Below are 576,716 nucleotides of genomic sequence, written 5' to 3'. Positions count from 1 at the left end.
ATAGCTGGTGCTTAATACCAACACTTATCCATCTGGTGGTGTACACTGTCTCTGTCTTTCCACCTCTGGGAAACTACAACCCCGAATTGACCAAAGAACAACCTGTCTGCCAACAGCCTCAACTCATCTTTCAGACTCTCAAAGATTGGCCTTGTATGGCCTCTCTGTCCAGCTCTCTAAGGTGGCATTGGTTCTGCCTGGATCCCCGTTCCCTGTAGTGAGACTGCAGCTGCTCTCTGTCAGCCTCAGAGGAATCTGACAAGCTGGAGCAGGTCCAGGAGTCAGTAGCTGCTGACCTCCTGCCTCTGCAGGTGGGGTGGCTGTGAATCCACAAGCATGCCTGGCCCCATGGTGCCAGGTTGTTTGTGCCTGGGCTGTCTTTGAAGCCTACAGCCAAGTTACAGAAGAGATCACCTTTGCCCCTGTATTGCCCAGGGCTGCCTCAGGTCTGCTGCTGTTTGCCTGGGCGTCATCATGCAGGGCAGGCAAGGAGATCACCAGGAAATCCCCAGCCCCTCCAACATGCTTCACCTTACAGTGGACTGGACCACTGGCTCAGCACTACCCTAGGATGCTGATCAATGTGGGCCTGTTTGCAGAAGCCTTTACAAGGACAGTAGAAGTTGGGGAACTAAACAGCTAAAATCAGTAGCCTTTGCTCAAGACTATTTAATGCTTACTTGTTTTAAAACTCCATCAACTATGCATTCCACAAAAATAAATTTCTGATAGTGTTCATGTGCTGTACCTGCTCTATCTTATTTAAAGCAATACATTAAACATAAAGCAAGTGGCAGGCAATTTAACCTTCCTCAGCAGACAAATACTGTTTATTTTATCATGTAAATTATGAAAATAGACCTGGAGAATTTGGCACAGGAAACTTAACACACAATAGGATAAATAAAGCTTTAGGAGAAAATACCAAACAGTCTGTCATTAAGACAAAGGGGTGAAGGGTTGGATGACATGCATTTGAACTACCAGTGTCCGTATCGAGACTGACAAACTGAAGATTTATAATCATTTATTACTGTCTTGTTCTGATGTTAATTGGTAAAATACAGAAACTTGAAAGCCTGAAATACTGATTTTTAGGGTTCTTTTTTTAATTTTGGCACTTGACATCTCTTTACCTTAATAAAGGATGTGTGAATTTATTCATCATGTGGGTTTTTCAAACCCTCTGACACCACTAGTTCGAATTAAGTGTTACCGGTTTCTAATTGCAATCAGAAGAACATGCAAAGAATGGGACAATCAAGACATCACAGAAAGAGAAGAAAATCAGTGGTTAGCATATAAAAGGAATATAGGCTAGGAGGAAAGAGTGAGAAGTTCTGGGAGAGTAGAACTCAAAAGAGATTTGTATCATCCACTGTGACTGAGTCAGCATATGGCCCTTGATTAAATTCCTAAAATAATACTGACAACACTGTACTTGTTCCTCATACTGCTACTATGACAAGCAGTCCTGGCATGAACCATGACTATGAGGCCCACCCTCAACCCTAACCTGTCTTAAACAATATTACAGTACACCTTGCAGGCACTTGACACATTCTCCACCTTATTTTCAAAATCTGCTGTCTGAACATAGGCACTTTACACATTCTCCACCTTATTTTCAAAATCTGCTGTCTGAACATGTGCAGCTTTACAAAAGGCAAGCTTCAAGCTTCTCAGCCATGTAGGCAACACCAAATTTTGCCATTCTGTGGGTGAGGAAAGAATCAGGACCAAAATATTCCAAGGCACTAACTAGGATACACCAGCAGCTTGGGAAATATGGCTACCCAAGACCCAGGCAAGGGAGATTGGTCTCTTGCACAGACCTATATCCTTCAATAAGGACAGAGAGCAAACCATTACCACTGTGATTTTGCCTTCATGAGTCTGCTTTCCTTTAAACTAGAGCCTGCCTTGCTTGAGCCTGAAAAGAGTTCTGCCACAGAGTTGCTCTTTCCAAGAGGTACTGGTAGTTGAAAGTGTTCTGTATATTGTATTTAGGAAACATCATCTCAGAGCAAAAAAGCCTCCATGACCATTCTGAAACCTTCAAATGTAAGAAAATCTCCTACAGCCAAAACCTGAGAACCAGGGAAAAGCGGAGAGGCATGCCTACCAGGCGGGATCCATGCTTACCAAGTCAGAGTCAATCCTAAGCTTTAATAAATACAATTATGTTCCCTGCTACTGCTGTGAGACTCCTACAGAAGGATGGCTCTGTCTTGCAGGATTGCTGCAGCAGCCTAGATGCAGCAGGCAATCATGAAGAAGCAGCCCTTGGTGCGAAGGTGGACCAACAGGTAAAACACACCCTCTGAATAGGTCAGAGCACATTGACCAGCTGAGGTGGCCAAGAAGCTGCCATAATGTTATCAGCTAGAATACTATGCTGGGCATGTAGAAATTTGAAACTACAGATGGCTAACTTTGCTTCCTGCCAGACATTTATTTTGCAATGCAACATATGAAAACAGGCCTTTGCATTACAAATGCCCTATTTCATGAAACTGAGAACACAAAAGCAATTTCTTCACTTTTTTTTTAACAGTTTTGGCCAATATCTGCATGTAAGCAGAAAGCATGATGGTCAAATCACATTACCTTAGAGCAGCAGTAGGACAGCAGAGGTCAGAGCAGTGAGGCTTTTGAAAAGGGTGTTTTTTAGTCATCTCAAGTTGATCCATGCCAAGCTTCAAAGGTGGGCAAAGGTATGACGGACTTTTCTCAAGGTTTCATATTAGTCTTCAACAAGATAAAGGCAGACTGCTGAGTGGAAAGCTTCTTGTGGTATTCCTATACCTGTATATATATATTCCTTATAAAATGCAAAATGGGAAATTGAATTTCCCATAGCTAACACAGTCACACTACTCCCATACACTCTGGGGTTTTGATGTGGTACTGACTTAGAGGAAACCATTGCCATAAACTCATTTCACAGGTGACTAAACAAAGAGAAGATTATCATAATTTCATTTGATGTGGGTAATTAAAGGTTTTGAAAAATAAAAGACAATGCTCCCTTGCAGTTTGAAGACTAAATAGAAGCATATATAGTTTTACAACATATTTACTTAAAATGGCAAGATTTCATTTCCTAAGCCTTTATTTTATGTATAATTTATGTAGATATACAGTACTGTGGGTATTTTAGTATAGCAAATGGTTAGGCAGAGAACTCTTTAAATGTAATAAAGCAAAAGGAAAAAAAATGGACACCGTATGCAAAATCCACAGTCTGTGCCGTCTTAACTCTTTGTTCCTGTACCCTCTCCCTGCAATCAAAAAGGGCCAGCTAGGAGTTTTTATCTGAAAGGGCCAGCTAGGAGTTAATTATTTTGTATAGCAGCTGACACAAGCACATCCAATACAGTGCACTGATGGAGCCATATAAAAAAAGCATTCCACATGCTTAGGGGCAGGGGTGGTATGTGAAATGAAAAAGTAATGTCTACTTTTTCATAGCTTTTAAATGGTTTAAGTAATCATTATATGCATTTATTTTATTAAAAGGAGAGACGTTTTTGTTTTGAGTTCTTTGCTCCGATCCCACTTACTACTGCTGTCTTTGAAACTCTACAGATAACTGCATTTCTGTTACTGACCGGACATTTTTGAAATAGTACCACTATCAGGTAGATCAGATTATTGGCAAAAGCTTTGGCACCGAAGAGACTCAACAAATAAATTTCATCACACTGACCCTGTACTAAACAGCAACTTTATGTGGATAACCTCATGGGAATGGAAATTGAGAAAGAGCTATTTCAAGGCCTCCAATAACTTAATCTGTTCCGTTCATAATGCAAAGCCATTTCTGTTTCCTTTGCTCACAGCACTGAAGAGTTTTTGGGATACTGTAATCCTAATAATAGGGGGAGGGCAATGTGGGGGGTAGGGGTTTGCTGGAGGGAGAGGAGATCCCACTCAAATTATGTTCCATTTAAAAAAGTAAAAAAAGAAAAATAAATAAAAGACCAAGTTTTCATCTTGAAAATTCTCAGCCTCAGTTATGTGAGTGCAAAAAGTAACTTTTATTTGAAGAACTAACACTCACTTCTTTGTTAAGAAAACTTAAGGCACCACCCAGCAGACATGAAGGCTCCTATGTTATCAGCAAAATATTTCCTGGGTATATGTTCACCCTTTCCATGCAGCTTGCTTATTTTTTCAACTCAACTCAACTCAATTCAACTGAAAAAAAAAAAAAAAAAAAAAAAAAAAAGGAAAAAAAAAAAGCAGTGCAAACAAATTCTGTAACACTGCTGAATGATTTGTGTTTTGCTGCAACAACGACTATATTGATGTAATGGAAATTTCATAGGTATCCAGTTTTGCAGAAACAAAACTGGAAAAATGCCAAGGGGAGCCCTATTGCAGCCTCACAAGTTCTTTCCAAGGGCTCCGCACAGTGCTGCTGTCTGCAATCATCTGAGAGCAGTCCCTGAGAAGCAATGTTCACAGCTGAGCAAAATAACCTGGGTGGAAGAACAAGAACCCCCATTCCCCTATTAATGGTTAACCCAACCCCTTACCCACAAATGTAACACCAGTTAAGCTACAAATTCAGCATTGCAAGCTTGAGTTCTGCACAAAAATAGGCTTGAATTATTATGCTCTCTGTGCATCTGCCTCTCCTCCCAGTTTTGAACTTTTATGCTAGTCTGAATTATGTTTTGACAAAGACGGGACTTGAAAAGATATCAGATTCTCATAAATTTCTGGAAATCCAAGGAGGGAAGGACAGCAGGACAAGAGTCTGGTCATGCCTGCACAGCAAGGACACCCACAGCAGCTCCCAGAAGCTTCTTCCTTCATGCCCAGAGGATCCTGCAGCATCTGATGCCTTGCATCCCACTGTGAAACACTCAGGGATGCTTAAGACATAGGGGAAGGAGAGGGTAATGGATACGTAGTGGTCAGCTCCAAGAGGTGTGAAAAGAGTATTTGATATACTGTGGGAGAGCCCTTCAGAACTACAGGGAAAGGGAGACAGGTTTTTGCTATGGACAAAGCTTCCTTAGTGCCACAGTTTACAGAAAAGATTGTCTTCATACTGGATTCCCCTTCTCCCCCAAGAAACATTTTTGTAAGAGCAACGGAATGGTGAGGAAGGAAGATTATAGGACATCCAAAATCAATAGCAGACATCCCATGCAGGAAAGTATTCTTTTCTGTAATCCTGGGGGTCACCTCAAGTAACAAACCAGGCAGTGATATGGCAAAAACTTAAATCCTAAAGAACGGAGATACCTGGCCCTGTAATAATGCCACATGTAGCAGGATGAAACAGTTTTCACTGCCCAGTGTGGCTGTACAATGCTTGTCCGAAGCTGCAGTGCTCAGGGATCTCCTGTCCCTGCAGCCCCAAGATCATGGATTGCTGTCTCCACAGCATTGTTTGGAAGCATAACCCAGTGCCTGCAATAGAGTCCCCTCTACACTCCACATGAATCTCATTGTTTCCCAGGAAAGCAAGGCAGAAACCCAGCATCCACTGGCAGCAATACACTGCAGTCTCTTCTGCAGACTCGGATTCATCCTGTTGGAGCAGCAGAACAAAACTGCCGCAGAGGGGTTGGGCCTCAGGTGTCAGGGAGCTGTGCAGACCTCGGTGGGCTCACAGCTACAGAATGGCATGAAGAGCAATATTAATATAAAAAACAGGTGGTGCACAGTTTTTTCAGTTGTGCTTGTTTGCCTTTGCCAGGGAAGGGTAGTATGGAGAAAGATGCAGATGACCTCTATCCCCTGGCTACTCTGACTAAATCTTCTTTCCTGATTTCTGACTTCTTTTAAAATACAATGCACCTTTTCAAGAAGCTGCTCTTGGAAATCAGCTATTCCGACTGTTACTGTATGTCAGGATACAGTACAGTGTATAGGCAAACATGTTAGTTTCTAGAGTGTTGGAAGGGGAGATGAAGTAGTCTTATGAGAGAGGAAGCTTTCTCTGACTAGGGGTTTAGCCTATGGATTTCACAGATTTAACCAGCAGCAGCCAGTCATGGCTTTGCTATTTCATCAAGCCAGAGCTTTAAACACACCTTTGCATTTCACCAAATTTTGTCCTTGACAAAGTCTAGTGTATGCAGACATTTAAGAAGAACTAGTGTATGCAGACATTTAACCCAGTCCAAATGCAAAAAAACAAAGGGCTGTTGTGATGGAATAAATGTTTTCCTCTGTAGCTAGCCTTTGCAATTTCACTCACTTTGCCTCTTTAAGCTCATTGCCCTGGTAAGGTATCTAGTAGCCAATAAACAGAGACCAACATTTAAAACAGCCTGCAAATGCAAGGTTAGTTTTACTTGAACATCTAGTGAAGAAGAGCCTGCCATGGTAAAGTAAACTAGCAGAACAAAACAAAAACAAAAACAAAGTTTAAAAGTTTATCTTCTGGAAGCCTTTTGCACCCTCAGCAATGACTTTGTATTTCAGGGCCTTTTCAGCTGGCCCTGTCCTGCTGGAAAGACCTCTACACAGCCAATAAAATACTCTCTCATAAGCCCCTGAGACATGATAAGGCCTCAAATCTCAAGTTTTAAAGGAACAATGACAACAAAAGACCAAACAAGCAAAAGAACAGAAGATTGGGATCAAAGTATGAGGTATGAGGCAAAATTACAATGATTAACATTTTTAAAATACGAATGAAAACATTCAGTTGCAATAATGATTTTCATGTTTGTTTTCTAGCACCTCCCCCCTCCAAATGATTTTTTTTTCTTCTTCTTTTCACTTTGGCTGCCCAAGACAAGGATTTTCCCCTCAGCTGTTTACTCTTCCAGTCAGTCTTCAGTAAAATGTCAGCAAACAATTGTCATTTAGTATCTGTAAAAGATAATGCAGGTGGATAGGGGAATACTGAAATCCAATACCTCCCTGTAAAAACTTACTGTACTATCAACACCAGATAACTTCCTCTTCTCTGCTAGAAACCTGACCTTGTAAATACACTTACTAGGACAGTGGTAAGGGAATACCTATCCAGCTTGTTTGGGTAAGTTACCAGCAGGTTTTCCCTCTCATAAGACAGAAGTTTTCTGGAAAGTAAATACTTGACCCAACTTTGCAATGGCACCTTAAGAAAGCTTTTCTCTGGATCTCAGTATGAAATGGGTGAGGTTGCAAGAATTGGTCCTGCTCTGAAGTGCTGGGCACGAAGAGGCATTAAGGTCAGTATGGCATATTCACCCTGAATGAAATAATTTGAAAAAAAAATCACCTCTACTGTTGGCGTTTTAGGAGTTCTCCTTCTGTTTTTCTCTTAAAGAATTTTCCCCATACATGTTGCCAGGGTAACAAATTACTGGGTGCTTAAGAAAAACAAAAGACCTGGCCACAGAGGGAGGGGTCCATCTGGCTACTCTTTTTCACCTGGGCTGGTGGGCTGTTAGTTCCCAGCATTTGGACGGAGAGAGAGGCTGGAAGGAATTCGCCAGCACTGGAGGCTTCTGCTTTTTCAGCTGCCTGCCTTCTACCGGAGAAACCCTGGGATTCCCAAGCCCGCCTTCCCTGCCCCGCTGGGAGCCGGGCTGCGGCTGCCCTGCCCCTGCCATTTCTTTGAGCATTCACTACTCTGTAGCCCTGCACATCCTGCCTGCTGAGACCTCCTGGAGTTCCCGCTGCAGCTCTGGAGTTTGATACATCTCGTCTGCCACCCGGGATTTGTGCTCATCCCTGCCATTCCAGCCTGCCATTCCAGCCTGCTGTTCCCAAGGGTCTGGCCAGACACCGGGATCAGCTGCGCAGGGGTTTGTGAAGCTCCTTTGTTCCATCCCTTCCCGGGATCCAGGGCGCCGGTGCCGCGTGCTCCCCGAGCTTGCTCCGGAGCGCCCCCTGCAGCCGCGGGGGAACCATCGCACCTGCCCTGCTCACCGGGAGCCGCCAGCGCCCCTGCCGGCTGCGAGCGGAACTGCACCCGAGGGGAAAGGGCCCGACAGCCGAGAAGGCTGGCACTGGGTTTGTGATTGTTTGCTGTTGCTGCCATAGTTATTGTTGTTTGTTTGCCTTGTTGCCTTTGTATTATATATATAAATATATAATAGTAAAGAACTGTTATTCCTGTTCCTCATATCTTTGCCTGAAAGCCCCTTAATTTCAAAATTATAATAATTCAGAGGGAAGGGGGTTGCAATTTTTTTCATTTCAAGGGAGACTCCTGCGTTCCTTGGCAGACACCTGTATTTCAAACCAAGACATCTACTTAGCTTTCTCAGCACATCACATGATCAAGCATTCAGTTTGTCTTTTCAGTTTGGAAATGTATTCTCATCAGAACTGCACTTTAGATTCTAGAGTTTTGAGGTGAATGTATTATTTACAAGATGATTTAGGAGTAAATTAAGGAACCACTCCTACTGATCAAAAAGTTTTGAAGAAAATTATGGTGATATATATTATTTAAATATCTCTTTGGAAGTTTGTGGATGAAAGAAATACCTTCAAAAATATTTTTTTTAATTCACAGTCACATGAAGCCACAGGAACCACCTGCATTAGCAAGGAAATCCGGATTTGGCCCTGAATGACTCCACTTAACTCCATGCTATCAACCTAAATTCTACATGAAATTCAAGTTGGTCACTACAGCAGTGTTGTTTCAACAGAGGCTCTTTCACATGTCAGAAACATGGACCACAAAAATGTCACTACTACACAACTGCTGGTCTTTACATGCTTTGGAACTTTTCAGGGGGAAAAACTGTTGTAAAAAACTATTTTCCCCCCTTCTTTTGTTCTTAGCTTTACATTGAATTGGAGTCTTGCTAATTTAAGTATGGAGTTTTGAGCATATCTCTTATATATAATAGATGACCAATAGAAAATTAAAGATCTACTGCTAAAACACTGTCAATCCTGAAACAATGTAGGATCATGAATCCTAACATCCACATCCAACCCCCAAATCTGTGTTGTGAAGTATAAAAGAGATCCAGCAATCTTTTCGTCTTACACAAACATCTATGTGGGTCAGATTTTAAAGAGCTGGAGTCAGTCTATGCAAAGCCTGGAAGTAATAAACACGTTTGACAAGAAACTTTGAAATGTCCCTTGATGGAGCTTTCCCTGTCTGGTTCCACCTGCATGAGTGTTCTACCTGGTACCTCTTTTCTACCTCTTGACCAAGCACTGCCATTGGTTGCTCAGAGAAGTAGTGGAGTTTTTATCTATGGAGACATTAAAAACCTGACTGGACACAATGCTGGGTGACTAAGTGACCCTCTGTGAGCAGGGCGGTTTGACCAGATGATCTCAAGAGGTTCCTGCCCTCTTCGCAACTCCACCTTACTCTCCTCTTACAGGAGAAAAGGAGCAGAAGACAAGGTAAAAAGCAGTTTCCTGCACCATCATGCCTAGTCCTCCACTCTTAGAGATATGACAACAAACTTTTGTAGTTACATATTAACAAACCTTTGTAGCTGCACCTTCTCTCCCAACTGGAATACTTAGTGCTATAATGGTCAGGAAACTTGACTTAATTCCCTGCCTAAATTTATCATAACTCAGTAATGATTGATTCTCTGGCCCATCTCAATTTTGCATGATTCTTTATATTCCACTTCATTTATCTACTGCATGCATTTTTAGCAAAAAGCTTCTGATTAGTTTACAATTTTTCAGTCTGGAAAAAGAGATCTTTTTCTGCTCTTGTTCTAATTTCGAGCCATCTCCCTTAAACACTGTAACAGGCTTTGCAGCTGTTTACATAGCTTTACAACAAGGACAAAACTAGCACATGCTGGATAGCATGGCACCATCACCATTTGTTCTAGAAATGCTTCTTTCAATGAACACAGACCTCACACTTTATTTTTGTTACTGCACTACCAGTGGTATCTCATAGTCAGCCCATCAGGGACATTTGAGCCTACATTTCTTTTCTTTGCATGACCTTCCACTTTGCTCTCTGAGATCCTCCTTTTTTTTGTTTCTTTTTTTGGCTGAAAAACCAGCCATGAAACCTTCAGCATTAGTATGCCAGGTTCTAGCACTTTTAATTCACTAGACTCAGGGCTGCCCTTTTCTCTATTTTCCTTTCACCAAATCTTAGCTTCTTTACCAAAGTCTATCTTAGCAGTTCCTTAAAAAAAAAAAAAAAGAAAAAAAAATCTGGATTCACATTTATTTTAGGTTATTCAGTACTTTGGAATGCTGAAAGACTTCAATTATGCCCAGAGTATGACTATGCACATCTTCAAGCATTGCTATTTAGAAGAAAGAAGCTACTGCTTCTTTATGAAAGTGTAAGAAATTCCCACTGAGTTCAAAATGACCCTGCATGAAAAACTAACCAGTGAGACAAGCAGAGAGGCCACTTTTCTAGCTGTATTTCTATGGACATCTTTTTAAGAGATCCCAGAGGCAAAGCAACTGAATAATATATATGCAGTCAGAGACAGATAATGCGTATTTGTTGATAAAGCAGCATGGCAAGACAAGAACAAGAATTTAAAATTTCTTTCAAAAACAGAAAGTGGTTAAAAGCCCCAAGTGAAAGCTAAAAAACCCCACTCCAAAACCAAATCTTATTGTTAAAGTCATAGGCAAAACTTAGTAATTCTTGCTTTTCAACAGTCTTCTTTATAAGGTATCAGTTCTGCGACGCACTATAGTCAAGAAATAAATATGTCAAATATTTGCACTGTTTCCTGAATGTTTTACATACCAAGACAGCTGCTAGTTTTAGAAAAAGATTACAATCTCTTTTATGCACTATGTCTTTTAATACTCATTCATTTGGAACTTGGACAGAACTTCACTCTGTATGTTATATTATCATAAATGTTGTCATGTACTTACAAATTGTAAAACCAAAACCAAACCATCCCCTGACAAACAACAAGAGTTATCCCACACATATTTCAATGCCACGGTGAACATTATGATGCAAAATCCATTGCAAACAATAGAAGTTAATACTAAGAAATATAACCAATAACAAAAATTTATGTATTTTATTAAAAGGGCTTGAAAAAAATGGGATTGTGAATGATGTCATAATACACTGGTCTTCTTGACTAAATAAGGTCAGCAAATCAAAGCAATTTAGTATTTATTCAATGGGTTGTATACAGGATGCAACCAAAGGTATTTACACTCAGGAATAAGGTTATAGTAGCGAAGAAGTACAGCAATTGGTTTCAGTCTGATATATGTATTTTTTACCTAATCTGTTTTAGAAGTACCATGTAGTAGTAAATATGTAAGGAAAAAACCTGTTATGACATGATTATCTATAGCACTGCTCTCAGCATACATTCAGAGACAACTCTCTGAAGCAACCAGATCCATAGTTTTTTTTACTTTTTGCAATGAGAGCACAGCTAGTCACTGCAGATTTAATACTCCTTTTCCTCCTAATAGATAATATAAACTGACATATTGTAACCCAGAAATAACCACCTGAGGAAAGGGACAGTGTCAGGAAAGACCTGCTTGGTATTTTTGAACAAACCAGAGTTTCTGTATTGAAAATAGCAGTATGTAGTTTTTCTTCCTTTTTAGAAAGCCCTTTTATTGTATTATAAGACAGTATGGCTTGGCAGTCTGGAGAAGTAGAGGTAGTGGCAAATGTTTTAATGTAATTATAATGGAAAAAAATGGAGTAAGTTCATTGAAGCTGAAACACTGTGGGAGCATACCAGTTCTCATCGGATTTTCTAAGGAAAAACAGCCTTGAGTCCCAGTGTGAAACTGTGAAGATCAAGGACAGCCAACAGCTCATAGGTGGTTTCTGGGGATGTGAGACCTGACTTCAGAGCTCTTTTTCAGATAGTTGCTCACATACTATGTAAAACTCTTAAAACTGGACCATATTATCGGCATTCTCACTGCAGCTGCCCCATTTAACATTAAAAAAATAAAACCGAGCCAAGAAAGAGCTCCCATAGCTGCAAGAAGGAGCCTAGGAGATCTCTACCCCGGAAGAGCTATCATGAAGCTGGTGAAAGACAGCACAGAACTGGATATGTGCCCCCAAGCACAGGGGAGTTGGCTGATCTGCATGTTTGTGCCAGTGAACAAGTACACCCACACCTTCTTTGCAAGATGGAAAACTTTTAAAGATGTTTCCTGCTCCCCCCCATGCAACAGGAACATTTTTTTATGACATGACGATTTTCCCAGAATAGAAAATATATTTGCTACCCACCTCTCCATACTGCATTTTTCCCCCGACAGCTTATATAACCATTGTTGAAAACTGTTACCTGTAAAAACTCCTATGGCAAGCCTCAATGCAATATGTGGTATGTCCTAAGTAAGGACAGTTTTTATGAACAATGGCCAGAGGAATGGGGCCCAATGTGGACATTTTGTATGTGCAGCACTTTTTGCAAACAAAAATAACAAAAATAACAAAGTATCATTACCAAAAGTGTCCAATTTCTGATGAAGTTAGTAGAATTCACTCTTTACTTCTACTTCACCTTTAAGATTCTTTACTTTGTAAAGAAATGCCTTGAATATTTTTCCAGCTTGTTCTGAACACCTTGCCTCAAAAAAAGAATATACATAGCAGCTCCTCATTTCTCACTGCTGTTATTAGATCAGAAAATGTGTACTCTTGACTCTTTTCATATGGATCAGCAGACAGAAATACTAAAGAAAATGTCTTTGCAAGGAGCATTCTTGTGTTGACAGGAAAATTGACAATATGACCCAATAGGACTTTTCCATCTCTAATTTCCCTGAGTCTACTACTCCTGTGGGGAAAAATAACTTGTCAGCAAACTTATAGAAGAAAATATCACAGTAAAAATAGTCACAGAGAATAGCCCACCAATTCCTTGATGTAAGATATAGATGTATTTATTCTTGTCACAGTTGTGTATTCCTAACTGAGAAAAACATGTTCCCAGATTCTGTACCGTCAAAAATCTCAAGTAGCAGCAGAAATCAAATAAGAAATCTACTAAGCCACTCTCAAATACATAGGAAATTGAAGAAGTTCAATCAAAACTCTGGTTTTTTACCTGCACAATACATTTTTAGTCTTCTAGAGAAATGGATACATTTTGTAGAAATATGGAATTTAAAGATAAATGGATAATGCCAATATTTTGCAATTCCTCTATGCACCACCTTTCTTGGGGGATTGGGGAAATGGATTAAGGTCCATTAGTACAATCTTTGCTTCAACTCAGACAAATTTTAAAAGGCAAAATAACAAAACAGTCGGAAATATCTAAAGAGATGTCTTTTCTTTCAGACAAACATCTAATCAGAAACCTGCATTTAGCAATGAAAAACTCTCAAGAAAGGGTGTCCAAAGCTGTATCCTGCCTGTAACAGTGCTCTCACCAACAGTTTCCTTTAGTATTTTACTTATTTCCCAACATTGGGACAGCGAAGAGGAGAGCAACAAATCAGGATTATAGCTAACACTACCCACAATGACAACAATCCTTGGACATCATTGCTGGTGAAACAAAATTCCTTTAGGTAGCAAAGGGGAGCACATGTTGACCCTCCTTGAAATTTTTCTGACTTGCTATCTGTCCACAGACACTGTTACCCCAATTTGTCCATTCTATTCTCCTGTCTCCACAAAATCTGAATCTCTTTTTGTGTACAGCAGCAAAAGCTATAGTGTCTTTCTCAGTCCATCTCAGTTATGGGCTTCATTATCACAGAATCATAGAATAATAGAACACCTGAGACAGAAGGGGCCCACAAGGATCATCAAAACCAACTCCTAGGCCATGCACATGCTAACCCACAAAAATCATACGTGTCTGAGACCATTGTCCAAATCTCAAAACAATAGAGATTATGTATGATGATCTCTAATCAGGATATATCCTCCAACAGAAAATAAGATTTGATTTTCTATAATGCAGCAGTTGATATGTGCAGTCTATCTCATCTTGTGAAGTCATGAAGCCCTCTCACATCAGTATTGGTCTGAGAAGTGAATATTCCTCTTGCATTTGGTTTTGGTGTTTTATTTTTTTGGTTGGTTGGCAGTTTTGGGGCTTTGGTTTGGTTTGGTTTTGGTGATTTGGTTTTGTTTGGGGTTTTTGTTTTGTTTTGTTTTGTTGCTTTTTAGTATTGTAAAGTCTCAATTTAGACTCTACCCAACTGAATACATGCAGAAGGTAATGAAACACAGTATTGTCTGTTAATGTGATTAATTATCCATAAATGGTTATTGGAGAGCCATATTTCATGACTGTAAGATCCTTTCTGTGTTTATCCCATTGCTTGGGGATTACCACAGCAGTATAGCACAGAAAAGGTAGTCATGAGCAAAAAAACTCTTACATTAATTGCAGGAATCTACAGAATAGTTTCTATATAGAATCTATATAGAAACTCTAATATATTCCATTGTGTACCTGGCAGGTGAGTTTTCCTGTTTGCAGTTGGGTATGATTACAATGAGTAGCATGTGAAATTGAAATTGTGTTCACAACAATATATGAGCTTTTACAGCCAGAATCAACAACATAATTCGAAACTGTGAGACGATATGAGATAGAGTCTCAACAAATGCCTTAGTAAAGTTCACATGCATGTTTTTAGCGGTGTAATGTGACCTATACTGTATTCTTTAAGAACTCATTATGTATGAAATATGCTAAACTATCAGCCAGTTCTGTAAAAAATCCCCTTTTTTTCCAGCCATGCATTAATTAATATGAAAGCAAATCCTTTTGAGAAAGTATCTTGGAGACCGTAATATTATTTTTGGCACTTTTTTTTTGCTTTAATTATAGAGCAAGTCCTCCACATTTTTTCCTGTCTAAATCAGTCATGTCTGTTGCATTTACATGGGATCCAAAACTATTGACTGAGGAAGGGTGAAGGAGAGGGAAAGAAGAGGATAGTTGATTGTTAGTTTTAAACACATAACCTAAGATTCCAGGATTTTTCTTCTTCACATTTTTTCTTTTTTTTTTTTTACTTAAAACATCAAAAATATTCTATGCATCTGGAGGTGCAGATACAGGTTGCCTTCAGAAATGAAGGCAATTGCAAACTCCAGCACAGACCAGGTCTGTATCTGTGGGGAGAGGCCACCCCATTCAGAGCTGCAAGTACACCTAAAGGCAACAGGATCACAATTGCAGACCTTGTTCGTGTCTTTGAAATGGCATCATATAAAGAGATAAAGGCTCAGTTAGAGAGTACATGGCTGCATTAAGACAAAAATAAACATTTCCTCCTTCTCAGGCAACTCAAGGGTTTTCTTAATCTGCAGACTCATTTTAGGAGTCAGAGGAAAATATCGTTAAGAAGCTGAGTTCTTTAATATGGATTAGAGATCTGTGATCTCATGCCCCCACAGGGTAAAAGGCAAAAAACCAACCCCACAAACAAACAAAAACCTCTCTGACAACTCGAGATGAGAAAATAGAGAAAACAGATAATCTTTCTTCTGCAAATCACAGAAAAAGCCAAACATTAACACAGAGTGATACGCCTCACTGAGGCATAGCTATTTTTTTTCCTTACCTTGCCTTCAATACCAGTCAAATATACAAAACCCCATAAAAAAAAGTAACAATTAATTCACGCACTTAAAGCATTAAGAGATGGAGTCCAGAAATTTATGGGAGCTGTTAATAAAGCACTTTTCTGCTCAAATATGCATAATAGGATTTTTGTAATTTACAGTACTTCTTTCTTCAACTTGTGAGTTACAAAACTTTATAATTCTCCTGTCAGGACTGAAGTATCAAACTACTGTCCACAGTTAGTATTCTGTATCTATAAATATTTTTTCTCGCCTTGTCAGAACCTCTTTGATCTTTAAATCAGGCCATGAAGATATCTCACTGGACACAGATACTAATAGAAAAATCATTAAGAATAGGTTTGCTCTTACACTGGAAGAGATTTTTTCTTTTTCTGTATTTCAGTGCCATAGACTGGCTTCCAGCTATGGCACTATTAGCTTCCAGCTAATAACCCCATCTATGAAAGTCCTACACCTCTGAGCAAGGATAGTAGCGCACTGCATTAGGAAAGTGTGCCTGCTCTGCACATAGGGAGAAAAGCTTTCTTGCCACACACACATTCACATATATGTTCCTATACTAATAGAAAAGCTCGGGATATCCACCATCTGTAAACTGATCTATGAATTAGTGATGCCCAAAGTTGAATTTACCTTTTTGCTGAGTCCACTTCATATTAGAATAATTTTTAACATGGCAGTCTCTGACATCATCTAGCTGCTTCAAATGTGGAAAATAAAACAAGTGTCTATTTTGCATCCTGGTGATTTAAAAATGGGATAATCTACAAAAATGTTCTGGCAGGATGTGCATGCATGTGTTGGGAGAGGCAGGCCAACTCTTTATTTTCTTCTGTATTTTCTTCTTGAAACACTACCTTTTGTCCATAGCCAGTATTGTTTCAGGAGTGATTTTAATATGTTAAAGATGGTCTTGCAACAAATGCTCTCACCACTTTTTAATTATTTCCATTGGATTTCAAAGCAGTCATAATGCAATTTACAAGAAAAGAAGATTTCTATAACTGTTTGAGAAAGCTTTATCTGTTGCATCATGGACATTTAGAAGTTTAGCTGTATAAGCTTTTGCTTTCTACTTTTCCAAGGAGTGGAATGATTAGGAAGACAATTAAAAGGTGTATCTGAGAGAGTCTCACAATATGATGTGTCAAAACAAAAACCAGCCAAAACCCCAAAGGAGAGTATGAAATGACAGAAAGCTCTAAGGTAAGAACCAGGTGAAAGTCTGCACTATTTGTGGAAGAGTGACTTTTGTTGTACTGATATAGGTAATCATTGCATAATGCAGGTTAATTAATACCACATCACTGACTCAGGGCAGATGGCTATCAGCTTATCAGAGACCTACTATGCTGCCTTTTCCAAATAAGGAAGAAGAGACAAAAAAGCATGTGACTTACGACATGCAGAAGATCAATGCATTAAAATGTAGAACACTAAAAAAAAATTTGAAGAATAAAGTCAGCAAGTAAGATGGAAAAGAGCAACACAGAAGCAGGTTTAAAAAAAAAAATCATGTTAAGTGAAGAGAGGACACCCTATCTCTCGAGGAGAGCTGGATGCTGCCACATCCCTGAGCTGGGTGAGGAGGTTGCAGGGGGCCTTTGGGGCAGGCCTACCCCCAGCCAGTGGGAGGGAAGTAGAGGAGAGGATGCCAACCTTCACTACCCTCTGGTTCTAGTTACTGCTCTTATGTATAATGGTCCCTTCAGGAGCTTTGGATCCACACACTAGCTGTTACTTCCCTGCTAGCTCCCAGGCTTTCTTCCCTGAGAAAGTTAAAAGCAAACATTTCCAGCCTCTTCAGTTCTGCTGCTTCACCTTCCAGACTACTGGAGGGGCTACAGCTGCTTCAGAGCACATTTTTTCTCTCTGACACTGTTATTTGCACTATATATGTACTCTCCATCCTCTAGAACACAGCATGTGAACTTTACCTAGTGCACAGGTCAGAGTCTCTTCTGTAATTGAGAAGATACATTTTGCACAGATTTTCTTTCTATTGCAAAGAAATCCAAAGTGCTAATGATGCCAATAGCTACCATGATAACACTGATATATTTTGAAGGTTGTATTAAAACTCAAAATCTAGGTGCAAGGAAATTGGTTTAGAAAAATAAAATTATTAAGAGGCAAGATCTCAGCCACTTGGCCTGTGACTGGGAAGAAAGCAGATACATAAATTAAGAGTTTTAATTTATACTGAACTCAAATAAGACTACTTTAGGATATAACACAGATAGGATCACTATTCTGACTGTGTAGAGCTGATAGACACCTAATTTTCTCATCATATTTGATAATGGCCTAACTGCTGCCATTGACGTCAGGGCTGGGAGGAAGGGGAATCAGTGACTTCAATGAGAATAAAGCTGGGACAGTAGCAGACGCACCTGAAAACTGTGATGTTAGTATAGAACATGTAAGTATAAGTTAAACAATACATTGAAACAAAGTTATACTCAACAAGGTGTCAGCTAAGGAAGACAGACCAAAACTAAAGCTGGGAAACCTAGAGAAGAGACAAGGACAGGGGCAATAACTTAATTTAGTGAAAAATTAAGTCAAATAAGCATAATACTTCCATCTGGAAATACTTTTTTTTGGGCGAGGTTCATAAAACCAAAGATTGCAGGCTTTTTTTTTATGCAATGTTCCAATTATCTGAGGACACTTACATACTTAAAAATCTTTGCTAAAATGTAAAAATTTACAATCTGCAAGTGCAAGATTTTTTTCAAAGAAACAACACAGATCTTGAAATTCAAATTATTAGAGTTAATGGTTAAATATTTCACTGTAGAAGCTTTTGGTTATGGTTGAAAAATTATATATGCTGTGTTCTTAAAATGCATACATATTTTTTAAGTTTTTCATCAACAAATTTTAAAATATTTACAATTATTTAGAATATCCCAAAAGCTCCTCTTTATTGACTTCAGGCATTACACTAAATCTCAAAATTTAAAAGTGAGAATGTCATACATTGAAGAAGTTGAAAGTGAAAAAAATTGAGAGGGCTGCATAACATTCAGAAAGAGTACACATGAGAGTATCAAAATCTTCTAGAAACAGTGTAGAACTTCTAAATTGTTTTCTGTATGTTTTACATCTAAGAGTTAATAATGGTTCTGATAAAAACCAAAGAAATACGTTGTTCAGTACTTCTTCACAGAATTTAAGCATTAGTGTTTGGCTTGCTGCTCTCTCTTCCACTTTTATAGGCCACTTATGTTCCAGGTTATTACAAACAAATACATTATATTTGAATAAAACTCCTCATAATAAGTAAAAGAAATGTATTAAAGAAGATTTCTATAACTGTTTGAGAAAGCTTTATCTGTTGCAGGATATTGTTCTGCTTTCAAGCCAAGAGGCTAACTTTTATAAATTCTGAATTGTGCCTGTGGTAGCTTTATTAAACAATAGTATATTTTGTTCTGAGTTACGCTGTATTAAAAGAGTTTCTTAAAATATGTTTTGCCTTCTTTGATGATCAATTTCTTACAAAGATAATTCAAACCAGCAAGGGCCCACCCAGTCAGAGCAATAAAAGGTCTAGTCCTTGATGAGCACTATTTGTAAGCACTCACTACTAATATTAATTAATTTGATCATTTATCTTCTTTTTCTATTCATCAGTTGTCTCCATGTGGTTTAAATATTCATTCTCTAATCAAAAGTATTCACACTGGATGAATATAATTCCTCTGTGGAGGACCAACATAAGGCATATGCATCACTTCAGTCCTCTGAATAGTGTTCAAACAATTCTCAAAACACTATGTTGTTTCTCAGCTCATGAATGAATTTCAACATTTAACTAGATGAAGATTCTTTCTGAACTGCCTGTTGCAAGTCACTCTTTGTGCTTCAGTTGTTGATGTGGTATCTTAAATGTCAGCTCCATAGGTTCGGATGTTTATTTTTGCACTTAGTGGTGCATGCACAAGACTTCCAAAATACCTACCCCTAATGCACTGCATCAGTTTGAGCTCAGTTTACCAGACAAATGCAGACCAGCAGCCTGTACCTGCCTGTGCTCTCTACACACCCCATGGACTGATCACACATACTGCAGCTGGGACCTTCAGACACCCTGAACAAATGTCCAAAGTCTTTCACTTTCAACAAGGTTTCTGTTGAAAAATGACACAATACTGAGAGATATCCAGACAGAAGATAGGTTTAAATTTTGACTGGTAGTGGCAGGGACCATCATCATCTAGGTTAGAACATGGTGCTAGTAACACCGAGGTTGGGCTTCAATCCCACTATTGGCAACTCACTTCCGAGTTGTACTTGATGATCTTTTTGGGTCTCTTCCAACTCAGATTCATCTGTGATTCTGTGATTTCGCACATATGCACCAAGCACACCGGAGCACTGCTTTGTGACTGGATTTCTTATGTCCAACTTCACAAACAAGCAAGCAAAAAAGGAAACCATAAATAAGATTGGCTATTTAAAACCAGAACCAAATGGAAGTAGTTTGTCCCAACTTTCTTTTTTGCAGATATTCTGCCCATAAACCTTTTCCTAGATTTTATGCAAAAAGCAATCCCAAGCACTTTCTCCTTTTTTTTTTTACAGTTCAGTATCGTAATTAAACCAAAGGTGAAGCAAACAGTTTAACCTCTCTAACAAAGTTATCAGAAAGTTACCTTAAGAGTGGAAGATAAGATAAAAAGGGAGTTTTCATTAAGATCTCAGACAGAGCTTCTTCATTCACCCTCCAAAATCATTATGTAGACTGGCAAAGAATAAAAAGTAGTGGGAGGAATGAAAAGACATCATTCTTATAAAACAAATATGCTACAGAGATAAGTGATAGAAAATGGTGCTGTATATACTTAAAAGTTCAGCTAAGAAAATCCTTTGCTTTGTAAAATTGACACAGGTTAGCCTCGTTGCCTATTAATATTACTGGAAAGTTTTAATAGATATGGCTGTGAGAACATTGTGTCAGATTAGGAACTGAAATTTAAACAGATGCAACCTACAGAACAGACAAGGGCATTTCTAACTACCTCTGCCCTTTGCCACTGCAAGCTTCTACAAAGTTAAAAAGACCCTATGGATCAACAAGGGAGCTCAGGAAAGTGGCTTTCACTTACATCTGAATTATGTATGGGCAGTACAATGACATACAAGCACTCAGAAAACAAATAGCAGAGTGCTGTGTGCTGCTTGTCCCCGACACACATCTGGGCTATGTCCCAACAACACAGACCAGCTACACTGCTTTCTCTGAATAAAGTGTACTCTCTGAGCCAGGAATTATGAGAAACTAGCAAGGGAATGATATATCATATTCTGAAAACACAATCAGTATGTCCATGCCTAACTTCTACCTGATCCTGCATTCTTTGGGCTTTCAAAAATTCTTCCCACAGAGAACAGGGGTTTTGTGTGCAAAAAGGGAGCACAGTAAGAAAACACAGTAAACACTAGATATATGTTCAAATAGTGGACCCTTGAGAAGTGTCATTTTACCTTTTTTTTGATGAAGCAATTATCTCAGTTTATTCAGCAGAAGTGCAAAGACTCAGTAGCTCTTAGGTGTAACAGATTATCCTTACTGTCAACTTAGAAATTCATTCATACTTTGGTTGCTAATTATGAAAGTTAGGGGGTGAGTCTTAAGCTCATCAAAGCGGAGATCCTAGCACTAACCAGGATTTCACTGTAGGAGTCTATTTTCTCCCTTGGAGCACAGGACTTGTTGATTTATGCCACATAACAGGAGGAAAGACTTGCACATCCTTTAAAATCCCCATCCTCCCTCAACAACAAAACACAACAAAACAAAGAATAGCGTGTGGCATTTCATGAAGTTAATTAAATTAATTGGTGGAATGGAGCAGGCACAACTCCTTTGAAAGTAATGTTTACCCTCCCTGTTTAGCCTGAGATTTAGGTTGGCTCCCACTGTCAGCTATCAGTTGATAGTTACAGCAATTACGATGACAGCATGAATCATAATGCAAAAAACATGCTACGTATTGAATGATAGATGAGCCAATTTCAGGCCAGGTCCTACTAGATCATTTTTGCAATATACTCAACAAATCAGAATACCTCCTGAATCTTGGCTTCTTTTGAATCACATAGGCTTGTTTTTTAAATTTTAACTACTGAACTGTGTGAGGCAGTGTCCCCATTGCCTGTGACATGGAGGAGCTTGAGTCAGATGGCCATCTGTCATTTCAAACAACAAATCCCATGTATTGTCATGCAGGCTCCTTGTCAGACTCCTTTCCCAGATGCATCAATGTCAGGTCTGTTCAACAATCCGTTTCTCCAAGGGACATGAGAGTTTATAGCTTTGCCAGACCATCTCTGCAGCTCTTGGAATAAGGCTGTGGTTTCCTCCACGCTCCACAAGCTCCATGGTCTTCATACTTACTGCCAAGAAAATGGAACCACAATCCCAGCCAAAGGAAGCAGGTTCTGTCTAAGGCAGCAAGGTTCATAGAGAATTCTTTTAATACTTTCTTAAAATGTTAAAAATCCATTGTATTGCTTATGACCTTCTGAAAACTCTGTCAGGAGTAGAATAGAACTGGCAGTCTCTGGAGATCTAGAGAAAGAAGTTCTTCCCACTTTCTCAGGCTGCTTACAGGAACTTAAGCATTTCTACATAAGAAAAAGGTAACTTTTTTCCTATGATATTTTCCTAAGGTATTTGCTACAGTTTTAATTTTTTTTTTTTCTCCCCTGAATAAATGGGGGAAAAAAGGGAATACAAAAAGTCTGTTTAACTGCACCCTGCCAGTCCCATATATTGTATAAAATAATACTTCACCTCACTGTGTTAGAATATGCAAATTCTCTAAGCCATGTCAGTGGTGATACAGCAAGATGATAGCACCACATCTTATTCAATGCTTCTTAAATGATATACTTGAGGAGGCACCGGTCCGGTCATCAGAACTTTCACTTTCCTTAGGTGATTTTGTATTACAGACAAGAGCAGTGAAGAAGCTTAACTTTGGCAACTAAAGTATTTACAGTCTTCCTGGCATCCAAAGCACTTCAGTCAGTATCCCATTACAATTTTTAAGACACTGAAAATCGTAACAGTCATTTAAATCTTATTATATACTAGTGCTCTTAACTGTGACTCCTCCTTTTCCATTTCCTAGTTCAAGTTGTTTTGAGTTGTCTCATTCTCAAAACAATTTGAAAAACACTGGGAAAATTAGAAACATAAAAGAAATCTTTAGACAGTTCCATCCACTACACAGAAGCACTGATAATATATTCTTTCAGGAAGGGTTGCACTACAGGATATTTTTCATGCTTCAAAAAATAACAGCCAAAAAAGGGATGGGGGATGGAGGGGAATGGATCATGCACAGTAACTGTAAAATTATAGCCCTGTTGTTTTGGATCTAGTTGCTAATGTGCTCAAAAAGATCTGTGCTTCATCATATTTCATAGGGACGATATACAGTATGTGCTCTATGGGGAGCCTACATGAGTCCTAACATTGCTCAAAAGGACAGTTAAATAAATTACTCCACCAGTCAACTCTCCGAAAAATTTGTATTTCTGCCAGCTTACTTCCAGCCTCTTTGCATCGATGGATTGTGGTGACAGCAATTATGTCATCCTTAAAGTTAAGAAGCTGGCAATCTTTACATCAGCTCTCAGGCTTGCTTTATTGTCCCTTCTACAGTTATCACTTGTTATTCCCAGAATTACCATATTTTTTAAGAGACTATGATAACCAACACAAGCACTAAGAAAATACGGTTGAGTTTAAGCTGCTCTAAATGATCACAGTCTTCATTCCCTAGCATGCCTCATGAAGACTAGCGAAGGTTGGAATAGGATGTGGGGTTTTTTCCTTCTTCTGTGTGAGCGCATATAACACCCCTTAAAACAATCTATCCCATTCAGTCCTTAACTGCTTATATTTTGCACCCACCTCAGCCAAAATACAGGTTCCTCCTAGTAACTAGGGCGATTCAGTTAGAGATCAGTTGTATGAATCTATTGACTTTTAAACAGTAAAGGGGACAACTAAGCATATACGGACAAATAAGATTATTTTTCTGGGTTTATCAGAACATCCTGTATGAGTGAAGTCAAGACGTGATTTTTTCTATGTTGCCTCTTTGCTGGTGGTCCCATTTTAGTAATGACCTCTGGGTAACTTTGGAAACTGTTGTCAGGATTTCCTTTATTGCTCCTCATGTCCACAAAACATATTTAAGAAGCTCCACAGTAGAGCTGCTGAGAATGGAAGAGGAAATAATCGAAAACAACGCCATGATGTTTTTTGAGTCACAAACTTTAGTTCTGTAATTAAATCCAGCATGTTCCACCTTAAAAATTATGCAAAAGTCCATCTCTTATTGGCAAAGCCTAGTTGGCAGAAGTCTGTCTCTGATAGGTGGGTGATACATTCACGGACAACAATTTATGATTCTGACACTGCTGTATTTTATGGCTGTCTTAGAATGAGTCATGTTATTTTCTACTTTTTTCGCCAAACAGCATTCCAAATCCACTGAAATGCTGAATTCAACACAGCTCTGGTTTTGCAACCCAAGTCCTTCACAAGGAGCAGGTATCTGATTTGGCTTCTGACAGAATGCCAGTAGCATATACAGTCAATTGGGTGACTGTTATCCGAGGCCAACTTAACCAGCCACAAGCTCCAGCAAAGTACTCACAAAACACTGGAAGGTTGCTGTGTCTCACTGGCAAGGTGCTGACTGCTCACTCCTCCCACCTACAGAAAGGGTAAATCAGGTAAATTGGCTGCATCAGCCCGAGCTGCCTTACACATTATGTGAGATGAGTAACAGGCTGCAGTCAACAGCAGACCTTGCAGGGTCAGGCCTGAATAGCTCCAGCCGCATGCTGCTTACAATTGTTACTCCTACTGGTGAGGCTCTGAGCAGGGGGAGGAACACTCAAACTGTTCATGATGTTGAACACACAGGAGTTAGTTTATTGCTTGCTACTAACAAAAGGTTTCTAAAGACTGACTTCTGTGCAGCATGTGGACTTTCCTTGTACCACTTCCAAGAGGGCTCTGTGCTCTTTTCACAACTGGCTTGAAATGACACTCTCTTTACACCTTGTCGAGATGACATGTACAGTGGAGCCAGTATTCTCCTCATCCTCTAAATTGTCTCTGGGGAACATGACTGCTATATATAAACACCAAAATGAGAATATATTTCAGAAGCAAACTCTGAGTCTATTTTTTCCTTCATCGAGATGTTTCGTAGAGTCTTCTATCCTAAGTTTAGATAGCGTTACTCTTCACTTAGGCTACAGCCTTTGCCAGACTTTACAGACATTTCACAATAAACTTAGAATAATTATTTTGATTAATCAAGTCCTGTGAAGCAAGAAAACCTGAATTAAGGGGACTGACAGTAAAATCCAGCAGCTGTGTAATTCAGAGGCTGGACAAAATTACTAGAATTGTAAGACTGTCCAGAAAAAAAGAAAACCATCTTGCACGGTACCAACAGTTTTCATGAGGAAAAATTGTTTCAAACAATAATGTTGCTGTTTATATAAAATACTGTTTTGGCATTCAGATTTAAAGAAACCTAAGTGGAATTATATTTGATTTGATAAGTTAAATTAAAACAAAACTAGAAAAACAAACGTTTTCATCAACACATTTTGAAAATTTTAAACCTCTCAGATGACTTTTTTTTTCAAATTCAATTTTTCCAAACAGAGAAAGGCTAGGACTTTAGATTTGAATATGCCTAATATTTTGGAAAAGCCAAGACTAGGTCCAATAAATTTTTGTAGTTTTAAGCTCATTTCTATATTTGTTTATAGGATTTATTCTCAGTTATTCTTTGGGAAGCTTTTATGTCTTTCCCCATCTTTTCAGTGCACTGGAATACTTTCACTAGCATAGCTGTCAACACAGTTTAACACAACAAGAAAATGGAACAGAGCAGACACCATCTGATTAAAAATATTAGTAAATCTAATCAAACTACTGCAAGAGTTATGTATTTCTACTCTATAATGACTAGTCTTATATTAGTTAGGTAACATGATTTTTAATTTTTTTTTTTTTTTCCTTAACCATTGGTAGATTTTTCATTAATTTAAAGACTTTGTTTTGCCTAACTCTAAATATTCCATGTCAAAAGACAACTGATTGGTTTGTCTTCCATGAGTCCGGAAGTTATGTCTGCACATGCCACTGGATTTCCTGCTAATGCACTTACAAGGAGCTATATGGGAAATAGAGAAGGGTAACTCAAGAGATTACTGTCTTGGATTCCAAAAGGCATGGACTTTGAGAATGCTAGGACTGTAAGTATAAGGAAAGGGATGTCCCTCTTTTTCTGTAAGAAAATGCTGGGCTGTTTTTGATATCTGTTTTTGATTTCATAGAGTTGTCATAGAATGGTTTCGATTGGAAGGGACCTTAATAATCATCTAGTGTTCTAATCCCCTTGCTATGGGCAGGGATGCCACCCACTAGATCAGACTGCTCAAAGCTCCATCCAACCTGGCCTTAAACATTTCCAGGGAAGGGGAATCCGTAACTACTCTGGAAAACCTGTTCCAGTGCCTCACCACTCTCACAGTGAAGGATTTCTTGAAGGATACCTTTCGATCATCTAATCTAAATTTCTTCTCTTCAAATTCAGAGTTGTTTCCCTTTATTTTGTCAATGTCTTCCCATGTAAAAAGTAATTCTCCCCTCTTTTTTTACAAGTCCCCTTTAAGTACTGGCAGACCACAATGAGGTCTCCTTGAAGCCTTCTCTCCTCCAGGCAGAACAACACCACTCTCTAGTCTGTCTTAATAGGAGAGCTGCTCCAGCCCTCTGCTCACCTTTGTCGCCTCCTCTGGACCCCCTCTAACAGGTCCACGTCTTTCGTGTGCTGAGGACTCCAGATCTGGAAGCAGCACTCTAGATGCAGTCTCATAAGAGAAGAATAGAGAGGGAGAATCACCCTCTTTCTACCCTCTGGCCACCTCTCTTTTGATGTAGTCCAGGATACCACTGGCTGCCTGGGCTGCAAGTAAACTCTGTTGTCGTGTCCAGCTTTTCATCCACCAGAACCCCCAGTACTTCTCTCAGGTGCAGCACCTTGCACTTGATATTGTTAAAGCTCATGAGGTTCTTGTGGGCCCACTTCTCAGGTTTGTCCAGGCCACCTGGATGTCATCCTGTCCTTCTGTTGTGCCAACCACAACACTCAGTTTCGTGTCACCTACAAACTTGCTGAGGGTGCACTCCATCACATTGTCTGTGTCACTGATACTAAAGAGCACCAGTCCCAAGACAAGAGCCCTGAAGGAGATCACCCATCACCAGACTCCACCTGGACACAGAGACATTGACCACAACTCTCTGGCTGTGTCTGTCCAGCCAATTCCTTATCTATCAAATCTGGGGATGCAGTTTACAGCTGAGAGCCCAAGTAGTCATTTTTTAGTGGACACAAAAATATTGTAATGGCCCTATAAATTTTTCCATCTCATGTGTCATCTCCTGCTAGTTTTCTTGCTTTTACAAAGGGCCAGTTCCGCTGAGATTCCACTGGTGTGCATTTCTGGCACAACATCTAGCAAATATCAGCTATGAAAAATCACTGTGTTTATCCCTCCATCTGATAACAGAGAATACTCCAGTGCATTAGAAGCACTTTCCTTCCTGTCCACAGTAGGGCTGACTGAAGGATGACCCAAGCCACACCATGAAGTATATCAAAAGTAAGCCTGGCAGTACTAGGCTCAAGTTCCTTGACTAGCAGAGTCTAAAAAGAGGTTTAGCCTTCTTCCCATTAATTGCCCCAGATGTGCATTCCAGCTGCACTCATTGCTGATTTACATCTAGTCAAAGCTCTCATCTCTCTGGCCACTCACTAGTGGCTCAAGCTTCTGCTGCAGCCTGTGCTCTCTCTGGAGGAGAGCACTCCTTCAATTTCCCATCCTGACTTTTTGCCCTCTCTGTAGGGGATACACTTTTGATCTAGGTAAACTGTATATTCGACAAATATCTCCTAAGTAGCTGCTATCAGCAGAGTTCAGGCACTCTGAATCAGTGTGCAGTATTTTAGGCCTAGAATTTTAAACAGCAGTTGACATTTGCTGTTTCAGGAGTAAAAGAACCAAATGAATATTTTGGATTAGATCCGTGGAAAAGTGGCTTGGATACTATGACAACCTCCACATCAACACCCCCACAGGTGTTACAAACTCTAGCATTTGGATGTCCTGTGAACTACTAGAGTCCCAAGGCCTGTCTCAGTGCCTGTATTACAACAATACAGTGCAGTGGGGATTGCCATCTGATAAAAGGTAGATGCACACAGCTTTTAACCTGCCTCAAGGTTATGGCCTTGGGACAGAAGCAAACTGGAGCATTTTAAAAACAGACAGATAAAACTTCAGGAGTAAAATGTACTCAGGAGGGAGGACTGAAATAGAAGGATTTATATAGAGGATTGAATAAAATCAGTGAGTTGAAGATCTAACCAAATGTAATTATCTCCTAATGAGGACACACTCTAGGACTAAATGTGTGCTATGACACTAGCCTGAGTAAATATATTTTGTTTTCTTCTAAAAGAGCTCTTTTTCCCAAAAGTAAAATAGCACATTAGAATCACAAATATTCCCTGAAAGAGGATGTGGATGTAAAGGGAGAAATGTGACTTGCACTCCTTGGAGGCAAAAGCCAGCACTCACTACTGTGTCACCTGGATTCCTGACACTCTTCACATTTATACTTAATCAGCATCACACCTGATAAATTATTTACCCTGGAGGATTGTATGGGACACCACTTTGTCTGTGCATATGCTCTTGTATTCTGCTCTGAAATAACCAGGGTTGGGGGCTGGGGAGAAAGCTCTGATTTCTGTCAGTGGGATCCTTTCTACACTCAGTTTGCTTTACTTTATACAGCGCTGGTGTCCCCCTATGACACAGGAACATTTGATACACCCTTGACATGAGTGTCCTAAAAAGGGAAGTTCAGGGTTGTGGTCATGCTTCAAAGTATGTAAGACACAACAAGACTCAGAAACAATAAACTATCACATAGTAAGGCTGATAGAGGAATGAAATCTAAGGGGTAAGAGATATGACTTAACATCCAGAGCAAAACAACAGCATCAATATCCCAGATAGCATAATCTTGCTTAGCCTTACTTTTAAGGACTGGGCTTAAGGCTATAAAAGCCAGTTTTGATAGCAGAAGTGCGTACTCTTATGCAACGCATTAGCCTTAAACAGCAGCTGCATTTCTATAGGACTGGTTACATGGCACAGATTGCTTTGCATGAAAAAGAAGTTAGAGAATGCTGGAATGCCTGTGAGGAGTCTCACTAACTTTTGATAGCTTGTTAAATTGTTTAGCCATAACTTTAATGTTAAATTTAACCTAGGTCTTAAGAGATTTCATTTCTAGACCAATTCCGAGTAAAGAGTTGCACTCTAGTGCACCTGATTTAAATAACTGGATGGAAGATTGGACAGCATAGTAAAAAGAGTAATTTAAAATTTTATAAAATTAAATTTTAAAGATAAATGTAGACAAAAAAAAGCACTCAATAGAAAGATGCAAGGAACAGTCTCCACGGCTAACACATAGATAACTGGTAGGCTCTGTATTTCCATTTTGTCCTTTTGGCTTTCCATATGCTTTATGGAATAAAGAGCTACAGCCAAGAATAAAACAACCCCAGTTCTCCTTACAGTACTGTAGCACCAAAAAGGTGAAAAATGTGTTGTGAAAAGGTGAAAATAGAAATACTTTTTGGCTCCTCATGAAGAATAATTTGGAATCAAAGCTGTTATGGCCAGAAACCTGCCCACATTTCAAAGGCATTCAGAAATGCAACAGCAGCAACAGTTTTGAGGGAACTCTTAATGCAGGCACATTGAAGGCTGAATTCCCTGCTCAAAGAACATCTTTCCCCTATTAAGACAGTATTGTTATCCTTGGGATATAAGATTACTCCAGAAAGCCATCTCTCCAGCTTTTAAAATAGGTAACAAAAATATTAAACTCTGCTTTTAGCACAAGTTTACTTTCATTCTACTTGAATTGGAGAGTGGGGTGGGGAAGAAGATACTCCCTGCCCTCTTCTAGCTTTGGATCAGCACTCATCCTTTTTCACAATGCCTAGAGGAAACTTTTGGTAACTGTCTCTTGTTGAAATAAAGACATCTCCTTGTGGAGGCTGGGAAAGAGAGAAAAGAATTAGCCCAGCTAGAAGAAAAGAATGAGAGTGATGAGATGGAAAATAGTGATTTTGATCTGGATTCAGTGCAGGATCAGAGATAGGAGGGAAATATGACTCTAAATCACCCATCTGCTCTCCTAATTCTGGTACAGAATGAAACTGTACCCAGTCTGCCCAGACACTACTCCTACACGCCTGGATGAGAAAAGTGTGGAGCATATAGATGACTCCACTGGAATCATTCCATTTTCACTAGGAGAAATTCTGCCTTGTTAGGGCAGGTCTTGGTTCCCTGAGCAGCATATTGCAGGAGCTTTGAGTGAACAAAAGGGGTAGTTTTATGATCACAAATGGGAAGGAAGCAGGTCCATGGCACAATATCTCTGTCAGAAACCCTTGATCTGAAGCCTGGGATGTTATAAATTGGCACCAAAATAGAAACACTCAAGTGATAGACGAACAGACAAACCGCAGGCCACCAGATAGGAAAAAATATGATACCCTAATGTGAGGCCCCACAGGCAGGAAAGAAGATCTGGACAATGTTACCAAAGGGGGAGAAAGAGAGAGAGACAGAGAAAGGCACCACAAATATATATGCACAATATTACAACCAAACCAAGAGATAAGGGTGCTGCATGGTCATTTTATGTCTGTACCAAATGTATACTGGTTAGCTTAATTGCTTCTTTGATTCTGAAAACTCACTTATGTATCCATCTGTTTGCTTAGCTATGAACTGGAATGCCTTGTCAGTCTGATCCCAACCCAATGGATTGCTATTGATGGGAGAATAATTCTGTACAATGTATTGCCATAGCTAAATGTGTTATTTACTGTTCAACTTGTACTTGCTATTGACTCCTATCTTAACGTCATTTTACAAAATGCCATCTCATAATTTTTCTTGTGCCATTATTATGGAGACTTAATTTTCTATTAGGCTGTAGTAAAACTTGAAGTTACTGATAGCACAGTGTAATCAATTTCTCCTCTTCAGGAGGAAATGCCCTGGTTTACAGCCACCACACAACACAAGGTGTTAACTTTATATTTCATTTGATGTTATATTGGCAGCTTCCCAGAAGAGAGTTTATCTAGGTACTTGTATGGCACTTATCACTGCAGTATCTGTTGTCTTCCAAAATTCAGCCCTTATAAATATATGTGCTTATCCACAGTCTCCGTGTCTGCAATGGAGTAATACCACCCAAAATAGCCCCTTCCCACATTCTGAGCTGCAGCTCTTCAAACCTGGCTGCCAAGATATCACTGCTGAAACTCTTGGTGATGCCAGCCTAAGCACAGAAGGGCAAACTCCCTGTGATTCTCTACAGCACTTGTAAGCAAACCAAGAAGCTGGAAAGCTGGCTTATGGAAAGGTTTGCCAGGAAGTTAAAATAATGCTCAGTGAAAGTAAGGTGGTGAAATACCAGGTACTTCTGATGGTAAAACCCACCTGTGCTGTTTCTGCTCAGCTAAAGAATTTTAAGGATGAATACAGCACAGAAAAATGCTGCCTAAGAGCATAGATGGTAAGAACATTGACCAAAGATTGTGAAAGCACGAGTCAGCACTGGAACTACCCTCTTCAACATCTGCTCAGTGTCAGCACAGTTAACAACAGTGGGGAGTTTGAATACATTCCTTGAGAAGCCTATCTTTACTCAGTAACTTCCAATTACAGACAAAGTCAGTGATGCTGCAAAATTAATGAAAGAGAGCAGAAAGGGAAATCTTACCTTACCAGGTCGATTAAAATTGACAAGAAGGATCTTCTTAGTCACAGCTTCTACCACAGAAGTTCTGCAAAGACCATACTGATCTTCCCGTAAAACATGAAACGGTTTATACAAAATTTCATTCAGAAAAAATGCTGAAAAAATATTTTGCATTCACCATAAATTTTTACTTACTTCTCAGAAGACTTCAACAAAATGATTTTATCTGGAATTTGGAATTTTCTGGTTAAAATACTCATAACAGGGTTCATGGTCCTTCACACAACAGAGAAAAGCCTGGAAGAATTACATCTGAATTTTACAATGGCAAGTACTGGCAAGCAGCGTTGTGTTATATGATTTATGCTACTTGTTCTATGTTACAGCAGAACAAGACAACCTGCAAGCTTCAGTTGTAGGGAGAGTGCCTGACCTTTCCAGACAAGATTCCAGGCAAAACGTAGCCAACTAAATATCCTTTTTCCTACTTGTGGCAAAGTCCTGGTAGCTGGTTCCAAACATCATTGCTCCTTCACATACCAGTTTGCTGCTTTATACTTTATAAACTTCAAGCCAAGTTTGAGGACAATGATAGCCTTTTAATACCTTTCTGAACAACCACTAGTTTAAATAAAAGCAAAGTGCGTAGTACATGCCATAGGAAGAACACGTGCTACTTCTGAAGCAGGCATCAGTAAAGATTCCTTACAGACAGGGAGTGCTATCAAGGCCTGTGGTGATACTGACGGAGATACAGGAATGTGCATCCAGATGATGCAGCTGTCCTTTGGCAGGCTTACACCAGCTGAATGGAGCCAGCCTAGAAATCTTTCCACAAGACAAAGACCATCAAAGCTACCACATTAGCCATGCTTCTGTGCAGGCATGAGAGACTGCACTGTTATGAGTGATGAAGCATAGTAAGCTAACTAACAGCAAAGCCTTGCTCTGTGCCACACAATGCACACAAGGAAATCCACCTACAGCAGGTTCATCACAGAGTCCTCTGTTAGAGGGAGGATCCATGGGTAGCAAATTAATCTACTGGATGGTGAATGAGGAAAAGTGCATGTGATCAACTGCTTGTCCACCTGGCTTGTCCCCCTTATTCCTGCATGGCACCATCACTCTCAGCTTCTCTATTAATCAACTTCTGGTAGAAACTGAAACTTCACTTAGTGGGTTCACTGCTCTTACAACCTCAAACATCTCTTTTGGAAAAAAAAAAAAGACAGGGCTTTGATCTCTGAAAAGGTCATTATACTTTATAGCTTTAAACATGACATGCAACCTAGAAATGAATCTTTGAACAGGCTTTTGGTACATGTTACACACAGCTGTCATTTATTATTGTTAATAAAAGTTTATTAGTAATGTTTCACAATCATATCCTTGTAAACAAAAAGGAACAAATCCATGGTGTTTGGCTTGGGTTGTTTTGGTTTATTCTTCCCATCAAAAAATTGACATTATTTTAAAAATTGCATTAATTTTTGAGTTCTATAGTGTAGAATGTATTTTAAAATCATATGAGGTTTTCAGTAGCAGTCAGCACACATGTAATGAAGGAGTCTGGAATAACTTTGAATTTCACTATGTGCTACTGACGCAGACTCACACAGGGAACAAAATCTGTAATGGATAAAAAACTTTAATTTCACAAACCTGGCCCCCATCTTCCAAGACATTCCTTAGCAACCATGCAGTAAACAGTAAATGAAACAGATCTTCACTGATCACCCATTTATTTTTTGCTATTGATTACATCACATTTTTCAAGGTGGGAAGGATGTGGTTTTCTCTTAACTCTCTTTTGATTAACCTCAGGAGTGATATCTCTACAATAGAAGTGCAATTAATTTGCTTCAAGCTGCTAATATAGCATTGTTATAACTTTCTCAATTTGCTGCTAAAGCTCAACTTTTGCACAGATCCCCGTATTCAATGGCTATTCTGGGAGGCACTGACCTGCTTGGAATAACTCAGAATGTTATGATAGGATGAGATCCCAAGAAATGTTGAGATTCCCAACTGTGGCACAGACACTAACTGGTATCTGAAGCAAACAACTAACTTCTCTGACTGTACGTGACCGGTTAGATTTTAAATTGATGATTACCTTCAAACAAGGGAAGGACTTTCCTCCAACCAGCAAGAGGTGGGGTTTCTCTTTTTTAAAATGGTCATCCATAGAATCAAAATCTATTTTTAATTAATTATTTATCTGACAAACATGTTCCCTTCTTCTGTAAGAAGAATGATCAGGAACAAATTCAGTTACTCAAATTCACCCAACAAATGTGTTTGCAACTTTTATGTGCAGATGATTATCTTCTACTAGTACAGTGTACAAATATATAATGTGTATTGTGTTCGTTACTTGTCCTTAGCACCAAGTCAAAATACCCACTTCCATTATAAGTTCTCCCATATGCAAATTCAACTGCTCAGTCAAATATTCATGAGAACCATGACCTTGCCAAAAAGGGGAAAGAGGCAAACTCAAAGTCTGGCCAAAGAAAATGAATAGAATCTTTCAAAATGCACCATTCCCTCCACCCTCCGTTCAACGTTCACACAGTTTCATTTGTTAACTAATGCTGGTAAAGCAATCAGAAGTTTAAAAGCATCACCACATAAAGAGATGGGCACAAATCAAAGCTCTGGAAGGGAGTGACCTAAAATCCTCTGATGGTTTGAACTCAAATCTATTTGGCAGCATGGACTCATCTTTGATTTAATGGCTAAGTAACAAATATTTGTCTGGGAGAAAATGAATACGCTGCTTCCCGAACATAGACCAGAATCCCTGTGAGACTTTGGACCACACAGTCTTGTTCTTCCTTAATGGACTCCAGTAATTTGTGAAATTACATTTTATCTCAGAAGTAAAATATAAAGAAGGATGCTTCAAAAACACTGAAGTATGATAAGTTTTTAGGTTTGGGTTGGGTTTTTTTCTTTTCTTGCAGTATAAATTTTTATTGGCATCACATCCATAAATCAACTATTTGGTTCAGGAAGACAGAACATTTTCAAGATACTCTCAACACACAAATTAATCTTAGGGGGCCTATTATCACTCATCTCTTTATCACATCTGAGTTCTTCATTAAAAATTATTCCAGTTACAGGTTAATAGCCTTTCCTCCTCATGCCAAATAAATGTCACCTTATAACACTACATTATAGTTTCCCATAGTTGGCTTTTAAATATAGAGAGGCATATACTGTAGCAGTCTGAGTTTAAAGGGACTCGAATGTCTAAGGAAATACAAGTTGACATCCCTTTAATCAAAATACCATGTCTTCTATATTTTCAAGGTATCAATATCTAATATATTCTTCATGAATACTGGTATAAGGGACAAAAGCTGTTCTCATTAAATCAGCATAACACACTGATTTCAGTACAGGCTGCCTGTGATCAATGTTGAAAAAACTCACTGACGATACAGTAAAGAAATTAGCAGAAATCACACAAAAAATGCTAACATTTATCTAGATTGAAGCATTTGCTTAGCTTTATATTTTGTCTTGTGATAATGATGAGTTTTGTTTTCAATATAGCATTTTTATTTTCTGTTTTATGTCTTAGTTAGCACTGGATTGTTGGGTGGTTCCTCTCCTGCATTCCCCCTCTCCCCCTGCTTTATTCCAATGTTTAATTTTTTTTTCCACATTCTGCTTAGTTATTGAGTTCAGCTGATTTACAATTCTGTTTTTATTGTTTGTTTGTATAATTTTGTTGGGGTGTAAATAGCTGTTGATTTTTATTTGTTCTTTAAATTAGTTGTTCCCATGGTAACTCTTTAGTGCACTTTTCCCTGAGGTTTGAAGGATGCTTTTGGGCTTCTCTGTGATGGTCTGATAATCTTCATCAGACTGCAACATGTCTTTACATTTTTTTTCATGTTTGGACTGTCTTTGTTTCTTAACTCTTTGCTGCTTACATAGATCTGGTGGCCTAGAGTACTGCATTTTCTATACTGGCATTTAAATAAAAGTGAAGGTACGTTAATAAAAAATTCAGACAGCAAAACCAGATACATGATTTAAATATAGTCTATACACAGATGTAAAGCAATCTATTCCTTTTTAATCTAGACCTTATAAGATTATGAAGATCTCCCATCCTGTGTGTGAAAGTACATATAATGGTCCCAATGTGTGTTGGGCCTAACTCGGCTTTGAACGCCCCAGCCCTTTTACAACACACAAGCAGAAGAAGGACAACATAAAATATAACCTGCATCCCTGAAAGGAATTTCTCAAGGTATTAAAAAAAAATTATGCAGGTAACAGTGGTATCTCTGATCACTTGTACAAAACTCTCCACACAGAACAAGGGACTGAATTTCCTGACCACTGCTGCACTCCATTCACAGCAATGACAGTGGATTTCTGAGGTTGCTCTGGTTTTTTGTAAGAACTAGGTACATCTGAGGACAGTCTCAGACTTTAGAAGGATCTAAAACTGGCTCAGAGATACTCCTGTCCCTTCTATTTCCTGTCCAAGTACAGCGCTGAGTTAAAGCAGGGCATCAGACTGGCTGTGTAATGGTGACCTGAAACCATATTAACCCCTCTGCCACAGATCTCCCATCTGAGTCATGAAAACAGTGCGACTAGTTGTCCATATTTCAAAGCTGAGTTTTGGAAACAAATTTGCTAGTTTTGTTAAAAGCTCAGAATGCCTAACTGTGCAAAAGCTGCAGATACACCTTACAGAAACTATATCAGGTCGGAAAAAGGCACAGTACTGATCCATCCTGATTACATGCAGCACACCCATATCCCAGTATGTCTCAGTGCCAGAGAGAGGCAATTATTCAGCATGTTATGCGAAACACAAAAAATGGAGCTGTGCTGAGCTAAATATGAAAATCTAGCTCTAATTTTCTAGCTACTGTAATCCCATGTATTTGGAAAACCCAGATTATTTTTCTCTTTTATTTCTTATGAATATCACCTTGTTACTGCCGTGCTAAAGTTTTCAAGTCACTTGTCTCCAGTGTTCCCATGGCTTCTTTTCTTCTGTAATGTTTACCCTTTAAACAGTCTTGTACAATAAGCAATTCTTGATATGACTATTATGAATATTAAAAAAAAAGCTATAAATTAATCATATGATAGCTAGCATTCTAAAATAAATTCTGTAAGATTTTTCTGTAATTGTCCAAATAACCTCTAAAAATAGTACTGATTGAAAGTTTCACATTTTACTCTGTAAGGGCAGCTCTTTTAGCATAATGCTTACATCCATTTCTACTAAAGAAAATGTACAAAAACAAAGTATCTAAGTGCTCAAGGCAGACTTTTGTTTTAAGAATGTGCAAAATTTGAGAGGGCTAAGGGTATGTATGGTTGGATGGCAGAAGTTCAAAGCTTTCTGCACTCACAGTAATGAGAGAACATGTGAATTCCTGGGGAAGTATGCAAACCACTTGCTAAAAAGGCCATTATGGAAACATTTAATAATAGGAACAATGATGTGCATCATCTTTTTTTTTCTAAGTGGCAGGACAGAAGCAGCTTTGAGATTTGATTCAGGACATCTGTGGACTCAGGCAAACCTCAATCACTTAACACTGTTCATAGTTGGAAGGTAATATTTACAACCCAAGAAACTGCATGTGGCTTTAAAAGATTTAAATTACAGAAGTCTTTGATCATTCTGGTATCAACTTTGGAATAAAAAGGAAAGCATGGAGAAACTACTCTACTAGGGAGTAAGCCCACCTAATCTTTTTTTTTGTGCTTGTGGCTTGGTAAATTGAGCACTGATTGCTTTAGATTGTCCTATTCTTTATACCTAATCTTTTCTTTGGTAGAAATGGATTATGGTAGCACAACAGCCTTTATAAAACCTCTTGAAGAATGTGCTAATTTTGGACACTTTATTTAGATCATTTTGGAAGAATACTACCAAATTTAATGGAGAATGATAACCTCATAAAAAATTTTTGTAGTTTGTTTTCTCAAACATCCCACAGTAAGAGCAATTCTGTGTTATGGTCAACAGAGCAAAGAATTATAATTATGGCCAGTAAATTATATAGGATTTTGGATGAGATAATTCTATTTAGCTTCCATAGTAAAGCACTTATTTCATTCTTACTACAATTCTGTAGGATGTTTCCACAGGGAAAATCTGAGCTAAAGCAGAATCTCTACTATCTTCCTCTTGGCCTCTAGCTACTACAGAGCATAACAATTATAAACTGATAAATCACTTGAATGGTTATGACATCTTCCATTGACTAGCAGGCAGTGGTACATACACACATACTGCTGCCAACATTAAATAACTGTCAGCTGAATTACCTAAGTGATGATTTAGGCTCAGCTAAGCTTTTAAGGGCAATTTTTTTTCTCTAAAAAAGGGGTGACATTGTACTTCCTATATTCAGATCTTGTTACCCTTTTAAAGTCCAGTTCATGAATTTGCTGATTTCACTAGGCATTTTGCCCATGCTGACAGAGCAGGATATTGGAGCTGATTCCTGCAATATAGACCTAGGAGAAGGAAAAGGTATGCTAAGTTTGTAAACCTAAATTCCCACTAATGTGTGGAAAAGAACAAGTTTCACATGGCACAGGTACACAAGTGTACTTTATTCCACATATTTTTATATTCTACAAAGTTATAAATAATTTCTAATCTTTGGATGTATTAATCTTGTTGTGTCCTCATATCCACTCATTAAAAAAATTTAAAAATGTAAAAATATTGACAGTGCTCCAGTAACTGATAGGCAGTCTGCGTGGCATAAGCATATTCATTTAACTAGCAGCCTTTGCCCCAAAGAGACATTCTCACTTATGCCAATATAGTTGCAATAATATTTGTAGAGGATCACTAAAATACCAGGAATTTCGTTATGCTTGTTCCTCTTTGAGAAGGGTAAAAAGGCAAAATGCTGTAGGTTGGGCATGCAGAGATGGTCAGGTTGAACAGGAGTACTTGCTAAACTTGGACTAACTATGGACACAATTGTTTGCTTCCTGATAAAGATGGTGTCAGTTCTGTTTGCCAACATGCACTGCAGCTATATGTAACCACTAAAAAAACCACACAGACATTCAAGATCTGCCACTTTTGGAACAGGGACTAGGAAAACTGTAAAATCCCAGTGTAAAAAACCACACAGCAGATGGTCTTTTTTTGCTCATCTCCTGCTCCCTCTCCCCCCCAAGTGACGCTGACAAGTATCTGCTGAGCAGACTGCCAAGGACAACCACATCACTCCATTTAGGCCACCTTTTTGGCACACCAAAATTTTAATTTTGCATTTTCTGTTGTCTTACTCTAACTGTGCTAAGACTACAAGTTTAACTATATATAGGAACCCTAATACATTATTACAGCTGTTAAATGACATTGTAGGAAAAAAAGAAAAGCTGAAATGCAGAGTGGAGCAGATGGAGGAAAAAAGAAAATGTTCCTACTCCATGAAGAAAGATAAATGAAGCAGGGAATTTCATTTTTGGAAGGCATTTTTTAATAACATCATTATCATGTAGGTCGGCTCAAGGGGTATAACTTCATAATAAAAGAATGCATAATGGACTTTGAAGCATCTGATTTTTCATGCTAATGAGGAGAAGCAAGCCTGTTTTTAACTGTATGTTCACTCAGTGGCTACATTCAAAGTGGTATCACTGCTGTTTTCTGTACCGCCTGTACATTATAGGCCATGGTTCGTTAACTAATGTCATTATCGCCAGATGAGTCCAGTTTTGCCTTCAAGTTAGACATGGAAATCCCATTTGACTACATCTCAAGAAGCAAAGCAGAAAGAGACTGTGTCTATATATTGAGAATACCAGCATATCTTATTCTTTAACCAAAATATAAACATTTGCTTAGGAATACAGTCATGCAGCCAAATATCCTTTGTGTTGAGGACAAAGTAAGTCTTAGTTTGACAGCAAAGAGACCTCTCTACCTCAAAATCATTTAGTGTTTAGAGAATGCATTTTTCTATGTCACACACACTATAAATGTATATTTCTCTCCTGTCCCAAAGTTACTTTCATTTATGTTTAAGTGTTAAAATTTTATGCAGAATAAGTATATTTGTCCTACAAATTATACCCTGACATCCGTATGATTTATGGACACCTCATGACCTGAGGTGTCTAAAGAAACTGGAGAGAGAACAGTATTTAAACTCTAAAAGGTTTCTGGATAATCTAAAATATATTCCTTTGAATGATTATATTTATATCCCTCATATGATTAGGCCTATATTCTGAAACTGTTGCTCCTTACTGAATTCTGAAATAAACTCTTTTGCTAAGGAATACTGAAACTGTGCGATTTTCAGTGACATTTACCCGAAAGAACCATATTCAGCTTCACCTTAAGCAGAGAATACTTAGTACACTTTCATTTATATATAGCAGATTAGCCCCTCTCTCCTTCCCAAATTGCCCATCTTCTTCTCCTGTTCCTGTAACGTCTCAGTCACAGAGATTTTGCTCTCACAGGAAACAAACTAAAATGCATAGACCACAGAAACAGAATAAACAAAAGACAAGTCCACAAGAGAAAGCTGCTAGGACACTAGATGAAATATTTTCTCATGAATCTAAAAAAGATAACAGGCACTTGCTTATATCTCTCCTTTCATCCCTGAAAGCCTTAAAGTTAATTCATGGTTTCATAACTACAATAAAGTAACCATGCAGAGATTAAAATCAGGGCCTCTTTATATTTGGATATCAACAGTATGAATCCCACCCAGGTCTTTCTAAAAGCAGCCTTGGCTGACACTCCAAAATGCTTCCTCAAGTTCATCTTCAGCCAAATAAGAAGTGGTCTGGAAAGGATTCATCCTTTTAGTGTACACAGAAGATCCTCGTCTTGGATCTATAAACCAAGTCTTTAAATTCCATTGTAATTACTCTGCAGCCATAAATAGAGCACACTATTTGTGGCATCCCAGCTGGCTTTTTAGACAAGGTGCACAAATCTTAGAACATTCAAGAAAAAATGGGGACAGTGACAGAGACATGACTATGATAATACATGAATGCTTAAAAAGAAAACAAGAAAGAAAGAAAAAGAAAAGAAACTGTTTTTTTTTTTTTTTTACATAAAGGAATAGCAAAAAAGAATTTTCTTTATTGAGGAAAATTTTCTCAGAAGCCGTATTCCCACCCTGAAGGTTTGCTTTCAAGTAAGACAGGGTTGGTGAAAATGAAAGTTCTTGTATAGCAAAGTCCTTTTAATCATTTAACTCTTAAGACATGATGACTTAATAACAGTCTTACACAAATAACTGAACTCTTCACTCTGAATTTAACAATCAAACCAAAACACTGTTTTCCCCGAGAGACTCATTTTTGTAGAGACAGCCATGGAAATTCAAGACTATGGCTAGGGTTAATGCTCGTTAAAGATTTCCCTGAAGATTACAAGTCATTCATAGTGCCTCTGATATCTATAAATGCCTAGCTTCCATGGATGCACATGGATTGGCCACAAGTCCCTCCATTTTAAGCTGGGATAAAATTATTTCCATAGAGTTCCCATAGGCCAGGGGCTTCCCCTGACCCACAGCATTTGCTGGCTCTTCTGTGGAACAGCAAATGACAGGACCATCAGCAAGATAGCCTACGGTGCAGATAACTGTCTATAAGCTTAGTATAAAATGAACATTCAATATGTCTTTTAACACGTCCAATTATTACACTGATTTTTAAAGCATTAAAGAAACATTGCCTAGAAGTTTCATATACTCAGCAGTAAAACATCACTGAAAACCATGGATTATTCGAGCATACAGCCACTCTTGGTAATATAATCCAGTTCAGTATCTAGTCTCCAACACTGGTCTTAAGCACATACTGAGAAAAGAGTAACTACTAAGTAAGGATATAGATGTAACTACTGCCTGCAGTGGTAATCTCTTAACACAAAAAATACATCAGCTATCTCTGTCCTGCTGCTATGTATCATTTCAATAGTAGACTACAAATGAAGAGGGGTTTATGAAGAGCTAAATTTCTAGTAAAGAAAAATGCAGTCAAACTGATTGGTAGAATATATTCTGGGTAATGGTAAAAAAGAAATGCAGGAATTGTCTGATTGGAGCTTACAGGTATACAGGATAGCAATATGCATGGTCTACAGAAACATCGGCCGCATGAGAAGACTGAAAGGACTGGAACTCTAGGAAGCAAAGTAAAATAGCAAAGACATTATATGATTTTTAAGCTAAAAAAAGCCCACAAACCAACCAACCAAGCACAAAACACAAACAGCCCCAAACTACTGCAAAGGGCAAGTTAGCAATCTGCTTCCCATATCCACAGTGACAAGAAGGGACAAGCTTAACAGCAGAAGTTTTTTTAAACATTAGCAGAAAATACCCAAGAGTAAATGGAGTGCAGCTCTGTAATAAGTTGCCTGGGGGCCTTAAAGAATATCTGTAAAGCTCTGGAACAGGTTAGACAAACATCTGTCAGGATTAGCTCATGCTGCCTTGGGGCAGGGTGATGAACTAGATGCTCTCTTGTGCTCCCTTTTAACCCTAAAATTCTATCATTATTAGGAAAAAGCCACATAATTCCACAGTAGTAGTCAGAGAACATCTTAGTTCACTAGGAAACCAAGGACAGTGATTAAAAAAAAGCACTGGTCTACCCCGGAATGAAGATGGTAATTTTTTAATAATGCTGAAAAACAAATGTTTCAACACATTCATATTCTTCAGTCTCAAAGAAGAAATATCTGCTTTTGTTATGTTTTCAGGTTTCTAGTTTATGCAAATAAACTAAGTTCCTCAGAGAGAAAGAGAAAGAGAGTCATCCTCTAAACCTCATTTTCTTGAGAATGGAGTCTGAAAGCTAACTAAAGAAGGATTTTCACAGGGTGTGGAACACTTATAAGGAGGGGGCCATGCTACAACTGATGAGACTCAGTTCTTTAAGTGCTGATCTTCACTGTGCAAATGACTCCTGTGCAGAGATCATACCATGAACTGCATGAGATCTGTGACCAGAAGCTGTACAACCACATTCTCATGGACTAAGAAGCAGGTATTTCACTGCAGAAACTGCACTGCACAAGCTAACCAGGAGGGAGACTGTGAATGCATCATCCTGCACCTGGTGTGCATACCTGCCTAAATCAGTGCTGGCTCAGGATTCCCTTGGCTCTCAACTCTACTGAGGTAAGGAAAAAAGTGATGGAAAGAGGCTTACATCAGATTTGCTACTCCCAACTATTTTTCTACCTTGTTATACATGTTCAATTTCAGGTCATCATTAAGCAATATTTGAGTTAGGGAGTGACTTTACAAAGTCCTGTGCAATACTAAGACTTAAATTCCCTTTAATTTTTATTTTCTTCTTTTCTATAAAGTGGAATAGTTCCACCCAAGGAAAGTCAAGGGTATAACAGTGTGGTGACTCCCCTGATAACCTTGCAGAGATGTGATTTAAACTTCCTGTATTCTAAACACTTACTTCTCATGTTACACCAGCTACCTTTTATTCAAATAGCTGTTTCTCTTAAATCAAAACTTCTAATGCCCTCACAGAAAGCAGAAACATTTTCCAGCTCAGCATCCTTTGAAATGTATGCTTCCATTAAGTGAAGCTTTGAAAAATCAGCATTAAGTCAGATTCATATCTAAATATTTCTGTCACATTACACAAAATTTCTGGTTTGGTTCCCTTTCTATGCAGCATAAAAATAACACCTATTATGAGGAGATGTGTTTTGAAGTCTTTCACAAGTGCCAGACTAGACTGGCAGCCCTGCTGCCCCTCTTCTTCACAGTGCCCTGTAAGAATTCCCTGCCAGTGTTCAAAGGCATTCCAGGGCGGGTGCAAATGAAAAGCAGCAAAGCCTACTCTGGCTCCTCATCCTCCAGGAAGAAGAGCAGTTAAAATGAGTGAGAGAGACAGAAAACTTGTGCCAACCCAAAGGAAAGGCAGAGAGCTCAAGAGAAACACAGAAATGCGGTTTGTAGGTTTTTTTGCTTTGTGTTCTCTTCCCTCTCCAGTTCTCCCTCTCCAAATTTATTCCTTGTAAAACTGCATGAGGAGAATGCATCCAGGTCAATTAGTGGGCATTTGGATTAGCTCAGAACTCCTGAAAACCTACCCCAAATAGTCCCAAAATAATTTCTCTTCCTTCTCATTCCCCTCTAGGACTGCACCACTGCTTCTCAGGGGAAGTACAGGAAGTGGTTAACTCAGGACAAATGCTTGCAGAGACCCTGCACCATTCCAGAATCAGTAGAATAAAATAATGTTGGATACAAAGCTTATTTTAGATCTATATAATCAAACAGTTCATGTTTACAAGTTCTACCTATGCATTAATAACACTACTTAGGGCACACAGTTGCTTTTTGAATTATTATATTTTGCAAAAATATTTTAAAAGGCTGCTATCTATGTGAAAACACAGGACCAGCAGCTGGGCTCCAGCACTGTATCAGATTTACTGGAGGAATAAAGACCTATCAACACCTTAGAAGACAAAGGGCATCCTCCTGAAATGCAGGCAGCCTTCACAAAACGTCAGCACATTAACCCTCCACCCACTGCTTAGAGGTATGATGTGAACACAAACAAGGGAGGCTCACATTTTTGTCTCACGCCTGTGCTAAGACCTTCCTAAATTGAAAACACAGCTGGTTATAGTGTACAACTTTCACCAACTGACAAGGCTGGCATCCCTTGATGTAACAGAGAAATTTAATGAGGTTTCAATATGTCACGCTAATAGAGATAAATCAGAGCTACTACAACTGTCAATGACGTTATCCTAATAACTTCTCACCCTAGACATATAAATGGCTCCTGAAGAACATGACTTATCTGAGCATTAAGTTGAACAGGGTTTAAATAGCATAATTAATGATAATATGAATCTATTCATGTTAAATATACTGAAATACTTCAGATACTTGAATAAATACAGTCTAATCTCTGGGGAAGGATTTGTGTGATAAAGATGACTACAGCTCCACTGCTTAATTTTGTCATGTAGATGCTCCCTGTAGACACTGCAGAGAGATAATTTTTCTAAAATAGAAAATTAAGTTCTCTTTCAAAGGCAGGCAAATCCAAAGCTTAAGAAAACAAGATCTTACTCAACCTTGAGAAAACAGAAGGCTAAAACTGCCAAATGTAAAATGGTATTGAATAGCATTTGCACTTATCCAATTTAATGAGGTTTTGGATTCTTGATGTCAACTGTAGTGCCTTGAGTGGTAATGCACAACCTATGCACTGAATTATAAAACCATAAGCTATAATTTCTGTAATGTGTTTAATATAGGTAAATAATTGTAGCTTTTTGAATCATGTGCATCAAGAACACAGTAATGCAAAGACTTCTTTACACTGGTAAGCAAAGTCGTGTATTCTAAAAACTGGCCCAAAAGCCATCAGAATGAGGATATATAAATAGATATATTAAGATTTTTGAAATTTAGTTAAGTCAGATAAGAGTATTCTGGTAATGGTCCTGAGAAAACAAGATTTCTTATGTCAAATATTTAGTAATACCAACTAGTAAACTAAACAATCTCTGAGACTTAGCATGAGAAAAATCACCAGATGGTAAACTGACAAGCTTTTTAAAGAAAATTCACATAAATATAGCCCAGGCATATTAATTTCCATTGGATTTACCATACATTGCACATATAGCCCTACTTACACTGAAATTGTTAAAAACATAAATTTAGAGATGACCAAAGAGCTACTCGGTAGTGATAAACATATGCAACATACAACTGGAATAGGATTTCTACTGCTGAAAATACAAACAAATCCTAAATAAATTCCTTCAGGTGTGTAATTAGAAAAGTAAGAAATTTTAGTTTATACAAAAATATGACTGAAATACTTACAATAGTGTTAAAAATTCCTCTGCCTTGGTTACTGATTCTCCCTAATTCACCCTGCACTTCTGTAGTTAATCAAATCAGAACTGAGACCTACGGGAAAGCATAAATACCAAGATTCAGTGAGAAATTTATATTTTTTTTTGCTTTATCTAGAAGCAGTACTTTACACTGGTGATGCTGAGATATCCAAAACCAAATCAATTTCCCAAAACTAGAGGAAAAGACTGAACCTGCATGAACTCCAGACTGTAAAATTTTAGTTCAGCAGTCTTTATTTCTGAGAAATCATTCAATGAACTTGAGAGGCTTTTATAAAACTTTTATTTCAGACAGCCACTGTCATAATATTGTAGCTACACTATGCTAAGTTTTAAACATACTGTGTTGTGTGAAAAATATGAATAGTTTACATCTCATTAGGGGAAAAAATAATCTTGACTTAAGTCTTAAAGCTGAATGAAGACAAGTACAAATAAGCCCAAATGATGGGATATGTATAGAGTTTACACTGGTTACAAAAATGACATTGAGAATAGTCTTCATATTCTGCTCTACCGAAGAATTACTAAAATGTAATTAACAAGACCCATTTCATCGTATCTTACTCCACTTTAAGAAATAAATAAAATGTTGTTACCAGTGACAACAAATATTAGTACTCTATATGAACAATGCATATTGCAATGTAGTCAAACTCAAACATTAAATATTATTTACTGTTTTCATTATTCATTTACAGACCTGACAGATTCTTCTTACATTATACTCACCCTACATGGCATTTCATCTATAATATACATTGTATACAGCATATACAATGATAGAAAATCATTCTCCATCATTTTTGGGAATTCTTTTTAGAGAGCAATACAACTTTATAAAATGAAAACTGGTGGGGAGACTACCAGAAATTCTATCCTTTTTTATTTTTTTTCTGCATGCGGGAATGGGAAAATTTTTGGTATTGTCATGAGGTCACCAGAAATACTGCAGTAGTGAATATAAATAAGTCTTTGTTAGGTGACTGCTGCATTGTGGTCATTACTTGGGAATGGTTCTGGATTATCATCTTATTTTTATTGGCTGTAATTTAAAGATACCTTCCTCAGTTGGTGGAAAAATAATGTTCCTTCTTTAGTTCTAAGAAGAGCAGCCTAAGGCTGGAATGCTCTAAAGAAACCCAAGCTTTTGTAAAATGATGTCATATGCCAACTGTGCCAGGCAAATGTTTAGTAATAGCTAAAGCATTCTATAATTAAAACAAGTCCCTTGTTAGAAGAGGCTGAAAGTGATCAAAGCTCTTTTGTCTGTTCAGACACTCGATAGACATGAAAAGAGTTTTGCTTACAGTGAAGATGGTGCTGTGGTTTCTGTCTCCATCGTAAGTAGCAACAGAGTGCATCCTGAACTATCCCTATTTGCAAAGAAACTAATACAAGGAATACAGCAAAATGAGTGAAACAAAAGGGGCATTCAACAGAAAATAGACAGGTATTTCTCGCCCCTGTAAGACACAGAGTGGAGCCTTAAATATCTGAAACTATTATTTAATAGTTGCAAGGCAATAAAGCAGAGATATTTCAACAGTACTGCCAACAAATTGTCCACTCGAGCTAAAGGAACCATTTGATACCAGTAGTGATTTGATTCAGCATGTAGTCCATGACTATTCCTTTTACACTATCATGTTTCTAAAACATTTCCTATTTACCAAAAGTATATGTGAGAAAATATTTTGAAAATAAAGTGTTTCACTGATTGAAACACATTCTCCAGCTGGCCTCTGGCCTTGTTCTTGCTCTATGCCTGAAATTGCCTTAAAGGCTATTCAAAAATAGCTATTCAAATGCGCCTTAGAAACTGAGGAAACAGAATTTCTCATCTAAATGCACCTTAGTACAATTTTTATATGTCACACTTGTTCTTTCTTCTTTGACTTGATGAGGTACAAATTAAACAGGAGGCAGACAATTCTAAAACCAGTCCTGGCTGTATTTGCAAGATATATCTGGAAATTTTAAATTGAAGCCTTTTCTCCTAACATTTCCTTTATAGTCTTAAGCAACAAAAATCAAACATAAGTGTACCCACAGCATTCAGCACACTTTTTAAAACTTCCCTGACCTAGAGTGGCAGAGGACAAGGGTGCAAACCAACATTAAAAGGGAAGTTACAAGCACTCCAATTTGGAATAATGGTTTGAAAGAAGCTGGTTAATGCTAAATTCTATCCTGGGTATTTGCCTCTGTGGAACTGAAGCTTCATCATAAGAAGATTTCAACACAAGCCTACTTCTTTCCACTCCACAGTATCAGGACAAAAATAAGTCCGAGTCAACCTTTTGAGCAAGTGAGGACTGTGCTTATACTCAATAATATGTTCAATATGCAAGAACTTAAATCCTTGCAAAATTTGGTACCCTTGCTCCAAACTCTTACCACTTTTCCCACCAAATGCTCAATGAAAATTCAATACTAATTTAATGTAAACACTGCATTTACAATACACAACTTTATCTGTGACCAATTAGAATCAAAGTACTTTTCACAACAAAACATAACAGATGTAATTTCAGGGACAAATTCTTTGTTCCTGTTCACTTTGAAGAACAATGTAAAGTGTGAGATGCTATGTAAAATTTTGAGTTGACTTCTACAGTAAAGCTAAGCCAAGCGTTTCATTATAATTTTAAAAGACTTTAGTCATGCTCTCCCTAAGGGAAACAAAACAACTGATTCGTGAATTGTGAACAAGAATTTCCCAGATTAAAAAAACTTCCAAACTGATCTACTTATGGCCCATCTGCAAAATGTAAACCATTCAAGGCAAAACCCACAATGTAGATCTTCAGATTTCTTTTTCTTTGACCTATCTTCACTCTATACCCTTTCCCACTACAAATTACCCACAATCACATATGACTTCTTTTCTCCATTCAAAACCATTATTTTTTTCCAATAGTCAATGCTACATAAATAGACCGTAGTCTTCCAAATACTTTTTTATATCTCATCTCCTAGCCCCAAAACCAACCAACTAAGCCACACACAGGAAAAACATCAAGCCATTCTATACAGACAAGTCTTCTGAAAACAGGCCATTTAGGGTGTTTCTAGACATACCGTATTTTTCCAGATGTTCTGTGCCCACTAATGCAATTTACTCTTGGAAGGAATTTGACCTGTCTCTAAAATTCTTCATCACTACAGGCGAGGATAATGACACCTGACTTCCTGGAACTGTTTCAAAATGTTTTCATATTAGGTTTCTTTCTATTTGTTTTAAAGCAGGGTTAATGCTCATTCCCTGTAGCTCTTAAAAAGGTCTAACTTCTAGACAAGAAATATTAAACACCTCCACCAGTGGATTACTAAACTCTTAAGTCTTTTCTTTGCAATTCCTAATGTGATGTCACTTGATTGAGCTAGGCTTTATTTCTGTGATCTCTTACATTCGTTACATGGATTAGATGGGGCACGCAGCTGCACAGCTCTTTTCCTGTTGTACTGCAAAGTTTTAAGTGGAAAAAATGATCTCAAAGACTTGATAGCTGTGCATCTTCAACAGGTTGGATTTGTGAGGGAGAAAAGTAGGTCTTTACCTAGTGGTCTCAGGTCCAATTTTAGCATCTATAGTGATAGCCTTACCCAGTGATCTTTTAGCCAACCCAAAAATAATCCCAGTAAGATTACTATACATCAATGCTTCTCATAGTATGATATGTGAGGTTTTAATAATGGTATTCTCAGAAGGCTATAGCAAAGTAAATATGTAGCCAGAAACATGCTAAATAAGCTACACAATGGAAATATTACATCAAAGTGCTTTGTAAAGAAGCAAAAGAAGTATCTTCCTCTCTCCATGGGAGGTGTTCCAGAGAACTGTGATCTCAGAGAATAAAACTTCCAGAGACATTTAAATAAATAAATAAATAAATAAAAGGCAAGCTGGCTTTTATTTCTGGATAGCACAAGAGAAAACAAAGGGGGAATGTTTCTTAAGGACGGGGGGGGAGCTTGCCTAAATCTTAAAGATCCACAAAGGACTTTAGGGCAGGGAATGTACACCCCTGTAACCTCTACCAGTTTAGAATTTATAAATGTTACTGCTATAGAGATCATATGAAGATCCCAATCATTGTCCTACTCTCAAGAAATCCAGAAAGAGCCCTTTCTCTCTTTTGTCTAAACTATGAAACAATTAGAAATTAATTAAAAGCAGTTTATTTACCCATTATAATTGATAACAAGAAATATTAATACCTAGAGCAGACTGGAAATTTTAAAAAATGACAAATGAAAGCCTTCCAGTGGGGCTCCAAGTTCCTGCATTCTTTTGAAATGCCTGCATACTTGCCACCTCCCTACCAAAAATATCATGATGATACAATGGAAAGTTGATACAATAATAATAATAAAGCATTCAAAAATGCCTTTGGGAAATTACTTCAGTACTGATGAATGAAATCCATAAATAAATGTTAATCTCGTTACACAACATGGTGAATTCCCAGCAATGCTGCATTTGGTGCCGAAGAAGAAACAATCCAATCATTATCAAGAACTAATGTAATTCAGGGTAAGTAAAAATGCTCCAGGCTAATATGTTATACTGTACTAACTTAATTCAGTATGCCACTCCAGTTTTTTACCAGCTAAGTTTATAGACAAACCAGTAGTTCAAGGTGTCCACAAATTATTGTCTTCTTACAGTTATGGAAATCTCATCTATTCCCAAAAACAAAGAAAAGACAGTACCTTTCCCCCCTAGGAAAAATCTACAGAGGTGAAAACATATTTATTCTGGCACATGTGCCTGTTCTCAAAGGGTAATGAAACACCTTCCTCTGAAAGAAAGGCTCATTTAAACAAATAAATGAAATAAACTTCCTCTGGTCAAAACTAATCAGAACAAGAAAGAGGTTTTAAGTCTACAACTTGATCTCAGATCAGTCAAAATATGTTCAGTTCTCCAGTAATAGCAGACTCTATGCTACTGTGAACATAGTAACACGTATAGTTTAAAAAATTACTTCCACAGGTCCTTACATGTTATGTGTCTACTGAATCTGGTCGCCTCTGCTTAGGGGTGAACTTGACCTGCCAAATCAGAGACTATTGCAGTGATATATACAGTGATATATTTGTCTAAGAGCAATTTTCACAAGAAAGATAGAACCTATTTGAAATTTATTTTCCCCTGCTCTCCAGCTACCTACATAAACATACAGGAAGGACAAGTTATTGCTGCATCTGCCAGTAGGGAATAAAACCTAATACTACTAAGTCTTTCATGGTAAGTGTCCTTCATCCCCCACCACAATTTTTATGTTTATTCCTAAAATACTTATGCTGTAGTATTGAGTAGAATCAAATATCCATAAGTGCCTTGATCATACAGTGGTAAAGAATGCATAACCTCCACATGGAAGTTGTTGTGAAAGCACAAACTAGTATTTTAATTTCCTGGGAGCTGTGTTGGTCTGCCTCTGCATTTCTGCTAACCAAGGAGATATTTCGACATGCACGGCTCACCAGCAGTTTAACTACGGTGTTTTAACCCAATGTGGCAGGGACAGTCTTGCTCTCTAGAGCTGGCCTGGTGCCAAGCTCAATGGAATACTTGATCCATGAGGCTGGGACCCAGAAACTGTAATACAGAAGTAATAAATAGCAATAAATAACAATGGATGATCCGAAACACCACCTCACATCAGTGCCCTGTGTATACTAACATTTCTACATTTTTTACCACCAGTGGAGCTGAAATTGAGCCAGTAATTGTGGGAAATTTTAGGAAAGTATGTCAAACATAGACAAGATAATAGTGTCTGTCGCCCTTTTTTTTTTTTTTAATAGTATTGTGGGGTGCCATTTTTATTGTCTATCAATGACTTCCAGATTGTTTACTCAGTTCACAAATAAAAATTAAAACGATTTTGAGAGCAAGCGGCTAGAAAAAGTCACGGAAAATTGGGAAAGTACCAGAGGATTTCTTTAAAATGTTAGTATCAAACTGCAAAATAAAAAACTGAAGTATTCCTGACAATAAATATTCAATAAATTTATGAAAATAATCCAAAACACTATGACAATTCCCATTGTCTTTTAAAACAATAAGCAACCACCCAAGAAGCAAGCCAAAATAGTTTGTTTTGTAGCTGTAGGATCTTTTGTTCTATCATTTAAACTGATGGGCCATCCACAGCCAAGTTATTTAAGAAGAAGATGAAGGAAATTACTTTAGAAACTTCAAAGACTAATTTATGCTACTTACACTTGGGTGTTTACTGAAGATCAGATGGTGTCTTATCAGAGCTATACTCAGGTCAGATTTTATGATAAGCTTTGCACTGATGTTCATTCAAAGATGTTAAAGGCTCACCTTTATCGTGCACCAGAAACAAAGACTGAATTATGAAACAGGCAAAGAAACAATTTCCTTTTCAATTGCACTGAAGTGGTTGTCTCTGTCATCTAAACTACCCTGTTCTTTTAGCTAAGGATCACACCAAGGGGTAATAAAAATTTGTTCTGCCTGCAACATGTCCAGGATTAAGGACTTGGAACAAGGAACACCATGTGGACTTTGGAACACAAAATGCAGAATGTATAACAAGGCATTACTCACAGTCTGGCAAGGAGTGCCCTCAGAAAATAAATACAGTTGGCATTCTTTATCACTCCAAGTGACACAACATTCTTACAGTGTCCTGGATTGTGGAAATGTTCATGAGTCAATATGGAGTATTTTTGTGTGTGACTTCCAACCAGAACCCCTGACAGATGTTCAAATGCTATGATAGAAGCTGTGTTTACTGTGGGTTAATCTCAATTTTTCTAAGAGGTTCACAAATACAGCTGGTATCCCATTAACCTGTTTTCAAAAGAGGTATAAAGGGTCAATATGTTAGGAACAAGTCACTCTATTAGGAATTGCTAGCAATCATTATGTCATCAGAGCACATAATGCTGCAGTATCAAAACATTTATTTCTTGTAATGAACTTTTAAATTTCAAATTACTGCAATGAAGCAATGCTATTATTCAAACAGAGTAATATCATGAAAAAAAATTCTGCCACATTCTTTTCTTCCCTTTCTGGAACCAGTTTCTTCTTTCCTTGCACTTTCTTTAGACTTTTACAGCTTTGGAACAGCTACCTCCAGCACTAGCAGAAACGAACAGCAGAACTAAAAATGCCTATATTGAAAAGTAGAAGACTAACAGAGATCTTAATCTAGCTGTCCAGAGGATATCCCACATTGACATTTTTGCTTAGCTGGAAAGTAATGTAGCTGGCAATGTATCTTTCACAGGCCTTTAAAGAAAAATTAAAACCCATAAGGTAATAGGAAATCGTAAAAATAGTCATGCTACAAATGCAAATGGTATTTTGTCATCCACCTTCATTCAGAATGGGTTGTTTCATGCTTCACCATTTTAGAAATACAAGATAGAGAGACGTATATAAGTCTTTGAACTATAACATACTTGGTGAAAAACTAATATTTAATTGATACAGAGGTTGTTGGGCTTTTAAAACTAATTACTCTTACAATATTTGGCATTTCTTTAGTCATCTTTGCAATGAAAAATTGGTAGAAGACAGTGCACAGAAGCTGCTTTTTCACCCCTGCAATATGGAAAGCAGCAATCACTGCATGCCAAAAGGCTTGGAAAAGGATCAGGAATAGAATCAGGAATTTTTCTTCCAAAAAATTTTTCATTCAAGAAGTCTTATATAGGACTGACTGTGAATATGAGTAAAGTCAAGGGAAAGCTATGATATAAAACCTGAAAAATTTAGGTGACATTACACATCTGAAATTGCACAGTATCTCTCACTTTCAATATTATGCCAATGTTATCCTTGGGATGAAATGTTTACAAGGAAAAAGAGAAGAAAAAGAAGTTATCCCAAATGAACAGAAGGACATGGAGTGCACAGTGTGAAAGAACTAAGTGGCTGATGGGACAAGAGGTTACTACTACTGCAAGCAGAAGTATGTCCCATCAGGCTTTCAATCTGATTTCTGCATGGTTTGATCTGTTCTACTCAGAGAAGAAAGCAAACCATGTCAAAACGAGTTTTTACAGAAAATGTATTTAACTTTGTTTTCCTTAAAGCGTGACAAAGACCCTATATTTGCAAGGGGAAGGCAGCATATCACTGAATCTGAGAAATAAACCAGATTTTATCCAGGAAGTAGATTCCTTTTCATGTGAAGGCATCAAAACAATGTGAAAGACAATAGAAATACTTAAATACCTAAAGATAAATGAATGCTTAGGAGTTTTTTGTAGTGGGGGCACAAATAGGACAAGGTGACCCTGAAAATTATAACATACTTAACTGACATAGAGCAAATACAAAAAATCAAGCCCCACATCTTCAGAGACGGGGACATTTTAAAAAACCCTCTGGAACTATGTTGCAGCTGGAGGCAAAAAGGCCTCCAAGAGAGACTGGGGTAATTTGCTGACATTTCATTAATTCTTAGAGTAATTGCTTGAAAATCCAGGGACTAAATGACAGAAATAGATATACATCTCCCAGGAAATGCTGTGAAAAAATTACAATCAGCCAGAATGCCAGCTTTGGGCATCTCATCTTATGACTGATAAAACTCCAGAGTATGCAAGCAAGCCCTAATCTCAAATATCCAGAGGCAGACCTCAAGGGAGGCAAGGAGTGCGTACACCAAAACCTTTCTTAAACCAATGGGAATACTGGTGATGCAAAGCACAACACCCATATGACTTAGATGAACAAAATATATTATTAAAAAAAAAAAAAAACAATCCCACACCAAAAACTCTGAGATGTCTCAGCAGCACGCAAGCTAATAGAAAGATTTAGTATACTCAAGGGCACAATACAGGAATACAGTATTTCTCGTAGATGAGGTAATTACTAGAAAACAACAAGGCAGGAATGACTGGATTTAGGAAACAGCTGTATTTGATTTACATAGGACCTTGTCAGGGCCTTATCTTGAAGGCATATTAAAATTCTGTAGTTGGCACAGCAATCTACTAATAAAAAGATTCTTTATTATAAAAATTTTAAAAAATAAATAAAAGATATAGGTAGCAAAGAGACAGTAACATACAGGAAAAGATTTTAAAAACCAAACCCAACTGAACAAAAAACTGAACAAACAGAAATCCCAAACAAAAACCAAACAAACCCCAACATCTTAGCAGACATTTTCGATCCAGAAGCTGATGCGATGGAAGAATCCCTCTGCAGTACCAACCTTGTCTCTTACCTCAACTTGAGCTCCCCAAACCACACTTCTTTCTGTTTCCCTGGTTGAGCTTTATGGAAAAAAAGCTCCCATACTAATAGGTACCAGTGGTTCATATACCCTGGTATCCTCTCTTCAACTGTGGGCAGTCCCAGCTGACTTAGTAAGAGGTGCAGCAAAGTCTACTCAGTAGGTGGTCATAGGAAGAGCTGCCACAACATGAAAAGCTTCCTCGTGACCTCAGACAGTAAAGACTGGCTTATCCTCTAAACACAACTGATACAGCGATAAGGATCCCTTTCAAAACTGTTTTTCTAACTTATTATTGCAACTTTATATACTCTCGCAAAGCACATAAATAGCTCATGCGTTTTGGATTCTCATCTTTTAAATGTACAAATGTTGCAAACAGTGGAGTTTGGGGGTGGGGGCTGCGTGTGTTTTTGGGTTGGGGGGGTTTGGTTTGGTTGGTCTGGTTCTTTGGGTTTTTTTTTTCCTATTTGGCTGTTTTATTGCTTTATTTTCCAAGCCATGGTACCCACTAAATTGCTGCAATTTTCACTGAAGTAGGGAGACATCCCAGCTTCTTTTAAGATACTCAGAGCCAAGATATTCAGAGCAAAGGTCTCAGCTATTCTACTCTGAAGCCCATACTCATCTACCATCCCTGGTTGTTTCTGACTGAGAAACATGGGAAGGAAAACTCACTGTTGTTGGTAAGCTGCCATTTTATCACCACTGAAGTGTTCCAGTGCTTATTTTAAGCTAACTCAGGTACTTCAACATTTCCATTTTAGTGTAGACACAGACAGATCTTTCATAACTTTTGGAAATTTTTTCGTATGAACTCTTGCTTAGTTCTGTTTTCTCTGCATAAAAATAAAATCTGGAACAAAGTATAATAGTTCTAGGGTAAGTTGTGTACTTCTGATAGTAGCTTTTTAGTGGGATAAACACTGATCACTTCATTTTTTTGTTATTTGACCTAATCATTTGCAGATTCAAAAATAACATTTTGTTTTCCATAGCAGGGCTACTTGGCTTCTCTGTGCTTCTGAGGGAAGGAAGCATGTTTTTAAAGGCTTTTTGAAAGTCCTAATGGAATTTGTTTACATGTAGGTTTTGTTGTATCCTGTCCTGTCCCCCATTATCCCCCATTATTTATCTCTTGTTCTTCAATATGTAGCATAGTAGGTATCTTAACGAACTTCAGGACTTCGTTGTGCTAATCCCTTGGATTAATATCATTAAGGTCAAAGCATTTTCTTCCCCACACCTTAAACAAGATCATTAGCAAAGCCTCTTTGGTCCCCAAAACCTTACACTGCATAAGTCAGCATTGTACACAGCCACGGGCACAGATCTCTGTATCACGGCTATAAAGACAGAAACCTTCGATAAATTTTATAAAAATATTGAAATATATAAGATTTCCTTCACCACAACAAGCACCACCTAACTATAAATCCCTATAACTTACCACTGCTAGCCTGCCTCTACACCGGAGTGTTTTAATATATACTTAATATTTCTATGGCTCCACAGTACTTACTCTGTGCCACCGCCCACACGCAACTTTGCTGCCATGCTGCATTTCGGGAAGCAGCAGCACATTTCCACTGACAAACACCGAAGTCCGTGGGCCCAGGTGCTGGCACCAGGGGCACGCTGCTACCATGGACAGGTGACCCCCTCTTCCCAAATGCCTCTTCACAACCAGCGGCGCCCACAGGTTTACTTTTCCAACTGCTAACATTTGTTTAGCTTTTCCTTGTGGTAATCGTCACGGTTATTAAAAATCTTTGGACTATTTACAGCGTGCAGTTACCTCTGTAAATCGACATTTCACCGTGTCACTTTTGTCACAAATCAATTACAACGCTGCGCCTCGTGCGTGCAGCATTCAGAGCTGCCGAGGCCGCTGTGCTCCTCCATCAGAAGGAAATTACCTGAGCAGCAGCACGGCTTTCTGCCGCGTCTGCAGGGTGTCTCTGCAGGGTGTCTCCTGCGCGTCTCTCGATGAGTGTGTGAGGTGCAAGTGTCCAGGTGCTGGCGGGGGCCGTAGCGGTGTCCACGGGGTGACGTGAGGCCGGGCTGCCCCGTGCCGGCCACAGCCAAGCCCCTCAGCGCCGGGCAGGGAGGCGTGAGGGGAAAAGGGAGAGGAAAGGTCCCGCCAGCCCCGAAGGGAGAGCAAGAGGAGGAACAGGAGGGGCTCCGGCGGCCAGATTCCCCTGGAGAATCCCCGCCAGCGCAGGGGAACAGCGAGAGAGAGCAGGAGCGGCCTAGAGGGGATGCTACGGACTGCCCGCAGCACCCCAGCCCCTACACCCCTCGGTAAATGATCTCCCTGTCTTTATCTTCACCCTGAAGATCTTTTTTTTCCCCCTCTCATTTTACTGTCCCTTCCATCCGGTGGAAGAGGAGGAGTGGGAGCTCAGCTGGGTGAGCCTCTAGCAGGCAGCCCACCACACTGAGAAATGCTGTGTACTTGCACTGCCTGGAATGGTCTTAAATCCATTTCTACACTGAGTCACTATAAGATATTTGATAGCTGTCTTTTTAAAGGTGTGCTGAACACTAGAAAATTAAAGCCAAAATGTTCAGAAAGCATGCAACCTATGTAGTATGATGGAGATAGTGACTTTAGACAAGCCAGAAGTCTGGTGACCCAAAGCTTAATAGTTAGCAGCAAGTCACAGGTAAGAGACTGAATTCATCTGGAAAACCTGTGAGTTTACCTCCCACAGTGGCACAGAGATATGAAGATTAAACCCAAGTAAGCACAAGACTAGGATGTTTCTCACTAAAACATAAAATACTGCTTTTCACATACTTTGCAGTTAAAATGTCGCAAGCAAATTAAGAGGATTTCCTTTGGTAGGCAACAAATTTAAGCTCTGCAGAGGCAGAATATGCAGTGACGCTCCAGCTAACAAGTTCATTTTAACTTTGTGTCTGAACTGTTTTTCATTTAATTAATTGAAGAAATTCCATTAGCTTGAAAGGGACCAGGAACAGACCGTTGAGAAAGCAATTGTTTTTGAAGCATTGCAAGCAGTGAAAATTATTGCAGTATTCAATTATTTATTCTGACTTTTTTTTAGTGTCTCCAGCACTACCATTCTGTTAATTATTTCTCAATCTTCTCATGAGTGAAAGGAACAAAAATTAAGGATGTATTTTTTTTGATTGATTTTGTTGTTAAATAGAGAACAATAATTCATACGGATCAAACTTTTAAAGGCTGGTCTAGGCAGGCATTTTCCCAGGGATTGTAAGTTAGCTTTATTTAAAATTACCTCAAAGATGATGCACAGAATTTTAGTTTATTTTAAAGATGTTTCTAAAAAGAAAAAAACCACAACCCAACAGTTAATTAAATTATGTCTGTGCATTTATGACATCTATATATAGCTGCCAGTTAACAGAACTTGAATCTTCCTGAATAAATGCCAAGAAAGTAAGTGATTCTGGAAACCCACTTATACACAGATTTGCTAAAGTGCCATGCAAAAAGCTTTTATTAAAAAAAGATTGTAATTGCTCATATCTTAAAATAACTTTAGCACATGATGTAAAATATACTATAGTCAGTCTGATTTTTTTGACTTTCAGAAGATAATTAGGTCCCCATTCTTGGAACAAGAGCCCTGCTATTATGATTACCAGTGAACTATAAAATTTTCTCTCCACAGATTTCTATTTTGTCAGAGATCATCCAGGAAATATTAGTGTTAGAGAATGACTGCACACAGAACATTTTTTAGAGGCTGACTTGTCCACCCGTATTAAAAAGACAATTCTTTATACTTACGTGTGCAGGATGATGCTTGAGTCAAGAATATTAAGGTGTGCTTTGACCTGGACACAGATGAGAGCTGGGAAAAACTTACAAACGACAAAATTTCCATAAAACATTTCATAAAAGTTTCAGCTTGAAACTTTTACAAATTCAAGCCAAACTAGGAAAGATTTGTTCAGAAATAAGTTTGATTTGGCTGTTTTAAAATGGAGGAAAGTGGTTTAACGCAGTCACCTACAATGAAATACAAGCAGTTTTTTTTGCCAAATGACACATGAGGCCACCATCTCCAGCACAGCTATCTGGATATTCTAGTGTTACATGGGTGCTTCAATCTCCTTTATTCATCCCTTTGCACATTGTAGGAATATGTACATATGCATAAAAAACAGACTAGACACAGTAACTCATGTGATGCCACTTCCTGAGTAAAGTGTCCCAACTTTAAAATTTTTTATTTTTTGCTTCTCTATATTTTTGAATAATTTGCATATGTGGAAAGAAAACACTTTATTTTACAAGCAACACATTTTTGTTAACACTTGCTGAACATCTTCTTTATTTTCTGCTCAGTGAGACAAATACACCCTTAACCCCCCAAATTAAAGCCTTTGAAATAGTTTATCAACTATTTTGATCATGTAGTTGATCAAATAAGGTATGGCAATGAGATTATTTACAGAATACAGATCAATCTCTCCATGCCTGAATATGCAATAATGGAAAAAGCAGTTCAAAAACAGACAGTGAAAAGCTTACTATAGAAACCTAGTTATTTTTGTCCAACCAAAGCTAAACTGAAAAGATGAAAGGTTGCAGTAATGGTCTTGCCTGTTACTTTATACTTTGCACTGACTCAGCCCTTGAAAGTCATTGAGTCTGGACACCTCTGCTGGTAGGATGAGGCAGAGTTTGCAGTGGGATTTCTCAGCAGACATCTTCCTGTGAAAGTAACATGAAGCAGACAAATAAAGAGGGACCAGCCTGAAAATCTTTTGATCTAGCTCCATTTACCTAAAAACACACATACAAAATTGCTTTTATCTGCTAGGTCAGAGTTGAGCCATTGAAAACTAAAAGCTGAAAACATTGTAAGCAAGGACAGTTGTACTCACTAAAATCACTCCAGAGAGCAATGGTCTTTGTGTACTATGCTGGAAGACATGAAATAGGTTTTGATTTTTTTTTAATGTTTATATTGGAGCCTGTAGCATTAGGGTCAGGGCAGATGTGCAACCCAGCCCTTGGCTAAGATTTTATTCACTGCACACACACTGAACAGAAATAAATGTGCAGCTGCCAGTTCTATGATTTCTTAGTGAATTTGTTTTACCTCCGTTCAGCACAGCATGTACATTTATTTGGTATGGTTTGTTCATTATTTACATTTCTCATGTCCATCTAGGCAAACTCAGATATTGTTTCCATAGCTACCATCTGTACATTACTAAAATTCTTCCCTGACCCAGGCAAAAATGCTTCTTTTCAATATCTTTGGGCTTTCAAGTGCAGGTTCTCATTGGTTCTTCCAAATTCAGAAAACCTGACTTTCCACATATATTCATGGAGTTTTGCAGGCCACATATTGCAGTTTACATAAAATATTGCCACTTCAGTTGAGATAAAGGAGTAGCAGAAAACCCCCAAAAAACCATAAGAAAGGAAGTTTTACCGCAGTCTAAGCAAGCTTTGCATACAACAAAGACCTCCAAAAGTGAACTGTTACATATCAGAACCTGGAAAAAGGCGCAACAAAGTCCAGAGAAAACCAAATGTTTCACTGAGGAATAATGGACTGTCAAGCAATGCATAGGGTATTTCAGACTTTACTAGTTAAAATCAAAAAGCAAGTCCTATGTTAAATCATGTGGTGTACCAGAAAAATCATCCTTGTACACAAACAGGTTCAAAAAGGTCACATCTCGGAAGGTTTCAAGGTGAGAAGCACAGGGAAGCTGATCTTTATTTGGAAACAGGGTAGCATTTGTGACACCTAAACTGTTTCAATGCACCTTGGGCTGCCATCCAAAGCTACTAAACTGTGACCACAAACCACAGCACATCTAGGAGATTGTGTCATAGCAAGAGTCTATTTTTGAATTAAGTACATGATGTATTGAAAGGAGCATAAATGTCCTTTGTATTTTCCAAGTATGTCTTTCAGTGGCTTACCAGTTATATCTAGAGCAATGCCACAAGAATGTAGTGATACAAAGTATATCATACAATCAAAATTTATTTTATATAATGCCAGAAACAAACTCCAAACAATCATGCATTCTTTCAGCAAATTATTTCATTCACATTACTCTTACATAAATCTCTGAATACTGTGTCTTAAAGAAAAATGTTTTAAGCTCTCCATTTAAAAACTTTTACAATTTTTGTTATAAAAAAATAACTAAATTGAATACAGGAAAAGAAAATGCCTCCAAAGAAGACCTCTGCTATTGCAAGCTGATTGTTTAATCCCATTCAGAAGGCAATTCAAACTAATGAGTTGGGTTTGGCTTGAGTCTTGCTGCTAACATTAAAAGACAATTCCAGAACACTATTAGCAGAATATTCTTACCATCAGAGGAACATTTTCCAGCCTAAATTTAGGCAGTTAATATCTTTTTTTTTCTGGGCCAACACTGTCCTTGAGCTTAAGCATGCCTTCTCTGACCCTAGAATTCATCGCTGCCATGCTTTTATACAGGTCCATTACACATTTTCCCCCAGCCTTCAGTTTATGACATTAAACAGCAAACTCTCTAGTTTCTTTCCTAAGGTTGCTTTTTGATCCCCACCTCCATCCTAGTCATAACAATGGAGTTTTTGATTGCAACAATTCAATAATACTGTAATTAAGACCAAGCTATAAATGAACAGAAGCTTAAGTGTAGGCTCCTGAAACTCCATTTGGACAGCCAAGAAGTCCAAAACTGGTAAATACATAAATAGATCCCAAATTGAATTGAACTTGCTGGGTGGGTTATGATAAATTTTAAAAGGAAACAATAATGTTGCACCCCCATTTTACACAATCTTTACTGCGAAACCAAAATGAATAACGGTATCTTGAATTTTAATATTAAATTTCTTTTAATATTGAAAACATCTTTATTTTTCATAGATGTTGCCATAATTTACAGACTTTCTGCAAGCTTGAAAAAGGACAGGAAATGAGAGGTGAGATTTCTGTAGTTTATGACGTCTCTACTGTAATGTGTCTAGCATCTGAATTAGGTCATTGTACCAAGGAGGGAGTGGAAAAAAAAAATAAAATGAAAAGGCAGTGAGGGATAATCTTGCTCTGAAGTCTTTTGCTTTTGCTTTGCACTGAAGCTCTTCTAAACACCATACCTGAACTCCATTTATTTCCATGTGACATTCTTGGACACATCAAGCCTCACAGGAACCCCTTGCTAGACTCAGGTTTAATGAGCTGTAGGAATGCAGCCCAGCAAAGACCTGAGCTACGGAGTAGTGCAGCTCAAGAGAAAACGTGGGGAAAACAGACTGTTATGAGGGGTCCTCTCTTAGAATCAGTTATATTTGGATTTTCTCAAAATAACAGATACTGTAGTACAGCAATATTTCCAAATTTAAAGCCTCTTTTGCTTATGCAGGAAGAGGATGGATGACAGCTCTGTGCTGCCTGGCAGGGTGTAAACCTGATATGGTGTGAAAGGACAATGTGATATTGTACAGAAGACAAAGACGACAGTACTCTGCTGAATACAATGGAAACAATGTGACTGAGAACATTTCAATAAAGATATTACTTGCTCACTAGCTTTCCCCTTTGGTTTATCCTGCAAGCAGCCCTCCAGGAGTCCTTTCTGAGTCACCATATTCTTCTTACTGCAGCTAATGGATGAGTCGAGCTGAAGGAAAAACCTAACACAGAGCCATGTCTGTTGTGCTGCTCTACAGTGTTGACAGACCTTCTGTGGCTTCTTTGATATCTTCATTAATTTTTCTTTGAGAACTTGCATGTATAAGAAGCAGCATGGAAAAAAGTTAAAGAGAAAAGAAAGGTGAAAGGGGGGAAAGAAAAAGACAAGGAAACTTCTAACAACAGTAAGGTTAGCAAAAAAGACGTTGTCAGCCAGGAGTTGAAACTAAAACCAAACAGAAGAGGAGCAGTTTTTGAGGGCTTTATTATATGTTTTGCTAAAGAAGAAAAAAATTAAAATAAAAATAAAAGAGATTTTATCATTGGACAAGTTTTATTGTGGTTGTAGTAAATTTCTTTCTGTGGATTTTTTAATTTCAGAAAAGTTTAAATGTTTTTTCTAAAAGAAATCATTTGTTTTTATTTTGAAGTGACAACTTTGTTTAGAAAATTGCCAATGTTCAAATAAAAAAAAATATTTTAAAGGCCTGAGCAGATAAAAAGTTTTGGTTCTTCTTTGCCTCCCTGATTCTTCTCCCACAATTTAGAAAAAAGTCCACCCAAATTAGTTTGAAACAAAACATTTCCCCAGTTTGGCTAAAAAACTGAAAACAAGACAGAACTGCATCAAATAAATCAAATACAAGGTAAAAATTAAAAAACTAATTATTAAAAACTTTTTTCTTTCTTTCTTTCTTTCTTTCTTTCTTTCTTTCTTTCTTTCTTTCTTTCTTTCTTTCTTTCTTTCTTTCTTTTCTTCCTTCCTTCCTTCCTTCCTTCCTTCCTTCCTTCCTTCCTTCCTTCCTTCCTTCCTTCCTTCCTTCCTTCCTTCCTTCCTTCCTTCCTTCCTTCTTTTTGGGCAAGAAAAGCAAGAAAGCAGGAAAAACTCTTGGAGTAGTCATTTGTATTTTTCTTGCATCTCTAACCTTTTTTCCATGCTAGTTGCACTGCAAGAAGGGCACCATCTCATGCTGTTTTCCAGCTGCCTAAAAGCTAACGTGTTGCTTGTGTTTTGTCACCATGAATTATCCCATCAAGCAACACATAATTGATCAAGTACTGAAAAAAATCTTAACTGCACTTTTGCCCTTGTCCCACTTATATTGTTTGTGTCATTCAGTGATCATTAACTTCTTAAAGTGTGGGCAAATTTTTGCTTTGCAACCCAGAGAATAAAAAGGAATGGGAAACAAGTTAAACAGTCAACATATTTTATAACGTTATAATTTCTTACTACTTTTCTACTCAACAACTAATTTTGTTCATGTGCACACCTACGTGCTTGAGTTGTGAAATTCAGCAGAAGCCTTATATTGACTGTACTTCTCCATCATCTTTTTAAGGTACACCTGCCAACTGCCAGTTAATAATTTCTTAACATCATGTCCACCTACTTAATTTATAAAATACAGAGTTATTTAGTACTTGCATAAAGAAAGTGTAGGAGACTTTAGCTTAAAAGTCTGACACACATGAAAACATCCTTGATTCTCTCTACTTTTTTTCTAAGCTTGAAACTGAATTCAGATCTGAATTTAGCTGTTACTTGCTGTTAGAACTAAAGTTCCACCCCACACCCCCCACACTTTATGGTAGAAATTCTCTGGAATACTAGATATCAAATGTTTGCTGTATTAAAACTAAAGCTATACACAATAAAGAGGTAGCAAAAGTATCTGTGGCTATGTGAACTTCTGGGGATTTATTCATGTGTACGTATGTATGTATAGGATATAACCCTATATGAGATGTTATGATAATAATACACCTTGTCTTAGTCCAAAGGATATATTGAACTCCTTCTATATGCTACAAAGATCTCTGCTCATGCCTTGGCAATAATAAGTGGCAAGTCAAGTATGGAGACAGGAGATCCCTTGGGTTACTGAGTTGAAAAGAGAATGCAACATCTATTCAGATGATCCTTGTGTTCTCTGGATGTCCATTTAATGACCGATTTTTAACACCATGATGAAGAACACAGGACAAACTTGATAGCTTTGGGCTAACTGTGTTTAATGGTTCTTGTGGGTGTACCTGCTGCCTGCTGTTTCATGAAGAGCACACTGCTCTGGAAGTGCTACAGAGGCAGAAAGTCCCACCCCCACTCCCTTCAAACAAGGGAACATACATAAAACCCTGATTAGGGCTAGATAATAGATATTAATCCCCTATCTTATCAGCAGTTATCTCACTACACTACACAACAATAGCTCATCTCAGTGAATTATCTCTCAAAATGCAGCCAAAAACTGCACATATTCTTACTAAGTGTTCCTGAACAAGGAAAAAAAATATTTAAAATGTAAAAATATTGTCGCTTGTTATAAATTAAGAAAAAATGCATGTGAAATTCCCCTTCCCCCTCATTCCTGAATGATTTTTTAAATGGCTTTCCTTGTCACAGTTGACCTGGAAAGTTAAACTTTTATTCTTTTCTGAGCATTTACTCAGCCTCACATCAAACCGAAAAATTAAGGCTTCGAGTGCAGCTGGATTGAGAGAAACATTGCTGAAACATTTAACAGAAGTATTGCTCTTTTCTGAAATCCAGAACTTTTCTGTAAGACCATAAAGAAGACGAAATCCTTACTCCATTTAAACAGACAGAGAGAGCATTGCCATTGAATTCTCACTGAGTTCAAAGGGACCTGAATACCATCCTGAAAGTCTTCAATATATGTACAAATATCTACTGTTTTGCTCTATGTTCTCTTGACCAGCTCCCTTAACACCACAGCAAGAAACGCAGTAGAGAAAACCAAACCGCAGAAGGCAAAACTCTGTTACGTTACTTAACCCTTTAGATTGCAAACAAGCCTACTAAAGAAAAGATCCACTGGAGTAGAAACGAGATGTGAAAGATCCAAATAATTAGTGTTTGTTTTTAACACTGCATTAATACTTAGAAGTGTCAGTCTTCATTAGAACCTCTGTGCAAGTTCTACATATTCACAGTGCAAGAAAATATTGTCCCATAAGAGGCTAGTGAAAGCAAAACATTAAAAAAAAGGTCAGAAGAAAATAGAAGAAAGGTGGGAGTAAGCAAGGTTATCTCCATTGTCCAAAGGGAAATCTCAGATTCCAAGTGACGCCCTGATTTGCACCGAGTTACCCAATTTAAGAGTGGCAGAAGTAAAAACAAACCCAAATTTTAATGGGTAATGCATTAAAATCCTAACAGTCAATCCTAAAAGTACTTTCTCAGTATTTCTCTCTTTAAAACAACTCACATAATTAAATGTGTATAAATGATATCACCATGTTAGCACATGAGAGTATAACAACATTCATTACAATAGTTTCAGGGTTTTGTTTAATTTTTTTTACAGTACTTCCTCGACTCCTTGATATGAAACAACAAAGGTTTGCTTTGCCTCTAGCATTCCTATAGCAGTAAGTTACGATTAAGGGTTAATAATTTTTCTTATTTGTGATTATGTGCAAGAATGAGAAACTGGTATTTAGGTATTACCTGTTCTTAATGGAGAATTCCTAATGAACATTCAACATAGCAATTAGTTAAAAACTCTAGTTTCTTCCAAGTCTGTCTAAATTCTTAGCTCTTGAAGGGAATGGAGTATATTGCCATCACCTATGACAAGAGCTACACAGGTTAAACTGAGCAGTGCACAGGGAGCTCTGCACAGCTGGGCAATTCAATGTCTATACAGTAACATATCTGAAAGAGCCTTATGGAAAACTGGTTCTCTTCCTTCAGGCTTGTCTGCTATACTGGGCTGACACACTGCAAACATTGATACTCACGAAGCATATGTATGATGGCACACGTATTCATTACAGTACACCAAAGACTTTTTAGCTTACTGGATATATTTCTTTTTCAGACTTTCATTTTTCCTTTTCAACTGCTATTTCTAACTGATTTGTTGCCACTAAGAGAAGAATTCAACCACCTGTTCTTTCTTCACAGTCAAATTTCAAAATCAAAATCTTAGGACAATTTCTTTTTTTTTCCCTGCTAGTTTTGCACAGAATAGCAATATGTTAGCAACACCAACATAGTAAGTGCAGTTAAGTTTGTAATTGGAATTTTTTCAGCAGCAGCATGTCTTAGACAGTATAAGACCTTAAAACCACAACTGGTGTTTAAATTCAACCACTATTTCTCCATTTCTATACAGGAACTGTTTCAAAATGTAGTCTCTTCTCAGAAGGCATAAGAAAAAGTTGTTTAAGTTGTCTTAAATGCAAAATCATAGGAAATAAGTATAAGTACGTACAAACTAGAAAGCATATGGATATATTTACAAAGAAATGCAATACAATAAACTGGTCTAGCAGATTTTAATTAATGGTAACTTTTAAAACCCAATTATTCTTCAAATTGATCAATAAAAACCCTTTGAGTAAAGCTTATTTTGTTTCTCTGATCAAGTATCTGAGAAACCAGTATCTGTAGGGGATGGATTTATGACTTAAGGCAAATGTTATGCATTTAAAAATCAATTAGTTTCCCACCAGGTATGCCCTCAGCAGCAAACAGGAAAGGATTCTACAGAAAGTAATATTAGACCTTACAACATCTCTCTGAAATGAATGTTCCCAGACCTGATTTTCACTCAGAAATTAGACAGGCTCTTCAGGGTAACATTGAATGCCCTTCAGAGCATAGGTCCTATATACTCTATGTACAAAACTGTCCTTTCACAGCCTGAAACGTTTCTATAGTGTACCAAAACTCTTAGAATAGAGTCTAACATTCACAGGTGATTTAGTACCAGTATTCTCTTGTTGTCATAGTACTCAGTTCAGGAAAAATTTGTGCATAACTTTATTGCCTGTGATATACCACACAAATCACTGACTCTATTTGTTCCTTATCTTGCTTACATCCAAAGCTCACTAAAGTGAGGGAGAATGTGGGACTAGCCTGAATATGGATCACCGAAAATTTTCAAGTTAAAAACCAAGCACATGAATTGATGCAACTTGAGAGGCAGAGTACTTCCGTGAAGAGGTAGAAACGAACCACAAAAAGTATGAACTTCTCAAGTGCCACTTACTCCAACACCTCTTTAACAGTATCTGGACTAACTTTTTAGGTTCAGAGACTACTTTATGCCAGTATTTCTGTGTGTATGTGTGTGTGAGCACACAGAAAAGACTCAACTTGGCCTATGCTATAGCTAACTCTCTATCCAATAATAGAAAGTTCAGCTACTGGCAATGCTTTAGCCTCTCTAATAATTTATATTGCATAAACATTAGAACTTGAAGCCAGTTCAAACTCCCGCTACAATTAGAAACACACTTCCACTTGTCATCATTTTTTTCTATTTGTCTACATCAGATATATATTGGTTATCTAGTATATCTATTATGAACACATCAATGAAAACTTATATTACAAAGGAACAACAACTACTTTCGATTAAATATTAAATTAATTTTGGTTCTCTGCATAAAACGATTCCCACACTCCCCTCAAAAAAAAAAACCAGTAGGTGAATGTAAAAAAAAAAAAATCATGCCTATTTAAGAGAACTGTGAAGCAAATTAGCATATCCTACTAATGGTTGTTATGCTTTGGAGCCCTACACCAAAGTGGCTGGGAAATTCTGTCGTACATTAAGTTAGAATCATAGAATTGTTTTATGTTGAAAAAGGCCTTTAAGGTCATTGAGTCCAACTGTTAATCCATCACTGCCAAGTCCACCACTGGATCAAGTCCCTCAGTGACACATCTACACATCTTTTAGATACCTCTAGGGACAGTGACTCAATCATTTCCCTAAGCAGCCTATTCCACTGTTTGAAAACCTTTTCAATGAAGGATTTTTTGCTAATATCCAATCTAAACTTCATCTGGTACAATTTGAGGATGTTTCCTCTTGTCCTATTACTTGTTGCTTGGGAGAAGTGACTGAACCCCACTGGCTATACCCTCCTTTCAGGTAGTTGTAGAGAGTGATAAGGTCTCCCATGAGACACCTTTTCTCCAGACTATACAATCCCAACTCCCTCAGATGCTTTTTGAAGTACGGGGTAAAAACTGAACACAGGATTCAAGGTGTGGCCTCATCAGCATCAAGTACAGAGGGATGATGAGTACCCCAGACTTCCTGGCTGCACTGTTGCTGATACAGGCCAGGATGCCATTGGCCTTCTTGGCCACCTGGGCACACTGCTGGCTCATGTTCAGCTGCTCTTGACCAGCATCCCCAGCTCTTTTCCACCAGTCAGCTTTCCAGCTACTCTGTCCCAAGCCTGTAGCTCTGCATGGTGTTGTGACCCAAATGCAGGACTTGGCAATTGGTCTTGTTGAATCTCATCCAATTGCCCTCAGCCCATCAATCAACCTGTCCAGATCCCTCTGCAGAGCCCTCCTACCCTCCAGCAGATCAACACTCCCACCGAGCTTGGTGTCATCTGCAAACTGACTGAGGGTGTACTCAGTCTCTTGCATGTAAGTACTTCGTGACTGCAATAAATCATAAAGCATGCTGTCCTGTAGCATTGATTGCTGCTAAGAATGCTATAAAATGGTTTTTTAAAGATAAAAGTCATGATCCTAACCTTAGTGGTCTGCCACAATGAGGCTCATGCTAAACTTTGTATCTAGGAAAACCACATTCTCTAGAGAAAGGAAATGACACTCAAGATTGAACATTTGAAATGTTTGGAGTTCTGTTTTTGAGAGTTCAGAGTCCAGCCCAAGTTGTCCAACCCAGACTAAACTCAGAGTCCTAAAATATAAGCACAGAGAATCACAGACTGTACAAACTCCTCTTTGAGCAGGCCAGACAAGCCAGTGTAAATGGTACTCTCTGGGTTAGCTAATGTATTCTGACTCTCAGCTTATAAACTTCCTAAACCAAGAGCACTGCATGCTCTTTGGGCTGACATAGTTTTTGCCTTGCCTGTTCTTGTAGACATCACTCTATCCCTACTCCAGTTGTACACGAGTACTCTTGCTTTCAAACAAAGACCCGAAGACAATTAGCTAGTCTGTATACCAGAGGATGTCATTGTGGTTTAAACACTCCCTTCTTTCTCCTCTCCTCTGAATAGAGGAGAAAGAATGATATAAATTCCTAGAGTCAGATGCTGAGATACATGACATAGAAAAGCCACCCTCTGCTCCACTTTCCCTCTTCCACAAAGATGCACACAAAGAAGAGAAAAGTAAAGGTTATGCAAGAAGAAATTGATTTGCGCAAGTTTTTCTGTGAATTTTAACTGAAGCCTGCAAGACTCTTTATGGACCCAGGACCAGGAACTTTATTTTTCCTTCCTTTTTTACTTTTTTAAATTACTGTGAGTTTCCACAGTTTACAGAGTAAAAAGGGGCAGTCTTTGTAGACCTACTCTTGCCAGGAAAAGGAAAAACAGAGAAGATTGACTAGGTTGGAGCAAAGATCTGACTAGGCCAGTGTCCTTCTTCTGACAGTGTCCTTAAATTGAGGTAGAGAGAGGATTATTTTTTCTCTGCTCTGTGAATCACTTTATTTCTGTCCACACTGAATTTAATCTGCTGTTTTATTGACCAGTCATTCAGTATTGTTGGATCCTTCTGAAATTCTTCTGTCAGCCTTGCCCTGCATACCCCAATTAACTGTCACCAGCCTATCATCTCCCTGCTCACCCCTGTTTCAGGTCAGTTAATTTTTCCCTGCCAATTCATCCACACAAGGCAAATTTCATGAAAAACCACAAGAGGTGCAAACTACCCAATTCACTCTTCACTATTGACCTCTCTTTTCACAAACCTAACCTTTCAGCCAGACACTGATCAGCAAGCAGCAGGGCTAAGGCAAAAGCAACAGAGTTTTGAAAGGTGCAAAATAAAACACTCAAGCCATTATCCAGCAGTCTGGCAATCAAATTATATTGCTAAGGTACTCAATGAGCCATACTTCCCCATTTATAAGCAACAAGTCAAATAAATAGGTTTAAATAAGGAGAAGTGCACTGGAAGAGGAACAAAGCATTTTTGAAATGGATTAGGAAAACCTAAACAATCCCATAGGCAATACTGCCTTTTTCCCAGAATATGCCAGTAATAGCATCTATGCTAAAACTGCTGAAATAACTCCCTGTCCAGTTGCAGCACTCACTATTTCCTATCCAAGACTGCAATGAATGGGCAGATTAGTCTAATGTCCCTAACAGCACATCCTCTTTTCCCAGGTGCTATGCCCTCACACAGTTTTACAGAGAGAGTGCTTTGCTCCTGAACTCTCTATGAGTATATCCCTTAGACCAGCTCCTCTGAGGGTCAAGTCCTCCACCAATATTGGTTTATACCATGTTTCCTAAGAGTCTGGTAAGTGCACTCTCCATGAGCACCCACTAGCCAGGCAGTGCTCCCCTATTCTTAGGCTCATGTTAAGTATTCATAGAAAGGTTTTCTGTCATAGAAAAGACACTCATAGCTAAAAACAAATTCCTAAGTAAGCTTCCCTTTCATTCCTTTGTTAGAGGAAATAATTACCTCAAAGAGTCCAAGTAATTTTGGATAATAATCAGGAAATATATGGCATTTCTCTTTATTAGAATCTATAGAAAACCATTGTTTTTAATATGATTACAAATGTGAGAATGCAGTAATGCAGTTGTTCCATTCACAGTTTTTTGGTGATAGACAGTTGTTGCCTTCTCTTCAGTCCTTAGACATGTCACATGCAGACATGTTCTGCTGTCCATAAAGACCTAACAAGAAAAAAACCAAACAAATAAACAAAAAATACCCTCAAAATACCCCATCATGAAGACAGGCCCATTAATACGTAGTTATGGAAGCAGCAATAGTTATGACTGTAGCACTAAACACAACTTGATATGACTTTTGTGCTTGTATCCCTTTCAGTCTGTAGGTACAGACTCTTGTCCTGGTGCACAAATTTGTCTGTTATTGGTCTAGGTATAGAAGTATGTTCTTTCACCTACTTTATTAGCCTACTGCAGCACCCACTTACCTGGGTAACGATGTAAAGGACTCAAACAAAAAAATGGCACCCACAACAAAAATAGAACACACAAAACCATGAAAATTCAGTAGTCACCAAGTGGAGAAGACAGGCCAGTGGCAGGGGACCAGACAAATTCAAATTCCATTTGCAAGCTGACTGTGGAGTTCTAATACGTAGCTGTGAAAATTATAGCAGCTCCTACTATCCTAAGCCATTTCTCTCTTCCCTGACCAGCAGCTAAGTTCGTGGGGAAGCTTTATGTGAATGCACAGTGGTTGGATATCCTCAGAAGAGGTCACTGACCTGTAGCATCCAACTCCAGCTGGGAATCAGATTGACACAGCTTTAAGACACGGCATAAAGTAAATGTCCTCAGGCAGGGTCTCTCTCTCCAAAGAGACAAATGATTCCCTCCAGCTAGGTTGTCCCAAAAGCCCAGTTGGGATTTTATCCTATTTAGGAGAACAGCTGTAACATGAGAAAGGAGGAAAATATTTATCCTTTTTAATTAAGAAAGATAACTATTTCCATTATGTTTGTGGACCTCCCACATAGCGTAGTGCTGGGTTCACTTCTAATACTCTTGGTTAGATAATAGTCAAAAAACAGCAGCCATGTGTACTGAAAGATCAAAACATAATAGCAAACTATCTTCTTTTGCAACATTAGCCCTTGAATATGTGAGAGGGTAAAAATCTTAGCAGCTAATGACTCAGTATTTAAAATTAAGGAAAAGAGATGGAATTCTTGCACAATTTGTTGGCAAACAGTGAAGGCTGTAAGTGAATACCATTTGCTACTGTTTACCACAACAGGTGGAGTTAGTGTGTTTTCTGGATTTTTCCTTTTTGCAGCTTACTTCTGTATTAAAGTAGAATTTTGCAGTTTAATTCTTTTTAGAGTTAGTCAATTGAAGAAAAGGTTGGAGATTTCTGCAGTTTGTTGGATGGTTTCAATTAAAGGACATACTATGGAGGTTTCAAAATTACATAGGCAAATGTCAACTGGAAAATTTTTCTTTTTTCCCCCTCAAAAATTTAGAATTTAATACCATTTCAAGATCTGGAAAACCTCTTTTCTGGTTTTCCATTAAAAAAAAATAGCCAAAAGGCAATGAATGGAATCAGAACTGAGGAGGGTAAAGAAAAAGAGCATTGTATTTGCCAGGATCACTAGAAGTCTGTTTTAAAGCTAAGTTGCAACAGGAAGGGAGCTTTGATTTCAAACAGTGCTTTAAAGTGAAGGATCCCTTCCAAATGCTATTACCAAGCAGATCCTATTGTGATGGTAATGACATGTTGCGTGGGAGGTAGTGGTTTTACTTGGACGCAAAGGGAAAGAGCATTGCCATGATTGATGTACCATATGAGGATCAAACCACATAACCACTAACTCTCACACTGCCCAATGTAGTGGGATTGATTATTTAAGAATCTAATATTTCTAAAGTTCATTATTTTTACTATTATCACTTACTATTTATTTACTATTATCATAGTGATGAAAGTATTTCACAAATTAAATGCATTGTTTCTTTAGGCGACATCGATATTTCATTTACTTTTCACTGGTGTGCAGCAACTTCCACTAAATCTCTTTGAAGCTATCATATCACAGTAGTGGGTGGTCTTGTTCAGCCAAAGAATAAGTCACTGGATAATTCAGAACTTCTCAAAATGTTACGCAAGGAGAAAGTGCAAAGCAACTAATGATGAAAGTCACATTTATCAGCCCTTAATACTCACATTTCAGTGTTCAAATGTTGAGGGTTAACCACTGGTTTAAGCTCATGTATAGAAAGGGTAGCATCTTGGAGAAGCACTTTGCAGAAGTAGCTTGAAAGAAACCCTAGAAAATAATTTTTATCTGGTTTGGTTTTTTTCCTTTTCTTAAATAAAGATTATAAATGCATTAATTCCCTCAATACACATTTTAGAACTAGCTTGTGCACAAATGAATTCAGGAGAAGTAGTGATTATTTCAATGAATGCAGGATAAAATCCTGAGCTCTGTTTCAGTCTGCTTGTACTTGATAAAACATCCAACTCCATATACAAAATCAATGACAGAACATCCTTAAAATGCTTTTCTGAGTGAGCAGATCTAGGATTGTGCTCAGATTGTTGTATTGTAGAACTGGAAGTCTTGGGCACAGCAATGTTCCCCCCAGGAGGCCTGCCCTGTATCACATATACCTACCACTTTCTCCTTAGCTGAGGGAACCTCCAAAACTAACAGCCTCTACTACTTAACTCTGCATTAGTTTTCAATCTCAAGCAAACAGCATCAAGAAGTTGTTCAAAGTTTTTCACCAAAATGCGCAAAAAACCAGGAAAGTACAAACACTTTTAAAAAGACTGTGAACCTTCCTCTCCTTTTCATTTGTTAAGTAGATGTTAAAAATTTGCATTAGTATATCTGTGATTTTGAATTTAGTAATGCAAACACACCTGATGTTTGATCATCCACAATTTTTCATGAATTTGACTAGCCACTATATAATCTGACCAGCCACTGATTAAAAAATTTATGGCTTAGATGTGTTCCCACTGCTTTGTTTTACTTCTCTCATGCCACTTCCTATTTAAAATGAAACATGCTGTAATAATCAATGGCAAGTTTATTGCAGTAAGCATGTTCTGTGTTATTTTTTCCTAATGTAATTCCATTTTCATTTGGTGCAAAATTTCTCCCGCAGTTAGATGATACAGTGCATAAAATCCATTAAATTTTTACTGTTACTGTTTTTCCACTATCAATACATTATTTATCTATGCCACTCTCAGGAAGAAATTCTCTTTACCCTGGAACAACCCATGTGCATCCTTAAAAGAGAACAAAGAAGATTTTGAGTCCTGTATACAAAACTAACTACCCTTTACATTTCACTTCATAAGACTCAAATGGCAACAACTTCTGTAGTTTGCCAACGTCATTGATTGGATGAATCCAGACCAAATTCATGCCAGACTTTGCTACATAAGCACAAAATCAGATGCTGCTCCTCCTCAACTAATAATACCACACAAGGGTATTTTTTCAGTGGGAATAATGGTTTGCTGGTGTCCAACACTTGGTTCTCTGCCATTGTGGAATTGAATTAAAGCAGTCCCAGGTCACACATAATTGAGTTAGACAGTGTCCGCTCTTGTAGGTTGTTAAAGGACAGTAGGCCAAAGAGGAAAACTTTGGTTCTACTTGCTTGACACAGTCTTCATTCAAGGGAAGCTTAGATTTGACCAAAGCAGGGCAAGATGTCTTGGAGGAGGTCTGAATTCAGTACTTCCAGCCTCTCCTTTATTAACCATTAACAACAGAGTGCTCTGTGACAGTCCCTACTCTGTGGAGCAGGAAGTTGTTTTTTGAGTACCTATCCATTGAAATCATTAAAATTTGTTTTGAATGTATGTTAGTAAGCACTTAGAACCCAACTAATGTACACTGTCAAGTTGAAACAAAATTTTCACCAACAGTTTCAAAGCACTGGAATGTCTCACACTAATAAAATCCTATTCTTTTCCCTAAAAATTAATTATCTGGGTAATTTAATTTAATTCAATGACAATTTTCTTTCCAAATCAGGCAGAATTCATGTGTGTTAAATCACTAAAGGAAAAAAATCCAAATTTAACACTGAATAGATTTAAATAAGCATAAACCTACGCTGTTGTTAATACTGTAGACATTTCCAATAGAAAGAGACATTATTTTCCAGCTCTGCTATGAACATTGAAGGGACAGATGCTAGATTCAGGTAAGCCTACAACTGTTTAGATGACAATAGGAATATTATTCAAATCAAGTAAGTCCTTTAAGTCAAAGAAAGAATTCAGAGTTTTCCCTGAAGTTTCTAAAATTATGCTCTTTAGAATCTTTGAGCTAAACTTTGCTTTTAGATCTAAAATCTGAATCCTGTCATTGAGAGCCATTACAAGAAATCGAATGAGTCAGGATAGCAGGAGTCCTAGTACCTTTGTTTAGTGTATTTTCTAACATAAATTATGTATCTTTATATATGGGCTAGTACTTACGAAAATTTTCTTCTCAGTTTTTAGCTATTTCTGTCCAACTGTTAAAGTTCCAGAAAAACAGATCACATAAGATGACTTTCATTAGTTCTGGTTCAGAAAATAGTCAGAAAAAAATGAAAAGAAAAACATTGTGATTCTGATTTGTGAGCAAAGTCCAGACAGACTTTTGACAAATTAAAAAGTTTTAGCAGGGTGGTTCCAAAAAGAAAGGGGTGGTACTTAAAAATGAATGTGAGTAGTCAAGCCAATTAAAAGAAGGGGGGAAGAAAAAAGAAAAGAAAAAAAAAAAAGGCACCAAATACTCCAACTTTAAGATAACAGTTGTTTTTTATTTGACTTTGGGAATGCCAATACCCGTGTAAGGGATTACTTATACCACCATTCTACTGCTCATTTCCTCTTTCCCCTTTCTTCTCCTTCCCTTCATCCAGCTCATACAGGTCAGCCCACACAGCTGGTTAGTTCATGGAGGCATGGATCTATTCAAATCAGTGTCCTTGTGTTGGAATTGTAAAAAGAAGAGAGGCCTGGGGACTCCGGCGGAGGGAGGAAACTTGCAGTCCAAACCAATGTGGTTGATAAGAGCACGACTCCGTTTATTAGCAATCCAAAGGCACTTATATAATATACCAGCTTGTTAACTCTTAAGTGGCTTAAAGCTTATCAAAGCACATTTCTACTTCTGCATAATTGGACTTACATTGGCAAGCTTCTACAGTTATGTTATGATTAAAAGAATTCAGAGTCCACCTCCCTTCTCTCCCGGTTAGCACATCTTATCAGTACAGCTGCATCGTTTCAAAACTCCCTCTTTGTTTCTCAGGCTTGGTTCTCACACAAGAATTTTCTCATGGAGAGTCTTTCTCACACAGGCCTTTTGCTTGCAGGCTCTTGCTACAGTTCTTTTATTGATCCCATAATTCTATGAATGATCCATGTCCCTGATCCTTTAATAACTCCCAACATCCTTGTGTGACCCCATGTCCTTGTTTGACCTGAGCAGCATCAGAAGAGACAGCAAGGCTGACAACCTCATGGTGTATCAGGCCCATCTTTTCAAGGCAGAAAGGTAGAAGTCTTAGATTCTGGCTTCACACCATGCTGGATCAGCCTTGGGAGAACCAAAATGAGAGACAACCCTGAGACCCACTCGCATATACTGTGTCTTAGGGATCATGTAGTGCGTCAAGAAAAGAGTAGTCTTTGACCTCTTCACATAAGGCTCTGGAGGGGAGACAGATCCAAGCAAACACTGATATTGAAGGATCACCCTTTTCAAGCTCAAGAGTGGTCTATCTGAACATGCAGCAAACCTGGCAGAAATGCCAGAACACCTGCATGGATGAACAAGATGTTCTTGGCAAAGATCAGATATAAAAAGGAAGTATACAAAGGGTGGAAGTAGAGACAAGCCACCTGAGACGACATAGAGACAGTATCCAATCATGCAGAGACAGTGTTAGGAAAGCCAGAGCCCACCTGAAGTGGACAGGGGATGTTAAAACAAACCCCTTGCTTCTCTTAAGTCCACAAACAGCAAAAGGTTAGGGAGAATACGGACCTGATGCTGAATGGGAAAGAGACACAGGACTTAGAAAAAATTGAGGTACTGAATGCCACCTTTGCCTTAGTCTTCATCAAAGACTTTGCAGTCAGGGATCCCAGGCCCCAGAAAACAGGGAGAAAGTCTGGAGCAAGGAAGATGTACTATTGGTGGATGAAGATCGGGTCGGAGAACAGTTAAGCATATTGGACATATGTAAATCCATGGGCCTCAATGTGATGCACCCACAAGTGCTGAGGGAGCTGGTGGATGTAATGACATCTTTTGTCATGAGATTTAAGGATGCTCCTGATTACCTTTGAGCAATATGGCAACTGAGAAAAGTGCCTGGTGACTGGTGGAAAGAAAATGTCAGTCCTATTTTTAAAAAGGACAAGAAGGGAGACCCAGGGAACTACAGGCTGTTCAGCCTCACCTCAATCCCTGGTAAGGTCATGGAACAGTGAATGCTGGAAATGCTTTTCAGGCATATGGAGAACAAGAAGGCAATTGGGAGTAGTCAGCACAGATTTACAAAGGGGAAATCATATTTGACCAACCTGATAACCTTCTCCAATAAACTGAATAGGTTGGTAGTTGAGGGGAGAGCAGTAGACATTGTCAATCTGTCAGGAGAGCCTTTTGACATAATATCCCATAAGATCTTCATATGGAAACTCATGAAGAATAGTCCGGATGAGCAGACAATAAACTGGGCTCAGAACTCGCTGAACCAAAGGGTGGTGATCAGTGGTGTGAAGTGTGGCTGGAGGTCAGTAGCAAGCAGTGTACCTCAGAAGAGAGAGTGAGGCTTTTTTCAGTGGCGTTCCATGACGGAAGAAGAGACAACATGCACAAACTGAAACATGGGAGACTGTCTGAACATCAGGAACCACTTTTTCACTGTAAGGGGAGTGATGGAGCACTGGTCCAGGCTTCCCAGATTGAGTCTCCATCTGTAGAAATATCCAAAACCTGGCTGGACAGTTCTGAGGAGTGTGACTGCTGACTCACATAATTCTGTGACTCTGAACATATACATCAAGAGGAGGTCTGCTGTGGATAAAACAGCTTCTGGGAATCCTTATGCCCCAGAGAGTCACCGCCAGAAGGTTTTTCTTTTCACAGCTAGGTAGCTGCTTGGAATAGAAATGTTAGTTTTTTATTGCAATCAAAGAAAATATATTAAAGGCTGCTTGTGACAGGGCTTACCTGAATTATGTATTTGGGCAGGAAATAATGTTAAGTGTCTCTGAAACAATAGGTTAATCTGCTACCACCTTGTCTGGATCTAAATTGGTGCTGGATATTCTGCTCCCAGGCCCTAAACCATATGAAAACAGCAACTTGGCCAAAGTAGCTTAGAACCAACTTATCTCAAGAAGGCCGTGGAAGTGGAGTTACCAATCAAAACTACCTATAGACACTACGTGTCAAGAAAGGAATACCATCATAGATGTAAAGTTGACTTGTCAGAAAATGTAGCAATCAAAGACATATTAAAAACTCTATTCCTTCACTTTACCATAACTATCATCTCTGACAGGATTCACATGTACAGATCTGGAAGAAATGCTTGGGTCAGCAAGTACTATTTATTTCAATAGATTCAGGAAAAATTAAACAAATGGAGTGGATTTTCTCTATCTTTCCCAACATAATCTTTATTTCCCTCTTCAGCCAGACAGCAATAAACAAGTTCAAGTGGTTTTTGGAAAGTAGGAGGCAGTTGTGTCAGTCATGGCCATTTGAGTAGTTCATATAAATATAGCAATGAATGTAACAAAAGGCATTTTTAAATTTTTCACCTGCTTTGAAATTCAGTGTCTCATTTCCCAAGGGCTTATGTTTAACATTATTGAAAGTCTTACTCTGTCAGAGCAGTTATTTATATAAAGATATTAACTTTGGATATCTTGCCAGCTGTTTTTACACTCCCCAGAATAATTCAAACTTTATCCTGCAATAGCTTTGCCCCAGTGTCACAGCAATACTGAGATAATACTTTTTTTCTGCCAAGCTAGATACAGATACACTACCACAGTGGCATTTTCTACCTTACCACAGTTTTACTTTCTCATACATACAAATTCTTCACCAAGAAACTCACCCCAAACACTAAACCAAAACACCACACCACGCCCCACATTTGCACTGTCTGCTCTGTTACAGAGATGAACCTAAAATGGTCTATTTTTTTCAGCTTGTATGCAAGGCATCTGAAACTATAGCACAAGATCACCCTTGTAGGTCAAAACTGGAACATCACAGTGTTTTCCACAATGTGGAAAAGCAAACAGTATGCACAGTAAAATGTTTTAAAAACAGGCAAAGAAAACATAAAAACCCCCACCTTTAACCTTTTACAACAGTTGCTAATGCTAACTGAAACAGTGATAAGAAGAGGAGGAATGAATCCTTGAGCTCTATGAGAAAGATTCTTCATTTCTGGTCTGTTATATGGTATGGGTTCAAGAGAGGAAACTGTAACATGCACAGGAAAAATCAGTAAGAGGGCATGGCACTGTATTTGTAATTGCTTTACGTCTCTGGACAGAAGTTTAGAATCATTCAGCTGTGCATAAAGGATCCATGAAATAGGAACTAAGAAAGAGTTCTCATTACAGTTCAAGAGAAAGTAACAATTTCTTTCCATTATTTTTCAAAAGAAATCAGCAATCAGAAATCCTTAGACAGATAACTTCCCTAAGATAAAGCAAGCAAAAACCTTACAATACATGGAGATATTCATCACAGTGTGTAGGAAAGCAGAGACTTGAACCAGAAGATTGAAACCTTCCAATAAACCTTGGGGTTCTGAAAAGAGGAACAAAGTGAGAGATCTTCTCTACTCCCTGCATGAAGCAAGCAAGGAGTGTGAAGAATTTGTCATTAGACAGTGAAGAAAGAAATACATCCTATTTAAATTTGGGTAAAAGAACAGAGATGACAAGAATGGCATTTAATTTCTGTGCAGTGGCATGAATCCATCAGCATAAAGCTTAGGAAACAAAATCTCGTCTTTCACTCACGAGAAGACACCAGGCAGTTCAGCAGGGAGGACAGAGTGGACTGTGCACAGTTTCCCTTCCACAGATGGGACTCTGAGAACAAGTAAGGAGGAAAGAACATGAAGAAAAATGTGCAAGTTTAAAAACTGAGTAGCACAGAAAATGAACAAGGAGTCCAGGAGCTTTTCAAAGACAGATGGGCCAAAAAGATGGGAATGTAAAATGAAGGGTTACTGCAGAGGAGAGTGTTCATGCATCCCAGAAAGTTTGGATTACTAGGGTTGCCTCCAGCTGAGTTTGGGAACTGACTGAATGTGCTCATCCAACCCCCTGCACCTCACAGTCAGAATAGGCTATTTTTCTTTTCCTGTAGAAATGCAGGAATTAAAATATGTTTCTTTCCAATCTGAGTAATGCTATCTTCCAACTCCACAAAGTTGTCAGATGGAAAAAAAAACAATGGGTAGAACAATACCACTGAAGTTCCTGGAGCAAAAGTACAATTGGACAGGGTCAAAAACAATCCAGCAAGTAGAACTTTATTTTTTTGGGCCTGATTACTGCCAAGGCACAGTGAATTCCTCATGCTGTCAGGGTACAGAAGACAAATGTGCATCAACTCATTTCAACTGGTGACAACTTATCTTTATTCCCTACAAAACTCTTGAGCGTGAAACGCAGCATCTTATCCATGTATTGAACATGGACAGCAGGATTCTTCCTTTGGTTACTGTAATTTGCATCAGCCAGTATGTGAGAACACAAGAAGAGGCACTACCTCCTTAGCAAAACAAAAACAGCAATATATCTTCAATGGGAACAAATTGCCATGAAATGGACATCATCAGTTCTCATGGTGGCTGTTGAGGATGTCCATGGCTGGATAACATCAAGGGAACAAAAGTAAGTTCTTTGACTTAGGCCAAAATTCAATAGAAATTGAGGCAGAAATAAATCAGGGACAATTTCTTGGAAATTTCCCTTTCTGTGGAAAATAAATGCACAGTTTCACAAAAATTTGAATGTTTACACTTTTATGATTTCCCTCTGGTAACTTTGTGAGAAAAGAATGTAAACTTCCCTGGTCTTGCAGGCCATCTTAAGTGAACCTCATCTTTCTTAGCAATGAAGCAAATTCCAGAAAAGCAGAGGAAAACCCAGAGCATCTATCTCTGGACAGGCCAGATAAGCAAGAAGAACATATCAATATGTAGGTGCTGAATTCTGCTCCTGAAACAGAAAGTGTATTTCTATCATCTCCAAGAATTCACAGACCAAAAATAACTTGTTTTTGATACCATCTCATTAGGAAAACCAAAAGATGAAAAAAGACATTTTCTTGAGAGAGGCCTGTAAAAAATAAAAGCTTTCTCATTCCTCAGTTGAGATATGACGTGTAGGATATGTGATGAAAATAATTAAAGTACTTCTCTGATTTCTAAAAGAACAATAGCCAATTGTCAAAAATCCCATAAGATACTTTTCCGATTGCATTATGTTGTCCTGCTCTTTAAAGAGCATGTCTCACAACAAGCAAGTGACCAAGCTGACAGCATAAATTTGCTGAGACAGTCTCAAAACCAAGAAAGCTGAAGGATCTGACAATATTAATCTCTTTTCAGGGTCAGGATGTGAGTGGGGACACACCCACAGCCAAAGGTAATAGCATGGTGCTAGACCAGCTAGAGCAAACTATGGTATCAAAGAGCAGCTGGGATGTCAGAACTTGCTAATGACCTAATAGGTAAGGGGTTGCAGAGGAAACAGTTATGAGTTTCCCTCAGGTAAATTCATGTTTGTCTTTCATATGCAGGTCAAAAAACCTGTCTTCACATATTGTCACAGATATATGTAGTCAACCCAAATGAATACAGGAAAGGAGGTAACTAATTTTACCCTTGGTTTCATAGAGAAACACCCTGTGGCCTTACTCATAATGAATGCTGTAAGTAAAATGTAATTCCCTTTTTTGTGTTTGAAAGAAAGATCCTAGGTTTTGTCTTAGAGAAAGTGTAACTCAATTCATTTTGTGACCAAAGAAGATCGGCAAAAATGAATCTTTAAGAAAGCTGGTGACTTACATAATTTGTTCTAATCCCATTACATTTACCAATAAAATAATGCAGACATTTGACATATTCCAACAAAAAATCACCAGATGAGGGGATTAATGGTGGTATCAGTGACATGATCTGGGGCACAAGAAAGTTGATACTAAGAGAGATACATTCAATTTAGTGCTTTCATTTGGGTATTTAAATAACTCTAGCCTTCCTCCTCCTCCTTCTGCAGGAGAAAAGACCCCACAAAATCCCAGTAATAATGAAATATGATGTTTTCTCCAGCTACAAATGTTCATTTGAGAATTTATTTTGAGCCTTTTTTCAAAAGGTTAGTTTCTACTCTTTTTTTTTTTGGTTTCTCATAAGTATTCTTTTATCTCTACATTACGTACATGGAAAATAAAAAATATCTTCCTTATCTAATTTTATGAATGTTTTTATCCTTATTATTATTATCCTAGCACTTTTTCAAACAGCGGCATAAATAATGAAGTCTTCTTGGGAGCTGCTGAATTTCTCAAGTGCATACACCCTCTGGTGATGAGGGTTTGGAAAGAGAGGCAAGACGTGCAGTGCTGGGAGCCAACATGTGTGTGCCAGTAAAGAGTTCTTCAATGATGTGCTAGACGTCTGCAGTTGCTTTTAAGACCCTTTCTTCCTTTGTCTACAGCAAAAGGTCCAGATCTGTTGAAGGACTTTAGCCTGATGGGTGTAATTTTTTTCTGAGCAGAATGCATCTAAGTGATTTCTGAATGACAACTGTTATACATCCTTCAGATCAAGAGCAATCTGCCCCTGTATCACCCTGGTAGTCCAGAGCGACTATCCCCAACTTCTGAGAGGACAGCCTCTTTTGGCTTCAGTGAGCTTTCAATCAGGGTCTGTCACTGGAGGGTTGATGAGAGGGAGAAATCATTCCATCCTTCTATAAGTTGCACTTCAATTCTTACATGATGCTAAATATGTTGTTCATTTTAGTGATGTATTTATGGTTCTTATATGTAATACCTATAAAGTCATTAGTCAGTTAATGGTTCAAGAAAGAAAACAAACCACCCTATGAGTAGCACCTTACAGGAGCCTGAACAGGCTGTAGAAAGTACGACTGAATGCAAACAAAATGACCTTTGGTGTCTAACCTGTAAAATCATTTTCACCCATTTCAAGGAGAGGAGAGCAGAGAAAAAGGAAACCCTGTGGAAAGAAACAAGAAGGGCTGAACTCAGCTGGTGTCTCTGTTAGTCTCCCTGGGCACCTTCTGGGTGTTCCACAGAGGCCTAGTGTCTGCCTTGAATTAGCCTCCCTGTGGCCCCCAGATTAGTCCTCACACTTCACAGTTTTCCTCTGTGGCCCTGTGAATGACAATTATTCAGCTTTGGTACACAGTCAGTATGTTGCATAACTGGGAAGAAATCTAGCATGTATCCCCGCACTGTGAGGATCATGTTCAAGCAGTGTGGGCTGCCCTCCAGAGCTGCAACGTCAATCAAGCAGCGGAAGGATGCTTTCTTTCCATTAGGGGGGGAAAGATGGAGGGGTGAGGGAAGGAAGCAACTTTATTAGAGCTCTGACTTTTTAATGCTGTAGATTTAAGGCAGGAATTTCCCTGAAATCTTAAACAAGAAGAAAATCTACCTCTGACTTTACAAGATCAGGTACAAAGGACCTGGCACAAGACCTACATTGATATATCCAGATCCATAACTGACCCAGAGAGAAACAGATATTCTTGAAGCCTAAACTGCCTCATATTGAGCTTAATGAAAGTGTTGTGACATCCTTCTGAGAAACCTGCCTACTGATTGCATAATTTAATGATATAAAGCAAAATACCCATAGCCCAAGGAAAAAGAAAATCACAGAAATTTAGGCATCATAAAAGAAACAGAAGTCCAAAAAGCCTTTAACATACTTGTGTTAACTGATATCCAGAGCAAAGAAATTGCAGGCATACTTCCTCTAAAGGACACAAAAAACTGCCTATAGGCCTGTCCTCTACAGTGTATCTTCAATTTCTCTGTTTGAAAATATAAGAGGACATTGTTTCAGCTAGAATTTTCAGGGATAGATCAGACAGGGTTTGAAGAGTGCTCCAGTGATCACAACTTGATGATTCTGTTTTGGAACAGTGATTTTTACAGTTGCTGGACTCCTATGATGAGGTGTCCAAGGCTGTGGTTAACTTGCCTAAATTATACTCAGCTCCCCTTTGTGGAACAAGTAACTGTGGTTTGCTGACTAAGGTGTTTGCTACTTTTAATCTGCTTTTGTAAAGGAAAGTTCAGTTCCATAGTTCAGCCTTAAATTGTCACTCTCCAACTTCTTTAAATATGAAACATGTTCCTTCTGTATGGAATAACCTTACCTTGCCAATTGTATTTAAAAAAAACCAAACATTTTTATCTCTTGCCCTGCTTCACAAACTGTTTTGGGCTTGCACTGCACAGGACAGACTCTAGCCCCAGCAAACAGGCAGATCTCCTTTCATAAATTTTGATATCAACAACCTTTGTATGCACCAATCATGGTCCCACTTCATAAGCCTACACAATGCTATACTGAATATAACCAGGTTTTTATATCTAACTACAGCTACATTTCAGTGACTTTTATTAATTTTGGGCTTTCTTTCTTCCCCACTCCAACTATGAACCCTTTGTCTAAAATGAGACATGCTCTAGGGGCTGACCTTTGGGGTTTCTTTAACCTATTTTTCTTCACGGAGGTTTTAATCTACTGACTATCAACTCCTTTATAAAAAAATAATTTATTTTTAAGCTAGACTAGATATTTCCAAGACACTCATGTTTTTTTTTCTTGGACCTCACTGAGTTGGAACACAAGAATTCTTATGCTGAAATATATCTACCCAAACTTAGTTTTAGACATGTGTTAATTGCCTTGAGTAAATTGGCATTCAGGTAATTGAAGGCAATTAGTGAAAAAAGAAAAGTAGTCCACTGTAGGCAAACCATGGTTGTTCAAACAAGTAGAGAATGTAATAATTTGGCTTGACTTTCACTGCTGAGATTTTCGCAGCTACAATCCATGTGGTCCTTCGTTCATCTTACATTTGTTTTTCTGAATGTAAAAGGAAAGTCTGCAGGTGGATAAGTCCCTTGCAGGAAAAAAAGATGGATTTGAAGCAGAGTGAAAAATTTTACTTTCACTTTATTTCCACCTAATTTAAAAAGTACCCACAGAAGAGAAGTGAAAGAATTGAGAATTAAAATGATTAGTCAAAGATCTTCTGAGTTAGGATAGAAGTTGTAAACTGAGATACCAGTTATGACAGGTAAAACAAATCTTAATTGAACTAGGACATTTTTATAAAGTCAAGCTGAAGATCCCCTCACTTAAGAGTAAAATTTTCATAAAGAAAACTGGAAAGTCCAGAAACTTATACAGACTGCTATAGCTGGCAGATCCAGGAATCATTAGAGGCTGTAGTGAATTCTCATTTACTCAGGACCTTCCAAAATCACTGGCTAACAAGTTTTGAAACTTGGAAGCCAGGTGGGTTTTGTTGAGTGTGGTGAAATGTTCCAGCTAAACCCTTGAGCTTAACTGCTGAAACAGTGCCAATGATGTCTTTGTAAGCAAGTGGCAGGTAGAACATTCATACCGAGTTAGGGCTTGTTTCAGTGATTCATGGAATGAAAATTATGAAGGAGAAACTTATAACCTGGCTAGAGAAGATATTCAACTTAAAAAATCAGCTGAACTCATGAAATATCAAGGTGGCATACTGAAGTAGTCTTGCCAATATTATAACCCATCTATTCAAGAGTTGCTGCAAATTGCCCCCCCAGATGTTAACAATGACCCATTCAGCAATGCTGGAAAAATCCCACTACTACGTCACTGGAGCATTACGTAACAGTTTACAACCTGCACTTGGCCAGGAGAATTATTTTTAAAAACCTTGAACTATGAGTTATGATGGAGCACAAATGGAAACCAAATAATTTCTTACAGAGACTTAAAGTATAGAACAGTGAAACAGTTAAGGAATGATTGAAAGAGACTGTGTGCTTTTTCTTGAAGAGTTGATGAATACAGGTTCTCACTTTAACTACACCATTAAAAGTTCAAGGGAAAAGCTATGAATAGAAGGAATTGATTATTTTTCCTCATCTCTGTTATGAGGAACTATTTCCTTGGTCCTCACACAGCCCTTCACCAACCCAATAGTCTTTCATTTATGAGAGTACTGAGGAAACCTGAACTCTTTTTACCAGTTCTTCTTCCACTTACGGTGAATCAGATCCATCCTGAACTGATCGGGCAACAGCCCTAAGCAACTTTGCAAGTATAACTTCTTTTGCCAGTTAAATATTCTGGAGTCTCTATCTAAACCAACTTCTATTCACAAAACATGAATCAAAAACTACAAACGCACACGTTAGAAGAACACCCTATAAGCCTAGGCTCTTAGCCATCTAAAATGCCCAATAACCTTCTATTCCAAGTGTAAAAAATGTTTCCAAGGGGAAAATAACTTCATTTTGCTGGTTTTGTACAACTTCTCAACTTCTTTTCCTAAACAGCCAACTTTGGGTTCAGCATATGTATTTTGAATGCTGCAAATTCACTCTCCCCTCAAGCTTTGGGAAACACAAGTAGTTGACATGTTTTTCAAAAGCTCACACAACTCATCTGCTGTCAGGGCAGATGAATCTATTTTCTTCTCTTCTCTAACAGCGTGTCTCCTCACTCCCTGATTCTCAGATGACTGAAGTGGGACTGGAGAAGCAGGAGTCACACTGCAATTGAACCCTCTTTACAAGAAATCTTTTAGGTTGAGGTTAGGGGTGGGAGGGAATAGTTATGCCCTAGGCAAAAGGGTGCAGGCAGGAATTAATTTTTAAGCAGCTGATGTTGTGCAGGCAGTGCCTCCTCATGTGCGAAGAAAATGAAAATATCAAGCTGATCACTACCATAAATCAGTGTCCTGACAGCTTTGTTAGGTTTGCTTATCATAGTAAATAAACACATCCAGTAGCATGCACAGCAGGATCAAACCTGTAGCAGCCAACTATAGTGACTGTGTATTAAAAAGCAATAGAAGTGAATACAGATAAAAATGACATCAATAATGTAAATCTTGTGTTGGGAAGAAAACCTCCAGATTTCAGGTTGATTTTGTGATAAGGTTTTCAAATAAATCTCACATTCTATGGGGTTTTTCCCCTACATTTTAACTTCCTGTGTTTCATGACAGAGTTGAAAAGAGATTTTACAAAGTCCCCAGAAGCTGGACATACTTTTGTCTTTCCTGAGAGCACTAAATGAAGGTGATATAATGTCCACATGCCCTACTTACTTTTATTAATTTCTAATTATTTTTTGATCAGCATTTATCATGGTCACAGGTAATCCTACACCTGCCAAAACCCACATGCAGAGTCAGGCATATAAAATCATAGATGTTATTTGTTTATTTAGTCAGACATTCCTTCATGATTATACTTAATGGTTAGAATTTCAGAATTATATTACTTCTTGTGAAAAGCTGCTCATTAATCTTAGGTTGTTGCATTTGCTCTATATGAAGAAAGTATACATTTAATTTAGAGAGAAAAATTTATCTTCAAGTCCATTATAAATTCAGACCTTCACAGTAGCCACACTTGCCAAATACATCCCACACCTATACCTGCAGCTGAACCTCAAACCTGGCTGGGGTGAGTTATGTTATGATACCTCAACTCAGAAATTATGTCTTAGCTTCATAGAAGCTAAGATCAAACACTTTTTAGAGGATAAAAACCTTACTGTACAACTTTGGAGGCAGAGTGTGTTAGCTGCTGTTGAGAAACTCCAGGCAGTTAGTACAGCCTCCTGGGTGTGTAAGCCTAGAAATATCCAGGGATGACTTGGTGGACTTAAACTGAATTAAATAGAGCTTTTTCGTTTTCTGACAGGCTCTAGCAAACTGCTGTCTAGCGCCACAGAACCAAGCTGTTGATGGTAACGCTGCGTCTGAAGGGTCCACCTCTGTAACTATATGCTGTACAAAGTGTCCCACGTAACAGAATGTGCAGGAAGGCAACTTTCGGCTGTGTTAATTTGGGTTGTCACTGTGTAACAACAGGGTGCTACTTGTATGAGATACCGGTAGCAAAGAGAACTGCTGTTCTGTCTTTCTTCAATACTTGGAACGGGATGCTCTTCTTGTGTCTCCTTTCACATTAAATACCCCTTTAAAAAATTAGGGACCAGAGGAATTTAAGCAACTCCAAGAATTCTAATACCATGGCATTATCATAATTTGTGAGACTTCTAGGAATATACTTTCAAAATTTGTAATGAATTTTGTCATGAATGCAAAGTCATGATAACAGGCAAGTTCACACTGGATTTAAAAAAGACCAAGAAAAAAGAAAAGAAAGAAAGGTTATTCTCTTTTGTGGGATTTGTTTTCTTTTTTACTCATTTGCCTGGGGAATTTAGTTTAATTTGTAAGAGGCAATTAGAACCTTGACATTACATGCTTGAAGTTCTTCATATTGTCAAAGGCTTTCTAGTTCAGGACTTTAGACAATAAAAGTAATCCTACCTTCAAGCTACCTCTTTTAAATGAAACAATCTGACTCTTAGATCTGTCTCCTCAGCAAGCCAACACTGTATTTTCTTCAAATGACTTTTTAGTTACATTTTTTTCCCTTTGGATCAGGAGCATACATTAGTTTGTTCCTAGATAGTCTTTTCTAAGGATTTCATTATTCTCAAATCCTAGCCTTTTAGAATCCAATTATTTCTCCCCAAAGGGTACCTTGTCCATAGAAGAAAAATGTGATTTTTCTTCCAAAGCTGTCTTTGCATTAGAAATTCAGTGTTGTGTGGTAAACTACTGTTGACAGCAGGTTTTCGGTGAAGTTTGTAACTAAACACACGGAGACATGGAGAACATTGCCAAAACAGACCCAACTGTGTCCTTGCTGTTTGAATGTCTGCCGAGGGGTGTGAAAAGGGAAACCAGCAAGCTTATCAGCTCAATTTCTCCACTGAAACAGAAGTCTAGGCAACAGGAATGCCTCCCTTCCCCCTTCCAGTTTTCTGTAATGGTCAATTAAATTACTTAAGCCCAAGAATTAAAGAAGCATCAGGTCCTCTTCACGGGTGAGCTTTGACAGCAGATGGAAGAGCAAACCTGAGTTAACATTGTTTTCATTGCTTTTGCCTCCTCAAATTTCTAAGCAGGAAAGGGAGGATAAAACATATTTGAATCTTCCTACCCACAACTGGATTTACTACCCACCTTTCCATAGCATGTCCTTGTGCATCCTCTCAAGCACAGACTCTGTACAAGTGTGAGTCAGCCTGAGGAACTCTTGTCAATGCCAGGTGAGATATGAAGAGGAAAGAAGACAGCTTTATTTGGAGTTTGGCATTTTGTTTCTATTTGCCAACCCTTGAAGCTCAATGCAACTATATTTAGGAATGAAGACTATGTTATATAAAAGGAAGCAAATAAATGTAGTGTTTTGCCATGATATTTCCTCCTAGCAATCTTCTCAGACCTGAAGCAAACTTTTAGTTTGAGTAGCCATCAAGGAATCAGCTTGCTGACCTGCCATCCCCAAATGGCTCTGTGCCTATAATCCCTGTGAGCAGATCAATTATCCACTGGCAGAGAAGCTTTACAGGCCTACACAAAAATGCAGGACCTTTCTCAATAGTCAATCTAGTCATTCCCATCTGAACACAGGGGAGAGAAAGAAGTATAGCATCCCTTCTATTTCTTTTTGTGTTTGCAGCATAATTTACTGGTCTTTTTACTCTCGTTATTGCTATTGAGAGAGGTGAGTTCCAAGATGTCTATTATTGCAGGCATTGCAATCAGCTCCCCTTCTGTTAACAACTGTTCACTGAAGCCTTTTGCACAATCCCACTTTTCTTCACTTCTGACACTGATAAATTATTATTGCTTGAGTTGTTTACTGTTTTATTTTGTGGACTGGATTATATATTATCCCTAATTTCAATAAAATGGGTTTGACTATTTCCAAGAGTGCAATTTTTAGGGGGAAGCAGAAATAAATTGTTTAAGTTATGTTTCACAAGGTACAGATTTAGTAACCTTTCTTTCTATAGCTCCAAGGCTTTCTGATCTCCATGAACAGACACTCAAATTATGGCCTTCGAATTATCATGTAAGCTTTTTATATGTAACCAATCAGAGATAGTCTCCAGTTCTGTTTAACTCATTTTCTGGATGCCTACTTTGAAAGCTCATTTTTGAATTATGTAAGTGCTGGTCACATGTGACTGCAGCCATTCTGTGTTGCATAGATCAAGCTAATTCATAGTATTGGAAAAGAAATCAGGTCCTAGACATCTCAGATTTCCCAAAAATGAATGGATACATTTAGCTTAATCTCTCTGCACATTGGTTTCCAGGATGTAAACACTTCCTTTGTTTTACTGGTATGGTGAGGAAAGAATCCTTGACACAGTTTGAAAATGCACTGATAAGAATTATTTTTTAAAAATGCATTTTTGAGGAAATTAACAATATTTGAAGCACAGTCTGAATACATGAAATTACTTTGAACAACAACAAAAAGTATTAATTGTTATTAATTGGAAACTCCAAGAATAGTATCTATCAATAAATACGGAAAAGTTTATCCAGAAAAAGAGAAGCACAGGACTGTGTAATTGAGTAAACCATTTTCAATACAGATGGATAAGGCACTGACCCAAGTTCATGCTGACAGCCTTACAGAATGCAACTTTCTACCACTTGAGCAATTGAATATGCAAACTTACTAAAATTGTCTGAAAGCAGAGGAAAGCTTTATGCACATACTTTACACTGCTGAACTTGGAAGATCCCAAGCAAATTTGGATGACTGTTAAGCGCTGTACAAGCATAATCAAAATCTCTATGCTAATAGGGCCTGGTACTGATAAATGTTATTGCAAGCAAAAAGGTGATACTAAGATCACAAAGATACATATTTTTCTTCATTCTTCACCTTCTCTGACTTTTTTTTTCAATTTTTCATTTCTTTATGTTTAAACAGTGACCACTTTATTTGTGACAAAGAACATACTATCAACGTACTTTCAACTTTTTTCTGGCACCTAGAGTAAAAGAAGGTGTATTTAAATTTAAATTTAAATTTTAAATTAAATAAATAAATATATCTATCTCAATATCTTGGCAAAACGTACTCTAGGTTTTTTACCTTCTTCCAGGAGAAAGAGTCCACTCCACATACAGATATACAATAATATATTAATATTGAATTTGTCACTGTTGTATGGCTAAATAAAAGCAACTTCAAACTAGTTTTACTTCTATACTGTTACGGTTGTGCCCATGAAGTTGGGGTTGTTCAGACACCCCTTTTGTTACCTGTAGATAAGTCTGAAAGAGGCTATACATGTTCCTCTATTGCTTTTTGTGTTCAGAGCCATTGTGTAAAAGTGTAAAAATATATCACCTGACATTCCTATTGACCTGTGTCTTCACACTGCTTAGACTGCTGCTAAAAATTATGTGCTGGATTAAATAAATTAGTATTTTTCTAACACGCAGATGAGGTGACTCATTGCTTTTATAGATAATAAAATCATCAATTAATGAACTAAGCTCCATTATAAACACACGTTCTGTACACACACATAAGTGAGCTACTAAATACTGTTGAAAATGCTATTTGCCATGGATTCTGCTTTAGAATATTTTTGTCATAGTATTTTTTCCATCATCCATGTATATCCATATATAATTCCATATTGTAATTGGAACTAAAAAAATAACTAGAGAAACAGTTCAAAATTACTTCAACTGCAACGTGAATGCACTTATGTGTTTGGATATTAAAAAACACCCAAACTCCTTGGTAGTGTAGAGCACGAACTGTATTTCACTGTATCTAGTTATGAGCAGACAGTGTAATGAGACTAAAAGCTACTGCTCTTATTCCTTGGAACTGCAATTGAAGAACAAAATAAATTTGTTGAACAGATTGGGAAGGGAGGGGGAAGTTGGGAGGGGAAGGTGGGGAAGGGGCATGGAGAAAGAAGACCAGAGATAAACAAAACTTAATGCATTCCAAAGTAATAAAACGCCCTGGTAAAACCCCAACTGACGTTTTTAAACAGACAAGAATAAGAAATGAAATAGAGTCAAAATACAGTCAGGAAAGAAAAGTATGACAGAAAGGGAATTTAGAACTTAGGAATATTTGGTGAAAATTAGGGATGGACCATAATAAGAAGGCTTGATCCAGATACCTCTGAATTTTGGAGGACACTTGATAGCTTGAACAGGATTTGAGTTCTACAAAATTGCTTTTTCATAATGGACTTTTAGCCAAACTCCACTTCCAAACTCTGGGATAGTTTGAGAGTGTCTTTTGATTCACATCCTGAATCTTCCACCCATGTCTGCTGGAAATCTTACATTAACACAATTGTTGAAAAACGGTGTGGTGAGCCAAGATTCTGTTTTCACCAGCTCAGTCTCCTGAGCTGTTCTAGGCCACCACTTTCGTCTGCTGGAAATCGTGTGTGAGGTTTGACCTGGGCAACTTGAACGCCTTTCTGCAGCGCACAGACAGAGGTTTTATTGTAAGCTTCCCTTTTCAGGACTTCAGTCCCTCCTACACAGTTCAGTAACCAGTTAATTTATATATTCTGCCTGAAGCACTCCCTCTGGCTTCATAATACAATATCTGAAATGAAGAAAACGTACCTAAAAGCGGATACAGCCATTCCCAGGCCACTTATTCAGCTCTAGGCTGCCTGCTGGCATGAAGGCACTTGTAGCCAGCTCAGTGTCCCAGGGCAGTCTGCAATGCTGAATGATGGCCAGCCCTCTGCTGTGCTCTCCAAGCAGCCACCTTCCCACCACACAGCACTTTGCTACATCAGTTTTTCCACTATATTCCCTATGTGGCATCCCAGTTCTTTCCAGGTCAATGGAACATTTTACTTTGGAATCAGCTTGCTTGCAAACAGGTTTTATACTTACAGGAGATTGGAGTGGGGAGAAAAAAAAGTGAGAAGAAGTAAGGGTTGGTTGAAACAAGTAGCTTGTGAGTGCTATGAGATAATTTCTACACATTTTTTTTTTCTTGTGTAAATTTCAAATAGTGGCTTAGGAAGATGTTAACTCCATTTCCTTCTTTTCCCTGCAGTTTTAGTGATTCTGGTGGCTTCTGTACGCTGTGAATTTTCTGATGTGTACAATGGGAAAGCTCACACCAGTGCCCTCTCCTGTGTGGGGACATTGACAAGATCTCTGCTCTTTCTGCTACCTAACTACTCTATCAAACTTACCTGAAGTAAGCCAGTAGATCCAAACTTGTATGGGGGAAATACACAAGGACATATGGTCATGGACAGTGCAATGAAAATAATAGACCTGAAGATCAATATAATTATTGCATGACACCACCCTCCAACCCCCACCCAAAATACCTACACAAACAAACCATGCAAGAGGAATTGAAAGGACTTTTGAGCTCAATTAGGTTTAAGAACTTTCCCATGTGCTCCATATGTAGCACCCCTACAAGAAGGTGAACAACAGGGACTGCCATTTAAGTTGACAACCCAGCATGTTTGCTAAGTAGCTTTTTCTTTGCTCCTAACCCTTACATACTAACAGTTAACTCCCTAATATCATGAAGCTATTTGCACATACATTGCTAAAACAATACTATACTAATATAGTGCCTTTTTTTTTCTAACAAATAATGTGTTGTGTGGCCACAGGTTTGTGCCTCTGCACGCAGGAGTGGAAAACAGATTTCCTGTGTTTCTAAAATGTTTACGATCTCAAAAAGTTGAACTGAAAAATTGAAGCGTTAAAGCTTTTCCCATAAGCAAGAAATAACCCTGTGTATGCTAACTGGGACTATCAATTTTTAAAAATAAATACTCAACTTTGAGATTATTTTTTTCTTTTAAAATATGAATTGTCCAACAGTGTCACATGGATAATAGCTTTAAATTTTAAAAGCTGATTTTAAAATGTAAATTTGAATGTTTTGGCAATTTTTTTAACTGGAATATTTATCAAATCTTATACATAAATTGAGGCTCTAATACAGGTCCAGTTACAGAGAACTACTCTTTCAGATAACTTCAAAGGCAAATCCCATGAAATTTTGGAGTTACCATTTCTATCATGCTTCTATCAACTCAAAACTGCCACAGACTTACTATTTTATATTTCAATCTTGCACAATTTTTAAAACAGCAATCATTTCTTGTATCTTGTACATAAAACACATTTTAAATGTGGCATCCTTTACCTCATTCTGAAGGGATAGGAAAAGAAAGAAGTATTCCCTTTTCTCAGAAAAATAGCCACATTCATTTTTAGCACATCTCAGTTTTAGCAAGAGTCCCTTCAGACACTTATGGGGGTTCTTCTGCTGTGTTTTCCTGGAGGCGCATGATAGACTCATTATCCTTTACCTCCCTTGTGATCCTGGTAAGACTAACGTGGGAGCAGAACCTTCAAGCAGCATTTCCCACAGAAACTGCCTGACAGGTGAAGACAGGCTGATGCTTTTAGCACAGGAGCACAACATAACGAAGAAAACAAGCTGATAACTTACAGCCCATGATGTTCACACTGACCATAAGGGACCTGGGAATTTGCATAGCTTTGGCTTTAAAAAAAAGAAAAAAAAAAATCAGCATGAAGACTGTAGATTACTTTATTCCACTATCCAATAATTCTATTTATATTAAATCAACAAAAGAAGTGAGACACCAAAATAGAAGTTGTTTCTTTAACTGTGATTCAGAAGGAGCCTTGGAAGAGTAATCTATATGAAGGCAAAGGCAAACACATATAACATATACATTTTGCAAAATCAAGTTGCAACTTTTGGTTTCCTTTTATTATTATGATTTTTATTTATTACCTTCTGAGCAGTTCCTTTTAAGATAAAAATGTTTTATGAAAACACTCTGGCAGGAATGCCAGAATATGTTTTTGGATCTCTAAGGAGATTTTGTCTCATGATTCATCCTGCACAATCTGATTCCAAATTATTGCTTTTTATGTTCAAATATTTTCTTATGTAAGCAGGAATTCATATACCCATGGCATGGGAAAAATGTGGTAAATCATATTCCAATGCACACATACAACCTGTCATGTTTAACTCCCAATGATTTTTAAATAGCCCAAAGAAAAACACAAATAAAATGAAATGCAAATAAAGCAAATTCTAAAAGTAGAAAGAAAAATACTGTTCCCCACATACATTCCCGAAATATTTCACCAAATCAGTGTTTGTTCTATAACACTTAGATATAGGTTTTCATAGTTTTATTGACAACAGTGACCAGCACTTAATTTCCAAACCCTACATGTAATTCACCAATCCTCAAAATCTTTCTGTAATAAGCAAAAAAATTTTATTTTAGAAAGATAAAAAGAAAAAAAAATAATACAGTGAACTACTTCATTGTGGCTGAACTTGAAATCAGTGAGAATCAGTTCTGAATCCCAAGGGTTCTGAGAGTCATCTCCAGCACTGAAGTCATTGGGTTCTTTCATTGTGCATGAGAAAGGCGGTGGATTAACCTTGACCAGTGCACACCCCAGCCTCCCTCTCTAAACACCCTGGATGCCCAAGGAGGACACACACTGCATGGGCACATCTAAGCCTCTCACTGACCAACACAAGGGTGCCACCATTGCAGCCAGCACAAGGAGGAATTTGCTCTCCACCTCTCACTTCCTTTTCTGCAGTAGAAACAGGTTTCTGCAGAAACTCATCCAGCTACTGAGCCTTACCCATTGCTCCTTCACCTCTCCCTCTAAAATTCCCTGAAATTTCCCTAAGCATTTATTGAGATTAGAGTATGTTTAACTCATAGAGCTATTAAATTTGGATTTCATCCCATCTTAAGGCTTGCTTCTGTGACAAGGCCTACCAAACACTGCCAGACAGTAACGCGCAGCCAAGAAGATAGATTCATTGGTTGATAGCTATTCTTCTGTAGATGAGCTCATCCTCCCACTATCCAACTCTACCAATTTCTTCATCCACATGTTGTTTCTTGTAATTCATCTAGGTTTTAATCTTCTGGAAACACAGTAAGCTCTTTTCAATATCTTGGTATTATCTCTATGAGAATCCCAGCTCCAGAAAGGGGGTCAAGGGTGCTCCTACAACATAAACCCTTACTTTGCTCTCCACAAGTTACTGTCCTATTATAAATAAATAATATATATTTTAAAAAAACAATAAATGATGCCATTATAACCAAATCTTAGTACTTCTCTTTGCTGCCTTTAAATGCGTCCTCATGGACTCCTCATCTCACTGATAGGTGTTTTGGTTTTTGTTTGCTTGTTCTTAAATCTTTTCATCTGCTGATAGAGAAATAATTTTCCTCCCAGCTGACTGGGCTCTGCAAGGCGTTTAACTGCACAGAACCACCATAGGCCTGTAAATGATCCCAAGGGCTCCCCTAGTCCCTGATCCAGTCCACAATACACCCAATAATTCACAGTAGTTCCAAAAGTCCATTCTTACATCCATATTGACAGATGTTCATCCAGCATAGCTGTGAAAACTCATCCAAAGTGCCTAATGAACAGCACAGATTTTCCAGCAGTCCACAGAAACTCACCAGTATCTTTACTGTTAGAAAAGTTTTCCTAACATCTCGTCTGTGCAATATTTATTTCTCATTTCTGCTACATGGGCATGCTAAAAAAAGAATTCCTTGCAGTTTGCATCAGTCTTCTAAATATTTGAAGACTTTCATCATACCTTTATGCCATCCTCTTTACTTTAGATTAAACAAGCCCAAATTAAGGCAATAGTCCACCACTCGGAATGCCTGAAGTCATCTGACTGTTGCCTATAGGATCCTACAGGGTGCTGCCAGAAGCTTTCTCTACATCCAAAATGGAGCCAATGCTACTGGCCACAGCCAATGGAGCCAATGCCCCTGCGCACGGCTGGGCCCATGAGCAACAGAGGTAGAGCCTCTGGGACAACATATTTGAGAAGGAGAAAAATACTGCAGCCCTACAGCACCTGGAAGAGAGGAATGATGATATGTGAGAGAAGCAGCTCGGCAGACTCCAAGTTCAATGAGGAAAGAGGGGAAAGAAGTGCTCCAGGCATCACAGCAGAGATTCCTCTGCAGTCTGTTGTGCAGACTGTGGCGAAGAAGCTGTGTGCCTGCAGCCCATGGAGGACCACAGAGAGCAGATATCCACCTGTAGCCCCTGGAGGACCTCACGTTGGAGTAGGTGGATGCCTGAGAGAGGCTGTGGCCCTGTGGGAAGCCTGTACTGAAGTGGGTTTGTTGGCAGGACCTGTGGACACATGAAGAGAGGAGCCCATGTTGCAGCAGATTTGCTGCCAGAACTTGTGACCCCATGGAAAGGATATATGCTGGAGCAGTTTGGGAAAAACAGTAGCCTATGGGAAGGACTCATGCTGGAGAAGTTCATGGAGGACTGTCTTCTTTGAGAGGAATTCCATGGGGAAGTGAGTGAGAATGAAAGAATGACAGAGACAAGGTATGATGAACTGAATGTGACCCTGATTCCCCATCCCACTGTGCTACTGGTAGGAAAGAGGCAGTGAAACCAGGAGTAAAGCTGAGCCCAGAAATAAGGGGGGGATGGGGGGAAGTGATTTTAAGATTTGAGTTTATTTTTCATTACCTTACTCTGATTTTGATTGGCAATAAATTGAATAAATTTCCTTAATTTTCTCCAGTCGAGTCAATTTTGCCCTGTTGTTATGCTGAACCTTGGTAAGACTCATACCTTTGTTATAGTTTATCTCCCGTGACCAGCTGCAGAGCAGAGTGCTAGAGAGACTTTGGTGAAGATCCGGCAACCAGCCAAGGCCAACCAAACACACTCATTTAAACAAATCTGGCTTAATAGGGATGAAGACAGTCATTAAAAAAAAAAAAAAGTCTCTCAGGTTTAACAGATCTTGATTTTGGCATGATAAGGTCACTAAATCTTTTTTGGTTTGAAGTCTCATTAAACTTCTGTTTCCTGTTGTTTGTATTTTCTTTTATATATGTCTGGGTTTGGGAAACCTTGTTTTTCTACACTTCTTTCCACTGTATATCTTTAATAAAGGCCAAAATTAATCAAAAATATTCAGAAATTAATCAAAAATCTATTCAAGCTCTCAACCCCCAAACTTCTCCACAATACCAAAATGCCTCATAAAATTATATGCAAACTAAAAGCATAAGTAAACTAACAATGATTTGGGGCAAAGGTATGTGCATTTATATGTTTTCTTTTCTTATCAGAAATTGAAATTCTTTTCTACAAGTTTTGCAAGGTTATTGGAGATAGAAGAAAGTAGAGAGGGGTGGCATCTAATTCTGATATTTATTTTCTTGAATTAAGATCTATGAATCTTCAAAAAACCTTTTCAGTTGGGATATGAAACAACACTCCTCTATTCATTCATACATTTGAATTTCAAATGTTAGAAAATTTTATTCCTCCATTGATCCATTTTGCAATCATCAAAGTTTATCTGACAAGTTTTTATAATCCAAACACAAATGTATATTGAAGTAACCTCAACATTCCCACAATAAGATGAGATATTAAAATAAAGACAAAGATACTATAGTAGATAATCTAAATCTACCCCTTCTCACAGTAATTTCAAGGTAAAATTCCTTGAATACCAGATTTTTAAAAGGTTATTTAAAAAGTTAGGGAAAGAAAAAAAAGGTTACATGATGGAGGAAAAAAAGGAATGGCAACTTTTGTCATGTTTCATCCACAGAGAAACTGGTCTCCTTAGCTCAGAAAAGAAAAGCCAAACGTTAGCAGAGCAATAAACTCTTACTATCAAGAGTTCTGGATTTCTAAATAAATTTCTGGAGTTCTAAATAAAAATATCTGGGTTTTTTTGGTTAGATTTTTTTTGGTTTTCGGTTTTGTTGTTTTTTCTTCTGTGGGTGTGGGGTTTTTTTGACATGTGTTGTCATACCTGACAGAACAAAGAGCCCACTGCTAATTCCTCTGAATCAGAATTTTATCTGGTTTTATGTCTTTTTTCACATCTTCTTTGAAAATCAGAAACCATGAAAATAGAAGCATTTTATCCCCCGGAATACAAAAAGTCAGAAGCTGCCTGAGAATTCCCTGAACATTATGATTAATTGTGTTTAATGTAATGCTTTTCCATCCCTAACTCCAAACACTATAACCCCTTTCCTAATGCCCTGGGGCCTAAGATACCTGTTCCAATTTCAGGCCAACTTTTCACCTGTAGAGTAAATGGCAGCAGTTGTTATTACTGACTGTAATGTCACCACATGTATCTGTCACCATTTCATTATTTATACAAACAAGAGAAGTGAAGACAGGCAAGACATACATACATGACTACCACTTCAATCCTTGAGAATGAAATCAGTTTCTGTCATGACTATTTTTAGTGAAGCTTGTTTCCAATCAAAGGCAAGAAGCATTATCAAGGAAATAACTTATTCTATCATCACATTACTGGCCATTTCTAGACAAATCACTGTTACTTCAGAAAATAACATTATCTGAGGTCCCAACGTCCTTTTCATTCACTTACTGAGAGTTTCTCTCATTTGAGAGAAAAGACAGGGAACTTTCAGAGGGGTACTTTCTTCCAAACTTGTCCTCTTGAATTTAGGCAGTTTAAGGGAACAATGACTGCTGACAAGTTCCTTATTACCAGCAATTAATGGCCAGTTTGTTAATTAGTGTCCTGAGGCAAAGTTAATGTAGCGTTTCCAGCAGAACCCAAAACAAAAACATAGAATATTTTTGGATATGGGCTAACAGCTCTGTTTTATTCAGTATTTTTCTTAACAAGGGCAGATTTTCCTGTCCAAACCAGTGGACTGCAAAGTGCACATACTGGGAAAAGAAATCAGCTTCATTAAAAGGAAAAATAATAACAAACTGGCTGTGGTCTTTTTCCTGACCCAGAACATGGCAAGTTCCCAGTACATTCAGGAAAGAATAAAAATTCAAAAAGAAAATGGAAAAAAAAAAGAGGATGTGAAAGTGTTTTCTCTGCCTTTTCAATGAAAACTCCAATCAATCCCAGAGGCTTCCTCACACACTCTTTCCCTACCCCCTACTGTTCAAAGTAAAATAATCATCATTGAACCAGATGACCCGCTGTCCTCTCTTCCAACCTTACCCATTCTGTTATTCTGTGATGTACCAACTGCTGAAAATGCCTTCAATTATCTGACAACTTTCTTTTCTTTTTCTTTAAAAACACCCAAAACAAAACGTCCTGCAAACTCATGGAGTTGCAACTCAGAACTGCTGTTTGCTTTGGGGATATCTCTGCTTATTACAAAGTTATGAAATTTACAAAGGCAAATTCAGAAATTATCACATACCCTACCCTGTCCTCCACATTTCCCTGGCCTCTCAGAGCTGTAGTCTTCACCTTTTCCTCGTGTAACCATCAGAGACCTTTCTTATGAGTAAGGGTCCTCCTGGAGCAGTGTCTACACTGCACATCAGAATTTCTTGGGATTTCCTATAGGTTTCCCAACAGGTTGGTACTCAGGGACCCCCAGAGAAGGAACAGAAACAATTCTTGAACTGGTTTTAAAACCTACTTCTGGTTCTAAAGACAACAAAAACTCCTCCAGCAACCACATAGCAGAGGATCACAAAACTTTCTAGGAGTGACCTCCATTGTCACTATTTCTACGTCCACTAGACTGTTCCTCATGTTTCACTGTGCTGGTTAAATCAGGCAAAACTGCTGCTGGCCTCTGCTGTACGTAAGAGACACCTTAAAGGTCATAGATTTCTCCTCAATTTTCCATAAGGCTAACAGCCAGAAATGAGAGCCGACCCATCTGGCTCCTCTATGAGCCACGCAGACAGTAGTGCTGAGGCAGCCGTGCCAGGAAGAATGACTCTGAGCAGCTCACAATGAGGTTTCTCCAACAGAGAGGCTGAATTTTCATGCTGCAACAGCTCATTTCATGACTCTTCAGGAAGAGGTGGGCTACAGCTGGCATCTATAATCACTACAGGCATCAAGGAGAACATACTCCCTATCACTGAGTGATAAGACCTTACAAAAAAAAAAATAGAATACTATAAATAGGAAATTTTATTTTTTACTATGGCATAGTCAGGCTGATTAACTTGAGATCTTCCATCAGCCAAACACAACTTTCAGACACGAAACATTTATAAATGTCTGCATTTAATTACAATGGTAAAACTTCTTAAAATAATTCTCTAAATATGTTAAACCACATGAAATGCAATCAAAGTTGTACCATATTGTAAAAAACTGCACAAGTTTTTAATTGTGTAAACTATATTAAATTTTAATACCAGCCAAGATGTACTTAAAACAAAACCAAAGTAAGGCACACACAAAAACGCTGGTTGGTGGTTGAGTGGCTACTTTCCCCACAGCAGGATTCATGAAGTATGGTGTCAGAATTCTTCAGAGAGTAATCAGGGTTTCATTTGTTTGGCTAATGTATTCATTACTGACGAGAACTGTGCTATATATAAAAGGAAAATAATCAAGAGCCATCTTTCACATGCTTTTCTCCCCATCCCATCTCCTAATGAATTGCAAATCATTTAAGTTATGAATGACTTAATGATTAACTTAAGGTAGTCTATGTATTTTTATATATGTATTTATAGTTTATAAAACAGTCAAAATTTAGGATTTTTAGGATTGCTCTGTTACCCTTTCCTTTCGGGATTGTTATACGAGTGTCTTTGTGAAGAAAGCATTGTCATCTAATATGTCAAGAATTGGCAACACTGACATTGTTTTGACGCAGTGATTTGACATAAATTGCTGAGTCCATTTATGTAATATCAACTACATTTATAAAAGCAAAGAGGGATAGCCTAAGAACTCTCATGTGATTTATGTACAATTTGCTCCCCAAAAGTGCAGCTCTAAGAAATATGGAGCTTCATCATCTTACCATTAATTTTTAAATAGGAGGTATTGACTTCAGCCAGTTATGGTTTTTATTTGTGGTTAGTGTGGCGTTAACAGGTTATGTGTGAACTGTGAAGCAAGACAGGTCTGTTTCTCAGATCTGATGTGCAACAGATCTCAACCAAAGGCTGAAGCTAAAAAGTACCATCTAAAGAGGTACTAAAGTCTTACACTGATTCTGACTGTAGGTTATAACAGATTTTGTCAGGTGGCCTAAAGAAAGAAGCTAATGCAAACACAGAAGGGTTCTGCAGAACCACTATAACAAATGTTCTCCAAAGAGTATTTGATAACAGTTTGTTTATTAGACATGCTAGTAAATGCTAGTTAAACTGTAGCACATCTCACATAAAAGCACCCAAAAATTCTTTCCAAGAGAATGTTCAGGGGGGAGATGTCAGACTAGTTTTGCCAAACTAGACACTCCCATAATGCAAATGACCCTCTGTTTCTGTTCTGTCTTCACATAAGGAGTGTGTATTAGGCTAATTAATATATCTTTATAGTCCTGACATCTCATGTTTGAAGCAAGAGCATAAACCCAAGTCTAATTTTTGCTACTGGGTTTGATAATTTTGGAAGGCTGAATTGACAGAGCTGAAATCTCCTAAAACAGTGAGGACTTCACACTGAATGCTCTCAAAACATAGGTTGAATAGTGTTGTTGAGGGGTTGACACTGAGACCGGTGCTATTTAACAGCTCTCTCAGTGACATGGATAGTGGGATTGATTGCACCCTCAGCAGGTGTGCTGACCACACCAGGCTGTGTGGTGCGGTCATCACACTGGAGGAAGGGAAAATGCCATCCAGAGAGTCATTGACAGGTTTGAGTGGTGAGCCAACAGAGACCTCATGAAGTTCAACAAAGCAAAGCACAAGGTCTTGCACATGGCTCAAGTTAATCCCACACATGAATATAGGATGGTTGAAGAATGTTTTGGGAGCAACCCTGAGGAAAAGGACTTGGGAACAGTGGTTGACAAAAAGCAGGATGTGACCTGCCAGTGTGCACTGGCAGCCCAGAAAGCCAACAGTGTCCTGGCCCACATCAAAAGCAGTGTGGCTTGCAGGGAAAGAGAGGTGATGATCCTCCTCTGCTCTGCTCTGGTGAGACCCCCACCTGGAGTCTGGCATCCAGTTGTGGGTTCCCCAACATAAGAAGGATGTGAAGCTGCTGGAGTGGGTCCAGAGGAGGGCCACAAAGATGCTTAAAGGCTGAAGTACCTCTCCCATGAGGTCAAGACAAGAAAGCTGGGGTTGTTCATCCTGGAGAAGAGAAGGCTCCCCTTTTAGCAGCCTTTCAGTACCTAAAGGGAACTTAAAAAAAAGCTGGAGAGGGACTTTATACAAGGGCATGTAGAGCTAGAACAACAGGGAATGGCTCTAAACTGAAAGAGGATAGATTCCCTTCAGACATTAGGAAGAAATTCTTTAGTGTGAGGGTGTTGAGACACTGGAACAGGTTGCCAAAAGAAGCTGTGGATACCTCATCCCCAGAAGAATTTGAGGCCAGGCACGACTGGGCTTTGAGCAACCTGGTCTGCATATGGCAGGGAGCTGGAACCTGATGATCTTTAAGGTCTCTCCAAACCCAAACCACTCTATGATAAAAGTTCATGAAATTTTTGTTCAAGTAGCTATTCAAGCTATGTTAATTAGATGTTCCAGCATTACAATAGAGAAATATGGCACAAAGCCACACGAAACAGAAGTGGCAGGGAAAGGACAAATATTATTAAGCATAGAAGAGAATTTGACTAAGAGAGTCCACACCACAGGACCGGATTTGTTGAAAATAACTTTCATGGAGAACAGAACAGCAATTGGAGGGCAAGGCAGACCTAATGTGACAGAATATTAACAATAGGCTGGGATTTTAAGAGAGTTGCATCACGAGTGAAGGATGACATATGGTCTGGCTTCCTTCTTATTCAAAGATGATCCATTTTCTGGATGGACACAGCACCTCTAAACTACTAGTGGTTTTACTATTGTTTGCTAAAACAAGCACAGTTATACTTTTCATTTTGGAGGTGAGGGAAGGAAAACGCCTTTTCAGTTTTGATGCCTTTATTCTATTATGTGAAGCATGAGAAATTCAATGAAATAATGTAAACCTATACCCAGGTAAGTTATTCATGTGAAATGTGTACTACCCCATGCAAAAAAAGTTGCCTATTATGATTAGGATATTTTTCCTATTATTATTATTATTAATGCTAATGTTGAGTCATATGGTAAATGCCTGGATAATGCTTCTACCCCTGTCTCCATGCAGTTGATCTGTTCAAGGGATTAGAAAGAAAACTTCAGTTAGGAAAAAAGGATATATTGAAAATATAGCAATAGCTACAGTCTAACCTGCCTCCACCTGTCCACCCACGCAGCTACCTGTATCAGTCAGGAAATAGGTGACTAATATTTGCTCACTTTTGGGAATTTGTTTAACATTTCTGAATGATTCATAGAAACAGAGACGTGGAATAATAACAATTTCTAAGGATAAATGCAAAACAAAGAGATCCATTCAACACGTACACGTTCTTTGGTATAGAATATAACTGGGCTGTCAGCCATGGTCTCCTCTCCTCTCCTGTATCCACTGTGGGATACCATAATAAGAAGTCAGGACAAATCTAGCTCAATGAAGAACAAATCATGTACTGAGAAAGCATGGTGGAGATATTTGAATAAGGATCTTTGATAATCAAAAGCTGGGGTTGTCTTTGGAGAGTCCATAGGTTTAAAACCTGACTTTTGCCTACATGGTTTAAAGCAGCAGAACCTACAACTTGACAGTCTCCAGATAGGCACTCCAGGGGCACCTTTCTGAAGTTTGGATTAGCTCTTTGCTATGTTATATGGTATTCATGATGCACGTGCCTCTCCTGTGGCCAGAAGTCACATTATTCCCTGCAGACCATGGCTTTTTGGGATATGCCTGATGCATCTAGGACTAGTAGCGAGAGCTGGGCAGTGCTGCTTTTGCAGGACATCTTCTGCATCCCTGCAAGAAGATCCCTGGTTGCTCTAAATTGTTATTGCTTCCTTGAAAGCAGTGAGGGTCAAGGCAAGAAGAACTGCTGCAGGAGAGGAGGCCTCCAACCTCCATAGTCTAGCTTCAAGTGACTAGGAGGAAAAATTTCCTGATATAGAAAATGACATGTCAGATACTAAACCAGCACAATCAACTCACAATGTTTTACATGCATCTATCTTCTTGAAGAAAAAAATTGTATGACCTTCATAATGACATAAATGTATTTATTATTTTGCATGTATATATTATCTTGCATTTCATGGCCTTTCTAAATTAGGGGCACACACAGAATAGATACAGCTAGTCACTTTTCTCCAAATTTTAAATGTTTCAGAATTAGGACTGCACATCTTTTTGCTACATCCCTCCTTCTAGCCCATATAAGAGGTGGAAGCAATGGCATGTGTAAATGTGCATTTACACTAGAAATAAAAGCAGAGAGGCTAGATGCTGCTATGTGATGTGTGCATAATGCCATTAGCAGCCAATTCATGAGCAAAGAGTAATTTAGGGAACCAAATTGATGCCATGCATGCCAAATCCCCTTCACAAGTGCCTAACCTGAGAGAGAAACTCACCACTGGTGAGGCATTCCCCAAAGAGACAGCAAGATTGTGCTGGAATGGCTTTAAAGAAAAACGAAAAAAGAGAGACCAACTGTCACAATATTAATTTTTGTTGTTATGCAAACCAAAAGGTGTGCATTTCTAGATAATACTGTAAATACCAGGAATTTTGTAAATATAGTGCATGGGAAAGAGAAGAAGAGGGGTATGGAAAATTGCATGTGGACAAATAAGCTTTTTAACTGAGACTGACTTTTCTTTCAGGAAAGATCCAAAGGATGTTCTACAGAAAGACTTTCTGTCCTTTTTACCTGATGCTTAAAAAGGAAGATATTTCTGGTTCTGGCCTGTGTCCTTCTGACTGAGAAGATGAAACTGCCAAGCACACTTAAGTTCAGATTTTTCAAAAGCAATTTTCAATGATCTTTTGATGCTGACCTCAGATAGATCAAGGGAGCCTGAATTTTGGCTAAGGGGGGTGGGTGGCTTTCCTATTTAGGTGGGACAGCTCATATGTTGTCAATAGAATTCTCAAAAATTCATCTTCTATACAGCTCACTGTGCTTTTAATTACAAAGAGCATCAGGAGGAGGCCAACCAGAGCACAAGTATCCTCATCAGCATTCATTCCTAATGCTGGAATCAGTACTGTATACACAGCCTATCAGGATATTGTTGCCATCTAAATGATGAACATAAAGCCAATTTCTTTGTACAGGCCCCTTTGCAACAGGTCCAAATTGCCAAATTCCCCTCCCCTCCCCTCCCCTCTCTCCTCTCCTCTTTTTTCCATTCCCAGTTATTCCTCTTTTTTCCATTCCCAGTTATTTATGCAGCTAAAGAGATCCACTTGGTACCTCTGCAGCACCATTTTTAAAACTGTATAAGGTCAAGAGTTGTATAGAATCTCTTTTCCATTCCTGAATGAAACTTCTCCATGATCACAAAATAAAAGCAACAATAAAACTTTTTTCCCCTGTCACACTGAGATAATAAATCAGGTGCCAAAAATCTCTTGGCTTCACCTTTTTCTCGTGAGTGGGAAAAAAAGTAGAAACCCTATGTTACGCCTCAAAAATATTTCAGTATTAAGAAATCAGTACCGAAGAACATCCTTCATGCTGTTCCTGATGGACAGATTAAGACTGTAGGCTGGTGACAGTATTACACTTCTAAACTCTACGACACTCACAAAAGGGGGACTTGGTGTTCAATGAGTTATCAAAGCACTAGAAGGTGATTTTAATGAGCAACAGGTGATACAGAGATACAGCAGGATAACATGTTGGGGTTTGCATGTTTTTTGTGGGATGATAAACCTAAGGCCCACACCCTTTTGTGGCGCCCCAGTTCCACCTAAAGTCACTTGTCACAAAGATACTGATGATATTTCCATCAGGTCGGCTTCACACTGATTGATGTCACACTACTCAAAAGCTTAAGCAAAATGGATCAACTCCTTGCAACACACTGTTTCATGTAAATAGAAGCAACTGAACATAAAATGGTGGTGACCTTTCTAAAGTATGCTTTATTTATTTACTAAAGTTTTTTTTTTAGGCCTGAATTCAGGAGAGGATCCCTTCCCAGGAGAGACACTTGTGTTAGTGTTTGCCTGATGGTACGTACTACCTCACTTCCCTGAAATGTGATGATGTTAAGATTGAGATGCTATGTTGAATCCTTTGCTTGCGTGAAGATGTTGAACTTGCCACAACAATAATTTTACATGTAAATGAGGTTTTTAAAACAGGTCCTATTATTTTGTAGCTTAGCACTCAGGTTTTAAGTCTGTCAGACCAAAATCCACCCTCATGCACTTTAAAAGGGGCCTTGTGTAATGACATAGAAAGAACATACAGGCTCCACTAACATCCACACCCAAGTCACTGGATGTCTCAGCTTGCCAAGGAAACCCCAAACAAACAAACAAACAAAAAACCCCAAAACAAACCACCAAACAAAACCTAAAAATTCAAAATCCAAATACCCACAACAAACACCAAGTCCCAAACGCCCTTACCCCTCAAGATTTAAGAATGCCAAACTTAGGTTTAGAAGCATAAATTTTATCGTTGAAGTTTGAAAAGGTGTCTCTCCACTTTCAAAGAAGAACAGAAACTTGACATCATGCTGTAAATCATTTCCTCTTAAATAATAATGTAAACTAATGTTGACGCTGACATTAAATTAGGTGATCAACAGACAGGCTTTTCATCAAGCTGTGCTTTGCAGAACTGGAAAATCCTACTTTTTTATTAAACAGTCTAAAAAATAATCATCCATTTCACTTCTGTTACTCTTTTTTTCTTTCATAAACACTTCAATAACTTTGAAAAAAAAGATTTAAAAAATAACCTACAGAGTTGCTCTTATCTTTTACAGTAAAAATTCCTTTCATAGTTTGTTATACACATATGCACACAGATGTTTCATCAAATTAGCTTGTGGGTATGCTTAGATGTATTTAATGTCTAGCAAATTGCAAGGTCTGTTTATAACAAACACCAAACAGAGAACACAGCAACTTGTGGAGTCCAGTTCCGTTAGGAATGTATAACTCTCTATTAGGAAATTGCATTCTTGTACCCCTGTCTTTGGAAATACAGTACATCCTCCTGTTTCATTCGACCTCTGAAAGACCCATATAGCCATAGTTCATAATTTCTTTGAGCTAAACATTAATGTTTATTTGAACTGGCTTTGGTTCAACTATTTTTGCTTCAAGAGTAATTGTGCTGCTCTACTTGTTTCTGGTGAGGCCTAAAACAGAGAATTGAGACAGGTTTTCAGTATCATGCCATAGGATCAATCAAGGCAAATTTGTGAGACCAGAAAAATGGCTAGCATGAGAAAAAGATGAAGGAATTGGTTGTTTTTACTCAGGGGGATACAGGGAAGCAAAAGCATGATGACAGCCTGCAAATAAGAAAGAAGCAGTTACAGAGATGATGGTGACTGAGGTTTTCCATATGCACTCGAAGTAACTTGAGAAAATGGGGCTTAATTTGCAGCAAGTTTTCTCTAAATATCTATTTATAATGGTTATGAAGCACTGGAAAAGCTACCTAAAGGGGCTGTAAAATATTATTTATTGGGAATTTTTATAACCTGATCCAGAAATGTTGATTCCAAGCAACAGTGTATATTTTTTTTTTTATGTTAGACACATCCTGCCACAGACCATGCTTCATGAGCACTGCAGGGATTACCTCAGGTCAAATTACTACATTTCCAATTCCAAGAAGAGAAGGACAAGAGCTACTGAAATTTCAAGAAGAAATTCTGTGTTACACTGATCCTACTGCTCAAGTGAGCCTCTCTTTTGAGGGAGAAAAAGAAGCCAAGACCAGGCCTGATCATGCAAACCCACTAGCCAAAAAAAGTAAAGCAAAAGTAAAGGGAGCTGTAGTAAAGGTTACTTCACCAAAAGCAACATCTCCCAAGTTCTTCAGAGGAAAATTACCAGGGAAACAGAGCAATTGTATGGAGAGCCCCGAACTCCTGGGATCATGGGCCAGTATTTGCATAAAAAGTATTATTTGATGAATTATTAATTGTCATATGGATTACAATCATCTGAAGCACTGTAGTTCGCCCCAAGGATAAAAAGGGTTACATATCTCCATCTCTCAGCAGTACCATGCTCAGGCTGAAACCTTGCCTTTATATCTAAGGCAATCTTAATTCCACCTACAAGCATCAGTGGCTTAACATTCACAAGCATCACAAGATAATGTAGTCACCCTGGACTTGAAAAACAAAATGCAACACTTGTGTAACAAATAATAAATAGGTTCAATGAAATATAAAGCAGAAGCAAGTAGACTTGTGTTTGTAAAGCTGAAATTTCAAAGAAATTCAAAGAATGAAAATAAGGAAAGCAGTGTTTATGAAGGCATGAACTACCTTTTTCAAGGCTCCACAGACCATCAGACCCCAACAAATCAGGGATCCACTTCTGAAATAAATTTACCATGTAACTTCTGATACAGTGAATAGCATTCATCAGTAGAAAGGCCAGTACTAAATTATTTGGCAAGGAGTTACATGAGATGTGATAAAGTGTGGCAGAATTTGGCCCTGAAGTAACTGTCTCACTAACTTGAAGAACTTGCTGCCTAAGCATACTAATTACATGTGCAGTAAATGAGGCATTATTTTTATTTGAATGAGTTCTCTCTGTGACATTATGAGAAATGAAATATAGGACCACACAATTACGTTTCCTCTTTATTTGTTATTCTGATGTCAGTTTATGACTTGGAGAAATAGGCATAAGTACAGAAGTAGATACCACCCACCATTTGATAAAAGTAGATGTTCCAATTCCTGATCACAATTGTAATATGGAAAATACAGAAAAAAGCAGAACAGAAATAACTATTACTTTCATAGCACTTTTTTTGAAGCTGTCAAAGTGATTAGCAAGCATGTATTAGTCTCATAACAGCCCTATGAAACACTTCAGATAAAATATTATTTTATGGGAAGAATTTTACACTGTCACAGCTTGTCCAATGTGTGAACTTCTGTACAATATGTAAAATTATTTTTGTTTTTCACTTCACTCTCCCTTTCTGGGAGTGATTTTTATTTATTTTACATGATCAACTACACAGAGTCCATGTATTTCTGTACTGACTTATTACAGCTAACTCCAAACTGAACAAAAGTTTATGGGTATGAAACAAAGAGTATGGCCCATATAGAAACAAACACAGTATGAAGTAGCAACCCTACTAATCTCCCTGGAACACAGTAGGTGATAAATGCCATGTTCCTGCAGAATTAGAACCTCTTGCTCCTTCTGTGGGGGAAGGGAGCAGAGAAGGAGGTCATCTGAGGTGACAGGAGAGGAATGCAATCAGAAACCCCCTTGACTCAAGGGTATAAAAGGAACTTGAACCACACTCAAGAGACCCATCTCAATCACCTCAAACCACCAACCAAACCACCGCGTAGGCCCTCTTAGAGGGAGTTAATAGCTGCTCTGCAATATATTCTTAGAGTTTATTACTGCAAAAACATAGGCTGAGAGCAAATATAGTCTTAGCTTTTTTTTTAGTTTTCTTTTCGAACCATTTAACTTGCTTAATTTTGATGGAATATGAAAATTTTAATTGTTTATGTAATATTTCTTATACCAGCATTCAGTAGTGCTTTACCACGACAGATATCCATTCTGCAGGTTCCATATAGGGTAGGCAAATTTTCAGCTGACGTGTTGTTCACAAGAGTACAAGTACTTAACATACTGGCAGTTTCTGGCCGCATAATTTTTGTTATGCTGCACTTCTCTGAGAATTCCTATCAGAGATTTAATTTCTGAAGAAAGAAAGAGTGGAAAAGAGGGCAAAAGCATCACCTATGAAGTCAGGCCAAATGTCAGACGAGTCCTATCTGACCTCCTGGGGTGTCAGCATTCTCTGCTCCTTCAGCAGCGGACATGAACCTGATACTGGTGATGCCAGAAATCTGCTGCTATCGCTTAGCCATGAGGGTACCACCCTGGCACAATTGACTATGGCACTGCAAAATCATCCTTGTAAATCCTGAATTTCCCATGACAGCTCTCATGGGGTTTACAAGCCTAAAGCCAGCTTTTGTCCTTGGCTTCCCCACTGAGAGGTCCCACTGGACATGGCAGGGCAGCCACCACCTGCACCAAGCAGGGTCCTTGTTACCTTCTTGTCACTATGGCAGAAAGGCCAGAGCATCTTGTATTCTCCCATCTCCATTTCAGCTTTCACATGTCCCTCTCACCTCATGCATTAGGCAGCAGTCACAGCTACAGCATGGTCTGCACACACAGTGTTAGGAGCCCTCTATTTCAAGTGCTGACTTGGATGGGTGCCACACACCCCCTGGAAGCATCTGCATTTGAATTTAACAGGGTGGGTGAGTGACAGCAAAACTAGCTTCTTCTTCTGAAAAGGCTTTGGCAGATCATTGGTTGTCATCAAACCTATTGCGTTTCTTGCTCACTGCCAAAAATTCCACCTACATGCCTGATGGCAATTAGTCCTTTGTAGGTGCTAATGAATAAAAGCAGCACGCACACTTTACAGACTTTAAAAGAATATCCCAATCCATATATTAATTCCATATATAAACTCACATGCACACACAGTCCCCCCCTTCCCCATCCACATGCCACTGTGCACCCACATCCAAACTCGTGCTTAGAAAAAAAGCAAGTAGCAGTAAGATGATCATCCAACTGTGTGCAAGTAGGATTTTTTTCATGAATCATTAGCTATTTTCCCAGAACTCATCTTCTGAAAAAAGTACTGCTTTATGAATGCAGAAGGCATCCTACATTTGGGATAATGAAGTACATTCATTGCATGCTTGAACCTTTCAGAGGCCCAGACAATTCACACACTCCCTCTAACCATGATTTTTCTGTGGTGTCCAAAATCATCTGGGATACAACAGTATGACAAAACCAGCCTTCAGGAAAATATACCAACAATTTCCATAGAAGGGAAAATGAATAAAATACCATGGGGTACCATGAAGATTTCACCACCGTACTTTCAAATCAACAAACTGAGCATTGCTTTCATGTTTTCTGTGTAATTCTGGGGGTTCTGGTTTATGTCAGTTTTAGAAGAGAAGGTATCAAAACAGCAGGAGGTAATACACTCTGTATAAAGCTAATTAAATTGTCATTATTAATATTTCCCATCAGAAAAAAATCTGGTTTTCCAAAAGCAAGCCATTTTACAGAATTGCATCAACTCCAAACCCAAAAATTTATGGGCAAATATAGCATTTCATGTAAATGCTACATATATAGAATGCAAATAGACAGAATTAATTTTGAAAGTCAAAACAGATTTAATTGTTTAGAGAAAACATTTAAAGCATCCTGGAAATGCATTCTTTTTTCTCAGACTATTCATTTTGCATGAAGTTTTCAATTCAATTTTACAACATTTTCTTAAATAAGGGAATTTCCCAACCACTTTTTAGAGTGCTCATGAACTAATCAGGAGCGTTCAGTATCTTATTGTGACATTTCCAGACCAGATTTCACAGCTTCCAAAAGTCTTCAGAAGCTCAGCTTTAAGCCAGCACATCAGTATTTCAGTCTCACTAGATTACAAAGGGTTTCACCCTTTTTTGCTGGCTGGAGTGCAGGCAGGAGCAGTTGGAGAAGGCAATCAACGGCTCAGGAGTTGAAGAAAAGTGGGCAGAAGCTGAATGGCAGTGCCTGACATCAGCCATAGTGGACAGCAGCCATTGCTGCATCACTTTGTCTAGAGCAGCAAGGAGCAGGATCTTTCTGCCCAGTAGTCATGTGCCATACTCACACTATCCACTGCTAAACTGTCTTGATTGTGGGTGTTTTTTACCTTTTTTATTGTGTTTATAGATACATAAAAGTCAGGCAAGGAGTCTTCAGTGTTCCCAGAGCACGTGAGGACAGCTTTCACAGAGAATAAGAGCTTCTCTACAGCAGGCTCTGGACCTCCCTGCCAGAGGAGCACATAGCTTCTGTTTTCTTGCTGTTGCACCTGGGCAAATCTCTTCCTTCGTAAACAGTTTTCAGCATTGCAGGCATTAAGGATGAAGGGAAAGATGGGACGAATGTCAGAATGTACCCTTGTAAGAGGCCTTAGCTTCAGAGTCCTCTTATTTTAGTTTCTAGATGAGGTCTGTAACTTTTCTGCCAAAACAATACTTTCTAGAATTAATCTGAACTGGGCAGGGAACATTTTTTCCATTTTAATTTCTTTTCTTTTAGCCTGTAAGAGGATCACTGTCCCATTTCATTCCAATCCATAGCATATCCACACGTACAGTAGGGATCAACAGCTCCCACACTCTTTTTTTTTATCCCCTCTTCAAAAATTTCTCCTCCAGCTTCCTCTTGCAGTTGAGAAACTCAGACCAAAAAATCTGGCCTTTTCTCTCTCCTGTACCTCATCAACATCCATTGAATCAGCTACTTAAGCATACACAGGTGTCCACACATAACAGCATCAGAGTAACACTGATGTTAAAGACCCGAATGCTCTGAACACTACAAACTCACATTTCACTGGCAGACAGGACCTTACCACCAGGGTAGGCAACTGGGTGATTTTGGAGTGCCACAACTGTAATTGTAAACCCGCTCTCCAAAAAGCTATTTCCTTCACAGATGTTGAAGCACAGTTTCTCCAAATAAAGTTTTATTAATATCCATTGGGGTAAAACCCAATCATGCAGGGATAGTTGTGTCTGCAGGGCAATCCCACCTGTGGGACCTGTGTGCTTTGAGGATACCCTGAGATTTCAGGTGCTCCTGCCATTGAGGAAGGCTCCTCTGCTTGTGCTGCAGAGCTCCATGAATATCAAAAGCTCCAGCACATCTCTCAGAAGTCCTGGACCTAAATGTTGTTTTCTCTCAGCATGAAAGAGCTAAACCCTCTGCCTGTTTTGCTCTAGGATGCCCTAATCTTTGGGTTATTCCACTCTGTCCCCGGAAGGACATTTCCCACAGGTGGGCAGGAAGTCACGGCTCTCCCAGCCTGGTCAACATCAGGGAAGACACCAGATCTGTAGCCTGATGGGCAGAACACACCACTGGGAGGAAGGAAACTGCTTTTGGAAATTATTCCCAGGACAATTTTCTTTTTATTCAATGACTGTTTAATGTAAAATGCATTAAAAGCTTAGGAGCAAAATGTGCGAACATATGGAGTGAAGATGTTTAGGCAAATTGACAAATACATCCCTGCCTCCCTGGAAAGTCTTACAAGAGTCTTCAAAGCTCCTTGGAATTAAATACCCCTTCAGCTTTCATTGTCTCGTATTTTGTTCTAGACAGCTTTTGGGAGTATGACTGCTCAGAATGTTCTATTTTATAAGGTTTTGAATATCCCCTGAGTTCCTCTTATTTTAAGAATTGTCAAATTATCAAGGCCATAGATATAATCCTAGTGTTTACACAAAACCTAAACTTTTAACTGGCATATCTTAACACTCTAAGGGGAATTCAGTTGCAGCTGATGTTTCATCTGTACTCTCCATTCAGAATCCCAAAACTGCAGGACTACATTTGTAATCTCCTGGTCTTTTTCAGTCATAAAAGTTTGCTATATTCTCCCTTGCCGAGTGGTTGGTAAAATGGAAAGATAAATGTAAAACAAAGGCAAAGACATAAATTAAATTAATATTTCTGGAAATCAATTTAATTCAAAGTATATTTAATATTTACACAATTCAGTAAAATTTCACGTACAGTAACCGCTCAAACCAACGGACTCATCTTGATGTCCACATGCTTTCTTTGAAACCAGAAAATTTCTTTTTAATGTTCAAAACATAACATTTTCCTGGAACAGATGCATTCTTTGAGCAAAGTGCCACATTTCTGTAATATTTAAAATAATGTTTCTGTTTAACCAAGATGCCAGTAATAGTAAACATGTAGGAAAAGTTACCATGACCATGTTTTTGCCCAGTATAAGTGACATGACTGTGAAACATTCTGATAAAAAGTGTTAATAACAACTCATGGCTGAACAGTAAGTTTTGGTTTCATAGTTATTAGTTTAATTATTAGCTTTGTTCAAAAGAGTTGTCAGTACAAAGTAATGAGGTAAGGCTGTAGTCTTGGGCTAATATTGTCTTTTTAATGATTCACTTGTAATTCTGTCTAATTTTTGTCATCTACATCTTATCCTTTCTGCTTTAAAACTTCTGGACAAACCACCTATTCTAATAACTAAAATAATCCAGCCCCTTAGTTCTTTTAAGTTGGCTTTTGCTTTTCTATTTTTCCAGCAGCAGCACATCTGTCCCTGAAAGGTTTTAAGTGTCTTTGTAACTAATAGGAGAGGAACTTCAAAAATATTTATTTGCTTTGGCTCAGTTAAAGGCTTTGGTTTCTAGCTGTTGTTCAAACCTCCTGAAATTGCAAAAATAGATAGGGAATCTCAAAATGTTTCACTGTGTTTTTGTCACCTCCCTGTATTCAGTGGGAAATTTCACAAGAGCCTTCTTTATAGTAAACTGACATTTCTGTTAATGGATCTACATCTTAGCTGCAGACTTAGCTGCAGACTTGCACTGGCCAACTTCGCTGTAATCATCACAAGACCTGGAAACTTAGATGGAGGCCATAACAAGCCACCCTTATCCCACATCTGCTCCTTTGGGAGTCTAATCCAAGAATCCAGGATTTCTACTGTGACACAGTGACAGTGATTTTTTCCTCAAATTTCTTTATCTCTATGACCAATGTAGCTGAGAATTGAAACACTTTAGTGTTTACTATCCAGATGTTTTCTAGGGATTTAAAAATACAATTTAGAATATGTATTTCTTTTGGTGGCATGTTTTCCCACTCAAATGACAAGATCATCATTTTTGCAAAGAGAAACAACTCAGGCTCCTTGTGCTAGAGAAGACACATGGAGAAAGAGCAACACAACAGTGTCATGAGGTTGTGTGATACTGAGTTCATTCAGCTTACAAGCAAGAAGCATGAACATGTGCCATCTGGTCGCAAGAACATCATGTCTAAGCTGCAAGACCATCTACATCTACTAAGGGCATAGCCAGGCATGTAGGCAAGGCATACATATATATTTAAAAATATAAAAATATATAAAGGAATATATATATATGTATCAGGGTCCATAGATTATGAGCATATACTAACCATTACTAGTTGGCAATGGTCCATCCCTGTACCCTGGCCTGTATTGTTTCCTCCCCAGAGGGCTGCTGCCAACCGTGCGATTGCAGGACTGCCCAGCCTCTGTCACCTCAGAGCCAATAAATTAATTGTTTCATCTTGAAAAGGCATAAAAAATCCATACAGTTGTTTAAAATCTCAGAGCTGAGCATCAGATCTAATCAATCCTTAGTCTAGAGCAGTATAATTCTATTAGTCCTTAGAAAATGGAGAAAACAAGAACTCCTTTTCATGCATCTTTAGGTTCCAAATCCTAATATCTATGCAAATGTTGAATGTCTCTGTAGTTATTTTCTGTATAGAATGTTAAAGGAGTCAATAGGGAGTCAAGAGTAACTAAAGATTTCTAAAGGTGGATAGGCACTGACCAGCGCCAGAGAAACTTGGGCAGCTTTACACCAGGCAAGGGAACTAAATTTCTTCTAAATAATACTCATATTTAGGATCACTGCTGTTGATTCTTACTGTGAAAACTCAGAGTTATATTCTCTGGTTTTACACGTAGAGGAGTCTGCCCCTGAATACCCACATCCAGGAATTGTACTGGAAAGGCCCACACTTAGCTGCCAATGATATATCTCATAGTAATGAGACTGAAGTTACCTGGGAAAGAGAAGGCAACTTAGATCATCTGGATATCTGAGGTGGAACACTGGGGTGCACATTGGCAAAACAGAAAAACAAAGTGAAGACAAAGAAAAGCTCTCACAAGAACACCTAGGCTTACATTAATTTAAATCTAACAGATTTATATCTAAGAGATTTCACTTATCCTTCCTGGTATCTGGCCTGATTTTCACGAGGTCCAAATGCTTATACCTCCACTGTGTCGTCCGTTAGATAGGAACACAAATGCTAGCAGTTGTTTTGTAATCACTAATTCCTGTTCTCTTAGACCTCTAAAATACAGTATTATTCAGGCTTGTTTCTACTCTAATTCACATCAGGCTCAGGCATATTTACGTAGATACTCTAGGATGATACATTAAGGCACAAACAAAATGAAACAAATAAATGAGGGTTTTGGACTGTTAGTGACTATAACTCCTGATGATAAGTTTTCTCCTTTTACCCATTTCAAAGACAGATCTTGAATTGCTATGGCAAATATGCATTCCTCAGCTTGCTGAAATCTGGAGTCAGATCCAGAACAGAATTTAAACACTTTGGCTCACATTAACTCACTCTAAAAAACCCTTAATGCAAACAAAGGCAACAGGTAAACTGTACTCTTTCAACACAGTGCAGAGCAGCTCTAACCCTGGTGTATTATTTCCTAACACTAAGTAATTGGAGTTCTTAAAAGAGCTCAACACACAAGTCACATATAACAAATGAGGTAATTTTCTTAGCAGATGTTTATTTTTGTCATTTATAGAAATACCTACAGAAAGTCTTATATCACCAGGTGAGTCAGCAGCAGGGAGGTGTGTCATCACAGGAACTGCAGGGTATCTCCTTGTTTGGCTTCATTATCTAGTCATTGTTGCTAAGGGGAATTGAAAAAATATTTCTTCTTAGAGGGCAGGAAAACCCCATTACATCCCAGGATGATGAAGAAAGGAAACTACCTCTTGTGTCATTGAAGCAAGACAGCCACCAAAGTACATACTGTGAAATGACACAGGGGGATTTCTCTGGAAGAAAACCCATGCTGCTGGCTACTGACAGTGATTAACTCTGTCTCACACACAGGAAGCAAGGATAACACATTCCCTCTTTAAACCAACTTGGTTATTTTAAGTATATCAGATCCTTTTCCTGTTTACCTCCAGGGTAGAAACAGCAGACACAAAAGACAGCTACAACCCTTATTATGGTGGATTTTTCCCTTCCTCCAAGTAGTAAGAAACTTCCCAGAATTTACTAAAAGCTTCATGTTAGTGTTGTGAATGATAGCTCTCAGATGATGAAAAGGGAAGTATTTCTCTGCTTATTTTACCATATTTGGGTGCCCCTTGAAATCTGTGGGTTTTAAGTTCTGTTGTGAAATCAAAAATCTTTTCTCAGGAAGGCTTGTACGTCTGCCTTGGCTTCACCAAAGTCAGCATAGCTCTTCTGAGCAGAACACATTTTAGGACTTAAAAGCATAATTTGAGACCTGTGGTTCAATTTCCATTTGGCACTGGCTAAATGTGGTGACAAGACTAGTCTATGGTTTCTGATCTTATTTCCTTTCTTGCCCTAAAATCACTCAAAGACGTATCTTCACAGTTTGCATAAGAGCAAGCTTCATTTTAGTAATTTTCAATTCGGAAGGGAAAAGAAGAAGGGAGATGGTCAAAAGATGAAATTTAAGAAATTTAAACTGGAAATATGTACAAACATTTAACAAGAAAAGCTTGTCACCACTGGAGCAACTACTCCTTCATCCTTTTTTGTGTTTGAACATGACTTAGATGTGTCTCTAAGAAATATACAATCATTCCTGAGCTTCCAAACTGTGATACAGATCACACCAGTGTGCAAGCCATGCCAAAGCCAGGAGCTGCCGTTGCTGACAGTAGCACTCAGTAGTGACATTAGTATGGGACTCATTAAAAACAAGTGCACGGACACAGACAGAGGAATATTTAGTCTACCTTTCCTCAGGAGACAATGTTACCCCCTGGAATGGGAGGGCCAAGGTGATTCGTGCCCAAAAAGATTCACCAAGTAGAGAATTTAAAATGTAAATTCTACAGCGTCTTGAGAAGGTCTGTCAGCAGGATATTCAGTAGGTCTTAGTCATGAGTCAGAAGTAACTCCCATGGAGGGGTATGCTAAATGCGGTCAGTAGAAATGACTAAGAATAAACTCAGATGTCTCTCTTCAGATCTCACTACCATTAAAAGCAAATTAACCACATGCCACAGAATTAAAATTTCTCTTCTTTTTGTGACTGATGGATGATTCCTGGAGTGGAGGCATAAACTTTATACCCCACTACAGAGTCTGGCAATGAGGCATCTGAAATCTATTTATCTATTTGAGCTTTATTTTGACCTTCAAAATTTGACAAGGGATGAGCCATGAGGTTCTACCACCAATTCTACTCTCCCCAGTTGCCATTTGAAAAAAAACACCCATGATTTCTGTATTTCCAACTTTTTTCTTGACCAGAGGCTGTAATTGCAAGTGGCTTAACATTTCATTAATCGTTTCTAATTAAAAAAACCATATCTGAACGTAGAGCAAGATCTGGACTTCAGTGTCAGGCCAAAACCTTTGCTCTGACTGCCATGACCTGAATGCTATCAGGATCAAAAGATACTGAACTGATCTCTCTCAAAATATTCTAAAAGTAGATCAAATGTCTGTTTTTCAGGAAAAAAAAAGCCCTCAGAGCTCCTCTTAAAAAAAACAAAAAAAGAAAGAAAAAAGATATTTAGCACAAATAACTTGAGGTTACAAGAGGGTTCAGAGAAGTCTCTCACATAAGTACCTGAGAAACATTTCATTAAGTTTTCTCTGGAGCTGTTATTTTGAAACCAAGAACCAAAAGATAACCCAAAGTTACTATTTCGGTATTTAGGTGCATGTGCTGGCTTCTGGAAGTCATAGCTAATGTGAGTTCTATATAACTGTATGTACAAATACATTTTAATACATTTCGTTTGCATCATCTCGTGTATCATCAATAAAAGAATAAATTATTAGTTTCCTCATATTTTCCCCAAGCAAATAGGAAAGGAAACTTTGATCTGGGATGAAGCAGAGGAATATTTTGACCCTCAATTAATATTTTGGTTTTTTTCAAATTTCAATACCTAAAATTAAGTATTTTAAGGAGATCATTTTGATTTCACAAGAAAAGGATTATAACTTTTTTCTTCCAAATGATATATTGTTGGAAAATCATTATACTCCTCTCTCTCACAGGAAATGCTCAGTGAAATTGTAGAGGAATTCCTTGTGGAGTGGGGGCATAGGATACCCCAGGAGAGCTTGGGCACCCCAGAGCTGTTGCAGAAGTACCCCTGACGGGGCCTCAGGCTGAAGATAGGCTTGCAAGGCACCTGCTAGCTGGCAGCCTTGAACAGCCTTGGGAAAAGGTATACACTGGTCAGCTCCCCCACTGCTTAGAGGCTTTCTCGTGGGAAAGGGGTCGTGAACTTTGCAAAGTATAACTTGGTGTAGGTAAACAATAAAACTGGAGCACGATGCTCAAATCGTATCAGTGTTCATGTCGTGACTCTGGCTGGTTACCCTGCAGCCGGGACTCCCCCCCCCCCCCCCCCCCCCAAATGAAATTCTTCTTTTTTAACCAAAATGTGGTGTGTATTTCTTTGTTGGTGATGTACAAAGGGCTGCACTACTTAGCACAGATGCAGAAGAAACATTCAGAAGCACTGAACATGAGGGAAGTGGAGGGGCCTGATCTCTTCTATGTGGTGACCAAGGGAGCAGCATGAAGCTGTGTTATGGGGGATTTAGGTTGGATATTATGAAAAGTTTCTTCCCCCAGAGGGTGGCTGGACACTGGAACAGGCTCCCCAGGGAAGTGCTCACAGCACCAACCCTGACAGAGTTCAGGAAGCATTGGGGTTGTAAGGAGTTGGGCTGGATGACCCTTGTGAGTCCCTTCCAAATCATGATATTCTGTGATTCCATGACTCTATGAATGTGAAAGGGATAAATATTGTGATACTGAAATGTTGTTTTTCCTTCTTGCCTTTCATAGTATTTCTGTAGGAAAAAGATTGTTGTATAGTCACACCTTGTCTAGGAAATGGAACTCAGTCCTTTTCATATATTATAAATCCTTTCCATGAAACTTTGGACTAGGCTTCACAAGAATTCAAATTGTGAGTGCTTTCCACTCAGTAAGCACCCCTCATGCATGTCCCAAGTATCCACACAGCCTGACACAAATAATCTTCACTGACCAAGTACAACTATCTAACATAGGAGAAGAGTAAGCACTCCCATTCAGTTTTTCAATTTACTCCACAAACTGCTGGAAAAATGAGATGCCCTAACAAGATGGTATGGTTGTACTAGGAGACTGGGATGCCCTGAGAGACACATGCAGGTGACAGCACAGAGTCATCACAGGAAGTCATGCGGCATGAGGAGGACCAATCCCGGAGGAGGGCTTGGGGATACGCAGAGGCTTCAGCTCTGCCCTTTTGTCGAAGAAACACTCTCACACGTGTTTGAATACTGCATCGTTTCAGCAGAGAGGGAAAGGCTTCCAAGCTGCACAATTATGCTATTGTAATCACAAAGTGCAGGCCAAATTAGACAGAGCAGCTCTGTTTTCCCGAATCCGGTTTTATAAGCTACATTCTAGCGGCGCTCCATTACGCTGCTATGCAAAAGTGTCTGGCATTGTTTCCATCACAAACAAATCTTTATGTCCTAAATTCATGCTGGACGGAAACTTGGCTTCCATGGCACAAACCTAAGAATTACATTTGTTTGTTTAAACAAATTTGAGGGAAAACATGCTTGGCCATCTTTGAGTTATATGATGACAAGATGATTTAGATCTCCCATAAAATATATAATTCTTTTTTCCTCCTCACGCCAAACAATGATGCTTTCTTATAGCTGGACAGTTGCTGGCTAGAAATACAAACCTATCAAGAAAAGCCAACTCTCAGCTGTATTGATTAGGACAGCAGATGCTAAGCACCTCACAGGATGTGGTTCTTCCTTTTCCAAAGTGAAGACAAAGATTTATCTCCTACATTTATAAGACTGCACTTTCATTTCACTGATGCTTCTCTGTGTAAAGCTAAATTGGAATTGATGTATTTTCACTGTATTGTGTACTATTAGAACTATTTTATCTTCCCTAAACAGTGCCTATTTACAAACCACTACTATAGTAAGACATCCTTGAAAGAAAACATCCTAAGAAAGATAAAATTGAAATATGTAAGAAATGCAACCAAAACTCAATTTTCCACTTTTACCCATCAAATGACAACTTATGCGCATGTAAAGTACTATCAAAAGAAGATGATGATGACATTCTACACCCAGCATAAAAAAAAATCAGATCTTTAAGTCATTGAAGAGATCCATACAATTTTTTACTGATGTCTTTGCAGAATAAAATGCCTTATGCCACTTAATTAAGAAAATTGTCCCACAGAGAAAATATTGTAATCTAAATGTATTCATAATTTTCTCTGTATAGAGTAGAATTTGTATAATTTTGGGTTATCTACATGATTTCATATATTAATCCAATCCCACGAATAACTGGCACGGAAGTATGACAGAGGAATAGAGAAAGCTATAAATAGTAAAGCCTTCTCTGAAACAAGAGACAAAAGCGACCTTAGTAAATGCTTCATTATCATTCCACCTTTATTATCTCCTTTATTTTTTTACTGTCTTCATTTAATCTTCATTTCATTCAGTTTGTGTCTAGACTCTACAAGGCTGTTTCAAAGAGAAGGATAAACAGATCCTTCAGAGAACAAACATACATATTCTCACAGAAGCACACTGAGTGAGGCTAGGAATAGCTCCCTTTGAATGTATTTTAGACATTCTTCTTTTGAGTGTCTTAAACTAACTTGTACCTTTAAAAGCCATCAAGTCTGAAGACAATAGAAGCATATTTAGACAATAGAAGGGAAAATTTACACTTTATAAAATATATAACTTCACATGAAAAGCTGGAGCTCTTCTCCTTCACTGAAATCAAGTCTGCAGTGTGTGGGTATAAGCAGGACAACCATGACAGTTCTTGATCACCTGGGCCTCGACTGAGAACCTTCTCACTTAGGAAGATTCTCACAAACCACTCTTTATAACTCATCAAGGCCTACCAGCTAATTGCATTTTCCAAATTATCTCTTAAGATTTAATTTCCAGTACTAAATATTTGCTCTTGGCAGACTCAGAGGAACTCAGAAACACAGATTAAACAAACCATTATATGCATAGACACCTGCTACACTATGGCATACCATTAACACAGAGTCAAGTCTCAACAAATTACTTTGTTTACTCATTGTTACCTTTAAGCAAGTGCTTGCCATCTGAAATAAATTCTGAGCAGTCTCCATTATGGGGTTTTCTGTTCTGAATGTCATCATTCACTACAACAGTGGCCAGAAGAGGATTTTCCATCCTGACTAGATTGTAGTTTACTTTGTCAAAGTAATTATCTATTACTCCCTTCTATACTGTTTGTTTATAAGTTCTGTACCAATGCTTCCTTCTAAACAGAAGTGATGGTATTTGCTGAAGACAAACCAAACAGTGAGTTAGAAAGAGGAAATATACTGGTAATCACTGAAACTCTCACAGTTGAAGTATCTTCAAGCCAGACACGCAATTGCTTTTGGATAGAAGGAAATTAAGAAGCTGGATGGTGAGCTAAGAAGCTGACACTAGCCCTTGCAAGACGTTTGAAAAAGTTTAGCCAACTTTTCCAAGTCACTAAGGATCACCTGGACCTCCCATTAGGCTTACAAGCATCTGTCTAAGTTCACTGAGTCCTCCACACTTCTCTGACCTTACATAGGAAGCACCTATACATCTCACCAGATTACAGTACAAAAGCAACCTATAGTCAACTTCTTCCCAGTGCCACAAACTTAGAAAGTATCAAAAAGAATGTTTTACTCATCAACTCAAAACATTGAGTGTCACTCTTCCCTGGGACTTTTTTATATTCCACTATTTTTTCTGGCTTGCTTCTACTAAGAAATGCCACAGATCTCTTCAAGAATCAGTCTTTAGTTGACTTCTCTGAACTTCTACCACCAACAACCATCACTTTCACAAGTTGTCTTTTTCCCCACTAGTCTCCTCTTGAATTTTTTCCCTCAAAAAATTTGACAGGGTGAGCAATTGATTTTTATCCTCTTCAAAAACTTCTCTTATCATCCATTGCAATACCTGATTCCTTACTGTATGCATTGCTTGTTGCTTCTGCCTAGGAAGAGAAGTCAAAATTGATACAGTTGAAATTCAGCTCTTTCTAAAAATAAAAGCCAATTTCCCTTTGTGAAATTAAGTAAATATGTACATTAAATCTTTCATTACTAGCTACAATAATTCATTACAGTTTCCTATTGAAGGGAAATGAGGAAGGTGATCTCTATGCGAAAGCATGACGAAGTAACACCTGTGGATTTGCCATGATCAGACCCTAGTATTTGTGAGTAAACCAAGGGCAAAATGCAAGCTAGTTTTCAGTCAGACTGAAACTGGCTCAGGGCAGCTTGCATCGATCTGCCCCTGTGTTTCTGACAGTGCCACATGTTAAAAAATAGTTTTGAAGTTAAATTTGAAACAGCGAAAGGATATCTTAATATGAAGCACATGTGTGCACACTCACTTGCAGACATACACACACATTTTCTTGACACGAACTGTCACCTGGATATTGGTTTCAATATTCAGCATCTCAATTCTCTTCAAACATTTACAGAAAAACAGAATGCATGAAGTCCTGGGATTCAGTAAAATCCATGGCAAAACTCTCACTGAGTTTCAGCTATCCTCATTCTTGCAGTTAACCTCAAATCAATGTGTCTTTTTGTTTATTTTCTTGTTCCAATACTTTCCTCTAATGATATTAACACCAGAGAAATAACTGCTTGTGAGCACAGCTCTACAGAAATTGGCAGGTTCTGTTTCAAGGCATTTATGCAAGCTTCTTCTTTGATTTGATTAGGCTATTCTTGCTTCAGCATTTGGACCCAGATCAAGAAAGAAATTTCAAATTCTGCCCACAGAATGTTCATGTACAGCATCTGAATTGGAATGAGGTCATTGTGCTTTCATTTTCATGCCTTGAGGTTTATTGCTAGGTTTAGAACCAGAAATCTGCAGCAAAACTGAGCTCCTTTCACCTAGCTTCAGGACCAAATTATCTAACATCAGGAACTACTTACATTGGTGAATACCTGCCAACAGCTATCACACAGTGGTATCTGAGATGGAGCATTTATTTCCTCTTTTAACCCTAAGGAAATATTATGATAACAAAATGTCTTCACCCTTGGAAAGCATTGACTTTTGCATGATGACCACAGGGTCCATTTTTGGATCAGCTTGTCTGAAATTCATTACACTAACCAAAGATTGGTGGGTTGGGTTTTCTTTTCTGTTGTGTTCTAAGAAGCTGGAATCATAAAAGCTCCATGCCATCTGAGATTGGACAACAGAAGCTCTGAGAAGTTCCTCTTAACTGTGCAGCTTAGCCCAGACTAAGAGAGAGTAGCATTTACAGCAATGTTGATTTGTGGGTCTCTGAAAATCAGTGGTCACTACTGTAAAAGAGCCCATGTGTCCTTCCAAAAACATTTCAAATTGGAACCAGTGAAACTCTGAAGCTTACTGTGAGGGCCCAGAACTCAGCTGGCATGTCCAGTTTATTACTGCTGCCTATATATCCTCAAGATGATCCCAAAGGTCTCCCAGAAGCACCAAAGTAGTGACCAATATATTTTTTGCTAATTCCTTGTTGTTCTTATTTCCTTGTCACTCTCAGTATCTACTAATTTCTGTTCTCCTTACAGCTGTTTCTCTCTGATCAATCTTTCTCCCTGTGTCACAGTGCTAATCAAAGACAGCACTGTCCTCCCAGTGACACCACTTGTCAGTTCATGTGCACATGGTGCTCAAAGGCTGTTATGTTGCAACGTCACCTTATATATTTCAAACAAGAGCTCCTGTAGTGTCATCCCAGCTAGTAGTTATGCGACGGTAATCCCCATCCATTTGAATGGAAAATCCACAGCATTGATTCACTCATGCATTCGTGTATATGTGAAGGGCAGAGAAGTCTGGCACCCTGGAGAAGACTGTTGCTGGCTTGGGCAGCGGGATCTGGTTAGTGAGTGTTCCCATAGACTGGTAACTACATACATAACCCCGTTCTGTTTGACTTTTTCCCCCCTTGGTTCTATTTTCCAAATCAAATTTTAAAGGGTTGGATCTGACCTTCTCACCCTGAGAAACAGTGAAAGAGCTCAAGCAGGAATACCTGGCCAGTCACACCATTAAAACAAAAACAATTACTGCCTTATTTAACAAAACAAGCCACAATCTCAAAATGGTAGAGGCCGCCTATTTTGTTAAGGCCTTAATAGCATATTTTATGGTTCCCTAAGGAATAATTCTCCTTATTCAGAGAAACACTTATTAACCTTCATAATTTATTTGTGGCTTCACTAAACACGCACGTACTGTACTGCATGGCCATTAATCCTGGGAATGAACTTAATAATGATGGGTTCAGTTTAGCTCAGATAACCACCCAGATTTCTGGACACCTTTTTGAATATATATCAACTGTTTGACACTCACTAGTACACTTTTTCCAAAGTCTCTGTTACATGGCACTCTGTTTCTAGTCAGCCCTCCCAGAAGGTCCCCAGCTTCCTCCCATCATGTTAGGTGAAGTGTTACCTCAACCATTTGTTAACTGGCACCACAACTTGCTTATTTGCATTTTTGAGATAAAACCTTAGCTGTTAGCCAGAAGGTCCTAGAGTAATGCAGCCTGTATTGTAGTCCTAAACTTTGCCATAAAACATACGCTCTGGCTCTCTTCCATAACACTTGTTTCTGTGTTCTTCCTCTGAGGAAGATGAGAATAGTGGAACTACAGAAACTACCCCATCTGACTCCTATAAATTTGGCATGTAGCTAGTCTCTGCTTAACCTCATAGAGCTTTTGTTACTTCTAGTTTGTTTGGGTTTTTTTCCAATAACCTATTTAATCAGGCCTTTTTGATGCCTTGCATTTGATCCAGGGTCTTTTGTGTGTTTCTCCTGTCCTTATCACTACAGGATTCTGAACCTGTTTAGGACTCTAAACACAGACATATTATTTAAAATGATGCTTTATCTACAAAGTATTAAAAATTTCTTTTTAATTTCCCAGAAATATAGTCTTGCTACTAAAGAGAACAAATGTCCAAATATTGGGAAGGAAGCGTCTCTACTAATGTCTGCTGGTTTTTGACTATTTCTTATTCTTTTGACTTTTTCTGCTGCCTTTAGCTAGTTATTACAACTGAATATGAAGAACTCGTCCTTAACATATTCCATCATTTTCATAAAATGAACAAACCCAATACTAATGATGCTAACTCCCACAATTTACTAGCATAGTGATATTTCTGTGGAGCCTGTGGACAGAATAGCCATACCACGGCTATGTGAGCAATTACTGCTTGAACCAGAACTAACTTTAGAGAAGAAAGCTATAGTTATTTCTAGCCAAATTGTGACTGCAGTAGCAAAGGCTAAAATAATTGCTCAAGAGGATATAGACCATGTCCAAGCAGCTCATTCATTAAAAGGCATAAACTAGCATAAGTGTGGCAGGCAGAATGGCGGTAAACAGAGCACGTTTGATACATCTAGAAAGCACCAGGCCATCTTAGCTCCCTCTGATACTTCAAAGTTAGGCTTTGATTGTGAATCTCTACTGCGTATTGTCAACTCCACTCTGAAATAAAACCATGGACTGCAGGCAATTTCTTTATCAATTTATGGGTATGATAAGGGTGAGATAAAAGAATCACAAATCTGTGCCTATGGTTGTCACACTCAAAGACACTTGAAGACATTGGATATTCAACTTCTACTAAAACAAAATAAAAAATTTAGTGATCAAACAAAAACGCACTAAAGCACCTGGACTTCAAGCCTATGCTGATTAAAGAGAAAATTTTGAAAACTTGGTCAGATATAACCAATGTAACAAGCCTGACTAAATCTGCAGATGGGCTGAAATAGCAACACTGAAAGGTGAGAACTGCCCTGTTAACTAATAGAACAAGCACTTCACAGGACCTTACCAACACCACTGTTATTTATGAATCAACTATTAGCTTACCCCTTGGGTAGACCAGGGAAGGAGATAAGAAGCTCTTGTTACTGTCATCTTTGTCTGCTTGGCTGTAAAAAGGAGAGATGAGCAAGAGAAGCTTCTGACTGCCCTTGGGAAGAGAAGAAAGTTGGCTAGTCTGGCCAAATCAGGAACTTACTTGCTGACAGCTCAAGTCCTTGGCACTCGGCCACAGGATTTGTTTAACTGTACAAGAACAAAGACCCCAATGGGACCAAGCAAGAGGGTGCTGCTGTTGGAAGTGAAGCACTTGGTTCTGTTTGAGGGCCCAAAACCAGTGAGCTTCTCTGTCGGTTGTACCAGGCAATATCAACTCAGTGTGAATGAGCAATACAAGATAAACGCACACCGTGTAACATGTTTAAATGCATTGGCTAACTTTCCTGCACACAATTAAACAGAAGCCCTTCCACCGCTTGCTCATGGGAACAGAAAATTATCTATGGTGGGGAGGGCCATACTGTCTTTGCTCCCTAGCAAATAACCCCATCTTGCTGAACAGCACAAAGTACATTACAGAGTAGGGGGAGAACATTTGAGGATACCTCACCTGAAGAAAATTCGGGACTATCCCCTGACATGTGACGGGTCATCCCTGCCTAGCAGACTTGCAAGGGACACTGCTCTGTATCCCACTGAACATCAAAGCCAGGTGCCTTCAACTTGTTCAGAAGCTACTTAGACAGTTGGCTGGAAGAGCAATGGCTCAGAATCAGATTCGAGTCCTAGCAAATCTTTTTATTTGCCAGAGAAACAAGAAAGGAGCTGTAACACTGCTGGCCCAATTGTATCCCTTTTTCCTGACATGGTGTATTAGGACCTTTTGGAACACCATCTGAGAGCATAGAGTACACTACTGCTTGTAGCAGACTACGCCAGCCAATGCCTAGAAATAAGCTTTTTTTCTGCCTCACTTCTATAACTGCACATCTGTAAAATACTCCTGTGTTGCCTTAATTATGCCCCTATTTGCAATTTAAGCCTTGTTAGATAAAACCTTCAAGAATAAAATAAACAGAGGAGGTGACTTGTTCTTTTTCCTCTATTTTCACTAGCACAGTCAAAAAAGTGAAAGTAGGAAAACACAAAGGTTTTTGTAAAAATATTATTTTTTACCTGCAAATATGTTATTAATTACTTTTAGTCATCTCTTCAAACATTTTAAAACCTCTTGTCTTTTATGTGCTTAGAGATTGGTGGGCGTCATTCTCAGCAGCAATTACTACTTTCCATTGGAAATGTAGACAAAATTACTCTGACAAACTGTACTGAGTAAAATGTCCAAATACTTGTTTTATTTATATCACAGTAATCACCACAGTATTCCCAGTGCACCTAAATATAAATGGAGCCCTATATTATAATTCCACAGGTTCCTTTCCTGTTTGTTATTATACATATTAATCACAAAAAAAGATTTCTGACTGAAAACTTTGTGCACCACTGTAACGTGAACATTGACTATAATTAATTAGTAATGGGCAATTGTTGTCATTTGCAGAGATGCTATGTATATTTTTATATAGTATCTGCAAAGAATAAGTAACAGGATAAGACCAAATGTTTTTCATGGATTTTTCATGGATAGGGTTGACTGAGACTGTAAGTTTTGTCAATAAATATATTAAAATGGAAGTCCCATTTAACATGACTTGCACCCTCTGTCCTACTTCTGGGAGGACAGAAATGGTCCTTCACTAACTCACCCCGCTGGCTGCTGGTACAACAGGGTCATGAGCAATGCAGCCTAAGTAAACGGGGAAGAGTGACATTTCTATTTATTTACAGAAGATATCTTCCTTCCTCTGGTCTGCCTTCCTCCCTTCTTCACCCCCGCAGTCTAACCCTGCCCTGTCTGGTACGTGGGTATGGTATTTGTCTTCCAAACATAACAAATAGAAGTTAACGTTCACCAACTGTGACTTATCTGACAGCTCAGCACTCTGTTTCAAGTCGTTCACTGTTGCAACTTGATTTCCACAAAGCCCTGCGTCATACTGTGGCAGCCTGCCAGGTCATAGGCTGCTCCATTTCTTCAAAATGGAAATTTGTTAAGTTTGCTGAGCTGTTTCCTCCTTCTCTTATGATTTTTCATGTATTAATGGAAGATCATGTCAAATGGTTTTATTGCAGGGAACAGCAATTCATAGTTCAGCAAAACTGTCCCTCCATTTTCAGTGTGAATTTTTACTATTCCATTTGGCATAGGAATTCACTCAGTTCCTCTCCTGTGAAGATGTTGCTTTCCTAGTATTCTTCCCTGGACTAGAATAAAAATCCTCCTATATGGCTCAGGTGTCAATTACTCCAGTCCAGAGGAAACATCCTCTCCCTCTCTCTAACCAGACTTGTTTCAGACATAGTAGGGCATGGATCCAGACTCCTGCTATGATCAGCTACTTCCTGACCTCAGCTGCACCATAGGAACTCTTTTTTAAAATTGTTTAAAGGGCCAATATGTTTTATAGGCTTTTTCTTCCCCTCTTAGAATTTGGAATAGATCAAGGACGACTTAAGAGTCACAATGTAGCAATCCATAACAATGACAACAACAAAAACTGATGAAGTACCTTTATGTTCTGATATATGGATTTTCCATTATGGCAAAAGTTGTCTACAAGTGTTTCTCTAAGACAGATAGTGACAGCTTATTTTGTCAAATGTCTGCTTGTATTTGTAACTGTTTCAGGAAGAAGAAAAACTTCTTAATCCCTTAGTATAACATCTGAGTCATCATGAGCCAAACTCCATACTCTGGAGGCTTTCGAGATCTACACGGCAAGGGTCAGTTCCTTTCTTTGTTACTTGCTCACACATCCAATCTTCCTGCTCAATTACCTCACACCAAAATGATGCCAGAACCTGGAACTTGCAGGTGCACCCCCAGACGCCTAGATCTGAAAGCAAGAGTACACACTGAATCCAGCTCTGAGGCTGGATTAGTGGGCTACAGCCTTTTCTTGCTTTTAATGCCTCTGCTCCACTCCAGAAATGCAAATCAACCTGAAAAACCTTTTATGTACCCATTTTGCTCCAACACCTCAGTGGCTGCACCATCTGCTACACTGCAGGTTACAGCTAGCATACATAGAACCAGTTCTATACCACATCCCTCTCATGGTCTCCATAGAATGCAGTGAGCCAGGGAAAGGAACCAGTGGATGGACCATCGCTAAACTACTCTCAGGAACATCATCTAACAAGAATTTCCTGATACTTAGAGCCGTTCTTTGGAAATTGAGTCTTAAATGAAGGACTTTCCCATGGATTGTAAGAGACCACAGAAAAGCAGAATAAAGTCCTAGCTCCCTTCTCCAGTCATCTGCAAATGAAGAGAAATAATTTCCTAATAGCATATTGCTGTGTCTGTGCTGTTTTCTGGTGATTGAATGGCTATTTTCTGTGCTACGATGCAATGTTGATGAAGACTAGATAGCCTGAAAAAGGAGCAGGATCCTATTTCTGTCTTTGTGTCCTGCCTAACAATGGGGAGAGACGGTTTCCTGTGTTGAAGTGGAATATGTCCCCAGCGCAGCTGCATACGCCTTTCACATAGAGCTCTGTCTTATGAGGATGCAATCACAAAGATTGTCCGCCTTGTGTAACACAAAACTCCATTCCTGTTGCTGGGGCACCTGTCTTTGTTGAGAGAAGCAAAGCTAGGAAGCTGGTCCTATCCATAACTTCATTTCACCAATACCTCTTCCAAAACAACACCTCCTCCCTAATGGAGTGATCAGACTCGGTGTAACTCAGATACAAGGAAAAGACCAACCAGCCCTGACTCACTTTATTCCTTCGTCCTTGCTTAGATAGAAGAGGACTGAACAAAACCTCAGTAAGGAGAAAAGGATGTGGCCTACGGTGATTAATTCTCTCCCACAAGTACAAGTCAGTGAGGGTGGTGCCTCAGAATATGTACCAAACCCTTCTGTCTCTCTAGGGCAGGAAATCCTCACCCATCTCCTGAAGAAGCAGGGCACCCCCTGCTGACCCTGCACCTAGGAGACAGGAGGCTTTTCATATCCTGAAACCCAACTGAAAAAAAACCCCAACATATCACTGGAGCTCCAATACATAGTCTTAATTTTTTTCTTTTATGGATACATTTCTTTTCAATTTTCAAATAAATGCTTCTCACAGCTCAAGAGTTTGTCAGATAGAAAGAAATATGGTTGCTCTTTGCCATACTCTTGGCATCATTGGGGAAATTGCCCAAAGTAACCAGTGATGAGGCAAAGGAAAGCTGACTCTTATATATTGCTGTTATGCATTTCCACTGCTGCTATAGCTGAAAAATTGGTCCAGATATTCTTCATAACAGTGAGAATAATAACAGTGATGGGTAGGAAGGCAGAAAAAAAAGTACTTATTCCTTCTCTGTGAGGAAGCAATTTAGGAGTTTGCCTGATTCAGGGCTCAAAATACTCCTAATTTCTGTATGTCATTATATCATTTGCCCATGTGGGATGTTGTTGGAACAAAGAATTACTGGTTTTTAGGTCTAATCCGGCCATGCCCTCAACTCCAACATTTGCACAACTTGTCTCATCAATTAAAGGAATTTTTGGAAGAAGTATACAGCAAGACCATAATGCCTTGGTATTTATGCAGGATATAGGAAAAGAGGAGGGCTTGCCTCTGTCTTTAACCTGGTTTGGAGCAATTCAGCTTGAGGACAACCAATGTACTTGTAAAATCTGAAATACTTCACAGTTGCCAGGTCTCCAATAAATTTTGGAAACCAAGATGCCTATTTTAATATTAACACTTTCAGCTTTTTACCTGACATGCTGGAGATACCAGAATAATTCTAAATTCTTTCTTCTTGTATTCAATTCACTCCACATTCCTCATAGCAGAACCTTAAAGATCTGTCTTACCAATGAGCAGAATAGATGAGGGACAGTTACAGCCCGCAGGAAAAATGTGCATCTGAAAAAATATCATAAATCTAATCCAGTCTGGACAATCTTGATTATGATGTATCACATTCTCTCTTTTAATACAAGTAATTCATTCAAATTCATTGCATATTACTAAAATTGAAGGAAAAACTGATTTGCTTTTATTTAGTTTAAGATCTTTGGAAGAAGGGGCAGGCAACTCAGGAGGACTACAACGATGTTTTGACATTAGGCAAGGAGAAAATTACAAGGGCTAGAGCCCAACTAGAACTTAATCTGGCTTCTGCCATGAAAGACAAAAATCTTTCTACAATTACATCAGCAACACAAGGAATGCTAAGGAGAATCTCCATCCTTTACTGGATGCAGGGTGATACATAGTGACAAAGAATGAGGAAAAGACTGAGGTACTTAATACCTTCTTTGCCTCAGCAAGACCAGGTGTTCTCAGACCCCTGAGCTGGAAGAGAGAGATGTGGAGCAGAATGAAGCCCACATAACTCAGGATGAAACAGTCAGTGACTTGCTGTACCACTTAGACACATACAAGTCTATGGGTCTGGCTGGGTACCCAAGGGTACCAAGCAAATTGGCAGACATGCTCACTGAGATATGTTCCATCATTTATCAGCAATTCTGACTAACTGGGAAGGTCCCAGCTGATTGAAGTTAGCAGATGTACTGCCCATCTACAACAAGGGCCAGAAGGAGCATTTGGGGAACTATAGGCCTGTCAGCCTGACCTCACTGCCAGGGAAGGTTATGGAACAGATCATCTTGAGTGCCGTCACACAGCACTTGCGCGATAACCACGAGATCAGGCCCAGCTAGCACAGGTTTATGAAAGGCAGGTCCTGTTTGATCATCCTAGTCTCCTATGACAAGGTCACCCACCTAGTAGATGAAGGAAAGGCTGTGGATGCTGTCTGCCTGGATTTTAGTTAAGCCTTTGGCACACTTTCCCACAGCATTCTCTTGGAGAAATTGACTGTTCATGGCTTGGATTGTGTTCCCTTCACTGCGTAGAACACTGGCTGGCTGGCCCCTTTTCCCCACTGACCATCCATCACTCTGTTCGCCAGAGAGTGGTGGTGAATGTAGTTACAACCAACTGGTGGCTGGTCACTTGTGGTGTCCCCAGGGCTCAGTATTGGGACCAGTCTTGTTTAATATCTTTATTAGTGATATCAGTGAGTGGGTAGAGGGTAACCCTGTCAGTTTGCAGATAACACCAGTCTTGGTGGGAGTGTTGATCTGCTGAAAGGTAGGAAGGCTTCACAGAGGGATATGCCAGGGCTGGATCAACAGGCTGAAGCCAAGTGTATAAGGTTAACAAGGTGAAAGGCCCTGTCGTGCACCTGGGCCACAAGAAGCCCATGTGGATTTACAGGCTGGGGGCAGAGTGGCTGGTAATCTTCCCAGTGGAAAATGACCTGGGGATGCTGGTTGAAAGCAGCTGAACATGAGCCAGTGTGTGCCCAGATGGCCAAGAAGGTCAATGGCATTCTGGCCTGTATCAGGAATAGTGTGGCCAGTAGGACCAGGAAACTGATTGAACCTCTGTGCTGAGCACTGGGGAGGCCACACCTTGAATATTGTGTTCAGTTTTAGGCCCCGCACTCCAAGAATTGTCCAAGGGAACTGAGATTGTTTAGTCTGGACAAAAGACAGTCATGGGGAGTTCTTTTCACTTTCTACGACTACCTGAAGGGACCAAGGTGGGGGTCATTTTTCCAAATAACAAGTATTAGGACAAGAGAAAAAGGCTTCAAGTTGTGCCAGGGAAAGTTTAGAATCAATATTTGGAAAAATTTCTTCACTGAAAGTGTTGTCAAGGAGTGGTACAGGCTGCCCAGAGAAGGAATTGAGTCACCATCCTTGGAGGGATTTAAAAGACATGCAGATGTGGTATTTAAAGATATGGCTTACTGGTGAACTTGGCCATGTCAGATTTGCAGCTGGACTTGATGATTTCAGAGGTCTTTTCCAACCTAAATATTTTATGGTGCCATTATTTAGGGGAAGACAATCACAAGCCTTATACCTTCTTTGTTGTATTCAGCATGCTTTACAAAGGCATTTAAAGTTGCCATTCTATTTCACGAGTAACATTTTCCCCCTTGCTACATAGAAATACACAGAAGTTTTTAATATCAAACACAGTTTGATAATTTCTTGTTGTTAGTATTATTATTTGAGAATTGATACTTTTAAAGTAGTAGAAGCTTCCAGTATTATTGTTCATGGTTTTCAATTCAATCTAATTTTCATCTTAGAATTTTATGCAAAATTGCAAAAAAACCTTAGAGCAGTAAAAATATCAAAGTTAATGAATTAAGAGCTGTTTGAACTATGAAATATGATGGAAAAAAAGACAGCCTCTTTCCTGATGATCAGTCAGACTGAGGGTTTGTCTGATCTTCTCTGCAAGACAATTCCACATTCTCCAATTCAGAAAGTCTTGCATCTGGTTCTCACATACTTTCTTCTGGGCGATGTGTTCTGCTTCAGTTAGTAGGAGTACAATTCTCATGGTGGTTCACACATCCAAATTTGGATTTGATTAGCTGGTGTTGATTCACTCACCACTCTCAGTACTGAAAGTTACATCAGAAGCTCACCAAGCATCAGGAGAGGACTTGAATGTCCAGGGTAGCATGCACCACAGAAAGAGGCAGCAACATCTACAAACATTAAATATACCACTAGGTAGTCACATTAACCTGACCCTTAGTGTAAGCATCATTTGTCAGATAAAACACATCCAGATCAAATAGGTTCCAGTAATTCAGGGCTGTGTACTCCTGCCCTCAGGTTATCATTGCCTGGGAGGAAGGAAGGGACTTTTCCCAGGTAAATGTGAAGTCTTTAGAAAGCAAAGCTACCTGGCCATCGAAGCCAGAAGCAGGACCCACAGGCTTTGCACAACTTTGATAAATAGAGGCCATATGTCTTCAATGAATGGAAGGTGGAGACAGTGCCTTGGCCCACTCTTCAAAGCATTCTCCCTTTCTGACTAGAATTGCTTTGGTCTAGCCTGCATTCAACTTGAGCCAGCTGCTCTTCATCCAAGAGTATATTTCCTGAAGGCATTCCAAAATGCTATGGCCAGTGTGAATATATTGTCAGATTAGACCATCTAATAGCCCTCAAAAAAACCCTCAAAAACCTCAGAACTGCTGAAGTATCAGTGCCTACAAGGTGCACCTGAGATTACAGCCCGTTCAGATTACGCACAGGAAGGCAGACCTAGTCTGAAATAGCTTCCAGATGAAATTAATAAACTAAAAGCAGAGGCCATGGGTATATAGGATGGCTACAGGGTTCTCTAGGAGCAGGGTAGGAGCATCAGGTGTGTGTCACCACCCCACTATCTTATCTGCACTGTTAGCTCCCTGGTCCTTCTCCTCAATGAACTTCGTAAAAACAAAAAAAATTTTACAACTTCTGAGCCCTGAAAGTAACTCACCCATAAAACCCTTTTAGCCCTGTAGAAATACAGGGTTTTCCAAATTAGACCATTTTAACAACTTAAATTATTTGCACCAGAAGTTCACTGACATTCTGGTTTGTGCAAGAGCTGCTTTTATGAAAATATTGCAAGTATCTCTAAATGTATTCAGCCAGCAATATTCCTTTAATCAGATTATTTTTCTCTTCATCTCTAAGAAGGAATTCATTTGGCTATTTCTTGAAAGGCTGTGTATTTTCAGATCAGAAGCAGCAAGTGTGATCAGTCAGTCTGGTTTCCAATCCTGTGTAACAGAACTTAAAACCATCTTCAGAAATTTCTCTGTCAAACACAATAATCTTGCTCAAGTCAGAGAATTTCTCCCAGATATTTGGCAAATTGGAAAAGCATTCTTGTGGTCAGTATTAGGTCACTGAATCACTTCAGACAGGAAAAAAAAGTAATAATAACGAGCTCCAGTATTCTAATTCTCACACACTCACTGTACATAATGAATATCTGTCACATCCTACTTGAATTTTTCACCCCATATTTTCCTATCTCTCTCATAGAATTAAATGTTAACCAGTCAACTAAAGCTTTAATGAATTAATGTTCACAATGTGCACAGATTAATATTAATCATTATCATGTGTGACTTGTTGGTTTTATGTTTTAACTTGTCAAAATCGATAATGAGAGGATGGTTAATGTTAAGCTCATGTATCAAAATCATTCAACCTTTCTAATGTATGCCTGCTGCTGTCACATTTTTTCATGTGAAATTCTTTGGTCAGTGTTTACCTATGGTAGCTGTTGTACTCTGGCTAAGAGGAAAAGGTTCTTGAGATGGGAAATATGATGGAGGGTGGTAAAGGGACACTTTAAGGTCTTCCATGCATCAAGTCAGGCCCATTGCTGAAACATTGGTTTCATCTCACTTGACATCTTCCCAACTGACTTCCAAGCTGATCATCACAGTACCACAGATGTATGGACCCTCGCTAGCATCCTTTTCCATATTTCGAGCCACAGGAGAGCATAATATGGATCTATTCCAGTGGCTTTACAACTTCAGCTGTGGTCCTGGGACAGGCATGCAGACAGCCAAGCAGCAGAGAGCACCATGTCTCTTCATGCCATCCCTTTATTTCAGTTCCTATTTATTAACACAAGCCCCATATTTTAACAGAAGAAAATACTACACTACTTTAGGATTTTTACTATCCTGAAAATAGTATGTGTGAAAGAACAAAGCTTATTGAATTCTGTACATGCAGAAAAACTAACTAATCATCAATAATGGAGAGCTGAGAGCTTTCACCTTTTGCCTTTTTATTAAGATTTAGGTTTTCAAGCTTTTCTTTCCTTTACAGGTGAGATATTGTCCTCTTTTCAGAGGTTTCTTATTATCCCATGAGTCCAAAAATTAGCAGTTATAAAATTGGAAGAACTTACAACATTTATAATTTCAGCAACCTTGCAGATCACTCACCAAAATTTTAAGTTAGTGCCACAACAAACATAGTACATGACATTTACATATGTCAGTGATTCCTACTAGTATATTTGCCATGGTGGGGGAGGTTAGGATCAGAATCAGTTTATGAATAAACAGCTTTCAAGACTTTATATATATCCAGTGGACAAGATAACACAGAACTACTGAATGCCTTCTATACCCCTACATTTGGATTTTTAAAAAAATTGAAGCGGCGTTCTAAACAGATATATTTCCCACATTACCCTAGCCAGCTGGAGAGCCAGCGTGACTTTGTTATGTCTACAAATGGCTTGTGGATGGCTTTCTGTCTCTCATTTATTTCCTATCTATTTGGCTTAGATCACGCTCAATATTTTGGATGAGAAAGCAACCAGGCATGTAATTAACTTTATAGATCAAAATAAATAATGTTATGGTGCTTCAGTGATATTAGCCCTCCCCTGGTTGACACTGTGCTGAGGTCACTGTTGGTACAATGGATGAGCCTTCTTGGTCAAAGCTAAACAAGAGAAAAGGAAGGAACTCCAAAAAGCAGTAACTGTCATGGCTATTGGATACTGCCCAGGAACTTCATGGGCTTTATTATATAAAAAGAAATTGCGTAATAAACATAATTATTTCAAGAAAGAACACAGATCAGGAACAAGAACACAGAATCGGTCAACCCCTTAAAATATAATTCTGTGCAAAGGCTATAAAGATCAAGATCGAATACGGTTTTCTTTTTTTTTCCTTCTCCTGCTCCATCACTTCCATTCTCTACCAACATTCCGTTGCATTTTTGGAGAACGATAGGAGAATTCTCAATCCCTTAGTTACATTAAGTTCATATTTAGAGAACAGACTGAATGAAAATCTTACTTCCAAAGCACCTCAAACTTTGCAGGAAATATATACTTAGCTGCTTACTGTCATGGCTCAATTCAAACCTCGTAACATGGAAAAGTTCAGAAAGGGACAAAAATTATGGTTATTTGGTAAAGGAAACATTTGTTTGAGAATAGTGAAGGCATATATCTCTGTTCCAGAAACGCAACACAAGGCTGGTGTAATCGCAGACTTCTGTAGGGCCAAACCAAGGCTAGACAGCACAGAAGCAGAATTTGGAACAGGAGGTTGGCAGCACTTACCCACATCTCAACACATTTTTCCACCAGGTCTTTTCCAGCAACAGTTTTACCTGATACTTTCCTGTCAAATAATAAAATTTTCAACATATGATTTTTCAGTTCTCTGTCTCACTCCTTCCCTGCCTCTCCCCCAGTGCTATGATCACTGGAAATAATATTAAAAGTTCAAGTCCTGAAAACACTTAATGCCATGATTAATTTTTACAGTTTAAGGAAATCCAAGATGACATATAGTAATTTTACTTATTCATGCAAGGGACACTAAGAATTGTTAAGCTGGCACAATATTCAAATAATAGTGAGCTCATATTCTCAAGAGCATGGAGCACTCAGCATTTTGCCAAAAGATCAAGAGAGACTCTCTGAATCACACTCTGATTCAATCTATGGTTGTTTCTTTTAGGAACATATCAGCAGTTTCCTTTTTACTTTGCTATTAATTAATAAATGTGAACCCATGTCCTGAGTTTCTGATGTAAAATATACTCCCCAACCTAAAGCAACCAAACATTGCCTAAAGAGAAGGAGTACATTTACAGTCAGACCTCCAGTTCACTGGAAAATACGTTATCCACAGAGGTGTAGCTGTGCCAGTTAGAGGCTTTGCAAATACTGTGAAGCAAGCACTCTGAGAAGCTGGGGAGAGCATAGAAGTAGTTCAGCATGCCTGTCTGAAATGCAGGCATAGCAGGAGGATTTTCAGTTGGAAGGATCAGGTTGCGCTGGGCTTGCTCACGCAGATGCGATCGCGCTCGCTGGAGCCGCCCCGGTGAATCAATGGAACAACTTCCGTAACTGCTCCCTAACATAAATGAAATGCTTCTCCGTGTGGGTCCACGTTTTAAGTTTACTCCTGACCAAAGCTAATTTGGGTAACAATAATTAACTCCTTTTCTCTCAAATGTCAAACCACAACATTTGCTCTTCTGCTTCTGTTGCCACCAAAAAAGAAAAACAACCCTCCCAACCATTTAATGTACCTTTTGCAAAATACTTTAAGATAAAACAAGATAAGAAAGAGCTTCAAAACCACTGTAAGAGGCAGCAGAATGAGCTCAGAGCCCAATTCTGTAAACATACCTACTTTTTACTCACACAGATCTCTCCATTAATTTCAACAAAACTATCAGCAGAAACAAACTGGTTCCCAGGTGCTCAGAAGTTAGCAGGGGTGGGCTATTACAAAACAGCTGAAGTTTGGGATTTAAGGACCTAGCAAAAATACTTTACGCTTCAAAAAATACCTCCTACATCCCTCAAGAGCTGTAAGGCCAACCCCAATAACCCATCCTCTGTGGAGCAAATCTCTTCCACTGAAAAATTCCTGAAGGCAGGAGCCTTCCTGGCAGCAGAAGCCTAATCCCTCTTACTCCTTCTTAACACAAGTGTGTTTGTATTCTAACAGGGGGCCTGGACAGGCAGGGGGGTAAGCATCAGTTTGCAAAGGGAGAAGTAATACTGGCTTCTACTCCCTCCTGCTCTAATGGCTTGAAGAGCAGGAACATTGTGGTGCCCAGCAAATTGTAAACGCTGTCCCCTCACTCCAGCCTGGGGAAAGCAGAAGAAATGTGACTCAGGTATCTCCTGAGTAGGTAAGTCCCATTCTACTTCTCCTTATGCAGAGCTGGGGTGAAAGCAAATGTTTAGTCAAAAAAACCTGGAGCAAGATCTTCTCCAGGCAGCACCTTGGGCACCCTGTCAACCGTAACACTGAAGCTTACTCCTTACAGAGGACCAAGCAGCAGCCTAGACTGTCATTTGCAGAGGTATACCAAAATGACAGGGCTGAAGGCTGATACATTCTGCTTACAGCTGGCCAGGGAACTCAGAGTACTTGTACCAAGCATTACCTCCATTTAAAAAATGCAGATAACATCTACCATCAGTTTCCTATTTGTATATCCATGGGAAAAGTCATACAGGGGTAGTAATTCATCTCCCATTTAGAGATGCTATGAACAGGCACTGAGAGGGTACAGGTCATTTATGAGCATACAGCTCATTTGCAGACCATTTATTACACCCATCCATCTCACAGCCTCTTCCTGGCGTTGCCAATACACAATAGCTGCTTTTCTAGTTCTACCAAGCTCCTCGTTCCCAATGCATTTGAGCATCTCAGTGATATTAATGAACATATCCTCACAACATTCCCGTGACGAGCCTGGATATTATCACCATTTACAGGGGCCTTGGCTGTGGCTATACAATCTGTGGCAGACCTGGGAAGGAGACCAAGAAATCTGGTGCTTCAGTCCAGTGCAGTAACCACAGCGCTCTTCCTCTGCTCCCTTTTATGAGCTGGACACCTGTTTGCTGGTTGAGGACCACCAAACAGCTATCTCATGGTAGTAAACTTTTACAATCACAACAGACCTGAGCTGGAATTGAACCAGCATCTTAGAGGTGCAAAAGCCTCAAGTACAGCCCATTATTGGTCCCTTGAGCTAGGTATTGCTCTGGTGAACAGTTGGTTCCCCACCATAAAGATGAGCTTGAGATGCCAGCAGTCTCCAGAAGCAGGTATTGCCAAGTACTCAGAGTTATTTGGGTTCAACAAAGAATTCATATGGTAAGGATGTGTGTCTGTATATGTGTGTGTGCAGGTTCTTTTTTTTTCTTCCCAAGGAAACATTAAAAAATCAACCTTAAGGATATGAACTTAGTTTAAATGTCAGCTGAAAAACAGCTGCTGAAAAGAGATATGATCCACGAGCCAAAAAAGTGGGGCTGGGAGGAAGTTGAAATGAGAGCTATTTAGTTTGCTAATGCTCCTGTGTGAGGATAAAAGGGTGAGATGTGGGGAATCTTCTCTGGCACAAGGTCCTGCAAAGTGTTCTGGAAGATTCGGGTTAGCAGAATATGATCTCCCCATATGGGCAGGTTTGAAAAAGTGGTGAAAGAAGTCCAAGCATATGCAACAGTGAGGTAACAGGGCCAGAAGGGTCAGGCACCTGTGACTTTCTAGCCACATTAAGTTTTTCAGAAGCTGCTTTTTGACTTAACAGAGTAGAGTTTTCCATCACATATGTGTAAAACATTTCATCCATTACAGGTTTCTTGGCTCTTCTAGATTTGCTTTTGTTCAAGTGTGGGGAAATTTCAAGGAAACAAAACAACAACAAAAAAGCTTCTGAAATTAATTTCTTCTCCTGTTTCAAGATTTATCACTCATCCCGTTGAAGCACATGACTTGTCTTGCACTGGAACGATCAGTTTTTCAGTGCTGCATGTTGTTATGTGTCTGAAGGCTGCTTAGCACAATTAACATGCAGGGCTGCAGGAGCCTTCACCTATCACTAGGCATCTTAGGTACTGCTATAATACAAAACCACTAATAAATCACTGCCTTCTCTCCACTCTAAAACTTTACAGAGACAATGTGTGAACTCGAGCCACAGGCAAAAAACCCCCAACTCCCTATCCCTCCTCATATAAAAATGACTTAGAGCAGAGTTTTCCCCAGATAGCTATAATCCACAAATAATCCTCACTTGCTACAACAAAAATGACAGAAAAAATATTCACTGTTGCAACACAGCTGACTCCTTTACCTCACAATGTACTGGAGGGGTGAGGGAAGGAGAGGATATGGGGGCTCCAGGCAGCTATGTGGAGCTCAGAGCTCCCCACAGATCTCAGGTTTTTATGTAGGTTCAGGTCACCACTAAGGAGAGAATGAAAATGCAGCCTCTGAGGAGCCCAGTCAAATCTGGGATTACACTTGGGACCATTAAAGTATGGTACTGCAGTGTCCAGAGCGGGCAGAAATTCCTCATCTTCCACAAGTTCAGGTCAATGTTCAGGGTGACAGATCAGCAAGCACAAGCAGTGACACTAAAATACCTTAAAAAATTAGGATGTCTGACTTCATAATGCATATATTACTCCCACAATAAATGTGGGAAGGGAGGACCTGACACCCCTGATCCTTAATCCTAACCTCTTGAAATTCATCCCTATGTAAAACTAGAGGTAATTCTCATCTCTATATTTCTGCCACTAGGGATTAAATGATCTTGTTGTGCCTATCCTCTGACCTTGTACATGATATTCCTGTCATCCAGTAGAAGCCAGGGTTATAATGGTCTCTTGGCACATTGCCACTTGCCCTCGCCGTGGTCACTGCTCTGCATCTAGTTAGCCCCCCTTCAAGATAGCAAATTTCAAAAATTAATCAATTAGTTATGCAGCACTTCAGAAAACCAGTTATCAAGCTTTCCACAGCCAAACATCCAAAGCTATAAGACCAGAGCTCGCACCTAGCCCATCCTAAAGAGTCTCTCCAGCTAGAAGAGGTGCAGGAAACACAAGCCAGACTTTATACATGCTTTTGCCTCACCTTTTGAACTACCCTGAATTCACGAGTCCCTTAGTTTCAGGAACACGTTAGAAAAAAAGCAGCTGTTAAATGAGGCAAGCTCTCCTCTCGTCAACTCACTCCTGCATTTCTGGATGTGCTTTATCCTGAACCATGTCACAACATTGAGTGCCTTATCACACCATAAGAAATTCTTTAAGTTGGTCTAGGCAATTTCACAGGCAGGAAGGGAACATTAATCTGCACACTTTCCCCTACCATGACTATGACCATGTTGCAGCAATACCATACACAGATCAAGGTCTTGGTACAAAATTCCCTTTGATACCAAACCTCATTACAGCTGATCAATGTTGGTTTTCTGTCCTTACAGCCTTGGCGACAATGAACATCAGAGAGGACCTGTATCACAAACCATCAACAGCAGCTCTCCATCAACAGCAGCACCCACCAGGCTCTTCCCTGTAGCAAACACAAAGGAGAATGCAGAGACTGAATCTTCTTCGGTCATTAAGGTTTACTTGCTTATTACAGAATGAATCTCTCAGACACATAGTGTAATTTCTGGGCTATCCTGTGCAGGGCAAGGAGTTGGACTCGATGATCCTGATGGGTTCCTTCCCACTCAGTATGTTCTATGAGTCTGTGATTCTTTGACTGGTGAGTTGAGATCACCCACATGCCCAACAGAACCACAGGGACCCACCAGGCTGCTGAGGGAATGGGGTGAGCCTGCTGATACCCCACCCAGCACTTAACCCACACAGCCGTCTCAGCCTGGAGCTGCGGTGGAGGCCAGAATTAAGGCCCTTCTCTGGCATTCAATGTTGTTTGTGACAACACCCGCAAAGCATCACAAGTGGATACTATCAAGGATTACTATTTGTGTATTAGTGAGTCACAATACGCCAGATTCATAAGAGCCAGATGTCACAGCTGACCCAGACAAGGCACTCAGACAGATCCCACGCGTTTCATGTGTCAGCCTTATATCCATTCATAAAACAGCTCCTTCCCAAAATATAAGTCTTGGGAAAATTTAATATCATTGTGCAATTTTAAGTCAAGTTTCAATCAGTTTCTTGGGTTTATTTTTCCCCTTCTTTTTATTTTTTTTTCAACAGTGGTTGAAAGAAAGGAGGGGCAGGAAATGATGTCCATCACAGAGGATATAAAAAATGAAAAATATGGGTAGTCAGGCTTGGAAAAATAACTTTTTTTCCCCCCTGCTTTTCAAAATGTTACAGCTATAGAAACAATCTCCTGGACAAAGTCAGACAGATGTTTTTTTCTCCCCCCCTCCCTCCCTTTCTTTGGATGGAATGACTTTCTCAAGAGCACAGCTGAAAAACCTTTGAAAAAAAAAACACACACACAGTCTCAGGCGTTGGAGGTGTCTGGGGCTGAGGATTACAGAAGTTCAAATTGGCTCCCCCTGTCAAAATTACAGCTGCACAGAAGATGGTACAACATATCAGCCCAGGGCTCAAAAGGACATTTTCCGGTTCTCAAGAACCTTGAGAAAACGCAGCTGTGCTGTGTGCAGCCAGGCTCTGCTGGCCCAGCCAGGGCCTGGCCCCCCTGCCCCCCCTGCCCCCCACCCTAACACAAATTAGTAAGGGTGCCAGCCTGCTAAAGGACATGATTAAAGAATACCTCCCTGTGTGCACTCGTCATTTAGGGATGATTTACTGCCAGGGCATACCCTTTGTGACTCCTTATACTATGTTTTCTTAGTTTTCACACTTCCCTCTTAAGACTTGAAATTTAATATCTATTCCAGCAGAGTTCTTGCTCCCTTGCCCCCGCTGTCTCACTCTCCCTCTCCTTCCAGCATATTATCTTTGTCCATTGCTCAGATGAAGTGAGCTGATTAAAATTTATGTGCATTGTCACTGAGGTGCTGTTTTAACTGTACAAATGTGTTACAAGGCTGTTGCACTACTCAAGCCCACCCCACCCGAGTGACCCCACTAATCTCAAACTGCAGCCCTTGTCAGGTGATGACTGCTGAGAGATCCCTTTACAAGCTGCACCACGCCATGGTTTTGAGGCTCTCTCTCTCTGTGTTGGTGTAAGGTTCCTGTGGGTTGCACTTGGACGCCGCAGCATCCACCAGTCAAATGCAGGTGCAGCAGTTCAGGGGTCTACACATAGCATGGATATTCTCAGTACAATTTGCCAGAGATTTTTGCCTACGTGTTTTAAATGACACGTTTCTCCTTGTTCCTGCTTAAAAAAACACAGAGAATTGACTGGCTATGGAGAGCCAGCTACATGCCTAGGTTAGCAACTTCTAAACAGATACACCCACAGAACATGGTCTGACTGTTTCACATGCCGCTAGCTAACTCACAAGAGCAACACAACCTCCTTCTAGCAAAGACTCAATACTTTGGCTATAAATCTTGCTAAGGTACTCAGAAACTATTAAGCAAATGTAAATTATATTCTTCAATAGGAAAGGCAGCTGAACTATTCATTTGCTATTCCCATTTTGATCTCTGGACAAATGGCAGCAGACCTTAGAACAAGAAGATCCTGCTGATCACTCAGTAGCTGCTCAAAATTTTTAGTCTGATTATTTTCTACAATTTTTGTTACCGTACAGCAAGTTTTAAAGGAAATATCTGTGATTTGCAGATTTGGGAGCACCTGTAAATTTTGGGTTCTTCCCTTGATGTTTATTTAGGTCCAAAAAATCCTCCTTCCTCTAAACATTTTCTTTCCAAATTACTGTCATTTCCTGTAATATATTCTGCCAAGAATCGATTAACTACTATTGTCTTCCTTCCTTCTCATTCAATAGTACCAATTATGCTGCTAAAAAAAATTCCTTCCCCACCCGTCTAATCACATTCTTCTCTTCAAATTCTGCTTTCGGTTTTTCTATACTCTGAGGTATTTTCTCCACTTCCATGACAATCTGATTTTCTTCCTATATCCCTCTTCTCCTGTGTTTGCTTTCCCTGCCCACTTGCCTAAAACTGCTCTCCAAGATCCTTCTGGTGTCTTTCACACATTGTTCCTGCCGTCAAAGTCTTCTTGACAATATGGACCTGTTTCCCATCTATCCAAGCACCAAATGGTTATCCCCTTCTCACTCTTACTTCTGGGAGGTGTATCAGCCTGGAAACAGCCCATGTAAGTCATGCTTATTTAGAGAGGTATATTTAATATGTAAAATACTAGACTGCTCGCAGGCTATGTCATTTTTCTGATAACAGACACATTATCTGAACATCATTTCTTTTGAGATTTAAAATGCTGTCTTAGATTTCTTCTAACTTGTTAAAAATTAGCTATATATCAATTTTTTTCATTTTGAAGCAGAATATCTCTCATTCAGTCCATGGTTAGCGGCAAAGCATAACCATACCACTAAATACTCTGTGCTACCTTTGGCAAGGCACATTATGTTTCACTCTAGTTTGACTCCCTCTGTAAAATACATGAGAGAAGCTCTTCTCCAAGCCAGCACTGATTGAGACATCTTATCGATGACCTTTATCTGTTTGGTCCATTTATAAATTCTTCAGAGACTTGGTATCTCAAAGTATGTTGCCAGGTACAATAAAACTTCCAATCTCAGTCAGTACTACTGTACCATATCTATAACAACAATTTAATGAAATGTAATTATTATTTTTTCAGTGCTCTGAGAATGGAAAATACTGCATTTGTGTCAAAAAGGTGCTTTGTTTGCTTTTGGTCAGGGCTGCTCTGCGGCAGGAGTATTGGTAAAATAAAAGAATAAATCATTCACCAGGAATCGTTCTGTCAGATCCAGTATTATTACTGCAGTCAACTGCATACAATTAAATATATTCAAACATTTACAGTCTTTATTTTAAATTATCTGTTCTGGATTACTCTCAAAACATTCTCAAATTCATAGCGTTGTGTTTTACAGCAGCTATATTGGGTAAAGCATATATTAAGTAGACTCCATAACACAGTATTTTTGATCAGTGATACTGAGAGCATACTGCACAAGGTATATATTTTTCTTTTTTTCCCAAAAAATATTATTATCCTGAATTCAAAACTCTTGGAAACACTTGGAGATGAAGGGGATTTTCTACTGCTGCTAGCTCATTTCAAAATGAAACATCAGCTGACCCTCTCCCATATCATATTTCCCTCATTGCTTTCTGAGAAGATACAGGATTAAATCTGATGCTTATTGAATTTATAGATTATTAACACTAGTTATACCCAGGGACAATGTCTACAGATTCCCCTATCATTTTTCTTCTAACTTTTGTGTATTAATTCAGTTCTCATGGAAGCAATGAGGAGAAAAATCTGATATCACTGACTAAAGTCAATATAGTAGAAGCAGATGCTGTGCTAGCTTCTACTCAAAGCCTTGCCTGTACTTCTAATTTAGTTTCTTTTATCCTCTCCTGTACCAAATCTTTTCTCTTTCCTGACTAGATCAGCAATTGTCTTTCATTCCAACTTATGTAAGAGAGCGCTGTAGTTTGCCAAAGGTCCTGTACAAAATAAAAGGTAGCAAACCATGCTACCAACATGCTACTACACTTAGCATGTAGAAAACTGCTACCAGATCAAATAAATCACATTTTATCTTCCTTTAAAGCCGTAGATGATGACCTGCAGGCGCAGCGCTACTCTTTCCTTTATATCCATTGCCCATGGTGTTTCTTACACCATAACTGGGAATTCAACATTGGCATTTTACAAGAATACTGAAATGTATGCCTCTTATACAGCCTTAAAGGCTGCACACTTCCTTCTATCATATTTCCAGTGTCATATAATTTTCCAAGCTAATCACTTGCACTAAACAAGGCAGAAATGTGGGAGGAAACATGTGGCATGTGATCACAGAGTTAGAGCCTGTGTAGATTCGTGGTGTACATGGGGACAAATAAGGGCAGGAGAGGCTGCTAAAATGTTCTGCTTTCTTTAGCTACCCAGATCCAAACAGCACCAAGTCTAAGACAATCATGCTAATTCTCAGGATTCATTTAGGGAAAGACAGTATAGCATATGCTCACTGTCAAATCCTGGAGACTAGCACTGTACATGCTTTTGTTAGCATTATCCTGATAGGGATTATGGATGCAAAACCAAATTATCTCCAGTCAGCTTCTCCTTAGTAACCACCCCCAAGAACACTATCAACACTTTATAGATGTGTTATAGTATATTCTTCTTTCCCTTAGTAGTAAGCACCTCAGCCTTGAATTACCTCACAATCACTTACAGAGGGGCAGTTACACACTGGGTATGTGGTAGTCTGTTATCCTATGGAAGCCTTCTCTATTTGGAAAACACAACTAACAGATTTTAAATCAATAAGAGAAAGCAAAAGTTCAAATTTGATTCAAGAAAAAAGAAATTTAGTATTAATAGTTTTATGTGTGCACACTCAACTAGCCCCTCTTCTTAGCTACTCATGGGAGTATTATCTACTTGGCCCACTCCAAGTGGGATAAAGAAAACTCACTACTTTATTTTATTGGTTACCTGTGGCATCAGCTGTGTGGTTTCTTAAATCTTCGTGGCTCCTATCAAAGATAATATGGTGGTAATGTGGCTCGATGTTGTATAGTAATTACAGTGTTCTGAAAAATGTTAAAATCCAAAAATGTTGAAAGGCACTAGAATACACAACAATGTTCTTGGTAAAAGAGGTTTGAATACTCTTTACCTGTAGGACTTTCGCAGAACTGGCAGGTACCGTAAGCCTCACCTTAAGCAGAATACCCAACCTATCCCAAACCTTAACTTTTTAAAGACAGATCACAGCAATAAAAGAACCTTTCATCTTGAATGTGCCTCTGTGTTTTGCCTTCTAGCACTACCACAAAGAACTTCTGTTAATAACATTAAAGATAAGTTGGAAAACAGAATCTTCAGGAATTCACTTATTAGAAGATTTTTAAACAGGAAAGTTTAATTCTCATTGGCTCCTATTCCTGTAGAATGTGCTAATACAGCTCCCTCCCTGTTGCTTACCACAGTTAAGACTGCATCAATATGCCTATTATAGATGTCATATTTCCAGTACTTACAGCTCAGCTGTTGGTATTTTCCTTTGGACTAGCCATGGAAATTTAAGCCTGTAACCCAAAAGCATGTATAAATGCTCCATTTACTCACAGAAAACCTCTCCTGCCAGCTATTTAAACAGAAAGCTTTAGGAACAACAGCTAAAAATGAGTCCCTATAATATTGGCTTTAACCACCTGTTACTGCAGGCAATTTCCAAGTATAATCCTAAATGTGACAAAGAATCGGGCTACAATATGGTCTGTTACAATATAATTTTGAGCTTTCAAAAATTGTTGTTTAGCAGTAGTGCTTTAAAATACCTTCGATCACATCAGCACATGATAAACTACAGCAGTTCCAAAGGAGAGTGGTAGGAAAACAGCCTTTGACTCAAGAGCTCTCATATTAATTTGTGCTGTGGTCACACATTTGCCACAGCAAATTCACAGTGGTCACGGTTGCCAGACACACAACAGAGTTATAAAAAGTGAGCTTTTAAAGGTGGTTGCACATGAAGTCCCTGGTGGCCGTGTTTGGAAATTGCTGGTTTAACAAATACAGCTTTTTAAGAGACTGGGAGCCTCAGTTCCTCTTTTGATTCAAAACCAAATTAACTTGGACAAGTCATCTTTGCTTGCCGTTCTTGCTTAACTTGCCAGTTCCTCCCTCAGTTCAGCACCTCCCTCTGTGCAGTTCTGTGAGGTGGGCTTTTTCCATCAGTGACTGGAATTGACAGCAAGCCTAAACACTGCACAAGCATCCATAGGAAAAGAAGAGCCGCCTTTGGAGTTAAATATTTACCAACTCTGTACCAGTTTTTCCCCTCTTCATTTGACAGTTCTTGACAACGTCAGGGCTTGTATGAAAAGCACAGTTCTTGGTTGATTCCAGAGCTAATTCCATTCAAGAACAGGTAGTGCAAGCTTTCTAACAGGATCTCACAGATGTAGTTCTGCGCTGACCTTCACACCCCTCCCTGTGGATGGAAAAAAAAAGAAATAAACCACAGCAGTGTGTCAACTGGCAACACTTTGGCACCCGCCTCAAAAATGTTGTGAGTCCCAGGACTGATGCCTAAGAGGCTTCTCTAATCCATTAAATACATGTTCTCAAATGACCTTTTGCTACTAGAAAATTCACCAAATCAAAAAAAGGGATCCCTGCCTACTCAGTCCTGGACCTTGTCATTGTGACTCTCACTATCATGGCATTTAATGCCATTTAATACTAAATGTTGTAACAGAGCTTATCATTAAAGTCGCTTTTACAGGACTGAACCATCAATGCATTTCAGCAGTTGCCTTTTCTCATAGAACAAATTATGCTCAAAAATGCAAAGTATTCTTCTCTTCCAGTAACAGATGGTCCCACAACATTAGAGAACTGAGTCTTATCGACAACACTCTCAGCTACACAGGAAAAAAGAAAGCTTCCTTAGCTACAGTGTAAAGTACCATTTACTGCCACAAGGGAATGTCTGGAAATGCCAGAGCTCCTAGAGCATGCTGGCTTAAAACAGGAGATACAAGGTCCTGCTGGGGGCAATTCATGACAACTTTCCAACCTATGGAATGTTTCCATGGGGAGAAAGGGGAAAGAAGGAATGTGATTGTGAGTTAAAAAGCAGTGTTGTAATCTGAAGGGGAGATAGGGTTTGGCTGATGGTGGCCGATGACCTTACCCTGGGTGTGGCACTACTGGAGAAGCACTCCTGTGTTGCAGGGAATCCAGCAAGGGTACAGGTTGAGTGCATGATAACAAAAAACACTGGAGAAGTAGCAAAGACTGATAAATGAAGAAACTGCTTTTCCCAGCTGCACCCTAATGAAGGTCCTTCTAATTTCCTTCTAAAAAGGGGAAAATGAGAGAAAGAGAAGGAGGAATGGGACTCTTTCTCATTAAAATCCTTCCTTAGGCTGCCAACTACACACCCACACTCCAAGTGCCTATTTATGTGCCGTGGCTTAAGAACATAGCACAGGAAACTCAGGGCCCTTACTTGCATGTTGTCTGAATGGACCACCAAAGCTCTAACCCAAAACATGCCTGCCTTTGCACTGACCCTTGCAGGGGGCGGTAGTCACAGAGACGGCAGTGTAAAAAATGTAATGTTAACCTCAATACCAGGAATGTGGTTACTATTAGTGGGATTTTACCCTCCCTTTTACTTCACAACCAAAAGACTCTTCCTTTGCCTTTGAAGCAGGAGCCCTTCCTCCTGTCCTGCTTCCACACACACATCCTTACTTTAAGTCTGCTCACAGAAGAAGGGAAAGAAAAGGCGCTAGACTACTGTCAAATTAGACAGAAAATGTGGGGGGTTTTCTTCTCATGGGAAAGGCCTAATATTTTTCAGCTAGCCCAAATATGTTCTACTGAATATCCTAGTTATAACTGAACTTTTCAGAGGAACCTAAAGATTTTCTTACAAGCAGTTATTTTAAATTGAGTTTGCTCTCTTTCAAAATCATATGCACTAGTGCTATCAGAATTATGGTATACAACTTTTCAATATTCCTACACTTGAGAAAAGTCAAGTTCCTCTTAGCCTGCTCTCTCCTACCACCCTTTAACTTCTTTTTCTCTGACAGACAGAAAAGCAGCTTAGTGAAAGTTCTGCAACTCTTCTTACATTTTGATACTTGTATTTCTTTTATGTAGTTGGTTTCAAAGCATACCTGGTTTTAGTAACCTTCTCCAGTAAAAATAATGCTTGTATCTAAGCTGAATTCGAAATGGAGGGCAGGCTGCCTGTGGAAAATCTCCTCTTGGTCTTATGAAAAATAAAAAAGTCCTTTTCTGGGTCTCCTGTGGGTTAGTCCCCCAGCTCTTAAGTGCACAACCCTATGCTGAGCACAGCTGAAGCCTAATTTCAGGCACCTGACCCTCACAATCCAATCCAAACTGCAGCTCTCCGTTAGTTGCCTGAACTTCCTATTTTATGGATGGAGAGACTTGTGTCAGGTACCATAATCCGCATGGTAAGAAAAAAGCCACCAAAATTAGCTGTGACAGCTATTTGTTGCATATGCCTTTATAAAGGGGAGTGTAAAGACCTACCTGGAAAGGCACTGAGACTGCGAAGTGCATAAGCAAGCAAGAAGGTCTCAAATGACATGGGAGCCTTTAGGATGAGAGAGATACACCAGGCTCAAGGTGTGAAGAAGTACCTTCTTGTGACCACCTAACACTTGCCGCTACTAGGAAAATCACCATGTTGGCTAGAAGCAACAATCAACCTGGCAAGACATTGTTCAGAGGAGAGGTGCACAGACTTTTAAAATTTTCTGTTCTGTCTGGTATTACTACTTTATTCTCTTTCTAATTAAAAAAAAAAAAAAAGGCTTTTATTTCAATCAAAATCAAATTCAGGGTTGATTTTTTAGTTTTGGTTAGTTAAAGTATTTTTTAATTAAAAGTCCTTTGTTCACTTTGTGAGGTCAGTGCTGGGAAGAGATCTAGCCATGGCCAGCAAAAGCTACCAGTATGTTAATCAGTGGGAAATGCTAAATAATGGGAACAGTTTTTAAATTTTTCTGACTTCACATGATGTAGATTCTTTACTCACAAGCCTGAGTCCTGTCATACTCCCTTATTTCTTAAGATACTCTTTCTGCTAATACTGTCTTTTGTGCACCAGAAACTAGTAAGAAACTAATGGGCATAGGGAAGATCCAAGTTAATTCACTTTCCACCTTGATAAAGAAATGGAGACTCCATCTATTCATAGGAGGCTATATTCTGATCTTTGCCTGTATCCAACACCAAAAGATCTTAAGATATCTTCAAAACCAAAGGGAAGGAGGTACCTCATTACAAACCAAAATTGAAGCCCCTAATTAAAGCCTGAAGAGGGACAGTTCACATTATCTCCAGTCAGTTAGCTTCAAGCTGCACTTGTACCTAGGAATAAATTCACACAAACTGAGTTTACCAGCTCCCCTCATACATGAATATCAGCCCACTTCCAGTCACAAAACATATAATTTTTTTCCCTTTTTATTTACTGCCGTGTCATTGAACATAGCTGTTGTGAATCCCACTTTGAGGATAGCTCCCACTAATTGTGCATACAGCCTTGACTCCTAACTCTAGGGTGAGTCAATAGTACCAAGGTGCCTAAAAATTAAAGGTCCCTTGATGGTTTTAGCTCATAGCACTCAGAAGTACCCTGGCAGCTATGTGGATTTAGACATCCCTGATGATATATATACAGCAAAAAGGAGTTTTTAAAAAGTTCTTAAAGATAGTTGAGAATAATCTGTTATTGTCTGGAAGGTACTCAGATAGTCCACATGAGAAGCAATCAAAATTTGCTTATTAAACACTTTATACTAAGAATTACACCTCTATAGATCTGAAAACAAGCAGCTTGGCTCAAACATGGGGTGTTGGAGACTCTTAAACTATACAGAGCAATTTCTCCTTCTGTATGTTTTTCCTACGTATTTAATCTAACTAATTTTCCAGTTATCATTGTGCTCAGATTGCACTTGGTAATGTACATAGTAATTGAACTCATCAGTAGCACATACTGCATATGGAGCTTTTCTATCTGCCATGTACCAACAGTACACACATTTGTCTTAGATCTTAATCCAGTCACAAGGGCAAGAAAATCTGTAAGTATAGGTTTTAGTGTTCACAATCCTGTTAACATTTATACCTATATATAAACTTGAGTTGTCCTTCCAAGACAACAGATAGAGTTGATGAAATAAAAGCAGTCTCAAAAAAACCACTAACCCCTTTTCAGCCACAAAATATCTTCTGCATAATAATGAAAAGTACTTAAAACACTTTCAGTAGTGCCTCAGTAGTTAATGCACTTCTCTATCCTTAGCTTAAGGATATGGCAACATATTTACTTTGGAACAATCCTTTCAGGTCCATGCCCTTGGTGAATGATACAGTGCTAAGCTGGACTGCTGCTGCAGCTGCTGAACAACCACCTGAAAACAAAAAGAATAAAAGATGGTTTAACTGCAATCCTGTGTAGATGGTGTTGTCAGGCTGTCTCCCATGCAATACAAAGTACACAGCTTTGGTCAACACATTGAAGGTGGTTTCCCCAGTTTCTCTGACTGTGTTGAAGCCCTAGTTTGTCACCTTCACAGAACCAGTGCTGCTCTGTACCCTAACAGGTCTTCTAAGGCACTGATTATATGAGTTATCAGGAGAATGGTGACAGGCAGGAATATGTGTGTAGGAAGATTATATTAAGGCACATGAAAAAAAGTTGATAAAATTCAGGAGGGGAAGAAAGGACAGATGGATTTTTTAGCAAATACTGTTGCTTCGCATCTCCTTGGCTCCATAAGGGAAAACATTTTCTACTAAAAATGGTATCTGGACTGAAAAGGTACCAATCTATATGAGGGTGTAAAATGAGGTGTGAATTATTGAAAAAGGCAACTCAAACTGTGTTTGCCAGAAAACAGCCACCATATCATACCAGGAGGACGGGGGTTAATCTGGTGGTAAACACAAGGTGCATGCCTTGGGAAAAAGATTTGAACAGCAGAATACCTAAATGATGAGGTGAAAATCTGGCAGCTGCACCTTCAACAACCTACTGAGCACAAAAATATTGGTATAGTATTTCCATTTACTGCTTAGAGCTCTACTTGGGTTTGTTGATTTGTTGGGGGTTTTTTGTAAACAACCCTCTTTAGCCTTTCTACTCTCTTTCTGTTCCCAGGCCAGTTAAAGAACTGTTTTCTGGCCAGCAGGCTTCTGCCTGAAAAGGAACTATGTGGGTAGATACACAAATAAGCAAACGCACACACACCAAACCAGGTAGATATGGAACCTGTACATGCCATGGAACTACGTATGTATGCTGTTCTTATGACAACCTTGGTGTCTACCTTTTGTGCATTAATCTGTCTCCTCTGGCACTGGGACTGAGTTAACCATGACTTCGTCTTGGTCAGGTGCTTCTAAGTTTTGATGAACAGTGTTTCAGGCCCAGAGATGAGTCATACAGATATTTGTAAGTATGCTACATAGACCCAAATTCTTAAGGGTAGGAACATATCTAAATACTTACATAATTTCAATAGAATACGTGGACAGAGAAACCCTACTAATTAAGATTTTTTATTTTTTATATCACCTGTGGAACTTCAAGGAGTTACTCTCAGGTATCAGAAGCAACCAGGGCTTTGGCTGGGTACCATTCTGAAAACAGTTTCCTTCAGGTCAAAATTTAGCCAATGAAATTAATACACTTCCTTGAAGCCAAAACCTCTGCTAGCATCTGTAGAGAGAGAACCACACAGTTGCCCCAGAGCTAGCAGTAGCTGCAATGGACATGCATACAGGGGACTGGCAAGTGAATGTTATACATACTGCTGCCTGTGGTTATGAGAGAATTAAAAGCATTTGCTGTGATGACATTTTCATTAACAAGTTTCCACTTTGCTCACAAGGGAATATAAACCAGTTGTCTTCACTGGAAGAATCGCATCATGTGATCAGGAAAACATTGGAAAGGAATAGACATAACATGGATGAATTTAATTTTAGAAAAGTTACATAAAGACTGTGGGATATTCATGGGAGAAGCTATTCAGATTCTTTCCTCTTCTTGAAAGGAAAAATCTCCCTGTGGTGTAGGTTTAAGGCTCTGGAGTGGGCACACGTTTATTTCCAGTTTCTTTAATGTAATTGATATAACAGACTCAGAGAAGGAAGACTGTAATGGGAGACAGGCAGTGGTGGAGAAGGCAGTAATGACCCAGTGACAGATCTATTAGTGCCTGGCTGTGTCACAGAGAGAGGCAAGAGGGGAACCAGCTGTCACAAAGCTGAGAACAGAGCAAGGGAAGGGTGACCTGCAGCAAAATTAGTCTGCGTACTGGGGGGAAAAAGATATCAAAAGCTTGATGAGCTACATGTCTTAAAGTGAAGGCATGTTAATATTATTGAAATAGCTGCTTTAAAAGAATGTTTTCAATAGAAAAAAGAGGGAATCAGTTGTTAATCACAGATTCATTTTCATCTCCTTTCTCTAAGGATTTTCACAAACAAAGGAGATTCATTTCTAATTCCTTAGCAGAATTCAATAATGTTCATTTTCTTTGTCTAGAAGCTGACACTGAAAATTGATGCTTTAGCCCTTCCCACTGGCTCCAAGGCTAGGGAGAGCAAGGAACATGACATGTCTTATTAGAGAATTCTGACTAATCTAAAGCTGCAAGGTGCATTCAAGAAATCTGCTTACTCTGGAGGTTGCATTAAAAAACCACCACCAACAACAAAAAAAACACAAAAAGGAAGAAAAATATAAAAAGATGAGAAATATGAGGGAGAGTTTTTCCCTTGGGGGTGGTCTGACTAAGAAATGACTAAGAGCTCTAAATGAGAAATTATAGTAAGCAAAAGAGCATCTTGGGGTATCTGCAAGCAATTGGCGTAAGTGTAACTTCTAGTTAGGCCGATGACTAACATGCACATCACTAAGCACTTTGTATGGCATGGCTTTTCAGGTCAGCTCGTGGTGTGTAGGCTCACACTCTGGAAATCTCCATGAAAACTACAAAGGTAACAAAGGATGTGCAGGCGGAGGAAGCACTAAAAGTTCAGGAGTAGAATGATAGGGAGTGATGGTGATATAAATCTAATTGGGTTGTATGATACATTGCTGTCCTAGAGAGGCAAGAAGTTCACATACTCTGAAAGGATAGCAGACTTCAATAAAATTCAGAACTCTCACAAGACATGGCAGATCTGGGGGAGATAATACATGGTGTGCTCATGTTTCAGGCTGTTGTGCTTGATTTATGAATCTGAAGGGATGGCTTGCACTAAGGCAATTGTCCTCACGGTTTATATGAGTTCAGTACCAAACTAAATATGCTTTTAGTTATGGATTTACCATAGCATTTCTTCATTCATCTCAACCAAACTGATAGGATGTGTAATACATATGGTTCTTTGTCTACAGTGTGTTTAAACCTAATACAACAGGGAGATGAAGACTATAATTTCAGTGGTTTACAGCCAAGACTGACTCTGAAACAGGAACATAGACCCCCAACTTTTTCTCATGGCATACTTTTGTGCAGGAAAATGCATTAGAAAGGGGACATTATTTTCCTGACACCTCCATCATTACTGGAACTCTCTTTCATGTGTCCATTTATTTTGAAAGGACCAGACCTAGGCTTTACACAACAGTGCAAAACATTGCCTAAAGGTGATCTTGTAAACCAAATTACATTGCACTTCAAATAGCATTTTAAGAACTCCACTGGCTAGTTGAATGAGGAGGGTTGTTTATTATTATTATTATTATTATTACTAATGATGATGATGATGATGTACTCTTTGCTTCCTGTAGACATAGCAAAGGTACCACTTGAGACATGAGTTTGGGGAGTCACAAAAAAAATTCAGGCTGAGAAAAGTGGGTTCCCTCCTGCAAGTTATTCCTAATCTATCATTCCTCACCAATGTCACTGTGCAATTATTAGTACACGAATTCATCATCTGTGCCAAGCATGAAATTGGCACAACTGAGTATGATGTCTCACATTTGCATTTCTCCTTAATTTTTAAGCCTACTTAAAGTGTTCCTTTTATTGAGGGATGGAAGTAATGAGTATGTTTTAAAGGATAGCCTCAACTAACCCCTTAAGTAATGAACATGTTTTGAAAGATAGCCTCAACTAACCCCTGTAGAACAGCAGGAGTCAGGACTGAGAATCAGGCAAAAAATATCCATTGCCATGTCTAAGTGAGCAAAGAAAAGTTAATCAGCTAGACTGAAGAAGCCCCTGTGATCTAAAACCACACAGCTCAGGACTCAGGATTGGGAGACCTAATATGAGGAGCTGTAATTCTTATTTTGACCATGTTGTTGAACAGGAGAGCAGTAGCTGAGGATTCTCGGGGTCACGTCACTCAGTCAAAACAACAGCAGGAAAACAAACCTCCTTCCTTGGACAGGATAAATATTATTTTCTCATTTACTGGTGCAAAACATTGGATTTTTTTATAAGTGCTCAGATTCCAGTGGAAGGACTTCTTTAAGCAGCAAAGTGTTTAAGTGCTTCATCCATACAGAAAAAATTAGCTTTTCACCTGGGATGATAATCCTTCCATTCACTCCCCATTGTCTCTTGTCTATTTGTATTATAAACTCTGAAAGAAGAGGGACTACTCTTTTCCACATATGTGTGCAACATCCCTCATAGTGTGTCTCCCATTTCGAATAGTACCTCCAATTCTATATACAACTAAGCAACAGGAAATTTTAGAGCTGCTCTGCAGATGCAAATGATTACTAAGGCCAGTCAGGACAGAATGAGAAACAGAAATTGGGATTTTCCACTCTCATTTAATTCACAGATTCATACACTTTCCAAGGAAAGGAGCAAGATGTCTTTTGGCAGTACAGCTTTGAGCATATTCTTTAATCTCCAAATAATAAAAAAAAAAGGCATTTTGACAAAGTTCAACCAAGAAAATAAAAATAAAACCTATAAAACTGTCTCAAGTTTGTGGATACTGTGAGCCTACTAAATGGCTGTTGAAATGACTGTAAGCCTCTCCAGCGACTTCTGTGAACCCTCAGCAAGAACCTTTATGGACTCAAAGCCAGAGAGAGAGAGACTGGGAAGTTGGGGGTAACCTGTTTTGTACACATATCTAGCTCTGCCCTGGGATTCAGTTTCTGCACACAAAGGAAAGAGGGTTTAGGATAAAATAGAAGGGAAGCTCCCTCCCATCACTTCATTTTAACAGTCAGAGGAATCTGAGAAACATTCTTGTATGAAATAAATCCTATCCTCACTTACACCCATGCAAATGAAAGCAGCATTTGGCTGCAAGACAAGTGTATTTCTTAACTATTTTGAGTGCCATATGCTATATGAGTGCCATATGTTAGCATTTCTTAACTATATATAGCCATTTCAAATGGTACACTAAGTAAAAGGAGAGAGCACTGCCCTGATCTCCCCTTCACCTCTCCTCAGATCTCTCCTCTCCCTCTTCTTTTCCTTTTCTCTTCCTCCTGCACTCCTCTCCACCTACACTCAGCTTCCTTCATCAGACTTCCTACTATTTTTTATTTTACAAAACCAAACCAAAACAAAACCAAAAAAAAAAAACCAAGCCAAAAAAAAATCCAAACCAAAACAACAGCAAAAAAAGAAAAACCCAAACCCCCAGTACTTTGTATTTCTAACAAACCTCCTCCTCCCCCTGTCCCATCTGACATCTGGTTCTATTCTCCCCCCTCCCTCCCTCCATAAGGCATACCGCCTGGGTTCCCATTTTGGCAAAGCTAGGAGGGTGCACCACACCTGTGGTAAGGGCAGTAGCTAAGGGGAAGGTAGTCAGTGATCCCACAATGTTCCACCCCATCGTCTCAGCTGCTACTCTCTTCTCACTCCCTCCTCCCTACCACTCTCCCTCTCTTCAGGACCTCTAGATTTCTTCCCTTTTTTGAGCAGTTGGCTGAAAGTACGTGCTTCCTTTCAGGGCTAGTTCAGCAGGTATTTTTCTAATACCATATTAGATTTTATTTTAAACCTCCTTTATTTCTTTCCCTTTACTTGGCTGGCACCAGGAACTAGCACAATGAAGTGGGACAGCCTGACTCTGGCATGAAAACACTCAAGGTTTGAACACTCTATGCTGCAGGTTAAACAGCTTCCACCGCACTCCTGTGTGGGCTGGCACTCCCCAAGAGAAGAGAGAAATCACCTCTAAGCGTATTTCCCTGGCCCCCAGTCTGTAGCACCCTTTCGTGCAGTCTGGCAATCATAAACGTAGTGGAGAGGTATTTTCTCTTCCAGAAAAGCACATGGTATAAAGTAGAAGTGAACAGGCAATGTCCAGAGATTGACACAAAATAGAAACATTGACATTACATAGAAACACACCGAGCATAAGAGGTGAAGGAGGACCCTGCACCTAAGAAGCACCTAAAAAAAAAAAACCAAAACATAACATCTGCCTGACTGCAAAGAAAAAAATGGAGATTTTTCATCAGGCTGTGGTTTAACATAAGCTCACCTATTTTTTTCTGTTGCTTTCTTTTCAATTTGGTTGTGGTAATTAATAATGGGAGATATTTTGATTGCTGCAAAGGAACAAACACTTGAAAATGTTTGTTCCTTGTAATCCACAACTCCACAAATCTATCCTTGGAAGTAGTGTGGTGAAAAAGGAAATAAATGTTTACAATACAAGGGAAAAGCCAGGCCCACTATGTAACAAATGTCCCTTCACAACCCATACCAAATAAAGCAGAAAACAACAAGTATGTCAAGAAAGGAATATTAAGGCAGGGTAAAATTCAACTCTCTACATATAATCAGAACAAAATTATTTCAAAATTTATGCTTTTCTTAGCATAGGTCAAGATCCGTGTGATTCAAGGTGTACACAGGTTTTTGTACCACATGGGACTAGATACCCCTGATTTCTACATTAAATATTTGCAGGCTGCTGGTGCCCTCCAGGACTTGTCAACTCCTGAGAGCAAATGTGAGCTCAGCTAAACAGGCTGAAGCAACAGCTCTGCTCCAGCATTCTAACCCAGCTTCTTGCTGCCACCAGAGCCCTCCTTCCCCCTCAGGAGCTGGAGTCCTTGAGGAAAAAAATGTTCTCTATAAGCAGCAGTTCTGGGAAGAGGAAAACACCACAATATGTTGGAACCCAAACTGGATTGGTCTCCCTTCAACTGACCCCAATGATTTGTATAATACACCACAGAGCAAGAACGCTCACCTGAATATTGCGTTCTATTGAGGTTTAACTTCAATTCATACATTTCAAGGAATTATATTACATTACATGTAGCTCATGTATTTTCAAAAAATATTGCAATTTATGTTTTGCATGTTTTATTGCCTTATAATTATAATCCAACAGTGCCATCCACTGCTTCTCCAAATAAACTTTGCTTACAGTTTCTTCCTGAAGTTGTCTTTTGTAAGTCATGGCACTATAACTGAACAGTTTGACTGTGTATACATATAGAGTATATACAAATGTGTGGCCAGATGTGGGGATAAAAAACTTAAAGAGAAAAATCACAATTGTAATCTGGTGATGTTCATAAGGGATTACCAGAACTGTCAAACAAAACCTTTCTGGGCTGTAGATAACGCCACATTTCATAGTTAGAAAAACCACACTCCAAAATCAGACAGAGAAAGCTGTGTGCGTAATTGTATAATACTTCTTGAAGTCAATCCAATAAAATAATGTCTTTCAACTCAAACTTTCCCCAAATATAATCATCAGGCCTGAAGGGAACAGAGCACCCCATGCTGTGAAATACCAAGTAATTCTTGCTGACTCTTCAGGATTGCTACTTTGGCTGACAGTGACCATCACCCCAAAGTACCATAATCTCAACACTGCAATTTTCTGATATGTCCTGTGATGGTTGGGCCTCCAGATGTATTGAATCATGTGAAGATTGATAAAGATGCATTGAAGAAAGTGGCAAGCATTTCCCAGGACACCACCAATAGTATTGCCTTCCCAGCAGGAAACTGTTAAAACATAGCCTGAATTCAATCAAAGCATTGCTATTTTCTCGTATTTTGTATGTGCCTGCATGTCATATATCAGATGTTGTACATGCATGTATACATACAGATACATTTTCATCAGTAAATACGCAAGTACCCACATGTTCTTCCACAGACACCTATAATAATACAAAGTAGCATTTAGGTGTACATAGTTCTTAAATAGTTCTTAAAGTTGTGCTTCCAGCTCTGTAGTTGGGAGCTCTAGTTAGCATCTTTTACTTTTGTCAAACCAACACAAAGTAAAAACTTATATAAATGGCCAACTGAACATTTCTCTTTTATGAAAAATCCTTACCACGTGGGCCTACAAAGGTTTTCATGGTAGGACATAAAAAAAGTTACAAGTCAAGCATTCACTGAATCAAAAAATCCAGCAAGTGACCTACAAGGTCATTCCCAGTTACTAAAAGGCATTATTATCTTTCATTCTACGTTCAAGTTGGATCTGAATTTGGGGGACCCTAACAAATGCTGCATTAAGCAGTAATTCTGTCTCTGCCATGAAAATTTGATGCTAGAATAACACAGTTAAGCACAATTCACAGAAGGAAGTTTCCAAATCAGTGGGCAACTAGATTGAAAACAAACGCCAAAAAAATACTCCAATTAAGGTTTTTGTGTTGTACTGCAGAAAACCTTACAGGCAGGGAACTACATCTGGAAATGAATCAGCAGCCTTAGTGTCAATAACGGACAACTATTATATATGGGTTTACCAACTTTGCAAGGATGGGCATGGACATACACCACATACCAGCTACCAAAAAGTGACCCATTGACCACCTTAACATATGAAACCAAAGCAAACGTCATTGTAAATCTCCATTACACTTCTTGACACCAAGAAGCAGGATGAAAATATACTGTTTAATTTGGTTTGCTAACCCACTTCCTAACAGAATACAACAGCATTATCTACACTTTAAATTATCCTCTGAAAGCAAACCACAACCAGAAAGGACTTACCAAATCTGGTCCCAGGGGACGAGAAAGAACTTCTGGGTGTGTGCAACTGGGAGCAAAGTGATTTAGTGGTAGTTTTTGTTTTATAACTAAAAGGATCATGTTTATACAAGTATTACTTCTGCCAATACCTCCCACTACAGTAAATTTATCTAACCCTCGAATCATCAATAGCTCATGAAAAAATTACAAACATCTCTATCTGGACAATTCTGAGCCAAAACTCAGGCATATGGACTTGTATATTCTGTCATTGGGAATAAAGCTTTGCAGCACGTTCCTTCTATAGTTCAATGAAATTAATGAGAAAATTACAAAACCTTTAGTGTCAGCAAAGGGAGCTACAAAATCTGCCTGGGCTTACACTGCTCATAACCACAGCTTCACCATATGCAGTTAAAAAATAGTAACTCTGACTGACAATATTTATCAGTTTTGTTTATGTGAAACTAAAAGGAAGACTTGTAATACACTGTAGAATGTCTAATCTGACACTGTATTGTATACTTGGAGGGAAAACAGTAACAAAATGTGGGCAACTTCAGTAGCTAAATGCATGGTTTATGACTGAGAAAACTCTTTCAGAACAAAAGCTCTTTTTTCCTATCATGTACCAGGGCCGTGCTTTTAAAAGATGAAACCCAGCGTGTTTATGAGACCGTAAAATTTTGGAAAATTATTCCTCAAATATACAGACATATATATACACACCTAACAACTAATGAAAAGCCTTTTCAGTCCCAAAGGCCATGCAGAAAGAAGAAACAGCCCTCCCTTCCTGCTTCTTTTTATTTTGCTGGTCAGACAGACAGACTCTTTATGTTACTCAATTATTCACAGTAAGGAGAGTGGCAAAATGCTACCACAGCCATGGCAGAGAGCACACTAATGCAGACATGAATCCAAAGGTCACATCCTTAGATGGCCTCAGCAGGAGCAGCTCTGTGGATCTGAAAAACAAGAAACTGAAAAATAAGCCAAACAAATTTCCACAGATCTTCAAAGGTTCATGGAAGACATGGCTGGCAGGAATCTGAAGACACTATTCAGCACATATTACTGACCAAAGGGAGGATCACATTTCCTTAACCAAAAGTCATTAGCTATTAAATACAATGGTTCGGGGACATTCTGCAGCTCATTCCTAAAATTTGCCAGAAGCAAGAGGGATGTCAGGAAACACTTCTCTCCCCTTATCTATTTTTCAAAATATTCTCTGTTCACTGCCACCAGACTCTGGGACAGAAGAGCTTCTGGTCACCTGCTCTTCTTGTCCTCTCTCCTGTAAGACTTTGAAATAACCTCTTTAAACATACTTTGTACCTCCCCTTGGCTCTGGAGTTTATAATTTCTAATGCAAATCTTTCTCTATTTCATCAACAGAGTATGAAATAAAATCTCAAAGGCCACCAACATAACAAGTTGACAACAAAGCCAGACTGGTAAAATGATTAATTTATGTACAGAGAGATTACAATCTATCCATAACAAGGCATCCAGTATGTGCTCACAATCAGATCCAGCAAACAGATGTTGGGTATAAAGGCATATGAGAAACTGAAGTTCAGAGGAAAAGACAGAAGGGGTGCCAAGGAAATTTTTTTTTTCCTTTTCATTAATATTCAGGGAGATAAAAGTTCTCCTTCCTATATCTGGGAGATTACAGTGCAAAAACCTAAAAATAAGTGGGAGAGGTATTCCTGTCACTTGACCTTTATCATGCAATGGCTACCCTTCCCCTTCAGTGAGAGAAGGCAGCCTAGCTTGCACTGAGACCCCAGACTCTAAGGAACTGGGACTGCTTCATCAACAAAGTTGGCACACAGAATACAAAAATCTGCTCTCAGATACACCTACATTGGTTGGTCTGCTAAAAATCACACAGTAATGTGACTTAATCTTCCTGGGCATCAAGAATACTGCCACATCAGTGCCAGGCAGAGGAAGACAGCCCACAGAACAATGAAACAGCAGCTTTTAGCTGTACAAATAACCCCCCATGGAATGACCTTTCCCCTCTAAACCCCAAACGGGCAAGGAATCCATGGCAGGGCAAGCCTTATATTATCAATGTCAGTGACAGAGATCTGGCCTTGTAACCCATTATCCAGCCCAAGACCTTTATGAAGGTCTTCCGTTGGCAAAGAAGCAATCACTAGAGAATCCCTGCACCACACTGATACTCAGTCTGCACAGCTGTGGTTTGGACACATTGCAACTCAAGACAAATGAAAGTTTGGAAGCTCACAGTCTGCCCCCGCACACAGGAATACAAGTTTTCAGGTGTCATCTGCACTCTCCAGGTTGCTCTGAATGGTAATCTCACTTTAGGTCACAAGGGTGGGCTTTCTGTGGGATTTGTGCTGCGTGGTTACCACTGTCCAGCCCATATTTGACAAAGTTTCATTCGTTCTGTGATCTAGACTTGCAGTTTCCACGAAGGCCATAGAGTATCTCTCACCAAGCAATTTCAGGTTGGCACTTATTTCTGTCAATGCCTCATGACAGCACCATGAAGAGCTTATCCTCAAGATTAACCTTTCAGTTCAAAATACGTATTTCCTCCTCACTGCTGCTGTGGGAAGATTTCTTTTTTTTCATTGCTGTATCTCCAACATTTGTACAGATTTATATCCTGCCCCAATATATTTTTCAGTCTTATAGCTGTCAATGAGGATCAAGTTCAATCTTTATAACAAGCTACTGCACATATGCCTGGAAACTACAGGCAACATGCTCAATTCCACACCTGTGAAACAAAATGACTCCAAACATGTTTTCTTTTCCTTGGCACTTTTTGAGTGCTGTCCTTTATGCTTTGGTAGACGCTCTGCAATTTGTTATTGCTGTGGGAAGGAAATGTTTTTTTTTAATATGTTATAAATGTACAGCTATCAGGAGTTTGAGTAGTGGAAAAGGAAGGGCTGCTCCTCTTTGCTATCTCAGGAACTACAGAGTCTGTCTACTGTGCCAAATTTTATCATTTTGCAGAGCAATGCTATAAATTTCTCACACTCAGGCATCTTATAAGGCAGCATTTGTATGGAGAATGGAAAATTAATAACAAGCTCTCCCTCAGCTCAGTAAAGGGTGTACACCTTTGATTTTGACTAATTTCATTTTTATAAGAACTGAAACAATAGGAGAATATGATTAATTTATGAAGGAAATATTATCAGCTAAGCATCATAGGTAGAAGAAAATTGCTGGAGCAGAACTTAGACTTCTTGCTTAGAGAAATAAAGCATAATATTCAAACACCAAATACAAATGGTGGGTTTAGTTATGTGAAGAAAAGGATGGTTGTATCAAATTTTAAAAATATTAACTTTGGGATATTTCTGATAGGGCTGTGGTTAAATCAATTATCAAAATGAGATTTCATGTTAAGAGGACTAGTTTCACACCTGTCAATTACTGAAAGGAATAAATGGCTTGATACTGTGACCTTTCCTTTCTGGTATTCTACAGATCCTGCATTAGACATATAATCAGCTTTACTTACACGTGCAATTCCAGCAAGTTCAGTGGAAATGTAAATAATGTTTGATTACTGTAGGGGAAAGACTCTTGTCACTTCTTTGAATCTGAATAAAAGTTTATATTTACTGAAAGTTAATACCATCCTAGATGATTTGGTTCATTATAGGAATCTAATATCATTACCCATCATAAAAAGTAACCAGTGGTATTTCCAAATCTCAGAGTCATTTAGAAGCTCAGATTTCATTTATCTGAATCATATTAAGAAGTCATGCACTCCTAAGGCCTTCAGGTGGTTTTGAAAAGTGTAAACAGACTAGTTTCTTCCAGATCTTAAAGAAGTGCATTTTCACTAGCAGAAATGTCATTAAATAATTGGCAGGTTTGCTTTTTTATGTGTTTTCCTCTTAAAGTACATGAAAAAAAAAAAGAGCTAATGAACCTTTCAATAATATTTTACTGTAAAAGGTTATTTTCCTCAATATTTGTATAAATGCATATACAATCAGAAATAGGCACAAAAATTTCAGGTGAGGCATACTGCAATCTATTGTTCTGACCTCTCTTTTCTGCAATGCTATTTGAAAAAAAAGTGATCTTATGTAAAAAAAAATCATGACATTTAAAGAAAAGATTAGTCTCGTATTATATGACTATGTGAGTTCCACCAAAGTTGTGAGAACTTGCTCTGTTATATCAAAATGTCACTCATGTAATTAAGGAGGGATGGCAACTGCTCCAAGTGTAAAATTGCAACAGAGTCCCCACTGGAATCTCAGTTTGGACCCTACGAAAACATTCCACTAAAAGGGGTTTTCCCTTGTGCAACCACAAGAGCAATGTCAGAAGAAAGATTTTGTACAATCAGGACCTACCGTCATGTTTCCTGTTTGGGTTGCAAAATTTTGGCTTTCTGTTTTTCTGCAAAAAGTGACCAACTTCTACTTCCACATTAAAGACCTACCTTGCTTTTTGAAGTGGGAAAAAAAGAAACAAATCCATGTACTCAGAGCAAGTTTAGATGCTTTGGTGTCCTTCCTACCAGTCTGCTGCTGCAAAAATCAATTCCATGCTTCTTTCAGTTTCCCAAATTTACCCTGTTTAGACAAGTTCCCTTGGTAATAAGGATTCAAGATTGTCAAACAGTCATTTTTTCATATCAGTTTCCTCCCAATGAATTTCAACTTCTGTGCTCATTTTCAGCCAGGTATGACAGAATGATGTGAGTGGGATGAGTAAAAACTGGCATGTGGAGTCCATGTGGTAAAGGTTGCAGCACATACCTTTACCACACATTATAGTATATGAAGGGTAGACTCACGGAAATGAGAAGAGCAAGAGGAGAAGTCCTTTAGAGAGAAGTCTGTACTAAGCAAGAGTCTCTGGGTTGTGCTATTCATTAACTACTTGTATTATGAAACATGGATTTGACCTGGCCCTTGTTTCCATATAAGCAATGTAGATCCTTCCCTGTTCTTTAGCATTGGGCATCACTGCTTTGTCTTTTCTTGGATTAACTCAATATTTCGTGTGCTGTTAAAGGTGAGTCTCAAGTAAAAATGGGGTGGGCTTATGTATGCTTGACTAGGAATTTGCTTAGAATCGACACTTATCAAGGGCTTGTAACAAATGGCTAACACAGGTAATCACACAGCCTTTTCAAATCAAGACACTGGTCTACCCTAACACTGAGAGAAAAAAATACTATCAGCATGAAAGTTTTATAAGAGAAGCTAAGACAAAAGATAAAGTCAAAAAAAAAAAAGAATCCACAGTCTTATTTAGGTGAAAACCAAGGAGAGCAGGGCCAGGCAGACTCTGCCTTCCCACATCCTACAGCAAAGCCCAGCCCCATCAGCACGTCCTGTGTGAACCAGATCTGGACAGCTCTCTCCTCTCTCTCTCCACAGAACGGTTTAAAAAAAAAAAAATTTAGTGTCCTTTTGATCTTTTGGCTCCTTGCCTCAGCATGTCTTATGACTTCGGCCGGAACCTGGAAGAGCATCTTCCTAATTAATAGCTCAGGAATTATTTCAGACTGCCACCCACCAGGACTGTTTAGCTGGCTGGATTGTGTGACCTTTCGGCTGCTTTTCTTCAGCCTCTTCCCAGGGTGCTGCAAGTGACCAGTTTGTGGCTGTGTCCACAGAAATCCTGCCTACCTCAGGAAACCCCTGTTCTATAGTTACCCTTAAAAAGGCCTACTAGGGCCTGCACCACCCAGCTTTTCCCATGCTTCAGACACCAGCAATGTCCCATTCCCTCTTAAAATACTTTGTGTCTGGGGAGTAAACAGCTCTGCATTCAAGACCTAACAGATGAGCTGTTTCTAAGCCTCCTTTCCCAACCTTTCAGACCATTACAACTGTGTCTGCTTCTAGTAAAGTGCTTTCACATACAACATCACTTATAAAACATACTGTTAACATTTACTTGTAAAGTCTGTATACAAACATGTGAAGAGGATTCACAGACTGATATAAACCAGAAAACAATGCTCCTATGCATAACTTTGTTGTCAACACTTTTAGATGAACACTGATTTTGCTAATCTCTGGGTTTTCTTGTTGTCCATCATATCTGTAAGGACCCTCAATTTTTAAATTATGGAAACTTGTTTGCCAAAGCACAAGCCCTTTTAAGGTATTTTTAATGGATCATCCAAAGCATAAGACATCTAAAACAATTAGTCACTCCCAAAAAATCTTGACCATTTATGTAACCTTATTTTTCTAGTTGTGAATAATTGACCAGTCTTGTGAACCCACACACTCAAATTTATGGCGTTTCTTTGTAGGTTTGTCTGTCTGTTTGTCTGTCACACGACAGCTTGGGAATGCTGCATTTGCTCAATTAAAAATGTTAGAGACTATTCCAGATGCTCCCAGCCAAGGAAAACCAGCACAGTAGTGGGGAACACAAAGAACCTTCGTCATCTGCTTTGTGCTTCCACCACTCCCTCTCAGGTCAAAGGTTTGGCTGACAACATTCACTAATGCTTTCTGAAATAACAGTATCACTCCCTCCACTCTTTCCATCCATTCTTTCCAATGGAGCTTATTATGCAGTCCCCCAACAAATACTTTCCCAAATAATGGGAGGAAGGATGTGGAAGGGAAGAGACACAAATGAAGGCCTTCACAGGAAGAGGCTGTGGGAGACAAGTAGTAGAATGAGCACCCACTGTACGTACCTCTCTATGGAAGCATGATTAGTAATGTAATGGAGATGGAAAGACCTGGAAAAGGGAAGTGTGGGGGAGGATTAGGAGAGAAGAGTAACTCTGGGATTAAAGTCTCCAGACCTGGAGGTAAAAATGGAAATAACACAAACACATACTGTAAGGAGTTCTGAAATCTTTCTTCAAAAGTCAGGTCAAAACTGACAGCTTAGAGGACTTGACAGTCAAATGTTGGAAGCAAGGGCCAGTATTAATAGTTTAGGGACACAATTATACTTTCATGTTATTTGCAAGGAAAAAAAGAGTAAGCATCATGTGAAGACCTACCTAGCATTTCAGTTCATGGTGGTTTTTTTTTCCCACTGTCACTCCAGCTAAACCACACTTAGCCTGATCCAGAGAGTTTTGACTTTGCACGATTCTTTCAACAGTGGGATAAATTTCTTCTCAGCCATAAGCTTACCACCTTCAGCAAAGAACCAAGAATATTTGTGGCCAACATTCTTTTACTCCCTAGCAGGAGACAACATTCAGTTTGACAATACACATTTAGTCTAGGATACCAAATTAGCCCAGTGTAGGAAACAGAGCCACATACTTGACTTTTGCATGTCTAACCAATGCTTTGAAGAAAATTTTCCTAAGGTCTGCACTACACAGAAGCCCACAGAAGATGAAACACACTGATGGATCCGATGACTACATACCTCCACTGATTATGTTTTCAAACCTTAGAACAGTGTGTACATGTGAAAAGCTGATGGACATTCTTGACATTTTGATATGGAAAAAAAGATGAACTTTCCATAAATACCATGCAAATCTCTGTTTTGTCCACACAAATCTGATAAGTTTGTGCACAGCAAAGAAATTGCAATGCTGCAAGCTGAACCATGCAATCAGAGTTTCACAAGTGGATGGTTTTACTGACATATTTGGAAGATAAATTTGAGACATGGGATTTAAACTTTTGTCTCTCTAGGCCAATCCCAAGATGCTTTGTGGTTACACAGGTAAGCATAATTATTAACTTTATAAATACTCACATCCTGTTGCAGTATGCTGAAGGACTGTAAGATCTGTCTCTTTAGCACTACTGGTATTGAAAATGATAGTATGAAACTTACCTGAATAAGCAGCAATAAAGTCAGTAGCTCAGAAATTTTTATTTCTATCATTTAACAAATTACTATTGCTAATTTTAAAAAATAAGTGATCATTTAATGAAGCATTAACCTCTTCTAAGATACTACAAACATTCACGAGAAGATCTCCTTTCTTGAAATGAGTATTCTAAACTGAGCATGGGGTTACACTTGCCAAGCACACTCTTGATTTCAGCTCTCTGGAACTTACACTGTCTCCATTACTCAAACTGGTAATTCCAGCTGTGCAGTACATTGCAAGGAGGTGCATGCTAACCTGTGTAAACTCAAGACACCTGACACAACAGATGCCCAACACAGAGAAACTCTGATGTCTCCTCAGCACTCCTATTTCAGGTTGGCCAGCAGCCTGGAGGAGCCCTAAGATTCACAGGGCAGCAAAAGATGGGCTAGAAGAATGCTTTCAATGTGTTTGGTCTAATACTAGATTTTCTTTCCATGCTGCAGTCCTGTTTGAAACAGAAGGGTGTTTTTTGGGAGTGGTGGGTGTGCCTGTCACATGCAAGTGTACAATAAAGGAGCAGGCTGTTTAACTTACACTCTCCTCTTCATCACTTTTCTTCAGGACTAACACCTCTGCTGAACTCTTTTTGTCAGATTATACTCCTGACGTATTCCTGGCAGTTCCTCTTTTGGCTGGCTTTACCAGCCATCCTTCCCCATCTCTTTTTTCTAAACTCTGAATACATTCAGGTGTTTTCCTGCAGTCAGACTAATTTTTGAGCACTTCAGCCCATGTATTTCACTTTCCATAATTCAAATGAGGATCTCATCTCACTATCTGCTGCTTTTAAACTTGGCATTGTATTACTAATACAACTTATTAATGGAGACTACTGGTGCCTGCAGCTGGAGCTCTGTAGTCTCAGTGCTCTTGGGAACCAGGCCCACCCTGACCCAGATGAAGAAGTAAAAGTAATGTTCAGAATTCAAAAAGCAGATTTGAGTCCTCTTCACACATAGACCACTCACCTCAGCTTTGAAGGAAGGAATCATCAAATCGCAATCTCAATGGCAGCTGGAAGCACTGACCCTCAGTTCTGGTGGACATGGGACTCGCTTTGGATTCTAGGATAGGACAAGTTCAGATGGCAACATTTTGTGTGCTGGCAGACTCTATGTTATTACTGCCAGTAATGCAATGCATCTCTCTCAGGTTTTCCATTAACTGACCACGCATTTGCATGTAATTTTTGGCACCATAAACAACTTAGAGACTTTCAGCCATCTTGGTTATATTTGTCTTTTTCCCCAGTGGTCAAAAAGTTCAAAAATCAGAGGGAAGATAGACAGACACAAATATCTTGATACTAAAAGACCTCAGTTAAAGCTCCAGGCTGGGATTTTGACAGGATATTATGCTTGAATCCCACTGAAATGTGAACAGAGTATCTTACTCTCCTAAAGTACACAAGCCCCTTTTTCAAAAGGTGACAAAATCAAAGATGATAATAGTTTTTTTAAGTCTCATTTCTTCCCAAAACAGTGTGAACAATGATACCATGATGCTGGCATGGCTGAAGATTCAAGAAAATCAATGTTAACTTTAAACTGCCATTGTTGTTACTCCAAGCCCTTAATTTTTCCAGTCACATTGGTTTGATACATTGGGAAGAGCTGTTCCACTGACAAAGCCACTGCTGACATTTAAGCAGCTGATAATACTTTTGTTCTTATAATAATACTTATAATACTTTTGCTTCTGACAGGCTGAGAGAGTTGGGGTGGTTGTTTAGCAGGCTCTGGGGACACCTTACAGCAGCCTTCCAGTACCCAAAGGGGGATTACAAGAAGGCTGGACAAGGACGTTTTCTACAAAGGCATGTAGTGATAGGAAAAGGGTAATGGCTTTAAGCTGAAGGAGGAGAAATTCAGATTAGATATTAGGAAGGAATTCTTTACTGTGAGGCACCGGAACAGGTTGCCCAGAAAAGTTGTGGATGCCTCATTCCTGGAAGTGTTTAATGCCAGGTTGGATGGGGCTTTGAACAACCTGGATGGTGTCCCTGCAACGTAGGGGATTGGTCTTTAAGGTCACTTCAAACCCAAAGCATTCAATGATTCTACGATTACCACTGATGTTTTTATCTGCTTCCTTTCAGGCTATGGAGTAGCCATAAAGACTATATATTTTATAGTGTAAAACTCGGGGAAGGAGTCCTTCCACCTTTTTCCCATGTGCAAATTTTACAATTTAATTTCTGCGTCTTTACAATTTCTTCCACCAAACACTTAGTCTAGCCAGGGGGGAGGGGTGAAAACATAATGGAGGCTGCTTGCTTAGCTGAGCCCAACACATGATGTACAATTTCAGATTCAAGCAATAGCAGTAAACACCCATTGTGGACAGGAATGATTATATAACAGAGCAGATGAGTCCAGGATGAGGGGAGAGGAACTTTCCTTCATAATGGAAAATGAACTCAGAAAAGGTGGAAATTTTACAAGGAGACACTAAAATGCGAAATGAATACTCTTTGGTTCTTTGCCTCAGAACTCACCCTTCTCAGGCTTTGTTCTGCAGATAGGAAGTAGGAAACAAAAATGAAAATATTTCTGGCATAAACAGGGAGTTAAGAGAAAAAAGGCGGGGAGTGAGTGGGGGCAGAATGACTGCTAAAAGTCCATATTTCCACATCTGCTTTCAATTATACTTATGTCAAGTCATTTTAGTATTTGACAAAACCAATCCAAGGAATTAAACTTTTGTCGGATGCCTTGAAATGTCATTAAGTGCTCATACACAAACACACACACACAAATAAAGTCACGTTTTCCATTCAATATAAATGTGATTACAATCCTGAAGGAGAACAGTAGGAGCAAGATGTTACCAACTTGCAAACTGCCCCTTCCTACTCTCCTGCCAGCCTTGTCCTCTCACATAAGGCCAAAGCCAAGGTGAGGTCCCCCTATCTCCAGCACAACCAGGGTACATGGGCTGGGACCAGCAGGAGGAGGAAATGGGGGAGCAAGCGCTGCCCAGACAAAACAGGGAAGGAGGAGGGGAGAAGTGTCCATTTACAAGCTATAATTTTGTCAACAATCCAAATCTGGTTTTAAATTAAATATTAGCAATAAACTCAGAGAGAAAAGATTTCCAAAATGCATGACAAAGGAAGTGCTGGGAGCATTTGTCTTTTCAGCAACTCAACAGATGTCTCTCTTTCCATCCCAGTTATCCCAGCCCATCCATTTAAGGTTCTCTATACTTTTAAGTGCTGGAGCCCTCAGACTGCTGTTTGTATATTAGCTGCAGAAGAAATCCCTATAGAACTTCTGATGCTTTTACACAACCCAAAGTATGGCTTTGGTGGAAGGATTGGACGTGTCCAATACATTCCGAAAAAAAATCAGACCCAGTGCATGTGCATCTTACTAGAAACCCCAAAACGGGGATTTGACACCAAGGGTCAAATAGTCACTTTAAAAAAATTAGGAAAATAAAAAAACAGAAAAAATTTTGCCTCTGATCACTTAATTTGCGGCTCATTTTAGAAAACAGCATTGCTTTACTGCTCAACAGGATTGTGATCTCATGATAACAGCTGAGGAAATAAAACCTCTGTTTCTTTTGGCATTTTCTCATTTCAAGATCTGCAGGTTTGGCGATGTTTTTTACTCTTCGTGCTGATATTACTGCAGAAAATTCTCTGACTTTTCAGTATCTTATCAAAGGGGCAGCCTGATGAGTCCACCACTGTCACCTATTTAAGCCGTAAAGCATAATCCTGATCCTGAAGATTTTCCTTCCTCTGCTCTACAGACTCTCCCGTGCAAACTTTTGCTTCAATAATTCTTTGACAGAATAAGGTCATAAGCAGTTCTTTCTTGAATGACAGTCAATGGTTTGCAAAATGAGACTTCTCAACAGTCAGACAGCTTTCTTTTATATATCTGTAGGTAATCTATTTTGTTCTCCTTGTAAGTATAGGCTGAAAGTCGTCTTGTGCTTCTAATATAACCCTATGTCCCATGTCCCAGTCTTTGTTCTCTCAATTCCATGTGTCAGCTACAGATACTTTGGTGCTCATGCTTTTATTTTCCTGCCTTTCCACAGTGATCCATGACCATTTTCCTTCCTATATCCTAAGTAACATACATGACGTCCAAGCTTTGACAGACACGTTTATGACAGCAAATTGATGACTTGACTGCACTGCACATGGAATGACAGGGTTAATCACAAGCAGTAAAATATAGATCTTAGCACATGATCCTGAAACATATCCCAGTGATACTGCCATCACATCTGTGGTGTAAAGCATAGGATCTATTGAAAACCAATTCAGGTTTTAGCAGAAGAAAAGCCCTAGCCATCCAGTCACCTGAATGAGTAAATAAACAAATCTCCAATAAACTATCTTATGTCAGAAATTTTAAAAGTCTATCTTTATTAGTTTTTCTAGAAGTCTTTTCTACACAAAAGTGAGAGAAAAGGGGAAATTCAGGGGACATGATGAAAAATAAGTAGGTGGACACTGCTTTAATATACATCTAATTTCATTAAGAATAGGAGCATTCAAGTCTAAGATTTTAGAAATTAATAGAAGAAGTAGTTGCTTCTTGTTTGGTTGGGTTTTTTAAATTCTGAACAGGGAGGTGAGAAGACTTTTCCCAAAAATACGTGCTTAAGTAATATGTTTCTCTCAAAATCCAAGTGCCTCCGATTCAGGACCTAAATAAGGACTTCAAAATTACCTGTCAATTCTTGTAAAACCTGGCTCCAGATCTTAGCCTGTAAAGTGGGCTGTCCATCCAGAGGTGCTTTGAGGTCTTCCAGATAGACTGGAAGGTTCATCCAACTTCTTGAAAAAAAAGTCCTTCCAACGGCATGATTTGTACTTTCTCAACAAAGCTCCAAATGGAAGAGGAGCTTCCTTTTGAAAGATTTTCGTTAGTCAGGAGACACTGAACATCAGAAACCTGTTGCAGTGCAGCAACCCACCCAGTATTGCTGACTGGAAACATATAGAACAAATACATTTAATTCCCCTTTGGGACTTCTCATATATCCCATCCTTAATTTCGTCATGTGTTCTTATTTTTAAATACTGAAAGAGGCTGAAAAGTTTTCAGGATAGAGGAAGTGTCCGCAGTGTGCTAGATACTGTCCACACAAAACATCCAGACACTAACAGAATAGGAATAAAAGATTGTTTTAATAAAAATTACCAAATATATCAGAAGAGGGGAACCAGGAATTACTTAAACACATGGAATAATTGGAAGTCATTTACCATACTTGAGATGCTTCTGTGTTGCATAAGGCTTTCTCTGGTTACAAATACTGTTGGTTTTGACTGGAAGAAGAGAGGAGGAAGAGCAATTTCCAGTGTGCTCTTGCTGATTGTGCTCACACCATTTTGTGTCTTTTGACTACTGCATAAACAATGGTTGAAAGCAAAAACACGGATCAGGTGTAGGTTTGAAACACTTAATTCCAAGGTGCCTCTGCATGCTCAGGCTGCAAGCACCAGAATACAAAAAAAAAACTCAGAGAAGCTACTTGTACACTAAGAGAGGAAAGGAAAATTAAGCAAGAGGTGGAGGGGGAGGGAAGGGAGGGGAACCCCAAACAAAAAACCCATGAGGCAGAGAGTGCAGCAACAGAAGCCCTGGGTGGAAACATGGTCTGTAATTGTCTGTTGGGCAATGTGGCACCAAGGCTTTCTTTGGGACCAAACAAACTGAACTGGGGGGTAGGAGACAGAGGGGAAAATCTGTTTGTGGGTTGCATTCCTCCAACAATAAAGTCATGACTCACTGAATGACTGACAAAGTTATAAATTAAATGGTGGTATAGTCAGTTATCTCACACCTACCTTGGAATGCAGTCAGGAGGAAGAGTGTTTTTAAAGGGATGAAAAAAATAGTCATTGCATAACTAGAACTAATGGGGAATTAAGTCATAGTGAACATTCATGGTGTACTTCTGAGTTTTGGTATGATCTCGTATACATCACATTCACTCAGGAGTATGTGCAGGGTAGGATGGTTCCAAAATTCCTCCTATCACAGCAAGGATTAGTGGTCTCACTTTACAAAACAAACTTTATTCAGCAAGGCTAAAACCAGTTGAATTCAAGGACTTGCATAAATTCTGCTGTGCTGGAGAGAACTCAGTCCTTAACTGAAATAAATTGCTGCTGCTCCAGTACACCAGTGTAGCACTGCTACCCTATTCCAAGTGAGGATGTGGCTGGGTCACACCAGGAGAGCCTGGAGATGAGTCTTTTTCAGGGACCCAGGCATGGCAGATGAGAAGGAACAGGGCAAATACAACTTACATGGATGCAACCCTTCTCTTTTCTTTTAACCTCTAGCTCTTGGAGCCAAAGTTAGAGGGTGGTGATAATCCAGGAGAAAAGATAAAATTGGGAAGAGGACATTTGGAGCTTTCTAAAAAGAAATGTATGTTTGCACAGGATACGGTGTTTTAGAGGTGGCTCAATCCAGCTAGACTGCTATCAGATAGGAAAAATCTAAGTATCCTGACCTTTTAGAGCTACTCGCCAGCATCTTTAAAATGGATGAGTTTGTATAGTGAATTCTCTAGCTCCTAGCCCTGTTAACTAAACAGTGATGTGAATATGGGCCAAGAAGTAGGATGCTAAAGAACTGTGAAGGCAGTTTGAGGGCAAAATGCAAAATAAAATGAAAACCTAAAAATGCAGACAGTACCCTATTTTTAGAAAATGAACATATTCCCTTGTGACTGTAACACACAGAGACATCAAAGAAACCCGGTGGTCCCAAATAACTCTTGGTAACAATTTTGCAGCCATGACTGTTTACATACAAGTGAATTGGCAGAAGTGACTTTCCATGTTGTTCTCCCTAAGTGACTCAAGTCACATGGGGATGAATGAGGTTTTTCTCTCAAAGAAAGCAAGTAATTTGACAAGAGGGGCAGCAGAAGCTACCAGTCTGTAATAAGATTTGGAGCAAGCCATCTTATTTGCTTCCCTAGCATGATGACAACTGCATGCACTGGCAGTGTGCCTGTCATGACTGCAACCTTAACAAGCGCCGCACTGGGAGACACTTCTCTTCTGCACGTTCTTGCTCTTGTTCTCTTTGCTCAGGACCAGTGTTGTCTCCAAGGTCATATTCACATGCATTTTTCAGCCCATAGCACTCCAGCTCTTCTGCAGTACTCATGTATCTCCTCTCACAGACCTAACACCTCAGATGCATTGATTTTCCATGCTTTTAAACCCTATTTCAGAGTGAGGTAGTTGGAGCGATGCAAGGATCACTGCTCAGGTGGTTGTCTGGAAGCCTGAACCTTTGTCACCCCTGTCCAAGGCCAGTGCCCTGTCAATTGAACCTTCTTCGTCTCCTCAAGTTCAATGAAACGCAAGCATTTACTTCAGGAGACAGTCCCAGCAGATTTGCTTACCAGCCATACGAGTAGAATATGATCTTTCAAAGTGGGGCTTTATTCTGAGTGCAACAAAGAGCACTCTGGTATTCAACACAAACATTCCTGATTGCACATACAGTACTGTGGTCTCTTATGAATTGTGGGGCCAGAGGTTTCTGGTCTAACCCTAAAAGGCAGAATAAGTTCAAATAGGGCAAGGTAGATACTATGTCTGCAAATTCATTTATTAAATTCATCTTTCCTATAGAGCCCTGTAAGACTGTCTGCACTTTTTACTGAATAGGAATATACTTCAAATTTTCTGCTCTGAAACAGTAAGCACACAAAAAATTATCAAGGATTAACCAGTGTGCTATAAATTTGGACACTAACTCACTTAACAGCAACCTGGGGATATCTCATCTTCTGAAACAACTAGTTTTCTATTCTCCTAGTTAGAATTTTGGGTCAGAATTCCAATTGTTTTTTCCTCACCATGGTCTTTTTCCCTTATTGCCTCTTAAAAGAAGTCAGGAAAGCCAGATGAAATCTTCAGTTAGCCGCTCTAACAACTGAATAATGAGGTTGGCACAAATGAATGGAGATATTTTGGGGCTCTATAAGCAGAACTGGAACCAGAACCCAGTTCATAGTCTTGTTTGCTGCATCTTAAGATATCGTTATGGAAATGAAGGTAAAATTCAATAATTATCATAAAATCATAGAATCATAAAATGGTTTGGGTTGGAAGTGACCTTAAAAATCATCTAGTTCCAACATGCCTTGCCGTGGGCAGGGACATTTCCCACCAGATCAGATTGCTCTGTGCCCCATTCAACCTGGCCTTGAACATTTCCAGGGGGCGTCCACAGCTTCTCTAGGCTCTCTGTTCCAGTGCCTTGCCACCCTCTGAGAAAAGGATTTCTTCCTAACATCTAATCTAAATCTCTCATCTTTTAGTCTAAAACCACTCTAGTCCTATTACTGTCTGCCTCTCTAATTATAAATTGCCTGATGGCAGCACAGTGTCTAGTTTTCACTTGCACATACATTTTTATTAAAATTAGAGCCAGGCAAAGCCCAGAGCTAAAAAATCATCCACTGTGTGTGCTATAGGTGGTTATCGACTTCATCATTCCCTTGCTGGTGCAAGTGAAACATGAATAAGGATAGGAATAAGGATCCACACTATCCCAATGCTTAGATCCAGATTTCAAAGTGTGTGTACTTAGAACCTGAGGCCAGCTCCATTTCAATGCCAAACCAGGAAACCTCACAGTCAGAGCAAGACCTGAACTGGAGAGCCCATGCTGGGTGCTTTCACCCTGCCATTAGGAGCAGAAGAGGAGAGGCAGCTCAAGGGGATTGCAGCGTAGGAAACCACAGGCAGGGGGATACTGCAGAGTGGCCAGCACCCAGTAATTCACCGAGGTGCCCAATGCCAACTTACTTGCTGCTTGTGCCAGGTTACTGTGTTTTCCCACAGTGCTCTCTCCTTGTCTCTCTCTTGCACTCCAGCATGCAAGTTCCCTGCTAATGCAGGCTGCTGGTGTTCTATGCTGCATTAAGCAGACCCCATCACTGTGCTCCAGCTTCCTGCTTGGGATGCAAACATTTTCAGGTGCCTGCAAACAAGACCAACAGTCCCGGTGCTAGCAGCAAGCCAGTGCTTCTCTAACACAAATGCCTGCTGCCAAACCAAACAAAAACACCCAATGTGCAAACACTGGATATCCATCAGGGAAAGTGGAGGAAAGAGACATTATCTGTCATTTCCCTCTGTCATCTGTATAGCTATTAAGCAAATACCAGCTAGTTAATTCTCTGGGTCTGTTGATGTATAAGAAGCATTTCCAAGTCTAATGGCTCCTAATGACCAACTGCATCACTCAGCTGGAAAACACTGTTAAATCCAGTTTCAGATGCAGATTGACACAGTAGTGTAAAGACTACACTCTGTAGGTGCTTTTTCATGGTCTTTTACCTCACCTTCTGTTTTACATAATACAGCAGCTTCCTCTGAGCCCATCCAATTTTGTGACCCCTGAAAACCAAAATTCCCTTTTATTAAAAATCACCTTTTCTTGCCATCCAAAGGAACATGATTCATGAACACAAAGGCAGTCCCACGGTCAGATCTGCTAGAAAAAAAACACCTAAGAAACTTTTCAGAGTTTCTCCTAAAAAATCCCCATGAACCTGAAATATCAAGTTTTCTATAACTATTTTTTATGTATGTCACTTGTCAAAAATCTGAGGAAAGTTTAGAGCTAATTGGGAGCATTTGGTAAAACAGGTTTTCAAGAAACTGTACTGATTTGCTGGATCAGCAAGAATACATGGGAAAATGGCAGCTTTGGATTAAGCAGAAATCTTCCTGGTTTTGATCAGAAACTAACTTTACAGACTCCCCAAACAGCCCTTCATGGGGATACCAGGGACCTGGCCTAAGCCTTGTTTGCCTCCTTCAGGCCACAGACATACTGGCAGATTTTATACACCAAGCACTTAGTCTGGACACCTGTCTATACTCAGGCAAGACTCTCTGTCTTAGTCCTATGGGAACTCTGGTGCTTTGCTAATCAAACACACTCACTGGGCCTCCTGCAACCCAGGTGAAAGCCCCACATCTATAGTAGGAGACTACTGTCTTGCTCTTTGTAGGAAAAATAAATAAATAAATAAATAAATAAATAAAGGTGGTTTGGAAAGGCCTTGGATTCACTCCCATGAAGAGAATATATCTGTTTAATACAATAAAACAAAAAAAAAACCCCAAACAAATAAACAAACAAATGAAACAACAAACAAACAAACCTCTGAAGGTTTTAATAAGAATGGAAAACTGATCTGTCTTCTGTAATCCTGTTGTTCTGCCTGGGCCAGCAGTTGGGATAAACATAGATATCTCACAGTATGATTTTTACAAACAATATTCACAAATCCAGAACAGATGAAGAAAATGGCAGCATATTCTATTAGGTTCTGTGGTGAAATTAATATACAATACCATGAAATACACTTGCATGTAGCATGTCCTTCTAATGATAAAATGTGTGTGTACTATTTTGTTTGTTTTCCGGAAATGGTGCAAAAGAGAAGGAACAAATTATATTTTTTGCTCTAAAGGAAAACAGTGTTTATAATAATCTACTTAGCAACCCAGGTTGCTACGAACACATCAGACCACCACTACCCTCTCCAGGCTGCCTCTTTGCAGAGGCAGCATGCAGCTCAGAGCCTGCACAGCAGGCTCTCACCATCCCCATAGGGATCCCAGCATTGCATTTGAGATGTGGTCTCTCTCTCCAGGACATCCACTCCCCTGCACTAACAAAACTGCCAGCCAGTAAAGGGAGTTTGTAAATCTGGGCAGCAGGATTTCCTCCAAAACTGGATTCAGACTTCAGCGCAGATCCCCAGAATAACCACACATCTCACCACCACCAGTCAAAGGCAAAACTCATTTCTTTCTTTCCCTTCATCACATTGGTAGACATTAACATATTCTCAGGCAAATGAAAGTGCCACAGCAATTTCAGCACAAGGAAAGAAAGAGGATGGTTTGAAAAAAAAGGTCCTAAAAGCATATGTGTACATGCCTGAACATAAATAAATACATTAGGAGTAGGCAGGTATTCCAGCAGTATAAACCACCTAATTGGCTCTAAGTGTAGATAGGCCACAACCCTGGTCTAAGTGATGAAATTTAAAATCTGCCATTACAGAACAGTGGCCTGAAACATTATATAAGTGACGTGAGTTAAGGATAGAGTAACAGCCTTTACACTCAATTTCCTGGCTTTCCTTGGTTTGCGTCACACCCTTAATGTTATTTCAACATTGCATTTTGTCCTCTAAATTAAATGTACAGTAGGTGTTTTGTACTTAATTTCCTTACTGTTTTTTTCCCCTCCTAACGGAAAAAGAATGGAAGAGATTCATGAAAGGTTATAAAACACACATTGTGTACTGGAGAGGCTGGAGTAGCTCTTTTGGAGCCTTTTCATTCTCCTGGGAAAATACGTAATTAGGTAGTTTTTTAACATGTGTATTATATACTGAATTACATGTATTTATATATTTCTCAAAGGAGTATTGCTTACACAATAGCCTGGAGCAACTCTTTTGGAGCCATTTGGGTCCATCATGTAATTATGTACTTAAGACCCGTTTATAGTAAATTTTTTTGTGCCTACATAGTAGCATTTTATTTTTATTTAAGATGAATTTTTAGGCTTGTGAGGGGTGCTACACTGACAGCCATAGAGACCGCAGGCTTCTCTTTATTTACAGAAAGGGAAAACATGGGTAACGAAGATGTCTGTGGACATCCGCAGACTACCCCTCCAAAATTTTTCTTATCTCTGACTTTGGGAACAACTCCCCAAAGTAGGTGGTAAATGAGTCAGTATTCAGCTTTCTTAGCAATTTGTTATGGCAGGTTTGGGGATGAGGACATCCATCCGCCTGGAACTGGACTAACACCAAAAAAATTATTTCACATAGTATTTGCCATCTGCTAATCTGCAATTTATCTCATTTCGTTTTCTGTTCTTATATAGGGAAAAAAACCACTTGGAAGTTGGATTACTGTAAGAATTTAGGTGCTGTGAATCAGACATAGGTCCAATGGAAAATGGAAATTAAGTATGTTTGTACTCTCCCAAGATACAGCTTTTTGATTCTTTAAACATCAGAAAGAATTTAAAGGTTCTGTGGCTTTTTTTCTTTCCTGGAATTTTGGCATAAGCCAAAATACTTTTCTGCTGAAATCATAAACAAAAAAACTCCCTTTCCTCCTCCAAATATGCTAAATGACAATGTGATGCTGACAAGAAAGCATGGTGACAGCTGTAATGTCAATGTGTGGATACATGTAATTTTACATCATTTAAAGTCCTAAGAAGGAAAATGGATTGCTCTGAATGATAGAAGCTGAATCATCAAGAAGTAGTGCTGGACAAATAACAGCCTTTCTTAACTAAAAAAAAAAAGTTGATACCACCTCTCAAACTAGTTTGATACCTCTCCTCCCAAATGTAATTCCATTTTACTTGGATTTATTTTTCTTTTTAAACTATTTTGGTTATTTAAGATGTGTCTGTCAGAGTTTTGTTTGCTGTTTCTTTTTTTAACAGTCTTGTTTTAAACAAAGTATAAGAAAATATTTTTCAAAAATGTTGAAGGAATTCTGCATTTCCCAAGTAACACTTTTTATTTAAAACATGTTGAAAGAGGCTTACTCAATTCTCTTTCTTTAATTAAAACCCAACTGGCATTCAGCCCAATATGTGAAGTCTTAAAACCTTCCAAAACTAATTTTTGGGAAAACCTTATATACGTAGAAAAGCCTTCATCACAGATTCCTAAGGAGCATTCAAGAGCACAATATTTGGCTCCAGCTTCCCTTTTTCTTAACACCATGCTGTGGGGGAAATGCATGAAAAGCAAGGTTAATGATGAAGGTCAGTACCAGAAATGATTTTTTTTTACTCTGTCAGGGCAATGTTCTCCAGCAGAAAGGTTGTACCTTTTCCCTATTGAGGTCCATCGATGGCACAACACAGTAGCACACCATGGACAATGTGAAGACAAGATACATTCCCTATCCTACATTGAAGAAATATATGATGTGCAAGGAAAAGCAATAAAAGCCCAGGGAAAATTACTATAATTGACACACCGCTGACTGAGTACCACTGCGATCTTTTTTAAGGTTGCCTTTAGCTATGCATTTTACCAGATTAACTCCCAGTACAGAAAGTACCTTTGTGCACAGAGTACAAATTTCAGCAAGTTACATCTGACTCAAGTCAAAGCTACCAAAGTACTATGTGTCAATCTGCTTCCCAGGAGGCTATTTGTGTGCCTGCTTCAGCTTTTTCTCCTCAGCTCTTTCTGCAATAGAAAGGTCCACCACCAAGGTTGCGGCATTTATTTTTTGAGTTTGAGGAAAGAGAGAAGTGCCTAAAATATCACTGACAAATAAAGGAACAAGCCTGGAAAATTTCAGCTCAAAAGCCTAAGATTCCAAATGAAATTAGTGACAGAAAATAGTGGGTAAAAACAGAAAGACAGTTAAGTTTCATGGGTGCTGTCATTCAAGAGGATGAACGGTGCAAAAGGCAGACCCTGAAATTGAAACCAAAAGCCTGGCATCTTGACATCATCATGCCAACCTCTAAATCCCAAAATCTTCTGTGCTCTGATTTCTTCATCTGTTATGTGTGTACTATAGTGTTAGTCTAACTATAGCATAGAAAGAAATGTTTAATCGTGAGCATCAGCTTTAAAGGTCATATGATTTTTTAGCAACAAGAAAAACAGTCATTTTAGTTATAACAAAAAACGCTTTTCTGTAGGGTTACTTTTCAGACACTTCTGTTATTTTCAGTCAGGGAAGCTACTTTTCCTCCTTAGGGTTACACAATTAAAAGCCTAATCCTGCATCCCTTCCTTACAGGAGGAATCTTATTGATATGGAAGTTCCTAAGATATAAGTAGGCATTTTGGCATAAACAGAGTTATAAGCACAGGTGCAAAAGGTGCAGGAAACTTCCCCAGACCATTAAAAAAGACACTATTAAGATAGCCATAATTTGTCACCAGTGCTTCATTTTCAGGAGGAGAAGGTTCTTCTCATGTCAGAGGATGATCACCAATGGCAGAACGTGTCTGTTACTGTTGTACTAGTGCAAGTGCTTAGGAACAGAAGACCAGAATGAAACTCTGTAGCCATGAAGTTTGGGTCCCTGTGGGCACAGTAGAACATAGTCCATCTCTTTGTATACAAAAAGTACTGCTTGCCCTTGTTGCTCCTACTGGGAGGCAGTTTTATGACCTCACTAGACTGAGGAGTAGAAATCATCTGATTTCCATTTTAATCCTACTCAGGGCCAAGTTTATGCCCACTTGTTCTTATGCAAATATTGCTCTTGGGTTTAAATAGCTTTTTCCCTCTCTGGCATTTAGCCCTGGATGTATTTATAGAGTGCTGTCAAATAGTCTCTCAACTCTATTTTGCTAAACTAAACAAGCCAATCTCGTCTAGTTCCTTCCCATAAGATAGGCTTTTCAATCTTTTAATATCCACACTAGACTTTCCATATGTTCTAGTTTTATTTCAACTTTAACACAGTTATTTTAAAGTAAGTATGCAATATTCTAAACATGCTTTCCAGTGTCCTGTACAAGGGTACCAGTGCCTTGCCTGACATATTCAACTTCTCTGCAGTTTCACCTCTGTCACATCATCATCATGTCACTAGTTAGAATAGGATGGACAGAGTTAACCATGAAGTTGTAGTCCAAAACTCAGCCGCACACAGTAGTAGCACAGTTAGGTAAGCATTAAGTTAAGGGGGTCTTTCCAATCCTCAGCACTCCAATTTCCTAATCGGTTAAAGAGGGAATTTTCACTGGCATGCGTGCAATGTCTCATTTTTAAGGTGAATGCTGACCATTAAGAAACAAGAAAGTGAGATGCTCCACCACGGTTGTTCTTTTCTCCTCCCCCAGCCTCCCCCAGCCCTAACTGGAAGAGGCTCTCTGTTCAGGCATCTGCTTACACTTTGAAACCAGAGAAATACAAAGCTGCCTGCAGATATTAGTCTTGATGTATCCATCCACATCCACAGATTTAGACAGGAATAGTTCGGCCCACTCTCTCCTCCTACCACTGCTGCCCCTGCACGGCAGAGCATGACTGGAGTCTGGTGTACCTTTTGCTGTCACACCAATATTTCCAAGGCTGCACTAGTTCTGCCCAGCCTTCCAGAATGCTTCCCTTCAAACCACAGCTGAGCTACAGCCATTCTCGTTCACTCTCAGCCACTCTGTCCCAAAATAAAAATCAGTCAAATGGAACAGAAATCCCAGAGCAGTAGGCAGCATTGTGTTGCTTGTGTTGCTCTCACCAGCTGTGACAGCCATGCAGTAGGAGTGGAGCAGCAGGTAACATGTGCATGTGCAGTGCTACACCAGCAGGATAAATCTGAGTGCTATTGATGGGTGCACCCCTCTCTCCTCTCTGCTCCTCAAGGCCCTGAAGCATTTTGTCTTGCTCTTAATTTTATCTTTCCCCTCTCCAGAAGTAGTCCTGAAGCCATTGCCCAAAGAGGTAATCTCTTGGTGACAAAGTGTAGCTGCCCACACACTACAGCTATGATGAGCATTTAGCCTGAATTAGTATTTCTTCAAGAATCCTCAGCCACTAACCTTTACAGAACATGTTTTAAGAATACAAATGTATTAATAACATCCTCAAGATTTTTCTTCTTACTGTTGTTTTTCCTGTGCTGCCAACCAAGGATGCTTCTTAAGGAGCTCACCAGGGGATACATTAGGCAATAAGATGACATCAGCTTGCAGTGCTAAGAGAATAGATAAATTAAACAGCTAAGAGTAGATGAGATAACACAACAACAAGCAGTAGTAAGGCACTGTAAGTTAAAAGTTATCAGCATTACTTGATGTGATCTAAATACCTGTGGTGCATTTTCCCTTCTCTCTATTTCAACTCACATATATTGCCTTGACACCTGCCCTGAAAGCAGTTGTGGCTTCTGCCACATTTGTGCTCTGAGTTTTCCATAGATACACATGCCCATCCATCATTATCCTTACTTTTTGCTGGGCACAGATTTAGGAGAAAGAGCTATAGAAGTACTGAAGCACCTTCCCTTCCCTTTCATGAAGGGTGCAATCCTCACATTACCCTAAAAAAAGGGATACTGTACTACCAGCTGGAGCTAGACTGGGTTTACAAGTCAAAAATCCTTCCTTGTCCTTCCCACTGAATTACCTGTACAAGCACGTCACCATCCTCACTCACATATACAGGTCACTTCCTCAAAGCATAACACATCTCTCTGTCCTTAAGATTTGGAAAGCATTTGAATATTTTAATAACCCAAACCCATACATTCCCACTCAGTTTCTCACATTGCCAAATTCATAGTACCAGAAGAACTGTCAGTGGCCTGCAGAACAGATATTTATAGCTATTATAATGGCACAAAAATTAATATATCAGGTTAAAGTAGAGCTAAAAACACCATTTGGGCCTTGGTTGTCTTGTTGCTACCTTTACATGCTTGGACTTCTTTGAAGTGTTAGTCCGACTTTCAATTACAACATTCCTTTAGTATTTTAGCCACACGTCACTGAGTAGTGCAAATATTTAACTTTCCAATTTTTTATTCTTAAAAGAAAAGTACACTTGAAACCATCACACAGGAAATACAGAATTTGCTGCTGCATCACCAAATCACCGACAATATATGTCAGATATCGTTCATCTTGAAGTTCAGGTCCTAGATTCACTCATCCATTCAAGGAAGTGGTAGATGGTAGCAGTAGACGGTAAGTGCAGCTTATCAGGAACTTTGCACTTCCACAGCACTAGAAGGTGGCTCAATATCATACAAATACACATGAACACAGCACCTAAGAGAGCAGTGACCAACAGAACAGCAACAACAAATTATTAATGAAAATATTAATCTGGTAGCTCTCATAACAACACAGCACACAGAACTGCTGCACACAGGATGGATGCTGAGGGTAGCAACCAGCTTTCCCATCTTCTAAATACGATATGTACACTAAAATATTACTGTTTGATATGTTTTTAGTGATTACATACAACTGCTCATCTACATGTATTTTTTTATATGTAGTGAACAGAAACCTTACAATTCAATTTAATGACCAATAGTTTGTAATGATAGAAAAGGATACCTTTATTTAAGAACTCCTGTTTGGGCCCTTTCAGGTCAAATAGCTCAACCTCCTCACTACTTCCGAGAATATTTATTCTGTTACTAAATAAAATTAAAATGTGGTGGGCTTCCACTCTTACCTTTCAGTAAAATAAGATGGTTAATATCCCAGATTTGGATGAAATTAGAACTCATAATCTTGAACCAGAGGTGATCTTCACTATAAGAACTTCTCTCAGAAACAGTCAGCATATCAAACTTACAGATTCTCCTTTTTACTTAAAATGCCCTGTGTAGCTTTTTGGAGGGTTTGAGTTTTTGTTTATTTGCTTGCTTGTTTTATTGGTTTCAGTAAATTTGGGGAAATGTTAGTTGAGTCGCATGAATTTCACTTTATATTGTCCCAGCAGCAGCTGATATTTCTTTGAAGATACTCTCTAACAACATAAATACTTGGCAGTCATCTACACTGAAAGTTGAAACACTCCAGAAATGCTGAAGGAATGGATATTTCAAAGATACTTTCAAATCTGGATGCTCAGTTCTCTTGTAAAGAACCTCTGAAAAAATACTCATAAAAATTTGGAAACTCAACATTCCAACACGAGAAATTTCCACAAAATCCTGAGAAAAGATTAAAGTCATAAGATCCAAGAATTCAAAATGTATACATTGGTATCTTTTTTTCATTCATCCTTTTTTTTACTCATCCTTCTTAAAAAAAAAGTCTGAGAATCTCTTGCACAGTCTTTATTCATGAAAACAAAACCTTGTGAAAGAAACCCCAAAAAACCTGCAACTTGCCTACCATCATGGCTTGAAGCGTATATTTCCATCTGGGAAAAAGAGTTATTTGCTTTTTCATCTCCTTAGGGTTAATAAAATAAAAGATTTTAGGGTCTTTTATTGTCAAGTGTCTGAGAATATATGCTTTACCCTTCCTGGATTAGACAGTGAAAGTAAAAGGCCTGTGTGAGACTTCAACTGTGATGTCCTTCAACTTTCCTCTCTCATCTTAGGGGGACACCATCCTCCCCTCAAAAACAAACAAACAAAATAATAAAAAAACCCCATACTAAACAACAACAACAACAAACACCAACAAGCCAAAAAGTCCTGATTCTAAATCACTCTAAGCAGTTGCCACTGATACTCAGCCAAGCTTTATAAAATTTTTGTTAAGAGATAAAAATTCTACTGAAGTATTTTAGTGTGCTTGCTGAAGAAGGTTCAGATTCTGAGCTAATCTGATTTCTGGGACTTGTTCAACTCTATCTTATTGTGACTCACCAAACAGCTTTCCCAACTTCTTCCTCCTCTACCAAAGCACAATTGCAACTCAAAAATGGTAGTTATGGCACAGATGACTGCTACGAAGTGTGGAGTTTTTGCAGCACCAAGGTTATAGTTAAAAGAGCCAAACTTCCTAGGTGGTTAGTAATGCTTTCAACTGCATCATCTATTGCCCAGAGAGATGGTAGATACCCCATCCCTGGAAACACCAAAGGTCAGGTTGGACAGAGCAACCTCATCAGCTTAAGGATGCCTCTGCCCATTGTGAGAGGGTTGGACTAGATGACATTTAAAGGTCCCTGCCAACCCAAACCATTCTACCGTAATTGGTTTTTGTATTGAAAGCTTCTAAGTTGTGTTTTGTTATGAGGATGTATTTTGTTTTAAAAGACATTACAATAAAGAACCTAAATGTGCTCAGATGATAAATACAGGCTCAGTAAAAATTGACCATGCCTTTTAAGTAAGTGTACATGTCTGATAACAGTTCATAAAACAATATTGGTGTTCCTTTTCTCAATAGAACAAGCCAAAAGCAGGAAGGGAAGGGAGCCACCAGGGATTCTTGGGATGCCCAATTTACTGTAAGTGGGCTCAATTTCCTAGTGTTCTTTGTCTTGCAAGGGGCAAGAAGGTTGTATAGTATGTCAAAGGGTATGGCTGCTGATTTAAAAGAAATATACCAAAGAAGCAGTCTAAGGCTTGACTAATATTCTTAATAACCCTTTATTTCTATGTTTTTCCACACAGATGAAAGACTGCTTTGCAGCAGTAGTGACAGATAGTTGCCACACCAATAGTTATCATACAAAATCAAATCTGTTTATCTTCATTTAAACAAGCTAGATTTCGAAAGGTTTTGTTATCCCTTGAGCTGGAAGAAGAACTTATATTATTTATATTAGTTGCTTAAAACTCCCCTGTGTTATGTGCTGCACAGTGGTACAGTGAGAGCGTTCCACCTCGAATCACTCACCATATAAACATAGGAGATACAGGAGATATTTTTCTTGCTTCTAGTAATACAGACCCAAATCAGGGAGTGACTTAAGCTTGCTCAAGGTCATATAGGATACCTGTAGTACAGCTGCACTATATTTTTTTTTTTTAGCTCTGACCGGTTAGATGCTGCTGTAGCTGTCTACCAACAGGATTGGTGTCATCCTTTGAAAGAGAATGAAGCTGTCACTAGGTGTTCATGTAATGCTCACTTGCGTTTGTCTGTTAGCCCTATGCATGTGCAGCCCCAGGCTTACTCCAAAGCATTAGGTCCCAGTGAAGCTGAGTCACGCCTGTATGCTGGAAGTGTTTCTAACACTTCAAAAGATAGATCCTCCACAGCAGTCTCCCACCACAAAACCCAGGATGCCAGTTTTCCATTGCAAGCATAAGAATTGCATTAAATGCCTATGGATATTCCTTTAACCATGAACCCAGTGTAATTTTACAAATAAATTGAGAGACAGTTCAATTCCCAGCACAGACTAGTTACTGTGTAGAGAAGGGAAAACTATCCACCAGGGAAGCTGACATAGCTGCAGTGATACAAATCCTTCAAGGAAATCCTGTACTACTGAAGCCACCATTCTCAGTAGTGCACTGGGGATTTGGAGAATACAACACCACATGAACATTAATTAAGCACAAGGTAAAGCTCTGAACATCCTTAACAGTAATCATGGCACTCTGGAAGGCCTGATTATCCATTGTGGATGTGTGGTCTCACCTGGCATCATCCTCAGGATCTTCTTTCCATCACACCACTGCTTGCAGCCACTATCACTGACATTTCCAGAATAGATATAGTCCCAACAATATATTTCAAGGGGAACTCTGGAAATAAGGATATGTCTGCCACTTCCACATATATTCTGGGACATAAAATCACTGAGTGCAAGCTCTTGGCATTTCAGTACTCTGACAAGCACTAAAGAGCCAAAGTGAGCACTTGCCTAGCTGCTTAGCAGAATCAGGGCCTTCATCATACACACGGGCAGTATCACAGTCATTAAAATGAGGCTTGAGTTCATAAAAGTCTATTGCACACCAAATTTGCTTGATAGAAAGTAAACACTGGCTGCATACAAACATTCTGTTACAGAACATTAAAAGCAAGTTACTTTTTTTAAGCCTGTACAGCTATTACATATGTATTTCTTTTTTTTGAAGTCTGAGCTAGCAAAAGTCACTTTAAGATGTATCAAACAATCATTACCACACTCTAAGAAGAGGACTGATATAAGTGCTAGTGGAAAACACCAACAAAGCAGAGCATAAATCTTTTGAGCCCAGAAAATACTCTTTTCAGAGGTTATTTTTCCTTCTATGGAGAAACAATGTAATCATCAAGCAAACACAACAAGTGAAGGAATGACTGACTGAAGGCTGGGCTTGTTTTTCACCAATGTAAAAGCATTCACACCCTGGAACTAACAGCAAGTTATTCTTTTCCATGGTCTTCCTGTTAGTATAGCTTCTGGAAAGAAAACCTATTTGAAAGGATGATACCTTTGTATGCGTACATTCATTTTATATATATACACAATACATTCATACTCATATTCACATATATGAATGTCCATTGCAAGTGGAGGTGTTTATACATATGGCCCCAACATTCAACTTTCTCCGTGAACCACAGTGATGCACAGAAAGTCCGTGTCTTCTTTTTTAAGTATGTAGTTACCGTGATTAAATAATCACAGAATATTCAGGAGCTGGAACGGATCCATATGTGAGGGTGTTCTCTGGGACAGCAGGGAAATAAGGGACAAACTCAAAAAAGAAGTTTGGGGAACCCTGACAGATTTGACGCTGGCAAAAGCCTCTCCAGTAACATGAAGCTCATTACCAGCATGTGCTTGTTTACTGAGGCATGGATTGTTGTTTCAATCAGCCTTTAAATTCCCAGAGAGCTGCAGACTTCAAACCTCCAACACAAGGACTTCTCCTAGTAAGGATCTGGGCAGCCTCCCTCCAACTAGGGGAAAGCGCGAAGCATGGGAAATTTCAAAGCAGAAGACAGAAAAGGCTTTGCAGGGAAAAGGAGACAGATCTTTATATAGGACCAGAGAAGGCCAGGTATGTAAACATTTGCACAGCTATAAGCTGTGGGAGCACTCCCGTTGTAATCAACAAGATCTCTTAAACATGCTTAACAAGAGGCTTGTGCTTACATACCTGGCATAAATGGAGACAGAACAATCAACTGCGGGGCCGGCTTACAGGGCAGTTCTCCAGTGCACACGGACAGGGAGCGACGGGGCCAGAGACCCAAATCCGTGTTTTCCTAAAAGCGACTGATAATTCTGGATGGCCAGTTAGAGTAAAGCTGATGTTTACAGTTATGGAAACAAATACCTAAGAACATATATATGTATATACATATGTATGTATGTACGTACATATATATATATTCTATATGTGTGCACATGTACACTTTTATATATTTTTTTTTATTTAAAGATATATATAAAAATCAGGCCATAAGCTACTCAGAGCTTCTGAGATTCCCAAACCTGACAGCAGATGCTGCTACAAACTGGGACTGAAATGTCAAGTACCAGTGATGTTTAAGTGCTACGTAATTAAATTAGAAGAGAAATAGCATTCATGTGTTAATTCAGTCATTCAGATGGATTTTATACATTCACAGCAAGAAGATAACTTACCCTTTAAGCACTCCAAGTTTTCACCTAATGGCTTTTTATTGGCAAAAAGGCCTCATCTCTGCATTCAAACAAAAAAGCTGTTGATTTATCTAACCTTTTTAGGTCAGGTACCTACAGTCTAGATACACCCCGTACCTTCTTCTTACATTCTGTAGCCCAGAGCATCATAGCACATAAGTCACTTGCTCCACACGTGACCTTTGGTCTCAACAGTGCCCCACCAAGGACACTAATGGCAGAAAGACATCACAAATTGAGTTGATACTCAGAATGCTTCAGTGAAACAAAGAGACATGTTAGTTAAATGCAGATCAGAATAAAATATATTTGAGTCCCAGTCAGAGCTGTGAGGCCCAGCTATCTGCAAAACAGGAGCAGAACTTTGACCAGAGCTTTTTATTGATGGAAATACTAAAGCCTGCACTACATAAAAGGAATACCTGATGTATCACATACCATGAAAAAGAACAAGTTAAAATTAATGGGCATATGGAATCCACATGTGTAAGTAAAAATTGAAGGTTAATTACTGATATAATACTTATATAATCAATGAAGAGAGCTTAAATGTCAACCTGAGCTCCAGAATTTTCAAGTCAGCAAGAGTCCACTATTCATCTTGAAGAACTAGATTAATTGCATGCACCAAAATGTTTGAATAACAGCATATGACAAGAAAAAAAAGAAGAAAAAACGAGTCAAGTCACAGCATCCAAATCTATATCCAATTTCTGAGTAAAAACAAGAGAAAGAAGAGAACTATCATGTTTAGAAATGGATTTAAAAGATAATTCTTGATTTTTCCACAAGAAATTAAGTTTCAAGAATTTTTTGTGTCACCAGAATCCACAAATACAAATTTAGTTCCCTCAAGCATTAGCATTTTCTTCCAAAAAAAAATTTTGTTTGAAAAGGCAACTACACCACATGCATTGAGTAGTATTATAAAAAAAAAAAAAAAAAACAAAGAAAAGCAAAAAAACCAACACAAAAACCCCAAGTCTTTCTTCTGCTTTTTACAGAGAAAGGTCAGGAAACACCAACCCCCTATTTTAGCATGCAATTTTTTTTTCCTGCCTCTCTAAGTCTTGCCAAAATCCATTCTTTATCTGAGGCAGATAAAGAATGTGTTTAATGTAGAGCACCTTATTCTTCTAAACACCCACGTAGTTAACTGAAGGTTAACAGATGCATCAGAGAGAGTAATAAGAAACTGAACTGAATCAGAAAGGTTTTCAAGGTTGATTGCTATGTTAAACCACCGTTAGCTGCCATGCAACCAAAGAAAACCAGTGCTCATTTTGAGGAAAACTTCTGCCATCTACATCAAACTCAGAAGAGTAAATATCATGATTTAAGTTCACTACAGGTTACAGCAGCTTATCTTTAGATATCTTCCAGGAATCTGTTTTCAGAGCAGAAATGTATGTCCTACAGTAAGAGAAATAGCACGACTCTAGCATCACTGTTACACCAGCCGTGTCCCGCTGATGTGGATGGATACTTGTCTAGCAGTGACACTAGAGTGGAAAGAATGGTGGTTGAGATCACACTCCAAGCTCCACCACATTGGGACTACGTGTGGTCTTAAACAATATGGCTTTGGTTGTGTTTCACACAGAGATTAAGTTTACATCCTTCAACACCTAGGAGGCAGTATTGAAAGGTAGGACATTACTGTCTAGTGGTGAGTGCTGCCATTGCAGGTACCAAACTATGACTTGTAGCTCTCTAGTCATCATTTGTCTGCACAGAAATGCCCTGCTTCACACTCCCATCAGTACCGTGTATGGGCCCTCTGTGAGCCTGGTTCCTCACACACAGTGGAAGTGCCAAGTGAGCATGGTCGCTGCAGTTTCCTGGGGGAGAAAATGGAAAGCACAAGTCCAGCTACTGCAGTGATCAGTTTGAAGAACTAGACTTTGTTAAGTTCCCCACCACCTCTGCTCTGATTTGGCAAAAGTTAAAGAAATTAGAGGATTAGAGAAAACAAATGTCCCATTATTTTAGAAAAGTTAATTCCTGGAATGCTGGCTGCCAGGGGGACCACAGCAACAGAGCAAACAGAAAGAGAGAGAGAGTCAGGGCAATTCTTTCCTATCAAGTTGGCAGACACCCCAGAGATTGTTCAGCAGTTCTCCAGGATCAGTGAGAAAAAGTCAGCTGTGGGAACCTAGTCTTGCCTTTGCAAGCATCAGTACCTTGTAAACCCTGAGAGTAAGGGCTCTGAAGTGAACCGGAACATGAAACTGGGCTGTGTTCCCAGCTGGTGTGTACTGGTGTCATTCCACCAAGCTGCATGGTTCAGCTTGGGACGGTGCTCCCAGGTACCACCAGTGCTTCCAGGGCTTTACAACACAACTGCATGCAGAGGCTCTGTGGGAATCTCCCTCTCAAACCTGCATAGGCAGTGGTTCCCCAACTGCAGCAGCTGCAGGACACAAAATTCTTTGTCACTTCTCTAGATCGCACTAGGGATGAGAAACTAGACTTAGATAGAGCACCCCCAAACTGCCTTACCATAACACTTGAAGCACTGGAAGGGGCATATTTGCTCCTTTTCAACAGTAAAAGAGAGTCAAAGGAAGGTTAGTTTATAGTTAACCATATAGGACTCCCTCCAAGCACCACAAGGCAGAGCTAAAAGTCAGGACAGAAACCAAACGGTTAAGCTGCATTCCTCTCTGAGTACCCATTAAAAGAAAAGTCCTTCTCTGTAGCCAACTTCAAATCCAGTATTCTGAAAAAGTGAATTAGAGTGGCTGGAACTGAGCTTTTCTAAAGCAGTTTACATTGGACAGATCGCAAGAACAATAATCACAAAACATGCTTTCTGTGAACCTTCCAAATTATCACATTTCTTCTTCTGACAACTGAAAACATTCATGGGGTGGGGGAAAAGTCTGAAATCTAAGGGATAAGTGTAAGGCAGTTTTAAGAGCTGATGATCTGAAATAGGAACAAACTAAAAAAAAAAAAAAGATAAAGAAAAGCCAGGCCTTTTGAGTGCAGCCCAAACCCAGAGTGATAGAAGAAATCAGATACTTTCATGGTGACAAATTCCAAAAGCACAAAAATAAAGACAGCTACTTTCCTCAGAATTTATAGCTGTGAGAAAAGATTAGTTATTCATATAACTGTAACATCCAAGTAAAATCAGTACCTCATTATTCTGATCAAACAGCCAGGAACGTCTGTTCAAGGGCAGTCCTTGCCCAGACATTGCAAAGCAACCAGAGAACAAGAGGAGGAAGTGTAATAAAGAGAAATCCTGGATGAAGCCAGTCAGCAAAGAGCTCAGGGCATAAAATGCCCTTTTATGCCCTCAGACTACCTGCCATAAATTTCTGAGCATTAGTGTCAGGTGAGACATGTCATTGCACCCTGGTCTTTTTACACTTACAGACCTGCAGTGGTGTTAATGCTCTGGCACTTTTGCTGGCTTTCTTTTCCATAGGCAGGCTCTCACAGATTTGGCATGATAGAGTGATCCAAATCATACAGCTAACAGCCAGCAGGACCCACCCTGCTTTGCAGCCTAGAAGCCTTCCTTCCTCCCTGCTTGGCTTTAAAAGGCATCTTGGCTACATTGGAGTCTTCTTTTTTCCAAGGGAGGGAGAACCCCAAATTTCAATTTCCAAATACTCTACAAGGCCTCCCTCCATTGGGTCCCCCAAACTGTTGTTCCTCCACCCCAGGCCTGCACTGAATCCTCCCTGCAGACCTACTTCTCACCAGGGGTAAGCTCTAGGACCCCAGCTGGCTCCCAACACACCCTGCTGTATGCCACTCCCCCCTGCAGTGCCCACCACCGCCTTCCTTGCAGGAGAGGGGAGGACACCACAGATACCCCTCACCTCTGTCTTAATGCTCTGTTTTGGGGTTGCTCTCAAAAGAGTCAAACTGCAAGTCCATTGCTGGTGCACCCACAGCTAGCTGCTCTTCCCGAGCAAATCCCCTTTGCATTGGCAGCGTAGTCTGGAGATGTAAAAGCAAGGACATTTTTCAGATGGTGATGTCTAAAATAAGTAGCTTTTGAGCCCAAATACATTTTTACATATTTAAGTCTCTTTAGGACTTTAAGCGGGAAAAATTAAGATTTGAGCATAGCAGGCTTAAAGTTATTGACATTAAATTTGAACAACACCCTGAGTTCCTGATTTTAATTTCTTTGGAAGCCGTTGCACTTCCACCCTGACTTGCATGGAAGCTGAACATTTAAACTGTATGGTTTGACGTGACTGTGTAGGTCATTTAGCTTCTCTTCATTTTCCACTTTGAGTGCAGATTGCAAAACTGGATATTTGCTGAAATCAGATGGACTTTTTGTTTTGTTTTGTTCTGCATGGCTGATTTCAGTAACTAATCAGCAAGGCTCAAGTGACAGGCTTAGCACATTTTCAGCAGTTTTAAATTTCTTCTGTATTTGAAAGTGCAAAATTTCAATCCACTTTTCATTGCTATCTGTTCTTCTGGAGTTCAAATATGTCAGTATTTCCTGGAATGCATATGAGCATTACAAATACAATCAGATTGAAACTCACTTTCAAAAAGTTTGGCATTATTGAGACCTACTTTTAAGTGGAGGCAGATTTAATGTTCATTTGTGTCCAGGAAGTTCAGAGGGCTCCACATGCACACCTTGAAAGCAGAAACAAACCATCTGAAATTAATGAGGTAAGAGTGAGTCCCATCCTTCTATCTGGGAAAGGTGGAGTGAAAAGTTCAAAACCAAAAACTTTATAAAATCAGGACTATTAATTAAATGCTGAGCCAGAATGTATCAAAGGCAAAGGAAGTAATTCCATGTGCTCCACTTGGCATGGGATCAGGCCCTTCATTTAAAATTTTGTAGAGTGAGGAATATGGAAAAGAACACAGTATTACCTTCTGCTTTTTAAAAGCAAAGTCTCTTGTCCACCCTTCTAGGAAGTTCTCTAACCAAGAAAGCAGTCAGCACATACCTCCAGATCAGAGAACTGATCTGGAATAATTGCCTAGGTAATTTGAGCAATTTTCCAAGATTCAAAGAGCTTCATTCACAGTTAGTTGTCCCTGGGTTCCTCCCTGCCCTGGTTGTAGAGGTAGCTATGCTTGGGTGGTCTGTCCATGTGTCTCTCCTCCCCTGTGTAATTTCACCCCTCTGCTTGGTAACCACCAGGCACACTCCAGTGACCAAACCATGCAGTACCTAAGGCCTTCCTACAACCCTACTAAAATTGCTCCACTAGTCTAGCCCAGGTGGCGGCTAGTGCTCTCTGCCTTTTCATGGCTGGGATCATTCACCACACCTTTAAAGCTGTGTATCACTATTCAAGCTACCACAAGGATCAACCGCAGCAACATGTATGTGATAGATTTTCCTCAGTATACCAAGGCCATTCCTTTCCTTCCCATTCTATCCCTTTCCCACTTTAATTTCTTCTAATTTCTCATATGTTTTATTTTATCATCTCTTCTACCGTTCTTCTCTCTTCTATCTTTCCTTTATTTTCTTGTTTCTTCCTTTTCCTTTCTTTTTTTCTTTTCTCTTTTCCCTCTTCTCTTTATTTTCTTTTTCTTTTTTTTGCCTTGCCTTTCTTCTATTTTTTCTCTGCCTTAGATGTATAACCTTCTTCTTTTCAGCTTCTACTAGAGATGTCAGTAGTTCTTCCTGGGAATATACGTTGCACCTAATCTCCTTAACCTTAAATTCACTATCCCAGTCAGAAAATGAGATTAACTTCCTGAACTTTTTGCAGTTGCTGCCAGAAAGGCCAAAGTCTAAAAGCTTGTGATCTCATTTTTATACGTAAGCAACCACTAGGTACAAAGATACTATCTGTTTATACCCAAATGATCTGTGGAGGTCTTTCACAAGCCCTTTGGGGAGGCTTCTCTCTGTTTCAGTAACGGGAGATTGGGAAACTGCGGTTGTTCATATTGGTTTTACGGGAAAAATAGAATGTCCTCACTTTGCAAAAGAATTCAACTCCTCTGCTATGCTGCAACACATGCATTTTTAAATCAACACAATGGCTCTGCAAGACAGACAATGGATTCCATCTGTCTAAACAGAGATGGCCTCTGCTATCAGGTCAGCTTGCAATCTTTACTTTGTCCTTCTGAATGGAAAGTACCAAACTACATACAGATAACTTAAAGGAAGGGAATGGGACTTGCCCAGCATCAAACAGGAAATCTGTGGCGTGCAGATTTTCTGATAGCCCTCAGTTTGTCCAAAAACCACTGGACCAGTCCTCTTCATGTGAGAATAAATTCTTAAAAGCTTTGGGAGCTGAAAGAGCTATGATAAGTTTCATCCTTTCAAGAGGTACTTCAATATCTGCTAATACTAATCTTCATCCTCCCTTAAGAGTTTTGTTTCTATCTCCTTTTTCTGCGAAGAATTTGAAGAACTGCCTTTGATTTTACTCTTAGAAAGAGGTGGGGAACGCACTGGACCAGTTCAAACTGTTTGCAGTCAAACAATGCTTATTTTCGTACCACTGCAAATGTTCACAGCCAACCTATTCAAATACATGCTGCATAACATGAAAGATAACCTGTTTCAATTTAGCTAATAACATCAGCTTGATCCCAGCATCCAGCTGCTGCTATCAACAACCAGATATTTCAAAATCATGATTATAATTCACTTTCAATGTTTCCTTAGAAATAAATTCTAAAAATATCAGCTCCCTAAAGCTAGGAGAACCAAGCTGGACAAATTCCAGGCCTGCAAGGAAGCTAGCAATGACCTGCATTTTGTTCCATGGACAAATACATACAACAGATGTTGCCAGCTCTTTAGCAAAAATCTTGCTCTAGCTTCTTTTCAAATCTCATCTAGGTATATTGTTCTATCATAATATTCTCTCCTGAATTTTTACTATGTTCTTGATTATTTTAGGTTTGATTCTGGAGTTTTTTGAGTATTTAAGGCTGGCAATAGTCAACAGTTCTCACAAAAAGCTACACAAGAAAAGGTCAGTATTCCTCTCTTCTCCAAACAGTTCAGTAAACTGATGTCACTAACATTGCTAATAGCATGGTCATTAAGGCAAGTACAAATACCGTATAAAGCCTTATGTAGCATTTGAGGTAAGAAACAGCTCAATTTTTATACCATAATTTAAAGTGAAAGTGCAATGACCCTACCAAAGGAATAAAAACCCGAATTATTTAAGTCTTCTGGACAAGAGCACAGAAAATGCTGAGAGCTTTTCCCATAGGAAGTTTAAGCAATGAGGCTTTGCGTACCTGGCATGTACAAGCTCATGGTACTGAGGCTCAGGTTCCAACCCTACTGAAATCAATGTGAATGCCCCTTCATTGCCTTTAAAGGACAGTGGATTATGTTTTTTAATTGTCCAATATTTATGGCACAAAATAGATCTGTAATGTATTCTAACAATTTTCATACTTTAGGAGAATGAATTGAATGGTCAGAGGTACAATGCTTTGAAATCTGTGCTCTAAAACTTCACAAAAGCAGATGTAAATGCAAAGGAGAGAGGACAAACAGTGCATTAGGAGAAATTTGAAGAAAGCAAGTCCATAAAACCACACAAAATGAGTCAGCAAGCAGGACAGACTCTTCAAAAGGACTAACAATTGCAAATTTGTTAACAAATTAATACTTCTACAAATTTAACATCATTGACTAAAAGTAACAGGCCTCACCAGGTCTTCAGATGAACTTCAGGTAGTTAATATTTTTTTGCAACCAGGATCTGTGTCCATTCAGTTTGGTCATGTAAACTTTTGTCAGATCTGTTACAACCAGAACTGTTCTACAGAGGTACAGGGAGACTTGGGCTGCACTCAAGGGCATCAGCCCTACTACCACACAACAGAATCTGGAGTTTTCTGTCAACATGGATGCAACTAAGTCTCAAGCAGTGTTTTCTCCCTTTGATCTTCGTTATTCATAAGGTTCTTTCTCTATAAACTCTCCATGCGTATTTGATGGGGAACAGGTTGAGGTAGAGTGGACATGATACAAAGAGTGGGCAGAACTGCCTGAGAGTACAGGCAGTTGGACAACGGGGTTTGTTCCGGAAGAATTCAGAAAAATGGTACCCTAGTAACACCGTAAAGGTTTGTAGAGTGACTGCTTCATTATCCCATTTTTCTCTGACTAAACTGTATTTCCCTGGTTTTTCTCTGACTAAACTGTGTAAGCATCACAGTATACTCACAGGATGAGCACAAGTCATATATCACAGGTGTCCCAAGGCCACCTGGCCTGAAGATGAAAGGGACATGAAACACTTAAACTGTGACTTGTAGAAAACTCTGCAGTGACTTTCTTGAATCAGTACTCCTGTCTTTCTGCTAAAAGTCCTTACTGTTGGCTTTGGGAGAGAGAAGGTTTTGATGAAAAAACCCAAAAAAATTTACCAGAGAACTGTCACTTTTCTCACATGTTTGCTTTAGTAAAGGCTCAATCCACCAGGAGAAGAGAGACCCAGTGGGAAATGTACACACTACTCTGCATTTTTATACACAACTTTTTAACGTGTAACTTTACCTTCTCCTAATATGGATCTCCAAGGATGGGAGCTACATATGCATTCCTCTACCAGGTTACATATCTTCAAATCTTTTTTTGTACTTTAAAGGTCTTCTGGCTAGTTTGGGGTAGTTATTAGAAAAATATTGAAATAGCTGAAGCACAAAAGCAATTGCAATGAAGTGAGCTCCTCCCCAGACTGCTTCCCTGAGTACCTTGTAAATAAGCAGTGTTGCGCTGCTCACTATAAATTAAACCATGTTGAAGTTTTTTAAGGCAAGCAGTTTAGTATACTCTTCACCCTATGATTTTTAAGAATTTTTTGCTAACTAAAGACTAATTGATACTTACAAATTCACTTTTATCTGTAGCTCTAGGGAATAGAAAAAAACCTGAAAGTCAATATCTTGTCTTCACCTTAACCCTTGCCTGATCCCTGTTCATGGTTTGACACAGTCTGAGCCAAAAAAAGACATCTTCTTACAAAAGTTTCATGGGCCCTTGGCATATGTGTTCCCAGGCATTTTTCTCATGTCTGATCCAAATTCCAGTCACAAGAGAAACATACAGTAATTGAATTGATTGGTTGTCAGCTTTAAAACGGTGACTGTATCACTGTTTATCAGTGTGTTTTTATCACATTGGCCAGTATCACAGAGGCCTCTGTCCAGGGAAGTTACTTGATCCTAAGGAACTGCTCTAAGGTTGGTTGGGTTATTTTCACCAGCTAATAGTGTTTAGCATTTCATCAGGCCACATTAAACTCAATGTACAAGCAGTTAGGAAAAGTACTGTATCTGGCACTGTTTAATGTCACTGACATGAAATGTGAGCAGCTGTGCCAGCATTCCTGAACTCTGAAAGTACTTTACCTTTCCTCTGTCTTTTGGAAATTAAATACATTTTAATATGTTTTGGGGAAATAAATACATTTTAGTACAGTGCTATAATGTTAGGAAGGTCAAAGGATTAACTGTGTCTTGTCATCTGGATAGTAAAAGAAATCAAGACCATTTTAATCACAGAGATGCCTAGCTGCCTTTTATCTCCAGGTTCACCAGGGCTGAGGATTTACAGTGCTCTGTGAGTGGCAGAGCTATATGGCAATTTAATGAAATTGCTCTCCCCAGATTTTGAGTACACATGCATACTGCCTGGAAGAACTATTTCTGACTGCTATTTTAACCTCAACATATTTTCAATAGACATGTCTGGGACAAGCTTTAATCTCTGAAGAAGCAAGACCAAAACTCTGATTAATATCATCAGGAATCAATCTATTTCAATGAACTTAAAAAAGAGGATTTTCATATTTTGCATGCAAGTCAAGAATAGTGATATTTTCCCTTTCTCTGTTTTGGGTTTTTTTATATCAAAAGATGTAAAAATGACAAAATAACATTTTTATTTTGATTTTATACACCTGAGAAGAAAAAGAGTATTTCCCTTCATCACAGTTAAGTGATCCTCTTTAACAGACCATTCTTCACATCAATATGGCTTCCCTGTCCATTGCACATCAGCTGGATCACTGCTGAGGCTGGTGAGCTTTTGATAGTTAGCAACTTGCTTCTCCTGGCCACTAATCAAAAAAGACCTACTTTTGTATGCCAGTTCCAGGGCCAGCAGTTCCCAAGTACATAGGAAGATTCTGGGGAGGAGTTGCCAGGAACAAGATTCATTCAGGAGAAAGAAAAATCCATTACTGTCCATTTGACTGCTGTTTGATTGGAATTTTCTTTTCATGCATTAAAATATCCCTCAGTGAGATCCTCACGCTATGCAAAATCCTCCTGACTCTGACAAGTTTTGCAGTTTTCTGGGTGATTTATACTTGGTGTAGAGCTTTACTAGCTTGCATGGAAAAGGAAGGAATACAGTTACATGAGGAGGGATGAGGAAACATTTTTAATAATGAAGATAATACAAGAACAATGGGATCCCCCAGTGCAGACAATGGAACCAAAGGGGCCATGGATCAAGAACAGATGCCAAAATGGAAATCTCCTTTTCCAATGGCAGCTAAAGCTTCCTGGCAAACAGCTATAAGTGGGTTCAGTTTGGAATTAGACAACAGGTGTGTCCTGTATCACTCTTTTGCTTTTTGGGGTTTTTCTTTGGGTTTTTTTAATATAGTGATATGTAAATCAAGTCAAGTTTAAGCAAATACCACACACACTTTCACATCATGGCAGCACCAGAAGATTCTTTTCCAATGCAAGCACAGAAAAACAAATATTCATTGCCAGAGGCAGCTGTATACAGTCATCACAAACTACATTTCTACCTCAAAAGTAGAGGGATCTCAATTTATGAGTTCCAGAATCCCATGTGATGGTTGATTTCAAGTTTTGGAGTACAAGAGAAAACCATTTTGAAATTACAATATTGTCAAAATGTAATCGAACTCTAGAGACACCTATTCCTGAAGATTCTTGGGAAGACTGCTGCAAATTTTTTAAATACTCTTTTTCTGTATTTATTTTTTCTTTTTTAAAGGAAAAGGGTATTATAACAGCTTAAATATCATGGTAAATATTTAAGTGTCTTCCAAATCATCCTAAACCAAAAGACCAAACCTTACAAAAGGGTAAAACTTCATGATCAGATGTTGGAAGCTAAAGGACATTTTAGCTTCCAGATGCCCACTTATTTAAAGGCTTCCATTTATTTCTGACTTAAAGAGTAAGCATCAGTCTGTGGGTGAGTGTTTGACTTAAACACTGAGAAATGGTATCTGGATTTCTCCTGTTGCAGTAACTACTGGAGGTGAGACAAAACAATGTCTCTGATTATCCCTTTAAGCATTTGACTGTCGACACAGCAAACTGAAAAGGAAAAACACTAATGAAAAAAAGAAAAAGAAAGGGAAACACTGTTTGCGTGTGAACTCTGCACAAAATACATTATGGAGTTTAAAGCCCAATACTCAGCTTATTTAAACCAGCATTACTATGTTAAAGTCAAAGCAGCTCTGCCAATTTACTGTAGCTAAGGATGTGGTGATTAGCTATTTCCGTTGCTTGGAAAAGCACAGGAAAAAACCTGATTTTTTCAGAAATCCTTGAACAAAACGGAGCAATATTTTACTATACCCTATGTATGTGATTCTTAGAAATGTGAAGAAAAGAACCCTTGAGAAAGTAAACCCAGAAAATTTGTTTCTGAGTGTTATCTGACAGTGCTTTTCATTAGTAAACAAATTTTAGTTCAATATCAGATTATCCATTTAATATGAAGCTGAATTCAAATTTCTGCTTTTCTCATTAAAAAAGGATGTTCCCCTTAGATTAAAAGGAAGGTGGACTATATCAAAACCTCTTCCAATCCAGTTTCAATTCTTCCCCTATGGTGTCCCAATTCTCAGTTCAGATTTATTTCTATATTTATTTTAGAAGTCACGCTTCCAGGATCTCATGATGTCTTTAGCACATGGATAGAGTATGGTGTTTGGTGCCAGGAATGCAGTGCAGGAAAAAAAAATTAGAGCACAAAAACCAGAGAAAACAAGCAAACAAACGAACCAAAACACTGTGCTTCAAAAATGAGCAACCACAGTGGGGTTCCACTGCAATTTGATTATGTAATAACCTCTTTTCTTCCCCCAGAAGGTAACGCAGAGTTGTGAAGTTCAAATGTAATACAGACGATCTTGTTTGTTAGAGTGGAAACAAAGTGACAAGCTATTTATAATGCCAGTCCTGTTTCTGATGCTTTGAGAGAAACATGGACATTGTGTGTTGAGTGTCGATTTGAGTTAGTTTTATTCAGTTCTAGGAATAGAAAGGCTTTGCCTCACTCTCAGTGTGCACACAACAAAGGTTAAACCCTTCCCATACACCTGAGTTTACTTTAGCTGTAAATTATATACTATCACAGAGGAGCCTGGGATGTCTTCTGGAAGTGAAGAACTGCCAAATTGGTTTGTAGAGAAGAAATGGCTCTCCTTTAATCTTTCCCTTACTGTTTCTCATGGATCGAATTCTTCCACCTTCTTCCACTGCATGGTGCCTTACTCTTAAGAGCAAGTCTACTGAATGACATGGTATTATGAAATTTGAGGAAGATCTGTGAACTCTCACCATGTTCTAATCATGGGGGTAGGACTTAGTCAAAAGTTTGGTACAGATTTCAACCTGTGTTTTCTCCATAATGAAGGTGGTTTGGATGGCAACTAGAGTCAGAAACAGGGATCAGTACCTTCCCACAGAACCAGACTGGGACATCTGGCAAGTTTTGGTATTTGACATTCAGCATATGGTTTTCTGTGGATCAGTGTTTAATGAAGAGTACCCTGGGCCTTTCTGAATAAAATTACAGAAGGCTATTCAGGGACAGTTGGTCTCTCAACTAGTCTTGGAATAGGTTTTTTTGATAACTGAAGAACTGTGCCAATTTCAGCTTCTTTTTGCTAACATGTTGGGATTGTCATGACTATGCAACGTAATACAAAAACATATTAGTAATTTGGAATACCAGGGAATAGAAGCAAACTTTGTAATGGTTACTTTACTCTTGATCTAAGACAGAGAGAACAAAATGTTCAGGATGGATAATTCTGTTCAAAATCAATCAGATCAACCACCAATTTGTAAATAAATTACTTTCTGTTAAAATACAAAGCAGCTTTCTGTGAGTGGAGAGTCTAGTATACAGGTTTTAAAGGTTCTGCTTCTTTTCACTAACATCACGTATTTCTGAGAACAAATGTTTAGGCAATTACTGTAATTATGATAAGGGCTCCATTTTCCATGTGAAGTACAGAAAATGAGTAGTCACACAGGACTGTATAATTACATTTATTCCCAACCCCCCCAAGAAAATCTTTCACTCAGACAGCATGAGATTGTTTATTTGATACATCAGTGTTAAAATCATGCAAACACACGTGGAAGAAAATTAGGAATTAAATTATGTCTTCTCTTTGAGTCCCATTAGGGAAACTGAAGGGAGCAAAAAGAGGACAAAGTAATGTGAACTCAGTGTGAAGGAATGTAGCTAATGTTCCTTATCTGACCTCATGCTGAGCCACAGCACCAGTGCGAAGCAGTTCTTCTATAGCATCATCCTCATACCCCAGCATGCTCTTCAGTATCTCCACTGTGTGTTGTCCAACAAGTGGAGGTGGTTTTGGATGTGACACAGCAAATTCACTGTATCTGACACCTGGTCCTGTAAAAAAAAAAAAGCACATAGGAGGGAAATTTTTAGAGTTACTACCCATATTTATATTGAAGTGTCTATGTTAGTTTAAAGGCAACTGATTTTCACACCAGTTCTAATCACAGTCCTTACCCTAGAAATGTTATATTCTGAAATTACAGACTAAAAAATATTCCAGTTTGCAATAATATACCAATAAGCCAATTTAAAATAGTTCACTCAAATGCAGAATTGCTGGATATTCTCCCAATCTTGTCTTCCCTTTTTTCCCAGTGATATGTATATCAGGATGCTTTGAGTCATATTATGTCACAGGTCTGCCACTCTCTGCTACCTGAACAGCAAGGTCCAGCCCGCTCAGGATGTGGTGCAGAAATCCCCACATTTCTACAACAGGAGGCAGCACAAGCACAAGGACACAATGAAATGTCATGTTAACACACTTTTACTGATGTCAGAGCAGTGCACGGACAATGGGAAGCACCATCTCCAGTTGGCAGCAGCTCAAGTACCTCTGCAGTGTGCTCCATTATCCTGCAGTGACATAGAATTGACAGCATGCACATTATATTCCCCAGCTTGGTTTACATTTTTAATTAAAAATACAGGTAGCAGTAGCAGTAAGAAAATCAACAATGATTTATTTGTTCCTGCAGGAATAATTTCAAAGGTGAAAATTTGGAAGCTGGCAATGATATGAAGACTCCTCTGTCTTCTTCTGTTGCAGGTAGTCAGATCTCAAGTTTTAGTGATACTCTGTAGTGAAAAGAACAGATTTCAGTGTAGTTTCCTGCAGAAAAGTAGCTACACTCTTACTACCAGATTCAGAAAGGAGAATGAGCCACAAGTTTACTCCAGGATCAGAAGTGAGGTATGCACTCAGAACATGCATAGAAAGATTACCTGCTTCATGGAGAAAGAGAGGACAATCGTTTCCTTAACTGTTAATTGAAAACTCTTCTTTAATACAAAACTGAAAAGCCTTTGATACAATTGGCAAAAGGATTCCTCTATTCACAGTAATGGCTTTTATTACATCATTAAAAAGAATTTACAGAAAAGGTTATATTTCATTATATCTTTGTCTACAAAACTACAGCTTTACTTCAAAATGCAAAGAAATATAAAGAACATTTCAATAGCCAGAACAGTGTTTGTTTTATTTCTGAAGAAATAGAATATTGACCACCAAGGGAATTGAACCATAGCATGAATTGGTAAATTTACTATGTAAAGCTACTACTTATTTGAGGAGAGATGCTGACAAAGGTCATTCAGGATGCCAAAAAATGCCATTTTTAAATCTTTTTGCCAGTCTTCATGAACTATAATCAAATGTTTAATACGGTAAAGTATCCACTTTCAAGAAGAACAAAATAAGATAAAAGGTGCCTAGAAAAACGTTTTTTTTCAAGCTGGTTTGGTACATTTCTGACAAGTATGCTCCTGGAAGAAGTAATAGCTGGACTTGATGATCTTAAAGGACTTTTCCAACACAGATGATTCTAGGATTCTATGTATGGTTTCTGAGTTTAAAAAGGAAAGGAGTTAGAATTGGGGAACTGCAGAGCAAATCATTTAACTCCAAGTTTCATTCAATATTGGAAAATTAATCACAATGAAAATACTCAGGAGATGAGTAACAGACAGTATGTACCTCTTAAGAAAAATTAGTGTATGTGATCTCTTGTCTTTCTAGCAGGAAATGGACTGGAGGTGAGATACATCCCATCAAAAATCTAGATATAGAAGTTTAGGTCCTTAGACACTTTTTAGAGACACTGAAGAGGAAAGTACACACTTACAGTGTCTTCTAAGACACTGGTAAATCAGTAAACCTGGTCAGACGAATTGTGATCACCTGTGTTTCTCCATAAAGGAAAGGGTAGACAAGTGCCTTAGATGGGGAGCTTTACCACCCAGACATCAAGTCAGGTGAGATGATTCTCTGTCATGGTTTAACTCCAGCCAGCAGTCAAGCCCCACACAGCCACTTGCTCACTCCCCCACCAGTGGAATCAGAGGGACAACCAGAACAGGTAAAGGTAGAAAACTCTCAGGCTGAGATAAAGATAGTTTAATGAGAAAAGCAAAAGCCTTGCACACAAACAACAGGAATTCACTACTTCCTGTGGGCAGGCAGGTGTTCAGCCACCTCCACTGGAGCAGGGCTACATAACAGTGACTTGGGAAGACAAATGCCAACACTCCAGAAGTTCCCCTCCTTCCTCCTTCTTTACCCCACTTTACATACTGAGCTTGATGTCATACAATCGGGAATGTCCCTTTGGTCAGTTGGGGTCACCGGTCCTTGTTGTTTCTCCTCTCAATTTCCCATGTGCCACCTGTCTTACCAATGTGGCAATATAAGAAGCAGGGAAGGCTTTCTGAAAGCCCTGCTCAACAATAAAAAAAAATCTCCTTAATATCAACCCTGTGTTCAGCACAAATCTGAAACACAGCCCCATACCAGCCACTGTGAAGAAAATTGCCTCTACCCCAGGCAAGACCAGCACACCCTTCAACCAGTAGGATGCCAAATCAAAATTTGACTTTCAAAAAGAAAATTCTCTGTTATTTTCCATAAACTGAGTAAAGAAACAAGGTCTAGATAAACCCAAAGCCAGGTGCAATACTGAGAGGGAAATCATATTCAGAGAATTGCTTCTTGGGATCTTCTAAAACAGAATATTTCAAGTGAGCTCCAGAGGAATCTGTTCAGCATGAAGCACTTATCAGTTTATTTTTACCTGGATGGCTGATGGAACTCAGATCTTACCTGCTCAGCTTTCTGAGGACTTCAAAAGCTAAAACTTCCTGTAAAGCACATTTTACAATGACCTGGCTACACTGGAGAGAAGGTCTGATAGAAGAGGGGGAAATTCAATACTGTCAAGGGGAAGGAACTACATTTCATTACATAAATGCAGGGCAGGGGACAAACAGGAAAGTAGGAGTAGTTAGGGGTTATTCTAGATCACGAAGTGAAGATGAGTCAACAACATCATGCTGTTGCGAAAAAGGTAAGTATCATACAGGGATGTACAAACAAGAGAGATGCCTGCAGGACACATGAAATAATCTTTTTGCTCTAGAGCTGGCAAGTCACAGCTGGAGCAGTGTCTGGTGTGGGGCCCCCACTGCACAGCCATCTGAAACACCTGAGAGCTTCCACAAGACAGCAGCTGAAATTTTCACAGGAGACATGACAGATTGAACCAAGTAGGATCATGGACCTAAAGAGAAAGGCTAGAGAAAAACAACTTCAAAACTGTTTTCAAAAAATGTAAATAACCACCACCACCACTAAAATAAACCCTAACCCCCCAAAATCCATGCCAACTTCCTGGATGGAGGAAAGAAATCCTTTTTCATGTCCATGATGAGAACTATTTGACATAAATTGCAACAAAGGAAACTGTAGGAAACAAATAATAAACGTTTTTAATGGTAGGGGTAGCAAAATACTGAAACAAGCCATGTGAGGAGGCTGTGGAGTTCATATCAATCCAGCCTTTAGGAAGGAGATTTATTCCAGGATAGTTGAGCCCACAGCTGATCCCTGGGGCTTTCTGATGGATTAGATCTCTCACAGACTCTTTCACCCACTAATATATGTCCCTTTCATCCACTATAATATGAAAGCTAAGAAACAGCTCACATCAGGGATAAGTTTTCTCTTAACTTACTCCTCCAATTCTACTCACTTCAAACACTTGCTCACACTTTTCAGAGGAAACCTCAAGTGAGAGATAAGTACATTTTAAAGGGAAAGGTGACATCACTAGACAATATTTGTATTAATTCCTTTTCTTAGGAGTGAGTAGGAGCCCTAGAAGGGCAGAACTGGCACTAGTGCAAGCCACAGGAATGATCTCTGTGCCAACTGAAATGCTTGTGACAATAATTTCAAAGTAAAAATGCCCTTTAGAGATTTATTAGTCTAGAAATTCAACATAGCCACAAAACTACAATGCAATTTCTATTTTTAAAAACAGATACAAAGCAATCTTATTTCAGGTGTGTGTATCAGAGAACTCTTTACACTGAGAAATAGCAAACCCTTAAAGAAACTGGTTTAGTAGCTATAGACTTTTCATTTGCTTGCGCAAATTTTTGCTAGCATAGAAATTCTGGATCTCAACCCCTGGGAGTTTTTGCAGAAATATCGAAAGACACAGAATAAAATCTCTACAGAGAGAAAACCAAAATTGACATTGTGTGCAACAGACAGAATGCTTCATGCTTCCCAAAGAAAATTAATCTTACAAACTAGAGCATGCTAGAAAATTGCACAGCAATTATAAAACTGGTGTCTTCCTTGAGCTTTTATTGTTTGATGCATAATTCATCACGCTACTTTTCACTTTGATAGAGTTATAAAGTTATCTACATTCATTCAAAGGAGCTACTTGCTAATGATCCATCATTAACGATTCTCTGTTCTTTCCTTGTGTAACTTTTACTTGGCTTCTGTGTCAATTAGGAGGGTGCAAAGCTTGCCAGTCAGACTTCAGCAATCCCACGCTCCTACTGAACAACGCTCCAGGAAAGCAACCAGCAGAATGCTATGCAAATGCTAATTAAACACAACTGCCTTATGAGGAAACCATCCCTAGAGGCAGAGAGAGGTGAACTGCTTTAATTAAGGTCAAAAGCATTTGCATGTGGGTGAGTTACAGGGAGCCTTGCAGATGAAAACAGGCCTTTGCTGGGGTAGAAGCAGGGTGACTGACTGGTGAGAGGGTGTAAGGCGGTAGTCACCTGTGCATCCTGGCTGTCAGCAGGACACTATATGCCATTCAAGCATGAAGTTAAGGGGGCACATATTGTCACCTGAGAAAAACAATGAAAGAATGAGTGGCAGCTGTAATTTACCTTTGTCCTATTAAATTAAAAGGAGTCTCTTTCTCTTTTTGCTATGATTATCACTGCCAGTAAAACCAAGAGCTCTTTCACCACATTTAAATTCTAGGCTAATCTTTTATTATTATTACCATCATTTTGATTTTGACACATTGCTAAAATACATGCTGTGCACACCACGTAACCTACAAGAGTTAATAGTGCAACAATAAATCAAAATTTTTAGCAGTTGCAACCACAATGACAATTGTACCAAGACATCTTGAGTACTTGAACTGAGCCTCATCATAATAAATTCTTTTTCTTTAGAGCCTATCTAGTATGGCACTGCTAAGCATCATACTGAGCTACTAGTTTAAGACATACCAAACACATTAAAACAAAAGAGAAAAATGAGATAAAACCACCGAAACAGGTCCAGAGGAAGGATCCTTCAAGAATGAGATGCCTTTGAAAATTCACACTAAACAGGTGAAACACACAGCAGTCTTTGGAATGTTTCTCTGGGCATTGCTGAGATCTGTGGCTGCAGAAGCAAAGTCAGTTTCACTCTACAAGTAGCAGAAATTAAAGTTGAATTTGAACTATATTAAATGTGCAAAGCATAGCATATAAAAGTGGATAAAGGTAATAATCTTTGCTTTGTCCTGAAAAATAGCAGTCCTGCAGCATTGTGCAGCAGTCACCGGATAACACATTTTCTACAGCACAGAGCATATTGAAGCAATCTAACTCTCAAACTATGTAGATGGAATCAGGCCTGGGGACAGCCAAGCTCAGGAGAAAAGTCATGATTATTTGTTATTATTCAAGTGGGACAAGAGAAAGAGAGGGAAAATTTGAGCTAATGGATGTGTACACATTCTGCTTGAAACATATCTACCTTTGCAAAAAAAGAGCAATGAGAAACCCAGCACCACTTGTTAGTGCTACCCTAGCTTACAGTGTATTTTATACAGATGTAGGAATCACATGAAAACAAACTGCATTTGGTTTGCATTGCAAGGTTTTGGCTACAGGGGCCAAAAATTTCTGGCAGCTGCCAGAAATTTTCCCGATGTCCGATGAAGCCAGTGCCAGCCGGCTCCAAGATAGACTCACTACTGAACAAGGCCAAGCCAATCAGGGGCAGCAGTAGCAACTCTGGGGCTACATATTTAAGAAGGGGAAAAAAACCTGCAGAACAGTAAGCAGAAGATAGAAGTGATAATGTGTGAGAGAAATAGCTCTGCAGATGCCAAGGTCACTGCGGAAGGAGGGGGAGGAGGTGCTCCAGGTGTCAGAGCAGAGATTCCCCTGCAGGCCGTAGTGAAGACCATGGTGAGGCAGCTGTGCCCCTGCAGCCCATGGGGGTCCACGGTGGAGCAGAGACCAACCTGCAGCCTCTGGAGGACCCCAAGCCAGAGCAAGTGGATGCCTGAAGGAGGTTGTGACCCCATTGGAAACCCATAGCAATGGGGAACAAAACACATGGACCTCCTTGCTTGCTCCGAAGAAGATCATTTATTGTAACAAACTGAGCCTTTTTATGTTCTAAACTTAACCAAAAAAAGCACGCATTGGCAGCCTGCCACTGCAGTGTCGCTGTTCACGCATCCTTTTACCCCATCAGCTCTCTGGTCATGTGGTGTCCACACGTCTCCCCAACCAGTCACTGCCTCACGCACGAGGTGAGCACACCCCAGCCACACAGCCCGATCTCTGGTCATATGACCTGTTTTTACCTCGCTGTTAGCCGAACCTTCCTCAGAGTGCTTTCTGTTGAGCAAGAGTGAACAGAACTGAACAGGACTTCTTATATCCTACAGAAACCCACACTGGAGCAAGCTCCCAGTGGGACCTGTGGACCGGTGGAGAGAGGAGCCCACGCTGGGGTAGGTTTGCTGGCAGGACCTGTGACCCTGTGGACATCCGCACTGTAGCAGACTGTTTGAAGGACTGTAAACCATGGAAGGGACCCACCCTGGAGTAGCTCATGAGGAACTACAGCCTCTGGGAAGGACTCATGTTGGAGAAGTTCATAGAGGACTGTATCCCATGAGAAGAATCCCACACTGGAGCAGGGAAGAGTGTGAGGAGTCCTCCCCCTAAGGAGGAAGGAGAAGCAGAAATTTGTAATGAACTGTTCACAACCCCCCATTCCCCACACCCTGCACCACTGTGGGAGACAAGGTGAGAAGTTAAGGCCAGGAAGAAGGGAAGGGTAGGAAGAAGGTGCTCTTAAGGTATAGTTTTATTTCTCATTATCCTACTGTGTGACTTGATTGAAAATGAAATAGATTAATTATTCCCCAAGTTGAGTTTGTTTTGCTCATGACACTGATTTTATTGTGTCCTCATCTCAACCCCTTTCCCTGACCAGCAGAGGAGGTGAGTGCTAGAGGCAGCTTTGGTGGGCAGCTGGTGTTGCAGCCAGGGTCAACCCACCACACAAACCAAACATGTATGCCTCTTTCAATAACATGGTGTTGCTACACAACAGTTTTGCAATTCCAATGAAATATCATCAACAGTTAAGAATGATGGCCCAGAGCCAATACATTTGCATGCAGATCCCTTATATGCTACAGGTCAAGTGTTTGGAGCATGCAATCAGCTGGTTATGAAACTGGCCTGAAGGAGATCAGCAGGAAAGAAGCAGTGACTTTTAAGGCAATGAAAAGGAAAGCGAGACAAAATAAGTCCATGAGGGGGGCTTCATGGCTACTATGAAGAATATATGGGTGTTGGAAATGATGTGTGCAGGGATATGATATGAGGAGCAGACCAGGGAAACTGCATTTTGAGTGTATGGTTTCTTCCCATTGGTCCCAGCCATGACTTCTGTCAATCCGTTATTCCCAGCTGAGAAGATGGTACACCCAAGCACACAGCACAGCTTGGCTACACCACTTTACACCAGGCTTCTTCCCCTTGAAACTCAAAGCAGAAAAGTACACAAAAAAGCTCATTAAAAAGTACTTGCTAGTATGAGTAGTGCACATAGGCTTTAAAGTAATCTCCAGAATTAATGACCTGCTCCATCTTAACTGGGAAATTCCCTTTTTTTTTTTTTTACCATAGCTCTGAAAGTTTAGGAGCTTGGGAGACTTTTTGGGAATCTATTTAATTGCTGGGAAAAATTTTTTTTTGCATTACAGTAGAGCAGGTGATCTACCTTTTAAGAACAACTCTATTATAATAGATTGGAAAAAAAGCAATTAAGGAAATAATATTCAAAATCTTGCTCCTCCTCCCTTATTGCTGCTTCCACTTCCTCCCCCACTTAGAGCACAGTCACACAAAGTGTTCACTTGGCACCCAGCACAGCTGAGAGGGTGGAAAACTTTGGCAGGATTAGTAGGAATCAGTAACTGAGAGTGGAGAGGGTGAACAAACTTTTACAAATGGTAAAAAAAAGTAAACCTTGTTCTAAGTGCCATACAAACACACATAAATAATCAGTAAATACTGATTAAACAGTAAAATTGGTATGGCAGTAAATAGCATCAGTACTAGAAATATCTAGAAGCCACCTTTTCTCATTCTGACAATTCTGACTTCTGTGGGAGAGCTATGAGGACAGTCCAACTTCACAAAAGTCAAGAGTGTGAAAACAGAAGCATTGTGAGAAGAATGACTTGACAGGCAGAGTGTATTATCACATATATTATCTGTGATAGCCATGATGGGTGTTTAAAAATGAGACCACTTTTAAACCAACACTTAGGCATTCAAAGCATCCCCTACACAATTCTGAAAACCCTCTGCCAAGTACATTTATAAAAGTGCTTTCTCACCTGAAGCTGCATGTAAAGAAATGCATTAAAAAACATTTTATGTATTTCCTATCAACCAACATCCTGGATATAAACAGTGAAAATACCAACCAAAATTTATATAACTCTTTACATTTTCAAAGAGTCACAATACTAATTGTACCTAATTAATATTACATGACTGCTAGAGTAAAGGAAATAATTTATCAGTCACTCTGGTTGCATATTTGAGAGTAATCCCACATAATTGTGCTATCGAGTAACACAATTTTCTGAGAGGACTCTGTCCTGGGTTGCAGTGTATTCTATTACCATCCTCATGAGCTGTTGAAATCAGGTGGGGCAGTGTTTCCTTGCCTCCTCCCCCCAGACTATCTTTCTGTTAATTGCCCATCATTGTCCTGCCGCCTGACTCAGAGATAACTCCCTCCGGACTATCTTCTGTTAATGAGCCTAATCAACACTTTGCCTCATGACTCATTACCCCATTGTGAGATGCTCCACCCAGAGGGAGGAACCAAGCATCCCATTGTGGATATAATCTGAGGCTGAACACCAGAGACATGGGCTTCCCACTGAATTTCCAGAGGACAGGACCTACACAGCCACCATTGGACTTCCTGAGGAAGAGCAGACTCTTTTACTACAGGATCACTGCTTCAGAGGACTGCAGCCACCATTCTACCAGACTGCTACCACCACCCTGCCTAACAGGGTGTCAGGTTGTACCTTGACTCTGTCAGTTTGACAGTGTTTTCTTTTACCGTTTTTTTTCCTTTTCTTTAATTTCCATTAAATTGTTATTCTGACTTGGTGTCTCCCACTGGTTTGTTTTCAAACTAGTACAGACTCTTGGCACCAAAAAGCTTTAAAACAAGTTGCAGTACAGTGGTGTCTACTTCTTCCCACATGTATCGCCTTGCAATGCTGAAAATTTGGCCTAACTTTTTGTATAGACTCGCATGGTCCCACTCCTTCCTGAAACCCCCAAACACCTTAGGAGAAGATTCAAAGAAAGACAGGAAGGAAGATGACTAGTAAGAATACCCAGAGGTAGCAATTTTAAAGAACCATAAATTCCCTAGGTAATAATCTGTAACTCCATTTCCTAAGGAAACAAGTTTATGTGTCTGTGCTGTCTTTCTAATCATCTGTTTGTCTGCCTTGTCCCCACCACACACAGTAACTTCTGAATCTTCAATCTTGACAAAATTGCAGAAATCCCAAGGAAAATAAAGTTCTTAACAGTGTTGTGAAAAATGGCAACTGCTGAAGGACAGGTGCCCAAATTACTGCCCTGATGACATTCAAAAAGCCCCCAAAGAATGCAGCCGTTAAATACTCTGTTTGGCTGAAAATGGCTTACCAGTAAGTACAGATACAGCTCTTTCAGATGCATCTAGCACATACTGTGCTCCTCTGGGGACATGAGGCTTAAAGGACATGAGGATAGTTCAGGTCATCATAAGGATTACACATAGAGTTTATCAAGGATATAAGTCTGAAGGAAAACAATATTTAGTTACAGAACTTCTTCTAAGCATCTTTTCTGTTGCTGCCTGTTCCGAGCTTCCCCTCCCCCTCCCAAAGACACTTGCCTCTGCCATATGCTTTGAACTCCTTTGTTCCAAGCCTCGGAAAAACCAAATGTAACTCAAACTCTTTAGCAGTGTCTGATTGGCCAGTCACCCTGGGTCTGCCCCCAGTCCTCCCCTTTCCCCTTCTCCGAATAAAAGAAAGGGCCCGAGAGGGGGCCCACGCTCTTTGGCTTTGCAATCCTTCTGCGAACATCTGTGTGTTTCTGTCTCTGTTTGAAAGCTTCTAATTGCGGGAATTAGGCAAGCTGAAGACTATATTTCTCCCTCTTTGCTTCTACTGGTGGTATCAGTTTTGCAGCTGCTATTTGCTGCTTTTAGAGCTACTGAAATGCTGGATTGCCCATGCTACTTCTCTAGGCTGCCCAAGGCTTTCTAAGGCATTGAACTACGAGCCTAGCCGGTAAAAAGCTGAAAGTATCTCCACATCTGGCGCCCAGCATGCTCTCTCTGAACCCGAGTTCTGAGAGACTTTTAGGGTGTCCCAGCAGCTGTGTGTCTGCTGGAGTTAGCTCTGCACGTCCTGCTGTGCCAGCTCTGTGTAGTGAGCCGTTACTTTTTGCTTAACAGCGAGCCCAGAGCCTCAGCCTGTACCCTCCCCCACGCCATGTGGCAAGGGAACAGCTGGAAAATGGAAGACCCATGTTCCTTATTTTTTTTCTCCAGGCCTGCTTTCCTGTGATAAACCCAGAATTCTGGTGAGTATTTCCCTGCTGGTTTAGGGGCTCCTGTCTTAAGCTGGTTCCAGTGCAAACTTTCTCTTTTTTTTCCTCTTTTTTTTCCTCTTTTTTGTGATTTGGGGCTGAGGTTTGTGGTGCTGCATTCGTAATGGGATCTGAGGTTTCTGTACACCATAGAGAAATATACTACCAAGTTCAAAGCTAGCTTTCTTGTACTGGGCATAAATACCCTAAAAATCTAGTTCAATCTTTTGTATGATGGCTTTTCCAGTACTTTCCTAATCTGACCTCCGAGGATATGAGATCTTCTGAATTTTGGGATAAGGTGTGGAGAAAACTCTCCTCTCTCAGGCATTCAGGAGATGAAACAGTTTCAAAATTTTTTCATCTCCTGTTAGTAAGTTATACTTTGCCTGAGAAAAAAGCAGTACTTGAAAAGCCACCACAAAAACCCTCTTTTAATTCCTTTACACCCTCTTCCAACCCCTGTGTCCCTGACCCTTCTTCCCCTACGCTGGAAAACACAGATAGAGCAGACTGCTTTTTAGCACAGGAGAGCTATCATCCTCCTGGCTCACCCGTGTTTCCTCAGCACCCTGCCTTGGACGGGAATCCGGAGCCAGTCCCAGGACCTTTCCAACCCCCTTTCTCCACTCCTTTGTCCCCAGTTTCTAGCCCTCATGTTTTAAGCGCGCGTAAAAATCCCTTCTCCCCAATCTCTTTGTTCCCAGGGACAGCCACTGCCATCTGGTCACAGCCCGGGAAAAAACCCCTCCCCCCAACCCCTTTTCTCTGAGTTTGTCTCCAATAATGGCGGACACAACGTTTCTTCATCTCCAAACTACACCTCCCACAATCCCTTTCTCCCCAACCCACAAATCTCTTCTTGTCCCCAGCCCCACCCACTCCCACATTGTCACCGACCCCGCCCCCCCCGCCCACAGTGTCGTGTTTCACCCCTCCCTCTGTTCCCGCCCATGGCAAGTCCGCCCTGCCTCCCACAACCCTGCCCCCAACCCCCCCCCACATCCCCTCCTCTGCCGCCGTCCGTCCCCTGCCTCCCCAACCCCGCCCCCAACCCTCCCCTCCCCTGCCCCCCCTCCACTCCCCGCCCTGCCCCTCCTCGCCCTGCTTCCCATTGTCCCCCCAGGTTCCCACAGTCCTGTGACTGCCCCTCTAATCCGGGAACCCATGCCTACCAGGAAGTAACTCCAACTGCTTCTACTACACTCTCTTGTACTAGCAATGGAGCTAACCCTGACTGGAAACCCCTTTCTTATTCTGATATTAAGGATTTGTGCAAGGCAATTAAGGAGTTTGGAATGCATAGTAATTATTTTAAGAGCCTTTTAAGTGCTACTTTTGCAACTCACTTACTTGTACCTCATGATTTACTTACATTAATGCAAACTCTTCTCACACCTGGTGATTTTATGTGTGTGGAAAAAGCAATGGAAAATAATTTTATCTGATTTATTAAAAATTTTGTGGCAAACTCCAGATAATTACCTGGATTTTGAAAAAATTATATCACATTAGACCTTTTATCTGGTGACAATAATATGGCAAATCCTCAAAAACAAGCAATGCTTATCCCTCGTCCAGTTCTTACTGAAATCACACGTGCTGCTGAAAAGGCCTTAACATTATTACCATCTCAAACTCCTAATTCTCATTATACCACCATCAAGCAATTGCAAATGAAAATATTATTCACTTTTATAACCGTTTGTACGAAGCTGTCTCTTCCCAGGTCCCTAATCCTGACCTCCAACAAGCGCTCCTACTCGAACTTCTCCAAGTTAATACGAATGATGCTTGCAAACAAGTCATTCTCACTCTCCTGTTCCCCCTCCTACTGTTGAATCCATCCTTGAAGTCTGTACGAAGAAGGTGCAGCTGAACACAGCTGCTCCCTTTTTGAAAAAAGTGGGGATGGTTGGGGAGGTTGTGGAGAATGTTACAGGTACAGGAGAAACTCAATCGCGGGTAACTTTGTATGCTATCGTTGTCAGAAAAAGGGACATGTAGCTCGCAATTGCAGAGCATTATAACTGCTGATAAAAACTCTCCAAAGACTGTTTCCCCAGGTCAACAGCAGGGAAACTAGCGACTCAACGCGTCCTAACAGCTCCGCGTTCAGACATAAATAGGGCTGCAGACAAAGCAACTTGGACTTCTGGACTCAGGTTTAAGGTAACCTGTGATAAAGCACACCATTTCAACAACAACAAACAGACTGTAATACCCATTTCATTCCAGAATGTGGACCACATGCCAGAATTTACATACCTTTTTGTTATTGGGGACACTCGGGAAACACCTGCTGGGATAGAGGTTACACCCACACTCATGAAAATGGATCAGAACGGGTGTTCTAACCTAATGGTACAATGTATATATCCACCGTACTTTATGCCTAAAGGTCAAGTCATTGCACAGGCCTTTCCACTGCCCAAATACCTGCCCACAGATGGTCATATCCCAGCCATCTGTTGGACTGAGGTTTTGGGAAACAACAAACCTGTAATAGAATGTAAGCTCCGTTACAAATCACATAAAATCAGTATAATGGGAATGTTAGACACAGGTGCTGATGTGTCTGTCATTCCATTTGATAAGTGGCCTACGCAATGGGAATTGCAATCTCAGGGCATCATACAAGGGATTGGAGGTACCCAAATTGCAAAGCAGTCCAAACACACCATCCAAATTGAAGGTCCTGAAGGACAAATAGCGACACTTCGTCCGTATGTCCTAGACACCAAATTCACCCTGTGGGGAAGGGATGCCATGTCTCAGTGGGGAACAAAAATTGATATCACGCCTAGACATCAAAATTTTCCCTTGCAGGCCACTGAAGCAGAGTGCCATCCACATAAATTAACTTGGAAAACAGATGAACCCGTGTGGGTTAACCAGTGGTCGCTAAAAGAAGAAAAAGGCACTCAAAACATTAGTAGCTGAACAATTGGCTAAAGGGAATATTGTACCAACTAATAGCCCCTGGAATACTCCCGTTTTTGTAATACAAAAACCGGGAAAGAACAAATATAGGCTCCTCCAAGATCTTCGAGAAATCAATAAGTTTATTGAAGACAAGGGACCCCTTCAACCAGGTATGCCATCACCTTCAATGCTCCCAACAACATTGGCATTTAGCTGTTCTTGATATTAAAGATTGCTTCTTTCATATTCCACTCCACCCTGCAGATGCCCCTTGATTTGCATTTTCTGTGCCCTCTATTAATTGTGAAACTCCCATGGAACGTTACCATTGGCTTGTGTTTCCCCAAGGTATGAAAAATTCTCCAACTCTCTGCCAAGAGTATATTGCTAAAATTCTATCTCCCATCCATGCCAAAGCAGAGAAAGCCATCATCCTACATTACATGGGTGATGTACTGGTATGTGCTCCCAATAATCAGTATCTTGAGCAGACACTTAACATGGTGATTGAGGCCCTAGAGGCCAAGGGCTTTGAATTACAACCTGAAAAAATGCAGATAACAAGCCCTTGGAAATACCTCGGACTCAAAATCACAGAAACCTCTATCACTCCCAAACCTGTCACCATTAATAATAACCCAAAAACATTAGAGGAAGTGCAACAAATCTGTGGGACACTGAAGTATTTATGGTCCTGGTTAGGACTCACCACAGAAGATGTAGCTCCTATTGCAAACCTGTTAAAAGGGGAAGGCGGTCCAGCATCCCCTAGATCCCTGACAGAAGAGGCAAGGCAGTCTCTCAAAAAGATACAAGACCTCATTTGCACCAGACAAGCACACAGGTATCAGCCCTCCCTACCCTTTAAGCTTGTCATTCTAGGGAAGGTACCACGCTTTCACAGCCTCATATTTCAGTGGGAGCAGAAGGGACCCCTCATCATAATTGAATGGGTGTTCCTTCCACTCCAACCGCCTAAGACCATCACACAGCCACAAGAACTAATGGCAAAAATTATCATGAAGCGTAGAGCAAGGCTCCACACCCTGGCAGGATGTGACTTTGCATGCATCTACTTACCTGTAACAACAGACACATTAGATCACCTACTTCAAAATAATATAAATTTACAATTTGCATTAGATAGTTACTCAGGCCAAATCTACAATCATTACCCAAAACATGACATGTTTAATCTGACATTCTCTTTCATCCCTTGAGAGATTCAAAGTAGAAAACTCTTCAATGTGATTACCATTTTTACTGATGCTTCAAGAAAGAGTAAAAAATCAGTGATCACATGGAAAAACCCAAAGACACAAGAGTGGGACTCTGACATCAAAGTAATCCAGGGATCACCACAAGTAGCTGAACTAGCAGCCGTCGTTAGAGCATTTGAGAGGTTCAAAGAACCCTTTAATTTGGTCACAGACTCAGCATATGTAGCTGGAGTAACTGTTAGAGCTGAGCATGCTCTCCTAAAAGAAATCTCAAACAAAAAAATTTATGATTTGCTCTCAAAGCTAATTTATCTAGTTTCCCACAGAGAGCATCCCTATTTTGTCATGCATGTGAGGTCACATACAAACCTGCCAGGATTTATTGCAGAGGGTAATCGTAGAGCTGATGCTCTGGCTATGCCAGCAGACATAGTTCTATCAGCCGACTTACCAAAGCTCCCCCAAGTTTTTGAACAAGCAAAATTGAGCCATGCTATGTACCATCAAAATATTCCTGCTCTTATCCACATGTTCCATCTGTCGCGGAGACAGGCAAAATCAATAGTGGCAACATGTCCCAACTGCCAGAAGCTACAGCTTCCATCACTGGGCATGGGAGTCAATCTCAGAGGCATTAATAGCGGTGAAGTGTGGCAGATGGACGTCACACATTTCCTTGAATTTGGGAGATTAAAATACGTTCACGTTTCTATTGATACCTTCTGTGGTGCTGTGTATGCCTCTGCACATGCAGGTGAAAAAGCTAAGGACGTTGAAAAACATCTTGTCCAAGCTTTTGCTATGCTCGGTATACCTGAGGAGATAAAAACTGGTAATGGACCTGCCTACACCTCTGAGGAGTGTAAAAACTATCATCAGCAGTGGGGATTTTGACATGTTACAGGTATTCCCCACTCCCCAACTGGACAAAGCATTGTTGAACGTGCCCATCAAACCCTCAAGCAAATGCTGTTACAACAGTCAGGGACCACCAAACTCAACTCACCTGTCCTCAGACTCAGCAAAGCGTTGTTTACCATAAACTTCCTGAACGGCACCTTTGAGGATCCGAACCCTCCCATCTATCATCATTTCCAGAACACCGGGAGACAGAAACTGAAGGAAAATCCAGAAGTCTTGATCCGGGACCCAGAGACTCAAAAAATCCAAGGACCATACAAACTTGTAACTTGGGGACGTGGGTATGTCAGTGTATCCACCCCTCAAGGACTGAGGTGGATCCCAGGGAAATGGGTAAAACCTTATGTCACTTCCTCAAAAGTTAAGGAGGTTAAAACTGCCCCCTGGAGGAGACACAGTAAAAAGGATCCTGATTTTGCACCCTCATATAAACCCCCTACTCCAGATTTTGATGTTAATCCCTTAAGTCAAGTTTCATTGTTTTGCACTCACATTTTGCACTGTATTTTGTAAATCTTCCTCCTGATACCCCATACCATAGATGTCCTGACTAACCCCCTGAGTCTTAACTGGGGAACTAGTTTAAAGACATCCTAGGCACTGTCAAGTTGTAGGGACGATAGATTCCAATTATGTTTTGCACTGCTGTTTTGTTACTGTTCTATGCACTTTAAGTTACTAAGAGTTACAACCCAGCTTTAAAGAAAAAAAAATAGGGAATTGTTGCTGCCTGTTCCAAGCTTCCCCTCCCCCTCCCAAAGACACGTGCTCCTGCCCATGTGCTCCGAGCTCCTTTGTTCCAAGCCTCGGAAAAACCAAATTTAGCTCAAACTCTTTAGCAGTGTCTGATTGGCCAGTCACCCCAGGTCTGCCCCCAGTTCTCCCCTTTCCCCTTCTCCGAATAAAAGAAAGGGCCCGAGAGGGGGCCCACGCTCTTTGGCTTTGCAATCCTTCTGCGAACATCTGTGTGTTTCTGTCTCTGTTTGAAAGCTTCTAATTGCGGGAATTAGGCAAGCTGAAGACTATATTTCTCCCTCTTTGCTTCTACTGGTGGTATCAGTTTTGCAGCTGCTATTTGCTGCTTTTAGAGCTACTGAAATGCTGGATTGCCCATGCTACTTCTCTAGGCTGCCCGAGGCTTTCTAAGGCATTGAACTACGAGCCTAGCCGGTAAAAAGCTGAACGTATCTCCACATTTTTCTACAGTTCTGTCTGTGTCTTCTAGAAGGTGTGTTCTAGAGGTTTTTCATTGTTCTTGGAGGAAGGAGCTGAAGAACTACATGGCAAAGACAAGTTGCTGGGAGAATCCCTGCAAAACTCTAAAAGGAAAATCCTGCAGGCACAAGCCTAAACTACTGAAAATCCAAGCTAAAAAAATAATTTGTCTCAAGTCATCACCTAATCAATACAAAACTCAATACATGGTCCCACCACAGGATGCTGGTTAACCACAGGTTGTGTACCTAATGCAGAAATTACAGAGTGAGGCTGAACTTGTACTACACAGGAGGTCAGATAATAATATGATCACAGCGGTTATTTCCGAGCAAAAAACATGAATTTCTGAAATGCCCATAAGCAAAACTGTTTCCACACAGCAGGGCTGACATTAATATGGCCTATCTGAATCTCCTGTGATACTTAGAAGGTCAAGCCACATATTGTTTCGTGTTGCATCTTTACTGTAAGCCCAAAGGCTTTAACTACTGTATCTTATGGAGAGTAATTAGTGAGAAGTATGCTTACAGCATGGAACAAGAAAAATCAAAATGCTACCTGAAATGAGCTTCTTGTAAGGACAGAGCATTGCCTAGTTGCAACACACTCACATGATCTGGAAGGTGAATCATGCCCCCAGCTGAACAGGAAGGCAAGCAGCTCCTGGAGGCTCTCCTACTGAGCCTGGTAAAAACTATTTCCAAGTCCCATGCCTTGTGGTTAGTGTGAGCCTGCATGTTGGAGTAAGACACGCCAGCCAACCCAGAAAGTGTCTGTATCTCCTCAGTATACCAATTTGTCCTTTCCTGTGTCCTGTCTCCAGCTATAAGTTAGATTCTTTGACTCTTCAGAGACCCAAAAAGTAATCCTCTTGGCCAGCTGTGCATCATCAAGAGTGGGAGCAGATGAGCTCTTCCTTGCAGATGAGCTTTTCCTTAGGCAACCAGCTGAAACCCAGATACATGAAGTTGATAATTCAGGGATGCAAGACAATGCACACTGAAGGACAAGCACAGCCTAATCCAAAGTCTGGGTATATTTTGTCTTGCTTACTCAAGGGGCACTTTTTCAGGATAGGAGGCTTTAAGCTTTCTCCAAACAACTGGTGAAAATGACTAAAAATTAAAAACATTTGGGCCTTTCATTAACACAAATTCAAAAGAATACTCAAAAAGCTCTCCTAAGCAACTTTTGAAAATGCATTTATTGCTCCCAAACGCCCTGACAAGGTTCACAAGCCTGATCTTACAGCTCCTAGGGAACATTTTTCTGTGGCCTGTCCTTTAAGTATTTCTCTAGTTATTTCTGTATCCTTCTGTAAGCCAGTGTGTGAACACAGCACAGATTATTGCACAGAAGATAAATCACTTTCCTATTTCCCCTTTTTATGCCTCTAAAAGACGAGCTCTCTTCAGTACACCTTGTAACGGGAATTTATGTTAAGATGATAATTTTTGATGGCTCCCATCATGCTTCTTTAAGTCTCTTTTCAAAACCAGAGGTATTTGTGCCACAGGTCTATTCTGGCATTCCTGTCTGATAGTATTAAACCCCACAGTAACAGCTCCTTTAACAGCAGTGGTTGGTAGCCAGAATAGAGAACTGGGTGGCAAATGGTTTGTGGCAGGAGCAGTCTACCAAATTGCTTTGTTTGAATTCCCTAACCTCACCACAACCCACTTGTATATTAGTACAGACTACTTATTCGTTAATATAGGATGATTAATGTCTTATAACATCCATCTTAGCCTGTCAAGCAAAAGAAACTGAGCAATGAAAGCCTTCTTCAGTCCATCTGTAGCAGAACTATTTTCAGGCATTCCTCAAGACTTTTACATTGATTAATTTTTCCTTAACAATCCCTTGTTTTAGCCAAAGGATTAACTCTCAGAAGGAGTATATTATTTTAAAAAAGCAAAGATTAGACATTTAGTTAGATGTCAAATCGCGTGTCTGTCATGTGCTGTATGGTTATTGCCATGCTCCTTTATTCTAAATGTCTTCAGATTTTTCCTCTGTGGCCACCACACACAGGCATATAAACCTCCACATTTGGAAAATTCAACAGGCGGTCGATACTTTCTTGCCTGGTTGGTGACCCACACAGAATAAGTATCTTCAGAATGAGTATTAAAACAATGGGAAAAGCCATCAGCTGCAGCACAGCCAAGGAAATTCTGTTGGTTGAAATTCTTCAGCACAGAGAAGAGCCAGGTAACTCTGTGTTTGAGCACCATGGAAATATTTGGAACTCAATTTTCAAGCAAAGCATCTGTGATTAAGTAGGGCTGAGCACTCTACACAGCCTGATCACTCTTCCAAAAGCTCTCCCACGCCACCCTCCATTTACTTCTGCTGTCCCCTGTGTAGCAGAATGAGGCCAGTTCTAGTGCACAGGGACTTTCCCTGGCAAAGGAAGATGGGAAGGGATTTGATACTTTGTTTTGGATTACTTGAAGAACTGCAAATTGCATTTTTAGCTCTTTTTGGGTAAGGTGCCCAGACTCTTTGAGGCATAGGCTACTAAAAATGCTGGCTGAGTTTTGAAAAGCTCTCTGCAATCTGGGATGACTCTTCGAGTGTCATACTCGAGACATCTTTAAAGGGGCCCAGTTTTCATTAAAGCTGAGGACATTTGAAAATCTTTCCCTTTCAGGATGCCTCAATTTGACTGTGCAGAGACATCTGCTATTCAAAGTAGACAAGAAGAGAGAGTATCCTTCATTGAGCAGAAGAAAGTAAAACTCTAGACATATAACTCCTTTCAGCCATTTCTTTTTTTTTTTTTGCAATTTCATATTTAAAAGAAATAATCAGGTTAATCTAAAGTTCTTTAAAGGGAAGCAGTGTGCTTAAATTGGAGTCTGTAAGTGGGGCTAGAGAGAGAGCACACTGCAGATTATGCTGGGTTTTTCCATTGATTTGTAATTTGTGAGTGACAACTTGATCAATTCTGTCTCAGTGATGAGGGCTTGGAACAGTTTTTCTTGCTTTCCATTGTCTGCTGCCAATCCCTGACATGTGATATTCAACTCATCTTCTTGCAAATATCAAAGGAGTATGGGCAGGAGAAACAACCATGTCAAACCGAACAGCCTTCAGTATGGTTTTTGGTTCTGCGGGCATGCCAGTGTGAGCATGTGAATGTCACTAAAGTATGGGCTGGTTCTCTATCAAAGCTCTTGTGGTTTCTAATGTTTGCCAGCCTTTACTCCATCAGAAGGATTTCAGTTTTGTGTTCTACCCTACAGTGGGGAAAAGAGTCAGAAATCATCTCTCCTCCTCCACAAAAACTAGAGTAGGATTAACAACCAGAAATTTAAATCAGACACACCCACGAAGAGGAATGAGGCACAAGGTTAGGAAGCCATCCAAAGAACGGTTGCCTACCCCCTTACTAAACTAAATTGAACTAAAGTCTCTTTGTGCTCAAGAAGACAACTGAAAAGCTGGGGAATAAAAATTAAAATCAAATTGAAACCAGTCATGCCTAACCAATACCCCACCTTAAATGTGCGCAGATCAGTCTCATAAAATATTTGCCCATTCTCTCCTTTTCCTTCTCTTACTACTCTGACTATTTCCTTCTGTTGTCCCTTGAACTGCAAAGGAAAATGCTTTTACTGACATGGTTTGTAATTTTGAAGCCCAAATCTTAAGCAGCAGATGCTTAGTTTTAACGGAATTTTTCCGTCCCCAAATGTCTGGGATCATCAGTTGCACCTCCCTCCTACACAGCCTCTCACCTTTTATCCTTTGCCATTTGTTTTTGTGGATTTTCATTTAATGTATTTCTTCTTCTTTCGGCAATCTGCTTTTTCACTGCAAACCCTTCAACCACTCTTCTATATTTTACCTCATACGATTGGCAAGTGCTGTCTCCTAAGAATCCATATAAAATAAGAAGGGCCTTGCTGCCCCTGGTCTTGCTATCGCTGACTGCATTTTCAGCAATGCTGTCTCCTTTACACTGCAGTGGCAATTTGAAAGGGCCTTAGATTGGTTGTAAATATTTGCACCACAAGAACAATTACATTTTAATTGCCAGAGGTCCTACGGCTTTTCTGCACACACACACACACACAAGCCACACAAAAAAAAACCAAAAAAAAAAAACCCAACACAAAAACCCCAAACCCAAAAAAACCAGCAAACTAAGAAACAAAAAGACCAACAAAAAAATCAACCTGAACCAAAATAACAGTTGGGTTTACTTCATACAATTATTTTGAGCAAGTCCATGTGTGGGCACATTTGTTCCATTCTAACAGGTTTAGTTACCGTTTAATTTTAGCTTTTTGATTGATTTTCCTTTAGTCAATTTGCTCTTATAATTTACTTTTCTTGAGGTAATGTAGATTATTTTTTAAAAGGCCTAATCTCAAGGAAGATCCAAGGAAAAAGCATCCATACTCAGATTGCAATATTTAATAGCATGGATTAAAAGTGGCTGTGTCAATGGCAGTTTGTTGAATAAATGGGATTCATATACTAACATTAGAACTAGAGATGCTGAAGTAAGTGAATGCCTCCTCTGCCATGGTGCTGGTAGGTTGCTCCTGAACACAGAACAATTTAACAAAGTCTAATCATCCGTCTAATCATCAGATTACTATTCCAGTATAAGGAACTGATTCCTTTTATCCAGAAATACCTTTCCAAAGTTTGTGTTTTAGTTAGTCTTCCAATTGTATTTTTATTTGACTAAACAGTTTCTTTTTTTTCATTTGCCTTTCTATTGTCTATCAGATACATATCAGTATATAGCTCTTGCCCAAAAAGAAATTACATGCTGCAGAAACGACCAGAAACTTATTTGCTAATAACTTTGACATGAATCTGAAAACTCTGCCTTTTAAAATATGAATTTGCATTGTTCAGCAGTAAATTACAAGGGCTCACACAGCTTTCTCATTATTAAATTTTGACTGAGCTCTCCATTCTTAACAAGCAGCCCAATTTCAGAAAGCCATAGCCGCCACTTCCTTAATCCAAAAAGCTCAGAGGCTATCTTCTGCACTGAGCATACAAAAATGTTTAATGCTAACAGAAATACCTTTCATAGATTATTCTGATTCTCAGGCTGATTTCTAAGCCAGCTGTTTGCAGACTGATTCAATGTGCAGATTTCACTTTAAACCAGAGTAATTCCCTAGTTACCTGCCATATAACTAGATCTTACAGGTGTAGAGCATGTTTGTCATGCTTGTTCATCTACTTGCAGGGAAAAACAATCATAAAATCAAATAATCTGTGTAGGTTTCTTGGATTCTAATGTTTTCTCCCCAACTTTCAGATACTCTATCAACAGAAGAATGCCAGGAATTACTTCATGCTTTATACATGTACCTGTTACAGATTATATTTATTAATTTCAAAGCCAGATGCTATTTTTGTTTAAAGTAATCCTTCATGGTACACTTTTTAAACATATATACTATATATGTATTACATTCCAGTAACAAGAACTGCTTGCTATGAGATACAAAGATTTAAATCTACCTTGATTATAGATCTATTACATCTTTGTTCTTTTTCACATAAGTGGTACAACTAGCTTCCTGCTCCTCCCAGAGCTTATTCTCTGTAGAGCAATTTTGATAAAGAAACAACACCAAATACAAAGGAAAAGGATGAAAATATATGAAACTCATCAGAAGAAACTAATCGTCATCTAACAGTAAGGTCAACCGTAGTACAGACTGTTGAGCTGGGAATTCAAACAATTGGATTTTAACCAATCAACTTTGTGATCACAGGCAAATCATGTTTCATTGTCATATCTCTGTATTTCCTGTACAGTTGTGTTAGACTTGTCTATTTAGATTATGAAATGTTAGGAACTCCGGTCACTGCTCACTATTTGTTTATACAGTGACTGACAGAATGGGCCCCACTTTGTATTTGAATGAAATACAAATAACAATTTTCTGATATTCTGTCTCCATGAGATGCTTCAGAGCAGTATGAACCACTGTCACAAGTTATATCTGATAAATTGTGCATTACTCTGTGGTGGGAAAGATTTCTTTCTAATCCAAAATACATCTGTCTTGCCGTGCTGCAAGTGATAGTTTCTGGGCAGAGAGCATACTAATTGCAGGATTAAACTCTTAGCTAACTCTTGGATGGAAACAGTTTCCCATAACGTGGTAGAAAACACGTTGGCCTCTGTCTGCAAACTCTTGAACATCACAGCCCTGATCTTGACTGGGATATTTAGGTACTCTATTGAACTATGTCTGTGCAATATAATGCAATTAAAATTAAATAATAACTAGCTATCAGAAAGTATTTTAGTGGCTCCAGTACAGCTTAGCCTGGTTTAGTTACTCTTTGAAGGCAGAGGCAATTGTGCTGAATGTAATGAATTCTGCACCTCCTTCAAATAAGTAGCACACAAACTTAGAGCTGAAAAATTAACTGTGATTTCTCCTAAATATCCTAGGATCAGTTTAACTTTACAAAGACAGAGAGATTAAAAATTTTTTAAATCTAAAGTGTATCTTTGCTTATAATATTTTCCTGTAATATTTCTCATTTCTGTGGATGTACACATTATATTCTATTCTCAAAGGTGAATGACTGACACTGCTGATATGACACAGACCCCACTGGCAAGCTTCTAGAAACAGCTGGCCCCCAACATCTTTTCTTCCCATGGGTATGTACAGCAGGCAGATATCAGACTGCCAAACAGAAATGTGGAGGAAATATTTCAGAAATCACTCTGCGTACATCTCATCTTCTTAGGGCTCTCCAGTCAAAAGACATCTTGCTAACAAAATACTAAAATTCCCATATTGTTAAAATGTACTGAAAATGCTGGAGGCCACCACACTTTTCAAAAAAACTAGATTGTTTGATGAAGTTACTTATTGTTTCAATCTAATTTTTATGGTTGTGGTTGCAGTGCCAACACAAGTAGTTTCACTCAGTCAAGAGTTCTCTACTCTATTTTGCGATACTGAAGCCAATCCTCCTGCCAGAAAGCATTAGGAAACTTAATAGGAAAGTTAGCTGGGTGAAGTGGGTGAATGGAGTAGGATGAGGTATGCAGTGGGCTGTGACAAGAAATGTTCTTTATGCTCAGGAGATCATCAAAACAGATTTGTGTTTGGGAAAACACAATTCTTCTAGAGAATAGGATTAAGAAGTCTAGAGGAGAAGGTAATGACTCCCATCCTTAGCTTCTAATCCCAACATCTTCTAATTCCTCTTTGCCCTTATCCTAAGATGGCCTAACCAATCACCTGTTACTACAGAGAGGTCTGCCTTTCCAGCTAAGCCATTTCTGTTTTTCTCTGCTTGGCACTACTTTTGGGCTTCATTTGACAGCTATAACCACGTGTGGACAAACCTCCACCCTTTTGACAGACCATAAAAGCTAACATAAAAGCAGAAAAACATTCATAGTAGCTCAGTACATGAGACCACTCTCTGACAATGGTTAAAAGTAGATGCTCTTGAAGATGTATGAGAATACAGGAGGAACATCCGATATTTCCCCATGATATTTTTACAGCCTCTAGCAATTCACCATCTAGCTCCAGTATCCCACCCTCTTCTTATGCATACTGCCCTGTTCTTCCCAAATCCCTCTCCCTAGTCTCCTATTAACCAACGCCTACTTAAACATCCTGAGGTTAATCAACACAAGGAACTTAATACATCATGAGATAATCTATCCCACATAGCTCAATTCCTCATCAACTTTTAATGCTCTTTTTTGTTCCCAAAGCCCACAGCTCCCCACGGCATTTTCCACTGAAGCCTAAACCTTATTCTCACTCACTCCTTTTCCCACTCCTTCTCCAAAATGTCCTACTGACCTTAAATATAGAATACTCTGAATGCTTGATATTCCTCACTATTTACATTTTTCCAGTTTCTTCATTAATCAATGTACTCCCTCACCTATTCCATAAAGCTGACCAGTTGCACATTGTACAGTGAAAGCAATGCTTAATACAGAAAGATTAGCAAGTGTTTCTGACTAAATGACCATATTTGTTGAATTCTTCTTCTGGATTTGTTAGATCTCTGCAGCTGGGATTTATCCTTAATGATAAGCCAAGTAACCCCACTTTGCAGCATGCACTGCACCAACATGTTTTAAGCAGCTGTGGGAAAATTCAGCAATACACTGACTCCTAAAAGTGCTAACAGAACCTCAATTCATGCTGAAAGATGTAATGCCAATTTAATACATAGAGAGAATTTTTGTAATTCTCTCTGGGTCATCCTGTCTTCTTTAGAGGCCAACCACAAACCAAACTAAACCAGAATCAGATCAAGAAATCAAATAGGGTGGACTTGTTTCATTTTATATTATTTAGAACTTTAAGGGAAACTATATCATTTATGTACGTGCAACAGCAATCTTAGGATACCACAAACTTCTCTATCGGATATGAGAAACAGCCTTTCTTGTCAGGGAAATCCAAATGCTGTTTTCTTGAGCAACTCAAAGGAAGGACATGGCCATCACATCTTTAGTCACTCTCCAAGGTCAACCAACAGGAATGGACTCTTTTATGTAAAAAGTCTAGATACTCAACTTCATAAGCATGGCACTGCAACAGGCTAATCCAGGACAGCAAATGCTTCCTCTCCATCTTTATTCTCAACTAGCTTTGACTCATAACATGACTAGAGAGAAATAAGACCACAGTTTTCATAAACGACTGTGTAGGAGCTAGAGATGCTTTTACTATTAGATATGAGCTGCTTGTGGTAGCCCTAATTGAAAGAAAGTGCACTCTCTGAAGCTCAGTCCTTAATATAGCTTCAGCTGGGTAACCAAAATCAAAAAACCAAATCATTTATCAACTCTGAAAAGTTTGTTTCAATTAGTATTTTTGTGCTCTAGCTGTCCTCTTTTGTAATGAGTTATGAATCCTTTTGAAAATATTATACAATATCAGTCCAAATTCTATTAAAATAACTATGTTCTGCTTGATTTATAGACACAGACCTGTATGTTCCACACACATGGAGAACACATCTGATTTATATGGCATACTTCCCATGACATGTGGAAAATGCTGTTGAAATCTATGGCAAATAATAGCATGCAAATAACCTGTATACAAGCAAACCCACAAGTTTCACAGAAGTTACTCACAGTGGATGTTTTTAGACTGAGAAAGACATAAAGGAATATCCTGATTTTTTTTCATTATTTTTAATGAAAGCAGTGATGATTTCCTTAATCCCACTCATACTAAATTATATTTTACAACTTGAACAGTTTTTAATAGTGTTCAGATCTGAGGTTTTAAATTAAGCTTTGACTCTCACTATCCACCACATTTAAAGACCATAAATAGTGATGCTTTGAAAAAAAATATTTAGAACCAAGATTCAAGAAATATTTAGTTTTTTAAGTATGGTGTAAAGGCAGTTGAAAGGATTGTAAAAATAACTTAGGAACCAACCCACTTTTGGTAAATCTGGGCTGTCTTTCAGATTTTCTGAGCACAGAAATAAGATCCCTTTTTGAGAGGCCACAAACTGATAATGTAGGGAAGGTAAATCAATGATGACTTAAAATCCTTTATTTTGTTATTTCTGGATAAAAATTATAATGAAGACATACAAATAATATGCTATTTTCATTACAAACTAATACCAAGTTGCAAATAACCTTTCAGGGAGAAACTACAGTTAAAGGAAAGTTCTTAAGAAAGGAAGGAAAAAGAAGGGGGGAAAAGAGAAAGCAACCGTGAATGTGGGAAAATAATAGAAGAAAATGCTATTATGATTTAGGAGAACTGCTTGTGTTCATCCACATCTGAATCCTTATCCAGATATGTCAAAATCAATGGTAATAATAGTAACATGACCATGTGGAAAAATTCCTTGATTGCACTATAGCACTGTAGCATAGGAATGGGAATACATTGAAATCAACATCTTTCCAAGATTTGGAAATTTTAAATTAAGTGGTAGAAACAGTGAAGGTCTGAGGTTTATTAGCAGACTGACCTACAAAGTGTGGTGTTTCCCTTAAGTGCAAATCAAATACTGGCTGTGATATAGGAATAAGCTCTTCAGAACTGTTAAAAAAAGAGGTAAAAAAGGGTGGGAAACTCTGTAGAGTTGTAATACATTATGCATAAGAATGAATACACGTAAAAAAACCCAGTGTTCCTCATGTGATGAATTCAGTATAAGTTCTTGATCTTACACTCCAGTATAATTGTGAGTAATTTACATTAATTAGTGGTATAAAGAGTTTGGAGAAGAAATAAATTCCATACCAGAACATCTAGATTTCCATTTCAGCTGGTCACATGCAGATAAGCATCCTATTTACATACACAGATGTACTGGTATTATATAGATGCATGCACACTTGCATTCATACAATAAGATGATTACAAGATATATATATATATGGGTATATATATACTTACACAAAAAACATACAGTCACTTCCATTGCTAAGACGCTGAGATTTTCAGGTGCTTACTGTCCACATGGAGGATATTACCAGCAACAGGACGTGCATGGTTTCAGATTGCTTCATTCTCAAAATAGTCTGATCCTTATCAAATGACATCTTTGACATTCCCAGTACAAATCTGATGGGGAGCAACTACTGGATAGAAACATAAAATTCTAGCACTTGCACTCACTTGCTATACAGCTTTACATAAAGTAGTTACTCTGTGTGGTTGTGATCCAGCAAACCATTTCAGCATGTGCTTAAATGACCTGTCCTTTTCAGCTGCAATGAGTGATGATGCTATTTGCTGACTTAACTCTTCAGTTATTGTGAAGATCTCAGTAACACTCGCATGGAGAGGGGAAGTTTTTAGAGCAGCTACAGCATTGTAAGCACTATGACCAATAAACTTTCCTTAGAACAACAATAAACTTTTTCTATGACCTGTGCCAATCTGCCTGGCTGCAACAGGCTTTAGAACTTTATACTTAGTGAGCACCTTCCCTTCAAGGTGTATGTCCCACTTAGCTCTAATCTCCATACTGTCCACTGTCTGCCTCGGCATGCCATTGTCTCATTTGCACTGGTATATCCTCTTTTTGTTCCGAAAGAAACTAGGGCAGGTGAGAGCAAGGAACAATGAGAGTGCAGATCAACAGAGAATGGGGTTGTTCAGCCAGCTGCATCTGTAAGCTGTGAATGTCCCTGGGTTGCAGAGAACAGACTCTTAGAGATCAGCCATGAAGAAGAAGGAGAAGAGGCAGCGATAGACCAGAGCCTTTAACATGTCATTCCTCCTCTGCAGTGAGGAAAGAATGGCTCAGTGATGAGTAGGTGTTCAAGGATAAGAAACTCATTTATTGTGACCTTAGGGAAATTGCTCTTTGTCCCTGTGAAATGGGGATAACTGTTCTTAAGTGGTTCCCAAGATGAGGTTTATGATTTTATCCATTGCTTTGATGCAATGATAATAGATGCATTAAAGTATCTTAGGCAAAATGGAGCTGTATTTTCCAATTAAGTTTATGCAAAAAAAGGTTAACATTGGTACAAATGAAAAGCCAAACTTATTTTTAAATTTTGTATGAGTAAAAGTAATTAACTACTTGTGACAAAAATGAAATAGACTGCTGTGATTACTAAGGGCATACTGCAATACCAGAATGGACACTTCCTTCCTTATTTCAAAGAGAAAAGCAAGATTGCTTTCAGCATTCATGCCCAGGCATTAGCCTTCTCCTGTGGAGAACCAGTTCTAAGAAAAAACAGATCTTTATTACCAATACTGATGGAAAGTGCCAAATTATTTAGAGACAAGTGAAACTGCTATCTTTTTGATGCAGGTATCTAGTCAGGAACCTGCCTACTACTAGCCGTCTAGACTAGAACAGAGTCCTTGAGTGATTTTATGCAAGTAGCTTACAACTGCTTTTAGATGGATATTATTTAATAACTTTGAGAAAAGGCTTTTAGCAATTCAGATCTCAATGGCCATATTTTTGTCACACATGAAAATGGTCTAATCATCATGTTTCAATTAACACCTCTCACTGTCCTTGTCTCAGTTTCCTCTCAACATACAGATGACAGATTCTGGAAAGGATCAAATATTACAAAGTCTTCCAAAGGACACCCTTGTACAAAGGATGAGATACTGAAAGTAAAGAAAATGAACCTTCATTTTAGCAGTGTGCCTTTAAGGCATTAATAACAAAGGCTAAAACAGCAACAGGAAACTTTTCCAAACTGGTTATGATTAGCTGTTTTAATTCTGTATACCGACCCCAGGAATTTGAACACCCATTGAAACCAAGGATCTTCCTTTACACAAGGAGACATAAAACATAATCCCATAGACTTTAAGGCAAGTCACTTCCAAGGGATTTGCTAGAGCGATTTATTTGCAACAGGTTTGCTGCGATAATAACTTTTCACTACAAGTACACAATGTTTTTCTTTCACAAAATAGTTCCACTTAATTTTCTATCAGAGGGCCACCAATCCTTCGTGCCAGGGTTTCATAAAATTAATAAATCTACTTCCATAATCCTTGCTGCTTTTACTGACAAATGTAATAAATGACAGGATGCAAAACTCTGGAAGCCTACTGGGATTTATTTGCTTTTTTTTCTTGACAAGCTTTACAGAGTAGCACTTCTGAGACATGCTCATGTGCTGTAAACCTAATCCTTAGCAATTTCCTCTTTTCCCAAATAACCCAAATATTTTATGAATAGTGAAGGATTTCCTTTATCAGACAAGACTTTTTGTTTGTTTTGGGATTTTTACCTATGTGAGTTCTTTTCAAGGAAATACACTTTGAAACAATTGGATGTTCTCAGATATATTTTCACAAGATACACTCCTAAGGAAACAGGTAAAACTTGACTAAGAAGGAGGTGTCCTACACTTTAAAGGCAGTACAACTGGTGAGAGAACTGAAGCCAAACCTGATGGGACCTACAACCAAGGGAGTCTTTCTAACCCTCTCACAGAAAGCATTTCAGTGCAACTTTTTATGCTTCTCTCTACAAGATTTGACTTTTTTTTTGTTGCTAGAAATCATGCATAGATTGATTTTCAGTGTTGATGAGCCAGTGAGGTCACATAGGCTCCTAATATTTCCTGTTCCTAGTCCTCTCCAAAATGTGGGTGATGCCCACCACTCCATCTGTAACAGAAGGTGTTGCCCTATTCAGAGAACAACCATGCTTACGTGCTTGTCTTCTGCAGCTAGGCCTGCACCTCTGCCTCTGACCCCATCCTTTGGCTTCTGTAATTTTAGTTGGCACACACATAGGCCTACAGTGATATGATGTCAAGTAATGTTGTGGAAACAATGCCAACACAACGGAAATCAAAGTATAATATAGCATTGATCCATCTGCTAAAAAACTGATTTTTTGCTACAGAAAGAGCAGTCTGAAATACAGCTCTTCAGGAAAAAGCACACTAGTTTGTATCATCTTCCTGCTACCCCATATAATGGCTCTAGTCGCGACTCTACCTTATCCTTCTGCTGCTGAGAGACACCCTTGATTTGCCTGGGAAGTGGGGAATAGGGCATTGTAAGCACAACTACTCCATTATTTCTTGTTTATTCTGAAAGGACCAATAAAGGGATAAACACAAATCTTGGCTGGAATAACTGTAAAAAAAATGGTTGAGGTTTTTTTTGACGGTTACCTTCAGGAAGTCTTAAGATAGTCTAAAACTCCCTCTTCAGCAAGAAGAAAAACTGCTCAAAATTTCTTAAATTGACAAGCAACATTTAAGGAATCAATCAAATTGAAATAATTTTCATTTTGTTACACATCCAACTCCAAATTAAATATTACAGAAGCACTGAAAACTGAAGATAATGCCCCATGAGGCATAGAAAACAATTAGTGGGCAAAAAAAGGAGACATATTCAGTAAAATCCTCACCCTAGAAGTCCAAGCCAATCACAGTAGAAATAGTCAGTGATTCAGCACAAAGGTTCCTTGGCAAAGTAGTGAGGAAAAGGCACAACTCCAGCTGGGTCACTCAGAGAAAAAAAAATGCAATAGTGCATCATAAGGGCAGAATTTGAGTTTGCAGCCCTTTAAAAGGGGGCATTTAATTCAATTCATGTTATTTCTAAGAGGACCTTCTTCATTTATATTTGCTCCCAAAACATAAACCTAAAAGTCATATGTTATCGCAGGGTCAAAAAATCCTGACACCATCAAGGGTCCATACCTCAACTCAAGGAATGATGCATTTCTGGAGGGGCAGCCTCTGATACTTCTGGAAAGAACAGAGTGCAACCCAAAGTTTAACCATCAAGGATTCTGTGATGCTTTTTCCTGAAAAAAAAGACAGGGACCAAAAAGAGGAGCTTCAGGTAGTTGCTCTGAAGATGTGTTGAAGGAGCCTTGAACTTAACTGATGACAGAAATAATCAGAAAAGAAAACTTTGGGGTTGTTTGGGGGTTTTTTTATTTTTTTTTTCTGACAAGGTAGCCAAAATTTTGGTCATTGTCAGAGACAAGACAAGACGCAGACCTTCCATCTGCCATAGGCTGAGAACTCCAGTTCTTGAGTATGCATGAACCATTTGTAAAATTGATCTTGGAAGAGCTACAGATTAGAAAAATTATAAAGAAGAAGATAAAATAGAGGAAGGAATCACAAAAAGGGGAGAGAGTACACAGCTATGGAGCAAACAAAAAAAAAATAAAAGGAGTGAAGTATTTAGGGCCCAAAATATGAGAGAGAGCAGAAGGAGGAGAGGAGAGTTTGATGTTAAAAGTTATGAAAATATAACTGAGATGCTTACCATTGAGATTCAGAAAAAATACTGGAGCAAGAAGATAGGAGATATGAATCAGAGTCATTACCTGCAGTTGAGGAAGTTCTTATGATCACAAGAATTTTTCATAATGTGCTCAGCCAACTGTGGTTGGCTCGGTGAATAATGCAGTTAGGAACAGGAATGAAATAACTGAGCTAAGGGACGGTGTAGTAGAGGCCAACTGATTTGACAAAAGACAGCAAAAAGAAAAAAGCTAATTTGAATGGATTGTGTCTGAAAAAAGTCAACTGCATGGGCTTAAGCTTCACACAGAAAGAAAAGGAAAGCAACTTCAAGATACATTCTCAACTTCTGCAGTAGTCCAAGAAGTTCTTTTAGCAATGAATTTGTCTTAAAGATAAAGCTGCATACAGAAAAATATATATATCTTTTAGGAACATTTAAAAATCGTATGTATGTATGTATGATCTTATTTGCCTAAAAATAAAAAGATGAAGTTAAAATAAAAGCTTTTACTGTTTCAAAAAAACCCCCAAACAAACTCCATGTCTTCTTGCCCTTCTAATAATAGAACCACAAATTACCACAATACAAATACTGTTCTTGAAAAAGTATTGTCCTTACAGTGATACCAATGGTGCCAGAAGTGTGAAGTTCATAAATTTTACAGTCCAGCTGGAAGAGCATGTGCATGTGTTACTGTTCTACAGCACTCATATAAACATTTAGAACATAATCATTTTAAGGTGATACTGTAAAGTTTTAAATAATGCTAGATCTCTTATTTTTTTCAATACTATTGTGTCAGATAACACTTGGCAATTCTATAACTAAAAGAGAACAAGGGATTTATTCCCTACTGCTCCAACATGAACTGCCTCCAGAAAGCAGGTTTCACAAAAGTTTTCAGATGGGACTGTGGAATCTCCATCCTCAAGGTTTTCAAGGCTCAACAGACAAAACCCCAAGCAACCTGGTCTGAATTCAGCACTTAGCCTGCTCTGTTCAGCAGGATTTTGGGATGGGGAACATCCAGTATGAACAATTTCAGTATTTATCTCCTGGCAGTCCATCTTGGTAATAGGCCCCTAGTTAAGTAGGGTGTTCATGATTCACTTGAGCAAATAAGATTAAAGAACATGCAGAGGTAAACCTGGTATTTGAACACCTTCATCTGATGAGGGAATGAGAGTGGTAAACTCAGTATCTGACACAAGGAAATGATAAATCTGACCAAAATATAGTAGGAATATCACAAGTAGCCTCCATCAATGTTGTCTTCTGTATTGCTCTGTACTGAACTTGTCTTTCACATAAAAGATTTTTTAAATGGTGTTACATCATTTTAATAAGATTCAGTTCTATCTGTGTCCTGGTTCTGGCCAGGACAGAATTAATTTTTGCAGTAGCCTGGAGAGGGCATGGCTAGGACCTGGAGGTTATTCTGTACCACCTCAGGCCATTGCCAGGGGCAGGAGAAAGGGACTATATTCCAGGGAGAAGGGGTTCCTTCCAGGTCAGAGAATGCGGCAGAGGGAGCGGTCTGGTATTGTCTATTATTGGGGGGTTTTTATATGTGAATAATTTCTTTTCTTATACCCTCTGCCATTATTATTGTTGCTGTTAGTGTTCGTTTTCTTACCTCATTGTTTCCAGTAAAATTGTTCTAAATCTCAACCTGTGGTCTTTACCTTTTGTGCCTCAAATTGGAAGGAGAGAACATGGTTTTAGTGGGAGTACTAAAGCGCCATTCCTAAACCACAACAACCTGCAATGTATGAGATTAACTGACTAGGCTTCAAATTGATTTTTTCAATCAAATCTCTCATAAGGCTCTTCCTGCTTTCACTGTGGGAAAATGTGAAATATGGCTTAAGGTTTTTCAAGGTGTCACGCAAAGCTGGTATATTGAATCTCAGAAGGCTTATGGCCTGCAGTCCTTTACCTTTTGCATGGGGGAAATCAGAGTGGGTGAAGCATCTTGTTAGCAGCAAACTCTGTGATTCTGAAGACCTCCTTGGTGTCCCTGTCTCATCCTTCATTGTATGGTTTAGGCCTGCTCCAACAGACTTGGTTTTAATCAGGCCAGTAAGCAACGTCTAAACATCAATACACTTCTTAGAAGCACCTCAACCATGGCATGCAAAAATCACTTATTAAAAACTCACGTGTTTTATATATACTAAATACTTGCAAACCAGAGAAAACAGAAACACATAACCCTTAAAAAATGATATTTTTTCAGATTTTCTCTCTGCCTATGGATATACATTGACCCTGCAATATGCCACAAGCATTAAAATTTCAATTGGAAGAACAATTCTCAGCCACCTCTTTCATAAAAACCCTTCAATCATTTGTAATGTTTTTTGACCAGTAAATAATAGAGCTGCTTCACTGAGCTATTTAAGTCATATTATTTACAGCTGGAGAAAAATGAGGAACAGTCATTTTCTAGGGAGGCCAAAAAATATGATACATTCATACAAACTAAATTAGATTTGGATTTTTTTGCCATTAGTTTAAGAAGATAAAGGATAACCTTTTCAAGTTTTACTTTGCTTGGCATTGCATTTATATTTTCAAATGAAAGGTCTTGAACACGGAATTTCACGAGTGTTAATAAGTTTCAGTGCTATTGCTGATGTGCTGAGACTGAATCCAGATGGAACTACTGAAGTATTGCTGTAGTTGGAATGCCTATGCAGGGCCTTTTAAAACAGCGTTCAGTGGCACTTAATTTTTTTTAATCATGTGATGTCAAATTATACACCCCTGTGCAAAAACTTGTTAAGCAGACTCTTGAGAAAGCATCTTTGCAGGTTTTGGGGTGTTTTTGTTCTGTTTTGGTTTGTTTGTTGTTGTTGTTTTTTTTTTTACGAGGGATTGGTGGGAAGAAGGTAAATCTGTAACTCTGAAATTTTCCTCTACAGTCTCACTTCTGTCCTACTGTGTGCACCAAGTACCTTTGCAGTCTCAGTGACTGCAATAATGACAGTACAGAGGCATGTGGAGAGGAGCTGGCAGCTAGGACTAGGCAAAAGACCATTCCTCATGTTGGTCCTGCACATATAGCTCTTCTCAGAGAGCACAAGGCAGAGAGATATTTCAGCTACCTGTTTGTACAATTATAATTGTTTTTAAAATCCTGCATTTTGACCTGACACTTACATTGGGTGAAATCCAGCCACTGCATAGCATGTCTCTGAAAAGCTTCCCCACAGGCGGCGGAGCCCTTCTAATGAACAAACAGGGCTACTCTCCAGTAGCGGTCTATTCCTATGCTGCAATGCTTCCAGAATCACCACCAAGGGGTTCAGGAAGAAAAAAAGTTAAATAAGGGAAGCATAGTGGATCCATTGTATTCTAAACCTCCTGCCATTTTCCATCACTTTCTCATTAAAAAAATGGAACATTTGAAGGCATCTTCAGAGTACATACTTATTTTGAGTTATTGCTATTGTTTTTAAACTAGACAGAGGCACAGCTGAACCAAGAAGTGCGCAGACAATTGGAGAAAACTACCCTTAATCCAAAGAGTTTACGGACGGAACATACACTACTGAACCGGGCAGCAGTAGAGTCTCAAAAATATGGTAAGAGATATCAAAATACATGTATTAAAATGAAAGGTGAAATAAATAGATAGAAAATGCTCAGGTTTTCTGCATAATCCAAGGTTTATGTTAAACTCCTAGCAGACAACCTGCTCTTTTGCACTTCACACTGTTCTTTAGGAGATAGTTTTATGGGAGAAAAATATATCGTCAAATCACCCATGAGGTAATCTCTCCTGTACCTTTTACCTTCAATACCAGAAGCAACTCAAGAGTTTCTCAAAAAACTAATCTTCAGTGAGGAACTAAAATGTTCATAACAGCTGCAACCTTTTCCTGCATGCTGACTTGTACTGTTTCAACATTTCTTCATGATCATTCATTTGAGATTACAGACTTCATGGGGAAGAGGCCACTTTTTCATTTTATTTTATGTATGCTGAGGGAACAGCACATATGGGGATCTGTTCTCCAAACTTGTATGTTATAGTAAATAGATTAGGAACTTCACTACCACCACTAATTTGTTCTATACAGAATTCCGATTTCTATGTTAACTTCCTCACCAATTTCACATCAATAAATTAAACAGAAAGGTTTCATCTAATTGTATTTAAGAAAAGCCAGAAACTTTGAAGGGTTTAAGAAATGACCAAAAATAATCAGAGAGGCTACTTATTGCATTGTACAAATAAGCAGACACATTACAAGAACCATCTATTTTGCATTAACAATAGATACTTAGATCTTCTCTTCTGAGCCTTCTACCTTTTAGGAACTCATAGCAAATTAAAAGTATAAATTCATTAAACATCTATGCATTGCAGTACATTAAAGAAGTAATGCTTGCCCCATTATACCTTGAACTAAATATTATGGTGTTTTTCCAAGAGCAGGAGAAGCCAAAAGTACCAATTATGGTCCTCTCATTTAAACAAGATACCATCTTCCTCTGATCAGACAACCCAAATGTATGCATGGAACCACTCTGTAACCGTTACAGAGAGTGTCAGTAATTCTGATTTCCATGTATGAACAATGTATGTAACTTAGTTAACAATCCATATTGTTATATGCAACCTCAATTAATTGTTTGCCTAGTAAAAATTTGGAATATGAAGGAAAAATAATATTTCTCAGCTGTGGTGCTGGCTGTGGTTTTAGTTTGTTTTGCTTTTCCATTAGGAATCTGGTATTTGTGGTTGACATTTTTATTGCATTAATGGCAGGAAACAATATGAAAAGAATGCAGACAGAAGTGGAAAACATCAGCAGAAACATTTAGACCCATTGCAGGGACTTTCTAATTATGATGGTGAGTAATAGACATGTAGAAGAAATGGCAAGGTACAGTAAAGGTTTGTGGAATGACCTTTGTATTTTAAGTTTGAAGTCTAAAAAGCTGAAGACTTGCAAAATGTTAGAGAACCTTTGTTCTTCATTTTACTAAATATGGATCCCTTCAGTTCTGCAAACCACAAAGTACAATAGCATGAGACAGTAAAAGTTTAAAGCCATAATCTAAGTTGTATCATCACACAGCTTCCATGAAAGTCTGATTATTAAAAAACATCTAGGATTTAGTCTCCAATTTAAGGTGCTCTTGGCTGGTTTAAGTTGTTTGTCTTTGAAAAAACAGTCTCAGTTTCTGGCATCTGCAGTTAAAGTCTGAGGCATGATCAAAATATGGGGTCAATGTGTCATGCTTAATTTGTAGTTATAAGAAGCACAGTATATTCTGCACTAATTGCATTTACTCACTTCCATATTTATTTACTTTCATTAAAAGGCAATAACAAAAACCACATCACTGTTTAGTTTTACTCGACGATGAAACGGATTTTGCCATTTGCTGAGAAACTGAACACACAATAAAAACCCTTATCACATAATTTATGTACAATTGGAGATGCATCTAGCTTTGTCTTATTAAATGAGGACCAGATCTAACCACCAGTGAAGTTAACAGAAGACTTCCCCTTACATTTCAGCAGGCATTGGATTAAAGCATTGTTTTTTGGTGAGTCACAATTTGCTACAGCTGTCATTTTATCAGTGTTGTTGCCGACCTTATTTGTGTGTTTCAGTGCATGCTTTCTTCTTATTTTGAGCTTTGGATGTTTTCTTGTGGGCTAGGAAGGATGGCTTTTTCAGGAACTCGTGTATTTATTTTTAGAAGACAAATGAATGTGAAATGTATTGAACTAAATATAAGTTAGTTCAGCTGCAAAGATTAGCAGCTAAACTGTACAGTAGCTGCAGTAGGGTCCTACAAACACATAGAAATTATTAACTGTACCTATTGACCAGTCCCATAGGTTCAGTGGGACTACTCACTTCAGGAGTTACTGATGTGTGTGGCTGTTTGCAGGCTCAAAGCCCCACTACAAAGCAGAAAGAAAACATCTCCTTGGAGGGAGCTACCAAACAGAAAATACATGAGGGATAAGGAACAAAGAGAGATTTCAAGATGAGGTACTGCACTGAGAATAGATGAGTCATGGAAAAGATGGTAAGTGATTCATTAATAACAGAAGCTTAGCCAATAAGGAATGTACAAGTATGAAACTAATGACTGTGCTTTTACAATACTACCAAACTATTTGCTTTTGTAAACTTAACATAGGAATAATTTTCTCCCATTGTGAAAATTTATTATGCAATTAGTTGTCACTTTAATAAACTATATGCATGGCTGTGATAACGGTTGCTCAAAATACTAAGGACTTTGCAGTTTTTGTTTGAAAAAAGAAAAACACTAGGAACTTCAAGTCCTGCCAGTTTTTCCTCCCTGCCAAGTCCTATTAGCATAAATGAACGGTTTATTTTAAGAAATGCCTGATAAATTACTCTACACAATCGGTAATGAGGGTACTGTCAGCAAAGGAGAATCATTTCCAAAATTTACTTGGCACAAATGAGTGGTTGACTAGCTCACAATCATGTTACATGGCTTGAGGCCCCGTTTTATTCCATAAATCTGCCTGACCTCTTCAGGGTGAAAATTAGTGATTCTATAGAAAAGGTAGCTGGGCAAACCTGTTCTATTTGTGCATTTTCTCCTTTTTAAGAAAAATAAACACATTCAAACTATCTATAGTACTATTTCTGTAGCTTCCTCTTTTTTGGCATACTGAAGCTCCAACTTAAAGTTACTGTCATAGGTTGTAAGGTAAAATTGCACATCTTTTTTATCACAAATTACAAGAAGCAAACACATAAAGACAAGAATTATACCATTACTTAAGAAAAAATGAGAGGCATGAGTCTCCATTATGCTTCAATTAATCTCAACATCACTGTGTTATCTAAAAAATCAATTCTCTTTTCTTTTTAGAATATAGTTTCAAAACTAGAGAGGAATCCCTTGGCATGGATTATTGTGTCAATCAGCAACTGTAGCCAATAATCATTCATCATCTCTTCTAAAGAATCCTCGGTAAAAGCCCCTAAATACTTAATCATCATTGCTATGGAATTCATTACATTAAAGCAGGGAGAAAACCTTTCAAAGAAATAATTTAAGATAATAAAGTTTAAAAAAAAAAGTCTAAGAAATCATTTATGTTCCGCTCTCCCACCACTGAAAATTACTTCCAATTGTTATTCCTTTTTTAAAAAAATTTGATTGTTAATGCTTTGTCCAGTCTATTCTTCCAAGTCCCAAACAATAGTTTTCCCACACTCCCTTGCAGACTGCTTGACTAGTTCAATTTTTTTTTTATTCCAATTTTCAGAATATTTTAAATATAATTTAATCTGCACATACTTTGTGTATCATCTGCCAATTTCTTCACATCTAACAATATGTTATATATGTAGTTAAACATTCATATCCAAATACAACGTCTAACACAATATGAATACACAAGCAGTCTACATAAAGTACAGATGAAGATAAAAGGTCCCACAAGTCTTGTGAAGTTGCATAGGAAAAGAATACACACCAACAGCCTCCCAAGAGGTCTGATGTCACTCTTCTTGTCAGTGTACAGCTGTGGTGCTGTTAGTGAGATGTTGCATTACCTACCATTTGACAAGGCAGCAAAGGGTCTGGAGAGCTGAGGAAATCACCCTGAGTGCAGGAGAGTGCTGTGCAAACTCACTTCTGGGGCTGAACCCACACACTGGCAGACAGATCTAGAGTAAAAATTCTCCATGACATATCCAAAGGTATCCAAAACTACTATTAAATCCAGAGTGGACTAACAGTCATGGCACTTCGAGGCCTTTGTTCAACAAGGAGTTTCAGTCCTGAGATGACTGTGACTAAACCACTCTCTAGCAAGGTTTGCAAGGATGGTTTCTCTTCTCTGGGAGAAGGATTTTAGCCATGGTAAAGTTGTCATTCCAAGAAACATATGCAAGTTAAAATGTAGCCTGAAATTTCAGGAAAGTTTATTTCTGCATAAGTGTAACTGTGTGAAACAGCAAGAAATTATGTACTCAGAGACTCTAAAATCTCTCAAGCTTTCTCACTTTTCCATATTGAGTTGTTTCCAGGCAGCTGCCTAATGAAATGCTTCTTTCTCCAGAGTGAGGTTCAGAACACAAAACTTTACTTAACCTGTGTAGAGCACATACCACACACTTTCTCAGAGCACTGAGGAGCAACAGAACAAACCTGCCAGGTCAGACACCTTCCTGGAAGGCTGCATCTCCTCTCTCAACCCCAGGATTTGACATCAAAAGGGAGCAATGTTTTTCACTTTTTGGGTTTTATCCTGATGTTGCAAATGGTACAGGGGATAAGCAGAAACAAATCTGCAGTGTTTTTAAAGATTTTTTTCGCAGTGTTATGTAAGACTCTATAAACAGCTTACAGGTACACTGTAATGGAATGGTGGGAACACCTACACCAGTGCTGCATTCTCATGCAGCTACAGCTGTACAGTCACCAGTTCTGACCACAGAACACCTTCAGAATAGCCTGCAGAACAGTTCTGCTGAAACTCAATGAATCAAGAGTCTAACTCAATATTGCCATTGCCATGGCCATATGTAATTTTATTTTACTTTTCCTTCAAGCAAACTGTAACAATTTTTGAAAGAAATGAGATTTTGAGCTTCTGTTGGCATCAAGTTTATACTAACTTCTTTTTTTTACTTCCCTTTATAATGCTTATTTACTTTTATTTGGATTTTGATTTTGTGTGGGTACTATCTTCAGATTTCCCTCTGCTAGTAACATCAGCCCTTAGTTTCTATTACTGCTGCAAGTGGATTTTTGATGGCTGAACCAGACCCGTTCATCTACATGATGGTATCAAATCATCGACTTTTTTTACTGATTTTTTACTAGTTCATTTCACTGTATATTGTTTCCTTTTTTGCAAGGAAGACTTGGTTTATCTGTGTCAAGGTAAAAATTAGAAAGGGAGAAGGTAGAAGGAAGGGAAAGAGAGGTAGGAATGTGAAAACTGAACAATGCAAAGTGAGAACTCACCAGTACTGTTCTTGTTTACAAGCTCTTCATTGCCAGATTGACTCTCCTGTTGCCCTTTGAGCATCCAGGATAACGTGACATATTTTGTGCTAAGTTTGAAGTCTACTGCTAGGCATCTTAAGTTTTCAGACACTCTGGTACTTCAGACTTTGCAAAATATGCTTTCAGATATGCCCTAGCTCCTGTTACCGTCTTTGTTCACATGTCCTCCAACAAGCCTTACAGCAGCTGCAGCAGAAAACTTGTCTATTGGTTTTATTCTTTTATTTTTCTTTGTTTTCTTCTTTGGATTTTTACCAGGGCTGATATTTCATGAAGCTTTGCAATCTCCTCTAATCAGTCAGAAGTCTGAGCACCTCAGATTGCTATTTCTTTGCTCCTATTTGGGCACACATTCTTGGTTGACATTTCATTCAGATCTATATCAGTAGGTCTGAAGTATATTTCAGGCACACTGTAGGCACCTTCGAAGTCTTCTAGGATTGCTGTTAGGTCTCCTTCAAAAAAAAGTATTTTGCATGTACAGTTCATCTCTCACAGACTAAAACAGGGTAACTTCCTGTGGTAAGTGGCCCTTCAGTCTGCCATGGTTGGTACAAAAGCTGATTTACTACTGCCTACTCTTCAGGGGTCTGTGTGAAGCCCACCACTGGAGATGCAGTTTTTGTCTTATAAAATCATGTCTAGTATTCTGGACAGCATGTCCTGTCGAGTGCATCTACCATATACAGGGATTTTCTTGGGAAGTACCTTATTTTCATATTATACTGCTAAAATTTTGCAAAGAAAAAACCCCAGTACAAACCCACAGTTTTTTCCGAGTTCTGTATAGCAGATTTTGAGCTAGTGCTGAAAGGTGAATTAAGGGAACTGCATTTCAGAAAGCACGGCTCTGTTTCCTTTTTATTTCCTGTCTTTAAGTAAATGTTCTGGGCTGCTTGGTGTGCATTAGCACTGCTCCTAACCTTCTTCAGAACAAAATAATTTTGTTTTAGCTACCCTATAGAATCTTAGGAGCAGTATCTCCTCATTGTTTTAAGTACCTTGGGTAATTCCAGAAAAAAATCACCACGTCTAATAGACATTGGACTGCTTTCATTTTGAGTGCTTTCCTAATTGCACTGACTTTTCCAGGGTCTTGCTGACATCTCTCCAGATGTCAACTAACAGAGAAAACATAGTTTTACTCAAGTTCTACATGTCTACATTCAACTTCATATTTTGCTTATTACATAGTGACATTGACTGTCTCTTTTGTCAGACCATTAACTTTTAATAGCTCTGTCATCAGCTTCAAGCCACATGTCTGGGAATCCTTCCCAGCTTCATTTTACATTGCAACACCTTAGAAGTTGGGTGCAGGTCAAAAGCATTTACACCAGGCCATTATCTTCGAAAAGGTGTAGACGCTGTTGTCACATGGCTCAAATCACAGAGTGGTAAAAGTCTTAGCCTGACAAACAGAGGTGTTAAACCGATGATAGTTTATACAATCTATTTATTGTCTATTAGTGCTGACATACATACATACAATATGTTCTGAGGTTTGGCTAAATGAAGATCCTCAGTTTATTCCAAATTTTCCTCAGGAACAATTAGGCATCTGAGTCATTCTCTGAAAGATTCAATAGACATAATAATGTCATTTCTTGTAGAGTTATCAACTATTTGTTATTACTCTGCCATTATGAAAAACTGAATTTTAGTCATCTCACTGTATTGAGGCTGATTTCTGACTTCCACTTCATTTTTGTGTGTCTCCTTCCCTAAAGTATGATCTTACATTTTCTGAAAAGGAGAACGCACACAGAGAACACTCTCTCCTCTACCATGCTCAGGAAATTAATACCTTGTGTATGTAACATCTCTTGATTGTCAAACTTCTTCTCCACAGGCTGCATTTGCTCTTTGGCTTCAAATACCTGCATCATGAATTCTAATTCTCCAGATTAAAGTTGTCACTAACCATCTTGGTAGGATTAGGCTGCTGATGGCTTCACTATCCAATTGGAGTCAACTGATTAAGACCTGAAAGAACAGTTCTGAAAATAAACAGGCTGACATTGTTCTTCTGTATCCTTCTGTGCAACAGATTTATCTGGACTTATGGAAGACAACCAGAGGACACCTTTCTTTTAACTGTAATCTCTATGTCCTCCATACATCTTACCGCTTTCTCTATTTCCTGAGCCACAACACACTGGACAGAAAGTCTTGTTATGCTCTCTACTTTTTTACATGTTTTTGCTGGGAACCAGACAGGGTTTTAGTGTCTTGCATATTGTTTCACTCAATACATGCCGTGCGACACAACACTTTCATTCCCATCCAGTCTGTCTTTATCCTGATTCCCAATTTCCTTTAATTTGTCCCTGTTCTGCACTGATAACACTGTTTTGGTAATTTTGCTAGACACTTCAGCTGCCCTTGCCATTTGAAGAAATTTCTCTGTTTCTTTCAGCATCATCTCCTATATGCTGGAATCATTTGCCCCATATATGTTTCTGTCTCTCATTAAATAATCTTTTATATCTCCAAAAGTACATGTGGATGCCAGATTATGTGACTGTGAGACAGGCATATATTGGCCCTTCTGTTTCTTGGGTTCAGATAAAAACACAGTCACATTCCTTCTAGGGTCACAGTATATCAAATACTTTCATTGGCTGCTACAATATTTTAGGTATTATTTGTACCAACTCTGTCTCCTTCACTTCTCCTTTCACCATAAGTGATAGTATAAATGTTTTATTACACTTTTCTCATCATTACAGTCCCCAGCCAATGCTTTATTCACTATGTATTAGTACTTTTATGCTTAAGTAAGGATTTTTTATATGGGAATTCAGCTTTGTTAGTGGACTTGAAATCTCATGACTGTTCATTGCCTCATGGCTGCTTCTTTTCTCTCTTTAAAGCTCTTGCTTTGTCTTTCAGTAATGCTTTATTCTTGTTAGTCTCACCTGACTGACTGTAGTATCACACTGTTCTTTACTGCATAAGGCAGGCAGAGAGTGCCCCACATCTGAAAAGTCCAGTATACTCTATTAAATTACCTGCAGAGATCATTCAATTGCCATTAACATCCCAGCCACAAAGCACACAAACTAGCTCTCTGGTGACTTCTCCATATCCGTTTTTCCTCTTAAGGTCGGTGCTTCTCTCCACCAGCTCCATGTCTTGTTTGGCAAGGATAAACTTTTGAGAAGACTAGAAAATAAGAATCTAATGAGTTTCTCTATACTGGTAAAGTAACAGATGACTGCTCTACACTACATGGTGCCTCACAATAACTGCTATCTATTCCGTGGCGGCTGCCCATTCTCTCTTAACAAGTATTCCAACAACTTATTTTAAACTAGTTGCTGAGAAGAACATTTAAATACTTAGACAAAGCACTGAAGCCGAGTGTAGAAGAATATATCCCTTGAAAGAATAAAACAGAGATCGTGCCATTCAGGACCTTGAACACTTCAGCCAGAACCAAGGGTTGAAGCCAATGCACAATGTCACTGACTGATGACCACCCCTAGGACAAGCAGAATAAAAGGGGTGGGTGGGAATCCCCAAAAGATCGCTTTCTTTTTTAGCTATTTGTGCATGAGCTATTCTGCCTGCCCTGTAATTTCTATGACCTCCAAGTCTCCCCAGGATTATGAATACCTATTGTTGACTTAATTGGCAGAATAACAAGAAACATCTGCCAAACAAACCCAGTTTCTTAACCTCTGATGGTCTTGGGCACACTGTGACTGTGAGAGAGAATAATGCATTTTTTGTCTATGAAAAAACCTGGAATAGATCCTTCCATAATTCAGGGAGACATTCCCAGTGTACATCAGAGAACAAATATACAACAGAAACATCATAAAGGCTGTCTTGTTGTCAGGTGCCCATCTAATATGGCCTGTGGAACAGATCCATAATACTAATGCTAGACTGAAAGGGAACGGTAAAATTAAATTGATGAAATAAAAAGGTCTTTCTTGCTAGAAAATAAGTTTTGAGGGAGGTGGGTAGACACACAGGTGGACAGAAGATCTAAGGAAGATGTAAATGAAGAGGTTTTAAAAACAGAATAGAAAAAAACGGGATAGTTGAGTTGGAAGGGACCTATAGGTATCATCTAGTCTAACTGCCTCACCTCACCACTTTAGCTGTCTAGTGGAGGGCTGGGTCTGCTGGTTGTGACTGCTTGGAGCTGACTCCAGCAAGCTACTGATGGGTAGAAGCCTCGTTAAAACATCTCTTAGGCTCCACCTTTCTTGCTTTGCTGTCATCAAATGTAGGAAACGGGGAAGTTCACGGTCAGAGCTTTTGAATTTAGATTGCAGAAAACCATGAAGAAGTGTAGGTTTCATTGTCCATATCATATTCTGGCTTTCAGGCCAGAAGAGGTCTGGTAATGAGGCCGAAGAAGCTCTGGTAATGGTTACATTATTCAAATATAAAACTAAATCTTGAACTACTAAAAACTCTTCTGGTAAAGACATTAAGCACTAGAAGACACAGATTTACTAAATTATGATTGAGCTTTCAATCTTATCTCTTGGTTTTTTAAAGAGCCTCTACAGATGGATCCTTTTAATATTTCTGTGTAATTATCAGTCAGTATATTACAAAGTGTATTGTGGATTGGAATGCTTTGTTTTGCATATATTAGGTTCCATATTTTACAAAACATTTTAGTTGACTATTTAAAGTAAGTTTTAAAAAATCATATGGCAAAGCTCCAAATAGAGTCTTCAAAAAATAGCAGAGAACTTTACTGAGGACATGTTTTACTGTAAATAAGACAACATTTGTTTAATTCATTCATCCTAAGTTTAAAAATTATCCACAATTTACTAAGGCATTTAACATCAACAGTGAATTCACAGTAAATCATCAGGGTATGTAAATTCCCTGAGTGTACCCAATATTTGAAATCTGGTTTATAAATAAATAATTTTTTTTCCTGGCTTTTAAATTATTTTTCTTGGATATCAAAGATTAGTGAAATTACACATTAGTACTGTTCAAAGACAAGCAGGTAAAAATTCAGTATGATATCAGGGATTAACTTAGTTTTCAATTACAATAATTTTCCTTATACGAGATTTTGTTTAAAAAAAAAAAAAGGAAAAAGAAAAACATTTATATCCTAAAAAAATATTTCTGAATTTTCTGAATCACCTCTACTTATAAATTATATGCACCATAATTACCTAATCCTTCTCTCTCTACAGATTAACACCAAACAACCTCCTTGGGTTGTCAAGTGTAGAAGAGTTTATAACATAGTCACATGTGATATACAAGTGTAATGGATAATTATGTTATTGAAGTACATGATTATATTTTATTGTAACTGGTGCCCAGTACAAGATTAAATTCCAAGAGTAAGATAAGATTTTAGACCTATAGCTTCTAAACACAATCAATGAAGGATCTTGATTCATGTCTGTGTATGCTTGGGAAAAAGAATATCAATCTATGAAAATACCTGTATATGTTATGCCTCAAAATATAGCAACTGAGTGAAAACTTCCTACATTAAAAAAACCCAAAACCAAAACAACAAACATTAAAAATGTAAAAGTAAAAAAAGTAAAGGCAAATTCGTGGAAATGGTAGCATCACCTCATGGACATTGTTGATGGGTGATGTTGCTTTGAGTGGTGAGCTTTCTAGCAGTGAGAATCTGAAAGACATATTAAAGTAGTAAACAAGGTATTGCTTTCTTTCTTGAAGTCAACTGAAAGGAAGATTCCAAGGTATCACCACACTAGCTAACATGTTGAAAAGCTTAAAATCTGTCAGAATAATAACCCTTAGAAAGTGAATTACTTAACTGGAAGACACCAAGGGTTTTCTTTTAAATTCTAAGCTACTCCCCCAATTTATCTTGTTTTCCTCCAGTAGATTTCTCTACACTGTCATTCTTACAAAAGTGCTTAAAGGATATGTTAAAGTGTCCTCTTGCAATCTAACATTGCCATGCAGCCACATCAAATCTACATTTTACCCATGTATTCTCACAACACTTTTAGAGGCAGTAAAAGCTAGAGCATGGTACCTGAATCTAAAAGAAGCAGAAGCACAGGTCAGCATTTTCTGATGGTTTTTTTTTCTCAGGAAATCCAAGCAAAAATGAGGAGCAGAAAAGTAAGCTATTAAACTCGACGTTCAGTTTTGAGATACAACAACTACTAAATCATAGAGTGGGGATATTGATTTATGAGTAGTGAGGAAGTCAGAAAGTAAAACTTCCCTCTCAGGAACTACAACACAAGTCCTTATTCCAGCCTTTTAAGGTACCAAAGGTAAATACTACCAACACAAAGATCTATGGCCCTTTTTTATCTTTTCTATCCCCCTTCTGTATGAACAAATGTGAAAACTAGAATGTTTCAAATTACAGGAGAGTTTTTGTCATAGATTCACTCATATAGGGATCTAAATCTCATAATCAAAGCACTGCAGCTTTAATTTTTTAGCACTAACCTTGTGATTTCTTTAGAATACTATTAAATTGCTATGAGTCTGTACAAGCTTGTATGTCTGTGTTCCTGGGCTTGAAATAGCAGATGTGTGCATGAAGTTGTGCTTTCAATATGTATAAACTGGATGACTGGAATTTGGTATTTGTGCATCATCAGCTTTAAAATTTTGTTTGCCTCACACGTTTATAAATTGTACTGCCTCTCTTCACAAATGGGCCTGATTTTCTGTTCCTTGTGATGTTTCTAAAAACAGCCTGCAAAGAATATTAAAAAGCTTTTTCTAATCTGAGAATTTCTGCCTCATTTCATCTCTGCATCTATTTCAAAACCCAGGAGGAGCACTCCACTTACACACAAATCAAAATACTTTTTTTATTGTCCTGCCAGAGGCACAATCTCTAAATTACTAATTTAAAGCAATGAACTCACATTACATTTTAAAATTCATTATCAATTCCATTTAATAGAGCATTTATTTGCTTTTTATACAGGTAACCTGCTTTAATTTTCTATGTTCAGTCTAGTTTCAGAGAACCAAAGAAACAGGGATTCTGTGTTTTCTTAGGGAATTCTGTTCTGTACCTTAACAGACTCTGTATCAGGAGGATTTTTCTGATCAGGTCTTGACCCAATGCCTAATGTTTCAACAGATCCTGGATTAAACTAGTTCACATCTATTCTGTCTTGTTTTATACCTTTTGCACAGTGTTAGGATGAACAAGCTAGTTTTACTTGCCTAAAAAGAAGTTTATGTTTAACAAAAGAAATTTCAACATTTGGATCAAATTTGGTGAGCAATAGCAGATAAATAAAATCTGGTAAAAGAATAAAAGGAACGTCTAGTCACAAAACATTTGGAAAAATTCTTGGGAATTTCCTTCTTGCCCAGAATCACAAAAGAGCTCTAGAATAGTTAACAAAATGGAAGAGGGCAAAAGAGGTGGCAGCAATGCTTTATTTTTGATAGCCCCAATTATTAAGGCATCATTTAGAATATTCAAGACTTGGGTCAAAATCACCATTCTGGTTTTTGATTCTGATGCAACATGGCATTACTTTCTTGGCTGGGCTTTGCTAGAAAGAGTGGTAAGTACAAGAAAGAGGGACAAAAATAATTTCAAGTTCACAGTGACTAAAAGAACTTAAATATTCTCTACTTCAGGAGTTATAGATAAATTTACTAGCCTACAACAGGTGCATGCTATCTACTGTTGGTTGGCTCTTAATCAAATGAACAAATAAGTTAACTGTATAAGCCTTATTTTGCCCCTTATTTCTATCCAATGATTCTTTTCATAAACTACAAGGAAAAATATCATCAAATTTCACCTATTATAATCATAATTTGCAAAAACATGTAGCTAATTGTGAGTTCTATTTTCTCAATCTATTGCAGGAAGAAGTGAGAAATGTAACTTCATGGGCTAAGAGACTTGCCCAGTGTCAGGCAGGAAGTTTGTGATGCACTCTATACAACTGCAGTTTTTCCTGTATACATACAGTACACAGACTGCAATGAAAAAGACAGAGTTACAAAACTGTACTGCACTGTACTTACACAAAGGACCTGAAAAGATCTGGGCAATTCACCCTACATAGTTTGTCAAAAAGTTATCTAGATGAAATTTTGGTCAGGTAAGTACTTTCATGGGCACAAAAAGTACTTAAACCTCATGAAAGACACACAAAAAAAAGGTTCTCTGTTAAATTGGAGACCATGAGTTTTTTAACAATTAAATTGATCAGGCCTTTAAAGACAGATGTGGATATTTGAGGAATTTTCCATCTCTTGAGGATTTTTGAAAAAGAAAAATGACAGTCAAACATACGTGAAAGAGTTAAATTGATGACATTCTATGGTCAATGTGATAAAAAGGCAAAGCACATGACTCAATGGCCAGTGCTGACCACAAAATTGTTCATTCTAGGTTCACAGAAAACAGCATAAGTCCAATCACTCTTACTGTTGATGGGAAGGCAAGGCTTGGGTCAAGACAATATGGAGGAAACACAAATGAGGATTAGTCTACTCAGTGTCCTAGGGATTAAGTAAAATTGTCTAAATGTTTAAAACATATTTTTACATTTAATGAAACCAAAATTTTTTTAACTGACAGTAGATTCCTTTTCTTATCCAATAACTATAAAAGATCATAAAGATATATGAAAAATTTATGGGTGTTGGAGTAAGTTGGCTGTTTTACAACACACCCGAGGCATGCAGACGTATCTTTATAATCTCACAGTTCATCTTTATAATCTCACACCCTGAACTGTGTGAGCACCTGGCTGTGCTTGTTACAGAGTGAGGGTTAAGAAACTACTTTCAAAGTTATTGTTATTTATAAAGAAAGAAGTGATAAACACATTCAAACAGAAGAAAATACCACATCATTTTAAACAAAGTTGAATTCTAGCACAATAACATTGGTGAGAAACTCATTAGTTTATTTGGTTATTCAGTCAATACTGCAGCTTTCTCTCCCTCCCTCCCCCCATCATGTGACAGCAAGGTGATACTCTTGAGTTAACTCTCCATCACAACTATGTCCAGTTAAAAGAAAATCCTAGTACATCTTAGGACACATGGAGGAAAATATAAAGAAAATATTCTCCTGTAACTAGAAGTATATTTACCAACCAACATTCAGCAATACTTCAATCACAACTTTACTTGACTTATTATGTACAGAGCAGGAAAATCGCCCCACTTGTCCTCTGAAAAATATTCATTTTTCCTCCCTATATGGAAGTTCCAGATTCTGGGAAAAAATACGTGATGCAAGAAAAACAACTTTGATTGCCAGATCCTAAGGACCGACAGAGATACCTAGGGTCTGATGAGAGAAGAGTCTGGCTCAGAGACTTTGAACAGCAGTCCTGGAGAGCCATTGCTTGAGTGACAGTCAATACTGGGCCCAGTCAGTACTGCTACTCAGTTAGTTTGAGACTTCCACTATTTCTTAATTCCCTTCAGCAACTGAAGTCCCAGAACTAGGTAAGAAACAGCAGCCTTTTCTTTCTAGAAACAACTTTAAAAGTATTAACTGTGGCACTTAGATCATTCTGGGAGGTATAACAAATTTTAAAATCTGTGGTAGAGAAATACTGTGGAAACATATGACAGAGGAGTAAAAATATTAAAAATTTTTATTTATGTTTTACTTTAAAAGGAATCTTGAAAGATTCCAAATTAAAGCATCATTCATTAAAAATATGTACTTGCCTTTCTACCTAATCCTGAAGCCAATAACATATTCCTTGCCATTCCCACCATCTCTTTTCTGTTTTTGCAATCAGTATGAATATACTGTTTGTATATTTATTATTTTTTTTTTAATTATTTTGAGGATAGCTAGGTGAGCTGTCATACATTATTTGTGTAAGTTCCTGTAATGGTCATGGACTCCTCAAAACTGAAATCAGCTCTGTGAATGTAAAAGACATAAACAGTCAGCCCTGATGACTAAAAAAGGTGGATGAGGTAACAGTAATGCTAGTGAAGCTGTTTGTCTCCAATGTACCATAAGTAGTGAAGTGAAATTAAAATTTTTCAATCAACATTGGTTATGCACATGCATGCATGCACACACACATACAGACATACATAGACACATATTAAAACAACACCCGAAGAGAAGCAGGCAGGATCAGAAGTTCAAGCAAAGGATCTTGAAAAAATTTTTGGGATTTTTTATGTTGTTGTTGTTATTATATTGAAGGATCTCCTAGCTGCAGGAAACAATGGATTGGAGTACAGACCTCCTTCATTTCCTGCAAACTTCCTCCATGTGGAAGTCACTATTCCCTGCTTTATATCTAGTCCTGCTGAAACTTCCTCTACTACACTTACATTAAATGGTCAAAAAAAGATAGTATGTATCACTAACAGCCATATTTGCTCCCTGTATTGAAATGCACTGATCAAATACATGGACACACCAGTATTGTTTCCTTAACTATAACTAGTCTTCCACATACATGAAGAAAACAGGTATAAATACATGCATAACAAATAGAAATAAATATTTAAATTAACAAATTTCCCAAGAAATTCCTTCCCTGAGGAATCAAAGTAGTTTTCAGCTATTAACAGAGATCTGAAAAACTGCAAACAATTAGTTTGGTAAGACACAAAGTGGTTTGTCCAAGGTTAAGGAAGAAATCTGTGGCATAATAAGGAAGTCCTATTAGACTTTTTGCCTCTTCTTCTAAGAGATTGATAGCAATTAGTCTCCATGGAACCATGACACCATTTAATGAATCATACAACAGGAAAAGCCTACCTCTGAAAAAAAAATTCTTTCCTGTTTCAGTAGTATATTCGTAATTCACAGTGACAGGAGAAGACCGGAAAAAGGGATATTTCTCCTGAGTGGGTTGATTAATTAACATAAGTTGCCTGAATTCAGTCCAAGAAATCTATGTCAAGGAGGAATCCTGCACTATTTTTCCTAACTGAGCTTGGAATAGTCCCCCAAACACTTTATCTCAAGAGCACGGAAGGAAATTATGAAGCCAGGTATGAAATTGGCCTTTCTGAGCAATAAAGTCATCCTTGATGCAGATCATGGACCAAAGGACAGACATAGTGTTTATCAACTCAGGAAATGGGGATGGAAGAACATACAACATAAACATTATCAAAACTAAGAATAGTTGTTTTGTCCAAAAGAGGTGATTTACACAATTTCTACAGTTATATTGTTTCCTGTTTGATCAGAGATGGTTCCAGAGTCTAGGCTTATATCCAAATCCCCAGTTTACTAAGGCTTAGAAGGGGTCAGAAATTAAACAAAGGTTCCTGCTAGTTAATAAATTCTAAAAACGTTAGTTTGTTTGGGACAGCTGAACACATCATGTTCTCTTCATTATAAAAATAATATTACAAACACTATTTTGACTTTAAAAAACAACTGGCAGCCTTTAAAAGTCAACATTAGAGACTAGATAATGCAGAAGTTGGGCGTATTATTATCTGAGTTTCCTAAACCATATAAGTTTGAAAGGTTTGAAAAGATTTGGGAAAGATTGTATTGCATCCATTATTTTTCCCTTTGTGATCAGTGTGGGTTGGGAGCATCCATTATGCTCCATATTGGCACTCAGAATACTCAGTGGCTTCCAGAAACCCACATGCCTTGTAAAAGTCCATTATTCGTTGGCAAAGTAGTTCAAGACTAACCCAGATGCTAAAACTTCTCAAAATTTTGTCCCTTCACTTACCTGTAGCGTCTCTGTGCCATCCAGTGCCATCTGCAATATGGCACTGTATAAAACATGATTTTTTTGTCCCCAAGTGTACTTTCTGTGCTCTACATTTCCCATTTGATTAAATTGTGTCATATCTTCTTCAGATTTTTGTGGGGATGGCTAAGCACAACAGAGCTGAGGAAGAGATACTGATGTTAATCACAGAATTAGAACATAATCCAAGTTGGAAAGGACTTCAGGAGGACTCCACTCTTATTTGGGTCGGATCAGAGTCATGTCTTAGGTCAAATCAGGTTGTCCCTGGCTTTAGCTGGCTGTTCTCTGAAAACTTCTAAGAACAGAGTATGCATGACCTCTCTGGGCAACCTGCTCCACCACCTGGCTGTTGTCATGATGAAAAAGATTTTTGTGATATACAGGCTGAATTTCTCTTGTCTGTCATCCTCCCACCATGCACTGCTGTGAAGAGCCCAGCTCTTCACATTGATAACCTTCCTATAGGTGCTGGAGAGATTCTGACAGGCCCCCCCTAAGACTGCCTTTTCCCCTGGCTCTACCTCTCCAGCTGAGGTGCTCCAGCTCCTGATCATCTTTGGAGCACTGCCCTAAACTAAAGATGATTGAGTTGCCTTCAGGTATAGAAACAGAAGAGATTCATTAGTTCAGCCCTACAATCAGATGAACCAGTTCTGGCAAGAATGACTCAAGCAGGGCTCTCTCACAGTGTTGCACATTCTATATAGGATACGTCAAGTGTATGTATATGTCAGTTCTAGAATAACATCATGACATGAATATACAGAATTATCTTGTGAAACATTATCCTAATGAAACTACTGAACTACCACAGAACCACTTTTTTTTTCAGAACGTTCTCACAATCTTTTATAGAGTCACTCTAAGTCAGACACAATGAATTCTCTTTTTCACCTCTGTTCTTGAATCTGAGATATCTTGATACTAGTAACAACAGTGTAATGTATATGTGCATAGACATTTTTCATGAATACTTGAAACAAGAGATATCAAAATGCAAGATCTCTTTCTTTTGTACCATAAAGATATATTCTGAAAAGAAAAATTACTAGAAATATGTTTTTTGTAGTACTTCTCCCACTCCCTTTTCACCACCGCCCTATAATACACTTATCAGCACACAGTATACCTTAGGCTGGAAATCACAAAAATGGCAAGGGAGAAACATTGACTAGGTGAGGAAAGAACCAAATTCAATAACCATAACAAAAGATATTTAAGCAAAGGAGGAGTATGAGTTACCAAGTCCAACATTAAAAATGTAGCCTACACTAATGTCAATGGCAAAATCTCTCAGAATTTCAAGTTACAAGATCTACAATGGAGGATTCATACACAGATTTGAACCAACTCTCAAACTGAGGACAAGCATGGAGAAGGACTACTGCGAATCAATATGCTAGACACAGAGGCCACCTGTGATACTTGGAGCTAAAATCTGCCAGTACGCTTCACTTAATAAATGCATGTCACTGCACTCACAGCTTTACTTGGCCGCAAAAGTTGCACCTCTGTCAAGAGCCTCAAGTGTGATGTCCAATTCAATTACTAAAGGACACATTAAAATCTGGCTTATATGCTTAAGAAACAACAGCAACCTATTTTTATTTTGGGATCAGAATCTCCCCAGTCTCTTTAAAGAAAAACATTTTCAGTCTATTCAGTTTCAACATTCACATTAATAACTTAATTTTCCTTAATTTTCCTAATAAGCAATCCTGAGACAGAAACTGAGAGCTTAGTAAACTTGTTCTCTACCAAATACAAGATACTAAATATAACCACATTGGAAAAAAACCCCAAACTTCTATTTTTAACTTTCATTGAGAGGAAGTTGTCTACTGTAGGCTTTCTTTTGCACACTCTTCCCTCTACTCTTCAGATATAGTATTGAGCAGGACAAATCCAGGGTACTTCTGTTACCTATCATCAACAGTGGCCAAACACACTTTAGTTTTGGGACAGAGTAATGCACTGTCTTTCCAGTGATATCAATAGGTCCATTCTGCTCACACTGAATGAGTGTTCTTCCCCCTTTCCTCCCCTGTCTCTCCCCTCCTTATCCTTCCATGCCAGGAAAGGAAGGAATTCTACTTTTCCTGCTCAAATATCCAATAATCATTTCAGCCATCTGTTTCAATACAAGAAACTCTTCATAGAAGTCCATCTAAATGGCAAACCATTAGAGACTAAGATGATTTATTTTAGTTTAGTGCAGTGTCACTAGTTTAATAAAATAAAAAATAACTAAGGATTTGGGAAGTACTATGGCTTACCTATGTAAAAACACTCTCTTGCCAATACATTCTATCGCTGCTGACAGACATTAGAACATTCCTTTCATCTCTTTCCTCTTCTTGCAGTTTAAGCTATCCCCTTAAGGAGTATTTGCTTTCTCTAAGATAGATTATAAATTGTATGCAACATGAAAACCTTACACACTTCCTCTACCATCTGTAAGGCTTTTATTTCTACTTCTACTTCTACTAAGTCAAAACCTTTTATTTTTATTTTCATTTTGGGTAAATTAACCAGGATTACTTTTCTGTAAGAAAATTAAAAAAAAAAAAAAAAAGGATTGCTGTTTCCAGATATGTGCCTCTAAATTAGAGATGCATTTTTTAATACAGTCAACCAAAGATCCAAGTCTAGTGAGACCAAATGTGGAACGCAAACTGTGATAAAGAGCAAATATGGAGCATACACATCCACACACACAAAAACCCCCTCTGTTCATGAAGAAAACATGATCTAATACAGGATTGGTTTCTTTCAAATAATTCTTTCTGCATCCCAGTGGGATTCCGGGATGTGCAAATTAAGAAAAATTTTATGGGTCAAATTCTTCTTAACACTACATATGCTCAAGGCAACCAAAATTGATGACAACTGGATGCTGTGTCAGAGGGTGGAACTGGCAAAGAAAATGACAATGTAAGGAGAAGTTCTTGTAAAAATAGACAGGACTTAGTACTTTGAATGAAGGAGGAAGCAATTCTCACTGTGGCCTGGGAGAGAGATAAACAGAGAGAAGTAGAAAAATTGACCCAATAGCTAATAGATTATCAGATAAGGATCAATTATCAAAACCAAGACAACTGCAAGGATCTGTATGTTCATAATGGCTCTGGTTGAACCTAACCCAATTACATAACTAACTCTGATGGAAGGAAAGCTACACCAGTTCCTGATCCATTCAGAGCTTTAAAGAGGAGAGACTAGTTTATTACTTCTGTATATACTTCTGTGTTCTTTGGAAGTACAAAATATCTATTTAAGACTTCATTATTGCAGAGCTTCATTAAGTCTTCAGTACAAATTTCCTTCCTCTTTTGTCTTCTTTTTTTTTGTTGTTTGTTTTGGTTTTTTTAGTTTTTGAATTTTTTTTGTTTTTAAAACAGAAATGTCTCTAAAAGAAGCCTGGGTAACTTGCAAAATTGAACGAAATCAAAAACAGATTCACATATTCATGTAGATGATTCAGCAGTAACATTTCTAGCAGTGGGAGTTTGCAACTATTATCAAATCCAGGTTCATGTTTTGTGACAACTGACCGATGGGAACCAGAAGATATTCTGACACATGCTTTAACCCATTTTTCTGCTACTGTAATCACTACAAGCACAAATGTCGGCCTGGTTAAACTTTTATTCATTTGAGTGAAATGTGAAGATGTGTCATGTCCTCAGCTGAGTTCCGGAACCACTCAGGATGTCATGTAGCATTTAATTTAGCAAAAAGGATTAAATATCTAACCTGGAACTGCTATTCTCCCAGCTGTTGGATGATTCATTTCCATCACAAGTCCATTGTGCAGTACCTAGGAAAACAAAACAAAACAAAACAAAACAAACCATGTATGTAATATAAAATACAATCAGTTCCTAAACTCATGAGGAAAAAAAGAGATAAACATTATCATGCTCTTTGACAGATTCTCTGAAAATACAAGGAGCTACAACACAAGTAGTTTGCTTAATGTGTAAAATGAAAACTCTGATGTTTGACACTACTTTTTATTTATGCAGCTAAATAAATGCTTCACTAAGACTGCACATGCCTAACATATCTTTAAGCTCTTATAGTCGTCATCAAACATAAGAAACTGAGCTGCGAGCAAGTTACACTTTCAACCACCAACAGAGAACTGGTACCAACACAGAATGACTATTAAAACCTTCACACCCTTTCATATTAACCTGCAATATGTACTAAAGGCCTACACATAAACTATGTTCTCTTGTTTGTTCTGTTAGTTAGTATTGAGCTTGCGACAGATCATACTGCACAATACTGTCTTAAGAGCTTTTACAAACATTTTGGAAAGATTAAATAATTTTGATGTTTTTTCTGTTCTTTTCAGCAGGTATGCCATGCTTCAGCCCTGTGTATATCTATATGGGATGATTATTCATCACAATTTTCAGGTCCTTGTTATTAACCTCAGCCAGAAAACAATGTGTGATATGAAAATTGTCAAGTAACAGAGAAAAAGATATTCATACTAGCAAACTCACTGCTCTTGTTTACATAATTCTTCACCCAAAGCCAATAAACAATATTTGTAATTTCCTTACCTATTATTCTTCCATCCTTGTAACACTGTTACTTTAATCATATAATCAGAATTAAAAAAAAAAAAGAATAACCACCCACTAGGCAATTATTTTCATATCCAATGTGACAAGTCTAGAATGTCTTGTATCCAATGTATCAGCTATAGAAAATGAAACACGGGAAAAGCCTTTTAAGTGATCATGTAATACATCTACCTAGTCACCTCACACCACGAACAACACTAGCAACCTTGACTATTAATGACAAGTGTTGGTCCAATTAATCTTTAAAACTTCCAGTTAATGAGACGAGAATTTTCTTATGTAGTCTGCACCTTATTCTCTATTTTTATTATTAGAAATTTTTCTCCTGATACACAATCTAAGTATCTGTCTATTTAACATCTTTATTCTTGTCTTTTCCCCAACTGGACACAGAAAACCAATCACTAGCATCTTTATAACATTCTTTTATGTACTGGAAGATTGTAATCACATCCTCCCTCAGTCTGCTCTTTTCTAGACTAAACAAAACTAATTCCTTTAACCAATCTTTCCAGGTCAAATTTTGTGAACCCTTTATCTGTGTAGAATAGCCTGCTTTAAAAATTCCCATTCCTGAACAGGTGGTGTCAAAAGGTCAGCTCTTAGCTTGTGGGGTAAACCTATTTAGCTGACATTTAGAAATCCAGATACTTCCGATAATAGATGCTGGTGGAACAATGTCTGTTCACTGGTCTAATTGTTTGGCAGTATACCAAGTCATTAGTTCTATTTCTCTTTCAGAAGGTTAAAGGCAATTTTGGTAGACTTTCAAGTGAGACATCCAGAATTTTTTTCCAAATAACAGAATTAGAAAATATAATTGCTTGTTTTAATTCATATTTAGAACCTTTCCAGCCATGCCCTTAGGCAAACAGAATTGTAAGTTTCCTTTCTCCACAACTTACACGAGCTTGCTTTATGCATTTAATTGGTTATTTGAGGCCTGAATGCAAGAAAACACACTAATTTGAACTTGAAATCCACAGCATGCTCAGGTGAATAAGCAGTTCTTTAGATGGCAAATTAAAGGATGTACCTAAAAGTGGCTCCACTTGGTTAAAGAAAAACATACAAATTATCTAGCAGCTACTCAGGGCTCCACAAAAATCATGTTTTTCTCTGTTCTGGGTCTCTGAATTCTTATTCTCATAAGACAGACCTAAATTGCTTTTAAAAGATTTTTTTTTTAATCTTTTTTTGTTAGACTCAAATTCCAGGTCCCTTTTCTTTACAGAATGAACTACAAAACCCCCAAAATATGTTTGAGGATCATTGCTACTCCTTTTAAAAGAATTGCTTAAGATGCAGTCAAGCTTCATTACTATTTTCATTATTAGTACAGAGTTGAATTTAACTCTCAGATGTATTCTTTACTCAAAAACACTCAAATATCTATTATTTTTACTTTCTACAGCGATTAAGACTATATTGATATATTCAGTTCTAACTTTTCTTTTGAAGAAAACAATTACCAAGCAATGACTGGTCAACAACTGTGGATTTTTTTTCCCCTGCATCAGCAACACTGTTTAAAATAACTGTGAAATTTCCCATTCCATGCATTCCCAAAGGATTCCCAAAAAGAAATTGAAAAAAAAAAACTTCACCAATTTCTTACGCGCATTCTTAAAAACCATGAAGAAAACATATAAGATTACTGCATTCTAGCCTTGGGAGAATGCTACATTCACATCCTTTATCATCAAAGACAAGGAAAATCAGAGGAAAATTTAAGACATGACTCAAAGGCTTTCTCCTCCATTGTCTTGTACTCCTGAAATGGTCATGATCTTTCTGATGTGGTAGAGCCCTCTATTTCATCTGTATTGACCTGAGCTCATAATAAGGAACTGATGACCCAAGAGAATCGTGTAAAAGATGATGGCTATCAGTAGATAAAATTTTTAGGTTTTTTTCCACATGGCTTATTTTTCAGGGTAGAAATATTATATTATCTGTTACCATCTGAGATTTTCTGAATCAAATAATGTTTGAGAGGAATTTTACAGTGAGATCACTGGAAAAAATCAGAAGCACAGTCTTCAGTCTTTCAGTAAAAATCTTTTAATATGTATCAGGAACAGTGTGGTCAGCAGGACCAGGGAAGTGATTCTTCCCCTGTACTCAGCACTGGTGAAGTCAAACCTTGAGTACTGTGTCCAGTTCTGGGCCCCTCAATTTAGGAAGGACATTGAGTTACTGGAATGAGTCTAGAGAAGGGCAACAAGGCTGGTGAATGGTCTGGAGCACAAGCCTTGTGAGGAGCAGCTGAGGGAGCTGAGGTTGTTAACCCTGGAGAAAAGGAGGCTCAGGGGAGACCTTGTCATTCTCTACAACCGCCTGAAAGGAGGCTGCAGCCAGATGAGGGTTGGCCTCTTCTCCCAGGCAACCAGTGACAGGAAAAGAGGACAGTCTCGAGATGCTCCAGTGGAGGTTTAGGTTTTACATTAGGAGGAATTTCTTCAAAGAAAGGGTGATTAGATATTGGAATGGGCTGCCCAGGGAGGTGATGGAGTCACTGTCCCTGGAGGTGCGTAAGGAAAGGCTGAACCTGATCTAGTTGACATGGCGGTCTTCAGTCATAGATTGGACTTATGATCTCAGAGGTCTTTCCCAACCTAATTGATTGATTCTGTGATACCATTTTATTTTATTCCAAATACAGACATAATTTCAACTGTGATGACACGTGTAACTAACCACCCATGACAATACAGTTGCCTGTAGAACTGCCAGCAAGGTTGCAAGTCCATTTTACCCAAGCTAAGCTTCTCAAACTGGGACAATCCCTATCAAAGGAGATGCTGGAATCAGAAACATATCAAACCTCCCACCTCCCTCCTTCCCTGATCCATATTTTAAAAGTTCTATTTAATGTGGAGCTATGCACTCAAAATTTGTGTTTTTACAGGTACCACTCTTTCGCAGATTGATCTAAAGATTAGTGAAAAGGATTTTTAGGGCCAAAAAGGAAATGATGTAACCATTTTCTCCATATTTTTGTAGCCACAAGACAGCTGGCTGTTGGTAAATGTAATTACTACTCATGCCTCCAAACCACAGAAAAGTAGTAATAGTTTTCCCTGTACATGCTGAACATAGAGCAAAGGCCATAATCACCCCCTGAAGAAGTAACAGCACTTGTTGTGAAGAAAATGCCATATTGGAATTGCATCCCACATCCTAAAAGAACTTATTTTTATTTGAAAAGGGGTAAAGTCATTTGAAATTTGGAAAAGATATTAAACATATACCCATCTGATGCCTGGTTCTGCTTGGTCTTGTATTTCTAGAATGTTGTTGCACAACAGAATGGTTTGCCTGTCAGCATGTTTCCCCTCCACCTTTTCTCCAATGCAGTAATCCCAATATTTTCAAGTTCTGTTGCAAAGTTTGTCTTTTATCACTAATAATTTTACTATTCTTCTTTCCAAACACAGTTTATAATATGCAGGCATCACTTGGAGAAGGCATTAGCTCTCTACTGTATCTAAGTATTGCATTAATGAATCACATATATCTCTACTTACCTGCATCTACCTCTCATATTTGAAGTTTCTCACCATTTCATGAGACAGGACATAATTTAAAGAAAAGTTGCTCTCGTTACAAATTTTTGAATGAATAAAATCTGGCTTTGGTGTTTCTGATTGCCTATAAATGTGCCTCTTTTCTCCCAGTCTCTTATTCTGACACAGTGAACGCTGTATGTTATACTCTCTTAGGTCCCTAGCACCACATCTGTGATACTGTATGAATATACACAGGAAAACCACAGTTCATTGGAATGTCCCTATTCTCTACTGCTGCTTTCTTCTAGGCCAGTGTCTTACAGACTGTTTCCTTTACCAAACTTGTTCTTTTTTTTGTGCATGTGAGTTGATGGCTTTGACAAAGTCCTTCTTATGTCACAGCTACATAGCTATTTGCTACTATATGCTGTAGACAAAATTACTTTTTATTGACATCGCTGGGGATGGGGTTTTGAGGCCTGAAGCATATATCTTTATCCTAATCCATGTCACATTATTCAAATACTTCATGCTTTTCTGCTTCGTCTCTTGTTCTGCTACAGAACACCTCACCTAGATTCCCTCTTGATTCTCAGAATTTATTTTCCTTACTTTTTTATCTTTTATCCAAAGAGTTTTTATATCCTCTAGCCTAATACTGGTTCTACAAACTAGCTATTGGATCTTCAACATTGAATTTAAGTTTTACAGTAGCCATGACTTTAATCCAAAAAGGTGCATTCTGACACAGGAGTTAAGAGCTTCTTACCTGCATTCCGCTATGTCACTTAAGTAAAGAATTTCCATTTGCATGCTCTAGAACTAAGTGTTTCAAAAGGCAATCACTGAGAGTGACAAGAAATTGCTCCGCTTATGCTCTAACCCAATGTGACATTTGACCGCCTGAAGGCAGTTGAATTCACCCATTATTGCTACCTCATTAGGCTGAGAGGATTCTTTTATCTCCTTCAACATTTTGGACTCAATATCTGTTTCCTGATCAGAAGGCTCAACAGTGTAGCCCTAATATAGTTCCCCCAGCTCTATGACCTAATTTGTCCTTCCTGTTCAGTTGATAGCAAGTACTACACTTTCCTATTGATTTTTGTCATTCCAACGTTCTTCAGTAATGGCTATTATGTCAAGATCCTTCTTCTTTGCCAAGAATTTCAAGCAACCTTTTTTAATCTTACACAGCTCATGTTGGTATAGAGATATGTACAGGTTTTGTATACATTTGGGGAAGCAGAGAGTTGGCCATGTCATTTTTTATTTAACTTTAAAATTTGACACTGTATTACCTTTCCAGATTTTCTCCTCTTTCAGTTTTCCTGCACATTTGATTCTTGTCCTTTACACCTTTTGTATGACTAACATCACTAACAGATGTCTTAAAATGGTGTGAGCCCTCATATATCAGCTTTTTCTCAACTCCTCCATGAGACCACACTCATTAGTTTCCTGCACCAGCAATGTATTCTTACTACTGTTCTAGACAACTCCTTCCACTGAGGTTCTTTCTCTGCAAAGCTCTGTGTAAGTATCCCAGTGGAGATCCTTCTTGTCATCCATTAACTGAAATACCAAAAGTCTGAAATTTTGACACCTGCACATTAGACTAAAATTAGACCTCAGTTCAGAAGGGAGCATAAAGTTGGTGAAATTGGTAAGTTTCCAGGATTTTTTAGTGGTTAGTAATACTGGCACAGAATATACCCATAACAGTGACCTCTTCTCAGGCACCCTATGAAAGTCTGTTCTTCACAGACTCACCTTCTTCCACCTGAGAATCTACTCAGTAGACTGTTTCTGGGGGCAATATGACCAGGCAATTAATGTTTTTAGTAATTCAATTTCCTAAATCATCTTTCAAATTCATAATCAAAGTAAGATATGACCTTGATATTGAGAATAGTTCTCATATTAATGTTTTACTTCCCCTAGCACCTCCTGCTACAAAATTAAAAAGTCCTTAGTGCTAAATCAGCCACAGTATAATGCACAAAAGAGACATTAAACAATCCAAAAAGTATTAAACAATGAAAACCATTTCTGACAGAGCAGAAACACCTTTGCCATTGTCTTATCATCAACACATACTTATTTCTGAGAAAAAATACTAAATTTGATTTATACCTCACATTCTAAGTAAATATGAGACAGCTGCTAAATAAGTCTATATAAATCTCCTATGTTTTCATCAGATGTATTGAAAAGTAATGAGAGTAAAAGAAGGTACTTTTCTTCTAATAGCAGACCATATTACAGTAAAGAATCAGGTTTTTAACTCTTTTGGAGAAGGAAGTATTCCCGAGGGGTTTATTAGCATATGATATGTTTAATACTTGTAACAAATAGCATGGAGATTAAGAGAATATTTATAACTCAGGCCAAAATATACAAAAATGCATGGATTCAAGTCTGTATTTAATCTCATAAATACTCTGATTTTCAAGGTTGCAGACCTGACCTTGATTTCAAGAGGCTGTCTGGGTGTTTAAAAATCAAGTTGCTTCCCTCAGAACTATAGTTCCCTGACAACTTCTTGCACCATCAGTCTGGAGACGTGGCAGAGGAAAGAATCTGTCCTAATTTGTAAAAAATACATATATTTTTCAGATGTGCTTTTTCCCTGAGAACTGATGTGATTGTAAAACCATATTTTGGTGGGTTTGAATGTGTAAACTCACAGAAATATTTTAGCAAAGATGGTTGGCTGTACTGCTATTTGGATACAAGACCTGGCTCATGATGGTAGCAAGATGGGGTGTGGCTGTATTCAAAGCATTGGCTCTGGGATCAAAGAGTCTGTCTCCAGCTGCTGCATAGCTTTCCTAACACTGATAACTCCGTGCTGATCACCTGGTGCTACAGAAACAGATTGATTTTATTATTGCAACAGCCTGAAATACTGACTGGTTTTTTTCCTTCTTTCAGTCAGAATGGCCAGTAATTTTCTGCCAGCAATGGTGTTACAAATCACTGGCTTTTGATAATATTTTTCTACTTTGGATTTTTACAAATACTATATTCAACATTTAAATATTATGTTTGTAGTTTCTCTGAACAAAAAGCATGAGCAAACCTAATTACAAATAATTTTAAAAGATTGAATTGAATGTAAAAATTAAGAAGAGTATTCTGGATTGTACATAGGTTGTATTATTTTGGTGTCCACAATGTCACATTAAAGGCTTTAATTCTATTTTATTTCGTTGTGATTTATCTCTTATATCAAACAACAACAAAATAAGTTTCCAGATGTTTTCTTTGTGGAAACTGACTTGTTAATGAAATGCAAGTGTGTTTCCTAACTTATTACAGTGTTAATAATCTAGGACTGCCACGCCTTCAAGCACTGGGTGCCATAAATGGGAGACTGGTGGGGTAAAAATACCAAGAACCTTTCCACTGCCATTGTTTTCATAACAACTCTGAGGATGTTTGTTACGTCATCAGGGATCATATACAGACCTGTCTATGGAGCTGGAGATGATGAAGAGAAAATTCTGATAGGGCACTGGACAACTTAGATTTTTCAGAAGTCACTTTTTGCCATGTGGTATTGAAATAAGTCACATGCAAATGCAACTCTGGATTGAAAAATGACAGAGGTGTTTGTCCATCATGTAAGGGAACTGTTATTGTAAAATGTACAATTTTCAACCAAACTGCACAGTGAACACTACTAAGAGGTGTTACAGAAATAATGTGTTTTCACAGATAGGTATGCATGTTATGGCAAGAATACACTTACAGACAGAAAAGATACCTCAATAGTCAGAAGGCCTCAAAGCTTCACAAATTTTATATCAGGCTAATAGTGAGCATAGGAACCATTAAAAAACAGCATCGTACACTACGCTAAAATATCACTTTATTTCTGATGGTCTTTGGGAGTCTCACTTGTTTCACCAAATACGATGTACATAATCAGTATATATATTCTAACCTTGCACACCACACTAAGTTTCCAAGAGCCTTCTTTTAAGTACTCCATCCATCTTTCCCCTGCCATGTAAGTGTTATGGTTTATTTATACATCATTGTTTCATTAGAGCTGGTCTGTCAGCTCAGAGTACTTAACCCTTCCCAGGACTGCAAAACTTGCTCATCTGCAGAGGAATGCCACTTAACATTGGCACCTGATTGGTATTGTAAAGTACATTCAGATGAGACCATCTCCCTGCAGACCTTCAGTCTACTGCAGGCAGGAATTCACCACACCTCTCCTAAGTGGTTTTTCCTTGCATACTCTTGCACTGACCTTTGTAGCCCTTTAGAAAAGGAACTGTGACTATGGTTTGAAACACAGCATTTTGAATTAAGTCAAAGGAATTCTGTATAGCAACATGTGCAGAAAACACTGACAAACTGTATAGATGCTGTTGAGTGTTGCTAGATGTCCTGGGCAGTCAAAGAAACTTTCATCAACAGAAACTCTGGCACATTGAGATTTTTCCTGATTTATACTCTGCCCTGTTAATATTAGCCTTTGCAACAAACCCATTTAAGATAGAAAACTCCTAACTGTGCCTACACCAAGAAATTGGGATTCAAGAGTGCTAGATGAAAGATGTATATGGAGAAGGTGAAGAGTAAGTTCCCACTTCATATCAGTATCTTCAACTCCTTTCCAGCAGTTCAGTGCTTAACTACTGTTATCCACTTTTCCATCATTAGCATTTAGTTATGAATTTTATTACACAACCATAATATTTCTCTCCAAGCTGTAGTAAAGCAAAAAGAAAGCAAAGCCAGGAAGATATTTCAGGGCTATGAGTGTTCACCCAAAAGAGGTGATTTCTTTCAGAAACAATCCTCGTTAAAAAAAAACCCAAAACATAGTTTAGAAAATACTACATTTCACAGTTATTTAGTCATTGATGTGCATTAGATGCTCTGTAAGAATTTAGCGTGGAAAGCAATTAGTGTGTGAATACTATATGTACAACTGTGAGCAAAAATACAACTCTAGTTTTAAAATATGATGCTTCCAATGAACTTTGCAATACAAGTTGCTAGAGAAGCTGAGGGACCAAGGATGGAAAGGGAAAAAGGAAGATACCAAGGACAGATTTTTCCACTTAAAATCTGACACAAATTTGCACAAACACAGGCACTAAATAGTTCACCTGGGTAAATTCGTATCTTCAAACATTGTAATATATTTTGGAAGTTATATTCAACTTTGTCTCTTCAGCGTTGTGTTGAGGATTTCTTCTCTACCTCAGCAGTGACACCTGTTGCATAATATTACATAAGACTAGGATGTGAAAGCATTAGAAGTGGCACTGACAGTAATGATGAAAGAGCATTTTCCTAAACATGCAAATGTAAGCAGATGAGCAATGTAATTGGAAAAGCATTTTATACATGTCTACATTCTGAACCATTTCAGGGCCTTCATAATACCATCAATTTGCAACACGTCACTGTATCTGAGTTTAGTTGAACAACCAGAAGAACTCTCTCATGGCAAGCCATAAGCACTATTCTGAAAATTTGCTTTATATGACTTCATATTCTATCTAAGGCTATTCAAGCAGACAATTAAAATGAAGGGCAATCAAACTATAAAAATGTACAGAGGGGTGACATCTAATAAAATGAAATAAAAATATTTTAATAAAAGGAATTTTCATCAGCTTGTAGCTGCTTTGTGAGACTAGCTCCAAGCTTGGTTAAATTTAAGTATAATACAAAAGCATCAAAATTTTATTTTTTGACTCTTCTGATTAAAATGCTACTAGCTTATTATACAGTATGTATTTCCTACAAATGAAAAAATTATTTAATAAACTCCAGTCCTGCAAAAGGGCTCTTCTTCCAGAACTACTTTTGGACACCAAATGTCTTCAAGACCATACTATTCCATGAAGGTCACAAGAAGTTTGTGTAGATAATCCCACTTGAGTATCAAAGCAAGTATCTTCCATACTTTCCAGAAAAAAAAAAAATTCATTGAATAATCCTGTAGCAACAAAATTAAATACAATTTTGCTGGTGAATGAAACCAGACCATTACTATCACCGTGTGAGAGATATCCTGAAGTTATTGTCATTTTTCCAGTTGATCACCTGCTGTTCAAGAAAATGGTTGGGAGAGATTAACATTGAAAAATGCTTAATGTTTCAGAACAAAACGGAAAGTAGTGTAATGTTTGATATTTTAAGCTAGTTTGAAAACAGTATTGTACAACAAATCAAGTGTCACATAACTGTAAGTCATATATTTTAGGTGAACATCACAGGATACTTTAAAAAAAAAGGAAGCATTATTTCTCTGTATCTCATTTATATATATCTAAACATTACATACAGAGGAGTGCATAATACTAGAGTTTCTTTTTGTTGTAATTAATTGCTCGAAACACATGTTTGCTCAGGTATTTAATTAGTCTGAAGGTTTTTCCCCCCACTAATCTGCTTATCTGAAGTCAACCAAATGCCGAGCTTAAAAGAGATATTTAAAAGGCAGGTGATAAAAGGCTTTTTATTCCTTAACTGAGGTACATGAATGTTGAGATAAAAATAATAACTGATGTAGGCTGTAAGTCCCAAACCTAGAAGAGTCTAAGTAACTGTTAGAAGTGTTTCTTTAATATTGTGAGTTCCAATTTTGCAGTATTTGGTTTTGTGCCAACTAGAAAACAAAGCAGCAAACAAAGAATGTGGATCAGAAGTCACAAAAATTGACTTACATTAAAGGGAAGATCAAAGGAGGTGACTACTTCTACCTATGCTAAATAAGAGCCATACAACCGGTAAGGATAGAACAGAACAGAACAGCTGGAAGAGACCTACAATGATCATCCAAGTCCCACTGCCTGACTAATACTGTCCCTGCCCGGCTCCGTGGGGTCCCGCGTGCACCCACAGATGCACGGGTGGGTTCACTATTATAGTCGGTAGCAAACAGTCAAGAAGGGCATTTGCGTGCGTTCCAGCAGGAGCATTTACTGCTGCTACACTGTCGAAGGTTGCAGAGGTAAATACCAACACGATCCCAAAGCCCACAGTTTTATCCCAGGGCAGGGAAAAGGCAGGACTAGGGAACGGGGACCAATGGGGAAGCTCTGGGGGAGTGACGAGGGGTAGAGGCTGACAGCCAGCCGGGGAATTCAAACTGGGGTAGATTAACATAACAAAACAATGCATCGCGGGAGAAGCCTTTTTGGTCACCCTAACATGACGTGGTTCCTGTGGTACTAGGGACTTGTCTTAATGAGAACTCTCTGTTCCTTTTAATGTATGTTCACCGGCCACCAAACTTGACCAAAGTTAAAGCATGGCTTTAAGGGTACTGTCCAAATGCCTCTTCAGGACTGACATGGGCTGGGCATAGACAGGGGAGGCATCAACCACCTCTCCAGGAAGCCTATTCCAGGTTTTGGCCACCCTCTGGGTAACGAAGTGTTTCCTCATATCAAGTCCAAACCTCCCCTGATGGGTGCAGCTTTGAGCCATTCCCCATGTGACCTGGCACTGGGAGAGGGGAAGAGCTCAGCACATCCCTCTCTACTTCCCCTCCTCAGGAAGCTGTAGGGAGCAGTGAGGTCACCCCTCAGCCTCATCCTCTCCAGACCAGACAAGCCCAGTGCCCTCAGCAGCTCCTCAGAGGACATACCTACCAGTATCAGTGCCCTTCTCTGGATGTATTAGAGTCACAGAAGAGACATTTAAATATTTAAAATATTTAAGCAGTAGTAATAGTAATTGGAGATAAGGAACAATAAGTTATGGAGATGCACTGTTATGTAAACCCATGAAATTTAAATAGCAAAAACTATTTTAATTTTCTGCTGCTAAGATCTACCTGTGTTTTTAGATGGACAGAAATTTTAAGACTAAAACTAAATAAAAAATTAGAAAATGCACTTCATAGAACAACTTTGTCTTATCACAGTACAGAAGAATTCTTCAGTGGCATGATCCACCTCTAGTATCTAGGTTCTGAGATTATGTAAAAGCCCAATATCATAGCATTTCGCTTGAGGACCCAATAATGTCAGAGACCTACTGGAAATCCATTCCCATAAAACTTGTAGCATAATTTCTTCAAAAACATAAATAAACTGGATTTACTTAGAGAAACTTTTCTTTTTTCTACAGAACTGGATCTGTATACCTGCAAACATTTTCTCACTCATCCAATACCACCATTTTGTTTAGATAAACAGAAGCAAAAACTTATTCCAACATGTTCTTATCCTTTACTTCAATTGTATATCTGAAGAAATATTCTTTTGGAAAAAACTAAAAGTTCTGGGCTTTTGTTCGTGTATTCCTTAGTTTCCTGAATACAGCTGCCAGTATTCAACAGAAAGCTGGTTTTGAAAGATGATTACTGTTGACCTGACTCAGCCCATCCTCCAATTACAGAAAACCAGAAATTATCAAAACACAGTTGCCATATAAAATTAATTGACAGTTACTACTGATATGGACTGCAATGGAATATGTAGCCTGGTGAATTAGCAAAGACAGTAAAAGGAAGGATTTCTCATTAAAAAAGGAACTCACATTGTGGGATTTCTTCTCTGCTACGCATGTATAAGATGATTTTGGAAATGAACCATATGAGCCCTATTCAATTCACCTACCATTAAACACTTGACTGAGGATTGCAAGATGGTAAACACATTTCCCTCATATAGGCAACAGAGAAAGACACATCCAGAGGGTGATTATGACTCTGATAATTGACTGCAATTATCATTACTATAATTATGACATGACTCCATTAATAATGGAGTGATCTTACAATAAAAATGTAACTACCTCAAATATCTCATGTAAATGCTTGGTTTCGTACTGAGATGTGTCCAGGATTGTGTTTATCGATTCTTCACCTGCAAAATGTAGAAAATAATATTTCCACAATTTTTCAGAAGAATAAAAGACACACAGGACACAAATGGATACAGAAAGGATACAATGTTGGGCTGGTTTCAGTTCAGTGGGCATTAGTCATCTGCCTTCTGATTTACAGCAGCAGAGGTGGAACAGGCTGCCAAAATGAATTCTCACTATATAATAAAATCCTCAGTATTTCTGGGATTCACTGTCACTGCTACCACTGACAGATGTTCCTTATCAGTTGTTTCCTTTTTACATATAGTAGAATATTCACAGGCTTAGAGTCAATACTCTGTGGGTTAAAGGAAAAAGCAGTAATGCATTCAGAAAATGTGCTCTGAGTAAGTGGTAAGTGTCTAAAGTGTTAAAGGACAGATCAGATGTGTGTACAATCCAGTTTTCCCTTTCAGCACTGACAAATGCTCAATCTTCAGTCAAGCTCTGCTTACAGGCAGTTTACAGTTGGGGCTTGCCTGCATTCTCCCTTAATCCATCAACACATACTTGAAGAGAAAAGAGATACTCCATCTCCAGAAGAAATCTGGAGTTTTTTCAAGTAGGTCTCATGGAGATATAGTTTACTTATTCATCTTACATAAACACATCACTCAAGAAGACATCAAAGAAAACAGAGCTGTCATAAATCTGATGCTTGCTTTTTTGTTATTATTATTGCTGAGATATTCAAGGCAATGATGTCTTGGCTGAACTTCATGAAGCTAAATCATGCTAAGCTAGGACCATTTTCAAACTTAAGAAATATGGTACCACTACAAAAAATTATTTAGAAATGTCCCATATATGTAACTGGCACTCAAATGTACAAGATATTTAGGTTATACTTACCTTGTATTTGATTATTAAATTGTAGGTGTTTAATTTTGATTGCAGTCTTTTAAGGAAAAAAAAGTAAATTAGTTAAAATCCAGCCTGCTTTCTCTGAGTTAGCTGCACATTGTGAACCACAGCATAGTCAATGGAGATTGGCTTTTAAAGACCTAAAATGCTTAATTCCTACTGTAAGTAGGTATAATTTTACAAGGAGATCTGTGTTACTGGTGATCTTTGCAAGGAGCTGTGTAACATTACTTGTGGTTGTATGTTGATTAGATAGCAAGAAAACAGATTCTGCTTCTACTGATGCAGACAGCAGTCACAGCAAAGCCTGAAACATGTTGGGAGACTGTTCAGTCAGGTTTTGCATTTTAGCCTGTTAATGACAAATAACAGATGGACATTTATAGTTGTCTCTTGCAAAATTGGAGTAGTAAATACATTTATCTCGTTATCATTCATCTAGTTAGGTGTAAGTTCTAAGTGACAGGCTACATGCATCCTTTAGACATGTAGAATGTGTTCTTTGCACTGCTATGCTAGTGATGTTGAACCAATATGATTTAGTCATGGAAGCTAGCTGCCTGAATCTTTCTCCTGAAACTTTTCTGTTTGCAAAAGCTGTCAGAGTTTGAAACTGGTTTTAAGTTCAGAAACAACTGGTATTTCAAATTTGAAATAAAATAACAGGCTTGAAAATATTTAGTGCTTTAAAACCATCTATTGTATCTTAGAAAATATGTGTAACCACAGAATTGAGATGCAAATAGAGTGAACACAGAAACCCCTCCAGAACTTCTTCTTAGTCCAGTTCTTGTTCTCATAGTAAATTACTTAAAGGAACTCGACAGCAATAAAAGTCTTCTTTTTATACCAGTATAAATGGACAGTTTTATTTTACAAATTTACAAAACACTATTGGTTTTGATGGATTATGGTCCAGAAAAATGTTATTGCTATATTTTGAAATCAGGTATTTATGAGTAAAACACACAACACACAATAGTTCAGCAACCTCATGCTACTGTGCAGTACTGAGATGACTTTAGAAGTGTATTTTTCTTTTGCTCTTTAATGCCAAGATTCGCAAATTAATTTGAGAACAGGAGAACCGTATGTTAAAATTTGATGCTTGTGATCAAATGACAATAGAGATCAGTTAGCTTTCCCTTTAACTTCATAAATATGTCTCCAAAGTGTTTCCCAAAATCATCACAAGGATTAACAAAACTATCTATCACATGTAAAGACAGAAGTCTAGAAATCGGCAATTAAAATTACTATCGATAATGCTATCAAGGAAGAAAAGCGATAAAAAAAAGTACTCAAGCTTCAACTCAAAAAGCAATAGCATAATTCACACTTAACACTTAAGAAAAATAATTCTAATTTTAAAAAATTATCCCTATTAACTTTAACTTCCCTTTATTGTGATACTGAATGGAAGCTTCAGAATAGGAGCTTCTATTTTTAACATTTTTCTTAATCTTTGAATATCACTAAAGAAACCCTAAATGCTTCACAATCCTATCTTCTGCTTCTATGCACTGGTATCTCAAAGTAAGAATTCTTTTTAGTTTTACTTGATGATGATGGAAGAATCCTCCTCCCATCACTAGAGATATGACAGCAGACATAGCATTAGGTGCATGGTCCTCATGGCACGAAGTGCTTTTTGGTGTCTTGTTTTAAACTCTGGTCATAATGAAAGGCAAATATGTGTGTTGTTTTCTCATCAAGATGTTGGCAATCTGAGTGGAAGAGTTCAACTCCACCATTTCTAAATACACTGGTTGATTAATGGATCCTAGCAGACATAAAATTGTTTCTGGAATACTCTTAAAAATTTCTTGATATTTTTTCTCTTATATACTTGAGATTTTATATATAGCTAATTGTGTATCCTTGTATGCAGTGTTTCAGATACATAGTTTTATGTACAATGCACTTTAAAGTTGCATTTCAGCCTTAAAAAAGGATTAGTGGAGCCATCATTCTCAGTATTTGTTCCCTCAGCAATCGGAAAAGTCAATAAAAGATCTGTGTCCTTCTGCAGCACTGAAATGATGAGGTCCGCTGCCAGTGGTTGGCCATGACATGCGGTGTGTGAGCAGCTGGCTCATGGGTCAGGCACGAAGGGTTACAGTGAATGGGGTGACATGAGACTGGAGACCTGTCACTAGTGGGGCTCCATCCTTGGCCCTGTGCTCTTCAACATCTTCATAAATGACCCAGACACAGGACTAGAAAGGATACTAAGTAAGTTGGCTGATGATATTAAATTGGGAGGAGCTATTGACCCTGCAGAGAGACCTGGACAAACTAGAGGGCTGGGAAACTGCAACCATATGAACAAACACAAGTGCTGGATTCTGCACCTCAGATGGGGCAACCCTGAATGTATGGACAGACTGGGAAATGAGAGGCTAGAGGAAAGGGAGGAATGAGAGGCCCCAAGGAAAGGGACCTGGGGTCCTGTTTGATGGCAAATTGGTTATGAGTCAGCAGTGCCTGGCAGCCAGGAGAGCCATCTTTGTCCTGGAGTGCATCAGGCACAGTATTGCCAGTTGGGGAAGGGAGGGGCTTGTCCCGCTCTCCTCTGCACTGGGGCAGCCTCACCTTGAGTGCTGGAGGGAGTTTTGGGTGCCACAATATAAGAAAGATACAAAGGTGTTAGAGAGTATCCAAAGGAGGATATGAAGATAGGGGATGGTGTAGTGGGGAAACCATAAAACCATAAAAGGAGCTTCTGAGGTCATTTATACTGTTTAATTTGGAGAAGAGGAGGCTGAAGGGAGACTTTATAGCAATCTACAGCTTTCTCATGAGGAGAAGCAGAGAGGCAGGCACCTGTAGTGAACCCAAAGAAATGGCAAGAAGTTTTGTCAGGGAGGTGTAGGTTGGATATTAGGAAAAGGTTTTTCACCCAGAGGGTGGTTGGGCACTGGAACAGGCTCCCCAGGGAACACCAAACTTTACAGAGTTCAAGAAGTGTTTGGACAATGCTCTTGGGCACATGGTGTGACTCTTGGGATGTCCTGTGCAGAGCCAGGACTTGGAGTTTGATGATCCTTGTGGGTCCCTTCCAACTCAAGTTATTCTATGATTCTAACTAAGGTGGCACTCTCTGAGGGACAGAACGAGGATCTAGAAGAAGGGCAGACACCCCATAACTTCTGATTATGCTTATGCCTGCTGATAGTTTTATGTGCTAACATGATAAGGTCATGTAGAAAGTCTATGGTTGTTCAGGAAATGCTTTCCTCTTAGAAGAGAAGTCTCAAATGACGTAAATCAGGAGGAAAATAATATGAAATTACTTGAACAATAAGCAATGAATACATTATTTCTAAATGTGTTGACATTCAAATATTCTATGAGAAAAAGATCAATTTCAATAAAATAAGTATTTATCAAATCACAGTGCTTTGCTGCTTAAGTTAATTTCACTATGGAGAATAAAAATCCTAATTTTGGAAACTTCTGAACAGACAATGTACATACATGCTTTTTAACACTTCTCATTGCCATACACTCATGACAATTTGACTGCAATTCAACTTCTTTATGAAGGACAGTACTTGTGCTAATGGGGCCTAATTAACAAAAACCAGAGTTGACTCTACTATCTCGATTCCATCAACACTTGCAAGGTTTTTCTAAAGCACTGAGGAGAGATTTGAATGGAGGGACTAGGAAAGGAGTAAAAAATGAAGCAGGCACATGGTTTTCATTTGGGGTGGAGGGAGACTGTTATGAAATTTACTTGACTGCTGCAGGCAATATTGGAGATTAAATGAAAACTGGCTGAACCTTAGCTTCCAGTTTATAAAGAGCATTCACTCTATAAAGTTTCCTTATAGCACCTTTTTACATAATGAGCTTTAACTAAATTCTGTCAGCACGGAAAGTGGTTCATATGGTTTAAGACGTGTCTTCAGGAATTCAGAAGATTTTCCTTTCAAAGGCAGAGAAGAGCTTTAAAGGATGTCTTGACTTTTGAAGCGGTAGATGTACTTTCCCATTTCTCGTGTTTTCAACTACAGGCATGAAAAAATCTATGGCAGGATGTTGATCTTGTCAGCTGCAATTATCTTTCACCTGATTATTCATATGCTAATTTACATAACTCTCAGCCCTTTGAAAAAGTGTGAATTTTCCCAATAGCTCTACAATTGCTAAGGAAAACAGGAAGGATGGAATATATAAATTGATGCGGTTTACATTTAATTTTCTTAATTTTCAAGATTTTCCTTCTGTTCTGGGATCAGAAAAAAAATTATCAATAATGGTCATTTCTGAAAGCTACTTTACTTATCAGAGTGGCTGTTCCTCCTTTTCTTTCTACTTTTTTGACCTTCAAGAACTTTCAGAAGCCTCAATCCAGCAAAAGTACTAGCTATGAGGAAAAGAACACAAGAAGCATCAGGATTTATCTTCCCTTGTTTTATTTGTTGATGTTGTTTTGAACTAAATTTAGCTCCTAAGCATTTTAAATAAAAACGATAAATGATACTTTGTACAGTTGTGCTTAGAGAGTATGTTGTTTCAGGCACTGTGCAGCCACAAAACCTGTGTTGCCATTCCAACTAGATGCAAAAACTTAACAGACTTAACCATTCAAACACTACTAACAACGTAGTAGTTTTATCCATACACAATGTTCCTGGAAACTCAAACTAGTTATGCTAATCACATGTGCAATTGCAACTGAGTTTGTATTTTCATAACAGAAATTTTAAAATCAGTAGAGTTAAATTCTATTTTTTCTAATGAGATATTGTGGAGATTTTGAAGTCATCTAGAAGAAAGGAAGAGTTTTTGACATTGTCCTTTTGCAAATAGTTCCTTTTTCAAACCACGGTTCAAGCCAAAAGGATAAAAAGAAGGAATTCTGAGGTCAAACGTGGTTGTTCAATTGGAAACTAAGTACTGGTATTCATGTTCTGATAATGTATGTGAATTTCATCTCAAAACATTATTTGAGATTAAAGATAAAAAAGTTCTAAACCATCCTATTCCAAGTGGCTGCAAAGCAATACTGTGCCTCATTCTTCTTTTTCAGATTAATTTATTTGAAGATTTACCAAACAGTTCAGGTTGAAAAATACCATCACCTAGGCAAATCAAGTATTGATTTGAACTTTTCAAAGGATTTTCCTTGTAAGCACTATTCAAATGAAATACTTTATAAAGATTAGGGACTTAATGTCATTTGATCAAGAAATATATTGATGTCTTTAGAAAGGCTATGAAAGGCTATAGAAATGTAAAATATACACAAATGTAAAATTTTATTCATATTTAATCAATGCATATGTCATAATCCAGCAGAAGTTAAAACTCTATTTGAACAAAGGAGTTGTACAATGCAAACAGGTGATAAGTGAAAATGGCATCAGCCAAAGAACATGATACTGATGCATGTATTAATTTGTTTATTTATAATTCTGAAACCAGAATTATCCCCTTGAACTCCATACACAATAAACAATTTTTTTGGCATACTAACTCAAAGAGGAAAGAATCAATTTTACAAGTGTAATATAAAATGTGATATTTATACTGTTTTCTGGTTGTAATCAGCACTGTCTGATGTGCAAGTAATTTGCTGAATGCCAAAGACGTTCATGTCTGGCTAACAGTTGTTGGCTGATTTTGCTGAAAGCTGTGTGTCAGAACAAGAATCTGTTTGTGGTAAAATGGTTCGTGCAGGAAGGTAGGCAGCCGGCTTCCACATACTGCACCAATGATGCCTCTTCACAGCAACCACATTTTCCATTTTGGAGCCCTGCTCTAAGTCATCCTGAAGCCTCCACTGGGAGAACATAGGGGAAAGAGGGTATATCCTCTCCTCAAAGCCTCAGTTCCCAAATTCATTTATTTACCAAAATGAAAACAAGATGAAAGTGGCTCTCTCAGCTAAATTAGTAATTGCTTATTTTAAGGAAACTAATAATACTTTGTCTTTCTTTCCCAAAGATCTCAATATTTTTTGCACTAGATAACAAGCCTCAGATGATGTTAAGTATTACCTTTTCCAAATATCCTATTGGGTTATGAAAAGACAGTGAAAGGAAGGGATATGAAACAGAAGAATGCACTGCCATGTGTGCTGCTTTACAGAAAACCTGAAAAAGAGCTATAGCACTAGCTGAATCACAGCTCCTCCTGGCAGCCCTTTAACTGAGGTGGGGGTCAGCATGCAGGATGGAAAAACTCAGCAAAGATGAGCCTGAGCACTTCCCAGCTCAACTCCACCTACTGAAATTGAAAGAGAAGTACCAACAGCAAACCCACTAATGCTCTTGTCTACCCCTTTCCCCCGATGGCCAACCTGGACCAGTGATGAAGGGAACACTAATATAATCATCCTGGTAGGGGAGCTGCTTTATACTCTTCAAGAACGTCCCTGTAATGTAGTGCAATCCAGCCCTCAACTCCATGCCAGAGGCCACACAGGAACTACATGACACAAGCTGGGAACAATCCCAGGTTTCCCAGTAAAGAGATCTAACTCTTGATCATAAACCTATACTTTCTTTCTCCTCAATCCTTTATTTTATTTTCAGTAATAGATTCTAATTCCATCATAAGCCCATTAAAGTGCTGCATGCCAGTCCCTTGTCCTTCATCAGCAGACCGCCCTGCAGGCCTGAAACCACTTCAGATGGCAATTTTTCAAGCCACGCTAATCAAAATGAAATATCTCTCAATTAATTATCGCTCTACAACCTGCATTCCAATCCCACTCCATAATTGACAATTACTTGCCCATTCTTCCTAACAAAGCCTGGAGTAAATTGGATAATTTTAGCATTTGTTTTATTTTGACTGTTCCTAAATTTAACGTGGGAAACTCTTTGCACCCACTCCCCTTTCCTGTTTTGGTAAAACAAGTTAGTTAGAACCAATGTCTTCACAATTAAATTTTCAACAACACATCAGGAAGGGCTTTGCCTCAGCTCTTTATTGATCTCATTATTACGAAAAGCATGTGGTTATAGCTATGTTTGGCACTTTATACTTTTTCTCATGACTTTAAAAGGTACTAAACAATATATTCAAAATATCATATTTAATATAAAAAATACATATTAAAGCTTCTGCTCCAATTTCTTCCAGACCAACATGTTGCAAAGTATTTCCCGGTTCATATTAAACATGCACAAGAACATTTGCACTTATGGTTAGGAATAAGTTCTTGACCTTCTAAACTTGTATTGTTCCCTGATGAACACTCTGGTTCTAACTCCCTAAAAGGCCATGACCTGGTGTGTATCCAAGGTCAATTAAAATGAAGTCCTTAAAGCTTTTTCATATGAATTCTAACATGTTTTCTAAGAATTATAGTCTCAGACTTTACCCTCTGGTGTATAAGATTTTTCCAATATGAGTTTCTGATTACTCTGAGCAGCTGAGTGTTCTGTATTTTCTATCATTCATTCCCTGCACAAAACAGCCCTTCTGGCTTATCACCTTCCTCTTCATCACTGTGTCTTGGAATCAGAAGAATGAGAAACATTAAAAATCTGGTCATCCATCAAGGCCATTCTCTTACTTAGGCCCACCTCTTTCTTACAGAGATGTTCATGCTGAAGTTTTCCAGTCTCATTTGAATCTCCTATGGTTTCATCTGCAGGGTAATGACTGATATTCAGCAGCTCTTCTCTTGCTTTTTGGTTTACATTCTCCTTTTAAAAACCCTACTTCATCACCCATGACTTGACCATGTCCCATCTCACTTAGGCTGCTTCTGCCCAATGAGTTTTGCTGTACTCTGTAACATCCCTAGTCATGCAATCCAAGATGACAAATAATGCAGGAGAAAGTAAGACAAAGAAAAGACACAAAAGGCAAATTATTAAACACAAAAGACAAATAAGGCACTAGAGAGCTTCTAGCTGGGTGACTTCAGATGACATCAAGGGAGAGAAACCCCCCCACTGACAATCAGAACTCAGATTTCAGACTAGAATTAGCAAAGACAGCCAAGAGGGGACTGCCAGAATTCACATCCATAAATAACCCAGTTCAGATTAATCACCAACAGGTGATTAAAAAGGAAAATAGTCAGAGGACTGTGGGAATGGGTTGTGAATTTTGAAGGAAGGCAACTGGGACACGAGAGATGCAGAAGGAGGTACGTAAGGTAGAGCTAACGGAGAGAGCAGGCAATAGCTTGGATGATTGCTGTCAAATAGCAGGACTGTGGCATGATAAAAAACTTTCACTGAGCACACACGTGAAACAGTCAGCCAGGTAAAGCTCAATTGGAAATGCTATCAATCCCATTTGACGAACCAGAGGACTGTAACAAAAGAGATTTCTATTATTCTAGTGAGATTCAAAGGCCTTCCATTATTAGGTGCTCTTAGAATAACAATGTAAAACATGGAACGGTAATTACTGCATGCAGCAGGAATCAGAAAGAGAGGCAATATCTTTTATTAGCTCAACCGATACAGCTAGAACACAAAATCTCACAAGCACACAAGGTCTTTTCTAGTATTTTTTTTTTAATTACTACCTCTTTTTAAATTGGTTTATGAACATTTTAGCACAAAGTTCTTTCTAGTGTTACGGTTATTATTTTTAAAATGGTACATAACTTGATAAAAGTGTTATTTGACTCATCCTCTTTGTAGATTTTAGTTCACATTGTGGCTAAATCTTAAGCCACTGGCCGGACATGATTTTGAACTAAGTTTTCTATTTCTATATGGATTTTTCAGCTCACTTTAAATTGCCAGCTTTTGACTGAAGCTTATCCTGGGCTCCTAATCATCAGAAAAACAGCCAAAATAGCTTTTCACAAAGTGATATTAAGAGAATAAAGAAGATAAGCAGGAACACGCTGTACTTATCAGTGTAAATACCATATTTTACTTGTAGTGCACTAAAGTATCAAGGATTTAATAAACTAGTGATTTAATAAGCTAGTTCCTTAAGTAGTAGGATTTATGAGATTTTTTTTTTATCTGTAAATTAATAACATGGGAGTAATGATAATCTTACTCTGCTATCACACTGCAAGCTTGTTACAAGACAGGCAGGCAATAACACTCCTGATATTCAGGAATGTCTGTACATACTCAGCTGGCATGCAGGTGTTCAGCTAATAAAACAGAAATAGAAATTTGACAGTAAGGCAGAAAGTTACCAGATATTTCTGAGAAATAATTAGGAGAACAAAGGAGAGAGATGCACTGATATCGGTAAAAAGAAACACCCATCATTTTTGCTTGTCTGGTATTTTGAATGTTTACATGGTAAGAAGAATTCTTCTTTACATTTAAAAACCAAAAGACTGTATTTGCAGCATATTGTATACAATTTTAGGGAAAAGAATGTAGGAGACCCAGATAAAACATATAAAAATAACTGTAGAACTGCAGCACTATAAGGCAAGTAATTTTTTAAATGGGCAATTAAGATGGAGGCAAGTTAATGGCTCAGTTTGAAATGTGCTGAGTAATGAAGACCAGTTGCTTTAAATATTCAGCCATGGTAACCACAAGAACAGCAGTGATTAACACAAATTTTTTGGTAAATTGAAAATAAAAATTTAATAAAACACAGGGTTGAAATCTGATCTCATTTCTACTCACACAGCCCTAGAATAACTCATTTGACATCTCTGAAAAAATTTACAGCTACATGTTCCTAAGTCCCAAAATTCTGCTCCAAGTACAGTTTGAAAGAACATACATTTTTTATGCAGTAGCTTTACCAAGAAGCTCTTTAAAGTTTGTAACTATGGTCCCCCAAGCACGTCTGTTGTTTCAATAACCCTGTGTTTATCAATCCCATCAAAGCTGCTGTCCAGCATGAGGTTGCTAGGAACTATAATGAAGTGATGCTGCTGTGAATTTCCTTATAGCTCAAGATTTTCCACTTCTAGGCAGGTGACTGCAATTTCCATCACATCAGGACAATTACTTTTAGGAACGGAAGGAACCTTCACCCTCCCTCCTTTTCCTCTACCCCTCCCAGCTTAGGTTGCATATCACGATCCACAAACTTTCAGAGAATACTTTGCTTGTGATTCTCAACATGATCAGTACTACAGGAAATTGAACTGCAAGACAGAAAAGTATTTTTTAAAGGAAATTCTCTTCGTAAACTGAAGGCTGGGAAACAGATCATGGAAAATACTGTGAATAAGCTTTTTGATTTTATCTTTTGAACAGGCAGATGATACTATGGGTCCCTATAAAACAAGTTTTTAGAAACAATCCTTACAGCACACACAAAAAAAAAAAATTCATGGTTTCATTGAGTACCAGAAAAGGTTGAGAAACATATTTTAATTTGTGCACAACTGCAAATCTCCAGAACACCATAATGTTTTCATTCTTATGACAAACCTTAAACATATAGAAGATTTCTATTTTATCTTATGAACACCCTGAGCAAAAAGTTGAAACAGCAAATCCACAACTAAAATAATTTCCTTCATGAAACAGAAAATGAAGTCAAACTGTAAATGCATAGGAATCCTAACTTGTGGCAGGCACAAAAGTGTTCAGATTATCAGATGTAACTATTGTCATAACCTCTATTTTTCTTTGACTTTTAGAACCACATCATAACTTTAAAGATTATAATGATGGCTATCCAACAATGGTAAGAACAAATATGGTGTCATTCATCTGCTCTGTTTTCATATTTGTTCTAAAGAAAAGGAATTACAACTGTCTACATTAGTGTAAGTGATACATAATGGCAATGCACCATTGCAAAATATGAAAATTGCTGCATTGTAATATTGCAAAAGCATATAGAGCTTCAATAAACTGTTTTCATTATCTGACTCTACATCATTTATTTATACTGTATTTTCTTTAAAGGCTAAATACAACATTTAAATTGCAGAGCACAGTAACCTGGCAAAAGAATATGATAATATCTTCAAAATCTGTCTACATCAATGTTTTTTTTTTCTGGAAGTCAACCTACAGCACAGTTATCTGACACTAGGTTGTCACTGAAGCAGTGATAGAATCACTCCTACCTCAGCTGATGACAGCACGTATCTCCACACATCCCATTGAATTACTTGCAGAATAATTTACTCTTACATTGCAGACTTACATAGAATAATAAGAGGAGTTATCCTACTTTGAATAGCAAAGAGGAGCTGCTAATTTTAAGCTAAAATGTGGTTATAATGTAAGGCTGAGGTGAAGGAGCAGAAAGTGTCTATCTCATCCCTGGAAAAAACACTGGTCTCCAATTAATTACCAACAATGTCAATGAACTTCAGGAAAACAGGCCATACTAAGAAACTGGTACAGTAAGCTGTCACAGCAGAGATGCTAGGTTCCTGAGAATAACGTTGTCCTTGAGATGGGCTTTACTCCTTCTGGAAGCAAGTCTCACTGAAAAAGTTTGTCTCATTTATTTGGCCACTACATCATATTATATGCAAACAGGGCCTTTTTACCAAGCACTCACTGCATCTTAGACTCTAAATTATTTGAAGAATGGCTAAATACATGGGGCTTAAAAGAAAATATTAACTCTCTTTCCCTTTAATGTACAATGGGAATACCAGTAGACATTACTAGAAAATACTATTTTCTGTAAGTTAACTTCAATGTTTGAGTGGTTCTTTGCAAACTGATTTAGTTCAGTGTTTTATTAAAAGTTATTGGAGAACATTTTCAAATATTACTTATAGAGCTGAGATATCCAAAATGAGGTGCCATAAAGGGGACCATTTTCCAGAAAGCAGTTCCTTAGCATTTTCTTAGTATTTTTAACAGGAGTAACATACGTTGTCATACTTTCATTTCTTTCTTTTTTCAAAGCATTATTTTTATTTATTGAGAGTATTAATTCCTTTACATTTATGATACCACTTAGCAGGATGCAATTATAGAGGAAAACATACATACGATTCACAGCATATGGTTCTGAAGTAACCACATTCAGCCATTTTTTAAGGGAAAAACATTAAATAAATACCAAGATATCTAAACTGATGGTCTTCAACACTATTTTTAGGACAGACAAGATTTATTTTTTCTAGATGTTAAAAAAAATCCTCAACACCAAATCAGGGTATCTTCTTGCCAACTATTGAATCAATCCCACTTCGGTTAAACTGTAACCTCAAAAAATTACACTTCTAAAACTGTGCAGTATTTCGGACCCTGGAAGTCAACAGTGAAATCTCCACTGACTTCAATGAAGTCAGGTTTTCACCTTCATTTTTACTTAATATTACGTGCTGCATTTCTAGAGGATTGTACTTCTGATGTCTACTGAGACCTAGTTTTTAAAAATATTTCACTTGTATTAATCCAGCAGTTTAGAACAAAAGATTACTACATCTTGGACTGAAATTGTCCTTTCTGTTTTACATCTAGTTTTTGTGATTGTGTAGTTAGGGAATGCTTGAGCTATTCAGGAGGTTTTGCTGCTAAACAGAGCGTATCAGCTCCTCTGACATTAAAAAGGAATAAAACCTTTCTTCTTTATGTGGCAACTCTGGTTAATCCATTATGAATCTACTTTAAAAATTACTTGAATCCTGTTTTCCTGGAAAGTGATCAATCAGACTATGATAGATTTTAAAGCCAACATTTACCTAGAGGCTGAAATAAAAGTAATAGGCAGAACGGCTGTGTCTGCACCAAAAGAATGCTTAAAGGCTGTTTTGTTTTGTTTGTCATTATGGTGGTAATGTTTGAAAAATGTTTGGGGGACATTAGGAACTTCTTTTTTACAATGAAACTACCACAAGTGCGAAGATTAAAATAATGTAAAGTGTATGTCAAACAGGGAGTGTTACAATAATGAATATTAAAGTGGAAGCAAGCAAAAGTATGAATCCTTCAAACTTGGATCCTTTTTGAAGGATGGACATAAGAATTGATATTTTGGTAAATCAGAAATTTACAGTCCAACAATAATCCATTCCTTAAAGCATGTTTATGAGAAAGCAAACAAAAAAGACTCCTAGCAGCATGCGCTCTAACAAGCATTTAGGAGATTCAAATCTCAGAAAGAAATAAGACATTTTCTATTGAGTTGTGGTGGACAATATCCACTAAACTCTGTTCACAGCTTTTACTTCTTATTCAAGCAAATGTCCACTGAAAGCAAATAGAAAGCATATGTGGGAACAAAACTCAGGTACTGACCTCAGATCTAACCTTTTGGAAAAACGATTCAGAATTCCAGACTCAGGGTAATGAAAAAACATTATTTGAATCTCGATCCTTTCAATTTTCAAATATAATAGCATTTAAAGTACAATTTTAATATATGATGAGTCTTTTTCACAGAGAGATAAGATAATCTTCTATAATGCTGGAAAAATTTAATATGGTTTCTTTGATTTACCCTTAAATAGGTTATTCAATAGTGCAATAATAGTAGCACAGAAATAACATGATTTTACCATCATAACTAATGGTACTATCAACTAAAATATCTGTGGCCATAAAAATATAGATAACACTAGACATAAATTCTCTGCCTTGAGTTATCAACTCTTTATGTTACCAAACCTCCCTGTATAGGATTGGTATAGAGCAGCAGGACTAGTGAAGTGTAAACTTTATACTAGATAATCATCTTTCACAATGGGGATTGCCAGATGTAAAGCACCACTAGTACAAGAAGCTATAAGAAGCTATAAGTTGAAAGCCTATAAAAGGCTACAGCTTTTAGCAGCTCAATTTGCTGTGACACATATAAGATGTGAGAGCAAGATTACTATACTAGTACAGTAGTGGTCCCTTCAGTACAGCTTCCTGTGTTTCAACTGTTCCATTGTTTAGGGAAAGCTAGTGCTGAAAACTTAATCTAAGTTCAAGACTCACTGTTCATCACAGTTAAGTGAAACTCATTTTAAGAGCCAAAATTCTATAATTCTTGGTATTAGTATGTACATGAATCAAGCATATAGATAAACTAAACCGCATCCTTAACACTAAGTCAATTCTGCAAGTACAGTTGTCAACAGGCTGAAGCAGCGATCAGGTATTCTCATCCTTAACAGTTACAAAAAACCAATCAGAACCTGCATTTTAGCTGCATATACTGTCAAATACACTTGTTAAACAAAACTAAAGATTCTTCTACAACAAGAGAATGAGTGAAGACAAAAGAGATTTCACTGACACTGAAAGAGATACAACTGCAGTAGAAGTATCAGCGTTCATGAACTTAAATTCATCATACACAGATATTGCAGGATCAAAGCAGGGTGCAGAAATAGGTTGCATAATACTTTAACCCATGCTTCTTGATAGAAAAATGAATAATACAAATTCATATAAACAGTCAACTAGATAAGTCAGCTGAAATACTGCAGCCAAAGGTATGCATTAGTTACTGATAGGCTGGAAAATACAAATATTGCTTATGTAGAGTACTGAACCTCTGTAATGAAAAAAATCACCTTTGATCACCCTAAGTTAATTGAACACTGGCAGAAGATGCCAAGCTCCTATTCCTGGATATACACATGCTCTGTTTATCCACAGAAAGGAAACCCACCCTGGATAAGTTGATTCTAGCCAACTACCGCCCAGTATCAAATTTCCCACGAGCAAGTCCACGGAGAAGCTAGTCAAAGGCCAAGGACATTCTCATCTGGTAGAAATTAACCTTTTAGGCACAGCATAGTCTGGAGTCAAGCCAGGACACACAAATGACACCACCTAGGAGACTGATGAATATCCTCCACCCATCAGTGGGCAAAGGACTGATATCCGTTCCCAACGTCTTGGACCTCTGCAGTGAGAGTAGACCTCTAAAATTACGAGTCCTTCCTGAAGAGGTACACCCAGTAAGTAGCAACAGGAAACTACCTCCACCAATGGACTCCTCAAACTGTGTGGGCAGCCACAGAAGCCAAGAACTGTGGAAATGACATTTATCCCAAATATCACATTGTTCACACAGCTTTTGTCTCATACCTCTACCCCACCCTACCCCTGCTTTATTTGGATTGTGAGCTCCTTGGCTACTGATGATTGACACCTCTTTGTTTATCCAGCATCTAGCACAAACAAGGACTTTGGTGGCAGTCCTTTGCATAACCTAAAAAATACTCTTAATAACAATGCTATTTGTGGGGCTTCAAAACTATTAATTTCTCCTCAGTTTATTTTCAATATCTACATAGAACGACAAGCAGAAACAGTGCTAAATCAAGTCCCAGCAATATGTAGACAGTAAAGAACTTTATCAGTAACCCCCCATATCACTCATATAACCACTGCCACAACAGAGCAGCATGAGCAACAGCCAACTACACTGAAAGAAAGATAGAGAAAAAAGATTCAGGAGCCTGTAAGCCACTTTACCACTTCTTTGGATGTCAAGGGTTAGTCAGTGAGTACTAGAACAGTATACATTGTTAAACTCATCTCTGTTTTGACCAGAATCTCCATAAATCTTCTGTCAGCCTGGACAAGGTACAAGACTGCTCCATAATAACTAACAATGTAATGGCCCTTTAACTCCTCACTCAACCAGCTGCAAGACAATCTATCCAGACATGGATATTTCAGAGACTCAAGAATCCTGACTGATGTAGAACGTGGCATATTCCCTAGAATCACAGCTGCTACAGTAGATTCCATTTCATTTCAAATCATGTTCAGGTTGCAGTTTTATATTCAAGGCATTTTATGGCCTGAGTTGCTTCAGCGCTTTCTTTACAAGAATGTACATCTATTACATATATATGTGTATATATATATATACATATGTATATATATTAAAAAACACAATTATACAAATTTTGTTCTCACTAATAATAATAATAATAATTATGATGATGACAATGATGTTTAGATACCATAGGTACTAATCTGTAGTGCAAAGAATCCATGAAGGTGAAGAAAAAAAACTGTAAAAGAGAACACAGGCAGTGACAGGATCTTTATCAATAGTATAGTAGAAGCGTTTTTACTACTGTGTTGTAAAATTTCATTTCAGTTTTGATCCACTAATTTACATGCATTTCTTTACTCTGTATTTAATACTTAGTTTAGAAAAGAATCACACTGCTATTTCCAAGGAAGATAATACCATGTATTTTTCAGCTGACTTTTGAATAAACCTGAGAATTTTTAAAACTCTTAATTATGTCTAGATTTGTAAAATTTCTTCACCAATTATTTGCAGGAAATTTAAAAGCTCATTTCTAAACTAAATTTCTTTGGGACTGGACGACCATGAAGATACAGCAATCAGAGTGAGGAATTGTTTGTCCTTTTCAAATACATACCACAAAACTAAGGAATATGGGCAACAGATATGGAACATCTAAGCTACACAATATGAACTTCAACTGACCAATTTGGAACAGTTGTTGATGAAAGGTAAAATGATGCAAAATATTTAGAGCTCTTAATATGATATATGATACTTAGAGCAATAACAATATTCAAAACTATTGGCGATAAAACCTCCTAACATTACAGAGTCTACGTAGTCCTTCTATTGTTTGAATCTGAAATGTTAAGCAAATCACTTTGGTTTAAATTGCTATGGGTTATATTTTCAGAAGATACTGGAAAGAAAAATTAATAAATATCATAAACATTAACATTTTTGTGGTTGTATTTTTTTTAACATTACATACACATGTCTACTGTAAGAACACTCCAAAACACATCAGGTAGACTCAGACAAAATGTAAACTTTCTTTGCTCTGCTAGAGAAAATATTTAAGTTGGTTTTTGGGGGGGTTTTTTGTTTGTTGATTTGTTTGGTTTGTTTTTTTTTTTTAAAGATGACTTCTACACATAAAGAATTTATACTGGAATTTTGTAACATCTGGAAACACCTCCCGAGAACAAAACCTGACAGGAGGAGCTGCAATGCTGTCAGGACTGGATGAACTTGTATGGGAATTTGGGAATTACTGGAGAACTTATCCTATACATTATATATATATGTCTATATATATATATCTAATGATGCAGACATCATGAGTATAGCAGAGCTGCATGAATCCTGAGGGCTGGTAGAAAGGTAATCTTACATGTGATACTATTTGTTTGTAGTTCTCTGGAACTGCAAAGGAAGGAAAGAAAAGGCTTTAAATCATCATATTGTTAAAATCAGCAATTTATGGATCACTCCAATAGTTGCTAGAAGTAAAAGTAAATGCTCAAGACTTACAGAAAATAAAATAATAATAATAATAATTTTTAAATTAATCAAACAATCCTGCCATTGCCTCTAGAAAAGATTGCCTTACAGCCATTAGAATCACAGAAAACATTTACAGAGATGTCTGTAATGATTATATCCATCAGTGTCCATGTTTAAATTCTGTCTTAGGCCCCATACAATTTGTTGTCAGCAGAGCAGTAAGTGGTAAAACACCCTTTTTTAGGGTGCTGTGTAGTGACAGACAAGAAGAAAAAAAAGAGGAGCTTTTGACGTGATTTTGACTGTGACTAGGAGAAACAGAATTTTCAAAAGTAAGCTAGAGAAAAAAAATTATGACAGAACTAATGTATTTACTTCCCAAGCATTGATACAAAGAAGTTTTATGTGATTCCTGATCAGTAAGGTCGCAGTCCTGTTCCTGTGCCAAACACAAAAGCCAACAAATAAATGTACCTGAGGAACAAATGTGATGACAGTTAAGACAGTACTACCTTCCTCCCACAGGAACACCCTATCATGATCACTTCTGAAAGTGTACCTGAATGTATTCTGTGCAGGTGTGAATGCAAGTGAATGTAAATATAATGAGAAAATATTGTCAAACAGTAATAATGGCTGGTTACACAACAGATTCAAGCAATAAACAGTTTTGGTCGATAAACTTAAAGCTGATGTGAAATGCAGGAGCAAACAGTTAACCAATCTGTCCAGACATATTTAAAAAAGCTTAGTGATGAGAAAAAGTGCATGTACCAAAAAGTGATAAGGAAATATGGTTCAGATAGCTGTCCAAAATTTGGAATTATCTTGGGAGCTTGATCCCAATCCAAAGAAGCCAAAGGGCGTAGTGAATGACTGGGTCTTGGGAACTCTTCTCCAGGTAGACATTCCCAGGATGAAACACATTTGTTTATTGTATTCCTGGGTAACAGAAAATTCAATCTATCAATGGCCTCTGACTACCCATCCTGTTTCCAGTCCTCACAATATCTAGTAAGCTATTGGGAGAATTTTTCTTTTCCCCCTGCTCAAGAAAATCATCCTTTAAAATGTCAGAGTGATTAATAAGAGATTAATGGGCTCAGCTCAGCACCCTGTCTGCTCAAATGTCACCTTTTGTGGTGTTTGGCGGTTCTCTTTTCCTGAAGGACACAGAAGGCAACAGTCTTGATCAGACAAGAGGCGCCCAAGTGCACTTGTTGGCACCTAAACACAGACACTAACAATTTTCAATTGTAAAGTTAGCAAAAAAAATGGTTTTATCCTTTCTGAAAGAATGTGTAACTCAAGCCTTTCAGTGTTTGTGATGTTACATTTGGCTGAACACCGTTAATTTGAATGCTTATACTTGTTGTATGTTGGGTGATTAAATGTATTTGTATCAAAAGAAAATCTTGTTAGTGTTATATGGAAAGGCTTCCTTCTTCCTGCTGAAACCCAATCTTCATTAACCCTTCATATAAGTAAGGAGGATTTTATATACGAATATCTGAGCAAAGTGAAAATATCTTATTTCTTACAACCTGAATACATTAAGCCATCAGTCCGTCTAGGCCTCAGCTCTGATCTCATATCTGTTAATTAGGAAAAAGCAGAGAGCTACCAGCTTTTCTTAGACCGTAACTGTTGTGTAACACATGTGCCTCAAAAAAATAACATGGCTGAACTTACCTAAAAATGGAAGGTTTTCGTTTAATTCTCAGTTTATTTATACTAGATACAACCGAAGTTCACAAGAGTTAAAGGCATCAATATTTTAATACAAATATTTTTGTAGGGGTAGCAAGTCTACCACCACCAAAGATAAAAGCCAAGAATAGTCAAAATATTGTTCATGCTGTAGTGTGGTATGTAAGTCAAGAGGATGGAATGAATCTACTGATGATAGACCTTTACCATATTATCCTGAAGTCAATGGGAAAAACTGATTAGAAGGATCATAAGTAACAACGGTGAAGACAACAGCTCCATTTCATGGTAAATTTTGAGGTTTCATTAAATTCTTTTATTCTGTACTATAATGAGTACAAAATCTTTTGTGTTTTTTTGTCAAAACTATATTGTGATCCCAGTCTGACTGAAATTTGAGCTTTATCATGAAAAAAAAAAGAAAATATATGTCTCTCTTTGTGTTGTCTCAGAGTGGCTGTTGTAAAGCATATTTTTTATGTTGATAATGAAGTTGTAATGTCAAAAGATCCAGATTCAAACTCCCCTTCTGCCTTATTTAAAACAATTTTTAATCCCAAAACATTAATTAAGGTAAAAAGGTTTGACTGACTGACAAAACTGAGAATCAAAAGGACCAGCTTTAGTGTTCCAGTTAAAATGGGACCTATAATGTAGTGCAGACATAAAAGATTGTGTCTGTTTATGCTTGGAACTCTTCTAAAAGATATTAAATTATTATTCTGACAATAATTTACATTTGCATAATCTACATAATTTACATGTTCATTTTCATCCATAATGACATTGCTGAGGAAACTGTAACAGGAAAAAAAAAATGATAGCCAGCTTGAGATTCACAAAGCTGCATTGTTTATAACTTCACCTGGTTGGATCTACGTCCTCTGCTATGGATGGCCATATGTTTTTGTATAGAGTACAGCTCTGACATGGTAATTCTCAAGTACTAAATAAATTAGAAAAAAACATAAAGCTTAAATTTGAGCATAAACTCCCATACACAAGGGAGACATTTTTGTCAAAGCAATGCGGGTCTCCTCTCAACAAGGACAAATGCGCATAGCCTGCTCTATTATAACACATATAAAAAGTGTGCTGCATTAATAAAAATACTTTGGTAACATAAGGAAAAGACATGAAAAATGTGATCAAGGAAGAGAGACAATGAAGAATGAGGGGAGACACATTAACAAATAAACTTTTATATTTCTGTGTGAAAAATCCATATTAAACTCCAGGACTAAAGAAACTGGTAGAAAGAGGTCAAATTCTTCCTAAGCGGAATCTTTCAATTTTTCAGTTGTATCTTTGTGAATGTACAAGAGGCCAGACTGGAAAAAGAAACACAATATGTTTTAATATTATAATTAGAATGATGACCAAAAGGGAAAATTATTCCACTGTATTAACCAGATGGGATTCCATGCCAAGCTATGGTGCTTTTGCCTTTCCATCCCTCAACACAAATGGATCAAATAAAATGTTTCTTTTCTTTTTCCACAGCTATCCCAAATGAGCAGAAGTACAAAGTTATTCATTAAACATTTAAATAAAATATTAAACATTGGAACTGTCATTTAACATGGTGACCATATGTATTAATTCTTGAAAACATAAAGCAAAAGATTCATTTCCTTCTCTCATTGGAAAAATTTTGATTGCTGACATAAGCAGCTATTACTGTTAAGTGGTAAATTATAGTGACTATTTTTTAAATATGGAAAGATATGGATACAATAAATGACAGATGGAAAAAAACTGACAGAATCTGCAAATTTAATCCAAAAATTGTAAAGGCTTATTTCTTTGGGGAAGGGTTAGATTTGTTTTTTTCTTACAGTTCCACAGGCATGTCATGTAAGATTTTAGTGAAGGATACTAAATTCTTGTCACAGAATTTATCAAAGAGAAGGGAAGAATTTCTTGACTCATTCCAGAGTGCTCGTAATTACTGCTTTGGGCAACTGAAAGTCTTTTCTAGACAGTGCCCTTTTTCTAACATGAGGGAATTAAGTGTTCTGTCATTTGAGGATTTAATCTTTATTATAGGCCAGGAGGTTGTGCCAGTAAGAATGTTATTTTTTAAAAGCAGTTCTTCTGCTGAGAATCCTACACAATATCTTTTTTCTTATTTCCTACTTTTCCTTCATTTCTGACACTTTTCATAGAAGCCAAACTTTTCTTTTGCAAGAAAGCAGAGTTCTTGGAAAGACCATGTAACTCTTTGACTCGGAAATTTGTGTTTCCAGGCTGACTAGAGACATAAAACAGATATAAGGAATTAAGTATTCATCCAACTACCCTGGCCCTTCTCTTCCTTTAGACAGCATTAAGTTTTCTGGGTTCACCACTTGCCATTCAGTGCACATCTAAGGCTTCAGCTCCAACAATGAAGCCTATGCTAGCTGTAGCTGGATTTTCAATCACTCAGTATGCTAAAGTGAATAAAAACAAGGGAAAAAATACAGCCCAGAATGATGGAATATGTATTAAAGTAGTTCATGGCCGCTACCAAATACCCCACTTACAATGAGTTTTAAAGAAAACTTGAATTTTGGTCTCAGCATCATGGAATAAAAATAGCTTTTTTTTTTTTTTTTTTTTTTTTTTCTTTTTTTTTGCCTTCTGGTTGCCAAATGTGAATAAAACAAATCCTATATAAAAAAAATACATTTTAACATTACTATTGTTCATGCTGAATTGTTCATGGCAGCTTTTTTCAAAGAACTTTTGTCTCATCTATCATGTCAGAAATACACTGACTGTTCAATAACATGGCTCTAAAATTTTGACCCTGGGGCCTGGGGATTTTTTCCTTGCTTATCTATGTTAAACATCTTCTAAATATCTGTTTCTACCCAGGTCCCTTAAAGTTAGGATTTAAAGCAGTTAATGAAGCCAATACTTCTATCATATGAAAAAAATAGATCATATTTCATTTGGTGAAATGAGCAATTCATGAGGCTGAAAAAGGCTACCAAAGGACTGAACCCCTCTATTTTAAAGACCCCATTTGCTTCCATATTAAAAATCATCATTCTCTTGCCAAGTAAAGACAGAAAATATTCTGTTTACATGACAATCTGACAATGAGAACTTTTAAAAGATAAGTTAAAATTTAAGAATCCCTGGGAGCAAATGAAGATTCTTAATTATTTTTATAAACTCCATGCCAAGTTAATAAACATTATTTACTTGATTTATCTGTCAAGAGGAGAAATGAGAAAGCTGATGTCAAAAGTCCAAACCCTGCCCATATCTGTATTGGGCTACTTTAAGGACAGGCTATCTCTTTAAAGGCTTTTCCTTTTTACATCCGACTAAATGAAAAGACTTTTCCACTGGGTGAGGAACTGAACAGAGCTGTCACATAGTTCTTTGAAAAAAATAGATGAAAAACATCCCGAGATTCAGAGAAAACTTTTGTTTTTCCTGTTAGCTAAGCTCTTATGCCCTGCTCTATTGTTGCCTTGCATTGGCAGTATCATGTGTTTTGATGCAACAGTCTAATTCAGATGTAGATCCTTTTCCTTCTCATATTTTTATATATATATATATACAGATACATATATAAACACACACAAACACATTCAAGGTCCTCAGAATATCTGGCCTCTTACCAAAACCCTTCTCTGTAGGATTCCTAGGACTTTATACCTTTGGCATTCCAGAAAGTACTTGCTAATATAATTACTTAAAAATTAGATTTGAGTAAGTTAATAATAGAAAAAGGGGTGTGGTCTTTTTGAGATAATGTATCGTTTTCAATCCACACATTACTTCAGGCAGAATATGTTGTTCCCTGATGTGTTGACAAGGTTGCTCAGAATGAGATACCATCTGACACTGTAAATCTGCATTTCAAATACAAATCGGTCTGTTCACACTGGCCACTTTTCTAACTACCAAAAATGCCAACAGCTTCTGTGGAGGCAACAACTACATTTCTGTTCTTTTCCACTTTATTGGATTTGAAAGATTGACTATTTTTATGTGGGGTTTTTTTGCAGTTTAATACGCAGAAGACTTGAAATTATTGCTACTGTGAGACCTTTACTATGAAAAAAACATTGGAATGTGACCAAAATCTTTGTTAGCAGTCAGGAATAGCCAACGGCATGGAAAACGAATGTTCCCAAAATGGCTTATGGCAAACATAGTCAATGCCAATGCTGTTCATTGTGCCCACTTCCATCAGTAAGAACTTCCTATGGTGATCCGTCATTTCTCTGCCTGCCAGTTATAATCTTTCAGCCATCCAACATTTTCTTTTCCTAAACAAGCTGGTTTATGTATTTTATAAAAGATCATCATGACATAATTCCTGATGACTAAGTATATTAATGAATACCCATGAACATCCACCAACATATGGACTCTCTTCACTGGAAGAATATATGAAATCAGTTTAAAATATAATTTCTTTGTGCCATCCACAGTGCACAACACAAATAATACATCAGTAAGTATGTAACCCATCTTTTTCTTGAGTGTGAAGATGGTGTTGATAAATCTTTCCTTGCCAAATCTCTTCCTGGAATAGGTCAGTTTGCCCCCAGTTATCCCTTAGCAGATACAGTTTTACACATCTAAACTACAAACACTCAAGTATACTTCATATATCTAGAGTGAGGTCATGCCTTCATCTTGTGCTCATAGAGAGTCCTGACTGTGCTTAAGAGCTATAGTAAAGTCATAGGGATGCTGTAAAAAGACATCGCTGCTTTGTCAGTTATACAAAAAACTAAAACTTGGTCCTGCAATCACTTCTTTCTCCCCACATTTAATGCTGCTGATGATCAGTGGAGTCTTGGATCAGAGTCACTATAGCCTACTGTAACAAGAACCAAACCCATTCCCTACACACAGAAGAGGACCAACAAAAGCTGAAAGGGAAAACTCTTCCTCCTCAATTTTAAGATGTTAGAAATTTTAAAGCATATAATTTTATAATGGCTGTGCTCATTTCAGCAACAGTGGACTTCTTGCCTTCATTATATGTACTAATCCCCTGTTTAAACTCAGATCTATTTCTGATTGATAATGAAAAAAAAAAAAGAAAAGAAAACTCCCCAACAAACCTGCATGACTAACCGGTGGTTCAAATCTTTAGGTCAATCATAACAAAGTAACAACTTATTCCAAGGATGTGACATCACCCTGTATCCAAAATTAACTCTTGCTTTCCCTTTGAACAAGAGGGTGTTGCTGAACCTTTCATATATCTTTTGTTCTTGGGACAAGGACAGCAGAGACACATGCCCCACTATCACCACATTGAATGAGTGTTACAGAGACAACAGAAGAGCAAGATATACCAAACACCTGAACAATATCACATAAACTCACAAGTATTCTCTTTTATTTCAGTTGGTGAAAAATCTACTGTAAACATAGTGAGGGTTTTTATTTTCCTCACTACCTGAGTAATGCAAGATGACAAAATTGCAAAATGCTAACATAGCCCTTCTGCAGAGTCAGATTTTCTAGACAAAAATCGTTTGAAGTCAGAGATAAGGTTGTTTAGAAGAAACTTACCCATAACATAGTTCTTGTTCTAGTCCCTGAAAAGCTATGGATTTGTTTGCCTACTTGAGGTAAATTCAATTTAATTTTTTAATGCTGCTAACTAGTAAGTGAGTGAGTATGTGAATCAAAGTTCATTATTTTCACAAGAATTTATTTTTACCTGAAGGCTGCTTCAAAAGAAACACAAACTTTATGTTCAGGTAAAAGCCTACATTTTGGATAAGTTATTTCACCAGCACAGAAGCAGGAGAACAGGTTCTATATTCATCTTCAAATTTTAACTGGAAGCAAATCTTGAAATTTGGAAAGAGTGTCCACAGTGCATGTGAGTACACCATGCATATGTGCACACAAGTAACACAACTTCCACCCAATTTTACTCTGTTTCATACCATGGCAATCCTCAGAAGTGATGTGACATAGCAAGGATAGTCAGTGGAGAATCCAGGAAAGAACTTGCTGTGTTCCCTAGCACTGGCATTCACTCACACCAGATTCTTCATTCTCAGATTACAGGAATTAAGTCCAAGGTAGCCACAAAATTTTAATGCAAGTACAATGCTATATTGTTGCTGCCTGTTCCGAGCTTCCCCTCCCCCCTCCCAAAGACAGGTGCTCCGAGCTCCTTTGTTCCAAGCGCGGGCAAAGCCAAATGTAACTCAGACTCTTTAGCAGTGTGTGACTGGCCGGTCACCCCGGGTCCGCCCCCAGTCCTCCCCTTTCCCCCTCTCCTAATAAAGATGGTCGAGGGGAGGCAAATGCTCTCACTCAGCTCAGCGACTTTCCTGTGAACATCTCTGGTTGTCTGTCTCATTTGAAAGCTTCTAACTGCAGGGAATTGAGCGGGCAGGGAGCTATATTTCTCCCTCTTTGCTTCTGCTGATGGTATTTGCTCTGCAGCTGATTCAGGTACCGGTTCTAGAGCTACTAAAGTGCTAGATCACCCTTGCTACCTCTCAAGGCTGCTCGAGGCTTTCTAAGGCATTGAAATACAAGCGCTAGCCGGTATAAAGCTGAAAAGATACCTTCCACACTATATCACCAAAAACTTGTCCTACTCCAACAACTATCACAAATATCATCCCATAATTCCTACAGGCAATAGTCTTAGTGACAAACATCCTTTCCTAAGTGGCTCCAATTTGCCTTTGAATGACAACATGGTCTTGGCAAAGAAATGCACCATAGAGAAATCAGAATTCTCTCCTAACTTTGTACAACCTTTATGAATATCTGACAACTTGGTTTTGCTCTGACACTCCTTCCTGTATCACACCCTATTAAATTTTTCTCTTAGCATGTGCCTTTTAAGGATACCTGCAGATGTTTTAAAGCCTTTGAGAGTGTGTGTGGACACATGAACTTTCAGTATCTTCTGTAACATGTGGCCTGCATATGGAGAAATTCATGATTTAAAACTAGCTAAAGATTATCAGACAGGCCTCTAAGTAGCACACAGTGATGAATGTGCCAAGAGACAATTATAAGAACAGAGAAGGATGCTACTAGCACTCAGTCAGCAGAATGCAGTTTATCACTAAAATAAACCTTCTTTTTTTGTTTTTGTTTAGAAGACTCATTTTCTTTCATGATTTTAAGCTAAACAAACAGAAAAAACAAAAGGATTATTTCTATTTTCTCACTGTGATCAAGCCAAAGAAATTTAGACATTTTTCATAAATAACTAGGAATGCTTCCATTTTAAAGAGCCTCATTTTACAAAGAACCTTACTTATAACAGCACTTACAACAAATAAGAGGTATATGACCCAGAACTTACAACAAATAGAATTGACTCCGGAAGAAGGAAACATCAAAAAATCCATGCTCTTTGACACAGCATGAGCTGGCACTCTTTTCTTGACTATGAACAAATAATCTGAACTCTCAAATGACACAGTTATTTGGCATGCAATTAGGGGCTGAGAACTGCAGCTTGGATTCAAGACCACTTGGATTAGGCAGTATCTACAGGATTTGAAAGCATTTATGCAATGCACACAGCTTTTCCTTCTGAGAAAAGACCCAAGGTATTTCACGATTTATACAGCTGGGTAGCGCTTTCAGTGAGTAATGTATTGGTTTTCAGCCCACCTGAAAATGATTTCAGGTTGAAATCAGCAATATTTGACTGAAAAATCCCACAAAACCTAACACATATCACTTAGACAAATTCCAGAGTGGATGCTTCCAAATTACATTTCCATTTTGAAATTCACCTTTAAAGAGAATGAAGGAATTTTAAAAGTATTTTAAAACTCATTTTAAAAAATTATTTGAGGTGACAGCAATAAACATATCTGACTGCAGGAAACCATTTCATATCACCAAAAGAAAAGGATTGTATTTTCACTGAAAATAAATGAAAAAATCAGGCCCAGCAAACAATCATCTCACTCTGGGAAGCAATCCTCATCTGCCTTCACTAGGATCTTACTCATTCCCAAATCCAACTGTGTCTCTCCTTTTTTTGAAATGCATAAAGGACTAACTCTGCCCTCCACCTCGGACCACATTTATTCCTCTGCTCACTCTTTTTCTTCATCCTAGGCCTCTTCTCCATCTGCCCACTTGCAGCAGCTGGATGTCATTCTCTTTCTGGGGCTGCTCTATCGATCTGGTAGGATCCTGAATCCCTGAGTCACATCCTCTCCCTAGATCTTCCCTTCCTTTCTCTCCTTTTCTGTTTCACAACTCTCTTGTGCAATAAGGATGGTACATGAAAAATTACATTGTTCTGTAACTGCACATTTGGAGATAAAGCATTATATTCAAACTCAGGAATGAATTTACAAACATAATTTGCTAACTTGTTAGGTTTTTCAGGGCACTGTTCTATGAGGGTGGTAATAGCTTGTCAGTTAAAACCAGGAACCACAGTTGGCAAAAAATCTTGCTTTTCAAAAAGTCTTTAACTTATATACACAAATTCACTGCCAGCATTGTTTTGTTCTCATAATACAAGAGATGCAAAAAGTTTCAGAGAAATAAATACAGAAGGGTGCTTCAAATTTGAAAAACAAGCTCTCAAAACATATATGAATTTATATATGCAAAATTAAACCAGATTAAGCAGGACCTACATTTTAAAAGCCTTCCTGTAGGTGTATGGCTTTTTTTTCTTTTCTTATTTTCCTTTAATTTTTTCCTTTCTGAGGAGCAAGTTTGTAATTACCTGACAAAGAACAAAATAGCAACAGTTTCTGGAAAGAATGCATTATTTATAGAGGGACTACTTAAGAAAGAAGCTTTCATCACAGGATATATTCCATGGAAACATACAGTTTACCTTGTACCATAAGCTACTTTACTGCAACTTGAGTCCTGTCTCAACACTCAGTTTTCAACTAAAATAGACCATGACTACTTGCCAAGCAAGCCTCCTCCCAAAAACAACCTCCTTCCCTTCCCCCCAAAAAATCAGAATCTCTGAATGAAATGGTAAAACTAATAAAAAGGAATATTGAAACTAATTTTTAAATTTCCCTTGAATTAAACTATAAAGCGAAGCTCACAACAAATCATTTTCCAGTCACACCACATAATGAAAAAACTTGACAAGTTGGATTAACATTAACATGTATTTGGGAACCCTTTACTCCCAGACATCACGATATAAAAGCACTTAATAAGTAATAATCACTATGGTATGAAAGTGTGAAATATCAGTTTCCAATAACAGTTCCTTGATGCAGAAGATCAATTAGAGAAAATTCCCATCAGCATAAGTATCAACATTTTCCATTATGGAGGCATTGTTAACATAACTCGAATTGTTTGTCTTTCCACTTAACATGGATACATGAGACTGAACTCTTAATTTCACTGCAGTTGCTGAAGTATTAGCTCATTCTCATTCTAAAGCCACTTGCCTGCAATGAGCAGCAAGAAGAGTTTCCATGCCAAATCTGTTGTTTTTTGAGTGCTATCAGACCAGACACTCTCCTGTGCAGTTTCACACAGAGAAGGCAGACTGGGGAATACTATCAGGAAGCCATTTATAGCTCCCTAATTCTTTGAGCACCTGGTTGAGACCTAGCAAAACACAGCTGCAGCACACCCTGACACTCTCCCCTTTCTTGCTTCCAGTATGTGATGAAGGGGTGGTGGGACAACTGGGCACAGTGGCAAACAGCTTCATGCACCAGGGGGATTCTGAGGGGTCATGTATAAGCAGGTTACAGGTCCTTTTAATTGTATGCACACAGCAAAGGTGGCTAGGTTGGGCTTAAGGAATTCAGTGTATCTGAATAGGTGCATCTGAAGAAAGAGGATCAAAAGTAACAAGAATATAAAGCTTCTTGAGAACAGGGGTTTTTTGAGGTTGCTGTTACAAATAGAAAACAGGAAGTGATTAATACTTCTACATTGCCATGGTACTACCACAAACATGAATCTTCCAGCTTGAAGACTATAAATGGAACACCTTTTTCCCCTTACACTTAAAAATAGGGTATTTACATCATGTTAGTAGTCATCTGTCTTACAGATTTTCCTTTCTTCTCTGCTTATAGCATTGTAACCTACAATGTACCTTTTCCCTAACACCATAAACACACCTTCAGATTGTTCTTTGGGAAAAGAAAATCACCAAAAAGTAAACCTCTAAAAAACCAAGCAAACAAAAAAACACCTCAATGCCCTTCCTCCAAAAATACAATTCCATAGCAGGTGGAACCAAAATCCCCTAAATTATCTCAGTTTTTTTATTCACTCTGCAATATTCCCCAAACACAAATGCCAAATTGCAGGTGCATACAAAATACGTCTGTTATGATAAGAGCTGCGTATCTTCATAACCAGTGCTTCTAATAATGATGTGTGAAATAAATGAAATAAAATGGAAAAAAGCCAAAAAAGTCCCAAGTGGAAGTCATGTACAGAAGAGGGACTAAACCATGTGAGGAGAAAAGGTCGTGTGGCTAATGGTTGAAAGGGAAACACCATTTGCCTTTATTTCTCAAACTTCTAGGGCTCCAGCAGTAGTGTTTGCACAGTAATGGGATTTGAGTTCACAATACTGATGGTACACTGCTGGTATCACAACCACCTGAGTGGCCCATCACAGTGGAGAAGAGAACACAAAAAACAAGAATAAAGGTTAAAGAGTAGAAACTGTCAGGTTCTTAAAGACTGCAGCTAGCAAAGTTTATAGCCCCAAGCTATAAAAAAAAGCATGATTTACCCAAGAATTTAGAAGACCAAGGCTACTCAGAAGAAAAAATCACTATGTTCTTTTCTACCTTAGTTCTATATCCGGGCCTTTGTACTTCAAGACCATAACTTTCCCATAAACCCATTTTTAAAGCTATCAGTCTCAGTTGTAGCCAGAATGCTTGTGTCCACTACCCCTATGGAAATGTTCTACCTCACTCGCTAACTTTCAGCATAAATATACTCATGAACAGTTTTACTATGCCTTTATTCACAAAAATGCATCTTCCAGTCTGAAACTTTCCCCTTTATTTTATTTGCAGGGAGTAAAAGCAATTCCTCTCATTTCTGTTTTGTTAATTTAAACAAGAAATGCTGTTTATAAAGAGTATATGTTGCTAGGAAAATGAAAGCCTGAATGCAGTACAAACTGGAAAATCTTAAGGAATTAACTGTAACAGAAAGGAGAGCAGATGACAGCACACAGGTACAAGCTTATTTGTGAGCTTAAAACAGATGTTCTGGTTTCTAATCCATGCTGAAAACAGTGCTACTGTATTGTACTTTCATTGCTTGTTACTTGCTTAAGTGAGAAAAAAGCAGGTACAGACATCCCTACTTATCTGACAGTCACAAGCTCTGGCAAAAGAGACATGAAAAAGTTCAATGATACAAGGTCCCAGTGCATCTCCTTGGCTACTAGTAACATTCTAGCTAAGGTAACACAGAACTTGGAATAAGATTTCTCAGACACTGCACTTTTATTCAGCTTCTTAAGAAATTTTTTTCTAGGGCACTAGTAGTACTCAGTAATTTTAATCTACAGTAGGTGGAGAAGTGCTGTGCCAGTGTGGCCACGAGGACAAGAACACTGAATACCCTAATCACCAAGAACATGATCAGAAATCATCTGTATAGTGTTTCAGTCTCCTTTTAAAAACATACTTTAACATGATATTTTGTCACTATGAATAGAATTTTGCCAATTTTTTCCAGCTATGTAAAAAGAAACTAACACAAATCACTTTACATAGCCTTCTGACTGTGGCTAGATATAATTTATTTTAGGATTTGACACACATTTACAGTGCATTTATGAAAAAGGCAACTTCACTGAGAAAACTGTTCACAGCACTCTTCTTCAACCCTCATGATTTATATACAGAAAAAATATTCTCCTCCATGGACTTCAAGAGCTAAGGAAATAAGTTTTACCTTAAGTGCATGGGATTGTAAAGCATCTTCCTCTGTGCTGAGTAATAAAGGTGAGATTCAACCCATCCAAATTTAGTCGGATTGAAAGTAAGCATACAGTCTCACCTAGACATGTGGGATGAACTGCCATCTAGAGGTGTTCCCACTCCTTTTCTCTTCACTGAAAATGGGGGCTATACAACCTGCTGAGACCATACGCCTAACTGAGAGCTAAAACTAGGCAAGATGACCTCCCCCTAAAACTAGGCAAGATGACATTTATAGGGATGCCTTGCTTAGGGATTTTTCTGCAGTTATTTCTATATTATTAGATTTGTACATTTATTCATATCCTACTTCTCAAAATATTCTATTCACTGTATGCTGTAATGGACTGACAAGAATGCCTATGAAAAATGTTAAAACACTCTGATTATGGACAAATGGTACACAGTAATGGCCTTATCATTCACCCACTTTGATTCCTTAACCTGTTAGCTCATCCTGAAGCACAAACTACAAAGTTCACTAACTTGCTAACTGTGAAGCAACTACACTCAATTTACAAGTCAAACATTGGACACATACCAGGACTGATGAGGGGGATTACAGTCTTTCATTCTTGAGAAACTGCCTTGTGATCTTTTTATGAAGACTTAATGCCAAGACTATCAAGTTAACACTACCAAGCAAAATGTTCTAAGTAATCTCTTCTCCAAGAGTCATTTAATAACAACTTTCCACTGAATCAGCCCAGAATCTTGTTCCTCTTCCTCATGGAAATCTTTCTATACAGTAATATAGCTGACTCAGCTTCCTTGTTAATTCAAGGAATAGCTCAAATCTATAGAGACACAATTCCTTAACTCTGTTTTGCAAGATTTTCCACAGATTTCCTTACAAATTAAAGTTTCTTGGTATGCTGGGGTTAAGGTGCAGTGGGAAGGGTGTGGGCAAATGGGGAAGGGAGATGACATTTTAAAATGCTTTATAAAACACCAGATGTTGCAGAACCAACAGAGTAGAACAATGTATTTGCAATTATCAAAAAGAAGAGAGTTGTTTGTCCGCATTTTTAAAAACTCATGGGATACTTTTAAGTCACTTAGTTGTGGTCTTTCTGTATGTGAAGACACAGCAAACGCCCTTATAGATTTGATATTTAAATGACATGCACAACAAGGGAACAGCTTGATGTGGTTCAGCATTTGCTCTTGTTACACTCTGTACTATGCTGTACACATTCCAGTTGTGTGAATAATATAAAAACTATGCAAAAGCATTTTGCCCTTCTTCACATATCTTTCTTGTGCATGTTTGAGTTCTATAAAGTTGCCATTGGCATATTGTAAGGCAATGCTGGAAATGTACTAGTGTATAGTTCCAATAACAGATGCTGCCAGCTGACAAGAATGTCCCACTTACTAACTTGCGCTTACGGCTTCAGTTTCAAAAAACTTTTTAGCTGGAAGCCTAAGAGCCACGTAGATTCCCTATTCCACAGTTGAGAGCAAGATAATATCTACATTTTTTTTTATCAATGGGACATCTAAATATTTTAACACTTAAGCATGTCTTCCTTCTCGTCACTAAAGACTACATACATTTAAAATCAATCTGTTCTTTCATGTTTAAAGAGCTGTTGCAGATATTTAACGTAACCTGACAGATATTTTTGTTTGGAAACAATGCTTTTTACACATTACATCACTTCAATATTGCTCTAGAAATGTTTTGTGGAGTCTAGGAGACAAAGTCGTAAATCCTGAGTTCTGTGTTCGCTCTGCCATTAACCAACTGTGCTCTTTTAGACAAGTCATATAATATCTCTGTGCCTTGGATTTTCCATCTTTAAAAGGCACCAGAGGTGTTGTGAATGCCAAAAATATAGCACAACTCTGAAAAGTGACTATGCAAAAAGGCATCTTCTGACTCAACAAGCTTCTCCCTTGGTGAAATCCACATGTGAATTCACATGGCCTACACGCTACACAAGCCCCATTTTGAGCATTTAATGAGAACATCGCCATACAGCGGGCTTGAGTAGAGTGATGGATTTCATTCCCCAGAGGAAACATAGCCATATGTGCTGACTTTAGTGGCAAAAAAAAATATATTTTTATTGATATTTAACCCAATAGTCATGTAGAACATAGCTGAGATTGATACAGCTGCAGATTCCATTCCACCCTGTACTCCTTTGATACAATTATTTACTGGTCTTTCACAGCAACAGTAAGGAAACACTACTGAAAGTCTTGGAACTGCCTACAAATCTCAAAGAGAAAGAATCTGAATGCAGAGGGATAAAACGAGCCTTGAAGCAAATTGGACTGCACAGGTGTAAGTAACTTGGTCAACAGAATCTCTATAACTAGTGATAACTTCTTCATTGGGAAGAACCCGGTCAGCTCTCAGAGCAAAGGCTCAGTTTGCAAAAGTGATTTGATCATGAGTTACCAAGGACAACTAAGATGTAAGGTTTCAACAGTATTTCTGCAGCAGCTTTTCAAAAGTCTTTAATGTATTAATACTTGAGAAGTACTGTAAAATCCTGAGATGAAAGACAATGCAGAAAGTATTACGATGCCTCTCCTTTGTCTTGTTAGTTTTTGGGAGTTTTTTTCATCATTTACAGGAAAACAAATCTTTGCTTCTTAAGAATTCATCTGCTCCTTATATTCCCATTGTTTGTGTTTATGACATAATCATTTCCACAGCAACTAATTAGGAGAAATCAAGAATTATGGCCTGAGAGGAGGCCTGTAAGGAGCAAATGAAATCATACATGTGTTACATAGAAGATTCCACTAAAAAATCTCCTATCTGGCTAAAATTTGAGGAAGGCACAAGCGAATTTGTTTAAACTGAAGAACAAATTTTCACCTAAGACAAGGCTGTGTGTCTTATTCAATGACCCATTTCTTTTTTCACATGTAGTGCATGTTAAGAACTAGGAATGGCTGGACCAAGTCAAATCAAAAGTCCACGCAGTTCAGTGGCCAGTGGAAGAATATCTGGTTGTACAGAGGACAAATATGTGGAGATACTTTTCCAGCATATTCTTATGCCAATTTTCAGCCTGCAACTTCCATCTGGAACTTCTTCAGTGCAAGTGAACCAAACCCACTTCATGTAACACCCCCATGCAAAAGCATGCTAAAGTATTCCTTTGCTGCCTCTCCTGGTGGCTTGGGATAAAGTCAGAGGAAGAGGTCCATTAATGTTCCCTATTAGAGAACATTAGGGACCTCTTTTAAGGTCTTTTAATGTTCTTTGGCATGCTTTGTTAAGCTATTATTATAGAGAACTGCTAAACATCAAAATTATGAGTTTCTGAGTAGTATTTAATTTAAAGCTATTTTTCCTGCGGTTGGAATGCAGGCTTAAAGGAGCACTGAAGCAACTACTACTAATATCACTTCAGCTGCATCTAAGGATGTTTGTCATAGAAATTTTGGCCATCGAGTGGCCCACCTCCCCTTTTAGCACAAGCTCAGGGAGGTTATATAATGACATGTATCAGTAAGGTGAAATTAGGACTAAGAAAGTTCTGCTTTGCCACATTCTCTTAAAACCATTTTGGCTCCCCTCATAACAAACTAGTAGTTTCCTCCAGAGCTGCTGAGCAGCTCTCCTTCTCACAGTCTCCAAGTCACAAAGACATCACATCCCATTGTCTCCTATACTGCTTTGTGTTTTAAACAAGCTTCAAGATGCTCACAGAGAAGAGAATTGTTAAGATCTATCAAATAAGAGTTCTTTCTCAAAGAAACAACATGAATAGCCAACTAGGATGGCAATTAAGCAGGTAATAAACCACCTCCTAAGGAAAACCAGTTTGCAATATAGTCTACTTTCTTCTTCCTGTCCCCAGTACTCTCCTTAGAGACAGGAGCCATTGGGAGTGAAACATAGAGGGCAGGAATACCAACTGACCTCAGTGTTATGGGAATTCTATGAAAGGATATAATAAAATACAGAGAGTCCCCTTGCCTACATTTATTATGTAGTGCTTGGCCCATCAAATATGAGTGAACATCGAGAGAGATAAAACTTCATTGTACAGGCTCCATTTCTGAGGTTAAAGGGAGGTTTTATTAAATGAATTCAACGTTTTGCTTACTCACTATAAACATTTCAAGGATACACTGTGTCAAACAGCTTCTCATGTTAAATACAATATATGACACTGATGTTTTCCACAGTTTATCATTGATAGAACTGGAAGTGTAATAGTAGCGAGTTTTAGTTTTCTGGGCAGACAAAGTCATTTTGATAATGGTGGCCACCAGACACAGGAGGAAGTCTAAACATTCTTGATCTTTGAGGTTAGTGGGAATTCAGATGAATGTGAGGGACCACACATGTTCTCTTGGGAGAAGGGTGCTGGCAGCCTTGTGTAAAACACAGTCCTTTTTTGGCTCATGCACAAAGGAACAGGAAAATCAGCTCTAAGAAAGTCACACTTCTGGACAGATGCAAGTCATTGCAACTGTGCGTACCATACGTGGGGAATGGTAAGGAAGGGACTGAACACAAAAATCAAGAGAAGGAAAGTGACAGAGCCCTGGAAAGTGGGCTCCTCCTGAGGCAGCAACAGCCTTTAAAAACCCTTTACCAGGCCAAGTCAGCTCAGGAAACTTTCCCTGCTGCCAGCTGAACTCTCTGGCAGATGAAACAAAGAAACAAAAATTAACAAAAGGGCATTAACAATAAAAAGACAGGATTCAGTGTAGAATCTAGTGAAATTAAGTCTTTTCTATGTCAGCCTGCTCTTGTTAACCTAACTTGAACTCCCCACATGACTACTTGGTCAGGAAACAGAGCAATTACAAGCAAAGAACCACTGCTGCACACTAGGCAAGCAGGGAGCCCAGTTCTGAAAAGTGCACCAAAGTGCTGAACGTTCATGTGCAGCTCTAGCACTGTGAAAGTTGTCTGCTGAACAATTTACAGGTGGAGTGGTTTATTCTGCTACCAAAACAGACAGACTTATAGATAAGAAATTCCTGCTATAATGTGCCAAATCCACAGGCATACCCAAAAGCCCATCTGGGCTACAGCAAGCCTTTGCCAACCTGCATCTACTGATATCAGTCAGGATCATGAAGAAAAAAGCCCATCCTAGTGAAAGTAGGTGCAGCTAATCTATGAAATATGATTCTACCCTTTTACTGGGGAAAAATTGTATGGCCTATACATACCAGTAGTGTATTTAAAGAGATAAAAAAGAGATCTTGAATGTGAGTTTCATAACTGGTTAAGAACTACAAGGTTTCCATTTCATTCCTCTGTGATGTACTGGCAGGTTGCAATCGTTCTCCAAGTGAAATCAGTAATATCTTTGTCACTGATTACCTAGGGAATATATATTTGGTTTAGTGTACTTTCACCTAGCAGGTAGTTACTCCATCTTGCATCATAGATTACCTCAAAGTTTTCAATTCTTAAAAAAAAAAAATTTGAAACATATTGAAATAATGAAAATATCAGTTTGGAAAGGATTGTTAACAATTGAATGAAAAGTTAATAACAGTTTAAAACCAGCTGAAGTCTTCAAAATTTTCAACACAGTATCCTGGCAAAACAAAATATCATTAAACATGCCTTAAAAAAAAAGAAACCTCTAACATCAAAGAGTACTGGGGCATTTATCCGCAGAGCAGTGCATTACAGGTGACCTCTACAGATTGAAAATAGGATTACATCAACAAACCTTTCACTTTTAAGTGGTGGAAGGTGTGAGATGAAAGGGTACTCTCCCTAACATTTTGCAGTGCTAGTGGCTCAGGTTTAAAGGAAGTATGCAACCATGTATTCCCTGCCACATTCTAATCTGCAATGCTGACATGGATGCAAGAAGAAAAAACCTTTGAAAATGATACTTTCATATGATGAAAAAAACCTGGAGAACTCTGAGCAAATGGGTGTGAGAAACATGAGAGGGAATGCAGGTAAGGAGACAAAGAGGAACCTTCATGATAAATATGGCCATATTTGTGCCATCAGCAGTAACTCATGTCTGTAGCAGCATGGCTTAGCATCAGATAAAATGACATTAGAGTTTGAGGTTTACACTTAATAGCTGCACTTGGTGTCTTCTTTCTGTAAAGGTTTCAAATATACAGCAGGCAAAGCACAGAGTTTTTTTCATAAAAAAAAATAACCATGTATTCAAAGATTGAGCAAATCAATAAAAATAAACAAAATTAATTAAAAGCACCTTCAGTCCTTGTATTCCCTTCCAAAACTTGGATGGTCTCCTGGGCATACTGAGTTGGCTTGCACAGCCCCTATTTATTGAAGTCAGAAATTCTCATTTACTTTGTATTCAGTTTGGGCTTTTTTTACCAAAGAAAAAAAAAAAAAAAATATATATATAAAATAATATTAAAAAAAAAAAATAGGAACTGCTGCCCAACTGTTCTATAGTTTCAGAACCTCATTATAAGAATTCACATAACATCCAAAGATATCCATACAGAACTGACAGTGACGGTTAGGGTCCTCAAAACCCTTGAGAGGATTCTGACAACCTCCCAGCACTCCTTTTTAAAGGATCAATGCTTTTCCTGAGGAAGAATTCTGATTTAATAGACTTGAGACATACCTACAGTGTCAAGAAGAACTCAATTTTGTACATTGAGACTCAATATTGTACACTTAAAACACTCAACCCTACTTCAACAAGGTATTATTTTGGAAATATATAAAAATTAGGAGAGGAGAATCTTGAGCCACCAGGCTTCAGATACTGATTCAGCACTGTAAACATCAAGTAGGCTTATTAAAGAAAACACGAGCACCAAGTTATCCAGTCAAGCATTTGGATAACTAAATACAATACAAATACAATTCTAATAGGTTGTTTAACTCCCTGCAATTAAACTAGAGTTCCCCAGAAGTGTCATATTGCATGCCATCAATCTCACTGTCTAAAAGAGTGATTGTAACACAATGATCCATCATTTTTTTCCAGCACTATACGATGGTGGTACAGAATGGGTTAAATACGTAGTCATAAAATCTTTGTATAGGTCTTACTCAGTGTTACAGTGTGGATACTGTAACACAATGTATCAAACAAGGAGGGCCGTGAAAAAGAAATCTATATGGACCGATTCTTGATAGATGTTTCAGAGAGATGTTTATTTTCCCAGCCACATGGCTGGAGCTCTGCCGAGGAACTGGGGCAATCACGGGACCCGAGGGTCCTTGCCCGCACAGGGGAACACAGAACAACCAATGGGGAACGAGGCTGACCAGGGGCAGGGAAACCCCGTGTCTCCCCCCCAGGGCCCCTCTCCCAGGACCACATGGCAGGGGGAAAGGGACCCCGACATTTCACCCATTTATTTTTAACAAAAAGAGATTTTAAACTTAACATTGAGAACAACTGGATAAACATGACAAGAACAGTTTCAAAACAATACAAGCCACCCTCCTGAGTCTTTAAATGTCCAAACAGATTCTCTGGAACATCTTAAGGCTGACAGAAGGGAGACAGGATTCTCCGGGCATGCTTTGTGGGGAAATTGAGGCAGGAGAGGGTTTAATTTCTTCCCTCCCCCTTTTCATCCCCCCCTTGGCATCAGAGAGGAGTTGTAGGGAAAGGGAATTGTATAGGGAAGCCGTGGGGTGAAAAACGGATTAGGAATAAACTGGGGATGGGGTAAATTTGGAAAGGGTTCATATCGGGTATAGGGTAAAAGGGGAAAGTAGGCTGTGGGTAGGGAAGTTGCTGGGATGGATATTGTTTATAATTTTGTGCATAATGGCTGCCTTTGACTAGAATACATCCAGGCCCTGTAACATTTGCTCCTTATAAACCCTTCTTTCCTTGCACTATATCAAATTGTACAACTTCCCCATCTCCTACACTTCACAGGTAATTTTTAGGGTTATGCCTTTTAATGGCAGTTCTATGGATGAATAGATCTTCCCCTGTATCACCTCGTGTTATAAATCCATAGTTGTTTTTAACATTGTACCATTTCACAGTTCCTGTGATTTTCATTGCTACAATTTCTCCTATCACGTGCTTGCGTGTTTGTCTTGGCTGCTTGGCCCGTGTGGTTGCTGCCTCACCAACTCCAATGTCTCGGCTGGGCCCCTATGTTGCAGCTGCTCCGCGCCCTCCTAGCGGCTCTGCTTCAGCGCGTTTGGGCTCTGCACACCCCCGCATTGCCATCGCCGCCGGCCCCGTGCCCTGTGAATGGTTCCGCTCCGCCAACTCCACACTTCTTTGAGAGCAGCCTTGTTTTGGCTCGGCGCTGCGCTGCGCGGCTTCTCGTGTTGCTATGGAAACCGCCGCTTCTCCCTCCGCAGGGCTCTCCGAGCCGTGTGCTCAGAGCAGGCTGCCATGCCGACCCCCAGTTCCTGGCTGCTCGTGGCCCACAGCACCTGCGGCGCCTGTGGCGTCGCTCCCTCACTCGCGGTCGAGCGGCCGGGGACCCCCAAGAGAGGGATGGGTCCACAATAAGGCGCATGCCCCTGAGGGGGCCGGGCGCATCCAGCGCAGGCACCTCCACCGGCACAGCCGCAGTCACGCGCTCCTGGGATGGCTGCCGCGCGGTCTCGGCCACGGGATTATGGCCATCCTCTGCTCTAGGGGTAATGGGACCATAGAAATGCTCCTGAAGAGCTTCAGTGATTACAAGGGATCCACAGAGGGGTTCGATCACTAGTGCATGTTCTGTTTGATCTCAGACCAAAAACATTCAAGACTAGTTCCAGGAGGATCAATATCAAAAAGTAAGTCTCAAGAAATATAAAAGAAATTTTTGAAAAGCCAGTTAAAAAAATGTTCTAGATCTCCCGGAACAAATACTTTCTTGTTTTGTTGTTCAAGGATTCCTTTAATTTCTAGATACATTTCTTTCTGTGACTCGGAGAGCCACATTTCCCACTATTCTTCCATAGTCCAGAGAGAATATCCAAACCAAGGTGAGAATAGAGAAATCTAGAGTGGTTTTTACTCACAAATTTTCTGTCCTTAGGGATCGATGCCTTGCCAGCATTTCTCTACCATTTGTTACAGTGTGGATACTGTAACACCCATATCAAACAAGGAGGGCCGTGGAAAAGAAATATATATGGACTGATTCTTGATAGATGTTTCAGAGAGATGTTTATTTTCTCCAGCCGCATGGCCGGAGGTTTGCCGAGGAACTGCTGCAATCACGGGACCGAGGGTCCTTGTGCACGCAGGGGAACACAAAACAAACAATGGGGAACAAGGCTGACCAGGGGCTAGGGAAACCCCATGTCTCCCCCCCCAGGGCCCCTCTCCAAGAGCTACATGGCGGGAGGAAGGGACCCCAACACTCAGCGATACAAAAAGGAAAAGAAAGCTTCTAAAAGTATTCTATTATAATGTTCAATATTTTTAAATGCTTTACAGTGCCTCCTCACCTCAGGGTTGGTGGTACACTGATTGCAACCCAGTTGCTACTTCTGTATAAAGGAGGATAAACCTTCTGTTGACAGACACTTCCTTAATTCCTCAAAATTTTATTTTTGCTGATTTCAAATCTGACCACAACAGACAAGGAAAAAACTTGCACTCCAGTATAAAATATACAAATCAGAAAATATATACACCTAACAAAAACAGTCTCAATGCTACTCGATGAGAGGTATTTGGTTTCCCCTCCAACATTCCAGTAATGTAAAACCAGCGTGTAAGGTAGAAAATAATTTTTCATTTTCAGGAAACATCATTACTAGCTGCCAAAAGTCTATCCATATAATAAGAACTATTTGCTAAAGCTGAACACCTGCAGTTTTATAGAAGGCCTCCAAGGACAGCTGTAAGTATTCCAGTCTACTGATACAGCAGCCAATCAAACCTGAAGGTTTTGTCCAAGAAAGCAAGATGTTTTCCCAGCTAGGTCTACATTTACATTTGCAGACATTTGATTTAGACAGGTAGACAGACAGACAGGTGGACAGACAGCTTGATCATGATATAATGCCCTGTATGCAAGAGACAAGGCTAGTGAAGGATGTCTTAGTCAAGTCCTGAAAGTAGATTCCAGCTCCCAAAATGCTCTTGAAAGCAGTCCAAACTGCTGGAACTCTGCATCGTAGGAAACTGTCACACAAATATGTGTGTATTAGTTGCCTTCCCAAATGCAAGGCAATTGATTGAACAGTAAATAAAATATCAGTACAAAGGAAATATCTTCCTCATAGTATGCGTAAATAATATGTCCAACCCCCATCTCTGCTGGTTTCCACAGCTGAAAGTGTGACCATCATTTTTGGGTATGAAAAAGATGTTCTTTCTATTATTTGGTATGCAACTTCAGTAGCGCAGCTTCACTCTTGTTAGCTACACCCAGGCTGTTACTATAATGGTTATGCTCCTTTAGGGGAAGTTTACCTACAGAATATTCAGTCCCTTATACTTAAAAGTCCATGCAGAGTTATGAGCTACCAAACTGCTCTTAACTGATCTTACATGGATGAGGTGACTATGACAGAGCATAACCACAGTTTATATATGGAGAGGTGAGAAGAAGTAGGACTCCTTCCTCACTGTGTGAGTGAAAAGAATATTTCCCACTACTCTACTGTGATCCTCTTTGGCTGGTGAAGGTTCTGCCTTAGATCTCAGGCTGTTTCAACCATTGCACAAGTGTTTTGTACATAACATGGTACATTCGCCTTGAGTAACCAACCTGCAAATACTTTCAGAAATGTGACTGTACAGATAAAAAGACATTCTGATAAAGAAAACATTTCTTACCCCTGAAATTTTGTCCTGCTATTTGGAGATGAGCTGAAACCACAGATGCTACTTAACCTGGGGTTCTGCTTCTCACCTCCTCTACAGGCAGAAGTCATGAGCACCGACAGTGCAACACAGAACTCTTTTAACCCCTTTCCACTGAACAAAGAAAGCAGATTATCTTTGAAAACGTTCCTGAGCGCACACAGTTTTGCCAGCTGCCAACATGGCTCCATGTGACGCAAAATGCAAGCAGTATGTATTTCAGAGAAATTGAAATTTGTCCTTTAGTAATTCACTACATAGAACCTCCTACAAAGGGAAGGATCTAGAGGACACATACCTGCACACACAAAAGTGTCTGAGATGGAAATAAATAAATACATAAATAAAAGCTAAAGTATTAAACACTTGATGATTTCAATAGATGTCCACAAAGCCAGGGCTAGCATTCATTCCTGAATTAAAACCAGAAATTCTTTCCAATGTACATGTGTGTGAACAAGACCAGCTCAGGTCTTATCTCAAGGTAAGAAGAACACACAATCTCCCAAACTTAAAGGCAAAAATGAATGCTGTTAACTGCCCTGAGACAAAAATTAAATGTATTCCCTTATTGGCCAGAAACTTAAAACTTCAGCCATTATGTGATCTCAAGCAACTCTCCATGGGGTCACTACACCTTTTGTACATAGTGGAAAGATGTGAGTGTAGAAGCAGTTTCAAGGAAAGTTTCAGTAACTGCACACTCTGACAGAGCCTCTCTCTACTCTGGGACTTGGCTCCCTTTCAGCCCTAAGTACAACCAAATGAGAGCAGACCAATCGCTCTCCAGAAGAGGCACTGTTAAACTGATTTGAACCAGAAGCTTACCTTTCTGATATGAAGACTCACTACCCTTTTTCAAAAAAAGGGGTTATGCCAGATAAGTTAACCTGCTTCCACAAGTCAGGGTCAAATTTCCTTATGTGAGAAATGAGAGTATAAAAGCAATTGAGAAACTTGAAAAAATACTCACTGGTAACTATTCTTATTTCATTTATTGTGGGCCAAAACCTGCACACTCATGTATTATATCTGATACTATATATTATATATATAATAACTGATACAAAAATCACACTACCTGAATTTCAAAATAACTGTTTTGGGTAAAACCCTTAGTCCTACCAAAGTCTGTCACTACTGACTACTTTCCTGAGGCCAGATCTTATCCTTGGTATTTGGAGGAGCCAAAATTGCCCAAAATCTACCCTGAATACCTGGAGATATGAGCCCAAACAGAACAACAGACAAATAATACAGTCTGCATTAAATAAATAGGCCCTTTGCTTTGCTTTGGGATAGTTTTGGCTTTGTCTGTTTTAACTCTATGTTTCCAGTGACATCTATTTAATACATGAAAACTGTTGTTCCCTCTACATTCTGATGGAATGTGATGCACATCTCTTGTCCTAAACGCCATCAATGTACACATTTCATTAGGGCTAAGAAAGATCCACAGAATTTAATAGAAACTATATTAGTACTAAAGAGGAATGTTGCATTGCCCATAAATATTTATATTACCTATTTTATCAGTCACATCAGAACTCTGCTGTACAGCAAGGCACTATAGAAACAAAAAAATTACAACATCCAAAGAAATTGATATGGTCTTTGCTGGACAATTTTCACACTTTTTGTATTTCAGGCAAGGAAATACCAGTACCATACAAAAAAAAACAAAAACAAAAAAAAAAAACCACAAAAACCAAAACAACCACAACCAACCAAACAAACAAGTTTCCCACAACAACTCATAATCTTTTCACTCTGTAATTTTAAATTGCAAATATTTATAGTCCATAAGCATTCATAAATTCTGTTACAGCTGACCATTGATTTTCTCCAGCAAAAGTAACAATCTATTTCTTGGGTCCAGGTTCAGTTAGAGCTCAGTATGATATTATTATGAACAGTTAGTTAGGAAGAAAACCCTTTATACTACTGTGCACATGTAAAAGTTGACTGTTACAGGGCACCTGTATCTAACGGGTTAAGTCTAAAAAATTATTTTAATTATGTTAAAGAATGTTTAAAACCTAATATTAATGAAAGATTTCATTCCATAGTTTGATCACAACAAAAGTGGGAAATTCAGAGCTGACATTCCCACAGCAACCTTAGCTCTATCCCATTGTGTATATTCATTTCAATTGAGTCTTTGTTTCTATGGCCACATAATATATGTGAAATGAAGGAAGGTGCTAGGAAAAAATCCTAAAATTCATATAAATCAGTAGTATGTTGTTAAGTTCCATTATTACAGCAGTAGCAGTTGAGTGGAGATAGCATTCTGGATGAAAAAAATATACACGTTGACTAGTTCATTCATTTATTGAATGCTATTGGCCGTGAATGCACGTGCTCTCCCAACATTTCTGGTTGTTCACCTTTCACATTAGGATGGGTACCTTATCCAAACCTGGATGCAAGAAACTTAGAAGCTGAAAGAGCCTATTAGGTGTGGGACTCCAAACAAATCTTACTTAGTTTCATCCGAAGCTGGCTCCAGGAGGAGTACAACCATTTGTGTTCCAGCTCAAAACCAATAACCTGCCAACCCAAATCTGGCTCCATGCATACATAATCCAAATGTTTCTGCAGCATTTCCTCAGAACCAGAGCACAAGGAAATTCACTACAACTGCTCCCCTGTGCTCCTACACTGCATCAGGATAGGTTTATCTCAGCCTATAAGCTCTAGCTCTTCTGCATATTGACCTGCCCTGGACTCATTTCCTCTTGCCCTGCATTTCACGTTAGACTGGATGCAGAGTCCAGATATGAGTATTACAGACCTGATATGTACATCCTAATAGGACTATTTGCTGTATTGAAGGTAAATGTGTTGCAGAGCTGCCCTTGGGAATTTTTTCAGGAATTGGCCCAAACCCAAAAAATCCAGTGCTGTGCTGCACCTCATAAGTCATCATTTTGCATTAACCACCAGACCTGAACGGGTTTTGTGTATGTGTTGCCCAAACAGCCTGTGCTGGGAGACACTGCAAGGTCTCCACATTGTACTTCTACATGACAATAATTGGTACTTTCTGAAACTTGAGTGCAAGTACTTCCACACCTGTACTTAGGCAAACATTTTCATATGATGCTGAAAGACAGCCTAAGTATCTAGAGCTCAAGTTTAAAAACACGTTAGATAAGAACAGTGAAAAGCATATACAAGGGAAATACTTTTAACTGTAGAGTATGGGTATTTCACACCTGAAAACTCAGAATGGCATCTCATAGCACCTCATAAAGCAAACTAGGCACAGGTCACAAATATGCAGAAATAAAATGCAGCAAACATAACCACCAAGGAGGGAAGGCAATTCAAGTGACTTTGCATTTGTCTATGCTAGCAATGGCTGGAAGTGATTCGGGGTCTAAGGGTACCTAAGAGGAATCTCAGAGCTCTCATGTCAATGAGAATTGCTGCTCTTCAGAATGGAAAATTTTGAGAAATTAATGAATACCGGCACAGGTCTGGCCATGCTCCATGCATACCTCCAAGGTATACTCTGGCTATCATTAATCAGGAAGATCTGTATCACCTTAAGATTTGGAGATTTTCTTTACTGGAATGGTGCATTAAAAGCCTCTGCACAAGCCTAGAACCTACATTTTGTTTCTGTGAAAAAGCCAAAATGTCAGTCGAACCCAATCTTTTCAACTGGAAAACAGGATCTAAACAAGCACACCACTTTGCACAGTGCTCTCTAGGGTCTTCAGTACTGAGCTCCTGCTTTGCAGACTGAAGGAGTAACTAATTTCTTATTGGACAGAACTACAAACAAGAGCCTCCGGTCATGAACTGTTTGTCTTAAGACAAATAGATTTTAAAACCAAAATATGCAGGTGGTATACCATGAAACAAATCACACAATGAAATGCACATGAAAAATCTGCTAATTGCAATTTTGGTCACCAAGAACAAGAATTCATTACAGATCTCTGCTCAGCAATGGTGGAAGTTCATTGAACAGATGGAAACTATACCTAGTCAAAAATTGTTACAATTCTATTTGTAAATAGAAATTGTTACAATTTCTATTCTCTTTCAAAATGTACTACAGTTTACACAGAAGAGAGACCTCATATAAATGTTTTCTTTCACCTCTGCAATTCAGCATACCTTATTTCCGTGCTTGGCTGCCAAAATGTTCATTATTTCTGAATACTGTTAAATGGATTGGTTATCATCAGTATTACAGGGAGATAATAATCTGCTGTTTCCAATGGGCAACTACACAGTGTTTTAGAGAGCCATTGCTCAAAATTTGGTTTCAGTTTTTGTGTTGTTCTGCTTCTGAAACAATCTGAAGATTACAGAAAAAACATGGTTTGGGAAAGAGTTAGGACTAGGGTATGATCTGATTTAAGACTACTGAAAGCAGGTGAAAGATTCCCACAAACTTTAATGACCTTAACAATGTGCTGACAATGTAAAACGTAGAAATTGGGTGTACCAGTTATCATGCTATTGAAGACATGCTGCTCTTTCTCCTGATATCTAAGCAAGTTTAGCTTCTTCTTATTGCATGGTAGCAGCAGTGTAGATAAACACTTGGTTAGGTTACTGCTACTGAAAAAGGAAAGTCTACATGTGGAAGATTATATGAGAAATGGAAGAAGGATGGAAGGTAAAAAACTGAATATAAAAAAGGACTAAATGTCCATGTAGGCAAAAGATAAATTTGTCTCACTTAAAAATAGCTATGTATGACCTATTTTACAATTCTTTCAGAATTTTATTGAAACTTAAAAGACATGTTTCCGGAAAGTGTTACAAGAATTGTAAGAAAAAAGTGCATATTATAAAAAAGTGACTAATTTTTCTATCAATTCCAGTTACCAAGAGGTTTTGGATATTTTAGAACTATCAAATGTTGTACTAGTACCCATACAATATCCTGGAAACAAGAACCAAATAACATCTATAGGTGAAACATCCAGCATGCAGATTTGGTCCACCTAATAATTCAAGATAACCATAATGTTTACCAACTCAGACAACTATTTCAAGCTGAGAGGAAAAGGGTTCTATTTGTTCTGTTTCTGTCTTTCAGGTACCAAAAAAAGAGATTATTTTAAAATGGTTTGTTTCTTCTTTCATATGACAGGAAGTTAAAACAGACTATGTGGGCACTGACTGTGTAAACAGAAATCATTTTTAAGCTCTGTAAATATATCAACACAGAAGTTATGCTATGTTTTTCTCTTTGGAAAGGCAGCCAGCACAACATAAACCTCACTAGAATCTAACAGCTAACAGTTACATATAGAAGGATGTTTTCCATTTGTGATAAAGCCAACCATAATAAAAAGTTTCATCTTTCATGGCTACATATAAATGCTTTTATGTAAAACCAGAAAGTTAGTGAGGTAACTTCTGCACCGATGGCACAGAAAATATAAGCCTTTATTCAGTACCTCTTTACAGAATTAGTGCAGCTGAATGATGGCCTCAGGCTGGCCCAGAGGAAACAAACAAAAAACAAAACCAAAGTTTAATCAGTTTCTTTGAGTTCTGTAAAAACTACTGTAATGGGATATGCAGTGTTGTGAACATTAGGAAAATTATGGACTTTTCAGATTCTGCAGGATAAAGAACAGTCAGATTAGAATTATTGGAACTCATGTCACTGGAAACAGCACTGAGCAATGAAGACCTTTGTTTTATCTTTCTGTTCTGATCAAAATGCCTGGAACTAGTTTCAAAAATTCTAAGTAACACATAGCAACATACTAACAGTTCATATAAGAGCATTTTTATCTGGCATCCTTGGGCACATTCATTCCTTATTCCTATATATTACTGTTCTGTAAAAACTAGTGCAATATACACATTAAAATAACATCTTTTAAGAGATATCATAATTCAAAAGTCTCATGAAAGAAAATTCCATCTAGATAACAGCAGGTACAAAAGCAGTACTGACAGAATTCAATGCCTAAATAAATGGATTTCGAGTTTGAAAATGAACTCATAGATGCAGCAGATCATAAAAATATAGTCACTTTTTTTGCTAAAAGCATAATATTTTTGGCATTCTATATAGTGTATTTCTATAAAAATGGCCATTCTTCCATGACTTATTTCCACTTGGTTTTGTCTCATAACATTCAGTTAAGAGGCATAATAATACACTTAACTCCAGTGCTTGTCCTTCCTTTGGACCACTGTGGTGAATTCAGCACTTGGACTACTAAGTGATAACCACCTAACTCCTGACCTCTGTTGGGGTTTTAGTTCTCCTTCTGTTTTCTTTTTCTCTTAAAGAACTTCCCCCATACATGTTGCCAGGGGACAAATTACTGGGTGCTTAAGAAAAACAAAAGACCTGGCCATAGAGGGAGGGGTCCATCTGGCTACTCTCTTTCACCTGGGCTTGTGGGCTGTTAGTTCCTGGCATTTGGACAGAGAGAGAGGCTGGAAGGAATTGGTCAGCACAGCAGGCTTCTGCTTTTTCGGCTTCCTTCCTTCTATCAGAGAAACCCCAGGATTCCCAAGCCCGCCTTCCCTGCCCCGCTGGGAGCCAGACTGCAGCCGCCCTGCCCCTGCCATTTCTTTGAGCATTCACTACTCTGTATCCCTGCACATCCTGCCTGCTGAGACCTCCTGGGGGTCCCACCCCAGCTCCGGAGTTCGGTACATCTCGTCTGCCACCCGGGATTTGTGCTTGTCCCTGCTGTTCTCAAGGGTCCGGCCGGACACCGGGATCGGCTGCCCAGGGGGTTTGTGAAGCCTTTGTTCCATCTCTTCCCAGGATCCCAGGCCACCAGTGCCGCGTGCTCCCCGAGTTCGCTCCGGAGCGCCCCCTGCAGCCGCGGGGGAACCATCGCACCTGCCCTGCTCACCGGGAGCCGCCAGCGCCCTGCCGGCTGTGAGCGGAACTGCACCCATGGGGAAAGGGCCTGACAGCCGAGAAGGCCAGGACTGGGTTACTGGTTCTGTTTTCTGTTACTGCCATAGTTATTGTTGTTTGTTTGCCTTGTTATACACATATAAATATATAATAGTAAAGAACTGTTATTCCTATTCCTCATATCTTTGCCTGAAAGCCCCCTAATTTCAAAATTATAATAATTCGGAGGGAAGGGGGTTGCATTCTTTTTTTTTTTGTTTCAAAGGAGACTCCTGCGTTCCTTGGCAGACACCTGTCTTTCAAACCAAGGCAACCTCAGTTACTGAAAGTATGTCTCAGTGGTCACTGGACTGGGTCCCAATGCTGCAGGAAATTCAGGCGAAAACACATGAGGTTCTAGCAGCTAGGAGATGGTATGTGGGGTAAAGAGTAGATTGGTTGAAGCCTGGAAGCTGATAGATGTGCATATATGACTGTGAGCTGTCACTGGCTGCTGTGGACAGGTCACTTCCACCCAAACTTACTAACTACATGGGAAAACAGTTTTTCTTTTGTTCAAAGCCAATCATGCGCCCAAACAACACTGTGGATCCGGACTGAACTTCCTCTGTGACTTCACTTTAAAAGAAGGAACACAGCTTTTTCTGAAATGTTTAGAAGGCTAAGTAGACTAACGGCTTAGAGACTTGCAAAAGATAGAACAAGGGGAGAGAAAGAACTTTTGATTCTCAATTCTAGTATCAAAATCAACTTAATGGTCTCCTAAAAGAAAATTAGGTTATTCTAAATATTTCACAGAGGAGAATTTAGTATTGATAGCTTTCTCGGGTGATTTTCCAAAGCCAAAAATAAACAGATGTGGAATATGATTTGATTTGAATGCTTCTACAAAAGATAGATGAAACAGCAAAATATCTAAGATCATAACTCAATATCAAAAGGCAAAATGTGTACATTATTTTTGAGCATTTTCCTGAAAAACCTCTTACAGAATAACTAGTTTAGCTACAAAACCTCCTATCTTATCAACTTTCTATAACAGGAGGTGTTTGGATGTCCACAGAGAACCTGTGAAAATTCAATAGAAATTCTTATATTTTCACTACATCATTTAAAGAGAACAGGAAGAGAACATAGTTGCTTCATTCCCTAACAGACAGTAAGAAAATATATGCAAAGAGGAAATTAACTTGCACAATTTTGTAACCAGACCTTTGTAGAGAAGCATCAGAAACTGAACATGTGCAGCTGAACCTCATAATACAACCTGCAGCAGATGTATTTGTGCAATGCTCCAGTGACCATATCATACCTACAGTATCATTATACTTGGCTATGTACAAGTGAAAAGAGAATATAACCTATGTTAAAGCCTAAGGGCAGATAAAAGGGAATATTGTGCACTTCACTGGCCTTTCTGCTGGGAAGCCCGTATCCAACAGTTACAGTGGCAAAGAAAAGTTAGATTCTATCACCCTGTGTTTTTATGAAAAGCATGAGAAACTCCTTAATAACTACATATTTTCAGAAATACTTAGGGATTTCTATCCTTAAAAAAGTAAAATTTATGTCTTCTTCAGTTTGCCAATGACCCTTAGTGTATGCAGAAGCATTAATACAAATCTGAGACAAAGTAACCTGCTTAATAGTTTTATTGTTAGTTTCTAGTGGTATTTTAGTGTAACTTATATCTGAGCCTTGACTTAAATCAGACTTAACTGAGCAGCAATATAAAGGAAAAACATAAAATGTGTCAAGAATGGAAAACTCTTACTGTCCTTGCTCTGGGAGTCAGTGTTCTTAACACAAAGAAGAAACAACTGCTTTTACTGTCACCAGTGCACCCTGCTGCACAAGTGCACTACCATTTTCCGAGGGTGTGCACCCTACCATTCCAGAATTTATTAGACTCCTGTGTTACAAACTGGTGTTCACAGGTCTGTCTTACCTTCAAACCATATTTTTAGTAATTATCTATAAACTGCAGTAAGTCAAAATACATGTCTTCTGTCTAGACCAGAGATAGGAATTAAATGAAAACATCCACTCTAGTTGTTACTGTCTTTAAAAGACATTTAAAAAGACTGTTAGTGTTGCAGCATCAAACGAACTGTGGGAAAAAAAATCAACCTAACCATAAACCCAAAATACCCAGATGAAGGAATGGAATGCAGAGTGTTAGCAGAAGGGGAAATTTAAAAAATAGCACATGTATTCAGCAGATGAGAAGTATGGAAGAAAAAGAGGCTAATGACAATGGGAAATTATGTTTGTATACATATTGACAATTCTAAGTGATTAGTTAAAGCAGAGTATGTATTAGGCTTGACAAAGTGCTGGACGTTAGGATTGCTCCTTCTGTTTTCTTTCTCTCATTGAATTTTCTCCCATATGTTGCTAAGAGACAATAACAACCGGTACTTAACAGAGACAAAGGAAGTTGCCATGGTTCAGGGAAAGAGTGAGGCTGGCTACTCTCTTAGCTGAAGGGGTTTCTCTTGGAGGGGCAGAGATACTGCAAGATTTGGGCTGGGGGAATGGGCTGGGCATAGCTCCTAGCTCTCTCTCATTGTCGGCATTGGTGGGGGAAACAGTCTGTGGTCACTGTGGGGAGAGTTCGCCACCACTGCAAGGCTCCATTTCCTACTGCCTTCTCCTACAGAGAGTGAAGCTCTGCTTGTGGGAGCGGCCGTTGCAGTGGAACCTTATTGACACCCTACCTCACTAAAAAAGGACCCTTCACCATCTTGCCTCAGTGAAAACCCCGGGACCCCGAGCCCCTTCCCCCTCTGTAGGTTACGGGTGGTCGGAGACGGGACGGTGATGAAGAGACGAGAGAGATCTCTATAGGCAGGTCTTGGGACACATGGGGTTTATTGTAAAAGGCGTGGGTATAGGGGCACTGCTCAGAGCTGCCACACTCAGCTCTGAGCAGGCCCAAGAGAGCAAGAGAGTAAACGGGTGAGAGAGAGAGAGAGAGGGTGTAAGAGCAAGAGTGGAAGTAAGAGCAGGAGAATAGAATGGAAGTAGTAGTATGGAATGAATGTCTGAAGTCCTGGTTACAATACAATAAATCATCTTCTGTACTGAATATTCTAATTGTCACTAACCAATCTAATACAAGATACAAATCCTATAGCATTTACATATAGCCTATAAGAGTTCTTACATTACCATAGAGTGTTACATCTTAACTTCTAAAAACTACTCTTTGGACCCCTTCTGCTGAGCTAGTAGGGTCTGCTCTGACCCTTGGACCGCTTGCAAGCAGAGGGTATTGTTCCATCAAGAGGGGATTACCTTCAGTGGCCATACCATTGTTTTCCAGTTGTTCAGTAACTAAGACCTGGTATTTCAAAAGTGGCTTTCATTTCGATGTTGCCTGTAGTTTTCATATTCCCAAAATCTTTTGTCAGGCAATCATATTTATAAGGCTTTCCTGTTTCATCTTCCCCAACACCCCTCCAAGGGAGTCTCTCCTGGCCGTGTTCAGGAGCCGGGCTGCCACTGCCCAGCCCAGCCATTTCTCTGCCACTGCTCCGGGTTTTTTGCCACACTGTAGCCACACACCCCCTGCCAGCCGGGACACCCCGTGGCTCCTGCCACAGCTGCCCAGTTTCTGCTGCCTCTTGCTTGCTGCCCCTGCCTTCCAGCCACTGCTCTGAGGTTCCTGCTGCAGCCCATTTTTGCCATCCAGCCTGTCCGCCATTACCACGTGAAGGAGACACAACTGCGCTCACGCCACAGCGCCCCCTGCAGCCGCGGGGGAATCATCGCACCTGCCCTGCCCAGCCGGGAGCCACCAGAGCCCCTGCCGGCTGTGGCCGTGACTGCAGCAAAGGGGAAAGAGCTTAAAGAGCGGGAAGAGACTGTTTATTGGGTTTTCTGTTCTTGTTTGATGTTGTTACCATTGTTGTTATTTGTTTGCCTTGTTATACATACACATATTAGTAAAGAATAGTTATTCCTTTTCCCATATCTTTGCCTGAGAGCCCCTTAATTTCAAAGCTACAATAATTTGGAGGGAAGGGGATGCTATTCTCCATTCCAAGGGAGGTTCTCGCCTTGCTTGGCAGACACCTGTATTTCAAACCAAGACACAAAGATACAAGCAAAGGAAAGTAGGACTGCATATTAATGTATACCTATATGTATATAGATATGATTTCACAATCACCATGTGACACTTCTTAGTATTTTTACCTTAATGTGAAAATGGAACATGTGCTTCCACTGTCTTTTTCAATCCATTTTCTAAAAGTTCCATTTTCACTCACAATATTTCAGTCAGCTATGGCTAGATTGAAAGTGAGGTAAGCTAGATTCTAGTATCCACTTTCAAAATAGAGTGACATAATTAGAAAAAAGCAGAAAATGAGTCTATTACATATATTATTCTTGGGCTTTTCTGGAATGCTACTCCTCTATGGTTGTGTCCATCTTCATCAACTCAGAATATGGTCTGTTGCATCTACTGCTTTTCAAATATTCATAGGGTTGTTGTACTATCTGAAGTAGTATATCTGAGTGCAGGAGTGGGGAAAATAGGAAGCAGTACCTTCGCAAAAGGTTCTGCTGAAGGTTTCACTTGTCGCACATCACATTCAGAAGTGCTAGTGGGAATATGTTATTGAGGATCCCACTAACAGCTGGATAATGGGAGTGGGCACTAACCACATGGCTGTCGTCAGGAGGCAACACCACAGGAATCAAAGGAAGACAAAAACAAAATAGTAAAAATCATGGGATGGAACTGAATGAGGGCTTCCAGATTAGCCAAGTGTAGATAACCTGCTAGGAGGAAGAGAAGCTACATCTGGGTGATATTTTAGGGAAAGGAACAAGACCTGTATTTGGAAACACCAAAATGTACAATAATCCTTTATTAGCAAGTATGTGTGAAATGTAGCAGATACTGTTAAAAGAAGGTACACAAGCTCAATGAGTCTGTAGGTATTCGCAGGGGAGAAAAGGAAAGAAAAACAATGGCCACAAGCATGTGATCTGAATGTAGATGATTCTGACCTCTGACAGCAACAGGACAAGAGGTGAATTCATTGCACTCCTTCTAGAAATCATCAGAGTTTTTTCTTCAGAAGTGAAATAAAATAAAGCAAAACTCCAAATTGAGGGAATTGACACACGTAAGACAAAAGTAAATAACAAGGACATGGCTCAAGGTAACACAGTGTCAGTCTTATTTAAAATTCCTTAAAAGCCTGATAAGGTAAAAAGAAATAAGCTGTCTGGGACAGGCTGGAATGCAAATAAGTAAAGGACTAGAGGAATAAAAAGGGAATTCAGTTAGAATTCCAACACAATATATCACTCCACAAGTACTGAGCACATGGAGAGGGCTGACAAGTTTATTCATCAAAGTAAATGATATAAATGAACCTAAAAACACTTGGACATTTTTATGGTGAGCAAGAGAAAAGGGTATTGAAGGATACAATAGATATAAATCAGACAGAAAGGGATATAATAAACTTAAAGAAGAACCTTCTTGGTTCAGATGTACCTTTCCAGTTCAGAAATCCTTTTTTACCATACCGGTGATTAAATGAAACCAACTTCTTTTATGTTAAGTATCTCTTAAGTACCATAATCATTGCTCCAGGAGTTATTATACACGGTCGCATGCAGAAACCCCCAACCATTTCCCTTTCTTTCTGACCGCAAAATAATCCTGTGTTCATTGTCTGACAACATAAGATGTAGCACTAAGAGCAAGACTCATAAGATCCAAAAGCAACAGTTTCCTCTCATCTGACTTGCACAGAAAAGCCCAAGCAAGCTGAATATATTTTTCAGTATTGACAGAACCAGTCACACATATTCCCTCCCAGTAGTATGATGAAACAGCCCAGAAACATACCAGCAAATCTATCATGGCAAAGACCTTGTCTTAATTCTTACTTGTATCAGTTTTAACTTAGTAAAAGGGCAGAATGGATACAAAACTGAGGAAAAAAAGAAAAAATCAAAATTACTTCATTTGAGCAGAACAAGTCAAAATTTATCTTGCATAAGCCTTGTAATCATGATCGCTAAGAAATATTAGAAGCTGCTGGGAGGGCTAGTACATGGTTATTCCAGGTAATAGCTCTTATATTGTTTATTTCTTTAAAGGAGAGGTATACACTACAAAATTTGGCATATTTTTGATATTTACATCTCCTGCACTTTACTCTTTTACTCCATCTTTCCTAAATAACTCTGCAGAACTCAGAGTATTACTAGCCACACCATCTAGGGGATCAACAGTGCACCATACACTCTAACAGCTAGCCTGACAGAGGCATGTAGTATTCTTCTATGTCTCTAAGGAGCTGGACAGTAAAAGCAGAGTAAGTCCTTGCTGCTCTAGTGTGGCAGGGATGCACCCCAGAAGAAACATAGGCTAGATATTACACCAACATGTACATCTTGTCTACCTTCACAGTATGAAGTACATAGACCTTACCACATACATCAAGTTCTTATATATCTGCTGTACCAGCTTTAGCTTTAGCAATGGTTGACAGCTTGTAGTTCAAAAGAAGGTGAAGAACAAAGACCTCCCTAATTTCTGATCCCCTCTGACATTTGAATAATTTTTTGTCTGTACACAAAGTTTAAATTTCCTTCTTCTTTCTGTTGGAAATATAGTGAGAGAAAAAAAAAAATAAGCTCAACAGCTGTAACAATCTGTAACAATCTGTCCTTGCCTCATATTTCCACAGGACTTAAGTTGTTCAAAAATAAAAAATAAAAAAAAAATACAAAACCCAAATATTGTTAGGCTGGCAAAATGAAACATATGATTTTATTCTCAATTCCTTTTGTTTCAAGCCAGTTCTCATTACAGTATTAGCCTGACAGCCCTAAAATCTGAAAACTTGTGTTCATCCCAAAATATCAGCAAGGAGAGCTTAACTTACTATTTTCTCTTGCCCCTAAGCTTCAGATATGACATGGAAGAATCTGTCAGCCAAAAGCAGAGTACTCAGCCTTCAAAACTAGCCAAATAACCCTTTTTCTTTCTTTTAACAGCAAAACAAATGTGTTTATTATGCAGATGTCTAATGGGAGACTACCAGCAATGGTCACCAGCTCAATACTTCCAAATTTACGTGGTTTTCAACAAATGGCCTGATTTCCCAAAGCTAGAACCAAGCATGCCTTACCCAAGGTTCCAAGATTCTGCCACTAGTTCTGCAGTGACAAACACCAGTAAAGATTTTATTGTAAGCCGACAGGGAACACTTTTTAACTTGTACTCTTGCCCTCCCAAATTCCCCACATAAAAAGTCTCAAAGCATAACCATGTCTTGGTTCCATTCTCTCTGTACCAGTCACTTTTACTTTATGTCTAAGCAACCTCCCACTGATCATTCATGAAAATAGAATATTAACTTTAGTTTTACCTAGGTTTGTCTGATATAAATCATATTTTTGCACTACCCTGAGAGACAGGTAATAATAAAAAAAATCTCAAATTATTCTCACCTTATCCTACATGATAGTATCAATACAACTGGTATAAAATCTAAATAGATAATCAATAGCGCAATTATTAACAATACAGAAGAGGAATTTAAAAGAACTGTTCATGTTATACTCAAAGCAAAGCACTGGAATTCAGGAAGATTTTATATATTATTGCATCCAAGCAAAAATTTGATAAGATTTTCAAAAAGACACTTGCTCTCTGTGTTCTCTGAAGGACGGTGGTAGAGCCAGGCAGAAAAGCTTGGGATATAAGGGAAAAGGAGATTACATATTGCATACAAACCTTCAAATACCCAGTCTTCACTCACTGGAGCTTACATGCTTCTACCCTCTGTTTCTCAGACAGCTGCATTCACATTCGGCAAGGCACATACAAAATTTCATCCTATAACAAGTGTTGGATACAACTAACTTCTCTAATACAAAGACACTTCAATGACCTGCTAAGGTCCTTGGCAATTAGGCTGATGCTCACTGCGTTGTGCTTCAGGATCTGATCTGCCTCAAGGAGGATCTCAAAAGGGCAATCGCATAAGGAAAACCTCAGCATGGAGAAACAGCACAATTTCATGGTGCGTACTTAGCACTTTACCAATTTTTGTCTAAACTTTTAATTTCAGATTTGGTTGCTCTTTCTCTATCAATTCCTTTTCACCACCCTCACTCCCCCCCTTAGCATGGTAAATGAATCAAATAAACCCTGAACAAAAATTTGAGAGTAGACTCCTTTACTGTTCAGTGTCTGGTAACTATATGCAGGTTATTTAGGATTCTACAATCCCTCACTGAATAATTTCTGTAAGCATTTCAGAAATTATGGAATCATCTTGAAGGAAAAACAGCAAATCTAACATTGGTGCTTGAGATGGTCTAGTGATTTGACACCAGACACAAATATTGCATTATATGTCAGTTCCCTGATTTGAAGGGCATAATTCTCACTGCCTCACACACAAAAAGACATTTATTTCTTCAGGCTTCATGATCCAGAGACACTCTCTTACAGACATGTTTCTAAGCTGTCACTAGATCACTGCAAGGTAAGCAAAAGTCTTCCCCCTCTCCATATAGCTGTATAAATGCTGCTCACAATAACTTGTTCTCAGAAATGTGGAGCCCATTTATTTCTTCCCAACCCTACATATCAGAAGGAGAAATTAGGTCCAGATCCTATTTACCCCCTGAATTAACACACGGACTAGTGAAACTAATTTGGAAGTGTATCACACATCTACTGCACTCCTCAGCTTGTACCCATAGTCGCACTAACAACTTGATCTCTCTGGTTTTCACAAGTTTATTCTCTTAATGTTCACTGTTAGAATAAATATTCCTGCTAGCCAAGTCATTTTGTACAGTTGTTAATGAACACAAGCATTACAAGGATAAATGAAACCAATGTTTTTCATTTATGAGATTCTTTCCCTCTAGCTTCACCTAAAAGACAGTAACAACAAACCTGAAATTAGCTATTTCATCGTCATTGATAGACATGGATGCCAAAAAGGGGGAAGGAAGAGAGCATGGAGACAGAAGAATGCAAAACTATCGATTTTAAAGCCTGTTTCAGATCATGTAAAGCTGGCAATGCATTTGGTTAATCCCTCTAGTGCTTCAGTGAAAAAATCACAGCAGCCAGCTGGATACAACATGGAAGGCTGCCCTTTCTTGCCTTTTTTCTATTTCTGGCAGCATATTGTCAGACATGCAGCATCTGTCCATTTCCACAGATTGTGGTTGTACATTCAGTTGAACTAAAACAGCTAAAGGAAAAAAACAAAAGGTAAGGTTCAAAGGGCACCAAATATCCAGGGCTCTTGGAATTCTGCAGGTGTGGGACTCCTGACTCTGGCTAGCTGACCTTGCAGGAGAAAACACTGCTATCGTTTGCAGAGCTTTCATATCTGCCTAGTTCCACCCAACCAGTATCCAAATTTCAAAAGCTTGAAAATCAAAGATTTTTTAAAAAGTGATTTGTGCAACCTGGTCCCTGACCTTGCATATTAAATGTGGAATAGGAAAAGAGGGGCAATCATCATTCAATAAAAATGCATTATTATTGACACAGCAGTGTAAGTACCAGTGGAATAGACCCACAATGCAGTCTTCATGATGTATTTGTAAGGATGAAACACAATTTCCTTTTTCTGTGACTGCTATTTTTTTTCTCCAAGAAATATCTAAACATTACAAGTGTCAGCTCAGGCAGAAACCTCCTCCTAATGTCATGGAAATCTGAGGCACTATACAGACACAACCCAGCATCTTTTGGGGAAATAATATGAGGTTAAGCAGTACAAATCTGCTCCACTGCTATGTGGACTCTATATTGCTTCTTGCTTTTTAAATAATTTTCACTGTATCTGGTGGTTTCTGCCAGGAGTATATTTGAGCTTGGTACAGTTAAAATACAAATATAAGACAAATAACTGCTCCAAAAAGCTCTCCATGTCAGTAGATAAAATGGATAAGTAGTGAAAAGGGAACGTAGGATTATCCCATTTTACACAGAGAGAATGAAACTCAGAGCTCTATGTTCATTAGTACTAGGTCATCAAAAAAACCTAAAACCCAGAAAAACACCAGAAACGAGATCAGGCCTAAGCACAAGCTTTTTTGGTTTTTTTTCGAACTAGCTCCTGTCATAATAAAGAAGTTGCACTGGCTGTGGAAGGACAAGTAAAGTTTGATCTAATAAACAGATTTGCCTGAAGGTCACTTAAGAAAGATGAGTGCCTTCCATGTACTGTTTAAGATGCTTTGCCACAAATTTCATATTTCTTAGAGTCACTGTAAATAAAAGTGTTGTCATGATGCTGAAGTAATAGTTTCTGTTAGGAAAAACAAAGGGATTTCTTTTTCAGTGCTACAGTGAAGGAGTTAAAAACAGGAAATCACATAAACATGGATAGCATGAAAATTTGTGCTGTGCTTTGGAGTTCCAACAATAAAGGAAAGAAGCCCCAGCATGTCTTTTACCCTGTAAACACTTCTTTGGAGTTAGTCACTCTAATACAAAAACGTATTTGACAGAAATAATAAAAACAATTTAAAATTACATACTTCTAGTTTTAAAGTGCTTACTATAAATATTCATCAGGTTGATCAAGTGTTTGCATAAGTGATGAATTCAGGTTAAAAGAAAAGTATTTTAACAGCCTTTGGTCAGATGCAATATTCTCCACCAAGCGAGACATAAACCAAACAGACCCAGAAGAGGAAAAGTGTTTTGCTCTTTTTGTCCTAAGCTTTTGGGTGACTATGCTTCTACACACTTAAAACCTTAATCATTCTCATAAGTTAGACAAAAAACAAATTCACAGAAGTTTTATCTGCCAATGGAATTTTAGGAGTTTTCTACAAAAAATTACCTCCAGACTAAAGAGAAGTTTTAAAAAACAAAATAAATGCAATAGATTAAAAGGAGAAAGCCCCTTAAAAACACTTAATCACTATACAATGTTGAAGGACTCAAAAAATTTAAAAACCTCTTAAATTTCATGGTGGTTCTTAGATAAAAAACCAGGGCTCCAAAACCTAAAATGCAAGTGTTGTCCATTATGCTTCTAAGCAAACTTAACACTAAGACACCTTTTTATCCTGCTGGCACTAACACTTCCTTCTTCACTTGAAAATGAAAAAGAAATAACAAGAAATTCTGCCTCACTGCAAGGTGAGAAATGTGGCTCTTCATTAGTCAAAGAGATGACAATTCCAGTTCAAAAGACATACTTTCTTGGTTAATGCTAATCATCCCTTATAACTGGCAATAAATCGATTTGTAAGAAACTAGCTTTTACTGTATTTCACTGTTGTTAGTTTTTCACAGACAAGTTTATTAAGCGTAACTTTTTGTCACAGCCTCCATCAAGGGCTTCGATATCTAAGCTTAACTACTTCACTTGGAACCACATGCCTTTAAATTAAGGTGTAGGACTCTAACAATAGGCTGTGAAAGGTGTATTCTGAAACTTCCAATCAACAAAATTTTGATAATTCCAATAACAGAATTAACTGACAAACAAAAAATCAGTGCTCTCATTTAGATACACCATAAAGAGCAGGACTGCAAAAGTGCAGTTGAGGGCAGGACTTGAGTGAAATCCTTAGCTGTTAAGAAGCAATAGAAGAGAATGTCATTTGCCATTAGATCCTGTTTTCGAATAGTATTTCAAGAGAAAAAAAAACCCTGCCTTTACTCGTAAATATATGTCATAATAAAAATAAATTTCATAATCTGTTTTAATGCATTTTTTTATATTTTCAAGTAAGATCCATACTATTGGTACAGTTGGAAATAAAATGTAGGACGAGCTAGCAACTTGAAAAAAAACCTTTTCACTTAAAATGTTTTGCTTGTAGTGTTTATGAAGTTGCAATCTCCTACACAACTAAACAACTGGGAAAATTTTCAAGTACATTTCAACAACACATCCAACTTGAAGACAACATTCACTAGGTTTTTTAAGAAAAAGCTCTCTTGATCACTGTTCTTTTAAGCTTCACTGTCTCTCCTTCATCTTGGAATATTTTCATTTCTGAATCAGCACCAGGGTCCTTGGAGCTATACATCTAGTGGGCATTTTTCACCATGTAAAAGGGAACCCAACTTTCCCTGAAACCTCAAAGCTTTGTTTTTTAAAAAAGAAAGGTATAAAAGGTCCTCTTTATTGCACACTTCAAGAGGGAGAACTTCCTATGCATTAGCTGATATATTAAGTCTAGGTGGAAGACAATAATACTTTGCTCAGAAATAACCCTGAATAGTTGCCTTGAATAGCCCAAGGCCTGCCGAGTGCTGTCTTTATTACATTTGCAAACAACTTAGGTTGTTTTAACTATTGAAATTAAAATAAATCTCATGCTTAACTCCAAACAAAATGTACATGGACATATCTATTTCTTAAACTGGAAAATGCTTTCCATATATGGTCCTTTGTGCCTGTCTTCTTTGTGGTTTCAATCTACAGACATTGCACCATTAGAATAGACAGAAATTATGAAATGAAAGTATTTTTTCTGAATTTAGGGAAAAAAACCTCATTTAAAGCAGAACAGAGCTCAAAAGTAAATATGGTAACTTGCAGTACTTGCTGACTCCCATAAAGATCTCTATGAAGTCAAGAAAATGTGTTCTAAATGTTAATGTGTTTTAAAAAATCAGGAAAACAAATAAGAAAAGGAAGAGCAAGATGGAAGCAAGGCATATGGGGTAGAAGAGCTATATTACTGAAAACTGTGAATGAACTGTCTATTCTTGTCTACTGCTATTTTATGCAGAAAATCTATTAATTTAGAAGTTTTTTTGACTGAAGGAGAAGAAAATACTGTGTACCTTGCAAAAAAATAGAACAAATCCTTAGTGCAAAAACATTCTGCTACAATGGTTCTATTCTCTGTAACCCTCTCAGCAAAGTCCATCCATCTGACCACTTCCTAATCAGACCTCTGACAGAAGCCTAAAGCAGGAGATGGAATTTCCCTTCCCAGTAAAGGAACAGACGGGATATTGCCATAAGTAACTGAAGTGTAATAAACTTATAATATATATTTTCCCTACTATTTCTGTCTCTGGTGAATAGTTCAAGAAACATAGCTGGATTTAAAACCAGGATAGTTCATCTATTAGGGCAATGACATCATCTGTAGGTCAATTTTTGAGGAGGCTAAACCAGATCTCATTATGAACAGGGAAAAATTTTACTGTCAAGCTTTTTAGAACTGTCAGCTGGATACATGTCATTAAGAATAAGGTTGGTTTTTTTTCACCAAAGTAGCCTTTAAAAGGCAATGAGCCTCCTCATATGGAGGCTACTTTTTGACAAAGAACTTTGAAATGAATGTGTCAATTGTATGTGGTAAATTATATGCATGTGTACATACTGTGTTTGGAGGACATTTGTGGGCATAGAGACTCAAAAAATGGATTGCAAGGAAGGGGATAAGAAAGGATTTCAGTCCTAGAGTACAACCTACATTTGATTCAATCTTCACTTTGATTTTAAGAGAAGTTGCATTCTACCCAAAATGAGCTACAGATACCAATCTCTAAGCACATGTACTTGTTACAATTGGCCACATTTAAGTCCATCTTAAGACTGATTTCAGCTGCATCTGTGTATTAGTATTATGTTACATGCATGTAATATACACTTACATTACTAACTTTTATTGATTTAAATTTTGACTGTAATACTTTTTTGCACTCATTTTTACAATGAGTAGTAGGAACAGTGCTGCAAGCAGGCATTCACACATTTCTTTCACTAGAATCAGCATTAGATACTTGCTTGAGCAGAGAGGTTGGACTACACGACCTCCTGTGGACCCTTCCAACCTTAGCCATTGTGATTCTGCAATTCTGTGAATTACTGAGGTATTGCACTGTATACTTACATATTTTAACCAATATTCTTAATGCTGTAATTACAGGAATCACTCAATTTTATGATCAGTTGGTAAATTTAGAAAAGCACATGTTTAAGTATCTGCCTGTGTAAAACTGCAGAGGCACAGGTTCCAGATTTTGGAAATGAGGTATACAAATCATGTGTTCCAACAGGTAATCAAGTGACAGCCATCAAACTACCAGAGATAATTACAAATTATTCCCTGTTTCTACACTACCCCTTCAATCTTCAATACTACACAGAGTGCAACTTAATCTGAAAGGTTCTGGCACACTGAATTATGAGACTCCATCAGAACATGATACCAAATAAGACAGATAATTAGTGTGATAAGAAACTATGGATATTGCAGTGTAACTCGCTCTGCTTTCCCTGACAGTGGGATACATGAATTTACACCAGCATAAAAACTATTCCAAAACATATGTCAGGCCATTTGCTTATAAGCAAGTGAAAATAGTTCATCTATTCACTAGACAAGGAGGAAATACTATAAGCCAAAGAGTGGACAGGAATCAGGATGCCCCAAAGCCTTCCTGGAGTCCTACCAAAGAAACTTTGGTGTGGGGAAATTGGCTTTCCACAGCCAACCTTTTACAGTCCCTCTGGATTTGAGTGAGCAACCTTAAACAAAACCTTAAAGTACTTAGCTTTTTAAAAGAGGGTGTTGGACTGAAATGCTTAACCATAAAGACCAGCTCATCTTTCTTTTAAATCAACAGTTGTGTCCAGTTAAGAGGCACCAAAGAGGCACTGTGGTTTTCTTTTAAAGGTTTAAAAAGGGAAGCAGTGAAAGAAATATATCCTCATATTTCCTTAAAATTGCTACTACTTCAGAAGCTTCTGAAGCACTGGACTGTTTTATTAAAATTGCCTCTTGGTAGCATAGTAGTGTTGCCAAAAATTACTGCTCACTGCAGTGATTAAAAAGTTACTCTTTTTCTTAGAAAAGCTTTGAATTGTTTAGTCTGTCCCCCCAACAGTAGCAAGTGAGCAAAGGGCATGTTTTTAAAAAATAAATTAAGACAAATAAAAAGGTTAGCACAATTGAATTGGATCCCTGTCTTCTCCTGGTAAATATATCTAATATCACATGCCTATTCAGAGTGGGAAGAAGGGATTTCCCCTCAGTAAACTCTTGGAGAGAGAGGGAGCGAATGTAACTGTTCCCCATCTCACTGTATGTGTTACTAAGCCATGATGCCAGCCACATGCTGATTATCTCTCCTGTTACATAAAGTGTTCTCCTGCAGTGCCAATTGCCTGCCGTGTGGTCTGTATCCTGTTACATAAAGTGTTATCCTGCACCACCATGTGCTGTGCCAAGGTGCTATTCTTTGCTACCATGCTCCCTGTCTTCGGAGCTCAGACGCCCTTTGTTTCCATGCCTGCTTCTGCCCACATCTTAAAAGCCACCTAACGATTAAAACAAAACAAGAATACTTCTCACCAAACAGTGATATTTTAGTTATACTGTAAAATAAGAAACAACACAAATTACTGTTGCTCAGGAATTCTGGAGGATATGAGAGCGCTGCACAAAAAATCCCATTAAAGACAGAGTCACTGCAAGGTCCTCTGTGACTCAGACATTGCACCTTCACACTTCTATCATTTATGGGTCAATATGAAACATGGAGTTTTATTTGTCTCAACATTTTCCAAAGGCAGTCCTGAGATTAGCTGTACTGCTTGAGAATAAAGCACCTTTGGAGTAAATCACACTGAGAATAGCTGTCTCTCACGATGTATTGCAATAACACATTGTCAAAGAGTGCTGCTGCTCCAGCAATCTGTAAACATGCTATATCATCAAAACAGTGCAGAAGTGATGATGTGTTACTGGAAAGATGGCAGCAGTATAGGAAGAGCACATCTACAAGCAGAGCACACCTGACTACCGGCTAACAGCCAACTCGCTGCTCTTTTGGGTGGCCTAGAAGGAATGACACTGCTAAATCAGCTGCATTGGCACTACTGTTTCTGGCAACCAAAAATGGCAAGTCTTACTTGCCCAAAGATATAGGTTAGGCAAAGGGTCTCCTAGTTGAGGAGAGACAAAAGAGAAGTTGAATAATCAAATTTTTGTGAGGCCACAGAAAATAGAATCTTATCTCCTAGAGCTTCTGGCCTTTTCTACAACAGTGCTTTGTAAAGAGGGAATAAGAGCCGGAAACATTATATATTATCCCCTGAACCCCTGCAGGAAGCTAAAGAACATTTTAGTATAAATCCTACAATTTGTTACTTTCAGTGTTTTTAAAATATTTCTCAGATCTCAAATAACCCTATTTAGTATGGTAACATGTTCATCAAATATCAATGCAATCTATCATCAGGAGCAAAGAAATCCCCCAAACAAGAGCAAAAATAGCTCTGCCTGGTCAGTCTTGCTTACATAAGGACCAAGATTAACTCAAGGAATGAGATTTCAGCTTCACAGAATTGAACAGCCTCAATCCCAGTCACATGATGAAGGCTAGGGAAGGACAATGCTTTATTTCTTCATTCAAATGGTCTCTTGAGACTTCCTACAAAGAAATGGGGCAAAGTCCTGATGCCAGGTATAAAGCGTGCAAAATGGTTTGTAAATACCAGTTTCCCAGCAGTTCTAAATCAGAGCTCATACTACAAGAGGCAACTACAAAAAACCAACCAAACAAACAAAAAAACCCAAGAGAAAAAAAGTACAGCCCCAATAAAACCTTTTCACACTTTTAGTCTTAGAAATTGCTATTAGTGGATTCTGTTTCTGTGAAAACATGAACAGTATCTTGCAATATTTAAACAGAAAGTTTGCAAGAAAATAATCACAAGGGTCTGCTTGACAAGTTTAAAAGAGTTCAAGATTCAAGTAACATTAAGAAAATCCCAAACCCTGTCACAAAACTTTTAGTTTATACAGAGAAACTAGCAGAAGAACAATATTCTTGCCTTCATCCAAAACTCACAGCAGACACTTTGTACTCATTACCACTGGCTTTGAGTTGGGATGAACTGTGCTTAACGTTTGTGCTACAATGACTCTCTTCTAGAATCATACAAGAAAATGCATTGGCTGTGAAGACAGTTTAATACGAAAGAAAAGAAAACAATCAATAGTAGATAGCAGCCTCATAATGTATAAACACTATGAAAGTGATTTGTTTAACTTGAAATACTGCAATCAGTGTGTCTTTTCTAAACAAGCTTTCTGCTGCAATGCTCCTTCTCCTGCACTATATATTGTGTCATACTACACCATACATTCTTTATACTCCACTATCGCATCCCTAGGGTCAAAGGCAGAAGATAGAAAAATTCCTGGAATAATATCCCAAATAAATTACTACTAACTATTATAATTCAACATGGGCACATAAATGGCACTTTAAAGAAAATTGAATTTGTTGAAAATTAAAGCAAACCTGGTGTTACTTTGAACAAGAGGCTCACTGATTGTTTTCAGATTTCCATAATAAAATAGGCTTTTTTGGTTTATGTTTTACATACCCTCTGAGGAAAGGAATTGTACCTCAAAACATATGGGTGTTCAGAATCAATATTTTTAAATACAGTCCTCCATGCTCATAAAACCCTGATTGGAAGCCAAGGAATTTATAACAAGGTGCATAACAGCAAGCCTGAAAGAAGGCTAAAGATGAAGAAGAACAGAGCTTTCATTAATTAAAATAAGAAAAGGGCCTAGAAGTGAAAGTGACCTTAATCTGGGGACAAATATCTGTGGTTTAATTTAGTGACATCTTCTCGCTATATGAGTGGGTGTATGGGCACTGAAATACACAAGAAGACAGACTAATAAACAGGCGTTCATTTTGTGTAGCAGGCATATTGTTTTCAGTCTACAGCATCGTCCTTTCCATTTATTGCTGTAATATATTACACTGAGAGCATGAAGAAGGGATTCTGCTATCTAAATTTTAGGGAATATTTTCATGCACAGCTTTCCTTTTAAAACACATGTTCTGTTAGAAGAACAAGCTTACACGTCTTATTTTAAACCAAGTGTTATATAACCTGGGATGTTGTTAAATATGCTCTTATAATATAAGCCATGACTGAGTGTGCCTCACTAGGATTCAGTGTATGCTCGAGTGTACTTCAGACCTGTGTATTACACCACCTGTGAAGTGTGCTTCTAATCCACTAATGCACATATGGATAAGCTTTTTACTATCGGGGAATGGTTCATTTTACATTAAAAAAAAAAGTAAACACTCATTTTTGGTTGGATTTATGCAGATTATCCTCTTATTACAAAAAGTCATTGCTGGTGAGGGGCAACAGCATGGTAACATGAAGATTATAACTGGGTTTTAACTAGGTTGCCCAAAACCTTTGTTTTTTTCTATTGGTTAGTGGATTTATTTTCCCTCTCTCTGCCCTTAACTGGGGAATCTTTAGTACTTGTCTGTGCTGTATTCTGCATTTATCCTTTCATTAAAAGGTGAGATTAATATGACAGAGGGGGCACAGAACTGTAGTTTAAAAGAAAAACTTGACAATACAAGAAGAAGCAATTAAAAATACTGTCCCTTACAAAGGAGATGTCCTGCCCCCCTTCCTTGCTCTACTGTCTATCACATTCTCATACATTAATATCTTATGTCAACATATCAGATTCCTCCCACATGCACAAGCTTAGTCGGATGGAGACGGAAAACCTCTGCCTGCATGACTAAGGAGAGCACTGATGTGATTTTTATAAAGAGACTCACACCAGCAGTCAGAGTGTAGAGCTGAATAGTGAAAATCCACACCCACAATCTGATCTCTTATATTTGCAAATGTTTTCTTATATTTCACATCTGTCCACTCTTGATGATCCCTTTGGGTCTGGTAACCACCAGCTTTCTTCTGCCCCTAAGAGCAGGTGAGGAGGAGGAACTGGAGAACACTGCACTTCAAGGACATTCATATTACATGAAGACACCAGCAACTAACTGTCTGCCTGCATGCACAAAAAGCTAGTTTGTCTAATCAAAGTTGCACAGTTAAGCTGCATGCACAACAGTTTTATGAACAATCCTGGACTTCACAAGTTTTGGAAGTTGGGCTCTGCAACTATAAAATTATACACTTGATATGTATTAGTAAGTACAGTAAATAGAGTATAATTAGAACAGAATACAATGTACTATTTTTCACTGCTTTTTATTCTTACTTCCCTAGAGCTACAAAATGAGTTTCTAATGAGCTTTGGGTAGTTACATAAATAGAAAACCTAACGTTGTAATGCCTGATAGTGATCTAAACTGCTTAGATATGTTTTGTATTACACCACAAAACAGTGGTTTGTTCATGGAATGGAACAAAAATTTCATGTTACTCATACTTTGGCCCTAGGCATGAATGTGTTGAAACCATAATCCCCCAACGTATTTCAGAATATGTTTGGACAACCTAAGTTTCTCTGTGAAAATGACCCAAAAGGAAAAACCCCTATCCATTAAAAACATGAATTACTGAGACCTCAATGTTTAAGTGTAGCCTACAGCACATAAAGAAAAATTTCCAATACACTGTTTATTTCCCAGTTAAAAAAGAAAAAGGAAGATGAGAAGGATGCATTCGCGAACCATATAGGAAAGCTGTAAACTAGCTGTGTATAGATTAACATTCTATACAGCAAAAACAAAATATTCTATGTCAAGACAGGAAATCTCCCTACTAAAAGGTCTTCAAACATGGTTGTACAGATATATACTGATTTCACATGCATGGGTTCTCCTCTGCAATTTGCAACAGCCATTTTGTTTTTCTCTGGTGAGGAGAATAACATGAAAAGTCAAGGAAGACTGACAACAGCAGAAAGTATTTTTTCCCACTCCAGCATTTCCCTACAGGTATTAGGTAGAATCCTGCACACAAAGCATAACTGTCATTATCCTTACATCACCTCTACAAGGCAGCAGATAAACAGACAAGTGGACAGGCAGGCTGACAGACCAAGAGAGATGTGAATAGAGACGAAATGAATTACCAAGAGTCAAACAACGCATGTTCTGCAGTCAAGAAATGGATCCAGATACCACAAGTTCTTGTCTAGTGTTTCAAATACAATGTCATCTTCAAGAAGCGATACTTCTTTACAAGGTAACAACTAATACACTTGCACTGCTTCTAGCTGTTTATTACTTTTTCTGCAGAAGCTGAATCATAGAGTTGTTAAGGTTGGAAAAGACCTTTAAATCACTGAGTCCAATCTTGATCCCAGCACCACCAGGTTCACCACTAAACCATATCCCCAAGTACCACATCTACATGTTTTTTGAACACTTCCAGGGACAGTGTTTCCACCACTTCTCTGGGAAGCCAGTTCCAATACCTGAACACCCATTCAGTGAAGAAATTATTCCTAATACCCAATCCAAACCTTCCCTAGTTCAATTTAAGACCATTTTCTCTCATCCTGGCACTTGTTACCTGGCAGAAGTGGTTGACCCCCACCTCACTAGAACCTCCTTTCAGGTAGTTGCAGAGAGCAGTAAGGTGCCCCTTCAGTCTCCTTTTCTCCAGGCTAAACACCAGCTCCCCCAGCCACTCCTCATCAGACTTGTGCTTCAGACCCTTCCCCACCTCCATTGCCCTTCTCTGGACTTTCTCTGGCACCTCCATGTCTTTCTTGCAATAGGGGCCCAAAACTGAACACAGGATTTGAGGTGCAGCCCCACCAGTACTGAGTACAGGGGGACAATCACTTTCCTGGTCCTGCTGGCCACACTACTCCTGATGGCCAGGATGCCATTGACCTTCTTGGCTACCTGGGCACAGCTGGCTCATGTTCAGCTGCTGTCAACCAGAACCACCAGGTCCTTTTCCACTGGGTAGCTTTTCCAGGCACTCTTCTCCCAGTCTGGAGCTCTATGAGAGGTTGTTGTGACCTAAGGCCCTTCACCTTGTTGAGCCTTGGCCCAACAACACAGGCTGTCTAGATTCCTGAAGTTTCAGTTGATTATTTTTGTAGCTGCTTAAATGCTTATTTTATACATATGGACCAGAACTGGAGCTTAAAAGCAAAGCATAGATTTGAGAAGGTGTAGACATAAAAGTCCATCTCAACATTCTTCAAAAACATGTTTTTATGAATTTCCTTCCTTTTCCAAGTTGGGAACCAGAAATAAAAAATAAAAGTAAAAAAAAATCAGATTCCAGTTGACATAATGTTTTTGAATTAATCCTTTTTGGTTTTACTTCTTTGAGGTAATTCAAGAAATAAGCAGCCTTTTTACTGTTTATATGAACATTGATTGCAGGTAAATAGAAAAAGTGCTAACATTTGATTGAAACTCAGAAGGATATAAAAGGTCAATTGCTAATCATAGAAGGTTTACTACAAGATGGTACACTAAAAATAAGCAAAAAAGAAGTTGCAGTGATTAATTCCATTATATTTTTATTACAGGAAAATAGAACAAAAAAGTGAAAATATTCCCTTGAAATTAAAAAATCTCCTTTGGGAAGGGCTCCATTTTGGTTTACACGCAGCACCATTTTCACAGCGTTGGCTGTGAAAAGGGATTTTTCAACTGGTCTTTAATGGAATTTATGCCAGATTTAAGGGTTTTTGCATAGCCAAAGAAGCACAAAGAGCCTTGATGCAAATGAAAATCTGTTCTTTAATGTGCACACTACGCAAAGTAATAAAAGTTTTATTATTTTTTAAGTTATGTACACCCACTGTGCAATATCAAATACGCATGTTGTAAACACGGTGGAGCAAGTTCAGACATGATGTAAGCATGTGTAACTCAACCGACTTCAAAGGGACCACTTGTGAAACAAAATACTACTTAGCATGGCTATGAGTTGCAGGATTCTTGCTAAATTTCTGGATCATGTTATTTTAAATAGAATTTTTTTGAGCAGTATAGTCTTACACAGCATCAGAAAGTAAAGGAGAACTGGGCTGTCAGTAATCTGTGGGGTCAAGTATCAAAAGAACTGTTTGACTTCACACAAGACACACAAAACATTTCAAGCAGACTGAAAAGAGCAGAGAAGGAGCATGCTGAGATGTCACTTCAGAGCAAGAATGGCCACCATTGCTTTAAACAAGAAAAAGCTAATAGTTCATGTAGCTAGTGGTGCATATAAGAAGAGCAATTACTGTTTAGGCAACATATGGAGAAGAGAGAGGAAAAGGAGCAGGACCCATCACTCTTGGGAGATGGGACCAAAATCAGGAAAATGTTGTACAATCAGACCAGCCAGACCGCTGTCACATGCACTAATACATGGAGAGCAGCAGAGCAGGTAATAGGTGGTATTGATCTCATGGATCATTTTATAGAACTCCCCTCACTCTTAAACTTTTCATCTTGCATCTGTACTACACTACCTAGCTATATTCTTAGCAATCAAAATTTTGGAAAATATACAATGAAACTGTAGCCTGTAATACAACTAGTTACTTTTTTTTTTTATGAAAGAAAAGCTAGGGCATTAGACGATTCACAACCACAAATCCATTTCATCATGGATCATCAATCTGCAGACTAGGACCTTAAAATCCAGTGGAAAAGAAACTCAGCAGAGAAACCACAGGGAGGCAATATTGCTGGGGAAAAAGAAATACATTCAAGAATGGAACCAAAAGAGATGGTAAAAGAGAAAAGACCTTTCTGAAATAACTAAATGAAACTGAGCTTCTGACTTTTTATGCAGATGAGCCTCATTCCCATTTCCAGCAGTGTTGGTCAATGAAGACTTCATCTGGCAAAGCTACTGCAGTGATTGGAGAGAAGTTTTTTTGACTTACAGGACAAAGGCATGTGAACTTCTTCTTGTGAGAGTTAAACAAACTACTGCATCCTTCCAAAATCCCACCTAAATCACTGTTTTGCTCTGAAAAACTCCAGAGGCATTTTTTTTTTTTGTAAATTTTAAAGTTGCAGAAGCAGTCCAATTTCATGAAACAAGAGGATTTATTTCTTTCAGCAACAAAGGAAATGCTACAACTGTTCTTTTCTCACAACATGAGCAAGTGGCTTCCTTTTCTGTCAAAAGATATGGTGACAGGAATGATCTGTGCCCTGGGTAAGAATGTGAAAAAGCAACATTTGTAGATGTTTTGCAACTCAGTTTGAAAAAATCACCTAAGATGGCTTGCCAATTTAAGATCAGGTATGAATCTCATAATGTGAAAAAGAACATCTAGTGAATACTCATACAAATATAAAAGCTATGTATTCAAATGCCAAGTACTAATACATGGGAACAGCCCTAAACGGCCACACCGCACAGGAACATACTGAGAGACAGGACAACTCTCCAAAGTATCAGATACCAATTCACTTTTAAATGACATTTATTGGCCTCAAGAGCGTTACAGCTGATGTAGCATTTGAATTTTGTCCACAGTAAAACTCTTCTTGTTTGAACATGTTTGGTTGCCTCCAGGTTTTGATGATATCCTGAAGTTTGTACATCTTGAGCCTTCACTGATATTTTTACCCAGTCAAGGACTGCAAGACCATGCAATGTACAAGAGAGTAACGAAACCATACTTCTAAACACTGATTCTGGGTACTCAGCAAATAAATGAAGTCTGTTTTGACATACTTCATGCCTTAGAATTGTGCCTGAGAGCATCTTCTCTTCAAAATGAATACATGGATTATCCATGAAAATTTGACACTGCTCAAATAACCTCTGTATACATAGTTCCCCATAGAATAATGCAGTGATGAGTGTATTATTAAGTCTTTCATAGCAGCAAGTAGTGATATTTAAAACTCATCTTAAAAAACATCAGCCATTTCTTGGAGTCACTAAAGACTATCCAATAACTGACCTCAGGAAAAAGTGCTGTAGCTACATTTATATACTTGGCCCCTGAAAAAACGAGACAGGAAATAAATGTTTGATGTTTTTTATATTGTCACACTTATACAACAGTGGGTTTTCAGTGGGTGGCCTGTTAGAGACAATATAAAGGGCCAAGCCTCAAGCTGCCATAGTTCTACAATTCCAGGCACTTCCAGTATGACAGAATATGATTCAATAAATGAAATACATACATACATTGAAAGATGAGCACACAGAGTTCTAAAACTATTCTGCGTATAAAACTTCGGGATGACCACACATTAAAAAAGTATGTTATCACAAATAAGCTGATAATTAAGAGGCTGAAGCAGACCAAATTTTATTTTAAAGACTATAATTTTCAATTCAGACCTATATTACAATGTAAAGAGATAGACAGCCACAATTTGAAGTCTCAGTAATAGAACACCTACTGGTAAATTGTCTTCTCTCCCTGGAATTCAACAAAGGTAATTGCAGGGCCCTGTGCCTGGGGAATAATAATCCCCTGCACCAGTACAGGCTGGGGGCCAAACTGCTGGAAAGCAGCTCTGTGGGGAAGGACCTGTGGGTCCTGGTGGACAGCAAGCTGCCCATGAGCCAGCAGTGAGCCCTTGTGGACAAGAAGGCAATGGTATCCTCAGGTGCTTTAGGAAGAGCATTGCCAGCAGGTGGAGAGAGGTGATCCTGCCCCTCTACTCAGCCCTGGTGAGGCCACATCTGGAGTGCTGTGTCCAGTTCTGGGCTTTTCAGTACAAGAGCGACATGGAGCTCCTGGAGTGGGTCCATTGGAGAGCGACAAAGATGAATGAGGGACTGGAGCATCTCTCTAACAAGGACAGGATGAGGGACCCAGGCCTTCTCAGCCTGGAGAAGAGACAACTGAAACGGGACCTCATTAATGTCTATAAGCACCTGAAGGGAAGATGTCAAGAGGATGGAACCAGGCTCTTCTTGATGGTACCAAGAAACAAGACAAGAGGCAACAGGCAGAGACTGAGGCATAGGAAATTCCACCTGAACATGAGGAAGAATTTCTTTACTGTGTGTAGTGGTTTGGTTCAAAATATCCATTAATTAATTATTTTCCTTCTGTGAGATAAGAATTAGGAGAAAGCAAAGCAGGCACAAAACTTAAAAGAATATAAAGAAGTTTATTAACAGATCTAAAAGAAAGAAAAAAATGTCAGACTAAACCTTCAGAACACTTCTCTTCACCCCACCTTTCTCCCTTTTCCCACTGACAACATAAAAAGACAACCCTTGAGATTTTCAGTCAGTTTACCACCTCTATAATAATCTTTTCCAGTTCACTTAGGGAGAGGAGTGCTCATGCTCATGGAGACATCTCCACAAGAAACAATTCTCTCATGGCTTCAATGTCACAGCATGACAGCTGCCCAGGTTGGTTCTCTGCTTGCATGTGAAAGTCCCTTCCCTCGACTTACAGCTTTCCCCACAACTGTTTTTGAGGGTTCAATCTTGAGCTAATGAGGTACCATTTTAAGGATGAGCTGTTCAGAAGCAAAGGTTCTCTTCACCCATCTCTGGGAGCATCTTCAGCTCCAGGAACAAAGGTCTTCTTCTTCCCTGGGAGCAAGGGTCTTCATCACTTTCATCTCTCTCTGTTCAAGCTTCTCATCAAATCACAGCTACTTCAACATTTGCTTATTTCAGCACAAGTACTTTTGCTCACAATTGCAATTTGAACGCTCCAACCCCCCATGCTTCATGAAATTACAATGGGTACTCTGATGTATCATAGTCCATCACCATAGCTTTACAACAGAATTTCAGCTTCTAGGCTTGAAGCATCTCCTCTTACTCCTCTTTCGGGATTTCAGCTCTTCCTTCTTCACTGACTTTGGTGTCTTTAGGTGTTTTCTTCACGTGCCCTCACCCTTCCTTTTCTTTTGACTTGGGAGAGGATTGATGTTTGCAGGCTTCATCTGCTCTGGAGGAATCTTACAACACTAAAAGGGTTAATGTCACCCGGGCCTTGCAGCTGGAATTTGCTTATCGCTGTTGGTCACATGATCTTTGCCAGGCAGCGGCCTCAGATGAATTTCAGCCACATTAGGTGAGGGCCAGCCTGGCTGAGCCATGCCGCCAGGCCACCTGCACGGAGCAGGGCTGTGGGTGGAACAGGGCTGCACGGCTCTGGGGTGGCTGTCACCCGGCCGGCCCGGCCTGCACTGGGGGGGCTGCGCCAGGTGTCCAGCGAGCAGAAGAGACTGAGATCTCAGCCAAGCTGCACTGTGGCAGGCCCAACCTGGCTGCACCAAGCAGGGCCCGGCCCAGCCCCGCTGGGCTGTGCCGCAGGCCTCCCAGTTACCTGTCCAAAAGCTGGAAGAAAGAGAGCTTTCCCAGGTTTTGTTCGTTCTTAAATGTGGATCACAGAGGAGTGTCAAGCTTCTTAAGTGGCTTAAAAAAGTTGCCAATATTCAAACTAACCAGTTGATTGGTTCTGTCGGGTCATAGAGGAAGCCGTAAGCACCTCTTTGCAAGAGAATCACTTCCGTGGCTGATGGAGCCCTCTTTAACTAAAAACCCAAACTATTCTAAACCATGTCACTGTGCAGGTGACTGAGCACTAGAACAGATTGCCCAGAGTGATTGTGGAGTCTCCCTCACTGGAGATACTCAAGAATGGTCTGGACACATTTCTGTGCCATGTCCTCTGGGATGACCTTGCTTAAGCAGGGAGGTTGGACCAGATGACCAAGTGTGGTCCCTTCCAACTTTACTCATTCTGTGATTCTGTGATCCTGTGATTAATTTTAAAAGTTAATTTTAAAAATTTGCCTTTGAATGGCAAATTCTTGTCTCTATGTAATTTAGTATTCATCTATTTGCCAATATATTACCATTTTTATTGTCCTCTCATGCCAAAACAAATGCTTCTCTGTGTATTTAAATGCTTTTTAAATATCACAATACTGAATCCTAAAAATTATAAAAAGGAAGCCTATAAAGAATAAGATGTCATTCTGAATTTTGTTACAAATTCATAGTGTTGAATGATTTGCATGATGCTTTACTTTTTCTGCAGTCTTGCTTGAAATAAAAGTGTCAAAAACATTCTGAGCTACTGAACAGAATGTCACTGCCTGTGCTATTACTTCTAAGTAACAAGTAATGAAAGAAAATCTAAATTTTCCCTCTTAGGTATAATTCACTATGCTCTCTTTCTTGAAGGAACACATCAGGGAGGAGTGAGAACTGTGATTTTAAAGATTGACTCTCAGAAGAATTTAAATTATTCATTGCTTTTAGCTTGATGATCATGCTACAAAGGGAAAGGTAGGGGTAGAATTCAATTCACATTACTCAGCTACTCAGAGCTGCCTTCAAAATCACAACCCTGAGGCCAAAGCAGCTCTAAAGAGAGCAGGGAGATACTGGGGGCAGCACAAGGGAACCTGTTGAAATCTAATCTCGTACCTCTCCTTCGCTGTTGCCCCTCATAGGGAGAATTCAGCTTGTTTCCAGGCATCAGCCAGATCAGATGGACAAAGCCGGGAGTGGAAAGGAGAAGAGGCAGGGAGGTCCCCTAGGCAGCTGCGTGTGTGTGTGTGTGTGTGTGTGAGGTGCCACCAGTACACACTGGGAGGCACCTCAACTGCTTCCTTGCAAAAGGAATTTTGTAGCCTTGCAATCTGGGATTGAATACACACAAAGGACCATCAAGGATACATTGTTAGAATAATTCTGAAGTCAACAGACTGCACAGCTAGAGCTCTGTCTTCCTGACTGTTACATCTCATTAAGAATTATTTTTAATACCAAAAAGTTTCAAAGAAAGAAAGGGATGGGTAGTCCTACCAGGTTCCTGGCCTACCAGACTCGTTCTTCTCACTTTTTGAAAATCATCAATTTTTTTGAAGAGACCATGACATAAGGTTGTTCTAATAATGATACTTGAATAGCTTTGTGTATTTTCCTCATACTTGAATAGATTTGTTTGTATTATTTATTTTCATTTATTTTTTTATTGTTATTATTTATGTTCTGAAGTATACTGTACAATGTACTTCATTCAGAAGACTTGCTGTGGATTGATCTTTTAAATTTATCACAAGTAAAACCTTAAACTTTCCCATGATTCAAAAGAAACAGGGGGGAGGGGGAAAGTGTGGATCATATTAACTTAATTCAGAGAAATGATGTAAAAACTCCAGGGATTAAACAGATGCACTTAGGTTCCCTCATACAGTCCCAAACCAGATTTGTGCTAACAAGATTAAATTTCATACCTTGGGTTGTTTGGGAGTTCATTTTGCATGCCTCTATTCAGACAAATGTTCTTCTTGACTGCAGTGGGTCTAACTGCATGAGCAACAATGGCTTGTAAGCTTGCATATGTAAAGGTGCCTCTAAAAGACATAATAAAATATGCGCAGCCCTAATACATACTTAACAAGAGTCCTTGAGGAAATTAAGACCAGAAAGGCTGGTACAGAATCTTAAGAGCAATAGGAATGAACCATGAAGTAGAAAAATTTTTAGGTAGGAATGCTCAAAAGAAAATAATGATTCATGTTTGAAAAACACCACATCAACATGAAAATCATTACTTATGCAAAGGGAGGACGAGCTGTTATTTGATAAGGCTAAATTATTTCCATTCTCCATGCAAGAAACTTTGGAAATTGACATATGTTTATCACAGAATTACCATCTTGAGATTAATCCTTCAGCATGGATGCTGACCATGTCATGCCTTGACAAGTGCCTAAAAATTGTTTAAGCAGCGGTTTGTTTGCAAAACCAAAACTCTGTTCTGCTAAAGTCTTTCATAGCAACCTTCTCCCTTTTCCTTAAAATATGTTTTGCTCTGCTGTGACAGAAAAAAAAGCCTCTTCCAATTTTTGGTAAGCAAAATAAACATTGTTCAGAAAAAAACCCAAATCTATCTATCTCTATCAGAATGCAGATAAAAATAACAGCTGCATTTCCCTCAGCAGCTAGTGGTATTTGCAAATAGGATTCTGACTGAAGAATTCCGAAAGTATTTCTACCCATCTCAGTGGAGTTAGACAAGGCATGCACCATTACAACAAATGGAATAATCTAGTCTGGAATTCCATATCTTGAAATAATTAAAATTCAAACATATTAGCATTAATTAATAATATTTTAAGGAAAACACATTGCACTTAAGTCCCACTGCAAGCTTGAATTGTACAGCATCACTTCTGTGGAGTTCAACTGTTCTCAGAAATCCTGGATAATAAAGAGGAATAAAGATAACCAGGTGAGGTGAAGGGCATAGCCTTCGAAATGCTACATTATACCTCCTAGAAGAGTGAATGTACACTGTATTTCTACCTTGCATAGGCTGTACGTACACTGTCAAAGGCTGAAGTGACATTAACAACAAGATGTTGAACATTTGTTATTTCACCTGGAGCTTACATAATTTTTTTCACCTCATGGTATACATGTTCTAAGAGAATCAAGATATTACAGAGAATGACTTCCCATCAAATCCTCTGCAATCTTACTAAAACAAAGAGACAGAACATGAGATTAGATAGGAAAAAGCACAGGTACAATTTATGAGGGCATTGGCATGGAATGTAGACTTCTCCAAAATTAGCTAGTCATGCTTAGGAATGATGGAATGCTGTCTTCTCTGAAGCTGGCATAGATGATTTCAGTTATTATGAAGGCCAGATGGTCTCATTACTTTTCATCAGCTGTGTGGTAAGCCAGAACTTCCTCAAGGCTTCAAATGCTTTCTCTGTGACTGGGCCAAATCACGTCAACAGAGAAAGGCTTGGGATGCTTGGTTTCAGGTTTTAGTTCTTGCTTCCTTGGTCACAGCTCGATTAATCGAGGATACTCCTCAATTCTGCTGATCTGATCAGAAATTCCAATTTTTAAAGCATCTGGAGGTATTCCAAGGAAGTCTGCTTTTTGTAAGGAACACTTTCAGATATAGTGATCTAGCAGACATAATTATGACTAAAAATGTCAGATTCAGTGCAAATTTCCAAGTGTTCATAGTTATTTCAGGACTGGCCACATTCAGGTTCACGAGTCACAAGAACAAACCAATTCACTGAAATTCAGCCTGTAAGCACAATGTCAAGATCTTCAACAAAGGCTGCCCACATGCTTGACATCCATCCATTCAGTGGTGCCCCAGCCACTGGCTTCAGAACATCACAAGTACTCTCCTTTCTTCCTCATTGCAGAAAGGAGTGAGAAGAGAGGTAATTTCATTGTATTTTTTTCCAGCTTTCTGTTGTCTTTCCAGGGGTCTGTAGGCTATTTCAAGATGAACTGAGAAAATGAGTTGTGTTTAAAGTGATTCTAGTTGATTTTTTTTACCATGACCATTGCTAAATAAATGATGAATCATGCCTGCTACTGATCACTTGTTTTCGGTCCATTCCTGAAAACTCTTTCAGCTATAGCAGATTTTATGAGATAATCTCTTTCTGCATATTTCCATACAGACCACCACACACACTGGTTTGTATTGTAACAGACATACTACCAAGCCAGAAACAGCTTTAACTTTCTTATGCCAGTATAGAAGTGTAGTCAGTTGGTAAGAATTATTTCAATGTGAAAAGTAAAACTGTGACAGAGTATTCCAGTTGGATCATTTTCATATGAAACAGGAAGGCCGATAGAGAAATATGTACTAAAATAATGAGTTTATAAATTAATAGTGATTGCTATATGTCCCTTGATAGCATCTAAATCAATTGAAGCTGTTAAAGAAAAAAACCAGCAACTTTCACATACAGTGGTAAAACTACTGCTAGTTACTTCCAAAACTCCTGCCTAGCCACTCTGAATTGAATTTGTTTCTACTTAAAGGACTCTACCAGACTGAAGACATGACTCAACGTACGAATTTCATAGATACCAAAGAAAATTATTCACTATGTTCATTATTTATATTGATTCTTTTGACTGCTCTTCCAGAGGCATATGCCTCTGTGAAAGATGTGAAGTCTGTGAAAAATAGCAGACTTTCTAATTAGAACAGCAGAGTTTAGAAGTTTCTGTTAATTTTTTCAAGCCCAAAGAACTGACTACCTTTCATAAATAGAATGTTTATGTTATTAGATAAACTTCAATAATTCCTAAAGTCTTGCCTCTCCATTTTGATTTTGTGTTGGGTTTTCTTGTGGTTTTTTGTTTCTTGGTTTTTGGGTTTTTTTTAAAGTACTACAAGATGTTTGTAGGATGGACATTCAGTAAATGGGAATGCCTTAAGAAGCTATATGAGACACTTGCTACATACACACACTCTCTATAAAATGTACCCCAAATGCTAATTCTCATCCATATACTCATGTACACATATGTGGGTAACATTAATGCAGACAAATATTACTGCTAGGAAAAGTTACCCATCATACTATAAATAGCTATTCATAGATATTTTTCAGTTGTAAAATCCTTAATCCTCCCAGATGGATTATGAAGGAGGGAGCAGGGGAAGAGGGAAAAGGGGAAAGGGAAGAGGAAATGATGGGGAAATGGAGTACCTCCAAAGAAACCAGTTCCACAAAGTCAAAAACAGAGAAGATAAAAAGTGTTTAATTCAGCACAGAGTCAACTTTTTCAATTGGGGAAAAAAAAATCCTGGCAAGAAAAAAGTCCCTAGTGCTTCAACTTCTCCCCAGATAACAGCCATCAGATCCTGTGCTACTTCTTATGAGCACAATTTCCTCATTGTTAGCAGCTGTTCATTGGTTAGCATTGCACAACTGGCCAGGTGCATTATGAACAGAATGAAGGAGTAGAGGGGGTTGTCTGCCTCCAAACCATCAGATGGACTAATAATATTCTTCAATACAGCAGTAACTGGCCCACTTCCTAGGCTACATCTGAGTTTTACTGAATGTAAATAAATAGTGGAGGGAAAAGGACACCCACAGTCCTGGACAAAGTCAGAAATCTTCAGGCATTTGTTGTGTTGTTTTTCTGCCCCCACTTCCCTGGAAGCTGGGAACTGCAAGATGATGCGATGTTTTTTTTCCTCCTCGCTTCCTGAGGATTCCCAGGAAAGCCTCAGGGGACTGGCCCAGTCCTTCACCAGTTGCTTTGGGGGCAGGCAACAAGATGGCTCACATGCAGCCCTGTCACACTATACACTGTGGTTGCTGATATTAAAATGGACAAATGGAAGTTATCCTGAAAGCTCTCTGAATTGATTGTTGTCAATTTATATTTTCAACTTCTCTGTACACTACTTAAAAGAATTCTTGATGTGATAAGCATTTATTTTAGCAGTTCTTCCATATCAGTTCAAAAGCTACAACTGTTTTTGCACTGCTCTTATTGCATACTATTAAATGGAGGATTCTGCCATGACCTTGCACAGGAATAATCAATAGATACAAGTTCAGGCATGTCTATGGTAATAAGAACTACTGAAATACTTGAACTTAAAAACCACTTTATCAACGGTATATTGCCCTTAATATCCTGTGCAAAATATATAAGGCAAAAAAATGACTAACAGCCAAGAAAAGAATAATAACAAGGATCAAGATATTAATGGTGTATGTAAACATGAACATATCTTAAATCTAAAGTCTTCTCTGTAATGGTTCAAATTCTAACATAGGCCTCATGGTTTTTGTTGATTTGAAACCAGCTGATTTTTAACATTATAACTCCATTGAAATGGGAAAGACATAAAAAACCAAACAGACTGAAACAGAACACTTTCAGGGAAAATTCTGAAAAGTTGTATTTCCAAAGGTCTAGGATCTAACACATAACATGATGAAAACTGAGCATGAAAAACCTATTTTAACCCTTCTTTGACAGAGGACAATGTATCCTGCAGGATCATTTATGTTTGTAATACAAATTTATATCAAATCTCAGTGAATTGGTTTCCTAACAGTATACTGTCTGCACAGACACACTTTCATACCTAGAACACCAAGAGCTAAATTAGGTGATCAGAGAATGAAACACATGGAGTCCCACTTGCTATACATGCTGTCCCATGCATGTCTTGCTGATTTCTAACTACATGGATTCAGATTATAAAGTTCATAATATGATAAGATTGCACATACACAGTTTTAGGTTGGTTTCACTGCTTTGATGTCTACAGAAAATAAAGAAGTACAAATAAAGATACCTACAAACTATCACATAAGGAATGGAAGACACAAGTTTTAAAAAAAAAATCTGTCTTTACCACCACAAAGAGATACCATATTTTTATATATCATCCATGAAATTGTGCAAAAATTTTATCTAAATAATATTTGAACAAACCTCTACCACACAAAGTTTGAAAGAATTAACTTTTTACCTGATATCCTGACTTCAAATTATTTTTGTTTGACTTCAAGTATTTTTCTATTCAATTTTTATCACTTTTACTGTATTTTTGGTTGTTTTCTATCTTCTTGTATGCATATTTAAACTACACTTTTCCACTGTTGTAACTGGAAGTTTCAGGTTGCTCCCCTTTTTAGAAATGTCAAATAATGTTGCACTTGTGATGGGAACCAATAAACAGCTGTTAACAACAAGGAGTTTGTGCTTTTAAGAAGTAGCTAAATATCTGACAGCTATTCCCTTGAGAAGTACTAAAGCTGAGTAGTTCACTATTGTACTCGACTCAAATGCAGCCAGATTTGTCACCAAGTACAAGAGAAGGACATGAAATCGTTTGACCCATTATCTTTAACATCATTCAAATGCTTGATTGAGGCTTTCCTATTTGAATACATAGAGGAACAGTCTAATTAAACATCTCAATTCATGTTTGTATTGCCTAATTGGCTCTTCTGGATAAAGCAGACAAACCACAATACCTATGTCAGTAGGTGCTAACAACTGTAAATTTACAACAATTTCTAAAGCCCAATAGTAAAGATTATTCAACCTAATTTTTGATTTTGGCTCTAAAAATCTTGTACCTCAAGGCATAAAGAATCTGGTTTTTACTTTACATAACATAACCTTCACTATAGACTACACAAGCCTTAAATTTCACCTAGTTGCAATTTAAATTAGATTGGTCAGGTCTTTCCTTTTAGATCATTAAATGAGTAGAAAGATTTATCTCAACCTAACCTATTTCTCCCAGTGGCCAAAGTAACTATATCCATCTTTTAACTGGATGGTTACTAAACACTACCCTTAAGCTCTAGATTTCTATAGAGATTTACAGTTGGCACATTTTGCTTCCAGCAGGATGCTGGCAGCCAGCTGCTATGGATCTTGATAGTAGTGCCTCATTTCTCTGAGTTCATAAACATTTATTCCAAGTTCCACTCACTCTGGGTTCTGGGGTGGATATCAGAAAACCCAGCAAGCAATGAGACTACTGGCTTAGCAAAGGAATGTGCATTAATGATTGACATGTCACTTACTTGAAACAGTCACATCCAGAGGGTAGTGGTCAATGGCTCAGAGTCCCAATGGACATCAGTGACAAGTGATGTCCTTCAGCAGGCATTGGGACCTGTGTTATTTGATATCTTCATTAATGACACAGACAAAGGGATTGAGTACACCCTCAGCAAATTTGCCAATGACACCAAGCTGAGTGGTGCAGTTGCCACACCCGAAGGATGGGATGCCATTCAGAAGGACCTGGGCTCAGGTGGGCCCATGGGAATCTTATAAGGTTTAACAAGACCAAGTGCAAGGTGCTGCACCTGGGTTGGGGCAATCCCCAGTACCAACACAGGCTGAGGGATGAACAGATCCAGAGCAGCCCTGCTGAGAAAGACCTGGGGCTGCTGGTGGATGAGAGGCTGGACATGACCCAGCACTGTGCACTCACAGCCCACAGAGCCAAACGTATCCTGGCCTGTATCCGAAGCAGCGTGGCCAGCAGGGTGAGGGAGGGGATTCTACCTCTCTGCTCCTCTCGGGTGAGACCCCACCCAGAGTGTTGGGTCCAGTTTTGGGGTCCCCAGCACAGGAAGGACATTGACCTGTTGGAGCAAGTCCAGAGGAGGATCACCAAGATGATTAGAGGGTTGGAGCACCTCTCCTATGAGGAAAGGCTGAGAGAATTGGGTTTGTTCAGCCTGGAGAAGAGAAGGCAGCTTCTGCGTGCAAATGTTGCCTTCCAGTACCTACAAAAAAGATGGAGAGGAACTTTTCACAAGAGCATATAGTGACAGAACAAGGAAGAATGGCTTAAAACTGAGGTTCATGTTAGATATTAGGAAAAAATTCTTTACTGTGTGGGTGGTGAGGCACTGAAACAGGTTGCCCGGAGAAGCTGATGATGGCCCATCCCTGGAGGTGTTCAAGACCGGGCTGGATGGAGCTCAGATCAAGTTGGTCTAGTGCAAGGTATCCCTGTGCACAGCAGGGGGGTTGTAATTAGATGATCTTTAGGGTCCCTTCCAACCCAGGCTGTTTTATAGTAACACATTGGGAAATGAAAAGGAAGAAATGATCCCCAGACTTGCCTCTACCCTGTTCCCACTCAAGAATCTATTGTTTCTCTGGATGGGCTCATCAGAGAAACCATTAAAGGAATAATTGCTAGATTGTGCTGATTTTTCATAAAATATCTATCCCAGAACAAATGTTTTAATGCAAAATGTAATAAAATAAAATAAAGGTTGATATGGAGCTATTTGAGACCAGGTCCAGCAAAGGACCACTATGATGATTAAGGGACTGGAGTACCCCTCATATGAGGGGAGGTTGAGAGTGTTGCTGTTGTTTAGTCTGGAGGGGAGTCATATCAGGGTGAATTTTATGAGTGGATATAAATCCCTGAAGGAAGGGTGTAAAGAGGATGACGGGCTCTTTTCAGTGGTGCCCAGTGAGAGGAAAAGAGGCAACAGGTACAAAGAGGATGTGCTGTCTGAACATCAAGAAACACTTTTTTACTGTGACAGTGACTGAGCATTGAAACACGATATGGAATCTGCCACCTCTGATGGATAGATTCAAATCCACCAAGACATTTTGCAGGGAAACTGACTCTAGGTGACCCTTCTTTAGCACAGGAATTGGACCAGAGGACCTCAGAAAGTCTTTTCCAACATCAACCCTTCTGTGATTCTGTAAAGGATTTCAAGTTAATGCTCTCAAATGCAAGTGGCAAAACAAAATGAAATAAAATGCCATTCAAAAAAACCCAAATGAAGTTCTTATTTCTGATACAGACACAACCTCTGCTGTAGCAAATGTAGTCCAGAGTTCTTGCTACTAGTGTCACACAGTCCCTTTTTTATGCTTCCTCAGGAAAGGAAGCCTAATTGTGTAAGAAAGGGAGTAGATAAATTAGAGATTTGACTATCATTATTTCCCTCTTAGATAATCAGCTAAAATCTAGCTTACATCCAAAACATTTTAAAATCACTGTGATAGTGGTTCTTTTGCTATCTGTAATGAGTATGGCTTTAATAATAGTGCATTAATGCATGCTCCATCGTGCATGGGAACCAGTGACATAACTTTATTAAGAAGTTCTAATTTTCCCCTCAATTTAAATAAAATGCAATCTTCATCCTTTAGTTTCCATGGTGTTTCAAACAAAAACAAGTTGTGGTGCCACAATATTACTCTCTACCTAAGACAAATACAAACGCAAGTAAGGCCAAAGTTGTATATGAGAAACAAAATACTGGCCAGTTATTGCCTTGGTCATGATTATATGCAAGGAGTAATAATAAATGGAGGATCCTCAAAATATCCTTTTAAAGTCTGAACAGGATCAAAAACATTTAAACTGCACTAGTGGAATCTTTAAAACAGGATGTTACACTTAAGGTATAATGTAATGTGTTTGTCTTTCATGGAGCAATTAATCACTGGATGGTGGAGTTAAGACCCAATCAAAACGGAAAGGTGTTTATTGCTGCAGCTGGTCATTAAATTATTTCTATAAAGCTTAAACACTGGGTTTTATTGTTTTTATTACAGATCCGCTCCTATAAAAAATACATTTAAACTTCCCTTTTTAGATTTTGTGGTTTAGTTTCTTGTGCTTCTGTTAACCAAACAAAACCAAACCCAAAGAAACAGTATATTATTCTGTTATCAGTGGAATTATCACTGATAATAGGAACCAGAAAGATAGAAAAACATGTCACCTTGAATTGCAATATGCGTGCCTTTTATCTATGGGAAAAACCCCATGAATGATGGCAGAAACAGAAAATCATCAACATATGAGGTTATTTTTTCTTGGGTGGGAATTCCTTTCATTCAAGACAGGTAGTTGATTTAAAAAATATATATTTCTTGATATATGGAGGTACTTAAGAAGATTCTCAAGTATCCTTAAGATACCTGTAGATAAGATACCAGTCCTTTTAATGGGGCATTTGTCATTTTGGATAGACATCTTGGCTGGTAGTAAAGGAATGAAAGAAACTGCTCCGTTACATTTAATCCTTCTAATGACTGCACTAAAGGAAACATCTGCAAGGAAATATCCAAGGGACAGCCATCCTCTTTACTGCATTATCAAAAGATTTGTTGTCTTGATTGCTTCAATGAGGTATTTTTAGCAGATGCAGGTGCTTTGTGGGATTATCTGTTTATACCAAGAGGACATGTGGAGGCTCACAATTTTGATCTGAAGCAACACCAATGGACTTCCACAAGAGAAAAATGGAATCCTAAATTTCATCGCCTTTGGACTGATGACCATGATGAATGTCATAGAATTGTCACATAGGAAATAAAACCCATGAATGAGTTTGGGTGACATCTTAGGGAAGCAAACCTGTAGCTTAAGTGTTTTCTGAAGAAAATGGATTGGCTACAAAGGGCATGCTGAACTAATAGAAGATACTGACTATATACCAATTTTGAAAAAAACATGCTAACTGCTTTAAATAGCAAAGCCAACACTTTCTGGCAATTGGGGTTGACAAAATAATGTTTCTTGGAATGAGTCAAAAATATTGAGGCAAAAGCTCCCCACCTGGTGCTGAGGCAAAGAACAGAACTTTTGTGATATGTTGTCTTGGTTCTGAAAGACAGGTGTCTGCCAAGGAAGGCAGAAGCCTCCCTTGGAATGGCAGATGTGACCCCTTTCCCTCCGAGTTATTATCATTTTGAAATCAAGGGCCTTTAGGCAAAGATGTGGGAAAATAGGAATAACAGTTCTTTACTATTCTATATATATAACCAGTCAAACAAACAACAATAACTATGGTAGTAACAGCAAACAATCACAAACCCAGTCCCAGCCTTCTCGGCTGTCGGGCCTTTCCCTCGGGTGCAGTTCCGTCGCAGCCGGCAGGGGCGCTGGGCGGCTCCCGGTGAGCAGGGCAGGTGCGATGGTTTCCCCGCGGCTGCAGGGGGCGCTCCGGAGCGAGCTCGGGAAGCACGCGGCACCGGTGGCCTGGGATCCTGGGGAAGGATGGAACAAGGGCTTCACAAACCGCTGGGCCAGCTGGCCTCGGTGTCTGGCCGGACTCTTGGGAACAGCAGGCTGGAGCAGCAGGCTGGAACAGCCAGGGACGAGCACGGGTCCCAGAGGAGATGAGAGGTATCGAAACGGGGAACCCCCCGGAGGTCGGGCAGCAGGGCAAGCATGGCTACAGCGTAGCAAAGGCTTGGAGCAGCAGCCGCGGGGCAGGGCGGCCACAGCAATGGGTAGGGCAGGGAAAACAGCTTTGGGATCCCGGCGTTGTTTCCAGCAGAAAGAAAAATGGCCGAAGAAAAAAGAACCAGCAGCTCCTTTCTCTGCAGCTTCACTCTCCGAACGCCAAGAGCGAACTGACCCCACACCCAGGTGAAACAAAAGAGTAGCCAGGCCCTTTTGTCTTCTCTTAAGTACAGCCATTTGTCCCCTAGCAACATGCATATGGGAAAAAATTCCTTTAACAGGAAAAACAAACTAGGACTAAACTAAAACCCCAACATATGTGCACAGAGATGTTAGCAGACAGAAAATCTACAGTTTAAATACATCTGGCTGCAAACAAATCAATAGCAGAACATGTACACATTCTCTTAAGAAGCAGCATCAAATACTTTCAAGATCTATACAAGACCTTTTTAATGTCCTACATACTTCCACTTACCACATCAATCAAGAGGAATTAATTCCTGATAAATTCACTTACAATTACTTCAATGCTTTCCCTATGGTATTAAATCTGTAATTTCTTTCCTTGGTATCTGAATGTAACTTGTTCACAGTTGCAGCTAGAATTTAGAAAAATTATCCGTGAGTATTAACGTTCTAGAAATAGCTTTGTTACTTTGATTCATAAACAGTTTTTAAGGGTAGTAAACATACACATAAATCCAAATTACAAACTAGTACAATTCATTATTTGAGATTTTGAGGAAAAAATATTCTCAGGCCATCAAATTTCAGGGTGGAAATGGACAGTAATCTAACATTAGGAAAAGAGAAGTCAGCAAAGTCTCTTCCACATTGCAAAAAGCATGATTTTAGCCTTTTGGAAACATTTTTTGGAGTATGAGGAAAAAGTTATGTACTGGACATCATATTGCTTATGGGAAAAATAGAGTGGATTAAGCCCCACCTGGCTGAAAATGGAAAAACTTTTCTGAAATATCTGCAGAGCTCATTAGTACCTTGATACCAAATGATTCAAAGCTATCTTTGGCTTTGACTCAAGATGCTGTCCTAAGCATGGCGACACAATAACAATCCAAAAGGTCCACAGATGTATACTAGGAAATGATAGTTCTTCACTAATTACCAAAGTAAAAACTTGCTAAATAGAGGCCCATTTTAGAAAATAAAGAAGAAACAGACTGTTAACACCAGATGGGAAATAGACTATGGTGGCCATTCGTTACCTTTACATTTGCAACCAAGAGTGAATATTGCCAGAACAGTTTGTTCATTTGTACAAGGAATTCTATGCTTATATCACTGCATTCAGTTTTACTGAAAGTGTTTTATAATACACTGAGCATTTTTTATAAAAACCTGAGTCAATCATGCATAATCTAGGTGAAGACTTTGGTCAGCTTTATAGCAAGATAGCAGTGGATTGATAATTGATGCCTATGTACAATACATACAAAACTACACAGCTACTTGAATTTCTACTCACTGTAAAAGGTAATGCTAAAAGCTTTACAATGCTGATCAGCAGCACTGCTTTCTTTCTCAGCTTCTGCTTGTAAAAATCATATCCAAAGTTTAAGCTTTACAAGTTCACAGTGCAATGGGTAGTGGGTGTGAGAGGGTGGGGGGCAGGTATAGAAGTCCATTAGAAAAATAACAGAAAAACACTTGACTGCCATAGACCTGGAAATTGAAAATTTTACCACACAATACTTTCCTTTATACCACAAAAATCTATGACAAGGGACAGCTCTTTGTTTTCTCAACATAGCTACAGTAACAAGACAGGCCAGAGGAATTACACCCTAGTTATGTCTTTTAAATTGAATCACTAATGAATTACTTTCTGATAACCTCTTAATTACACTCTCTACCTTGAAAAGCCCATAGACTACTTCAAAACCACTTTTTCTATTTTTTTTAGTCACAGAGTGCATCTCTATTTTTAACAGACATCATTAAAAAATGAACTGAGTTGACCGAATGATTTTGGTAAACTACGTCTAGAACTGTGTGTTGAGACAGAGAATTGCTGTTAATTTCCCCTTGTACCATTAACTTTCTTTAAATTATTTCTATGCTTTCATTGATTCAGTCCTATATTTGGGAAGAATAGACCTCGAACCTATTTAAGTCTACTGTGTGTCAAAGCTAAGCTATTAAATATATTAATGAAAAGAAAATTGTCAAATCTCTAAGCCTGTAATCTCCTATATCTTTGAGGTTTTCCATATACACTTTTAGCCCATTTGGCTGCTCAGAATCATATTCTTCCCCATGAAAGACTTTTTACAGACAGAAAATACTGCCATGAACCTCTATACGTGTATTTCTATCATCTAACTCATGCCCGAAGAGATATTAGTTAATGTAAATCTAGCAACAGCTGCTACAGTTGGAAGAACATGTGGGCTATTTGCAACAAGTAATCTGTTGGAGACACTGGAGAGGGCCTTGTCTTGGTTTGAATGGAATGGAAAATATAACCCACTTCCCTCCAAAGTATTATAACTTTGAAATAATGGGGCTTTCAGGCAAAGATATGGGAAAAGGAGTAACTGTTCTTTACTAGTCTGTATATATGTATAACAAGGCAAACAAACAATAACAGCAGCAACAACAAACGAAACCAGAAACCCAGTACCAGCCTTCTCTCGGCTGTCAGGCCCTTTCCCCTTTGCTGCAGTCACGGCCACAGCCGGCAGGGGCGCTGGTGGCTCCCGGCCGGGCAGGGCAGGTGCGATGATTTCCCCCGCGGCTGCAGGGGGCGCTGTGGCGCGAGCTCAGCCACCTCTCCACACGGGTAATGGCGGCGCAGCCGGCACCAGAGATTGAAAAGGGGCTTCCTTCGCAAACTCACGGGGGGCAGCCGGTCCAGTGCCCCTCCAGATGGTGAAATGGGCTGTAGCTGGAACCTCGGAGCAGCAAGCTGGAACAGCAGAGGTGAGCACACCCCCCAGGGTGGCAAACAAAATGTAGCAGAAACTCTGCAGCCATAACAGGAGCCGCAGGGTGTCCCGGAGGGCATAGGGTGTTGGGTTAAAGTATAGCAAAAACCCCGAAGCAGTGGCAGAAAAACAGCAGGGCTGGACAGGGGTAGCTGGTCTCCCGCAACCAGCCAGGAGACGCTCCCTCAGAGTTGGGGGGGAGTGGGTTGGGATCCCAGATTTTCTCCTGGAGTAGATGGTGAGGGTCCGTTCCAGTGAGATCGGGTGTTCAAAAAAAAGGTCCCAGTTCAATGGCCACTCTTACGAGCAAAGGCTCACCCACGGTAGGAGAAGCACTAAAGGGCTGGACTCCGCAGGAGCAGCAACTCGACTGTTCCTCTCTGGTCCTGAGAGCAAGAGAGAGTGAGCAGCTGAGCCCAGCCCTCTGAGCCCCCAGCCAAAATCTCACAGTATCTCTGCACTTCCCAAGAGAAAGTCCCCCAGCTAAGAGGGTAGCCAACTGCACCCTTTCCCCTCCTTCTCCTCCCAGCCACATCCTTTGTCTCTTAAGTATCGGTCATTCCCATCTCTTGGGCAACAAATGGGAAAAAATTCCAAGAAAGAAAAAAACAAAGGAAAAATCCTAACCTCCAACAGGCCTTGACTTGCTGTTCTTGTTGTACCAATGTTCATAAAACACTGTCATTAATATATCACTCTCAGATTTTCCTGTTTGAATCTGTGTTCCAGTTTTGGGAGTGGCAGGGCCTAACAAAGAAAGTAGCTCAATTTCCCTCAATATAGGACCTAAAACCTATAACTCTATCTGTAGATTTTCTTCTTTTTGGAAAAGAGAGTTTCATGGGAAAATGCAAACTTATATATTTCTTCAGTCCAACATATGCAGTTGCACAATTTTTGTGTTTTCACTATGAAAAAATTAGTTACACAATACTATGACATTTCATCCAGATTTACTCCTGGGAAGCTACATATATAACAAAGATAGCAAGTTCGCCAAGCTAAGGTCTTGTGTAATGCTAAACAGACTTAATTAACCAATTTCTGCCAAAACAAATTTTGAATGCTTTCTTCTCCACCTCACTATGGTTTATCCTTATAGACTCTGCCCGTTCTCATGGATCTAGCCAGAACTACCATACTAATCCAAATATAAGGTGACTTCAGATATAAGGCCACCCTCATTTTTCAAAGGCTACATAGAAAAATCAGCAAAATTTATTAATAAAAGATAAATTCTCTCCTGGAACTTCTTAGACCATCTTCTCCAGCCTCAGCTTCCAAAGACCTTCCTCCTCATGGTCAGCTTGCCAGGCATGCTGATGGCTGTCTGCATATCTGTTAATTTAGCTCTTCATATGCAGGGCCTGGACCAACCACACCAGTTGTGCATATCCACAGCTGGATCTGGACTTTGGCAGAGCAAACAGATGAGGCAGGTGAACAGATGGAATAATTCCAAGCCCTCCAAGCAACATAGCAGACTACCAACACCTACCTTTCTTCAAAACCTTGAACTGAGGGGGCCTGGGCTGCTGCCTGCACTACCCCTGCCTGTGTGAGGGTGGGAAATTTGGAAGGCTCATCCTTAAAATAGAGTTTTAAAGGAGGCCAGACAGTGAACTTGCAGAATCACAGAATATTCTGAGTTGAAAGGACCCACAAGTCCAACTCTTAAGTGACTGGCCAATAGAGGGGTGGAACCCACATCACACAACCTTGGTGTGATAAGCACCATGCTTCAACCAGCTGGGCAAATCTCACTCAACTCATGCCTTATCAATACAGGAGTAAGTCATGGGACTTTTTACCTTTAGTTTTGCCTTTCAACCAAGCTTCATAGAAATGTAATGGAGTAGCACTAAAAGTAGCACTTCTACATTTTGCCAAGCATGGGAAGAGTTTTTCCTTCTTTTACTCCCCACCCTGCCCCCCCAGAAGTATATCTAAGCAAGCATGGTATTATATCACTCCATGAATCTGTCACTTACAGATTCAAGCTTTTAATCTTTGAGTTAAGTCCATGATAGTTCTTTCATTAGTTACTCATTTGTTGTTTCCTTCATTTCCCTTCAGAGCTATGACTGTTGTTCAAATTTTCATAAATGCCATGGTCATACCCTAGCTGAGGGAATATAAGAGCAATTCTGCACTTACTACCCATGTAATAATTACCAAGGTGAACTGACTTACAAAGAGTAAGAAGCTTGCAAAAATTAAATCCTCCAACTTTGGAAATAACAGAAGCCAGTTCACAGACAGGCATATATTTACCAAAACATATAAAAACCTCCTTGTACAGCACTATTTACCTCCTTATTACCAGTGCCAACTAAACTGTGAAGATAAATTCAAGACATTGGGTATGATCCTCCACATTCTCAGAATTCACTGAGTATCCGTCAGGTATTCTGGTTATTGTGCCCGGCTTCTTTAGGATAATTGACTGAAAATAGTAAAGAATACACTTACTATATTCCAAACTAAATGCAATATCATTTCTTGTGATCAGAATTTTCTGAGAAATACATGATCAGCAGTGAGAAAACTCCACCTGTGGAATATAAAAGTCAGCTGATCTCTGAGTGAAATCTGTGATTCTGGGGAAGCAATTAATTTTTTAGATAGTGCTATTTGCGTATGAAGGGGAAACTTTCCACAAAGAAAGGACAAAGATTGCTTGTTCATGACCTTCCATAAAGATCCTGATCATGCCAAAGCCATTTCCCTTTACAGACAGGTGGGCTAACGCCCGGCGAACAGCAGGGAGGGAGGGAAGCATTTTAGTTTTGGTATATGAACAATGTCAGTGATTTCTCAGATAGTATCTCAGAAATTTAATGACTACAGTGTGGCCCGGAAATGAGTTGTAATGAACAGCATTGAATCAATTCATCTTTAAATGTAGCAAGAACAAAGCCTAATAATTATCCACAGCAGCTTAAATTGAGAAAACCACAAATGGATTTGCCTTTTGAAAGTCTGGGAAAAGGCTACGAAATGTTGCAGCCAAAGGCTAAAAGACTTAACTTAGGTCTCTGAATATCAGACTCCTGCTTTCTAAGCACTGGCTCAGAGGTTTCTGATTCAAGTTGATGGCCAGCATGCTTTTATCAGACGTTAGTGTTTATAGAAGCAATACAAAACAGGATTTTGTTAAATGTGTATATTATACCAGATCAAACTATAAATTGAAACATCTGTGTCCAAGTTAATCTCAGATACAGCAAGGAGGTTTGAATTGTGTGTTTCCTTTTGTGACCTTTTAGATGCAGCTTTGTTTGAAAGGGGGAAGGGATAGTTTTCTTAACTTTTTATTCCTAAGTAACAATGTCAATAGTCCAGTATAACTGCAATATCTTTTAAAATCACCCAGCTGAATAGCAAAAATCCTTTAGTAATTTCCCAGTATTGTTATACAGGGAGCTCTAAAAAATAAACTATAGTTGTATAAATAGAGGCATGTAGTTTTAAGCATGCTACAAGCCATTCATGACATAAGTATTCAATTAAAACTGCTTTTATGAGCAATAATCACATTCTGAAAAGGCAAGCATGTACAGTTCGCAGATATAGCCATAATGCCTGCAAAATTAACATTTAAAAAAAGCAGGTAAACAAAGTTCCGTCTCTCTGCTACTTAACTAAAAGATTTTTAAATTCTTTTGCTCCTGCCTCCAGGTCACAAGGGACAGGAAGGAAAATTATTTTTTTATTATTTAAAAAATAAGGTAATTATTTACCTTTATGCATTAATATTATCAAAAAACAATCTCAGTTTAACTGAAACTATGATTAAAATAAACAAATTTCAGTTATGGAAGTAATAGAACAGAACAGCTGTAGTTTCCAACAGTATAAATCTGGTTGACTGGCAACAGTATAGCACTTTAAAGAAGTAAGGCAGAAACTTTTAGCTTTATAGGTTACTTCATATTTATTCTTGAGTTGCAAGTAATTTAGGGCAAAATTTCACAGTATCCACCTCTCCTCTAGGAGTACATGTTGGTTTAAGATCCACTCTTAAATCCACAGAAGCCATTTTTATTACACCAACAAAATATTACAAAATAGCCAACAAAGTTAGTAAGGAACATGTCTTCCCCCATTCTCCTGACTCTCCCCTTTAATCTCTTTGTTTTGAATGCTATTTCATTCTCAGCTCCTAACCCACCGCCTGTCATGCCAACTCTGATTAACTACTGTAATTTATCAAAAATAGAATGAAGTCAAGGCTGAAAAGGGCTTACATAAAATAGAGATGATGATCAGTATTTTATGAGATGAATTTGGAGAAGTGATATAGGGAATTTCAGAAAAAAAAATTTCTGGACCACAATATAAACATATTTTACAATATCTACAAAATATTTACAGTATACAATATAAACCAGAGGCAGGTCCTCTGAAATCGAGTTGTTTAAGATGACCATGAAGGGCCAACCCCTTATCTGTTAAAAGGCATTTTCTAGTTTTTAATATCATACATAGCATGAGGTGTGGTATCACACCTGCCAGCAAAGCTACACTTGGTATTGCTGCGGCATTAAATAAAGCTACTTAAGACCACTGTTAGCACTCCGTCTCTTAGCTAATAGTGTTGAATAAAATGTTGATTAGATTTTATTTTATCCCTAAATTTATTTCATAAATTCTTCACTCTTCAGAGGGCAACAGATATAGAAACATAGTTTAAGGCACAAAAAAGCATAAATGGGTCAACTGAATCTTTAACATTGACTTGAATGAAGTGGGACACAATAATATCCCATCACCTTTCACTGATGTTGGCTTGTATAGCAGGGTGATATACAGATTTATCATGACTGTCTGAAGGAATGCTTTGTTTATCATACCTGAGGGAGTGGAGCATTAGAATCTATAATCTTGGATAGATGACTCTTTTGATTCTCAGATTTTGGGGGAAGTTTTTTAATTTCCAAGTTCCAAAATTTACTGGGAAAGAGAGCAGGGGAACTTACATACTTCTGGCTGAAGTTTCTCATATCAAAGATGTTTTCCATTAGAAAAATTAAAAAATTATCAAAAATATAGTTTTCACTGACAAAATTTGTTTCAGTCAAAACTGAAACAAAATTAAAAGCAGACTCTATCTGAATTAGATCCAACTTTACCTTTTCAAAACAACAGCCTGAAATCTACTGGTTTCAGTTCCTGTACCTCAAAGATGTTAACTTATGTTAAATGAAGCTGCATATCCATAGATACTTGGAAAATACACATTTTTTTAGGAAAAATTTTGCTATTGCTTAGCTTCACCCTCCTGTTTTGTGTTGAAGAAAATAACACCTTCATATCACAGGAACATATTGGGGGAAAGGTCTGATCATCCCCATTTTCTGTACAAATCCATCACTGAAAATAATCCATTTAGAATCCTATACTAGCACTGAACTAAAAAGATTCTGGCAATAGCCAGTAGGGCGGTGGGAATTCAGGGGAAACAAATAGCTCCATGATCCACTCCCAGTTTGCAAAGAAACATCTTATACAATAGTTGTGCGCCTCTCCTGGGAAATGAACGTGCTTGAACACCTCTCAGAAGTGCCTGTGTACCAGTGCACACAGCATGGGAAACAAACAGGAAGATTTGGAGATCTGTATGCAGCCACAGGGCTTCATCTCATCACATTTACAAAGACATGGTGGGACAGCTTGTGTGATTGTAATGTTGTCATGAAAGGCTACATGATTTTAGGAAAGACAGGACAGAAATACGTGGTGGTGGGGCTGCCCTTTCCATAAAGGAAATCCTGGAATGCATGGAGCTTCACCTTGGGGAGGATAATGAACTACTCAAGAGTTTCTGGATTAGCATAAAAGTGCAGACTATTGAGGGTGACACAGTGGGTATACAAGCCACCTGAGCAGGAAGTGGATAAGGCCTTTTACAGACAGCTGGAAGCAGCCTCAGATACAGGCCCTGGTTCTTATGGGGGACTTCAGCCACCCTGGCATCTGCTGGAGAAGCCACACAGCAAAGTACAAACACTCCAGGAGGTTCCTGGAAAGCACTCCTAATAGCTTTCTGATACAGGTGGTAAAAGAATCAAGGGATGATGTGCAGCTCAAACGGAAAAGGAAGGCCTGGTTGGAGATGCGAAGCGAGGGGGCAGCCTTGGCTGCAGTGACTATGAGGTCATGGTGTCCAGCATCCGGCAAGGAGGAAGTAGGGTAATGAGTAAAAGTGCAACCCCAGACTACAGGAGAACCAACTTTGTCCTCTTTGGGGACCTTCTTGGAAGAATCCCATGGCACTTGTTATGTAAAGCTTGCTGAAAAAACTGCATTGGTGTTTAGAGAAGCAGAACCACCTCCAAGCAACTGGATGTTAAGTCAGCTCCACAACTATAAGCCTAAAGCAGCATCTAAATGAGATTTTGAACTTTATTTATGCCACATTTTTCACTTGGATCTGTAACACAAAAGCCATTGCTCTAGATTGTCCCAAGGTCTACACCAAGATCTACAAATTTCTTGCATTGAAGCAGCATTCAGCACTATTTGACCCTAAACTAAAAGGGACAGAAGACATGAAGAATTAGAGTTACAACCTGAAGTTTTCAAGAGTGTCAGTTGACGGAAGCTAGTGACCCCACAGAACTCAACACTTTTCACCACTTTCTAATGCATGTGAAACAAAATTCTTTGTCCTTACTGTCCCAAGATACAGCTAAAGTAAAATAAACACATCCAAAATCAAAAATTATTCTTAAGGCACCCATCACTTCCTCAACAGAAGATAAAGGATGAAAAACTTGTGAAGTATGCTAATCACTTTGCTTAATGTTGGACTGGGAGGTTCTCAGTTAAGAAAAAAGAAGGTAGAAGATTTTGCATACAGTAATGAAAAAATAAAATCCTGTGAGGGTAGTATAGAGTCTGGCAACCCATAAAGTAAGACCTGATACTAGCATTCTTCAAAGCCATTGCCACAGTGTGAAAAAAAACCTCTTACATTTAAAGAAATATTCATAACACATTTTTTGTCACTTACTTGCTTTTCCTCTGAAAAATAACATGGCTAATGGACTGATAAAATGTTTCAGCTCCAAGTCTATAGTCATCTACTCTGAGAACTATATAACCATTCTATCAGGATTTTCAGTTTTTGCCTAGCATCCTTGGAGCTTTAACAAAAGCTTATTATTTATGTGCACAGAGCTTAGACAGTAAAGCCGGAGCTCTTCTGAGTCCTTGGATCACTTTTAAATGTGGCTTTTTTTCTCATCTGTTCAACAGTGATCACCTATATCCATCAATCCATCTTTCCTAAGCAATTTTAAAACGACAAAGTGAAAATTAATTGGTCTCTTGATTTATCACAGGTCCTTTCCACATACAGACAAGAATATAAAATCAGTGGAAATTATTAGGAAAATGAGGTATTCGTTCCTTAAATATATAATCAAGCACAAAGAAGATAAAATTACAGGGGATACCATTTTCCTTTAGTCTTGAAATAAAGGAAAAATCAATTCAACCTGACAGCATAGCAGATGTTTCACACTTACCAATCCTGTTTTCCTGCCCTACACCTCACCTCTACTATTTCAGCAATAAGACTAAACACACTTTTGTGACATGTAGGTGATCAGATGTCCTTCACTGAGATAGCTGGAGCCTTCACCCAACCCACTTGGTCAGTACCAATCGATAGTGCTAATGAAACACAAGTGAAGCCCATAGGTGGCAAAACCTTCTGGGGTCAAATCTATACCATGACATAGAAATAAGAAATGAAAATTTCTCCTGAACAAAGATGGAGCATGGTATGCTATCAAAGATTTAGGGCGTGAGGAATAAGGTCAGCAAGTGGCAAAATACCCAAAAGCAGTTGTTGACCAGTAGCTCCCTCCACTTACTTCAAAGAGTACATCTTTATATTGTTCCACTTAGTCCCTTTGAAAGGAAAATCACAAAATGGCTGCCTTTGAGAATAATAGCATCCACATCGCATGCTAGAATGAAATAGTTACGAAGTTTTACTGACACTTCTTTTGCCAGTGGCTTTTTTTGTCAGAAAAAAAAAAGAAATTCAAAATTTTTTAACTTAAAGCAATTTTAGTCCCTAGCAGGATTTGTAACTGTACATCTAATTAACCTCAAGAGGCTCAGAACACTCTGCGGTCCACAGTGACTAAAAGCAGAAGAGATGCCACAATCAAACTACAAATATATTCTAGAAGAACACAGCCATGAAAGCACAGGCAATGCTGGCTGAAAAAGAAACACAGCAAAGCATCGAAAACACGCTGCCCTTGGGTAGTATCTGTTGAGAGATAGGGAAGGATGAAGGCTGCATTTGCCTGCACAATGTGTGAGGGAATGCAGTAGCATGTATTTGACCTATCCTCCCTCTATTGCAGGACAGTTTGTATTCCTCTGCTGCCATAATTTGTTACAACTACAAACTGTGTTTCCAATGAACTACAGTCCTGAAAAGAAGAAAAAAAGAAAGAAAAATTCTCAGTCAAACCTTAATTTGGACTGTTTCTGAAACTTCAAAAAATGTAATCATTACCCCTTCAAAATTGATGCATTTCCTGCTTCTAAATAAAACAAGGATCATTCCCAGAATACTGTAAGAATGGTTGTTACAGCACAATCAGAAGAAGAAAAGGTCAGATGATTTACAAGAGAGTATGTTATGAAATTTCCAGTATGATTTTACAAACTTTGTAGAATCCAAACATTTTGTAACATAATCCAAACTTTAATAATAATAAAATAACAATACTTAACCCTCTTTTGGGGGTTGAATAAGTACACTAGAGTATTCCAGAGAACATTAAAGATAGAAGCTGGTGATTACCAGTTCTGATCTTGAGTCTGAATCAGATAAAATGTATTTTTACATTTTAAGGGGTATTTCTGGGTTTCTTCAGGTGGATCTACAGATAAACAGTTTAGAGATTACTTGGCAGAGTATCAATTATTTTGCATGTGCCCAATTTTGTGATCTTATTTTCGTTGAACACTGTTTTGTGTGTATTGCTTTGCACATTTAATGTCATTTCAGCATTTTTCAGGTTTTGGATATCTACATAAAAAAATTACACTGCACAAGAGAATGGAAGACAAACCACAAAACTTCCAGTTTTTCATGTTGACATTTAAAGTCAACATCCTGTACAGTGATCTATGTTTGATTTCTCTCAGCCCTGGCTCTATACTCTGCAAACTCCTGTCATTGTTACAATCCCAGTATCAGGACCAGGCTATTGGGTGTGAGTCTGTGATACAACTACCTTTACTCCATACAGTCAAAAAACCCCACATGCTCTCCTTTGCTGCCTTCAAAGCATCACAGGAGAGCACACTATCACCTTGGAGATGTGTTTTCCACAAGATAGTAGCTTTTTGCCTTGTCAGACTGGTTTGATAAAAATGCACAGATCTGTGAGATTTATTGGGGTTGCACAGCTTGGAAGAGCCATTTGATGTGTATAAAAAACAGTGAACAGGCAGAGGCACAGCAACAGGTTACCATGTTGCAGGAAGAGAGGAGGATTACACTATATTCATATGGAGGAGGGAACAGAGTGGGGAAACCATGTTTCATTACAAGTATGTTGTCCCAATTAGCCAAACTACCTTCTTCATTCAACTAATTTCTTGTTGAACACTGGCTCATAAAATAAAGCACTTCTCCTTTATATTTCTCGATTTATGATACAAATGAGGATAGTTGGAGATTTTGAGGGGAGGAGGGGGAAAGGAAAGAAATCTTAACCAAAATGTGACCTTAGCAGATGCAATTCAATCTGATTTCCACTACATTAGCCTACGGATGCTTATGCAACTGCATAGCACTGAGCAACTGAGAGACAAAACAATGGAAGTTTAAAAGCTTTATTTATTGCTCATTCCCAAAACATTCAATAGCCATCATGCTTCAACTGCCAAATCTAAATTAGAGAGTTAAAAAAAAAAAAAGTACTCTTCGGGGGAACATTAGAGCTCTATAGAGAAGTGCAAGCTCAAGGAGATGGAGTATCTGGCTAGAGACCAACTCGCCTATAAGTCCAGACCAAGTAGACCCATATGGATAGCTTTTGGAAAATTTTAAGTGGTAACAAGTCAAAAAATTCTCTCCCTTCCATGTTCAGCCTCCTTTTTTGGCATTAGTAATTAAAGTGTACTTACTGCTATTAGCAGATTAAAGAAACTTCCACCAGAATCTAAACAATTTTCATATAATCTAATCACTTCCTTATTTATTCATGTTTACCCACAATCTCCCTCGTCTTTCAGTTGGATTTCTATGTAATATTACAAAGCATAACAAAAGCTGATTTGCTACTAATTAAGTGCTCCAGGGCAGTATATTAAGCTCCTCTTCCAAAAACACAAGGAAAATACATCAAATCTCAGTCTAAAGGTTTAAAGCAATTAGTAAAGTAAAAGGTCAAAAAGATTACCGCTGAAGTTTTTTTAAGTGCTATATCTACAAATTGCTAGAAACATTAAATAATTTGCACTTTTGCTAACATAATTATTCTATATAATGTTTGGCAACTAAGTTATAAATCTGTGCTAGTGATCAATAATACATTTAAACTCTCATTAAAAAAATGGGCACAAGCCACACATTTGTAATTTGCGCAGCTTTCTTTCCCTCTATTTTCTTACTCAGTAGGCAACTGTGCACTGCTTCCTTTCTTTTCTATTATCCAACTAGTGAACACATGCAAGACGTTGTTAAAACTGTTAATATCAAAATCTCATAGAGTACCTTCCAAAAGCCAGTATTTATCACAGACATCCATTGTAGAGGAAATTGCTCATTTACTTTGGTTATAAATTTTCTTTTTTCCCATCAGTACTTTGCAGAGGAAATAAATTTGGGAATCAAATTATGTAAGACCATTACATGCTCTCTGATCCGTCTGCTTTTGCATAAAAAGAAAAGTAATCCTTTTCATACTTCCTAAAAATGTGTTTACTTCATTAAAATGAAAAAAAAAATTATAAGGAAAATGAGACAAAGATATCTATTCCTGGAAAAAAAAAAAAAAGCCACACCAACTAATCCCATTTCTAGTGAATTTGAGAGGCCTTAACATCAAGAAAGTAGCATCTTCTTCTTTGACACAAATTTTATATAATACTATAGTATTATATACACATATGAATAAATATGTAAGTATAAATTCTAAAAACATAACATAAACATGAAGTACTGTAACTATTTTCCAAAGAGAAAACTGTATTTCACAGTTGTTCATCACAAAGAATAATGTTATTGCATTCCAGTTGCTCATAACATGGAAAAAACACAGTGAAGACTAAGAATCTTCTACCAGTGGTACATGGTTAATGATATGAGCCAACACTAGAATCATGCCTAGCATTTATTTTACATTTCCTCCCATCACAAGACAAAAATTTCTAAACCCTCAATTAGCATCTCATCATAAATTAACTTCAATATGTTCTTTCTTATGTTAACTGACACACCTTTTTACCTTTTGGGATGCACTATTAAGTGAATTTCCTAAAGCCAAACAGTACATCACCCTCAAAACCGAACTGGAACCCATAATATTCCCGGACAGATTTATGCTTAATCCCTCAGATACCACAGTCCCCTACACAGTATGCAGTAAAGATCTGTCTGCAGGGTTAAGCTGGAAAATAAACCCCTGAAGAAAGGAAAAAAATGAGATGGCTGGGAGAAGAAAAGGGAGCAGGATGCAAACCCAGTGGAAGCTGGACTGTGATTCAAAATGAGGTACATTCTCCTCTCCTCGTCCCAAAAGAGTGTTACTGATAAAAACATTGCACAGACGTATGTATTAGGATGAAGTCCCGGTTATCATTTATGCACTTAAAATTATTAAACCATGCAGGCAAAAGGAGCAAAACAAAAATAGAACAAACAGGGCAACCCCCATGACACATCCTGATCGCGAAGGATGAACAATGAACTGAATACTTCCAGCTGGATAGGAGCGTCATCTCTGCACTGTGTGATGTATTAGTGAAAAGCCAAGCAGAGGTTTCTCATTTCAGTCCAGAGTTAGACAGTCAACTCCACTGTTTGAGAAAGTGGTTTTCATAGGAAAGTAGATTTGAAAGTCTAAATTCAAATACAGTAAAAGAATAAAACAAAATGTAAAAAACCAGTTCAAAATCAATCACTGCTTGACAGAGTTATCACAACACACGCTCTCTCTTCATTTCCTTAATGACATGAACCAAGAACACAATTCTCTGCTGAATAGTTTTGATTCACTTGCATAGTGATTGCATTTTCTTTATCCAACAGAAAGGTATACTATAAAGTTGAGTGAGGCTTGGGTATTTTTATTCCCCAATCACTCTTTCTGCCAATTTTTTTATACTCTCTTGTTTTACTTCAAGCTTCAGATGCAAGAAAACTTAAAAATAAATGGTAAGCCCCAATTTGAAATCACTATGTTTTACTACGTTAACAATCAATCAGTGATACTTGGCACAATTCTAGTTCACAGTAGTTTAAGCTTGCTGGTTTAAATACCGGTCAGATTGTAGAAAAAAAACAAACATCTCACAAACCACAACCAAACAAAAACAAAAAACCAACACCAGCAAAGAAAATTTTGAAATATCCTGTATCCTCCCAGTATCTTTAAACTGCAGAAAAAATTAAGTAATATTTTCCTGTAACACAAGAGATATCATCTCTTATTCTGACTACCATACAATTGATGTAAAGCCAGTTCAGTGCCCCAGTGCTTCCATTTCCTGTTACATAGGGATACTGACACTTACTTCTCTCTTCAGCAAAAAACCTTTGAGATGCACATATAAGAAATGCTAGGGAGTGGATAAATTACAGAGTTGGTTATTTCATTTTGAAGTATATACTTATATCAAACAGAGGCATAAAAACAGTCAAGTGGGAAACTGTGAAAAACATTTGATCACTAGTAAAATTAGTACACTATGTACTTTCAGCTTCATCCTTGAAATTGTCTACAGTAACTGACCATATTTTTGGTTCTTTAGCAATACTGTATGACTTCTAGATATGACTTCATCTTGGAAGCTTTAAAAATTTGCTTTCTGAGTTCACACCCAAGACCAAGAAAAAGGTGTTCTTAAACTTAAGATTGACGCAATTGCAGTACAAAGTAATCTTTCCTTCTTTTTGTGACTTTTGTACATACCATTCTAGATACAAGAAAACAATCAGTGTCAAACTCCTCAGAGGGGAAAGTGAGGCACTGAGTACAAACACGTGTTCTGCTCTCACCACCAGCTGGGACAGCTGCACTTCCCATGTGGTAAGTGTTATCCAATGGCACTGATCAACATCAGAAATTTGCTTGTCTTTTGATGCTCTTTAATAACTGTAATCTGAATATTAACTAGGCAAAGTAAATTGAAATATTGCTTACTGTCCACATGTCAAAAGCAGAGAAATGGTGGAGGGAACTGCATCTTTTTGGAACCATGGATAAAACATGTCTTATTACAAGAGTAATATACTTTACTATAAGCATTTCTCTCTTTTTAAATTTTTTGTTACCAATAGCAAGGATCTTAAGGGCAACAAGTTGCCCACAGGGAGCATTTGCCCCAAAGCATCTGTTCTCTGAATGTGTCTCTCTTTTAATCTCCAGCACTCTGGTCTAGTTTTGAGAAACAGAATGTTGGCAGCTCCTACTGACTTTAGCAGGGACTGCCAATGTATTTTTTCCTCAAACTAAGTTTATTAGTTCATCTAATAAAACTATCACCTTTCCCTCTAAAGCTCATCTCTGAAAGCAAAGTACTCAGCTTCTTTCAGATGCCTTTGAACTACCTTAACCAAGTGGATATTTAGATGAAGACTGCAAAACTTTTTGCTCTTCCACAGACCGCCTACCACCTGAATCTTCTAAACTTCAGGGACAAATATATATGAAGAGGTATTTCTACCAAGTGCCTAGGACTGATAACAGTTCACATTTCCTCCTGTATACCTTAACTTTTTATTGATCCTTTTCTCCAGTTTGTCCAGAGACAGATAGTATAACCTTGGACAGATACTCAAATGAGACACTAGCATCAATGTTCAGCTGTGTAGGCCAACATGTAAGGCTTCTACATCAAGTCTTACTCTTTCTGGAGAGACGATGCAATAGCAATTTATTTTTAAAAAACATTATGGCTTCATTAACACATTGTACATTCTTATCCTCAGCAGCAAAGGAAAAAAATTCTGCTATAGCACCTATCAACAATAGGTCCTAATAACAAAAGGCAAATAGAGAAATCTACTTTTATTTATATATATATATATATATACACAGATAAGTAGACATATACATACACATATATATGTACACATAATATATTTAAAAAGTAAGCAGGAGTAATTGCTATTCCCAGGATGAACATGGGGGAAAAAAATGAAATATAAGAAGAAATAACAACTTCCACACAAAGATGCCTTTCTATGGCTTTCACATTACCTACATCCATCTGTCAAAGCATATTCTGCAATAGGTTGTGTAACTGACACTTCAGAAATTATGGCTCTGATTCAGGAAAGACTTTGTCCATCCCTCTCCAGTTAAATATTTAAGTATTTTAAATACATGCTCAAAGTCCTGTTGAAGTTACGGACTTGCCCAGCAGTTTTCATAAAAGGAAAACGTTGACTTGAGTGAAGCTTATATGAACACATTTATTGTTGTGAATTAATGTTCTCCCTCATCTGAAAACATGAATAACACACAAGACTAAGGATCAGTGATGACAATACAGCAAGTGTAAGAGGAAAAGGGAGAGATTTATCTTGATAATCTGCAGGAAAACCTGCATAACTCTAACCAGTGCTAAAAGTGACAGATGCAGGACTTTACATAAATGCAACAGAAATTATAGAATGTTTAAGGTACTGATGACTTCAGCCTCCAAAATGTGACACAGGGAGTGCATGTCCACAGTGAAGCTCCCAGTGCAGCTAAACATATCTCACCTTTAAACTATCTCAGGCACACATAGTACCTGGTCAGGGTGTACGGTGCCTCTACAATTTGTTTGATTTAAGATAGGAACTGATGTACATTAAAATTGCTTCCTTGAAGCTGAAACCCAAGTATTGAGGAGTGGGTAAACATTGAGTTGACAGCTGTGGGACTGTATTATATATGCCACCAATGTAAGGACCTATTATCAGAGCAACACCTTTCACATTTAAAATGCACTACACTGCAGCAATAAAGATTCACAAGTAACAAGTTCAATGTGAAAAATGCTTGAATTGCCCTTTAGGCAAAATATAACATACATGAAGGAAAGGGAAAAGGCCACAGCAAAACAAGGTCCATTACATGGCTTGGAATCTGTGCCACAAAACTCTATTTGAGGTGGGGAGTCACTGCCTAAGCAGTGGAACCTAAATGTTTTTCTATTGCAGCCTTGAACCTGCCCATTCTGAGGATGCCAGATTGAGCATGCCATTAAATCTCCAATAAAAAACTCACAAGACAGGAGAAAATGACAAAAATCTACAGTGGTACCTGAAAAATTGATCTCTTCTTGAAAACCATAATTTAATTTTAGTTAGCTTGTATTTCTAAAAAAAAAAGGGAAAAAAAAGGAAAAAAGAAAAGCACAGGTTTTCCCCTGACTCTTTATTCCAACCACAAAAAAAAAAAAAACAACCAAAACCAAACAAAACTCCAAACAACAGTGTATGAAAATAATAAATTAAACAATAAGTAAATTCAGTTCTTGAATTTACTTTTAGTCAAATATGAAGCAGCTTCAGTGCTTGTGAAAGAAAGGAAGCTTCCTTTATTCAAAAACTTCCAAAATTCTGTGAATGAACTTTTAGCATTCTTATCTTTGAAATATACTATTAAGATAGTTCCCAGTTAGCAATTAGCAAGATCATATGTAGTGGTCTATACAAATTAAAAAACAAAGAAATGACCAAGATTGATGTAACAACACAGACATTACCAAGCCTAGAAGAAAATCATGGAGTGTTGTGTCCTTTCGTAGGCATTTTGTCATCCCAATTATTTTGTCATCCCTATCTATTGTATATCCCAACATACAACTGTAGGTTATATGCTGCTCATAGCAGCATCAGAAGAGGAATATTTTCAGTCAGCTTTCAACAGGCTACCTCAGAAGCAAATTTAGGGGAGAAAGCTGAGGCAGAATGCTTCACTAAAAAAGTTGTAGTTCACATTCTGCTTCACACCTGGTCTACTCAAAATATGCTCAAGGCAGAACCAAGCACTGCTTTCTCACGTGGTTTTTATCTTGTGCATTATAGAGCATCAAGCATGACAAAGTTAGCCAAAACCAGAGAAAGTGGAAATAATATCCAGGCCACAACTCCAATGTCCCACAGGAACCTAACAATGAGGAGTGCAGAATAGGGCTCTCCTTTGCTGCTCTGCCATTGGAAGGCGCCAGGTACAACAGTGGGAAGGTTGCAAGAAGGCAAAGGAGAAACAGGACTTAATTTTTGACAGTCAATATATCCTCCTATGGCAATTCTTCTAAGAGGGAAGTGGGTAAGGCAGCAACAGAAAGACTCTTGGTGCCCTCATGATTCAATGGGATAAAACAGCTCCTACCAACTATGGTTCTCTATACTTCAGTTTCCCAGTGCCATACTCTATATGACCAGTCCAGCTAAGGCTGGTCTCTGTGTACTGGAACAGCATATTGCAAGGGGTGGGGGCTACAATTCTGCCATTATGAATTCTGAGTAAGGGCTATATTAAAAGACTAACACCACTACAAGAAATTTGACTGTAGCTCTTTCATGCCAGGTACTTGATGCAAACTTACATTTTGAACTTTGCTGCCTTGGGAAGGGGAGGAAAAATTAATTTGTAAACAGCTGCATTTTTCCAATTCATACCAACCACCTTGTCCTCCAAGGCTGGGTCTGTTACAGCAGTCATCATGTTACACTCACTGGGAGTATGCCTAAGAATACACATGCACATGCATGTTTGAATGCATATACACACACTAAAGTTATAATACATGTGTAAATTTCATTCTTATTTACTCATTTTCTGTAAGCACCATTGCTAATGGAAAATAGACCATGTCTCCTTCTTAAGGAATGATTAGGACCACATGTTTCACTGACTCTTATGTCGAAGTCCTTGCCGATATTTTTGAAACCAAATTACTAACAGCAAACTAAACTTATTTCCCTGGTGAAAACCTGGCTACTAACTTAGTGAATATGAATACATTTGTCCCTAAACATGCAAGTAATCATCGTATAAAGCCAGAGGCCTAAAATGAATAGGTACGGGGCAGATGAGAGCAAGGTTCATATGCAATAGTAACATACTCTATAACCGAATTACTTTGTTTATCTGAGAAACTCGGTATTACATCACTTTTCCTAAAGAGAATATAAACAGGACATTTTTGAAGAAACAGTTACTTAATGTGCAACTTGTCACCACTATCAGCTTTAACATAATAAAATACATGTGGAAAATCCCTTGAAGCAAACCTTCTGCAAAGCAGATTCTTCCCTAGTCTGGGTCAGAGGGTGTGTATGTCTATGAAGGAAATGCTATCTCTCTCTCTTTCACACACCCACTCACTGTAGGTCATACAGCAGAGCTCACTGTTGTGATGTTTCTGCTGTATGCATGGCATCAGCTCCTTGAGGTAAAGAAATTACCATTGTTTCTGGGGGACCATCTGTGCCTTGTAAAGAAAACCAACAAATCACACTTCAACATATTAAATAGCAGCACTCATTGAGATTTCAGCCAAAGACCTCTAAAGTGCTTGGCAGACAGTGAATAAAGCATGTTTCAGCAAGGTAAATATTACTCTCCATATTTTGTAAGTATGGAAAACACAGCACTGCCTAGCTGAATAACTGAACCAAGGTCACTCTGAAAAAACACGGAACTGACAAACATTATGATCAACCTCCAGGCTCTACTTTTGGAACCACCAGACTTCAGTCATTGTGTTTAGATCTGATCTGGCAAGGTATGAAGCATTTCTGAGGGATAAAGCCCCTCCTTTCTCTTTGACTCAATGTGCAATATTGGTACTAATATGCCAGGAGTGGGCAAGCCAGAGCAATTTGCTCCAGATTCCATATTAAGAGGTTAAAAGAATTTTTCCAGTAAATGTATCATAACACTCCTTCAGCTCCTGAGTAATTGCTGTGTAGAACACCGAAGAACCCCTCATGTACTAATCACATTTTCTATAGCTAAGCAAACTTCAGCCTAGCCTGATAAACACCTCCTAGCACAGCTCTGTCAAGATTTTGACAGCACCACTTTTATGCAATACCTTTGTCCTGTGAGCAGAGATTGATATTTTTTTTCAAATTCTGAGATGCAGAAGTACCAAAAATGAATGACAGGCAACCATTATACTCTTATTTATTTTAACTTTGTAGCCTTAAAATCAGAGCTCTGAATAAAGAATACTATCTTTAAGCCACTCCAGTATTTTATCCCTTTTGGTATCACAAATCTTGAAACTTTAAATTATTCTGAGCCACTCTGATTGTTCTCAAAGGTTATGACAGAAATAGAATAATTTTTTCCATTTCTTTAATCAAAAAAATTATATAGCTGAATAATAAGAGCAATAGGGAAAATAGATGAGAAGGTATACGGAGATGTAAATTTTTCATTTACATACAGCAAATAAGTAATTTAATGCAATTACAAAACTACTGTTGCAGTCAGAGTTGACATTTATTATACAATAGAAACTCTCACAACATCACTGGCAAAAGAGAATTATAGGTGAGCAGCAGCAATGGGTTAATAAAAGATGGTATGCTATTAGATAAAACTTTTACAGGTTTGCATCTGAAAGTCATAACATAACCTTTTATTTCATGTGTCACTGTGACAGAAGGTTTTCGAGGCACAGTACTTGAAAATGCAAGATGTTAAACAGATGTACTGTACAGCCTTCCAGATTTAAATCATGAGAACTGCATTTGCAGCCTGTGTGTTGTATCTCCATTTTTTTCCCTTATCAGCTCTGGATGCTTTAAATAAAACCGTCTGGTTTATGCACCCTTTTTTTTCCCTTTAACTTTTTTCCCCTAATACAGTGGACCCTAAAATCACTTCCTCCCTCCTTTTTTTTTTTTTTTCTTCAGACTTAAGAAAAAAATAGTTATTCAGAAATATATCTCTTGGGCAGGGAAATCTCTTTCTCCTTATTCTGCAGGTGCTGGCAAACTGATCCAATTTCTTAGAGTAAAAAAAATCATCCACTGCAGAAAAAGGCAGAAGTGATACCAGTAAAAAGAAAAAATTAAAAGCAGGCCTGCTGAAATTTTGCTCTAAACTACTGAAATATTGACAGTCCTCTCCTTCTCCGTTTTAACTGTTGCTTGCACTCTAACAATCGTCTGTTAAGAAACATTTGCATAGTCATACAATTTAGCTTTCATGCCTACTCAGAGGCCACTGCTTGTGTCTTTGAAACAATGAATGCAATCATACTGTAAATACATCATTAGTAGATCATTGCAGAGCTCTGGTAGTCTTCTGGTCCAAATTTCCTGTAAAGCAGAGGCTGTTTTCAGGGTCTTGTTCAGGCACATATTGACTGTCTCTAAGGATGAGGATTTCACAGCATGTCTGATCTAAAACTAACTAAAACCACGGCAAAGCTTTTTTTCCTTATAGCTAATCAGAATTTTCTTTGCTGCAACTTATGCCCATTGCCTGTTATCATGTCGACATGGACTTCTGGTGCTATGGACTTATTTAGTGCAACATGGAATTAGTATTTCTCACAAGGACACACTGCTGACTCTTGTTCAGCCTGTTGTCCATGAAGATCTTTGGGTCTTTATGTGTAAATCTGCATTCTATCCAGTCAATCCCTAAGCTGTAATGCTGCTTGAGGCTTTTCAGTCTCAGGTGCAGGACACCATATTTGCTTTTCTTGGACTTCATGAGGTTCCTGCTAGACCGCTTGTCCAGCCTGTGAAAGTCCCTCTGAACAGCAGTTACACTCCAACATATCAACTTCTCTCCCCAGTCTGGTGTCACTTGCAAACATACTGAGGTTCACTCAGTCCCCCATCCAAGTCATTAATGAGTTTAAACAATATTGGCCCCAGTAGGGACCCCATGGAAACAGACAGTATTTGACATACCACTGGGTATACAAAGGCTGAACTCACAAATTACATTGTATGATCCACGCAACACTGCATGAAATAAAAGAAGTTTCCAATTAATAAAAATATGTAAATTCACTAAATTGGACAAATAATTTTGTACTAGTCAACATAGTACAATGGCTAGAATTTTTACTGTATTATAAGGCATTTACGCATTTTTGCATTGATGCATATCCTTTAATTAACATTGCTGGTATTGTTCCTAGGTATTCAGTGCTACAGAGAAATGTGGCATGTAAATGAATGGTGGAAGCACACTCCTTGATCCAAAGAATTTTTTAAATCTCAAAAAAATATACTAGAAAAAAATGACAGTGTATCAGCCATCACATCAGAGAATTAAATGAGTGCATCTAGATATTAAAACTGCAATTTTCCGGAAAAAAAATAGGCAATATATATACTTATAGACACACACATGTATATAAAAAGGCCCAATGAATTTGCATTGCAAAGAGCAGCAAGAGGAACAGACAGTATTTCCAGCAGAGGGAAACAGACTAGACATATAGGGATGAACATCATAGCAAACAATTCCAAAATAAAGGCAACCCAGCAACACCACCTAGCTTTTCATCCATGCAGAACACAAGCAAACCATTTGAGTCATGAAGTCACAACAGAAACAAAAATATTAAAAGAAAATCTTTTACAGGGGAAGAATATATGAAATTCAATAATGAAATGGAAACTGTTAAACATTGTAAAGGGTAAACTAGTAAGATGTAAAAAAAAAAAAAGGCATGAATAATCACACTGTTGTGAATGCAACACTGCATGAGAAGCATGCTGGTTGATGGATTGGGGTCAAAAATGCTCAGCATCTTTCAGATTCAACTCCCTGGAGCTGTTTGAGTTTAGAAAAAGGCCAAAGTAAGTGAAAGCAGGTGAAGATTCCATCTGAAAAAATAAACTGTTTCTAATGTAACTATCTTTTTCTTGGTATTTATCTACTTAGCAACAACAAAATATATTCCAAAGCCCTGCTATGCTAAACTGCTCATAGAACACTCCTTGCAGAAATATCTGGTTCTCAGGTGTTTAAAAGCAAGAAAATGCACAGATCAACACTCATCTGTTGCCCCTGTATGAAAACCTGTGAAGTTAGCCACATTTTCAACTGGAGCTTTAAATAGTCAGCTTACTGGAGACAACCAATTTCACCCAATCTATTAAGAAGTTTCTGCCTAAAAATGAATATAAATGAAATAAAAGTTTTCCTATTCCTCCTTCTGCTGTTACTCATCATTATGTTTATCTTGATTTAAGGCAGTTTAAAACAGTACCAATTAAAAAAAAATAAAGAACTGTTTTCAAATGCATAATACATTTAACTGAGTTTAAGTCAGCTTTAAAAGAAAAAAAAAAAATTCAGCTGTTCCAAAAGCATGTATTACTTCCACAATACAAAAAGGGGACTGTGAAGTTGGGTTTTCCAGCCAAAACTCAAAATTTCCTTACAAATTTGTGTTTTCAAAGTAACATTTTACCAAAAATCTAGAATTTAGCATAAACCTTCTGGAATATGGAAAGTCAGAATGCTCATAAATATATTTGGGGCACTAAGTGAGCAAGACTTTATTAAAAAGATGAACTTTATATTTGGCATGAAGTTATTTTTAAAGTTTCTAAATACCAAAGCCAGGTGAATAATTGATAACCAACCTCAGATCTCCTCAGTATGAAGAAAAAGATCTAGTTTGTACAAGATGCATGAGATGTTTTAATTGAACTAAACACAACCATTTATATATCTCTGCTATGAACTACTTCCAGACTCCTTTGACAGACCTTCTTCCTGCTACACTTTTCCAAAGTAGCTGCTGGGGATCTTGCAGTTTTCAGCTGTTTGGTAGGCAGCTCACTGGATCAGAAAAATAGATGACTAGGATTAATTTAACCTCAGTACTGACATCATTCCCCTTTAAGGGAAAAAAAAATCCCATCTTAATAGTACCACAATCATAATAGAGTATTACAACATTTATGCTAGTGAGAATTCTTCTGAGTGAAGAGAAACATTTCTTAAGATCTCACTTTTGATCCAGGATACAGTATATTAAAATAAAAAAAATTTTAAAAAAGGCTTGATTGTCCCCTTGCTACTTTATTCACATTTAAACTTTTGACAATATTTTAAATTATTTCATTAATTTGATATAAATTACAAATAATTTTATCTCTCCCAGAACCATACTTCTAGTGATTAATTCACTAAAAAAGTTAGTTCCATTGTATTTAGTATAATTGTTGCCTGAAGAAGCAAAAGCCTAAGACAGAGAATATTAAAAAAAAAAAAAAAAAAGGGGCAGGGGGAACCAACAGCCTGCTTTTAAGCTATGTTTTCCTAACAGGAGCAAGAGTCAGGCCATAACATCAGTTTTTTAAGAAAACAGTAAAGAAATGTTTACCTGTCAAATACTTCTCCGCTAGGAAAAGTACATAGCAGCACGAGGCTACACACATTTGGAAAAATCCTTTTCTTTGGTAACAGAAAACATTGTTAGGTCAGCAAATATGCTTAGTCTTTTATTCTCCTGAGAACAGCTGCAATGACTACAATATAGGCGACTGAGAAGGGAGAACTTCACTGTTTATCTCCTCCAACTAAAACATGCAGGCACTAAACAGAGAAAACATGATGGATATATTATCAGCTACTGCAATCTCCCTACACACTTTTATTACTTTCTGTAACCTCTCTGGAGACTTTGAGCAAATCCTAAAATTAAACATGAAACAGGAATTTGGGGCACAGTACCCTTGAGGAGATCATAATTTACTTCATAAGCATAAATAAGAAGATGGAGGTTTTCTAAGAACAAATCTCACATTATCCCCTTTCATCATTTCTAATCCAGTTAAATCAAGTTGCAATGTATTTTACATGCAATTTTTGACTCAAAACTTCAGGCAAATGTGATGTCTTTTTAAGTAACCACACAGAGCAGCAGGCAAGAGTCCTCTGCAGCAGGACTATGTTCTCTTATTCTAGAATTGGTAAAATAATTCTTAATTACACTATATACATATAAATTTCATGCCTTTAATTGCTATGCATAGATTTTATACTTTGGTATAACATCTACTTCTTCTCATTTAATTGGAAAATGTGTATGAGAAGCAGTAAAAAACATTCCTGACACAAATCTAGAAAAAACACCTTTATTACAAAAACCTAAAATCTATCTAAGAATACTGTTACTTCTTTTGTGACCTGCTGAGTTGTCAAGACTGAGTAATTAACACTAAATTCTCCACATGCCCTCTAGTAAAATAATAGCCTCTATAAATGAATTTGTGATTTAATGTTAAATACTCATGTTGAGGTTTCTTTCCAACCACCCAAAGGTTGCTACCTACTGGCACTTTCATCAGAATAAAGGAAACAGTGAATTAACAAACCAAATTCACTGGCTATCTAATGTAATCTGTCTTTTTAACATCCACATGGCTAGCATATTAATTTTCAGTTAAGGACATAGCCAAATACAACCCATAGTTACACTTAAGTAAACACTTTTTCAGTTTCACCTATCACCCCACCGAGTTCTGAGGTTATTTAGATGGTCAGTTAGACAGCTACATCGATTAAGATTGCAGCACTGGCTTTTGCTCCTTTGATTTGACAAAGGCCAAACTGATGCAAAGCCAATAATCTCAAAGAGAATACAACTACAGTGTGAGGAGTGCATGTGTTGCTTTTGAAGCAGCAGAAGGCTAGTATCCACAGAATTTGGTGTGTTCAAAACAAAAATTCACTTACAACTGCCAAGAAGTTTGGAAAAACTGTTTTGTATTGTGAAATCACAGTGACAGTTCTTACTACACCCTCTCTTAGATGACTTGTGAAGATATAAACTATCTCTATGTGCTTTCATTTCATGCTTATTTTTCCATCACTCATCTAAAAAGTGAAGGAAAACATACACAGTGAGAATGAATGCATTTGCATTTTGCTCTAAAATAGGAAATATGCATGGATTGAAAAGTCTTGTAGAAGACCAAACATGTCACAAGAACATATAATTTGCTTTTATTTTTATAAACCTGCTTCCGATAAAGTCAGATATCTACTTGATTAGCAATTGCCCTAGTCTTGCTGTGCCTTTAATTTTAATTGCAATAGGTGTTTGGCTGAGAATCATTGTCATTTTTAGATTCTGAAAGGGCATATTCAGAGGATAAAGACGTGAAAGCATGTTACAGAAATTTCCAAATATTTTGAAATTTCACTGTGGAGACACTAAATGTCACCTTCTTTTAATAACACATATTTATAAATGACACTAGTTTTAGCAGTGTATTTACTGAAGTTAGGCCTTAAGACAAAGAAAAGGCAATTAAAGGAATATCAGTCTATATCAAGAATATATATTGTGTTTCAAATCCTTAGAAATCCTCAAGTATGCACTCCTATTAAATGCATATTCTTACACCCTAAAAATAAGAATGTTTAACACTGAAAAATCCAACAGGTTCTTACAATCAATAAGGCTTGCCATGCAAAGTATAAGTCTTTTCAAATATTACAGTTTATGGTGGAGAGTAAGCAATACAGAATACTATATCAACAGAACTTAAGTTCCATCTAGGATATACCATGCAATAGGGTAAGTTGGGTATAAATGCTACATCCAGAAAATACGTATTATACAGACAGTTAAACATAAGTTTCAGATTTAGTATTAAGTTCACAAGGGAAATGTTAAAAACAAAGAGTCAATAGTTAGAAAAATACCTAAAGATGAAAAGCAATGCCATGAAAGTAGTAGGAAAGTATCTGTATTCTGTTAACATGTCTTGGTATCAGGGTATACAGAAGAATCAAAAATGGGCAGTGCAATTTTCTACTCCAGTTTTCAACATGAATGAAATCACATATCCAAAACCAGTTCAGTAAAGTCATGGAAAGATGGGGGATTCCTAAGTCTTTTAAATCAAAGGGACAATAACAACATAGGAATTGCGGGGGAGAAAAGGGAGGTAATGTTTGCACACTCAAATTGTCAGTAAATATTCTTCTCACTTCACAATTTTTCAGGGGAATCAGGAAAAAGAGGGAGATTTTCACAAAATCTGTTATTACATAACTGATTTAAAGAGTTTCTCAAACTCAAAGCCTGTATCTTGATGACTGGCACAGAGACCAACTGTTTTAGAGAAATAGGTGTATTGAGCATCACAGGAAGGAGTAGAAAAATCTCAACTTCTCTTCCTCATTTGTGAACCTGTGCAAATACAGTATCTGGAAGAACAAGATTTGCAGATAAAAAATGGCATTTCTGCTCATGTCTGCTTTGGGTGTGACTTGAGGACTGCAGGAAAATTCATTACAATTTCCTGTTCTATGCCAAGAGAGCATCAGACTACATTTAAGAGAAGGTTCTCTTCAAAACCCAGCTCATGGAAACACATAGCAACCCCTCAAAACGGCCCTCGCAGGTTGTCAGCCTGACTCTTGAAACTCTCTGATCATCAATCCATACAGTTGATCACAGATGCATATGGTGTTTGCAACACTGGTAGACAAACACAAGAGAGAAACTTAGCAGTTTTTGTTTTTAAAGAGGATTTTTTTTACTTACTGTTTTTTCTTAGAAATTAAACTGGGATCCATAGTGTAAATACCATCTGCTTGGCATCTCAATTTATTCTTTTGTCTTCCTCTTATCATTTGTAAACTTGGTTTCAAATTACTGATTTCTGTCTTCTCTCACATGTGAATCAGGATCTCATATTGAATACTACCATTAATCACCTTTAATACACTACCTTCACATTTCGGTGACCTTTCATGTCATTTCATTTTAATGTTCTTATTCTGTGAGCTATGAGGAGTTTCAGGTGTCTCCATAAACAATTAAAATTCAGCTGGATCATCCCAAAGTTCTGTCTGTAAATCTGATCAAGATCTAGCTTGTTGTTGTTTGGGGTTTTTCAATTAACAATAAACCTGGATTGTTTTTCAGGACTTAAAAAAAGTTTTGAAGATCATCATCCCAGTTCAACAACATTAATCAAGATTTATATGTAATTTAACAGGAGTTTTACCCTTAAAACATATACTACAAAATTACACCATTTTTTATTTAAATTGTTATAATTAAATGCTAAGGCTGCTAACTCGCCAAATAAAATAGTGTGAAGAAAATTTCAGCATGTGGCTGGCTGCTCTGAGTGTTGAGATCTGAATGCTATAGGCAGTTTTAAACTTAGAATGAATTCTTTAAATCAATGGTTATGTTCCTGGCCTCGCTGGCCATGCACAGTGAGGAAACACTTCCTGCTTCCTCATCAACTGTCTACTTGAATCATACTAGAAACCTACATGAAACCACTCAGAAATGAGTGAGAAAATGGCAATGACAGAGAAAGCTTACCTGACTGATTAATGCCTTTCTGTGGTGGTTGGAACTCTGTATCTTCAACTACTCACTCCTACTCAGCCTATATACTCGTCTTCTCATGGCTCAGATATTTCTCCTTGGTAGTAAGAGGCATAAAACTAAACAGTACATTTTCTTTAAATGTCATTGCATAACTACAATGTAAAATAAACACGTCAGCATCTCATCTGAAAATACCACCTTTTTTTTCAGCAATTAGTGGGACTCCAAGATGAACTTAGGCTAATGAGTGCAGGAAATCTTGTAATTTCAGTATGACAGGTCATAGCTTGAACTAAGATTTTTAAATCCAGTTGAGCACTCAGGTTAAGCAACTGCAGACCAAATGATAAGTAAAGCCTGATTTGCAGAGTTTCTGCAGTTTCAGCACAGTTTTTGTTGTTGTCATTGGCTTTTCCATTTTATTTTCTTCCTTGCTGGAACACATATATCATCATCTGTAGCTACTACCATTTGAGAGATTCTGTGTGGTGGCCGGTTAGCCTGTGGCACAAGGGACAGAGAGAGCTCTTGGTAAGACAGTCTCTGGTGGCAGAGACTTAGCGGTCCTAGGGAAGGAAAGACGCCTCTCCCAGAATGCCATGTTCTGTTGTGGTAATCTATCCCAGTTCTGTGTTCGTGGTTGGATGTTACCCCTTGCCCCTCGTCACTCCCCCAGAGCTTCCCCATTGGTCCTCGTTCCCTAGTCCCGTCTTTTCCCCACCCCTGGATAAAATCCTGAGTTCAGCATTGTTTTGGTCCTTGCCTCTGGAATCTTTCACAGTGTGAAGCAACAAACTGCTCCTGTGGAACACCATGCAAAGAACCTTCCTGCCTCTTTGCCGCCGACAATATTACTGAAGCTATCCATGCGTTTGTGCGTGCATGCGTGTACCCTACAGAGCCAGACAGAGACAGGAATAATTCTGGAATATGTATTCTCCAGAATATCATTAGTATTTTCATGCCTACAAAACTTAACTCACGCTACAAAGCTTCACCATGCTACTTATAAATAGATTAGTTTTTAAACAATTAAGTAATAAAGACCAAGGATAAAATCTAGCCCTTATGGTCTCTGAGAGAGACAAAAAAAATCTCCAGGCTGTGTTCAAATGAACACCAAGAAAACTTGGTGGCATTTATTTTGAAAAAATAAAAACACCGTAAGAAACATTAAAAACAACCCTTTGTTCAAGGGAGTTATACTGAAGCATGTCTAAAATTTAGTCTGAAATCCCAGTGTTTAATATTGATTCTACTAAAAAATTGCTTAGTAAATGAAGTCACATCTACTTAAGAAAAAATTTTTAAAACAAAAAATGGTGTTTTCTTTCTTGATTTGATATACTTATTTGAGTCAGGCAACCAATAGCCATAGATAGTCTCACAATTTCTATACTGTGGGGAAAGCAAAGAACACCTGTTTAAACTCAGTACTATTTTGTGATGATGATTCAGTGAATGCTCAGATTAAAAAAAAAGTAAAATCAACTTCTAAAGAATCAATTACTTCAGCATATAAACTGACTTCAGACTGAGAGACTTGATGAGATAGACATATACTTCTATTCCCTTCTTTCCCATACATGTAACAGTCTTAACGCTCATCAAACGTCACATAAATGCAAAAACTGGGTTAATTAAAAATTCCTTTTTGGCCCCACAGTTACAGTTTATACAAACAGAAATGAGGGCTGGCCTTACACTCTGTAGGGGACTTCTTAGAACTTATGCATCATCTAGCTCAGTGTATCAAAGTTTGATGGCCTTATCCTGAGCATACTCTGGTAGTGTGATGTGGATACAAAAATGCTGCTAGTAAGGATTTTCTTGCTATTTTCTAAGTCCGTGAGAGACTTTTCTCTCTCACAGAAGAGGTAGCAGAGTTCTGTAAACAACCAAACACCTGCAACCTTGAGAAGCCTTGTTTATGGTACAGTAGAAAAATATTTTGATAATGGATGTTTTAGGATTTTAGCCAATCACCCCCAAGGGGTGGCTGATCCTTGTCCAATTAGACTATGAAGAAAAAAGTCTATAAAAGAGTTTGTAAAATAATTAAATAAATCAATCTTGCTGCACAGTTCCTGCCTCCTGTATCTTCTCTCCGCCTCCCTACGGCTGTGGGACACAGTAATATACCCTAGGGCATTTTTTAATAGTGTGAGACACCAAATACAAATTCTTTGAAACCAACTGATGCCACTTTGATGAGCTGCAAGATTAGGGAACCAATGTGTAACTCCTGCAAGTACAGAAACTAATCCAAGAGTTTGAGGCACGAGGGACATGTTATAGGCTCCTAACACTGAGGCCTAACAAAGACTGTGAGGTTTCAAAAATAGGCTCTTTGCTTCATACCCAAGCATGGCTTTTTGACAGGTGTCCTTCTAGAAGGAAATGCCCAGAAAGGCTAGGTGACTCTTCATGTCCTTGAACAGCCATGACTGCAATGTAATTTTTAAACACAACTGAGTATTTTATGAGAGTAAATCTCTTTTTTGAGAACTTAATATTCTCCATAACAAACATAGATCACGCTTTTCTCAGTGAAAATAGTATTAGCTAAAGACATACCATTCATATATATACACACTTAAAAGGGCACTGTAAAAGCATTGCTCCTAAGCATTACTTGCTTGCTTGCGCAGAGAAAATGCAGTGCAATCTAAGTGCATGCTCAACTTACTTCCCGTCAGGCTCCTCCATCAATCAGTAAAGATGTTCAAAAGTGGTTTTATTTCTCAGAAGGTCTTATTTTAATATACATCAGTTAAATCACATGATAAAGAATTTAATTTGCCAACTTCTCTGGTACTCTCACATGAGAAGTTATACTTTCCAGAAGCATAACTATTGCGTCTTAACTCTGCTTCTCAGAGTTCCAATGTCATGGCCAAGAAGCCAAAATATAGAAAATTAAGGATAACCCACCATGTCAGGTTTTTCAGCTATTTTAACAATATGACATTTTTCAGGTGCTCAAAAAATACTTTAAACAGTTTCATTTACATCTGTGAGGACTCAGAACTGCTACGAATTTTGCATACAGCATCACAAGGTAGGTACTCAAAACATGAGGCACACACATGAAATGACCTTTTAATATTTTGATTGAAGTGACTTATCAAAGACCCAAAACCATATGGGAACTGTGTGGCAGATGCAGGAAGAGATTCCTGTCTGGCATTCAACTTCTATAAAAAGGAAGCTATATTTCTGCAACTTCCTACCTCTTTCACTTCTTTTTATACTCTGAATCAAATGAATTAAGAATTTGACAGACAACAACTTGGTTCAGAAGGCAGACTAAATGCCCTCCTAATCAGTCAATGATCAGTCAAGTCCATCCTGCATGCTTCAGGAAGACGGTATAGCAGAAAGACATTACCTGTTTTAAAAATACCACTATGTGCATGAATTAGAGGTTCTACTGTAAAGTTGGTGGTGAATTCTCATGTTGGTGTTATTTATTGTAGCATTTTTTAGAAATCAAAATTCAAGCACGGAAAAACCCTAAACATTTGATCTATTGTAGTTAGACAATTTCTTATCTAGGTCTCAAGCAAAACTGGCACCTTTCGGCTCAAGAAATTCATAAAGGACATGTGGAACATGTGGCAGCAGGTGAAAGCATGCACTGTGTGGGACTCCAGCCCTCTATACTAATAGCCAGCTTCTTTCCACTAACCTTAAAAACACAGAACACAAAAGGGCATGTCTATGACACTGCCATTGACTTTCTGCTCAAGTTTCTTGGAGAAACAACTAATTCTCTAAAATGGAGCAGAAGAGCTCCCAGGCAAAAACTAGCTGTCAGAATATGTTGATATAGTAAAAATACCCATATTTCTGGAAGCTTGTTATCCCCCATTAGTGGGTCATTTTACCAGAAATGTTTCCAATGTACTTGAGATTTAAGCAGACAACCAGCACTGGAAATTCTGTACAGCTAAAGGCAAGCAAAAACAAAACCTCATAACAGAAATTGTTGAGCTACCCCTTTGTAGAGGGAGATAAAATGGAATTGAGCTACAGGCTGTGGGATGTGCCTGCAGAACACCATGGCAGCACAGAGAAGCTTGTCTCTGCCTGACCTTGGGGGGAAAAAAATGCCACGTGGCAGATGCCCTATGGAGAGAAGCCTGCCGGAGGAGTGAACTGCATGTGATCACCCCCCATACAAGGACATTAAAGTGTGTTGCTGACGTGGCAATGTGTCATAGGTCGTTTACTGAAAAATACCATACAAAGAAAGAAACACCATGTCTTGAAAAAGTATATAAAAACAGTTTGCTTTTCTCAATAAAAGTCTCAGTATCTTCACCAACCTGAGTCCGTGCAATCAGTCACCACATCCTTTCACTATTATTTTTCTTATCTAGACAGTAGTTGTGTATTAAATAAGTGTACAGACAAAATCTTGTCATTAACATAAACATACAGGTTTTCTTCAAGACTTCTCCACTATAAGCTCTCCATGAGTCATTGTAACAGAGGCAGGCCATGCACAAACATGGCACAGTCACGGACCAGATTTCACTACAGCCAAAATTTAAAACACATTTCCTATTACAATAGTCCTCATACCAAAATACAAGTGCTGTTTCATTTTGAGACTTTCCTATAACATCAGAATATAGAACTCTCTCATACTGCATGTATATTGCATAATTGTGTATATGTGAAAATCACATACTACAAACAGTATTGGAATTGGATTTTCCATTTTACTTCTTCAAAATACATTCTATTTCTTAATCCATTCCCCTTTAGAACAGAATCTACTTATATAAAATACCTACAGGCCAAAAGCTTGGAAACATTTGTAATTTAGTTTAAAAGAGCTACTCTTGAAAAAATTAAAGGGTTGGGTATGGCTGGTGGTGTGGTATTTTTCCATTGCACAGAATTTAAAAATCGAAGTAAAGATTTGTCTTGAAACACCAAAGCCAGGCATTGCACGTTTTCAAGTTAGCAAGAGAGGCATGAATACAGCTGAATTTCTGATTCAAAGTACAGTTTAATTTTAGACGTGTTCATCCAGATGTTTCACTTTCAATGAATTGGCATTTTTAAATGTAAAAACATTCCACTGTATGATTTCCAACCAGTTTTAGTACTTATTTAATAGACACATGCAAAATTTAATTCCTCCTTTTGTCTGTTAGGAGGTGCTTCCAGACGTACCATATTACCTCAGGCCTTCAATCAGCTGCTTTTCAGCTGCAGAAACTTCTACATGTAAAAAGCTTCCCTATAGTATTATGGACATGAATATAATTTCATTTGTCTTGGGACAGCCCTCAATATGCCACAAAAGTCTATTTCTACAAAGTATAACAACTAAAATATGGTCATATTAAAAAACCAAACCCAACAGCAAACAAAAATAACCCTCAACCATAATCAAACCCAAACCTGCACCAAAACCCACAAAATTAAAAAAACCCAACCAAAACACAACAAAAAACCACCACCAAAACAAAAACACCCTGCACATTTTATAACTTCTGATGTTTTATATGTTCACAATACCAAACGTAGAAGCTTTAACCAGATGCTAGGAAATTTTTGCCAGGATACATATGAAATGACTTCCAAAATAAGAGACAACTTGAAGGTTAATGAAAAAAAAAAACAAACTACCACCTTCATAAGTTTCCACAAATAATAAACTTAAAACATCAAATAATTGCCAGCTATCAGATATTTCAATACTCAACTTATTATGACTTTTTTTTCTGAGGCATATTCAGAGAAATGGCTAAAGGGACTGTAATGGCCTTCTGGGACAGGAAGACTAAGGTTTCTGTAAAAAATGTTAAATTAATTTTTATAGTGATGCAAAGTCAGGGAAGGGTTGTTAAGGGATGGCCTCTTGCCACAGGGTGGAGTTTTGTTATGGTATCCTTTTAGAGTCTGCAGGTGTTTGGCAGGAGCTGAAATCAGGGCCAGCTGTGATATTTCAGCTCTGATATTTCCCTCCCCATATTTCTCAGAAGTGATGCATCAGGATGATGTCTTACACCTGATGTACTCAACTTGTGTGGTATGAGTGTAACTGTTGGGGGGGGCATGGGGGAAGTGCCACTGCATGGTTTTCATTTTATTTTCAGCTGACAACATTCACATAGTAAAACTCATCAACATGAATGGATTTAATATAGTAAAACACCAGATTACAATTTATTAAACCGCCCATTTTTTCTGGGTTGTTTTGTTGCTTCCTGTATATGCTTAATTAAAGTAAGAACACTGTATAAAAGAATGTTGAAAGAAATTACAGTGCAAAAAAGGGGAGGGCAATGTTCTAAAGAAAAAACCCAACCTTCAGTCGCCTCACTTAATCAGCAAAGATCTTTTTTCTTGCATACTTAGCTCCAGTACAGTGCGTACCTGGTTTTGTTTTGTTTTATCTTATGGGAGAATTTGAATAGTTTCTATTAAAAATGGTATTCTCTTTTAAGTTTGTTTTGTTTGGAAAGCTTCAAACCACATTGTATTTCATACACATATTCCCCGGGGTATGTTAAATGGGACCATACTGAGATCACTCATAAGATTTTTAAATGTTTTAAGAATTCTTTTAATGTTTGTACTATCTTGGCCTGGTTAAAAGAGCACATTTTTTTTAATAGTTTTTTAAAGTTACACTATATAAATTTTCATTAAAATAGTCTATACTGTACTATTAAGCATTTGTAAGAACTTTCACAAACATTCCTTTCTCCCTCACATTTTTAAGAAATTTGTTCCCTTAACTAGTCAATCTCCTTTTTCTCTCAGCTGTTTTATCCATATATGCACAAGTACACACATATGTCTATCCACAGACTGATTGACTTAGCAGTACAAATGCCTGTGGTATTCATTTTAACTTTACAAATGAATAAAAGATTATAATCAGTGGAAAAAGTGGACATTTCACTCCATCCATGGAAAAACAGTATCACCTGGCACTCCAACTTAGTAAGAAATTTCCTGGTTTTTGGCAGCTCACGGAGTACAATTGAAACTGTTAATGATATTAACAAAATGTCCTGGGATCAAAAAATATGTTGTTTTATCTCAGTTTATAGAAGGAGTTATACAAGCCACTCTCAGCCTTCAGTGCTCTGTGGTCCTTTCAGTTAAAATAAAATTTGAAAACACAACCCACCTGTAGCCAATTGAGTTCCATTAGACTATTTCAGTCATCTCCTATAGTTGTCTTTCCCCCTGCTTCCTCACACGTGCTTGTAGCCATCCCTAGCATTATTCCAGCCCCCTTCCAGGATTTCTGTCTTCATCTGGTACCAGCCTAGAGCACCCTTTAGAGCATTACTGACAGCTGAGCTGACATCCATGCAGTGCATCTTGGTCACTAATGGTGCAAGACTACACTTACCGTGAAAGGTGTTTGCATTATGGATATAAAAATCCAAAGATCAAAGAGGAAGATAATGACAATAAATGAAGTAAATAAAATGTTTAGATCCAATCCTGATGGTAACACACAAAACGGAAGATGTTAGCAAAGCCTCTGTATTATCTATTAGATAAGAGTTGGGCTAAATTGAAGTATCATTGGGTTTGATATTTTTCTGGAGTCTTCGCAACAGTTGAAAGCAAATGGTGATGAGAAGCAGATTACTGTGTTATGATAAACTCTTTAATTTTACATAACACTGTTTGAACATGTTGTTATACAGTACCAGTATGCATGGTTATCAAATGCAAGTTGAGTGACATCTTTCTTAGAATTTTATTTTCTGATCTAAACTGAGTCTGAGAAAACCACCTTATAATGGGAGCACTGGGAAGAATTATTATGAAGTTTTCATACGTGATGACTGGGTTCAGGTTTACACATAAGAAAATGGGTGGATTGATGAATAAGTGGATGAAGAATTGATTGGATAGTTACATCCAGAAGGTATGGCCCAATGTCTCAGTGAGACATTATATTGGTGACAAGTGGTATCATACTCTCAGGGGCACTTACTGGGACCAGTGCTATTTAACATCTTCATCAAAGGGATCAAGTGCACCCTCAGCAAGTTTACAGATGATACCAAGCTGAGTGGTACAGTTGACACACCTGAAATATGGGATGCCATCCAGAGGGACTCGCACAAGCTCGAGAAGTGGGCCCATGGAAACATCACAAGGTTCAACAAAGCCAAGTCCAAAGTTCTATACCTGAATTAAGGCAACCCTCAGGATTAATATGGGCTGGGGCATGAGAAGATTGAGAGCAGCCCTGCCCTGCCAAGAACAAATACAGGGAATTGGTGGAGCCTCTCATCCACCAATTCCTGCCTCTCATCTGGAATGCAATCACACATGAGAAGTGTGTGATTGCATTCCAGAAAGTGAAACGTCCTAGGCTGCATCAAAGGAAGTGTGCCCAGCCTGTCAAGAGAGAGATCTTCCCCTACTCTGCTCTCATAAGACCCCACCTGGAGTATTGTGTCCAGCTCTGGGGTCCACAGTATAGGAAGGAGTGAGTTGGAGGAGTCCAGAGGAGTTCTGTGAAGATGATCAGAGGGCTGGATGAAGCATCTCTCCAATGAGGAAAGGCTGAGAGAACTGGGAATGCTCATCCGAGAAAAGAGAAGGCTCTGTGGATTCCCTGTTGTGGCCTTTCAGTACTTGAAATGGGACTATGAAAATTGTTGGCGGGACCTGTTGTGATACTACAAGGGTTAATGATTCTAAATGGGAAAAAGGTCAATTTAGATTAACTATAGTAAAATTTTTTACAATGAGGCTTGGAAAATACTGGAACAGATTGCCCAGATAGGTGGTAGATGCCCCATCCCTGAAAATATTCAAAATCAAGCTGCATGGGGCTCCTGAGCAACCTGATCTTGTTGAAGATACACCTGAAGATGGCAGGGTTGTTGTAGTAGATGACCTTGGAAAGGTCCTTTCCAACTCAAAATATTCTATGATTCTATGAAAAATCTTGCTGTGATTAGAGTATGTTCTTGTTGGTGGGTGCTGGTTTTCTGTTGGGGTCTCCTCCCCCGCCGTGTAGCCCTGGGAGAGGGGCCCTGAGGGCACAGACACGGGGTTTCCCTGCCCCTGCTCAGCCTCGTTCCCATTGGTTGGTTTGTGTTCCCTGCGCGGGCAGAAGGACCCTTGGTCCCGTGACTGGAACAGTTCCTGGGCAGAGCTCCGGCCATGCGGCTGGAGAAATAAACATCTCTGAAACATCTAGCAAGAATCTGTCTGTCCATATATATTTCCTTTCCACGGGACGCCTGGTTTGATATATGCGTGTTGCAGGATCCCCACTGCAACAGTTTTCCCCTATTATAACTTGGATTTCATAGTACAGAGGATGCCTAGAATACAGTCTCTCAGGTGATAAACTTCTTCGCCAGTCAGAAAGTCTCAGTCTTCTTTTTTTCCCTGCTTCCTTTGAACTGAAAATGCCTGTGAGAAAATGCTTCTTTCAGAAATTAAATAAATGTGTAACATGCAGCTCTGCACAAATATTGGTGTTTAATTTCCGATAGCAATGTCTGGGTGCCATGTATTTCAGAGAAGGGTGTGGAAAAGATAAAGCTTTTCAAGCAGTTTCGTGAGGAAGAGATTAGCATGCTGCTTTACAGGAAGATATTTTGAAACACATGCCATATCTAACTGCAAAGCACCATGATACCTTTTATAGATAAGCTAACTATGTCAAGTAATAACCTGACATATATATATAATTATAATAAAATGTATGTGGAAATATTATTTTGGTGAATTCTAACAAGTGCAAGGCAGCCAAGATAACCTCTTTTCAATTTGGGAGGTAGTAGCCCATGACATATAATGTTTTAAAGGCAGTCTCTTTCAGAGTAGACTCAACTTCTTAAAATTCACAGCATCAAAAAAGCATCAAAAAAAAGCACAGAATATTTTTCCAATGTTGCCCCAAGTAGAGCCAAGTCTGAGTAAAATATTCTTGCTGTATGTTCTTCAAAGCCCAACCTTAATCCCTGTGAAAGTTATGAAGTGAAAAATTTGGCCCATGCATACTTTACGGCATGATACTACATCATTTTAAGGAGAAAGAGCATATTTATTTAATAAAAGAGATTCTTTCCCTGCAGTCACCTTACAAATATTATTTTATGCCTCTGACATATAATAATATTTATAACAAACATATTTGTTATAAACATATTCTTTTATGACAGAGATTTCTTTGCCTGCTCTTATTTTCCCAACACTACAATCACGACCATGACAAACACTTCAGACAGCAGACATGGACATGTACAAAACTGGAAGAAAAAACAAAAATAGTCAATGATCAATCATTTTTTCTTGTGATTCTCTTTAGTAAAAATCAACTTAGAGGAGATTCATCACACATTAGAATAGCCTTAAAATGCTCAGTCACAGTACTCAAGACAGTATAATTCAGTTTATCTTGGGCCTTTTAACCCATCCTAAACCAGAGGGTAAAAAGTAGGGGAGGCATCAGGGAATATGCAAATAAGATAACTTTACAGATACTAAAAAACAAAAATATTGTTTTTAATTAAGCATAGGTGTAATTCAGTGTAATATTTAACATTTAAAATAGATACATAGATGAACTGTTTTCAGCCAGTGAAACTACCAGGCCAAGAAAAGGTTACGATTCTTTCTTTATATAAATTTTGTGCTTCAGTTTTCTTTTTTCAGTCAAAATGTTGTCCATTTTTTCAAACAGAATTGATTTTGGTTATCCATACTCCATACAGAAAATTAGTTCTTTTGGGGCATCAAGAAGGTACTTTTCTGTGTATTTATGTGATAAAATGCAGTTACATACTATGCTATGGTTCCTTTCTCTGTTTTACCAGCCAGTTTTGAAACATAGACTCTCTACGTGAGACGTGGAATACCTATGGTTTAATTTGTTATGACAAAATCTGAGTTCCCAAGCATATAATTCATTTAAGGATCTGTATTTATTTCTTAATATGACATACTATTGGCTTAAACTCAATCTATCATAAACCTCTCAAATCCCATTTTAAAGTAGCCAAAATCAGGTCTGAGTGGCAGGCAAAGTGATCATTACTCAGCATTCATAAAACACATGTAATAATGTACAGAAGATGCTTGGTGAGGACCAACCTGAGGATCCGAGAACACTTGCTGCATGTTGTTGATTGGGCCGTATGGAACCCCACGCCCTTCAAAGAGCTGCAACCATTCAGTCGTCGCTTTTTCTGAAAACCTGAGAGCAAATAAGAATGAATGTGGTTTCCACGCTGTACTTTCAGATTCTAAGAAATGTATACCATGTCTCCTCCCTCTCTCATTGCTTCTGTACTCCACTGACTTCTTCCCAGTCAGTGAATAAAGTAACAAAAATGTACTACCTATGTTCTTCAGAAATGCAAAACCCAAAGACATTGGGGATAGAACACCTCTGAACTGACTTCTATTTCTATCCGATCATCTGAAGCAATCCAGGAATGATGTATTGAATACATCATAAATTTATCATCAGTTTCAAACAAGGATCAATGGGTTTCCTCCATTTCTTAATTATACTAATGTGTTTCACATCTGTTTTCCATCATGTACATATTTAACAACAAAAAGATACAGTGTGAGTACAAGTACCATACAATACTGCTCATTAAAAGCTGATCTAAAACACCATCGAAAACATACATCAGGATTAAAAACCACATTTTTAGGTCAGATAACAAGACTGATTACATATTTATTTGTTGTATGGTCGCAAAACCTATCCTAAGGACATCCAGTTCAGCATGTATACACAGCGCCTATATGCTAGTGAACACATTGCTGCAGGTCTTTGTATCACATGCAAAAAGCTCATCTTATTTCTTTCTAAGCATTCAGTTACATAACTGATAACACCATTCTATTTCCCCTGTGTTTCTAGATAGTTTTTCTTTCCTAATCTGACTAGTAGAGTTGCATACATGAAGAAAACACACTGTTGAAACAATGTCATTCACTGAGAGATGGTATTTTCTGCAGTCATCTGGGATCCCAAATCAAAGGTGAACTTTCTTGGATATAGTATTTGAAATTTCAGGAAGATAAATACCACAGAGGTGTACCAGCTTATTAGAAATCAAAGATTGACTTCATGATACACCCAACACCAAAAAGAAATTAGATGTAATTTAAAGACCTGATTGAAATGAAATTAATAGAAACCTTTGAAAGGGACACTCAATTACTGGTATTCAATAGCTACCAGTTTGCTGTTCCTTATGTGTAATTTGGAACAATATCAGTAACATTCAGCTTTACTTCTAGCACAAGTTATGGATGGTCCTTCCTCAGAGCTAGAAGCTTTATTCCTGAAGTAAAAAAATAATTCTAGAAGAAATGGAAGGAGCAATAAAAAAGAAAAATCAAAATAAAAGGCCTTAGAAGTGCAAAATGTATTATAAAATAAAGAATGACTCATGAAGAAATGAAGCATAATGCAGCATAGCTTCTAAAGAAAACAGATACAAGAATATTGCAACGTCTAATTATATGTAATGTACTTCAGTGAATATTAAAATTATTTCATTGTGAAGATGTAGCCAGCCATAAAGATAGTGCTGCTGTTGGACACATCTAGGGTCCATCCAATTTACCTAGAACCAGGTACATTGCATTGAAACTAGGGAAAAAGGTAACTCTAGAGAGGCAGATAACCTTCCTTCCTCAGTGACTGGAGCTATTAAGAAGCCATGATTTTAGTTTAAAGTACAGTTTGAAAACAATTCTCATAATCAATATATTCTTGTTATTCATAGCCTTCTATTATTAAGGTTTGGGGCTCAAACTACTGCGTAATATAAATGAGATTCACATGAAAAACTGTTTCACTTCAGTTATAGACGCTGTTTATATAAAACTCTGCTGTTCCCTGCTAGCAACGGAGATGGTTCATATTTCATGGCCCACTAACTCCCTTGTTATAAATGGAAAGCTTTTTTCAGCTACTACTTTTTGACGCCTCAAATTCTACTATCTCATTTCTAACAAGACAGGACAGCTACAAGAGGAATCTTGGACTCAACTTTATAACCATGGTGCTGAAGACCATCACTAAGAAATTATTTAATTCTTAATGTATGTATCAGCATTCAATTGATCTGTTGCTAATGAATAAGTCTTGCTATGTTATGTCCCTGCACTTCTTTTTAAGAAAGAGTTTATAAATATCTTCCTGACTCTAAAAAACCAAAATTTTGCATTTAAAGAATAGCCTGAAAATGAAGTCTTTTCAACAGGAGTGTTTATAATCTATATCTGCAGAACCAGTATGCTGCTTCCTGGTGTTGTGGTAAATCTGAATAATTTTCAAGACATACATTCTTCTTCAGTTACATCATTGTGAATGACTCAATATACAGTGGAGTTGTATATGTATGTTGCAGAACATATGTGTATGTTAAGCAAAATTTCTGTGATTCTATATTAATTTCTACAATTTTAGCTTGTGCTTAGGTTTTCCTTCCTATGTAACAGAAAAAACATGCCACAATTTTGTAGAAAACAAGAGATTGTCTGGTTTTGAAAGTACCTCTTTTGAATGGATCTAACATTTGTCTTAATCTTACTTGTTAATTTATTTGTTGATGGCTGGAGGTAATTCCTAAAAGCTTTCAACCCAAAGAGGTAAGATCCCACATTCTATTATCCTCAGGGACACACACAGAATTTCCTCTTGAAATTGAAACTCTGTATCTAACTCTGATGTAGAATGGCTTCCTTTATTTGTGTTAAAGGGAGGCTGTTGAGAGCATATTGTTAAGTAAACTGTTTAAAACCAAAACAGAACATCACCACTGACAATAAAGGTCTAGTATTCAGATTTTGAGAGGAACAGCATGCAACTATTTTGCTAATTCAACTATGTTTTATATATTGAAGCATCTGCTGTACATCATTAAGGGAGAAATACTGTTTCAAAATCTGATAAAAGATAAGGCCTGGATAAAAAATGTTCATTTTTCCCTCTGATGTCAGCTGTTGATTTTTTTTTATCAACCTGTATGTATTATTCCCTCAACTAAATACAATTTTTGATAATACTTACACAAATAAATACCTTTACTTACAGTGAAGGGCTGATATTCAGGTTGCTAAGTATCCATTAATAACATGCTCAGCACTCCAAAATAACAAGAGAAGACCCTCAACAAAAACTTCCAAGAAGTAGAAGACTGACATTCTCTCCTGAAAATGAAAGCTCTGTGAGCAGGAATTTAGAAGGTCTGGGCAATCCTTTTTCTCTTAACACATTTCAAAATGTATTTCTGTGCTTTTTCATTGTTTTTTAATAAATATCCTACTTTTTATATTTTTCAGTTAAGAAAAAAAAATTTACTTTCTTTATATATACACATGCATAAAAAAAACCACTGATGGAAACACATACAAGACTAAACAATGGTCCATCTTCCAAACCTGAGCTAGGAATCCAAGACTGTAGAGCATCCGAACTCTGAAACATGACACTTGCAAGAGAATCTTTACCTTGCTTTTACTCAGTGATTTCAGGAGAGCTCAACACTGCAATTCACGCTACAGCTTCATATATTTTCAGATGAGTCCCTTTTCCTATAAAATGTTCCATCTGCTATATTCATATATATATTTAAAATATCACATAAATGCCATCTAAATTACCTATGATTTATTTGTAGAAATGTTTTAAACCTGTAGCTTAGCTTTCTGCAATTATTACCAGAATTTTAGAAGTTCAAAAGGATTTGCTTTTTACTGTACTACTTTGTGGTATGAAGCTCAAATGCAGGCTCTTTCTGAAAACACCTCTGAGAAAGGAAGAACATGTACCCCAATGAAGAACAAAGCCATTGCTAGGATATTTACTGCAAAGTCTGAACTGAGGCTTACTTCCTGAAGAAGTCAAAGTCTCCGTGATGTCTTATTTGCATTTTAAACAGTACTCTAAGCCTCCTCTGCACTGAATTACACAGCACTCACAAAGATACTGAAGTTGCAGTATTGAAATGAGGCATCAGATTCCAGAACATTTAACATTAAATACATCTCATGCTTTAAAATATTTTAAGAATAGAAAGTGTGGCATAACCTGAACTAATTGAAATTGGAAGAAATCCAACTAAATATATTTTTCTTCAATTAGTAAATCTAGCAGGCATCATTAAATGAAAACATCTAAATTTAAACTATACACTCAGCAAATTCATCAAAAAACATTACAGCACAATATAAGACAAAACCTCCAAAAGGCAAAAAATTAAATATAAAATAAAAAAAGTTTTGCACCTTGTTTTCTTACATAAACTACAAGAGTAGTTTTACTTCTTAAAAAGCAGGATATACATTCCCTTCTGCTTTCTAACAAATTCTAATTTAAAAAAAAAAAAAAAGAAGAAGAAATGAATGGATCTTTACATACAAAACAGAAAAAAAGTCTGCTTGACTTGTGCAAGTTAGATGAAATGGCTTTAATCAGTTAGTATATTTTAACAGCACTTGGGTGTGTTTCTAAGTTTCTCATCCTGATAATTATTAATGTAAAATTTGTTTCTTTTTTTTTAGCAATATTTTATCTTTCAATGAAACAAAGACTTCAAAAGCATGAATGAATCCACTTTTTGTGTATTCCATTTTCTATGTTTCCTAGGAAACCTTCAATCCTCTCTATATCCCATGTGGAAGGGCAACCATGTTTCTCTAATGAATAAAACCATCCAATTCCACACAAAGTAAGTTTAGAAGAACTACTGAAGCAAAATACTGCTCTTTTCTATAGGAAACTTATGGCAATTAATTTAGAGAAGTAATTTGGACAGCTACCAAATACAGATGGAACAGCAACATCTAGGATTAGTAAGAGCTTTTTACATGCGGTCAATCACAAAAAGTTCCTCTGTTCTTGCTAAAGTCCACAACAGCCTTCCTGTGTTTTCTAGTACAACCCAAATCTGCATTATGGTTTTTGCTTCATTTTGTTCTATCAACAGTCTCTTCCCTCCCAAATATCTACAATATTTTCTCTTTTCACTGCCAAACACCTCTTTAATGGTAGTTAAATGACTAAGAGAGTTTGTAGTTTCTTAGAGTAGTATCTATGGAAGACACTATACAAAATAAACGTTCTAGAAAATATTTGTTTGGAAAATTCAAGGAATGGATCATTATCCTTTAGTGTACAGTGAATATAGAATTAGTGTTTTCAAAGTGAATACTGCAGTATTCACTCAATAGTCTGTATATATTTCTGTTAGCATCTAGTCTCCTCTTACTGATGAATCACTGGGAAAACCAAAACAGACAGAATATTAAAATATTTGGGATCAACATGATTGTACTGACAGGTTTTGCTGACAGATATTTCAACTACTTTAAAAGATGCCACTTACAGTAGATTTTAAGTGGTAGCTACCTAAAATACTATCCAGAGATTTGTAGATACCACAAATCCACCCTGAAAATTCTTTTATACTTCTGCATACTATAAATATTGCTACCAGTTTAACAGAACTGTTAATAAACCTTCATCTTTATGCACAAAATTTCTGCTAGAGATTAATGGACTTTCTTGTTTCTCTATCAAGAGTTGCGTGCTGCCTTAAAACCATACATGATTTTTAAGGAATGGCATACCAGACAGAGGGAAACACATCTGTCTTGTAAAATGTATTTCTTATGGCTACTGACTTAATCCAGCATGTAACAGAACTAGTTCTTTTTGTAGTCAGATAATAAGCTATCCACATTAGAAATATACTACTTTTTCCCAACCTTCCTCTGTTTTACTCAAGTATAAAAGAGGAATGTAACTTTTATAGTTATGACAAAAGAATTGCAAATTAACTGGAAATCAGCTAGGTAAACACGTATCAGTAAAAGCACATTGAGAATGATGAAAAGTTGCATTGATTTTGTTGCTGTTTTTCTTTTCACTCAAGGGGATTAAAGAGCTAACAAGGGTCAGGTCAAAAAGTTCATTTAAAATCAATAAAAAGACCTGCCTTGATTTCAGCAGCCTGAAGTTAGAAATGTATGTCATCAGAAAAAAGATGGCAAGTTCCTTTTCAGAAAGGATGTTGAACTTCACAAGGGTATGAAAAGCTTAGAAGTTTATTAAACAGTGAGAAAAGAACAGAAAAAACACACGTTAGCTTACCCGGTCCAAAAATCAGATGCTTGAAACATTTTGGATCTCTCTCATTTGTATGCACAGAAGTCAGCATAAAACTAATAACAATTTAAAACAAAGCATTTTAAAGCAAACGGTGGCAGTTTGGTAGCTGATATCCATACAGCTCAACCCTCTATGTACTGATGGTGAGGTAGATGACTGGGGAGAGTAAACCTTATGAGCAGTGCCACACTGAAGTCAATTGTCTTTCAAACTTCAGACACCTGTCTTGCTGAAGCTGTAAACAACCAGACCCTCATTCCTGTAATGTTATCAACAGTGACTTCAGTCAGCAAGGCCCTTGGTTTAGAAAAGGAAATGGTGGGGATAGGGAAGGAGATTTACAGAGACTGGGTGTGTCTCAACAAGGGTGAATTTAACAATGCTCCTGATCAAGCAAATTAAACATCTTACAATACTCTTTCCCCTTTAGGAGCCCTCCTCTTCTGTTACTAGGTAGAAACAATTTAGCAACGACTTTATTAACTGAGGATCAAGTTCCTCTGTGTTTCCTTCCTGCTCATTCCTTTTCGCCTCACACTTATATGCGCAGCATGCAGCTGTAGTGTACAGTCAAGAATAAGGGGTTTAAAATGTAAGCGCTAGGAATAGAAGTTCTACTCTGAATCATTTCCAGCCCTAACACCTCTGAGTCTACAATAATTTAGTTAGAACTGCAGGAGCACTAATCATGCTGAATTTATGTGTTCTTTATGTGGAACTGCTTCAATTTAAGGGCTGAGGGCCTTCCCCCTACACTCATACACCCCCACACACTGTTCCATTTACAGGTTAATTTCCCAAACCTTGGAGTACACATTTAGCTGTCCTGTCTTAAAATGCCTCTACATTACTGAGGTGCATAGTAGGATTAATGGGTAATATGGAGTAATTTGAAGAAGAAGGTCAAGAGATTAAGCCCCCTTTCTCAAAGCAGCTTCTTTTAAAACTGGTATTGTGCTAGCTTTTGCACAGATGCATCTCAAATTTCATGTGCACACTATATATGTGTATCTTGACATATGCATGCATATATACACACATACAAAATCATCTGCATTGTGTCTGATACTATTGTGTTCTAGTGGAAGCAGAAGTAAAAGTGGAAGGGAGGTAAAGAGGGAACAGAGCAACAATTAAAACTTGGTTCTTCTGTTTGTGAGTTAGATGTATATCTAACTCACAAACCAGAGGTTTCCACTGGAAACTTTAAAAACAGAGTGCTCTGTAGTCTGTCAGTTCTCACATGAGCTGTGAGTCTCAGGGGCCTCAGTGGTAGCCATTGAACCTGACCTCCACCCAGGCAGGGTCATTTTAAATTGATGGCACATACACAAGAAAGGAAGGCAGAGGTAATTCGCTTGTATCAGAGTTCTGCTTTCTTGTCATTTGGGGAAAATGTAACCTAAATAGAGAGGAAGACACAGAAGGCAACAATTTTTTTTTTTTTTAAGCAAAGACTAGATGTGTAAATGTTAGCAGTGGGAGGAGAAAGAGGAAATAAGACGAAGAGGAGGAATAGGGCCTGTGGGAAGTGGAGGAAGATGATGGGGATATGAAAAAACCAGTAGAGAAGAAAGAGGAGTAGAGATGGGAAAGGGACAACACCACCAGTAGCAAAACAAATACAAAATACCCCACAGATCTATATTCTTCTTCACTGTGAATATCCTGTGAACCAGTGATCCTTGTAGCATTTTACTCATTTCCCCGTAGACTATGGAACTGAAAAACACTCCATGTCTCGATATGGAACTGTTTTCTGTAATTCCCTCCTCTTGCTTCAGTATGAGTGAGAGCAGGCTGTCTTAGAAGCAGCACACCACTCCACACCACTTCCAGTCGCTTTTATTGGGATCCAACAATCTCTGCAGATATGTGAACTTCCTTACTTGCTGTCCCTCTCTACCTTTCATTTGTGCCCTACAGAGGGAGTTGAGATGTATAGAGAGCAAGTTGGATTGAAGAGATAAGGACAGGCATGCTTCACTCTTCATTTCTGTCATAGAAGAAAGAGGATAAGAAAATTCTTCCTGAAATGAATGGTGCAATTCACACCTTTCAGAGTTGTTTCAAGTTACATATATGTCTGAAGCCATATTCATCCCCATCTTGTAATCTCACTCAGTTCAGTACGTCTGACTTTGATGAATACATCATTTCACACCTTTCTGAGAAGTCTTCTGTTTAAAGGTCAATTTCTTCTAAGTGCTGCATGATCCCCATGGTTACCTAACTGCCTTGAAATCTGGCATGATTATCAGGTGGTGAGTAGAATTATTGATCTAAATTAGAGGTCACTTGAGTCAAGAATTCCCAAGACAGGGCCTTTTTAAAAAAAAAAAACAGCATTCCTTAAGATTGACAAATTGTCCCAATGTTTCCTTTGTTCACACATCTAGAATAAAACTGTGACCAAAGAGTCTCAGTTGCTCAATTTTTTACTCTAGCTAAAGAAAGTCATCAAGTGTCTCCTTGGTACTCAGAGTTCAGATGCTTTCAAAAATTTCAGCTCCACACATGAAGTGAATTAAATGCTCAAGACTTCAGGGACTTATTGACCCTTTGAGCAGGTCTGAACACCTCCTTCTATTCCTATAAAAAGCCTAGCAAACCCTTTTTCTTAAGAGGAGGAAGTAAAAAATCCTTCTTTTTGCACTTACTAAATGCTCAGAAGTTAGAAATTAATTGCAGGTAGTTCATTTCAAAAATTAAGAAAAGTTGGAAAATAAAAGGTGAAACATAGCTCCAGAAACAGTTCAAAAGGGATAAGAGCAAGGGGACAGGGTAGATAGGTCAATGGAAACCTGCTCTAGGCTCTGGTGGAACCTTGGTTTATTAGAATTATAACAGCATCAAAGGCTTGAAAAAAAAATGTATGCCTATATCTACTGTGCAATAGCAGTTCTATATGCAAGTGACTGCAGAGTACCAAGCATCTGCCATACTGCATCTGCTTAAAATACCAATGACTTAGAGGAACAGGAAGGATGTATAAACTGAAAATGGCAGCAGAAGAGTTTGGGGAAAAAAGGAGTGGCTCATCTTAACAAAAGTACTGTACTTCACACAACTGTACTTCATATGCTAGGCTGAGAAAAGCTGTGTCTAAGAATATGTCTTCCAAGTTGCTCCAGCTCATATCTCCACAAATTCTTTTTAAGGTGGACAGCAATACACATACAGTGAGTGAATGGAAGGGTCTGCAGGTGTTTTTTTCCAAGTAATGCACCTTAGGTTTATATTTTCCATGTGCTGGAAGCTGTAATACTATCAAGCAATCAGTGATTAAATTAAGGTATTTTTCAGTGAAATTCTGTCATTACTATTTTGTCATTTCCCTTCATTTCTCAAGGGTTGACATTTTTCAGCACTGAGAAACTATTAATTTAACTCTCTAAGTAACTTCAAAAATAAACCACATATAATTTTACAAAAAACTGTGCATTAGTGAATAAAAGCAAAGTTACCATAGAATGTGTGTGGAAACATATTCAGCTTCAATTAGAATAAAGAAGGTGTTTGTTAAATCTGTGTTTTATAACTGACTGCCAGATGAACTCACTATAATATAACATAACAGAATACATTAGAAATGTCTTCTCCAAAAATGTGTATACATTTACATATTTGCACATAATGTGCAGAAATTCAGCCTAAATTATAACAATAAAACAGAACACAAGCTAAAAAGAAAAAAGAAGACATAAAGCAGTAATTAGAAGAGCAATAATGTAATCTGATTAACTAATAGCTACAGATATAAAAACAAATTGTAATTCTGGCAATCCAAAGAACAGCTGTTCCTTGAACTTTATCTTCTTGTTCAGAAATTGCCCATAGGAAAAAAATATTACTACATCCAAAATTAACCAGAAGCAACGAGCTATTAAATAACTGATCTATGGATGGCAAAACAGCCTTCTCACAAGGTACCAGAGTACATCAGATAAATGCCATACTAAATGAAGTCCAAGTAATAAGTCAACATGACCCAACTTCAAAACTAAGACTATGCATCAAGAATGTAGGAGCTCAAAAGTAGGTCAAAAGATAAGTTATGGCCTTTCAGGGGCTCAAAACATATAGCAAGAGTGGCCTCATCTGTGCTATCACAATCCATTTGTTATAGGAAGGCAAAAGAAGAGTTCCAAATGTTAATCAAGGACAGTTGCACCATAATTATTCAAAAATGCAGTCACTTGGTACTTCTGTTTTTCAGCAGGGGCAGGACATCTGAAAATGGACAGGTAAGAGAGAGACAAAAGTACAAGTGCAACTGGAAGAGGCAAAATAACTCTCTCTACACTCTTTAATGACTCATGATTCTGGTTCTCAATATCCAAAAAATGTGGGGGGTTGAGAGTGGGGGGTGTGGATGTGCTACTGAAACTCTTTTTCTTGGATGGAATGGAAAAGGGAGGCATCTGACTTAATGCTTCTAAACCCCCCCATTAAAATTGCCTCATTTGTTACACATTTGTTGACAAAGACTAATACTGGCCAAGTGTCAACATGACAGTATGACTTTTCTTGAATCATTGACAACAGTAAATATGCCATCTCTTCTGCTCATCTCCCAAATTATGAGGTGCTGCTGAAGCCACCTTTGGGAAGGTTTACACAGATTAGTTTTTCTTCCATTACACCAATTTATCATCCTCTCCATTAAACAGAAGAGTACTCCACAGATATAAGGCCTTCTCAAACAGAATGAGGAAGATGACTAAAATATTTTAATCTCTCAAATAAAAGGTTTTTTGAGCTTTCTCTTAAAAAGAAATTTTAATTAAGTATTTAATAGGATGATTCAAAAACAGAAAACTAAACACATATCCTTTTGATTTCAAAAGGAATGGCCCAGGGAGAATTTGTGGCACCGAGTACCACAATACAGAACCAGCAGTAAGGGAGTAGCAGCAAGTGGAACTCCCTTGGATACAGAAACACTCAGAGAAAACTTTAAAATCCCACAGAAATAGCAAATGGTGCTTCAAGCATTTTTTTTCCAGGTGCTACATTCATCCAGGAAAGCAGAAAGCACTGGTTTCACTAAAATTCAAGTTAATGTTAAAAAGAAGTTAAAACAGCTTCTGAAAACTTAGATCTGTGGTCTGGCTTCTTTAGTCCACACTACAGTCTATGTGCAAAAGGCAGAATATTTAACATCAGTAAGCTTTTGTGGTACTTGTTTTAAAAACTAGAGTATCTCAAAAGAATAAAATAGAATTTTCCCATGATGAGAGCTTGCTATACATTATTATTTGCATTAACAGATTAAATATAGATTCTTCCCTTTTAATTAACTTACCGGGTTGACAATATGTCAATGAGCTCTTTTCTGTTCTGGACTCTGAGTGTATTAGTTTTGTATCTGGAATCTTTACTAACTTCAGGCAAATTCAGGATCTAAGTAAAATTAAAGATAAGTAAGAAATGTGCTTGACAGGAGTTTTATATATATAGCTAACAAAATAATTACTGATTTTAAAAAATCACTGATTTCCAATAATCGCTACTTATCATCAATCATTTAATATAGATAAACGAAAACTTAATTATTACTTCTTTTTTTAAAAAGCCTTCTGGTTAATGTTACATAACGAGTAAAGGAAAAAGAGAGAAATCCATATGATGATCCATATCTTAGCTGACACTTTCAGGACTAGTCAGGAGAAATTCTTAGCATAGAACACTAAAAAAGTAAGTTATTACCATGGGGTTGGATAGATCTGTGGGATTATTCTGCACTAACTTATATGTCACAGAATAAGAAGTATGTCTGTACTTCATATGCTAGACTGAGAAAAAATATGTCTAAGATTATTTCTTTCCACTTCAGTAATCTCTGTCAAAAAGAAAAAAAAAAAAAAAAGTCTTTTTCTATTGAAACATCATTGGTTTTCTTTACTATTTTTTTCCAAAAGAATTAATAAAGAAAAGTGGTAGTATAACCTCTAAGAAAGGAGAAATATAACTTCGATGTGTAACTCCCACCTGCCACATTAGAAATTTAAACAATGTGTGAAGACAATGTGTATTACACTATAAAGGAAATTAAATATGCAGAATGAGTCTTAGAATTTTGTAGTGGCATTCATTAGAAAAAGCAGCTGTGTGGAAAATCAATATAATTTACCTATTTGTGCCACAATGACTTTCTATAGAACATAAATAATCATAATTAAATGTGATTTCTAAAAATACCCCAATTACATCAGCTGCAGAGAAAGGCAGCATAGAATCTTATAAAAAAAGAGGCTGTCACATATTCTTTATGTATTTTTACTCAGTAACACATACTAAAGACCAATTTTTCTTATGATGAGTCTTATAATCATTCTAATCATGCTACATTTTTTATAGGGCTATTTCTAAGATGGCTTAAAAAAAAATACAGTGCTTCAAACCTGAAGTTCCTATAGCCCGTCATTCTATCTCTGGCTGTGTCTAAGTGCTGATGCTCAAACAGAGTTTAAGAACAGGGCCACTACACACAACACTTCCTTAATCTTCATCCAAACTCCAGTTCTCTTTTGATTAGGACATTTCTGAAGTGAATGTATTTTCTATATATTTAGCAATCATCAATGGATTTATGTTTTATTAACATGTTCAGTCACTTCTTGAATCCATATGCCTATGTACTACCACATTTAAGTGATACATAAGTTGGTGTCAATCTCTTTGATACTTGCTTCAAGCATAACATTCTACTAATTTTCTCTGACACTGGTTTAGATGAAGTCATCATTTAATGACTCCTGACTTTGCTAGAGTGAATAAGGATACAGCTTCCTTTCCAAGTGAATAGCAGCTGATGACATAAAACCATTAGCAAAACAGATATTCTTTCAACAGCTATTTAGAGATACTCAAAACAGATAGTCATCTTTGACATAATTTTCACCTAGAGTGACAAAACTAAACCTTGGAAACAAGGTATCTGCAAGTTATGCTAGAACAATGGTGATGTTACATAACTCTTCTGCAGATTTTTATCTGCAAGGTAACATAAAATATCAATCTAGCATCTTCCATCAATACTTAATTCACAGCATATTTTTTTTTCCTTCTGCATTTATATCATCTAGTTGATGGAAATCACAATATATCATAATTTAGCGTTAGAAAATAGCTAAATTTTCCTATCTGGACATTTATCAATACTATTGGTACCCCTTAAAATTACTTCCTTTTTTTAGTACTGTTATTTTGGAGTTACACATCACTACTTTAGAAAAAAATCCTGTAGGGTTGTTCTAAGCAAATGATAGTGAATGCTTACATGAGCTTAAAAAAACAAGAAATTAATCAGAAAACTATGGTTCCATTTGATGAGTTATATGAAAAACGGTCATATGGAGTTGCTCACTCTACTGTTTTAATTAATGCTACTGATTTCAGCTTTAACTTAATATCCATCTGTTATAAAGCTGCATGTCTATATATGTTCTCAGGTTTTTTTGTGACTAAAAAATTCACACTTGAGAAGTTATTCATTAATGTACCATTCATCTTTCTGCATCACATTGACAATGTTATTTTCTTTATTTTACTGTGAACATTTGGAATGAAAATGGTGTTCTCTGTTTGAAGCCTTGTTCAAGCTCTAAGATGCACACTCAGAGCTTATGCTCTCTGTGTTTTGTCCTGCAACACTAGCAAAGTACTCTCCTTTGCTGTACACAAAACTTCAGTCTTCTGAAGACTCTTGCTCAGTCTTCCTAATCAGACCAAATCAGCCACAGGTCAGGATGTGCTGTTGTAACACTTGACCACAATGAAATGCATTCCAGCCAGCAGTGTTACAAAGTTTTTTTGCAATTATCCAAGTCCTCAAACAAGCTACAGTTAGTTGTCATTGATTTTGAAAATATCACAGTGAATTATTCCAGATTTTTCTTTCTGCTTGCCCAAAAAGATACAGTTGAAGCAGAATGTTTGCAATTGTTTACAGCTTAATCCAGCTGTTACATCTCTAGACTATGTGTCTTCAGGGCAACAGCTTCCATACAGTCTGTATTTTCAGCACCAACTCAGCTGAGAAAGATTCTCTAAAAGCAATTCCAATGTTTGAATTAGTTGTCTCTGTATTTCCTAAAGTTCACTAGGGTGTTGCAGGCCTTCCTGTAATAAAGTTCTTTTCCTTTATTGGCTTTCCCTCTTCACAGTGTTTTAAATTCCAAATCACCTTTGACTTAGTACAGACCATATCTCTAATGAGTATTCATTCCAGCATTCCACTGACTTCCTCATCATTTCATTTCTGGGCAATTTAATAGTCTTTAGCGGGGGGGGGCCGGTTCCGAGTGCAGGGGAGCCGACCAGAGTCACGATACAAACACCGATACGATTTGAGCATCGTGCTCCACTTTAATTTTCCTTACACCAACTTATATCTACTTTGCAAAGATTCACGCCCTATTCCCACAAGACAGCCCCTAAGTAGCGGGGGAGCCGACCAGTGTATAACTTTGTCAGGATTTTCAAGGCTGCCTGCTGCCAGGTGCCTTTCAAGCCTGTCTGCAGCCTGAGGCCCCTTCAGGGGTTCTTCCGTAGCAACAGCCCTGGGGTGCCCAGACTGTCCTGGGGTATCATAGGCCCCTGTTCCACAAGGAATCCCTCTACAATAGTCCAAATCCATACCTACATTATCTTGATAAGGGTACACATTTATAATGATTAAACAAAAAACCATCAGCCTGCAGACCAGGGCTAATATTCGTCTCACCTAATTTTTGTCCTATACATTCTGGGGTAACACAAACCATGAAAATCTTGCTTTATCTTCTGGGGTTCCATTCACCCCTTAATGATTACAGAGGGAATATGTAGGAACAAGGCACACCATAATTCTCTCAGCTGCACCCTAAAGTCAGGTAAAGCGCATGGTCTAAAATTTTAGTGCCCACTAGTGCCCATATCAAGATGTCAGAACCTACTGAGATGGATCTTCAGCTCTGTCTTGCTCAAGGATGGCAGGATGACAAGCATTTGCTACATAATTCTTCATTTTAGATGACAAAGCACCAAGAAGACAGCTATGTCCTGGGACACTCTGGAAAGATTTCCTTTATGAGATAATGAGTCTTTGATAAAATTGAGTTGTGGCAAGTAGACACTTATTCAGCTATTAGTCTTCATTCATGTGAAGATAATGACCACTGTAGTGGGCAGACACCTTTACAAAGAAAACCCACTGAGCAAATTTTGAAGAGGTTAAGAGCCAGTTCAAGTAAGTGAAAGGAGAACCCCTCAAGATAGTGAGGTGGGGATACATACCCCAAACTGTACTAAAAGAGAATCAAAACAGCACTGTTCACTTACTATGTATTCCAGTTATTAGTGGTGAACTTCCACAGAAATGTGAAATGTCTGACATGAACAAATGGAGGAAAATAATGCTCAATTTCCTGAGTGTCATTAATTTATGTTAAATATCCAAGTTCCTAGAGAAAAAACACAATGGCCAAAAAAGGTAGACCTGTAATTTTTAAAAATGTTGTCTAATGCTATATGCAAAAATTCTTTTGTCCCAGTTTACATGTTACTGGGGTTGTTTGTTTGGAATGTTGACACATTTTATGTAGAACTTTTTTTTTTAAAAAAGATTGTTCTTCAACATCATATCTCTGCACCACTCCAAAATCAGTCCACAGTCCTGTAACAGTTCTTTTCTAAGAAGTCCACAAGTTTCTCAGTGAGCACAGATCAGCACATGGTAGTGCTCGAAAGGGCAATGTGCTCGGGTACTGATTCAAGTACCACAAGAACAACCCGTCCCCTAATGTTGCCTTGTTAATACTTTATCATGTATTTTATGGAGAAACAGTGTCACATTTCTTTCTGAAAGAGACACCAGTGTGACTTATATGACATTCACTCTTCCAAAATCAGAAAGTTGTTAGGTTGTTCATTTTTTTTTTTAGTTGATCAGATGTGCACAGGGGCAAAAGGGCAAAGTACTTCAAGTTTCAGAACTGGTGTGTTCTGAATTCAGGGCCAAAACACAGACCCCGTATCAGTCCCCTAGATGATCAGCCAGAGCTGCAGGATTAGAATTTATACTCACCACTTATTCCCATACCAAAAAAGAAAAAAAAAAAGGAGAATAAAGAAGCAATCGGCATCTTAATTTTCCTAGTGAGAATGGAAACTGTTACACATTTCTGTACTCTCGCCTAACACACCTTGCACACAGTGACAAACTGATGATCATTTCCAGCTCCCACCACGATGTAGCCATCCTTGGTCTTAAACGCCTAGAAGAACAAAGACAGGTGATAAGCTGAAACTAAATTATAACATATTAGCACATCTTTGAAGTGAAACTTTGTAAATAACATTCAAATGACATCCTTAAACATTTCCATTCAGATCCAATCTCTAGTTCTATAAAAGCAGCTCAAAGTCATCCATCCTCAAAGATGGATAAGGCACTTTTGATTTTTTTTCTAGAGTTGAGAGGTTATCTTGGTTAATAGTTTATTTACTGAAAGTGTGTCATGAACCACCCTGAAACTTAATGTGTCCCACATTCACAGGACTGAGGATTACCATGATAATGTTTACTTTCCAGGAGGTATTTATTCAGCTTCACTCTTAGCTTGACTCAGAGCAGACAGCTGCACTGAAATGTAACAGATCCTGACCAAATACACCAAAAAAATTGCCAAATATCAACTACAAATTAGGAACTCCCATGGGAATGAAAGGGATAGACTGTATCTTCACAGCTCTGCTGCTGGACATTAAGCTATCCCCTTGGTCATTGGTCTCAAGACAGATCTCCTGGAGGAAAAGGGACTTCTCCAGCTTTAAAGATTTATTTTTTACTTTTTACTTCATTACAGTGGCCTTAATGGCACATTTCATGGTGAACACAACATTGAACTGGGCAGACCATAACAGCTTTCATTTCAGTCTAAACCATCTCACTTAGATTTTCACTGGAAAAAAGAAAATCTGTAATTGGCAACAATTTTTACCATTGTGTTAGGGCGTCCTCTAAAACTGGATAATGTGAACAGATTCTTCTTTTCTCCACACCTCTTTCTCATAGTGTGTAAGTGCAGTTTCAGTCATACATATTACCAGCCCAATTTTTGCAAACATTTGGGAAAAAATTCTTTCACTATGAATTTGACTTCAGTGTAAGAAGCCGGCATAGGCTGGTGCACTAATGGTGGCAAGGTCTTGCAACACTTTCTTGCGGAGAGCAAAACTCATCTTCCATTCCTATAAACCTTTTTTTTTTTTTTTTTTTTTTTGATAAGCTATCATGTCCTGATTTAAAGGTGGGACTTCACACAATAAATTTTGGTAAACTTACACACAGATATAAGTCCTGGAATGGAAACACTTTAATAATCAAAATTCTTCTCATGCCACAGTGGCTTATTCTTCTTCACAGAGAGCAATACGTTGAGAGTAGCATCTCAACTTCCAATCTTTCATACAGACACAAATATGTTCACTAAGACTCTTTTACCATCTGGTATAGTCAAAGTTTTAAAATTGTATGTGGACAATCATGTCCACTGAAATGCAAGTAACTGTACATCGTAGTTATAATATCACCCATTTGCTCTTTCTATATTTCATTTCATGGTGAATAGTATTGGCCAGTTATAAAGTTTAGCAATTTATTTTTCACACATTTAATTACGTACTTCAGTCTAAGATTCTTAGCAAGCAAAGATAAAAATCAGCAAACAATTAGTCCCAAGCATGCAATAAAGTACCACTGACTTGGCCCCCATACAGTGAAAATTTAGTAACATACATAACGTAAAGGTACTACATACTCAGGCTGAGAAGAGCAGTAAGCACAGAAAAAAATTGGATAAAAGAATACAAAAAAAGATTTGTATGTGAACACATAAACATTCCTTAGATAAATCTGTTCAAAAAGACCTCTGTCTAAAAAAATAATGGCAGACCCTAGTAAAAGAATATGTAAGATTTTCCCTCCCAGTAAATGGCTTTTAGTGGGAATAGTTATGAATTAAAACTGTCAGTATAAACTTACTACCTTTAGTTACAGGCAAAATCTGTTTTCTGAACACCCTGCCCCAATCCTGATTTATCTTTGCTGATGTTCAGAGTTCTAAAACCAGCCTCATGCATGTCACACAAATTGTGGGTCAAACACTGTATGTATCAGGGTGCATATATAATACAGTATAATTTTTATTGGTGCAACCACCTTCTACTTCCTGTAAACACAAATTAGAATTCTTTTGTACATTCTTTTAAACTTCTAGTCGGGATGCCTGGTACAGATTACAAAGCTTACAGCAAATGTTGTATGTGCAGATTCCCTTCCTCAGTACTTCAAAATGTATTTATATTGGTAGTATGGGCAACTCTTAGAGAGTTTATTATTTATCAGCAACTTCTTTTGAGACACATCTCTGTAAGAAGGCTGCAATCACACAATAGCTGCATACACTGTGAAACATGCATCTGTACCCACTGGCTGCCCATGCAACAGCGTAAGTCACTCTAAATTTAAGGGCCTGGTTATTAGCATGTGTGCTTCAGTTGCTTTGTGGAATGTGTGGGAAAACTGATTATTCTTAATTGCACTGTATGTCTAAAAAGCTAAAATAACAATCATGTCATCCTTACACAACAAAAATGGTATCATAATAAATGCAGCAGTGTCTTTTTCCATGAAGGCTAACTCAAATGTCTTCAGTTGCTATTTTAAGCTTCCCATTACAAAACAGCTGATTATTTGCCAGTCATTGTTGCTGATAAAGCAGAAACTTCCAAATGTTACTAGCACAATACTGATGCCAACATGTAAGGGTGACAATGGTTTTATTCATCACCCATAAATGTACACACACTACAGGTTACCACAGGTTACCGTCTGGTCACAGAAAGCTTCACAATCTTATTATACAAAGGAGAGTAAGGGCAAAGTGCAGACAGATTTTAATGAGATTTTGTTTTGATAAACTGCTGTCCATCACATCGAATCATTTCACATTAGCGCAATAAAAGGCACAACACACAAGGCAAAAGTCCTTTTTCCCTTCCCTTTTTTCTGAAGAATGAGGCCTTCTGATAAGATTCTTCAGAGCACAGGCATGAGTTAACCTGCTACTCCCACGAGGTATCCTGAGCAACAGCACATCATTTGGTGAAGACAAGAAACAAATACCAAGCAAAAAATTATTTGACATCTTAAAAAGGCAGAGAAAGATTGTGAGCATTCAAAGGTGTAGCTTTTTCAGTGTGGGGCAAAAACTTGAGGGTTTCTAAGAAAATAATCTGTAAATTCACATTGAATGATGTCTAGTACATGACATCAACACATGCATGTTCAAAGGCAGATCTCAAGGTCCAGTGTGCATGCATCACCACCTCACACTGTCAAATGGATGTTGCAGGACCTCGTTAAGACTCAGCACTTTTCCAGCTTTGATCCTAGAGCAGTGTATACCTGAGATACTTGGTGTATTGAAATATTTTAATCTCCCTAAACACATGGCATATGAACTCTATCCACCTTCAGGAATGTTCTGTGTGGTTTACAAGTATTCTCCAAATATGCTACATAGACTACACCATAAAGACGTAGGCCAAACTTAACCTAAGTTATTACCAGAGCAAGAAAAGTCTTGCTGAGATAATGAGGCCTAAAGAGACTTTTTTTCCACTGCTCTAAGTCAGTAGCCTTTCAAGATTTGCCAGCTTTGAAGGCCTTAAAGAAAGACCATTAATCTTTGTATTTATTGCCTGCTTTATGAATTTTTAAGTCTGCATGTGCCATGGCAATCATCAATCATACACAAACATATTTGCATGTGTTTCAATTTGCATGTTGATTCCACAAACAAAAACTAAAATATAAGGGACCAGTCAAGAGATATGGCAATTCCAATAAAATGATTGTAAGTCTAGGTCAGTTTTCCATATTTGAGCCCAAAACACAGAAATCAAAACAACAAGAACATTTGCAGTTGTGTATGGTAATGGTCTACTCCCCTTCATCAGGTATTTATACACATTCATAAGATCTCCTTGAGCCTCCTCTCTGCCTCTTTAGGCTAAACAGTCACAGATTTCTCCTCATATGAAAGATGCTTCAAGCCCTTAATTATTTGCTCGGCCCTTCACTGGACCTGATTCACTATGAGCATGTCCTTGTCCCAAAACCCCCAGAATTAGACTCTGTTGTGGAACCATAACTGGATTGAGTGGTTATTCATCCTCAGTGATGCTGAGCAGAGGGAAAGATCACCTCTTTTGACCTGTTGGCAATTTTCCTCCTAATACAGACCAGAACGATCTCTTTCTCACAGGGGCACATTGCTGGCTCATGTTCCATTTTTTGTTCACCAAGACCTCCATGTCTTTTTCTGCAAAGCTGCTTTCCATCAGGTCAGCCTCAGTCTGTACTGATGCATGGGATTATTTCCTATCATGTACAGGACTTCATACTTCCCTTTGTTGAATTTCATTAGGTTCTTGATGGCCTGACTCTCCAGCCTGTCACAATCCCTCTGAATGGCAGCACAGCCACATTCTTGGTGGTGTATATCTTGGTAGATCATCTATCAAACATGATTCTCCATTTTGTACATTCCACAGATTTTGGAGGCCAAACAATACTTGGAGAGACCAACAGAACAAAGCATTGGGTTTTTCAAATTTTAGGATTATTCCATATTTAGGAGAGGTTAAAAGGAGAGGTTAATTATCTGAACATATGATTATTTTCATTACCAGTTACCATATTGGCCTGTTTACTGATAATGGCAGTCAATGGTAGAAATATTTGAAAGTTTCCAGACCTCCTCTAGGAGGAACATTCTACTACATCAGATATGGTAAAAATGATGTATTACTCATATTTATGAGCTTTCTTATCTCATGTTCCTGTGTGAATAACAATTAGGATCTGTATAGATACTTAAAATCCTTTTTCATTGTGAATACCTGATGTTAGATACCCTTGGATTTGAAGTATCTTTCAAGACAGCACTGCCTTTTGATTCATAAACTTGAATAGTAGCATTCCTAAAAGCATCCAGCTACGAATCATGAGGGGAACAGTTGAAGGTTTTGGGAGAGTCAGTATGTATTGGTGAATTTTGGAGCAGGATTTAAAGGGACTTAAATTTTTGCATGCCTTCTAACTGCTCTTGGTCTTACAGGCCATGAGGCTGATTGCTTCAACTGGCATCATCAAACAGCTTGCTTAAGATTTTGGAATGACGCTATCCTCATATAAAAGCTAGATACAATATTTCTGTACATTTCTGTGTTTGTCAGCACAACAGGCAGCTCTCTCAGATGGCATTATGGCAGAACACTCCTCTGGTCTCCCTCCAAAGGCTGGCATAGGAGAAAGCAGCTTCATGTGGAGGCTGAATGAAACTTGGGACCAGCTGGGATCAGTGCAGAACAAAGACACCTTCTTGTGAAGTCTTAAACATAACACCAGGAAAGGCCAAACCAGTATTTTCAAACAAACCTTGGAAACATACCACCAAAAATTTTTTAAGAGATTGCTTTTCGAGTGTCACTCCTTCCTCTCCCCTTCATTTTCTCATTTACAGAATCAGTGAGATACTAGATGACCATACACAGGTCTTTGTTTATAAGCTTGAAGTACTTCCTTGCTATTAATGGGTGTAGTCAAACAGAAGAGCTGATCTCTTGCAGGCTTGGAACCACAGAGTTTTATTGCATAATTTTTCTTCAATTAGACTTTGAAGTTTTCCAGTGCAATATTCAATTCCATGCAAAGGTCATTTAAGGACAAGCATCATCTAGTCTTAATGTAGATTAAAGGCTACAATTAAGAAGGTGATGTATTCATGATTTGACTGATATGTACAGGCTCCCTTGTCCTTCCAACCATGTGTATCTACAGTATATGTTGATTTTTCTCTCTCCAAACTGATCTAATGAACTACAGTGTAGGAGATCCTCAGTTTTGCTTCAGATCCAGAATCATTACATTCCTTCCAGATGGGATAAACTTCGCACATAATTTCTCTAACTTTACATACTAGTTTGAATAAAACATCAGCTGTGCCACAGAACCATGGAGGAGTCATATTCTTTTTTCTTTCAAGGGAACGGCACAATCCTTTCATAACAACTTAATATTTAATTACTGTAACAAATGGGAACAAGACCAAGAAGTTTGGTCAGTGGTAGTTCTGAGCAATACACATAAACCATAAAGACCACACACTTTGAAACTATTTGCCTACTTTGCACTCTCTTTTAGTGAAAGCAAACAGTAAAAATAAAAAAATGTAAATTTCATGGACTGGATTAATGAATGCTGAATGTTCTCACCAAGCAAACTGGAGAAGGGCATTCCACACCAAGATTTCATTTTTCCTCTCTGATCTTTTCCACCTACACTACTTGTGTCTCGCTGCCCTACTATGTTGCAGGACATGCTATCTCGCAACTTCACAGCTGTCAGTCTGCCAGACAGATTAGCATTAACTATATCAGCTATAATTCTCTTGGGGAAAAAAAAGGTTTGACTGGATGCCATGAGTTTCTAGGAAAGGTGTTTATGGCAAGAGTGGGAATGATTACTTTGGCCTCTGAGATGAGGCAGAACACTGACACTGATGTCAAGGAAGGCACACCACAGACTACCAGCCAGGGATATGATTCCCTTCTACAGAACCTACAACTCATTAGACAATTTTTCTGATCAGCCTTCAAGTTCCATATATGTGTGAATCCAGAAAAAAAGTGATGTTGCCTAACTGATCCATGATCAAAGCTGATTAACCATTAAAAGTGCTCTGAATGCACCTTCCTGAAAGGGGCAGCAAAGTTTACACAAAATCACAGCATCAAACAAGGATATTTGTATTTGGCATTATAGTGTATTATTCTCAACACTCCTTCAGGAAAAAGAACAGCTTAGAACTGCTCTCCAGACCATGGCATGTTTTTATCTAGTTCTTGCCTAATGTGAGAATTATAAACTGCTGGAAACAGACTGAATCCAAGGCTTCTCCAATCCCAGCTCACTGTCCTTAAGAAACAGGTTGGAGACAGGACCTCTGTCTCTCTCTCTCTCACTTACTCTTCATCTGGCCATACAGTATTTGCACTGTTCATTTCCCAATTGACTAGATGCCACACATAGATCTGTAATCTAAAAGTACCGGTTGGGCAAACTATTTACCAAATAGACTTTTACAGTTGTTACTTCATATTCAATAGTGCAATGAATGTTAACTTTGGATTGCATACCCTCATACTTTAAGACAACGCTTTTTTCCAGAATATCTCAAAGAACATATGCTACCAAGGAAATTAAACTATTTTCTTCATTTTCTAATGCAATATACATTTAGCTTCACCACCCAAAAAGACATTTAAAAACTCATGGAAGAACAGTGAACAGCTTTAAAGTGGGAAACTTGTCACTTTCCCAAATTTCTAAAAATTTAAATACCTAAACTATACCTCAATTAAAAATAAATTATCTGGTACTGTAAACTGGCATTTAAACTGTTTCTTGCTGTTGAAAAATATCAGGCACAGAATCACATTCTCCATTGCCACATTAGTTTTCCATTAGTTTTTCAACAATGAAATTACACACACACAGACACACACACAAAATAAATAAACTTTAATCACAGTATCACACTGGAGCCAGTGTAATTAGTGTTGTGTCAGCATTTCCATTTAAGCCACTATTTTCGAGAGGTTTATAGCACAGCCATAAAAATTCAGTTAGGTTGAAATTAAGCAAACGAGGTCTTATACAGCAAGCAACATTTGAGTATATATACAGACAGCAGCCAGTTACTACTTATATGGGAATTAAAATAGACGTTTACTGATTTTAAAGAGCACTGCAGAGCCATTTTTTAAACAATATTTTTCTCAACATTTATAATAATGTCTCAAAAGCCTGGATCCAAGATATGTTTCCTTATTCTTTTTCCTTCTCACACAATAGTTCACACAATTTCTTGCAGTTTTGGGATTGTAAGCATTTTATTTTTGTTTCACTTTTAAAGGAAAAGAATGCAATGAAAACATTTCTTTTGAAAAACAACACACATTACCACAGTTTGATCCTGATTTAGTGATGCAGAAATGACAAATATTTCTTACACCTTCCAATAATCATAAGATATAGCTGTCTGGAAAATCTGAGTACTCAAATATGAGGTTTTAAAAATACTATTTAGAATGTAATTCTAAATGAGGTCTTATTTCTGTTTTTAGTAGAAATCATCAGAGCAGGATTTGTGTCACTATTTCTGTCCCTTTTCCCTCTCTACTCTTTGACATTAAGTCTTTTAGTGGTACAGTTTCCAAAGATGAGTTTTGTAATACTGACTACCTTTTTGGTAACTCAGTATGAGTCTGGGATCATACTGAGTCCTACAATCAGTCTGGGATTTCAAGTTGCAGACAGATGACCCAGTGCAAGTAAACTAGAACTCAGACTGGGCAGGCAGTGCTATGAACTTAAAGGTCTCAATAACTTCGTGTCCTGCTATAAGGAAGGCCCTTCAAAAAACTGAGTGGAATAATTTGTTTCTCAACAACCAGTCAATAGAGAAGAACAAGGAATCAAATTAGCAATGATGCTGGTGACAATCAGAAAAAACACCAATGATGACAATTACAGCGCTGCAAAATTGGCCAGGTTTCACAATTTGGCACTTCCATAACTTAAAATAAACAGCAGTCATGTTTGAAAATTGCCATTTTGCTGCAGAAAGCAAAATTACACTACATTCTGCTAATGTGCTTTTGCCCTATTTTAGACTTTTTTAATGAATATGTCTCTCAAACATTGTGTGATCCTACCTACTCCTCAGTAAACACCGTATAGTGAACTAAGGATGGATTTCAAATATTTCAACCTTGACTCTTCAGTATCCTTGATTTGTGGTTTCAAGTCAGACTCATTAAGGTTCATTGCATGTAGTCTGTTTTAGTTTAAAACACTAATTTATCTCTAATCAAGGATTTAAATATTGAACTGGCCAGACATCTAGGATGCATGTTATTTAAAGTTCTGAATGTATGCCAAAAAATCATTGCCAGGCCATAAGAATAGTGCGGATGAGATCTATTAAAAAAAAAAGATTAAAAAATTGATGAGTGGAATACTTACTTATGTCTAAAAAAAGGTCAGAACCACACTTCCTCTTAATTTTCCTGTAAATTTCTATTAGGTTTCCTTAAAACTATAAAATTTAGACTTCTGTTTTTCTCCAGTATTTTTTTAACCATCTCCTTTATTCTGAGAAATATTGAAATTTAATATCACATTAATGGAATTAAAATTCTATCTTCCTAAAATTTAGCATTATTTAAATTGTTAAAGTTTGAAAATCACTATAATTAGAAACCAAAATATTATGCCTTTTGTCAACTTACTATCTTGCTGGCCAATATTTAACCAATTTTTCATTTTATTACCTAATCTGTCGAATTATCTACCGATGAAGAGCTGAGGAAATCTGCATAGTGGTAGCTACTATATTGGTTTTTATCATAGATCTCCATGTCTATGGCTTGAAGAGGACTTTTGCATAACAAACATAACTATCCTTTACAAAAGAACATGTCCTGGAGAATTAACGCAGTATAAGTGTGCTTTCGTTATCACACCCTAAAATCTACATCCACCTTTGTAAAAACTCATGTCCTTGCAGCCCCAAAATCTGATGGACATAGGTATACCAGTAAAACTGTGAGAAAAGACAATCGGAGGAGGCAAAAGGAGAAGTCGAAAATTCCAGTTTTCAAAATTGATCCCACATTTTTCCCCTTCAGACTTGAAAGGAAAAAACCCTTAAGTTTTCACTCATAGGTACTCATGTTACTCTTTAACAAACTCTTCATTCTTATGAATTGCTAGGCTTATACTGAGGTTTCATCTTGCCTTAGGCAGCCATAACACTTTTTTTTGCTCTGGATGGCTGAGGGGCAGCCTGCTTCTCATACATGATGGTATGAACATCCAAAGGACAATCCTGATTTAATCATGGGAGATTCATAGGAGTCTGAGCTTATTTAGGGCAGGATTCTGACTCTGAAGACCACCCAGTACAAGTTTTAATTTCTTGGCATGACCAGCAAATTTACTTATCATTTTCTTAAAGAAAAGCCCAATTGTAAACCAAAGTGGTGAATTCAAAGGTTAAGGACTATATGTGCCCCTGCCAAACACTGTGACATCAGGAAAAATGCAAAATTACTGCATTTTTTGCCCCAGATAATTGCCATAAACTGTTTAAGTTATGAAAGCATTAAATTTTATACAGCCAATTCTGCACCCTTTTTATTTGTTATGTCCTCATTGATGTTTCTGCTGATTTTCATCAGCATCAGTGCTAATTTGATTCCTTGCTCTTCTCTGTTGACTGGCTGTCAAGAAACTCACAAATTATTATTCCACTCAGTGTTTTGAAGAGCCTTCTTTATAGCAGGACAGGACACTGTAACAGCATCACTGCACCTCAATCAACTGACAAGTGAGCGTGAACACACACTGCTTCTGCTGGAGTCTTTAGCAAAAAGCACCATTGTTTCACATATTTTCATAATAAATTATTTAGAGAAAGTAACCCGCAGCAAATATACATAGCATAATGTTAAATTAGTTTAATTAATTAGTCACGTGCAGCCAAATAACTTTAACACTATCCAGCCACTGCAATCCATACACCACAGCACAGTCATGTTACAGTCTACATGCAAACAGCAAAGATCTCCTGTAAGAGTGAACATCTCTTAAAGAGTGAATGAGTCTTGTCACAGAAATGATCCCAGCTCCCAAGGGCCCCAGTCTGGCTATGGCGAAGGGATGGTGCCAGCAAGTCTGGCGGAGCAGCCTGGCACCTGACCTTCATCATGCTTTCGCCTCCCTCTTTGCTGTGTTGGCGAAGTCAAAGGACTGGTTTCCTAATGATCCACACGGCCTTCTGGTGACACTGGGGTTGGCATCAAATGGGCAGCATCAAGCCCAGCACACAGGCCTGCCATTGTGCTGGGAAGGACTAAAATGGGCTGCTGGCAGAAGCTTGGCCTGTTCTTGCACCCCTGATGACAGCCTGAAGTGCTGCCTGCCCACTTTTCCCTGGAGTTGGCTATGAAATGACCTTTCACAGAAAAAAGGTTCTTGTCCCTCAATTATATGAAGCTGATATCTGATTTCCTCACTTGGGGAGGGGGAAGAAGAAGCTAGTAAGAAGAGGTGCATAGATTTATAAGGGCACTCTTCTTCCCCACAGGGGGCTGATGAAAGCATAGGGATGTTTTAGACCTTCCTTTTAACAGTACCAAAAAATAATAACATAGAGAAGAGTAACAAAATGAATTTAAATGGTTATACTAATTAGTACAGAGACAGTTTCAGTAACAGTGGGATTCTGGTATATTTAATTTCCTTCCAATATACATTTCCTTTCACAGGTACAAAGCTTGGGCATTTTAATAGACATTGACAAAGCTGTGCTTGTAAGTGGGAAGGATGGCTGCTAGAGAAAATTATGCAGGGAGGCATACCAATTTTCACATCAAGTTATGTACTGAAGCATAAGATTTTGTAGACAAAGAATGTGTTTCTCCAGCTACTTGATCTGTCTTTTTCTTTTCAAAATCTGCACAAGTTAAAACAAAATACACCAAGTAAGCAATCAAAGCAACCTTAAGCTGCCATAAAGAATCCAAAATAACTGAAATGAGTGATGCATATGGTTGTGCACTGGACTTCAGCTTCCAAATGAAAATGAAGATCCTGTACAGTAAGATTTGATTTGTATTCCAAAGAAAACTTTGGGTTTCAAATGTATAAAACAGGAGGGCAGCCTTTCCTTACAGAAGTTTAAAAACTACTAAAAATCTTTTAGGACTTAAAACCTGATGAAACAGAATAAATAACAGTAAGTCTATGGTGGCATATGATTGCCTACCCTGAGAGTTTGGGCATTTCAAGGTTTAGACGAGACAATTTCTGTTCCTTTATAAGAAACTCTGCAGAAGTACCTCAGAATAAGGATAACTTCCACTTCTAGTGGAAGGTGTCCCTGCCCATGGCAGAGGGGTTGGAACTTAAAGATCTTTAAGGTTCCTTCCAACACAAGCCATTATATGATTCTATGATAACTTCACATTTGTCCTGGTTTTCACCAGATTGCAGAATGTGAACCGAATGTGAACCCTAAGAATCTTCCTGAGCTTCTTGAGCTGCTACAAGTACTTGTAAAATGCAATCCAGAATGAATACACTGCTAATAGTATGCAAGCTGGGACCTAAGGGCATTTCAATAATACCTATGGACAGGTATTTCAATAATACCTATGCAACTTTGAACAGCAGTGCTCATCTCCTACTTGGATGTTTCTGAAAACATCCTGCTGCTAGTCTGCTGTTGACATCAAGAATCATGAACTTAAACAGCAATGAGAAGGGAATGAACATTTCCACCGATCATTAGTACATTTACACTGTTTAAATGCCACCTCCAAGAAACGGTTTGCAGAAACAGACAGCTTCCTTTGGAGGGCACAGTTAAGTTTTCCCTTTCTCTTCTCCTGTCAATTAGCAGAATGTAAACTTAGACATCACAAAGAAGTTACATCACAAAAGTGTGTTAAAACACAAATCACATATGAGGTGGTAGAAGGCACAGACATGTCAGGAGAAGGAAAGTAAAACCATTATTATCATGTACTTGGGATCATCTTTGCTCCCATCCAGACAACAACAGAAGCAGTGAATAGTAAAAGTGAGAAGGCTGGAACATTTTTCTGGACAACATTCCTACACAAAATGCCTCTTCACATAGGAAAGGGAAGGAAGGACATGGGAATTCTGGAATGGAAATTCTGCAAACCCTAACAAGCTTTCAGTCATTCTGCTAACTGCTCTGCAAACTGCACCTTCCACACAATTGTCCACAGCCAGATGTCCAAGACAGAGGTTTGGCAGGGAAGAATTTGGTGGATACAGACCAGCATCAACTTGAATAATGACAGACACAGGAGTTCCTAAACTTTGTTAGGTACACAGAAATAAGCAAACATCTGATTCAAAAATGATGTACTTATACTAAAACTGACAGCTAATTTAAGAGTTAGATCTGGATATTGACCTTTTGGGGGAGAATTTGATTACAAGTGTCTTTGTTGTCTAGATTAGCATAGGAGTGTCAAAAACCAAACAAGAGCACAGGAAAAAGTGTCATCAATTCAGAGATAAATGTGGCTCTAAACACAAACTTGGATAAGAAGTTATAATAATGTTCAGGACATCAGTTTGTTTTCCTGGCCCAGCTGGAATTTAGATGGAAAAAAAATACAAGCTCTAAAACTGCTTATTTTTTAGTATGGACAGAGTCATAAACAGCCTGTAGCCAGATTACAGGCACAAACCTACTCCTAATGAAATCCATCCTTGCTCCCCCTCAGGTATGTCAGAAAGCTAGTATGTGTCTAAAGTGAGCAGACACACAGGAACTTCATTGCCAATTAATTTGGTTGACTGTGCCATTTTGCCTCAGTTGGCCAAGTCATACCAACAGCACGTAATTATATACTGCTAAGAACACAAAAAGTTTTCTGCTGCCAGGTGTTCTCACATTTTGCTTTTTTTTGAGGCAGGGTGGCTGAGAATTGCTGGTCCATTAAACAACTAAATGGACTTAGTGACTCTGCATGTGAGGCAGAAATAAAGTAAGCTGCTAGTAAATTTAAAAATAATAGAAAATATGGGATCTCCAGATTATCTCTCTGTCACACATTCTTCCCCCATACTCCCATCCAGGGGTCTTTCATTCGGATAACCTCAACTTGACTAACAGGCAAATATTATCCTTTCTGGATGAAGGCTGGGCAAAACTGTGGCTTCAACAGAACTCTCACACTTCCTCTTAAAAAACCAGACGTAATTTCAGAGAAATCAAGATTTTTCAGCCCTCTGGCTTAGAAGAAGTCACTGAAATACATAATTACACACTGTGGGCATCAGCAAATAACTGCCCAAAAAACAAGTAACAGTAAAGCAGCAGTAAAGCATCACAGCAAGTTTAGGTATTGAAGGTACCCCCTTCATCTGTATATCCTAGTTATGCACAGGCACACAAAGCTCTTTACAAAGGTCTAAGAGCATGTCCTCCATGCTGGAGAAGAAGCCATGCCAGATCTGCAAGAAGATGCATAAGGATTCTGCAGCTACTCATCATATGGAGCATCAACCGTCTCCGTTATCTACACAAGAGACCTGGAAAAACATGCTGCTGACTTCTAAAGGTAATGGACTACTCTTAAAGTGCTTTTTCACTGCATGTCATGCCCTGAATTATGTGCTCTTCCTAAAATGAGAGTTGCATTCATGCTAACAGATGGAAAACATCATCATCTAAACTTGGATCCATGCCTTGCTACTGGCTTTTACAAAAACCTTGAACGTGGTTTAATTAGTTAAGTTAAAAGCATTTTTTATAGTGGCCTGTGGATAAAAAGTTTGCCCACATTACACTGAAGAAAAATTAATACAGTGACGTATCTTAGTGAAGTACCTTTAGAGCTTTATGTGTGTAGCCCAGTGCCAGTGTAGACACAGGACTCTGGTCTGACATGCACGTGGATTTACAAGCAGGTGCTTCGTGGTAAAAGCACCTTACAGTAACTATGCCAAAAAAATACAAAACTAACCTCCACCACCCCCAAAAAAACCAAAACAAAACCAACAGCGAGAGCAGCTGAGAAAGAGATTCCATAATGCACAGGTCTGTCACAACAACAGAAAAAAGAATAATATGAATGAAAGAGATTGCATCAAGAAATCAGAGGGAAATCCCCAGTACTGCAACTCAGAGACATTCTCATAAAGCATCACATGTATGTGTCAGAGAGTATTTGAAGAATCCAAGGATGGGCATTGAGATGAAAAAGTTTCCCTTCAATAAGAGACAATCCCAATCAATGCAGCATTAAACAGATTACAGAACTAGAAGAGAGAAGGGACTACTAAATCCCAGACATGAAATTCTAATATTCAGCAATTCTCTGAGGCAACGTTTTGATGGTTGAACTGCACTGTGGGTCTACCATGGTACTATCATTCTACATAGCTATTATCCATGCTGTTCAGTGCAGCACTGTCATTCATATTCACAAAGCAGTCTTCTTTATCCCTCTGTCTCCATACTTTTCTTTTTCATGTGTAAATCTTTTTTAGCAATATCCACAGTTATACTGATGAGCAAAAGATTTCTCACGGAACACTTCAGCTCTCTCATCTCATGGGCTGTAACTTTTCAGATTCTGGATCAGGGCTGTTTCCATTTCACTGAAACACTCAAGAGACTAGTTTATCTGCTATGTGAATTTCCCATACCTTTAGTAATTTCTACTCAAGAGAAGTCAAAATTGACTAGAGAAAGAAAGCTACAGTATTTTAAGCTTTTGGCTCTTCAACTCCCAGCTCTTCTCCAATGAATCCCTCCAAATCTGAAACAAAGTCAGAAAGGGTGCAAGTCACCTAAATACTGTTGAGGTTTCTTGCTACAGTGACAGAACTAAAATGACTGAGAAAACTACAACCATCCTCTTTCAAGTCAGTCTCACCTTGTCAGATACCAGCTTTTATTTTTTAACTGTTTGGCAGGTCACTTCCGGCTTTTGAAGTGCTGAAGGTCTTTCCCTGTCTTGACTGGAAATTTCTAGTCTTCCCCTTTGGTATCCTTGAAGCAATGTCCTTAGGCTAAAATGTCAAGGTAAGATTTTGTGTTATTGCCTATTCTCCTCTCCATTTTTCATCCACAGTCTGACATCCATTAAAGGAGTTTCTGCTACCCTCATTACAATTTCTGAGAACCAGGGTGGAGTAGAACTTTTTAAGAGAAGTAGGACAGAAGTCCAATTAATTGCAGATACTTTTAAAACTCTGTACTACTTTCATTATTCTGTGCTAACAGTACTATCAACTACTTCCTTCATCAGTTAAGTGTTTGGGGATTTTTTTTTTAATCGAGCTTCTGCAGGATTATAGACATTATAACTTGCCACAAAAGTTTCAACATTCCTAAAATCCAAGTGTGACACTGGCTTTTCTTCACAATTTCACATTTCCATTTTAGCAAAATGTTATGTAGCAGAGTTTTAAGGATAACTTTTGAAAAAAAAAAAACCTATTTATTGGGATTTGTTTTATTTCAATTGGCAAGAAAATGTAAAGAAAACAATTATAACTGATTCAGGTCTATTCACTGAACAAAGCCAAGCGTTAAAATAAAATTACTGTTCTGGTTTCAGCCTGCTAAGAGCAATATAACTCATCATTCAGGATCAAACCACCAATGTCTACTCATAACAGGGTACAGTTACGTAAAATTAAGGCTGGCACTGCATTGTGCCCAGATACTTGAGGTTTGGATCCTTAACTATGAATTTCCTTCCTTTTATGATCTTAAGCCAGAGAACAATGGCTGTGTTTTAATCTTGCCTTTTGTAATTTTCTTGGTCTCTTCTTGCAAGTGTTTACGTACAATGATACAGCCCTGAGTGATGCCACAAAGTAACACATCATCCAAATCTAGCTGTTTACCACAGATGCTATGATATCATTCAAAGTTGAACAAATCTTTGTCTTTTTCCCCATGGAATGATAATGGATTCGTTACAAAGAAGTGATTTTTTTTTATTGTCATTCACCCATGTCTGCATCAGACAGCATGCTTATGATTAAAGGCTGTAATATTGTGATTCACCAAACTTATTCTAAATTATTTTCAAATGGAAAAAGAAAAAGATATCTGGGAAGAACCTTTAGCAACATTACCGAGTCTCTTTGTTCTTTTTATATTATAAAGACTACATGACTGGAATTCTGCACTAGATTCTCTTCAGTCATTGAAAACTGGTTTGACTTTACTACAGTCAACAAATAATAACAAGACATCATTTCATTAAATAAAACCAATCTGCACAAGCTAATTGTCTCCTTAATCTAATATTTTCTTTTTTATTACAACACTGGCCATGCAAAATATAGGTGCATAAAGAAGAAAATATAGGTGCATAAAAAAGAAGATGATGAAGAAAGTTAAACTCATCTGTTACTAGTGAAAAAGGCTATAATAAAAAAATGGTTTAGAACTTCACATTTTCCAGAGGAACTTGAACAAAACTATTGGCTTTTATTGAGCAACATAGAAGGGGGACTTCTCTTGCTGATTGGGCAGGAAAACCAACACTACTCCCTTCTTCAAGCATACCTCCTTTCCTCTCAGACAGTCAAAGGAACAGGCTTCTAAAAACATAACATTATGTTGTAAATGTTAACATACTGTTCAAAATTATAAATATTTACCTAATGTTTCACCTTCCTATTAGATAAATTGTTTCTGATCCTCATTCTACATTAAATATAAGTACATTACATAGGGATTAAACTTCCTCAATTTCGTCAATGCCACTCAATCTTACAGATTCAAAACTGTGATGCTGGTCCTGTTCAAAGCATGCTCTCTCTCTATTCTATTTTCCAGCTAAAACTTTACTGATAGCTAAAAAAGCACCCACTGCAGAAAGCCAGGTTAAAATAGCTTTCGATAGTTCTGAAACCACAGTATAGAGTAGTACTTTAACCTTCAAAATTTCATTTAAGATTATACATTCTATAATATAACCAAGAACAGCACAACCAGACTCTTTGCTTAGATTGTCATTCCTTTGTTTTGCAGACAGGCAAATCTCTGGAGTGTGTTGTTTCCAACACACATTCCTACATTTTTAAGCAGAAAATGGAGGTGCCCATTTCTTAAACTTGTTTCTATGGCATGCACAGAGAAATACAATAGTATTTTTACCCAAGGAACACAAAACCTGTCATATGCTAGAGGTGCCCACAGTGTTAGTCTTCACAAAAAGGAGGTGAGTTACAGTGTGTGTTTTCTGTTCTCCCCTTTCAGGAGGAGAAGGCTCCACTGTGATCTGCATGCATAAGAGTAACATTGGATTGGCATTCAGACCAGACACAATCCATAAATCCATGTTCCATTTTTTGTGTGACTCTCAAAATCAAATTCATTGTCACTGCAGAGGACTACCTTCTCTCTTGTTTTTGCCATGCTTGGCTTTTGCTTGGTTCCATTAATGTTGTCTGACCATGTGTAGGGTCCAAACAGATGCCATAATCTTGCATAATCCTACTACTGGAATTATCAGACATAAAGTTTTTCAAAATATTAAAAAATAAGATGGCAAAATAAGATGTCTAAACTTTAAATAATTAAAAAAAAAAATTAGGACCTGGAAGATTTTTTGCTTTTTAGATTTTTTCCATCTTCTCTAATTTTTATTTATTGCTCTGAATATATTACTCTTGATCATAAATGTTTAAAACAAAAGGCTAAACAGCCAACAGAGGAAACAGCAAAGAAAGAATAGATTATTACTGCATAGATCATATATGCTGGCTTTAAATATATAATTGCTGTAAATTAATAATGCAGGAGGAATAGGCTAAGGTATAAAGTTAACCACATAAGCAAGTTCTACTGTATTTGCATTCTTCATGGAAAAACAGACTAATGAATTTGAGACTGCACCTTGCTTTTCAGTACACAGAAGAACACAATAATACAGATTTGCTTTTCTTAATGCATGCATTATTGTGCAATGTGAAACACAATCTTTCTATTTCTTTAAGTAATTATTTATGTAGGAAGCTAAATCTAGCATTAACATTAAAGTGTGCTTTCTCTCTACAGAAGTGTAACATAAGGCCTTCAGAAGACAAGGCCCCACAGACTTGGTAGAGTCAACCCAGCTCTGGAGATACTATATTTCCAGGATGGAGGATATCAGAAGTCCTAGAGATTCATGTAATCTCACTATTTAGGAATCTTCCTGGAAAAACAAGCAAACAAACAAACAAATTTTTTATCACCCTTTCAAGCTATGTTAAACAAAAGATGTTTAAACAAATGGCTGATGAACAGCTATGCAAAAAAAGAACTAACACAGCTTCTCTCATCTGCGTCAGGATTAAGTTTTTACAGTCATTTTTTTTAAACAAGCACAACCAACAGTTTATGTGGCAATCCAAATTGGCAGAAAATTTAGAGTTATTTCTTTTTATTAAGATAAATGGAGCTACAAACCCTTGGTGGTCAAGAAGACAAGAAAAATCTAGAGGAAAGCTCCTTTCAAAATTCTTTTAAAATCTGTTTCTGCTAATGTTTTTAGATTTTGTACAAGAATATACATCTTAGTTAAAGGGAGACTTCTATAATTATTTAAAGAAATTAACCGTATACCTAGAGTTGTATTAATTAATTAAAGGTCTCATTAGACTTAATGTTTCTTTCTTGAAAATAATATCTGTCATAGGTTAGCAAGCATAGTCCCGGAAGGGATGTCCTTGCTAAGGGGTGCTTACAGTTTCCTCTGGGAACTGATAGAACCTATCAGCTGGCCAGTTTGGATATGGACAATTCTCTAAGCCACTTAAAGTTGTGACCACCTCTGTGATCCACATTTAAGAATAGGCAAACTCCCCCTCCAAGCTCTCTCTCGTTTTCCGGCGGTGGCAGCAGTGGCTGCAGGGCCCGAGCAGGGCCCAGTGGGGCCCGGCCAGGCCCTGTTCGGGCCACGGCCAGGACGGGCCACGGCCATCCTGAAGCCATGGACCTGTTCCAGCCGTGGAACCCCCCCCCCACTGCCTTGCCGTGGGCAGCCGGAGCGGCTCGGCTCTCCCCCCCTCTCCACTGCGATAAGAAAATTCAACATTCCAGCTGCAAAGCTGCAAGGCCGAGGTGAGATTAACCCTTTTTATTGCTGTGGAAGAGCTGAAAACCTGAGGGAAGAGAGAGAGGAGATGCTTAAAGCTGAAATTCTCTTGTGAAGCTATGATATTCAGAGTATCCTGTTGTAATTTCATGAAGATATGGGGGGTGGAGTGTTCAACTCATGAGCAGAAAGCACCTGCGTTGAGATAGGCAGATGCTGACGCCAGCTGTAATTTCATGAGAAGTTTGGACAGGGAGAGATGAACCAGATGAGGGGACTTTTGCTCCAAATGGGAAAGGAGAAAACCTCAGTTCCTAGAGATGCTCCCCAGAGATAGTCCTAAAGATGAAGATGATGAAGACCCTTGCTCCCAGGGAAGGAGAAGGGCCTCTGTTTTTGTTTCTGACGGCTCAACCTTAAAATTGTACCCCAAAAAACTTCAAGAGTGGACCCTCGAAAGCAGTTGCGGGAAAAGCTGCAAGTCGGGGGAAAGGACTCACACGCAGGCAGAGAGACTCCTCTTCCTAAATGGACTGAACAATATTTGGAAGTGGGCGGCTGTCTCGTTGTGATAATGTTTTCGTAGCATGAGCAAGAAGAGACTTCTCTTTCTAAATGGACTGAACAAGGTTATTATGGAAGTGGTAAACAGACTGAACATCTTAAGGGTTGTCTTTGAACATTGTCAGTGGGAGAAGGGAGGAAGGTGGGGGGGAGGAGGAGAGTTCTGAAGGTGGTATAATTTTTTTTCTTCTTTTAGGTCTGTTAATAAACTTCTTTATATTCTTTCAAGTTTGGTGCCTGCTTTGCATTTCTCCTAATTCTTATCTCACAGCAGATAAACAGTAATGAGTATTTTGGACCAAACCACTACACTAAATTGGTGTTTCCGCCCGGTTACAAACCGAACCCGCGACAATATCTTGTTCTTGTTTAAACTTTGAATCTCTGTTCCTTTGGGGTAGGTATTGTTATCCATATAAAGAAGGAGCCTCTGGCACTGCCACATTATAAACAAGCAGTACCACTGAGAACACACCTGATCACTCTCTTGTTTTCCTTTGTTTTTCTTTGTTTGTTTTTCCTCAGAAGGTAAAGAAGCTATCTATATCCTAACCCTTTATTTCTATCAACAGCTTAAGAAACAAGTCCAAGACATTCCAGGCGGTGGAGCTACAGTAGATCTATGCAAGCAACTTTTCTGATGGAGCAAGAGGCTACAGTGTAAGAAAAGTTATTTTGCTGGTATTATTTGAGTTCCTGAGATAGCTGTATGCCAGAAAAGCAACCCCACTTCCAGTACAACTGTTTCCAGTGCAGCTTCTGCCAGTGTGGCTGTGTCAGTTGAACTGGTTTTCCCACATATCTAACCAATAGGACCCTGCCATCAGCACTTTAAAGTATAGCCAAGCTAAGCACGTGAAGCAATTGCAAAGATCATCTTTTTCCATGTCTCCATGTGATCTGATTTTGTGTGAGAGAGAAAAGTTATTAAAAATCTATCAACCCAAATGCCCTGTTTGTCAACTGGAGGAAAACACCACAAAAGATACACAGAACAATAGTCAAAGGAAAATGTTGCTGCATTTTCATCATATGAAGGAGGATTAGGGGGTGGGCAGTAGTTTTTTGTAATTACCAGTGTCTTGCTTGCATTAATTACAAGAAACATTTGAGTCAACTGTTCCTGGCTTGGATTAATTTCATAATGCAAGTTATCCTGAATTTACAACACATTTGTGTATGTGTGTTTCATATTGGGACAGTTTTAATCTTAGTAAATTAAGAGCTTCATTCTGCTACATTTGACTGTTTTCCATTACACTTTGTTCTCATATAATAACTACCCTTCAGAATTCAAAAGGCTTATCAATTTGATCTACAGTCAAAAATTTAAAAAGTAAGGGATGAGACTTGGAGCTGGATTTTCTGATCCTCTTTATTCATGACGGACGTACCAGCCAGCTTTGAGGTCGCTAAATTTTACACACGCACCAACCTTGATGGAAAAACGTTCTGAATGGTTTTTTCTCCTAGGAAAAGGATATGGAAGATATGGAGGATATGGAGGAAGTGTCAGTTGCTTGACATAGAATAAGAGCTCTATGGAGCTGCAGTCTGCAATGAGTAAGATGAGAAGACATAGTCTCAAGCTGTGCCAAGGGACATGAGGAGGAATTTCTTTACAGAAGCAGTGATTGGGCATTGGAAGGGGCTGCCCAGGGAGATGGTGGAGTCACCATCCCTGGAGGTGTTTAAGAAAAAACTGAATGTGGCACTTAGTGCCATGGTCTAGTTGACAAGGTGGTGTTTGGTCAAAGGTTGGACTCGATCTCAGAGGTCTTTTCCAACCTTGTTGATTCTGTGATTATCTGATTCTGAATACAGAAAGTCACAGACGAGCAAAAGTGAGTAGCAAAATTTACCTATGTGCATGAGTCTTTCCTCTGCATAATTCTATTCACACATACTGCTTCCATGGCTCCCAGTAACATTGTTACAAAATAGTCTCATGACTGTATTTCAAGACAAAGGCAGATCTTCTTTTAGGCTAGCTCTTGTATCACTGGAGAAAAGCCAGCAGTTAATTGAATCAAATGAAATCTGTCAAAGTAAAATATTACAGTTCTTAAATAAACAAAAGCCTAGACATTCAAATTGGAATTTGAAACACCCTTTACACATTCTTTTCTCGTTATTTGCTCTGAAAAACAAGTTAGTTCATTCACTATGGGTCAGATGACCAGTAACTCACACAATCAGCACATGATACGACCCATAAGCAAGACCCAGAACTGCCACAGAAGCCAAGACATCTCATGTCCCAAGTTATCTTCAGATTTGTAGGTTATCATCAAATCTTGATGATACGTACATCCATGACAGTGATTTTTGTACAGCTATCAAAACTTTTGTGAAGACTCAAATGCTTTTTGAAATTTAATTAGGCTACTGGATCAAATTATGACATTTATATACTCACCACCTTAACAGAAGTTTACATGTCACATTTAAAAATGAACTAGCTTTGATACATACTTTTCATCAATCACAAAAATATCAACATCATTTTATGAACTCTTTTGTGTATCATGAAACACTATTTATGACTGTAACTTCATCATGGACTGGAAATATATGTGCGTACTTGTGGATACAAATATTGCTGCTAGCAAGAATTTTTCTTGCTTCTTTCTAAGCCTGTGAGATACTTTTCTCTCTCACGGAAGATATTAGCAGAAGTTCTATAAACTATGAACACCTGCGACCTTGTAGAACTATGTTTATGGTACAGTAGAAAAATATTTTGACAATGGATGTTTTAGGATTCTAGCCAATCACCCCAGGGGGGCGGCTGATCCTTTGTCCAATTAGACTATGAAGAAAAAAGTCTATAAAAGAGTTTGTAAAATAATTAAATAAATCAATCTTGCTGCACAATTCCTGCCTGCTGGATCTCTCTCCTCTCCTCCCTTCGGCTGCGGGATACAGTAATATTTGGTGCATGCCTACGTGATCTGCATCCTGAAATGTGTCCTGCACACTGCGAGCCAATCTGAATTTCTCTAGAGGTACGCTGCTCCCTTTCCCCCCCAGACTGGGATGTCCGCCGGGACTGAGAAAACGGTGAACAGCAGTTTAAAAAGTGACGCTGTGCTATCAGTCTGGAAAGGTGTTATCAGTTCAATGAATGCCTCCATCTCTGAGGAATCGCCCTCTGAATTGTTAGACTGAGGTGATTTGCATGGCGTCTCCCTGAATGCAGACACCGCCCTGGATTTTGGGCTGTGGCAGAGCTGGGCTGTGCTATCCAACACAAGCTCCCATCTGGGGATTCAGCAGTGCTAGAATTATTACGCACTTGGTGGTCCTTGGTTAATCTGCTGATAGACCTTGACTGTAGCAGTAAATCTGGCTCATCTGCCTAAGTGGAATGTGGAGGAGAGAATCCGAAAAATCCATCCCGGCTCCATGGGCAGAGCATGCTCCGGAGCCTACATCGTGTCCCCCAAGGACCCCGGGCTGGCAGAGAAACTGGTGGGGATGTCGGAGCAGCAGGAGGGCATGCAGCAGTGTTTGGCTCAGCGGCGGCCACCGCTTTTTCAGGGCCATGGTCTAGTGGGCTCACATCTTGGATGCCCATGGCCGCTCCTAGCCGGTCTGTTCAGGTGCCTGCCACGTCGAGAATGCCCGGATGGACACCTTTGGCTGGCACAGCGCCGGACACCGCTGTGGAAAAGCAGAACCAAGCAATCGACCTTCTAATACAGCATCTGCCTCTGCTAACAGAGCTGCCGAACATATCACGGCAGCTGGAGGAGCTGCTCAGCTTGCAAAAGCAGCTGTTGCAGAGGCCAGAGGTGCCCCTCCATGCAGGGCGCACTGCGCCTGCGCCTTCCGCACCGCCCGCGCCCCCGCGAGAGATACGGCGAACACGGAAGTGGCGCGGCCAGCAGCTCTAAACCCAGAACCCGCGGCAGCGGTGGCGGCAGTTCTGGCATTATCCACCGGCACAGCACCGGTGCTCCAGCCGCCAATGGAGCCAAGACCAGTGACAGAAGCAGCAGACGCAGCAGCCGCGCCCCAGCCGGCGGCGGTGCTGGGCGCTGCCGCAGCACAGGAGACAGCAGTGGCTCCAGGCATGACAGCAGCACCGGAGATGGCAGCAGCAGCTCCAGCGCCAGATCAGTCGAAACCGGCCGAGGTCGCATCCCGGAAAGAGGCTGCAGTTCAAACCACAGCACAGCCAACTGCAGCTTGGGCTGTCAGTTTCTCTTCTGGTCAGTCCAATCCTCCTCGCCTACCTTTGTTTATTCACGGCACCTCAAAGTTGCCTTTAACCGATGATTCATCGTTGGGCAGTGAGGCAGAGGAGGCTTTGGCCCCAGGGCGTAAAGCCGCTGTAGCCGGGAGGCGAAAGAAAAGGCCGCTCCAGTCTCACCCCTGGACCTTCCTGGACTGCACTGTGACAGTGCGTCGGAGACACTACAACCATTTCTGGGAGGCACTTAAGATGCGGGCTCTGGAGGAAGGCGATTGGGATTTATTGGAAACACTGGGGATGCCAAGCAGAGTTGAGGATTCTGAGAGTAATCAGGAAGCTGTTACACTGCATCCACAGGCTGTGCCAGTGGTTCAGGATGGCAGTGACTCCCTCAAAGGGGAGATCCAAGCTTTCCCAGTGTATAAGGCTCTCCCAAATTCAGGCCAGAATGATAAGCATGAGGTAATTGCCTGGAACGTTGCACAGGATCTGCAATCCAAGGTTGCACAACATGGGCTCGGTTTTGCTGAGGTTATGCAAATAATAAGGGAGATAAATACAGATTTGCTTGCTCCATTTGATATCAGACACTTAGGTCAAATCCTATATCAACCTGTACAATGTGTAGTTTTCAAGAATACCTGGAGAAAGCTGGCTGATAAGGCTGCATTAGTGTTGGGGTTTTAGTTCTCCTCCTGTTTTTCTTTTTCTCTTAAAGGAATTTTCCCCATACATGTTGCCAGGGGGACTAATTACTGGGTTCTTAAGGAAAACAAAGGACCTGGCCATAAAGTGAGGGTGCATCTCTTTCACCTAGGTTTGTGGGCAGTCAGTCCCCGGCATTTAGACAGAGAGAGAGGCTGCTTCTTCGGCTGCCTTCCTTCAACTGAAGAAACCCCGGGATCCCAAGCCTGCTTTCCCTGCCCCACTGGGAGCCAGGCTGCAGCCACTCTGCCCCCACTGTTGCTTTGAGCCTTTGCTACTCTGTAGCCCCGTTGCATCCTGCCTGCCCTCCAGGGGGTTCCCACCGCAACTCCTGAGTTTGATACATCTTGTCTGCCACCCGGGATTTGTGCTTGTCCCTACTGTTCCAGCCTGATGTTCCCAAGGGTCCAGCCGGACACTGGGATCGGCTGCCCAGGGGTTTGTGAAGCTTTTGTTCCATCCCTCCCCGGGATCCCAGGGCACCAGTGCCACGTGCTCCCCGAGCTCGCTCCGGAGCGCCCCCTGCAGCCGCGGGGGAACCATCGCACCTGCCCTGCTCACCGGGAGCCGCCAGCGCCCCTGCCGGCTGCGAGCGGAACTGCACCCGAGGGGAAAGGGCCCGACAGCCGAGAAGGCTGGGACTGGGTTTGTGATTGTTTGCTGTTACTGCCATAGTTATTGTTGTTTGTTTGACTTGTTATAAACATATAGATATACAATAGTAAAGAACTGTTATTCCTATTTCCCATACCTTTGCCTAAAAGCCCCTTGATTTCAAAAATTATAGTAACTCGGAGGGAAGGGGGGGTTGCATCTGCCATTCCAAGGGAGGCTCCTGTCTTCCTTAGCAGACACATGTCTTTCAAACCAAGATAATTAGGGAATATGCAGCTCCCTGCTGCAGTGCTAGATGTGCAGTGGGGATGGATGCTCTTATGGGGACTGGTCCCTTCTTTGATCCCAATCACCAGGGTACCTTTCCCTCTAGCGTCCGGTAGCAAGCTCAACAGGTTGGCATGGTGGCCCTGTTGAAAACCATAGAGATATCTGTGCCTAGAAAGCAATATACTGAAATAATTCAAGGGAGATCAGAGTCATACCTCTCTTTCATAGAGAAAGGTGCTGCTTCTCTCGAGAAGCAGGTTGACGATAACAGGTTAAGGCAGATGTTGTTAAAGCAGTTAGTGAGAGATAACACGAACGAGGAGTGCAGAAAAATCACAGATACCTTACCAGGAGAACCTGAAATCACAGATGGTTGAGGCCTGCTCTGAGGTGGGATCTGAGAACCAGAAAAGTCTGCTTTGGCTGCACTTCTGCAGCCTGTTCACGCATCTTCTGGTCATGAACCAAAGCAACCCAAACACGCGAAAAAACTGAAACGGCCTAAGCCGAGCCAGAAAGAAAACACAGCGATCCCCCAGTGCAAGAGGTGTGGCAGGCCAGGGCATTGCTCAGACTACTGTAGATCTCTGACTCATGCCAACGGTCAGCCTTTGTCAGGAAACTTCCATCAGGGTGCAAGGAGGGGGAATTGCTCTCCAATGCAGTCGCTCCCCCAGAGAGTGGCACAGGTACAGGCACAGGCCTACCCAGCCACCCTAGAGACAGCACCCAGGGATCAGACGGGTTTGACGTCCACACCGCAGCTGCAGTCGTCTTAGACTCTAGAGGTATTTATAAGGTTCCCTTGGATGCATATGGACCCTTAGCCCAGGCATCCAGTGCGATGCTGGTGGGAAAACCTGACATTACCCATCAAGGAATCTTAGTGCACTCAGGAGTTATTGACGCTGACTTTACAGGTCAGATTCATGCTATGGTCTCCACGCAAAAACCCCCTCACTATTCCTGAAAAGACCTGCCTTGCTAAATTAGTGCCTTTTAAGTCTTGTGTCCCCAGGATAGAACAACAAACTCACAGAGATAATGGCAGTGGATCTACAGGACTTCTGCAGGCCTTCTGGACTGCAGACATCTCTGACCAAAGGCCACACATGTACCCTGATCCCGCCGAACACCCCTTCATCCCGGATTCCGCTTCAAGGTTTGATTGATACGGGTGCTGATGTAACTATCATCTCCTTCTCTGCGTGGCTTCCTTCATGGCCTTTAGCCCCTGTGGGATCAGCCATCGCAGGATTAGGAGGAAGCACACAGAGCTATTTAAGCGAACGGCCTGTGGTGGTGAGGGACCCAGAGGGACACACAGCTACAATTAGGCCTTATGTTACTACCACTTCCCTTAACCTTTGGGGACGGGACGTGTTGGCAGCTTGGGGGGTACGGACTGGGACAAATTTTTAATAGGGGTCACTGTGCTTAAGGGCACACGGTATCCTGGAAGGAGGGATCTGAATGGCAGGTGCTGAAGGGCCACGAGTCAGGCTCTGCTCAGTTAGTTGAATTAAGGGCTGTTACCATGGCTTTTCAACGATCCTCACAAGAACCTTTGAATTTGGTTACTGACTCTGCTTACGTAGCAGATATAACCCAATGCTTAGATTGTTCATTTCTGAAGGAGATGAACAATGCGGGTCTGTTTTCACTGTTGCAAACCTTGTGGTCTGCAATTCAGGTTTGAGTGCACCCGTATTACATTCTGCACATTCTAAGCCACATTGATTTACCAGGTTTTCTAACAGAAGGCAATGCCAGGGCTGACATGCTGGCCAACCCTGCATGGGTAGGGCCTCAGCCTGACAAAATTGCACAAGCCAAGGCATCACACGTTTTCTTCCATCAAAGTGCACATACCCTGCAGAAGCAGTTTCATTTAACGCCAACCGAAGTGCGTGACATTGTCAGCGCTTGTGCTGACTGTCACGGACTCGCTGCACCTTTGCCACTGGGGGTAAACCCCAGAGGGCTAAAAGCCTTGCAGATCTGGCAAACGGATGTAACTCCCTGAATTTGGCTGGCTGAAATATGTGCACGTGCCTATTGACACTTTGTCCTCAGCTATGTGGGCTTCTGATCACACTGGAGAGAAGGGCTGTGATGTCATTGCCCATTGGAAATTGGCTTTCTCAGTCCTGGGCGTGCCAGCTTCTGTGAAAACCGATAACGGTCCTGCCTACGCCTCGGAGAAGACGCGGCAGTTCTTGCACCTATGGGGTGTAGACCATACCTTTGGTATCCCACATTCTCCTACTGGCCAAGCCATTGTCGAAAGCGTTCATGGTACTTTGAAGCGTGTTTTGGAAAAACAAAAAAGGGGGAATGCATGGAGAAACCCCACAGAGCCAACTAGCAAAAGCTTTGTATACAATCAATCACCTTACAGTACTACAAAATTCAAATGATCCTGTCATTCTGAATCATTTTCTCTCATTGCAGTCTTCAGGCAAGACACAACTGCCCTGGGCAAAAGTCTGGGTATGGAATTTACTTACTAACCATTGGGAAGGCCCGCATGAGCTTATCGTTTGGGGTCGTGGGTATGCTTGCGTTTCCACAGATACTGGGGTACGGTGGCTACCTGCAAAATGTGTTCGCCCTGACCTATGGCACCAGAGGCAGAACAAGCAACCTCCAAATGATGACCAGAATGCCAACCATCCAAATGGTGACCAGAATGTAGATCATCAGCCTAACGACGCTTCTGATGATGACCAGGATGTCAACCATCAGGCAGATGGTCCTTCCACAAGCAGAGACTGAACTTTAAATTTCTTGTTATGGAGTCAGATAGTTAAAGCCTTAAGGATATATTTAGAATTAATAACTGATGTAAATTTCTGTTTAGGATTAATAGTAGAATTGATATCAAACAAAAAGGGGGAAATGTGGATACAAATATTGCTGCTAGCAAGAATTTTTCTTGCCTCTTTCTAAGCCTGTGAGATACTTTTCTCTCTCACGGAAGATATTAGCAGAAGTTCTATAAACTATGAACACCTGCGACCTTGTAGAACTATGTTTATGGTACAGTAGAAAAATATTTTGACAATGGATGTTTTAGGATTCTAGCCAATCACCCCCAGGGGGGCGGCTGATCCTTTGTCCAATTAGACTATGAAGAAAAAAGTCTATAAAAGAGTTTGTAAAATAATTAAATAAATCAATCTTGCTGCACAATTCCTGCCTGCTGGATCTCTCTCCTCTCCTCCCTTCGGCTGCGGGATACAGTAATACATACTCTTCCCATGAGGCTCAAAAGAGTTATCATTAATGATTTCACCACTGTACACTTCCCTCCTGGTAGAACATAAAGCTGAGATTAAAAAGTCAGACTTGATTGCCTGTCTAAATCAATTCAATCAGGACTGTGACAATGGAATTCCTACTTCAGATGAAATGAATTGTTTATGAGTTGTATTTAGAGGTTTACCTGGCTATTGAGAATACAAATATGTAACAAGATGTATTTCAAGAAAAGCGTACTCTCTTACAAAAGTAATTGAAAATCTAGTGCAATAGTCACTCCTACCCACTACCAAAACTGTGAACCTCACTGTTTTCTGTTAGAATTGCAGAGAAAGGACTTAGCAGCATTTTCAGCATACAGAATTATGCTATGATATTATGTGGAACCAGTTCCAAGGACCTGGACAAGCCCTCTGCAGTCCTTAGGATTTTACAATGCAGTTATATAATGTTCTCCCACAAAATATTACTCTCTGAAGAGCCTGATAAATATCTGTCCTGGGCTCTCTTCCCTTCCTGTTTAAACAGTATAGTTTCTATACTCTTCAATAAATATTCTGGTTTAACATTTTCATACCCAAGCGTCCAACATTTCTGTGCTTTTTAATTTCATTCTGTTTTCTGTTGTAATTACACAGATGTCACTAGACATCATTGCTGACTTCACTGTTAACAAATTTAGCTGTTCCTAAAACACCTGGGTTATACAACTCTGTCAGATGAATTCAGAGTTCAGGTTCACATTTTATTTCATCTTGCAATACAGTATCATTAATAAATTGCACCAGGCTGCACAGTCTGGATGAAGTCTATATGCTTTTTTTTTTTCAAATTGACAGGTCTTTATTTATGAAAGTACAAAACTTGCACGGAACTGTTTAATTTGAGGCAGAAGGACTTTAATAATGTTTGGATCTTCCACATCTCTGCATTTTCCACCAGGTCAGCAGCTGAAGGCCTTGAATTTTTGTACAAAATGTAATAAAATTACAGAAAATGACAGCAAAGAGAAAATTAATGTGTCTTAAATACATTTCAAAACACAAAGGAGTCCAAACAGGACAAAAAAAGTAGGAAAATGCATGTAAGAAAAGGGGCAGGCTATGAGAAACAAGAACACAAAGTCTACTGGAAATCATAAAGCATATTGGGAAAAAATTGAACAAGCTACACAAAAAGAAAAGATAACTGCTTTGAGAACAGTAATTGCTTAGGTTGCAACTTGACACAGTCACGCCTAACAGATTGAAAAGTTGCTGTCCAATCTGATGTCTCCAGAGGAAAGCTTGTGGTGTTCTCACCTCAGTCCCTAAAGGATAGTAGTCCTCAACATTGGAAACACATACAGTTCAGAAAATTGGACATTCCTGTTCAGGGAAGTCTAGGACTTAAGCTGTTTGGGAACCGAACTTCCTGCTGCCCCAACATGGGTGCATCCTATTGAGCTCCAGTGAATCAACAACTTCTAGACAAGTCCTAAAAGCTGTCAGGGTTTTTTTAAAAAATGTACTTATGCTTTCAAACTCTACCTTCCTTCTTTTGCATAACTGTTTACCATAAGTATTCAGAAACTGGATCTATACTACTATAGTTCTATAGTTACTCTGTTTGAAATACACTAAGCTATAGTAGATAAGTTGGTTGCACTTGTAAAATAGTAATTAAACTGAAAAGAAAAAAAATACATTTGAACATATAATATATCAAGCTGAGAGAAAAGTGCAGCAATGGCTGAAAAGCAGCTGACCTTTGCTTTTTTTTTTTTAACATCACTATCAGGAGTTACGTTCATTGAGTTGGGTAGGGTTTTTTCTGCTAATCCTAGTTTATTCTCTATTTCTGCACCTATGCTTCGGGGTACAGCAGATACCTATGCTTAGGTGCCATCTGATACATATACTCAAAGGCAGATCCATCAGGATACTTCTAGGACTAAATCCTTTTCAGTGCAGAAAATGTTTATTTGTCAACAGCAACACTCACTATAACACACAATCTCAAAGAATACGATACATTTTAGACAAAAGTTGCAGTAATTTAAAACATTTGTGATTTTTAATTTTTCAGAGTTAAATGTTTTCCTTTTGAAACAAACTACCATTTCAATTTTATTCATATGGCAAAATGTGCTAAGTAATGGAAAAAGTGGAATCAAAGAGAAATATTACTTCAATAGTTTTAGCTTGTGAAAAACAGGGTTGCAATTCTCTTATCTCTGCTCTACCATGCTCCCCTACTTGCTGTTTAAAGCTGTAGAGCTCTGTCCCATACAACCTACAGCATTACATCATGCAGCCTTTTCTCACTGCAGAGCTGAAGCACAGGAGGCCTGCAGCATTCACCTCTGCTACACTAATGGCTTTCACACCATTGCAAACTGAGCCAAGATGCACAACTAAATCACAACTATGCTGGTGCAGGGGTTTGGCTCACACCTCAAGTAACTCCTGATCTTTATTGTCCCGTTTTTTCCAAAGGGCTGGAGCCACATTCTTATTTCCCATTTGCTCCTTATAAATTCTCCATTCAAAAATGTATGACTGAAGCATTGTCATGGAAACAGTAAAGGCTAAAACTTTACTTTAAAAACAATCTTGAAGAGTTTTGGGCAGTTTTTCTCAGACCACAGCTGCTATATGTTTTCAGGCAGAGCCATAGCAGACGTCACTGTTTCAAGAGAAAAACATGAATGGTGACCCTCTTTATACTAAGAAGGGTGGGGAGACTGTGGTCTTTCTCCTTCTTTTTCCCCATTTGTTCAGTATTCCTGCCTGCTCCTCACTCCTAACTCTTTGGTGGTGCATGTAATTTTGCTGCCTTTGCCACTCAGCACCAATTTGCAAAACATTACTGTAATCAGCCACTGCTGCTGGCATTGCCTTCTGTATGAAATGGTATGACCAGGGAAGCTCTGCAGTGATTTTACCTTCTCCTGCTGTTCCAACTGACCAACGGAACTGAAGAGAGGGGAACACTGTATTTATATAAACCTCTGATCATAGGATCATTGGATAAGCCAGGCTAGAAGAAACTTCAGAAAGTCTCCAGCCTATCCTCCTGCAGGGACACCTATGAGATCAGAATGGGTTGCTTGGGGATTTTTGGAAGACTGCAAGGATGGAGGCTGCAACACTTCTCCAGACAACTTGTTTCACTGACCATTCTCATAGTGAAAATATGATTGTATTTGAATATCCTCCTACTGGAACATACTTTTAGGCTAAGCAATCCCCATAATAAGCATAAGGAATATAAAATTATTATTTAAATATTGACCTTACCAAATGAGATGCAGTGCTGCTTAATGGAGAAAAACAAAGTAAACTGGTGACTTTTAGGGTACTTCTAATTGGACTTTTGTTACCTGATGACTGACTTTGGACAAGTTACTTAACTTCTCATTTACATAGAATATATAATGAGATCTACTTATTCTGTAGAACCTTTTGATGTAGATAGAAAGTGATAGAAAAAAGGGTAACTTTGATAATGATAGTTACAATACTGATATAATTACTATTGTTAAAGCAAAATATTAAACTATACATATATATGTGTGTGTATGTACATTTATATACATACACATGTAGCTCCTAGCATAGCTATAACCACCCTATCAGTAACTGCCTCTGAATTAACCTCATCCAGATAGGTAATATCTAAATCCTACAAATGTACAAGGTTATATATATATTTATGTATGCATGTACAAATACATATACATAAATATATAAAAAACTACATAAAAATTACTCTGCTTTGTGTGTGCATATGCATCTCCTCACTTAACTTTAAACTATGATGGTCCTAAGAACAAAGTTGCCCTTCCATAAGACAAATCAAATTTCTTTACATTCTACACCCTCAGGGAGAAAAAAAAGATCTATAATTCTTGTTATTATTTTGTTTCCAAGGCCACTGAAAATATAGAAACCAAGATGTTTAATCAGAATTCCACAGCACTACTCCATCCCTATGTATGTTGAATAATGTGTATGTTGAATAATCTTTTACCCCCTTGGAAGACCTTCCTAGACAGATTGTGAAATATCGCAAAGGCTTAGCAAACTAAGCCTTTAGAAGGGTGACAGATAAAGCACTTTATTCTATAAGGGGCTAAACAGAGGATGAACTGAAGAAAACATTTGTTACTTTGCAGCTTCTACAGAAATCATTTGCTTCCTAAACAAGGTTACAGTAGGAAGCCAAACAAAGCAGACAGATTATTAAAAGTCAGAACAGTGCAGACAAAACCCTAATTCAACAAGCAATACAGAATCACTGTACAAGTTGTTAATAGAGGCCATGTTAAGTACTGCTCCTCACTTAAAAGCATTGCTTTATAAGGTTACCACTGAAAGTGCACTTGTGCATTCCGGCTCCAAGATCTACTCAAGTACATGGTACAGATTTCTTGCCAACTTTGCTACACAGACCTTATTATAGAACAAAAACATCACACCCATAATCAGCAAATATTAGACATGCTGTACCACACTAATGATGTTCATAACAAGTTTTCTTTAGAAGAGTACACATTGCTTTCAAGCACACATATCTGTATAAATCTTACAGAGTGATCGCCCTTTTAACCATTACTTTACACAATAAATTGGATGCTTTAATTGGTATCTTTTATCAACCTCTTCCTCAAGAGTGTCAAGGAGTATTTTCTGCTGTCTAATTGGAATGACAGGGAAAGTTTAGTAAGAACAGATAATTTATCAATTTATCTATCAGTGTCGATTTAAAATTTTATATATATGTGTGTGTGTGTGTGTGTGTGTGTGTGCGTGTGTAAGAATGTGCTTATTGACCAAAATTCGACTTTTTTCTTAGAGGTTATTTCTTCATCGCTACAGAAATAATAATATCCTCATTGTCCATGCCACTTTTTCTGAGTACTGAAAGAAAACAAAAAAACCCACTATCCACTAAATTTCCCTTCTACTCTTGCAAGCCGCTATGCTTCCCCATCGTATGGATTCACAGAAAAAGAGAAGTGGCCACAGGAGGGATGACTGCTGTTAGCTTAGGGAAAAGGCATTGCAGCCCAGTTCCAGATCTTCCTCCAACATTGCTCAAGCAGATAGGATTTGTGGATAGACTCACTTTGAGGGAGGCATGGGAAAAAAGCATCTCTGATCAGAAAGCACAGAATGCAGTAGGAGTACAGTGTGTGGAGAAGGGCACAAAACTAGTGCCATAAGTTTCATAATAGGAGGATGAGTGACAGGAGCTAAAAAGTTTGTTATGTGCTTCTGAGTATGTATAACATGATGCTGTCAGTCAGGCAGCAAAGCACACAACACGAATGTAAATAGGATGAGATATGTGGATTAAGCCTGTAGAATAACTAACATGTCAGACAGAAACTTTCATCCTGAGAATATGTTCACAAGACAAAAAATTGAGACTGACATTTCCAAAGTGAAGGTGGACACCTAATTAAAATGTTTTCATTGCAGTGACCTCTTCTCACCCACACTGTTTCCAATGACAGTGGGAGCAGCAGGTACTGAGAACCTGGGAAATTCAAGCCTTTTTTATTGGAGTGTTTAAATATGGCACTCCTATTTGAAAAGGCTGACACTGCCTTCCATAGAAATTGATCAGTTTGATTAAGCATAACAGAGTTTGGACAAGTGAAAACATTTTGATGAATGCTTCCCAGAAGGAACATGGGGACAAAGAGGCAGTTTAAGGGAAGCTGTGAGAGAAACTCAGACTGAAAGGGAAGGGGAAAGGAAGGACACTGGGCCTGAGCCAAGCCCTAGTTACTGCTTTTAACATGTGCCTGGAAATGTATATATGTGAGTATAAGAGGGAAATGAGCCAGAACAAATAAAATTGCAAAGTAAATGCTAAACATGTTTTTCTTCCCCATCTCATGGGAGAAGAAATATTTTTCTACAGTTCTATTATTTATCTTCTTCATACCACATCCAATTGGGAAGTAAAACTGTTAAGACTTAATGTCAAGGTTTAAGGGAACTGTTTCATTTTGTGTTCAAATGCTACACTTTGGCAGTAGAACATCTGCTTCAAATGTTTCAAAGGCTCTTGACATTTACAACACTATGCCCTGAAAAAATCAAGCAACTGAGAGCATCACTGTGTACATCGTAAAATGGAACATTCTTTGCAGTGTGTCCCTTGCACACTCTGTGTTGTCTTGGTGCAGAATATAATATACCATCCTGCACTAAGAATTTTATCTCAACAGTGTAGCAATAACACACTTTTTATTAGGGAGATAAAAATATCCCTCATTTCTTCGTATAAATAAAGATGACAGGTTATACAAAAGAGAGAAAGAAAATAGAGGGGGGAAAAATGAAAAAAAGAGGTTTACAAGAACCACAATCTGCTTTCAGTGTCACCCTACAGCACTTTCGTTGTGTGTCACTATTTGTCTGGAGTTCACAGTTGTAATTTTTCCACAGTGAACACTAGTTTTAACAAGGATTAAAAATCATGTCTTTTCATACATCTCATGGGTGTTTCTGAGATTACAAAACAAATAAAAAGAATGGAATTTTCTCATTGTAATAATTTTGTCATTTGCCTGCAAGTGACCTTAGAACTCATAAATTTAAAAACTGTAGAAATATATTTTAATGGAATCTCTTCTATAATAAAAGCAGCCAAAGACTCTTAGCATCAAAAGAATGCAATATGTTCTTCAAGGCCAAATTTACTGTATTTGCTTACTCTAAATAATAAAAACCATCATGAGAAAATTCTTTGTCTTTAAAGGATAACAAATACAAATCACATGTCTAAATGATAGCTAAAAAACAATCCTATCCTTAATGTGACAAAATAAGCAAAAGAACCAAATCCTGCTCGAATTTACATGTCCCATATGGACTGGGTGGATCAATACCAGGTATATACCTTATTTCATGAGAGTAAGATTGAAAAGCATCTGTGGGTTGCTCAGTGGTCCCAATAAATATTTCATTTACATTCAACAGGGGCTATGCAAAATAGCAAAATTGTGAGCCCCACTTAATTTCTACTTATCCATCAATTCCCTATGAAAATCCTCAATCCAAACTGACACTCCATGAAAAAAACAAGGCAAAAGACTTTCTTGACTAATCATCATTTGTAGAAACATATTCCTTAAAACCACAGCAAGGTGAAAAACATACATACATGAATGTGGTCTTTGGACTTAACTCATTCACTGCATCTTTTGTGGATCATAAGACCATTCAATGGAAGACATGAAATGCTAGAAAGATCTTCAAGGCAGGCAGCTCTTCCCTGACAGGATGGAAGTGGGTCATTTTAAGGGTGCAGTGAGGAAGATGTACGTGTGTGAAAGGAAAATGCTTCCATTGCCTAGAGAAGAGTGACCTGCAGTTAATTATACTGGCACCGACATATTAGAGCAAGAGTTGCTGCAAAAGACTGTAAGACTGGTATACCTTGCCCAAGCTTTAGCTTTCCAGGAAGAAAAACAAGCTCAAAAGGGCATATGCATAGAAAGTTCAAGTCAGCACTAAATTAGGACTCATGTTATGCAACCAAATAAAGTGGGAAATTTTTCACACACTCAGGCAAATGTCATAGCCGGGAAAAAGATGCTGACCAGGATGTGAATGATGCCAAGTCACTCTTCCAGAGAACTCTGCAAAAACGACTTCATAAGAACAATTCCAGTTTTTAAACACAGATGTTACCAAAAGAGGCTAAAAAAAAAGAGTTAAAAGTTGTTGATTTAAAGGAAGCTCTAGACTGAAGTATCCTGCCAGTGTACTCAAAATATCATAGTATGCCACATACACCTTTGTTTCTTCTAGTGTTCAAATGCAGAGGTTATTCTGGTTCTGCTGCCTATGTACCACTTTGTGAGATGTAGACATGATTGAGTATGATATGTACAACAGCAGATTCCAATCCAGTATTAGGTAATAAAGATAAATACAGGGTACTAACAACCATTTATGTCTCTCCAGCACAAAATGAACTACAGAAATGCACTTGCTTTCAACTTCAGAGACGTTGTACAGCAATTAATCCCATCTATATAAAAAACAAATGGTAAGTGTAATCTAGAATAGTCTTATTTGTCCTTTTTCTTTTTTTTTTTAAGCTTGTAAATGCTGTATTTAAGCAAAATTCACAATAACTTTTATCAGTCATTACTCAGGTTGCCATTTTGGGTCTATGCCAAACTTAAACTAGAGATACCATATCTAAATACGATGTGACACTTTTCATATATCTAAGCAAATGACACAGTAAAACAAAGAGATGTTAACCAGGCTGTAAATGAAGCTGAGTCATCCTTCCTGAGAACTCTCCAAACACCACTGTGTAATTCTAACTACTCCAAAAACTCCAGCATAAACTATGTTCTATTTGAGATAAGAATCTGAACAATGTATCATATGATCAGATCAACTTTCTACAAGAGATGAATATACATCAGCTAAGAAGAATGATACAGAAGGAAAATTAGAACAGCTTGTGACAAGTGTTTCTTGGGAGCAAGCAGGTGTATTATGGTTACCACAGCAAAACGTGAACCTCCACTTATTAAGGTCTAAATTTATTTTGTCCTTTTCCCTGTAATTAAAGAACTATAACCACGAGAATTGAAAGATATTGCAGTTACAGAACAAACTGGAGATTAAATACAGAGACCCTGAGATAGATTTCAGGACAAGTACTGACTGTAGTCTAGCTGCCACTACGGAAACATTCCCTAGTAACACAGCAATACCAAAAATTGGAGCAACCTGTCTTAAAATCCAAAACTAGTCAGTACAATGATCCCATGGAAAGGAAAATGTCTTTGGCCTTATAAACAAGAGTTATTTCTTTGCTGATAAGTACTATTTAACTTAACATAGATTTTTTGTTCATATCTGTTTTCTGATATTGGAATATTTTCCAGTGAATCCATGTGAACAGTTTCTAGAGCTTTCCAAACTTGTGATTAATTTAGTTCGACACCATCTAACTAGCTTATATTTTGAGTATTCACATTGTGTTTACAACAAAATGTGATTTCTTTGCCTTTAAGAATTCCTACAAAAACAGTTCTTTAGATCTTTGCTGAATTCTCATGTATGTTATCTGTCTTAACGAGTGTGAATGCCACCCCACCACCTAGAGTAAAAAAAGCACTTAAATGAACTCTTAGACCTATTTCTGTTCTGTGCAATACTTAAACCAAAGTAGGTCTCTTCCAGCTGAAATTACTCTGTCTCATTTTCTTCAGTAAGAATTTATGTGAATCAATTTAATTATGTCCATAAGTTTAGATGCATAAGGACGCCGTTTTAAATCACTGTTGATTGTACCTTTTCAACCACCAACGTATTGCAAAAACATCTTCCTTTATATCTTTACACCATCAGTTTTTGTAACATCCCTATGCACTGAGTGCAGGGGATACAGTCCTTATACTTAGGAAAAGAGGCCAGAAGCAATTTCTTTCTGTTCATAAACTTAATAAACTAAACCATTTTTTTCCAGTTACTCACTTTCAGGGTCACATGGCCAAAATTTGTAGTGCTTGAAATAAGAGTAGCACTCTTAGAATTGCTCATACAAGTGCACAAACTAACTCCAGTGGAAGAAAAAGCACATCTCTGTCAGTGTTACACTCAACTTTTGGTAATTCAAGCAAACATACATATGGATAACCTTAGCCACATGTTAGAACTTCCTAGTATTAGGGCAGTACACCACAACTGCAAGCATAAGAATATGAATACTGCCACAACTGATGTATGCACACTTCCAGGGCTGACAGCACCAACCAGACATCCAGAACATGGGTAAAGGACTTCCAGAAAAGTTTGCACTACTTTGAACAAAGTCAGCCTGGCTTAAGAACCAAGCAGTATCTAAACAATCAAGGACCAAAGAACTTTTGGTTAGCACTGTTTTAGAAAAAGAAATTAGACTTGAAAATTGATTTTAAATAAAAAAAAATATATAAAGCATTAATCATAAATTTAGGAATTTTATGGTTTTCAAATAACTTTTGATAAATACCAGTTCCATACAATACTTATTTTTTTATTAGCCATACACACAAGCAGATACCATGTCTTATAAAAAACTGTACTATCACTGCCTTGAAGGACTTCAGTAACCTTACTTCGAAACTCATTTTTCTGAAGTCTGTAATCCTACCATGAAAAAATAGGCTCTGGTCTGACATCCCACATGCAGAAGTTTTAGTCCACAACCCTTCTTTCAGTTTAATTTGGTTTAAATTTTAAATTTTCAAGTTGAAAAATTGACAACCAAAAGCTCTGTGTTTTTTCTTTTCAGAAAAATATTCTTGTTTCTCAAAAATAGCTTTGAATTTCCCTATTCTATTTGACTTGTGAATGCATAGAACAAAATTTAATGTGAAGTTCTTGGTTAATTTACACCTCAAGCTCTATCTGTGAAATGAAACCATTCTACAGAAATCAATGACAAATTCAGTCTACACATATTTGTTGATTAAAAAACTAATACTGTTGAAAATACATGATATATAACCGCTACTCTTCTATAAAGATGTCCGAAATGGTTCCGTGTGTATAGATACATTATTCCAACAACATTTCTGATTTTCTCCAGCTATGTACTTCTCTTTATCTCAGCAGTCACCTCCATTTTCTACTCCAATTTAAATAGACAGTAGTTGTTTCTGTCCTGACATCACATCCACATATCCCTCTGCCATATTGTATGTGGTCAGTCAGCAAGTCCAACATAGAAATTCATAGTGTCTGAAACCATTATTTTACTCTGAGATATAATGAAAAATGAGTTTTGAAGCCTTAAGAAAAAACTTAGAGCCACACAAGACTTACTTTTTGTTAAGGAATCAAAGTCTTTACAACTTGCAGTCCCGCTCCACCTAGACAGAGAATTTTCTTACAACTCTTATGTAATTCAAGAATCTTACCTGAAGTTATGAAAGTCATTATTCTGTACTTGACACACAGTTCTGACTAAGCACCCCAGGATTACTGTGTGGAATGCTCCAGTTGGCAGATGCTATCATGCTCTAAAGCATTAACCAATGAGCCTCCTTCTTTGGCCAGTTAAAAAAATTAGTATGTACTATATATCGTAAAGAAACAATCTTTTCCTTCAAAAATCTCTCATGGTTGAGAATCTATCAGTACTGCTTAACTTCAACTGCTCTTTTTACTTTTACATATATAGTTAATAAAACTTGAGGAAGCACCTGTTTCCAATGGGATTTATCTAATATACTAGTTTTTGATTCCTAGCATTTAAAGAAAAAGCTTGAGTATTTGTGGCACTTCCATAGTCCCAGCTCTCTTCCCACTGGGATACACATTATAATTTAGAACCATTTAAATTACTACTTGCAAGAGCAATAGAAAGTTAAATAATGAAAGACATAGCAAAACCATAAATGATTCAAGAGACCCTTCATGTATAAAGGAATTCTTTTTCTGTGTACAGAGGGTTTGCTTTTCTGATTATACTGTTAAAAATGGCACTCTTGTAATTCAGATTTGCCTATTCTTTCTTTCTTTTTGTTGTTTTTTTCTTCATTCTCTGTTTATCCAAAAAATAACTGTGTTACAAAATACATTTAAAAACAGAGAAAGTTATTTATTTGCTCATGTCTTCCAGAAGAGCCTTTAAGTCTTTCTCCAGTGAGTAAGAACTCACTTACACTTTCTATAATTTTGCTTGTATTTCAGTACATCATTCCAACTAGGCTTGCCCCAGTTCAGGTCTGGATTTATGAATATAAGAAAGACTTCATCTCCATCAGCTGTCACGTATACTACTTAAGGAGAAATGAGCCTGACTTAGCCTTGCTCCTCAAGGAGCTGACAAAGCGAAGATACTTTCCAGCAAAATTTTCTTTACATGCAATTCTGGTTTAGATATGACTATAAATAGTCAACAATATGGTTTCACAAGTATCCTTCAAAGCGCAACTTGCGAGCCTAATTTCCCAGTTCTTTTTTTTAACAAGGCACTATTGGCCTTGCAATGTATCCCTCAATATCTTAAATTAGTAGTGTAACAGGATATATTACATAACCTTCACTTTACTAAAGCAAAAGAACTTCAAAAGCAGAGAGACAGCAACACCTCATCTGAAATGGAACAAGGTATTGGATAAGGTACGGCAGGGGAAAAAGAAATTTTTTAAGTCTCTTCCATACATGCAAGCAGCAGTTTTAAAAATGTATTTAGAATCACATACCTGCTTCAAGGTTCCAATAGGCTACGTATCAAATGTTCACTAACCACTTCTTATTCGTGTCCTGGTATGTCAGTGGGATAAGAAAATAATTCCCAACCAAGCAGTTACTTCTATTTGTCCTAATTATGCAGAGGCTTTGGAGAAAATATTTTGGCAATACCTAAAAGAGTATAAATATTTTAAGCTTGCTCTAAACAATAAAATTATGTCTTTTGTTTGATTTTATTTCTCACAAAAAACTGCAGCTGCTTAATTTTATGTCCATTATGGACCTCCGTAGCACTCTGCCCAGTTGGTTTTTTTTTGGAATGACAGCAAGATGTGATAAGTGAAAGGAACCAAGGCAATAAGAGGTATCATACACACTTTATCTACATCAGATATGTAAATCTCATCCTTTTTCTATTCATTTGCTCCTTCCTGTACACCTGGATCACATGACCTTCATTATCATTTTTATATGTTCCCATTATCCAATAAACAGAAATGAAAGTGCCAAATTCTTCAGTTTGATGAGCTCATCAAAGGTCATTTGACAAGCTGTATATACTTCCTTCCACTTACAGATATTTCTTGCTTTCTGCTTGCACTTTTTAGAAGAACAAAAAGTCCCTTTCCCATAGCCAATCTTCATTGTTTCGTAAGCCTGTTTTATTTAATTAATACTACTGCAAGCTCTCAAAAGCATTAATCATAATTCCTCTGTTTTCCTAGTTTTTATAAATACACAGATTTTTGCAGAATGCCATAGAAACCTGGCAAATCACAGCAATACAATTTCCTACTTTAAAACTTACCCATAATGATAAAAGGAATCATGCACTTAGTCAAATGCCTGAGAAGGTATTTTAGTCTGACAAGAGGAGAAAAAGGAACTGACTTGTAAGTCCAGATGCTAGAATCCCATAACAAAGAATAAGTTTCCTAGCACTAGCCTGCAATTCAGTTCCTTAAGTAACAAAATAAATACAAGTTGAAGTGGTTTAGGTATTCTTTTTAGTTATACTGATAAACTGCACTAATACCAGATATTTGGTTGCAATTTTATTGAGGAAAAAGAATGTACTAAACAAAGAAACAAGAGAATAAGTCAAATTTGAATGAAAAAAGGGCTAATTTGATCAAAGTTTTGAAAACACTTCTGTTTTGACTATATATAGGAGTACACAGCTCTCTTTGTAGGACAAAAGGTGCTTCTGCTTCAACAGTGCAGCATCAATGATTACGTCAGTTAGTTAAATTTAGGTTTTTTCTTTATCAGTTCTTTTATTTGGTATCAACAAAGTTGATTAAGCAAAATTACATCCTTCTTGCACATCAAAATGAAAGCCTAGGTTTTTGATCTACATAAATGTCCATACTGCAAACCATTGCCTAAAATGATGTTCCTCTTTTAAACCACAAGTAATCTGAGTTGACAAATCTTAGTTGCTCTCCACTGCATGTCCCTATGTTTCTTTCTGGTCAACACGTTGAATATCAGCACATTGTCCCTCAAAAACAAGTCTGTTAAGCCTTCTCATAAAACACTTGAAGGAGAGTCTGAGGCAGAATTATCTAACGCAATGCATCCTTAAAACACAAAATCACTTACAAGAACACATAGCAAAGAAAACTCTTTAGATGAAAAATCAGTACATCTCTTGACGCAAACTGGTCATGGTATGTACCATGCCTCTAAATCAAATTAGCAAATTTAACAAACAACAGTTGGCAGGAAATGCACAGTACTCTTGCCCCTGGGCTGCTGTCCTGTAAGATAAAACAGTGATTTATTAAATATATTTAACATACATGAGAGCAGTCATAACAGCCTTCCACAGATTCAATTCACTTTTTTGTAAGAGTCTGTTTGCTCTTTGGGTATAAAGTCCATAGAAGATGAACACAAAACTATACAGTTACTAAGCCTGGATATTTCCTAAGGAACAAAAAATACACCCACTAAGAACTATTATTGAACAACCAGAGCAAAGAACATCTACAGTGCAGGTTACAGTTGCTTGTTCTGTCTTCACTATTCTATTAAGTCACTATTGCCTTGATTCACCAAGTTACTTAAGCATATGTCTAATTTTATGAACATGAATAATCCCCTGAAGTCAAATGACTATTCACTCAATTAAAGTTAGACATATGCTTAGGTACCTTGATGAATAGAAGCCTGTAATTGTGTGCAGTTGTTTCTGCCAATTTTGCTGCAAATAAAACCCCAGAGTTCTGCCAATGAAAATGTGATACTATAATGCTTTTATCACTGAAGAAATTAATTTTATTTAACATTTTTTTCTTTTAAGTCTGTTTTTCCACCATGGTTCTAGGTAAAGAGGTCATCAAAGTAGATACAACAAAGAAAATGGCATTTTAAATGTAAAATAAATATGAGGATTTGGTTTCTCTTCTATTAATTTCTAGAAAAAAAAATCTGCTGAAGTATGAAGTATAAATCTTGAAAAGGACATGGGAGACTTGCTAGTTCAAGTAGTTGATACTGTGTTGGAACCCAGAGTGCAGGGAATGTTTCTCTGCCTGTCCTGAGGGGCCCATCCCCCCAGGACAGGCAGAGAAACATTCCCTGCACTCTGGGTTCCAACAATATTGAATTCATTGGCCAGAGTCATAAACTGAAGAGCATGATGATGAATGAAATGAATACAAAGAGGAGTTTCACTTCAGAAGTTTTCCAAGATAGGAAGCTCTGCAGTTCTTGAAAGAATAACAGTTGTGGTCTTACTGCAGCACCCCATGAAGTCTAAGGGAAGATTTACATCAAATTTTGAGTGGTGGATTAAACTTTTACTTCTCACAAACAATCATCTTCCCTTTGTTTCAAAAAAGAGCCCACATACTTGGCAATATCTGCTAAAAGTCGTTATTTTTTAATGGTTCCTAAAAGATAGGATTAGAAATAAAAGTGAAGGTGAAGGAATATAAAAAAAGAAATATATGTATAAAGAGAATTAAATCCTTGTAAAGTATGTTCTTTAGATCTATTAAGACTTTTATAAACATACTATTAAAAACACAGCAACTCTAAACAGTTTATAAGACCACAATTCAGAGACTTCCTGCCCTATCTAAGGCTAAGTCAGAAAACAGCTGCTATTCTGTGGCTACAGCTTAACTAATTTGCACAAGAAAGACATAATTATCAGTGGCCAAAAGGTGAGAAGCAAACACAGCTTGTTATCCCGCCTAAAAAGTCAGTATTCAAAAATTTGCCAATAGCAGATGTCATGGGCTAGCAAGCATAGTCCCGGAAGTGATGTTCTTGCAAAGGGGTGCTTACAGCTTCCTCTGTGACCTGACAGAACCTATCAGCTGGCCAGTTTGAATATGGACAATTCTTTAAGCCACTTAAAGTTCTGACTGCCTCTGTGATCCACACTTAAGAATAGAAACCCTGAAGCAGAGGGTCTGTCTCGTTTCCGGTGCTGGGACAGGTGGCTGCGGGCCAGCGAGCCCGGCCCAGGCCCTGCTCGGGCCAGGCCGGGCCAGGCCACGGCCATCCTGGAGCCGATGGGCCCTGTTCCACCCACGGAACAGCCCCCCACAGCCCTGCTATGTGCAGATGGAGCAGCTCAGCTCCCCCTCTCCAGTGCGGCCAAGATTCAGCTGAAGCTGCCCTGCTGTCTGACAAAATATCATGTGACCAACAGCGATAAGTGAAATTCCAGCTGCAAGGCTTAAGTGAGATTAATCCTTTTAGTGCTGTGAAGAGCTGAAAACCTGAGGGAGAAGAGAGAGGAGATGCTTAAAGCTGAAATTCTCTTGTGAAGCTATGATATATCAGAGTACCCGTTGTAAGTTCATGAAGGCATGGGGGGTGGCGTGTTCAACTTGTACTTGTGAGCAAAAGCACCTGTGCTGAGATAGGCAGATGCTGATGCAGCTGTAATTTCATGAGAAGTTTGAACAGGGAGAGATGGAAGTGATGAGGACTTTTGCTCCAAATGGGAAAGGAGAAAACCTCAGTTCCTAGAGATGCTCCCAGAGATAGTCCTAGAGATGATGAGGAGGACCCTTTGTTCCCGGGGAAGGAGAAGGGCCTCTGTTCTTAGAGATGAAATGCTCCCAGAGATTGGTGAAGAGAACTTTTGTTTCTGAATGGCTCAACCTTAAATTTATACCCCAGTAATTCAAGAGTGGAGCCTCGAAAGCAGTTGTGGGAAAAGCTGCAAGTCAGGGAAGGGACTCACATGTGAGCAGAGAACCAACCCAGGCAGCTGTCTCATTGTGATAATGTTTTCATAGCATGGACAAGAGAGACTCCTCTTCCTAAATGGACTGAACAAGGTTATTATGGAAGTGGTAAACAGGCTGAACATCTCAAGGGTTGTCTTTTTACATTGTCAGCGGGAGAAGGGAGAAGGGAGGGGGGGAGGAGGAGAAGTGTTCTGAAGGTGTGGCATGATTTTTTTTTTTTCTTCTTTTAGTGCCTGCTTTGTGTTTCTCCTAATTCTTATCTCGCAGAAGGTAAACAGTAATGAATATTTTGGGCCAAACCACTACACTAAATTGGTGTTTCTGCCCGGTTACAAACCAAACCCGCTACAGCAGATTTTATTGGCAGAGCAATACTGTTGGTGATAAAGAACTGTATAGATAAGTTGTTAAAAATGCCCACAAAGTATAAACTAAAAAGGTTAAACTGAGAAGAGTTTGAGGGAATCATATCCCTTATTTTCTGGAAAACTTCCTTTAATAACACCTAGACTAGACTCACACCTGTAAACTACAAACACATATGGCAGCAGTAGCCTGAAAGTTTCTTCCCTCTTCTGACATTTTTGATAAAAGGAATCATGAGGGCTTTTCAATTCTTCATAACAAATTATTTGGACATATGCTTTTTCCTTTTCTCCCTGCAAGTCCTAACATTTCTTTATATAAAGACAACATGGATATAGCCCACATTTGCCCACAAGGCTTAAAAACAAGTGAAATACATGCAGAAGGTAACTAGTTCTACTTTCAGATTTATATCCAAGGGTTCTGAATAAAATTCATATTTGTATATAAACCATGCATCCTGCTCCCACCAAGATTATCCATGAAAATAACTATCAACTTCAAAAATAATAGAAATAGCTACAAAAAATCACACTATGGAGCATTTAAAAATTTGTTTGAAAGAGAAAAAAAAGGCAACCTGGCACTGCCCATATATATGAAAAGGAATGACTGTGACTTCCTTCAAACTGGTGTCTCAAGAATTCACAATCAGAATTCAAGGCCTGTTCCTGGGTCACACAGGAGAAATGGGAACATGCAGTAAAAGTTTTCAGATTCATGTATTTATAAGATGAATACAACAGGGGAAAAAAAGGTGTGGTGGAGAACTAATCTGTAGTAGCTTAACCTGCTTACCCCTCCAAGATTGCCTAGAAGAGGTAAGTATGTTTGTAATTCATCTAGCACAAGTATGACTTCACCAAGTGGACATGGCAAACTCTGTTCAATGCTCCTGAGAATTCTCTTCCACAGCAAGTCCTGCTATGTGCAGCAACATAACACACAAAGTATTTCTCATGGCAACATACGGTCACTTAATAATTACCATTTTGAGTTAACATTCTTAAAATACCTCTTAGAATGATTACTGGAAAAATCTGTTTGTTTCGCTGAATTAAAAAAACCTATAAAGAAATACCTATCATTTTATTGTTCCTACATTAACTCACAGTTTACCCTTGAGAAAACAAAAAAGGAAACTAACCTGATTTTCCACTTTAAACTATGTTCTCTGAGCAACTTTAGTGTTAAAATTTCTGCTAAGACTATCACTGCTTCAAATTTTCCCCTGAAGCTATGACTGTTCATGACCACCGTTTGTTAGAGTGATATACTGAACTTTAAACTTTTAAGAAAATGCCACAAACAAATCCAAATAAAACAAGCATGCACCTGCTCCCATACTTAATTTTTCTCTGCATTTGGTGAGGTTGTTGAGTCCTGTTAAATAATAGCTTGAATCGCATCCTGGTTTAAAAAAAAAATCCACAAATAGTTCCTTAAAAATCTCTGGCCTTTTCTTTCAAAAGTTTTATAACTAAACAGGGTTCAGCTCCCACAATAACTCTACAGATTGTTTCCACCCACACAAAAAAAAAAGCAGCCTACTTACTGCACAATTTATACTCAAAATGCATAACAGTATTTTCTAACTGAAAACAAAATCAATTGTGTGAAGTGTAGAGTTCATACTAACCTAGAGAAAATAAAATCCAATATATCTTGTTCAAACAGTAAGTGAAATCAGGAAAGCTCACAAGAAGCAGGAGGGGAAGTTCAACCCTCAACTGAACTGCTACAAACGGCAAAAGTAAATTTAGGGCCTTGAGGGGGTGAGAGCAGAGAAGGATGTGAAGGCTGAAATCCTGCAGCAATTTTACAACTGCTTTTTACAAATCATTCATTTCCAGATGACAAAAAACAACTTTCCAGACAAGGCAAGAACACCTGAAGAGGAATAAAAAGACACCTTCCCTACAAATTCGTTATCTTCTCATTTTTAATTGCCCTCATTACTGAAATTCAGAGAAGCAGTAAGAACATGTAAAGGAGACAATAAAGCATTTTAAATCCCTTCCTACTAGCCTATCCATGATCAGAGAGAAAATCACCTTATTTGGAATATATTTTTCTTTATTCTGAAATATATTCATTAATACATGAGTTCCAGAATCTACACTATTTCTGCTCACCCCCATGCCCACACAAACAGAGCCCCAAGCAAATAAATACTTTTCCTGTTTATGTAAAAAAATTATGCAGGATTTCCTGAGAACATGATTTTCAAATTAGGGACAAACCAAACTGAAGAGTCTGTGTTTCCTTTACCACAGGAAATGTAGTGGATTTGGTTTTAAACTCAATTTATACATCAATTAAAAAGCTGGAAGTTCTTATCTGTGACTGAGTTGTGGCAACTTTTGAAAGTTGAGGAAAACAATGCTCTAACAAGTATTTAGCTGTTGAAAATATCTTTTAGAAACATTAAATTTAATAACTCTCCAGTGCATGTCTGGGATTTCTTTGTAATCTTCTTGAGCAATGTGTAATATTTTGGCAAAGTCCCAGACCCTCTCAGTTAGTAGTAGTAGAGAAAAGGAAAGGTTATTAAGTGAATTTGTTGTCTCTCTTTTTTATAAGTTTTAGAAACTTTAAATATAAAAGAAATCTTGCTTTACATTAACTTCATCCTGTTGCTGCATTCCAAAAATTTTGTGCAGATTTGCATGTGCTCCATATGTATCTTTCCAAATCTGCCCTACCTGGCCTAAGCAATTACTGTGCATGTGCTGACCAGCTGTGAAGAAAGAGAGAGGGGGAAGGGGAAAGGGGAAACAACTGAGCTGCGGACTTGGAAAGCTAAGAGCTGAATTTCCTGGCTTACCCTGTGGCCCAGTTAATGTCTTCAGTCAGGTGACCAAAAGAGGCAAGTAAATTACACAGGACCAGGCGCTGGATGTCAAACAATAGATTATAGCCACACAATATTCCTTTTCTAATCACTGTAGCCTCAATGTGCTTGAGTTACGTCCTAGCTTGGCAAATTTTTATGGTTGCTTCTCCATACACTTGATTTCCAAGGGAACTGAGCATGATGCTGCAGTCCATGTAATCCTTCTCATTCTAGGAACTTGGTATTCTTAATTTTATTGACAGATTAATCTGAAAGGGCAATACTGGCCTTATAATGTTTCCCTTACTAATTATATGTGATTTAATGTGATACAGCTCAATGCAGTATGATATCAATTGATTAAATCCCAGTTATATGTAGATACATGAACAACGACCAAGAACTTGATTTCTTGTAAAGTAAATTTTTTACATAGTGAGAAGAGTCTTTTACAATCATTCCACTAGTTTTTAATGCTTAACCTGCATTTGCAGCAAGATATGTTCTGTAAGTGAATATCAAATATTGGACTCGTGGATGTTACAAAATTAAAGAAAAAATATCTAGCTTGTCTGAGTTTATTCATAGTTTTTAGTACTCATATTAAAAGAAAACAGAGAACTAGAATGATGAAAAATAAATTCTTAACATTTACAACTCAAATTATCACAGCCCTTTTTCTCTAATACATTTTCCCAATTTTATTTTCTATTGCTGGCTGATATTCATAACGTATGGACCCAGAAATATATTGAAAATAATGGCTATGATACAAATTGCTGCCAAGCAGGAAAGCCTAGTCCAAATGGCATGCAGATATCCTTGTCTCTCATCCTTCTTCTGGTTACTTGCTTGAAGAGCATAGCTCTTACCTAGTATATTAAAAGTCCTATCATAGGGATGGGCAGTGATTTAATTTCTGATTTGATGCTTCCCAGCTATAGCAGATACTTAGCTCATCAGATCAAAAAAGCAGCTGTCTGCAATATGGGTTCAGCTATTCCCCTATTCTGTTATACTTCAAATGTTTTTAAAAATGCTGTGCTAATCCCTCAACAGTAAAAAAGCAGCACTATATTAATTCACATGTGGTAAACACAGCCTCTTCCCTGCCTGAGCTGAAACTGCCATCACACCATTACTCAATCACCAACTGCTGCCAGTTCCACTGCAGCCACTTTCACAATGGTTCCAGAGGCATTCAGTCTGTGGCATTTCTAATTCTCATTACAACTCTTTTACATATATGATTTCAGACATTCTTGGAGTGTGACATCAGAACAACTACAATGGATTTGAACAGCATTTTAAATTTACTAGGTTTGTCTCTTAGCAGCCTTTCAGATGTTAAAGGTCTGCTTATCCAGTAGAAAACATGGGTGCTGAGCTTGGAAGCAATGTTATCAATGTTTTGGGGTAGGGATGTCAAGGGGAGTGTCTCTTGATGGAATTACAGCAGATGGTAGAGTGAATGATTACATTATGCCAAGCCACATATTCAGAATCACTCAGATCTCCCAAAAATCATAAAGCTGGCTTAAAACCCATGAGATGGTCTAAACCAAAAACTATCAGCATTTTTTGCTTTCAGTATTTCTGGAGCTTCAGGGAGAAGCTGCCTTTCTGTCCAAGTCCTGATGAGTTGATACATTACTGATGAGTCTGGTGAGTCTGATACACATTACCAAAAAATACCATTTACATCTGGACATTAAAGTCTCGCTACCTCAAGAACAGGGTCTTGATTTCCTCAAGGAACTGAAATCAAAGATGCAAAAACCAAATAACTGAGTAAGCTTTTATTGAAATGGAGGACAGACAAGTCTAGCATGCTGCCAAGTCAGCTTGGGTAATTATGGGAAGGAGTCAGCTGCCTTCCTTCTTTTTCCACCAAAGCAGTTTTTGGAACTCATAATACAGGGGGTTTTAAAAAAGGGAGGGGTGGAATCAAAAGACTTGTAGATGAATATAGAAGACATAATTTCTTTACAAATTTCATTATTATTATTATTATGCCACTCATAATTGTCAGGGCCTGGTACACTAATTTAATGCCAGACAAGGAGAAAATCAGCACATCTGTCAATATTTAAATATTTGGAACCTCATTTTCACAAAGTTTTATTTCATAGTAAACTTGCTGTCTATCTAGTGTTTCTTTACATAAATTCTTCACATAATGGATTGGGATTTTACATAAAACCTGGAATTGGCACATTCATCAAGAGGATATTGTTTTAACTTCTGTTTCCAAGTGAAATTCATAAACCATAACACAGAAATTAATCAACAGGTCTTACATGTCCTTGAAGCCATACTAAACTTGCACTTTTAAAGGATTCAGTTGGATTTGGGTGACAAAGTCTGGGTGTCTAACATGCTGGGCACAGTAATCAATTTGGGTGTCTAAGTTTGGGTGTCTAACATACTCAGCACAGTAATCAATGCCATCTGAAACTAACTCATGATCCTCTTGAATCCTATGAACATTCACAATCTCCAAGAGCAACCCATCTGCCTCCTGTTTACAGTATGTAACATGTAACTATTTTAGGTGCTTGGTATTTGCATTAAAAGAATGCCTACTGACTTTTCTGCACTACACAATCTATACTCAGTGAATTCATTAGAAAAGGTACAGTAGCACACCAACATGGCAACATACAATGAAACTTGAGCTAGATTATGAAAAAGCTGTGTTGACAGCATTCTTCTGAAAACAGTGTTTCCAAGTGTCACTATCTGCTAGGATTTTTTCTAGAATCCTTGCAGTAGAGTCTGAGGAAGCTACACATTAGCATCTTGGGGACAGAAGTGAGATACTAGAGATTAGAAACATGCAAACACAGTGATTGATTTTAAAAAAATAATAAAATCAAGCAAATTATATGTCAGCACTTCCTTCCCAGAAGGACACACATACATTCCCCACCAAACAACCAGAGGAAGGCTAACAGCCAATATTGTCTTCCAAAGTTCAAATACATTGATTTAGGTGTCTGTCTCTGCACACCAGACTACAGGGAAGGGCAGTATAATTTAAGTAAGACCACAGGAGAAAACAAGTTATCAACTGGCTGGATATCACCCAAATGGGTTATGAACTATTTGTCAATGTGAAAAAATACTATCAACTATTCACAGATCATTTCAATATTCTCATTAAAAACGCAGATATTGAGAGAGGAAAGGACATACATCAAAGTTGAAGATCAAGAAAACTAGAAGGAATTGCAAGTACTGGGCAGACTAAATAGAACTGAAAATGTTTGCAGCTAACTGGGAGATGAAATCTGAAAGCAGAGCGTAAAATTCAACAATGAAAAACAGCTGGGAGGTTCTACAATTAGGCATGAGTAATTCACTGACATGAATAATTTGCATGCAAGAGAAAAGGATCCAGAATTTACATTTCACAAACAGAATATGAATTAAACAAAGACTCCTTTGCAACAGCAAGGTAGTATTAAAGTGGCATTTTAGATCATCAGCAGAACCCAGAAGATTCACAAAATATTCTTTCTGTTGTACTTCAAGCTGATAAAACTGGAACTGGAGTAATGTAATGCATTCAGTTCTGGATGTCACAAAAATAATGTGTTCCAAAGGGAAAGTAAAGAGAATAACAGTAAGTTCTAGAAAGTGCGATCTCAGGGGAAAGACTAAGCAAGCTGAGAACGTTTAGCCTAGAGAAGTCTGAGACATACAAGCCCATAAGATCATAAAAGACTACTGAAAAGAGGATGGAATCTGTCTTCTCTATTAGAGAGCTTTTCTTAATGTCTGATCTGAATATTCCTAACATATTGCCTTGTGTGCCACTGAGATAATGAATAGCGAAGCACTAGAATGAACTGCCTGAGCGGTTGTGGAGTCCCAGAACAAGTCAGGCAAATATCTGTGTAAAGCAATATTGTTAAAGATGATCTTACATAGAGAAGGGATAGCCCCATCCAGGACTGTTTATGATTGTTCCCTGCTTGCAGAATTGAAACTAGCTCCTGTACATTGCACTGTTCAATGCCATGCAGTCACAGCCTGCAAGACACAAATAATCAACATCTTATGAACAGCCTACTATTTAAATAGAGACCAAACAGGAGAAAAGTAGAAGGAATAGGTCAACTCTTTTAAAGATGAAGCAGGGGCATGCAAAAGTGCCCTACTCAAATCCCAAAAACAGTAATTAAATCTCAAAATATTGATAGAAATGTGATAAAAAACACAGCAGCACAATTCTGGAAGTAACTACCACTCTGTTACTTGCTGCAATCTGGAACTGGTGAATTCAAGAAACTGCTCTACCTTGTATTAAAAATGGACTGGGAGCACTCACCTAAAAATCAGTGTCACATTCAATGAGGTTGCAACTAACACCCCAACCAGAAATAACACAGCTATTCTGCAAGCAAACATAGAACTACATTTCTTTGTTTCAGTCCAATGTCTCGACTACAAATCATTTATTTTATCTTTTTTAATCTGAAAAAGGCTTATACAACTCAAGTTTGAAGAAGCTTGCACAAGATGTACAGGAAACCACTGGCATTCTCAGTTGCTTTCAGCACCTGGTACTTGAAAAAAGAAACTATTTAACTGTTTTCTCATCATCATTATTACTCAAAACTGTTAAATGGCAGGAAATAAATTACTTAAGAATCTCCAAGGAGTTGGAAAAGGTAACAGTGAAAAGATAGCATAATTATGCGGGAGTGCTAAGAGGTTTCACTAATAACATTCTCTTAAATGAGCTACCTGATCAGACTCTTAATACAAATATACATACTATTCCTGCCCATGGTCCTCCTCATCATTCATGGATTAAATACATCACTAAACACTGCAGGTATTAAATAAATCTCATATTGTTTCCTAATTTCAGCAGTCATGTGATGGTCATTTACATTTCCGATTTATGTCCCAACTTTGACGAAGTGCTGAATGTCAACTGGGTATGTAAAAATGGGTAACATCGTGAAAAAAAAGTGATATCATAGAATTACTTCAAGACATTCAGTCCTATATTTAAAATCCTTAAATAAAATACTGTAAGCTTGTACACAAAAGAGGAAAAAATTATTCTTGGTTTTGTGGAAGCACTAAAATAAGACTCAGGGTCCATTGTTCTAAGCCTCAAGCCAAATTAAAATTCAGTCTCTGCCCCAATGAGCTAAGTTAATAACTTGAGTATACTACAAAAGCCTTTGTTGCACTGTTACAACTATTATTCATGGTCAAAACTCACTAGACACTACCATAACCACATATGCCAAAGATAAATTTGACAAGGTTAAAAACTTGTCTCTGATTAGAAGAGACATGATCATACAGACTAACATCGGTATTTGTAGTATTTTATATTCCTTGTCTTTATGTTAGGATTTAACTGTTACATAGATTCAGCTACTGTTTCTCTACTTGAAGTCACATCAACTTCCTATTTGTTTATTATTATGGCCATTCCACATGAAGCACAACTAATATTAACTGACAGCAAATTAAAGGATAACCTTTTATCTGCTTTTTATTTTATCTAGAAAAGAATGGCCTTTCCACTAAGATAATTTAACTTCCACTCTTTACCCTGGTAGCTTTCAAAAGCATAAAATATAGAAAATATAAATTACAAAATATGAAACACAAGTTGGATCTTCCATATTGTTGCAACTTTTTGAAATCTCTAGCTTCGTCTACCTAGAAACACCCATGAGCAGACAGATGACTAATGATGTAAAACTAACATGACAAAAATTAAAAAGTTCATCAAACCACACAGAGACATCCTCATTCAAAATCTGAGTACCTTCAACTTGCTATAGCTGACATAAACCAAGATCATAGACAATTGCTTTGGTTTCTGCTACCTCAGACTTAGAGGTCACTCCAGCATTGACCTCACTTCTGCAGGCTTCCCTGGATTTGGAGTCATCCGTGTAACGGATGACTAACAACTATTATGCAAAATGAGCCATAGTGAAACAAAACAAAAATCATGGAACACAGACAAAGGAAGAACAAGAACCTTTTAACAATAAATCAAAAGAAAGCTGCAGCTGGTAAGTAAACAGCAAAATTTAGGCATAGAACTATATGCTGTTCTTCTACCCTGGCAACAGAATACCTGAGATGAAGGAGACACAGCAATGTGTCGCTGTTAAAAAGCTAAAGCAAGTTATTCTCAGGTGCCTTAAATGCATGTGAAAGCTCTTCATGTTACTCAGAAACATGAAGAATCCACTTAAGACACCGGCTAGATCTGGACAAACCACTTGAAGTGGAAATCATACCAGAGATAAAATCAAAAAGATAAAAGAAGTTTAAAAAATATAACCTCGGGGGAAACATGAATGAACTGACTTCATGTAATCCAGGAAAAAGAGCATTGTAGATGAGCTATACATGTATTTATTTACATATGTAAAAACTTGCTAGATGCAACATGGTGATCAACTGCTATAACATATCACTAACTATATAACCAAAAACCTATCCCTAAATCCAGGTTCGATCTTCCTTATCGAAAATAGAATTATTTATTTTAGTCTTCTCAGAGGGCATGGAAAACTACATAAAGACTGTAGCAAGTATTGCAAAACTTCTGGTGAATAGAAATTGGAAAAAACATCTGTCAAAACTATCCTAGATATAAGTGAACAAAGGTGAAGGTGTAGACTGGATAAAACTGGTTGAGGTTCCCTTGGGGATACAGATGTAGATCAATTTCTCTAGCTTAATTTGTATTAGAAGAGCAGATTCCAACAGCGAGTATTGCGTGTTTTAGGTGATGGTCAGGAAGTATGATTTTGTCAAAACAGAGAACTACTTTTAAAAAATTTTTCTCACACCTTGACCCTTATCCCTCTCAATACAAATGAATTACTACTTATTAAAAAGTAAGGAAAACAAAAGAATTTTGGTAATAATAGTGGTTTAATAATAGACAAAGCCTTAGATTACAATTTTTAAACTTTTTTGCCATCAAATTTTATTTGTGAAAGCATTAGTAAAAAAGACCTGGTTTAGTATCATGCAACATTATATCTGAATGTAGCAAAGGGCATGAGAAACATTAAAAAGCACTGCATAGGTAAAGCTTATGTTCATAAGTAGATTTAGCGTTTAAATCTTCAATACTTTAGAAAGACAACAGGAGTGATACTTCATAAGTCATTTTTGAAAATGGAACAAAAGCCCTCTCACTACCCTTCCCATTAAATTCTCAGGAGTGTACTGGAGTATCACAGTTTTGATTCCAGTGGAGCTCAACTTATTGTAGCAGTAAGGCAATATTTTTTGAGAAAACAATATAGCCCATACCAAATTTATTAACAGACATCAGTGCTTGGAAACTAGCTTAATGACCAGGTTTGATGACATGAAGGGGTCATCCTGCAAAGCAGCAATCAGTTTGTGCATCAAATCTTTATGAAGCAGTGCTTAATATCAAATATATCTAGAGATACCAAACAAGCTTCACAAACTCCACTCACGGATTGACCCACTCTGTGAACATCCTCACTGCAAACTCTCCCATCAAAGAAATTAAAATAGATGTGATTTATATAGCCACTCCATTCATTAAGCTAGCTCTGGGTAGTCCTGTTCCAGAGTTTCATGGAGATAAAGTACAGACTTCAAACATATGCATTAAATGTGAGCAGAAATGCAGTTCTCATGCTGGGAGAAAGAAGAATAAAGAAGAATGTTGTGATGAGATGTGGGGAACAAGCATTTCTTTAGGCAAGTAAATGCTATGTGAAAGTAAGTGGTTTACACACTTGAGGACAATATGCAAAAGAGTGAAACAGCTTTGAACAGCTTTACGTCTCTGGTGGCAGATGGTTCCCTTTTGGTTGAATGGTGGTAAAGGTTCTTAATCAGGTCTATGAGTACAATGAACCTTCACATTGCTGAAAGAGAAGCATCACTCCATTGAAAGCAAGTTCATAAGCAAGTGTTAATCCCCATGCAATATAGCATTTATCATTTTTCATGCAAGTGCTCATTCCAAGAGGATTATCACTTCCCCATCCTGCCCTCTGGCTGACTACACAGGGCAGAGAAATTCTTTATTCCATATGGAAGGGGAAAGGGAGGTTGGAGGAAGCTGTGATCTCCAGCTTCCAGTTTCACTGTAGCTGCTCCAAGCTGAAAGTGGGAAATAGCACAGGCCAATGCTGCAGCAGTTGCTCTTCAATGAGAGTATGGATATGTCTTCCCAGAAGCTGGCTAGCAGTTACTAGCACATGCCATACTACAAAAGCTGGGTGGAGGGAGGCAGGGGGTGAAACAGCTCTTTGCTAATATCAGTCAGTACAGATTGTATCAGCCCATCCATCTGAATGCTCAGATGCACTTCTGATTTGTCCACATACAGGGTATTTTATTCAAGATAGGTTAAAGTGATTCTAATTTAAGTCCCTCAGATATTTAAGCATAGTTTTATGGCAAAGATATGTCAGTATATAAATCCACTTATGTAAGTTTCTGAAATTTGAGTTCCCTTTCCTAATTAGACACACACTTTTCTAAAGGACTGCTCTTTTAGTTACAAAGAGCTTAGAAAAGATCACATTTGAGATGGAATTTTATTAATCACATTATATTTTTGTTTTCCTTTGGGGCATAATGCCTTGACCTCTATACTCATACCTCTCCTTGCAGAGAGCTACCAGCTACATGCAGCTCACCTGGGTGCTCTTATATAACACATCTACTCATGCAACAGTGAATGCTATTGTAAGCAAAAATAGGCAAAGACAGGAGTTCTAGACTAAGTGGTGCACCAAACCCATCACAGAGACAATTGTAATACTATTTTGTAACATGCCACACATATATAAAGTCAAAAGCACAGCATATAGAAAAACAGCTAATAATGCTGGTAATTTGTATCCACCATCCTACAAGGCTCTTCAGAAATAAATGCTGCAACAAAAACTAGATTACATGAATGACATCTAGTGGACATACCCTTTCATATCAACTGCTCCCAACCAAAACTGACACAAGCTTCACACAGCAAGAACAAGCCCCTGCTTATGTACATATATATATATGCAGGTTATTATGACAGGAGTCATTTAGCAATCCTGCCACACACAGATTTCTGAGTTCTCTTTCAGACTGTTTAAACATGTTGCAGCTTAAGAGTGGCTGCACAGTATAGTAATACAATGGCTATGAAACATATGTTCAGAAAAGGAAAAGTAAAGTTTATTCTTCTGCCTTGGATACAATAAGCAGATTAGAAGAAAGCAGTGATCCAGCTGCAGTCAATATCTCCGCTACAATCCCACAGATCCTACTTTCATCACTTTCCAACCAGCTACAATTTGAAGAGCCCTCTACTGATCAGGGCTCTGTTAAACTGCTCTTCCTAAGAACTAACTTTGACATGAATATGCAAATCTGTAATATTCAGTAACCTTGTAACTTGTTTGCTGTAAATAATACCAACTAGATCCCTCCCCCCAGGAATGGGCAAATGTGGAGGAAACAATTGACATAGACATAAAAGACAAACAGCCACTAAATGACACTGAACATCAGTACACCTGTATTCCTATCCTAGTTTAATTAGTTTTTCTCGTGTGTCCACAGACAAGTGACAGATGAATCATCTTAATGTACATTCATTTTAAATAAGTATAAATAAATATGTCTGTACAAACAAATATACAAGTGCATATACAAGAATAGTCTGTGACATTTCCCAGGAGGAGATCAAAAATGAGACCATCTCATTTGTCAACTATCATTCCTTAACAATAATTGTGATTATCCATACCTGTTTTGAAAATTCAAAGTATAAGAGACATTAAAAAATATCTTGCAGGCATTGCTTAAAATGAGAAGTGCAGGAGGATTTCCTTCAGGAAATAAAACTGTGTCAGGTTTTCAATTAAAAATGCATTTTATTTCAATCTGAAAATTCCCTGTGTACAGGTAGAAGCTGTCTGTGTGCATACAAGGTCAGTTTCTTTAATGTGCTGTCTCTGACAGGAGAGGATATATATGAATGAATTTGTAACTACATCTTGTATCATATACTGAGAGCATATCTAAAACTGCCCAAAGCAAACCTACCGAACTGGTTTCCAGACAGCTGCTCTGCCAGGAAAGAGGCTTGACAATCCACTGAAGGACAATCCTCACAAAATTATCAGGATAATGTTGTCAGGTTTGAATAACTAGAATTAATTGCTCATAAATGAGCAGCTTTCTACAGAGATTGCCACAGACAATTACTATACTTTTTCAATTACTAAAATGGCAAGGAAAAGCATCTGTACTCCAGCACTTCTTACCAAGCAGAGTGACAATTCTAGTCCTCTATAATCACAACAAAACCAAAACATTTCTGCAGCCAGTGGTTAATCTAATCATACCATAGTAGAAAACTTCTGAAAAAAATCTAGTAAGGAAATCTACAAATATAAACTTGTTCCAAAAGAAAGAAAGGGAAAAAGTCCTGCAAATGATATTCTTGTTTTCTTGTTTTACAGAATCCATTATGACACATGCTTTTCTGGTTTCACTCTTTCTTGTGCCTTGTAAGATAAAGACATAAAGGAAGCAGATAGTTAAAAAACAAACCTATAGGTAAGTAGATCAAGGCTACTAAAGTACTGGGTATTCATCATATGATTAAAGACATTTATCGTGAGGATGACCAAACTGTTCTTTGGAAATATTATCGACATAGTGTGAGAGAACATGCTTTGCTGCTTGAGAACACAAAGTTTCTATTCAGTTGATCTGGGAATACATTTAATTTTCATGTCAAGTGGTATATATGCTTCATTGCCTAGAAGAAAAATATAGGAAAATGGGCCCCCAAGGCAGTCTAAATAGTCCAGGTGAGTGTTATGTAGATAATGTTCACAGAGTAAGAAGGGTCATCTTGCCTTGCCTGAATTTAAAACTTCCCTCTCCCCCCTAAAAAATCTGTATTTTACTTCTTTCCTGTGCATAAGTTCCATGTTCTCCTAGACTGGGCTAACATAGAGCAGAAAGATTTTTTTCCATTTTGAATTTATTTAAGGACAGTCTCATGTACAAAACAAAACTTTGCAAATAATCAAAGTTCTGTTCTTTGTTGCTTTTGGTTCCAAGATTCATTAACTGCAGAAGTATCCAACAAAACCAAATAAAGACAGACAAGAAAATTAGTACATATCACCATTTTTGCATGGAATAAGCAGTTTGAAATTTCTAAATGATTGACATTATTCTGCTGTCCTCTCTACTGAAAGAAAAAAAAAAGAGACTGAAATTCTGAGAGATTCTCTAGAGCTGATTTAGAAAAATTGGTGCACATTGTGCCTTCGTGTGAAAAGCATCTCTGACAGATGAATCAGGTCAAAACCTGAATTTCTTTGTTCCTGTGATGAGACACAAGTGACACGTGTGGAATTTTCTTTGTAAGACTCCTAGACAGTATGAAATTCTATGACCAAAAAGTATGAGATGCAGATGATAAAAATAATGCAGAGATATTTTATCTAAGACTGTACTCATCTTCCTAATACCTCATACCTTTAACTTCCTTGTGAGTTTATACTTTGATTTTCCTAACACATTTCAATTGACTTTGACACTGAGATATTTTCTTCATATGAAGGAAATCATATGCCTAGCACAAACAGAAGTTGATGCTTAAAGCATCTAAGTGATGCTCTAACACAAAAAACCATTAGTGTTGGGTCTGATGAGTTGTTACAATGCATAGTTCAGACAACAGAAAAGGTAATTGGTTAAAATAGTAATTTCTTTTCTGTCTCATGTTTTCAACTTCCATTCAGAATGGCTGTGCCCTTTTCACATTCTGAAAATATAGTGAACTATACTTCAGAAAACCCTGTGAGTCTTAGGAACAAATCTGTAACAAAAATACTATAATATTCATTAGATATCTGCAAGAACATGGTTTCTCAGTTTTCTAAATAGGCTTCAGTCATTATGGCCTGAGAGGAAACAGCCCTATACCTTTTTCTGAAAGTTTGCCTCTGAAAGTACTGTCTAGTTGCCCAGGGTGTCTGATGGCAAGGGTGATAAGCTGCCACAGGAAACATCCTGTAAACATTCCAGTTAGATAGACTTTCTTGGGACAATGAATTCCAAGTGGGCCAATTGAAAGATGAAAATGTGAATGTCCTGATCTCATGCAAGGTACAGGCAAGAGCGCTACATTGCTGAAACCTCTAGAATGAGGAAAGACCTTATCACCCCAAGTGGAAGACAGTAAGAACTTTACTTTTCAGCACAATTATGTAAACCGGATGCTTTTAAGCCCTGATTTCCTCTGGATAATCATGGAGCAGCTGTTGCTAAACAAGGTGTCTCATTATAGAAACTGTTTTTAAAAAATTGTACTAATTATTTTTGAGATACAGCCCAGAACTCGAGGTTTGTGTTTTAACACTTGAAACCAAACAAATTGGGATTTGATTACATGAACTATCACAGGAGTGACCTATTCAAGCTACATTGCTCTGATTAAACAGCAGATATGCTCAAAGTACGTAATTTCTTATGAAGGTTTCAGGACTCAAAAAACTATTTCTGATTTTGGCTGTGTCCCAGTTTGAGACAAATTTGGAGGAAACCTTCGAAATGAACGTATCCTCTAATAGAAGGCAGATTTCAGCAGCCCCTCCCCCACCAGGTTCAGAAAGAAATTCCTAGGAGGAAAGTGAAAAAAACCTATTTATTTAACAAGCAGAGTGCATGCAGGCACCAAAGAAAAAGAATGAATAATGTCAAATAATAAAACCTCTCACTGTGGAGAAAACCTGAGTCCTTTCTGTGGGTGTGGCTTTGCTCTCTCTGGAGCTGGGCTGCAGCTTGGCACCCCCTGCCTCCCTGGGCCGTGGTGTAGGGCCTCCTGGTGATGTTCTGGTGTTGCTGAACAGTCCAGAAGAAAAGAAGAAGAAGCCAAACTCCCAGGGAAAAAACTTTCTTGCCTCAGCTAGCAGGCTAACTAAAAAGCAAAGAATTTTAACTCTCCGTCTCTCTCCTGAGAAACAGATCTGAAAACTGGGTAAAAGCACGAAGGTGCTTCCTCAGTTCCGCAGCTGTAAGAACACAGGGGAGCGTATGTGTCCTTGAGCACAAAATCGTCCTGAAGAATTCACTTGGCTTCTTCTCTCCCCCTCTCCTGGACCCAGCTTAAAGACACAGGAAGGCACAGGATTCATGTCTGGCATAGAGCAGGTTATAGGGGACACAGCATCATAAAGTCACCCCAGGACAGGCTGATAAGAATCTAGAGTACTTCATCTCTGTAGCACATTGCAAATTTCACCTCTATTAAAAATCCATGGTAAATCTTTACAGTTAGTTTTACAGGAACCCTGGGAGACATTGCATACTCAAAAGACGTTCGAATCCTTTCCTCTGGGTTCTGGTAATGAATGCACAGAACTGAAAACTCAGACATTTCAGATGATCATGTCACAAAGTCAGCACATTGTCAGAAAAGGAGAAAAACCTTAAGAATATGAAAGCCCTTGCATACCAAACTTAACACCTCAGATCGAACCATAAATAGATTTTCAATGATGTTAATTGTTTCAGGAAGGAGAAAACCCATCTTCTCATTAACGCTTAATTTTTATGTTCTAAAATACAAAGAAAAGTAATAAAGGTCAATCTAGAGAACACATTCAGGGACAAATTATGTTGCTAGTTTTTCAGTCAAGAAGCAATAGGGAAATTCAGTGAAATAACAGAGATACAGTCAAAGGTAAATTTGACCTTGTAAATAGAATAGAGCCATTTGCAAAGATATTTTGAACAAATTCATTCAGCTGAAGCTCAGTGAAATAAAAGCTACCATAGCATTCAATACAGAACACTTATTGTAACAATTGTAAGTAAAAAAAAGTACTTTTTATGTACATATTTACGATGCTTTTAACAGGGTTTTTATTGTTTTGGTCAGTGCTCTATTGTGACTCTGATCAGACATCTCTCACACTGAACGATGATGTAAGTTATTTTGATTTTGCCTTTTTAATATCTATATGATGATCTCATGTCTACCCAATCTTCCATGATTTAACATAATCTGACACTTTTTACAGAATTGTATACTCTGTATCACTTCATAATTTATTACCTGTATAAACACTCAAAATACAGGAAAAGAAAAGAAAAGAAAAGAAAAGAAAAGAAAAGAAAAGAAAAGAAAAGAAAAGAAAAGAAAAGAAAAGAAAAGAAAAGAAAAGAAAAGAAAAGAAAAGAAAAGACATGTGAAAAAACAACCAATAGTTTGCTACCACCTAATTGTTCTGAAATTCATAGAAATTCAGTTTTCTGAAATGTGTTTTTCATTATTTGAACAAATTGCAGTTCACTTGCATGAAATATCTTGAAACAAAAAAAAAAAATTATAAAAATCAGTGTTGTGACAGTCATTAGCTTAGTAAGCAAAAGGCAGTATATTCAATATTAGAATGAGGAATGAAGTTCAGGTTTCAGAGATCTGTTCTATATTACAAATTACTATATTACAAATGAGCTATGGGAGAAACTATAAAACTAGTACAATAGCAATAGTGAGGGTTAATTCAAGTTTATGAAGAGCTTTTCAATCTAAGTATAGGTTAGTAAAGGAAAAAGAAACTCTAAAACCCAAAATATTCTTACGGTTACAATCAGAATTGCAACCATGCAAGCTGATGCAATGTTAAGCCATAAATACATACACACACAACTCCACCCATAAAAAGTCCAGCCTAATTATTGGTTTATGAACAAGAAAATTGAGATTAAAATCATTTATAATATTGAGGTAATATTTCTAATACCTACCACAGAAACAGCATACAGAAACACAGGAACCATAGTTTTATTAGGATTTTTTTCCAAAAAATAGTTATTTTCATAATGACTAATCTAGAGTAAATAAAAAAACACCCAAAACAATCTCCTAGACCTAAATAGCTGTCTATGAAAAAAGAAACAAAGGATACTCAATGTATGCTTTTCATTTTGACTGTGGAAAAACAAAGGCCAAAAGGACATAAAAGAATGCAAGTTTCAGTTATTCAGCCAAATGCCGTATGGTGAAGATAAAACATTTTGTTTAGTAAGGTTTTTGGGTTTGCTTATACAAACTTCAGATGCTTCAGATCTGTTTTACACTTTCAAAGTACTAAAGTTCAAAAAGGCTTGCACCCAAAGGTCGTATCACAGAAACACAGCAGAATGTAAATACTTGTGTAATGGATGCTTGGTTACACTGGGGTCATGCAGAGCTGGTTCTAGAAAACACACCCATATTGCTACACCAGTAGCACTGGAGACAAGAATACTGCAGGACTAAACCCATTCTTGCTGAAAGAGCCACAACACCTCCCCATTGGTCTGAGACAATTTGCCATTTGTTGTAGCTAATTTGTAAAAAGACAGTTGATGATGCAGTACGAGTATTGGAAAAAGTCTCCTAGATCAAGTAGACTTAGTCCTTACAAAACCAACTCATTTTGGTTTTAGACCTGAGGAGGCCTGGTTGTCACTAGGTAGTGAGAGAGTTCTGCATAATAGTGGAAAATTTTTGCTTCAGATTTTATGGTCACAAGCAGAAAATCTTTCAATTATGATCACCACAATCGTCACCACTGGAAAGACTGTACACTAAATTTCCCTCATTTTCTCTAAAAAAGGAGAGAATAAAGAAACTCAGCAATGTTTAGGTGCAGTTCTCCCAGACAAATTCTGGAAACTGTCTCTTTCAAGACTCAAAGGACTCTGGACATAAATTAAGAAATACAGGCTCTGCCTAGCTAGGTTCAAACATGACTATTTGATAAGAAATGCCAAAAAATATGAAATAAAGAATAGATTTTTTAAAATTTAAATATATGCTCAAGTCTCCATAAAGGCATGACCTCCATCAAAGAACACAAAATGAACAGCTAGAAAAGAACAAATTTTTTGTTTACTAGAAGAGTTTACCACACTGGTCAAAAGTAAGATAAAACTTGAAGTGAGATTTTTTTTCCTGTGCTTGTTTATATGATGAAGGTCATGTTATTTTAAGGAATGTCAACCCTTCATTAGATGTAGCAGAGTATGAATTCTGCTGAGGAAATCTGAGTTCTGGTTAATTCTTTTTGTCGACCTGTTGTCTCACTGAGGAAGTGATTTGTAGCAAAATCAATAGACAATTACAAATATGTAGGACTGTCAGATTATCTTGGCCATTTAGGCTGCTCTTGTAGACCCACAAGACAAAACCACCAAAATTCAGAGGGAAAAGATTGAAATATCTCAGTTTATAACTGGTATGGAATGGAAGTCAGGTAACCTTTAAAAAAAAAGGTTTCTCTGTTGGGTGAAAACTAATCAAGTCATCATGCTAGCTTTAAAGTCATCCAGTTTCAGCAAACACCTTTGATCTATTTCAGTGTTCTGTTACTAATCTACTGCTGACGAAGAAATATGCAAAATGCAGAAATGACAATGAACAACAGAACCTTGTCATACCTAGACACAGACACATTACAGACTACAGGTCATGGGAAAAGTCAGTTCTCAATCTCATAATACATAAAATAATTAATTCTAAGGGAAAAAAACCCTAATGCTTTCTGCTTACCTGATATGGAACAATACTCCCATGAGCAGTACCCCAGCGTTTTGCTTCAATTTTGCAATTAAGGTAATTAGCTGCTACATGAGTGAGACATGCAACCTGAAAATGGAAAAAAAGTATAGTATTGAGGAAAGCTGAAACTTCACTGACAACTTCTCTGAGATTTCTTTCTATGTGCTTCAGACACATAAGTTCACAAATTTATGTCACAAAAGTATCCTTTAGTTATTATATGTTTTGCATACTTGTTACTATGAGAAAAACTCAAGCTACAGCTATATCACAGAAGTGCTCATTTAAGTACAACTCAATAAACTCAAAAATTAATACATTCCCCATAACACCAGTAATGCTGGACACGTGTAGCATTAAACTACCCTGAGAGATAAGAGTCACCCTAAATATTTTGCAGAATGGTTAGCAGCAGAAGTGTCTTGTCTGAAGCCTAGTGGGAAGCATGATGGATTTGTGGGAGAGAACTCACCATTTCCTGAACCTCATTTCCATGCTTAAATCACAAAGACTTTTTCTCAGTTACAAGATTATCTTTTTGTTTTCTCCTATGCTTCTCATTTTACATGTCCAAGCTATGAAAAATATTTCTGAATTCTTCAGCTCCCCACATGTTCTGTAATATTAATTAAGTGGTGGGCCTTGATAAATCACCTGTCATTAGAAGATAAGGAGAGATTTAGCAAGTTATTAGTCAGACAGAACTGGAAAAATATTAACTTTGAGGAAAATACAGCATGCTAACTTAGGAACCAGAATGTAAGAGTCTTAATATATATTTTGTAAGTATGATTATATCTTAGCAAAAAGAACATTTGTGATGCAGTAATGCATGGAAATCAGTGGTTCTGTTATAATCTATGGCAGATTCTTTATTCTTAGTTCTTTGAGATAATACACTGTGTGACAGTATCTGAAGCCAAGTAACACCAATATAACAAGTGTTATATTACCATGGAAGGTTATCACTACTTCATCAGACACAAGACTTTTCTTTTATTCTGTTAACTAGCTGCACCAGTAAGATGCAAGTGCTTGCCTAAACAGTAGACCATGTGAACATTTTTTTCCAAAAATATTATTTTCTCCATATTTCACCCATTAGATGGAAGAAATTTGCTTTGATGATCAAAGAGTGTATACTATTTTGTACCTACTAATCAGACTAATCTACAACAAAACACGCAATTAATTTAGAGTCCACCATTCATATTCCAATATGTGAATTATATCAGAATTCCCAGGAAACAAAAGTAATTTCATTTTCTTCTTCTTTCTCCATATATTGTGAAAAGACAATGTGAATGTGTCACTGTAACATTTAAAGAAAATATTTAACTGTAAATCATGGATGCAGTGATTTAGTACAGCAGGAAACCTAAGAAAATATACAGCAAATAAGAGTCTAACTAACTGACAAAAATGATATTTGTATATACTAACTACAAATAAAATTCCTTATTCCTGAGTACTGTTGTAAAGCATTTTGTAGCTGGATTTCAGCTCCAGCTTTCTATAGCCCAGTGTCACTTAATTTGGCTAAAATATTGAATCACGTCTGTCCTTTGGTCCCCAGGAAAATCTCAGCAGTTAAGGAAATGGAACTAGGAGTATGTAGAAAGAACTTTTTTTCCCTAGTTTGCAACTTCCCTCAGCAATATAGAATGAAACACACCGTGATTAGAGAGAGAGAGTTAATGAGTTACAAGAGTGTGTCATTTATTAGTAACACATAGCCTTGACCCATCATTCCTGCCATTTTTCAGTTTGGGGTCACACTCACAACCACCCCAAATGGCTCTGCAGTGATGATGAAATATTATTCATTAGATATTCTTCTGTATTTGTATGCAACACTACACAGCTGCCACACTACACACAAATTTCACCGACAGGTGAGATGCATCCATTACAACCAGCTTTTACTTCTAAAGACCATGAATATACATTTAACTTTCCCCATTTTCTGTACAGGAAATGCTATATCAAACTTAACCCTGGGAAGGACACAGTGAATTAAAACCTAGTGAGACAGAAATCCCAAAATATTGATATTGAATGTAATCAAGCCAAGATTTCATTCCATCCATTTGTTTCTACATTTTATGCTATAGAAATAGGGGTTGGAGTTTCATAAGCAAAATTCTTCACAAAAAACTTTTATCCCTAAAAATATATCTTCCTAACACAGTGTAGCAAATTGCTTCAGCTTCCCTGATAAGAAGAATGTAGTATTTTCAGTAATAGAAAAAACCACACATCTAGATTTCTCCAAAGCACTTGTTCACAGTACACTAGGGAAAAAGGGATTAAAACATAATGCTTGCTAGATATTGAAATTTCACCACTAAGGCATCTGCTTCTGACTTGTTTCAGTAGAAAGAGACTGAAAAAGCCAGGGAAGTCAGAGCTTAGTAAAGATGGCAATGTTGGAACTAACAGTTGCGCAGACTGTATCAAGGTCTCAGTTCAACTTGCTACTTAGTATGAAGAATAATTCCATTTCAGTCAATGTACTGATCACTTGCTTGAATGCATATGCCTATGTAACCTACGAAACTGGTTTGCTTATTACTGTTTTTTCAACAAATCATGAAGGTAAAAAGCTTTTGGCTTTCTTTGACTTCCTTCTCTGATTTAGGTACCTTATTCATAGACAAATTAGCCAGACAAAATGAATTACTAGCAGTAACCGTAGTATCATCACCAAACAAATAAACTTATATAGGTTACATCAAAGTAAATACATCAGTGTTTTGTGTTTTGTGTAAAAATACACAGTTGAGTGAACTCTGTGGCCTTTTGCCACATTCATAATAACTCTCTGATGAGTTCAGCAAACTTAGAAGATGATTCTGTTTCTACTGTCCCATGAAACTGTCATAGACTTCCCAGGACTACCACGCTTTTCCCTTTCCTCTCTTCCTGGCTCAGTTCATTCTCTTTAGTTTCTCTGAAGATTTAATCCCCCTAAAAAGGCACTGTGCAAAAAACTTTTTGGCATATACACTTTATGTCATTAATAAAGAACACAAAGAATTTATTTACCTATATCTTACAGCTGTTAAGCAAACTGCTGAACTATTGGCAAAAAAAAGATATCCCAAATGAACATTTTACAGACATTATATCCCTTAGAAAAAAAATGTTTGTAACAATGTAAATAGATTTCTCCAAATTCCCCTGTAATTCAAGACACAGGACCTCATTGCTAGAGACACTTCTTGCAGTAGAAATATCTGTAATAAAATAAATCTCTCAAACTGGAGTTTGGGTACATCCATATGACATATTCAGCTAAGTAGTTTTAAATCTATATTTTAAACTGCTTTCCTGAAACCTTATAGACCCATTTCTTTTCTCCTTTAATTAAGAAATAATCCTTAAAAGTAACCTTTGAACTTGTAACATTAAAGCAGATATAATACAATGATACAGACATCTCTGTATTCATTTGCTTGTAGAGACAGATCTATGCACTGTAAATATGTATTATCAAATATCTACAGATAAGCATTTCTTTATTTCACATCATTAAAGGGAACACACATTTCAACATTCCTTTCTAATATTACTGTTGATGGCCAAATCCCATATTTGTGTTACAGACATACTTAGAACAAAAAGAGAGCTGCATTAAGGTCTGAAAAGTTATGCTCAGATTATGACAGAATCAGGCAGATGGGAAACAAGATATTAAAAGCCACAAGGTCAGCAGACAAAGAAAAGAGACAGAATTTCAAAAGATTTTTTTCAAGAGAGCACATCAAACATAATTTATTACAATGAAGTCGCTGAGTCAATCAATCATTCACATGCAATTTCAACAAGTGTATATGAATAACAAAAGAAGACAGGTAACTGGAAAGAGGAGAAAATAACATTTTAATTATATTCTTTTTTTCTTCTCCCTCCAATTTTGTGTCTGCTATCCTGCCACATGTATTAACAATGCTTTGACTCTAAGCCAAGTTAATTTATTTCTGTCTCGTTCTTTGTTTCCTTTTTCTTAAAGCAGGCGTGTAGACTCTTACGAACTTTGAGACTCAAGCAATTTACAATGGCATAGGTAACTTATTTTATGCCATACTACAGAAGTAATAACACAGTTATTAATTTACAGCTTTGTAGGAAAAATCATTCTAGAAAATTCCATTGCCTTCTGTTGTGCAGAGGCCAATAATCTTCCACTTACACCTTTTCCATACTTCTGGTGACATGTTAAAAAAATCTTTACATGAGAAAAATGTGAACATAAGATCAAAATCCACATTTGGTGCCCAGTAAAAAAGCTCTCTTAAAATCATGGATCCTATGCTAGTATTTACCTAATGACTGATTTTACTGGTTTATGTTTTCCCTTTTCCATGCTGCAATAAATATTTTGATACTGCAAACATTTAAGTTTGACTAATTTTACTTTTGCAATTATTCCCTGTTGCCCTTATTGAAGCTGCTTCCATGGACATGTGCATGAAGTGACTCAGCTCTTGCTCCTTGAGCCATTTTTGCCTTATCCAAAAAAACCCAAAAATCCACATCAAAACCCAAAACTCCTATCTCTACAAGGAAACCCCCACTCTTCCAGATAATTATGCAATTCCTAAACATTGACCCAACTGTTTCAGGATGTGGCACTGTACCACAGTGAACAATGGTGTTCTATCTGTTTTTTGACAGGGAATTGTGTTTCAAACTCCTGCAAGAATGAACTGGGCAGCAGGAACCACAGTCTTGTGCAGAGGCAAGAGAGCTGCCACAACTCAAGGCAGCCCATCACACAGGGTCCAGCAGGAAACCACAGCATTCCCAGGAGCTCTCAACAAACATCACCTTATTCAGGCTTGTAAGGGCCACCCATCTAGCCCGAAGCCGAGAGATCTGCAGAAGCTAAAAATCAGTTCAACAGTGACATACACCTCTAGGCAGGGCAGACATTCCCACCTACAAATACACAGCAAAGCCACTGCCCACAAAGGAGAAAGATTTTACTACTTCATCAGTGTCCCTACATCAAGGCAGCAGGTCTGGCCTGCAAATTTAACTAAAAAAAGTAAGACTACTATCACATAGGCCAAGGCTTACTATTAAAGACAATTTCAGAAGAATGTCTGTGGTCATGTTATGAACACTGTGCTCCAGCTAAAAAGTGTTTTCTACTCAGTGACACCAGTTTCTTTTAATGCAAACCTCCAGGAAATTATCATGAATTCACCCTTCACAAAAGAAAACTCCTGGCACTGAAGTATCAGTAAATGGCATAATCCTAGCCACAAGTACAATCTTGTTAAGATATAACCAAATCTTTAATGACAAATAACTACAATTTTAAAACAGGTCTCCTATAGTTTTAGTGCCTTCCAACCAGACACAGGCAGGTACCCAAATCCGCGCCAGCAAAGACATGCAGCATGGGGGATTTGCTGATTCGAGTTAGCCACCTGACCAATAGCACACAGCAAATCACAGTCACACAGAAGATGTGCTAGGAGATGTTAATTGAAACAATAAAAAAACACAAACCATGCAATAAGAAAATAAAACGTAATGTATTTGAAAACCTTACCTAGAACATGAATTCTCAGAGGTTAAGATAGATAACAAGAGCAAAACAGACTTTAAGGTACACAGTTGTGTGAATGCTTTTTTTGCCTGAAAATGATGGCTGATAACACCTTTTGCTTTATTAAAAAAAAGTTTAGACTACATAAATAGAGAAACTGAGGCATCTTCAAAAACACAATGCATTTGCATCACAGAGAACTGCTACGTTCAGTGAAATGCAACTGATCTACGAATTATTTTTCATGAGATATTTAGAGCTTATAAAACACCAGAATGAATGCTTCTGTGCTTCCCGCAGCATGGAGATCTGCTCCTGATTAAGATACAATTAGTATTAACAATAGCAAAGATTGATACAACTAACAGATGTAGGACTTGTAATTTCAAAAGTATGTACTATTCAGCACACAGTTTCAAGAGTAAGTACACATTAAATGGATTCCTATCTCTCCTCAGTCCCCAATTAAACTGGCAAACAAACAAACAAAAAATAAACTTCTACACACTCAGATGAATTTTAGGCGGAGGATCAGAAATAAAAATCGTGACCATTGAAGCTATTAGACAGCACTAGCATTAAAGAGGAAAAGGAAACAAACAAAAAAATTCTTTTAAATGAACCCCAGTTGAAGAAAGACACATTCTAAATGGAAGAAAAAATTTCATTTTCTTGATTGCAATAAAATACTAGGTTGTTTTTTTCTGAAAATCACTGAAAAATCTTGTTTCAGCTTCATAATTACACAGGAATATCTCTAAGGAACCTCTTACTTAAAAAAAAAAAAAAACTACTAAGGAGAATATTAGCACTAAAAATACAAAGAACTCCAAAGTTAGTCTGTATACCCTGTGCAAAATTCAAAAACTGAAGGCACTGGGTTTCTCAGGAAGAAAATAAATAAATAAATTTAAAAGCCTATCAGTGTGTTTTCCCATAACATGATCCTGGAAACAGATGAATCATTTTAAAAGTAACTTTGAAAACAATCCCTTTTCTTTTCCATCACAAGGATAATTCAGCCAAAACAGTTAAAACTTTGGCAGTGTTCTAACAAATGAAATCATACGTCAATAACAGACATATAAGACAACTTTAGCCATAAACTTCTACAATTATTCCCTTAAGACTTTATTCTCTCTTGTCATGATTTAGCATAGTTTGGGATTTTAGTAAAGAGAGCTTCAGCCACAGAAGTGATTCTCTTGCAAAGAGGTGCTTACAGCTTCCTCTATGACCCAACAGAACCAATCAACTGGTTAGTTTGAATATTGGCAACTTTTTTAAGCCACTTAAGAAGCTTGACACTCCTCTGTGACCCACATTTAAGAACCAACAAGCCCTGGGAAAGCTTTCTCTTGCTTCCGGCTTTTGGACAGGTAACTGGGGACTCGTGGTGCTTCTGCCGCTGGACACCCGGCGCGGCCCACTCAGTGCGGGCTGGGCTGGCTGGAAGGTGGCCGCCCCCAGCGCTGTGTGGGCCTGTTCCACCCGCAGCCCTGGTCCATGCAGGCGGCCCTGCAGGGTGGCTTGGCCAGGCCGGCCGCCCCCTCCAGTGCGGCCAAAAATTCATCTCAGGCCATCGCTCAGCAAAGATAAGCGATAAGCGAATTCCAGCTGCGGGGCCCAGGGGAGATTAACCCTTTTAGTGCTATAAGATTCCTCCAGAGCAGATGAAGCCTGCAGACATCAATCCCCTCCCAAGTCAAAGGAAAGGGAAAGGTGAAGGCATGTGAAGAAAACACCATAAAGACACCAAAGTCAGTGAAGAAGGAAGAGCTGAAATCCCGAAAGAGGAGAAAGAGGAGATGCTTCAAGTCTAGAAGCTGAAATTCTGTTGTAAAGCTATGGTGATGGACTATGATACATCAGAGTACCCATTGTAATTTCATGAAGCATGGGGGGTGGAGTGTTCAAACTGCAATTGTGAGCAAAAGTACTTGTGCTGAAATAAGCAAATGTTGAAGTAGCTGTGATTTGATGAGAAGCTTGAACAGAGAGAGATGAAAGTGATGAAGACCCTTGCTCCCAGGGGAGGAGGAGGGCCTCTGTTCCTGGAGCTGAAGATGCTCCCAGAGATAGGTGAAGAGAACCTTTGTTTCTGAACAGCTTAATCTTAAAATGGTATCTCATTAGCTCAAGATTGGACCCTCAAAAACAGTTGTGGGGAAAGCTGTAAGTTGAGCGAAGGGTCTTTCACATGCAAGCAGAGAACCAACCCGGGCAGCTGTCATGCTGTGACATTGAAGCCATGAGAGAATTGTTTCTTGTGGAGATGTCTCCATGAGCATGAGCAAGAGAGACTCCTCTCCCTAAGTGAACTGGAAAAGATTATTATAGAGGTGGTAAACCGAAAATCTCAAGGGTTGTCTTTTTACGTTGTCAGTGGGAGAAGGGAGAAAGGTGGGGTGAAGAGAAGTGTTCTGAAGGTTTAGTCTGACTTTTTTTTCTTTCTTTTAGATCTGTTAAACTTCTTTATATTCTTTTAAGTTTTGTGCCTGCTTTGCTTTCTCCTAATTCTTATCTCACAGAAGGAAAATAATTAATTAATGGATATTTTGAACCAAACCACTACACTTAATTGGTGTTTTTGCCTGGTTAAAGATTGAACTCGCTACATCTCTGAAGAAAGACTATATATGCATTGAAATATTAAATGCATTGTGTTCTGTACTTCATACAGCTTTACTAAGTCCAGGCAAAATTCAACTTACAAAAAGTTTATTCTGCTACATTGTATACAGGTTCCTCTAACACTATAACACATTTTGTGTCTTGATTTTCTAGAGCTGAATTATAGTGAAGATAAGGTTGAGTACTCAAGGGTAAGAATCAAGGCCAACAGGGCAGACATCAACCAACCAGGATAAAAAGCAGATGGACTATTCTATGAGCAGCTGCGAGTAGTCTCACAATTGCCATCCCTTGTTCCCATGAGGGACTTCAACATACTAAATAGATGTCTTGAAAATACAACACAACAAAGAGGAAATAGTCTAGGAGGTCTCTGGAGTGTATGGAAGATGACTTCCTGATGCACTTGGTGAGAGCCAACTAGGGAAAGGGTCCTCTGGACCTGTTGTTTGTGAACAGAGAAGGACTTCTGTGTGGGGGTGGAAGGCTGTCTTGAGCATAGCAATCATGAAATGATAGAATTTTTAATTCTTGCAGACAGAAGGAGAGGGCAGTCAGGAGAACTGTTACCTTGGAATTCCAGAGGGCAGACTTTGGCCTGTTTAGGAGACTGGTTGAGAGACTCCCTTGGGAAGAAGTCCTGTAGGACAAAGGAGTCTAGGAAGGCTGTATATTCTACAGGAAGGAGCACCTAAAGGTTCAGGCATAGGATCATCATGCCGCACATGCCTGACAGCCAGGGGATCAGGCCCAGCTAGTATAGATTTATGAAAGGCAGGTCCTACTTGACCAACCTGATCTTCTATGGCAAGGCAACTCACTTAGTGGATGAGGGAAAGGCTATGGATGTTATCTACCTGCACTTTAGTAAAGCCTTTGACATTTTCCCACAGCCTTGTGCTCATGGCTCAGATGGGCGTGCTCTTCACTGGAAAAAAAACTGGCTGGATGGCTGGGCCGAGAGAGTAGTGGTGAATGGCGCTACATCCAGCCGGTCACTAGTTCCCCAGGGCTCAGTATTTGGGCCAGTTCTGTTTAACACCTTAACAATACACTGGACAAGGTGACTGAGTCACCCTCAGTCAGTTTGCAGGTGACACCAAGTTGACCAGCAGTGATGATCTTCTGGAGGGCAGGAAGGCTTTGCAGCGATACCTGGACAGGCTGGATCAATGGGCCAAAGCTGCTGGCATGAGGTTCAACAAGAACTGATGGATCCTGCGCTTGGGCCAAAACAGCCCCAGGCAGCACTACAGGATGGGGGCACAATGGCTGGAAAGCTGTCCAGTGGAAGAGTAGCTGGGGGTGCTGGCCAATTGTGGCGGTGCAAGTGGCTCCAGCCACTGCCTCCTGAGGAGAATTCAGACAAGAAGCTGCAGTGGTCAGCAACCCAAGTTTAGTATATAACTTTGCAGTCACGGTGAGAACCCAAAATTCCTTTGTTCTGCTGTTTGCATGTTTTCCCCTGATTGGCTAAGGTTTTCCCCTCCCTGTTTTATGTATGAAGTTGTGCATATTCGTATCCCTTGTTTAATATGTATCAGTTCTAGAAAGTTCTTTGTTCCTCCACGCTCCATTGGATCCTTCCCTAAGTCCCTCCTATGTGTTGTCCCCCTTGGTTCCCTTGCTGTCAACCCCAACTGCTTGCGTTTACCCCACTGGCTGAGATCCCTTTCCCCACCTATTCTGTAGTCAGTATAAAATCCCTGGACCCTGTGAAAAATTGGGCTTTTCATCCCTGTCTTTCCACTGCAATAAGCCTGTGTGGAACACATACGGAGAGTCTCCTCTCTTTCTTCTTTGCCTTTGCCTTCGTGCCTTCATTCCAGCAACAGGAGGAAAGCTCCCTTGGGTGAGGAGCTCTACCCTTTCTTTTTGTGTATCTCAGCAGGGATTGCTGCCTTCCAAGAGTGGTTGCAGCTTTGACCTCCAGGCTTCCCTTTTTCAGCACACGAGGGGAAAACCCCCTTCACCTTATCCTAAGCTGCAAAAACTCCTTAGTTGACAGCAGCTGAACATGAGCCAGTGTGTGCCCAGGCAGCCAAGAAGGTCAATGGCATCCTGGCCTGTATCAAGAATAGTGTGGCCAGCAGGACCAGGGCAGTGCTTTATAATCAGAACTGGTGCGGCCTCAAATCCTATGTTCGGTTTTGGGTCCCTCACTACGAGAAAGACATTGAGGTGCTGAAGCGCATCCAGAGAAGGGCAATGAAGCTGGTGAAAGATCTGGAGCACGAGTCTTATGAGAAGCAGCTGTGGGAGCTTGCATTGCTCAGACTGGAGAAAAGGAGGCTCAGAGATGACCCTTATTGGTCTCTACAACTTCCTGAAAGGAGGCTATAGTGAAGTAGGGGGCCAGTCTCTTCTCCCAGGCAACAAGTGATAGGAAAAGAGAAAAAGACCTCTAAACCCAGGAGGTTTAGATTAGATACTAGGAAACATTTTTTCACAGAAAGGGCAGTCAGCCACTGACCCAGGCTGCCCAGGGAAGTGGTGGAGTCACTATCTGGAGGTATTTAGAAGATGTAGCACTTAGGGGCATGCTTTAGTGGTGGACTTGGCAGTGCTGAGTTACTTGATGATCTGAAAGTTCTTTTCCAACCTAAATGATTCTTTTCTGCTCTAAAAATAGTAGCTATATTTGACAGCTGAGAATGGAAACAAGAAGGCATAAAAATACGATAAAGACAAACAGATTTTGCTCATATAAAATTTAATTACCTGTGAAGACAGCCATCAGAATAACTACAGTAATTTTTCTTGTTTGCAATAGTGTAGTATCCAGAGACTCCAAATTGGATGCTACATATACTTTGTGAAGGATACTATTTTTTTATTTTATCAGTAATAAGGACTTGTCATGGAAAGCTGTCAACATCCAAAACAAGCTGTATTAAGGCACTTTTAACTTTTGATCTTAGGATTAGGAACAGCGCCATTTACAATGAAAATATGCATACGTCTAACCATTTACAGCACTCATCTTTTTTGTCTCCACATTTATCAGCATTAATACTTGCATGGAAAAAAGAATTTTAGGTGTATTTGTCTACTGACAATGTCATTTTCATCTTATCTGTAGTGAACAAATACAAAAATAAAATATAATAGTAATTTCAACAGCTTGTGCTGCAGCAGTGCAAACAGGTAGATTTTTAGACTTTTTATTTGATACATAGGGAAGCACATACAGAAACAACTCATGTCTGTTTGGTTGTGTGAGAAATGTGCAAATATTATCTCATTATCACAGCAAAATCTCCCATTCATTACAGTATTGGCTTGGCAGAACAACAATGGCTTTAGTTCTAACACTGACAATTTCCATTCACCACCCATTAGGTGCTAATGCACTACAGGGATGACACAAGAAATAAATCCATTCAATTGAATGAAATGTTTGAAATAGGATGTTTCAAGATTATAATTTCTGTGCCTCTGCAGCATTAAGCAATGCCCATAACGCTCTTTTGAGTACTTTAATGCTGTCCACATTGCAGATGTAGTTCATCTACCAAGCTGTTACACAGCATGCAAGTCAGAGAAAAGTGGTCCAAAGTTTTATTTCACTTGAGTATTACCAGTGAGTCTGGAGTCAAAATCTGGCACTTCTACATAATGCTTTTTAAATAGTGGCAACGTTGTAAATGATACCCTGGAGAAGGTAATTATTCTTTAATCAATCTACAAAAATATTTAAGTAGTGCCAAAAAAGCCCCAAAGTGTTTTATCACAGAGGACACTAGAATAAAAGTAACTTCAAATATATTTATCAGGGAAATCTAGTACTGCAAAATTCATTCAAAGCAAAGCAAGGCATTTTTACTGAATACGCATATATATATGTATATATATATATAAATATATACTGAAAATAACTCTGACTAGACACTCACATCGATGGTTGCATTGATTAGCAAATGTAAACATTAGCAAATGTAAAGCCAATCTACAAGAAGCATATGAAGTATGATTTAGGGAACTACAGGTCTGTCAGCCTGACCTCGGTTCCAATCAACGTTATGGAAGAGATCACCCTGAGTGCCATTACATGGCACATGAAGGACAATCAGGGGATCAAGCCCAGCCAACATGCATTATGAAAGGCAAGTCCTGCTTGACCAATCTCATCTTCTTCTATGACCAAGTGACCCACTTAGTAGATGAGGGAAAGGCTGTGCATATACTCTTGCTAGACTTCAGTAATGCATTTGACAGAGTCTCCCACAGCATCCTCTTAGAAAAACTGGCTGCTCGCGGCTTGGATGGGTGGACTCTTCGGCAGGCAGAAACCTGGCTGGATGGCCAGGCCCAGAGACTTGTGGTGAATGGAACTAAATCCACCTGGTGGTGGGTCACTAGCAGTGTTCCCCGGGGCTCAGTTTTGGGGTTGGTCCCTGTTTGATATCTTTATTAGTGATCCAGACCTGGGGATTCAAGGCACCCTCAGTAAATTTACAGAAGACATTTAGTTGGGTGGGAGTATTGATCTGCTCAAGAGTAGGAAGGCTTTGCAGAGAAACCTGGACAGGCTTGATCGATGTGCTGAGGACAACAGCATGAGGACAAAGGGGAAGTGCAGGGTCCTGCACTCGGGTCCCAGCAACCCCATGCAGCCCTACAAGCTTGGGGAGGAGAGGCTCAAGAGCTGTTCAGCAGAAGGGGACCTGGGGGTGCTGGTTAACAGTTGGCTCAATATGAGCCAGCAGTGTGCCCAGGTGGCCAAGAAGATCCATGGCATCCTGGCCTCTGTGAAGAACAGTGCAGCCAGCAGCACCAGGGCAGTGATCACCCTCGTGTACTCGGCACTGGTGAGGCCACACCTTGAGTGTGCTCCTTTCTGGGCCTTTCACTCTAGAAAGGACATTGAGGTGCTGGAGCGTGTCCAAGGAAGAGCAACAAGGCTTGTGAAAGGTCTGGAAAACATGTTTTATGAGGAATGGCTGAGGGGGCTGGGGTTGTTTATGCTCCAGAAGAGCAGGCTCAGGAGGGACCTCATTGCTCTCTACAACTACCTGAAAGGAGGCTGTAGTGAGGTGGGGACTGGTCTCTTCTGCTGTGCCTGCAGTGAGCGGACCAGAGGAAAGGGCCTTAAGCTGAGACAGGGAGATTCAGACAAGATACTAGGAAAAAAATTAGCATTAGGGTGGTCAGGGTAGGCATTCAGATAAGTTGTCCAGGGTGGAGTCACCATCCCTGGAGACATCTAAGAGGTGTCTGGATCTGGGTGATGTGGTTCAGGGGTTTATCAGTTACAGTGGCAGTTCTGGGTTGACAACTGGACTTCATGATTTTAAGGGTCTCTTTCAACCTTGATAGTTCTATGACTTTCCAGCAGTTTAATGGATACCTGTTTTTGAAGTCCTAAACTAGAGCCTGAACACATTTTTTATAGCTTTCACTATAACATAATAAGTAATAAATTATTACTTTTGGCCTGATCACATGTCACTTCTCTAAAGAGTTTGCAATCTAACTGATTAGCCAAAACCAATACTGAATACAGAAACAATACTGTGCTGAATACAAAGAGAAATTCTGGCAGCAGGACCTTGTCAGAACAAAGGAAGTCATTATTTCAAATGTGTTCTAGCATCATCCTTTACTTCACCTTTTTTTTTATAAATTATAATCTACGGAGAAAATTTAATGAGAGTTATCTGAAGTAATCAAACTAAGCAGTGTTGAAACCTTAGTTAGAGTTCTATCAGCATACCCAAAAATGCCACGCTTGTTAAGGTTTATTAGATTTCCAGAGGTTCAACAGCACATAAAAATCCGCTGTCTTGCTAACATAAGATTTTCCATGACATAAAATTGAAACCTCTTCCATCAAGTTACAACCCTTTTACTTGTTATTTACATAAATAAAGGGAGCATAATGTGTTGAAAGGCTCTATCCTAATTTGATGAACTTATAGAATGACTTCTGAAAGCTTCTATGAGTTTAGAAAGTGAGATTCAGGTGAGATTTTGGGGTACACTAAATGTATTTGTTCTGCCACCAGTTGCTTAAATCTTTCCCCTTTCTTTTCAGTTACCCAGGTTATCCTTCTCCTAGTACTCAGCATGATTCTGAAATCTGATCTGCTAGTAATAAACATCTTGATTCCATTTCCAAGATTATACCCTTATTTAAAGGTCATCTAAATTAAAAACTCATTAAAAGAAATGTCTTCCTTAGTCTTCAAACTCTCTCCCCTACCCGCTCTAGGCAGCCATTTTTGGTTTTTTTTAGTAATAAAGGGCATATTTTTTCTATCTCCTTTCTAGTCTTTCTCTAATTAATGACAGAGGCAGATCAACACGGGAAAATGAAGCTGCAACTCATTCAGGCTTGGTTTCTTTAGCACACAAGCAATGGTAACAAAGACAAAAAGACAGAATTTACAGTCAGGTAGCAGAAAGAAGAAATGCCCTTGCAATTTGAATATGTACTCTATTTACAGAGTAAAGAAAGCCACTAAATAAAACCAAGATCCAGTTGGAGGATGTTGTACCAATGACTGCATAACTAATCATTAGAAATTATAACACACATTCCACAGAGGCCAATATTAAATTGAGTTACTGTCATGTTAGTATGGTCTTCTGGTCTATTCAATCAAATTTTGGCTGCTTAAAACCCAGAGGGATAAGTTCTGTTCTTAGTTATATGGCTGTCCGCAATGGAAATTGTCAAGAATACAGGCCAAGAAGTGTTTAAAGTGCAGTATACGTTTAAAGAAATGTTCACTTTAATTCAGATTTTGTTATTTTTCCATATGAGAGCTATACAGTGAAAAAGATGACATCTCTATACATCACATGCTCAATTTTTTATTATGATGGAGATTAAGAATACAATGTTTTTCAAAGATGATGCTTTATAAGCTTGTAAAAAACCCACTTATTCAAACCATACCCAAAACCAAGACAACTGTGTAACAGTCCTCATAGCTGGCCTCCAAAATCACCAGAAGCAATAACCTCTAAAAAAGACGATTTTCTTTTGGTATTCAGTCAACTCATGACTCTCAGCAAGCGGAGAGGCAACAAGATACAGTCAAGACACCTGAGCAGTATTTAAGTTCCAAGATTGATATTCCACACAACTTACTGCTCAGGGATTCTATCATGTCATGTATGTCCTAGAGGCAGTATGCAACGGCTACCAGTTTCACCTATACTCAATAATTGCTAAAAGACATGCCATGAAAGCCCTGAATAGATAGCACTGAAAGCACCTTAAATAGATAAGCTTTAAACAGAATGATCTTGGGAAAATGTGATGCAGAAACAAAAACTAATAGCTTCTTACCCTCATCATTCCCTCAGTAAATTAACAGTTAAATTAAGCACAAAAATGAAATAATGAAAATAATTTATACCAATTTTCTAGGTTTTTCTAGAGTCAGTTCAATATTTTCAGAAGATTAAGTGTTTGCTACAGCAAACACAAACTAAAACATAGTAATTAGAAGCAGAGAAGTGTCTGATGAACAATCATTTTATACAAACAATATTAACCACATTATTCTGTCTATGGAATCTGGGAAAAAATATACTTCAAAATTGCGTAAATGTTAAATGCAAAACATTTCTTGCAGATTTTTAATCCAAACGAAACCAGCCTATTACAGTATTTGTTGGAGCCTGGTTGTAATTAAATACAGGAAGGATACTAAAACTTCCAAGAGATTTTTTTAAGCCACAACAGAAGAAAAGGCACAATTGCGTAATTGGAACCAAATCCAAACCCCACTTCCTTCTTATTTACCAGTATCATCTAAAGGACACTATTTAGATGCTGAAAGGTCTGGAGCTGACAACTGTGAATCATCTAAAAGTCAAAAATTTCAAAGGAATCATATGACATGGGTTAAAAGTTTATAGATGAGAGATAAAAAAGTTTCTGCTCACTGCAAAACCACATCCTAAGAGTTACCATATTGCTTGTTCAAAAAAATCCTAGAATCCTATTTTGTTGTGGGGAAAGAAATCTTCTTTGGTAGTAGTAAGTGTTTAAAACACAAAAAAATATTTCTTCAGAGAACAGGATCTCACTTATAATTTGGTTCTACACATATCACAAATACGAAACTAACTTGCCAGTCAGTGGGTTAGTTCTTTAAAAAGCTTCAGATCAGTTTTGTTGGCAGTTGAATTCATTTCAATGCTCTTTGTTATTTGCATGTCTGTGCAGGAAATTAGTATCAAAAGCATTCTCCAGCCCTCCCCTCTGCAAAAAAAAATTTAAATCCTCTACAAGGCATGCAGAAATGTGATAGTACGGACACAGATGGACGTTAAAATGCTGGGCTTTCTGCTATAAAACAAACCAAGCAGTTTTCAAGATTTTCTAATCACCTGAGTGACTTAACCCCTGGGGTTTTCATTCCTTTCTGACATAGTCAAAGTCATCAGCACTGAACAATGAAGACGTGTATTGGCCAGGTTTGCAATTTTCAGTTCAGAGGAAGGGATGGACAAAAGGTCCAAGCACACTGCTGTATTAGCTCAGTGCATGAAATGCTGGCAAAACCAAGAAGTTTCATACAAGACCCTGCTGTCGCAACACTATAAATAGGATGGTTCAGCACACATAGAAGATTCCTTTTTTTCTCATGAAAAATGACTACACTTCAGTGAATCTCAAGCTGAAGGAAAAGTTTTCACGATGTCTCTGTTTGACCTCTAGATCCTACCATTAATCAACAGCAACAAGAACCTAATAAACTGAAAGTCTAAAACTTTAGGTTCCTTATTTTTTTGGCAGCATCCATGAGAAACTTCAAAAGGTCTTCTTTTTGAACATTCATCACATGAGGAAAAGCTAGCTTTAGATATTTAGTTGGGACATAAAACCAAAATCTCTTTGGAAACATGTATCTTTAAAGACCCTGATCATATCACAGTAATTGTCTAAACTCGTTTAAAAAAACTCACTACCATCAGAAGTATTGCAAGAATAATTTATTTATTTACATTAATTTTCAGCTTTGTACTACTGTTTCTTAGTAGAGACACTGATCCTTAAAAACTTAAAAGTAACCACCAGTTTTACAAAAGGAAAGAAAATGAACCAACAAACTACATGTTCTGTCTGAGACAGACTCAGCTGCAACTTAGGTTTTTCTTCATTCATTTTAACACATCTTTGTAATGGGATTGATCACATGCTTTTATTTTTTGTACTTTAGAACCTCATCCATAAACACTTCTTCCAATTTAATAGATGTTCTCATTACAGTCTTGGGCCAACACCCTAAAATTAATTTGGACTGAGGCAATCAGATTATCTAAACCCCTAAAAGAGCTCTTTTCTGAATAACATCTTTTACCCATACTCTGTTCCAATATACCAACTTATTTGAATTTCATTTACCCCACAATGAAGTAAATAAAAACATTTATTTTTCAATGAGAGTGTGCATTTATGGAATTACGTCTTAATAACTTTTAGATAACTGTACTTTGATAACAAGCAGGGAAGCGGTTTATGTTTAAAAAAACCCGAAAAACTACTGAGCTTTTCCTTGACCATTTAGCACTGCTTCAACGAATCATGTAGAAGACAAACACCAAGTCACATGCTTTGTTCACTAACATCTATCCAAGTCTTCAATCTCTTTCTTGTTTATGCCAGTGAGCGGCCTAAAGGATGATGATGTGGAAGTTCAGATGGAAATTTTGCAATATAAGAACAGTTCTGTGCATAGACAAATCTACCCTAATTAAGGAAAAAGATTATGAAGGCAAATGAGGTAACAAAACAGGCTGAAATAAGAGAGCTACAGAAACACCTAACTTCAACTCTTCTTGCTTTCAGCATTTGATAAAATACCTAATAATAATCAAGAAAACTACATTTAAAAAAAAGCCAAAAACCAGTGGAACAAGGAGTTAAACACCCCCCTTCCTCCCCCCAGATTACTCTGGAAATTAATAAAAATTTTCAGAAGTATTTTTAATAAAATTAGAAATTAAAAGATCAAGGAGCAGTTGCCATAATATATAACACTACAATACCTTAAACATAAAACCCCACTACATCCATATATATATAAAATACTTAATAAGCATTTAATACACATTTAAAATATTTTTCTAAACTGCTTTTTTTCTAAATATTATTCCAATACAGATACATTTATGAATATATTTAAGTATAATTAATTTCAGTTCTTACAAACACTTGTTCTGAAACAAATGAAAAGTTCTTTATTTATTTAAGCAAGAATTTCCCCTCCTTTCTGATTTCAGTAGTTATTCAGACAAAAGCAGTAGGCACTAAAACAAGAGCAACCTCAATCATTAGTCTCAATCATTGTTATAATACAAGAGTATAGGTGTCCAACCTCTTGCTCACACCTGGGCCAACTTTTAGCACAATGGGCACTGTCATTTCTCAACTGTACTGACAGGTATAATGTGAAGAAAAATACAATTGAATAAAGATGAAAACAATGGAGCACTGTAGTCACTTTAATTAGGACTGCATACAATTTTTACGTACATTTTAAAACATAAACAAAAATTCCTCTGTATCATATACCCAGTTGATATCAGCAAGTACCTACATCAGCAAGACAACATACCATCTGATCATATGCACCTCATACCGATGTCACTTGCTTTTTAGAAATTATAAATCATTGCACCAGTGATGTTTAAATATTCAAAGAAGAGTTAAAATTCTCATTGTTTGTAGTATATGGTATATCTTTCATGATCAAAACAACTTTGCCTTTAACGTCTAGGAAAAATGCTGCATCTTCTAATCTACCTCATTCTTTAACTCCCAGAGCCACAAGGCAGCTCCCCCCAGATTACATTACTTTGAAACTTGGGTGATACTTTATTACTCTGGGTGATTTTGCACAAGTTATTCAGTTGCTCTAAAAGTAACATTACCCAGCGCCAAAGCCTTCCTTTCAACATTGGTTTCACCACTTTAGGCTTGTCTGTCTCAAATTACTCACTACAACTGTTACAATCTCAGAGATATTATAAACCTCGATTAACCCGTGCTTTGAAAGAGCATGGTAGTCCTTTGTAAAAAGCGAAAACCAAACTTAGTGCAGTAGTAACAATAACCATGTCATATAAAATGGTCACTACCAGGGTGGCAGGTTAAGAGAATGATCACTAATGTCATTACTGTCATTATTGTTGTCATTAGTTATATTAACTAATGCACATTAGTTTATAACCAAATAGTATTAGGTTCAAACATCTACACAACAAAAAGCAATTTTTTTACAACTCTTACCTGAGTTGACAAGAGATTGCAGTCAATGTGTAGTCCTTTTCCCGTCTTATACCTCTGAAGTAAACCAGCCATAATTGCTCCATATGTGTACAACCCAGTAGCAAGGTCTGTCATTGCTACTCCTGGTCTAACTGGCTCACCATCCTAAGGAAAAAGAAAACACCCCAAAATGAAACAAGACAAAACAATAAACAAAGAAAAAATTAAAAGCAGGAAAACAAGCAGAGACAATATGATTGTGCAGGGCTGGGATCTTATTGGCTTGACAGAGACATGGTGGAATGACTCCTGTGACTGGAGTGTTGGAATGGAGGTGTATAGGCTCTTTAGGAAGGACAGGCAGAGGAGACCAGGAGGCAGTGTTTCCCTCTATGTCAGTGACCAGCTGGAGCACATACAGTTTCACTGGGGATGGATGAAGGGCTGAATGAGAGCACGGAGAGGGCAATTGCAGGTAACGTTTCAATCCTGCTGCACGTGCCCATCCAGGGAGATGGAGTGGATGGGGCCCTCTATAGACAGATTGCAGTGGCCTCGCATTCACAAGCCCTGGTCCTCATGGGGGGCTTCAACCATCCCAATATCTGTTGGAGAGGCAACAACATAGAACCACACGCTGTAGGAAAAGATCAGGTTTAAGACCATCTAAGGAACCTGAAGGTGCATAGTCCATTGGACCTGATGACATACATCTGCAGGACCCAAGGGATTTGGCAGTGGGAATGGCTAAGCCACTATCCACCTTATTTGAGAAGTCATGGTAGTCCAAAGAAGTTCCCACTGACTGGAAAAAGGGAAACATAACCCCCATATTTTAAAAGGGTAAAAAAGAAGACCCAGGGAACTATGGGCCCACCAGTCTCCTGGTCTCCTCTTCCTATCCAGCAGGATTATGGAGCAGATTCTCCTGGAAGCTATGCACATGGAGGCACATGGAAAATAAGCAGGTGATTTGTGACAGCCAACATGGCTTCACTATGGGCAAATTGTGCCTGACAAATTTAGTGGTCTTCTATGATGGGGTTACAGCAGTAGCAGATCTGGGAAGAGTGACTGATGCCATCTACTTGGACTTGTGCAAAGCATTTCACACTGTCCCACATGACATGCTTGTCTCTAAACCGGCCACTTGGTAGATAAGGAATTGGTTGGATGGTTGCACTCAATTGCAGTTAGTGCAAGAAATCAGTATCTTTGAGTGAACTGATGTATGAAAACCACCACTAAAAAACAGATATTCTTGCAGCATGTACACAACACTGCCACTTTGTGATGTCACATACTGCAAATCATGAAGGATTTATTATGCAACTTTTTGTCCCTAATAACATAATGCTTCAACTCACCAGTGCAAAAAGAAAAGAGGTAATATTAGAGACAGGAGAAGCTAGCGAAGACTGAATTTTATTATGTCTAGAAGCCAAAGGCCTAAACAACTTCCACAGTATGCTGACACAGGTGCCTATCTGTTTAAAATGCAGAACCATATTGCTTCATTCTTCTCACTTCCTTTTTCTCCCTCCTCTTCAGTCCCTCCCCGAGCCAAAGTTCAGTTTTATATTTTCCAATATACACATTCCAGGCTTCTAATAAGAAAACAAAAACTTTTTGTTTACACATGTAAATATTACACATGCAAATACATGCAAATTCATGACCTTTTAACTGAAGTCACTGAAAAGTTGTTTGTTCAAATATCCTTTCTCTGTATGTCATCCCTTTTCTGGCATCAAGGGAAGAATCTTCATTTTACATCATGTGTTTCAGAACTTCTGTAATCATTGGCATGATATACGTCCCCTCTGAAATCAATGGCAAAATGAACTTATAATTTCAGCCCAGCTAGGCTTTTATCATAGGATCTTTGAAGTGCTTCTTCTGAAATATTCTCCCATTTCCTACTCTGAAAAGTTGGAGGTCAGGTGATCAGATTGTCACAGCAGTTCCTTATTTTGAAGTCTTATTCTTTGTTGATTCTTTTTTTTTTTTAAGTTTTCAAGTTTTGAAGAAAAATAGCAGTGCAAAGCTAATGAGACTGCTCCAGAGCTCTGGCACCCAAGTAAGCCTACCATAGGACAAGTTAAAATCAGTATAATTGATAAATAATAACTGTTTGTCAAGTTACCATAAATGTATTTGAACTAATGCAGCATAAATTCAATAAAATTGAATTTACAGAATTATTTTAATTAGCCATGTCTAAACTCCTAAGTATAATTATTGTAATAATAATCTTCTAAATAAGATGCAAGAATTGTTTACTAATAATTATTAAAAAAAAGTGTCTTGGCTTCATGTAAGAAAATTAATCTTCACCATCATTTTTCTTTTGCACTCCAACAGGATTTACGTAAGTCTGATATCAAGTCATATATAAGTTATATTTTTCTTTAAACTTTTTTATTTTATTATCAATTACATTACTAGAGCAATTCTGAAATAAAAGACAGTAGGACAATATTTTCTACATAAGATGGAAAGGGCTGCTATTTTATTCATATCATGCAATTGACTAAAAATTATAAAATCTGTATAAAATATAACAAAGTTTAAAAAAAAATTCTTAGCTACTCTCTTTCAAACTGCACTAAGGATTAGTCTTTGACTATCTATAGCCTAGATATCTATAGGATGATATATAAACTACAAAATATTAAGGTGAAGACTGCTTTAGGAAGTACTACTTTTTTGAAGAATCTCTTATTTCTTCCTTCTCCAGACTCTACACTAAGCTACTTCAGCCTCCCTATAGAAAACGCAGCTCGAAGGTTTCAGCTATTTACAACTCTCATTGTACCCAGCTCTGGGGAAAACCAGGAAATTTCATTCTTCACTTTTATATGCACAGGCCTACTGAGAAAACTAATTAGCCCACGAGAATGGTTTTGCTCCTCAGAGCTACCACAGAGAAATAAAAGAAAAAACAAAACAAACAAAAAAAACCCACAAACAAAACCAAAAGCAAACCACTCTCCCCCAGACACAAAAAAACTCAACCAAAAACAAAAAGAAATTAACCCATACTATCTGTTGCAAGCAATCAGTTTGTTGAATTGTTCTTTCTTTATTATAGCCACTTCATTACATTCACTGGGTTGAGAAGAGACCAAAAAGACTTTAGATTTTCCAAACGGATGTGCTGCAACATTCTTAGTTTGAAAACACTTTCCACTGTTTTCAGAGTGTCATTAATTTCACCCTTGAAGGAGAACACTACATTTCGAAGATGGAGAAATTGGGATTATTTTAATAAGTGATTACATATGAATTCCAGAACCTTCCTCATCAAGTACTAAACTACCTAATGTTTAAAAGCAAGCACTTCCTTTGCCTCAGTAAAAAGTTCACCTTTATTTCTAAAAAAACTTCCACAATTTCCCCTTACAGAACACTCCTACAAACTACTAGCACTATACTGCTGTGCTATTTTTAACATGTTGGCTTTGCTTTATCCTAAAACTCCATAATCTATAATTCTGAACCAGTCCACACAATTTCTAGCCTTCCTTGGTCTTTCTATCAAGACTCATGACTAGCTGCCATGCCTCACCATTTAATCAGCTTCAATCCGCTCCTGTGCAATAAACCAGTCTTTCTGTGGCAGGATGCACAGGTGTAAGTACTGTGAAATGGATTAATTCAGGCTTTTGTCACTATCCTGCAGAACAAGGGACATGAAGCTGCTTTACATGAAGGATAAAGCTAAACACACACAGAAGTACCTTCCTTTAGACAGAGCTTCTGACAGCACAGCAGTACTTTTGTGTAGCTAACATTATACTAGTTACCTGGGCAAAGTAAAGATCTATACAGTATCTTTTATTCAATCAAATTATTTCAAAAGTGACAAACACCACCACCCCTGCCAGACAAAAATGATATTATTGTTCTGGTAGGAAGATCAAATGCAGCCATAGCCAGGGAGAACATGCCTTAAGCAAACAAAGCTGCCATCCAGTCCCAGGGGCTGGCTTGAGCCCTAAATTAGGTGCAGGATCAGGACCTGCCTTTTCCTCATTTGAAAGGATAAAGATTCATACCAGTAGAGCAGACCTTTTGTTCTTAAATCACTGTGCTTTGCTATTGCTCAATCTTATACTTCACACTTTTATTCCTAATTTTTGCTGTTTGCCAAATTCCTTAAGATTCGACGACTTATTCTGGCCCGGATATAGCCAAAACATGTTTTAGAAGATTCTTTGCCTGGGTCTTTTTTTTTTGCCCTTTGACATAATTTCTCTTCCCAAACTTACATCAATAATACAAAATTCATCCCTTTAAAATGAAAATTGTTTTGAAATAACATGCTTAATAAAACCATTCTAAGTCCAGTAGTCTTTACAGATGTGAAATAATTGCTGAAGCTAATATGAACCAGCAATGGCTGGTATTTTTCAATAGCTCTAAACTATATATACCATGTGTATTCTTTTGTTACAGTTTGTTTTGTTTTAAACCAAAGAATGGCCTCTCTGGATTGCAGATTAAATGCTGTCTCATATTCAGTAAAACAAAATGGTTTTTCCGCAAGAAAGAATACACCACCATAAAGGTACTTCAAATACTGAAGACCACATGTAATAATCCACTAGGAGATGGAAGGGGATTTGTAACTAAACTGGGGTTTATTTAACTAATTTCAAGTTATTGCCTTGATGAGTCAGAAATTTTCATCAAAGGGATATTCATCTGGCACTGATATATCTGAATATATTAAGTAAGAACTTTCTGTTCATCAAATATGAAAGTTGAAAGTGATGTTTAACCAGGAAATATCTATAAATTAAGTCATCCAGGACAATAAACGTGTCATCAGTGCAAACTTTGTCCTTTAGCATATTTTAATTTATGTAAAGAAAACCTGAATGTGTCCTGAAGCAACTACTTTAATTCAAAATGGGTTTGTGTTAGCAATTTACACAAAACAGATTACCCTCATAAACACATTAGAATTTCAAATTTCACAGGTGTGATACACTTCTAATACAGAAGTAATCAAGTACATGTGTAAGAGCTTGAATTCCATGCAGGTTTCTTTACACAAAAAGATGATTTAAAGACACTATTCTACTGTGTTTGGGTTTGTACAATCAGCAAAAACAACACTAGCACAAATGCAGTTGTTTGTGCCAATAATTTTGCAATATTGCAGAAGTTGTAGCTTGATTTCAAGGTTCAGACTATCACTCAGAAGCATTTCAAAGTTATTACCATTAAGTGATACCAGGAAAAAAGAAAGTAAAAAGAAAGCTGTTCTTTTTTTTTTTTTTATAGGCAGAAATATATACTGCTTTTGGATCTATACATTTTTGAGTATGTCAGATACAGGACAAAATTTCACCCTATTATTAAAATGCTTTCTAAGGAGCTGTAAATATGTATGCCTCGATATAAATATGTATACCTCAACATTAAGCACCTCAGTCAGGTATGTTGATGCTTTGTTGCTGCTGCACAGATTCATTATAATTTGTCTGCTGCATCAGCTGATGCCTCTAAGATCATCCTGCAAGAACATTCAATGGTTTGTTTACCAAAGGGACGTTTCCAAAGAGTACTGTTGCACTGATGTTATGCTGATTTATCTATAGCTACTGCAATTAAATATAAAACCAACACCACCTGTTATAACTTTTTCTTTTTTTTTTTTTTTCATTTCCAGTTCATAAGAGTGGCCTTTTTTATTTTATTCTAAAAAATAAATCAGACCCTAGTCTACCCATTCAAATTATTACTTTTAGCACATTAATTCCATGTTATCTGGTCAATAAATAATTTAAGCTTTATTTTAAAAAAACCAGCATGAAAGAGTAAGATTCTTTTTTCTTTAGCCACTTTTCTACATGTTGACTGAAACAAGGTTTTCTACTTTTGTTCAGACTTAGTTTTGTGAAATTTTAAACACAATTCAGTCACACAAACATAAATGTAAGAAAAACATGGAAGATTTTACTATTAATAATACTTTGCTATTTTAAAGTAACTTTCAAACAAGCATACTATATGATTTTACAGCCACTTGGGTAAGTTTTCACTACAACAACAAAAAGCACATTTGTTTCTTTGGAGTCATTGACTACTTAAGTCTTTGAAACAAAACTGTCCCTCTATACATCAAAAAATGGTTTTGAGAAACTGAGGAAATACTACATAAACAACTTCAAATAAAGAAAAATAAGCAAATTTTAGCATGTTTATTTTGATCATGCAAAAGAGTGACTAAGTTTGAATGAATTGTTAGAAGCCCCTACAGACAAAGCTGTTACTGACAATGACTAAATTATTTCTGTGATTACATTGCTTCAAGTCTTGGTAAGGTGATGTGAACATCTGGTTTTCCAGGGTAGATCTTAACACAATCTTTTAATAAAATCCATCTTCATAGCAGCCATTGAGAACTATTACTTTCATAATATAACTTGCATGCAATTATTCACTGTAACTGTTATTTATTCTGGCATTCACATATCACTGAAAAGCTGTACAAGAGTCCCGTGTTTTTCAATTTTTCAATATACTTTCCTTTATTCATGTTGTACTAACATTTGCCCCTTTCTAACAGTCTTTATACCTTTTTAATTTTGTTTGGTATATTTTGAGGTGTGCGTGAAGTTTCTGGCATTGTATTGGAAGTGTTAACCTCCATTCTACATGACAAGACACAATGCAAGATTTACTTAGACTGTAGTTACTATGACCAGTCATTGCTTAGAACATATGTGCATTATGTATTTGAAGGGAAGTGCCTGTACAGACTGCACTCAATTCCATGTCTTCTCATGTTCTGAGATGTGACATACTGTAAGTACGTACCAAAAACAAAAAAGAAATTGACAGTCTCAGGACACTAGGCACAAGATGTTTCTGCTTACTCAGTCAAAAAATGCTTGATTTTGTTTTGTCTCACTAATAAAAAGGACAACTCTGGTAACAATAGCTGCCAGAAGTACAAACTTCTGATGTTTGCCATTGTTTTCAATAGAAAACAAGTCTATTGGCAGAATATCAACCCTACAATAGAGTTGTGTCCAGATCATGTGTGGTTAGCTTTCAGCAACCTACTCAAACATGAATATCTGGCACTAAGTACAGAAACTTTATTAATTCCTTGTTTATCCAGAGCATGCAAGTATCGTACTCGCAAGATCTGCAGCACTGCTTCCAGAGTATCAGGAGCACCACCACAGAACAGTATCTGGCATTTATAATGCATAGAACAGACTTGTAACACTACCTCACTTAAGAAGGGACATTTGGGGACCAGATTCCCTGCATCTGTAGGTGATTCAAGACAGCTTGATTAAATGCTTATTTGACCAGCATTTTTCTGAGGTGAAGACACACGTTGTGTACCTCTAGAATCCAGATACTAAACTACTGTTATGCTTCCTGCACTGCCACAACTACCACAGATCTTGGGCATCAGTGGGAATAGCAGCACACAAAGCTTTTCTAGAAATGCATGGCATTTCTCTGCCTATTTGCAGGCAGAATGATTGAAAAACACCCAGCTTTGGTCAGAGTTATCTAGATAGCTTCACAATTCCCTCTTTTAAAAAGGGAATATCAATATCCAAACATCAGTGAGACTTTACACACATAGGTATGGTTCCATCATCCAGCTGTCAAAAATGTGTCTACTACAGCTCTTGAAGTGACTGCAGGTGGCTGTTAACAGGTTAGCATACATTGTCAATTTATTCACTGGAGATTTAGGATCTTTCTTTTTTTCTTTAATTTTCTGTTTCTTGAGCATTTTTATTTACCTGGAGTGAGATACCTGAAGTATATAAGCACTATTATTTTCTTAGATTCCCAGAGATAAGACCTCTTATTGGACTCAGGAGGGTTTGTATAACAGATATGTTAGCATAGGCTGACTTGTTCCATGCAGCAGCCAGTTTTGATATATGGCACAAAGAGTCTATGAAATTTGTAAGTTGTGCACTATACCTCATGCCCTGTGATATGCATGAGACCAGAAACAGCAGCTGCAATGGAGTCATATCCACCTCTCTGAACGACTGGACCAGTCTGACCATAACCTAAAAGAGAAACAGAACAATTAGTAATTCAATCAATGACAAGTACAATATAAACTGTTATTTCTCCTCAGTTTTGGTTAACAAGCTGTCCAGGTTTTCCAGCCAATGAATGCTATTGAATTCTATTTATTCCTGCACATTTTTAAGAGTAAAGCTGGATTTAGACTCTGTGGGTTGAGGATGTGTTTGATCTTAATTCTAGACAGATTTGTACCCTGCTATGTTTCATTCCTTTCAGATAAAATTGCCTTTTTAATTCACTGTGTCAGCTGAGGTTGGACTCAAATGTTATCTCAGAGAATCTATGGTATCTCTACAGTCCTACAATTGCTGTCCAACAGAGCCCATCTTGCCTGTGTTATCTCCACTCTGCCATGAGGATACCTTGAATACCCAAATAATACTAAAATCATGACACTATGGTTTAGACACTTGAGTTGTTCCCCCCTCATTTCTGTTACTTTATTCCACATCTAAACAGAGCTACCTTCAAAACAAAACATTGTTTACAAGAGATGGCAAGGCTTTAGCAAGTATGTACAATCTGTTTGCCAAGAGTTACCACCAATGAAATTCAACATACTGAGAATTTTTACAGAACTACGTAAATACAGTTTTGTTCATTCATAGAATTAACTTAAAATAAACAGCTGTAGCCAGAAGGATGCTGTCTTACTTTTCTTTGCTATAGTCATCATGTTCTTCTAACAACAACCACAAAATTTTCCAATTGAGGAGGTCTTGCACCAGCAGCTGTGGAGGTCACTGGAACCAGTGACCACCATCACAGAGGGTAAAAGTCAACAGGGAAGGAGCAACATATTTGATTGATGGTTTCTATTAGTTCTAACGATGGCAGAGTCCTCAAAATTCAGATTTAAGCACTTGTCCTTCTCAAAGAGGAAGCACATTCTAAGCTATTCTCGTGCTTTCTTTTCAGATATCTCTAAGAGAAATCCCTTGATTACAGGAGCAATTGGGAGATACTTTTCACAGACAAGATTCCTAATTTAACTGTAGTTTTAAAGTAACATTTATGTTTTATTCTTACCTGTGAGGACAGTATTAGAATTACATTATATCAACATATACTGCAAGATAACAATTCCTAGATTCCTAGAATCTCCTAGATTTCTTTTTGTTATTCTCCTGGAATAATCTTCTCTATATACAGACAGTCCTATACTGTCTATATTCAGTAGACATGGCAGTATAAACATTGGCTTTGTGAATTAAAGCGGACAATTAAAAATCATTTTTCATTAAGGTAATCTACCTCAGTTCCTCCACTTGGACTGATGCTGTTAGGTGCATAATTCATAAATTACTCTCAATGTATAGTGCAAAAGAATTATGATCACTGCAAACTGGAGTTAAAGCACATTGTTACTCCAATTGATAATTCATATCAAGCAAAACAATATCCACTTACCACACAGATTTCCTCATTATACCACAAACTATCTCAATTGCCTGATCTTTTTCTGGCAACATGAGATCCACGTTGTGAAAAGCTATGGGGGAACTCAACTTCTACACTCAGTGTCACAGAGAATATCAGAATACTACAGCCAACCCACTGACTTTATCAATGTAGCCTCAAAACAAACCTTTTCCAAGAAAAATGTCAACACTTTTCTTATGATCAAATTTGTGTCACTACTCACAAGAGATGAAAAAATCTACCAGTTTACCCAGCTTTACTCAAAATCTGACAGCAGCTGACTTTGAGGTCCCAAAGAAACTTGTGGCATTTCCTTTCACATTTACACTCTTAAGTTTGCAGCAAAGAACAGTGTATTCAAATATGAGAGGACTAGCAAATAAAATATGCTGGATCCACCCAAAAATGTTCCAAAGAGCTCTAACTAGGCATATACCATTATCTCATTGGAATGAACTGTAGAATTAAAGCCAGTTAAGTGTGTGAGGCCACTTCAAAAACAAAATCTTGCTCAATAAAAAAAGTACTCAAAACAACTTTAATTGAATAGTGAAAAGCATATTGAAATAAGTGAGAAACTACGTACTGGCCTCAATTATTAACAAAGAAAAGACATCTCAACATATCTACTCACACAAATGTTTTCATAAACAGCAAACATCTAAAAGTTAAACATTTCGTATGTAGACAGAATGACTTTACAATGCTTTGCAATGCTCTTCTGGTAAGGACAAGCATCCATCCCTCAAACACTGAACTCAGGAAAGGCGACAAGCAATCAGACCTTCATTTTTCTAGAGGAGTTTCCAAAAAAAAAATTTTTAACTCCTTTTCACACATTATAACAGCCAGGTTTCAAAATAAAAGCTATTATTTAATGGCTTTCTGGTTAAAATTAGAACTTCTATGGAGTGTTTAATTAGTCTTCATAGTTCACAATAGATTAAAAAGAAAAAAATACATAATTCTGCTTTGGATCTGAATTCTAGGTGGACAACGCTAGTGTGGGGACAAAATCTGTTGTCACTGGAAATGGTTTGCCCCAGAAACTATGGATATACAAGATTCCTACAGGAAAAAGTAGAGTTAAGCGAGAAAGAGCTATTGCTAAAAATGAAAGATCTCATAATCCAGACAAAAATCAAAGGCTGAACATTATTATTCTGGTAAACAACACAGGTCAATGGAGCAACCCAGTGCAGATGTTTTAAAAATAACTATGAACATAAACACAAAAAGCTTGAAGAAGAGTCCAAAATTACATTCAGAAAATATTCAGCCTGATACCCAGATTTTACAGTAACTGTAATATATACACATACATACATATGTACATACATATATAAATATATAAAATAACTCCTTAAAGATAAAAATGCCACCTAAAGCTTATGTTTGTCCAAATACCCTGTGTTCGCTCATAATTCAGTATGAAAAGTGTAGATTTGCAATTACACCCTCAAACCTAAATATAGGTTCCCATTAAACAAAATGTAGTTAGTGGTTTAAAGTTCAGATACAATGGAAAATACTTTAGGGTAAAAAGATAATCCCATCTGAATAGAGAGAGAATAGATTTAACAGTGATGGTCTCAGAAGGTAAGATAAGGCAACTGATTACACACACTCCTGCTCCCCTTTAGTGGAGTTTATCACCACAAGCTACAGTCAATATTCAAATAGTCTCTACCAGTAAAGAATTTATTTTAGATCCTTAAGTCCAACGAATGTATTTTTATTTTGGGGAATATATTTCAGAGAGACAAAAGAATTTTAAATTTAATTTAATAAAACTAAGTGTTTTATAAATCATTTCAGCTTGACAGGCAGCTGCCTAGATTCTAAATCTTATGTAAAGCTTTAGATTTGTGTAAAACAGAATCTGCAGGGAACAAAAGAAAGTTGCACCACACTAAACCCTTATTCAACTCCCAAAATCCCCATTCTATACCTTGCAGTAGGAAGACATGGTTTCTTCTGATACCTGTCACAACCTCATGTGTCTAGAATTCAAAATCATTGCAGTATGAGCCGGTGTTCTCTACCGCAAAATGTACAAACTGAGTACAAGACAATAACCCCCAGTTAGGTCTCCAAGTGCTTCCTAAAAATTGTCATTGTCAAACCATTATTTAATCTGCGGAGCAAGCTTTTGAAATTGCCAGAAACAGAGAATAACACAGAATCATAGAATGGGTGGGGTTGGATGGGACCACAGTGGGTCATCTTGTTCAACGTCCCTGCTTAAGCAGGGTCATCCTACAGCATGTGGCACAGGATTGTGTCCAGATGGCTCTTGAATATCTGCAGTGAGGGAGACTCAACACCCTTTCTGGGCAATTTTTTCCAGTGCTTGGTCACCAGCACAGTAAAGAACTTGTTCCTCATATTCAGAGGGAACTGCCTGTGTATCAATTTCTTCCCATTGCCTCTTGTCCTGTTGCTTGGCACCATCAAGAGCCTGGCTCCATCTTCTCGGCACCCCCTTCAGGTGCTTAGAGACATTGATGAAGTCCCCTCTCAGTGGTCTCTTCTCCAGGCTGAACAGGCCCAGCTCTCCCAGCCTGTCCTTGTAAGAGAGAGGTTCCAGTCCTTTAATCACCTCCATAGCCATCCAATGGACCCACTCCAGGAGCTCCATGTCACTCTTTTGCTGAGGAGCCCAGACTGGACACAGCACTCCAGATGTGGCCTCACCAGGGCTGAGTAGAGGGGCAGGATCACCTCCCTCCACCTGCTGGCAATGCTCTTCCTAAAGCACCTGAGGATACCATTGGCCTTCTTGGCCACAAGGGCTCACTGCTGGCTCGTGGACAGCTTGCTGTCCACCAGGACCCACAGGTCCTTCCCCGCAGAGCTGCTTTCCAGCAGTTTGGCCTCCAGCCTGTACTGGTGCAGGGGATTATTCTTCCCCAGGCACAGGGCCCTGCAATTGCCTTTGTTGAACTTCAGGCAGTGCTTTCTGCCCATCTCTCAGTCTTCCAGTTCTTCTCTCCCATCTCTCTCAAGGCCCTTTTGAAGACCATTTTGAAGGCCTCAGGGGTATCAGCCACTCCTCCCAGCTTTGTGTCACCAGTGAACTTGCTGAGGAGGCATCTGCCCCTTCACCCAAGTCACTGATGAACAAGTTAAATGATACTGGGCCAAGTATTGAACTTTGGGGACACCACAAGTGACAGGCCTCCAGCTAGCCCTGTGCCACTGATTACAACCACTAAAGGACTATTTGCTTATTCAGCACAGTCACACCTAAATCTTCCTGTTCTGACCCTGCAGCCAAGTCTATCTTCTATACAAGAAAGTGTAGAAACCTTTACTCTTTGAAGCTTTTTGTGAGCAAGAAAAATTAACCAGGTATGAGAAGTATGAAAGAACTGGCCCTGGCTACTTTCTGTCAGCTTAAGGGAAACATGGGCCTTTATTGAAGGCATTTACAAAGCAAATGCCACAGCTTTCCACCAGCAATCCTGCATCCTTAGCTCAAATAAGAATGAAGAAAGAGACTTTAGCCACTTGGAAAGTTCTGAAAAACAGAGGATGCTAAATGAGCCAATAAAGATAAACTTGCATCTGAAAAGTTTTAAAGAATTTTCTTAACCAAGATCTCCACAATCACTCTTTGTTATTCTGCAGCATAACAGAATGTATGAATATTCAAAATGAGACATGCTTAATGTGACAAAATGTTGCAGTGGGGATACTGCAACACGCATATATCAAACCAGGAGTCCCGTGGAAAGGAAATATATATGGACAGACAGATTCTTGCTAGATGTTTCAGAGATGTTTATTTCTCCAGCCGCATGGCCGGAGCTCTGCCGAGGAACTGTTCCAGTCACGGGACCAAGGGTCCTTCTGCCCGCGCAGGGGAACACAAACCAACCAATGGGAACGAGGCTGAGCAGGGACAGGGAAACCCCGTGTCTGTGCCCTCAGGGCCCCTCTCCCAGGGCTCCATGGCAGGGGAGGGACCCCAACAACAAAAAAATTGATATCTCTCTGTTCCTGCATCCACTGTTCTTCAAATATTTGGATAAATATGACAATTAAAGTTTTATAAAATAAGGTGGCTAATATGTAACAATGCAGCTCACATCTGTTCTAAAAAGTCTCCAGCTGTTTGATGGCCAAACCTTTGATATGGAGCAACAAGAGAAGACTTAAGGTACCTAAAAATACTTATCTAGTAAACCTGAAAAATAATCATGTCAAGATAAACAGTAAATTATAATAGCACTAAGATATTCATTACTGGCTGGGGGCATTACAGAAGTAACTTTCTGCAAGACACTAATTGCAGCTGACTGAAGATCCATTTGGTAAAATGAATTGGAGCATATAAACTTCCTGTGAATATTGGCAATATATACACATTCCAATTAAATCTAAGAGTGCTGCTATTATCTGATTAAATTATATTGGTATTAATACACCACAATTCCTGACAAGTGGAAAGACTAGAAGTATTTCTCCCAGATTTTTCTAGTTAAATAAGACACACAAAAAAAACCAAAAAAAGCAAAAAGACATTCTTCAATGGGAAATAAATCTTAGCTGCTCCTCTAGGGTTGGTGTGACATTCCTCCGTGACAAAAGGGGGCTAATTCTTCTGAAACATGGAAGTTACTTCTAACACAACAAATCTTATAGTTCTGGGCTTAATGTGCAGGAGCCATGTGATGGCACTCAAGGTTTGGAAAATAGCACAGGAAAAATTATAGTATTTTCAGGCATCATATGGGACAAAAGTTTGGGGAAAAAAATAACATGTCATAACAAACTACTGGCAGTTTATCCACTTTAAAATGGTCAATATATTTATCACATAAGAGAGTCATAATTTGCTTTACAATCCGCTCTAAGTGATTCTGTTCTGAGACACAGAAAATAAATATTATGAAGTAAGAAAGGTCAGGCTGAAGATTACGAAGAAAGTAATAGCAGTAAAAGTTGCTGGACTGCACAAAAGTGTTATTACCCAAACTTCCAAATGCTCAAAAATGTCAAACTAAATTTAAAAATGCTAGTAAAGAAAACCCCAACCCAAATCTGTTTCCAGAAAGAAGTCTGTTAGAAAAACAGACTAATGTGGCCTTACTGGTTTAGCTTTCTAATACCATGTCAGCTACAACACAGCTTTATTTCATTTTTGCCAGATGACAGTGGGATTTTTAGATACATTTATGTCAGACATTCTTCATAAATTTTAAGAAAGCAGGCAAACCAAGTAAACAACTTTGTCCCAGACAAAGTTTCATGTGTCTGTAGATTCTATGCTATTCCAAGATGTATACTGAACACACATTTAGACACCCCATTTCCTTGCCTAGGAGTTACTGATGATATGATGACAGAATTCCTAACGTGTATAAAAAACAATTCATTTTGGCTAGGAGCTGCCTGAAAGCATCTGGGATAAACAGGCACTAATATGTTGCAATACCATCACTTTAAGGACAATTAATCTAAAAGAAGTATTTTTACGTAAGTTAGTTTAGATTCATTTGGGATTTTTATGAAGATTAACAAAAATGTTTCTACATTTCTCAGCTTGTTGTACATTTGATTTGTATTTCATGAAATTTAACAGCCCAGGATAGTATGTCACAAACAGTTTGCACCTTCAAAAAAACAACTGAGAAAGAAGTAAATCTCACAAAATTACTAAAAGTACAGAAAGTGGAAAGATGGAATGAAAATTCATTCAACGCCTGAAATTGCTACTCTCGCTTTTTCAATACAGTGTACTTTCAAGTTAATGATGGCCTCATAATTAAATCTACAGGACAGCCTGAGTATGACTTTCTGTGTCATAAAAAGAAAGGTCAGCATTTCTCATTATGACCTGTGTTCAAAATATTTGTATCACATGCTAGAGAAAACCAAAAGCCATAATTTCTGCACTTCTTCATGATTTGATAGCATGATAAAACTTTATAAGGTCAAATATAAAACACATTATACTGAAAGGACAGGAAAAACCAACATGGAGACATGTTGTCAACACAGACCAATTCCCTGTAGTTCAATTCCCACATGACAAATGACATTACAAAGTCAGGCTGTATAGGATATTCTGAGCAAAACATAGAAAAATATGTTCAACATAGACATTTCTACAAATACGAACTAAACATTGTCACAAATTCAATCCAGAGATAGATGGCTATCCCTGCTGAATAACAAATTAATGAAAAACACCTTTTAGCTTGTTGTAGTGCCAAAAGAAAATATTCAATTAAAGACAGCTTACATCTTTACTTAATAAAGATTAATGAAACAAGCAGAAGAACACAAGCAATTCTCTGCGATGACAAAAGCCAAAGTCTAACAGACGCATTATATGAAACTTTGCAGTGTCAGAGCTGCCAAATGTGTTAGCAAAACGAGTAATGACTTTTGGAAAATGCTTGCCATGTGTTGGTCAGAAGGAAAGGAAGTACAACTTCCTGAATAGGCAGGCTTACAGGAGATCAGAACAGATACAAGAAAGGTGAAGTCAGAGCAAACTGTCAAGAGAGATGAAAGGAAATTAAAAAAAAAAAAGCCTTAGGTCAGCAAGCATAAAATCTGACCAATCTGATAAAAACATTTCATTTCCCAATTGATGATTTCAAATGTGTACAATATTTATTGCTTTTACACATGTCGATTTAGACATTCTAACCCTGTCTTTTGAACAAAATCAGGTGTTGTAAGGTGGAAAGCAAAGATAAAACAAAATTGTTAAATCAAATACAAAAGTCTATGCTAAGGTTTAGCTGCTGAAAGACTAGAAGAGGACAAACAATAGCCTCTGCCAGTTGTCCAGCTCCATTCAATTTCCATGTGATCTGGGTACCCAGCCTCACACAACTACTCTTAAAGCACCAACCACATTTCTAGGACACAGCCACAGACCATTTCAAACAACACAAGCTTGGTTTTCAAAAGGCTTTTAATCAGGCCTGCAAACTTCTAGGCCATATTTTCTAGCTTTATAACATGACAAATATAAGTTACAAGAAAGCAGTCCTTCCCTCCATAGCTCAAACTGTAATTACTCAGGAGATGTTGCTATCACTTTCTTTTGCTAAATCAGCAAAAGTTTAACTTGTCACTCTCTGAATTTCAAGGCAGAAGCAGCTTTCCAGTCTAAGTGGGGTCACTCTTCTACATGATCTAAGAAATGAAATGTGTCATGGCAACCATTTTACAAAAAAAAAAAAATTCAATTAAAAGCTTTTAGATGACACTGAGATTAGGTACTCAAACTTTATTCCCCACCTTAAAGGAGGCTGATAAATACCCAAATTCCCCATCGCTGTTTTGGGTTTACACAAATATTTCCAGCTGAACACTCTTAAAAATAACGACTCACTCCTTGTTCCATGCTTGGTACAGATACAGCTGATCTTAGGACTACAAATATTTATATAGTGAAAGCTAATACTAAAATAGTGAAGTCAATTACTCACAGCAGTGTAGCAATGGCATTTCCCCAGAACATCCAGGCTGCAAAACTTGCACAGAAATTAGTTAAATACTGAGGCAAGCTGTCTATCCTACCCTCTGTGTGTCCTCATCTACTTTGCTAGAATTGTTCTACCAATCCAACTCTGCCACACTATTACTACTAAGGTAAGGGAGCAAATATTTGTGAGAAATATCTGGCTAATCTGGAAATCAGTCAAAAGTCAACAGAAAGACACCAGACTTCAGCTCAACAGATATTAATAATCTTGCTACTTCTAATAGTGAAAAAAATCATGTAAAATTAAGAAGTACATGCAAAATGTATTTTCTATTAATATTTATGGTACTATGGCCAAGCAGTGTCGTGCCAGGATAGCCTCAGAGAATTCTTCTGAAAAGGACATGATTATCTATGACCCCATGACAGAAATGTTAAGTAATTACTTAATTACATAATTATTTCTCATCTGAAACAGATGATGTGCATTCTAAAGTCAATATTACCTAAACAGACATCCATTTTTTGCGACTGTACATAGTTACATTGACAGACAAATATGTGCAGCAGTGTCCAGTGAAGGAGCTGACCTTGACCAAGCACTTCCCCTCGGGGTTGCAGGTCCGTGGCTGAGAATGTATACTATGACCCTGACTTCTCCCTCTAAGATAAAATACATAGTCCCTCGGGCAGAAGTTGGAAAAGCATATCAAATAAACTCAAAATCAGTATGTAATTGTTTTTTAAACTTTCCAAACATTTCTCAAACATTTTCTAAACAAACCTATAAAGTTTAATTCCCAAAGAGGATTAAGTCATATGGAATGCAACATATTCTTAGAATTCCAGGCTGTCATTTCAACCCTTTCAATAACTTCAGTGATAATTTTTGAGCCTGATTTTAGTTTTCTTTAGTCTATACACACAAAATACATAAACAGAAGAGATATGATAAAATACATGGTCTGGAAGTAAAGATATTTACACTTTTCAGTTTTAATCTTAAGTTCAATTCATTAACAAATTCATTCCCATATATTTTAAGATCATTAATTTGACAGAAGTAAAAGAAACTGACAATCATATACTATATGTTCTGAGCAGGTACATTATATATAGCACCCCTTATTATTGTACAAAGAATGTAGTTTTATATGAATAAGCACCTTAAGTTGCAGTTCCATAAAATAATTTTGAAAGATGTAGTCTTGTAAAAGAGGCTACAAAATTTTGGCCTCCTATCTTCTTCTTGAAATGGTGGTCAGGTCACTGTAAGACATGATCACAATGGTACTAATTACCCCATCCTGACTTTGTGATACCCACAAGAACTCTACTCCTGGAAAAGAAAGCTATCCTCTCTGCTAGAAAGCTTTTCTAAGTGTTTAATAGGAAACTTTTTTTGCAGAAATATAAATAGTTGCTTCTTTTCCTATGTATAACAGATTATTCTTTTCTCTTTACAGGACCTTTTACTTATAAGAAGACAGTTATCCACAAACCTATTCTCATTACACCCTTACTTCACAGTAACGTTCACTACTTCCTATGTTAAAGTTTTCTCTGCAAGACAACTTGCAAATCAATGGGTTTCAGCTGTTAGCATAAACACTGGCATACAGAATGCTTTTAACGATCAGGTACATGGAAAAGTGTCAGATACTGCCAACATTTTGGTTTCTAAAAATGACAAAAACCAGGCTGTTTTTCAATAGTTTGTCTTCTACTTCCAAAACTGTTTTCTTTCTGTTTGCTAGCTACTGACAGTGTTTTATTTTGTAACAGTATTCTAAAAACACAAGTAATGAAAACCATATGCTTACTGGGAAACATTTTCAGGTCAACAGCAGCTACTTACAGTCTTCCTAAAAATCTAACAACACCCACAGACAATACTGTGAAAGGGAACAACAAAGACACTGGATCTTTTCACCATTTTAATTAGTTATACTTGTTTCTTTGGTGAAATCACAAAACCTCACCATTTGAAGCAATGAAACAAACCAAACAAAGAAAAACTCCTGCAACCTTCATGAAATCCATCAGGCAAGGAAAAAAGATTAATGAAACAAGATAAAGCAAATAAGAATGCTATTAGACAGGAGATTCCCCAAAACATAATTCATTTGGAAACAAGCAGAGAAATCTTTAGTAATAACAAACAAAATATTGCATGATCTTTTCTTGTGTCTTCTTTTTAAACTATTACAACTCAAACACAATAAATACTGCTATACAAAAGCGTGCTGCATGGCTTCTGAAGATGCCTAAAGTCTTTCAGCTTTACTTCTGTTAACTTAGCTAGGCACCAGTCCAAGCATTATAGCTACTGAAAAATAAACTTTAAACCATCAGTAAGTGTCTTCACAGTTGTACTGTGCTGTTCATATCCAGGATTTTTAGTGTCTAATATGGTTTCATTCACTGTAAACGAACCCAATGTTAAATCTTAAACTCCCAGGCTCTCTGTCTGATATGGTATTCTTCATTAGGACAGTCCAAAATTCTGAAGTTTTCTATTTTATACAAAATACTGCTACTTAGATGGAAGAACAAGCAATAGAGTGAGAAGGCATAAGAAAAACATTACTTTCATGCACTGCTGAAAGTCAATACTTAATTTTAAAGCAAGGAGGGTTTATGACTGGTTCATTAAACTTTGTATATGCTTCATATTGAACAAAGAATGGGAACACAGTGTTTCAGAATAGCACTCATTTTCAACTGTTTCTTGTTCCTAAACTCACAGTACTTTGGACATTCAGGCTATGTGTGACTGAAAAAATAATAGTGGAAAAAACAGCTAAGCCCTCCAGCTATGCTAAATGTCAGTGCAAAAGGGTAGCTCAACCATTTACAGGAAAAAAATTTATGCACTCTAGCTGCTGCTGGTGTGTTGATGACAGAAGCAGCAAAAAGTCAAAGACTTAGTGTCACTCAGCTAAAACGCCCACCTTCCTGAAGGTATCCAGCAGATCTGATTCCTGCAAGGATATCAATCCAACAGAAAAGGGATTCTCTCAGCTCCCATATGTTTCCCAGTAACCCTTTTTTCAACGTGCCACCTCTCAGCCTCCATCCTTTTCATACTTGTTTGTGTTACTGATACACTTTGAAAGTTTGGTCTGTGTCAATGCCAGAGCCCTTTAGTATTTTAGAAGTACTGGCAAAACCCTGCAAATATAGGGCATATGCACCTTTCCAGACCAACTTGTACTTCATACTAAAATGCAAAACTATTTACAGAGAAATGTCTCCAAGCCGAACAATTTTACCAGAAAAAGAAAAGCTTTGTCAATATAATAATGTATTTGCTAATGGCTTCTGCCAAAACAACTAAACCAGTCAGTGTTAGCACCTCTTCACAATCTTGTCCAGCACAGCTGTACTGACAGAAGCTGTAGAGAAAAATATATAAACCAACCAGCAACAGGAATGTGCTTTAAGTAGGAAAATTAACCTTTGGTTCTGCATCTTGACACAGCACAACTACATTAATCCTGTAGAATGAGGTATCTTGAAGTTTGGTTTTATGGTAAAACACCCTAAAAATGCAGCTTTGTAATACTTATATTTCAGTCACTCTGGAACTGAATACCCATTTTTGTGTATAATACAGGTTAAAAAACACTGTTGCCATCACCACTAGAAAAGCGTAAACTCCAAACACAAGTCCATTTTGTTTTCCTCCAATAAGAGCTATGAAGCTTAATTGCTCTGCAACACACCTCAGTCAAACCTTGCTTGTTCACATTTTGCTCTGAAATCCCCTGGCAACTCATGTTGTCCAAAGGGGCTGTAAAAGCATATTTAAAGGGGTTTAAGCATAGAGCAGCAGAGAAATATGAAAACAAATGGAGACTCAAGACCAGCTAGCTGCATATTCTGTGTCCAGAAACAAAGAAAGATAGATGACAATATGAAGAGGATAAGCTTAATACTACTCTTGAGTACTACCCCAGATTCCAATAGTTTGCAGCTGATAGTCTTCCTGATTAAGTAGATAAAGTTAATCAAAATTTCCCAAATCAACTTCTTAGGGGTAAGATACACAGAAAACCTTTGCCATTTTCAGGCATTTTAGGTAAGCAGACACTTCAAACTTACCTAATCACAACATAAGCAAAAAAATAAACCAAAAAAAACCCTGAATATTTTAAAAAACATTACAATACTTTTAAAACACAGTGCCAAAAAATTCAAATCCTATGAATCAAGCTTTTAAAACATATGGTTCTTAATAAAAGTATGAAAAATATGTGAACAATAAAAGTAGAAGTAATTCAAAGTAGTCCCATTATTTGTCATCTGTTTGGAAGTCTGATTAGCAGTAGAGTCATTGTTTCCCAGTTTTCATCAGAATCATTGGGATTTTTTTTTCAGTAGAAGTAGAAATCAACACAAAATAACCCAATTTTTAAGAAAAAACACCAAATACGTTACTAATCCCAGTAAAGAGAAAAAATAACCCTGGGTCTAATAGACCTATTTAATGCTTTTCGGTTTTGTCTAGAAAAGCATGAGGTAAACACCTCCTTGCAGATGGACCACCTTTGATACAAAACAGACAACTGGAAAGATTTAGGAGATCTTCAAAAGCAGCAGAAATTAAGAACAAATTCTTTATACACCATCAGAAGGTGTTTGTGTTGCTGTGTTTCAGTAGAATAGTAATTGGCGCCATGAGCTAAGAATAAAAATTAAAAGCTCCCATTGGTCCTCCTCATTCAATTCTGAATAAAGCAGTCAACTGTGTGTCCTGGGTTGCAGTGTATTCCATTACCATCCTCATGAGCCATTGAAATCAGGTGGGGCAGTGTTTCCTTGCCTCCTCCCCCCAGACTATCTTTCTGTTAATGGCCCATCATTGTCCTGCTGCATGACTCAGAGATAACTCCCTCCGGACTATCTTCTGTTAATGAGCCTAATCAACACTTGGCCTCATGACTCATTACCCCATTGTGAGATGCTCCACCCAGAGGGAGGAACCAAGCATTCCATCCTGGATATAATCTGAGATTCTGAACACCAGAAACTACCCTTCCACTGGATGTCCAGAGGACAGGAGCTACACAGCCACCGCTGGACTTTCTGAGGAAGAGCAGACCCTTTTTCTACAGGATCACCACTTCAGAGGACTGCAGCCACCATTCTACCAGACTGCTACCACCACCCTGACTAACAGGGTGTCAGGTTGTATCTTGACTCTGTCAATTTGAACCAGTGTTTTCTTTTAGTTTTTCCTTTTCTTTAATTTCCCCATTAAATTGTTATTCTGACTTGGTGCCTTCCACTGGTTTGTTTTCAAACTAGTACACTGTGGAAGGTTATAACAATATTTGCTTTATTTTATATATCAATAACATTACAACAATTAAGTTTCATGTGTTTAGGATTGCAGTTTATACTCCATATACTAAGTACTTCATCCTGGGAAGAAATACTGGCCACAAAGTACCAATCCTAAACCTGCAGACTATTTTGGAATGGGTCTTGTGCCAAGCACAAGGTTTGGGACTTCACAGGTTACTTTCTACAAGACAGAGTAAAGGAGGGGCACAAAACTATCTAAACACTTACAGCCAAAATGAGGCAAGTCCTTAAACTATGATACTTAAGGGCAATTTTCAGAAGCATCAGCTATAGTACCACTTCACTTTAAATCAATGGATATCTATTTCCAGAATTTCCTTCCTAATGTTTTGCAGGTTCACAAGTTATCTTTTGATCCTAAAAAAGTAGTGAGAAGAAATCAACAGTACATACTACTACATCATGATAAATGGCTCAACCAGTTAGGCCACAAAAGCAATGCAGCTATAATACTTGAGGTCCAATTTACCAGGCTGGTTTAGAGAGCTCTTGTTTTTGTTTCTCCACAACACTATTAAGTGATGCAAATGTAGTCTGACTGGCCTCAAAGGTTGTCTATTTTAGAGGAAAGAAGCTACATAAACAGATCAATGCAGTTCTCTCAGGGAATTTACCAGCAGAACTATGTACCACCTAAAACCGCCACCGATACACCAATACACTGCTGTGGTGATTGATTCCTTTCTTAGAAACAAAAATTGTTTCTTCATTCACAGGAACAAGTGACTTCTTTTTTTTCTAAGTTGTAGTGAAAAAGTACTTTTTTGACATCATTGAAGTGGTATTTGGATATATACATTTCTGCCAATTAATTTCCACCCATAAGCAATCACTTTGCCTCTTCACACTGAAGTTTTCTAGTTTGATGGCTCAGCCAAAGGGAAAAATTGACACAACTTAAATACTCAAATGGCATAGGACTAGTTTTTCAGACCAAGGCACAAATCTATTTAGATGTCTACAAAGAAATCAGGCATCTTGAACTTATGAGAAAATACAAAACTCTACCTCTTCCACATTAAGGTTTTTTTTAAATATTAAATTGTAGGAATTCTGCTTGCAAACACTGTATAATACAAATAGAGATTAAAATTGTCTCATCAGTTTCTTTAGTTGCTTTATTCATATGGTGAAGGTGGGAAGAAAGGAATGATAGTTTGAACAACTGTTCTACTGCCTGGAAGCATAGGGGAACCAGCTCCTTGGCTTTGATTTACATCAAGCAAACTTTGTCATGACAATTAACTTCTTTATGAGGCTATGGCTTTACAATATTTAACACTTGTGCTATATAAGTTAAAACTGTTCCCAATTCTTGCAGAAATTCCTATTTAGAATTAATATAGTCTTAAAAGCTTCAGTCTATTTGCTCATATATTGATAGCCACCTCAGGTATCAGGGTAATTACACATGAGATGCATAATAAACTCTTAGAGCTCCTGCTGTATGCCATAAAGCCAGTTCTTTACTGCACAAGGAACCAGTTACCAATCTGCACAAATATGCAGTTTACACTGAGAATTACAAAGCAGCATATTGGTGCAGGACAGAAAAGCACCAAAGTATTAAATATCTGTTTTTCATTTTGTATGCTGCACTTGTAGTCCCAATTACTTAAATCTCTGAAAACAGACACAATCTACTTCTCCAACTGTTAGGTCTGAACTTTTATTTTAATTCTATCTCCCAAAATTTTTCTTGAGATTTTCTTTTCTTAACACACCCATTCTTTGAATTCCAAGTAGCATTTTGGCTAATTCTATGCATTAAACAAAGATTTTTTCATGCTTTCACATACTATAAGAATCTTCATTTAAGAACTGCTGTGTGAAAATGTACAGAATGCTTTAGGAAGAGATGGTTAGATGGCCAACCACAGTACTTGCTTCTGATCACAGCAGCGTCTTTTTTAAAGAAAAAACCTGATGTTCCAAGCTACCTTTCATATACAATGTTTTTTACTTATAGATTGTTCTTCTCTCAACTCTTTTCGGTTTTCCACATAGTTTTTGAAATGTGGTACCCAGAAGTAGACTTCACCTTTCAACCTTACCAGTGTGGAGCAGGGTAGAGAAACAGTCCTTTGGGCCATATCCATCTTTATATAATCCAGTATAACACTAGTCCTTCATCTAATGATATCATCACTGACTCATTCAACTTTGATCATTCCCCATCATTACAACCAAGTCTTCTGAGAACCCTTTTCTAACCCAGTGTTCCCCATACATACATACATATTTAGTATTAAAATTACTTTACTATTTTTGATTAAGCACAATACATTGTATTTGTTCCAATCTTTAAATCTACCCTTCCTCTTTTATTTATGTAAAAGGTTTGGTCAAGGTAATTTTTAATTCTAATCCTGCTGTATAAGTTGACTCCCTTCAGCTTTGTGAGCTTTCAGAGCTGCATAGAGCTCTCAGGCCACTAAAAATGGACCTTTTACATTAGGACTTCATCACATGACTGTCCATGGGGCTGTGTTGACACAGACTGTTAGGAAGGGTTCCAATTCCAGGCTTCAGTAAGAAAAACTGAGCAGAATTCCTGAGGCCAGTCCTCCATGACTCTTCTGAGATTTATCCAGACACCCAGAAGATATTCTAAAGGACAGTATGAGGCTGTAAGTGATGCTTTCTACCTGTAAATCAACTCCAAGTTCTTCCTGCCCCTCAAATCTAAACCACACAAGCCCCCAGTAGCACATGATGGCATCAGAATTTTGGGCACATCCACATCGTAATCCATTACCTACATTAAGCGAAAAAATAAATATCCAGCAACATCAGGTCTGAAGCATTTTCTTCCATTCAATCATGAAGTATCTATAGTAGACTGTGAGGGAGCTTCTGATCCCTCTTGTACCAAGTTTTTTTTATTTCTTGTACATCACATTTTCCTAGCTTTTCTATGAAAGCATTACTCAAAAGCATCAAAAACTTTACTACAGTCAAAATATGTAGCACAAGTTTTATTACTATTATACAGACAATGGATTATCTTGTCTTAAAAATAATTTGTGTATCTGCTAATTAACAAATGGTCTCAGATTATTTTATCTCTAGACCCTGATTAACTTCTCTTAACTGCCCACACAGATAACTTCAAGCTATCAAAAAAATGGCAGATTAACTCTTTAATCCATGCATCTTCCAACTACATAATGCAAAAGCTAACAGATTAGAGGAGCTTGATTTTCCTTTCCAATGCTGGAAGGATCTATTTTTATCAAATCAATCTCAGGTAGGAGCTTCATATTTTTCCCCTCCAAATGCTTTATTCAATCATTGTGAACACTTAAGTTCATACCTCAAGGATTGCAAACCTGTGATTTTTGTGTTTGCTTAAGAGCTGTATAATGTTCATAATTTTCCAGACCTCCCTCCTTATTCTTAAAACACATTAAGAACTACTGGAAGCATGATACCTAGTTTGTTCTGACAATGCCTCTTTTGCACATGCATTATTTTCCATTAGTAGAAAACAATATTTATTGAAAAATTCTCCATGAACATCTTTTACTGAATAGTGGTACCACAATACCCATTTTTGTGCTTTCCAAATTCCTTAATTAACACATTCTCCAAATTTTTGCTCCTTTTAATATACTTTAAAGTCAGTTATAACTGTAATTATTGGTTAATTGTCCTAATTTCTAATTCATTCTGTACATCATTCTGCTTGAATTGGCTATTTGACTCAACCAGACATTTTGAAATCCAGGTGGTTTTTTAACCTTCTTTTTCATTTTTTTCTTTTCTTTCCCCCAAATTGTTGTCCCTAGTTTTATGGTCAGTTTTCCTTCTTGCAATTACAAAAAAAAAGAAAAAACCCACGAAGCTTTTTTTTAGCAATTTTGGATCACAAATTTTAATAACTGTTGAACAGATTAATGATCAAGACCATTTATATAGCTGCTATTATTTAGTTACAACTACAACCATTGCATGAGTCAGCTTCTGAATACAACTTGATTTTTTACAAGTATGCTATCAACAAATAATTTACACCATCAAGAAACTGTTTTGCCCAATGATTTTTTTAAACTGGAGATATAATTTTTTTGGCAGGTAATCAATCAGTTTGTATCAGGTAACTATATCCACTTAAACCATATAAAAGTCACAGAAACATCAATCATCATGAGAATGTGTGGGCATGAATACACAGACATTCAAAGTGATATGTAATTTTATGGGCCAGAAACATTTGGTAAGAGGGAGTCTAAAAACTGTACCTAATCCAAGATAATTCCACATCTTACCACAGTTCACAAATTAGAGGATCTGAAGAACACTTTGGCTAGCTTTTGCCCAGCAAAACACATTGCAGTTGGCTTTTCTTTCCTGTTGTGAAAATACTAGAGACAAAGTAGGATATGCATCAAAACTGTAACATTACATCTTCTCATGAGAAACCACTACAAATTATCTGTAGAAAACAAGATACTGAGAAGTACAAAATTCTTGTTATTACTAAAACCTTATGTAAGTGGGTGGAGTGAAGAACTATTTTCCTTCTCATAGGTTAAGCAGGATCACTCAAGAAACACAGAGGACTTACTGTTTTGAAATGTGCTCATTTATGTATCTTTACAAATTTACGTGCATTAAATAAACATACAAAACATACAAAAATTCCAGATTCAGACCCATGGAAAACTCAGGTGACCCACAGCACTCCTGTAAAACTTCTGTTACTCTTTCCACCTATTTTTTGCCTTTTTAGCAACATACTGTTTGCCAACAAACAAACAGTGTAGTGTACTCAAAGTGTATGTCAATTCAGAGTTAAGACTAAGATTTGTGGAGTAGAAAGTGCAAATCTCCAAGAAATATAAACTGTTGCAGTAACACAAAGTTAATAAAAATACCAGTTCCAAAACCTTATCTTCATAGCTACTTTTGGTTGAAATTAAATATGTTTTCATGGCAGATTTTCTACATCATGGCTATGTAGTGTAGTGTATGATCTGTCACTATGTGTAGTGACAGATCCCAAAGAGTTATGATCAGTGGCACAGGGTCTAGCTGGAGGCCTGTCACTTGTGGTATCCCCAAGGTTCAGTACTTGGCCCAGTATCATTTAACTTGTTCATCAGTGACTTGGGTGAAGGGGCAGATGCCTCCTCAGCAAGTTCACTGGTGACACAAAGCTGGGAGGAGTGGCTGATACCCCTGAGGCCTTCAAAATGGTCTTCAAAAGGGCCTTGAGAGAGATGGGAGAGAAGAACTGGAAGACTGAGAGATGGGCAGAAAGCACTGCCTGAAGTTCAACAAAGGCAATTGCAGGGCCCTGTGCCTGGGGAAGAATAATCCCCTGCACCAGTACAGGCTGGAGGCCAAACTGCTGGAAAGCAGCTCTGCGGGGAAGGACCTGTGGGTCCTGGTGGACAGCAAGCTGTCCACGAGCCAGCAGTGAGCCCTTGTGGCCAAGAAGGCCAATGGTATCCTCAGGTGCTTTAGGAAGAGCATTGCCAGCAGGTGGAGGGAGGTGATCCTGCCCCTCTACTCAGCCCTGGTGAGGCCACATCTGGAGTGCTGTGTCCAGTTCTGGGCTCCTCAGCAAAAGAGTGACATGGAGCTCCTGGAGTGGGCCCATTGGAGGTCAATGGAGAGGAATAAGGGACTGGAACATCTCCTTTATGAGGACAGGCTGGGAGAGCTGGGTCTGTTCAGCCTTGAGAAGAGACAACTGAGAGGAGACCTCATTAATGTGTATAAATATCTAATGGGGGTTGCTGAGAGGATGGAGCCAGGCTCTTCTCAGTGATGCAAAGGAATAGGACAAGAAGCAATGGGCAGAGACTGATGCACTGGAAGATCCACCAAGTGACCAAGCACTGGAACAGATTGCCCAGAGAGATTGTCATGTCTCCCTCACTGGAGATATTCAAGAGCCATCTGGACACAATCCTGTGCCATGCGCTCTAGGATGACCCTTCTTGAGCAGGGAGATTGGACCATATGACACACTTTCAACCTTACTTACTCTATGATTCTGTAATTCTGTATCCAATTTCTTTCATCCATAAATACACTAATAAGTCTTTACAGAAGTCAGATTTCCTTAAAAGGCAGAAAACTAGCATCACATTTATACTCTAAGAAATAAAATTACATAAAATACTAAACCAAGATTTTTTTAATACCACCAGTGACATACAAAACAATCTGCGTATGATATAAAGTAATACTTCCTAGAAAAGGAGGAGTAAAAAAAACCTGCACAAATAGAAGAGTAATCACAATTCATGTAGATTAGCAAAGCAAAGGGCTGGGGTAGAGAACCTGAGAGGAGTCACCATTTATAAAAAAACTGCAAAATTCTTTGAAAACATATTACCTTCAGAGGCTTTAAGAAAAAATTTTAAAAGTGTTCTAGTTTGGAAACCATGTTGTCCTTTCAAACAGTGCCCCCTCCCGTTCAGGAATAAACTGTGACTTTCCTAGTGAGAGCGTTACGCAGATCATGTTGAAATGGTCACTCCCTTGTGACCTGTACATTATTTTCTTTAACCATCCAATTTTCCAGAACTTAAACCAATCTCAACCACAGAACTATCAAAATATATTATATTTAAACTAGTTCTAGCCAAGCAAAGCCAGCTTGTGAGTGAGAACAGGCAATTTGGAGCTCAAGTGCACTCAAAGCAGCAGGAACATTGGGAAATGTCCCAGAAATCCTCAAAACCCTGCAGCACTCACTGCAGAGCTGTATGGATTCAATCAGAGCTGTTTGGATAAGAAACTCAGTTTGCTAATCACAGCTTCCAAAATGACATAAAAAAGACAGCATCTGGCATTACCTATGTCTAAACTCTTCACCTACATATGACCCTGGACTTTCTGAGAAAATTATACTATATTTCATTTTACTATCGCTGTATATCATTGTACTATTTTCAATTGTCCAAAATTTAGAGAGGCAACTACACACAGAAATTATTCCTGTATTAAAGAAAAATGGCTCAATGCTGTTTAAGTTATAAAGTAGCATATTTTCTGATTTTAAGAGATGTGTCTCTTAGATTTTATATTCTGCTACAATATGTGACTATTCACCTGAACCAGTCACCTCCATATATGTTTCATTAACAAAAAGTACTTTATGTAATGGAGTCAAATCTTGAATTTTAAGTTGCATAAGAATGAGAAGTTTGAGTGCTTTCAAAATTTCTCACAGAATGTTTCAGCTGTTCTTAAACACAAAACCAAAAAAGGAAGCAGGTTTGTTTTGCTACATTAAAAAACCCACAAATTACAGTTTCTTTCTTAAAACACCAAGAACTTCTGTTCTTTTAAATGAAGACTTGAAAGAGTGAGAGACCTTTTTATCATGGCTCTGCTTTTTCTTAGTGTTGTTATTTGTAGGCCATCAGAATTGATGGGAAAAGGAGGACAGAAGGAACATATACTACTAGAACTGGGATTGATTAGACTTCACAGTGATACCATAGCTTAGAGCATGGAGGGCAAAGTAAATAATAAATGAAAAGTAAGCTGATAACATCTCTATGATAATTTATGTACTATCCAGAAAGGGAAGTAATGAAATACATACAAGTGTTGTTATATTACAGACAGCACATATGAACCATTCACGGCACACGACCAATGTGATATATTCTGAAGACAAGCCCAGCCTGATCTGGCTCACATCAAGCAGTACAAAATAGCAATTCCTATATAACAGGATACACAAAAACAGTGTCACAAGGAGTGCAGCCCTCCAGCATCTGAACCACTTCAAGGATCTGGCAAATAACCTAATCCATGACAAGGATCCATGGCTACTATCACTGTAACCACAAACACAAAATGCCAGCAGGTGCTGAACCAGTCAGTGCTGAGTACAGAGGAACAATCACTATTTTTTGATACAGGCCAGGATGCTATTGGCCTTCTTGGCTACCTGGGCACACTGCTGGCTTGTGTTCAGCTGCTGTCAATCAGCATGCCCTGCTCCCTTTCTGCTGTGCAGCTTTCCAGCCACTCTTCCTCCAGTCTGTAGTGCTGCAGGGGGTTGTTGCAACCTAAGTGCAGAACCTGGCACTTCACCTTACTGAACCTCGCACCACTGGCCTTGGCCCATCTATCCAGCCTGGCCAGAACCCTCTGCAGAGATTTCTACCCTCCAGCAGACCAACACTCCCTCCCAACTCGGTGTCATCCTCGAACTTACTGAAGGTGCACCTGATCCCCTTGTCCACATCATCAATAACTTTATTAAACAGGACTGGCCCCAATATTGAGCCCTAGGGAGCCCCACTTATAGCCAGCCACAAAATGGATGTGGCACCATCCACCACCACTCTCTGGACCCAGATGTCCAGCCAGTTCCTCACCCAGGAAAGTGTGCACCTGTCCAAGTTGTGGGCTGCCAGCTTCTCTGGGAGAATGCTGAGGGAAACAGTGTCAAAGGCTTTGCTGAAGTCCAGGTAGACACATCCACAGCCTTTCCCCCATCCACTAGGTGGGCCACCTGGTCATAAAAGGAGATCAGGTTGGTCAAACAGGACCTGTCTTTCACAAACTGGGCTGGCTGGGCCTGATCCTCTGGCTATCCTGTACATATAATGTAATGCACTCAAGATAATGCGTTCCACAACTTCCCTGGGCACCAAGGTCAGGCTGACAGGCCTGTAGTTCTCTGAATCCTCCTGCTGGCCCTTCTTGTGAATGGGCGTCACATCGATCAACCTGTTTACCTGAGACCTCCCCAGTTAGCCAGGATTGATGATAAATGATGGAGAGCAGCTGGGCAAGCTCTTCTGTCAGCTCTCTCAATACCCTTGGGTGAATCCCATCTCACCCCATGGACTTGTGAGTGTCTAACTGGAACAGCAGGTTACAAACTAATTACTCCTGGATTACAGGGGTTCTGTTCTGCTCCCTGTCCCTGTCTACCAGCTCAGGGAGCTGGTTGATAACCCATTTTTCTTGTTGAAGACTGAGGCAAAAGAGGCATTAACTGCTCAGCCTTATCCTTGGTTACAATGTTCCCCTTTGCATACAATAAAGGTTGGAAATTTTCCTTAGCCATTCTTCTGTTGTTAATGTATTTATAAAACCACTTTCTATTATCTTTCACAGAGGTGGCCAGATTGAGTTCTAGAAGAGCTTTTGTCTTTCTAATTTTCTTTCTATGTGACCTAATGACACCCTTGTACTCTTCCTGAGTTGCCTGCCACTTCTTCCTAAACTCTCTTTTTTTCCCCAAGTTCCAGCAAAAGCTCCTTATTCAGTCAGGCCAGTCTTCTTCCCTGCCAGCTCATCTTTTGGCACATAAGGACAGCCTGCTCCTGTGCCTTTATGATTTCCTTCTTGAAGTATGTCCAGCCTTTCTGGACCCCTTTGTTTCTAAGGGCTGTTTCCCAAGGAACTCTAGGAACAAGTGTCCTGAGTAGGCCAAAGTCCATCCTCCCAAAGTCGAAGGCAGAGATTTTCCTTACCCCTTCCTTACTTCACCAAGAATTGATTACTCTATCATTTCATGGTCACTGTGCCAAAGATGTCATCTGACCACCACATTTCCCACCAGCCCTTCTCTGTAAACAGCAGGTCCAGCAGGGCACCCCCCTTGTTAAGCTCACTTACCAGCTGTGTCAGAAAGTTGTCTTCCACACACTCCAGGGACCTCCTAGACAGCCTCCTCTCCACTGTGTTGAGTTTCCGGCAGACATCCCACAAGTTAATGTCTCCCACAAGAACAAGGGCTAGCAATTGTGAAACATCAGCCAAGTGCTTACAGAATAGTTCATCCATCCCTTCATCCTGGTTGGGCTGTCTATAACAGACTCTCATCAGGATGTCTGCCTTGTTGGCCTTCCCCCTGATTCTTACCCATAGATACTCAACCTTGTCATCATTATCCTTGAGCTCTATACAGTTGAAACACTCCCTAATGTACAGAGCCCCCCCATCACCTCTCCCTCCTCACTTGTCCCTCCTGAAGTGCTTGTAGCCACCTATTGCAGCACTCCACTTACATGCCTCATCCCATTTCATTTCCATGATGGCAACAATATCATAGCTTTCCTGCTGCACAATGGCCTCCAGCTCCTCCTGCTTGTTAGTGATACTGATATAGATGCACTTTAGTTCGGCTATCAATTTCACCCCCGACACAGGCATGCCCCCCCAGGCTTATGTCTAGCAAGTCTGGTCTTACCTGCTTCCCCCTTCCAACCAAGTTTAAAGCCCTCTCAATCATCCCTGCCAACTCATGGGCCTAGAATCCTTTTCACCCTTTTAGACAGGCAAGTCTTGTTTGCCTGCAGCCAGCCTAGTGCTGTATAAACTATCCCATAATGGAAAAAGCCAAAATTGCACCAATGGCACCAGCCTTTAACCCATGTGTTGATCAGGGTTCTCCTGTTTCTTTCATCATTCTTCCCTGCTACCAAAAGCATTGCACGAAACACCACCTGTGCCCTTGTCACTTCAACCAGTCATCCCAGTGCCCCGAAGTCCTTTTTGATTGCCCTAGGAGTTGTCACTGCTGACCTTCACACCCAGAATTAGGTAATAATCAGAGGGCTGAATCAGTCCAAGGAGGCTTCTAGTAAATATCTCTCTTACTTAGGTCCCAAGGAGGCAGCAGATTTCCCTGTGGGATGGGGCCAGTCAGTATACAGGACCCTCAGTTCCCCTCAGAAGGGAGTCACCTACAACAATCACCTGTCCTTTTTTTACAGCTGTAGTTGTAATGTGTCTGGCTGACTGACTTGCCTTGGATAGACCTTCACCTTCATTATCATTTGCCTGACCCTGGAGTCCCAGAGCCTCATACCTATTCCCATCTCTCTTCCACAAAAAAAAAAAAAAAAAAACCAAAAAGTCCCCAAGCATGCTTGAATGCAGCAAAGTCAACCAGAGCACAAAATAGTTAGGAATTGTAATCTCTAGAAGCACATCACAGAAATTTTAGAAATCAATCAGGAATTCTTCTTAAATTGGTTTTCTGCCTGATTGTGTCAAAAAACCCTTCTTGTGTACCACCATCAAGCTCCCTTTGTCACAGACGTATATTTGGTCCTAGTCTGGTTGCTTCTTTTAATATGCTTAGATTGAGGCTTTAGTATTTCCTGTCTTAACTCAATGGATTTATGAGCTGGCTTTTTTTTAAGGGCACTGGCGCTCACGTCTTTATTCCTAAAAGATGCATCATCCTTAAATTGATAATTGCTTATCACCTATTGAGTATCCACGACTTAAACAACCATAATTAAAGATTCCAAGTTGCTTTATGGATGGCTGACAAACATCACTTAGCCCTTACGTCCCAAACAATTTCAACTTCAAGTTGTCATAGTCCATGAATAATGCTTATGTGTTTTCCATTATAGAACATAACTATAAGTTTACACAAAGCTCTCAACAGCAAGATTATGTGATTTTTGTCCAACTTGTCTTCCAAGCAGTGAAAGCAGAGGCAAGTGACCTAGAAGTATAGAGGTGCTGTTTGATCATACAAGAATATGGTTAGAAAAGTACAGGCTCACCTGGAGTTGAATTTGGCAAAAGACACGAAAGGCAACACGAAAGGATTCTGCAAGCAAATGAGCAGCAGAAGGAAGACTAGGGAAGACATGAACCTACGGCAAAATGAACAAAGGCCATGAAGGTGGATGCATTTAATGGTTTTTTGCCTCAGTATTTACCAAAAAAATATGGCTCTCAGGAGTCCTAGGTCCCTGAGACTAGAGGGAAAGTCTGCAGCAAGGAAGAGTTACACTCAGTTGAGGGAGCACTTAAAACATATAAAATCATGCATCCTTTTAGCAGAGGACAACAGTATTTTGTTGTGCACTGGGAAGAGTGTCAAGCAGGCCAACGGGGTAGATCCTTCCCCTCTTCTCAGCACTGTTGAGGCCATGTCTGTAGTCCTGTGCCCAGCTCTGGGCTACCCAGTACAAGGCAGACATGAACTTATTGAGGCAAGCACAGAGTCACAAAGTTGATTAAGAGACCAAAGCATCTGACACATAATGAGAGGGAGTTGTATCTCACACAGATTGTTTGGATGTAATTTTAATTATTTTTTTATCATTATGGGTACAGCAACTAAACAAAAAAGCAAACAAAAAAAATGCAAACCCACTTGACAAATTCCAGTTGTGAGATTACATGCACAAGCAAATGTAAAAAACATTGTAGTAACTAGCCACTGACCAACCTAAATAGGTATTTAAACAAAGATTCCCAGCAAGTCCTGAATAGAATTGTCTTTCTGCTCTTGACATTTTCAGACATTTGCCACACAAATATGATAAATACATCACAAGAGACTAAAAAGCTATTTGATTTCTATTAAATGACGCCCATACCCAGTAACTAAAAAGCCAAAGCCATTTATTCTTCAGAAATTTAGAGGCAAAACAGGTTTGTAACTAAGATTTTAAACCCAACTAAAAATATCTGTAACTTCTGCTGTAATTTAATTGCATATTAATATTAGACTTTTCATTTTAGTGCTTGATTAAGATTTTGGGGGGTGGTTTTTTGTTTGAATTTTTTTAAGCAGTTTTTCAGACTTAAAATTATATTTATATGAATATCAGGAGCTGCATACATATGTCTACTTTCTTTTCATTCTTCCCTGCTTTTATAAAGTACGTACAACTCTTCTACTGTTTCAGTTACCAAGCAGTAGACTGTAAAGAAGTCACATAAAGCTTCCATGAACAGGTAACTGCACAATTCTGAAGAGAGAGGTACTTCAGGGCACTAAAAAACACTGAGATTACTAGGTTTAAAACACACAATATGTAAATTGATTCAGTAAAACTGCTGGGAGAGAAAAAAAAAGAAATCTCAGTTTTCAGCTAGTTTAAAGCAGAATGCAAGGAGGCCAGCCCACCCTGGCTCCTTTGAAATCAGTAGGAACATGTCAGGCTGGCATGGTAATGACACTGAACAGCTACTAAGCTGTTGACATGGTTGCTTCCTCACAGCTTTTCTATACCTGTTTTTGAATTGAACTCACTTAAACTTTCAATTTATCTGAACTGACAGATAAATGACTTTTATGACACTTTGACTGAAATAAAGGAAATAATGAACAAAAAGAATTGAAAATAAAGTACCTGTTATTGAACAGTACACTATATGAGGAGCAATCTTTTTAATGTCTTCATAACCTAGACCCATTTCAGCCAGCTTCCCAGGGACAAAGTTTTCCACAAAAACATCAGATGCTGCTGCAAGCTTTAGAAAAGAATGAATAAAATCTGTTAGTTAGCTCCCAAAAGTAGAATAAATTCCCATGTAACTTAATTTTAAAATCTTGCTAATCAAAATGGCTCCAATCTTCCTGATAAAAGAAAATTGACAAGCCTATAGGGATATTTTTTCGCCTGTTAGACTGTGCACTTCTTCAAACTACATATTAGAGATGCTGCATATCTAGAAAGAAGACTGTCAAAATCCTAAAGTGATTAGACAAAACTGTGATATTATCAGTATCACATCAATTTCCTAAGGCTTGACAATAGTTTACAGAACAATCTTCACATACATTCTTTCTACCTCCTTTTACTCAAGGAAAGTGATATATCTCCATCATTCACATTTTCCCCATATTAGAAATAATTTTTTCAATTGCTTTTCATTTTCAAATCATTTACTACAATTACCATAACAAGGCCATATATCCAACTTCCTACATGTAGAACTAGAATAGGGAGCCCAACAACACTTAAAATTAAAAAGTTAAAATTAAAACTAAGATCTTAAAGTCACATCAAATACAATCATGCTGTCAAGCTCAGCAATATGACTTTTTTCACTGCTTTCAAATGAACGACCTTGTTCAAAAAATCTCCTGATGTTGACTAACATATAACCTTGAGCAGCTTTAAATTCCATCCTCTCTTATAAAAGTTATAAGCAGATATACATATGCAAATTTCAATAAGACTAACACAAGTTAACTCCTGAAGCACGAGAACTACATGTTAAAAAAAAAGAGGTATGCCTTGAGGGACTTGTAGGCTTTTTGCCTGGTAAATTGTGTGGGGTGTGTGTGTGAGTGCACAGGAATCTAGGAAATGTTCCCTGCCAGGTACACACATTTGTGCACCCATTTTTAAGCATAACTGATATATTAATTGCTTAATGCTATTTGCAGCCAATTAAGTACGGAGTGTATTAGCCAAGCTTCTACAAACTAGTGTCATCATAACAGAAACCACAATGCCCTTATGAAAAATAAAGTTAAGGAGGTTTTATTTTCTATTTAGATCCATCACAGTTCATACATAAATACTTTTCAAACTGGTAATGCTACAGCTTTAGCCTAATTCATGCAAGAGATGAAATTGGTTACAACTTGTGTATTGCTTTCACTGTGATTTCATAATCTATGAAAATTACAGTGACTGGATGGGCTAAAACAATTGAAAGTTGCTGTCCATGTTATATTGAAGAGCTATCATCTCCTCCAAGCCACTGAGGACGAAAGCATGACACACAGTACGGTAACATGAAAAGCACCATACTTCTGGACTGGGCAATGTATGTGGAATGACAGCAGTGCTAAGTGAGAATATAATGAGTTGGGCCCAGTTTAGCAGGGTATATACTCTCAGAAAAAGGAGTTTTCAAGACACCTTACAAGTGCTGTGCTAGCTCTGCATCTAAAGTTTTCACTGGAAATAGTTTTGAATGCATAAAGGCAGCAGTCTATATATAGCACTGATGCTCACTGAACAACAGTTCTGCCATTGTGGAAAACTAGAAACAGAGTCTGATCCAAATAAACTAGATGTTCTTAAAACTCACAGAGATTTTCAGCCTCAGTGGGGTTTTAAGTCCATTGTCAACTAAAATTTCATACTTCATGCTCTAAAGTTCCTCTAAACATGGCCTGTATTTTAACATCTAACAGAGCTATACAACACAGACCTGAGTTGGAGTACTATCTATTCCAGAAAGGACACTGATAGGCTCAATATCTATGCCTCAGGAAATAAAAAACAGCACAGTTCATGCCAAAGTAGTCATTAAATTGAATAACAAATAACGATGCTAATAACTTAATAAAGGAAACCACGCATACCTTTTGGAAGTTTTGGTTGGTGTTTTTTTGGTTTGCTGTTGTTTGTTTGGGTATTTTTTTCTGTTTTGTGTGTTTTGGTTTTTACAAGAACTCTACAGAGGAGAATCTGCATACACATACATATAAACAAATATATATATATATATGTGTGTATATATATGTGAGTAGTTTGCTTTATCAAGTAAAAGAGCAATGCATGGGACACATTGACCTATCAGCTAAAAATAGTGGAAGAGAAGAAGTGCCATTAGCTCCCAGCCAATTAAAGTCCCAAGTTCTTCATGAATAAAAAAAAAAAAAAAAGTTCATTAGTTAAGGCTGAGTAATTCACAGGAGAGAGGTATGCTCAAGGTTCTTAAAATGAGTTTCTGACAATAACTGATAAATAATGTTCTAAAGAGATACTACAAAAAGATGTCAGAGCATGGGACTGGCACATATACAATCACTGAAGAGAAAAAAATAATTTTCATTCAGGAAGACAGACAAATATTTGGAAAGTAGTTAACAGTCAGACAAAAACATTAAAAGGGAAGAAAGAGCTACTAGTGACATAAAGAAATAAAGAAGACACAAGAATAACTCTGTGGAAATCAAGTAAACATGTATGAAAGAATAGACCCTTGAAAAAATATTTTGTAGTGCTGTGCCAAAGGATGAAAAGCAGCTGGGACTCTGGACTAACAGATTTCTTCAGCTTAGTTGATACTACTGACTAATTATCAAGTCTGTGCTTTTGTCATATACATGAAGACACTCTACTCCTGTTTTTAACATGATTCTAAACTGAGATTTGCCCTCTTCCACCTATACAATATATGTGAGGAAATAAAATCTATTCTAACCATAATACCTTTGTTAATAAAGGTAAAAAAATTATAACCTTATTACATTTCTTTGTAGCGTTTACGCTGGCAACACAACTCGTATTTATGTATGAGTAAGCAATGTCAGAAACACCAATTATACTTGTCATCAGCTGCTTTAAAGACATGGACACTACCTATCATAGTAACAAATACAATGCTGAACAATGCTCAATCCTATACACATCTGTCCAGATGATAGCATGAGACAACTGAAAACAAAAGCCTGTTATAAATAACTTCCCTTTACACATACGTTTTGACAAAACTCCAAACAGAAGTTCCATTTGAGATGAATAATGGAATGTCAAGACCTCTGCACCAAATGCTTTCAAAATACATCACTCAATATCAAGCAGAATGATGAACAACTCTACAAATAGCATGACAAACAGAGCCTCATCAGTTTTCAGTGTTGTTATATCACAGATAGGGATGGCATTGATTTAAGGAACAGAAAGCTATTAAAGCAACTTTAAAAAAGGATAGAAAATATAAGAAATTACTTTGTCACAGAAAGTATCCTCATTTTTACAGCTAGTGTGGTAAACACTTAACAGGTGATGCCATTTTTTCCTCCACCTCATCTTGACTCATAGGCCCAGCTGTCTTTAACTCTTCAAACACCTTCAGCCCACACATGTGGAATGAGTGGACACTTTGAGTAGTTTTTCTTCCACCATTTTTAAAGGTCAAATAACAAATTAGTCTTCTTCCATGAGAGGAAAAATTTTTATAGCACTTAATTAGAACATGACTAGTTTATCCAAAAAGATGTCTGTGTTATATCATGCAAAATTTTTCCAAATGAAAATTTCTGCTTCCAAAGTTTTTAGAAGATAAACATACAGCTCCATAACAAATCAACAATAAATGGCTCTGTTCTGCAAAAGGAAAAGGCACTGTAGAATCCTTGGCTTATAATCTCCAAAGATTTCCATATGAAGTACCTTTGCATAGTTAACAAATCAAAAGCATCATAAAACTTAATTTATGCAATATTCCCAGAAAAAAAATACCACAGACAAATCCCACCTACTGCATGATACACGGTCTCACTGTGAAAAAGGGACTAGAACTGATATTGAAACAAAGAGTAACAGAAGTCAGCTGCTACTACTGCAGGGCTTAAAATGCAGCACTCACAAGTAACAGATCTTGCATTTCTCATCAAGCAATAAATAAAGGGATAAGAAAACACAGGTTTCACAAAATGTGAAATTTGATGCTTTTATTATTTTTAAATAGAGAAATGGATCACCTTAAAAGACCCTGAAGTCAAATACTGAAAAAGAAACAAATACTAAGTTTCACCTACAGGACAATGTTTTTAAGAAAGATATACAGCAACTGAAGTCATGAATACACTGTAACATTCAAAAAACTGCACTTACTGGAGCGCTGCATCTCCTCTAAACTGCTCACTGACTTCAACAGATAAGCCAATCTCAAATCTTTCTAATGCAGTAGTGCAGCAAGATCAAACACAGCAGCAATAACAAGAAAGGAATAGGCTTTTCCTCACAATATTTCATTTGAAGATTTTTATGACATTTTCATGTAAATTTAAATATAAAGTTACACTGAACATTTATAGTAGAAGTTACACTGAACATTGAGTCCGAAAGCATGGAGTACAGAAGCTATATACTGTAATTTACAAAATGTACTGCATACATAGATCTTTTAAATTATCAAATTAATATTTGAAATGCAGAGTTTAATCCTTATTACTCAGGATCACAACAATACAAAATAGCACACCTCGCATGTTATCAAAACCTACCTCTTTGACGAGCTTTACTCCTTTTGAATCCTTCATGTTGATAGCTATACTCTGGCGATTAAAAAAAATACAACAGTAATTTATGTGAAAAATCATGTGAAAGGGATTACCAGCCTCTTCTAAACATAACCAACAGTCAAATTTCACACTAGAGCTAATTTGGATAAATAAATTTTAACACGTAGCCCACCTCCTCCTGCAAAAAAAAAAAAATTCTCTCAGGAAAGCAAGCTGAACTATATCCCATTAATGGATCAGACAAGCACCAAAACCAGTCTGACAGATGTGCAGCCTGTTCACTATATATTTACACAGGACCCACTACTGCAAGTACACAGGGGAACACCAGAAACATTTCTTTCAATGGTAACAAGCCATTAAACAATTCAAGCATGTCATGAAACTTCACATTAATCCCAAAGTTTCACAAGCTAGATTTAGCCAGCCTCACTGTGGTATAATGGCAGCACTCTTCTAGCTCCAGCTGCCAGCTGACACAGGTCAACTGAGCTGATGCACCTAAAAAACCTGATCACTCAAATAAAATAACCCTTACTTTCAGCAGGTTTCATTTTCAGTTAATTTGCGCCAGCAACTGAAGACCAGCAGGAGCACTCTCGCTTTTCCATTTTGCCTCAGCTGCCTACAGCACCATACCAGAGATTTGCAACCCTTTTTTGTTCTAAAAACTTATGGGTTTTCTCCTGATATGTATTCATCATAACTTTAGGTCAATGTAAGTATTGCTCCATTATATATGTTAAGAATCAAACTAAGAAGTGTTATATATTCAGTTGTAATTACAGAAAACATGTTCAGTTTCACACCCCATTTACCTTTTTATTTCTATTGACACTGAGAAAATAAACACTTTCTGTCCCAGCAAAAGGTGGACCCCAGGCTCTTGTGTCATCACCAGCTCCTGAAAGAAATACCATCACATATTCATAGTTGTCCAATATCACACAGCAAACAAATAAAAAGAATAAAAGGCTTTCCTCCAATATCACATTTAAGTCACCTAAGCTTCATCTGGCAGGCGGGACAAATATTAGTTTAACACATATTTTAGGATATTTATATCAAAAACCACCTAAAAGTGAATGCAGTTAAGCATAAGTGAACAAAGTTTTCACTAGCACTGGGATTCCATTTAGTCTTTAAAATACTAATACAGCCACACACGACTAGCGTATTTGCAGGGTTTTTTGGTTGTTTTTTACTTGTGGGTTGGAATTTTGGTTGTTTTGTTGGGGAGGCTGGGGAAAGGGGAGTTGGAGGATTTTTGGTAGTTTATTTGTTTTAACTTAAAGTAGAGATACAATGCAATTCTTTCAGTCAATCCAGAAGAATTTAGTAGAGGCTCTTGCCTGCACCAAGCTATTCCAAAAACACTCCAGACACAACATCAAGATACCACTGATAGGCAACAACTGATTAAGTTGCATGCTGCACAATACCAACAAAAAGAACTTACTATAGCTGGTGCAGTGTCCCACCTCCAGCTCTTCCAGAAATCCTGCCTTAAATGGGCTGCAGACACTGATAGCACTGTATCATTTATGCTTAATTTCCAATTTTTACCTTTTCTTAAACATCATGAGAACTAGCAATCTATTAGAAATAGAATTAAATCTAAATTCAAATTCAGATACAATGACTGTCCTGAGTGTTAGGAAGCATGCGCATTCCTATATCTATTTCAATATCTAGACTTTGTCTACTTGTTAACTTCACATAACTGAAAACATTCTTTAGTGAGGCAACACAAAAGACTGATACTGGCATAGATACAGAAACAAGCTGAAGAACCTTAAGTGTTATATGACGTAGCGGCTACCATAATTATGCTATACACTATAGTAACAAATAAAGTCTAACCCATTAAAGATCTACAGTGACAGAAGTTATGCAAACATATAAATTACTTATCAACATTTGTACTCTTGAATATCTCAAAAGACAATTTTGATTCAAGCAGGGTGCTTAGGGGGGCAGAGGTAACTTCCTCTCGGTGCAAGTACCATAAGTGATTCAAAGAAACCATTTCAGTAATAATTTCTAGGTAGAACTGTACCAAATCCCTGACCCTAACTAAAAATCTTAACTGTAACCATAAACCTAAACATAACCCTAACCCTAATTCAACCCAAACCCTAACCATACCACAAACGATACCCCAGCCCAAATCCTAACCCATCCTGAACCAAATGCTAACCCTGACCCTAACACTAACTGCAAACACTACCCCTAAACCAAACCCCAACAGTAAACCCAAACCCTAACACCCAAACCACAATCCTAACCGAAACCCTAAGGTAAACCATAATCCTAAACCTACCAGTCACCATACCCTAACCCTCACCCTAAACCTCACACTAACCCTAAGCATAAGCCTCCCCCTAACATCCAAACCATAAACCTGACCAATAGGCTCAGCCAAAACTAACAAAACTAACACTAACCCTAACACCTAAACCTAACACCAATCCTAACCTTAAACCTAAACCTAAAAGTAAACACTAAACTTAATCCTTACCCTAACCAAACCCAAACCGAGACAGTTACATTAAGACAAAACCTAACCCTCACACACAAAACTAATCCTAATACAAACCCTAACCCTAATCCCTAAACCTAACCCTAACGCTAACCCTATCCCAAACCCTACCCATAACCCTAACCCCAAACCTGACCCTAACCATATCCAAACCCAAACCCTAACACTAATCCTGAACCCTAAACCTACCCCTAAAAAAACCTCAAACCTAACCAAAATCCAAGCCCTAAACCTAACATTAACCTGGCCCCTAAAACAACCTTAACACTAAACTTAACGCAAAACCCAACCCTAACCAAAACTCAATCCCAAACCTAAACCTAACACTAACAATGACCCCAAGTGTAACCCAACAAAAAAATTAAACCAAGCACTAACCCAACCCAAAACCGAACTATAAACCTAGCCCTAACCCTAAACCTAACCCTAACCCCTAAATCTAACCCTATGCCTTAGCCCTAACGCTAACCCCTTACCCTAACCCCTAACCCTACCCGAAATCGAAACCCCAACCCAGACACTAAAACAAACCCTAGCCAAAACCCTAACCCCAACCCTAATCCCAGCCCTGACCAAAACCCTAAACCTAAACCCTAACCCTAACCATAACCCTAACCCTAATCCTAACCCTAATCCGAACACACCCAAACCCTAACCAGAACCCTAACCCTAACCAGAACCCTAACCCCTAGCCGTAACCATGACCCTGGCCCTGACCCTAACACTAACCCTGACCCTAACCCTAAACCACAACCTAAAATGTAACTCTAATCCTAACCCTGACCCTAACCTAACCCTAACCCCCTAACCCTAACCCAATCCCAACCCCAACCCCAACACCTTACACCTAACCCCAGCCCTAACCCAGTCTCTAGTGGGGCTACTGTTCTGTTTGGATGAATACTCCTGTGAAAGTTGACATCCTCGCACAGAAAGAGAGGATTACTCACATTCTAAAATGTTTGACATTTAGAATTCTGAAGCTTCCCTTCTCCTTCGATCACAAAAGATGCAAAGCTCCAAACCCATTGCTTCATACTTAATTGCTGGCGTTGCTCCATTCTTACTACCTAGATGTTTGGAATACAACCAGTGTCGGTCTAATCTGACATTACAGAATTGATGTACTTTTGCCTGGTCACAAAAGTGAAAACCTTAATAATAATGGTCAGTAAATAAGGATGACTTATAGATTGATATAGCAAAACCTTTGTCAGACATTCAGTGTTTCATTAAATGTTCAATCATTCAATATTTCCTATTATGAATAAAATATAGAGAATGTAGTATGTTTAGTATCTCAATTTATGTTATAAATTATTATAGACTGTTATGTTATAAAATATAGGGAGTGTAATATTGTTTAGTATCTCAATTATTTTCACCAACTAGTTTCAAAACTAGTAATACCAAAAGAGGGAAACTTAAAATATAGAAACTTAAAGGAAAAAAATACATTACATAATGCACAGCTGCCACGGCATAATTACACACCTCAAATGCATAATGATGCATAAAACTGAGAGGCAAGTGAGGGGACTATTTCTAAAAAAGACCCAAATGCCATGCAATTTGTTATTCTTCTTATATGGTCTTACAAACTAAAAAGTGTAGATATACCATAAGAATGAAGCATTTTTTACCATTACCCAATCCTTAGCAACTATTTGGATAAGAAGCGCATGTGCTGAGTGGAAGAAGAAAACCATTGTGTTAAGATAAAAATACACAAAATTAAATTAGAAGCTAATTACCCAAAGTCCTTACTTTATATACATATATATATATACACACATACACATAATACCTAGTTTTTATTATATCTAGAATAAACAAATAAAAATTTTACCTGGTCTTTCCACTTTGATAACTTCAGCCCCTAGATCTCCCAAATTCATTGTGGCAAATGGCCCTGCAAGAACCCTTTAATATTAAAAAAAAAAAATTGTTTTCTTAGTTTTTCAAGTCAAAATATTTGCATTTAGACACACTGTTACAAATGACAGGCAAAACACAAACCTTGTTAAATCAAGAATTTTCACACCATCCAATGGCTTTACATTACTAGCACCTGACAGGAAACAAAAAACAGTGACTTAGATCTTAAAAAAAAAAAACAAAACACATTGTCTTTATGACACTCTCTCATCATCCTCCCTCATCTCCCTCCCCCAATAAATGATAATAAAGCTTTCTGAACAAGCTGGTTATTAGGAGTATACTACATTAGTAAAGTCTTTCAAAGTTGGAAAACTTTATGGATGACATTTCACAACCTATTCTAACTCCCCAGCAATTCTACAATAAGGCTACTTTATAGCAATACTTTAGATGTGCCTTCCACGAACACTCAAACAGTTTTTAAAGACTAATCTGATGAAAGATACAACAGAAGTGTTTTAGCAAGCAACATCAGAATGACACAAACTAAAAGTAAGTATAGCAGACCAATGGGAAGCATAGTAGAACTCACAAAGTGTTTTGACCTGTGTAGACCTATCCATTTGCATCACACACGCACAAAAGGACTATCCCCATTACAAAACTTAAGGCAGAATATACAAGCCAAGGAAATACTCTTTCAATGGCAGCTGCACATGCAAGATAATTATTAGGAAATCACAATGCTTTCTTCCTTTCCCTCACCCTTTCCAACCTGACCAGGTCTAAGAAACAACAGTAATGGCAATAAACATCACAGACAGAGCAAGTAATCTCGCAGTCTAGACCACAGGTTGCCCAACTGTTTCTTTGGTGGCCTTGGGTTACCTTCCTCTCACTCAGTCTTTAATTGTAGGCTGGAGACAGAAACACTTCATCACTCGGTGTGGACTGTCATTTGGTTACTATTTGGAAGGTGGTCTCATATCACACACAAAACAAAAGCACCTGGCCAGTAACACCACTAAAATTACACATACCAACTTGTGGCAAGCATCTCTTTTTGGCGCTTGTCCCAGTAAGAGAAAGATGTAAAACATGGTGGGGGTGAGGGGGTGGGAATCAAACAAACCACATTCATTCAAAGCCTGCAGGGCAGTGTGGTGCATCTCCCATGTCACGCAGCAGTGCATGGCTGTATCACCTGCTCCATGTTCCCTCCATTAGACCTGAACCACCGTTCAGTCACCCTCATAACTCTCCTTCCTACATATGAGAAGAAGGAGATGTATATCAAGAGAGAGTTTTAAAAAAACTACAGAGAACTGAAGCAGAATTGGAAATTCAAGGCTTCTGCTAAAATATTTTCATTAACTGTACTGCTCTCAATGAGGACACTTGCATCCCATTGTTCATCTTTAAGAAATTTTCCTCCGTTGTTACCAAATACTCCAGGGAGATTTCCATTTAACAGGTTTTGGGCTTTAATACAATATGGAGATCGAGCAGCATGTTGAAAACGTGCACAATGAGAATGGCCATGTGTTTTGCACTTTCAAAGCCTTTAGGAAAATCTCAGGCTGCTACTTCTCTTCAGTGCTCCACACCTCCGTTAGTTCCAGATGTTGTGCCAGGAAAACACCACAGACCCTCCAGTGTAACTTTAGTCTTATCAAGCTGGGTGCATCATTTGCTCCACAAAAACATTACTCTTTTTACCAAAATTATGTAAAAAGCTTTACTGAAGCTCCCCCAAAATTATAAAGACATAATTTCAGTCAAAAAATGTCCACCTTTCTCTATTATTTCCACACCTTTTAGAGCACTTTATTATTTAATAGCTCATCCATTCTCATCCTGAGTCAATATTTAGGGCTACTCACAGATACACTACCAGAACACTAGGAACTTTTCAGAGCCAACAGGTTCTCTACCTGCAGCCAAGTTGTAGGAATCCATAAAGATATTTCCCAAAAAAGCCTATAAAATGTTAAGATTAGGCTGTAAATATGTATTTATGCATAACTAAAACTGATGAACTCATTAATTATCATATCACTCACATTATGGTATCATCTAAAACTCCATTCAGGGATTAGGACTCCTCCACAGCTGGAACAGAATAGGAGAGCATAACAGCTTCTCTGAAGACAAACAGACCATTGTGATTTTTGTTCTTTTAATGCTAGTCAATAACAGATGTCCACAATGATGAAGAAATGCAAGAAAGAAGAGAGATCAAGAGTTTGCTTTTGAAAACTGAGGAAATGAATAGTCCTGTTTGTCTCTTCAGAATAGAAGAACACAGATATTCACAATAAAAAAAAAAAAAAAAAGTAGGAGCTAGATTTGTATTCCAGTGCGACACTAATTTGCTGAAAAAACTGCAGTAGAAAGCCTTTTGATATCAGAGAAACAGCAGTTCTGGTACATGAACCCTGAATAAGGCAGTGCTATCTATTGTAGGAACAAAAAGAAACAAAACCACATCATAAACAAACACAAGAGATCAGAATTGATCAGCATTAACTAGAAACATCTCCCGGGTTTTTTCCTTTCATCACTAGCTTCCTAAGCAGGCACATACCCAAAGTTAGACTTTGTTAGAATTCTAACTCAACAGTCTAAATTTTCTAACATGCAAACTCACATTTCTCTCTTGTATTTTTGCTTTTATTTATACCAGTAACTTGATGACTGAATGAAAAATCACTCTCCCAGCTCTGACTACATCCTCTGTGTAAACTCTCAATTGCCATGATGCTTGAATTTATTGTGAATTAGACTGTCATATGTATCTTTCATAAATAACTCGATTAAGAATAAATAGACCCACTCACTCTCAATATGATTTACATACTTTAGTTAAGTTCAATAGCTTGTCCCAAGGTTGACCTAGCCTAACCATATGAATAACCATATGAATTTCTGTTCCACAAAACAGAAATTAATTCTTGTGTCATATTCCAAAAATATTTCCTTTATACTTGTAAGTGACAGAAGAGGACACCTGGAAGAGAGCAAATTAACTTTTGCAACAATGCAAATTAACAGATCCCATTCCAATTACTTTCAATTCCAGAAGACATGACTGCTCAAGTCTATTGTCTCTACTTTGCACAGTTTTTTTACTTTATCCATGCAGTAAGTTATAATCAAGTCCATCAGTACCGCGGACTAATTCACAATCAGTCGGTACACTCCAGCCCAGGACACACTTGGTATGTTCATAGTGGGAGGCAGAACTGCAAACTCCCTCCGATTCTAGTGACGCTAGTAACGCTACTGTTACTATTTTTCTGTTATTTAATAACAGAGAAACTTGAAACCAGAGAACGATCACTTTGTTGCAGCTTGGGTTTATTTAATTTAAATTTTTAAAAAAAAATTTAAAAGCACAACTGTACGCAGTTACACTTCGGTAACCTTAAAAAAAATCAGGCCTGGAACAGGGCATGCCATTAGCCAAGGTTCCCTGGAGTGCCGACACGCTCCGTGTCACAAGCGACGCGGTCCCGCGGGCAGCGCGCACGGCCGCGGTGCAAAGTCCGAGGCCCCCGAGGCTGCCCAGGGGCTGCGCTCCGCACAGAACGGCCGCGCAGGGACCCCTTCGCCACCCCCTCGCAGGAACCTCCCGCAGGTGTTTCACGCCCGCCCCCCAGCGAAGCGGCTCCGACCCCCGCCCCAGCCGCACCAACTCCGAGCCCGGCGGGATCACAAGGACAGAGGGGCCCGACGCGGCCAGAGGGGGGGGGGGGGGGGGAGGAGGAGAAGGAGGAGGAGGAGGAAGAGGAGGGCGCGGCACGGCTCGGTACCTGCCGGGGGAGCGCCTCCGCTCCGCGCCCCGCCGCCCCTGCCTGAGGAGGGGGAGGCGGAGGCAGCGCTCAAGGCTCTGGCGCTGCCGCCGGCAGCTGCGGGGCTCCTCCAGAGCCCTCCGCAACATCGGCTTCTTCTGCCCAGCCCGGCACGCAGCATCCCCACCACTTGAGACAGCACCGAGCGCTCCGCGCAGGCGCTGCCGCCACCGCCCCCTTCCCCTCGCGCTCCCGGGACAGACTTGGATCTCTCGGGACGGGGGGCGCGCACGCGCGGACGGCCCCGAGCCCGAGCCCGAGCCCGAGCCCGAGCCCGAGCCCGAGCCCGAGCCCGAGCCCGGTCCCGGTCCCGGTCCCGGTCCCGGCTGACTGCCGTGTTCCCCCTCCGCGGCAGCGGCGGGACGGTGCGCCTCTCGTGTCCTATGAAGAACTCCTGGCTGGACTTCATAAAGCAGGAGATTGTTATGAATGTATTGTGATGTTGGCTTTTTTTCATGTTCCTTAATGTCAGGAAAACTTTATCTAGGTTCTGTAATGTAATACATGATACAGAATGTCTATTGTTTCTGTAGTCAATTTAGAAAAGATAGGCAGAGAAAGCCTTCACATTTCTGGAGTATCTTATCAGAGAAGAAGAAGACCCAAAACCAGAGAGAAGAATTTAAGGAGGGACAGAGAGGGAATGGAGCCAAGGAGGAAGGTAAGGCTGACGAGATGATACACAGAAACTCCAAAGAATTTATGAATCATGCATGATTGTGATGAATATGCAATAAGTGATGTACTTTTAAAGAACATCTTTTGGATGTAGAGGTGTGCCTTTGGCTCTGCCAAAGCACCCGGCCATAATACCCTTTTTTGCTATTGTCTCCTAATTGTCCCTTTTATTAAACTTTCCTTAAAACTTTACTAAGAATGAACCTCGTTTTTCACAAGATGTTTGCAGCAGGAATTCCGCTGTTTGATGGCTGGAAATTTGTACTGCCAGTTCGGTGTACAGACCGTGACATACAACACTGCCAAGGTGGAATAAAAGTAGAATATCACCCCCCCACCACCACCACCCCGAAGAGCTTTCCACACTTACCAAGGCGGGCAGCCGCACTGGATGCCAGTACATCTGCTCAGCAGCATGAGGTAGGTCCTTCACCTCAGTTCTCCGTCACTGAAGGTGCAATATTACCTACACTGTAAGCTGTATTTTCAGTTGGGCATAGCTATGGAAGGGTTAGCTTGAACTGACCTTTGAGCAACTCTTCGCTGAATGAAGTACCCTCAGACTATTTTTAGTCTGTGTTAGGACAGAGCAGAAGGCTTGTTACAGGAACACCATGGTGCCCTCTTGCCTCTCTTAATAGGATGAAAAAGCCTGCACAGAGGTTTGGCATTTATTCATGAGAAATATGTGACGATAAGACAACTGCTGTATCTCAAAAGCAGCCGAAACTTCTGACTGCTTGAAAACGAGCATTGCGAATAGCACGGACTTAAGAAATGTCACATGTCAGTCTCCCTGAATGCTGAGGAAGAACACAGAGAAAACCTACATGACGTATTTGTTGACTGGACATGCTGTGTGTAATCAAAAGTATTACATGGATGCTTAAAGATTTGTGAACAAGAAGAAATTTATCAGCAAAATTACCCTAGTATTACTCAACATGTGCACAACAATATGTATTTCTAATTCATTTGGTGTGAAAAGGGTTTAAATTAAACTGTGCTTTTTTGGAATGAGATAGATCAGATCATTTGGTTATTTACATTGATAAACTGTCTTGTGTAGACATGCCATTCCTTGTGTGCACAATAAAAACAGATAGTCTTCCAGACTAAAGGATTATCAAAAAATTTTAATGGCCAGGTTTAGCCTCTTTCCATTTTAGAATTTAAAAGATATTGCCTCATTTTTTTACAGAGAGATTGTATAACATAGTGAGGAGCTGAATTCCCTGAGAATATAAAGTTAGTTGTTGCCATTGAAAAAATAAACAAACCAAAACCTGTTTAAAGCCAAAGAAAAGCAAAACTGGTGTATAAAGCATAGAAACATTCTGTTTATTTTAATAGTTTTGTTCACTGCTGTTCTGAAAGCCCCTTTTAATTTTCCTATGTTGCAATGTCCTAAAACCGAGTAGTGCTTTGTTGTACAGACAGAAATAAATAATAATAAAAACCCCTTCAGTATTTTTTACAGAATTTTTGAGGATTTGCATTAATATGTACTCGAGAACAGAGCAGGAATGGTAATAAATAGCATTCTTAAATTTACTTCGCGCTAAGTATGAAGTTCTCGTACAAAAGAGCATTTTGCCACGAGTTTGTACGAGTAAGTCTTTGCCTGAGCTACCACTCACTTAATTGCTGACAGTTCAAACTGATTTTGACGAAAACCCTGTCCATTAAAGTGCTCCTTAAAAGTCACTGTGTGTTTTCAATCGGGACTGCCGTAACACGTAGCATTTGCAGGCTCAGACATTTAAAAGACTCCAGAACAAAGGCCCACAATAAGCCTATCTGAAGTGACATGAAATGTAAGGTAAACACTCGCTTTGCTTTACAGGAGTTCATTTCGTTGTTTTTTAGCAGCCGTAGAACCGCGGGCATTCGCTGACAGCCGCGCCGAGCCCACGAACGCCGTGAGCCTCATCGTCTCAGTTACCAGGCATCTTCGGAGACTCTCACTCCAGATTACTCCCCTTCAGCTCAAAAACGCGCAGAATCCCTGGGGGTCGGCGCACAGGTCGCTGTGTGAAGCTGACGGGCCCTCTCCCCCGCCCTCCCGCTTCCAGGCGGGATGGACGGCGCCTCGCCCTCCCCGCCGCGGAACGTTTAGAGGCCGGAACCTGCCGGCCGCCTAGCGAGGAAGAGGCGGGGGAAGAGAAAAGAGAAGACGCGGCGGCGCCGCCATTGCACAGGTCCCGCTCCCGCCGCCATTGCCGGCCTGTCCCGGCCATGTACCGGCAGGGATTCCGCGCACCGACACCTCCCTGCGCGGGCGGCGGCGTCCGGAGCCCTCCCTCCGCCGGAGGGGCCCTGCCGCCCTCTCCGCGGGGCTACGGAAGCCCCCACCACACGCCGCCCTACGGCCACCGGCCCGGGCCGTACGGCAGCGGCCTCTCGCCCCGAGGCCCCGGGTTCTACGGGCGCTTCGGGAGCCCCTCGCCGGGGGCACAGACCCCGCGCAGGCCGCAGAGCGTCAGTCCCCGGTACCCGGCTCCGTACGGCGGCGCGTCCCCGGCCGGAGCGCCTCTGCACCCGCCGCCGCCGCACAAGCGCTCGCCCGGCGGCTTCCAGAGGCACTTCCAGGTATGGGGGAAGGCGGAGAGGGACACGGGGAGGGAGGGAGGTGCTGTTTCTGCTTCACAGCGGGGCCCGTAGCCCGCAGAGGGCTTGTGCCAGCGCAGCATCCACCCGCCAGCAGGATTTTCGGGGGAGAGCGAGGGTTGAGCCGCACTGAGCAACGTTAGTTTTTCCGCCGCCCGTTCCCCCGCGGTGGAGAGGACGGACAGAGCACAGGCAGCTGTGAGATGAGGATAGGGAAGAGGGCCCCAGGCCTGACGGGTTGCGAAGACACAAGAGCTTTCTTTTGCAGCTTTTCTTTTGCTTTTTCTTTTTGCAGCTTTCTTTTTCATATTCTGCCCTGTGAAGGTAGAGAATTAAGCATCGCCCAAAACGGCAGCAAAAACCTCTTTGTCCTGTACGTGCCTCCCTTTGGTCAGTTTTCTTTAATGCAGAGGTGAAGCGCGGTGTGTTTTTACTTTGCCCGTGTTGTCCTCCCATGCATGGGAGCTGCCTTATCCACACTCGGAGTTTTCAGGGACACGGACGGAGAAAAGGAGTGTTCTGTTAAAGAGAATTAAGCTGAGGATCCTTTAAGCAGAACCGAGAGCATCTGTTGCGATAATAGACTCTCATTTTAAAGTCTTTGCATTGCACTGAAAGCTTCTGTTTGTATCGTTTTCCTGAAAGCCATCAACAACAGGTTCTGTGAGTTAAGCTTTTTTTTAGCTGTGTTACTTGTAACATGTGACTGGCAATGCACACAGGGACATCAGTTTTCAGAATAACAACTTTATGTATATGACTGGCTTTATGCAATATTAGAGAAACCTTCAAAGCGTAACAAATGACACGTGCAGTACAATGATAAAATTTTTTTGTGCTCTTATTGATACTTGAAGGCTTGAAGTATAATGAAGTCACATGTTAATAGAGGTTAGTAAAATCTTAATGTGCCTGCGCTGCATTGTCATGTGTCCATTGAAAACTAGTATTTTGTTCTTTTCTTATGATGCAGTTAACTTAGGAGTCTCATAGTTGGTGGAAGGGAATCATTATAAAATTTGTACATTTTCTTCAGCACAACAGCAGAGACTCTCCTGGTGTGGAAGCCAACAGACTGCTTAACCTCAGTGCCTTTTGAAAAAGCCAGGCTTGTGGCATTTCTGCTGCAGAATCTGGAGGGATAATTTATGTCATCGATGTCTAATTTCCCTTGAAAAGATCACTCTTTAAGCTTTTTTTTCAAAGCCTGCCTTAGAATTATTTGAGCAGAAGAGTATGCAGGAATCCTTTTGTCTTTAGTTTTAGTCAGAACTGTTTCATGTCAGGACCTGAGGACAGGAACCCACCTATAGGTTCGTAGGTTCCATTCTTGATGTAAGAAACCTGCCATAAAGTCAGGTTGCATTCTGAGGTAAGAAACATGACGTAAAGAATACACAAGTTTGAATCCAGTCTCAGACTGTCACAACATCTTCCCTTCTCCCATTTCCTTCTTTAGACCTTGTGAGTAGTTTAGGAGCACTGGCCTGATGGCAATTCCTTCAGAGACTCAAAGGATGTTGAATTTCTGTAGCTTTGCCCAGGACTGAAGAAATGCATGAGTCTGTGCTTTTACATGGGTACACATGAGCTGTTCTGCCTGGGAGGGCAGTAGAGGCAATCACAGAGGGAGTTAGTCTGATAGAACCATGAGTCCTCATTTGCTTTGGTTTGGACAAGGATCTCTGCCTGTGAGGCCGTAAATAGATTCAGGTAGAAAGCCTTTATGCATTTTCTGAGCATCAGATTTCTTGTGATGCATGTGCATTGTCCCCTCTCCTCTGTAGATCCTCTTAAGTGAACTACAATGCCTCTGACATTTATGACGCTACAGTCACTTTTGAGATGAAAGTCTTAAGTGGCCTTTTAAAATTTGCATTGGAAAATCCAAAAGACAGTTTGTTTACTTTAGTGTTCTATTAATGTCATGCCATTAGCATTCTGTACTCATTTTGTGCTCGCAGACTTTCGTTCTTTGAAACAAACAGAAAACTTGAAGAAAAGCATACGGAGCTTGTTTTTTCTGAAATGGCTAACTCGGCGTTTATGTGGCCAGTAGTTAACAGCACTTTCTGGTTTTTCCACAGAGGTGCTTCTGCTTTATATTTTATGAAAACATGTTTGTGGAAACAAGAGTGTGTAGTGACAGGACAAGGGAGAATGCCTTTAAACTGTAAGAGAGTAAATTTACATTGGATATAAGGGAGAAGTTCTGTACTGTGAGGGTGGTGAGACACTGGAACAGTTTGCCCAGAGAAGTTGTGGATGCACCATCCACATTGTTCAAGGCCAGGCTGGATGAGGCTTTAAGCAGCCCGGACTAGTGGAAGGTGTCCATGCCTTTGGGAGGAAGGTTGGAACTAGATGTCTTTAAGGTTCCTTCCAAACCAAACCATTCTGTGATTCATCTTTGTTGTGTTTCTTATCTCCACTTAGAATTCATTTAGTGGTAATGTTTTGTTTCCCACACTCAGCAGGAATTAATGAACTAGCTACAAGCAGCAGGTGTGTAGTGGTGTGGATCAAAAATTATTACAGAAAGTAAAAGAAACACCACCCTTTTGAAATGGTACAGTTGTGATTTTTGTGTTTTGTGAATATGCCAGCAGCTATAATTACATCAGGTGAAGCAAGCTGATAAAGGGAGTGACTGTTCCTAGTTTCAAGGCAGTATTACTCCACTCAGTAACATGTTAATGAATAGCACCAAAAGATGTTGTTTTTTACTCTAAGGAGAGATTTGTAATCTGGAGGAAAAAGTACTGAGAATAGATTGACTGGTTTTTTAAGCAACATTCATTGAAAAAGCCTGTTGACATTAGTGACAAATAATAGAAGGTTTTTTTAAGCATCTTTGGTACCAAATAGTGCCTCTTGCACTGAATGGTTTCTCTTATACAGGTAGGGCTGTTTTCCTTTTCCACCTGCCTATAATGTGAATAATCACATTTTGATTTTCTTCCCTAAAAAAAATTCAGAGGGGAAAAAGCATATGATGACTAGTATTCTAAACTTAAATAATCTACATGCTTAAATTTAACATGTACTGAAGGCTGTCAATCTAGTATTACATACTAATAAATTTCCTAGGTTTCAAAAAAGCTAAAATGTCAGTGTTACTGATGACCTGCATCATATTGTAGTGAAATTTAAGGTTATTAAATAAATCCGTACAAATGAGCCTTCCCATTGAATTATTTTGCTGCTTCACTGAATACTGCAGATCATTATATCAGCTCAGGTTTCTTTTGCCCTCTGCAGATTAAACACAGCAATAAATAAGCTCCACATTCAATCGATTTTACAATGTCAACATTAAAAGGTGTTCATTAAATGTAGTGGTTTAGAGATGGTGGGGATTTGTGTTTATTTAGGACAGAATGCACTGTGAACTGCTGTTTCACTACTAAATGTGAGTGCTTAACATAAATGTCACTTTTGCTAGAGAATGTCAGCTTACTCGAGGAAACTCCATGTCTCTTAGAAAGTTTTTAGATGTATTCTGAGGTGATTCTCTGACCCTCATGGGGTTTGATACAGTATAGTAAATCACCACCTTTTAGAAATTCTTCTGTTTTGAAATCGTCTTAGCTACATTACCTAACTGCCAAGAATCATTAGAAACAAGTGCCCTATAAATAAGACATGGATGTTCCCACGTTTGATCATGTATCCATTATCATCAAACTTTAGGAGTTCCTGGAAAGTTCTTGCTGGAAACACATCAACATGTTCCTGCCACCGCACATTAGCAGAAATAGGTTCAAGCTGTGTGAGTGAAATCTACTCTTCTGGATAAACATTGGGTCTTTCACTTTATGGCATCATTTCTCAGTTTTGCTCAGAAATTGTTTCATGTGATCTATTTATATAGATGCTGTTAGGGCTTACTAGTCAAATTCAAATACCATCACTGCTGATGCAAAAATTCATCTGGGGTTGTGAGGGAAAGCAGCCATTAATCAAGTGCTTTTACCCTGCTTTACAGAATCTGATAACCAGCCTCAAGGCATCCTGTTCTTCTAACCATGCAGTGGACATGCTTGGAGATTATTGTCTATCTGTAGTATGGGTTGTTTACCTTTGGTTAAAACAAATTAATTTAAATAAATACAGCTTTAGACAAAACCTCACTTTTTAGAGGAGTGAATCTGAGGAGAACAATGGATGATGCTAACAGGAGAAAATTATTATAGGAGTTCCTTTATGTCACAGCCCTCTTTAAGCTGCAGACTTGTAGCAGCTTTACAGAAGCAATTGTTGTGATCCCTGATCTTAAAAAAAAATATGAAAAGCTCCCTGCAAAAGTCAGTACCTACTAAATCACTGATTACAATTGAGATTGTGTATAAAATAAAGTCATCTGTTCTCAAATTTCACAGAACACTAGTTTGGTTGAAAGAGGATTTTTTTTCAGTGAATTCTTTGTAGCTATTTCAGTTATACAATACTGTGTTCAATCTGTAAGTACTTAATATTTGACTTCTGCTCTTGTTAATATTGTCAGCTCTTCCTCAGTCTCTAACTCCCTGTTTTGTTGTTCAGCTTTTGTTAGACATGGTGACAGATTATGAAAAATAGTATGAGCTGCTTTTCTGCACCTATGTGCCAGAGTGATGTAAGCAAGTATTTTGGAGAAGACTGTGGTGGTGCTTTTTTCTTATCCTGGTAAATCATCACTCATAAGTAAAATACATTAAAGTTAATATTTCCTGGGGAAAATGCAAGCAAGGTGTAGTAATTACAATTAATAATCAGCTTCAGAGCTCTGCTACAGTAAAATGAAAGATTTAAATTTTTTTTTCTTTTTTTTTTCTTTTTTTTTTTTAGTTTGAATTAGACTATTAAATGTTTCTTTACCTGATGGTTTTCTTCCAAAGGGATCACCCAGGACATCTACTCCATTTGGTACAGCGCATGGCAGAGAGAAAAGAGTGTCTAATGATGTGGAAAACTATTACAGACCTTCAATGCTTGAGGACCCATGGGCTGGCCTAGAGCCAGTTTCTGTTACAGACATAAACCAGCAATACAGCAGTGAGCAAACAACATGTACTGGTAAAAAAGGGAGGTATTTCAGCTAACACTTTTAAATGCCAAATAACTCCATCTTGTCAGGAAACCTTTGGGACAGAATCTTTACACTTAAACAAGATGAACAGTAATCAAGACCTTAGATAATACTTTTATTTCATCACATGTCCACCCTTTTATCCTACCTTTTTTTTATTGCATTGGATATTTTTATGTATGGGAGGCAAAAGGAGTGGTAGAAAAACTTATATTTCTGGCTATGTGGAAGTGCCTGCCAGCTCTGAAGAACAAAATGTTCTTTAATCACCAGCGACTGATTTGTGACTGTTAAAACAAGTTTTCATATAATTACCTCTCCCATGCCAGATTGTTAGCCTCTTATTGTAAGGTCTCTTAGGAAGTATTTTTTATGTTTCAACATTTTTAGAATGAAATAACTTGGAAATAAAATAAAGTTTTGTAAATCCTTGTTTTGTAATGTATAAAGAATATTTTAGGAGCTTGTTAAGGTGTACACATTAACACAGTAGTTCGTAACAGTGAAATTAGGTGACTTCTGTAAATGTGCTTGTATGCTGTAGTTGATGTCTGGTTTTGTGCATAGTAATTTTTGTTAATCGCAGTGTAATGTGAAGTTGAAACATGACTCTTAGGCATCTCAGGAAACAAGTGTATTGGTTTTGGAAAATTTAATTTGTGGAACCGACTCTTGAGTCACAAACTTAATTCTGAAGTCATTTGCTTTTGTGTTTAGAATCGATATATTTGGATCAATATTAGAAATTTCTGGATTATAGTAACAAGTCTGTTCAATGGCAATTTAAATCTAAAGAGCACATAAAACATCAAGCTTAAATAAATGCAAATGTTCTTTCTGGATCCACCTCCTAGAATAGTACAGAATGAATGACAGTTTTTGTTATACAGTTGACATTAGTACATGCATAGCATCTTTTTTTTAATCTGTTCTGTATTTTTCAATTATTTTTTATTTTTACTTACAGCAGGCATTCTTGCCAGGAGAATTGTTTTGTGTGTGTACATGCTATATTTTTGTACTGAAGAGGAAAGTAATGAGTTGGGTTTTTTTAGAGCTTGTCTTTACATGGAAGATCCATGCTTAAATCCAGTAGTGAATATCATAATCTAGAATAAAAAAGAACTAGTTCCAGCTGCAGGGCATGTTCTTAACTTGCCATGTTAAACCTGCAGCAGTAGATAAATTTTTGTTGAACGTACCATTATTTGTTTGTTGATTTTGGCTTTTAAGCCAAGGTAGAGTGTAAAAACTTTGTTAAATAAAGCCATTAGTTGAGTTTTCAAAATCCATGTATTCTTTTAAGCTTCTTACATACTCAAAACATATTTTTGTAGTCCTGAGGCATGGTTAGGTAGAAAAGCACAGGGAATCCCATTAAACTGTTCTTAGTAACATGTTTTCTGCTGAGGTAGAATAGTCCTCTGTACTCTCTATCTGTTTCAGCATAAGATGTGTTAGGTTAATACTGCCTTCAGCAACAACTTCAAACTGTAAGGGGAGGTTAATATGTCGAAATGTGCTAAGTCTCTTGTACTCTTAGGACCAGAATCTGAAGTATGTCACTTCTCTCTTCCCTCAGTTGACCCTGTTATTTTAGTATTACATCTAAAAAGGCTGCTCCAGAGAACTGAGAACACAATGCCTGCTGGATATCAAGAATGGTTAACTCTTCATCCCAGAATCAAAAGAACTGTGCCTTAAATGGCAGCTATCAGTATTGTTATCTGCAATAGGTACCAGCAAAATTGAGATGACTTGACAAGTTGTAGTCTTTAGAATTTATACATAAGTTAATCAATGTCATTGTGAAAAGTGAAGTGTAAAATTTTCTTTCCTTTTTTTTAAACCTTGCCAGGTGCTGTAAAGCTCACAAAAAAAAAAAAAAGTTGTTGTGTGCTTAACCAAGTCACCTTTTTTGTTGCCATTTCCTATGTGATTGAATGCAATTTCTTTTTTGCAATATTTGGTGATCTTGGGGAAACATATGATTTTATTTAAGAGAGTGAAGGCATGATGTGTTCTCAACTGGACATAAGAAGAGTCTGGGTTTGGAAGGGAGAAAGGAAAGGTAAGGGATTCCTGAGAGAAAAGGGACTGTTAGACATGGGACTTCTTACACAGTAGCCAGTATGAGCTGCCCTTGCGCATTGCAAAGATGGATTTTTCCACTTTGGGATTGCAGTTGACCCAGGCATCAAAGCCAGACTCCTCTGGTAATAACTCTTAACTCTTGGAACCAGGTGTCAGACATCAGTGAAGGTAAATGTTCCAGAAAGAGAACTGAGGAAATAATCTTGAAGCAGTGTTTAATCCATGCAGACCTTCCACAATGCCATCTGTTAAGCTGCTGCTCCAGTGCACTTCAGGATATGACCCAACAATTTTAAGTACATTATACTACTAAAGACTCTAATCATTTGGTCAAGAATCAGCACCAAAAACTTAAAAATGATTCACCTTTCTGGCTTCTGGGAGAAATTCTACAATTATGGTAATTTTTAAATATGTCGTTGAAGAGTTGTAAAGTGCATGAACACATGTTCAGAACTATAAATATAATGTACTTAAAGCCAATTTAAGCTTTGCCTTTTTTGCCATGATATCCCGGAAGCTTAAACACTTAACTCCTCACCAGTTTTTTTTTCTTTTTACCATATGGCAAACATTGTTTTCCCCACATGTTTCTGACGGAGAGAGGATATATCACTTCCTCATTTGTTAATGAAGCCACTTCATAGTAACAGTATGACTCTGGATGATAAAATATAGAGCACAAAATACATCCTTTCTTCATGAGCCCATGAAACAAAGTAGTGCTTGTTGTGTTAATGAAGAGATTCTTTTGTAATGAACACAGTATATGGGCATTGCTCTTTCTTCAACAGACTTCTTAAATTTTAAGGTAAGTTAGCTTATTTTTCAGAAGTTTGTGTTCATACACTTTTCCGTTCTGTTTTGTTTGCCTTGTGTTTGTCTATGAAGTCCATTTGACTTTCTCTTTAGTTGTTGTAAAGAAGTATAACTTGTAACTAACTCTTCCAGCAAAAAATCAATTCATTTGTTGCTGTTTGCTTCTGTCTTTAAGAGTGAACTGCATCACTTACTAAATTTTGCTGATGTGACAGTAACTGAACTTAAATCAGCTGAGTACATGTGTAATGCAGCAACACACTGGGTGGGTAGTTACCCCAAGATGTGCACTGTAATAGTTCAAACTTTTGGGTTTTCATTCCAGCTTTATAATGTGGAATATTCATTCTTCTGTGGCACTCAGTACACACTCTGAAATTGTTAAATAAGTTAGAATATTAAAATTTTAATTAAAATGGAATTTTAAAAGTTAATGTCAAGCTCCTCCTCTTTAGAATTAGAAGTAATGCATTGAGATGTAGTATTTCCCTAATGTCAAAGCTGGGAACACTTACTAGGTAAAATGTGTCTGGTCAGCAGAATGGATAACTACTTTTGCAGTCAGGTTGCTTTTCTTTTTAAGGATATCTTTATGTGTTCTTAACTTTATATAAATTATTTCATTAGACTTCAGATGGGGGAGCATTTGAAAAATGCATGATATGGAAATTCTACAAGTAGCTGTTCACCTTCCTTCTAAAGAAAAGTTTTTCATAGTATGTTTGGTTTTCAAGCTGCCCTTCTGAGTAACCTCACTGAAGTCAGAGGATTTGCTCATGCAATTGGGATGTGTAAGTATATAATGTTACAGCTTGAAAATTTTATCATGCATTTATCTGTCAGTGCTTTTTGCCAGCACTGCAGTTAACTCCTCTGCCTAGGAATTGTTCTGAATCCAAATTCATACAAGTGCTTTTATACATGACTGTCTCATAATGAATTAAATTAGTTTTTAGAATATTTTCCAAAATCCTCAAGAGTTAAGACTTTGTTCTCATTTCCCCAAATCTTGGTGTTTGCCTTCCTTCTATCTTCTTGGAACTGGTAGAGAAAAGGGACGATTGCCCACACTGATTGGTGAAGAGTCATGTAATGATTTTCATGTCTCAAGCTTTCAGAAACTTGCTTACCAATTGACATAGGTAACTAGATAAACTTTATCATTTGAGATGGCTCAAACAACTTTTTACAGCACAAGAAATGAAAGAAATCAAGTTGTCTTTACACTCGACAGTAATAACAGCATTCAGTAATTAATTCACAACCAAATTTTTTTTGCCTAAAGTAACTTCTGGTCTGTATGTCTCACAAGGCACAAACTGATTCAGTTTAATTTCCTGACATTTTCACTTAAATGTGTGCTTTGCTGACCTAAAATTTAACAATAATTTCTCAACTTGGACTTCTGAATTTACTTTTACAAAATTAATAGCTCTTGAGTGTTAGACCTCAAATCTAGGCCTCCCCTTTAAACTATTTTAGATCTGGCAAAAAAGGCTTTTTGAATCTCATCCCCATTGCTTCGTTGATGACACTAAGAAACCTTTGCCTCCTGGGCTATAGACAGCTGGGCAGATATTTGGTGTGTGGCTACCCTTCCAGTCCTAGAGGTTACCCCTAGACTTGCCATTCCAGTGCAGCAGGACCCAGGAGGTATTTTGAGACAAATAGTAATCCACTTTGCTTCGCCAGCTCTGTGTGGGGTTCAAACTCTATCAGGGTTGGTTAGTGCACATCTGGGATTTTAAATTTCATCAGCATCTTTTGCAGTAAAATCACAGGTGAATTCCACTGCCCTTTGTTCCCTGATCTGTGGCTGTTGCACATTGCTATTCTGAACTGTTCATGTAAACATTTGTATACAAGAATGTAACTTCCTGCAGTTAAAAGGGGTCATACCAGTACAGTTCCAGAGTGAAATTTTTAATGCTGCTGACACTCCTGCTATTATAATCTGCACCAAAAATCTGCATGTACTACCCTGCTTCTGTGTAGCAGTAATCATGCTGTTTGATGCTGTATTCTGCACTTAAACCTTCTGGTATCCGTATGTATTTTGCCACAGTCTAATTGCTGTGTATTCAAGGTAGTTAAAAGCTGTTAGTGTAGAGTCAATGGGTTTAAATCTTTGTTGCGTGCATGAGGAAATTCCTATGAGTTCAAACTGCTGAACATGTTGATGCAACTGTTAGTATAAATACCAGTAAAAGGAAGAACAAAACCTCTTTCACTCTGATTCAAATCATTCTCTTTTCAAGCATCACAGAGCTAATGTTAAGGGAAGAGGAATCAAGCTAATTGACAGCTTCTGTGGATGACTGCACAGCATAAAGCACAAATAACAGAGCTAACACAGGTTTTTAAAAGTACCAATTGCCAGCTAGGGAGTAGTATCATTGATAATTGTAAGTAGCAATTGCAGTGTTCTTAAACTACCGTCTCCTGTGTCTTTATGAAGATTTTTTTAATTTAAAAGAAAGCTTTGAGCTGTATTCCTGTAACAGATGTTGGAAACTAACATGTTACTATTCCTACGTTTGAGTTTGCAGAAGAGACAGTCTTCACCACTTGTCTGTGAAGTCTAGTTTCTTTGTCCCTTTTTTTTTTTTTAAGCTAAGAAAAAATAGGATTTGAAAATTTCAGGGATTTTCACAAAGATAAAAGGGAGAATTAACATCTGCAAATGGTCCAAGTGTACAACTTGAGTTAATAAGTATAAGAAGGCACTGAGAATCTATTGATTACTTGCCATTGCACTTTCCTAAGGCTGTTGCCCTTGCCTGTAAATTTTTAATAGCCTCCTGGTTGCTGTGGCAATCAAATTACACCAAGGAAAATTACTGGGTTTCTGATTTTCAGATGTTAGAAAGCTGTTTGTGCACTATGGGCAACAGGTTGAGAAACTGTGATGTCTGTTTGCAAATGAATGAACTGCCAAATTGTGTCCCTGTTGGAACTGAAGACAGCTTACACTACCAGCAGTGTTCCTGTACTTAGAATAGCTTCTAAAATAAAATTCCAAGCATGCAGAAAGCTTGTGCAAAGAACCTTTGAATCCCTGTTTTCAAGGTGTCTATTGCATCTGGTTGCATTTTCTGACACTGTTTGATTTCCTCTCACAACAGTTGCTGCATGTTTTATACATTGGCTCTCTGTAGCCTGTCATCCTCAGGGCTGTGATGTGAGGAAGAAATAGTTACTGTCTCTACTTTGTGAATGTACAACTGGTAGTAGCCCAGTTTAGTTTATCTCTGCTATTAGATCATCCCAGTACACATTAACCAAGTCTCTATCCTCTTACAGCCTGAAAAGTAGATTCTAGTGCATTACTAAGGCTTTGTGTACTTTATATTTCAAGCAAACAGTTTAAAGGGACCTACCAAAAGTGGGTTGTTTTTCTTTAACACACACCCCCCCACCCAACTCTATCCAGAGAAGATAACTTAGGCAGTCTTAACCAAATTTTTCCTCTCCAGAGAGTTTTCTGCTGTCTCTTTTTCCCCCCTCTGTTTTTTTTTCAGTACTGTCCGTACAGCAGCCGTAAGTTAAGGCTCTTCTGCATTGGTTTTCCATGGAAATAAACATACCTTTACTGCCCTTTCTGTTGAAATAGACTCACTCCACCCTGCAGGACTCTGCTGGAGGGTTTGATGGAATCGGTGTCATCCAACCACCCACCACAGTCACTACAGGTCCTGTTAGTTTACATTGCTGGAGATGACAAAACTGTGACAACAAGTAAAGTCACACAGATCCCCCCAACTCATCTAAATGAGCCTGCAGTGGTTTAGTGGTGGACTTTGTTGTCAGATGTGTAGTGAATACTGTACAACACAGACATGCCCTTGCCATAGTGGCCACCCTGCACAGATTAATAAAAAAGGCCACTACTGAACATGCAGACAAGTGGTGCTCAGATCTGTGTTAAACGTTGCAAATTCAGCAACAGGCAAAAAGAACCCCAGGCAAAGTCACTCGAAAAAGACAACAGAAAAAGTGTGTAAGAAGAAGGCACAGGGAAAGGGTTGCATTGATCCCAGTTCTTTCTGGTAGCTTCCCAACACAACCATCTCTTAAATACTTAGATTTCCACTGAGGAGATCCTTGTTGATAGTACACCAAATTGGATGGAGAACTACCTCATGAAAGCATAAAATCAGGTATTCTTGCTCCAGCAGCCACAGGATGTATTATTGTTTTTAAATCCATGAATGACAAGAAAGCAGATGTGCATTCTGAGAGAAGTGAGTTTGGTGAGCAGCAGAAATAAAAAGGTTGTCTGCCTAGGAATCTTTTTCATTCAATATGCTTAATTTTTACTGCCAGTTAAAAAAGGTAGTTCAACTTCAGTCTAGTGCCAGTTACTTCAGTGCTAAATCCTACTTCAGAAGCTTTTGAACAGCCAGAAGATCTGCTACAGAGCAACTGCTTTCCGTCTTGAAACCTTTCAATGAGCAGAAGGAAAAAGCAAGGTTCTGGTGTCATTCTAGCTGTATTGATGTATCAGAGAAAAGCAGCAGAAACACATCTAGTCAAGGCTTTAACAGCAACAGTGTTTCTAGGTAAGCATCCCAAAATAAATAATCCAATTTCGGGCCTGGTGAGGGTCATCAATACAGCTGCCTTGCCCCTCCAGCACCTCGTGGCAAGGAGACAATCTAGTGAAAGGGTCTGCACCTTCAAAAACACCGTTTGCACGCGTCTTTCTCAGTCATTTGTAATATCACAAAGCATCAGCACAGACCATGGGCAGGAGTCCAGAACGTGTAACAAGTGTCCCCATAAGGGACACAAAAGAGTAGAAAGCTGAAGAAAGGTAAGACCTGTATTCATTCCCTTACTCTGTTTCTTCACAGGTTCCACAACCTTGTGACGAAGCCTTGCATTTGCTCTGGAATCACTTTCCACCAGCTATTCCCATATACTTTCTATGGTTGACACTTCATTTGAACCAGATATTTCTCTCTTAAAAGGCTTCCACTCTTTTGTGACTTAAGCCACCCATAATTTTTTTTTAATCTATTTATTTTATTATAAAATAAACAATGTATTATTCAGAGCTATCTGTATCACAAAAAGATTTTTCCATTCTGAACTATCACTTTCCTAGTTCTGACAAAGCAGAAACAAATGTTTTCAAATCAGACAGGTTAAGATTGCATAGTTCAAATGTGTTTCAAACTAAGCTTGCTGATGGCTGAAACAAGAAAGTTAATTCCATTGAGCTTTTCCAACAGTCAATCTCAGGATGGGAGCTGCCAGTGACCATCTTTTTTATAATAATAATGTTGTTGCAATCATCTGCCTGCAGTTTTCACGCTCCTGCTTAATTATTTTTGTCCTGAGGTCCTGTTGAATGTGCTTTGGTTATTATTGTTTCTTTTTACTAGTTGCAAGTTTTAAGGATCTTTCACAATGGTAAAGAAAAATTGGTTTTAAAATTCCAAGTAATATCTATACATGTGTATAGAGTGAGTAAAATTAATAACTTTGATGATTCTAGTTGTGAAGAGGTATGGGATACAGACCTTTTCAGTAGCCATAAACTAAAGCATTACGTTAAATACTCTTTTTACTAAGAAATGCTACATAGATTTTGTCAAATCCCAAATCTCACTGTCCATCACTTGGTGGTAGAGAGAAGCACATCTTATGAAATCCAGCACAATGTTATGTCTGAACCTCACCTGGCAACTCCCACATAAAACCACCAGTTTTGTTTAAACCACAACAAAGACACTTAATATTCAAAAATTTGCCTTTGTGGTATCCCAATCAGAAAGAGTTAAAACAGTTCACAGCTTTTTCTTGGAATTTCCCTCTCCTCTCCAGAGAGGACTGTTCTGGAGTCGTGTAAACACAGACATCTGTTTGCTGTCACTTCATAATTCCTTTAAATTCGTAAGAATAGAAAGAATCCCAGAGGGAGTTCCAGACCAGGCCACTTTCAGCCACCAGCCCTCCATGCCTTTATCCAGTAAAAAGGCAGATGAAGTGCTAGGGCTCATACATCTGTTTCATGGACATTCTGGGTATAAACTTTGAAGTTAATAATACAGCTTGTTCTGTCTGAAAATAGTATCAAACCAAATTTATTTTTCATACTGAAAATGGGCAAAATCGTCCGCCTTTTATATACCTAAAGTGTGTAAGGGAAATTGCGTAGTACAGTAGACTTATGGTAAGAAGATTGTTAAACTAGAGTTGCTATCTAACAAAAAAAGATTTCTGCTCTCCCTATTACATTCCCTGAAACTGGGTAATCAATAACACATTCAGATCAAGTTACAAATGCATTGCCTTCCTGGGAGGAGGAATGCCAGCAGGAAGTCAGCCATGCTTTCCAACACATGCTAATGATACGTGGTAGCTGTTTAGTTCTGTGAGCATCTCTCTCACACTCTGCTGTAACTGTTCATTACATGTTCCAGATTCTGATGGAGTTCTGAAAAGAACCCCTTAGTTTCCTCAAGCACCTTTCAAATCTAGTGTAGAGAATACCAGTAGACTCAGAAACATTGCTCTTAACAAAAGAATGAGCATTCAAGGACTTTGAATAAATTAGAATTTCCATGATTTCTTTGATAATCTACAGGTTTGTGTGTTTCACAGCAGGAGAGTCTTCTGTGGCCAAATATGTATGCGAAATTATACATGATTTTTCTAATGGAAGGTGGTTTTATTAAAAAGCACCAACATTCTATTCAAAAGGAAACTTCTGACACTGGAGAATTAAATGGAAATCCCTGCTGAAGTTAACAGGGGTTTTGGTTTTCGCCCTTTGTCGGAACTAAAATCTGCAGTGACAGCAGGAACAATTTCAACCTAAGATAATAGTTTTAAGTTTTCATTCATAACACCATAGCAATGGAGGTCACAGTCTCCTTAGAAAAGGAGTTCTTGCACTATTGAATTTCACTGCATGTGGACATGATTTATGCTGTAATCAGAAGCCTAGCGCCTTCCAGTGGAAGATTCTCAAGCAATTGTCACGGAGCAAACCAGTCTTTAGCTCACTAGGCATTAATTTAACAAGTTGTTTGGTTTTTTTTTTTTTTTTTTTAATGACCAGTATCTTCATAACTGATTGATGCCTGATCTGGTGCAGCACCTGCTCTCTCATCTCCTGCGGTTCAGCTTTTCAGATTAATGAGTCAGAAAGCCAATTGTGACAGTATTGTAAAATGTAATATTGTAATAAACTTTCCATGCTTCAAAACAGAAAAATAATCCACAAATTGATTTCCAGAGTTGAGATTTCAGATCCTGAACTGTTCTTTGGTTGGGGACTCTTTTTGGACAGAACCTTTAAGTGACACAATCACTTTCTAAAGCATAGAACTGTCACCATAATTATAAGGGGTTTTTATGCATTTTATTTTTTAAAAGCTACAGTAAATCAAGCCTAAAAATGTTAATGCATTCCTGGTAGTGGTCAAGCTGTGCAAATGTTGAATTTATATTCCAGCAATATGTAATACTTCACATGATGTAGATGATGTTTTGCAAAACACAGGGTATACAATACACGTGTTACAAACCTGATTCCTTGCTTTTTATGACTACCTACAGAGTGTTTAATGACAACTTGAGGCAGCTTTTGCCTTCCCATTTAGGAACAGTTTTAGAACGGTTCTGAAAAACAGTAGGAGCTGCCAGCTTCCCTGGTGCACTTCGGAGCATCCTACCAATAAGAAATCTCATCCCATTTGTTGGGTCTGTTTATGTGCTGATGAATTTAATAATGCTGCTGTGGATGTGTTCTCTCTCCTGTCCTGTGAAATCCTTCAACAGAGTTACATGACTCGTCAAGGCTTTACACAACCAAATGGTGCTCTCTTGGAAAGGGCAGAGCCCGTGTCCTATTAAACACTGGACAGCAAAGCAAGTGCCTGTATGTTTTTCATGTTGATTTTGTCTTGTCAAACTGTTGTCTCTGCATTGTGTAGAAGTTTGGTCAGTTATCACCATTTTCTATAGCAGGAGCTGTTTTAAATATCAATCACACTTAAAACAGAAGAAATATATTCCCTCAAATTGAGCATCAGTGAAGCATCTATATTTGATGTTCTTTCTATTCTGCATATGAAATCCTGACTTTTTCCTGTTAACTGCAGCCTCTTTTGTTGTCAAAAGAAGGTTTTAAACGTTTTTATTTTTATTTAGTCAATATAACTGATCCCTCTCATTCTCATAGCATTTTTCTTCCCAATTCTGTAAAGGAAATTGATGATCTCACCTAAATTTAAACTACCAGCTTCCTTATTTTGTTATGGACCGCAGTGACCATATTTAGTTCTGTTGGATGCTCCTTACTCCCCTTCTGCTCTTGCCACCACGAACATGTCACATGGATTAAATATTTAGACAGAAACATACTTTAGCCAAGACAGGAGGAAGCCTCATATTGGGACTGCATCTCAAACAATCCAATATTTTTAGAACTTGATGGAAATACTTTTTCAGTCCTTTGATGGTGCTTTGATTTACAGCTTCCCATAATGAAGGGCATTGTTAATAGTTTTTACATTACAAAAGCTCCATAATGCTGAAACCTTAATACAGGACTGAGGAATGAAAAAGAAAAAACAAAAAAAAAAAGCAGTGGAGGAGGCTGCAAGGTAGCAACAAATGACAGGCACTCACATAAAGTGTGCAGAATGTTTCCCTGGATGTGAAGAAACAATTTGCATTCTAATGGCTGAGACTAACAAGAAATACCCAAACTCAAACTGAACTGGAGCTTCCCAGGAGATCAGTGGAAAGAGAAGGTCAGCTCCAATTCACCTGATGCTAAAAGCTGAAATAGGTTTGAATTTCTGATAGAACAGGTCTGCAAAGTTCTCTGGAATTTTTTGGCTGTTTTATCATAATTCCCAAAAGGCAACATTGTAATGGCAAGTACAGTTTGCAAATAAAAATCATTACTACCTGCATGTCTTCTTTCACTGTCCTGCATAAACGTATGTGCTTGCTTGGAAGTCTCACAGCAGGATCTGCAATCCATAACACAAAGCAGTCTGAGGGGAAAAATGTACAGAGCTTCTAAAATCTGCCAGGTTTAGAGTAATACTTTCCTGATGTGGAATTGCCAAACCATCTGCAGGTAAGTTTTTAACTATAATTTATTACTTCAATTCTCATATACAGCATTAGTAGATTCCTTTTCATTTCCCATGTCATCTGTAGTTCTTACTCCATTCCCTACCCCCTCCCCCTCATGAACAATTTTTAGAAAAAAAGGGATTTAAAAATGGTCACAATTAATCTTTGTTCTGCAAAGAAAGCAGTCAGAAGGTCCAAGGCCTTCCTTGTCTTGAGGGCAAGGATGCCAGCCCAGGGATGACACGAGCTTTCAAGAGTATTTGTGGGGCAGAAAAGGTTACAGGACTGCACATGGATAACTTTGGCTGCTGTTTTTGTTTGCTGTGCACATCTTCGTTTTCCAGTGTGGGGATGTGTTTTAATTTTAACTCTAGTGCAGGAAGGCAGGGAATGGCCTGCTCCTCTTCTGTAACTTCCATGTATTTTTTGCCACCGGGTTAGCTGCAAAGCAGAAGTCCCAATCCATCAATCCTACATTGATTTGCAGGCGGTTTCTAACATCCAAATGCTGCTCTCTGAAGGGCAATACCAGTAAAGAAAAACAGAAAATTTAAAAAACCAAACCAAAACAAACAAAAGAACACCACCAAACCAGTTCCTGCTTTGAAATCATTCCTGCAGATCATTTCTGCAGGTGGTAAGGATGAAGGAGAATGAAAATAAGTAATGATCTTTTCCTTGCTCCTTGTTTGGGAAAAATTGCCTCCTAAAGTCAGGCTCCTGTTCAGTTCTCTGTACAGCCCATTCTTTGCTCAGGGTGACCTGGGGAGAAAGCAGTGAGAGAAAGTAGCACTAGGGCATTGATGCTCAGAGAGGTGCCCAAAGGCAGGGCAAGCAGACATCGGTGCTCTCCAACCACTGCCACCTGGGCAGAACCAAGATCCTCGAAAGGCAGTAGAGGAGTGTGCTGTTCGCCATGGTGGAACCTGTTGACATGCTTTACACATTTGTGCAGGAGGAAAGTAAAAAGGGACCTGTGTTAGGCGTTGCTGCACACTGAACACTTGCTTCCAGCTATGTCCTCTAGCAACTAATACCAACCACACCCTAGCACACAGGAGGGAGTACAGCAGAGAGACTTATCTGCACAAGTCAAATAGTAACCACTTATTCCCCTAGGTTCCCTTACAGGTGGCAAACAGCTGTCAGATCTTCTTGCGAGTACCAGAAGCTCCCAGACTGGTTTCTGTAATGCTTACCCTTGAGTATTCCCTTTTCTAACCAGCTATGTCTCCTCTACACTGTATTTTCTAATACTGAAAAAAAATCTTCACAAAGCCTCTTCGCAAAAAGTCCTATTAAAGGTACATTCACTGTGTTACGAGAATTTGCCATATCAATAGTATGCCCAAAGTGCCCCCAGAGGAACTGCTGAAGAAGAATTGAAGCTGTGCTGCGTGATCTGAGTACTGCCTATTGGTGAGGGCTGCTCTAAATGAAGAAAAAGCATTACCATAAGGTTCAAAGTTCCTCTGACTGTGCCTTCTCTCCATAGGCAATAAAAAAAGGCCAAAATAAGCGGCCATAGCACGTAACGACTTTAAAAGCAAAACCCTCAAGGTCCATCAACATGAATGCAGTTGACTGGGAAGAGCAACAGTTGCCCTTATTTGTCAAACCAAGTTCTTTCTGCCCATGTTTACTGCAACTGCGAAGTGCTCCAACTTTCATTTTCTTCCATATGGTGGGGGAGTTTGGTAGCTCTAAACCTGTTCATCCAGATGACCTGTCAGGTTTTATAGGCATCCCTTAAAAATAGAAGCAACCTAATCCTGGTTCAGGTAATTCAAAAGAAAATTCTGCAAAACTGCATTGTTCTTTCAAAACTAACAGGCATTAATTCGTGGCTTTGACATGAGAGGACTGGTTTCCTCTCTTGCCACCGATTTCATAGACCCATTCCTTGCTCTGTGTTGATACAGGCTGTTCTGCAGTTATTCGTGTATCTCCTCTTTCACTTGATGCTATTTTACGTGCAGCTGAGGATATCAACTGACACACAGATCCCAGCGGAATTATTACTGGTACCCTACTGCACAGCTGGCTACCCCTATGGCAGTAAGAGCTCAGTGAAAGGGATGACCACCCTTCTCAAACCATTTCAGGTTCGTGCTGCAATATAATCAGAGCCAACATTTGTTATGAGTTGCAATAGCAGCTTTCACGAGAAAAAACTCAGCAGACAACTGGAATTGGTTACACACAACTGCCAGATCTGCTACATGCAAGTCAACACCCTATGAAATACACTCTGAGCTTGTCGCCAGAACTGAAGGTCAGGCTTTAATTGTAGCCGTCACCAAAGTATTGTTTCCAAAGTGAGATGTTTTGGGCTGCAGATACACATCTTGTCAACCTAATGTCAAACAACACCTCTGTAACTGCTGCTGGCCCCTGTAACTTCCAACTGCATTTTCACTGCCCATCTATTGGCTTTATCAATGACAAGTGATGAAGCAGCACTCTGCCCAACCTCAAGAGGACTGAAGATAACAGCAAGTGACATATTTTTGGATGGAGGTATAGCATTTATTGAAAGATTCAAAAGGTTTCATTAGATTAACTAATACAGTAGGAAAAAGACAAGAAAAGCCTCAGGCATTCAAAGCACAGTTGCTTAAGCCAGGCTCAATTCACAGTGTGTCTCACCAGACACTGAAAATACCTGGCTCTTTGGGTTTGATTTCCCATTGCTTCTAACACACACACACCATCCTCTTTAAAGAGACAATGGTGGGGAATATTAACTACACCTCTGCTTGGACACTGCAAAGAAAAAATG

At 38.4% G+C, this 576,716-nt stretch overlaps 2 protein-coding genes across 6 annotated transcripts; one reads left to right on the top strand and one right to left on the bottom strand.

The window, feature by feature from the left end:
• Positions 1-205,970: 205,970 nt before the first annotated feature.
• SUGCT (succinyl-CoA:glutarate-CoA transferase) lies at positions 205,971-553,775 on the bottom strand. Of its 5 annotated transcripts, XM_039571099.1 has the most exons (15): positions 553,519-553,775; positions 549,842-549,893; positions 549,672-549,745; positions 546,099-546,184; positions 545,263-545,313; positions 540,638-540,758; positions 513,179-513,270; positions 505,226-505,369; positions 485,766-485,861; positions 420,322-420,393; positions 415,440-415,537; positions 404,083-404,185; positions 262,784-262,847; positions 237,734-237,840; positions 206,285-206,359 (listed from the first exon to the last, which is right to left on the bottom strand). In XM_039571099.1, the coding sequence occupies exons 1-14, from the start codon at positions 553,676-553,678 to the stop codon at positions 237,740-237,742; spliced, it is 1,314 nt and encodes a 437-aa protein (XP_039427033.1). In that variant the 5' UTR covers positions 553,679-553,775; the 3' UTR covers positions 206,285-206,359; positions 237,734-237,739. The 5 variants fall into 5 exon arrangements, with proteins under 5 accessions (XP_039427028.1, XP_039427038.1, XP_039427033.1 ...); XM_039571094.1 differs by lacking the exon at positions 237,734-237,840 and having other exon boundaries at positions 205,971-206,359; XM_039571104.1 differs by lacking the exons at positions 237,734-237,840; positions 485,766-485,861 and having other exon boundaries at positions 205,971-206,359; positions 553,519-553,701.
• Positions 553,776-556,161: 2,386 nt separating this feature from the next.
• Positions 556,162-574,530, top strand: LOC120411915 (M-phase specific PLK1 interacting protein). The gene is made up of 2 exons (XM_039571132.1): positions 556,162-556,827; positions 561,726-574,530. Exons 1-2 carry the CDS (start codon positions 556,474-556,476, stop codon positions 561,927-561,929), a joined length of 558 nt encoding a protein of 185 aa, XP_039427066.1. The 5' UTR covers positions 556,162-556,473; the 3' UTR covers positions 561,930-574,530.
• The last annotated feature ends 2,186 nt before the right edge of the window (positions 574,531-576,716 follow it).

This window comes from Corvus cornix, chromosome 2 (genome assembly GCF_000738735.6).
Source record: "Corvus cornix cornix isolate S_Up_H32 chromosome 2, ASM73873v5, whole genome shotgun sequence".
NCBI lineage: Eukaryota > Metazoa > Chordata > Aves > Passeriformes > Corvidae > Corvus > Corvus cornix.
Note: the sequence above shows the minus strand (reverse complement) of the source record. Positions and strands in the feature narration are given on the sequence as shown.

What these genes read in the sequence shown, in the direction of transcription:
- SUGCT (XM_039571094.1), bottom strand. Translation starts at nt 553,678, where the DNA reads ATGCTGCGTGCCGGGCTGGGCAGAAGAAGCCGATGTTGCGGAGGGCTC. An exon ending in AAAATTCTTGATTTAACAAG is followed by an intron (nt 549,746 to 549,841) that starts GTTTGTGTTTTG and finishes TTAATATTAAAG; the next exon opens with GGTTCTTGCAGGGCCATTTG. An exon ending in GAGTAAAGCTCGTCAAAGAG is followed by an intron (nt 540,759 to 545,262) that starts GTAGGTTTTGAT and finishes TCTTTTCTAAAG; the next exon opens with CTTGCAGCAGCATCTGATGT.
- LOC120411915 (XM_039571132.1), top strand. Translation starts at nt 556,474, where the DNA reads ATGTACCGGCAGGGATTCCGCGCACCGACACCTCCCTGCGCGGGCGGC. An exon ending in GCTTCCAGAGGCACTTCCAG is followed by an intron (nt 556,828 to 561,725) that starts GTATGGGGGAAG and finishes TTTCTTCCAAAG; the next exon opens with GGATCACCCAGGACATCTAC.